Below are 550,093 nucleotides of genomic sequence, written 5' to 3'. Positions count from 1 at the left end.
TCCAAAGATTTCTCAAGTAATTTTTCCCGGATTCCTACAAATATTTTTCTAAGAGTTCCACAAATTATGCATTTAATTTCTCAACAGATTCCATTCTTTCAGGGATACTGTCAATGTTTACTTCAGGAATCATTTCAAAATTGGTTCAAAAATTTATTTTAAATTTTATTAATTTTTGTTTGTTTTCGATATCGTCGTATACTCCAAGAATTTTTACTGAGACCCTGCCATACATGGGGTCTCTGCCAACACTTTGGGGGAATTTCTTTAGAGATTTCTGGTGAAAAACATCTGAGGATTTCTCCAACAGTTTTTTTAAGAATATCATTCAAAAAAATGTAAAATTTCTTTGATATTTTTTTTAATTCTTTCTACATTCTTTTAGAATTAACCCCAACAACTATTCAAAAATCAAGAATTACTCCTAGACCACCAACATTTCTACAGAGATTTATATAAGAGCTACTCTGTGAATTCCTTTAGGCATTTCTAACAGTAACTTTCCCATGGACTCTTTATTTCTTAGAAAATAAATTAAAAGATTCCTCCAGTATTGTATCAACAGATTTTTTAAAATTTTTCACAAGAATTCATTGAAAATCCTTCCAAAAACTTCTTCAGAAATTTCTTCTAAAAGTACTCCAGTTTTTTTCAGGTTCTGCTCCTAGGATATATTCAGGAGTTTTCTGACCATATATCTTGTAGACATTTAAGTAATCCAGATAGTAATATCTTGAGTATTTTCTTTGGATTCTGTAGATTAACTTTTGGTACTGATCTTAGAGATATTCATAGATATTTTTTATTTTTGCTTGAAGACGCTTTACATTCGGACATTCGTCTCTTATAAATTTTAACTATAAAATAAAACACAATGGAAGCATTAAATGTTGACCTGAAAAACCTTTTTTCCAAGAATCCCTAAAAAACAAGTCCATTCAAAAGTTGTTTTAATGATTTGTTTCCAATTTTTTTTCAGGATGTCGTTTAAGGGTTTATTTCGGATGTTTGTAAAAATTTCAATAGCAGAAATTTATGGAATTCAGTAAGTAGTTTCTTGAGAGATATGCGATGGATCCTGCAGATTAATATCTTAGAGATATTGATTATTCATAAATAAATTATATGTACAAAAATCCACAGGACGTCGTAAACCTTTTTTTCTGTCATCTATTTTCTAACGTATACTTGGAGGAATTCCTGTATCAATATTTGAAGGAATCCTGAGGAAAATATTCTTTTAGGCAGGATTAAAGAACAAAAGCGAGATATTTTAGAAGAAAAAAAAGAGAGTTTTGGTAGGATTTTCAAAAGAGTTCTTGTAGGAATTCTCCCAGATTACTCAGAACAAACTTTATGAATAGTCACAGGTTGCATTTCATCCAAAATTTTAAGAGAAAATGTATTTTTGAAGGACTTCATGGAGTCAGTAAATCAGTTTTCAGGATCGATTTCTTAAATAATATCTTGAAATATTGAAAAGATTTGAAAAAGATCTGAAGAAAAAACTGAACTAGTTGTAAGAACAACTTTAAAAAAAATCTTGAAGAGATTCTTTTATAAACATAAGCACAGATTATGAGTGCGATTTGTGATAAGGTTTGAGAAGGAATGTATGAAGTATTCCTGGAGGTGTGATTTTGGATCAATAATTGGAGGAATCCCTACAAACTTTCCAGTATGCTCTTTGCTAGAACTACTGAAACGTTTCATGATGTAATTCCTTGTATTAAAAAACCAAGTTTTACGTGAACATGAATTCTGAAGACCATCTCTTAAAAATAAAAATAAATATCCACCTATGTAGCAAGTCAATTGATTTTGGTTTTTTATCAACCAGGGGAAGGGAGCAACGGCGCTCTGCCCCCCCTCTGGCTTCGCCCATGGCTACAAATAGATAATGATCCGAGTCGATATTTGGACCTCGAATAGTCCAAACTAGGATTGATAATACTCCTCAACAACACCAGAGTTTGGTAGCATGCTCTAGAGCAGTGTGCTGCCTTTGCCTCTTTGTGAAGGAGCGAAAAAATACTAAGCAGAGAGACAAAGAAAAATGAGCGAGGAAGATGGGACACAAAACGCAACGGAGGGAAATTCCATCAAAAAAGAGTGCTATCATCATTCCGCGAGGCTTTGTTCAGACAGGTCAAGAGTTCTCTTAAAATGTGAGTACCAGAAAAAATCCTCGCATTTCGTTGCAATCGTTTGAGGATCCGTGCTGTGAGTTTTGAGTTCAATTTTTACTCCTCAGAAAAATTTCGAAATCGCCTTATTGTTGCACCACGGACGGAGGAGTTTCTGTCAAGTCTGGTCCTAACATTTTAGCATCTGCGAAATCGCCAACCAACCAACACGTTGCATTTAGGAGTAGGCTTCACCATTCGGGTGTCGCCAGGTTATTTATTTATTTATTTGGTTCTACATCAATTAACATGATAAAACATAGCCAACAATATTTCGCCAATTTACTCAGTTCATGGCCGCTTCTCTCCATCCTCGACTGCGACCCACGCTCTCCAGGTCCTAGTGCACCTTGTCAATCCACCTAGCTCGCTGCGCTCTACGCCTACTTGTTCCGACCGGATTCGAAGCGAACACCATCTTTACAGGGCTGTTGTCCGGTATTCTTGTAACATGCCCTGTTGCAGCGTATTCTTCCAGCTTTGGCCACCTTCTGGCTACTGGGTTCGCCGTAGAGTCGAACGAGCTTGGTTCATCCTCCACCGGCTGACACCATTTTCCTGCCTGCCGCCAAAGATCGTTCTAAGTACCCGGTGATCGAAAACTCCTAGAGGTTGCAAGTCCTCCTCGAACATCGTCCACATTTCATGTCCTTAGAGGACATGAGCTTTTTGTTCATCGTGCATTTGGTGCCATGATCCCTTTTTGTTTTTTGAACAAATAAGCTACCGTTTCAAATTTTCCTTCAATCATATCCATTTCGTCCGCGAAGCAGACAAGTTGTCCAGGTCTCGTGAAAACCGTGCCTCGACTGTTAAGTCCGGCTCTCTGCATGACATCTTCAAGCGCAATGTTGAACTGCAGGCACCAAAGTCCATGAACTCATTTGCTATGGGTGATAATCTGGGAAAGCACTTTGTAGGCGGCGTTACGGATAGTGATTGCACGATAATTTTCACATTCCAGTTTGTCACCATTTTTGTAAATAGGACATACAACGACTTGCTTCATCTCCTCCATAGCTGTTCGGTTTCCCAGATTCTGATTATCAGCCGATGCAGACAAGCAGCCAAACCTCTCCTGGTCCATTTTGATGAGTTTGGCTGCGATACCATCCTTGTCAGCGGACTTATTGTTCTCGAGCTGTTAAATGGCACCCTTAACATCCCCCATCCTGGGAGTTGGTTGGTTTCCATTCTTCGCTATGTTGATGTAGTCATCAACTTCGCTGTCCTGAACTTCTGTACTTGTGTTCTCTGCGTCATTCAGGTGTTCATCGTAGTGCTGCTTCCACCTATCGATCTCCTTGCGTCCGTCCGTCAAGATGCTCCCATCCTTACCCCTGCACATTTAAGCTCGCAGCATGAAGCCTCTGCGGGATACTTTGAGCTTCTGATAGATCTTTCACGTTTCTTGAGACCAGCACAGCAAAATAGCTGCTTTGACTGTCCTCCAGCAGTCCTCAAGAGGGGCCCTATCGAGCTCGCCCTCATCCGACAACGCTGCCTCAAGATGCTGCGCGTACGCATTGGCGACATCTGGTTGTATCAGTCGCGCAAGATTGCACCGAGGCAGGCGTCAGAACCGTACATGATGGATGACAGATAATTTTGGGGGCAGTTTTCACCATCTCCAGGTATTGGTCGGAGTCAATGTTGGCGTGCCGTCCATCGATCAAATTCGATTCTGTCTGCTGAGATGATCTCCAGGTGTATAGATACAGGATGCTGTGTTGGAAATAGATGCTACGAATGGCCATATTCTTTGAGGTGGCGATATCTATCAGTCATAGACCGTTCCAGCTCATCATTTTTATAATGTATTTAACGGTCAGATTTCAGGGTATTGAACGAACACGAAGATAAAAAATTAGCCCAGTCAATCATATTTTCTAGTGAATCAATCATATTATCACATTGAGCTTCAGTCAATCATCATTATTGATTTGACTATACAATGTAACCTCAATTTACGAACTAGATTGGGTTGTTGTTGAGATCGACCAGAATCAACAAGTGATCGGGATCTTACCCGACGACCCAGCGACGCCACTTCGAAGCGACGCTAAGACGCCCCCAGCCGAAGTCATAATTCGTCTGGCTGCGAGGAACGACGACCGTGCTACCGGTCTAAGTCTGCTACAACACGATAAGCATGGTGTGGGTATCATTATGACGAGCTGTAAGTACCTAACCAATTTCCTCTACAGAACCGAAACAGAAACCGAAAAGTAGTAGTACCAATAGAAGGAGTAGTAGTAGAACCACTCACGATTGAGTTCTTTCTAGGAGACGTGACGTCACGAGTAGGTTTTTTTTACCAAAAATACAAATATTGCATGCAACTTCAGCCAATAAATCTAATGCGAAAGTAGCTTTGAAGATTAAACACAATTTTTTATTAAATTTATAAAATTTTATGCATGGTTCTTCTCATCTGCTTCAAAAAATATATTATGAATAAGTAGATGAAAAAAATCGAATTCAGTACTATACCATTTAATTCCACTAGAATTTGTATCCTTTGACAGATACGCGTATTACGACCTCAACTGTAAGGCCGTCTTCAAGTGTCGTGTACTAGACTCGACTTGTCGAGACACTGAGTTAGCTGGGCAAACAAAAGTGATTTCTAGCAGACGACTTGCATCGTCTGGCATTTAAGCTAGAAATTAGATGACCTAGCAGGTTCCTCCTTACAAATTGACCAAAAACAAATGGCCGCCAATGACTTTTTCTATGGAGAATGTCGGTCCCCCAAGGAACATTAGAATATCTTCAAAACTAGATCACCAATTGTTAACATCGTCTCGGATTCTTGAACTAGAAGAGTTTTTTGAGCACTTGTGAAAAAATGGTGCAAAAATATTGAAAAAGAAAAAAGTTATAACGATTTGAATATTTATTTTGCGGTAAAGACTGAAGCTGTCGGTAGAGGGTTAACCAGGCTAGAATGTGTGCAAGTTAAGGTCTTCCAAGAACTCTTCGAAGTTTGGGCATATGATTCTACATGAGTTAATCGAAATCAATCTATCATTTCTATGTAGAAGAATAATTTACAATACTGGACCCTAGAAGACTGTTATATTTTGAAGAAGCGTTTGTATTGTCAGATCCGAGTTTTGGGTAACTAAGTGAATACAACAAGATCCATTGAATATAGGTATCTACGATGTAATAAGCGATTTAAGATTAGTTTTCAAATACACCAAGGTTCCCTAACCATTCATGTGAGTAAACGGTGTATTGTATCAATTTGTGCAGATGTTATTGGTCCTCCAAAATCTCTATCGAATATGGGCCTAAGGATCTAGAAGCGTAACCAATTATCAATAGATATTTTTTGATATGACACAAGCTTTTACTTATTCATAACAGTAATAAGAGTATTGTTATACAGTCGCCTCTCCACATCTCGATATAGAAGGGAACATCGAGATAGGGAGAGATCGAGACAAAGAACCAATTTTTGATGAATACTAGATTGAAAAACACTCCGTTGCCAAGAAAGTAATACACAAACAGACGTCATTTTGCGCTACTAGTTTGTTTTGATCCCAAAACTTTGGTCTAAGTAACCTTCGATATTGGTCATATCGACATACGGAGAGAAAATTGAGAACAAAAAATCAACAGAATCACATCGAGATATGGAGATATCGAGATAAGGAGGATATCGAGATATGGAGAGTGAAAATGTATGCAGACTGAAGGGACTTATGAAATCATCGACATAGGGAGAGATATCGAGATGTAGAACATCGAGATGGGGAGATTCGACTGTAATATGTGGCGATGTCCTAGGACATCCAAGAACTTCATCGACTTGAAAGAACACTTGAAAGAAAACTTGAAAAATAAATTAAACTATTTACCATCTGTTCAATATTCATACAAACTCGATCAACGACTTGTTCTTATGGAGAATGGAAGACACGATAAGAGTTTTCATGGCTCGTGTGAAATGCTTGGGAAACTAACTGTAAGACAACTTAGAATAAACTTCTTTATTCGTTATGAAAACTAATGGTGCATTCTTCTATGGTATTACTGAATATATCAATGGATGCTTTCTTAAAAATATCATCGATCAGCCATATATATGTTCCGCAAGCATTGCTGGAAGTAATTCGTGAGAAGTTTTTAAAACATTCATAGAGAATGGTAAGAAAATTCTTGGAATCTTTGGAAGATGCTATAGATAAACTTAAGACAAGTCGCATCATGTTATTCAAAGCACAAGTGTGATGGTGCTAGCGATTTCTGAACGTGCGATTACTCTTAACATAATCTATCAAAACATTGCAACAAACTCTTGACGATTTTCAGTCAACAAGTTCTTGGCTGATTCCGAATTGCCATAGAAATTTTCTCAAAGTAGCTGTTAGACAGTTCTTGAAAAATGATATTTTCGGGTCTTTATTTCAATGCAAGTCTCTTAAAATTCTATACTTCAATGGAAGTTTTCTAAAGTCTCTGTTTTAACCAAAATATTCACTAAAGTTTTTTTTTATATTTTGCTTGCATTGAATCCTGATGCAAAATTATACAGGCTTAAGAGAAAGCTTCAGATACCATATCTCAAATCTTCAGAAATCAATAGTGAATTATTTAGAACGTTTTCAGGGTCTCCTGAAGGGATCTCTCTTGAAATACTTCTAGAGATTTATCTACCAATTCTGGAAGGATATTTTCCAGCAATTTTTCAAAGCATGCTTTGAAGAATTTCTTCAGAACTTGCTCCAGGAAATCCATGAGAACTCCAAAGCTATTGCCTCCAGTGATTTCCTCAGGTGTTATTTTGTTTTTTTTTTTTTCATAACTATCCTCCAGACATTTTTTCACTAATCATTCAACCGAATTCTTCACTTAATACTGTACGAGATCTTAAGATTTGCACAGAGTTTCTACCGGGGAAATACACAAAGGTTCCAGAGTTTTAAAAAAAATATCTCAAGGCATTTCTCAAGAAACACTGCAAGAATTCCTTCGCCTGTTCCTGTGGATTTCTTCAAGAATTCATCTACGTTTCTTTCCAGGAATCCAGGAATTCTTTGAGGAGTTCTTGGAACAAATCTATTTTTTCTAAGAATTTATCTAGCATTTCATCCCACCATTACCTCCGCATTTAATCCAAATATTACTAGAATTACTAAAAAAGTCAATTCAAGTTTTCACACCAGTTAATACTGCAGCAATTTTCCCAATCATTGCTGCACAATTTCTCTCGAGATTCTGTCCAATATTTTTCGAGAATTTCTTTTAGAAAACCCTGCGAAATACTATATCGAGATTCGATTGATTGTTTTTTCGATTATATCAGCAAATTACCTATGAAATCTTCTTAAACTTTTTCGTAAGTCCTGGAGATCTTGAGAATTCATCCTTAATTACTTTAAAACTTACACAGGTTTAGGATTTTCTTCAGAAATACCTCACGGATTGATTTTTCAAAAACATATTCTTAGCATTTCCCTGGAGAAATTCCTGGAAGCAATTCTTAAAAAAGAAACACCCAAGACTAACTTTAGAAAATCTCTGGAATTTCTGTAGGATTCTAAGAAAAGATCGCTGGAGCAATTGCTAAAGGTATCTTCAGATAAATTAGTTTAAATTTTATATAAATCCTGATTTAAAATTTCATAGGAAATCCCTACCAGAACTTCCTGGAGGCATTCCTGGAGAAATTGTAATTTTAGAAGATGTTCTGACCAGGAATCCTGGAAGATGTCCCAGAGAAATCTATGGAAGAAATTATGACTTTCCTGAAAAATACTTCAAAGAAATGTTGGAGGAATTTTTATGATTTTAGAAATATTCCTTCCATTTATTCCACTTCTAAGGTACTGTTTAGGAAAATAAAGGTTGATGTTTGAGGTAATCTGAGCAATTTTTTGGAGAGATTCGTGGGGCAAATTCCTTTGTAAATAATAGCTAAATGTACTCTTTTAGAAAATTTCGAAATAATATCTGAACATACTTGCAAAAATTTCCGATGAAAAATTATCACATTCAGTAATACGAGCAGTAATTTCACGAGGAACTCTCGTAAAAGCCTTAGATCTTAGAGAAATATCTGCTCTGATGGTATAAAGAATCAAACTTTTATTTTCTGATTCCTGTTGGGTTTCATTTTGTTGTCTAGCTTCTTGTTTGGTCTCTTATTGGCCTCTTTTTGACTCCTATTAAACCTATTTTTTCAGGCAACAGGTCGTTAATATCTTATTTTTAAATATACGCAGTCGCTATCAGCCCTGTAAAGACTGAAAACTTCCTTAGTCTTGTGGCACTTTTTGCGTTTGATCACCTTAAATATAGTAACTTTCAATATCCAGTTTAGGAATCCATAGGGTAAAATAATATTTGCCAACGTTTGTCCTACCCATGGTTTCGAACGTGGACGCGCCCATCGATTTTTGTCTTCCCCTTGTCGTGCCTATTCCAAACATTCCCATATTACATAGGTTTCCAACGATTTTCCTCAAGGATCCCAAAATGGCGTCAGACATCGATTTTCGTCATCCGCTCGTCGAGCCTGTTTCAAAAATATCCATATTACATGGGTTTCCAAAGATCCCCAACCGGAGGTTATTCCCTTACATAGGGGCCGTTCATAAATGACGTAGCATTTTTTCACTGATTTTTTACACCCCCCTCCCCCCTCGTAGCATTTCATCACAAATGCTGATACCCCCCACCCCCCCCTTGGAAATACGTAGCATTTCAAGCAAAACCCCCCCCCTCCCCTATATTATTTTATTTATTTTCCTTAGCAATTGGGTTAAAAAAAATTGGAATTCAAAAGTTCAATACAGATTTTGATATTAATTACTGACTGACACGTAAGGATAATGTAACGAATAAATGTTTGATTTGCAGTAGCGAAAGTAATTTGGAAAACAGTTTTAAATGAATTTTCCTGTTTAAGTTGTTGGCTAAATTGTATTACTTTTGCTATTCTATCTTTATTAACCATATTTTTAGCCCTGGGCTAGTTCATCTCGGGACCAACGGCTTTACTTCCCTTCCGAAGCAAGTCGTCACTCAAATTTTTAGTGACTATCTCGGGGATGGGATTCAATCCCAGGTCCTCGGCATGAGAGGCGTGTGTTCTAAGCACTACACCACTGTTGTTACCATGAAAATTAGTTTACAGCTGAAAATATAGAAAAAAGGAAAAATCTTCGATTGGATTGATGAAGCTAACAGTAACGAGTTAGAGTACAATCGTACAATAGATTTTAGAATATGTTGAAAAAAAAAAATTAATTATTTTAGAGAATTGCTTTTTAATAATTCGTTGTTAGGAAATAGATTTCAATGAAAATGATCAAGAGAAGATATATTTGATTTGAAATGGATATTTGTCATTATCATCCAAATTCAAATCCATTGAGCAATCAGGTGCCAGATGTAGAAAAGATTACACTTGTAATATTTGAAATGTTCAGAAAATCTTAGCGATAATTGTACAAGTTATTCAACTTTATTGATATTTCAGCTTAACTTCATTATCGTTCCCCATACTGAAATAATCTTACACAAACTATAACGAAACAAATAAATACTAAAATTAATCTTTCTTCAAATTACCGAGTTATTAAGAAAATTGAATGATAGAACAATTTCGATAACAATCGAATCTGTCGTCCAGGCTTTCCATCAAGTTTTATCCAGGCTATTCCATCAAGAGCATTGATATATCAAAACAAATCGATGAGTTGATTGGGTGGAGATCTTCTGCAACATTGAGAGCATAATTCACGGAATGAATATCTTGTTTTAATATAATATTTGCCAAAACGAACATATGTTTTTTAAAGAAATATGCTCTAAGTAACAGAAAATATGAATAAAACAAACAATGTTTTCCAAGTTGTTAAAGCCTTGATTTTTAAATTATTTATCTATCTTTAATCTTTATTTATAAATAAATTTATTATTACATGAATATAATGTTCTCAAAATTATTTAAAGCATCAACAAATCTGTTTGATTGCACTACAGAAAATATAAAATTTCTTAAATTTTTTTCCAATCTTGTCATATGAATGTTTTGAAGCTGAATCATCACTTTAGAACCCAACTTTATAAGTCAAACAATGAAAAAAGAAGTTTGATAATAAAAATAGTTGTATGTCATTTTGTCAGCGCCTCTTATTTTACCGACGTGATTCAAAATGCTACGTCCACTAGCTAGGACCCCTCCCTCCCCCTCGTCACACATCGTCACAAATTCGTGAAGCCCCCCCCCAACCCCCTAAAAAGCTACGTCATTTATGGACGACCCCATACATAATTTCCCACATAATTGTCTAAACTCAATTTACGCATTTCGTAAAAACTCAGGTAAATTGAATTTACTTCGTAAAAACAAATGATGTCAATTAAATTTGTGTGAAAAAAAGGCTTAGTAAATTGAGGTTTGGACGAGAACAGCTTTCCCGGGAAGCTCACGAGACTGATAAGAGCGACGATGGAAGGTGTGCAAAATTGTGTGAAGGTTTCAGGCGAACACTCCAGTTCGTTTGGATCCCACCGGGAACTACGACAAGGTGATGGACTTTCGTGCCTGTTGTTCAATATTGCGCTAGAAGGTGTTGTGAGGAAAGCCGGGCTTAACAGCCGGGGTACGATTTTTACGAAATCCAGTCAATTTGTTTGCTTCGTGGATGATATGGACATCGTCGGCCGAATATTTGAAAAGGTGGCAGACCTGTACACCCGCTTGAAACGAGAGGCAGCAAAAGTTGGACTGGTGGTGAATGCGGCCAAGACAAAGTACATGCTAGCTGGTGGGGCCGAGCGCGACCGGGCTCGCCTAGGTAGCAGTGTTACAATAGACGGGGATACGTTCGAGGTGGTCGACGAGTTCGTCTACCTTGGATCCTTGCTAACGGCTGACAATAACGTTAGCCGTGAAATACGGAGGCGCATCATCAGTGGAAGTCGGGCCTACTTTGGCCTCCAGAATAAGCTGCGGTCAAAAAAGATTCACGCCCGCGCCAAATGTACCATGTACAAAACGCTCATAAGGCCGGTAGTCCTCTACGGGCATTAAACGTGGACGATGCTCGAGGAGGACCTGCAAGCACTTGGAGTCTTCGAACGTCGGATGCTTAGGACGATCTTCGGCGGTGTGCAGGAGAACGGTGTGTGGCGGCGAAGGATGAACCACGAGCTCGCCCAACTCTACGGCGAACTCAGTATCCAGAGGTGGCCAATGCTGGAAGGATACGATGAGCAGGGCATGTTGCAAGAATGCCGGACAGCAACCCTGCAAAGATGGTATTCGCTTCGGATCCAGTTGGTACAAGAAGGAGTGAAGCGCAGCGAGCTAGGTGGGCGGATCAAGTGCGTATCGATTTGGCGAGCGTGGGACAGAACCGAGGATGGAGAGATGCGGCCACGAACCGAGTATATTGTGGCGTGAAATTGTTGATTCAGTGTTATCTGTGTAGATGTTAACTAAATAAATGAATGAAATTAAGGTTTTAGTGTATGAGGTATGGAAAAATAGGCTACGATGTTAAAAATTGGTCACAAAATGAATCATCATTTATGAACGCTACCTAGGGCGCTACAGTAGAAGCATTAACCTTAGAATGCTAATGTCGCTACTGTTCGTGTTACCAACATCTAGTTTGCCACGCGCTGACAGCTTGAGTACCGGTCCTCAAAGTGTCAAATAAATTTTCAAATCATCCACTACAATATGGCATCGGACAAGCAATGAATAGATACAGTTAAAGGTGATAATTAACTAATTCAGATTTGTGAGAACAGCGCTATTAGCGTTCTACTACTAATATTTCTATTGGCACTACTAAACTTTAAACTATAGAATAACAACTTTTAACCCCTTATCGCAGCAAGCCATGCGCGCAGGGTACTGCGTTATGAATTTTGTGTCACGTTTACCTCGTTTCGCTTTTATTTTTTCAATTCGCCTGGTGAAAAATAGATTCAGCGGATAGTGCTATGCCACGTGCAAATGTTCTATGGAAACATTTTTCTAAAAGTCATAAAAGTGCTTTTTTCGAAGGTTATATCTGAAGATGATTTGTCGAGTTATGTTTTTTTTACTTTTGTTCGATTTGCTTGCGTTTTGCTCGAGAGTGCTCGAGAGTGCTCTGTGATGGTTCCAGCAAATGATTCGTTTGGCCCGACTTGTTTTTTTATCTCCTGTGTGTGTTGAACGTGTTGATAGAAAAATTAAATGTGATTCGTCGATGCTCGGTTCGGTATGAATTATGAACAGCAGTTTACTGTCGTTTTTTTTTTTCGTGCGGTGCGTGCATTTTGCTGGGTAGTACTATGTTACGGCTCACACTCTTGTTCATTGTTAGAGGAGCGACGGATTACAGAGGAGTTTCATGGAATTTGGTGAGTTTGTTCTGATCAGCAGCGCATAACCACAATGCGTAAATATTAACCATTTGTCGGCCAACACGTCTACCGAACGTATCCTATGGTACTACTCTTTCCATCAACATTCCACAACATCCCGTAACACCTATGAGAGGTCGTAGAGTTCTCTGCATCTTTCTTAAGTAGGCGTTTAATCCATTATGCTATCCCATTCCCCAGCTTTCGCAAGGACGTGGCCAGGACAGCACTCGACTTTTGGAGAATGCGTCAATCTTGTCTAAGAGTTAAAGGTTAGTCCCAAATTTCTAACTTTGGTAACGGACGGAAAGGAGGCAACCCTCATACAATAGTCTAGCACTGTACCACCTACGAATTTGTGCAAAATGCTGAATGCTAATACTAATAACCCATATACTACGTTCTACGCATACTTGTTTCGCCGTTTTAAAGATTAACATAGAACATGGAACAAGGCGTAGAAGGGCAGTATACTAACACTATATAACTGATTTGGAGCGTTATGTGCTTGGTAGTGACTTGAGGTGAAATAAAATTGATCATAATCTAATGTTGTTAGAGGCATAGTTTTTGAATTGTCGCGCAAATTGTCCAAAGTCATTTTCTATTTTGTTAAAGAAGCTACCATGTAAGTCAGCCATTTCTGTGTTGATCTAGGATACTCGACTGGAAGGATTTTAACTGAGAAAGCCATAAAATCACAGTTAAAATCCTTCCAGTCGAGTATCCTAGATCAACACAGAGATGGCTGACTTACATGGTAGCTTCTTTAACAAAATAGAAAATGACTTTGGACAATTTGCGCGACAATTCAAAAATTGATCATAATTTATATTCTCATATATCCGTCTTAATAACAAATTCGCAAAATTATTGATACTACGTCCTTGCTGGGACAGAGGCTGCTTCTCAGCTTAGCATGTCACTCTATGCCCACCCAGGCACGGTGTTCTATATTAAGAAGGTGATATATTCCCAAAACTGACAGCTACTTGACGACGTCATCCCTATCCACCTCGAACAAATTTACGAGAAAAATGATCTAGTGGTCCGGAAGGTATATGTATGATAGGAGTGACGTCACATGTTTACAATCAAACTTGATATTTACATCAGTAAAGAGCCTGCCTTGTTATTATTTATGCCGTGCACCCAGGGAAGTCATGGAAATTTCCATAAGGAAAGATCCTGGACCAACCGAGAATCGAACCCAGACACCTTCAGCATGGTTTTGCTTTGTGGCCGCGGACTCTAACCACTCGGCTAAGGAAAGCCCCAAAATGGAGAAGTTTTGTTTTTTAATTTATTTTATCGAGGTTAATTCATTAAAAACGATAATTATAACAGACGTTCACTTCATTTGCGATAGCCATAATTTATCAATAACCAATCATGGTATGGTTTGCTTGGGAGTTGTTGGAAAATGGTTCGTCTTGAAGCGCATGTTTTTCTGTTAATTGATAGCAAAACCTACAACGAAATCCAGTCTGTTTGATGCGTTGACTAATCTGGCGGCTTTTAATTAACTCATGACGTCTTCATTTAAACAAAGTACACCAAAAAGCTTTCGAAGGTTTAGAACTAAGGTGCTATGTGCAATACTCGATGAAAAAATGGAAAATGATGTTTGACGCAGACGCATGAATCAAGACTCATTTCAGTAGCACGAAGAAAGCAATACTATTGCATATAAACATGATAGACTTTATTGGGCTGATTACTTAATGTTAATGCCTGCAAAGCGGGTTTTACTAGTAGAACTGGGGATCGTGTAAAGTGATAAAATAAGTGTAAATTGAGAAATTTAGGGAATATTATCTAAGACCTACATTGGTAAAACTCTATGACTGAATCTTCTTGCTGCATTCAACTAAATTATTGTGGAGAACAAATAATCGTTTTAATGACACATAGGGTGCAGAGCTACTTGGGCACTTCCATGATTCACTTTGGCATGGGGGGTTTTTCTCGGCCGAATTGTCTGAAACTTTGCAATAAGAAGCGCTTTAGTACGACGCATATTGTGGCCAAATATGAGCTCTGAAGCTTTCAAAAAACCCCACTGCCGAAGTGAATCAAAAGTGCCAAGAATAGGATCCGGCTCCCTATATGCATTCGCCCAAAGTGGACCTACAAATCAGTCAAACGCGTACTGGTGAACCTCCATCACATGTGCAATATCTTTTGTATGTTTATGGGATTAATTACCCAGTCAGGAAAAGCTGTTTACAGATGGAATTTATCCCATTACTACAGCTGACAGTCGCAAGCGTCGGATACCTGGACCAGCACTCAAGAAAGGTATTAACATATGAACAACAGCAACGGCGCGGCGCACTAGTTATTATGCTGGCAAAGCAAAGTGCAGCAAAACGGCCACGACGACGATGCTGACGGAGAAATGGCTCGTGGGCGTCTTTCGTTAAATAACTGTTTTAATCTGGCTAATTTATTGACACGAAATTTCGTTACACATATAATTTTCTTATTTCGGTTTGCACCTCGGCTGGCTGCCTGCCAGACCATGAGCTAAGCTCAAATGACGAGGGCGGCTTTCGATTGAACCGGTAAGTATAGTAGTAATGTGTACAAAAGGGTGGCTCATAATGATCAAACGACAACAACAAAAATCCTGAGTTACGCTATTAAATTTGTTCATTTGGAGCCTCAGAAACTACTGTGTATGTTTTGGAGAAATCCATTAACTCTAAGAAGCAGCTAAACGAGCTTAAAGTTTAAGGGAAACATAATCCCCACTTCATTTTTGACCATAGGATGCGTTGTAGTCAAAATCTCTTAGAATATCTTAGAGTAGAGACTGCAAAAAAGGGCCTTTTCGTTAAAAAAAAAACAAAATTGGGGATGGGGATTGAAAAAAATGGGAGATGTAATTCAAGAGTTTTACAATTTGAGCTTTTTCGTATAAAAATGGGCCACCTTAGCGTACAGGTAAAGCTGACCGAACATTTTACGAGTAGGTATCCCTAAGATTTGTAATGTGGAATTTAGTCCGCCAAGTGGAGTAGAGTACCATATCTGCGGTCTGTTGTAGTTCAGCATGGCCTGGGGGATTAAGGGTAACCGTTTTTACGAGACTGCTTGTGATACTGATAGTTCACGATTTTGTGGAGACTTATCGCAGGTCGTTGTCGTGGTTTACCGGTCGCTGACTGCCTAGTAGCTATGAAAGTATCAAGAAAAGGTTTTTTTTTCTTGTGTAGGCATATTGCATTTGTTTGCTTTGATAATCTACAAATGAGCAGCCGCAGGTTCGGTACTCGATATGCATCCGGTTTGTGAAATGAGAGTTTTCGGAGTTTGGATTCGGATTTCTAAAGAAATATCCACTTAAATTTTCTACATTTGGTTGATTTTACTTTCAGTTTCATTTTGTTCGATAACATAATGAAATAAAATTTTACTAAATGCACTTCAAAACGAATCAAGTGTTGTAAATTTCCTATTGTGACGAATAGAGTTTGGCTGAATAATACCTAGGATATTTTATTTTTACAAAAAATATATTATTTTTCATCTACGCTATAGTTGTAAGTTTTCTGTGCAGAATTGTGTGCTTTTCAATTTGTCAGCACGAAACATAGATACTAAGCATCACATGTTTTCTCTAATTTGCAGCTTTTCTAGAAAAAATATAATCTTTTGCAAATTAAAAAAAAAATCCGGAGCTTACAAATCATTAAAAATATTGTTGTGGGATCAGTTTTCAAAATTAGAACACGTCTTCCACTGTACTCTTGCATCAATGACAAGTGATTTCTACGGTCAATCAAACAACGAACTTCTTGTCGTCGCCGTCCCCTTTAAAAGATATGTATGTCATCTCGAGGTCCAGTGCGTGACAAGATAAAACCATCCCACGTCAAACTAGTGTTCAAATATTGCGAAAATTATTAATTTACAGCTTGCTTTGCACGACACAAGTGGTTTGTTCAGCCACAGCGAAAGCCACAGCTGTCAAGTTCAATGCCATTGTTCTTAGATGCTGGCGTTGAAATAAATCCGCTTAATGGCGCACTTGAGAAATCCGCTATGGATTGTCATAATGCAGGAGCTTGGATTAGTTGCTATTGCATGATTAATATTATACACACTTCGAAAATATCATGTAAATTTAAGTCTTCATAGATACACATAAAAGAAGCGAATTATATGATTTAAATTTACGTCCATTCTTAAAATTACATGATACCAACAGAACAAAAAAAAAACGGCTCGACGTGAAATCTATAATGATTTACTTTTACATCATGACGTAAAAGTAAACCTTTACAGTTTTCGCGTCATGCCGTGGGATTTGTTTTTCTCTAGGCGAAAAGGAACTGGAACAGTTACCCTCTTATCAGAATCTACAGAAATTCTCCCTTACTTATCACACTGTACATTCGCTATTCAGCAAGATTCATTTTCGAAACGGACTGACATCTTCGACCATAGATTAATAGCTTAGGAGCACCTCTCTTTCAAATTGCTATTCACATAAACTTGGCCCAAGTCGGGAATAATAAGTCCTTCTGGATGCCGTTATACCAATTATTCATTTCACTAAGAGGATGAAAACAGCAGGTACACTTTGATTATTAGTTTTGATTTGTTTGAACCATTCACTTAGAATAGGTTTTGAACAATTCTCCACCGGCATTCTTAGCAAGAACTGTATGGCAGCATAAACAAAAGCCAGAAGATCAAAACATTTTATTTGGTTCCATATCCGGATTTTTGCGGTCATCTTCATCACTACTGCACTCGTAAAATGATCACGCACTGCTGTTAATAACATTATACCATCACCGATTGTGAAATGGCAATCGAAAATTATGTGAAATGGAAACTTTCCAAAACAATTTCAAACAAACTCACTCCCGACGTCGTGTACCGGCCATCTTTGAAAACTGACTTGGTGGGTGCTATCGTCTGAAAAGCTGACTTCATGTAAAATTACGATTAAATGAACATAAATAGCAGTTGTGCTTTAAATTTTCATAGCAAAAACACCTGGTTTTGAAAAGGGGTCTTTATTTTTAAATAAATTTGTAAAACTAGGTTATTGAACATTGGAATATTATAATACGTCAGAAGACACATACATTTCAATCGTTTTTAAGTTTAAGACACAAAACATTTAAGTGTAAAGAGGTTTACATCACCCGTAATTCTCATTATTTTTAAGAGTGTACCTAATGTTCGCAAATGAGCCGTGGAAACGGGAGACTGAATTCGCTTACCCGCATCTGTTGACACTGTCATGCGTGTCCTAGACCTTCCGATAGATCCGATGACAATTATAAAAATGGGTTCAATTCCAGATTTTTAGCGTGTGGGTTAGGCAATGGTGAGCTGGTAGAATAAATATTTAGTTCAGCGGTTTTCATACCGTGCTCCGTGGAGCACTTTGAGCTCCGCCAAAACTTGGCAGGTGCTCCGCGACAGCTTTAAAAAATTGTGACAATGCCTTAAATTAGCTCAGATTTTTGCTTTAAAATACGCTTTTCATCAAGTCATATCTACAATGTTCAAAAGTAAGGGAAGATCCCCCAGTACAGGGCAGCACCCAATGCCGGAAAAAGTCGAAAAATTGAGAACTCATGGTCCAATCAAGATGGTGTATTAGAAGAAAAGAAACCTGTAATGGAGAGTAATATTTGCGTTGAAAAACGCATGCATTTTTGAAAAAATAAAGATGTTTGAAAATTGCCTTAAATTTGAGAATAATTAGTTATTATTTTGAATATGGAAAAATATCTTTGATCACGCAAGCATGATCAAATATAATCATAATATGAAAGTGTGAATGTATGTTGTACCATATTCAAACTAAATGTGGACAAACTACAATTTTGGTCAAGCAGTCCCCAGTTTCGTACAGCTTGATTTGTTGTATGATACTGTAGTAGAGTTATATTATAATTAGTACTAAGCTGTTCACAAGTAGGCCATGACATATGATGACAGTGACTGACTGTACAATGTAAGACATTCTGAAATAAACGTTAAAACGATCAAGACGTCTTTAACTAAAAATCAGAAGTGGGATCAACCAACAAATATGCCTCAAATCAATTCCCGATCGGATTCAGAACAACCGGAGAATTTCGGAAGCGGTCTTCCTTCTCAAGGTGTCAACGAGCAGTCCGTCGGGTGGAATGAGATGACCAAGAGAGTTGCCTGTGGAACGTCAAGAAGCGAACATTGTGGTGGATTCAGAAACGCCGAGAAGTCATCAGAGATGGTTAGTGGAAGACAAAGCGCTACACTGGAGTTGAAACAAGCAACAAATAGCTGTATCGATCTTCATGAACTCAGTTCGTTCCTACCGTTGTATTCGGGATCGTCGAATGAAAACGTCAACTTTTTCCTATCTATGATTGAACAAATTAAGCAAACTTTTGGAGTAGAGAAACAAGTGATGAAGCTGATTATTTTTAGACAATTAAGAGGAAGAGCACAAATTTGGTTGTCGTCACAACCAGATTTGTTGTTAGAAGATTATGAGAAAATAAGAAGCCAGTTGAAGTCTACTTTTGGAATTGTAGAAAACACTTTTGAACTACGGAGAAAGCTTGAAGCAAGAAAATGGGAAGTAAATGAAACCTTTTTGGACTATTACCTTGACAAAAGAAGATTAGCTGTCCCGTTGAAATTGGATGAATCAGAGCTAGTTGAGTACGTTATTGAAGGGATTCCGGATATTCGTCTAAGAAACCAAGCTAAAATGTGTGGAATTACGTCTGTTGAAAATCTGCTTCAAGCATTCAAATCCATTCAACTTTACCTGCGACGTCCATCAAATGTTCCTGTTTGCTACAAATGTGGTCAACCTGGTCATATAGCTGTAAACTTTTCGAATGAAGCTCCCCATCAGAAGCAACAAATTACCAGAAATACAACTGCCATGATCAGACATGCGAACGTAACTGTGCCAAATAATAAGGAAGTTTCGGTGGACAGAACAATGACTAACAAAGATGGACTAGTAGATATCTATTTGACTGATTTTGATTTTAATTTAAAAGCTTTGTTTGACACAGGCAGCCCAGTTTGTCTGATACGCCTTGGTTTGATCGATCGCGAAAAAATGTGTTCGTATAATGAAAATAAATCTTACAAGGGTATCGGAGGAACTAGGTTAAATATTGTGGGCAGGCTAGTTACTAATGTTTGTATTCAAAATGTATTTTTCAGCAATGAATTTCTGGTGATTCCTGATTCGGCCATGATGTCATATGATGCCATAATTGGTAGAAACGTTATTTTGACGCCCGGAATGAAAACCATAATTGAAAATCGCAAAATTCATATCTCTCGGACTCCTTTTATTGATGGTCGAATGGACAGTGCTGAACACAAGGTAACGAACATTGTTAAATTAATTGATGACAAGAAAATCATTGAACATACTAGTGATATTGATAGCGATCATTTGGATAATTTGCTTCAGATTTTCAAAAAATACTACTTTTCCTTCAAACGACCTCCTTATCCAGAAACAAATTATGAAATGAAAATTACTCTTAAATCCGCTGCACCATTTCATTTTAAACCTAGAAGGCTTTCTCAATCTGATAAATTGAAAGTTGATGGTAAAATTAACGAATTGCTCAAATCAGGTATCATTAAAGAAAGTGACTCGTCTTTTGCAAGTCCAATAGTTTTAATTCCGAAAAAGGATGGCGATGTTCGATTGTGTATAGATTATAGAAAGTTAAATAAAGACACATATCGCGATAACTATCCTTTGCCACTAATAGAAGATATATTCGATAAATTAAAATATAAATCAATATTTTCTATACTAGATTTGAAATCAGGATTCCACCAAATAAGAATTGCACCTGAATGCACCAAGTATACCTCTTTTGTAACCCCTTCTGGTCAATATGAATATAAAAGAGTTCCGTTTGGTCTCTGCAATGCGCCAGCAGTGTTCCAAAGATTTATTAATAAATTTTTTAAGAATCTCATTGTTGAAGGTAAAATTGTAGTTTTTATTGATGATATTTTAATAGCATCCATGTCAATTGAAGAACATTTCGAAATTTTGAAAGAAGTTTTGAAAATTTTAAGTAATAATTTGTTGGAGCTTAATTTTGATAAGTGTAAGTTTTGTTTTAATGAAATAGATTATTTAGGTTATACAATTAATGAGTTTGGAAGAAAGCCAAGTAAACATCATATAGAATCCGTGATGAACTTTCCCATACCTAAAAATGCTAAGGATGTACAACGATTTTTAGGCTTGACTAGTTATTTTAGAAAATTTATTTATAATTTTTCAACTATTGCCAAACCTCTATATAATTTATTACGAAAAAATATAGAATTCGTTTTCAATGAAGTTGAAATTGAAGCATTTGAGAAATTAAAAAACATATTAGTTAAAGCACCAGTTTTATCCATTTATGATTCGAATGCTGAAACTCAACTACACTGTGATGCTAGCTCATATGGATTTGGAGCTATCTTATTACAAAAACAGAAAAATGGTAAATTTCATCCCGTGAGTTTCTATAGTAAACAAACTGATGAGTATGAAAGTAAATTGCATAGTTTTGAGTTAGAAACGCTAGCTGTTGTAAACGCTGTGAAACGTTTCCATGTATATTTGTCAGGAAAAAAATTTAAAATTTTCACAGATTGTAATGCTTTGGCACAAACTTTAGCTAAAAAAGAAATCAATCATAAAATTAGTCGATGGGCGTTATTTTTAGAAAACTATGACTACAGTTTAGAATATAGGGACGGTGATAAAATGAAACATGTAGATGCATTAAGTAGGCTCTCCATGAGTCATTTGGAAAATGATCGTACTTCTAACAAATTTGAAAATAATGATAATATATGCATATTGACGACTGACGAAATAGAAAGGAATATTATTGTAGCCCAAGAACAAGATGAGAAACTAAAAAACATAAAATTGCATTTAGAAACTGGAACTTTTCCTAATTTTGAACTAAAAAATGGAATTTTGTTTAGAAATGATGATAGAAAATCATTGTTAGTAGTACCAAAGTGCATGATTGATAATATAATAAGAATATGTCATGATAAATTAGGTCATTTAGGAATAGAGAAAACAATGATCGAAATAAAGAAATGCTATTGGTTTGCATGTATGAGGGAAATTGTGAAAAAAATATATCAATAACTGTTTGAGCTGCATATTTTACAATCCAGCAGATTCAAAGAAGGAAGGATTTTTAAAGAATATAGAAAAAGGTGATCAGCCTTTTAATACAATTCATATTGATCACTATGGTCCGATTCAACAATCTTCTTCAAAAAACTTCAAATATATTTTAGTTATTGTAGATGGATTCACTAAGTTTACCAAATTTGATCCTACTAAAACAACAAGTACTGATGAAGTTATAAAAAATTTGCAATTATATATTAATCATTACAGCAAACCGTTAAGGATAATAACTGATCGAGGTAGTTGTTTTACATCGGATAAATTTAAAACATTTTGCGTTGAACGGTTTGTCGAACATATCAAAACAGCAACTCGTACACCAGAAGCGAATGGACAAGTTGAGAGGTTAAACAGAACTCTGTCTCCAATGATAGCCAAATTGATGAATGATACGGGCCTTAAATGGGATAAATTATTGGCAGACATAGAATATGTCTATAATAATACTTTCAATAGATCTATTCAAAATTTCCCAAGTGTTTTACTTTTTGGTGTATTGCAAAACAATTTAAAATCTGAAAATAATAACATTGAAACATTTGTAAGAAACAATCAACTTCCAGTTCAAAATCCGGGAATATTAGAAATTAGACAAAAGGCAAATGAAAGCATAAAGAAACTTCAGGCATATAATAAAAAGATGGTTGATAAAAAACGAAAAGGTGTACAGGATTACAAGGAAGGAGATTTTGTGGTTTTAAAAACAAATTTTGAAAATAAATTGTCCAAAAAATTTAGAGGACCTTATGTTATCAAGAAAAAGCTACCAAATGATCGATACCTTATTACAGACATTTATGATTTTCAAGTCACACACTTACCGTTCAGCTCTGTATGTTCACCAAATAATATGAGGAGATGGATATCAAATTCTGATTCATTAGTCAATTATGGTGTCAATGAGGACATTGACGGATCAGGATGACCGAAATGTAGTAGAGTTATATTATAATTAGTACTAAGCTGTTCACAAGTAGGCCATGACATATGATGACAGTGACTGACTGTACAGTGTAAGACATTCTGAAATAAACGTTAAAACGATCAAGACGTCTTTTACTAAAGATACCTTTGTGATTTTTGCACCAGTGTCTCAAAACTCAAAATATTCCGTCGATCATGGTATTAAAAATGCAATGAAAATAAGTTGAATAAACATTTAGGACCACATCGAAAAATGTGGTATTTCTCGCCATATATGAAAAATGTTTGAAATGGATACCTTCCAAATTGAGTAAAACTCAAATTGTACTTGTAGATTTTGTATATGCATTAAATTGGCAATGAAATACTATTCCTGGAGTAAAAACATTCAATGAATCACAAGTTCACAGAAATCGAGCTGGTCCAGTATTGGGAGTTACTTGTTTTAATTGATCATATTGGTACAAAAATAGATCATCGAAATGCAATGTCAAAATTCATATATATATATTTTCAAATATATTTTTGAAGGCTACAAAAATGATAATACAGTCGCCTCTCCACATCTCAATATCGAAGGGACCGTCTAGATAGAAAGAGATCGAGACTACAATTACATATTTCTCAGGAGCACATAAATGTACTGACGAGCCTCCAACCAAACCATCTCTCAGCTCATCGGAATCCTAGTGTGCTGCGCTAGCCGGAGGCTCACGAAAATTCTAAAAGCGCGCGCTAGGTTATGTGCTCTCGGGAAGACTCGTCTCATGTGCTGATCAGCTCTACGGGTTGCCATCGGTATCCAAGTTGTGAAACAACTACATAGTAGCGAAGAGCCTCTACAACTATTTTCGCCTCATTATGCAGGTGTCTAGATGGCCTACATGATATGGTCGAAGAATCGCGATCCAAGAGTTACAATTGCGATCCTCGTTTAAAACTTTTGTAATATCTTCAATTATTGCGCTGAATTTCAAACAGCACATGTGACGGAGCGCATTAGACCGCAGTGACACACATCTGAAGAAAAAGGCGGCATCCACAAATTACGTAACGCTCTAGGGGTAGGGGGGAGTAGGCTCAAGCATTACGGTTCATACGAAAAATTGAAATTTTTCATACAAAAAGCATTACGGAGGGGGGGAGAAGGGAACGAAAATTTTCAATTTTGGTGTTACGTAATAAATGGACGATGCCAAATGAGGCACACCTTAAAAGGTCTCACAATGTACAGCGTGCGCTTGCAAGCAATGAGGCTCCTGCACCTTAGGCTACAGCACGTGCACAGTAACTCTAATCGAGACAAAGAACATTAATCAAATGAACACTAGATTGTAAATCGCTCCGTTACTAGGAAAATAATACCGTGCCCCCCGCTAATTTGAACGGTTCATTTTTTAATTTGAACATCTAGTCACCCTAGTCACGTGTTCCGGGTTACCTCTTTCACTGATTTGTTTTGATTTTGCGTTCCTTTCCACAGCGTTCCATTTCACTTTACTCCGTTCCATGAGCTAAATGACGTTTGAACCATTTTTAATCTAAACGATGTGCAAATTAGCAGGGTTCAGATTAAATGTGGTCAAATCAACGGGGATACGCGGTAAATAAACAAACTTCATTTCGAGTTTCCAAATTGTTCTGAATCATTTAAATCAGTAGGTGAATTCCGGCTAACAATTTCTTCGAAGAGAAGAAATTTTCTTCCATTACGCACCAGCAAGAAAATTTTCTTTTCTTCGAAGAAAAAACGCGCCGGAATTCGCCTACTGGTCTAGTAACCTTTGACAATGTTCATATCGACATATACAGAAAAAATTGTGAACAAAAAATTGGCAGAAATACATCGAGATAAGGAGGATATCGAGATATGGAGAGCGAAATCGTATGCAGAATGAAGGGACCGAAGCAATCATAGACATAGGGAGAGATATCGAGATGTAGAGCATCGAGATGTGGAGAGTCGACTGTATTTCTCATAAATGGGTTACAGGATCACACAAAAATAATATTTTTTTTTTTAAATTATGAATTCAGTTATTTTTATCATTTTAAAAGTGTAGGGTACCGTGGGTCAAGTGGGTAATGAAAATCGTATTGAGATTCTTCAAATTCATAAGACTTTTTTTTATCTAGTTCGTTTATTTGAGGCTCAAATGCGTTCAACGCTTTACGGAGCCGAAATTCATTTTTTGTATTTTTATTACATACAATTAATTGACTTTTTCAACATTAATATGGGATGGAGCCAGGGTACTCGTGGCAGCTCGAGGTTAGTGGTCACAATTTTTGAAGGAAGGACATGGTAGGGATTGGGATCAGGGTTCTCAGCAGCTCATCCGGGAGGTATAACGTGGCATCTTGATTTTTGTTTCTTGGCGTTGGTAGTGATTTCTTGCCGGTATTCGACTACCGGATGGCCAGGATCCTCAATCCAACACAAAGGGGACAAAACACAAAACACAAAAAAAGTTCATAAGACTTCAAATTGGAATAAATAAGATATATACACCATATATGCGATATATGGTGTATATTATTTAGCACCAAACATAAACAGTATAGTCAGTGACAAAAGTTAGTAAACAAATGCTGTTATTCCATATAAAATTATGAAACTATGTATCTCAGCTTCTGGTAGTTCAAAATATCTCGGTTAATTACTTTTGTCTTTGAACAACTTTCTGATACTCTTTGGAAAGTAATTGGAATTTAATTAGCTCAATATACGCAAAACTTCAGGTAATTAGTTCATCATCCAAATTTCAGTCTATTTGGACTACCAGAAACTGAGATAACGAGCCCCAAACTTGGGCATTTTTTTGGAAATACAGTATTTTGTTACTAACTTTTGCCACTGAGTATGTAGAAATGGAAATTGTACGTAAATTCGATTTTAGCAGAAAAACTTTTTGAAAAATGTATCCTGTTTTTCTACTTGCCTATGTGATTGATTATTAGAGCGGGCAACTTGAAGTGGTACAGAAAATAATTTTCCGCAACTTTTTACCACTTAAAATATCAAAATAAGATTGCACGCTGAACACCTGTTACGGAGTAATAGTTGACAGGTTAACTATATTTTGCTCTATTATGCAATAATGATTGAACATCTCAGAAATTTCTTACCTATCGTAAATTATTCAAAACGTTAATTCAAATATTCAGTAATATATACAAATTATTTTCACTTACCCCAATTACCCACTTCAGTGGTGTACCCAGAAGTCCGCGAAGAGTTTGAAGATTCGTCTCATATCTAGGATCCCCAAAGAATTATAGAGGGTCTAAGCTCTTGGAAATTATCTAAAATTTTGAGAAAACCTCAAAAGCCAATTCCGGCATTGAAAGAGGAAAACAAATTATTACTAACTAATTGCGAAAAAGCTCAAACACCTGCTATGCAGTTTGAAAGCGCGCACACTTTTAATTTAGGACTTACTAGTCCAACAGAAGCTTCTAGCTATCGTCCAATCAGTTTGCTTTCCTCCATCAGTAAACTTTGTAAAAAGGTAATTTTTAACAGAATGATGGTCTACATCAACGGAAATTCAATTTTTGCCAATGAACAACTGAACAGTTCGGATTCTAACATGGAAATTCAACCACTCACCAACTTTTACGTGTAACTAATTTGATTCGTTCCAACAAATCTGAAAGCTATTTACCTACCTTTCAATTCCACTGGTGTTGCTGTTCTAGGCATAGAAAAAGCATTCGACAGTGTTTGGTATGAAGGCTTGATTGTGAAATTAAAAAACTTAAATTTTCCAGCATACATTGTTAGAATAATCCAAAGTAATCTGTCAATACGTGCTCTTCAGGTTAATTATCAGAACTCCAAGTCTGAAAGACTTCCTGTATGAGCTGGTGGTCCTCAAGACAGCATTTTGGGACCAATATTGTACAATATATTCACAACTGACTCACCTGTGTTACCTCAGGGATGTCAAAAATCTTTGTTCGAGGATGACACAGACCTCTCCGCCAGAGGACGAGGCCTGCGTGTCATCTGTAGTAGATTGCAAACAAGTTTGCATATTTTTTCATCATACTTGCAAAAATGGATTTCTCCTAATATTTCCAAAACTCAACAAATAATATTTACATATAAACCAAAAGCTCTTTATTTGAAACCTTCAAGTAGACATGTTGTCACGATGAGAGGGGTTCCAATAAATGGGTCAGATGAAGTTAAGTATCTACGGTGTTACGGTAAAAATGGGGGTTTTCCGGGGCTCAAATTCTTCAGAGCAGCTCGCAAACTCCGTTGTGTGGGTACGAATCAACTTAAAGCTAGAATTTATTCAATTATTAGGATTACAATTACGAACATTTCTTTATAGGTTACTTACATAATTTGGTTTGAGGCATAATCTTGGATAATTATTCATTTCACTCGTAACATCTGCATGCATTTTCCTGAGATTATAACTTCTAGGTTAGAATATTAAATTTCAATAGTTTTTACTAACCTACTGTGATATCTGCTGTGATAATTAGTTTAGTTTAATTTATTTTAATTTATTTTAGTATTTTAAGAAGTAGACTGGCATGGCTTTGCACCTCACTACTATTCATTCTAGTGCTCAGTAGTGCCTATATTTCTCTGTTGCTAATTCTGTCATATTTCTCCGTCAAATTCAGTCCTAATTGCAATGTCATCACTGGGCAGTGTTGGCAGCAACATAGGGCTTATGCTAGAAAAAAAACTTCCAAAAATCACATTGAGGGCACTCAAGTTAAATGCAACAAATATGTAAAATATCTCTATCCACTTATTGACAGAATATCAAAACTTTGTCCTAGAAACAAGCTATTGATCTTCAAACAAATTTTCAGGTCAGCCTTGTTGTATGCTGTACCAATATGGACTAGCTGTTGTAATACAGTCAAACATCCATGAGTCGATATTTGAAGGGACCAATGGACTCATGGAAATACAGGTCGGACTCGATTATCCGGAGTATCGATTTTTTTTCACTCCGGATAATCGAATTCTCCGGATAATCGAATCACTAAGAAAAAAAAATGAAATCTTCGATAAAAGAACTTTTTTTATCTTTTTTTTGTTGTTTTATTTACATGATGCGGTGGTGTAGCCAGAAATTATTTCTAGGAACAGTAGGGGTCTTCACAAGAAAAAAAATGTTTGACCACCATACACAAAAAAACACTTTTTCAAACCCCCCTTTTCTTAAATACGTTTAAAACTGCAAAACCATTCATATTGTATATTGCAATACCAAATTATTTCAGATTTATGCATAAAAATTGAAAAACAAGAACATCAAAAAACAGATTCCGGATAATCGAATCTCGGAGAATCGAGTCCCCGGACAATCGAGTCTCCGGATAATCGAGTGGAAATAAATGCTTTGGAAAGCTGGTTGAGGGGACCATCATAGTAACCATGAAATTCTGGTTTTAGTATAGTTCCATGAGTCGATATCGAGTCATGGAGCATCGACTCATGGAGGTTTCACTGTACCAGAAAGAAAGTTCTGCAGAGGACTCAAAATAAAATTTTGGAAATGATTTCGAAGCTCCCTCCTATTGAGTTACATAGAATATCCTATGTTAAAACATTTGAACAAATGACGAATAAAATTATTAATTATTTTAGACAAAAATCTTTCATTGTCACGTAAAATGCGTTATATATCTATGTTAAGTAAGGTTAAGTTGATTGAAAGCGTTTTGTTTTCTCTCTTATAAGCAGGTAAAATCAACTCACCTGTAAAAATTCTGAACTGCTACGGAAAATGAAATGTAATATGTTGTAAACAAAATGTTAATAAATGCTTAATTTAGTTTCACCAAATTATGATGATAGTATTTTCTAACACAGTTCACCTAGGTATAAGAAATGAATATAATGTTTGGTATGATACAGAGTTATACATTCAAAGCGTAAAAAATAATGCTCTTTGTAAATATTAGAATATATTTGTCTCAATTTCTGTAATGAAAACCTTTTATTTTGTTGAGCATAATAAACAATTTACTTCGACACAGTAGAGTTCACAAAACTGGCATTCTATGTCAGTTTTGTTATTCAAATTATCAATTATCCGCATGCCTACAATTTAAACAGCTATTCCCATGACCTTACTATTTCCTCAACTGATAGCTCAAAAGCAGTGAGTTGATCAGCTGGTAGCTGACACGAAGATTCAGTAAGACATACAATCCGACAAACGTTGATCATAAATTAAACAAGTTATTATACGATTCCAATTAACACCCAATTTCCATATCACTTTACCAGATGGGAGAAAGATTGGCACCGTTTGTGAGTGCAGTTCGGTTGCCTTCGAGATTGGCTTAAATTATTTATACGAGGTGCAAAAATGGAATATCATTTGACTGCTAGGAATGCAAATGATACAAGCAGGTAACTTTGCGTCATTTGATAGCTCGTACCAATAGTTTAATAAGTATGTAGTTGCAATCCGCCAGTCAGTAATGTGAACCACCCAAACATTCCTGAGTAAGTGAAATAAGCACTCTCATCAACGGTTACTCGCGATCTTTCACTGGGCGTCGATTGCACAGCTTTCATGATAGCTTACTAACCGTTCTTCATGCTCGGTTGATTCAGATGGCATATTACCGGTAAAATATTTATCATTAATATTAAAAACTAAACCATGGGTGCATGATACCCCGCGCCAAACGAAAGCGCCATTCATTTATCAAAACCAGATTTTTTGTTCGATAACTTTTCACATAATGCTGACCACAACGAGGCGAGGACCTTCGAAGCCATTTATTAAAAGTGATTATAGGTTACCCAATTAGGGAAAATATGAGTCAGTAAGGTGCTGCGCGCCAATGTTCACGTGTGGGTACAACAGTGACAGCAAAAATAGTAGAAATTATCATGCGCGGCATGTTAGGCTAATTATGGCACGGGTGCTAAATAAACCCCACAAAGTAATGGTTCTGGCTTTGTATTGGCGACATTGATCGCGTGCCAGAGTGCTTGATCATGGTGATGATGGTTCAGCACCATACTAGGGTATGCTAAATATGAAACATGGTTGATGGTTTTGGGCTTCGGTTAGAGGGTACCAACTAGCATAATCGGTCTTCATGGATGGACCTAATCTGATGGCAGCAAGTACTAAAGCGTGCTAATGGTTATATCATCCATCGACACGATCTTTTGCGGGAACGTAAAGGCAGTATGATTTGTGGTGCGTACGAAGCAGGTTAGTAACTATCCTACTAGAGACAGGCAGGGTCGTTTTTAATTTGTTGCAAATGGCATCAGTTTAGACGAGGGCTGAAACGGTGTGTAGGAAAGCAAATACGGATGATTCATACAACATCGAGCAAAAGTAATAGTTTTGCGTGTCTCAAGCATCAAATCATGGGACTCTAGAAAATTTGATGCTGCTCTCATAAATGTTCCAAATCGTCATATAAGCTAAAGGCTGCAAAAGTTGTATAAATTGCTGGTTTTAATATTGTTCACATGGAATTTAAACTATGGTCTATTAAAATTTTATTGATTTAAAGCATGCAGAATATATAATTCCTTAAACTTCCATTTCGGATATCGTTTGGTTTCAATTCGATCAAAACAATTTTAAATATGTCTGTAGCCTTCACACAAAATTTTCCATTTTTTAAATGGAGAGCTATAATACTTTTCTAAAGCATCAAAAACTAACTTTTGAACATCAAAAGTATTGAAAACTTCGTTGATAAATATTATTTGACACCAAAGTGTGATTTCTGCGGTAAAGTAAGCAAATAAATCGCCATACCAGCTGGCAATATTGCATGCAAGTTGACTAAAATCGTTAAATAATGCATATTCAATAGCCAATATGTATCTCAAAAACTATACGTGCTATCCTCGGCGAGTTCGTCACATAGTTACCAAGTTATGAATATTGGTAAAAACTAATCAGAAATTTCTTCAATTTCCCACTGTTATGTGTAGCGGACGAGCTAAACAATATGTTCCCTTATAGTTCACAATACAATGATCAAAATATGATGAAAATTGTTCTATTTTCCACGTATTTACAACGACTTGTGCAAAGACAACCAAATTTGAGTGGATTTTCATAAGATTTCGTTGTTTCTAAATAGCATGGTGAAAGGTAAATTATTAACAGATTTTTCTAACGTACTGTACATCGTGAAACTATTCAAATGTGTATGTTATTGTGACATTTGAACGAAAAAAGTATTTAGTTTTACATACGAAATCCAGTTTGGTTGAAATGTATACTTATTGGGGCAAGTGTGCCACCTATTTGGTAAATAAAAATTGTTGGAGAGAAATTTATAAAAATGTAAACATCATCAACAAAATCATAACAATAAACCAAAATGAGGCACCAGTAGTAGTTTCTGAAGTATAGTAAGGGAATAACTGACTGACGGGGTTGGTGGTCTAATGGCTACCGATTCTGCTTCATATGCAGAAGGTCATGGGCTCAACCCCAGGCCCGACCCTTTCCTCGTACTTTGTAGTTGTATCTTTCACTTGCTGCTATCTACCACTTTTTTTTTGCCTTGTCTGTAGAGCCTTCTACCCACTGCGACCAATAATTAGGAATATTGTGGTATGACCCATATTTAATTTTGTGCTCATCAAATATCCTCTCATAATTGAGATGTGGTGGACAATGGTTGATGGAACACGTTATCCCAACTAGGCTCAACTCGTTTTATAAAGTTTATTACCCTGTTTGGATTGCATTGCCAAACTTCGGAGGGCTCTAATAACCCTTTTCCAAATATTGACAACCTTTGATTGAACAATGCTCCACAGCTGCAAATATAGTGTTCAGCGGTTTCGTTTTCGTTCAAACAAAATCGACATTCTGAGAATTGGATTTTTCCAATCTTGTAAAGGTAATACCTGCTCGGGCAGTGACCAGTCATCAGACCGGTTATTACCCTGGTATTCTTTTTATTAAGATTTAATATGGCCCGGGCTTTTGACAGACTGGGTCTAATAAATCTTTTCGCTTGCTTGGCTGTATCCGTGGCATTCAAATTAGTTTCTACCATGGACATTTCCCAAGATCTTAGTTTCATCCTAAGAGTACTCTCAGGAACTCCCCAAAATGGTTCAGGGCCGACGAAGCTCGAAGCTGCACCCTGTCTTGCTAGATTGTCGGCGGTTTCGTTCCCTTCAATACCACAATAGCCGGGAACCCAGTACAACGTTACTTCGTTCCTACTGGCCAATTGCTTCAAAGAGAGAATACATTCCCACACTAACTTCGATTGACATGTAAATGCCTTTAGCGCATTTAATGCTGCTTGACTGTCCGAGAAAACACAGATCTTAGCAAACCTGTAATTCCTTTTGAGACAAACATTTATGCATTGAAATTGGTGCCCTCACATTCATCCTTGTTCACAGCGCACAATGGTCCGAATCGTCAATTTAGCAGGAAAAAAGTGTTTTTTTTTTTCTGTTCTCGGCGATTTTAGACGTTCGATGTCTTCAGAGAAGTTATTCGTAATTGAATTTTGTATCTTCTAGGAAAAAATTAGAGTAGGGTGCCCCTTATTTAAGTATATATTTTGACTCAAACTTTTTTGTCTGGTGTAAATTCTGTCTGCGCTCTTCAGCAAACTTTTAGAAAATGTTATTTTGAACAACATTGTCGATGGCACCATTGATCTAAATCTTCATTTGATCTAAGTTAATTGATTCTGAATGTTTTAGCTTAGGGTGGACCCGAAAAATCAGTTATATTACACTTATACTTTGTTGTTTCTAGTTTTACGTGAATGTGGTCTTCAGAAGAGTTCTAGAGATAGTAATGATACACATTTTTTCTGAACATTGCAAGTTTGTAATTCTGGTTATTTTGAAGTTATAAAACTATGGAATCTATACTGCCCATAACTGCATATTTGTAACATTCGACAAAAGTAGGCATTGAATAAACGGGATACCAAGTTTGTATTTTACTGCAGTATGGGAGGAAACTAAAATTGCAAAAAATCATTAAGAATTCAAAAAAGCTTATTTGAGGTTGAAATTTTGTACAACTCATACCGCATATTGGGTGAATAGACAGAAAATAATTCTGATAGAAATTTCATTGCTACTACATTATGAGGCTCATGTATAATCTCAATGTGACTGTTATGCGGTTACATTTGCCAGTGTGACAAAACAACTTGGTATTTTTTTCGAATTTTCTAGAACAAACTCACAGATTTTAGTAAGTTGATCGAAAGTATTTATCATTTGATGACTCTCCCCGGTATTAACTCCAATTTGTCAAAAATGTCGAATGTGACTGTTATGCAGTTATGGGCAGTATAGATGCCCATAACTTATGGAGTTGGTTCGATAAAATTATTCTTTTAGCTGTATTAACCCTCTAATAGGTAACCCCGCCTTTAGACGGGGTACACTTTGGAATTTTTTGTATGTTTTCGTAGCTCGGAAATCAAAATGATTTTATGATTTTGGCTTAAACCTTCACTCAAACCACGCATATAAGAAAATTTTTTTATGACTTTTGGAACTTTTTTGTATTTTTGAAAATTGTTTTAGAAATTGTATTTTAATATTACCTGCAAATGCCTGGGGTTCATTTAACAGGTAACATAAAAAACCTAACCTTAATTTTTTTCTACTATTAACCTATCACAGAAGAAGAGCTTGGTGGTTTTAAAATAATTTTGAACCTGTTTTTCCGTTAAATACACGGAAAACAAAAATATTTTCAGAAAAATTTTGAAAATTTTATGTTTTTCAAAGTAACAAAACTTTAATTTTTATTATTGCCAAAAAACAGTAACTAGAATAGGCTTCAAGAAAAATTGAAAAAGGATAGTGATGTTCAAATATAAAAATTATAAAAATCAAAAACCAAAATTCATAGATTTGCGAATAAAAATAAATCATTGCCCATAACGTGTTTAGAATGATTTTAGATAACTAAAAATGTTATTTAGATCAAAAATAACAATTTGGGTATTAGAGCATATATAGCATCTTGGTTACTTGGGGATGGTTGACACTAACCTTCACACATGATTTTGATGGAATTTTGTTCGAGCCTTCATGTCTGTTCTCTGTGCCTTTACTTCGATAAGAATCTTGAGACTAATATATCTTCGTAAACAAAACTTGTTATAGACAATGCTCCTGAAGCTTTAACAAATTCCATTGTTGAAGTAAGGGACATTGCAATATCAAAATGTGAAGTTAAATTCAAATCCGTGATTATAGACGATGATCTTAATCTTTTTTAAGGAGACACGGGAGACCGTGTTATTTTCCCTATCTTTCGTCTCACTCTAACAATTATCATCAAAACTTTGTGGAAGCAAATCACGAGTTTTAATGAACCGATGAAGCTGAAAATGTATTGGGTTGTGCACTACACATATAGAATCATAGTGATACATTTTCGCATCGATATATGGAGTGGTTCTTGGGATTTGCTTCTTGAAATGGATAGGGTGATTATGATGACGTCCCGTGCGGCCTTAAGTAAAATTAGAATCATTATCACAGCAATAATAAACAAAAAAAACTCAGTAGGCTGAATAAGTAATCGACATTGTATTTTACCCACAACCTCAAACATGAGCGCTTCCAGTCTTATCCGCCCGGGACTTACAACGGCCATCGTCGGTCACCTACCCGCCATCAAGTCACGCCTTCGGAAAAAAGTGCCTCTACTGACTTTTCAAGACGTTCGACGCGCACGAATCCCATTCTACGAGGCCCTGGCCAGCGAGCTGTACGAAGGTGGCTGCCCAAATGCGGCCTTCCTTCTGCTTCAGTTGATTGAATTCGAGCACGATCATGTCCCACCGACTTCGGACCCATCAATCGAGGAGAAACGTTTGAAAAATTCTAAAAATTTGCTCAATTTCCTGTTTAAATCGTTAAGAGAAGCCGAGGGCCATAAAAACGAGCAGCGCTTTGCCGATGAGGTGGAACACCTGTTGAAGATCGGTCGATCGTTTCAGGATGATGCTCAAAAGCGTTGGATCGCGCGGCAATTCTTCCTAATTGGACTGGATCGATGCGCGGATTGCCAGTTGGAAGGAAGCAGGATCGGAACATTGGTGAAATATTATTACGGATCGTTTTTGTTAAAAGATCAAATTCTGGATGAGGCTGTACAGATGCTGGAGTCGGCAGAAAGCTGGGCAAGTGGTAAAAGTTGGCCTTTGGACGAAGGGAAAGGCATTTTCGGCTCGCAGTTGCTGATTAGTGAGATCTATCATCAGCTGTTCTTGGCATATTCGGCAATGTGCGAGCGGTATAAGCTCACCGATGCGATGCAGTTTGACTTGTACATACAGTTGAGCCACGAAGCAGCTGTAAAATGTATGATTTAGAGTAGATGTTTTTTGTAAGCGTAATTTCGGGTAGAATTGATCACTTATTACCATTTTTCATAAACTTAGTCTCCTAATTCTAATATGTTTGCTACAAATACTCAACAGAAATTCTATTATTTCAGCAAAATGAGCACATAGGTTCAAATTTTAACAATTAAGTAGTAAAAACCATCATCGTTAAAAAAAGTATGTTTTTTTCGCAAAATTTAAATTTTGTTCATGATAATCTTTCATTGCAATGCACTTACTATCTGTGATGCAGTGATAGTTTTTATTTTTTTTTATCTTTTTAACGGGATTATTAGCCCTGGGCTAGTTCATCTCAGGACCAACGGCTTTACTTCCCCCCGAAGGAAGTCGTCACCATAACTCATTCATTATACGTGACTATCTCGGGGATGGGATTCGATCCCAGGTCCTCGGCGTGAGAGGCACGTGTTCTAACGCGAAGTCCGCCCCCATTAATGTTTCTTAAATTTTGAACGAAAAAAACTGTTTTTTAATAAGTAAATGAAAACCGAATTTAGTACTACACCTTTAATTCCACTGGGGTTGGTTGGTTTTCATTTTTAAGTATTGATGATTGCTAATGATTAAATGATGGGCATTTTTTTAAATTATCGGACAGGTTTGGGCCGGAGGTTCTCCGATTTGCATGAAATTTTCACCAGAGGTAGAGCTCGTGGATACATGATCAAAAGTGAAATTCAAAAAAATTATAGTGGCCTATTTTCCCGGAAAACTCTAGATGAATTTTCACGATTTCTCTATATACCTCAAACTTTGAAAATTCATATCTCCTGAACTATGCATCGTAGAACAAAAGTTTTTTAGTGAAATCGAAAGGAAATTTTCTCAGCAATCTATTAAAAATATAAAAAGGAAAACATTTCTCGGAAAAATTTTCACCATGGAGAAAATTGTCGGAAAAATAGCGTAAAAACTATCGTCTGTATCATGAAAAATTTTCAAAAAAATATTTTTTGTTTAATCAATCCATACTCTAACTTTCGTCCATAGACGCCAAAGTGGTATCTTTTACCGTTTAGGCGACAGAACTGAAAAACCGATGACCACCCGCACGCTTCCCATAGGAAAATGTGTTCTATTGTGGGCCTCATAACCGTGCGCTAACGGCGGCAGTAATTTACACGCATTGTAAGTGTAACACAGTAAACCATCCTTTCCTTTCCAGTCAGAAGAAGCTTTTCGTCAATCGGACCACTCTCCATTGGTCAGTTGGGTGTTTTTTGTGCCCTTCATCAGCAACGTTTAGTGTTAAAGCTAACAGCCTCTATGAAAGTCGCACGGGAAGTTCTTGTTACAATCAATCATTATGGTAACGTTTGAAGGATCAAATCTCAAGATCCACTTTCTTTAAGGTGAAACATCTCGGAATCCAAAAATGGCCGGCAAAATGGCCGACTTGTACCCCTACTCACGTTTTCAAGGGCACAAAACTGTAGAAATAGTGGGCAAACGTTTATGATCTTCTTATTTTAAGCTTTCTGCTAGTGCACAAAGCCAAAATAAAAAGTACATTGTTGTTGGATGCTTTCATCACGAGATTTGTGCGTTTGAAGTTTCAGTGCAATCTTAAAAGTTGATTCCAAACTGTTTCACCTTAAAAACTTATGAATATATTTTTAACTAGTGGTCCCGGCAAACTTCGTCTTGCCATCAAGTAGGCTGTTGAAAACCGCTATAAATCGTCCCATACAAAATGACAGTTCCGTTCAGTCCCGTTTCTCCTACTTTCCCGGTGAACATCCTGAAACTTTTATACACACAAACACGTCGGAACCCTTGACGAACAAAATGGGGGAAGAATTATCCAAATCCGTTGCCCCGTTCGTGAGCCATTTCGTGACATACAAACACCATTCCATTTTTTTATATAGAAGATATGTTATTTCGGCCAGGACGTCTTTCCTACGTTGTGTCTTTTACGATCCAACGGACGGCAAATCAAGCGAACGGCTTCACTTTAACAGATTTATTACCACTGAGAGGCAGCATGCCTACTCGGCGGAGAAACGAAAGAAACTACATTCTTACAAATTCAATGGGTGCGCCTTATATAGACGCACGATACGGCCAGACAAAACATACAATAATTATTCATTAAGCGCGTACGCTTCAAAATACAGTTTGGCGCGCTGTTGGGTTGGCGCCAACTGTAGAGGCTGCACGCTGACTGTCAGTGGAATATTCCACAGCAGCCATCAATGGAACAATAGATAGCGTCCCTGAGTGTTATACAGTTGATTGATATTATATACATGCAAATACTATACTATATTCTTCCAAGGAACAATCAGAATTTATATCAAATATGTCACATTGTATAGATAACAAAACTGAAAATTTATTCGCGCGCTTTTAGTTAATAATCTAATCATTTGATAAATTGAACAAAATTTGAAAAAAGCAAGAAAATTACAAATAGCACTTTATGTATGCATAAATATTATTTTTGCTTGGCAACTGTATGATACTGAGGGTCAAGCATGGGGAACACTCACTCAGTAATTGTGTTTCCCTCAATCGCTTCCACACACAGTCGGGAGCGAGAAAGCCGTTATTTTAACCAAGCCGAACGTTTAAATTTCCAGTGCCCACTCTGCTTCTTCGGCGAGCACTAAGCGAAACAAAAAACGGCATCTGATCAGTCGAATGCAATACCGAAATTCGGCGAATGGATGCTAAGTGCATTAACTCGTGCCTCGCAGATACAAATGTATTGGTATTCACTTCTCTTCGCGTTCCTTCCGATTGTCGCTTTTACACAATCGGTTTCGACGCTTTCATGCTACACTCCACCTAGGACGGTTCAGCTATCACTGAATGTTCGATAGCAGCAGATTGTTTGCTATTTTTCATCGGTGGCGTTCGGGTGAGTGAGTGAATTTTCCTATGCTTGCTGAGGGTCAGTTCCTCTTACCTAAATGTTAGGATCGTTTTCAATTAAAGACTGTTGGTCTCAATAGTAAAGGTTACGAATAAAGGACATACAAAACACCCAACAGACCAAAGGAGAGTGCTCCGATTGACGAAAAGCTTCTTCTGACTGGAAAGGAAAGGATGGTTTACTGCGTTACACTTACAATGCGTGTAAATTACTGCCGCCGTTAGCGCACGGTTATGAGGCCCACAATAGAACACATTTTCCTATGGGAAGCGTGCGGGTGGTCATCGGTTTTTCAGTTCTGTCGCCTAAACGGTAAAAGATACCATTTTGGCGTCTATGGACGAAAGTTAGAGTATGGATTGATGAAACAAAAAATATTTTTTTGAAAATTTTTCATGATACAGACGATAGTTTTTACGCTATTTTTCCGACAATTTTCTCCATGGTGAAAATTTTTCCGAGAAATGTTTTCCTTTTTATATTTTTAATAGATTGCTGAGAAAATTTCCTTTCGATTTCACTAAAAAACTTTTGTTCTACGATGCATAGTTCAGGAGATATGAATTTTCAAAGATTGAGGTATATAGAGAAATCGTGAAAATTCATCTAGAGTTTTCCGGGAAAACAGGCCACTATAATTTTTTTGAATTTCACTTTTGGTCATGTATCCACGAGCTCTACCTCTGGTGAAAATTTCATGCAAATCGGAGAACCTCCGGCCCAAATTGTCCGATAATAAAAAAAAATCCCCTGATGCCTTATTTTACTTTCGTAGATGACTTTTGAGCACCCTGACAAGCTTCCAGGCTGAGAACATGTTTAAAATCTTGTTTAGAACTAGAAGTTCCTGAATTTTTGTTATTATCATACCGATCTTTTTTTATGAATTTTCATTGACGTAGCTAGTGTGGCCTGGTTTGGGTATAATATAATTTCTACAAATAAGAAAGTTATCTTCACAATTTCTATGAAAATGTGCTCCACCCTAATTTTCAATAACACCAAACAAAGGGCTCAACTAATACAAACAACTTTGTAGAAGACCGTTTTTGTCTAATGTTTCATTCTAAAGCTCAAAATGCATCTTTCCGCGTAAAACTGATTCCTGGACCGTAGTGCATTGGTATTGGTGCTCTATTTGCAAGAAAATAAATCGTGTGCAAAGGTGATCAATTTCATCCTAACGATCAATTTCATCCCTATATGCGGTACATTTATTATGCTTTGAATAAATTTCAGCAAACCTGGACGCCGTCCTTTGTGAGTCGTACATAAAATACGGGGACTTTCAACTTGACCAGGGAAATCATCGCGAAGCTCTCAATTGCTACAAACAAGCTTCGAAAAAGGCGAGAAGCACTAACGCTTTGGACAAAGTTTGCAAACTCAACATTCGAATGGCGGCTGCTCATCGAAGTCTCAATGAAATGAAAGATTGTGAGATTTTGCTTAGGAATGTAGACAGCATGACATCTTGTGACCGGAAGTCCGAATGCTACGCCGAATTGCAATTGCTAAACGGTGAAATCCATTTCTGGAACGGAAGGCTGCCGGAGGCCTTGGAAGCCTTCAACGAAGCCCGAGACGTCTACAAGCATCTGCAGATGGAGAGTAAAATGATTCAAGCTTGTTGCTTTGCTGCACTGGCTGCTGGGGAAACGCACTTTGGTCAATATGCTAAATTAGTCAAGAAGGTAGAATTTCAGGGACCTATTTCTGAGAATGAAAGCCTATTCAAACTTTTGCAATGGAACGTAGATAATGTGCCTTTCTGGTGAATTAGTTTTGTTATGAAGATGCCAATATGTATATTTCAGTAATAAAGCGGTTTTTGCATACGAAGATACGTATCATGAGGATGATTCATTTCGCCAAATAGATGCTTCACATAAAGACGTTCCATACAAGAATATGTATGTAGAGTTTAAAAAATAGCGTGAGATTCAATCAATTTGTTCTACCAAATGTTGAACTTCAACAATAAGAGAACGGAACGATTTAAGACCATTGAAGACAATGTAGTGGATCACACTCAAACTTAATGTTTCTGAAAAATGTTATGAATAACTTAAGGTGAAGATGAAATGAAGCCAAACTTCAAATTTTCAAGAGCATAAATTTGGAGAACCGAACACCCATTTGAGCTGAAAACTTAATCGATTGGTCACAAGCTGGTGGCAAGTACTCCAAATACCTGCAACTAGACTAATATATTTTTCACCTGATTGTGGTATCCTTTCTTGAAAGTAACTTTTTATTCTCTAGCTTTCGTTTTTTTTGTTAAGAAAAGCTTGAGCCTAAGCAAAATTTTCATTGATTTTTATTGAAATTTAGTACTTTTCATCAATTTTTACGGGACGTCAGAATTTAAATCCCAGCATTTCTCAAATCCCAAAATGTTTTGTCCCATAATTTCCATATGAATTATTCTAAAAAAATCCACCAGTATCCTCAAACATTCCTGCCTCAATTTCCTCAACATTGCAAGAATAATTGCTCAAGAATATGATTATATATTGTATCAAATATTTTTTTCAAAATAAAATCGTCCGGAATTTTTGCAGTGTCGTTTGGAAATTAATCAAAATTAATTTGACAAATAAAAATAATCATTTTAGCTTATTCTTAGCAATTGTGCATTTGATCCTATAACACTACCCCGCATACCATTACCCCGAAAATCATCTCCCGAAAACCAGTACCCCGAAAACCATTACCACGAATTAGTTACCCCGAATGACACATTGTCCCGAATGGAAAATTACCCCGAAAGCGACACTTCCATGAAAATCAGTTATGCACTTCAAGGAAGCTCCCGAATTTGAACCTGAAAATTCATCTTTTGCTCGTACTGTGTACGACGTACGACAAGCGAGGTTTTCCTGGTAGTGTTTGAATAGTTGTCGGCGTAATAACTACTAACATTCCTACCAGTATATTTTATTCCTTCAATCATCTGTTGTTCTTCCGAGGTTGTGATGCCAGTGTAAAAATAACGATTTCCACTTCTTTGAGTCGTAGGCTGTTCTTCCGAGTTGTAATGTTTGAGTTTGATGGTATTTTGGCCTTTTAAAGTTAATGTAACGACTCTATTAATTTTGATCTTTTTAATGCTATATTGATACAAATGCCTTATCAAATTGATAAGTTCCGTTAATGCAGCAGAAAAAAGCAAATATTTTTTTATGCCGAATGCTTGGAGAACGTTCACCTGAAATCATTAGGAAACACTTGGTCCAGGCCGTCTGAACACCGACCAATTGTCTTCAGCGAAATTCAAAGTTGAAAGTGACTTCAGACGAATAACCTTAATAATAAGCTTCTGCATTACTTGTCTGTATTACATCTTGTCGGCATAGCAATTTCCAACACGAGATTTGTCCTTCTTTTAATTATTGGATGTTCTTTCGAAAGTTGCACTTGCAAATTGATTGTCGGCATCATAATTATTAACGTTTTCATCAGAGATTTTTATTTTCGTTCAACATCGTCTGTTCTTTGGCGATGTACTTTTCAAATAACTGCCAGTAATATATCAGTTAACATGTTATTCTAACTGTCAGTATAACATCAGTTAACATTTTATTCTGAGATTTTTCGAACCATAGTCTAGTGTCATTCCAGAATATGTTGAGTTCACATCACCTCCAGCAATATAAAAATAAACATATGCAATACCATCAAATAATATAACGCCTATGAAGGAGGGCGGGAGTCTCTTCAATATTAACATATGAAAACGAAATCAATCATCAGTTCGAAAATTGTTTTATTGCTGTGAACACAACCATCCTCACAAAATAAAGTGTACGCCTGTGAGTGAGTGGTTCTCACTTGGCCCTTAAAGAATAGAAGAACTTTGATAACAAGAACATGAATTCAAATAAAAATGAAGTAGGTGAGGGTGGTGGTCTGAAATCCCAAAAAATGTCCACGTGGTTAATATCTATAGATAGCCCCTTAGTGGCTTCCAAGCTAGAACCGTTGTTATAGTATCATCGAATAAATTATATTTTGAAGTAGGGTTCGTCTTACCCAAGTGAGACGTGCTAAATTAACTTCAATATATTATTCTATAAAATAGGGTGCAGAGTTACTCGGGCACTTCCATGATTGACTTTGGCATGGAGAGTTTTTCTCAGCCGAAGTAAATCAAAAGTGCCAAGAATAGGATCTGTCTCCCTATATGGTGTTTGTCGGATCTTCATTTTAAATTTTTCATAGCAAGAAAATTCGGGGTTATGGTTGTGGGGTTTGGGGAAATGGTATTCGGGATAACGGACTATTCGGGGTAATGGTATTCGGGATATTGATTTTCGAGATAATAGTATTCGGAGAAATGTTACAGGATCGTTTTTGAGAACAATTTCCGAATAGGGCCTTTAGTGAAATAATGAGTTTTATTATTATTGATGCATAAACGGGATTTGGGGTTATTCCAGAAATTTAGCTAATGGTCGGAATTCTGCGAATCATTCGCATTTGAACTAAAACACTTCATCATCAATTTCCGCAAGATAAAAATGCAATCCCTTCTAATGTTTGCCTAGAAATGGGCTAATACTACATCTATGCAGTTTTGTTACATATTCTATGCATTTTATTGTAAACATCCAAAAACAATAATTACAGAAATTCTCACAGGACTGTTAAAGTATTTTCTAGAAAGCACTTATAAAATGTCAATAATTCCTAGCAATATGATTTCATTTTTTCTTATAATCCTAAATAATTTCTTATTAATGTTCGAATCCTCTGAGCAGAATCTCAATAGAGAAACTTAAAAGTAGATGGAGTACCGTGTACCTTTTAATTCCGCTCCTAAATGCTTATCTTTGACAGATACGCGTATTTCGATTTCGTAGTTGCAAGAATCATCTAGAAATGACACTGCAGAGTCATTAAAAGAAATCAAATTCCAATTTAGAGGTCAAAGTAGTGCTGAGGATAAAGTTTTGAGAGAACTTCGAGATAAGTCGGTATACTATGTAAAACCGGACAAGGGCAATGCAGTGTTTATTTTGGATAAAGATGATTATGATAATTAAATGAACGAAAAAATATAGGCATTTTAGAGTCGACCCACTTCCCACAATGGTGAGACATGTAGAAAAAACTTTAAAAGAATGTAAGCCACTTCTTGGAGATAACATTAGCCGCCTCAATGTTTCTAATCCAGTTCTACCAGGAATTAAAGGCTTGCCAAAGATTCACAAACCTGGCAATGAAATGAGAGAAATTATATCAGCAGAAGGGTCTCCTACACACACTTGCAAAGTGGCTGGTTAAGGAATTCCAATCCATGCCCAAACCTTTTGAAAGCCGTTCAGTTAACAATACTCAGAAGTTTGCGAGCCAACTTCAGGCTACTGGGTATATTCAAGATGATGAAATTATGGTTTCTTTTGATGTTAAAGCATTATTTCCTAGTGTGCCAGTTAAAGAAGCCATAAACCTTTTGGAAGAATGGCTACTTAACCAACATAATGGAACAAATTGGAAAAACAAAGTTCGGTATTATATCAAATTAACCCGACTTTGAATGGAAGAGAACTATTTTAGCTTCTGTGGTAATTTTTATAAACAGACAAAAGGTGCACCTATGGGTAATCCATTGTCTCCATTTTTGAGCAAGTTGTTTATGGCCAATTTAGAAAGCATTTTGAAAAAGAAAGAATTGTTACCATATCGTTGGTGGAGATATGTAGATGATGTGTTTAGCATTATCAAAAAGGATTATTTGCCAAAAATTTTAGAAGCAATTAACAGTATCCACAAAGATATAAAATTTACTCATGAAGAGGAAAAGGATAACAAACTACCTTTTTTTTAGATTTTTTTTTAAATTTTCAATTTGTTTAGAATATAAACTAAATACTTATTTTGCAGCAATTTAAATGCTTTTCAACAGCCTAAGAATTGAATTTTCGACACTATGTATGGCATAGGGCAAAATTGAGCCATCCTTCAACAATCTAGAGTTGCTCTGGCCACGTCCTAGCAACAACTGGAATTTGTGATTAGTAGAATACGTACTTGAGATAATTGCGGAGAGACCTCCCCTTTTTCTTATATAACATGACATTAAAGAATTTTCTATGCAAATCTGATAGACATAGGGGTTTCCATTAATTACGTAAGACCATTTTTGCAGTTTTTCGACCCCTCCTCCTATTGTGTGTTTTTTTGTATGAAAATAAAAAAAATAATTTGTATGGCACGTAAGGTATCTCAAACCCCCTCCTCTCATAATTCCTTACGTGATTAATGGACGATCCCATATATGTTGAGTTCTGCACTTGAGAATGAACTTAAGAATGTTTGGGCAACGGCAAGATGCATGATCAAGTATGTTTTATTTTTGATAAGACTGTTGACCCCGTCATATTTTGAACATTATCTTATATCTCTCAAACTCAATAGCATTGCACAAATTATAGCAAACAGCCATTGATTAGATCCTGTTCCAAGAGGTAGAGGAAGAAATCCAGCAAAACTAAGCAATCTATGGAAAATTTTGGAATCTCCATATAATAAGCACAGACAAACATACGTCACACTTTCATCGATGTCCATCGACATTTTTAACGATCGATACGAATATATGATAGGTGGTCAATAGAGTGATGCAAATTTTGAAATGTTTGCTCCCCTATGCTTTAACGATTTTAATTATGGTAAATAGCATCCTCCCAAAGTTTGAAGTGATTCGGAAGAAATTTGACTGTGCACACGCCATTTGAAGTTTATATGGAGATTACTATGGAAAACGCCAATCTTTTGTGTTAAGCCCTCTATCTCTTCGTCATAATATTTTATGGAAAAGTGAACAAATTCTTCTAATGTGAAATCCTCCCAGCTACAACTTTGCCGAAGACCACTTTTTGATTGGACTCCAGGATAAATTGTTATTCATCATCATAAAGTTGGTTTGCATGTAGCATGCTCCACCAACTGTTCGGCAGGCAACAGTGGTGCTCCTGGCGGGAAGAATAGATCAAAGTAATCCAGGCTACTATGTTCTACAGCAAAAAAGCAGTGTTGCTCTGAAAGTAATTGAATGATCATCTCAGCATGATTAAGACTTTGTTATCAATAATAACAAATTATCCTTACGTCCCATCGAAATGTGGTCTTCGGCAAAGTTGTAGCTGGGAAGTTTTCACATGAGATGAGTGTGTTTACTTTTCCATAAATTATATTGACGAGCAGTTAGGGGACTGAACACAAAAGGTTTGCCTTTTCCATAGTAATTTCCATATAAACTTCAAATAGCGTGTGCACAACCAAATTTCTTCCGAATCACTTCAAATTTTGGGAGGATCATTTTCATCATAATTGACATCGTTTAAGCATAGGGGAGCAAAAACTTCAAAATTTGCATCAGTCTAGTGGTCAATCGCATCGTTTTTATTCGTTTTTGAGGTTTACACACTAGGAGAAGAGCAGTAATTTTAGAACCAGCACTAATTTTCGACCCATTCATACGATTCAGGCCTACTTTGTATGAAAATCCGAAAATTAGTACATATGTACAAAATTCTTGTGGGTCAAAAGTTAATGCTTTTTGCTTTTCCCCTACCGCCGTATGTTTAGCATTGGGCGTACATGTCTTTGCAGCTATAATTATGATCGAAATTTGTCGAAAGTGTCACATATTTTTGGCTGTGTATAAAGTTTGCATCGAGGAAGAGGGTAAAGAGCTGAAATAAAAATTTGTGAGACTTTTAATGAACGTTGCCATCCCAAATTTGGGATCTTGATCTTTGAGCAGATATGAACCCCTTTTCCATATGAAGACTAAAAGGTTAATTAGGAATCCTTCACCAACAGCCATACGCTTATTCATAAAACTTTACAAAAGAATTCCTTATTAAAAAGGTCTAACTTGGTGATGCTTGTTAAAGAGTTCTTACACTTTTGTGTTTCTGATGAACAATTTTTGATGTATATCACGAAATGTTAAGCCATTGTAACGGGCTAATAGACTTACATGATTAATTTACTATTGCATTGATGTTCCGACGAATTTGAGTGAAGGAAATGATTTGGAAATCCTTTTTCACGAGACGAATCAGCCAAGGGCTGGAAGTCTCGTTAATAAAGACAATAATAATTATTTGGAAAAGTTTCTGGAATAACTGGAAAAAACAACTGAAATCAGGGACCACTAGTATTTAATGAAATTTTTACTCAACAAAAAACTAAGACTTTAGGTTAGTTTATGTTTGATCTGAAGTGAAACTAAAAAGAGATGGTGGTACTGTTCTAGATTGGCGGTTAGTGCATCCCTTTCGAACTTGGTAATAATAACTTTAGAAGAAAGAACACCACAATCATTTTACTAATGAGATTTTGCCTGTTCAAAGCACAGCAAACCGTTAATAATAATTTCAGTTTGCAAAATCTTCGCAACATTACTCAGCATATAATCGCCAATCGGGTGTGGCCAAAAATGCAAACCATGTACCTTGGCAAAAAGCTCTCAGTTGATAACTGCGAAAGTGTTTATAAGAACTCTCAGCTGAGAAGAAGGCTCTTTCTCAGTTGAGATGTAATGCCATAAAGAAAAAGAAAAAGCAGAAGGATGAAGATGCACAGTAGAAAAAGAAGTTGTCTCTTGTTTAATCTTTCTTGAAAAAAAAAACAGTGATCAGCTTGATATTTTTACAAATTAGACGCACCTTATGATACAAACGACATTTATGTGATTATCGTTTTAATATTCTGTACATTTATTGAAATTCTAACCAAGAAAACAAACTATTATTGATTCATTACTAAATCATATTGAGTGATAGGAGTCTGCAATCACCTTTCATTACGAACCTATAAGAATACACGATCTAAATGCTCCTCACAGCTCCTATCTATCAATACTGTGAATTTATATGATGAAAATGTGTATTATCCTGATAAAACTCCAATTTTCTATTCAAATTTGTAAAATATTTTCTCTAAGAAAATTTGTCAACTAAAGTTGCCGATCGTGTTGATAAAAACAGAACATACCTGTACTTGTAAAATTCCTTGAGAAATCCTTAAAGTAATTTATAGCGTAATCTTTGCTGAAACTCTTGAAAGTATTTTAAAGTAATCCCTTGTGTATTTAAAAGAAAAAATAACTTGCAGATTTTGTTCTTATAAAAAAATTCTCAAATAGGAATGTTAGACGGAACCCAAATCTTTAGGCTTTTTAAATAAATTTAAACCGTCAAACTAATCCGTTTCTTAGCCAAAAAATTCAATAAACTCACATTTTAAACTTTACTTTATCACCAGAAAGTATACACCAATGCAAACATGTTCAATTGGCAAAGGAAGCCCTCAGTTATTAATTTAGAAGTACTAAAAATAATACTAAGCTGGAAAAAAGACTTTTCCTCAGTTGAGACGTTCCCTTTCTGGGAAGATACATTTTGAGAATTTATTGAGAAAACGATTACAGAATAATATCGACTATTACATACTACAGGTATGTTCCGTTTTTATCACGTTCCGTTTTTGTCACGCTCCGATTTTGTCACGTTCCGATTTCGTCAACAAATTATTCCGTTTTTATCAACACACAAAAATTGTTTTTTTTTTTAATTTCCATTATGTTTAGAATATAAACTAAATATTTATTTTGAAGCAATTTAAATGCTCAGAATTGAATATTCGACACCATACTGATGTTGGATTTCACTTAAGGATATGATCGAGTTTATGTTATTTTTGATAAAACTGTTGAACCCGTCATATTTTGAACTTTATCTTCTATCTCTCAAATTCGATACCATTGCACAAATTATAGCAAACAGCCATTGATTAGATCCTGTTTCAAGAGGTAGAGAAGGAGGTCCAGAAAAACTGAGTAATATATAGAATATTTTGGCATCTCCATATAATAAGCACAGACAAAAAGACGTCACACTTTCACACATTTTTAACGACAGATTCGAATATATGGTAGGTGATAAATCGTTTTTGACGTTTACACACTACCGCCGCCTATTGGCCCATCGGCCAAACACGCTGAGTTTAGCATAGGGCGTACATGCCTTTGCAGCTGTGATTTTGATCGAAATTTGTTGTAACTGTTACGTCTGTTTGTCTGTGTATTAAGTTTCCATCGATGAAGAGGGTAAATAGCTAACACGAAAATTTGTGAGACTGTTGATGAACGTCACGCACGTTGCCATCCCAAATTTGCTGAGATCTTGATATATGAGATGATGTGAACCCCTTCCCATATGGAGACTAAAAAGTTAATTAGGAGTCTTATACCAAGAGCCTATTCATAAAACAGCTTATTCATAAAACTTTACAAAAGAGTTCCTTACCAAAAAGTTCTAATTTAGTGATGCTTGTTCTAGAGCTTGTACACTTTTGTGCTTTGATGAAGGATTTTTGATGTATCACGAAATGGCTTAAGGACGGTCTTATAGACTTACATGATTATTTCACTGTTGCATTTGTCAAGTGTTTCGACAAGTTTGAGTGAAGGAACTGATTTGAAAGTCTTTTTTCACGAGACCAACCAGCCAAAATTGCCAAAATTTTCGCAACATAACTCCGCATTTAATCGCCAAATGGATGTGGCCAAAAATGCAAACAAGGTATCTTGACAAAAAGCTCTCAGTTGATAACTACGGCAGTGTTAATACAGTCAAACCTCTATGAATCGATACTGAAGGGACCATCGACTCATGGAAATATTGAGTCATGGAACAACTTTTATTTGGAAAGCTGTTTGAAGATACCATCATAGTAACCATAATTTTTGTTTTAGTATGTTTCCATGAGTCGATATCGAGTAATGGAACAACGACTCATGGAGGGTTGACTGTAAGAACACTAAGCTGAGAAGAAGGCTTTTTCTCAGTTGAGATGTAATGCCATAAAGAAAAAGAAGAAGCAGAAGGATGAATATGAACGGTAGAAAAAAAAAGTTGTTTCTTGTTTATTCTTTCTTGAACAAAAATTGATCAGCTTGACCTACTTCCCTGTAGATATTTTTACAAATTAGGCGCACCTTATGATAAGAGGACATTAATGTGATTATTGTTTTAATATTCTATATTACATTTATTGAAATTCTAACCAAGAATAACAAAACTATTAATTATTTATGAGTAAATCATATTTATTGATAGGAGTCTGCAATTACCTTTCATTACGAACCAATAAGAATTAACATCAAAATGCTCCTCACAGCTCCTAAACATCAAAACTGTGAATTTATATGTGTACTATCCTGATAAAACTGCAATATTCTATTCAAATTTGTAAAATATTTTGTCTATGAAAATTATTCCGTTTTTGTCAACTGAAAATCGCCGATCGTGTTGATAAAAACGGGACATACCTGTATATAAGACAGATCTAAGTAGGCGTTCAATCGTCAACATCTGAGTCAGTTACCTCAACATTCGCACGATGACTCAAAAAACTATAGCCAAATTTTGGATTGCCACCCAAGCGGAACTTCAGGATGTCCTTTTGCACGAACATCTGGTCCAACGGTTTGAGCCAACCAAGGACAAACAGATCGTGCACGAAATCCTATCCGAACTGTACTGTCGATATGTTCCCCTATGTCGGATGCTCGATCGATGCTACGATCAAACGTTGCAGGTTCAGAAACGTGAGGTCATTCAATGTCTGGCGCAAGCGGCCAACCAACGAATGCTGGAGCTTCAACAGAAGGTCAAACAGATGGAACTCAGTGAGTTCACCTACATCGACGGCGCTCTTCGAGAACTACACCTGATTCCGGAAGATGTACAACCCATGCGACCTTGCTACTTTCCATTGGAACGATCAGTGCAACATTCGGAATTGATTGCTGCTTCAAGCAAAGCACTTCAACCGTTGACTAGCAGCTCGAGCGATGAACTTAGCAGTAGTTCCGAAAGTGAAGAAGAACCACCCCCGGATCCCAGACGCCCCGTTGTTCGACGGGATCGCGCCAAAGAGAAACGTGTTGCTGCCCTGAACTTGATCCTTGCTCACGAAAAAGCACGCCGTGCCCGAATCATGCAACTGAACTTCCGATTACAGCCGAAGATATTCTACCCGAAGCCAAGGGAAGACGCTTTGCAAGACTTCCCGTACGAATTCCACCACAAACCGGATCAGTTTATGCTGATTCCAGTGAAGCGAACTGTGTACAATTGGAATTACTATGTTAAAAAGAAGGACGTAATAGCATTCCCTTACTACAAACCTCCGGGTTGGGTTGAAGAAATAATTCTGCAGGAACCTGCAGAGGTCAAAGATATTGCTGAACCAGTTGTTGAAGTGGAAGAAATCCCAGAAGAAGACAACACGGAAGAGATGATTGAGAAGATAATACAAAACCGGTCAGCTAGGAAAATCCAACGATACTGGAGAAAGTACCAAGAAAGAAAACAGCAGCTAAGTGAACGTTATATTAGATCCGTAGTATTGGGAATGATTGATGAAATGGAAAGAGGACCGGATTTGAACGCCAGGATCGAAAAAGCCGAGAAAGAACGAAGGAAACGTAAACCTGAATTTGATGAAGCATTTTTGAAAGCCATAGAGGATGAGAAAACGCGAATCTTGCAACAACGTGGACCTTGGATCATGGAGGACATTTCTGATCACATCAGAGCGTGGTTCAGAGAGTTTTACGATCAAGCGCATGCCTTCGATCGCTATCCGGAAATTTGGGAAGGAGGAACGATCCTGGTGATCAAAGGAGAAACATTGACGCCAGATGAATATATGGAAGTTCAGAGAAAAAAGGCATTGGAAAAACTGAAAAGTGCCGAACAAAAGAAGAAGGAAGCTGAAGCCAAAAAGAAAGCGAAAGAACTGGAAAAAGAAAAGAAGAAGGCAGCCAAGGAGAAGCTTAGAGAACAGAAACGCGAAGAGAAAGAATTGGAGAAGAAAGAGGGCAAAACATATGATTTCAAGAAACCTGAGTTTGCTACCAATGCGTACAGTAAGTCTGTATGAGATTCAATTACTGTCTGATTTTAAACTTTATAATTGACAGTTACGATCGAGGAATCAATAGCACGGTATGAGAAGGACTGGTATTTCATCGACGAGTTGGAAAACGAAGACGAGCTTCCGATAATGGAATGGATTACACTGGACAAATTTGCAGAAGTTCATCAAGAATTGCGCCCCATAGTGGACGAAGTGCTTCGTGGAGAGCGCGAACTGCTTCAAAAGGCCTTATGTAAGGATAACAAGAAGAAGTACAAGCCTGCCAAACCGAAGAAGGAAAAAAGAAAACGAAAAGGGAAGAAGGGCAAGAAAAAGAAAAAGGAAGCACCCGATTTGACTGCGGATCGCACAATTGATTCACTGTATGAGGAGCTCATCGAAAAGAGCGTAATTCGAACATATAAGAAAAAGAAAATCGACGATTTCATCGGCGATTACAATTATGCAGCGTACGAGAAAAGAAATTTCTTACTGCAAGATCCACCGGCTGCTATGGGAGAGGTGCGTGATATCTTAAAAACGTGGCTTTTCGGAATGGGTCCCCTGGGTCTTCCAAAGACTAAATCTTTCTGTCTACTGGCACCACCGGGATACGGCAAAACATTGCTAGTAGAAGCCATATGCAACGAAACGGACGCAGTTCTGTTCGATCTTAGTCCTGCAACTGTTGCTCCGACTCCAGCTGCAGAGATTCCTCTACTGCTGCACATGGTTCTCAAAATGTCCCGTATTCTCCAACCAACGGTTATATGTATCGACGAGGCACACAAACTGTTCTACAAGAAAATCCCTCCAGACGAAGCATCACTGGATCCAACAAAACTTGGAAAAGTGCTCTTTAGGCAGTTGGTCAAGCAAATCAAGAAAGACGACAAGATCCTGTTGGTGGGAACGTCCAGCCAACCATGGACGGCCAAGATGGGAAAGTTTAAGAAATGTTTCGAGAAGTTTCTGCTGATTCCGAAAACCGATTACGGCTCCACGCAGCTACTATGGAGACATGGCCTAAGCAAAAAGGTCGGTATTTCGAAAGATTTCGACCTATCGCCGCTGTCCTTGGTTACGAGAGGCTACTCTCCGGCGCAGATACTTGGTAGTGTGAAACAGACCTTGGGGCTTAGAAGGAGGATGAGGTAAGTGATGGGCTTCGAATGCAATTGATATTTCATTTCAATGGTATAGTTTTTGAACCTTGTATAGTATTGAATTTCACTTTTTTAATAGATGGTCCATAAACCACAAAGGTCGTTTTCAACCTTAAATTTCGAACAGAATTTATAAAAAAGTGCTTTGACTGAAATACACATATCTAGTTTCAGAAACCCTTCGGGTGATCCGAATTCGGAGAACCTGCTACATCTAGAAAAAAAAAACCTTCTGTGGGCCCTTAATTTGTCCTGTAATTTTTTAATCAGTTATATAAACTGAACCATCCATTTTTAATTGAATAAAAATATACGTTACTATGAAAGCATAAGCATATACAGTCGACTCTCCACTTCTCGATGTTCTACATCTCGATATCTCTCCCTATGTCGATGACTTTTCCGGTCCCTTCACTCTGCATACATTTTCACTCTCCATATCTCGATATCCTCCATATCTCGATATCTCCCTATCTCGATGTAATTTTCGTTCCCAATTTTCTCTCCGTATGTCGATATGCTCATTATCAAAGGTTACTAGACTAAATTTTAGAGATTCAAAACAATTTGCGAAGACGAAATGACATCTGTTTGTTTTTAATTTTCCTAGTAACGGAGTGATTTTCAATCTAGTATTCGTTAAAAATTTGTTCTATGTCTCGATCTCTCCCTATCTCGATGGTCCCTTTGATATCGAGATGTGGAGAGGCGACTGTATAAGGGCCCAATTTGTAGTTGCTGGTACTTGATTGAACAGAACAATAGAAATTGCACAAAGATTCAATTAATATGGTATTTGATTAGATAATCATTCACAATACACTCAAATGTTAATAGAATTAACATCAAAAGCATCGCAAAATGTTAGCCAACTCATATACAGTCAGGCTTCCAAGTGGACACATGATTGGGGGTTGTTGTAGATCTCATGTGTTCATGAGGGCTTTTTCGAACATGAACTTTATAAGTCATGTATTTAACATGATATCATGTAATCCTGATGTCCTGATTCGCTACTCGCCACACCGTAACGCACATGCGCTAGTGTCTATGCACGAAAAATCGCTAAAAGGTAACGCGAAAAATATTTGTATGCGAAAAGCATCTAACGAAATATTTCTCAAATTTGGAAACAATTTTCGAAGAAATATTTAGTACCGGTTATGCGTAATGACGATGGCTACCATTGATGAAACCATTGAAGGTGAAAAAGGCCCCCGGACCGGATGGAATACCGAATGTGGCACTTAAAGCGGTGATCCTAGCGTACCCGGATATTTTCCGGAAGGTGATGCAGGAATGCCTGGACGACAGTCACTTCCCAGATATACGGAAGATCCAGAAGCTGGTGCTGCTACCGAAGCCAGGAAAACCACCCGGTAATCAAACTCTTGGAACAGGTCATCCTAAACAGCGTGGCTAAATGTATGGAGAGCGAGCACGGATTATCAGAAAGACAGTTCGGATTCCGGAAGGGAATGTCGACAGTAGATGCAATTCAAACGGTCCTGGAGAGGGCTGAGAAAGCATCGAAGCAAAAACGAAGAGGAAATCGTCACTGCGCCGTAGTTACGATAGGCGTTATGAACGCGTTTAATAGCGCCAGTTGGGAGGCCATTGCCACAGCGCTGCATAGAATGCGGGTTCCTGACTATCTGTGTCGGATTCACCAGAGCTACATCGAGAATCGGATATTCGTGTATGCAACCAACGCCGGCCGAAAGTAACGGCGAGAGTTCCACAAGGGTCCATACTGGGCCCGACGCTATGCTATGGGATGTACGACGGGATCCTATCACTGGAGTTACCCATAGGCTTCGAGATCGTCGGCTTTGCTAACAGTAATAGGCGAAACGCTGGAGAAAGTGTTTGCCACGGCGACAATGGGCACGGTCGAGAACTTGGTGCATGGAGTCAAGCTGAAGATAGCCCACGACAAAACGAAGGTGCTACTAGTCAGTAATCGCAAAGTGGTTCACCACGCTGAGCGTCATAGCGTCATAGAGCGGCCGCTCAGACACCTAGGCGTGATGATAGACGATCGGCTAAACTTCAACAGCCACGTCGACTATGCATGTGAGAAGGCACCAAAGGCAACCAACGCACTTACCAGGATCATGCCGAACGCTCATGGTCCGAGAAGCAGTAGTAGGCGTCTTCTGGCTAGCGTATCATCGTCGATACTGAGACACGGAGTTCCGGCCTAAGGTGCAGCGCTACAAACCAAGCGCAATCGGGACAAGCTCAACAGCAATTTCCGGCCCATGGCCATGCAAGCGTCAAACGAACAATATCGTCGGAGGCAGTATGTGTGAGCACCAGGATGATTCCGATTTGCAACAACCTGGGAGAAGACATCGAGTGGTATCAGCGTAGAGGCACTAGGCAGGTGAGGAAATTGGCGAGGATCGTCTCGCTGGTCAAGTGGCAGCAAGAATAGGATGCCTCTGAGAAAGGTAGGGTTTACCTACAGACTCATCCAGAATGTGTCGACCTGGGTAAACAGGGAGCAATGCAAAATTAACTTCCTCCTTACACAGTTTCTGTTAGGTCACGGTTGCTTCAAAACGGTACTTGCATCGATTTTTCAATAATTCAAAACACTTCAATAATTCGAACTCAAACTCGTTGATGGTAGTGAAGCAGCTCCAGCTTGTTCGCGCCTCGCTGATTAATATAGTTCTCGAGCGAGTGTTAACGTGACTTCTAGCTTGTTTGGCCTTCTTTCGTTGGGAAACATCTTCTGGCCTCGGGACATCTGAGGATCCGTAGAAATCTTCATCCTCATCGATTGACTCCCTCTTACGTTTGTTCATTGTTGTGGTTGTACCATTATCCGACTTCGTTTGGGTTCGTAAGCAGCCTTCAACTGTTGCCTGTGCGTATTCGTCTTGTGCTTACCGACCAGAATCATTCTAACTTCTCCATCCTTTTTTCATTATAGCTATGACCGGGGAGGCCCATTCACTCGCCTGAATAGGAGTGATTTCTCCCTGACTCTTCAACATGTCCAAATGTTCCAAAAACTTATCCTTTATTTTGAAAGGCGCTTGATACGCTTTTCTGAAAATCGGTTGTTCTAATTTCAAAGCTAGTTCTGCTTCAAAACCTGTAATTGGCTCAATAAAGTATTTTTAGAACACTTTACAGTATTTTTGCTTGATCGTACTTAAAATCTTTTCCGTACTTTTGTGATGTCTAAACTGTTTACTGAGCGAGGTGGCATGCATTGTTCCTTCCAGTTTGGATAGAACACCTTCATCCAATCTCTACCAAGAAGCGGTTCCCGGTGTAGGGGTTAGAACACACGCTTCTCATGCCGAGGACCTGGGATCGAATCCCATCCTCGAGATAGTCACTAAAATTTTCAGTAGTGACGACTTTTTTCGAAAGGGAAGTAAAGCCGTTGGTCCCGAGATGAACTAGCCCAGGGCTAAAAATCCCGTTAATAAAGATAGAAAAAAAACTCTATCAAGAAGCGGTGTAAAAACCTTGTAACTTTTCAGAAAAATCTATTTCTTTCAGCGCTAAAACCATTCAAAGGAATTTCAACTATGATCTCTCCAACAACAGCAATTTTGGATCCATTCATTACAACAAGTGTTTTATCACATTTGGATACCGGAATGCTTGTACAACATTTCGCTGATAACTGCTACTGCTGAGTCCGTGTCTATTTCCATACTTAGCTGAAAACGAAATTCATTGATTTTTCACGGTTACTGTTCTGTAGAAAATATGGCCCTTACGTTTACAGTAATTGCAAACCGCATTAGTATGAACATTCTTAAAGCGATTTTCACGATTGTCCTGACGATAACTTCTAGGCCACTCACAATCACGGTTTCTAATCAATATTCTACTCACGATTGCAGCAGATCCGTCTCACATTGTACTTGGCTGACACTTGTAACTCGTCCCCTATACTATAGACGTTTACAGCATGCACCTCTGTACAATGAAATCTTCGAAACGTGTCTCAGAAGTTTCAACGACAACCTACCTCGTAATTCCGCTCGAAATCAACTTGCTGTAGATCCACTCGGCGCGATGTGCTTCTCACAACGTCCCAGACAACCAGAAATCGCATGAAAGATCACGTTATAACTCGTTTATTCGTACTAATTACATCAAACCCGCAAAACACTGTGGATAAACTCGTCAGATTGATGAGTTTCCTCGCATAAAACACTTTTTTCTGAGTTCATTTGTACATTTTGCTTCGTCCTGTACACTCGTACAAAGTAAGTCGAATCAATTCATAGCAACTGTCAAATCAACATTTGTTATCATTAGTTAAGTCGCATAAGATCACAGGTTAGTTCGGTAGAATATGTATACTCTCGCAATGTATGTTATTATTCATTACATAATATATGCACGCATATCGCCTCCACTCTTGTACGTAGAAAACCTTTTCGCGACATCTTATAAGCGAAATTTTGCACATAAAAGCCTCCAGGTGATGTCGTTATACGTACATTTTGGTTGTCTGGGGTATGGGTTGAACTGTCAGCAGTGAGTAAGGTGTTCACTATATCAGTTCTCAGTTTGCGCGACCTCCAGCAATGATACTCTCAAATGCCTGGTACTCTAATTTTCTCCCGAGTAATGAATCTCACAACCTACAACTCAACAGCAACAGCACAGCAGTAGTAACTCAAACCTTCTGAGTCGATTTTCGAGCAGATCTTCCCTCTCGCACGGAGTCTTCGATATGCTGTAAACTCTTTGTTCTGAACACAAGCTATGGAATAAAAGAAAAAAAAGAAAAATGATGTTACAACCACGCTAAGGCAATAAAATATATATATTTCTCAATATTTACTATTTTTATAAAATTAATCCTTTCAAAGGACTCAACAGGTACTCTAATTGCTTTTTTTGGTCACAACAATTTGCAAGTAAAACCTGCTTTCACTTTTACCAAGTTTCTTGAGTTGCTAGCTCAAAGAGACTCTTCAAGTACTTGTACTTACGCTGACTCACTCTGGAAGTGCCTTCCATTCGAGTTATCTGCACTTTTCACAACCACTTATTTATCCGTCGTCGCCACTGTTATGAATGGTAATTGATATGAAAATATTTAAAAAAAAACTGTTTTATAACTTAAACAACTAAAATTGTAATAAGACTTCTTCTTATGAAACTTAAATAAAACAACAACCGATACGATAAGACTCCGTCACATGCCACGGCTCAAGCTAGACTGATCTAGCTCTTTATTATTCAGCTCTCAGTCTCTTTTCTGAAGCGTTACATGCTAAAACCTCATTATAAGGGGGGTCCACTCTCGCTTTATAATCGGAAGGTCATGGGTTTGATTCCCAGTCCCCCCACTAAAACCTTTCGTCAAGTCGCTGAAAGATTCTGCACGGAAGACGGTGCTATGAAGGGGAGCCCCCGTCAATCTCGGCGATCAGACAGCGACTGGCCTATGATCCTTCTCGGATGGCAAATCATCCAACATTTCACTGGTATAATGGCCACCGACCAACAAAGCACACACAACCGGACTACTCTCGATGGATTCGTTGGATACAAGCAGCAGGGGATGTCCCTTCTGTCGGTAAAACATGGGATGTCTCTTCTGTCGGTAAAGCAGAAGAGGATTGATCACAAAAATAGAAATAGAATAGTTGAAGATACCGCATTACGAAGATAGCTGACTATGAGTTAAATGAGGGAGTTAGTACATCTGTCAAATATAAAATCAGCTCGCGTAGTGCCCATAGGCTAGGGGAAGTGGTTCACCTAGCATGAATGAGGGATGTACTTATCGCTGAGAAAAAGTAGATTTTGTATGAAATTTGACAAGTATTTGAATGACAGATTCATCCTTGTTCATCCACTTCTCCTAGCCTATGTGGACAAAAGAGCTTAACCAAATAAAAAACGCCTCATTATAATGCAACAGGGCAGATACCACAGTTTGTAACTCCTGGAATTCAAGCTAACCTTACCAGGTGGCCTCTGTTGTACGTAGGAGCCGTCTCCATTTGACTCGGTCCATGGCTGCCCGTCGTAGACACGCATTCTGCAAAGGTTCCTCAGATCGTCGTCAACTAGATCGACCCATTTTGCTCGCTGTGCACCACGTCGTCTTCTGCCGGTCGGATTGTTTTCGAGAACCATTTTCACCGGGTTGTTACCCGACATTCTGGAGACAGGCCCGGCCCACCGCAACCTCCCAATTTTTGCAAGGTTGATTTCCCTGATGGTTGGTTTTCCCTGCAGCTGTTGCAATTCATGGTTCATCAGCCTTCTCCACGTTCCTTCTTCCATCTGCACTCTACAACACCGTTCGGAAACATTAAGGACGCGTTGATCTTCTACACGTAGGGAACATATACCCGTGCCCATAGAGGAGTACCGGTCTAATCAGCGTCTTGTAGATGGTTAACTTCGTGCAATGGCGAACTTTGCTCGATCGAAGAGTTCTGCGGAGTACAAAGTACGATTTCTAGCAACGATGCGTCTCTGGATTTCTCTGGTGTACTGTTCCTGAACTTCAAGTATGTTGTTATTTAGATCTCTAGCTACCACACAAAACTTTAAACTTTCTTAGTCAAAGCATCTTTTACCAAATCCTCAGCTTTTTTCGAAACACCTAGTTTCTTCCAAATTCTCCATTTCTTTGCGGAATTTCTCAATTTTGTCGTTCATTGCTTTTTCTAGAAGTTTACTGGTTTTTTTTCGAAACCCTCATTCTATCGAAATTGGAAGCTTTCCGATTTCTTTGCTTCGATACATTTGAAATCACCATATCAGAGGTCCGTAGAAAGTCTTCAATTCACTTCGAACAAAACACCTGTCAATTAGGTACATAACGGCATATAATCATAATTCTAAATGTCTTGTTTTAGATTGGCGCGAGAACCGCTCACAGCCCAAGAGCTACTGGAATACTTTCTCAAACAAACTCCACCAGAATATCCCATCACAGATAAGGTAAATAGATTTACACTATCCACCAAATGTATGGAACCGTTCAACGAAAACCCTTTTTACTAGTCATGCAAGATTTTGATAATGCTACAATATACTTAGCATAGTAGCGATTCCGTACTTTTGATGAATAGTATTTACCTCCGTTGAAATGGAAGCTTAAATTCACGACGAATTTCAATTTCAGGAGTACTTAAAATACACAAAATTCTATAAGAAAGCGGACAAACTCGCCAAACAGAGGGCCAAGATGCTACAGATTCGAGAAGCAGAGCTCGCCAAACAGAAAGCCAAGGAAGCAAAGAAGAAAAAGTAGAACTACCCCCAAGAACTGGTGATATTCGATTTGAACGGAGATCATCTGCATCAAGTATAAAAAATAACGATCATTTTATTGATTTTGTACATTTGTTCATCAATGTATGGCTCTCCAAAAAACGATGAGACTTAAAAAACGAAACGTTTGAAATGGTTTCTAAAGGAAATATAGATACAAATTTCGGTGTTTGTCATGAACATGCTTCAAAAAACAAGTATACGAGAAGGGTAAAAAGAGATTAACACAGATAGGTACGTATAGAACAGCGAGAACTTTGCACGGAGCTGAAACAAGCCTCATCACGCGTAAATCAGGAAATCTTTCCGCCCTGTGACGGTCTCCGCAAGTCGTTTCCCAGCCTCGGTCGGGGCGCTGAAGGCAATCTCGTCGTAGCTCAGCTGGTAGCCGAATACAAAGTGCGACCGCATGACGGCGAGTAGAGTTTGTGCAATTCCATGACCTCGGAAGCTCGGCGAGACCCATATCCGGGAAATTCCACATCTGGAATGGGGGACTTTCATTTATCTTGACATGTCATTATAATATTTTATTTAACAAGTTGTTTGTGTACTGTATAGTTGTTATCACGCTAAATTTTACAAGTGCCCAAGTGTGAAAGTGTTTGTGTAACTCAGATTAAAACAATATGCACTCTATCTCGAAAAACACCCAGAATTTGGGTGTAAATATTTCAAATAGGGTAATATTTCCATGTGCATTGTGATGAGAGTGTGCTATTTTCTTTGAAATATTTTTTTCAGAAGTTTAAAGATTTCAAAAAAATTGAACATGACACATATTTGAAATAGTTACGATTTCGAAGGTAAGATTTGATATTTTCACAACTTTTAAATGAGGAGGACTTCAGTCGTAGAAGAATTGATCATCCTGTGAAGAAATTTTGAAGGTTTTCTTGAAAAATCGCTATAAAAAGTGGAGTGTTTGAAATATAATATAAATTTGAGACAAAACGGTAAACTAAACGTTAATTTCTAAATTTGGATCATGTAACATAAAAGATGATTGTCATAATGACGAATTTCAATAAATAATAATAATAACTTACTTCACTGGATAGGTCTCCATTGTGCAACAATCGAACGGTCCTTCGAGTCCTTCGATCGTCAGCAGGCGATTGGCATGCTGCAATGGTTGAGCCACACATACTCCAAGTATTGTGCCCTTTGCAATGGCCAAGTAAACGACCGAACCCAGCACTAGCTGACAGGGTTCTACATAGCCAAGTTCTCGATCCATAACCGCAAGCACCTCCTGCACCTTTTGGAGCTTGTGCTGATTGGCAGTCATACCGATGGCCAACACTCGTCCGCTAACATCCCATTCCGGGACGTTAGCTACCACCGGTTCGTTGCTCCACCCGGGAAACCTAAGGATATGCAAAGAATTGTGATAGTTTTCATGGATCAACTCTTCCTCCGGCTCGTGAACAGTGTAGAGCAAACCACAATCCGGGCACTGTTGGGCGCCGTATTCCTTCTGACCGGCATCGATTTGATACTGATTGGAACCCACACCCCTGAAGGTTCGTAATCGCTTCGGTTTCCTGCGAATCGTATCGAAAAGACCGTAACAAACTTCCTCCGATTGAGATTGCGCTGCAACCATTCGTTGGTGGTCCTTGTAGAAGATTGGGAAAAGTTTATGAGACTCCATCTGGGACTGGTCGTCTAATTGAATCGATACTAGAAAATGATAATTGGAATTGAATCAACCATATTAGAACATTGTAAATAAAATATACCATTAGAAGCACGCGTTATGCTCAAAGACGAGGTCATAGTCCGGATTTGCATCGTAGGAGATTCTTGATAGTCGAGCTGAATGCAATTGCCATCACGTGTGCTGTTGCATGAACTATCCTCAGATGTTCCCCCGGTCGCTCCATTCAGCAGAGGCGATAGCCGATCTACGTAGATGATATTCGATTGCACTGGGATCGGTTCGTCGTTGCTGACTTCGCTGTGGAACGCATCGATAACCTCGACCTGCACCGTAGGGGGTGGTATTTGCTGTGGTTCCGGTTCTGAGCCACTTTTCAAGGGAGTGGATTGTTGAAGCTGGGTTGGCTCTGCGTCTGGTTCACTTTGAGAACCGACAAGCTTACTGATGAGAAAATCCACCTCCAACTGTTCGGATGCTAGGTCGATTTCTGAAATAGGGACAAACTTATCGTTACAAGCCTATGATTTTTTTTTTGCGTTTTCGAACATTTGCTTGGCTCTGCTTAGCTTAGCTTAGCTTAGACTGACTACACATATCAATGGTTGCTATTCCGTGATTGACCGAAGTCAGCGAATATGCACAAAGAATCAACTAGAAATTCGGCTGGGATTGGCCATAATCTTCTTCAGTGTGCATAATTCAGTGCCTCTATTTGTACATAATCAATAACGGCGCCGGCCACGTCCTTGCAGTCAGGTGGGATTGAGGAGAGGAATGTTAGTGTTGCTATTTGGAGACCGTGTGTTCCTCTGCATCTCCACAAAGGTTACTGGGAGGGATGGTTGTTAATAGGGAGGATCGTTGGGTCACAGGATTCACTTTGATAAGCGATTAGACCATGATAAACGATTATTTGTAAGATATAAACATATGTAGGAATAAAAATATTTTCAATTGACATGACAAATTTTCAAATATGAGAAAATAATTTCGTTACTTGAATTGACAAACCATTCAAAGTTTTTATGAACAAATAGCTAAAAGATATTTTACTCAAATTGAAAAAAAAAAAATCGATTGGCTGGACCATCACATAATATTCTTATGCCGACACTTACAGTGGCGAACCATTCAAAGTCTTTTGAATAAAATGAACGTTTTGCAGGTCTACACTTCTAGCACAGACAAACAGACCGAACCATTCAAAGCTTTTTTTATTTTAAAAAATAAAGGTAAGGGATTTTATATAAAAAATATAAAACAAAAAAGTTATGAATAAGAGTTTATGCCGACACTTACAGTGACGAACCATTCATAGTTTGTTGAAAAATCATATTTATGTAACGATTAAATGTGTGGTCATACATATTTTACAGATTTGAAAAAAAAAAGCATGAAACGAGCTCACCAATTGATCCTTCATCCTTGATTGAGCAGCCACAATCCACTTTCAGCTTCACTCGTTTGCTCGGCCATATAAAAGTACTCAAAAAAAGGGCGCGCGACCCGAGGAAAAACAAACTAAAATTTCTCGGGCTTTCTCCATGCACTCCAAAGAAAGCGCAACCCGAGAAAAAAAAACTGACGGCTTCTCGGGCTTTCTCAACGCACTGCTCGGCAGAAAAGAACGCGTCACCCGAGAGGGAAAAACATGACGACTTCTCGGACGTTCTCGACGCACTGCCAGGACTTCCTCGACGCACTGCTCGGCAGAAAAGAACGCGTCACCCGAGAGGGAAAAAAAACTGACGACTTCTCGGGCGTTCTCGACGCACTGCTCGGACTTTCTCGACGCATTCAATGTCGAACATTTGCTTGGCTCTGCAACATTTTTTTTATACAAAGGGGAAATCTGCAAATAGACTCCTGAGAAGGGAGCACATGCATAAGAAAAATATCGCCTATGATACCGCATGTAAATTTGTTCAAAAATAATTATTATGCACTATTTCATGAATAACTCCACATTAAACTTTTAAAAAATGAAAACCTTCCGCTAAAAATTTTCCCAAGTACCCTTCACACCAGAGATTCGTTTAACCCTTTGTCTGTTTTCTGGGGTTAATATGACTCCAGAGAACTTTGAATTACTGTAATTTTTAGCTAGTTAATCGATTTGTGATATTTTTCACACATTGGTACTGCCGTGAATCGTAAGTCAGTCCCATCTGTAAAAAGTAGGCATTGAGAAAATGGGCTGTGAAGTTTTCAAAGTCGTTTTCCATACGAATATACTCGCATAAGTTATGCGAGAATTTAGAGTGAGATCACAAGTTATGCGGCATAACTTGTGATCTCGCCCTAAAAGCCATTGGTAATCGAGTGTGTAGCTCCTTGTTTCTAAGCAAATGAATGGCCCAGAACGAAAACTATCACCACTGGGAGATAGAGGAGGACCTTCTCTTTATCGTAGCATTGTTGAATAAAGTGTAAATCCATTCGTTTGGTCGGTAACAACAAGCTACATACTCGATTACCAATGGCTTTTAGGGCGAGATCACAGGTTATGCGAGTATACAAAAATTTTCAAGAGGATTGGAACATGTTCCAATCTTAATGAAACTTTCACAACTTGCTTTTCACTACGTTATATTTCCGAGAAAAATATAAAGATGATCAAAACAAGTTACATTTTTGTGTTCCACGGTGCAAAAGTCTGTAGTGAGATTGATATGCGGTAAATTTTCATTATGGGACGAGTTAACTTGCTGTTTTTTCCTATTTTTCCGAGCAAATCATATTACAGTCGAAGCTTGTTATAACGACATCGCAAAGGACCGTCGTAATAGGAAAAAGTCGTTATAGGGAATAGATATAACATAAGGGACCGAAAATGTCGCTATAGAGAGCTTTTGTCGCTATAAAAGTTGTCGTTATAACGAGCTTCGACTGTATTTCAATAGTACAACTGAAAGAGCATTGGAAGAGGTGTTGAAAATTGAACTCAACTCCATTTTGACGAAAATGCAGATGGGACTGACTTGCTATTCACGGCAGGGTATGTGTCCAAGAGTGAGTCACACATTGGTATGTGTCCAATTAATCAATATGTAACATAGTAGCCTTAGCCTTCCTTAGCCGAGTGGTTAGAGTCCGCGGCTACAAAGTAAAGCTATGCTGAAGGGTTCGATGTCTGGGTTCGATTCCCGGTCGGTCCAGGATCTATCGAAATTTCCTTGACTTCCCTGGGCATAGAGTATCATCGTACCTGCCACACCATATACGAATGCGAATCTGAGATATAAGCGTCCAAAGTTTCCAAATTTCAAGTTTTTTTATCCTTTTTCACAATAACCCTTTCCTGCCCCCCTTCTTGAATTTTATTTTATTTTTAAGTAAAACTGAATTAAATTTTCTTTCTAAAACAGCAGAAAAATCGAAAATCGATTGATATTCCGTGAAATTATTCCAATTTGAATTTAGGGTCAATTTGACCCCATCGCACAGACAGAAGGTTAAAACACACTTTCTTTCAGAATCGCTAAAAACAATATTTCTTTCTCCAAAAGTTTTTTTCAAGTATCCTCCTATTTTTTTCAACAAGGAATTTATTTAAAAATCTTGTTGTTTTTTTTTTAGAACTAAACCACAGATTCTTTCAAGAGCCACTCTAAAAACTTCTCAAACATTCTTTTAGGGATACTTCAATATACTTCTTTACGTAATACTCCAGAAGTTTCGTCCAGAAAATGCTCAATACGTTTCTTCAAGGATTCGCCCAAAAACCCCTCATGGGATTCCGCAACAATTTCCTCCAAGATATACTCTTAGGATTCATCCCGGACCTCCTGCAGTAATACTTACAATAATGCTCACAAGATTCCAAGTCTTAATTAGCACATATATAAATAGAATTTTTAAAACGTTCTTGATTGTTTTCATGTTAACTTTGAAAATTCGTGTTACACATTTTTTCCACATACACATTTTTCTGGAATAAATGTCCGTGCTTTCCATAGGCATAAAGTATCATCAAACCAGCCACTCGAGACATGAATGCGAAAATAGCAACTTTAGCAAAGAAAGTTCTCATTTAATAACTGTGGAAGTGCTTGTACGAAACTATGTACGCTCTGTCCCAATTTTCATATTATTTTGATACTAAATTTTCTCCACACCGATGCAGAATGGTCGGAAAAAATGAAGTTTGGCCTAAACTAGTTTTATCGCCTTAATCGATGAAATATGTATGTTAGTATTCATTAGACTGGCCCTAGATCGGCACCCCCTAGGGTAAGAAAAATACTCTTTCAAAATTTCAACTCATTTGGTTGCTCCCCCAGCTGGCGCATTCAATTCGAAGGTTGTATGGAATATACGTTTCAAATATATTGAAAATTGACCCTATGTCACCGTTTCGTTCCGTATACTAGTTCTTCGCTTTCAATTGAGCCCAGAAAATTCACTAGATGATACCCTAATAAACATAGTTGCAGAAGGTTGTATCTGGATTTAAGCTCATTTTCATTAACCATTCAGTTGTTGAAAGTGAAGCTAAGATCAGCACTCCCGTACAATCACTTATATGCATGCACCTGGTACCGCAGCTCGCCCAACGTCATAGGTGGCTATGATGCGCTTAGTGGCTACCACCCAGCTATGTTGCAGAAATACTAAGCAGTATAGCAAATCTAATTCAGATGGCTAAAACACCAACTTTCTCAATGTTACTCATCATACAACCTTCTACAATATTGTTCACTATGGTATCAAGTAGTGTTTTTGACATTCTGAGTTCAATTGAACGCGATCAACAATTTTCCTGACCCGAACAGGAGATGATGTTCTATTTCCCATATGTTTGAGCTGAAATTCCCATATTAACTTCAATTCAATTGCGCCAGCTCATGGAACGACCAAATGAGCTGAAATTTTCAGGAAGTCTTCCTCTAACCCTAAGGAATAATTCTGGGGGGTGCCTCGTGGAATTATACAACTTTATTTTTCTCTTATACTGAGCTGGGCCAGTCTAGACTATTCATAAACTCAATTTTTCATCACCCTAAAATGACTTGCCAACCTCAATTTTATGATCACTATAATTACAATTATTAAATTTTTTAACATTTGGAAGGTATTTAAAAATTTTCATGTGGATATCGAGTTAGAGAAGTAAACTTGCATAGGAAACTGAAACAGATCGCATCGAGTTAGGGAACATCGATTTAGAGAGGTATCGACTTACAGGGGTTCTAAAGTATGCTAGATTGAAGGGACCGCGCATTCCATCGAGTAAGGAGAAATATTGAGATACAGAATATCGAGTAAGGGAGAGTTAACTGTAGTACTAAAACTTCAACCAAATATTTCCGTCTTCATGCTCGATAAAAGTGTTGAACTGTAAGCTTTCAGATAGTGCGTCACTTGGGGAAATATTGCATTCCTAAAATATGAATTTTGCACTTTATTTTAAAATAACATTATCAAATTTTTTGACTTCAGTCAATTTAACGTCATAAAAGTCAAAGAAATTTTGATTTTAGTACAATTTCAATCACAATCGGCGAAGAAAACAGCGACGTAAAGGGACTTGCGATTGGAAGCTCGGTACGCGGAACTGTAAATCTCTCAACTTCTTCGGGAACACACGCATACTCTTCGACGTGCTGAAGGACCGCGGATTCGGAATCGTAGCGTTGCAGGAAGTGTGTTGGAAGGGATCAATGGTGCGATCGTTTAGAGGTAATCATACCATCTACCAGAGCTGCGGCAACACACACGAGCAGGGTACTGCTTTTGTAGTGATGGGTGATGGCCAATCAATGAGAGAATGTGCAAGTTGAGCCTCAAAGGCCGGTTCTTCAGCTTCAGCATAATAAACATGCACAGTCCTCACTCAGGAAACACCATCTAAACGATCTAAACGCTCAGGTTGGCCAGCAGGAGGAATTCCAACCCCCCCGCGAAGTGACAGATAACGCAATTTTCACGTACACTCAAAAAAATCCAAACGTCATTGTTACGTGAAAACATACGTGATTTTTTTCCATCGCACTTTCCACGTAGCTCTTACGTAAATCATAGGTAGCCCAGAATGAACGCATGAACTTTGGAAGTTCGTCCATTCCACCGTCACTAAACGTAAGAGCTACGTGGATTTTCCGGTAGCCTTTACGATGCGTTTCAATAGGACCTAGATGGTTTTGCATTTAATTTAACTGTAATAAAGACCAATCTTATTTCTAATAGGCTTTGGAAGAAAACTAATTCCCAATTGGAAAATGTAAAGAAACTTAAAAGATTATGATATTTTTATTGTCAATCTGAGCATTTTGATCCCTGTTTCTCCAATTTTGTGAGTTTGGTCTGTCGTGTTGTAGCCTTCGCGTGCTATAATTGATAGAGGTTATAAATCACGTATAAAATATGAAGTAATGCAGGGATTCTGCGGTATTCAAAGCATATTTACCTTGAAATCAATCTTACACAGTGTTTGAAGCAGCAGCAGCTTCTGAAGTTCTTCAAAAATCAAGCGGGCGCCATCTTAGGATTTGAGCTCAACACCGAATGTACGTACACTATGCAGATATCAAAATGAACTTAGGCACCTACGTGAATTCCACGTAAGTGCGATAGGTAACCTCAGTAAGCATTACCGAGTCACTATTTGGTGGTTATGAACGGTTTAGTGATCTTTATCTTAGTCAGGTGAAGTGGAGGTAAAATGAACTTGGAATGATCTACGTGATTTTTCACGTAGCAATGACGTTTGGATTTTTTTGAGTGTACCTACTTTCAACGTAAACAATGGGGCCATCCACCGCTGCCGGCACGATTTTTCACTATGGCAGATCGGGATTTTGTTTCGTTGTTGACGGAAGCAAAACAACGAATGGAATGATATTGAATAAGGGCGAGTCCGATATTTTCTTCTTGCAACGAAAATAAATAGGGTCCTAAAGGCCTGTCCCAATTTTAATGCCAAACGCTTAAGTTTAGGCTAAAAACACATGTTTACTCAATTTTTTAATGTTTTTCTTTTGTTTAAGTTCAAAAAACATTTTTTCAGATTTTGTCACACTCCTTAGCTTAAACTCAAATTTTGGGTGTATATTGCTTTCCGTGTCCCTTCCGAAATGTCAGATAGGAACAACCCCAGTGTTAAAACTAAATGCCCTGTGGTGTTTTTGTCGATTAAGCGAACGTCAAACATGATCAAAAATGTCAAGGTTCATTTATGGACCCAATTTTTAAATTAAAGTTTAAATATGATGTAGCCGTTATTTGAGCGGGAAAAATTGCTAAAATATTTGCAGTAACATGCTCTTTTGTGTCATTAAATAAAAACAAGATTTCATTAAAAATTTTAGGACCCAATTTATTAAAATCATCAAGTTTTAGCACCATATGAACCAAACAGCGCATCAATTCGTTCGGTAAGGATTGAATGACTTATTGGTATTATGTTTTTCGGGAAATAATTTCATGAGGAGTATTGTTCTATAAAGTGATGATAAGAGGTTAATTGTTTATGATGAACATGTTTCATGGCTTGACGGAGTAAAATTATCGGGCGCAATTAGATGAATAGTTTTTTTCTCGGTTCTGCGTTATACTTACAATAGGGAAGGTGTACCGGTATTCGCCATGTACCAGTTGTTCGCCACCCCAGATTTTATACCGTTTTACTACATATATGGTTGCCAATTGTTTAGTGTTCGCTTAATTGCTATAAGATGATACGGAAACATTCTTGGAAACCGCAAAATTTTCTCAGAAAATAATAGAAAAAAAACATTTTCCTTAAAATTTTTGCTCCTATGCACCTATTTTTCGCCACCTGTTCCTGATTCGCCACCCTCCATAAGAAATCAACGTAAGTGGTGAATTCAGGAACCGAAATTAAAATCGTGGCGAATACTGGTGCAAGTGGTCCAGTATTCGCCACCACCATTTTTAATACAAAAACAAAGTTTCTGATTAGTTTTCATATTTTCCCTGCTAATCATGGATTGAAAGCTTTCGTTTGATGTATTGACAGTAACCAAAGGTCTTTTGATTCATAAATAAACAATATTTTTCCTTAGGGTGGCCAAAACTGGTACACTTACCCTACAGCCTAACTGATTTTGTGGATACTCTTGATGCGCTAAAAAAGGTGTGGTACACAAATTCTGTCACGCTAAATTGGGACTTTAACGACCACTTGTCACAATTTATGCACCTCACCTTGTGAGGCTTGTCACGCTATGTCTGACCCCTCTCCCCTTTGAAGCGTATCGTAATTTGTGCATGACTTGTATTGTATAAAAATCTCGAGAACTTATTCAAACAGACAAAGGGTACACTTACCCTACAGCCTAACTGATTTTGTGGATACTCTTGATGCGCTAAAAAAGGTGTGGTACACAAATTCTGTCACGCTAAATTGGGACTTTAACGACCACTTGTCACAATTTATGCACCTCACCTTGTGAGGCTTGTCACGCTATGTCTGACCCCTCTCCCCTTTGAAGCGTATCGTAATTTGTGCATGACTTGTATTGTATAAAAATCTCGAGAACTTATTCAAACAGACAAGTTAGAAAAGTGAATAAACTTATTCTAACGATCCTACGTGTTTTTCAGTCGAAATTCGCTTTAGGTCAACTCGATTTTTCACTTTTAGATCGTTGAATTCCAGGATTCACAACATAACACAACGATACCGTTCCGTTATATGGAAAGACAAAGTGATTTAATCACGAGTCGATTCTACACTAGTAAAAAAATGTCTTGAGTACTTAATTGAATGAAACGGTGTATCATTTTTCCCATTTATTTCTCGTGGAAAATAATAAAAACTACCTAGTTTTTGAACGCAATTTGATTGCATGCAAAATTGAAGGGATGTACATTGTACACAGCGAAAAATTGTTGAAAAGGGGATTCATTTTAAAACAGTTTGTGACTAATTTACTCAAAACCGTATAGAAACTATTCACATCGATTGTTACTATGAACAGTTGGATGAGTTCTTTAAAACTCTTCTCAGGAGAAACTATTAAAAAGGTCATTTATATTAACATTAATTTAAATTGAACTACAATCAATTTAAATTGAAATTTCGGAGGGTTCCGGGAACTCTTACAAGACTACCCAGACAACCAAAATGTACGTATAACGAAATCACCTGGAGGCTTTTTAGGTGCAAAATTTCACTTATAAGATGTCGCGAAAAGGCATTCTACGTACAAAAGTGGAGGCGATATACGTGCATATATTATGTGATGAATAATAGCATACAGTGTGAGTGAATAAATTTTCTACTGAACTAACCTGTGATCTTATGCGACTTAACTTATGGTAACAAATGTTGATTTGACCGCTGCTAGCTGGATTAGTTCGACTTACCTTGTACGAGTGTAGGAATGTAACAAAATGTACAAATGAACTCAGAAAAAAAGCGTTTTATGGATCATCAATCTGACGATTTTATCCAACGTGTTTTGCGGATTAGATGTAATTTATGTGAATAAACGAGTTATTACGTGAACTTTTATGCGAGTTCTGGTTGTCTGGGTAGGATACCTCCTTTGATTTTAAGGTCCATAAAACATAGGAAAGCCAACAATTGCGTAGCCAAGCAATCTAGAAATTTGAATTGATGTCAAAACCTTTTGGCATGCTGAAATTTCGATTCCAGATTCGAATATACATCAGTATAGACTTATTTGAAAACGATCGTCCGTATTGCGTCGCTAGGTAGGATAAGGAGAACCGTCATTCAAATAGTTTGTATTATGCACATTTTCATTTTTCTTCTCAAAATTAACTCTGTTTTCGTTCATTGATATTTTCTATTTGAAATTTTGCATGCAATTTTGTGCTTGCGGCACTTTTTTTTCAATCAAATAAGCCGGAATGAACTATCTACTGATTTCAAGCTGATAACTACAGTCAATTTCCCATAAATGACTGCTAATATCTAACAAAGAAAAACGCGGACAAATTTGTTTTGGTTTGAATGACTAGGTATTCAAAAATAATTTCAATAACATAGAATCGGTTACTATAAGGAACAGCATGCGGACCACATCACATCACTATTCAAAACTCGCTCGCAGACCGTAAAAATCTTCCCAATGGTCGCAATTTGATGACCACTGTTTTAGAATGATATTACACGTGCCAAACAAAAATTGAAAACTTTTTTTTTTGTTTTCATCAAGTGTAATTCTAATCTACGCCCTATTTCGAGCGCACTCCATGATTTCATTGAGTTTGACAGTACCACGGACCATAAATTTTCGGTACATGAGCCTATGCATGCTATAAAACGTTTGACTTTTACTGTGCGCCCTGTTTTCAAGTTGCCCGTGAGAGAGAGCGAGACAGCACCAACACACGGCGCACAGTAAAAGTCATCAGAACAAAAGAATTTATGGCACGTACAGAGGCTCATAGGGCACTTGCAGCCTTTGTTTAGTGTGCCCAACGGACCCATTTGATTTTGCTGGGAAACGTTTCGTAACGTGTTTTTCGTTTCAAACCGTTACCCAGCAAAATCAAAGGGGGCCGTTGGGCACACTTTTGTTTGCTGCAAGCGCCCTATTATATCTAAAATGAAAGTTGAAGTCCTATTTTGCAAACTTGGTAGATTAGATCATAATATTTTTTGATAAATCATTGTTCAAATTTTATGTAAACATCAATGAAATCACTGTTTTATGCAACTTTGTCGACCTGTAGCTAAAAATTGTGACGTGCTGGAACATTTCTGCGAACGGCATCAGATTCAGCAACCCCAAATTTACTAGAGACACATAATTTAATTCTTGAGACACGCAAAAATGTAATTTTTGTTACGCTGTGCTATTGGAAAGTTCAGCGCCTACCAGCTGACGAACGAGAACGTCCTACGACTAATTGATTTCACCGCCTCCAAGAATATGGCCATTCGTAGCACCTACTTCCAGCACAGCCTTCCATACCGATACACCTGGAGATCACCACAGCAGACAGAATCACAAATCGACCACGTTCTGATTGATGGAAGGCACTTCTCCGACATTATCGACGTCAGGACCTATCGTGGCGCTAACATCGACTCCGACCACTATCTGGTGATGGTAAAACTGCGCCTAAAACTCTCCGTCGTTAACAACGTACGGTACCGAGGACCGCCCCGGTATGACCTAGAGCGGCTTAAGCAACCGGATGTCGCAACTGCGTACACGCAGCACCTCGAGGCTGCATTACCGGAAGAGGGTGAGCTGGATGAAGCCCCTCTTGAGGACTGCTGCAGAATATTTGAAAAGGTGGCAGACCTGTATACCCTGCGGTCAAAAAAGATTCACACCCGCACCAAATGCAGAATGTACAAAACGCTCATAAGGCCGGTAGTCATCTATGGAACGTGGACGATGCTCGAGGAGCACTTAGAGCCTGCGAACGACTTAGAACGATCTTTGGCGATGTGCAGGAAAACGGTGTGTAGCGACGAAGGATGAACCACGAGCTAGCCCAACTCTACGGCGAACCCAGTAAAAAAATATTAACATTTGGAACTTTTCAAAAATATATCGAGTTAGAGAGGTAAACAAATAAAAAAAAATGCAGATAGCATCGAGTTAGAGAACATCGAGAACTTCGGAACTTATCAGATCAGAGATCTGATCTGATCAGAGATTAACTTATCAGATTTAAGAGATACAGACATCACGTGCGGCCCGCGGGCCGCACTTTGGTGACCACGGGACTTAACAAAGGACACGGGATATACTACAATAGATCAAATATTGGTCAACAAAATGTAATCAAATAATCCAACAAAATGTAATTTTAAAGGGATCCTTTCAAGAGCTCATGGAGTCATTCAAAGCAGAATCTCATGAGGATGAGCATGAGGAGCAAATTTTGATGGAATATTTTGAGATATTATTGAAAAAAAAAACACGAAAGAATGTAAGGAGAAGTAAAAATAAATGAAGTCATTCATTTGAAATTAAAATAGGACTTCCGGGTGTAGTTTCTGGACGAGTTCAAGAGGGAACGCATGAGGAAAATTTAATCTTGAACGAATACTTTGAGAAATCCAGTATGTTTCTGGAACAATTTATAAAATTATTACATGATTATTTTTTGAGAAAATCATCATTTCATCAGGTTTCCATAGAATGATGTTTAAAGAAGTATTAAGATAAAATCTCGGAGGAGTTCACGAATAAACATACACACCTAGTTTTTTTTACCGTGAACTCGGCTTTTTTTTCAATTTCAACCAATAATTGTCAGCTTGCTAAATAACAAAGCACGATTTACTGATACTCGAGATCTTATGAAATTCGTTTGTCGACTACTCTGCTGTGTATATCGCCATTGCGGGCATTTGATAAAACCTTAGAACAATTTCTGGCAAGATGTTTTTAAAAGCCTGATTATTTGGTAGACTCTATGAGTTTTAAAATCTATCATGACGTAATTATAAGGGATGGTACACAAATTATGTCACGCTAAATTTCGACTTTTTCGACCCCTTTTCGTCACGTTTTTTGTATGAGTCCTACGAAAATTTTGTAAGGCTTGTCACGCTTGGCTTGACTCCCCCCCCCCCTTCTTTGGAGTGTGACGTACTTTGTACATGACCCCTAAATAAGAGTGCTAGAGACAATCCTCAAACAACTCAACCACAAGAATGATTCCCATAGTAAAATTGTTTTATCGTGCCTTCTGCCATTGCCATTCTGGCTACGCCCATGCGTGCATGACATCGAACATCATCATCAGTATCAATGTCTTCTTCTTTCTGGCGTTAAATCCCAACTGGGACAAAGCCTGCTCCTCAGCTTAGCTCTTATGAGCACTTCCACAGTTATTAACTGAGAGCTTTCTTTGCCAATTGACCATTTTTTGCATTTGTATATCGTGTGGCACTTACGATGATACTCTATGCCCTGGGAGTCGAGAAAATTTCCAACCCGAAAAGATCCTCGACTGGTGGGATTCGACCCCAAGACCCAGGTTGGTCTTGCTGTATAGCTGCGCGTTTACCACTACGGCTATCTGATCCCCTGACAGTATTAATGTAAACGTTGTAAAACATGACGAAGACAATTTTTTGATATATTTAAAATAGGCTGACAAAATCGGGTCAAAAAGCTGACAAAATCGGGGGTAGACAAAATCGGGGGCAGACAAAATCGGGGGCTGACAAAAACGGGTCAGTACTGTATTTCTTAAATATTTCGTTTGAAAATACAAATGTTGCAAATTTTATATTTTTAAAACAAGTACTGCCACCCATAGCTCGTGACTATATACTGTTTTTTTGTTTTTTGAAAGATTTAGGGTAGATGTACCAATAGTGGAGGTACTAAGCACGATTGAACTTCATTTAACCGCCTAAATTCAAGAAGTGCAATTAATGTACATGTTAATGTTGTAACGGGAAGTAACGACCATTGACTTAATGAGAGAAATGATTTCATCACAGTAATCCACGTCATGTCAGTGAGAAATAATACCTCCACTATTGGTACGCTGTTCCTTTAGTTGCGGTATACTTTTAATTTCTGTTCCTATAGTTGCGGTATCCGTTGTTTTCTTATGGGATCCTCCACTATAGGAACACTTTACCGCAACTATTGGTACAAGCAAGTAAAGTTTTAGCAATTTTAGTGATATTCCGTTAGTTTTAAAGCAATTTGAACTCTCTTTTTAACTATTTCATGCACAAACAAGCCAATACGTCGATTGGCAGTGTCGATTCTGTGACAAATGTGATAAAATCAGTGAAAACGGCACTACCGCAACTATAGGATCACCCACAACTAAGGGAACACTTACCCTAGGCATGTTTTAAACGATTTTTTGATATAGCTGATATGGGGTAACATTGATCACCTACGTAGACAATGTTCGATAATATTGAAAATGTTGTTACTTACTTAAATCATGGCCCCCGAAGCCGAATATGAAGGCCAAACGCTTACAGGTCATTTACTCTTTGAGTTATTTGAAAATTAAAAACACCTGGAACCACGGGAAGTGCCTATTGGTAGGCAATTTCCTAAGAGAATTCTACATTCTTAACAGTTAATCGTTAATGTTGCCTAATTGAGCATACTTATGAAAAATTTGACAACGGAATCGTTTTCAGCGTTGCCATTTTTAGTATGAACCGCATTTTCCTTGCTCAAATCGTTTGCAGAACTTATGTGAGACATGAATCTTCGGTAGTGTCATCTTTACCCATTGAAATCATTGTTTCGGAAAGTTGACAAATTTACGCATAAGGTAAACGCAATTTTCACGAAAATCTTCAGTTTCGTTAGCTTATGAATATAAGAAAGAGAAGCATCATTAATGATTTGGAAATGTTTCATCAATAAATGATTTGACGATCTTTTAACGAGATGAGTCATTCCGATCAATGTTATCCCGCTGATCAATGATACCCCGGATTACGGTACATGAAATTATTTCAAAAATTGATTGAGCCTTTGCTGATAAACGGTTGAATAAAATCTAGAGATATGTACCGTCAAGGTACCAGTAGCCGCTCATGTTCCAGTAGCCCGCTCACGAGCTTAAAAGGTAAAGTAATTTGAGTAAATACTCAAAAAAATGTCCACAGTATGATTCAATTTGTCGATTTGAACCGTATAGCGACTAAAGTTTTCAAATTTACTTTGTGCAAATTTCTCTCTTTTCAGTGTGAGCGGGCTACTAAAGGATGAGCGGATACTGGGGCACTGATGGTACAACCTTGTACAATTATATCTTAATCCCGGACCCCAAACTGTTAACACACAAACTCACCATCTTCGAACATCGACAAGTGCCTCCTTTTCCTCGGTTTACTGCCCTTGAGTGCAATTTTGCCTCCCTTATGCACCGTGGCCGTCATGTTGTTGGCCAGTTTATACTCCCGTTTAATTCTCCGGTTTGAACTGGATTTGAAGAATTTCCTCCCTCCGCCACCGAAATCGGACTTTGCATCGTCGTCGTCATCATCATCAAGGTCTGTTCCGTCCCCAATGGAACTCGCGTCATCCTCGTAAAACGAATCGTCCGCCAAATTCGTCATCGACTTGGACAACGATAGGGGTCGAGCTTGTTCGATGGGATTGTTACGACAGTCTTTCAGAATCTTCTTGATTCGCTCAATCTGAAGCTTGAGAGGTTTGGATTTCTGAGGACTCGTCGGAGCCGATTTACACTGAACGGGAGACTTGGCCGTTTTGGGAGATGGTTGAAGAGATTTGTTGAACAGCGAAGCCGTGGACTCCAGGATTTGACTCGTGGAAAGTTTCTTAACTGCCGTTTTGGCTGCCTTCGCTTTGGTGGAGGGTTTTTTGATTTTGTGAAACACGCCTCTATTGATTCCACCGAGACGAGGTGCGTTGTTTCGGTTTTTGGACGACTGACGAGACCTTCGAGAGTGGCCACCTGATCGCCGGGGGGCTGCTTTTCCTATGGAAACGGTTGAATACGTCGGAGAAGGTTTCGTGGCCGGTTTCTGGATGGTTTTGATCTCAGTGCTAGAAGAATAGAACGATTTCGTCGAAATGGGACGAATGTTACTGAATGATAGTGAAGTTCTTGCTCTGCTCTCTGAAGACGAATTTGCTTTGTAGCCATCACTGGGAGTAAGAACATTTTCCTGGAAGCTCATCTTCCGAAATGATGTTCTAGGTTCTTTCTTTTGGCCTGTGGCTTCGCTTAGGCCAGGCGTTTTCAGTATCGGATTTTTCTTGTCCACTATGTTCAAATCGGAGTTCATCATCATCGACAAACTGTTGGAATTGTTCTCGTCCAGCAGGCTGGATTCAGCGACCGTTTTCATCCTTGGGGTGCTACTGGAGAAGGACAATCGAGTCTCCTCGTCCATCATCTGGTTCTCTTTGTCATACGACGCCGGCAGGATTTCGTAGCGGTCCGAGTGCGCAAAGCGTCGTTCGAAATCCGGCGAAAGCGAACGATCGCTTTCTGGTGAAGCATTGCCCAAAATGTTCCGGAATGTGGTGATGTTAAGATCTGCAAATATATGTACATTATTATTTCAGTATCAATATCTCAATATCTATTCATTGTCTGTTTCATTTTGCAGCGTTTGGTGGAGCATTAAGAACGCAAGTCAGTCCAAAGCCGGGTTCAGAGAGAAGTAATGGCCGTAATAGTCTATGCGGACCACATGAACACCATCGTAAAGGGTAAAGATGGTTGGAGTAGGGTAGGGTCGATAGGGTAGTATGGTCCACCTAAGCAAAAGTTCTTTAAAAGCAAAAAAAAACAATACAATTTAATCGGACAATAAGCTTAATTTGCAGTTTGAGGTATCTCCTTGATTGTATAACATTTTGCAGTAATCCATTTCGCGGTGTACCGTTTCGCGGTTTGGACCGAGATGGTTCACCTATCTTTTGCCTGCCCAACGTACGGCCCGCGGGCCGCATCCGGCCCGCCGCTCTATTTTGTGCGGCCCGCGAAGAGCTTAAAGATTCTTCTTATATCTGGCTCCTTCATTGCTCTAGAAAAGAAACTCTAGAACTAAGTATTTTAATATTTCAAGGATCAATGATTATTTGAGAAGGCTCATTGTATTGAATATTTTATTTTGGAGATTCTCTACATGGTTTTCTATCCATACATATTTGCTTGATTTCTTGAATGATGGAAAATTTTCCATTTTAAAAAAATACTAAATTTTATGGGGACTAAATATGTACGAGGAATCTTACCAATAACATTCTTCACTATTATATGGACACAAGTGAATTTACATTGAGTTCGAACATAATTTATTGGCAAAATAGTAGGGCCGATCGTTATATTATTGAATCATAAGTTGTATTTTTAAGAACCCTGGAGCATGTATTCTATAGATCAGAAAGATTATATCCAATATTAGGCAGATCCAGAGGCAGGTAAATAACTTTTAAAGTTCAATACAGGATTCTCAGATAAATTTTACGGACAACATAGGCAGGATTCTCACAAAGAGCAATTTTGTCACAGAATCCTAGTAGGATTTCACAGAATGATAGGAATGACTAGCACCGAATACTGGATATTAGTATGCAAAATTGGCTTAAGCTATCCTTAGTGAATTTCTTACAGAATTCTGAGTAGGGCAGACTTCTCCAGATTCTAGATCAGGATTTTATATTAATTTGAGAGTGGGGTTCTGCGAAATATTAAGGACAATTTTACAAAATCCTACGGATTATAGTAAAATCCATAGCCTAAATCTGGTCAGGATTTTTCAAACAACACTAGATTCAAACAACACGAAAATTTCAAATAGAATCCTGAGGATGATTTTTATAAAATGCTGGCAAACATTCTCACAGAATTGTGAAGAATTTCTAAAAAATATCCTGGACTCGATTCAGGCGTTATCATAAGCACTATTCTCGCAGAATTATCTAGATTCCCAGACAACCAGAAATCGCATGAAAGTTCACGTTATAACTCGTTTATTCATACTAATTACATCAAACCCGCAAAACACCGTATATAAACTCGTCAAATTGATGAGTTTCTTCGCATAAAACACTTCTTTTCTGAGTTCATTTGTACATTTTGTTTCGTCCCGTACACTCGTACAAAGTAAGTCGAATCAATCCGTAGCAGCTGTCAAATCAACATTTGTTTGGTTAGTTCAGTAGAATATTTATACACTCGCATTGTATGTTATTAATCATCACATAACATATGCCCGCATATCGCCTCCACTTTTGTACGTAGAAGGCCTTTTCGCGACATCTTAAAAGTGAAATTTTGCACATACAAAGCCTCCAGGTGATTTCGTTATGCGTACATTTTGGTTGTCTGGGTTACCATAGAAGCAAATACTTTTGATATTTCACCAAAATTTTATTTTGTAACTCTTATTTCATCCCATCACGTTGTTTTTTTTTTTCAATGTATGCTTTAAAAAAATTTTTGGCTCGCCGCATAATAATGTTCCAGAGATTTGGCCCGCGGTTCAAAAAGGTTGGGCAGGCCTGACCTATCTTAACAGCAATGTCCTTTCTACCACATTGTTTTAACAGTGCAATTTGAAGGACTGCCTGTGTTCAAAAAAAGGGTAAATCACCGATGAAAATATTATTAGTGATAATGCCAACAATTTTCAGTGCAACTCGTAGGAAAAACCACACTGCGAAATGGTATAGACCGCGAAATGGTTGACCGCGGAATGGTTTACCGCGAAATGTCGGACAACCATCTCCTTTTATACCATAGCTGTATTTTGTAAAGATAGTTACTTAAAATTTTCTTGTGGAACTTTTTTTGTGTGTGATTTTACACTATACGGGGCGAAATGAGTCACCATACCAAAACTTATTATTTTAATTGGAATGCCGTTTGCAAGGCATAATGTAGAAGAAGACAATATATATGAAAGAGTTATGTACGGAAACTGGATTGAAGTCTGATTTGAATCATGAAATTGTATGTATTGCTGACAGTCCAATGAATCATTATTCTCAGAGCTTCATTTTTCATACATTGTCGTACAAATAACTTAAACCAGTTAAAAATACTAGTTTTTATTAAAACCACATTACTCCTGTCTTTTACACAGGGTTGAGAAGAATTCTGAAATTCATTCTACAGTAGCCAAGCAAAGCGAATCACAGTCAGTGAAACTCACGCCCATCGCTGCTGTAGGCAAACAGCCTTGAAAATAGCAAAATACCCGTTGCCCTTAGCAATTTACTGTAGAAAAATGTTCTATTTCCCGCTGCATATCCCGCATTCAGAGCCCTCAATGACACTAACGATTTAGAAAATTCATGCACCCAAAATAGGTTACTTGATGAGATTCACGCTTTTGAACTGTACTGGGAAGACCATGGAAGACCACGTGAGTTTCTCGAAATTCAAGCCTGCTACTATTACCAGTCCCAGCACTGCTTTTACATATTAGTCAATTGTCGTCAAGATTTCATAAAATTAGGCTGTTTAGTCGTAGTTCTAGTTCATTTCGTTATTCTTGTGGTTGAAAGTATTTATTGGTCATTACGTTCATACGTCCTTAAAGAAATGATTTACTTTTCTTGTCTGTTTAACAATTTCTCGAAACTATGGAGTCTATTTTGTAAATCGATCAGATTCACGTGACACTTCTGTAATCATTGTCGATCAATGTAAGCATGCATATTTCAGATGTCACCCGTCGACACCCATAGTAATTCAGTCACATAGAGTGACAACTGTCGAAAAACTCGAGTGACAGAGCCGAGTCGAGCAAAAATTTTGGTCGACGGTGCCTCCAGTCGAGTCCTAGGACAGGGCCTTCCTTAGCCGAGTGGTTAGAGTCCGCGGCTACAAAGCAAAGCCATGCTGAAGGTGTCTGGGTTCGATTCCCGGTCGGTCTATACCAATGCAAAAATGGCAACATTGGCAAAGGAAGCTCTCACACTCAGAAATAAAAATAGTCTCAGAATTACTAAAGTTTATGCATTAATAACTATTTTCTATCCGCCTTTCTTTCATTCTGCTGTGGATTTTTACACTAACTGTCATTTCGAGTGGGTTGAAGCTTAGCAATGCTTCAACCCAGGCGAATTGACAAATAGGAATATGTTGAGACAACGGAACAGAAGCGTTGGGAACACTGCCTCAGCGCACAGATTCACCATCGCTTTCCAGCTGGGCTCATCGGTGACAGCTACATGCTGCCACACGATAGACGTCAGAAGCATAAACCGGATACCGCAAATCATAGTTGTCATGCTCTATTGTACTGTGCCTCTTATCATTCATTCGAGTGTATACTTTTAACACGTTAAGTCGAGTCCTTTTATTAAAATTGTTTGTTCGCTTACGAACGCGTTTTTATCTAATTGATATGATTCACCATATCACGGCCACCACCCACTAACGCGTCGTAACAGTGGCGACTCGGGTGCGCGAGTTTTTGTTTCGTTTTCGCGAAGTTAAAAGTGAAAATCCAAAATCGCGCCTCCCACGCGGAAAAAGCGCAAGCTTCCATCGCCTTCAGAGGACGATTCCGAGATGTCGAACGGAGACGCCCAACAAGGAGCACCGTTGGCCATGGATGCACTCATCCTCCAGGTGCTTAACCAGCTTCAGCAGCAGCAGCTTGTGACGAACGAGCTCCTTCGCAACCAGCAGCAATCCAACGAGCAGCAGCGCGTGTTCATCCAGCAGCAGGAGAACACCCTTCGGAACATTCAGGTCCAAGTTCCTGCGAATGCTGAATCGATTCTCGACTCGTTGGCATCGAACGTAAAAGAGTTCCGATATGACACCGAGAACAGCATCACCTTTTCATCGTGGTTTTCGCGGTACGAAGAGTTGTTCGCCAACGACGCTGCACGGCTTGACGATCAGGCTAAGGTTAGGTTGCTCATGCGAAAGCTCGGCATCTCCGAGCACGAGCGCTATTGCAGTTTCATCCTGCCAAGGACTTCGAAGGATTTCACCTTTGCCGAAACTGTAACCAAGCTGAAGGGACTTTTTGGAGCTTCGGAATCGCTGATAAGCAAACGTTATCGTTGCCTCCAAATCGCTAAAAATTCCGCCGAGGATTTCGTGACGTACACGTGTCGAATCAACAAGACCTGCGTCGAATTTGAGTTGGGAAATCTCTCGGAGGAGCAATTTAAAATGCTGATTTTCGTCTGTGGTTTGACGTCGGAAGCGGATGCCGAAATCCGGACTCGGTTGCTGGCACGAATCGAGGAAAAGAACGACGTTACTCTCGAACAGTTGTCCGCTGAATGTCAGCGTATGCTGAATCTTCGGCACGATACCGCCATGATCGAGGCTTCCAACAGCACAGTGAATGCCATCAAACAGCGATTCCACAAACATTCCCGACCCTGGAAACATTCCTCCAGTCCATCATCGTCGACTTCGTCCAGCGAAGGCAAGAAGAAATTGCCACCCAGCCCTTGCTGGAAATGCGGATCGATGCACTACGTGCGCGATTGCAGATTTAAAGACCATAAGTGTTCAGTGTGTAACCAGTGTGGACACAAAGAAGGTTATTGTGACAGTGACAAAAAGACCCCTAAGAAGAGGGTGATGAGACGATCAAGAAATGTCACAGTAGAGACAAAGACTGTTCAAGTGTCAGTGAATAATGTGCGAGAAAGAAGAAAATTCGTTCCGGTCTTTCTGAACGGTGTCGCGGTTCGATTACAGTTCGACTCTGCGTCGGACATCACCGTTGTCTCCAGTGGGACCTGGAAGCAGCTCGGACAACCTCCAACCAGACCACCATCAGTGAATGCGAAGACAGCATCGGGCGATCCTTTGAACCTGCTATCGGAGTTCGATTGCTCGATCACCATGAATGACGTAACTCTAGTAGGTACTATCTACGTCGTTCCGCAGGAGCTGCACATATTAGGCCTGGATTTGGTGGAGAAGTTCAAGCTTGATGCCGTGCCGATGAACGTTTTCTGTCGCCAGGTGAACGATTCCTCTTCCTCCATGGTCGAGCGGCTCAAGACCGCTTTTCCGCAAGTTTTCAGCACCAGTCTTGGTCGGTGTACCAAAACAACAGTGAAGCTAGACCTCAAGCCAGACCAGCGTCCAGTGTTTCGACCCAAGCGCCCCGTGGCCTACGCCATGTATCAAGCCGTCGATGAGGAATTGGACCGTCTAGAGCGCTTGAAGATCATCACTCCCACCGACTACTCTGACTGGGCCGCACCGATTGTAGTGGTACGGAAAGCAAGCGGAGCGATTAGAATTTGCGGTGATTATTCAACCGGCCTAAATGACGCCATTCAGCCTCATCAATACCCGCTACCACTACCGCAAGACATCTTCGTCAAGCTCGCCAATTGCAAGGTGTTCAGCATTATCGACATGTCGGAATCATACCTCCAAGTCGCCGTCGATGAACCAACGAGTACGCTCCTCACTATCAACACTCACCGGGGTCTCTACAAGGTGAATCGCCTGGCGCCCGGAGTGAAAGCTGCCCCAGGAGCTTTTCAGCAACTCGTCGACACCATGCTGGCGGGACTCAAGCACACTTGCGGTTATATCGATGACGTAATCGTCGGTGGAGAAAATGAGGAGGAACATTGGCAGAACCTGAATGCGCTCTTTCAGCGCCTGCAAGAGTTTGGGTTTACGGTTCGCTTGGAGAAGTGTTCATTTGGGCGCGAGCAGATAAAATATCTGGCACACATGCTCGACCAGCACGGAATTCGTCCCGATCCGGCGAAAGTAGAGGCCATCAAGCAAATGCCGGCGCCCAAGGACGTGTCGGAAGTTCGGTCGTTTCTCGGAGCCGTAAACTATTACGGGAAATTTGTACCGAAAATGCGAGCTCTACGATTTCCGTTGGATGAACTATTGAAGAACGATGCGAAATTTGTGTGGACGTCACAGTGTCAGCAAGCCTTCGACGGATTCAAAACCATTCTTTCGTCGGATCTGCTTTTGACCCATTACAACCCCAACCTTGACATAATCGTGTCAGCCGATGCGTCATCAGTCGGCTTGGGAGCGACCATCAGTCATCGCTTCCCGGATGGGTCAATAAAAGTCGTCCAGCACGCCTCAAGAGCTTTGGCACCTGCAGAGCGCAACTACAGCCAAACCGACAGAGAAGGGTTAGCCATCATTTATGCGGTAACCAAATTCCACCGTATGATTTTTGGTCGTAAGTTCCTGCTTCAAACTGACCACCAGCCACTACTGCGCATCTTCGGTAGCAAAAAGGGCATCCCGGTATATACAGCCAACCGATTGCAGCGCTGGGCCCTAACGCTACTCTCCTATGACTTCACCATCAAGTACGTGGCAACCGAAAAATTCGGCGACGCTGATATCCTTTCTCGCCTCATCAACCACCATGCGAAACCCGAAGAAGACTTCGTAATCGCATCCGTCACGCTGGAGTGTGATATGAGGTCAGTAGTATGTGATAGTTTTAACGTGTTTCCTTTGAGTTTTAAAGCAGTACAACAAAGCACCAAGTCGGATCCGGTGCTCAAGAAGGTCTACCAGTACATCCAAGAAGGCTGGCCGAAGTCCCTAGCCAGTAACGCCGATCGAGAACTTGTCCGTTTCAACAACCGCCGTGAATCTCTCTCCACAGTGCAAGGCTGCATCCTCTTTGGTGAAAGGCTAGTGATTCCAACTCCTCTGCGCAAGCGATGCCTCGAAGAACTCCACCGAGGGCACCCCGGAATACAGCGGATGAAGGCACTTTCGCGCAGCTACGTTTATTGGCCATCGCTCGACAACGAAGTGGCCGATTACGTGAAGGCCTGTTCTCCTTGTGCATTGACAGCGAAGTCACCCGCAGCAGCCACACCCATACCGTGGCCTAAGCCAATCCGTCCCTGGCAACGAGTGCATGTTGACTACGCCGGCCCCATCGACGGTGACTATTTTCTGCTCGCCGTAGATTCCTACTCGAAATGGCCGGAAGTCATCCGCACACGCCGTATCACGGCGTCAGCAACGATCAACATCCTTCGCAGCATTTTCGCTCGCCTAGGGATGCCAGAAACGCTTGTGTCCGACAACGGCACCCAATTTAGCAGTGTGGAATTCGCTCAATTCTGCTCTACAAATGGGATCGACCACGTAACCACTGCGCCATTCCACCCACAATCCAATGGGCAGGCGGAACGGTTCGTCGATACCTTCAAGCGTGCGATTAAAATACTCGAAGAAGGGAGAAGTTCAACCGATGAAGTATTGGAAACGTTCCTGCTGGCCTACCGTAGTACTCCAAACCCATCAGCACCCGATGGTCTCTCGCCGTCGGAAATCATGTTCGGACGTCGCATACGCACCTGTCTCGAACTGCTACGTCCGGTAGCCGAGCGTCCTCCACCGGTACCACCACCGGTTGACCAGAAGAAGCTAAATATGAGGTCCTTCATTGCCAACGACCTTGTCTACGTCAAGATCTACGCCAAGAACGCCTGGAACTGGATTCCCGGCAAAATTGTTGAAAAAGTTGGACAAGTCATGTTCAACGTTCTCACCGAAACTGGTCGCTTGGTCCGGTCGCATCTGAATCAGCTGAGAAGTCGAGCATCATCCGGTCTCGATAATGGTCCCGAAGTCAACAAGCCGTCAAGACAGAAACAACCTCCATTGAACGTCCTTCTCGATGCTTGGAACCCGTCATCCACGAAAGGTTCAAGCAGCGAAACAACAGCTACAACTTCGAACATCAGCGACACGATTCGGATTCCATCGTTATCACCACCTTGTCCGGTCATGAATTCAGACCTGACGTCCTCGTCCTCAAGCACCACATCTTCCAGCTTCGAGTCGGCTGCCGCTAGCACGCCGACAGTACAGCCAAGATTACTTCGTCGCTCTTCCAGACCGAGAAGACCGCCAGCGAGGTTCAACCTGTACCAACGGTTCTAAAAAGGGGAGATGTTGAGACAACGGAACAGAAGCGTTGGGAACACTGCCTCAGCGCACAGATTCACCATCGCTTTCCAGCTGGGCTCATCGGTGACAGCTACATGCTGCCACACGATAGACGTCAGAAGCATAAACCGGATACCGCAAATCATAGTTGTCATGCTCTATTGTACTGTGCCTCTTATCATTCATTCGAGTGTATACTTTTAACACGTTAAGTCGAGTCCTTTTATTAAAATTGTTTGTTCGCTTACGAACGCGTTTTTATCTAATTGATATGATTCACCATATCACGGCCACCTCCCACTAACGCGTCGTAACAGAATAAAATTCCCTGCAGGATGAAAGAGAGGCAGATAGAAAATAGTCATAAATTACTAAAATTTAGTCATTCTGTGACTATCCGTATTTCTGAGTGCAGTTAATAACTGTGGAAATGCTCATAAGAACACTACGCTGAGAAGCAGGCTCTGTCCCAGTGGGGACGTTAATGCCAAGAAGAAGAAGAAGAAGTAGGACAGGACGTGACAGCTGAACTAAGCCTGCCCCGTTGTTTTTTCAGTCGATAACCTTGACGATACAAATACCAGTGCTTCCAGTATCCTTTTTAAACAAATCTTTTGAACAAATTCAAATATCAAGGCTCATAATTTGGTTGTTTCCAGCTTGCTTCATTCATTTAATGCCTTAACCCTAGCATCGAATATAAACAGATTTAAAACAAAAATATTTCTCGCATAACTTATGATCTCGCCCTAAAAGCCATTGGTAACTATGTGTGTAGCTCATTGTTTCTGAGCATTTGAAATTTACACGTTATTTAACAACTCTAGGATGAAGAAAGGATCATTCTCTATCTGCCAGTGGCGTTGGTTTGGATGCTTATTCATTCATTTGCTCAGAAACAACTAGCTACACACATGGTTACCAATGGCTTTTAAAGACACTACACGTTAATGCTTCCAGTGGGCTATTTGCCCTTTGAAGGAAGCACCACACTAGACAACGGACTAGCATGCAACGCCCAGTGGCACAGTCGGAAAACATTCCTCTCGAAAAGTTTTTCGGCCTGAGGCGGGAATCGAACCCACACTCCTTAGCACGATGCGGCTAAATGCCTCGGTGACACTAACCGCACGGCTACGAAGCCCACAGGCTTTTAGGGCGTTATTAGATTATGCGAGATTTGATGGAAAATTTCAAACTTTTATTAAAAGCTCTAATTTATTAACTAGCAACACGGCAGGGCTAGCAACAGTACCCTGTTGCAATCTAACTCAACGATGTGGAAGTAGGCCTTTGTCAAAACGACCAATGAAAACTAGTCTTTTTTGACAGGCAATTGGTTTCGTTTTTGTGCTTTGACCTGGCAAGTCTTGTCTTAGGTCGAGTCGTTTTTGATCGACTCGACTTATAAAATAGGGCCCTACCCTAATGATCGATCTCAGCATCGTACTTTCCATAGTCATTAGTACAGTGAATAATTAAAAGCAAAGTTACCTTAGGCTTTAACGTATAATCAAGTCTCCTACAAGATTCACTTTTCAATGGCAAATGCAATGCTTCACAACGCACTATGAGCGATCAGGTGGCCAATAATCGAAAAAAATACTTGTTCTGATAGGTTTTTCTTGTACATCATTCCATAGTAAACACTTCTATTAAGATATTCCTGGAATATCAGGACAAGATCTTTTATATTTTAATTGATACAGTGGGGAGACTTACGGCTTCGGCACCATTCGACTATTATCGGCAACCAAATTTCAAACGCCAAATACTTAGAATTTTTCTATTGAAATACATCAATAAAAACATTCAGATGATTCTTTGTTCTGCCTGCTTCCCGCTGACGAGATTCCCGAGACTGAACAAACAATATCGTCAGAGATGTCATCAATTCAAATGAACACGGCTCAAAATGCGACTGATGTGGAACTGCCGAAGAGATTCACCAGCAGTTCTTATGGGAAAGTTGCCGAAGAGATTGATGCTGCCGACAATAGTCACACTGACAAGAGATGTTCGCAGCATTGTAAAAACATTTCCAAAAGCATGTTGATAAGTCTGTCGGTGTAAATCAATAGAGGATTGAGCATAAATGTAAACAGACCAACACGAAATTTGTCTGTTGATGGCCGAGAAAATTACAAAAGAAGAGCGGTATCTGCTTAGACTGCCGAGAATACGTAAGCTATCTTAGAAAATAAAAACAAAAATTCGTACTTTAGGTCGGAAAAATGCGGGGAGTGCACTGAAAAAATATATTTGATTTTATATCGAAACTTTACACATCCTATACTTTTTTGACACACGCAGAGAAATTATTTTTAAAATCAATAATATTCTGTATTGAAATCAACACTAAAAATTATCATTTCTCGGCTAATAATATATTTTTTTAAATTCAACAACAAAACCTTGTTGTTTTAAACTTTTTTCTAGAGTCAGTCGTGAACACAAACAAAAAAAAGTTTTTTTTTAATTCAAAATAAATATATTTGTTAACACAAAACCTTAAGTTGAAACAAAAAATAACCGTGCTGCTTTTAAAATTTATATTTTTTGAACCAGAAGAAGTATTTTTAAAAACAAACAAAATACATTTTTGATCAATTTTTTTATTTTTTCATTTAGGCAGTCACATTTATTTATTATTGTCTATTTCATTTGAAATTATCATAAATAAAAAGAATATTTTCTCTCCATTTGGATTTTATTTACATCTGATTTACAAATAATCACCAGATGAATTATTACCTTCTTATACGCTGTGGTTAAAAATATAACTGTTGCCATTTCTGCATTTTGTACACGCAGTCATCAAGTGATTTACAGCCTACTTTCTCTTATCACCGGTGATGCGGTCGAATGACAATTCTCCAATTGCCTTCCGTTCCAGGGTTTTCAGAATTTCAAGACAGTATTGATTTTCTAGAAGATAAAAACGAACAATGCGTATAAATTCGTACATCAGATAATTACATGGAAACAAGAAAATTTCTTACCCAGAAGACGATTGGCAATTTCTTAAGCGTCCAAAATTCTGCACAAAATTCACCAGCGCGTCACTAATTTCCTCAACTTCCATAACCAAATCTGTTGAATCCATTTTGAGTTTTGCTTGAAATCATGGAAATGGCGTCTGACAAAACATACACACTCTCACATAAATATGTATGTGTGTAAATATTATGGTTTTTAGAAACCAAAAAACTTTTTTTTGAAAACGTAACAGATTATGTCAACAATCAAAAAATATTTTATTTAATCTACGCAACTTGTGTTCCCATCAGTTTGGTGTGAAAACAACAATGGATCATTAAAATAACCAAAAACGGCCGCTATGGAAAGCATAGATAGCGCCACCGTAGCTTTGTGTGTTTGACAGAACAGCAATGCTGTCACAGTGTTAAATCCCATATACAATGGCGCCTTTGTTTTGATGCGGTGAGCACTGACAAAAACTACATTCAATGATCCATTAAATTTTTAGAACAACAAAATTTAATATTTGTATTTAACAAAAATAATTGTAGTTTTTAAAAATTATTTCAATAATATTTATTTTTGAAACAAAAAGGTCTGTTTTCTCTGCGTGCAAGTTGTCCTAGGCTAAAATTTATTTCCAAGGGTACTTTAAGGTGTAAACTAAAGGATCGTGAAGAATTTGGCTGCACAAATTTGCACTTTTTTAATTTGGGGCTTTTTTTATTTTTAACTATTTTCTATTAAAAACAGCTCAAAAATAATTCAGAGAATAACTGAATATCGCTAAATAATGTATATCATCATTTCTATGTAAGTTCTAACATTTATAATGATTTGCACAACGTTAATCGCACAAATGGCTTATATGCATCATTAGAAACAAAACTTATTATTTCTTTATAGGCCCTATTAAAAAGTCAGTTTCAAAAACTTGTTTTTTAAAATAAAACATCTAATTTGTATCATAAAACTCATAAACACCGTAAAATGGGGCGAATAGAAACACTTTCCGACATGTTTGAATGTGTACAACTTAAACCGTGTGGATAACAACCAATTTTATTAGCCTTAAATATGGGTCGTGTCTTCCTTTGATAAGACCCCAATTGCTATTAAAAAATAAAAAAAATATCGTACAAAGATTTATGAAAATGTTGTATGTTTCTATTCACTCCGCAATGGGGCGAATAGAAACACTGTTCAGTAAATATCAATACTTTTTACATTTTAATGGAAAAATAAACACATTTTTAAGGTGACACGGGAGACCGTGTTATTTTCCCTATCTTTCGTCTCACTCCAACAATCATCATCGAAACTTTATGGAAGCAAATCTTGAGTTTTAGTGAACCGATGAAGCTTTTTTTTGTCAGTAGCTATAGGGGTAGTACTGGGACTTTTAATCTGCCCTATGCTCCTGCCCAAAATTTGCTTTTATAAGCCTCTATTTTTTTTTTCATCACACAGACGTTCCTAGGCAATGTTGCTCAAATGGTCACTGTGTACCCTAGCAGCAATCAACCCTTGCCGTAAGTTTGCAGTCTAGTATTCCAGACTAGTATAAAACTATGATAAGACTTGAAATGCTACTAAAGTGGTTGAAGTGAAGAACGAAATAGTTTTATTGAAAGGTCCTCATTCCCCATTTCATTTCATCAGTCACTGTCACATAATTACCACACTTTTGCTGTCGTTACTTTTGTTTTTAACACTATCACTAATATCACCGATTATCACTCATTAATTTTCGTAGTACACATCATATATGTATACTTTCCATTATATCACTTCATTTTCACAGCTACAATTTTATATCAAAATTACAACACACTACTTTCATAATAATTCATTTTTGTTCAGTGTTGATAGACTCGCACTCAAATGTCAATCAATACGCTCTCCCGAGAGAGCAAAATCATTAGAGATCTCTTTCGTAAATCTCACGCTTGAGATTTTGATGCGAAATCAACTCAATCAACTCAAACCGTAAAAAATGATTCAGTCACAAAACCCGGCCAAAACTCGTGAAACACGAATATTGTTGTTTACGTTAGAAAGCATTACTATAATTTTACAAGACTAACAAGAAATTATTGCCGTGTGTGAGTTAACTGTGGAAATATGGGACAATGAGTCAAAAAGGGGAGCCAACTCATTCATGATTTTTTGACTGCTGAGTTGTGTGATTGACAACTCACGCATGAAAAATCTCAAGCGTGAGTTGTGAGAAATTGAATTTTTCACAACACTGTTTTTGTTACCATTTACCATCTAACCATCATAACTAAATAATTAAAAAGTAATCAAACTACGATTTAGCACTACGATCAATAAAGAAAATAAAATGATTTTGATAAATTTTACTGCACTCACTGTCATTATGAACACTCTTATCATGAATGTGTTAAGAACTAGGCAATAGTTTTTATATTTAGAGAAATGATTGCAGAATGTATTATAACCATCAATAATCTAGTAGCATAGACAAACAGACGTACCACTGAAGGTTCATATCAGAATTATTATGTATGCATTTTTAACAAAACTATCACAATCACTTTCAATGCAATTTTCAAATATTTTCATCACCGCACATTTCTTCAAATATCATTATTAGCACCCTCACTCTATCACTAACTTTAAAACGACAACGCACAATTCCACCAAACACCTATTCTTAAGTTGCATTATAAAACGATTGATCACACGTTAGGTTTGAAACTTAATCACCATTACTGATTAGTACAAAGGATGCTAGAGCTCGTGTAAACGAACTGAAACATAAAAAACCAACACTGGTTTATAAGTAACTACTGAGCCCTGGCGGTCCCTCCGTTCGAAGAGGACCTGATAATATGCCGAACATATTAACAGATCCTCCGCCTGAATGCAGCCGTTCCATGAAAATCATGAACCGTTAGAGGTGTACCAAAGTATTGGGAAGGTGATATATTTCACAGACGAATATTATTACGGTGCACCTTCAACTTTGGCACCGTCAAACCCTGTGATCGTGGCCAGGGAGTTTTAGTGAACCGATGAAGCTGAAATATTATTGGGTTGTGCACTGCATATATAGAATCATAGTGATACATTTTTCGCATCGATATATGGAGTGGTTCTTGGGATTTGCTTCTTGAAATAGATAGGGTGATTATGATGACGTCCCTTGCGAACTTAAAGTGAAACATCTCGGAATCCAAAGATGGCCGGTACAATGGCCGACTTTTCATCCTACTCACGTTTTCAAAGGCACAAAACTGGAGAAACAGTTGGCAAACGTTCCTCATCTTCTTATTTTAAATTTTCTGCTAGTGCACAAAGCCAACATAAAAAGTGCACTGTTGTGGGATGCTTTCTTCGCGAGATTTGTGCCTTTGAAGTTTTAGTGCAATCTTAGAAGTTGATTCCAAACTGTTTCACCTTAAGTATATCGTGAAGAAATATCATCATGTATTTACTTAGTGAAGAAAAAAAATAAAAGATTTAAATCAAAGTTATATTTTCGATCATTTTTGAAATCAGTCGAAATGGCGGATGTTTTAAGCTATCTAAAATGATTGAGATTTCAATATTTTGTTCCCAATTTTTTAATGAGAAATGTAGCAAAATTTTTAATTTGAAAATAGTCTAGCGATACTTTGTTGTTATTGAACTAATGAAAAAAATAATATCTCAGTAGGTTTTCAAAGTTTATCATTACATAATAGTCGCATTTTTAACTGAAGGTCGCTTTGTTTCTTTTCGCCCCACTTTTTCTATTCACCCCGTTTTACGGTACGACATGAGATGGAAAAATATTTTTGGTCGCCAGTCTGTATGGAAACCGCCCATATTGCAACACTTTCAACTTGTAAATTTTGCGAAAATGAAGCTGAAATTAGATGGTTTATACCTGGGAGGGAGGCACCGATACTACGCACGAAATTGGATACAATTGTTTTCCAAATTGCAAGACAACTCTAGTTTGCCAACGGCAATCAAGGCAGGCTTAGTGAAAATCGCTAGTTTTCATTTGTTGTGTACCTTCGATCTTTCTGGACAAACATTGAAAAAGGGCCACAGTTTTCTATGCGTTTAATTTTCAGTTTTAATGAAAACAGTAAAAAGAGCCTCATTCCAATACGTTACATTCAATAAGAATAAACGGTGGGCTTGTGACGTTACTTCTGAATGTGCATGAATTGATTCTAATTCGATTTTTGCTACTTTTAATTAAATGCAAAAATATGCTTAGGCTAATTACGCGCTTTTATCATGTTTGTCCATTGTTTAAGATCCGGGCTCACAGTGACAGTTCGTGACAGCAAAATCTCGGCTCACTGTGACGTAGAGAAATTTTGTATTGGTTTCTCCCTCCCAGGTTTATACCTACATTTGTTACAAAAGAGGTATTCCTTATTATGGTAATGTAAAACCAATTAAAATAAGATTTCTACTCAGTGAATCTACTAGTCATTTTCCTCAGAGTAATCTTCCCTACGTCGTACATGATAACGATGTGTCTAGCTAGCTAATAGTACGAGTGGCTACGGATCATTATGGTTAACAAAATGCAAACTGATCGCCGCCAATAGTATTAATGTCCACTTCGAATAGATTACTATTATTTGAAATGGGCATCAATGCTATCAACGACGCAGAATGTCCGTTGGATCACATCCGAGATATTATTGCGTCTATGCCATATGAATTATGACGCGGCTTCAAGCAAAAAATGCCAAAATGTGATACCACCACTACAGGTTACGCCTTTGGTTTCCATCTAATGGGCTAATGGATTATGCCCTCCCATCGCGGCAAGGTTGCATAACCAAGGGGAGGGATGAAAATGGTGTGATGTAATTTTGATGAAAATTTATAGCTGTGATAGTGAAAAGTAAAAAAAAATGGAAAGTATATCTGAAGTGTGTTACGAAAGTTGATGAGTGATAATCGGTGATATACGTGATAGTGATGAATAAAAGTGCCAATAGTGAGTGATGAAATGAAGTGGGGAATAACGACCTTTTAATAAAACTATTTCGTTCTTCACTTTAACCACCAAGTAGCATTTCAGGCCTTATCATAGTTTGATAGTAGTACTACCCCTATCGCTAATGACAAAAAAAATATTCTAACATTGTAACATGTTGGAAAATTAATGGTTTTTAATTAAACAATCAAACCTTCATGCCAAACACTGTCGAATGCTTTTTCTATGTCTAGAAGAGCAAGACCAGTAGAATAGCATTCAGATTTGTTGATCTGTTCCAAATTTGTTACACGTAAAAGTTGATGAGTGGTCGAATGTCCATGACGGAATCCGAACTGTTCATTGGCAAAAATCGAATTCTCGATAATGTGGACCATCATTCTGTTCAAAATGAACTTTTCAAAAAGTTTACTGATGGAGGAATGCAAACTGAATGGACGATAGCTAGAAGTTTCTACAGATTTTTTTTTTTTCGGATTTAAAATTGGTACAACCTTGGCATTTTTTCATTTGTCAGGGAAATATGCAAACTGCAAACATTTGTTAACGTGAAGATAAATCGAAGCAAAATCTCAAATTATCAAGAGCATAAATCTAAAGAATCAAACAGTAGTTCAAGCTGAAAACTTGATCAATATATTGCACCAGCAAGTGACCAATCGATCAAGTTTTCAGCTAGAATGGGTGTCTGGCATAGCAAGTTTTTGAGCTTTTTTCCAATTAGTTTGTAATATTTTGTTTTCCTCTTTCAATGCCGAAATTAACTTGAGATTTTTAAAATTTTAAATAATTTTTAGAAAAGCTCACAGCCAGGGTTCAATTGAGAAATTTCATTTATAGATGCTAGGTCTAATTTATTAATTTATTTTGCCATGTCATTGCGGAAAAAATTCGCTCGGGACCACAATTAATTTCTAGAATCTTAGGCAATAGTAACTTTTTTGTGTTCAGGCCGAGAATACTGAATTAGCATTTGAAGCTTATCCGAAATGCAACGGAATTTTCATATACGATACTTACCTTTCATCGGACCCCTTTTGGGACTGTTGCTGAACTTGAGTGGGCTCATCGGTCCCAGGTCTGAATCCTCCTCGATTTTCCGACTCAATTTACTGGGTTCCGCCCCGAACAAGGATTTCTTTCTGTCGGACATTTTCGGAGTCGGAACATGCCGAGACCGAGTGGCCATCCGTGGAGTTTCCATCCTCCCACTTCCAAGACACACTTAATTCCTCGTCAATCACACCACAAACTCGACATCTATCGATAGAAATACAATCTTCTTGGCTTGCCAACAACAATCACTAGCAATTTATTGCAAAATCAAGGTAATTTCACGAAAATGATTGCAAAATTCAAAAAACCAGCTCTGAAGCAGATTGTAAATAAAGGAGAAACGATGTTTTTGGCGGAAATTTTTGACGTTTCAATCAATGACAAAACCAATGGTTTCCAGTGCTCACCGCTTGCTGCCGCCACTAGCGCCACTGTTTACCAAACTTGATGATCGTCGTCATCAGTCAGTAGTAGGATCCTCCGGCGCCCGGAACCGACCCGGATCATCTTTCCATGGCATCCACCTGCTCTTCCACGTACTCCAGCTTGTCCGCTGCCTGCTGGATGGCCTCGTACTGGTAGTTCAGATGCTGGAAGATTATTTCCATCTTCTTCAGATTTTGGATGCTGTTGTCGACGGTGCTCTCGTGGTAGGCAAAGTTTTTGGCCGCCTGCATAAGAATCTCGTTCGATTTGGAACCGCGGACGATTTGCCGGGCCACTGACGAGGCATTGTTCACGTTGACTGCGACCCGTTCGGCCAGACGGCGCTTGGAATCGCTGAACAGGTTCTTGGCGCTGCTGCTCGAAGCGGAAGCCATCCTCTCTCTCAGATGCCCTGCGAACCAAAGATTCATTACTTAATTCAGATTAAAACTGCACTAATTTGCTTACCTTAAGTACAATTATCTTCCTGATAATATTGATGCTCTAATGTTTCGTAATATTTGAATTTGCTTTGCTTGCTTTTGTTTTGCTAACAAAATCACAAAAAAATACTCAGCTAGTGAAGAAGGAACTTTTCTATATTTTCAATCATTGATTTTGACGATAAACAATCAATGATGACTGCTTAGAATCAATGATGATGACATATTATACCCGAGGGGTGTTACGATTTTTCGCGCAACGCTTTGCGAATCTCGCATAATTTATGATAACGCCCTAAGGGCTAATTGACAAACTTCTGGGGCTCGATTTGAAAAGGTCGAACGTTACATTTTTGACTGTCTGAGATAACTCTCCATAAAGTTTCTCAAACGAAATTCAATTCCTATTTCAAGCTAACAGCTAAAAAGTGCACAATATACGTATTAAGACACAAAACAAAATCCCTCCCAGTAAACTTTTGATCAAAAGCATAAGATTACACTATTTTTTGACGTTGGACAACGTCTTACGGCAACATACTGGGGTACAATTTCGAAAAACGAAAAATCGCTCGCGTCACGAAAAGTGGTTAGATTTTGACTATTAATAACTTACTAACGCTCGCATAGATTTTCAAGCTTCTTGCACCAATCGATTGGAAATATTTCTACGAATCTACTCCAATAATGAAAACTATTGATTTTTATGACTAAACTATTGAAAAATGTGTAAATATCGAGGCATGTCTTATTTTTTACAGAAAAGCACATTTCCCTTGCTGTTATAATGTTTTGACAATTTGAAGTTTACATGTACCGTAATTTCGGGTGAAATGGATCATTTTTCATGGTTTCCCTTGTCTATTTTCAATAATTTTGAAAATGCCAAACAACTGAATGCAGGAAAACAAGTGCGACGGCCAGCATCTTTGGCTCATGTGCCAAAATTTTCTAACAAATGTGTTTTTAGTGCTAGAAATCATCCTTTAACCTTCCAGTCGTCGCGCGGTTTGCCACCGTCAGAACCACCACGCTATTGTTGTACACGAAAAGCGAGGTTTTTTAACAGTGTTGTACAAAATACAACAGCGCGACGACTGAAGTGGTAAATATAAAATCGGGGAATCCCATTTCGGGGTGAAATTGATCACTTGTCAATGCGATTATTGTTATTTTTTTGAAACGACTCTACATAATGAATATGAGCTTCCTGAATCCGAATATGCTTGCTAAATTCTTAATAATGCAATATTTAAAGAAATAATAAATAGTTAATTTCAAGAATTGCGATGAAAACGCCTAATTGTAGGCAAGTTCCTAAGGAAATTCCTGATATATTTTAAGCATCCTTACAAACTTTACTTACTTTGATTAATGCCGTTGTCGTCGTCGCTACTTACATGTAAATGCATGCTAGAGCGATCAGAGTATCAAATTGTCAAACAAAGAGCTAAAACTAATCAGCAACAGCTTTGTTGATGTTTTGATTTGGTAATAAATTGTCGATCGAATCGAAATACGCACACAGAGAAGACTGCAAAAATGCTACCGCCGCCCAACCCGAGCGACGGGAACCTAGGTAAAACTTTGTTTGCCATTTATCTCCGTAGAAAACTAATCAACCAAAATTATAATTGATAAATAAATAAATAAGTTAATTAATTAATAGTAATAGATGAAATGTCTCTGGTTGTAACTCTTTTACGTGGAATGCATTGTTGTGACCCTGAAAAGGACCGTTTTGTTTGAAATTATGCTGCAATTCAATTTAAGCGCGTTCTCCACGGATACGACGTGTCAGCTGGATGTCCTTCGGCATGATGCTGACTCGCTTGGCGTGGATCGCGCACAGGTTGGTATCCTCAAACAAACCGATCAGTTAGGCCACTTGGTTACTGTAGGACCATGACGGCCGAGCTCTGGAATCGCAGATTTGCCTCTACGTTTCCCCGGATACCACAATGAAGCTGAAAAGCTCTTCATGGTGCAGAACTTCTTCGAGTATTAAAAGGAGATCATCCCAATCATCGTGACTGGCAACTTCTACATCGATTCGAGCAAAGAGGAGAACATGGAGTTCGCGGAATTCATGGAGAAGTACCTCAAACTGGCTTCGGAACCCACTAAAGCAACCATGGATCATGCGTGGACCTAACGTTCAACCGGAATATTTGTTTGGGGAGCAAGAGTTATCGCTCATATTTCTTCTTCCATCGACCGATTTTATCGGTGTTGAAGTGTTAATCGAACCAACCAAATAATAACACACAATGTTCATGATAGGTCAGAACTGACATGCAACAAATATGTAGTATAAAAATTGATTGAATTTTTATCAGTAGAAATCTTTCATAAGCTCGTGACGGTCTCAAGCCAGGAAATAGAAGAAGCTAACGTTGTCCAACGTCAACTTGGTGGTTGGATCTCGGAAACAAACTCTTACTTTTTTTTATTTACGAGCATAAAAAAGTTTTCCGTCTATCTGAGATTGTTTGTGGTTCATTCGACCTAATCGATACGACCTAACGCCAGTCACCGTTGCACATCGAACGGGCACGTCCAGACGTTTGACGTCTGAAAATGTCCATACGTCGAGGTACGATCGGACTGACTGATGGTCAGTGAAGCATATTCGACCCACCGATCTAAACAGTAATAGAGATTTTCAGAGAATTTTTGGAGTTTTCTGCATAAACGAATATGTATTGCATAATGTTGACGAAGCGATAAATGCGATCAGTGCAAATTCACATCTCCGCTGAACAGTGTTGATAGACTCACACTCAAAATCTCAATCAATACGCTCTCCCGTGAGAGCAAACTCATTAGAGATCTGCTTCGCAAATCTCACGCTTGAGATTTTGATGCAAAATCAACTCAATCAACTCAAACCGTAAAAAATGATTCAGTCACAAAACCCGGCAAAAACTCGTGAAATCCGAATGTTGTTATTTACGTTAGAAAGGATTAACATAATTTTACTAGACTAACTAGAAATTATTGCCGTGTGTGAGTAAACTGTGGAAATACGAGACAATGAGTTAAAAAGGTGAGCCAACTCATCCACGATTTTTTGACTGCTGAGTTGCATGATTGACAACTCACGCATGAAAAATCTCAAGTGTGAGTTGTGAGAAATTGAGTTTTTCACAACACTGCCGCTGAATGTCTACTTTACATAAGATGCAACGGATGCGGCTGTCGGATAGATTTACTTGTTTATATCGTTGGAGGAATCTTCATAAGGGGGAACACTAAAACATGAATTCCTAGGAAACGGCGCAGCACCAGCACTGCTGTTTGCATCCATCTCAATTAATGGTTTAGTCAGTAGCGCAACCAGAGTCTGGGGAGATTTTGTAAACTTGAAGATATAAGACAAAAGGTCGAACACGCGTTTTTTGGATTTAGCTACTTTCGTCCGTTTGCGCAATAGGACGAATGAACAAATTTTTACTGTTCCTAGGTATTGTTAATTACGTCAAAGTATCAATAATGTTTGTATTTTTGAAGAAATATAATATCAAAATGGTACTTTACCCTCATATTAAGCTGAGTAGAATCAGTGTTGTGAAAAACTCAATTTCTCACAACTCACGCTTGAGATTTTTCATGCTTGAGTTGTCAATCATGCAACTCAGCAGTCAAAATATCATGGATGAGTTGGCTCACCTTTTTGACTCATTGTCTCGTATTTCCACAGTTTACTCACACACGGCAATAATTTATTGTTAGTCTGGTAAAATTATATTGATCCTTTCTAACGTTAACAACAACATTCGGGTTTCACGAGTTTTTGCCGGGTTTTGCGACTGAATCATGTTTTACGGTTTGAGTTGATTGAGTTGATTTTGCATCAAAATCTCAAGCGTGAGATTTGCGAAGCAGATCTATAATGAGTTTCCTCTCACGGGAGAGCGTATTGATTGAGATTTTGAGTGTGAGTCTATCAACACTGAGTAGAATCTACCTTATGGTGAAATAAACACGAATTATTTACTTTTGTTACTTAGGACATTTTCAAATCGAGCTCCAGACTTAATAACGTTGAAGGGGGTGAGTGGGTGTCCTTGAGATGCTACAATTCATACAAAATTCAGAAAATATTCATACAAAATGCGATACGAGGGGGTGGTTGGGTGTCTAAAAGGGTAATTTTAGCGTTACAAAATTTGTGAATAAATCCAAATAACCTAACCTGAATAAAAAAATAAAAACTAACCCATGGACAAACATGAAAAAAGCACGTAGGCAAATATATTATATTAACAATATGGTTCACTTCCACTTAGGTATCCCATACACTGAAACAAGCATTGAAGTAATAAGAACCATGAACAAGTTTTTAAGGGCCCATTTACAAATTTCATAACGCTGAAGGGGTTGGGTGGGTGTCCTCGTGCTGTTACGGATCATACAAAATTTGTTAAATATTCATACAAAAAGCGTTACGAGGGGGTAGGTGGGTGTCAAAAATGGCCATTTATGGCGTTATGAAATTTGTGAATAAACCCTAAATTTACTATTCCAATCCCGATTTAGCTATCAAGCACGCTTTTTATTTGCGTTTTGTTCCCTCTTATTTCAATCGCATCGATAGCCGAGCGGTAAGCGTTCGCGCTTGACAATCGCAAGATCCTCGGTTCGATTCTGGCCTGCTGCAAGTTTTTAACTATAATATAGTACTTGTTTTAATTATGAATCGTGGTTTACGGCCAACCAGCCGAGTGGAAGTTTAACAACTACCGAAAAGCTAAACATTACATATAATTTGCAATTGGAATAGATGGACAAATTGATGTGAAGATTTGCGAAAAAGTTACACGTCTTCTCAGTGGGAATCGAACTCACGACTCCCCGATCTCTAGTTGGGGCGCGTTAACCACTACGCCATGAGAGGACTCATGAACGCAGAAGTTAACCTGAATTCGATTTCAGCTCAATAATCACGTGGTCCTCTTTCGCAAAGTGCACCTCTTTCGGAAGAATTAGATGCCCATCCAAACACAACGCTTTCTATATATATCCAATGCCTAGCCCGAGAGCGCATTGTTTTTTAGGTATAGGAATAGCACACTACACTAGCCAGCAACTGCGCTGGCTGAGGTTTCTATTGTGTGGGCTTCCAATGGGTCGCGACGTTCTCAAACGACCGGTTACGGAACATGAGTCCGTTGCTCGATAAATACTTGTTTTAATTATGAATCGTGGTTTACGGCCAACCAGCCGAGTGGAAGTTTAACAACTACCGAAAAGCTAAACATTACATATAATTTGCAATTGGAATAGATGGACAAATTGATGTGAAGATTTGCGAAAAAGTTACACGTCTTCTCAGTGGGAATCGAACTCACGACTCCCCGATCTCTAGTTGGGGCGCGTTAACCACTACGCCATGAGAGGACTCATGAACGCAGAAGTTAACCTGAATTCGATTTCAGCTCAATAATCACGTGGTCCTCTTTCGCAAAGTGCACCTCTTTCGGAAGAATTAGATGCCCATCCAAACACAACGCTTTCTATATATATCCAATGCCTAGCCCGAGAGCGCATTGTTTTTTAGGTATAGGAATAGCACACTACACTAGCCAGCAACTGCGCTGGCTGAGGTTTCTATTGTGTGGGCTTCCAATGGGTCGCGACGTTCTCAAACGAGTGGAACGGCCTACTCAACGGCCTACTTTTCCTATCAAATAAAACAGTGCTGAAAAGTGCTACTTTTCAGCACTCTTTTCGGTGCTGAAAAGTAGCACTTTTCAGTACTGTTTTGGTAGGCGTCAACCGAACAACCCAGTGCCCTAGTCTCTTCATGTCATGCTTATTGTGCGCGGCGTGTGAGTCGAGACGAGTCGTTCTTACCTCGGGTGACGTGATGCGACTAATGTTAATCAAATGGAAGCGAGTCGACACCTCACCGACTCATCTTGCCTTACATGCCGCACAGAAAAAGCACAATTGCATCTGATTCTTGAGTTTGTTCAATGTCTGGCGTCAGGTGAGAATTGTCGGTGTCGTATAGCGAGGTGACAATTCTCGACTCGAGCGAAGTGACTATCCATTTGATTTACACGGCGAGTCACTTCACTAGAGTCTACATCCGTTGTGCGATCAGGCTCCGACACAGGTTGACGATACTGATGAGGGGTCGGATCGTCCAGCATTTGTAGTCACTGTGCTTTCTTACCTGTTCATTCCTCTAATAGGGAATATAGATCTGTATGATACCGATGGGAACGAGAAGAATTGTGACATTCATGGGTACTACTGTGTCACAGCCTACGTGATTGAAAAATACTGAATTGAAACTACGCATGGCTGTATGCCCATGTGGGTTCTCTTGCAATGTTTGTTTGTGCTTTTAGAGTTCATCGAGTTGAAACGGCATTTTTCGTAATAGCAAAAAATATTGTATGCAACTCGTTACATAACTCGATTTTTTCAGCACTCGTTGTATTCATCCAACTCGGCGAGCCTCGGTGGATAAATGTACAACTCGTGCTGAAAAAATCATCATTTTGCAACTTGTTGCATAAATAACTATTTCACGCAAAATCTTCTCACGCAACATTTACCAAAATTTTCATTTGGCAGATCGTCCATTTCCAAATAATATGCCTGATATCTTTTCTAAATATAATTTTCAGTGCATTCATGATGATGATAATGATTACGAACAATCAGTAAACGTCAAATATTCCGCAATGATCAAAACAAAAAAGTAAACGTCAAATATTCCGCAATGATCAAAACAAAAAAAGCGCACGATCTGCTCGACCAATCACAGCTGATTCCAGGCTCCCGCAGTGTGTGATTCGGTTTTCTGGCCCACATTCATTTTAAAAATTTACAGTAAAAGAATAGTGTAATATTCTTGATAAATATGAATCGCAGGTTCATATGTTGCACCTCGAAATTACTGCAGTTCACTCACCGGAATGCATCCACCCAATCACAGGTAAGGTTCAGCCTGTTTCGTTGTTTCCTCGGATAGGAATAAGGTTTTCCTGCATTTATCCACAGGGCTCTCCGTCGTGGCCGCGCAAGATTTTCTCCGGAGTTCAACCGACCGGTGCCTTACACATAGGCAACTATCTGGGGGCCATTAAGCGCTGGGTCGATCTGCAAAATGCCGGTGAAGATGTGACCTACTGCATAGTGGATCTGCACTCGATTACCCTGCCACAGGATCCGGAAGTGCTCCGGCAGAACAGTCTTCAGATGGCTGCCACGCTGCTGGCCTGTGGCATAGACCCATCCAAAGCGACGTTGTTCCTGCAGTCCGGCGTTCCTCAGCATGCGGAGCTTTCGTGGATTCTGGGCTGCATGACAACGATGGCCAGGTTGACCCACTTGGCGCAGTACAAGGAAAAGTCCGGCAAGCTGAAGGAAGTCCCGCTAGGGTTGTACATCTATCCGGTTTTGCAAGCAGCCGACATAATGCTGTACAAGGCGACACACGTTCCGGTGGGCGAAGATCAGATCCAGCATCTCCAGATGGCACAATCGCTGGCCAGGGCCTTCAACAACAGGTTCGGGACGACGTTTCCGTCCTGTCATCCCATTATTTCCGGTAAGATTTTGATGCCACTCATTGCAGGGCTAGTAGCGTGTTATTTTTAGTGATTTGCCATAACTTTGCTCGGTAATATTGAAAATGTCGTTACTTACTAACATCATGGTTTCTGAAGCCGAATCTGAAGGTCAAACTCTTACAAGTCATTTACTTTTTGAGTTATATTTAAATTAAAAATCCCTTAAGCCACGCAATACGCCAAAATGTAGGCAATTTCCAAAGGAAGCTTCGAATTTTCAACCACGTACCACTGCTGGCCCATAACCTATGGGACAGAGGATAGGAAAACTCGTGTCTCGTGTTCGAACGGTTTTATTTAGTAAATCTTATTATATTCTACAAGGTTTCTCCATTTTCTACTTCAATATGAACGTACTTATGAAAGTTATGATAACTGAATCGTTTTTGGTGATGTCAGTTTTAGTAAAAACCGCAGTTTCGTTACTTACATCGTTTGCGGAACTCATGTGGACATGAATCTTTGGTAGTGTTATCTATAATCATGGAAATCATTGTTTCGAAAAGTTGAAAAACTTACGTGGAAACAAAACTTAATTTTCGTACAAACCTTAATTTTTATTAGATTAGCTCATGTACATAAAATGGAAGCACCATTTATGCGGTGAGAAATGTTCCATCGATAAATTGAACTTGTTACAAAGAGGGTCTTTAAGGGGATTATAGAACGAAGCCACACCTCAAATTTTCAAGAGCACAAGACTTGAGAACCAAATAGTGCTCCGCGTTGAAAATTTATCCCATTGGTCACCACCAGCAAGCAAGTTATTTGATTGATTTTCAACGCGAACTGTTGTCAGATTCTCCAGTCTTGTGCACTTGAAAATTCAAAGTTTGTCTTCGTTCTATAATTCCCTTAAAGACCCGTTTTATAATCACCTTAAAGTAACTTTTTAGCTTCTCCTGGCAGTAAATTTTGATTCGAAATACCTAAACAGGAATTGCCTTCTGAGAATTTGAGGCTCTTGTTAGATTAGCAGATTATCAAAATATTCCTACAGAAGTACATCCAAGAAAATCTTCAAGGGCTTATACCAAAGGTTTTACAAAAATGGCTTAAGGTATTGCTACGCTTTTTTAAGGTATTTTTAGACACATGAATTGCTTTTTGAATTCTACGGTTCATCTCAGGAATTGATTCAAAAAACTTTCAGGAAGTAAAAGTCCGAATAGATTCAAACAGCGATTTGGTCTGTCATTCATCGTTCGGCTCCTCCATAAATTTATCTAGGAATTTCTTCTACATTTCATTCACGAGTAACTAACTCCTGTAGTTCGTCCATACAATTCTCGAGTAAATTTTCAAGAAAAAGCTTCATGGATTCTTGACAATTTCATGTGAGGTTTCATACCACCAAATACTGTAGCAATTATTCCGACCATTTCTACAAACAATGGCTTTAGACAAAGGGGTCCTAAAATTTTTAATAAAATCTTGTTTTTATTTAATAACACGAAAGAGCATGTTACTTTAACAACTTAAGCAATTTTTCCCGCTCAAATAACGGCAATATCATGTTTAAATTTTAAATTAAAAATTGGGTCTATAAATGAACCTTGACACTTGTGATCATGTTCGACGTTCGCTTAGTCGACAAAAACACCACAGGGCTAAAACCTGGGGTTGTTCCTATCTGACATTTGGGAAGGGACACGGAAAACAAAATAGACCCAAAATTTGAGTTTAAGCCAAGGGGTGTGACAAAATCTAAAAAAACATAAAAATATGTTTTTTGGACTTAAACCAACGGAAAACATTAGAAAATTGAGTAAACGTGTGTTTTTGGCCTAAACTTAAGCGTTTGACACTAAAATCGGGACAGGGCTTTAGGACCCTATTGTGCTGGATTTTATCCAGGGATTCAAATAAATATATTTTCAATAATTACAAAAAACAAGATTTCTTCAGAAACTAGGAATCAGAGTTGATCAGACATTACTGCAGAAGATTCATCAGAGATTACTATAGGGTTTGTTTTTGCAATACTTTCCGGATCTTTTTATGTAATTTCCACAATAATGTCTTACAAAATGTCCTTGAAGACTCCTTTCAGACATCACACAGTGGCGGGCCTTCATACAAAGGTTGGATAAAACCTTAAATACGTCCCAAATCGCTTGATAATGGTGATATATTAACTATCTTGGATACCTGATATCATCCCGTTGAAAATAACTGTCAAATTGAAAATTCGGTTTTCCAGTGACATTTGTCTAAATTAAGTTTTTTCATAGAATCGAATAAAAAGGCTGTTATTACAAAAAAATAGTTTGTTATGCAGAAATTTGTGTACAAACCAAAGCTAGAGATACATTTTTCATCTCCTTTTAGTAATTTCAGCAAAGTTTTTGACGAGTTATGACATATAGATTTCAATGATGAAATAGATAAGTTATAATGAAAACTGAAAATAGAATTTACACCTCTAGGGGCAAAGAAGGGCAAGAAATACTATTGTACGTTAGAAAATATGGATGATTTGCTGCTTCATAGTGAGTGACTCATTTTCTCGAAACACTTCACATAAAATAGACGAAATTTAAAAAATTTAACAAAATTTAAGAGAAGGATTGAAAAAAAAAATTTTTTGCTACAAATACTTAATGGCTTAATGTGTTGAAATTTATGTTATTATAGGCAAATCAAAGACTACGCTTTCAAATGAAGCCTATTGAGCCTAATTCGGTTACAATTTCGAGATACAGCTGCTTGAAGTTTGTTAAGTGATCCATAGTTTATAAATTTTAAGCAGTCCAATTTTGCTGACTTTTACGCACTTACAATTAAATTGTCACTCATTGGTATAGAAGTCTATGAAAAATATATACACGCGATTTTGAAAACATGCATTTTTGAGGTTTTGTCCGGCCATGCGCCACTGTGAATCGTTGGAAAAAAATCCTGGATAAACTCTTTGAGAACGAAGAATTTCTCTAGACTTCTAAATAACTCATAGGAGAAAACTATGGAGTAATTTCTGAAAGTATCATTAGAAAAAAAAATTGATGTAGTTTTTTGAAAAACTGAACGACAATTCTTGAGGAATACTTCTAGTGAAATTATAACTTGAGTTCTTGAAAATGTCATAAACGGAAATCTTGGGTAAAATCCTCAATGGTTTTGAGAAATGATTGTATAAACTCCAGAACTCCATGAAAGAATCTATGAAGGAATCCCTAAATAAATTCATGGTGAAGTCTCTGGAGTAATTTACGAGACGCAGTATTAGTTGCATTGCTCAAAAAAGATTTAAAAATATTCATAAATTTCGCATTTGTATATCGTGTGGCAGATACGATGAAACTCTATGCCGAGGGAAGTCAAGGAAATTTTCATTACGAAAAGATCCTGGACCGGCTGGGAATCGAACCCAGACACCTTCAGCATGACTTTGATTTGTAGTCGCGGACTCTGAACACTCGACTAAGGAAGGGAGGATTTTTTTTTCAGAAATTGATCCAGAAAATCCTCGAGCAATCCGACGCTCTACCACCAGTAGTTTCCTCAGATTATTCTAGGATTTCCTTCAGATATTTTTGCACAAATACATGAACCAATTTGTCAATTTGTTAAGCTAGATCTTCCGTAAAATTCCTACTGAAATTCGTCCATGAAAGTCTACATTAAAGAACGTCTGGAGAGTTTTACAAGAATTACTATGGCCTTTCATGTCGATTTCTTCACGAATTTCTCTCAGAAATTACTCCCAAAATTCCTCAAAGTTTTATTCGAGCAAATTTATTAGATTTTTTCCGGGAATTCTTCATTAAATTCGACTTTCTACTTTTTTCTAGGAATTTCTCCAGCATTTCATACAAAGATTATTCGTACAGTTCTTCCAAGCATTTCTGAAAGAATTTCATAAAAAAATCTCAAATGTTTATTCATAAGCTTCTACACAGACATTTTTTCGATAATTCCAACAAAAGTGTTTTTAAGGATACTGTCCGATGTTTTTCAAGAAATTCCTCCAGTGAGTCCTGTGGAATATTATCCAGACATTCGACTGTTTATTTTTTCAAATTATCTTAGCAGTTTATTTAGGAAATCTTCTAAAACATCCTCAAGGGTACAGGATTTTTGGAACTGACACAAGTGTCATCAGGCGCGGTAAATGGCTGGGCATGGCGTACCTGGCATACCTGCAGGAATAAAATAGACCCCTTTGTGCGGTCCTTAGCCTCTTGCCCAGCAAATCCTATCCCTACCTCCTCGTGGTACTGGCCGGGGTACGAGTAACCTTGGGGAAGATCGGGTAACCAACCCCCGGTGGGAACTTTGGTCGTATGCTGACAGGGAAGGGGGGTTTGATTTTGCTTTTGCTTTTGCAAACCTTGAGCGTCTGTACTCCATGTTAGGAGCGGCTCACAACAGCGTTTGTTCCCCAAATCAGGGGAGGCTGATCATCGTCCGAGTGTAAGAGACGGACTCTAAGCTAAACTGCGCACTATGGCCCTCCGAACATTTAGGGGGAATGGTCCTCCGGAAATTTAGGAGATTGGTGTCAGGCCTTGCAAGCCAACCGTAAAAACACATCAGCACAGGAACGTCAACGAGATAATACGTACCGGAACAATCAGCAAAGACCACAGCGACGAAAATGGACTAGCGATTGGAAACTCGGTACGTGGAACTGCAAATCTCTCAACTTCATTGGAAGTACTCGCTTATTCTTCAATGTACTGAAGACCCGCGGTTTCGGTTGGCCGGGAGGAGGAGTTCAGACTGACGATTGGAAATTTCAGCGCCCACCGGCTGACGAACGAGAACGGCCTACGACTGATAGATTTTGCCGCCTCCAAGAATATGGCCATTCGTAGCACCTATTTCCAGCACAGCCTCCCGTATCGTTACACCTGGAGATCACCTCAGCAGACAGAATCGCAAATCGACCACGTTTTGATCGATGGACGGAACTTCTCCGACATAACCGACGTCTGAACCTATCGTGGCGCTGCCATTGACTCGGACCACTACCTGGTGATGGTGAAACTGCGCCCAAAACAATTCGTCATCAATGATGTACGGTACCAACGCCTGGTACAATCTCGAGCGGCTGAAACAACCGGATGTCGCCAATGCGTACGCGCAGCATCTTGAGGCAGCGTTGCCGGATGAGGACGAGCTCGATAGCGCCCCTCTTGAGGACTGCTGGAGGACAGTCAAAGCAGCCATTAACGACGCTGCCGAAAGCATTGTCGGATATGTGGAACGGAGCTCAAGAAACGATTGGTTCGACGAGGAGTGCCAGGAGGTTTTAGAGGAGAAGAAAGCAGCGCGGGCTGCAATGCTGCAGCATGGTACGCGGCAAAACGTAGAAATATACAAACTGAAGTGGAAACAACAAACCCGCCTATTACGGGACAAAAAGCGCCGCCTGGAAGAGGTGGAATGCCAAAAGATGGAGTTGCTGTACCGTTCTCAAGAAACGCGGAAGTTTTATGAGAAGCTCAACACATCCCGCAAAGGCTTCGTGCACGAGCTGAGATGTGCCGGGATAAGAATGGGGGCTTCTTGACGGACGGACGCGAGGTGATCGAAAGGTGGAAGCAGCACTACGATGAACACCTGAATGACGCAGAGAACACAGGCACAGAAAGTCAGGATAGCGAAAGCGATGGCTACGTCAGCACAGCGGATAGTGGAAACCAACCAGCTCCCACGATGGGGGAAGTTAAGGATGCCATTCAACAGCTCAAGAACAACAAGGCCGCTGCCAAGGATGGTATCGGAGCCGAACTCATCAAGATGGGCCCGGACAGGTTGGCCGCTTGTCTGCATCGGCTGATAGTCAGAATCTGGGAAACGGTACCTACCGGAGGAGTGGAAGCAAGGCGTTATATGCCCTATCTACAAAAAGGGCGACAAACTGGAGTGTGACAATTATCGTGCAATCACCATCCTAAACGCCGCCTACAAAGTGCTATCCCAGATTCTCTTCCGTCGTCTATCACCTATAGCAAACGAGTTCGTGGGAAGTTATCAAGCAGGTTTCATCGACGGTCGCTCGACAACGGCCCAGATCTTTTCCGTGCTGCAAATCCTCCAGAAATGCCGTGAGTACCAGGTCCCTACGCACCACTTGTTCATCGATTTTAGGGCGGCGTATGATAGTATCGACCGCGTAGAGCTATGGAAAATCATGGACGAGAACAGCTTTCCCGGGAAGCTCTTAAGATTGATCAGAGCAACGATGGACGGTGTGCAAAACTGCGTGAAGATCTCGGGCGAACTTCGGCGGGGACTACGACAGGGCGAAGGTAGCTAAAGCTGGAAGGATACGCTGGGCAGGGCATGTTGCAAGAATGCCGGACAACAACCCTGTAAAGATGGTGTTTGCTACGAATCCGGTCGGAACAAGAAGATGTGGGGCGCAGCGAGCTAGGTGGATTGACCAGGTGCACCATGACCTGGAGAGCGTGGGTCACAGTCGAGGATGGAGAGAAGCGGCCATTAACCGAGTGAATTGGCGAAATATTGTTGGCGAGGCTTTATCAAGATAATTTATGTAAAGCCAAATAAGTAAGTAAGTACAAGTGTCAACAGAAGTTTCGTTAGGATTTTCTTTAAAATACTTCTTTGATTTTTTTTTCAAAAATTTCCCTTATAATTTGTGAAAGATTTCCTTTGCATTCCCTTAGAATAACCACTGAAAGAACTCCTGTAAAATGCCTGGAAACAATTTTTGAAAACTCCTGTTGGAATAGTGTCTTAAAAACTACTGAAAGAATTTCTGGCGCAATCTTTGGAGGAAATTCTGGAGTAATTTCTGAAGGTATTCTTAGAGAGACTTATATTTGGAATCTTGGAAATTGGAAGAATCTTGGAATTCTAAAAGAAAATTTTGTAAGAAAATCTGAAAAATCCCAGGAAATATGACTAATTAAATATTTGAAGATGTCCTTGGAGGAAAGCTTTCAGGATGTTTTAGGGATATCGATGGATAAAATCCTGAAAAAAATAGGACTCTCTTGAAAAATTTCTGAAAGAATCTTTGGGAAAATTCCTGATGGAATCTCTGTGGTACTTTATGTGCTTATCCTTGATAAAAAACAGGTTAAAGTTTCAGATGCCTCAAACCTGAAACAAAATTTTCGGAAGAATTCCTTAGGAAGTAATCACTAAATGGAGTCCTGGAGATTTTTTTGGAGTACTATCTAAATGTTTGGAAAATACCCTAATTAATTTCTGATAAAATTGCAGTGGTCAGGTGTCGTGGGTGTAATATACGTTGCATTCCCTATGTTCACAAACCTCGTAGATTTTGTGGATCTTTATTTTGTATATTTTGTGATTTCCGTGAACACATCGTTATGTGATAATAGCTTTTCACATTCGGCTGTTCTATATGTATATTAGATTTATACTAAATCCGACCACGAAACCGTACTGGGGAATGGAATTTTCGGATTAACTCTGAAGGGTCCGTATACACCTTTCTTCAATTCTTTGAATTCAATAATTTATTCGAAAGCCGCATGTCGCAAAAGGACAGATCCTCTGCACTTCTATGTACTGATTGTCCTCTAGAAACAATCTCTAGCACACATTCGTGTAAGAGAGTTATATATGGTAATACAAGAGAAAATATAGAGCTCATCCAAAATAAATTCAGTTTCTAGGGTTGTTCTAATTCACAATCTTACGTGTATTTCTTTTTTCAATATAGAAAACATGATACGTATTCGAGCAAGTTCTATCGGGGGTTTCAGGATTTTCATTCGTATAATCTTTCCAAGATTTCTTCAGAAATTTTTTCAAAGGTTTCGACATAATTTTTACATTGTTTTATTAGTTACAAAACTTTTCTGTGTGTTTATTTATGAATCATTTATAGATTTTCCTCTTTTAGTTCCTTCAAATATTCTTCCATGAAATAGTAAAGAAACTTGCAGAAGTATAATAAATTTTCAGGATCAGGGTTTATGATTACGAGTTTAACAAATTTCCCTGACATTGACTCAGGAAATTCTCCATTTACTCTTGCAAAGTTTATTTCTGGAATTTCTCCACAAGTTGCACCAGCATTTATTTCATATTTCGTTCAAACATTTGTTCTAAAATTTTTACAAATTCGATTTTTATAACTGTAAGATTTCTTCATTCTAAAGAATTTTAGTTAAAGAATTGAATGCTATTCTAGAACTTTCCGAGAGATTTCTCCAGATATTTTTTCAATATGTTCATCAAATTTTACTAAAAATTCTGATAGATATTCAAAGTCGCCAAAGTGGTCTAAAACATTAGTTTTATTGATGTTTACCTAAAATTTGAAGTATATTTTATCAAACTTTTTTGTGATCTTATCCACCAAGCATGCAAAAGAAGACTAAAACTTTCGTTTTAGATATATTTTGGTTGAAATTTCACTATTAAATTTAGATTAAACCGATCTTTTTCAACATGCTTGCAGTCTCCATACAAAATTCTTCGTTTCTCTTATATGGCAAAATACAATACTTTTCTAAACCATCAATAAATAACTTTTCCGCTTCAAAAATATTATAAACTTTGATAATAAGTATTGTTATACACATGAAATTTGAATTCTGTGGCAAATTAAGCAAATAAATTGCCTTACAAGCTGGCAGACTTGCATGCAAGTTGGCTGAAATAGTCATTTTTTGCATTTTCAACAATCCTTAATTAAGTAAATAGAGGTATTTTGATGCTGGAGACAAAAACGTGTTCCGCAGTGTTATCGAATGATGCCAAATTTACAACCATATTTTAATTTTGCAGACAGTTTGAATGCTTTTAAGACATTGGTTTGTAGGAGTCTGGAAGAATTTCAAATCTTTATTAATTTATTGAGGTGAGCAGCGTTTTTCATATTTTTTGACTTGACAAAATCTAATAAATTTACCTATTAATAAATGACTAGCTACGTTTGGATTTCCTCATTGACTTCTAACGGGATACACTCTTTCGAAACTATCAGAAAAAAAATGTTTCATTACAATTTTGCAATAACATGTCATGCAATGAAAATTGAATGCCTTGTTACGAAGTTGCAAAAAAAAATATTGTGCCGTAAAGTGCCCTAGTTCAGCGCATTGCCTAATTCCGCGCATTTCATACAAAAGTAAGTACATATGGGAATACACCCCAGAAAACCAGAAATCGCATGAAAGTTCACGTTATAACTCGTTTATTCATACTAATTACATCAAACCCGCAAAATACCGTGGATAAACTCGTCAGATTAATGAGTTTCGTCGCATAAAACAATTTTTTTTGAGTTCATTTGTACATTTTATTTCGTCCCGTACACTTGTACAAAGTAAGTCGAATCAATCCGTAGCAGCTGTCAAATCAACATTTGTTATCATAAGTTAAGTCGCATAACATCACAGGTTAGTTCGGTAGAATATTTATACACTCGCATTGTATGTTATTATTAATCACATAATATATGCACGCATATCGCCTCCGCTTTTGTACGTAAAAGGCCTTTTCGCGACATCTTATAAGTGAAATGTTGTATATACAAAGCCTCCAGGTGATTTCGTTATACGTACATTTTGGTTGTCTGGGACATTAATATTGCAGCAACTTTTAATGCAATTTGATGCTACTATGATTTAGCATAAGTTTGATTCGGAAATAAAAGCAAATAAAGCATTTTTTCGCGACGTAAAAAAATAATCAGGGGAGGCCCGTCTAAGTTGACGCAATTTTTCTAATTTCCTTAGCGTCCGTGCTAAGACTGTGGGACACAAACAAACGCGATTTCTTTATTGAAAATGTTTAATTTTTTGTGCAATTTTCTATGGAACTACTTACTACAGATATGTTTCATGATGCTTCTATGAAATCTTATCAAATATTAGCATAATAATTGAGTTTTATCCCAAAAAAGTATTGCGCGGAATTAGGACACATCTTTTTTCATAATGCCCTAATTCCGCGCACTGTTCTTCGCAGAATAACAAACAAGTAAAACATGCTAAGTTCGTCTTCACATATGACTATTTCTCTGAGAAAGTATCTTCATGCATAAATACTTTTCACGTACTAGCGGAATATCTGGAAAGCCCACTTACAGGGAAATTAGCGGCCGTTCAGAAACCACTGTTTATTCATGGTGGGAGGAAAAGTTTGTCCAAACACCAAGGTCCAAAAAAATTCAAAATTGTTGTGCGAACAACAGACCACAAGAGGAGAGGAGGGTAGTTCTGAAAAAAACACCACGTGGTTTATGGACAGCCCCAAAGGATTCTTCTATACATCTGAAATTTACTTAACATTGTGAACCACAAATAACATTGCCAATGTTCACTTGATTGCGATTCTTACTTATATTACACAATCCTTATTGAGACTTATTGAGATAACAACAAATAAGGGTCTTCTATAAATTAAGACAAACTCTCGGGGGATGATTCACGGAAACGTGACGATTCATACATAATTTACGAAGCCTCGATACAAAAAGTATGTGATATGGGGGATAGGGATTGAAAATAGCCATATTTTGACGTAATTTATGGATAACCATGATGGTTCTCTGAGGTTTCTGGTTTGCTTAAGAAATTTAAGTGAATTGTTTAAAACATATCGATTCCAATCAATAATGCGAACTGGACGTTGTATTGTATGAACAGTGGAGAATACAAATATAGTCGGGGCGGATAGAATGAGCACCCCTTGAAAATTGCATTATTTTTTTAAATTTCTCCTGAAATAACGTGCAACCCCAAAGTTGACATTGAAATGAAGCAATAGGCATGTTAATAGTGAGTATTCTGAACTCAAAGAAAAAGGAATAAATTATATTCGAAAAAACTGCAAATATTGCCTTGAATGGCTCTTACAAATTTCATCATTTTAGAATGTTGATGTTTGACTGCCACAATGTTCTTATCAAATTTAATCTTTGTGTACAGAATGTTTCTAAATCCTAATAATTATCAAGTTTAGTGAATAAAGTAATAAAAATCGACACGAGAAATGTAAAATCATGAAAATTAATCAATTCATTCGTGAACTTTTTAAGACAACGGAAATCGTGCGAATCTGGTGTATTGATCTAAAATTTGTTGGAAATTATACAAAGATCCAAAAATTCCATAAAAGATCGTTCAAATATTACGTAACGCATCAGGGGAGGGAGGAGGTCTTCCATCGTGATACAGAACATATAAAAAAAAATCCATGCAAAAGCTGTTACGTGGGTGAGGGAGGGGGTCTAAAATTGTCAAATTTTGCGTTTTGTAATATTTGAATCATCCCTAATGTGTTCTGCACTTCTATCGACTTTTCTTTAAGGTGGCCAAACTGCCCCACTTTCCGCTATACGAAATGCAACGGTAATGAAAATACTATAACAAATGTAATCTTTATTTCATGTGATAGTCAAAAAAAATTATAAAAACGTAGACACGGCTCATACAAAACTTTACTTTTTTCATACAAAAAGTGCTATGCAGGGGGGCGGAGGGTTGAAAATGATCAATTTCAGCGTTACGTAATGAATGGATGCCTCCTTACATTAAAATTCTCGAAAACTTATTCATACAGACTCAAGTCAAAAAAGTATACAAACTTACTTTATCGATTCTACGTGTTTCACAGACGAAATTCTACACGTTGCGCTCTTTACCAACTCAACTTTTCACTTTTAGAACGTTTAATTTCCGGATTTACAAAACGACGAAAGTAACATTTTCAACTTTCGCAACCTAACCACTATTTTCGTCGCCCCGCTGTATGGAGAGACAAAGTGGCTTAACCACGAATCAAAACAAACACTACTTGAGCCGATTTTACACTGGTAGAAAAACGTCGAAAGTAACTGAATGAAACGGCTTATCATTTTCTTATAATTATTTTTTTGGGAAATAATAGAAACTACCTAGTTTTTGAACGTGAGCTGAGTGTATGCAAAATTTGAGCGAAGTACACGGCAAAAAAATGTTAAAAAGATGATTCATTTTAAAACAGTTTTAGAAAATAGACTGTGATTTTTCCTAATAAATTTTCTCAAAACCGTATAAAAGTTACTTACGTCGATTTGAAAAAGTAATCGAGAATTAATGTTAATTTGATTGTTTCACAAAATGCGCGGAATTAGGCATTCTTCTGCGCGAAATATGGAAAAGCGTTTAAAAATTGCGCGGAACTAGACATTTTTAACGAGTGAACTATTTCAAAAAAATCACAATTGTAAATTACGAATATAAAACAGATTTGCTAGCGATCTACTGATAAAGCTTTTTTGTTGATGCAATACTAATTTTTAATTAACCGGCAGTGCGTCAAGAAAGCCCGAGCAGTCGTCAGCTGTTTTCCCTCTCGAGTCGCGCGCCTATTTTCTCTGAGTGCTTTTATATAGCTGAGCAAACGAGTGAAGCTGAAAGTGGATTGTTGATGCTCAAGGATGACGGGATCAATTGGTAAGCTCGTTTCATGCTACTATTTCTAATCTATAAAATATGTATGACTGCACCTGTAATCGTTACAACGGTGAGATGTAAATATGATTTTTCAACAAACTGTGAGTGTCGACATAAACTCTGATTCATAAATTATGTATGCCTGTTTTTTTTAAACTCCTTTTTTCACCTTTATTTATGTAATTAAAAAAAACTTTGAATGGTTCAACACTACAAGTGTAGACTTGCGAAAGGTTCACTTTATTCAACAAACTTTGAAAGGTTCGTCACCTCAAGTGTCGGCATAATTTTTCTCTACATAGATATCGTTCATATCAGATGAAAATATTATACTTTACATATAAGCATGTTTATATCTCACAAATAATTATTTATCATGGTCTAATCGCTTATCAAAGTGAATCCTGTGACCCAACGATCCTCCTCATTAACAAACATGCCTTCCAGTAACCTTTGTGGAGATGCAGAGGCCAACACGGTCTCCAAATAGCAAAGGTTACACACTAACATTCCTTCCCCCAATCCCACCTGACTGCAAGGACGTGGCCGGCGCCGTTATTGACCCTGTATAAATAGAGGCACTGAATTATGCACACTGAAGAAGATTATGGCCAATCCCAGCCGAACGTCTAGTTTTTTCTTTGTGCATTTTCACTGACTTCGGTCAATCACGGAATAGCAACCATTGATATGTGTAGTCAGTCTAAGCTAAGCTAAGCAATACTAATTTTTAATTAACCATTTGAAATGTTTTATTCCTTAACTGCGCTGAATTACGGCACTTTACGGTACGTGACTCGTTGCATAACTCGACTTTTATGTAGGTACTTTTTTCATTAATCGTCGTTATTATGTACAATCGTGCTGTTAGAATAATCATTCTGCAACTTGTTGCGTGAACTACTATTTTCAGTTCATTATTTCTTTAGTTCCTAATTTAACACATTGCCATGCATGATCAAACTATTATATGTAATTTTTTTCCTTTCATTTTCATTATTATTAAATATTTGTAAAGGGTGGGCCTGCAGGATTCTGTCCCCTATCCTCCCCTGTTTCTACGTCAATGAACACTTAAGAATTATAAGAAAATACATTTATCTTTTCAGACGATACCAGTTGTCGTGTAAAATCGTTGCGGGATCCAACGAAAAAGATGTCCAAATCTGACCCCGATCCAAAAGCGTGCATCATGTTGACGGATTCGCCGAAGGCCATCATAGAAAAACTTAAAAAATCTGTCACCGATTTCACCTCCGAGGTAACATTCGATCCGGAGAGCCGACCTGGAGTGGCCAATCTGATAACGATTCATTCGCTGGTTAGTGGGAGCACGCCGCAACAGATTTGCGAGGCGGCAAAGGGCTTGAACACCGGTCAGTATAAACAACACGTGGCGGATGCCGTGGTGGAACATCTCAATCCGATCAGAGACAACATCGAACGGTATATGGCCGATCCGGATTATCTGGCGGGAGTTATCGAGGAAGGTTGCGAAAGGGCGAAGGCTATCGCCGAAAAAACACTGATCGAAGTGAAGGATAAAGTAGGAATGAATGGATTCAGTTTGGCGCGAACGCAGCGATTGCTTAACGAAATGAAAGGTAAGTAGAAGGGGGGAATTGCGATAGTAAAATAAAATGAAAAGTTGAGCTAGTTATAAATCAATATGAAAACGTATCATTCCTTGATGACCGCTTTGAAGATACTTCTAAGTTTTTAATATATATTAGAACATACATGTTTATGATTGAAGACCTAAATAGTTTTTATCAAAACTCCTAAGAAAAGCTGTGTTTTCAAATTTAAACATTATATTTCGCATAACAAAAATCATCATTATTACACTCCCGTGCATAAGTTTGGGTTCACTCCCTAAAAAGCATACAAAATTGTTCAGTCCATATCTCAGGGATTACACTTCCAATTGAAACTCTCTAAGCCGCAAAAACATTTGAAATTTACTCAACATTGGATCGATCAAAAATTTAAAACAAGGTGTCATTAGAATCGTAATCTTATATTCTCTGAAGAGCACGCACGAAGGTTTAGCGAAAAAATCTGAAAACTATTTAAAATCAATTAAATAGTCATTCAAGTCATCGTGCAAAAGTTTGGGTTCACTCCTCAGTATGGTATGTCGTGCAAAAGTTTGGGTACACCTGAACTTACTTAACACAAGAAAAATCTGTGAAATATTAAACGCGACATTATTTGCGTTTAAAAAAGCTATGAATTATTAATATCGGTTGAAAAATGGCTGAGATATTGACAAAAATGATTTGCGTGCGGTTCAGGTGAACCCAAACTTTTGCACGATTTGCATTATATTGAGGAGTGAACCCAAAATTTGGCACGATGACTTGAATGACTGTTCAATGATTTTGAATAGTTTTCAGATTTTTCCGCAAAAATTTCGTGAGCACGCACGCAAAGAATATAAGATTACGATCAGTGTTGACCAGACTCATTTCCTCGAAATTCGAATTGTGAAGCCATGAACTGTTATAACTGTGCGTTGTATTCTTGAGATGGAGGGGGAGGTGGTTGGGCTTTAGTGTTGCACATGGGATCCGACAGTTTCGATCTCGGGGGGCCGCAATTCAAGTTTCGGTGAAATGATTCGCACTCACTCACTCACTCATTTCATTTCACCGAAACTTGAATTGTGGCTCTCTGGGATCAAAATTGATCGATTTTGTGTGCAGTACTCAAGCTTAACCATCTGCTTTTCTATCTTAGGAGGATAGAGCATGGTTGTAGTAGTTCGTGGCTTCGTAGTTCGGAAAATGTTATTTTCGGGGAAATGAGTCTGAGCAACACTGATTACGATTCTAATGACACCTTGTTTTAAAATTTTGGTCGATCCAATGCTGAGGAAATTACAAATGTTTTTTCAGCGTGTTTTTCGAAAAATGTCACAACTTTAAGTTAAAATTTAGTATATAAAATTCATATAATGTTTTTTGTAAAAATACACACAAAGCTTAGCTTAGCTTAGCTTAGCTTAGACTGACTACACATATCAATGGTTGCTATTCCGTGATTGACCGAAGTCAGTGAAAATGCACAAAGAATCAACTAGAAGTTTGGCTGGGATTGGCCATAATCTTCTTCAAGGTGCATAATTCAGTGCCTCTATTTATACAGGGTCAATAACGGCGCCGGCCACGTCCTTGCAGTCAGGTGGGATTGGGGGAAGGAATGTTAGTGTGTAACCTTTGCTATTTGGAGACCGTGTTTGCCTCTGCATCTCCACAAAGGTTACTGGGAGGGATGTTTGTTAATGGGAAGGATCGTTGGGTCACAGGATTCACTTTGATAAGCGATTAGACCATGATAAATAATGATTTGTGAGATATATACATGCTTATTTGTAAATATAAAATTTTCATTTGATATGAACAATTTCTATGTAGTGGAAAATTATGCCGACACTTGAGGTGACGAACCATTCAAAGTTTGTTGAACAAATACCTAAATGTAACATTCCTACAGCTGTCAGGACGAAAGCATGTGTTATTATATTTTACTTATTTGAAAAGAAACAAAAAACTTGATTGGTTGGAACATCATAGAACACTCTTATTCTTATGCCGACACTTACAGTGGCGAACCATCCAAAGTTTGTTGAATAAAGTGAACTTTTCGCAAGTCTACACTTGTAGTGTCGAACCATTCAAAGTTTTTTTTTAATTACAAAAATAAAGGTAAAAAGGGGTGTTCTGAAAATAAAAAAAAATGTGAAACATAAATAATTCATGAATCAGAGTTTGTGTCGACACTCACAGTGACGAACAATTCATAGTTTGTTGAAAATTCATATTTACGTCCCACAATTGTAACGATTAAATGTGCAGTCATACATATTTTATAGATTAGAAATAGTAGCATGAAACGAGCTCACCAATTGATCCTTTATACTTCACTGTGCAGCCACAATCCACTCTCATCCTCACTCGTTTGCTCGGCTATATAAAAGCACTCAGAAAAAAAAGGCGCGCGACCCGAAAAGGAAAAAAAACTTGGCTTTCTTGACGCACTGCCCAGCAGCAAGCGTCAAGGTCAAAGGATCAAAAAGAACTAACCGATCACGCCACTTTTCACTTAGGGTCGGTGTTCCCTTAGTGGACAGTCCCCTATAGTGGCACTAGTGGGTTTTTACGGCCGTTTTGCTATAAATCTTTTCAAAACATTTTTTGACATGAAGGTCAGGAGCTATTTATCTAAGTACCATTGATACACAGATTGATATTGTTCAAAAAATGATCGAAATAATTAGTTTTGCTTAAAATTTGAGGTCCCTTGCGCCTATAGTAAACCTATTGTTCCTATAGTAGCACTACTGAGAGAAACTATTTTTTATTATACGAAATAATTGATGAATTAAGAACTTTTTTTACATCAAACGAAAGCTTTTGATCCACACTTTGTAGGAAAAATGTAAAAGTTTTGTAAATATACGGTTTTGATAAGTATTTTACCAACGCCGTGATGCTAGTGCTACTATAGGAACAGAAATTAGAAATAGTGCTACTATAGGCACATGTATTCCTATAGTGGCACACGCGATAATAAATACAAACTTTTGAGTTTTCGTAGTTTTCATATTTTTCCCACAAAACCAAGATAAAAAGCTTTCAGATGATGTAAAAATAATGACGCTAGCATTTTTTTTCGATTTTATACGAATATTTGTTCTTAGCTATGCGGCTATTGGTACATCGACCCTACTAGACCGACGCGCGACATGTTTGATCATGCCCTCGTCGCTGGCCCCCGTAGGAGCAAGCGTCAAGGTCGAAAGATCAGACAGAACTAACCGATCGTGCCTCTTTTCATTTACTCTTACTGATCACGCCACTTTTTCACTTACTAGACCGACGCGCGACATGTTTGATCCTGCCTTCGTCACTAACCCGCGTAGGAGCAAGCGTCAAGGTCGAAAGATCAAACAGAACTATTCGATCGCGGCACTTTTCACTTACTCTAACCGAACTAACCGATCACGCCACTTTTTCACTTACTAGACCGACGCGCGACATGTTTGATCCTGCCTTCGTCGCTAACCCGCATAGGAGCAAGCGTCAAGGTCGAAAGATCAAACAGAACTCTGTTTTTTGTAAAAATACACACAAAGTAAGAATAACTCTTTGCCTTTTTTTTAATTAATATGTCTGTATTTCATTTTTTCTTGTTGAAACAATCATTTTCCTTACATTCTAAGTGATAAAACTAAAGAGTTATTCAGGCTTTGGATATTTACATTTAGTTATTTCTAACTTGTTTTTGTTTGTTGTTATAAAGATATTTGTTCATTTTAAACATTTCATTGTTTTGTTTCAGTATACTTAACTCTTTGCCTTTTGAATGCGGCTTAGAGAGTTTCAATTAGACGCGTAATCACAGAGATATGGACAGAACACTTTTGTATGTTTTTGAGGGGGTGAACCCAAACTTTTGCACGGGAGTGTATGAGCAAATTTTATAATTGTATCCTTTACTGTTCTACTGATGGTAGAGCTTCAAAACAACTAATTATTTTACATCAATCTCTGACACTAGGCTACTCTAGAGATTTATCCATTTAGGGCTAAATTTGTGGAACTACCATCCTTTTACACCCAGCAAAAAAGTACAGTAAAAAACGTGTTAAAAATTGGTTCAGGTTACTAAAGAAACTATATTTGTATTATAGAGAGTGAAATTGTTAGTTGTACCTGCATTCTAAAGTAATAATTTCACTTTTTATGATCGATTTATTGAAAAATCCTATACTTTTAAAATTATGTTCGTATATATACCGATCTACAGTAGGTTATAAACGTTTTCTTCCAAGAGGTCTTCTGAAAATAAAGCGTGGGGACTGAATGAGCAAACTCTAAGAAGGCGTATGTTATTTTTCATATAAAGTCTATATTATACGTCAGGACGTACTGTAAATCTAAAATATATTACTGACGTCAGGACGTAATGTAAATATCAAAATTCTATTCATTTCTGTTCTCTTTAAGTTTAAAAGATTTTTCTATGAAAAAATGATTGAAATTGTTTTATGATATACGTATGCTGTTTCGCTCAATAAAGTAAAGAAATTCCATGACTGAATGGCTCAACAAATCTCCTACAGAGAGCCCCCTTGCAAATGACATTTCTTCTGAACTGCGATCAAAAAACTGTGATTTTTCGGACCATTTCTGAGAAGAAATTCTCCACGCAATGAGATAGGTGATTCCTTGTCTTGTCAGTAGCAAAGCATCTTTTACAGGGCAAATTGTTGGTCCAATAATAATTCGAATTTTTTACGAGGCTTCTTATTGATGATGCTTTTGAGAAACAACCCTTTTTTGAAAACTAAAAAATATAGATTGTAGAATTTTCCAGCCAATTTCTAATAATCATTGATATTAATAAGCTTCAAAAATCGACCGTTTTAAACGTGGCTTCCTATTCGCGTGAAATTTAATTGTTTTTGTGTAAGTTTTGTGAAAGTTTGTTCTAATTGAAGTACTTATTTTCAATGAAACTAGGGCTATTTCAGTGGGAAGGGTTATTTTGTTTTCTTTTTTCAGACTGAGCAACGGCTTTTGAACTAAAGCTCACGCGCATGGAGTGACATTATATATTTAGGCAGTGTCTATTTATTACGTAACGCTAAAATTGTTCTATTTGCAAAATTTTAGTTGCTGCTCCGAAGAAGAAATGTTGAACTGATGTAAAAGTCAACTATTTTGTTTGAAATTCATTGCATCATTACCGAACGGCTTCTATTGGAGCACTAGCATAACTAGTGGAACTCATGTAACAATAGTGGTTCAAGCGATTTTATGCTTCTTCTCCTTCTGTCGGGTGTGAGATTACTGCGTCCATTTTTTTTTAGAACTATTGTGATATACCCTTTTGCTTTTACAAAGACCCTCAGTGGCGGAAACGCCACCGGAATACTTTGCGCGGTGACTGAACTTTTAGCCATCTGCCATTGATGGGCAGAAGTCCTAAGTTGCAGCATTGTGAATCCCCCAATCTGGTACGATCAGCCTGATAAAGCCGACCACTTCCCTGGGAGATGCGTTCCAAATATCGGCCGGCTCCAAAAAGGGCTTGCCAAATATTTTGGATCTTCGTTGTATATGTGCACTGCAGGAGCAGAGAAGGTGTTGTGAGGTTTCGCACGTTTCACTACAGAAACGGCAATTTGGGTTTTGGATGGCTCCGATCTTTTGTAAATGGTATCTGCTGGGGCAGTGTCCAGTTATAAGACCGGTGTAGGTGCTGAGATCCCTTTTGTTGAGACCAATGAGTTTTTGTGTTTGTTTCGAATTAATTGTGACGAATCATTTAGATTGATTCGCATTGGAAACTGTTTTCCAATTGGATATAATTTGCCTGGACAACCAGCTGTTCAGTTCAATATTTAGTGAGCAGTTTGATATGCCAAAGAATGGCTCAGGACCAATGAATGTATTGGCCGATCCATTCCTGGTTAGCTCATCGGCAATTTCATTACCCTCTAGACCCATATGCCCGGGGATCCAATATAGTTTAACTCGATTGCGGATGGCTAGGGTTTTTAGAGCAAGAGCACATTCCCACACTAATTTTGAGTTAAAAGTGTAAGCTTTCAGAGCATGAAGAGCTGTTTGGCTGTCGGAGAAAATACAGATTGTGGCATTTCTGTAATTCCTCTTTATGCTGAGCTGCACACATTCAATGATAGCATACACTTCAGCTTGAAAAACTGTAGGCCACTGTCCGAGAGGGACAGAGATTTTGGTTCTTGGTCCGTGCACTCCAGATCCAGAACGATTGTTCATTCTCGATCCATCAGTGTAGAATTTGATTGAGCCTGGAGGAATACTCGGTCCACCTTCTTGCCACTCTTGGCGAGAAGGAATGAACACCGTATATGATATGTCATAATTCACAACCATTTCCATCCAGTCACTGCATTTTTCTACAATTGGATTTATAGAAAATTCGTTTAGTATGCTTAGGTGACCAGTTAAATCACCTGGCAGCATCTTTTAAACCCCCTCAACCATTCATCCATCAGCACGGGTCGCATGACACCTTGGAATTGGGGTTACCTGACTGGTGGATTTCTACCACCGGATCAGGCGATCCGTAGTACTATTCTTAGCCAGTTGAGTCAACCGCTACCGATAACTACACGGCTCTCTAGGCTGCTTGGAAAAGTTGCTGAAATTGATGTTCAACAACTTATTTGGCCAAGACAGCCACCAAGATTTTATGCTTAAAACAAATCTTGTCACACTTTTTATATTTTTTTTTAAATAGTAGAGGTTGAAATCTTTCAGATTACTCCAAAAACCTCTTTTGGTATTTTTCGGTCATATGTTTGATATATTTTTCCTGCCAATCCACTATTGGCACCGGCACCCTATATTATTAACAATTTTCTATTAAACTATTTCTTTAAAAAACTGTTTTAGCTTCTAGTTGTTAAAAGAACAATCAAATGATATATTGAATTTGAATTAAAAATACTTTATCGTCAATACAGGTGATAGGTGTCATTCGACAAATTTTAACTGTTTCGATCTGCTTCCATAGTTCATGAAATTAATAGAAAATTATGGAATTAGTGTCTAAAAATGTCTAAATATATATACAGGGGATAGGCAAAATAATTGAGATAGGCAAAATTTTGCTCAAATTCAAATGCTTATAACTTCTTGGAAACTGGTTGAAATTGAATGCATCTGAAAGCATTCGATGGCAAATTTGGTCTAGTTTCAGGAATTCACTTGGCCATGCATATTGGCCAGCGGACACCGGAGATGTTCCGGATTTTCCGAGGTCATGTCCAAATTACATTTTTTCTGTCGCTTGTTATTTTGTGCGGTGTGATGTTCTACAGATGTTAAGTATTATTTATCTTTATTTGAGTGGCTTTTCGCCCTTCGCGAGTTTTAAACGGCAAAAAGGCTGGCCAGACGGGCTAGCCTAGACGGATTACATTGAAGATTTTCACAGATTTCACAATACTAATTACTTTACAGTTAACACATTCAAACAGGTAAAAAAATGAATAATACTACAAGTTAAAATTGGAATTGAATAAAAAATAAATTATTACAACGTATTTTTTTAATGTTTAACGTTTACACGCTTCTTCTTTCTCTCTTGTTTCCACCAATTTCGGACAAACTCCGGGTCTGTCCAAAACCGTCGAGGACTGGTCAGTCCCAGTGATGGACTCGTGGATCCCGATTTCGTCATGGGAGCATGGGGAAAATATTTTCGTCAAAATGTTTGGCATCTTTAAGGAAACAGAAAAGCGTAGCCTCGCTGCTTCTATCATCCTGTAAGATCGTGCGAATGCTTCCCATATCGTACTGCTTTCTCAGGAGTTCCAGAGTGGGACAGGTGTACAAAAAGTGTTCAACAGAGTTATGCTCCTGGCCGTGTAGTTCCGGCGTCCAGAATAGAACTACGGACAACCCGTTCCGGTGGTAAGAGTCCACCAAACGGGGTAACCCCAATTCAAGGTGTGATGCGAAAAACCGTGCTGAGGAATGAATGGTCGAAGGGGTGAAAAAGATGTTCGGCCATTAACGGAGCCTGTGGGGCACCTGGGCACCCCTCACAGTATTTGTCCCTTACCGCGTTAATGCAGGGCTCTGGCGTGGTTGACCTCTTTTCCCGTGCTACTCGTGGGATCCAAAATGAGTACAAATTCAAACAACAATCAGATTAGTAGTGGTAGTGCAGGTAGTAGCAGTAGTAGGGAAGCGAACCCCTTCGCAAGAAGTGGGCTAGCTAGATCTCCGTTGAGGAGAGTAGAAGCAGGAGGAGGCAGCAGTGCACGTAGTGCCAGTGCTGGAACCCATATTTCATCCCCGGCTAACGCATCGGGTGAAGTTATGGATGGAGCGTGGTTGATGAGGGCCATCAATAAAAGTAGAGATGGGCTCTCTGCGATGGAAGTGGCTGCACAGCAGCTCGACTCCATAATTGACTTTGCGTCCTCGAAGTCTAACATCAGCAAGGACCTCAAGCAGGCCTTGCTTAGACTTCGTAAGTCAATGTTGGCGGCCAAGCAGAACCATGCTGAACCCATGGTGACTGTGGCTGCGGCAGAACCCGTGGAACTGAAGGTGCCGAAGTCTACCCAGACGGAACCCTTCGTTTTCGCGGGCAGCCCCAAAAGCGTGGAAGCGAATGCTTACAGCAAGCAATCGCAGAAGCGCGCGAGACAGCCGTCAGGGGAGGAGCTACCCGGCGGCGCTCGTAAGGCCAGGCGGATACTGACCCCGAAAATCGGCAGAAGTGCCGGAAAATCGGACCCCAGCCAGGCGTCCCGGAAAGCCGAGAAGGGTGGGCCCGAAAAGGCTGGCCCCTCACGGAGTGATGGGAACAGGGGGTTGCGACCTTTGAGAGGTCCTCCATCACCACAGGTCAGGGCGGAGCAGGGGGGGGACGCCCCCTGGACAACCGTAGTGAGGAAGAAGAAGAAGAAGAAACAGGAGAAACAGGAGCGCAGGGATACCAGACCTAAGAAAGGTAGGAGGGTAGGTGCCAAGCGCGAAAAGGGTGATGCGATCATCATCAAGACGGAAGAGTCCAAGTACTCGGAAGTCCTGAAGGCGATGCGCAGTGACGCGAAGCTTGCGGATCTAGGAGCCGACGTACGCAGTGTCAGACGCACTCGTACAGGTGAAATGATCCTCGAGCTTAAGCGCGACAAGGAGCGCAAGGGCGCCGCCTACAAAAGTTTGGCGGAAGAGGTCCTTGGCGCTGGTGTTGAAGTGAGGGCTCTGACGCAGTCAGTGACTCTGAAGGTGATGAACCTTGACGAGATCACTAACGCAGAAGAGCTCGTCACGGCACTGCGGCAACAGTGCGAAGTGCAGGTGCCCACCACCGCCGTTCAGCTACGGAAAGGTCCGGCAGGTACTCAGGTGGCCTTAGTACACCTACCTGTGGCAGACGCAAATAAGTCCGCTAAGGTAGGTAAGATCAAGGTTGGTTGGTCAGTATGTTCACTGAACATACATGAGCAACCAGTGATCTGCTTTAGGTGCAGGGAACCTGGACACAAGTCCTGGGGCTGTAAAGGCCCTGTTAGGACGAAGTTGTGCAGGCGTTGTGGTGAGGAAGGTCATAAGGCACTAGGCTGCAAGAACCCTCCCAAGTGCTTGATTTGTTCCGGCAAGTCCGTGAACAACAATCACCCAACGGGAGGCTCAAGGTGCCCGACCTTCAAACGAGCCATCAACGAAAAATCACAGTGCAGGTAACGCAGCTGAACCTGAACCACTGTGACGCAGCTCAGCAACTGCTGTACCAGTCAGTTGCTGAGTGGGGGACGGACATCGCCATCATATCGGACCCATACCGAGTACCCGCCGGCAACGGCAACTGGGTCGTGGATGGATCCGGAAAAATGGCGGCGATATGGACAACGGGTAAATACCCTGTCCAGCAGTTGGTGTCTACTACCTACGAGGGCTTCGTGATCGCCAAAGTAAACGGGGTCCTCTTCTGTAGCTGCTATGCGCCTCCGAGTTGGTCGACCGAGCGGTTCACGCAGATGCTGGACTGTATGACGACCGCGCTGACAGGGCGAAGGCCAGTTGTAATAGCGGGTGACTTCAATGCCTGGGCCGTGGAATGGGGAAGCCGTAACACGAACCAGCGAGGTCAAATCCTGCTAGAGGCACTGGCCGTGCTAGATGTCGATCTGGCTAATGTTGGTGCCAAAAGTACCTTCAGCCGTAACGGAGCGGAGTCGATTATCGACGTTACTTTTTGTAGTCCTGGCCTAACGAGTAGTTCGAACTGGAGGGTAGACGATGCCTACACTCACAGCGACCACCTGGCGGTTCGCTACAGTATCGACTACAACAACAGCAGGCAGCGGGTTGAGGAAGCGGCTAGGTCAAGGCCAAGCCCTCGTAGGTGGAAGACATCGTACTTCAATGATGAAGTACTTAGGGAGGCGCTCCGCCGTGAGCGTAACCTACTCGGCCTAAGCGGGGACGAACTGGTAGCGGTGCTTACGCGTGCATGCGATGCGACCATGCCTAGAAAAGTCCACCCTAGGAATGGGAGACCACCGACATACTGGTGGACTCAAGCTATTGCGAACCTGCGCCGTGCCTGCCTACGGGCCAGGAGACGGATGCAGCGAGCACGTACCGAGCAGGAGCGTGAAGAACGACGGGCGGTGTTCACCGCTGCCAAAGTCGCGCTAAAGTCCGAAATAAGGGCAAGCAAGAAGGCCTGCTTCGAGGGACTCTGTCAGAGTGCCAACGCGAACCCGTGGGGTGATGCCTACAGGATCGTAATGGCGAAGACAAGAGGTGCAATTGCTCCTACGGAGCAATCTCCACAGATGCTGGAGGGGATCATCGAGGGGCTCTTCCCGCGCCACAACCCTAGCCCATGGCCTCCTTTTGTAGGACAGCCGGGGATTGGGGCTGGCGATGAGGATGGAGTAACTGATGAGGAACTTGTAGGGATTGCAAAATCCCTAAGCATGGGGAAGGCACCAGGTCCGGACGGAGTTCCAAACCTGGCCCTCAAAGTCGCAATCTTGGAGGCTCCCGGTATGTTCAGATCTGCTATGCAGATATGCCTGGACGAGGGAGTATTTCCAGATGCGTGGAAGAGGCAGAGCCTGGTACTATTGCCAAAGGCGGGGAAACCACCCGGTGACCCGTCGGCGTATAGACCAATATGCTTGATTGACACGGTGGGTAAAGTGCTCGAGAAGATCATCCTCAACAGACTGTCGAGATACACCGAGGGTGTAAATGGTCTCTCAGGCAACCAGTTTGGCTTCCGGAAAGGGAGGTCCACTGTAGACGCTATTCTGACGGTTAAGAAAACCGCTGAGATAGCACTCCAGCGTAAGAGGAGGGGTATTCGCTACTGCGCAGTAGTGACTCTGGATGTAAGGAATGCATTTAATAGTGCCAGTTGGGCGGCTATTGCTGATGCGCTCCTGCGTCTGGGGATACCCGAGTACCTGTACAAGATTCTCGGAAGTTACTTCCAGAATCGGGTATTAGTCTATGACACAGAGGTGGGTCGGAAGTGCTTTCACATAACCTCAGGAGTCCCGCAAGGTTCCATCCTGGGTCCGGTGTTATGGAATGTCATGTACGACGAGGTGTTGAGATTAAAATTCCCGGCGGGTGTGGTCATCGTTGGCTTTGCCGACGATATCACGCTGGAGGTCTACGGTGAATCGATCGAAGAAGTGGAATTGACTGCAGCCCACTCGATCGCAATTGTGGAGGAGTGGATGAGCTCCAGGAAACTGGAATTGGCTCACCACAAAACTGAGGCTGTTGTTGTCAACAACCGAAAGTCGGTGCAGCAAGCGGTGATCAGTGTAGGCGACTGCACAATCACTTCGAAGCGCTCCGTCAAACACTTGGGGGTGATGATCGACGACAAGCTTACCTTCGGTAGCCATGTCGATTATGCCTGCAAGAGAGCCTCCACAGCTATTGTGGCACTGTCCCGGATGATGTCCAATAGCTCTGCGGTGTACGCCAGCAAGCGTAAGCTTCTGGCCAGTGTCGCCTCGTCCATACTGAGGTATGGTGGCCCGGCTTGGGGCACGGCTTTGAGTACCGATAGCTACCGTAGCAAGCTAGAGAGTACTTATAGGCTAATGTGCCTGAGGGTTGCGAGCGCGTACCGTACCGTGTCACACGATGCACTTTGTGTCATCACCGGTATGATGCCTATTGGTATCCTTATCATGGAAGACATAGAGTGCTTCGAAATGCGCGGCACAAGAGGCATACGCAGGACTGCCAGACTGGCCTCCATGGTCAAATGGCAGCGTGCGTGGGACAGTTCCACCAAGGGAGTGTGGACTCACAGGTTGATTCCAAGGTTAGATATCTGGGTCAATAGGCGCCATGGGGAACTAACATTCCACCTAACACAGGTCCTTTCGGGTCATGGATGCTTTAGACAATATCTACACCGTTTCGGTCATGCGGGTTCTCCCGAATGTCCAGTTTGTGCAGGTTTAGAGGAAACGGCGGAACACGTTTTGTTCGTGTGCCCGCGTTTCCGCACAATGCGTGACCGCATGTTTGCCACATGCGGTCGGGACACGACTCCGGACAATTTGGTCCAGAGGATGTGTGCAGACGAGTTTGGCTGGAATGCCGTTTCATCGGCTATCACCCACATCGTCTCGGAACTCCAAAGGAGGTGGCGTGTGGACTCGAGGAGTGACTAGTGCAGACGCTAATCAACAGGTGGTCCAAGGGTTCGCAGTCGGCTACGTAGGTCATACCGGTGCCCTACGGTCGAGATCGACCCTTACAGCGATTAAGTGGCCGCGGGAGAACATCCTGGTAGCGCTGCTGTCGTGGCGCCGGCCTACTGGGTGGATACGAGCCTCTGGTTGTTCGGGGCAGGTGGAGGCCCCTTCGTCAGCAATCCCAGCTGATGCTAGCTGATAGGGCCTGAGCCTTCAGTAGGTCAAATTGCGAAGCCCGCAGTATCAGTTCTTGATACCTGCGGTGCAGCTGGGCGCGGGCTTAGTGGTCGACCCTGCCCGCCTTCAGCGGACAACGGGAGGTGAGGACCACCCGGGAAGCTGGCAATGCGCCAGCATGCTACCTTGGTGGACCCCCATAAGCGTGTCATCGATGTTCGTTGCTGCATGGCTACGCAGCTAACCTGGAGGATGCGATGTGCAATAGCCCCTCTCCGAAGCAATGCCTTCTTGGTGGTCCCGGAGAGACGAAGGGTTTGGCGGCAATGGAAATGGTTTAGTGGGTCGGGGGTGTAGTCCTGTTTACTGCTTGTACGTAGTAAATGGTCCCCAACCCCACACTCCCGGACCTCGGTCCGGAGTCTGTTGAGCAGATTATTCCCCCATTGCTTAGAAGGAAAAAAAAAAAAAAAAAAAGAGTTATGCTCCTGGCAAGTCTCGCAAATTCTTCGGAAATTGGGTCCGCCACTCATCGAGTGGGAGACTCGCGTATGCTCCGTTCGAAGTCGGGAGAGGATAACTTGTTCCCTTCTGTCTGGATGATCTTCCCACTTTCTAACATCCCCCTTAATTTTCCTGGTGAAGAGACTCCTTTCGCTGTGCCACTTTCTCCTCCATGCGTTGTTGATTTTTTTTCCCGTAGCCACAATTTGAGGTCGTCGCTCGGGACGGTGTCAGTCAGACGCGCTGTCTCGACCGGTGTTGGCACACCTATCCGCTTCCTCGTTGCCTGCAATTCCGCTGTGACCGGGTACCCACATAAGCCTGATGTTTTTGTTATCGTCAAGCACCTCTTGTATCTCCTGAATCCAAGAGTGCTTGTTGGTGTCCGAAATATTGCTGCGATGGTACTAGCTGAATCGGTGGCGATGAGGTCCGATGGTTGCAAGATTGCCTGAAGTATGGCAGCTGCTTCTGCCGAGAAAACCGAGCATTGGCTAGGAAGGCTCCTGCTTTCCCAAAAGCCGATGCCGCACCAGCCTATCCCCACTTTTCCTAGGGCTTTCGACCCGTCCGTGTACCGAAAATTATATATTCTGTACTTGGTTCTGATCCGGTGCGAGCCTTGGGTTGCCACCTTTCTTGAGTTTTTGCTTCAGATAATTATCCACCTTTACTTTTCTGGCGGACTAGCTCCTGGCTCCGTTACGGTGTCGCTCAGATACCGGAGGGAACTCTATGCCAGCCACGGATCTTAGGATCTGGTTGGCCGGTATTTCGATGCAGGCCTCCGATCCGTCGTTCTTGGTTCTTTCCAAGAAACTGATGGCCCTACTACCAATGCTGTTAGCCAATTTGTATCGGAAAGGTAAGACTCCGGCTTCGGCACAGGCCGAGTCGGCTGGCGTGGAAGGCAGATGTCCCGAGATTATCCGGATCGCGTTGTTGTAGGTTCCTCCTAGGTTGCTGACCAGTTCGTCGAAGCGTAGACCCGTAATTTCGATCCCGTAAAACAATCGGCTGTTATCGATTGCATCGGCAACTCGGATTCTGGACGTTTGATCGCTTCTTTTTCTTTTCCCGGATATAAGCTTCATTAAGTTGATTCGGGTCTTGCATGCCGATCGGACATTATTAAAGTGGGCTTTAAAGGAGAGGTGCCGGTCGAGGGTGACGCCAACGATCTTAACGGTTTTCTTGTTTGGCATGGCATGGTGTTTCGAATTGCAGATGTGTAATCTTGCACATTTGGTTGTAGAGATTTCATTTGGCAATTCTTCAGGGATTTCTTTGGATTGATGATTACCGATGCTGACCCGGAAACAACGGTTGGTTAGAAAATTTTTAACGAAGCTGGCAAGATTCCCAGTAACGCCCCAGTCCATTAGGCATTTTAAAATCCCCATTGTCCAGGCTCGGTTGTACGCCTTCGCCAAGTCCAAGGATGCCATTTCAACGTGTTCATTCCTTTCTAATGCCCCATTGAGGATATCCCCAAGAGCAATAGGTTCCGGTGCCGAAACCTGTCCGGAAAGCGTGTTGACGGTTGTCCAGAAGATCGTTTTTCTCGAGGTACTCAACCAGTCTCCGATTTGCCATGCGCTCCATCATTTTTGCCAAGCAGCTTGTTAAGGCTATTGGGCGGAAATCGCTGGGATCGTAGTTTGTACCACAAGCCTTCGGAATAGGCACTACCATGCTACATTTCCAGCTGTCGGGTAGGGTACCAGCTAACCATTCGCTGTTGATTAGGTCTAGTGCCTTTCTTTTTCCTATCGGCGGTAATTTTTTCAACATAGGATATCCAATCTGGTCAGGGCCGGCAGATTTTCCTTTTGCCTTACTCAGGGCAAAGAAGAGTTCGTCCATGAAGAATTCTTTGTTGAAGTTCTGAACGGGGAAACCTGGCACTTGTGTCATAGCCAAAGCGGCGTTGGTGGGTTGATGGTTTTTTTTTTTGAAAGTCGATCGGGTATCGATGAAAGGACGAAAGTTCGCCAAAGTAATCGGCCAGGGCGTCAGCGACAACGATAGAATCCCGGGTCGTCTGGTTGCCGGATTTGAGTGCTAGACAAAAATTTTAAAATTTGATACCCATATTGATGTGGTAATGCATATGTTCCTAATTGGCTGCTTCCCCCAGGGCACTTGGAACCTACTATAGATTGGTCAGAGCATCGAATGGTTCTGAGCTGAGACGAGACTCGCGAAGACGGTCTTCTTTTTCTGTGATTGCTGAGTTTTTTTCTCATTTCACTTTGTGTTTATACCAATTATGCGCATGCTGTTCAAACTCTCACATGAACCTCTCAGCAAAAAATGATTGAGTTTGCATCACATCGAATCATAAATAGCCATTTGAGTGAAATTCATGCCAGCAAACGTGGCAGACATTAGAAATAATTAATCTTCTGTTTAGATTTATCAGCAACTTTGGAAAAAAACTGAGGTTTTTAATAACAGTTTTTCTTTGAACACAATACTTTTCACTTTTTCAGCCATAAAAACGGTGGGCTGCATTTGACGTTTCGTGAGAGGGGAATCTGGGCTGCATATGACGTTGATATTTTTCCTCTTCGCGAGTCTCTCTCAGGTTCTGAGTATTTTCCCGGAACATCATCTTGAAGTTTGATGCTCACTTGGATATAGTTCCGGTTGATATACACATGATTGGAAATACAAAGGTGACTGATAGTATTTTCCGGGACAAGTTTTCCGAAAATGGCAATATCTTGGAAGATTTTCAACGAAACCTTAATGCGTCAACCTGTTTCTTATGAAAATCTTAACATCTGTATAACTTCACACCGCACAAAATAACAACCGACAGAAAAAATGATTTGGACATGACCTCGGAAAATCCGGAACATCTCCGGTGTCCGGTGGCCAATATGCATGGCCAAGTGAATTCCTGAAACTAGACCAAATTTTCCATCGAATGCTTCCAGATGCATTCAATTTCAACCAGTTTCCAAAAAGTTATAAGCATTTGAATTTGAGCAAAATTTTGCCTATCTCAATCATTTTGCCTATCCCCTGTACAACTCTTACTCGATACCATCAGTGCATCAATATCCTCTCATGCCTATATTTCCGCTCACTAGTGTAGAAATTGATTGTTCGTGTCAAAAACCAACATTTTTCGGTAGAATATATCCTAGCAATATTAACTACTTTCAAATGAAGTCGTCTGATAAAATAATTCTTTATATTGAAAGCACAAGACCTCGTGAGCGGTTAATGGATCACTAGGCATTTTGTGTGTTCCAATAACCGCATAAAATTGAACAAAATTTTAAAGAAATGTCGATTTTAGTACCATCAGTGCAGCAGATTCCGCTCATTTAAGGGAAATTATGTGTTAAAATGTTTATTATAAAATAGCTATTGTATGGATCAATACTATTTATATGTCACAATGTAATCAGCTGCAAAATAAAAATAATATGAAAAACTTTAATGAAAACATATTTTATTGCATTTGTTATTGCATCTAAGTGTACCTATTTCCGCTCACGGTAAACAAATTTCGTGACGAACTTACTAAAAAATGCATTATTTCGAATTTCATTATTTATCCTGATAATTTTTATGCTCAAACCATAGCTACTACTGCAATAAAGAAGGCTGTATAATAAAACCGACATTTCTTTAAAATGTTGTTTAATTTTTTGATGAGCGGTTATTGGAACACACACAAATACCTAGTGACCCAATAACCACTCACGACGTTTTGTGTTTTCAATATAAAGAATTATTTTATTTAACGAAAATAATGTCAGACGACTTCATTTGAAAGTTGTTAATATTGCTAGAATATCATCATATCATGCTAGAATATCATAATCATTTTTTACACTAGTGAGCGGAAATAGGGACATGAGCCGATACTGGTACACTGATGGTATACAGCCTTCTTTATTGCCGTAGAAGCTATGGTTTGACTATGACAAGTATCAGCATGAATAACGAATTTCGAAATAAGGCATTTTTTTAGTAAGTTCTTCACGTAATCTGTTTACCGTGAGCGAAAATAAGAACACTTAGATGGAGTAACAAATGCAGTTAAATAATTTTTAAGAAAGTTTTTCAAATTATTTTCATTTGTCATTGTGACATAAAAATAGTATTGATCGACACAATAGTTATTTTATAATAAACGATTGAACACATAACTTCCCTTAAATGAGCGGAATCTGGTGGAAAACAAATTTGTATGGACCGTGGTCATTGGCCAGACTCTCCCTCCCCCAATTAATGTCCACGTGACTTATGGACGATCACTTACTTATTTTACTTTACAACTTAACATGGAATTTTAAGGCGAAGTAGGCCGTCATTGAAATTTGTACGCGTCGTTGATAATTGTTGCTAATTAATTTCACAATTTCGAATCAAAGAAAATCAGTTGGTTTTGCACTGACACAGTTGAAAAAGTATCATCATATTTTATACATGTTAGCGCGTACAGTGATACTTATTCAAGACAAAAAAAACGATCAGGACTGAGTTTTATCACTTTGAAATGTACGCTGAAAAGTCATCATTGTTGCCTTAAAATGATTGATTCAATATTGGCCGATTGATATTCCGCATGGACTAAAACACGTTGCAACGCTAATTTGTGAGTAATAAATTTAGCGTGGCACAGCGCATCAACGGGAGAGTGAGAGCAGGGATGCCAGGTTGGAAGACATGTCTTCCATTGGAAGACATTTGAGTAGTGTGGAAGACATTTGGAAGACGGATGATTTTTGGAAGACTTTTCAGAATTTGTGAAGACATTTGGAAGACAATTTTAAATTATTAGCATTTTTAAAATTACTAGATTTAAAGAAAAAAAAAAACATATGAGTTGGAAATTACAAGAATCTCCTCCAAAAAGATTATTGCACGTCTAAATCGAGCTATAGCGATCCCTCTCCGAATTCCGTTGAAAATTCTCCAAGGATTCAGATGATTTGAGAATTCTGACAAAGATGTTTCTAGAGTTTGTTCTAGGAACTCTTGTCGACATTCTAGTAATGTATTTAAGTATTATAGAAGCATCAAAGTTATTCAAGGATTCTTACAAGGACTTTTTAAAATCTGTTTCAGTGTTCCTCGTGTTTTTTTACGAATTTATAAAGAAAGTAAACAGATTCTTATATGATTTTTTCTTGAGATTGCTACAAATGTTGCTTCTGAAATTATCCCAAGGCAACTTTGGGATATCTGTAAAGATTTTTTTCACTATACTGCTTCGCGACTAAAAATGGGTAAACCAACGTGCGAAGTTCGATTTTTGACCAACTTCGCCGCGTCGCGAGTCGCTTCGCTATAGAGCGCATCTATGCCCTCCGCCGTGTGCATTATGCGCACTATTGAGAATCGAGCTGCGACGCGGCGAAGTTGGTCAAAAATCGAACTTCGCACGTTGGTTCACCCATTTTTAGTCGCGAAGCAGTATAATTTCTCCTGAAACTCCTCCAGAATTTCTTCAACAATGGGTAACCTTAGGGCAACTTCACCGGTGGTCCAAATTGTTGACCCATGTTATAAATTGGAGCTTGCACCGGTGTTGCAAATATTGTTCCAATTTTATTTTATACCAGTTTTCTGGTCCATTTTTTTGGAACAGGCTAACTGCCTGGTTCATTTTTGGTCGGATTTGAACCAATATTTGAACTGTTCATAAACTGGTTCTATACATGTTTGTTTATAAGTTCGGATTTTTCTCGCTGATACTGCGCTCTAGATCCTACTCATTTGAGGTAAGTGAAAACAGGAACAATATTCCATCGAAGCTGTTTTAAACAATATTCATTCCTCTTCCAGCGATTCCTCCGGCAATTATTCCGGCTGTTCCTTCGGAGAATCCATCAGCAACTCATACAGGACACCTCTAGGAATCATCAGGGTATTTCTCCGGGATTTGCTGCAGGAATTTCTCTGGGGATTTGCTCCAGGAATCTCTTCGGGTATGCATTTCCTTCGGAAATTTTACTCCATGGATATCGTCCAGAAATTCTACCGGGGTTTTCCTCCAGGAATCCCTTTTAGAATTTCCTTCAGAAATTTCTCTGGAAATTTGTACCAGGATTTTTTCCGGAGTTGTGGTCTAGGAATTTCCTTGGGGATTTTTCCGGAAATTTGTTCAAAAAATTCTTTCGGGAATTTTTTCCATAAATTTCTTCGATGATTTATCCAAGAACTGCTACGGGGATTTCCTCAGTGGATTTCGTCCAGGAATTCCTCTAGGAATTTCGCCTAGAAATTCATTAAGATGTTCTTAAGAGGATTTTCTCCAGAAATTCCTTTGGAGACTTTTTTAGAGAATTTATCATAAAATTTCTTCCAGGAATATCTCTGAGGACTTGCACCAGGAATTTCCTATGGGTATTTCATCCAGCAATTCATTATTGAACTCCTCCGGGGATTTTCTCCAGAAATTTTTTCGGCGATTTTCTCAGAGAATTTTTCAAAAGATTTCCTCCAGGAAGTTCTTTGGAGATTTGCTCCAGGATTTTCTCCGGCGATATCAAGGATTTCTTCGGGAATATCCAATTCCAATTCCAATACTTCTGGAGTTCCTGAAGAAAATTTTCCGGAGATTTTCATCTCCGGAGAAATACCTTGACTAAATTGCCAGAAAAGTTTCTGAAGAAGAATTCCTTGGCGAAATCCCTGAAAAAAAATTCTGGGCAAAATCCCCAGAAGAATCCCTGGAGAAAATCCAAGGAGGAGTTTCAGGAGGAAATACTCGGAAGAGCTTTTAGAGGAAATCCCCAGAGAAATTCTTGAAGGAAATTCCCGGAAGAATTTCTGCACAAAATCCCTAGAGTAATAGCTATTGAAAATCCCCTGAGGAATTCCTGAAGAAAATTTCCGGAGGAGCTCCTATGGATATCGCCGGAGGAACCCTTGAAATCTCAGAAGGAAACTCCGGAGAAAATAATCGGAGAAATTCCTGGTTTAAATTCCTGGAGAAAATCTCCTAAAAATTCCCTGGGAAATCCCGAAAGAATTTCTGTAGAAAATCCACAGAGGAATTCTTTAATGAATTTCTGGACGAAATCCCCAGAGAAAATCTTGAACCAAATCCCCGCTGAAATTGCTATCTGAAATCCTCTTAGGAATTCCTTGTGCAAATTCTGGACGAAATCCACGGAGGAATTGCTATTGGAAATCACATGAGAAATTACTGGAGAAAATTCCGGAGGAGTTCTTGGGGGAAATCTCCGGGGGAATTCTTGGAAAAAATCTCCCGAGCAATTTCTGGACGGCTCAATCGGGAACTCCTTTAAGCTCCACTAGGAGCTTCTCCGGAAATTTCTTTAGAGCTCTACCGGGAACACCTTCGGATTTTCGCCATAGTTCCTCCATGAATTTAATCGGAGTTTCTCAAGTAATCCACCAGTAATAATCCTCCGGAGTTCCACTATGAATTCTTCTAGAATTACTCCGAGTATTCCCCTAGATTTCCTCGGGAAATCATCCAGAGTTTCTCCAAAAATTCTCAAAATTCGTCCAGGAATTTCTTACGAGTTTATCTTAGAATTCCTTCAGAGTTTCATCTGGAGTCCTTACGGATTCCTTCCATTCAAAAATTCCTCCGGTAATTTCTTTGTAGTTTCTCCAGAAATTCTTCCGGGGTTCCTCCAGGAATTCCTCTGGATTTTCTCTGGATATTCCTTCAGTCTTCCACCCGGACTTACTCCAGAGTTCCTCCGAAAATCCTCCACAGTTTCTTAGGGAATTCCTCCACAATTGATCTTGGAATTTCTTAAGAGTTTTTCCAGCAATTCTTCCAAAGTTCATCGGGAGCTCCACCGGAGATTTATTGGCAGTTCATCCGAAAAAAGCGAAGTTTTTTTCAACAGTGTTGTACAAAATACAACAGCGCAACGATTAAAGTGTAAAAAAAACTAAAAGAATTTTCAGAGGTATTTCATATATTATGTGTGGACAAATCCCTGAATGCTTCTCATCAGGAACCTTCAGAGAAATCTCTAGCGAACACAATCCATGGTGGAATCCATGGCAGGAAATTCAGGGAAGAACCCCTGAAGTTAATAGTGCAGATAGTTTTTAAAGAATGCTATAAGGAATACTGGGGTAACTTGTTTGAAAACTTTTAACGAAATTTTTAAGATCGCGAGAAGAATTCATAGAGTCGTACATGGACTACTTATTGCAAAACTGATTGAGAAATTTGCTTAAGAGCCTGATGAAAACCATGAAAAAATATTATATTTTTGCTAGAATTTCTGGAGATTTCTGCAGAAAAAGGTGGGCGTGTTTGAAAAATCTGTATAAAAATTTCTGGAGGAATTCCTGGAAACATTCTTTGTGAAATTCCAGGATAAATTGTTGCAGAAATCCATGATTAAACATTTGAAGAAATTCTTGGACGAAGAACAAAAAGTTTCTCGATGATTGGCTTGCAATATAGAAAATTAAGTATTCTGCTAGAAATTTTATTAATTGAATTGTTCATTAAATTTATTCTTTTTGCAATGCTTAGAGGAATACATTCATATTATCTTAGAAGAATCCTTCCATATTCCTTTATATACATTTCATGAAACACAACTGGAGAATTTCGTGAACAAATAAATGTAGGGGTTCATGTAGCAATCTGTGAAGGTATTCTTAGACTAGTTGCTGGTTGAACTTTTAATGAATTCTCAAGAAGTATTATTCATAACCAAGGGGACTTCCGTTTAAATTGAAATCTGGTTGAAAATAAAACCTTGCACAGGTCAGCTATTGCCTGACAAGAATGGTTCTAAAATGATATTCAAGAAGAATTTGCTGTGAAGGATTTCTTTGAAGAAATTCCTCAACAGTCATGTCAAACATGATAAAGGAGAGCCTATTTTTCTTACTAACCAGGCTTAATTGAAATTGTATCACAACTGAAGAAGCAGTTTTATGTTGTTTATTTTTTAAGAATTGGGAATTTTAAAGCAGAAAACAGATTTTTTCAGTTTTTACATTTATTCCATTTTTACTTGGGCCTTAACCCGAAAATTTATTAACTTTATAAAGTTACCATGATAATTGAAATGATTTAAGTGGAAGACATTGGAAGACATTTTTCCATGCAATTGGAAGACATTGGAAAAAATCACCTGGCATCCCTGAGTGAGAGATAGTTTCTGCTTATGCACTTCGATCCTCCGTTACACGGCATGCATGCACCGACGTCGCGGCCTGGGCAGTGTGCAGCAGTAAGCGAGTGCACTTCCCGTTCTCTTCTCTGCTGTTGTTTCGCTTTGCTTCGTTATTCTCCTGTTCAGTTCAGTATTGATTCGTACTTCATCGTGAGTGGATCGTTCGTTGGTCGTTGTGGATTTTTTTTTGTTTCGCGTCTCCGGTACTGTGGAATACCTTCATCGTCACCATCGTGGTCATTCGGCCGTCCGGTTCTATTGTAGTGTGGCATCGTCGCGGCGCCGTGTATTATTTTTATCGTTTTGTTTTCTGGCCGCTTGTATCTTATTCATGTAACTACTATTTTCATCGCTGAATTATTCGCGTGTAGTAGTTCACGATTAGCAGGCTGTGTAGTTTTTGTTTATAACCTTAAGTAGTCAACAATCGAGTGGTGGTGTCAATTGGAAGGCGAAGTCTACTTAGATACGGAAAGGTGGTTACTAGATGTTTTTTTTATCCGGATTTGTGAGAGGATACAGAAACGGAAGGCTATGCCTACTATTGTTCATTGCTACAATTTTGGTGAAAACTAAGCATAAGCGTGTCAAGTTATAATCGAAAAAGTAACACAATTCAGGAAAAATAATGCAAAGTTTTCCAATGTGTATCCAGAGGAATGCTCAACTACTTTACGGATGAAGTGAAAATCTGCAGAAAAGAGTGAAGTGGAAAAATTTACAGAGTGAACATAACGGAACGATCGTGTTGTTTCCCCTATCTTGAAGATATAGCAGAGCAATGTGCGCGCGGTAGCTCCCCATCCACCAACCTACATTGCAAAGTGGCATCAGCCCAGACAGTGTGTTCTGTGAAGCTCTATATCCATAGGCAAGTGCAGAGTTCTGAAGAAGGTGGCTCGATTTCTGGATATGATCATGTCTATCTAAATAGAGTTTCTTATCAAATGCGGTAAATAAGTAATAAACACGTAGTAGGCGTCATAATGTATACTACTATCTATACCAAATTACCTTGAAATTGGGGATTAATTGAGATAAATCTTTCGTAGTTCGTAGTTCAGTCAACTTTTCCTTACTCGATATTTGGTATCTCGACATCGAGTTAGAGAACCATAGTATGTACACGTTGGTTTTCATGGCTACTTCGATGGTTCCTTGGATTGCATTTGCACTAGTTTTGTATTCTATCTCGATACCTTCTTAACTCGATGGTCTCTTTGAAAGTAAATTTTTGCACAGTTTTGAAACGGAAACGTAGTGGAATCGAGTTGAAAGTGGTGTATCCATTGGCCTTTCCATTGAGTTGCCACTGGCTCAATCGAATGTAGGTAATGGGGAAAATCCCCCCAAGCGATACGGAACCCACATCAGTGTGTGGTGAACAGTTTCATATTGGAAGTTTCTGGACCATTGTGGCCATCGCCAAGTAATGACGTCTGCATCTTTTGGCTCGAAGCCGACCATGCAGCAGGAACGGCATTTGTAGGTAATCTTCGGAAGGCCCTCGATAATGATATAGATGAATGAAAAACGTCTCCACCTACTACATAGCGTCTATACATATCTATGTGGCATCAGTTGGGCACCATCTGATAGAAGGCTGCTCTCCGATCTCACAGGTGCAAATGCAGCAGCTCGGCTCTGTTTGGTCTGACGAGGCGACATTTGCATTACACAAACCCGTATGCATGCTTTTTCGCTCGTTCTTCTGCGTATTTAAATTGAGAGACGAGCACGAGACCTTCTCGGCTTTGGTTGTGTTGGTTGAAGCATAGCTTTTGTATAGTCCAACCTGTGTATTTTATTGTGTGCTGCTATATTTTCTCCTCGTTTTATTTGCTTACTTTTCGGAATTCGTCACAACCGATGGTAGATGGAATACTTTACCTTTGCTGATGTTCCTAACAAAGTCATTCACGACTTGTCTAGGATTTTAGATAAGTTGTGTACACACTATGGCTTACAGCTGTTTATGTTAGAGGCTTTGAATGTAACTTTGAGCTGGGGTTTTGATGAGTTCCATTCTATAGCTTTCGAGGATCAGTTATAGGGAATTAGAATAATACTTGAATGGGATTGTTTCAGCTTTGCTAATGTATCATGTAAAAATATGTCAATATTTGGACAAAACTTAAATAATGTGGCAGACCTCCTCAGCAACGTTGAGGATGCTATGGAGACTCATAAGTATGGACATGATTCTAAAACTGTAGAGCTCATATGAGCTACTCATAATACATTCAGGCTCTTCATCAAAGGTATCTTACGATAAAAAAATCGTGCCTCAAGAAGAGCAATTTTGGCTTAGTTATTACAAGAAACGTTCCCACCCAATGGTGTTTTGGATATCATAATATTACACATTTTATTCACCACTGGACTTTAGCAGTGATTTTCTAAATCTTTAAATTTGTCCCTAGCCTTATTGTAAGATCAACGGCTACAAAAGTCATGCTGAAGCCGTCTACGTTCGATTTCCTGTCAATTCAAGAACTTTTAGTAATTGAAAATCGTTTGACTTCGCTGGGCATGAAAAATCATCGTGACTGTCACGATATACAAATGCGAAAATAACAACTGTGGTAAAGATAGTTCTCATATAATAACTAGGGAAGTGGTTTACGAACAAGCTGAGAGGGCTCTGTTCCAGGAGCACTTAATTCCAAAGAGTAGAAGAAGAAGATTTCTCACAAGCTGCAAAAACCCAATACAACAGCTAGGATTAGTTTTCGCTCTAGTTTTGGTAATCATGCATATATTTTTCTAATCTAGCATTATTTGCTCCTAATTTTTTTGAGAAAAGCTCAATAAATTTCCACTTCTACGTTCACTTTTCTTTTGAATGACTTGAACACTATCTTCATTTGTGAAACTTGGTACCCGATATCTCCCTGTTTCAGTGCATTGTCTAGAAACATATATTTTAATGTTACGATGGAATGGTTTTCTAATATCTGGTAGGTAAAAAAAAATTCAAAGGTATTTTTCACAAATCTCACATGAAACAATTGATCGTACTCTTTTAACTCAACAGCAGACTTTTTATGACAAAGGTCAATACTTTTATTAAATATAATAATTGGAAGAAATTCCAACAGAAATTCATGAAAGATATTCCTCGAATAACTTTCAAATGGATGTTCTTGAAAATATTTCCAAAGTAATCCCTACTAAAAATCGTCATTGCACTCAAATCGTTGATTTGTGCAATCATCTTGAAGTTATCAGTTGATGCTTATTGTAGAATCTTAGCGGATATCATGATCTCTCAAGGAGTATTTCTGGTGCGATCTTTGGCAGATATTTGTAGATCATGATAGAGTTTTGTAAAGGTTATCACAAAACAGATCCATGAAAAATCCCAAGAATCCCATATGCAATTTGTTCAAAGCATGCAGAACAATTCGAAAGGTGATGCTCAGGGAATTGCTGGAAACTGAACTGGACTGAAGTTCAGAAGGTTCCTTGTTAGATCTGTTTTTAATGTCTGGCGAGATTATTGTTGAACTGTTTCCTGAATTTATCTTAGATTTATGAGGAGAACGTAGGCAGTTGTTTGACGAAATCAGAATGTCATATTACTTAATTCAATTTGGTTCTTATTTTGAAATATAACCTGGCTCAATGTTTAAAACCGTGTTTATAAATTTTGATTGTAAGAATTTTCATTTTCAGGAGCTCGCAGGATGTTTTTAGAAATTCGACAGATTGAAAATTACTACTATAACTGGTCGATCACTTTGAACTTTTAATTAAAATTTTCACATATTGATAGATGGTTCAAATTTTCTACAAATGTTTGGTTCGACGAGGTATCTTCACTTAAATTTACTAGACAACAACTTCAAGCACATTTCAGTAATTTAGCAAAGATTTTCTTGAAACACATTGTTTTTTTCGAGGATTCCTCCAAGTATTCGTCTCCAAATTCAACCTTGAAGATTTTTTTTAGTTCTTCATGAATTTGTCAAAGAATGTTGCATTACAAGTCTTATGGTTTTCCTGAATTATGCTTTAAATTTCAACCTTTTTTTCAAGTAAATCTCTTTAATAAATTTTGAAGTATTCCTAAAATAATCTTTCAGAGATTACACTTAAAAAGGGTAACCCAAGAAATACCTTCAGTGGTTTTGCCATTTTTTCCCTTATATTCGTTCAAGAATTACTACAGGGAGTATATTTTTGGGTAATGTCCTGTAAATTTCTTCGTGAATTCTTTCCGACATTTTTTTCCAGGAACTAGATAGTAATTTCGAAAGGAACGTCTTTTGATCATTTTCCTTGCATATGTTTAGGCTTCTCCGATGGCTTATTTATGGCATTACGAAAGAGAATTCCTACAGTCACAGTGGTTTCTGCATGAATTTCTCCAGGTACCTAGTTCTCATCGAATCAACAAAAGTTTGTTTCCGAGAGTTTCTGAGATGTTCTCCTGAGCTACTGCTACAGATTTTCTCAAGCAATGCTTACACAGACTTCAGGTTTTATTGTAGGTCTTTAAAGATTTTTTTCCGGAGCAAAATCCAGGGACTATTTAAGAAGCTCCTTTTTAGGTAGTTTTCCATGTATAAGGTCTTGATTTATTCCAAGATTTATATCATTTTTTCGAACATTTGAGTGACTACTGAACTTTTCTAAGGACACATATAGAATAGATACAGAGAAGTTTCTCAAAATATTTTATTTCTTGAATATATGAAAAGAATTCCTTAAGAAACTATTACCTAACTATGGGCTAAATCGAAAGGATTATCAGGAATAATTTGTGATGCCTTGAGATGGCCAAACAACAAATTTTAGATAATATTCATTATAAAATTGAATGTTGAAAAAAAAACGGCGGTATTCTAAAAACAATTTGTAGACGTAATTCAGATGTAATTCTTAAAAGAATTTAAGAGAAAATGCCATGCCTGATGATATCTGTTTAAAAAATCTTGGAGGAATCATTAGCGAAATTCCTATTTGAATACTTTGTAAAATTCATAGAATATTTCGAAAAAAAATCATTAAAACAGTGTTGAAATATTTGTTTTTGTGTTTTAAGAATAATATTTTTGATGAAATATCTTCAGAATTTTTCTTTTCCTAGGAATCGTTGAAGAATATTTAAAAAAATTCTTTAAAAATCTCAACAACAATCTTAGAATAATAGTCTGCAGGAATTTCCGATCAGTTCCTCGGGAAAATCCTTGGAAAAATTCTTTACCGAATGCTTGCAGAATACCGTAAATTCGGGTCAAATTGATCAGTAGGGTGAAATTGATCACTATGTCACACGATTTAATTTCTTTCTTGTGGAGCACAAATATCAATGGACCTAGTAGTAAATGAACGTTGTTCGTCTTAATTATTGTCGAATTGTGAGTTGTGAAGTTTTATGCGTTAAAGAATGTTTATTTCTATTAAAATAATGTTAAATTGCAAAGTCATGTACGGTGGAGTATTGACAATCATCCATAAACTTCTTGTTCTAAACAAGGATTTCAACATGGTGTAAGCCTGAAAGTTTGTGAGAATGCTAAAGATACATACCCAAACCAGACTTCATCACCAAAACTCGTACTATTTTGCTTATTCGGTTGAAATAATTGAATTTCTGTTAGATATCAGGAAACTCCTTAGGAAATTGTATACATTTAGGCGTTTTACACGTAATTCTTGAAATTTAACTATTCATTATTTCTATAAATATTGTATTGTTAAGAATTTAGTAAGCATATTCGGATTCAGGGAGCTCAAATTTATTATGTTGATTTGTTTTGAAAACTAACGATAATCGCATTGACAAGTGATCAATTTCACACCGAAATAAGATCCTCTGATTTTTTGTTTCAGAGATATTTCTTAGCATTAAAATGACATTTGTACGAAAATTTCGGTGCATGAGCCAATAAGGCTCACCTTCGTACTTGTTTTCCTGCATTCAGTTTTTTGGAATTGTCACCATTATAGAATACAGACAAGAAAAACCGTGAAAAATGATCAATTTCGCCCGAAATTACGGTATCTAGAATTCTTACTGGAAGAAACATATCTCTAAGAGATATGTACCAGGTGATAGAACCGCCCCCAAACAAATCTTTAGACTTTTTACAATTGGTCGAGAAATTGTATAAGGTCGTATTTTCAAATTGGTATAGAATTAGCAAGGCTTTCGTCCTTCAAAGTGTTTGATGCAAAAGTTAATAAAGTAAGTTATAAGTATATAAAAGTTGGCTCTTAATGTTAGACCAGGTCCGTCGCACTCGGGCTCAGATTGGGTACCACTTCTAGTACTGCATTAGGTCCCTCGGTAGTGCAAAAGGTACCCAAGTTTGACACATCGCAGTACACTTTTCACGGCATTCTAGATTACCTTATGAGCCATAAAATTTTGGGCATTTGCAAGGGACATGAAGGTCTTTAATTTGTCTTTGGTTAGACTATCGTCGATTGGAAAAGTTAAAAAAACCATTTATCAAGAGATTCCTCCAGAACTTATCCTCGGAGTTCGACTAGATTTTCTTCTTCTATTTTTCTGGCGTTAAGTCACAACTGATACAGAGCCTGGCTCTCGGCATTTATTATATGCCGATTGACCGTTTTGTCAGGGCAGATACGAAAATACTTTATGCCTTGATCGATTTTCATCCAGAAAAGTTCCCCAACCGGAGGGATTCGAACCCATGACCCTCAGCTTAGTTTTGCTGAATAACTGTGCGTTTGCCGCTACGGCTGTCTGGACTTAATTTGTACAGATGCTTGAAGGAATTCTTCCAGGATTTCTTTCAAGATATATTTCAGGTTTCAAACATGAAAACAATTTGCTGTAAGAATAGTGGCTAAATGCCAGGCCGCACGACGACGGTATTCTTTGGGCTGTGTTCAGTTCGCAGCTCAAAGCTATAGCTATATGTTGTGACCATCAAAAATGCATTCACAGTCCGCCTTCTAGATTTGTTCGTTCATGGCCTGCTGGGCATCGGTTTCGACACAGACGACACAGATCTGTCAATGTGAATCATTCGTCCACCTAAATAACAGACTTAAGTATTCGTAGATGCATTAGGCCTATCTCATTCCAAGAAGTTTTGAAAACTTCGAAGCTGTCCTAATGCTAAACGTGTTTGGTTGGTGGATGCTATCGTATCGCGTAAACAACTTCAGAAAACGACAGTTTCATTAGTAGCTTCAGTTAGTGGAAATATTTCGGGAAAAACAACCACCGCGGATCCCCAACGTGTTAAGTGGAGTGTTTGTATTAATGGTTCTATTCTTTGTGTTGCGATCGTTAACCAGGTTTTTGAGTGTGAGCGAATGCTATAAAGTAAATTGTGAAAACAGCGTAAAGCAGATCTATTACCGAAATTGATGAAAGCTTAAAGTGAAATACCTAAGTGAATCGCAGTGAATGAGAAATCAAATCTTACAATTGAGGATACCCAACCCATCATCGCGCCGAAATCGGTTTTAAAAGTTAATCCAAAGGCAAAGCGCTTACCTGTTCAGCGGCTCAGCCAGTGTTATTTCCGTACAAGCTGTTGTTGTTATTGCCGTAGTTAATGCCAGTGTTGAGGTGAAGAAGTCTTTTCAACACTCATACAAGTTCACTTTGCGAAACTCCAGCGTGGAATACAGGCGCAAAGTACCTACCGAGAGAAGCCCATAATTGAGTATAGAGTGCTGCTTACCGTCTTCGCTGAGGGCTAACCACTTTGCGTGGTGGAGAAGGAAGAAAGAAACTCGTCGTCGTCGGAGTCGTTGTCTGCATTCAGCTGTTTCTGCCTTATTGCTTGTGAATTTACACACTCATACCAGTTTGAGTCGACTTTGGTGTGATTGACTTGTGCGCTGGACAGCCAGAAAAAGTTGAATTTCAACTTTGTACAATAATAATACATCGGGGGCCTCGGACCGACCCAGCAGAACCAGTAGCAGAAGCAGCAACAGCAGCAGCAGAAGAGACTTGGCTCAGCCATTTCTTATTTGAAATTCTTCTTTATACACCGTTAGCATAGACCAAGGTGAGTAGCTGGTGGGCTGTGTGCCATGTATAGCTTTAGCAGACTGTGGGGGGAATGATTCTCGATTGTAGATTTTTTTTGCGTAGCGGAATTTGGGGCAAGTGTGCCACCTTAAGCAAATTGTTCTCTAGCTTTGCCTAAAGCTTATAAAATCTACTAATTTAGCCTCATGATGTTAGTTTCACATCTTTTCATATCCACTGTGCCATTTAAAAAGAAAATAATTAAAAAAAAAGTTTTGGAGCTTCTCAAATATCATCCAAAATAACCGATTTTTCGACACTATGGGGCAAGTGTGCCACCCATATGGGGCAAGACGGCCACCGAATGAACATCGCATGTAATTCTACTTGAAATGAAATTTTATTTATTTCCTATTAATATTACTTACAAAGCAGACGCTAATCGATAATTTAAAAAATAATTTTAAGTTTACCGTAATAAGGGGATGCTTTATAACAAGGTACAAAACATGCGTAATTCCTTATTACTCAATTCGTATAACTAAAATGGTTATTTTTGTCTCCATTAAATACAATATATGTTTTACCCTTACATTACGGCAAATATGTATAATATTAAACTAGATCAGCACTAAATAACGGTAAAATAGTGATATAGATATGTAAAACGGTACTCAATAAGCCGAAAAACATGTTATTATTGAATATTTTGAGAAAAAATCACTTTGGGGGGCAAACATGTCAGATATTCCCCTACTATATTTCAGAAACTACTACTGGTGCCTCATTTTGGTTTATTATTATGATTTTGTTGATGATGTTTACATTTTTATACATTTCACCCCAACAATTTTTGTTTACTAAATAGGTGGCACACTTGCCCCAATAAGTATACATTTCAACCAAACTGGATTTCGTATGTAAAACTAAATAATTTTTTCGTTCAAATACCACAATAACTTACACATTTGAATAGTTTCACGATGTACAGTACGTTAAAAAAATCTGTTATTAACTTATCTGTCACCATGCTATTTGGAAACAACGAAATCTTATAAAAAATCACTCAAATTTGGTTGTCTTTGCACAAGTCGATGTAAATACGTGAAAAATAGAGCAATTTTCATCATATAGTGATTATTGTATTGTGAACTATAAGGGAACATATTGTTAAGCTCAAAGAGAAAATATATATTGTAGTTTTTATAAAAAGCAGGGGTGGCACACTTGCCCCTATGGCACACTTGCCCCAAAGTCCGCTATGCATTTTTATGTGTTGAGTACTGATGGAATGGAGTTTCATTTAATAAGATTTATGCATGATTATCGTTCTATTTTTCGTTAAACTCGAATTTTGTTTAATGCGTACGTAAAACAATAGTCAATTGCCTAAAAAGTACAGATTCTTTAGAAGTTTTCTATAATTTTGAGTTAACGTTTCGACACACTTCATTTGTGTTGAAACTTTTACATCCTAACTTTTGAGTAGTTTGAAAACAAACGCAACAATGCGAAACATGTTTGACCAAACAGTAAATTTCTCGCTTTTGATTGTTTGTATTTAGTAAACCAATTTAAAAATGGAATTAGTAGTTTGATGGTTATCGCTTCTGCTTCCCAAGCAAGAGGTCATGGGTTTAATCTTAGGCCCGTCCCTTTCTCATATTTGCAACTTTCCAATAGCTATCTTTCTCTATCTCTGCATCATCAATTGATAATGACTTCAAACATTACCAGTTCTATCTATTGCTATAATTGAATAAAGACATAGGGACGTGGCCGGATCAATCAAGAAATATGAGGGGTAAACTTTAATAAAGGTAATAATAATAAGGGTAGTGTGATTGCACATTGAAGATGGTAAAAAGGTAAAACCCAAACTCTATCCGAGTGGTTCTCTGTGCAAAATCGGTATCCTGATTGATTGAAGCAGACCCTGCCCCAGTTGTAATGTAACACCTGAAAGAAGAAGAACTTTCTCTGCTATTTGAGAGATTTTTTCCATCACATTAAGCATTCGAAAGTTGATTGCACATTGGCCAGTCAATTTTTTTGGGGTCAGGACCGTCCCACTCGGGCTCAGATTGGGTACCACTTCTAGTACTGCATTTAGTCCCTCGGTAGTGCAAAAGGTACCCAAGTTTGACAGATCGCAGTACACTTTTTCCGGCATTCTAGATTACTTTATGAGCCATAAAATTTTGGGCAACTGCAAGGGACATGGAGGTCTTTAATTTGTCTTTGGTGGGGTCATATACGATTTTGATTGGATTGTTCTCACTTCGCCCTTTTGCCGCCACATAGGACATCCATATGCCACTATTGGTCGAACAACTGTTGTGTAAATCCATTTGATATACCTGGGTTTGAGGCGCCAGGTTTTACCAACGGTTTTCCGGCATTGACCTAAGGCCATGCAAGCTTTTTTGAGTCTGAAATCAATGTGAGCTGTCCTGGAAAGCTTGGAATCTAGAATGACTCCGACATACTTTACCTGATGACTCACATTAGTCTCAGTTCCAAAAAGACGTGAAGGTTGAATTCCATAACGGTTTCGTCTTTCCGCAAAGAGAACAATAGATGTTTTATTCGGGTTAACCGAAAGGTCATATTGGCGACACCAACTCTCGACTACCTGAAGAGCACTTTGCATCAGGTCGAATAGGGTGCTTATGCACATATCAAAGCTAGATAGTCGGCGGCAAATCCATAAGTTGAAAAACGGGAGTTGCCTCAACAGCGTATCTGCTACGAGATTCCACAAAAGTTAGAACAAGACTCCCCCTTGGGGGCATCCGCAAACACTCAATTTTCGAATCGCTGCTTGACGCAATGTCGAGAAGAGGTGTCGGCTTTTGAGCATTTGATGAATCCAATTGGTAATCATTGTAGGTAGCCCATGGTTTCGTGCGGCTTCCAAAATGGCATCGAAAGACACGTTATCAAAGGCACCCTCAATATCCAAGAAAACACCCAAGCAGGATTGCTTCTGAGCGAATGCTTTCTCGATATCGTTTACAACTTTGTGTAAAAGAGTCACAGTGGACTTTTCAGATTGGTAAGCATGTTGATTCACATGAAGAGGCATGTTTGAGGCATTTAGAAGAAAAGAGGTGAGACTGATTGATCTAAAATTCTCCGCTTCTTTATACGACGCACGTTCTGCTTTTGGGGTAAACTTCACAGTAATATCACGCCAATATCTGGGAATATACCCGGGAGCAAAACTGTTTACAAGTAGCCTTTTCAAAACATGTTTGATAAACTCAAATCCTTTCTGGAGCAGAACAGAATAAATCCCATTTCCTCCTGGAGATTTGAAAGGAGCAAAACTATTAAGTGCTCATTGGATCGATTTAGTAGTTACGATACTGCTAGCCGAAACCAGAGACTCGTAACTACATGAGAAGACATTCGGTTCATCCGTAGATGCTATTTCCACACATCCAGGGAAGTGTGTATTGAATAAACATTCTAAAACTTCTTCATCACTTCATCACTTCTTCTGATGAAGTCATCATTAGGTAAGCGAATTTCGTTCACTTGGAAATCCTTAGATTTTGCAAGGATTTTGTTCAGCCGACTAACTTCATTCAAACTGGAAACATTTGTACAAAGGTGTTTCGAGCCGAATCGTTCAGCAGAACGAAGAGCCTTCTTGTAAGCCTTGCGAACCAACTTGAAGGACTCTAATCCAGCTGAACGGCGTCTGTTCCAACTCCTTCTTGTTTCCTTCTTTGTTTCCTGAGCCTAATCAGATTGGAATTCTACTTTGGGGTGCCTCTTGTACTGTTTTCCATGAGTCTGCAAAGGTTGATCGTTGCTGTTCTTTTATGCTGAAGATTGATCTGAGCTATCCTAACCGTAGCCACTACCCAAACTAGGCAGGATTAAGCTTTTCGCGATCTCAGCACGAAAAAGACCAGCAACTACAAACATAGATCGGTATCTATTTAAAGTCGTCATAGGGGAAAAAACACAGAGTACACTGTGTTAAACGCCTAATGCGAATCCATATAGGTGATAATTTAAATTTATAATTTGAATAGAACATTTTCATCATCCTACCCTTATTTAGCCTCAGGCTTGTGACTACAGTAGGGCAGCCGATTATCTCGGAAAAACATAAGGTTGCCTACACCATTGCTCCGTGTAGCACAGGACGGCTACAATAAGAATAGAGGGTACTCCACAGACTCCCTTAGCGGTTTATGTTGGGATTAGGTTTCTTTTGAGTTCTGTTAGCAGTTCCTAAGTACAGGTAGATTAGATGGAATTTTTGAAGGTGGAAAATTTGTAATATTATTCTTAATTAAATGAGGTAATTGCTTGAAATAATCAGCGACAAAAGTTAGTATCCAAATTCTTTTTTTCAGTACAAAATGCCCTAGTTTGTGGATCTTCTGGAAGTCCGAATTGGCTGAAACTGTCAAATTAGTTTGTCTATAGAGAATTCATCAAATGTCAGTATTTTCTTAGAGAGTTTTTGAAGGTTATTCAAAAATTGTAAGTTTTAAAGTGTTTGTTGTGTTCTGCAATTTTTCGTAATTTCTGAAAGAAGACAACTTTGTTTAAGAAATCGATTACCCACAACTTACCGTTTTTGTATTAAATTAAAAATCTCTCAATCACTTACTTTTATATTTGAACAACTCTTCGTCATTCAAATTTTGGCCAATTTGGTCTATCTGAAGCTAAGATACAGATTCCTTAACTTAGACATTTTCTTTGTACATAGTAATACTATTAGATAATTCCGGGGGACACATAGGCTTCTTTCCAAAGCCCAGGGCCGCATTTACGGGGGGGCATGGCCCCCGGGCCCTCACATTTTAGGGGCCCCCCCAAAACTCGACAAAAATATTTATAATTAAACTTTCACGAATAATTAGAAGCAATGCAACAGTACATACTTTCGTAAAAGGATTATATGATTTGAAAGATTAGTTGGAAATAAACTCTAATATGCAAAATTACTAAAACAGAATATTTGAACATTCAGAATGGGATTTTGTTGACTTCACGAGAAACAAGGAGATCAACGAAGATTTAAAAACGAATTGGATAAACTAGTAGAGTGCCATCCTTTTGCTTAAATTCTTAACGATTTTCTAATATGACTTTTCCAACTACAACGAAAGCATTATCAACGAAGTTTAAGACTAGGTTCGAATGTTATTTATATATCTGCATATCATGTAATAGGACCTTATTATTTATTTTGAAAATTATTCTATTGATTACAGTGCAGACCTGGTAGCGTTTTAGTGCCTTGAATATAGGAACTTTAGAGAACTCAAGCTTGAAAAAATGGACCAAAAAGAGGCCAAACAGAAAACAAAAAGAGACCGAAAATGGATCAAACAGGAAACAGAAAAACAAAATAATACCTAAAATGAACCATAAGGAAATAGGACCAGGAAAGACATTTTTTTGTAATTCTCGTAAAGAAGAAGTATTGACAGTGTTACTGCTCGTATTACTGTATGTATTTTTTCATGATTTTTTCGTGAGAATTTGGGTTTTTTCCAAAGATTCAGAGATAATTCCAAAGATTAAGCTATTGTTTCCTGTGGAATTTCTGCAAGAATTTTTCCGAGGCATTTCTCCAAAAATTTTGTTTCGATTATCTCAAGAATATAACCTGGATTTTAACAAGGATAACAATAGAAGTTACCCAGAAATTTTTCCAAGGCTTCTTTTAGATATTTTTCTAGGAAGGCACAAGTCCTCCATGATTGTATCAGGCGATTTTTCCATCAATTTCCTTTGTAACAACTATTGAATTCGGTTGAAGGATTAGTGAAAAAAATACCTGGAGGAACTCGGGGTAATCCCTGAGGAAATAACTGAAAGTGAATCATTGGAGTGTTCAAGGTTTTCTTGGAGAAAGTCCTAAGCATCCTTTGCAAAATCGCTGGAAGAATTTCTGGGAGTATTGGTAGACAAATCTCTAGAAAAAATTCTAGAGGGATCCCAGTATGAGTGTTTCAGATGAAATCTTTGAGAAATCACTAGAAGATTTCTTGAAGTTTTTCTATGAGACATTAAGAGGAAATTCTTATTGAACCTGCTGAACAGCTGCATTAAAGTCTAACAAACATTAGTAGCTGAATAACAGTTCATTCAGCTGAAATATGTTAGAGAGTTGTTGGTTCAAGTCTGACTCCGTGAAAATGTTTGTTGGGAAGTCTCTAGAAAAAGTCCTGCTATCAGCCCTACAGCAATTTCTTTAACTCAAAACTGTTAAATAAATCTGTTTGTTAAACAACTTGAATAATAACCATGAATAGAATAAGCATAATTTGAATTAAGGTATCTATAGAAGAGAATCGTCAAATGAATTTTGTTGTTGACATTGACTTCTTCCTTCTTCTTTTCTGGCGTTACGTCCCCACTGGGACAGAGCCTGCTTCTCAGCTTAGTGTTCTTATGAGCACTTCCACAGTTATTAACTGAGAGCTTACTATGCCAATGACTAGTTTTGCATGCGTATATCGTGTGGCAGGTACGAAATACTCTATGCCCTGTGAAGTCGAGTAAATTTCCAACCCGAAAAGATCCTCGACCGGTGGGATTCGAACCCACGACCCTCAGCTTGATCTTGCTGAATAGCTGCGCGTTTACCGCTACGGCTATCTGGGCTCCATAACATAACATGTTGACATTGAAATTCTATCTTTATTAACGAGATTTTTATCCCTGGGCTAGTTCATCTCGGGACCAACGGCTTTACTTCCCTTCCGAAGGAAGTTGTCACTATAACTCTTACGTTATAAATGACTATGTCGGGGATGGGATTCGATCCCAGATCCTCGGCGTGAGAGGCGTCTGTTCTAATCCCTACACCAGGTCCATCCCCACATTGACATTGATTGACATTAACAAAAACATTGAATTTAACCTGTAAACATATAAAATCTATTAGGATGTAGAAAAATTAAAAAAATATTACCTACATTAATTTAAACTTCAATTTGATTTACGTTCACAGTGGATTTGAAGTATTTTTTAACGTTATAAAATAGTTTGACTCTGGTAATGAAAACCTTATAAAAACATTATAAATATCTAGTCTAGTCTATTCTAAAGTATCTATGTTTTTCTTTCTGGGAAAGGGCCCCCACAAGATAATGGCCCCCGGGCCCCCACATTTGTTATTCCGGCCCTGCCAAAGCCGAATATATGTTATGTGATTGAGTTGTTTTCTCTTTTTTTCCTCTTTCACTACAACTCAAACGAACCGGAGTAGATATAGTAGACATAAGAATGATATCCACAGAGCAAAACCCAATCGGCGCCCAGAAGCTGTGGAAGGTAAATGTTTTTAGTTTTTGCTAGAAGTGCGAGAAATCTATAAAACAAAGACTTTTTGTTTGAAAAAACATTTGGTTACTAACTTTTGTCACTAACTGTAGCTATCTAGCGATTTTGATGTAAGCTGAAATATCTCTAAAATGCATTGGCATAATGTCTCCGAAATAATTAGAGGCGTTATCCAACTTCTCTTAGGATCACACTTGCGATGCAATGTTTCTCCAATTGGTTCCTACAATGTTAAATGAATTCTTGTTTTTATTTAATAATACGAAAGAGCATGTTCTTGCAAATATTTTAGAATTTTTCCATATCAACTAACGACTATAACATATTTAAACTTTAATTTAAAAATTGGTTCCAAATATGAACCTTGACTCTTTTGATCATGTTTGACGTCCACTTTATATCAACAAAAATGCCACAGGGCTTTAAGTTTTAACACTGGAGCTGTGTTGTTATATTCACCAAAATGATTTTGGTGAGTGATTTTTTGTTGCATAGGTTTCTCGAATGTAGGTTGTTGCACCATGGCCAGATTCATTTCTTGAGCGCGTGCACGGAAAGAAATAACAGTCATGATTGAAAATACCGTTTTAATTTTTTAAAACAGTCATACCGTTTTATTTTTTTATTGACATTTAGGTATATTTTTATCCTATTATCTTTATTTTGTAAAACACGACTTACTTTCAATAAAATATCGAAATTTCAAGAATTTTACCGCGAATTTCTAATGTCCTTACTCACTTCCCTCGCGTCTAAAAGTGTTGATAATATACTTTGATATCGGCAGCACCCCACCAAACCAGATGGCTCACAAGTTCCTCAACGCATTCATACAATGTTCGTGTACGGAGCGTATATAATATTCACATATTGACATTTTAGTTGCGGCGCTGGGACGCTTTCGAAAACTCTGTAACTTTTCCGAAAATACCACAAAGAATCTCCTGAAAATATCTCTGGTTTTTCCGACATTCTTACTGGGAACCGGATTCCTTCTGATTATTAACATTTTCTCAGAGGAATTTCCTCTGGGAATGTAAATTGAATTACATCAATTTCTTCAAAAATCTTCAGGGATTCTTCCGGAAACCACTAGGGAGTTTATCAGGAAAACCTTCCGGGATTTTTCTAGCATTTTCTCTGATATTTCTTCTAACAACCCTCTAAACCTCACTGAGGTTATTCCAGAAATCCTTCAGCGATTCTTCCGTATATTCCGAATATTCCTGAGATTCTGCCGAAAAACCCTCTTAGATTCTTACGGTACTCCTTTTGAAATCCTCTAGGTAATACGTCTGAAATCCTTCTGTCGTTTTTCCAGAAATTCATCTGGAATTGTTCCGTTCGGAAATCCTACTTGAATTCATCTTGAAATTTCTGTGGGATTCAAAAAGAGATGATTGTTGCTGGTATTTTCCGAAAATTCTCATGGAATACTTCGGAAAATTCACCTGGGTTTATTCCAAAAATCATTCTGAGATTCCTCCCGAAATATCTCAGATATTCTTCCAGAAATATTACTGAAATTTTTTCGGAAATTGTTTTAGTTATCCCTCTGATATTTTCCAGAAATCCTTATGATTCTTTAGTAAATCGCCCTAGGACTCTTTCGGAAATCTTTTTTGGATTATTATGGAAATCATTCCAGGATCCTTCAATGATTGTTTGTTGTATTTCTGCTGATAATGTTTCAATGATTCGTTCGTAAATCTTTCTGGTATTCTTATGTATCTTTTTTTTTAATTTTTCTGGATGTATTAAAGATTTTTTCCGGAAATACTTCGGGGATTCTTTCAGAAATCCCTTGGAAATTCTTTCGGATTTTTATTGAAATTACATTTACAATTTGATATTTTTTTTAGAAATACTTCTGTAATACTTCGGTAAATGTCATTGGTACTTTTCTGGCGATCTCATTTAAATTCTTCAGGAAATCTCTCTGAAACTATAATACAGTACTGACCCGATTTTGTCAGCCCCCAATTTTGTCAGCTTTTTGACCCGATTTTGTCAGCCCATTTTAAATTTGTCAAAAAATTGTTATCGTCAAGTTTCGCCACGTTTACATTAAAATTTATGATAATGTTTGATGTCAGGCACGCATGGGCATAGCCAGAGGGGGCAATGGCAATGCCTTTTATTAAGTGTTAAAAATCGATATTACCAATATAAGGGAGGGGGGAGCACCTGATTAAAAAAACTGACTACGCCCATGTTCATCGTCCTTTTAAAAGTCCATGTAACCATGTAACACGTCAAAATAAGAAAAATAGGAACAAAATAAAATGACCCGATTTTGTCAGGTTACCCATTTTGTCAGCCTAAAATTCATCGAGGGGCTGACAAAATCGGGTCCTTCTTCTTCTTCTTTCTGGCGTTACGTCCCAACTGGGACAAAGCCTGCTTCTCAGATTAGTGTTTATATGAGCACTTCCACAGTTATTAACTGAGAGTTTTCTTTGCCGATTGACCATTTTTGCATGTGTATATCGTGTGGCAGGTACGATGATACCACTAGTTTACAACATTTCTGAACTTAGTAAGCTGAGCTCCATTTTCAATGTAAAATCGTACGCTGAATCCAAAAAAAATGTCAAAAAAATTCACAGTAGAACCGTTTTTGAGATACGCTCAATATTTGATTTTTTTTGGTTTTTCAAAAAAATACATTTGCTAAAATTGATGTATCTCCGGATTTAGAGCACCAAATCTAAACTTTTTTTTAGCAAAATAAAGCTAATTAAATGTGCTTTCTACCGTCTGAACATCACTTTGTTGTGCAAATTACGGTTTTCTAGATATTTATGGCATAATCAAATTTTTTCGATATTTTTGAGTAAAATTTAACCAAATTTTCAACTTTTAGCTAAGTTTTAAGCACGATGCTGATGTTTTAAAATTCGTTTATCATGTTGAACTCAAGGTATGTAAAAAACCAAAAGAAAAAAGTACCTAATGACTGAAATCGGTTGAAAATTGAAGATGTTATGGCATTTTTTGTAGAACACTTGAATTTTGAAGTTTTTACGATTTTCAAGCGATCTTAACAACATGAAGAAAATTTAATGCATTTTCATTTAGATTTGCTTAAACTTTCAACAGTTAATAAGTCTTAGTTAAGATTTAATGTTGTGTTATCAATCCATAATTTTAGATCACGACTAATCTGTAAAAAGGGCGTGTGTATTAACAGAGCTTCTACTTCACTCAGAACATATCGTGGAGCTTGAGGTTAGAAAGCGTGCAACGGAAGTTTATGCGACTAGCACTGCGGAACCTTCCTTGGCGTGATCCGCTGAATCTGCCGCCATATCCGGATCGCTGTAGGCTGCTTGATTTGGATACGCTGGATCGTCGACGCAAAACCCAACAAGTTGCTTTTATAGCCAAACTCATGAACGGCGAAGTTGACTGCTCCCGATTGCTCTCGTTGCTGAATTTCCGTGTCGCTCCAAGGGTTCTACGTGGCGGCGCCCTTCTGCAGCAAAGATTTCATCGTACTGCTTTTGGAAGTAACGAGCCTTTTACGTCGATGATCCGTTTATTTTCTATGTTTGAAGATCTCTATGACTTCGATGGTTCGTCCAACCAATTCGTTTCGCGTGTGAGGAGCTCGGACTTAATATAGGATTTAGTTTCAATTCATGTAGACAAAAGTCAGATGGATAATATACAAATATACAAATATACAAACATAAGTTTTATCTCTACTTATTATCTCTACAACAATCAGTTCATTTCATATATTTCAAAGCTTCCTTAAATTAAGCTATAAATTCACATGTAAAAAATATATGTTTAAAAATGGTTGTTTGAATCACTCCGTCTGTTATGCTTGCAATTTGTTTCTCGAAAGAGAGACCAACAATAATCGCCCATCATCGCTTCATCCCAAAATCCTTGATAACGACGTTCCATTATTTTCATTTGCTGATGAAAACGTTCCCCGTGCTCATCGCTTTCGTCGCCGAGGTTTTCAGGGAAAAAGTTCAAATGCGAGTGTAGGAAATGTATCTTCAGAGACATATTCACACCTGTTAAAATAAAATGTAAAATTTTACAGCTGAAAGTAAATAAAACAAAACTTTAAAATTTACCCATTCTCTTGTAGTTTTTGAGTAAATCGGCTACAATTTCTTCATAGTCTGGGCTCCTGGTGTTCCCCAAATACTCCGCAACTACACGCTGGAACGATTTCCATGCTTCGGCTTCATGATTGTTCAATACGGTGTAGAAATCTTCATCGTTTAACATTTTTTTAATTTGAGGACCAACGAACACACCTTCCTTAATCTTGGCATCCGACAAGTTTGGAAAAATGGATTTCAGGTATCCGAAAGCTGGTCCTTCCTTGTTAAGCGCCTTTACAAAATTCTTGAACAACCCAAGCTTTATGTGCAGTGGTGGGAGTATTATCTGTTCCTTCGCTACGAGAGGATGGCACCTTACATTCTCTTGACCAATTGTAAAAGACTTTCGTTCGGGCCAATTTTCCCGAACGTAATGTTGTTTACGTGCTCGGCTATCCCATTTGCAAAGAAAACACATGAACTTAGTATATCCCTGTTGCAAGCCAGTCAACATTGCAACAACTTTGAGATCTGAGCATATTTTCCAATTATGTTGGTTGTAGCATATCAGGTCAAGTATAAAAGCCATCGATTCGTATGATTCCTTCATGTTCACGGCATGAACTAGCGGAATCGAAGGCTTATTGTTCCCTTGATGCAGCAGAACAGCTTTTAAACTTAATTTACTACTGTCGATAAACAAACGCCATTCAGAAGGATCATATGGTTCACCGAATTCTTCAAACAAGCCTCTTATGTCATGGCAAAAGCAAGCACTGTCTTTTTTGGAAAAATATTTTCCAAATTTTTCATGACGCTTTCTGTAGGAAGTAACTTTTGTATCAGCAGAAAGAAAGTTTCGTTCCATCAAGCGCGATGCCAACAATTCTGATTTTTCTTTTGATAAGTCCAAGTCCCTTATCAAGTCATTGAGTTCCGCTTGTGTAAACAGCATCGGCTTTCTTTCGTATTCCACGTCGCTTTCATCAAAGGGTGGTTCGTCACTGTCATCCACTGAAGGCTCTCGTTTTCGCTTTGGACAAACAGGATAAGGAGATGAATCTTCATGTGGAATCGGTTTTGTCATTGATTGAACTTGTGGATATTCAACTGCTTTGTGACGTCCGTGTTGCATGACTTTGGTTAAGCAGAAATAACAATCCGCTGCATGACAAAATGGTTGGCGCCATATTGTCGGTACAACAAAGGACAAATGGCGGCTGGTACAAGATTTGTTAGTTAGTTAGTTAGTAAATAGCACTTGTTAGTCATTTGAATGTAGAAAATTAAATAATTACCTTTCTCCAGACATCCATCTAGCCAAGCATGTTTTACACGAACTACACACAACGTTTGGAGTCCACGTTTTGTCGAGGTTTTTGGGATCAGTTTTGAAATAAAGCCGATATGCAGTTTGCAATGAACTAGTAAAATTTACCGGTGTCGTAAAAATGTAGTTTTCGCAGACGAAACAATCAGATCATTTTTGCACTTAAATTCACGCTTTGCCGCACACATTGTTTCACTATGTTCAACAAACAGTACTACCTCTCAACAATGTTTTCCCTGCGACGAAAGTGCTGCCAAAATCATTTTGTCATAACAAAGTTATAACGTTCAAACGCCAAACAGACAAGCAGCATAAACTTATCATTAAACTTGAAACCACATCAAAAATAGTTATAACCACATCAAAACAGTTAAAGGACCAAACATTTCAGGAATCAGTCAGGAATTTATATTTCTTGTATCACATTAATCGCCATGATAATTCAGCCGTTGAGCCAGCAACACTGAAGAAAGCTTGACATCGCAGTAGCCTGAACTTTCGTATGCCATAATTGAACACGGATGGCTTCGGAAATTTTTCTTTTAAGTTGCATACAGTATGTAGCCAAGGCGGATACATCTTTCACGTTCTCAAATGAGCCCATGGCCTTATTTTATATACGTATTCATTGTAGTTTGTTTGCTGGATTTAATATTGAATCATAAAAAGTTCATCATCATCATTATTAGCTTGAAATATATCAAGACTCCATGTTAGTAAAACTGGCCTTTTTTAATATATACGCAAACACATAAATTCTGCTTTTACATACGCCCTTTTCATTAATTAGTCGTGATCCAAAATTAATAATTGATAAAACGGTTAACAAAGCATGGAATCTGTACTAAGAGTCATTCAAAGTGAAAGGATTTAGTGAAATTTATATGGATTTCGTCTTTTTGTTTTAAAAGGTCAAAACTTCAAAATTCAAGTGTTCTACAAAAAATGCCATAACATCTTCAATTTTCAACCGATTTCAGTCATTAGGTACTTTTTTCTTTTGGTTTTTTACATACCTTGAGTTCAACATGATAAACGAATTTTAAAAATCAGCATCGTGCTTAAAACTTAGCTAAAAGTTGAAAATTTGGTTAAATTTTACTCAAAAATATCGAAAAAATTTGATTATGTCATAAATATCTAGAAAACCGTAATTTGCACAACAAAGTGATGTTCAGACGGTAGAAAGCACATTTAATTAGCTTTATTTTGCTAAAACAAGTTTAGATTTGGTGCTCTAAATCCGGAGATACATCAATTTTAGCAAATGTACTTTTTTGAAAAACCAAAAAAATCAAATATTGAGCGTATCTAAAAAACGGTTCTACTGTGAATTTTTTTGACATTTTTTTTGGATTCAGCGTACGATTTTACATTGAAAATGATGCTCAGCTATTAAAGTTCATGACTTTCATTTTTATTTGTAAACTAGTGTACTCTATGCCCTGGGAATCGAGAAACTTCCCTTTACGAAAAGATTCTCGACCAGCGGGATTCGAACCCACGACCCCTCAGCATGGTCATACTGAATAGCTGCGCGTTTACCGCTACGGCTATCTGGGCCCCTAAAATAAATAAAATAACAGAAATCGGGTCCTTACTGTATTTAAAAATTGACAACTCATTCTTTGAGTTTTTTTCCGGCAATTCGTTTGGAATACTTACAGAAATCTTGTTAGAATTCTTCAGAATCTCTCTGAAGTTACTCAAAAAATCTCCCTAGAATTGTTTGGAAATCGTTCCAAAAAGTCCCCCTGATTTTTTTTTTCAGAAATCTTGCTAGAAACGTTCCAGTAATCTTCTTGCTGTTACTTCAATTATTCGCCTAGAATGCTTCCAAAAATTCTTCTATCCCTCTTTCACAACTCAACAACTCAAAACGATCCACCTCGAGATGGATTGGTGAGCTGTTTGGTTGTTGTAGATGAACACTATCGTGTAGCGCGACATCATCATTGTCACCAGAAAACGATAGGTTTGGTTAACAACAGTCCTTGGGGTTGTTTCTATCTGATATTTCGGATGGGACATGGAAAACAAAATACAACCCATATTCAAAGGGGGATGACGATTTCTCAAAAACCGTAAAAAATGTTTTTCGGACTTAAACCAACAAAAAACATTTAGAAATTTAGTGAACATGTCTTTTGGGCCCAAAATTAAGCGTTTTGTGTGTGTGTGTGATCCATCTAACCCCCACTGTCCGGCAGTGGTATTATGGAAAAAAGTTTTCAGCAAAAATGTAGTACATTTTTGCAAAAAGCTTCAGTCCGGGAGTTAGAAGGTGATAGCTCTATTGCAGATCCAGTGACCCATTTCAGAATGGCTGGAGAGACACGTCCATTCAGAAGTCACTTTCACTAACAACAAGCCCCGCATGTATGTATAACCGTTATCAAATGGATAATGATAATACATACACACTTCCTGTTTCGAAGATGTTTACTTCGAAACTGGCGCGTATTTAATTTTTAAGTAGCAATAAATATGTAATCAGAACAATCTCACCAAAATCCATCCAAGGCGGCGGTGTCATCAAATCCAATCAGCAATCGATTTTCTTCTTCTTCTTTTTTCCTCTGGGTGGCATCCATTTCCTTCTCCTTGTGACGCATATACCATTTGTCGTTGCCAGATCACATTTCGAACATGTTTTATCACCACCATTTCTAATTCTTACTTTCACTTATTGTATATAACGTAACCACTTGACATCATTTGTTTTTATTCTCGGACCATCTGTCCTTGAGACGTAGTGCCGTCGGCTAATTGGCGCTTCCGGGCCCAAAATTAAGCGTTTTGTACTAAAATTGAGACAGTCTTAGGACCCTAATCACTCGATTCAAATCTATTTGTTTGAAGTTCCTCATATATCCCACTTTGCCTAGGTCTTGATCCACTTGATCGATTTACCTATTCGAATTCGTCTGTAGTCCACCATAACGTACAGACTTGATCCGTTGTCGAACGGCCGTCCACAAATTTGGCTTGATAAGCTCCGCTACAATGTCATCTTTTCCAGCTGCCTTAGTGATATAACGTGGAAGTCGGCACATATCCATCGTATGCCATACCGGCAGAGCTGGAATGGCACCTTTCCGGAATTTAAGTGTTCATCGTAGTGTTGATTCTACCTTTCAATCACCTCACGTTCATTCGTCAAGATACCTCCATGTTTTCGCGACACATTTTGGCTGCCAATCCTAATCAATCCTACCAATCCATACTACTAATCACATTTTAGTTTTTTATTGATGAAAACAAAAATTCCAATTCTATGGTAGTCTAAATTGGTTTAGCTGTGTTACCACTAGTTCCACTAATCCGTTTTGTTATGAATGAAGGCAAAATGTTACGAAATACTGCTGCAGTATGTCGTACATCAGCCCAGTTACCCGCCGACGCTTGCAACGTGCATGCAACGGCAAGAAAAGATACAATTGTTTATATATCATAAGTGCGATCTTCCCGCTTTTTTTTGGTAAACTTCCGAACACGAACAAAGGAGCGAACGGAACAGAAATTTGGTTTGAATTTCATCCGCGATGTTTTTGAAATCATTATACCTACTGCTACTGCGCCGCAGTTTGGCAACTCTCAAAAAAGAGTTCACATCATAATCGTGACTTTAAGGGCTCGAGATTTCCTCACAACAGTTTAGGTTTTAAGCTCAGAGCAATTATTACTGCTGCAGAGTAGCATGGAGGTTATTCAACTTCCGCTTCGTGTATGGTTCGGAATGTTGAGAGTTTGGTTGCATGTTTTTGTTAGTGTTCACGGAATTCAAATGGTTTTTGGCCTGAGAACGAAGAATAGAAGAAACTCCAGTCTTATTGAACGATTTTGTAAATCGTTCAATATACTATATTCTATATTCTTCCTTGTTGTGTTAAAATTTCATGATACATCCTGCTTGTAGATAAGCAATTTTAAAATGAATAAAACAATATTGGGCGTTGGTTTTGTTTAATCCAAATAAAGATTTCACGACTTTTTCAACATTTCATTTAACTCAACTAATTGTCTATTCGTCATCGTTGGATTTAGGCGGCAACATCTCATCGTAAAAATTACTCAACCTATTTGAAATGACAACACAATGCCATCTTAATTTCATCTCAACTCAGTGCCAGTGTTCGAGTGGCAGTGTTCGAGTGACAGTAACAATCTGAACATATTCAGAAAAACTAAAAGGTGAAAAACCCCAAAACGAAATGACCGATGACAGGCGCATTTCTTCGGGCGAGTCATCATCATTATCATTAAATTGCGATTTTTCACTGTTTACCAAGATTGCGCCAAATAAACCTTTTGTGCGTCTTCTTGCGGAGGTTACATTTTTCTGGTAAGCACAATAGGCAGCAAAACATAGGAAAATTGGGTAATTGTGGGCTTACATTGCATTGAGTAAAAGTGAGTTCAGTGTACACGACGTGTCCGTAGGTTTGGAATCTCCACGCAAAAATTAAGCCACTTACATTATTTAATGACTGTTTAACATAATCTTCTTGCGAACTGAATGTTATTACCCAGTACACGTGCATATACACTGCATACATTTCCACCAAAAAAAAACGTAAAAACTGCACAATTGAAAGAAAATGAACTGTGCCGTAATGTGAAGTGTTTACTCTGCAAATGCAAACTCGTGCAAAATCGTAAAAAAAAAATCGTCAAAATTACACAAATCATTGTCGTTCTGTTAGTTTCCTTTGAGTTGATTTTTTGTAAAATTTCGTATTTGTCGTTCTACCATCTCGTTCTTGAGTTGGTAGTCGAAAATTCATTAACCCACCAAAGCAAAACATTGACATTAACACTCGGCCCATAAATCAAGTCGAGTAACTTGACGTGAAGCTGCTGCTGCTCTGTGTCCAAGAGCCGTAGCTATCCAGACACCGTCTAATGTTTCATGGAATAGAACCGGCAGATTGGTCTGGTTTCTGGTTCTTCTGTGTCCATCCACATGCAACAGAGAAAAAGTACTAAAATTAAAATGTTCCGCTGAAAATATACAAGTAGATTTCATAGCTCTTGCTGTTGCGGTGAAAACACTGACCGTGTCATCTGTTTGACAAAATATCCAGCAGGAAGCAGAAGTACTTCCTGAATTGGTTGCACCAAAGCGTTACTGTCATCAATAATCGACAGTGGTAGTGACACAACTTTTGATTAGTTCATCAAATAGTAATAACAATAAATTCGAGTGTTGTTGCTTCATTCAAACGCCGGATACCTCTGACAGCACACTAGCGCCGGTAAATTAATTCAAATATAATGTCCAACTTGCTTTAGTACGAACCGGCGTTGTATTCATGATAGGGGAAGGAATTCAAATGTTGGACAGAAGAATTGGCGAACGATATTCTCTATTCGCGAACGATATTCTCTATTCCCAATTTTAATATCTATCACTATTCAGTATTTACATGATAAGAACAACATCATGAGAAATTATTATAAATTAGTAAAACAGTGTCTCACTGTTGGATTCTCTCCCTTGAATTGAGTTGCCGGTCAGACGTCGCGTGGTCTGACGAAGTAGAGTACATATGGTGCATTAGGTAAGTTCAAATTACAAACAAAAAATGAAAATCCAAACTCCCATATCTTCCTTTCAATTGATGAAAATAGTGTTCTGTTGATTTTCGAAAACTCATTCTTCAAAATTACTTTGAATTTCTCAAAGATCAACTATTGCATCCGTTGGACGATTCGAATTCGACTCAATTGAGGTATTATGAGTGAAAATAGGATCGATTCTCATAGAAATAATTCAATCATAACGACAATTTTTGTAATAGCAACAAACCATACTTTATTATTTAAAAAAAAACGATTTCATTTTTAACTAATTTTGTTTGGAGTTTTTACAGATGCTTACTAGACTACAATCTCACAGGAAGCTACATAGTAGCAAACAAATTGATAGATATTTTTTCTACTACCCGTCGGATTGAATTGTACTCTTCAGCAAATTCATTTGATGAATTTGCTGAAGAGTACAATTCAATCTGAGGGCTAGTAGAAGAAATATCTATCAATAGTTAAACATGAATTCGTTTTTTTTAATAATAAAGTATGGTTTGTTGCTATTACAAAAATTGTCGTTATGATTGAATTATTATATGGGCACGATTTCACTCATAATACCTCAAATGAGCCGAATTCGAATCGTCCAACGGATGCAATAGATGATTAAATCGTTGAGAAATTCAAAGCAATTTGATGGAGGCAATCGAATATTGATTTAATTCCCAAAATATAATCGAAAAGTACTACTTTTCAGCACCATTATCATCAGTGCTGAAAATAAGCTCTTTTTATAATTGTTTTTGTTGGTTAGGAAAGTAGGCCGTTATGGTGTTGGTTCTCTCGATAAAAAGTAGGCTAATATGGAACGGAATTGCAAAAAAATATTTTAGTTGCATCATATACATTTTTATATAAATCTTCAACATCTTTGGAACACCTTTTAAATCCTCACCAAAACGGGAGCAAATTTGTCAGAACTTTATTGTTATCCAAAGGGTCGTAATGAAGGTATGAAGTGCGGAACTTTTAAGCTTTTTCTACAAGTTGAACCACCCTAATCTAGCATATTCATACCTAAGGCTAGTGGTAAACAGTTTGCTTGCTGCTACATGAAATTACACCCTATCCTAGCTAGAGGGATCAGCTCGCGGTGGCAGCTTGTGCATGCTGTTAAATAGCGACGACGCGGCGTTTAGTTTAGGCCATGCATGGATGCTGAAATATATGTGTGAAAAACTTTGAAGAAAACACTACATACAATAAAGGAAGTACAAAAGTACGAGTACGGTCTTTGGTGGGCCCTTACTGAACTATTTCTATGCCTATATAGGTATATACGGTTGTATGTTGCATGTGCGCATACGTTTGAAGCTGAGGCTTCTTGTTTTACACTTTTTCGGCTCGCTGCTTCTGTGGCAAGCATTATGTTTTATGTTTACCGGTTCAACGTTAGGTTAGTAGTTTGTTTTAGCATTAAAAAAGTGCTATATGCTCGAGTTGTGCAATCGCTTCGTGAGGATATGATTGACAGATTTTTGACTTTTGTTTCCGGTAAATTTCTTTTCCGAAGGTATTTAGCAATTTTAGAAGATTTTTTAGCACTCAAATATAAACATAATTCGAAATGCCTATCTAGGATTCTGTGAGAATTCTGCTTTTAAGATGCCGCAAGCATCCTGCACAAAATTAATTGTGCCTAATGTTCAATTATAATCTCGCTTAAGATTTATTTTAAAAATTAGATCCCTGTTGCGCAGAAGAGTTGGGTACTATTTTGATGCAAGCCTCTAAGGCCTCCAAAGTCTCTTTTCTAAGAAAAAATGGTAGAAAGCCATTTTTTTATTTTTAACCCCTACATATATCAGGGGGATTCTCAGGGAATATCTCCACAGATTTTTTATGTTTATTTTCTTGTAGTTTTTAACAATATTTCTCAAGGCTTTCCTGCAAGGGAATTTTCTTTGTAATTTATGAATGAAAAAAAAAAAAACGAAGTGTAATATCATTAGAAATATTGCAGTGTGAAATCTTGGAGATGTATGTATGTATGTATGTATGTAGGTAGCCACCATCCTAGCTTGAGTCTTGCTCTGCATGCGGTTCCACTTAACAGTACAGTCAATTTTCATTATCAATCTGAATTCAACATATCATTGTATGAAGGACCAAAAAGGGGTGTGGCGGACCCGTAAGCAGAGACACTTACGTGAAACCCGCGGGAAATAGAGAATCTCCTTCCAATAATATGATCCAACGGAAAGTATAATGACATTTGCAATACCTGTCAAGTTATCCACGGGATGATGGCATATGCCACCATCCTAGCTTGAGTCTTGCTCTGCATGCGGTTCCACTTAACAGTACAGTCAATTTTCATTATCAATCTGAATTCAACATATCATTGTATGAAGGACCAAAAAGGGGTGTGGCGGACCCGTAAGCAGAGACACTTACGTGAAACCCGCGGGAAATAGAGAATCTCCTTCCAATAATATGATCCAACGGAAAGTATAATGACATTTGCAATACCTGTCAAGTTATCCACGGGATGGTTTGTTATAAGAAGGGCGCGTCAATTCCATTACAACTGTTGGGATAGAAGAACCCATCTACAAGGATGTTACGGTTACTTCAACCCTTGACTCCAGCTGGCACTCCACAGTGTGAAATCTTGGAGATATTAACAAAAATGTAAATTTCTGGATACATATATTGAGTTATAAAGATAACATTTCTACAACGATATATAACGTATACGTGGAAAAGCCTTGCCTTGAATCATCCTAGAAATACAGATATTTTTGAGCAACAGGTTCCTCAGGATTTCTCTTCTCGAGGGAGAGTTTCTGGATTTTTTCCAGGGATTCTTCCAGATATACCTTCACAAATATATTCTTTTAGTGATCCCTACTGATTCTGTCAGTATTTCTCTCAAGGACATGTCCACAATTTCCCCCAATGATGTCTCAAAGAATTACTGTAGAATTTGCTCCACAAAACTCTCCGGCAATCATACACGCTGATCTTCTGTTTTTCTGTCCCAACTGAGAGCCTGCTTCTCAGCTTAGTGTTCTTATGAGCAATTGCATATTTCAAGCTTGTATTAGAATAATGGCGTAAGTCGCATGATCGGTTTCTCTTCATCAATCCTCTCTTCTGTAAACGAAGGTGATAAGATGCGGGTTGGTCAGCATTTTTCACCTCAGGACACAAGATTGCATTCCTGCCAAGCGGTCTGAAGTGAAAAAAATGCTAACAAACCCGCATCTTGTCACCTTTATTCACAGAAGAGAGGATCGATGAAGAGAAATCGATCATGCGACTTACGCCCTTATTCTAAAACACTCTTGACTTATTCATTTAAAGCTTTCTTTGCCAATTGACCATTTTGCTTGTCTATATCGTGTGGCAAGCACGAAGATACTCTATGCCCTAGTCTAGACAATTTCCTACCCGTAAAAAATCATCAACCAGTGGGATTTGATCTCACGACCCTCAGCATGGCATAGCTGGATGCTTGAGATTCTCTTACAGTTTCTTTAGGAAATCATTGAAGGGATATCGTCCAGAGATTTCCCTTGTAATTTTATATCAATTTCTTGCAAATGGGATCAAATAATTCTAAAGATTTCTCCGATGTGTAGTCCAGATATCGTCTAGGAAATTTTTTAGTGATTTCTTCAGTAATTATTTTAGGTATTCGTACAAAAATTCCTCTAGGATTTTTCAATGAATTCGTCTAGTTATTCCTCATAAATTTCTTCAACAAATTTCCTCCAGAAAACTACCTAAGAGTTTCCCCGTTTCAAAAAGAGGCTCTTCAAAAGAACACTTTTATATGGCAAAATTTAGGGACACCTTTATCAACTGGTATTGAACTGGAAGCATAATATCTATTTCAAAGATAAATTCAATGTCATAGAACAATGCATTCAACAAAATAACGAGTTTGTGGGTCCAAAAACCGTTATTTTGTTTTCTGAAGTGATTTCCCTAATATTCCGGAGCCCCAAGTATCTCAAGCCTGAGTAAGCCTGAAACGGATTTAAGAAACATATCACGAATCAAACTCTGAAACAAGTTAGAAAATTCATTGATCTTTTATGACACAGCTCCATGTTTGTACACATTCTTCCAAATGTGTGCAGAATTTGACTCTGAGTGCAATCATCAATGATACGTAAAAATTTCAATGACTTACTTTGGAAGCGCTGAAGTAATCTCTGGAATATTTTCTGAAGACATCCTTAAAAAAAATGATGATTGAAATCATTTAGAAATTCTAAACCACAATTTGAAAGAAAATTTGTGTAATATAGGTACATTGCATAAATTGAGTGAATTGAAAAAAAATCCTTGAAAAAAAATCACAAAGAAATATCTTGAAAAACGGTTGGAAAATTTCTAATGAAACCGTTTGCGTAATGTTTGATGATATTAAAAAAAAACAACATTGGTTGAATTCTCAAAGTTTTCATCGTGGATAGATATAGTGCCTTCAGAGAAATGTATGTTCAGATTCTCTGAAGAATTTTTGTAAAAATCCCAGTAAAACTAAAAGTTTGAAGTGTTATCTGGTTTATGTTCGCTCCTAATAAGATTTTTTTTGTTTCTTGCTTGTTCTTTTTTATTATTTTTGGTTAATTTTAACGGATATATGACCTCTAAAGTTCTGGTTTAATAGGTACTTTGTTGCAACCAACCCCGAGGTCTGGAAGTAAGAATGCTGTCCAACACATTGTAAGAACCCTGCTCACGCTTAAATTTCTTTCACACCTTTTTTTGAAAGTATGTAAAGATTTGGTTTAAATTCTGTCCGGGTTCGCTGGTAATTCTAACTATGATTCTTTAAAGCCCTGTTGTACATTCTATGGGAATTTTTCTCATGATTTTGTGAGTTATCTGACCTTTGTGAGTTATTTTGTCCAAGATTAAACGCAAATTAATAGCAGGATTTTCACTGTTAGTAAATAAGGACTCACAGGAGTTTCACCATAAATTGCAAGGAATTATACCGAAATTCCCGAAAATATTTTACTGAAATCGTGGATTTAACAACTGACATATAAAAATTTCCGTCGGAATACCAATACCGTAATTTCGGGTGAAATTGATCACTTGTCAATGCGATTATTGTTAGTTTTGTAAACAACTCCACATAATTAATTTGAGCTCCCTGAATCCGAATATGCTTGCAAAATTCTTAACAAAACAATGTTTATGGAAATAATTAGTAGTTAAATTTTGAGAATTACACGGTAAACGCCTAAATGTATGCATTTTCCTAAGGAATTTTCTGGTATCTAACAGAAAATCAAATATTTCAACCAAATGAGCAAATACCATGTTCAAATCCTTGTATACCATGTTCAAATCCTTGTTTAGAACTAGAAGTTTATGCATGTTTGTCAATACTGCACCGTACATGATTTTGAAATTATACATTATTTTCATAGAAATAAACATTCATTAACCAAAAAATTCGCGACGCACAATTTTACAATAGTAACAACAAACAACGTTCATTCACTGCAAGTTGCATTGATATTTGTGCTCCATTAGGAAGAAATAAAATCGTGTAACACGGTGATCAATTGATCACCCTTCTGATCAATTTCACCCGAATTCACGGTACTTCAGAAATCGAAATAATTCCTTCCAAAATTTCAAGATTTATTTTGAAGCCGCAGGATTCTCTTCGGAATGACAAGATTTTTTACAATAGTCCAGAATGATCTTCGGAACTCTAAAATTGTCACAAAACACCTGAATTCTTATCGGAATCTAAGAATTTTCCAAAACTCCAGCAATCTTCCAGAATACTACCAATAAAACCAGAATTTCCCATTTCTACTGAAATCACAAAATGCCCATCAAGTTCTCTGATTTCAGTATCTCAGAATTTTCAATATATTTTAGGGTCCATTGAAACTACAGAGTTCCCATAGGTATTTCAGAATTTCTACTGCAATCCAAGACATCTCTATAAATCTTAGGCATCCAAGCCTTAATCTTAGAATACTTACAGTGCTGTTCTGAATAATAGCAGCGCATGTCGATTTTCATACAAAATGCTCAACTTTGACATGCTGTAGTTTTGTTCCCTTTCAAGCAATCGAGTTGAAATTTTCTCCACAGAACTACAAATATGCTCAATTTTGTAAACACAAAATTTCAAAATTTTCTAAGCCCCTGCCGGAAAGTGAGATACTAGGTGAAATTGTTCGAAAAAATAGCAGTTTTAAAATTTTGAATTTCGGCTTGACATTATAGTTTTAAATTGAATATCACTTACCATTGGAACAATCTCCTCCTACTTATCAAACCTACACCTAAACCGAAAATGTTTAAAATATTTGTAGAAGAAAAATTTTAAAATGAAAAACTGTTATTTTTTCGAAAAATTTCACCTAGTGTCTCACTTTTCGGCAGGGACTCAGAAAAAACTGAAATTTTGTAGCTACAAAATCGATCATATTTGTAGTTCTGTGGAGAAAATTTCAGCTCGATTGCTTGAAAGGGAACAAAACTACAGCTTGTCAAAGTTGAGCATTTTGTATGAAAATTGACATGCGCTGCTATTATTCAGAACAGCACTGTACAATAAAACCAGAACTACCACCGAAATTCCAACTAAAATCTCAGAGCTCAGAAGTTTTGATAAATTAGAACTCCCATTGTAATCTCCATTCATACAAGAGCCTAAGAGCTTCCTCCAGGATTTCTAATCATCAATTGGGATCCAACACTCAAAAAATTAGAACACTCACCATAAACCACTAGATTCCAACCACTAGAACCCCCACTAACTCCTATCTAAAGTTCAAATCCCAGGATTTCAGGTTCCAAGAATTTCCACTGATTTTCGTCTAGAAACCCTTAAAGCTTTTACCAGTTTCTTGGTAAACTCTTCAAAATCTCAGGATCCCCACTCATTTGAAATCAAAAATTCTCCAACGGATGCGCTTTTCCCAAAGCAGACCTACTTCGCTTTTTGGATAAATGTACTCAGATGACTTATGACCAATATAAAACCTTTTCTAAAAAATCGTATTCACTGCTGCCCAGATCAGTTCCAGAAGGGACAGACAGGTCATTATAAGCCAGGAAGTAATTCTTTCATCATTGTGATATATGTGGAAGATATAAACTGTTTTGAAAACATCCTCTTTGCGGTTGTAAGCAAAATGTCTATAGTTTTGCATGAAAAATCATAAAAACTTCAAACTAAGCATCGAGGGGCTGGGTGAGGGGGGATGCGTCTTCAAAAACATAAGCCTAAGGGTTTGCTGCCGAATGCTGGCTACAAAATTCGATTTGATTCGTACATGACTGAGGTATAGTCATTTTCACATGAACACTCTTATATAAATCCGGATTCAACAGTGTCCTTTTCCGAGAGGACCATAATGGTGCAAAATGCCTACGTTAGACTAACTTCATCATTTTGACCAGTTTGGAGAATTTGCATGACATTTTTGTTTTCATGATGCTTAGTAAAATTGCTATAGAAAAACACTAAAAGGCCAAGGTTTTTTGAGTCAAACAAAAGCGGAGAGCGGTACGGACGGATGGGTCACCCCTCAAAATGTAGGTACACTAATTCCCTTTCCATATTTTTTTTCCATAGAATTGGATTCGGATGACTATTAACTGAGATCGAAGCATTTTTGTGAACTAAGGTCCTTCCTGCCACTTTACGGGTTAAATACATGATCATGATTCTATTGAAATTATTCAACAAGATTGTGTTTGACGAATTTAGCCCTTTTGCAACAACATGTATTGAAGGCAAGATTGATACGCGTCGTTGATGATTGATGATAATTCATTTTAAGGTTTCGAAGGTATGAAAATTAGTTGACACAATTTCTACACGTAAGCACATATAGTGAATCTTATCAATACACAATCCTCGTATTTCCCAAAGAGTTATTATTATTACCTACCTTGATACCTTGATGGCTACAGCGTAGCATCACGCCATTGCCGGGCGTATTGTAGAGCTCCATCTTCGTCGGTCTTGGGCGAAACTTCTCCAGTTGCCCCGAACGTTTAGGGTCGCCAGGTCCTCTTCCACTGCGTACAGCCAGCGTATTCGTGGTCTTCCCCGAAGCCGCCGGCCTCTACCTGGTTCCCTGCTGAATATTATTTTCGCAATTCTTTCTTCCGACATTCGCACTAAGTGACCAGCCCACTGAAGTCTGCCGTATTTTACACGATTGATAATATTCGCATCTTTGTACACTTGATACAACTCGTGATTCATGCGTCTGCGCCACACACCATTTTCGAGTTTCCCACCGAGTATTGTCCGCAGCACTTTACGCTCGAAAACACCGAGAGCTTTCCGGTCTGACTCTTTCAACGTCCACGCTTCGTGCCCGTAGAGAGCCACCGGAAGAATCAATGTTTTATACAGGGCGAATTTAGTTTCGGTTTGCAAGCTGCGGGACCTAAGCTGGTTACGTAGTCCGTAAAAGGCCCTATTCGCAGCCGCAACACGTCTTTTCACTTCGCGGGAAACGTCGTTGTCACATGTCACAAGTGTTCCAAGGTAAACAAATTCTTCAACAACTTCAAACACATCCCCATCAAACACTACCTCAGCACTTACACCACCATGCCTGACTCTATCTCTACCTGCAACCATGTACTTCGTCTTGGTAGAATTGATGGTCAGGCCTATCCTCGCTGTCTCCCTCTTCAGAGGCACGAAGGCCTCTTCCACTGACCTGCGATCGATTCCGATCAGGTCTATATCGTCCGCAAAGCCAAGGAGCATGTGCGACCTTGTGATAATAGTGCCATTTCTTTGCACGCCAGATCTCCTAATAGCACCCTCAAGTGCAATGTTGAACAGTAAATTCGAAAGTGCGTCTCCCTGCTAACGTCACGAACGAGGTTGACACCTCGTCTGCGATCCGAACACTTGATTTCGAACCATCCAGCGTAGCACGTATCAGCCTAATTAGTTTCGCCGGAAAACCATTTTCAGACATTATCTGCCAAAGCTCATTTCTTTTCACTGAGTCGTACGCCGCCTTGAAATCAATAAACAGATGGTGAGTCTGCAAGTTATACTCCCGGAATTTGTCTAGGATCATTCGCAAGCTAAACATCTGGTCCGTTGTCGAACGGCCCTCACGAAAACCAGCTTGGTATTCGCCGACGAAGGACTCTTCGAGCGGTCTCAGTCTGTTAAACAGGATGCGCGACAGAATTTTGTACGCCGAATTCAGCGGGGTAATTCCTCTGTAATTGGCACACTCCAGTCTGTGCCCTTTCTTGTAGATAGGGCGGATGAGACCATCCAACCAGCCGGTGGGCAATTCTTCGTCCTCCCATACCTTCAGAAGTACTCGGTGGATCGACTGGTAAAGCTGCTCGCTTCCGTGCTTGAGAAGCTCGACCGGGATCTCGTCCTTCCCAGCAGCCTTACAGTTCTTCAGCTCGCTGATAGCCTTTTTAACCTCTCCTATGGTCGGTGGGTCCACAGCTTGATCGTCATCATCTATGTTCATCCTGTTCCTCGCTACATTTCCATTCTCACCGTTCAACAATTGCTGAAAGTGCTCCTTCCACCTGGCAGCCACCGCCGTTTTATCGGTCAGCAAATTCCCTTCTCGGTCATTGCACATGGCGGGCACTGGTACGGTATTGTGCCGCGCACCATTGACCGTTGCATAAAATCTCCGCATATCATTTCGGTTCATGCTTTCTTGTGCGTCAGCTACCACACTTTCTTCGTGCTGCCTTTTCTTTCTGCGGTGGATTCGCTTTTCTTCGGCTCTCGCTGCCCTGTACCGCTCTCTGTTCTGTCGGGTACCGGCCACAAGCATACGGCTTCTGGCAACATTCTTCATGTCTGTCACCCTCTGGCACTCTTCATCGAACCAGTATTATTATAACTTTGAAATTGAGAGCTACAAAGTCATCATGGTTGCTAAATTGGCTGTAAGATTGATAGAAACTAAATTTAAATAAGGAGTTTTTATATTTTACTCACACTTTGGAGTCAGATTTATACCAACTTGTTGAGTTAAATTATACGAAGAAGGAAGCTGGGATCAATTTAAACTTTTTTTTTTCATTTGCTAGATGGATACTAGTTAACCTGGATTGGTCAATCGTCGCCTTGAACATGAACTTGCATTATATTCGTGAAAAATATCACTGAACTAAAAATGGCTTCTTAGGTTAGTAATCCTACTGAAAAGTGTTATTCACTGTAATACTATTCCTATCATATAAAGACTACATCTCGTCCTATTTTACGCCCTATAACCCGGAACAAAAGTGTTACATTCACTTTCTAGCTCACCCAACCGTAACTGTGATGACGACCCGAGTAAAATTTGAGATCATATCGAAAACTAGATAAGTTTGATGTTAGGTATGGATTATGAAAACTGTTCAAAAAGTGAGCTATTTTTGCTATAAATGAAAGCAACTTAAGTATAAACTATTTTCTGAATGTTGATTAGTTGCGAAATGAAATTTGTGTTACAAGTAAAAATAGCGGATCTTCGGAGACGAAATTTAATATCGAATATGATAAAATTCAGATCGAACTGTAATATCATGACACATCCAAAGCTTTTGATTTGATGTTGCATATCGTTCGGGAAGTAACATGGCTTGCTGTTTTTCTTCTTGCAGACCTCATTTTTTCCTTCCTGAGATTTGCACAAAATATGTAGTAGGAAGCAATTTGTTGCTATTGATATGCTTTTTCTTTCATTTTCACCGCATCACTTCAATTCAATTCGCTATCAATTCACCGAAAGTGATAGTTGTGTAGTGTGGTGAGTGCTGTGCAGATACCTGCTGCTACGCCTATCAAGCCAGGAGGCTGCGTGAAACAAAAAGCGTTTCGCTTGAAGAGTACTGCACCACCACTCCAACCACGAGTTCAATTGCATTTTGATTGATCCACAGATTTGCGGAGTAACACAATGGTTAACGAAGGTGGTGGGCGTAAAGGTGTCTTATTGATACTTTCCAATCGGTCCAAAGATAACAAGCGCGATCTGTGTGCTGTATTTAGTCTACCCATTAGAGTGACCCATTTTGTCGGAAAAATTGAGGCCGAACCTCCAAATGGTTACTAAGAATATAACCATCAATCTTGTGTATGAGGATTCAGTAAAATGACGTTTATCAGCTGTTTTCGTGGAACCCTTAGTATCCAATATATCTGGAAAAAATCATTCACTGTATGTTTTGCACAAAAATTTTGAAAACTGATTTTTCGAATCTATATTTTTTTCAGTGCATTCTCATTTTCCATCATCACAATTTAGTATTGAACTTAATTCTAGTATCATTTTGTACCTATGAAGAGATGAGAAATTTGTCCAAATCATCATCCCTCTTATTTTATGCATAGTGGAATTATTCAAAATTTACCAAGGACAGAAATGTGACTCTATTGATGTTTTTTTTTATTTAAAATCATACAAATGTGATTCAGTTTCGAATATATGTTACCATAAACCGAAGGTAAACCAGTAGTGCACCTTCGGAAAAGCTTCGTAGTAAACCAGAAATTTGGATTTCAGCAAGAAGTTTTTTTTTTCAAAAATCATCATCCTTAGCTACCGTTTGGAGGTTGAGCCCCTAACATTTCCGCGGAAGTGAAATTTTAGGGCACCCTACTACCACCCAAACGACCGAGTGAAAGCGATTTTCTCGAAATCGGAATCGATAATCCATCTCTCGTATAAAAGTCACTGCCGACGCCATCGCTTTGATTGGTTGGTATCGCACACAGCACTAATAGGTGGATGTTTTTCTTTGGACAATTCGATGCTTGGGTGATTTCGTGGAATTCCTACCGAGGAGGTGGTGGACTCCGCGCCATTCCGTGACAGGTGCCCTCGGGGTTGATACTGATGCAATTGGTTGCCGTTTTCTCAGTCAGTGTCAGTCTATCCAAATTGGACACCAACCGTGATGGATTGCACTGGTTCTCAGGCATTGTTTGAGTTATAAAATTGAGGAAACCTTTGTGTTTGCGTTGGATACAATTAGTTTCAAAACTAATTTTGGCGGTTTACATCAGTTGGGGCTTGGAGTGACTGTCCCAAAACTGTACGACACATAACAGAGCTGGTTAGCGTCTGAAACGTCAATGGGGTGTAATTAAATATTTGGTTTTGTTTTATTTAGGAACAGCGGCTATGTCTCATAAGATTCCGATGTTCGTGTGACTCAAACTAATACTTGTGGTCGATGAACAAATTTAGTTAGCGTGAGGGAACTTATTGGCTTGGATCTACCATTCAAAACACGATCAACCTTATTTCCTGGTTAAAACATTATTGTTCAAATGCAAGGTTTTACCCTCAATAGTCTGCTTTTAGAATAGTGACCGTTCGGAAGTTCTCACTATCCAATTTGTCGCCCTACTTGGAAGAGGTTGTATTACCCCTTCCTTCCACTCCTCCGGTAACTCTTCTTCTTCTTGACAATGACGTCCCAACAGCGATAGAGCTCGATACGCTATTTCCTTGGAAGTCAAGAAAATTTCCATTACGAAAAGGTCCGGGACCGACCGGGAATCGAACACATACACCTTCAGCATAGGCTAAGGAATGTCCACGGTAGCTGTTCTGTTTCCCAAATTGTATTTATTTACCGATGGAGATAAATCGACACATCCTCTAAATGGGGGCGAGTTTGTTGTCACTGTCCGCAGTGTTGAACAAATCATTTTTTTTTATGGTCTTGACCTGCATTGCTTGCGTTCGAAGCACCATTCAGGTGTTGATTTAAGTGTTGCTTCCACCTTTCGATTGCCTCACGTTCGTCCTTCAAAAATCTCTAAAGGCTGTTTTCGGGTTGAAAACTTACTCGATTTTTCAGAATATAGAGTTCCTTCGTGCTTGCAACACGATATACATTTGCGAAAAAATGATCAATTCGTAAAGAGAGCTCTCAGTTGAAGTACTTCTAAGAACACTAAGCTGAGAAGAAGTATATGTCCTAGTTAGATTGTTACGCTAGAAATAAGAACATTTAGATGCATTATAATTTCAACAAAAGTCATTACCCAAGTTATCCGTCTTCCAGTTTTGCCGATAATGATTGCTGAAATCGTTAACTCACACATCACTCAGCCAACGATGGTATGTTTACGATAGTCGAGCTAATTGCTTTCGTTTTGTTTTGTTTTGGGAAATTCTAATTATTGCATTTTCGGTACTGTGACCGTTCGTCTGACTGACTGACCAAGACGTGTCCGATAGAGATTTCAAATATAGAAGCGTAGTGCTGTCTCTAATAGCTCCCAATCCCAAACCCCAACTCAGCACGTTTTCGGCTTTGACCGTCGTCGGTAACTGCCAGTAGCTTTGGCGCCATGAGATGAGCTGTTTATTTTTATGTGCAAAAAGATCCAATACGGGTGAACCGTATGTGCGATATAGAGAGTCAGCAAGAGAACGTGAGTTGCGTACTCGTCACTGTCCGCCCCCCTTACCTACTAATATAACGAACGACTGTCTACTGGCTGTCAATGTGAAGGTCCGTTTGTGAACGCAACGAATGTTTTACCTATACGCAGTGTGGGTACCTCTGGTGCACATCATAAAATAGAGAAATTTAAGTGGCGTTGATTTCGGACACACGCTAAGTGACGCTAATACAAAAAGTATATTTTTGCTCAAGGTATGGTCGTCAACTTTGGGATGCACATAAATGTGTGTCAGTGTTTTATACAAGATAATATGTTGAATGTAACAGTTTTATTTTTTATTGTTATCAGTATGCAAATATAGGAGTTTCCTTAGCCTAGTGGTGACGTTCGCGAATATATTGCAAAATGCATCTGGGTTTGATTCTCAGTAGGTTAAAATTTATTTCTATTTGGGAATTTCCTGGATTTCCTTTGAAATCTAAGCATAAAACTTGAAATCTAAGCATTTAAGCATTCAACAAAGAAAGTTCTCAGCTAATAACTGTAAAAATGCTCTTGGCATACTAAGCTGAGAAGCAGCCTGTTTCAGTGGGGACTTAATTCCAAGTAAAAGAAGATACAATAATGGGAGTTCGACCATCACAACCTTCTTAGCGTGTGCGTCGTTCAGATCTAAAGCGATATGGAGAGTAGTAAAGCGAAAGGTCAAAACCGGTTGTGTACATTTTGTGAGTTTAGCAAGAAAGGCCATACTGCGACGAAAATCTGTAAATGCTCACAGTGTTTGCGTATTCAAAAAGCGCTAAAAGCTTTTGAATTAGATTTCACTAAAAAGTTCTATTTTTGTAGAAGGTTGAATGAAGATATGAATGATGAATAATGAAATAATGAAGAATACTACTTGCCAAGTATGGAATCGCTTCATTGATTTTCAGGTAGTAAGTTTAGAATCTCTGGAGATCTTAAATCGAGCGCGTAGCCCAGTTTCCTGCCAGGGGGTGCAAGCAACCTCAAAAGTAAATTAACAAATTTCACTTTCCATGAAGAATTCTTACGTGAAACCTAAAACTATCAAGGACATCCACTCTACTTTTTCATTTAAAACACGACTTAGTGCAATTACTCGGATGTGTAATGGAACGGCTTCAACGATCGCTACGAACCTGAAGATACCCATTAATTGAGCAAAGCACTTTGCTGTAGATGAATCTTCAGGCATTCCTCAAAATATTTTTTGAAGCTTTTCCTGAAGACAACCGACAGGAGTATGTCTTAAGATCCCTGTAAAATTTCTTTTTGGAATTCTTCGGATATTTCCGATAGGAAATTTATAAAAAAATGCTTCAAAAATACAGTACTCATGAGCTTTCCCAAAAAAAATATCGGAAAGATTTCTGAATAAACCATTCAAAGATTTTTCAAGGAATTTCAAAAGCATGTCACTTGACATTTCTCTAAAGATTCCACTTATTTAGCTATTTTGCAACAATTTTCCTCAGATATTTATTTCATACTATGGTCTCCTAAGATACTCTCGAGATGTTTTTTTTTAAATCTATGAAGTCTTTAGATATTACTCCTGGCAATTCTGCCATAAATTTTACCATGAATTTTATTAGACGTTTAGCCATACACATCTTTTCTTAGGATTTTTTTCTGGATTTTTTTTCTGGACTAAAAATCTAGAAAAATAACAACGTATTTTTGGTCATATTTTAACCAATTCATTTATTTGAGGCTAAATCGCGTTTAACGCTTTACGGAGCTGAAACTCATTTTTGTACTTTTTTGCAACTGTTTAACTTCCTAAGTACACCCGATTCTGTTTTTGCACGGATTATTTTTTTTTACACGGCCGGGCAAAAAAGTTCCATACAAAACCTTATTTTTGCATGAAACGTCGAGATATGGTGTTACTTTTTTTTGCACAGTTTTTGAAATTTTGAACTGAAAACATTTTTGAACGGTACGCATCCCCCGTGCAAAAACATAATCGGGTGTACCAAGTTTAGTCCGCGTTGGAGCCAGGGTACTCGTGGCAACTCAAGGTTAGTGGATACAAATATTTTTTTAGGATGGGCTAGGTTTGGATTTGGTAACAGGGTTTTCTGCAGCTCATACGGGAGGTATTTCATGGTTGCTTGTTTGTTGTTTTATGATATACTAGTGGACCCAGCAAACTTCGTCTTGCTATCGAGTAGGCTGATGAAAAACGCCATAAAACGTCCCATACAAAATGACAGTTCCGTTCACTCTCGTTTTTCCGACTTTCCCGGTGAATATCCTAGGATTTGTATATACACACAAACACGTCGGAACCCGTGACAAACAAAACGGAGAAAGAATCGTTCGGATCCGCTGACCCGTTCGTAAGTCATTTTGTGACATACAAACACCATTCCATTTTTATTTATATAGATATCAAATTCAGGTAGGTTTCGATTGCCGGATGGCCAGGAACATCAATCCAATCCAAAGGGGACAAAACAGAGAAAAAAAATGAGGAAGAAAACATATTTTTGTTCACTTAGTAAATAGGCCTGCCTTTTCACGAGACGTTTAAAATCAGCTAATCACGAAGCACTTTAACAGATCTTATATGGGAAAGACAGGCCCGTGCACCAGTCCAGCATTGATATAAACAAATGCATACACCGGCCTGTCACATGAAAAGGCCTATTATAAAAAAAAAATCAACAATGTTTTTCGTACTTTGTTGTCCAATCGGAATAAAACAGCTTTTTCAGTTTTGAAAATGATCGATTCTAAATAGAACCATAATTCAAAGTTCCCAATCTTTAGACTCTTTACGGTTCTTATCCTGTCACAAGGATATGATCATGGCAGCCATTGATCATTATTGGAGGCATCGATCTTGCCTAGGAACTAGAGATTACCCATACTGTTAAAAATAAGATTTTATTGCGAATTAATCTGTACTCTTATGAGACTTCTTGTAGGATAACAAAATGAATTTGACAGCTGCCACGGATTGATCCGACTTACTTTATGTATGTGTATACGGGACGAAAGGAAATGTACATTTGAATCCATAAAAAAGCATTTCATGTGAGTAAACTCGTCGATCAAACGATTTCGCACACCATTTAGTGCGGGTGTGATGCAATTTGTACAATTCAACGACTTTGTTTGTAAACTGCAGGCCTGGTAGCGAGTCATTTTTTAGTGATTAGTAGTCACGGGGCCTTCCTTAGCCGAGTGGTTAGAGTCCGCGGCTACAAAGCAAAGCCATGCTGAAGGTGTCTGGGTTCGATTCCCGGTCGGTCCAGGATCTTTTCGTAATGGAAATTTCCTTGACTTCCCTGGGCATAAAGTATAATCGTACCTGCCACACGATATACGAATGCGAAAATGGCAACTTTGGCAAAGAAAGCTCTCAGTTAATAACTGTGGAAGTGCTCATAAGAACACTAAGCTGAGTAGCCGGCTTTGTCCCAGTGGGGACGTTAATGCCAAGAAGAAGAAGAAGAAGTCACTAAAAATCACTGTTATCCTACTTTCAAAAGAATTGGCTGTTCCATATGAAAATATTAGTAACTAACTTGTCCAGTGACAACATGAAAGAACAGCCTATTTAAGAAAGAAAGGCAAACTGATAAAATGCTTGCAGCTATGGCGTGAATAATCACTATAACAACGTAATTCTATGTCACAATTTTTGTTAAGATAGGAAAATATTTGTTAAAAAAAATTGTAATATGGATATCGCGAAGCAGCCCAAATATTGTGCATCCGAGTAATCGCTGCAACGTCGCTCAACTGTCGCGTCGCTGGACTGTTGAGCGCTTTGCAGTTTAGTGCTCCAGCGACGCATTGAAATAGCCTATTTCGCTCGAGCACTAACATGAAAAGGTCGCCAGCGACCAGCGATGTTTTGGTCGCACGAAATAGTTGAGCGAAGTTAGTGTTCGTTCTTGATTATGTCTGCACTGACAATACCTAGTGGTGAATGCGCAGCCTAGAGGCATAGAGGCACAAATAGAAGACTGGTCAATTGACAAGGAAAACTCTTAGTCCAAACTGTGAAAGTGTTTACTGAGCTGAAAAACAGACCCTGTCTCAGGAAGAAGAAAAAGACTATTGCCAACAGGATATTTCTAAAGAAAAGCTGGCATATGGAAGAAGGAAAAATATACGATGAAAACCAATTCTCGATTATTTTTTCAAATCGACGTAAGTAACTCCCATACGGTTTTGAGAAAATTAATTCAGAAGAATCACAACCTGTCTTCTAAAACTGTTTTAAAATGAATCACCTTTTTGACATTTTTTCGCCGTGTTCATTGCTTAAATTTTGCATACAATAAACTCGCATTCAAAAACTAGGGAGTTCCTGTTATTTCCCAGAAAAAAAATAATTACTAAATGATAAGCCGATTTTTTCAGTTACTTTCGACGTTTTTGTACCAGTGTAAAATCCGTGTTGTTTTATGTGGCCATAGAAACGAATGAATTTGGCACTGCTCAAACGTCAGATTCGTGAATTCGTGTATCAGTCCATTCTGAAATTCATCTTCGATTTTTTTAAGACATCCGTTACAGTGTTTTCTTCAGCCGATAATTTTCCCTCGATTTATTCCAAAGGTTTGTTAAAAATGCTTTAAGTAATTCGTTTTGTTCTTCAATGAATTTTTTTACTGATTCCTCATGGACATGCATATTGCTTAAAATTATATCACGAGTTTGTTTTCCGGAGTTCATAAATTTAATTAATCACGAATTTTCTTCCGATAGAAATCAGAAATTAAAAATAGCAACCTATAGGTACCAAGCTAATATTTGTCTCGTATAAAAAAAGGAGTGGAATCTCCAATGCACACTGTATTTTCATTTCAAGCTATATTTATGACTAATACTTGTAGTTTTGAAGTCGCCTCTAGGTCATTATTTGGATAATTTTGGGTCACTGTTTGATCATTATTTTGATCATTTTGGCCACTATAGTCACTACAGGTCGGACTCGATTATCGGTGTCTCGATTATCCGGGATTCGATTATCCGGAATTTTAGACTTGATTATCCGGAATATGTTTTTTGATATTCTTGGTTTTCAGTTTTTATGCATAAATTTGAGATAATTTAGTATTGCAATATACACGGGTAAAAATGCGGCACTCTAAAACAGGAAAAAAAGTCATGATTTCGGGAGGAAGGTGTGTTTTCATGTTATGGTGTATTTTCACCATGGCCAAAAGTCATGAAATCATTAAGCATTTTACCGTAACGCCAGCTGTACGTTACGTTTTAAATTTTTAGCGAAGAAAAATTTCAATTGAAATCCTCAAATCATGATGCATGTATGCTAGAGATTTTACCCCATTATCCCGAATGCCGTTTCCCCGAATGCCATCACTCCGAATTCCATTACCCCGAATTCCATCACCCGGAACGCTATTTCCCGAATTTACCTTATATTGACATGATGAAATTCATGATATTTCCCCATGATATTGGAATTCGGGGTGATAGGTCGTTCGGGGTTTTGGAATTCACCTGGAACCCCGCGTTCGTGTTAATGGCATTCGGGGTAATGGGATTCGGGGTTATGGGGTAGAATCATGCTGGAACCGTGAATAAAATTCATGGAAACATAAGTACTATTCTTGGATTTAGTCATCTGTCATTTATGATTTCTATTTTCTATACGAAAAGTGGCAATTTCGGTCATGAAATCATGAAGCAGGATCTGATATCATGAACACAGGTCATGAAAACATAACCATTTTTCTTGTATTCAGATGCCTGTCATTTATGATTCTGATTTTGGTGCTGAAAAGTGGCAAGTTGAGTCATGAAATCATGAAGCAGGTTCTCTGAATCATGTACTCATTTCATGAAAACAAAACATTATACGTCAATTAAAATCCTAGTTTATATTTGCCATTGGTAAACAAATAATATTAAGATTAAAATTGTTCCTGCTTTTATGCCGGTAGTTTTGTGATAAACCGTGAAAATATTCCACAAATATCAACTTAACGAGTGTAACATCTTTAGCAGAAACGCAAACATTCGGTTGTTAGGTTTGTACGCAAAATGTTGTTTCGAGCACCAATTGAATTGACAAATGGTCCCTGGGCTAGTTTGTACTCATAGGTGAGTGAAAAAAAAAATGAAATTTTTTGAATTTGTTATTATAACTATTCCTATGTTTGTAGTAGCAGAACTGCAATCGGTGTCAGAGAACACCAAGAATTTTGTAACCTCAATTAGTGGAAATTGGATACTGAAAAAGTAAGCTATTATACTAAATCTATTACTACTTAAACTAATGGTCAAATAAAATTATAGCTTTGAAGCTGTCGAAACGTAGCTAACAAAACGGTGTCATCATCTTCCGCAACAGCATGAGTGATGGAACACTCCTTAACGACTCTGCGGATGTGGAAAGTGGAACTGGTACATCCGGCTGCCGAAGGCCTTTTATGAGCTGCTCTGTTATAGGACGTGGGAAATGCATCACTTCCGAACAGTTAAAATCGCCGACGATTTTGTCAAGCAAAATCTTCGTTCGAAGCCAAACATTGCCCGGTTCTGCATAGTCAGGATGAAGTAAGTACATTATGGATTATCCAACAGCTCCGGCAGATTAATTGTGTCGTGAAACAATGTAGGAACTCACGGGAATTTCGCCAAGAATGTCATCGATATGATGACAAGGTTCCGAAGAATTTAAACTTTTCCGTAAACAAAACTATTTTTATTATTTCACTAGAAAACATCACCGATCGCCATGGGACACGTTGCCTAAGGTGAAGAAAGTGACAGTTGGATCTGTGTAACGCCCTAATCATACGAATTGTTGCATAATAGTCACGATATCATGACTTTTAGTCATGCTATCATGTAACAAAAAATTTTATGAATTCATGGCTTTTTGTTCATGAATCCGGCAGCGGATGTTTTTCCGTGTACAATATGAATGGTTCAGCAGTTTTGGACGTAGGTAAGAAAAGGGGGGATTGGAAAGGAGTATTTTTGTGTATGTTGGTCATTTTATTTTCTTCTCAAGGCCCCTAATGCTCCTAGAAATAATTTCTGGCTACGCTACTGCATCATTTAAATAAAACAACGAAAAAAATAAAATATTTAAGTTCTTTTATTGCAGATTATAATTATTCTTTTAGTGATTCGATTATCCGGAGTATTCGATTATCCGGAATGAAAAAAAAAAATGATAAGGTACCGTGGGGTAAGTGGATACAGAAAAATCAATAGTTAACTTCATTGTTATGTACAGCTAACGTGAATAATGTAACTCAAACTTTTTTCTGTGGATAACAAATAAGGGACTATTAAACTTCAAATCGTCATCTTATTCGATTTTTCTGTTTGTTATGTATTGAGTATAAGAGACTTGAAAATTTGCGCCAAATGATCCACTTGCCCCACCACGGTGGGGTAAGTGGATCACCATTAAAAAAAGCTGTTCTCGAAACAAATGTAGTGTGATTATGTTTAATAACAATGATATTACCCACGTTCTTGTTAATAGTGCTAGTAATGTTACATTTTTATACTTTACAATTATAAAGTATCCTTATTTAATCAAAATATAATAAAAAGTATGTATATATTAGTTCATACTAATTTGAACAAAAAATAAAAATTGTAACTAGAAAAATTTGGAGAAAATTCATCCATTTATACGCCTAAGTTATACAGAAGTACTGTAGGATTATTCCTAACGATATTTTCGAAAAACACTCTTGGTTTAAAAATATAAGTTACATTTACTTTTGAATAACATACTGAAATCCTTCTATTTTATGTATGAATATATATGTATCATCTGTCTTGAACAATTTATATGGTCAAATAAGGTACAATACTATGCTTTCGATTGGAAAATTAGTATATGTTGCTCTTTTACAACTCAGCTTAGATAAACCACGAAAAGTTTCGTGTGAATTTTGAAATTATCATTCTTCTTATATTTTTTATACCAGAAAGGTTAAAGAAACTTTTAGGTGGATTAATTCAAATATTCTATGGTCAATTTGATAAATTCAAGCTGGGAATGGAACAAAATAAAGGAAAACAACATTTGCGGGTATTAAAGCTTATTGAAATTCTCGTAAGCAGTCTGCCAATAAATGATAATTATTCTTGATCCACTTACCCCACCCCATTATAAAGTAGGGGTAAGTGTACCATGTCCAATATATTTGTATTTATTTATAAAAATGACATATTTTTCATTGTGATTCATTCAATTAGAACTGAAATGCTCACCATGTGTCGAAAAAAATACTAGAATTCGATTTTCGACAGAGATACAATGGATTTTTGATTGATGGAAAACAATTTTCAAATTAATTACTTTTTGCAGCTAACAAGTTTGCTTGTGTTAGTGTACGTGTTGCACCAGTTTTGCAATAGTATCAGTGTAGGCGTAAGAATATAACCTAAAACGAAGCAATGGTGCGAAAACATTCAACATATTCAAGTATTTATGCTTTATATTGACAAATGATCCACTTACCCCACTGATACACTTCCCCCACTGTACCTTACTCTGGATAATCGAATCCAACCTGTATTATTTTGCTGTCAGATTACTACCAGCCCTGTAAACTATTATGCGACTCTGGGTTGTCTGAGTTGTTGGTCGCCTGCGTAGTCCCGAATCTCTATATCAGAAAACGGATTAGAAGAAATCAACCATAATATATGTTAACGGTGGTGTAGGACTATGTCACCTTAACCTAGATCTAGATAGAAGATGTTTGCGGATTCTGAGCAGAACTCTTTTTCAATTTCTGGTGAGATAAGTAAGGAGCTTGAGATCTTTAGTAGACTCTTCACAAGATTAAGACCTTGCGAGCTCCTTGCGGATTTCTTATCTGATTCATGTTGATATGTCTGGCAAATTTGTGAAGTATGAAACAATTGGTGTGTATCTCGTACGATTACTAGTGAATTGTATTCTAAATTCTTGGTGTAGCCTTCCCAAGATTGTCTTTGTATTACTGACGAGACATCTTTAGATTGTGAATTTATAACTTAATGGATTCTGTAGAGGAATCGTGATGGATTTCTGGTAAGATGCATGATGGGGTATAAAAAATTGTCTTAGCCAATCAATGGCATACATTTTTTGTTGAAGTAGCTTCTTTTTAACTTTGACATACCTCAAACTTCGAGTAGGGCTATAAATATTGAAGTGGATGTTAAAAATCTCATTTTTTTTCAATGTTATACAAGCCGTTAGACCGAAGGTCATTAGGTCGATGGTCAATAGGCCAAAAGGTCACAAAGACGAACGGTAATTAAAGAGATTGGATATTGCAGTTATTTTGTTTACAAAGTTGCGAATTGATCAAAATAGTTGCTACTCCGAGACTGACCAGAATAACTGAAGTTGCACAGAGATGTAATGAATGGGGCTTGGGATTGGTTTACCATTCTCAATGTGCACAAATTTGGAGTCAATAACGGCGCCGAACGCGACCTAACAGCCATCGGTATAGGAAAGGAATGCTAGTTTAGCCACTGTTACTAAAGATCGACCGCCGAAGAATCTTCTGCATCTCCACAGGTGTCATGGAAAGGATATTGGGTTTGTGGGGTTAGGGTCTGGGAGTCTTCATAACCAATGATTAATTGTGTGCAAAAACAACCATATTTTAGCAAACAAATTACCACCAACATTTTCAACAGAAAATTTAGTTGTTACCGGCTTCATCATCCAACAGCAGCGCTCCGTCAATAGGTAGACTGGATTCTGTTTGTTTTCGGGTTACGAAGTCGAATGGTGTTCGAAAATAGCGCAGCGGAAATCATTCGTAACCTCCAATAAAAGCACAGCAGCGGACTCGTAAATTGTTTATTGACGTCTGTCTGTGCAAGCAAATTTTCCACATGCATTTCAAGAACTTGCCCGATTCGCAACGGCAACCGCACCCCATCGATAGCTACCTGTGTGCGCGGCGATTTTCACACTTTCTTTGCGTAGATTTATTCGCGGCGAACAATATTTTCAGATTTCGCGTCGTTGTCGCTCCAAGCGTGGCGACAGCGGGAAAAGCGAACGCTGTGCATATCATTTCAACGGCGAAGTGCAAACAAAAACCAGCGAAGCGGGGTTGGGGCTCCACTATAGGCGATGAAGTGGCCAAAAATTGTGAAAATGACCTGTCCTGGATGGGTTTTCTTTTTCATCATTCCATAGTAAATTTGTCTATCCAAATATCGCTGAAATATCAGAGTAAAATCTTTTGTAATTTTGTATGTCAGTATTTCAAAGAAAAATAAGAAAATTAAGATATTTGTTGAATAAAATATACTGCATTATATTAATATTTCATACAGATCTTTATACACCGTTATACTAACTTTTCTAAATCAAAGCCGCCAAACCGGTAGCAACAAATGCATTGTACAATCAATCATGCTAGGTGTAACAATAATAGAGTTTCTAGATTTTTTAAAATTGTTAACATAAAAAAGTCTTACTGAACATTTTTTGAATATTACATAAGAACAATTCAAAACACAACTTTATTGATAGCTTCGTAGTACTTCGATGAAATTGTTTGTGTTCATATTTGTGAACAACTGGTCAAATAAGATACCAAATGGTGTTGTTAGCGTTCCATTCTCGTGTACTAATTATTTCAAAAAAAATTCTAGAACTTTTGTTTTCTAAGAACAAAACATCAAATTTGTATCCCAAACCTCTTAAATATGACACGTGACAACTTATTTTTTTGCCGCTAGACTATACGGAAACTGCCCATAGTGGGCTCGGATTACTTTACTTTCATCAACGTCCGTCAGTAGCCGGCAAGCAGAAAGAAACAGCTGTGGCAGTTCGGACGACCGGGAGTCATTCATTTGATATCGCACACTTTTTATTTTATTATCACTTGTTATTGGAGCAAAACGGAGATTTTTTCTTTCGCTGTCGATGGGAGGAACGGAGGACGGAACTGACTTTTACTCGTATGGAAAGGAAAACTTAGGCTCGGTTGGATTCGAACTTGGAAGGAAGTGCAGTGATGGGGAGTAAATCTTAGAGCTTGGACGAGATTTTGCTACGGCTTCGTGCTTGGGCAGCGTCGAAACTCCCGGCAGAAAATTAAATATTCATTAAGGTTTCACTGTGCTGCATGTCCATGTGGCGCCGTGGACCACAATTGCTGTGGCTGGTAGTACCGCAGTATAGGTAGATATGTAAAACCTGGACTTACTTACCGGTCTTTTGAGAGATATATCCTAAAAGGCAGTGAATAAGACATGTAGTAGGGCACAGAGGAAAAAGTTTATAGAGAACTACTCATTATCCCAAAATCAATTCATCCAGAAATTCTAGAAAAATATTTGTTTTTGTTTTACAAACTTCTTCAGCAACTCTCCTTGAATTTCCTCAAGACATTTTTTTAACAACAGTTGCAGGACGTACATTGAAGGAAATTCCAAATAAAAATCCCTAGAGCTTTCCTCAAAAGCTCAATCATGTCTCTCATTCTTGAATTTCTCCGATATATGCTATATGAATTCGCACATAAACTAGCTTAGTAGTATTTCCTTCGATCTTCTTCCTGAGAAGTTACCTGATAAATGGAATTTATTTGGGCATTCCTCATGAATTTATTTTCAGACATCTTTCCTCAGATTCTTCCAGGAATGTCCTTATATCTCAAAGGATTATATCGAAGCACATCTACATCGATTCCCGCAAGAATTTGTGCGTTGAATTCTTAGCGATTCCATTAGTGTTCTAAAATTTCAAAATTTTTCTTCGGGCATTTCTCTTATAATTGTTAATTGTTTGTCCAATCAACCCTCCTTGTAGTAAGACAATACTAATTCAATTTTTCAAAATACTATTAGCCTGAATACAACCATGGCGGCGTAGCTTGACATCGTGGCACAACATCAAGATTTACATCTTGATACAAAGTTGTGTTTTCTTTTGGCCGAGCAGCGTTTTAGTTAATGTTACGAGCACAAGTCAGTGACTGTTGCCAGCCGGTGGACACGTGAACTCTCATCAACTCTGCGAAATCCATCACTGTGGAGAAATTTTCATTGCAATTTCATGTTCGCCATTTACTGTTGCCCCCTTCTGACTTCAACAGGTTCGTGTCGGCAGCACAGAGGAACTATATTGACGTTTTTATAGTGTGCTTTGATAATCTAAGTTGTAAGAGTATATTTTGCATATTGTTTACAGGATTTAACTCATCACTGTAATTCATTTTTATTTTAATTATTTTTGTATTATTGTACGATAGTTTAAAAATATTTTTCCAAGATTTGATAAAGATTCAATAGAAAATGTTTTCTCGATTCTATCCCGGCCCAATACCCTTAGGCCCAAAGCCATTAGACCGCATGCCGTTAGGCCGAAAGGGTCTTTTGACCGAAAGGGTCATTAGGCCGACAGTTCTAATGAACCTAGAAGCCCACAATAACCGTTGTGAAATATAACTAGAAAGAACAGCCTTTGATTAAAAGAAGGAAAAAACAGTGATGAATGTGTTAGCCATTTGAAATAGTACTAAATGATCAAATATTATTTCGGCTTAACGACCCTTTCGGCCTAACGGCATTCGGCCTAGCGACCTGCTCCCAAATTATCTCCTCTTTTGGTGCTATTCAGCTTACAGCATCAATTTGAATGCCTACTGGACACCAAACAACAATCATAGACGTTCCAAATTTATATGAACATATAATTCTTCTACTATGAACCATACCAGTCGCCACATAACAGAAACAGCACGAAGAAATTAGTTTTTTTCCTATGCTCTATGGTCATCGTTCGTTCATTCATGCACGGATAGTCGAGCCCCGGAGAGCCCAATTTAAGCTAGGAATTAGGTCACACATATATTAGACAGCAACCACTCGGTTACAAAGCAAATGGCGCAGAAAACAAGCCAAACAAATCACAGCGGTATTTGTGCCATGAACTAGTCAGCCACCATCGCAATGCTTCCAGTTTTTTTTAAGTGGCTAGCCGGCTGTTTAATGGTTTGAAAAAATAAGTAAAATGAAAAACTTCACGAATGAGCGAAAAATTGCACCCACCGAATTCATCAGTCAGCAAAGAAGCAAAAACACATAAACTGGTGGAGGCCCGAAGAAAAGCCTAGGCGCCGCGATTGCTTTTCGCACGAAAGTTTGTTGCCTGTGGGTTCTGCGCTCATGGCTGTCAGGAAATGAATTTATAGTCCGATACAGCACCACATACTGGTGTGGACGTCTCGTAATTGTACCAATATACAGTATTGGACAATTCATGTGTAATTTTTTTGGTTTTCTCATACAAAATGGTCTGCTTTCGATGGCTAGATCTTAGTTGTTTAGATTTTGAGATAAATTGTTTATAGTTTCTCATCAATAACTTCAATTTGGTCAAACAGTTATAACCGTTTTGTTTCAAATTCCGAACACTGGATATTCAATAGGGATTGTTCAAGTTAATCAATAGTTTTTTCACAGATTTATCATTTGTTTTACGTGTAACGTGTTGACCATGTTAAAATAAAAAAAGAATATTTTTACCTTCGTTATTAGCACTGTTGGCACTTGTTGAGTTATGTTGAGTGTTGTTTAAGACAATACGGTGGTTTTTAACTCTTGAAAGAAACAAACACCGAAAAATATAAGTTGATATTGATTTATAAGTTGACTCTAGCTATGAAAATTTCATTCAAATGAGATCTCACCATCCAAAGCTTAACATTGTGCATGAAATATTGAAAAAGCTCCAAATGTATTGTCCAATACTGTACGCGCCGCTGCTAGACTGTTGACTGCTGGTTGGTTGGGTTTACACATGGGAAAAGGCAATAAATCGTGAGCTCATTTGTCAATTAGCGCAGTGAAAATAAAATTATGATTGATTCAATTAACGCTGTGGAGTGCGATTTCACTCTCTATTTCTCGAGGGATTAGTGCAATAATTCAGGTTGTAAGTAACCAGCTTAATTTGGTGCGTATTTGAAAGACAGCGACGGAGACAATTAGAGATTGCATCGTTCATCTCAAGCTACCAGACTCAACATGTTTGAAACATGCGAATATTTATCTTGTGAATAGATTTAAAATTCTTCTTCAGACATGCTTTTTGGCTTTCTACTAACTCCCATACTTTCGCACAATATACCATGCTGAGAAGTGACTCCAAACTTTTGGCGCGATGTTTTGAATGAATGTTTTATTGGTCTTGAATATTTTTAAGACATTGGCGTTTAATTTTAAAAATGCTTTTCAACGAATGAGTATAGGATAAGGATTCTGATTCCGCATTGATTTCAAATTTCAGTTCATGCAGTGCAGAGAAAATCACAATTAAGCTTGAAAAAATTATGAAAAATGTAACAACTTCAAGTAAGTATTTAATAAAAAAAACAATGCAATTTCTAACCAAATTAAAATACACACAAGTTAAGATTAACTCATTGTCTTTGAAATGAGCCATAGAGAATTTCATTGGGATACGTAGTCACAGAGATATAGACAATCAACTTTTGTGTATTTTTTGGGGTGACCTCAAACTTTTACTCGGAAGCGTATGTTTAACAGCTAGACCTCTTTTTTGAAGTGGAGAATTTTTCACGCATACACTGCCCAAAAGTTTGGAATCTGTATTGCAACACCTTGTACTGGGAAAATCTCCTGAACTTTGTAACCATTTGAAAATGGATGTATATCAAGATAATGGGGCACAAATTGATCATTACTAGGTGACTAGTTTGTTTGGACTGCAATGAACATCTGATAAGGGGCTGTCCATTAATTATGTAAGACAATTTTGGAGGTTTGTAGACCCCCCCTCCCCCATTTTTTGTATGGAAACTAAAAACAATTTGTATGGCGCGTAAGAAATCTTAAACCCCCCTCCCCCCATAAACCCTTCCGTAATTAATGGACCACCCCTAATTGCATACTCTTAAATAATTATAACTTTTAAGGTGTTGAGAAATATTGAGTATTGCACCGAAATCAATCAAAATCAGTCGAACGAAGCAACAATTTTTTAAAACTTCCTTTCGGAACCCAGTATACCTACCCGATTCTGTTTTTGCACGGACTTTTTTTTTCACGGCCGTGCAAAAAAAGTTTTCAGAAATTTTTTTCCGCCAAAACTTTATTTTTGCATGAATCGTCGAGAAATGGTGTTACTTCTTATGCACGTTTTTTGAAATTTTGAACTGAAAACTTTGTTTGCTCGGTACGCATCCCCCGTGCAAAGACAGAATCGGGTGTATTGCTAAAGTTAACTCAAAATCGAGAAAAAAATAAATGTTACAAATATGCAGTTATGGGCAGAATAGATCAAACACAATGTCACTGAAATACAACCCAGTTTCTATAAGAATTCCTAAAAGGATTTCCATAAAATTCTCGGCATGAATCTTGCGAGGATTCTTACAGAAAATTGGGTACGATATTTATCAAATCTATGACAGGATATTCTCCCAAAGTATCGGCAAGAATTTAGCAAAATTCCGGGCCAGATTATAACATAATTTTAAGCAGAAATCCTAGCAATTAAAACCCTACTCAGGATTCTCAAAAAATCTGGAGCGAGATTTCCACATACTTTTCTGTATCAAATTACGAACAGCTTCATATTCCAGATACTCTACGTTGTATGCGAAACATTTCACGAATGGTTTCAGTATTTTCCAATCAAAAGTTTCCACTTTTAAGATTCCTTTCGATAAGCATTTTTCGTACCTATCTTTAACCCTCTAATACCCAAATTTTTATTTTCGATTTAAGTATTATTTTTCGTTATCTAAAATCGTTCTAAACACGTTTTGGGCATTTATTTATTTTTATTCACAATTTTTTAAATTTTGGTTTTTGATTTTTAAAATTTTTATTTTTGAACATCCCTAGCTTTTTCCATTTTTTCTTGAAGCCTTTTCTAGTTGTTGATTTTTGGCAATAATAAAAATTTAAATTGTAACAGTATTTTTAAAAATATTAAATTTTTAATTTTTTTTCGGAGCGTATTTTATTTTCCGTGTAACTAACGGAAAAACAGGTTTGAAATGATTTTAATACCACCAGGCTCTTCGTTTGTGATAGGTTAATCGTAGAAAAATATTAAAGGTACGATTTTTTATATTACACGTTAAATGAAGCCCAGGCATTTGTAGGTTATATAAGAATGCAATTTTTCAAACAATTTCTAAAAATACAAAAAAGTTTCAAAAGTCATAAAAAACTTTTCTTATATGCGTGTTATGAATCAAGGTATAAGCCAAAAATAAAATCATTTTGATTTCCGAGCTACGAAAAAATACACAAAATTCCAAAGTGTACCCCGTCTAAAGGCGGGGTTGGGTATTAGAGGGTTAAAATTTGCAAAATGTAGAACTATCTTAGAAATCTTTCTAACGTTATGTAGGGTTCAATTTAATGCTTTGACTTTCCTAATTCAGATCAGATATTTGGAATTCAAATCAACGTGTCCGGTAAAAAAGGGAAGGTTTCCGGGAGTAACAATCAGGAAAAAGTCAGTGAAATTTTTCAAGTTGCGGTATCAAACTCTTTACCCACCACTCTAAAGTTAAGTATTTTCGACGAATTCCATCCAGTTAGTCGAAAATATTAAAAATTGTGCTCGATAAGCTGAGATTTGGATTAAATTTTAAATACGTTTCCAGTATGGTAAAATACGTGTTTTCCATAACTAAATCAATTATTCTAACTCAAGAATCGGCGTATGAGTTTTTGCATGCAATTTATTTGAAAAATTCAAAAATTGTTGATTTTAGAGTAAAATGTTCTATGAAGAAGTTGTAGTGAACCTTTCGGACTACGAGAAAAAATGTACACTGAACAATTATTTTATTTATTACTGTGCAAAATTCAAAAATAAAACTTATATTTTAATTACACTTATCACTGGAATTGTAATAATCATTAAGTTCAGAATAATTTTAAGATTTAAACAAAATAAGATAACACTAATCGACCGAAAGTTGTTCTTTGAAAAACTTTTTTACTTAACATTTCACCATCATGAAAATTTGTCCCAAACATCTGTTTTCTACCAACTTTGTATTGCGAAAATTTAAAAAATATTATAGATGGTGTTTTTGCGCAATTTAAAATTATAGTTTTATTTTTGAATTTTTCATAGTAAAAAAAAAATCTGTAATTATTTATTTTGGTAGTTCAAATAGTTCACTACAACTTCTCCATAGAACATTTTTCTCTTAAACCAACAGTTTCGGAACTAGAATTTTTCAAATAAATAGCATGCAAAAACTCATGAGCCATTTTCAACAGTTAATCTTGAGTCAAAATGATCGATTTTTATATGAAATATACTTATTCTAACACACCGAAAACATGTATAAAGAGTGCTTTGCTATTGCCCAATCTTTCCAATTCGATTTCCCCGCTTTCGGATGTTTTTTTTATTCGTATGGTTTCGTTCGTTTGGGCAGTGCTTTGCGAAGGCTCAAGCTGTTCGATTAGTTTTTCGCGCGCTCGGATTGTTTTTTTTTTTAGTTAGCACTTCACATCTGTTGGTTCTCTGTATAATTCCGATTATTCTGGTCAATCACGGAGTAGCAACTACGAATTGTACGGTCATTAATACCCATACTGAAAACATGTGTAAAATTTACTGCAAATTAAAGATGGCCCAGTACTGCGTTCTATGTTCTATGTCACCATTTACCGTGCACACTAGGTGCACTAGTGCTATTCACCTGCGTATAGTTTTCGTCATGATTTAATTTTGTATTTTGAAAAAAAAAAAAACGTTGTTGATGGAGCAACTATGTTGCTAGTAGTGTGCGCACTCATTTTTAAGAGTACTCAATACTTCGTTTATAATAAAAACCATAAAAAGTTTAAAAATTGGCTAAATAATTATTTTTTCATTAAAATCGTTATAGGAGGTTTGACTGTATTGCCAAACCATTCCATATTCACTCAAAAACTAAATATGAAGTAGTTTCATGACGACATAACAATAAATCTAATATAACCGAATAATTTCATGCCTTTTACACTAATGCACGGTAATAGGAACCATATATATTGAAAAGGATCCATTCACCGTGCATTTGGGTTTCGACTGAAACACAATAAAAAAAATCTTATGTGCATATAATATAATTGCTCATACGATGGAATACATCTTACCAATAGTGTTCACAGCGAAAACTAGTTGAAATTTTGAAAAATTTCATGCTCTATCGTTGAAATGAAAAATGTGAATTTTTGGCGTTTTTACTAAAAGTGTAGAAAAATCTCATTATCAAACAGAATTCACATGATTCTGACTACATAAACTAGGTTTTTCAAAATGCTTTGTGACAAAAAGTACTTCATTTAATCAGTTTTATCTTATTTTGCTGACAAAATAATATTTCGTTAAAATTGTATGAATCTTCTGTAGGAATTTGTATATGTGCACGGTGAATGGAGGCCGCACGGTGACTGGTGACTTAACGGTACAATCGAACAGGTTCAATCATGTAGGCTATCTTCCTATTAGTTTGAATTCGACGACTGTGTAATGTTATTTTATTCTTTAGAGCCTAGGCGTAACGAAGGTTTATGGACATGACTTTAAGTTTCTTTCTTCTTCGGACATATGAAAGTTTTGATGATGCAAAATGTACTTGGCAATTTTTTACCCGGAAGCGTTAATCCGTCCAGATGTTCAAAATTGCTTTGATAATTGAAGTTATTACTAAAATATTACCACTAATATTACGCAGATATTACTAAAATTTGAATGATTTTGGTGTTTGTGAACCGAATGTGGTAAAATTTAATTAAGCATATTTTTCCCTTTGGCAAGTTCATCATGATTGTGAGCTTTGAAGCCAAACGCCGTAGATAGTAATTTCTTATGTGTTACAACTATTTGTTTTTGTTATAATCATCGAAACTCTTTAATTACCGAGTTTGTTTATTTGAGCTGGTACTCGATTTCAGGTTAATCAAGCTTATAAGAATAGAATTTGAGAATCATAGATTGATTTAACCCTTTCACACACCTTTTTTAGAAACGTCTGTTCCAGATTGATTTAACCCTTTCATACAACTTTTTTTGAACGTCTGTTCCAGTGATAAAGGGAATAGTATGTAACAGATTGAGGAATAAAAATCGCCAAAAATGGACGAAGCTCGTTTGTTATATCTGGTAACGTCATTTAAAAGCTTTTCTATTTTATTTCACGTAAAAATAATATTAGAATGATAAAATCATTGGATATTTCAAAAAGCATTTCCTTCATTACTGAAACATGTTCCAGTAATGGTGGTACAGTGAAACCTCCATGAGTCGATGTCCTATGACTCGATATCGACTCATGGAACCATACTAAAAACAAAATGTCATGGTTACTACGATGGTCCCCTCGAACAGCTTTGTGAAGCATTTGTGTCCCTTCAGATATCGACGCATGGAGGTTTGACTGTATTTGCTAACTTCTTTTACTAAAATAGTAGTTTACATTGATTTCCCATTGAGACTCATTATTATAGGAACGACCCACTATTACTGGTACAAAGGAGGAAAAAAGTTAAGGTTTTTAATTATTTTCCACTATTTTATTATCAATTTCCAAGAGTTTTTCATACACATTCATATAATTTCAGCAAGAGCTATGTTAGAAAAATACACTTCAAAAATTGTCTATAACACATTTGAAACCGCACAACCACTGTTATTGGGACACACACTACCACTGGATCTGCCACCCTATTATTTTTACGAAAAAAATTTAATTATTCATAAAATAGCTCTAAGGATTGTACCACTTCATTTCGCCACTGTTATTGGGACACACACTACCACTGGATCTGCCACCCTATTATTTTTACGAAAATTGTTTTTATTATTCACAAAATAGCTCTAAGGATTGTACCACTTCATTTCGCCACTGTTTAAAAATGCATAAAAATAACACATTGTTTTGTTTCTACTTACAGGTAAATATGATTTTGAAACTATTGATGATTATCCATATGATATTGCGATTGACTTCTCAATGAAACAGAGCTGGTAAGCTATGTAATTGTGTTACTTTAAATGTCTCCGATTTAAAAATAAGACTGATCAGTATGATTCATTATTACTTATTCAAATTTGATTATTTGTGTGTTAGTGAAATACATAGTGTAAGGCTGAAAATAAAAAAAAATGCTTCAAATATATAAATATTTTTATTATTGAAAATATCCTTTATTCAGTATAATGTTAATGTTACACAATCTATCGAATAGTCCAAATTGAATGATCCAAAAGTCTCAGAGGTTGATATGACAATGGAGTACTATTGTTTTTTTCTTTTTTTGCGAACTTTGTATCCAAATGTCATGCATAATGCATAGACTTTCATATCACTTTTTCCAAATTTATTGAATCATATAGTATTAGTTATACAGTGAATTGCAATTGACAACAAAAATACCATACCATTTTGATTCACGTTACTTCAAACCTTCGATCTTATTCAATAACTTTTTCTATCGTCATCACAGATGGCATTCTGACCTAGCAACATGATTATTTTTTTTTATTTTTCATCTTTGAGATAAAGTAATTTTCCTCGGCCTATTTTATCCTACAGTCGAAAAATGCAACCGAACTGCAGTTTCAGGCTGTCTTTCCTTTTCGTCATGCCATAAGGATCTTCGGCACAGTGAGAGCGAGCATCTGTTCCGGTCAAATTTCTCCCGAAACCAAACGAAACAACATGTGCATCGACGGATGAGCATGTGCCACTCTCTGCTCAGATAAATGAAACTATATTTCCTTAGCTGTACGCTTCAGCAGAACTCATCTCTGGCAGATGCATTTTTGTTCGTATGGTGCTTTGCCAGACGTGAAACACGAGAAGATCAGGGCCGGACGGAAGTACGGCTCGTAATTCATGAACACACACCTTGCGAGGGGTCCGATGCTGCTGGGTGTCATGTTTCGGATGTTTCCGAAGATGCTTTTTGGTTGATATGCAGGGCTGGGAGTAGGTCTCTATCTAATTCTTCTCTAAAGTCCTTATTTTCCTTTATCTCCATGCAGTGAATCCTTGTTCACTAAACTGATGAAAATTTTTAAGATTTTGCTCCCCTATGCTTAAACGATGTCAATTGTGACAAAAATCTTCCAAATCACTTCAAACTTTGGGAGGATGCTATTTACCATAATTAAAATCGTTCAAGCATAGGGGAGCTAAAATTTCAAAATTTGCATCACTCTTTTGTGCACAATTTTAGTGGCTTCAAAGACACCTTCAGATACTCTTATGCGATTATTCCCCAGGATTTTTTTTTCACAGATCCTTGAGGAAAAGCATCAGGAATTCTAGTGATTTTTACAAAGATTTGTTCTGATATTCTTTCGATTACTCTAGAAATGTCCACAATTTCTTCCAGCAATTATTTGTTTTCTTGATTTCTTCATGGTCTCTTATTTGTTCCTGCTTGGCCTCTTCTCCCAAGCGTGTAGTCTCTAAAGTACCTATTTTTGAGACACTCAGTCGCTACCAGCCCTGTACATCTGATACACGAATGCGTGGGAATTTAGCGGAGGAATCTTACTTCCATTCGCCACAACATATCACACATTAATAGGACGAACAGTGCTGTGGCGAAATTCAGTTCGCGCTTTTTGGCGCGAAGAACGCTCGTGCGGCGATTGCTGTACCGTTCGGTAGCGGTGAGGTGAATGTGAACGTAGAAATATTTAGGCATTAGGCATTTCGCGTTTTACCTTTCACGTGATGATGCCGCCGCCGTCGACGCCGGTGCTGCTACTGTTGTTGTTGATGATGGGTAACTCTTGCATAATTATGCCACTGTGCCGTTACGGTGATGGGTTTACAGACTACTACATATCGTTACCGCTATCACTATTACCGTGTGATTCCATTCAAAACCCGGCGTGTCCGAAAACTACCCGAGAGGAGCCCGTCAACGATGTTTTCTATGCCGTAGATGTTCGTTCGGTGCTCTGGCGTTGGTGGCGCTGATGATGATTATGGGAATTTGCACGTTTGATTAGTTTGCAATTGTTGTTTGGCGGATTGCACAAAAGCGGAAGGCATCTGCAAGCAAAACTGATGAATCACCGTAACTCGGCCAAAGTGCAGCAGCACCATCTGGCATTGTTTTGATAACTGGGTTTGTAAAAATGGTTTATGCATTGTGTTTTTCAGATTATGTAGGGTTGAATATGTAGCAATAATATGGAAGAAGTAGGTGTTAATTGGTGTTATGTTAGGCATTATTTTATGCGCATAATAAATCTGAAAATTGTTAATTAAAGCCATATTGAAATTAAAGAAACAGGGGTAACTGCAGGCCCGAAACTTTCAGGGATCTTCTTTGGCATTTGGATAAAAATGCTGGACTTCGTGACATTATGAGAAAAATCAGGATCATCAGGCAAGCAAATTATTAACAAATTATCGGCTTGCAAGGTAGAATGATGTCTTGAGGAACAATTGAATGTGGATAATCGCTTCATTGAATATTTGAAATGTAACAGGGACAAGATCAGAATCAAAACCAGCGTGGGTAACTAGTTGACTACAACGGTGACTTCAATCGATTAAGACCAAATCAATCGTAGAAGAATTTCTAGAAGAAGAAAAACAAGTAGGGCTATCCGAGTATTGTTTTGAGAAATATTCTGAAGAGTACTCATGAAATATAATTCTGCCGTTGGAATTGCTTTACGAATTTTTCCATGAGCGATGTTTTTCATTGAAATCACTAATGACAAACAAATTTGACTTATTGCTAGTCAATTTCCGCAAGTCAGTTTGAAGCAAATTAACTTGCAGGCAGCACTGAAAAGGCAAATAGGCAGCTATGAAAGCATATTTACAAAGCTTCTACAGAAACAGTTTGAAATTTGTAGTTCTTAATGATGAAAAAATTTGATGTTTTTTTCGCCTATGAACTCCACCACATGCTCCATCTAGTCGATCATTACGATTAACAAAAAAAGTTTAGATTTCTTTTGAGTTTGGATTCAGGTTTCAATTAAGTTTCAGTAATAACTGCTATATGTATGATATAAGCTGTAAGAAAATTAAACAACTAGTTCTCTTTACCATTGAAAGAACAAGCATTTCAATTCAAAATATTTAAAAAAATATTTGAATTCATTAGAGAAACGTAATCTAATAACAATTTTATTAGAAAATATTACGCCAACTAGGACTGCTTCAGCCATAGTGGTGATTTTGAACATTGCCTCAATTATTTGGATCAATTGTTCAGTTAAAAATCATATTTAGAGGGAGACATGTTACTAGAAGTAGGTGCATTTTCTGTTTGGATCTTACATTGATGAAGAGACGGAATAGAAGTTGCCTGCGGCGGCAGGGTGTTCTCCATTTGATTTGAAACAATTTGAACGGAAGACAATTTGAAGGGGAGGAACTAAATCTGAAACTACCTGCGATAATATTACTATACCAGTTCCCTTGGGTAAATCCATTCGAAATTTAAAGAATCGAATGGCTACCCGACGGAAAAAAATTGCTTCTGAATGAGCATGAATATAATATACCTGATGGGTACGATTATTAAGCAAGCGATCGTTAACTAAAAAATGAGAATTGTTAGGGATTCTGTCTGGGGAATTCCAGCTACGAAAAACGTTGCCGTTCATCTGCCTGGTACGAGCATCAACGATTAGTTTGCGCCAAGGGCAATCCCAAAAGTTAGACTCATGCTTGCTCCCGCAATTTGCGCATACAAATTTTTTGGTATCTTCCTTCACAGGACAGACGTCTTTATCGTGAGAAGAACCTCCGCAAATCATGCATTTAGCATCTATGCGGCAATGTTTTGTGCCATGACCCCACTTTTGGCACCGATGGCACTTAGTGGGGTTCTGAAAACTTCCTCTAGGTGCCTGGAACTGTTAAAGTGAACTAAATAATATTCTTTAGAAAGCCCTTTCCGAAGAATGCCAGATTGGGTACTCTTTTTCATAATGATTACTGGGGAAAATCCAATTAAATCATTTATTCCATTTTTGATCTCTTCAGGTGACTTATAGTCACTTGAGAGCTTTCAAGACGACCTTAAACAAACCTTCAGTTTTGTCGGCATAAGTAAAAAATGTGTGCTTCTTCTTATCAGGATGTTTGAGAAGAAGTTCGCGATCGTCAAGAGTTTCCGGCAAAACTCCCCTAATAGAGTTCAAGATCTTCTGCCTAAATCGTCCGAATTCGGAACAACTGACCGCGATAGGCGGCACTCTTTGTTTCCTCACTTGAATCAAAGAGCCTGGGCTAGCTGCTTTGATTTGATGTTCGGAAAATTTGTCTAAAGCATCGAACTGATTGCTCATTTCAATGCAATTTTCAACATTAACCATATCACCCTTGGAAGAAAGCGTGCATACCGGAGAAACGTTATTTTCCTATATTTGTCACGTTTAGAAACAATTGTTAAATCCACTTTTTTAAGGAAGTTCAGACTGGTCGGGAGTATTTTCGTCTACATATTGAAGTGTTGTCGGATCAACTAACAACCCAAGCCATGAAACATATTTTCCTAGTAACCGAATGTACATACGCAAAACATATCCACAAAATAGGTCATTTACTTTTGCTAACACATCAATAATAATAAATGAGCGACTAGTTTGACGACATGCCGCGAAATCAACGCAATTGAAACAATACACCATTATTCTTGAACGAATCAATTCGCACTTTGAATGAAAAAAAAAAACATATCATAGTGCTCCACACAAATCTACCGGGACTAAATATCGAAGCAGAACAAAAACTATGGGATTTTTTTATACCTTTCCCTTAGTCGCTTTGTACCAAGGTACTATCAACCTCAGTCAGAGTTATTACAGTTAGACAGTCATTTACGTTACACCGTTTGAATTAATTGTTCGAAAGCGACTACTGACTGCTTTCCCACATCACCACATTCCGTGTTCCACAGGTTTTCCACCCTTTCCTCCCAAAAGTGTATAACCAGACGTGGTCGTCGTCGCCTGTCGGTAGTCAGCTGGAAGCTCACGCCAGAAATCGCCGGCAATAAATACACTTTACTCGACGACGCCGTTTCTGTCGTCGTTATGGACCCGGCTGAATTGGTTTCAAGTGGCATCCTCCCTTTCCGGAAACGATTCTTCCAGTGTTTCTAATCGGAAGGAAAAACCTCGGAAAAAGGCATAATGGAAATCACTGCTGAAAATCGATATGTTGGAAAATATGCATTCTCATTGGCTTAGGTACGAAGGCCGCTTGATGAATGAACGAACGGTGGAGCGAATACCGCTGGGAGGAAAATCGATACTCCCGCTGGTAAGGTTGATTTCCATAAACAATTTTCCAACCGGGCGGTGTCTGCCGATGACGACGCAGTAAGACGACAACGGCACAGCTGAACGAAACTGAAACTAAACCGTCGAAACTTCTTAAAGGCATTTTGTTTTACACTCATGCTTCTGCAAAGTTTTAGATTTTGAACAACTGCTGAACATTTTTGATGTTTTTGACGTCATTTTCACTGTTCAATTTTGCTACTTCAGTAATTTGACCATCAAAATTAGTTTTTTGACGATTGGCGTAGTAAAACTTTGAAAAATACACCAAGAAAATTGAAAGCAATAATGGAGGCAATTAAAACACAATTTGTTATAAAATATTTAAGAGCAATTACTTATAAATGGTCCGTTTTATTTCATGTACGAAAAACAACAAATTTTGTTATAATTTAGTTATGAAAAATAACAAAATGAGTTATATTTTCGTTTGATTTAAAACATAATGGTTTATATTTCTATTTTGATTACAAAATACTAGCTGTCACCTGGCAAACTTCGTGATGCATACTGTGGTGCATTTTTTCGGCCCACAATGTATGGGAAACCAAAAATTTCAAAATTATCGCAATTCCCGTAAAATTTAACCTCATGAACTTTGTTTGCTTGAAAACGAACCATAAGAAATAGACGACGAGCCATTCTGAAGTTTTGCGCGAACAAACGTTCTAAGAGATTTTGACCGTCTATTATAGGATTGTCCCACTGTGCAATAGGGCGGCGCTATGGGGAATGAATTGTATTTCTCGGGTTTTCCAACTACCTCAACAATAATGTGCCCTTGCCCCTAATGGGACACGAACACGGTGTAACGTCGGTTGAGTTGTCGGTAGTAGGTCGGTCCGGGTGTAATGACCTTTTTGGTGGAAAGAGAAATTGTCGTCTGTTGGTCTACCAAAGCCAACTTTGCCGCGTAAGGGGGCAGGATATTAGATGGTGTTAGATTAGGTTCTGTGTCAAGTATATTTCATTGAAGTAAGGCTAATTAATGGTTGACATGATGGTCTTTTTTGGTACTGCTCAAGGTTATCATGAAGGCTATTAGCCTAACAAATAATGCACTGTCAACCACCTTCGATGTAGAAAGTGGTTGATTTATTGTTCTTTTAGTGTGCTTTGACAAATTACGATGATACTCAGATGTGAATTATTTTGCCACAAAGCACTCACGTATGTATTCTGAATGAAAATTTATTTGGGGAATTCTTCAGAAGTTATTATGCAGATCTGTAGCATTTCTTAACTGAAATTCGAAAGGAACTCCTAGATAAATTTCTGTAAGAAACTGTTATGTAATAAATCATTGAGAGTTTCTCGGGCTACATCTTTCATAATATCCTAGAGAAACCTGAATAAAGTTCCTATAATGAAATCCTTGTAAGATTTCCAGAAGAAAGCATGAAGGAATGACTAGAGAATTAAGGTTTCCCAGATGATTTATTTTCAGAACTGTCTAAATAAATTCCTGGAGAAATTTCTACAGCACTCCCCTTGAGAACACCTTCTATGACTACTGCAGGGAATTTTGGGAACATTTTTGCTAGGATTTCTAGAAGAACTCCAAGGTAATTCCTTAGACGAATTCCATGTCAAATCGATCACAGAACTGGACCATCTTCAATTTGCAGTAAATTTTGCTCATGTTTTCGATATGTTAGAATTAGTGTTTTCCATAGTTGAATCGTTTATTTTGAATTTATTTGATTTTTTTGATAACTTTTGAAAATGGCCTATGCGTTTATGCATGCAATTTATTTGAAAAATTCTAGTTCCGAAATTGTTGATTTAGAGAAAAATGTTCTATAGAGAAATTGTAGTGAACCGTTTGGTCTACAAAAAAATACACACTGAAAAAATATATTATTTTTTATCATGGAAAATCTAAAAATAAAGCACAAATTAAAATCAAAAGTTAAATGATGGAGAAATTTGATATTAAAAAATGTTTCTAAGAACAACTTTTAACCAATTTTCAAAATTTTAGTTTTTTGTCAAAAAAAAAATTGTTTTGATAATACAATAAGCAACTTGAAATTATTCTCAAACATAATGATTATCACGATCACTTCTATAAAAGTAGCAATTTTAGAGTTATTTCAAGATTAATTACAAAAATATTTCATTTAAATAGAAAAGTAAGCCGTTTCCACTAGTTATCTTCGATTCTCCATCGAGAACAATTAGTTTTTGAGAGTACAGGCCATAATTATTTGTAAGACTTATTTTTCATTTATAAAGAACCGTGAATAGCTAACAGAAATGGCCTTTTTATCATTTTTTGCACTATACTTGAAAAAACTCGAAAATGGCTTCTTTTAGAGAAGTGTTTCAGGTAACCACTAAGCCGTTAATTTGCCCTATTGGCTTTATGGAGCTAATATAAGGCATGTCAGCTGAATAGTATCACTATATTAGCACACAGGGTCAATTATAGTGCCATTTGATTACTTGGGGTATTTATTGTGACAAAAAATTCAAAATTTTAAAAATCGTCCAAAGATTATTCTTGTAAAAACTTTTTTAAATTAAAAAAGTCTCCATCATAAAACTGGATTTTTCTGTAATTTAAAATTAAAGTTTTCTTCTCTTTTTAATGTATTTGAATCCTATGAGCAGAATATTATTAGAGAAACTAAAAAGTAGATTGGAGTACGTTGTACTTTTTAATTCCGCCCTAACTGCTTATCATCGATAGATATGCGTATTTCGACTACCACGTGCAGTCTTCTTCAGTGTCAGTTACTCGTTTCTTTTCTCGTTAGTTTTCTTTATGAATTTAACATAATAAAAAAAAATATTCTCAATGTATATTTTTTTCTTGTAGCCGGTTCACTACATCTGCTCCATAGAACATTTTTGCTTAAAATAAATAATTTCAGAACTAGAATTTTGCAAGCAAAAAATCTTAGGCAATTTAAAAAAAGTTATTCTTGAGTCAAAATGATCGATTCATCCATGGAAAATACTAATTCTACCATACTGAAAACATGTGTGAAATATAATCCAAAACGAAGATCATCGAGCTCGATTTTTGAGTTTTTCGACTCATTCTTGATGGAATTCATCTCTACAGAAATCGTTTGAGTTATTATGAGGGGAATCACTGGTTTAAATATTGGAGGAAGGACTGGGAGGATCCCTAGAAAATTAAAAAAAAAATCTTTAAAAACTACTAACAAAATTTTTAGATCGCAGCAAGCCATGCGCGCGGGCGGCTGCGTTTTGAATTTTCTGTCACGTTTACTTCGGTTCCGCGTTTCGGACGGTGAAAAACAGATTCGGTTGATGGCGCTATGCCACCTTCAAAATTTTGTGTGCTCTCGTTGTTCCCGAATCTGCCGATATTAGCAGGTGCAACGTAATCCGGGTTGTAGTGCTTTGTACAGTGATAAACAACTGCAATAAAACTGGCTGATGGTGCAGTGATTTAAGTCTTATTTTTTATTTGCGAAGATTTTAAAGATGGCTTGTGGCGTGCTAGATTTTTGCCTGATTCCGTTAGTGTTACGCCTCCCGGATAGTTTTTTTTTTCTCGTTTGGAATAGGTGTGACTTTGACAAAATAAGATAAAAAAGCATACGGTTGTGAGATTTTAATCATTTTTAATTTTATGCTTTCTGATAATAAGTTTTCACCTGTGTTAAGTATGAAAGCCGCCTTCGATGATGATTATTGTGCTACGCAGAAATTAGTTCAAACCAAATTCAGATATGAAACCATTCAGAGGATGTCGAAACAAATTCCCAACAGATTAATATTAAAGTATTTGAGGAAACGTGTTCTTACTCGGCGTTTCGATAAATGGACGGATTTGGTGAGTTTGTTCCGATTTAACCGCTATTACTAGTTCTGGGTATGGGGTTGGTTCATTTAATCTTCGCGTTTCAAAGAGCGAGTAATGGCGCTCAAACCAAAGCTTCTTAGCTAGGGCACAAGGTGGAAATACCTGTGTCTCATCCCTGGAAGACGAACACGCATGGAGTGACTTTAACTTTCTTAGCAACGTCACTCCCAACGATGATGAAAACATTTCATTCACACTTACACTCAATTACAAAAGTATACTAAACTACACATACACTAAATTTCAATCCGGTCGCATCACTCGCTGATAGTGAATCCTGGACCATTTCCCTTCCCATCATCCAACTCCTTGACATCTATGAGGGCGTCGGTGAGTCGCTGGCCTCTCTTCAAGTAGGTGTCATATCATCATTTTCCTTTCCTTTCCTCGTAACGGAGAAGATGGGCGTAGCCGGCAATGGAAATTATCATGTCTTTGTATCTCTGACTTTCAATTGGATAACTATTTGATCCAAAATAGTTTTCCATGAGCAATTGAAATAAGTGTTGCAAAGTTTCCAACATGACAGTTTTCAGTATGCAATCTACGAAATACTCCGTTACCACGCAACGCAACGCAACACAAAAACTACTAACAAAATTTTTAGAGATATCTCTGCATCCATTCCGTTAAAAAATCTACGGAAAACTCTGTACGATTTTCCATACCCGGAACAGAAGTGTTCTCTTAAAGGCGGTGGGGCTTCACATTTGACAAAACCCAACACGTCCAGAGTACCCTATTTGTTAACATTTTTACAAAAAGAACCCGACCTGAACCCAATTTATTTACTTTTTTACAAAAAGGAGCTGACCTGAACCCTGGAAAACGATTCAGTCATTGTTTGAACCCGAAGCTCTGAAAACTTGTGTTAAATAAACCTTAACTTCTGAAATAATTATAAAAAAATAATAGTGGAATGATTTTTGCAAGTATTGCCGAAAAATTTTGCACAACTTGATGGAGGATACAGCAGAAGTTTGCAGGATTTCCTGGAGTAAATTCTGGATGAATTCTGTTAAAAATTCCTGGAGCATTTCTTTAGATAAATTTATAAAGAAATCTTTGAATAAGCAGTTCCTTGCAGAATATTATGTTGATCTTTTCCTATGAAATTCTTAAAGAATTTCAAGGGGTGTTACTGAAAAACCTGTGAAGGACTTCTTTTTGAAAAAATTTCTGAGACACTAATGAGACACTATTTTGGGAAAATGATTGAAAAATGAATTCGAAATTGTTATTGTGTAATTGGAAATATTTAGAGCAATATACCATTCTGACAAATGTTCAACTTGATAAGACAAGCAAGTTTGTCGAATAAAACGAAAATTTTCAGTACAACCATATTTTTTCTTTTTACAACGGTTATCGGGGAGTCGTGAAAAGAATCGGTCGTAAAAAAAATCTGAATTATAATTATGTTTTTGAAAAATGCAACGTCTAGATGTAGAAATACTGACCCGAGATATTCGGCAAAATTGAAGCATGTGTTGAGAACTTTCCAAAATGGCCGTTCAAGTTTTAAGATTTTGGTAATAGATGACAACACTGCTCGATTGTTATCAATAGAGCCAATTATATGGGGATGTGATATGCAAATACCAATAAATTTTAAAGGTAACGATACCGAATGTTCACTAAAGTTGAAGGAAGTGTTGCGTGCCATACAGTCAGCCGAAGCACAAATGTGCATGTGGCTGGCAACACTGTTCAAGAAGAATAAAGAAAAGATCAAATCCATAAAACTTGAGTGGAATAGAAAAATAGATTGCATAGCAATATAGCAATACTCTTCAACTTACAATTTTTATGAAGGATTAAAAGATTTGTCGCAGCTGGCAACACTGCTCAAGTAAAATTCCGCCTCCAGGCAGTGCTAGTGTGCACGAAACTTTTATTTTGCGGATATCTCACCACTTAGAAAGATAGCGTCTTCGGCAAAGTTGTTCAGTAGCTCAAGCACTGTCATCAGAGGCGCATCCACGACCTCTTGCTAGAAAAAGAAACCTAAACGGAATTAAAAAGAGACCGGAAAAAGACTAAGCAGGGACTAAAAAACGAAACCTAATAGGAGCTATGAGATAAGAGTTTGATTCTTCATAGCATCAGAACATAAATTGCTCTAAGATCAAAAACTTTTTTTTAGAATTCCTCGTGACATTGCGATAAGTGTTACTGTATATGTTTTTTTAATGATTTTCGCTAGGAATTTCAACAGAAATATACTCAGGTATTTGCCCAAATGATTAAATTTGCCCAAAAGGGCAATTCTCTCTAAGTGTTCAGAATACTGAGATATCCGCAAGCAAAAGTTTCATGCGCACTAGCGCCACCTGCCAGCAAAATCTCGAATTTCATGGGTTAATGATAGTCCTTGAGCTACTGACCAAATTTTTCAAAAAAAAAAAAACGCCATCTTTATAAGGGTCAGGATCCTGAAATATGCGCAAAACAAAAGTTTCATGCTCATTAGCGCCACCTGTCGGCAAAATCTTGAATTTCATGGCTAAATCTCATGGCTCCAACAATGACAGTCCTTGAGCTACTGAACAACTTTGCCGAAGACGCCATCTTTCTAAGTGATCTGGATCAAGCGATATCCGCAAAACAAAAGTTTCATGCTCACTAGCGCTGCCTGGCGGAATAATTCCGCATTTCAATGACAACCGCATGTCAGCTCTTAGTCTTTTGAACAATTTTGATGCACATCATGACCCTCTATTTCGATTACTTTTTAAGATATTGATCATTTATAAAAAGGGTCGGTAATCTGAATTTCGGTCGTAAAAAGTGGTCGTTAAAAGAACGGTAAAAAGTATGTTTGCTCAATGTGAGAGTCATATCGAGTTTACCACAAAATTAACGTTAATAAGTTGGCTGAGCTTTTGCTGAAGCGACATACGTCGCTCACGTGCAACGTTTATTGTGCACAGGTATTGCAGAATTCGCTCTCATATGATTTTGAAGCACGATTAAAGCAAGCGAAGAAAATCCGTTGTGGTCCATGATCGGCAATGTATCGCAAGTTGTAACAAGTCTGATAAATATGAGCAGGAGAGCCCCATAAAATCCATTTTTCTCGCTTGCTTACCGCTGGGGTTAGATGTTTTATTTGACTAGCACGATAAAGAGTCTCTCGAGATGTGCTGCATATTATGATAGTTACAGTGAGCGATACGTGATATATTCTCTCAATTTTCTCAGGATTCAATCCCTGATTGCGCTCAAAGCCTCAATTGGTTTACTCAGCAGTAGCACCACGCGAAAAGTGGCTGACACAAGAACTAGTGCTTTCTTTAAGGGGTTGGGTGTTTTCACCCGTGTTGTACAAAGCACAACAGCGCGACTACTGATGTGTTAACTTTCCAGTTGTCGCGCGGTTTTCCACCGTCAGAACCAGTACGCTGGTGTTGTGTACGACAAGCGAGGTTTTACCAGCAGTTTTGTACAAAATACAACAGCGTGACTACTGAAGTGTTAATAAAAGGCTTGTTTTTGAAATACTGCGATTTTTTTACTGATTTATGATGCTAACATAAGTTATTTTCGAGCTGCGGTTAAGAATTCGGATCTATCGGAGCAGTAGGAGCTGAAATCCATTCATTTGACCATTTTGTATGAAAAACGACAAATGTATACTTTATACAGTCCATAGTGTTAATAGATTTTCATCATATTTACTCATTTCATTATTTCTTTACGAATATCTCTAGCACACTTATAGTCGTTTTTTTAGTAATTCATATAGAAAACATACTAATAATACCATTCTCACGGTGTATCTGGTAGAACAACATTAATATAAAAAAATCAGTATCGCTAAAACATTCACCAAATGAAGGCTTAGGCTTTCCCCTTCAATTTGAGACCTGTTTGGAAATGTTCTATCGGGGGGTCCTGAACATTTTTTTTAAAACAGTAAAATGCTGTTTTTTCATTACTGATTTCAAAATTGTGGTTCACACAGTCATTTTCTTTCATGCTTATCTAGGTAGCCATGAGAAATTTTACTTCAAATCGTTAACCAATTAATAAAAAGGATTTAGCATTATACCATTCTATTTAAACCAATTACAAACACGACATATCGATAAAGTAAATACTGTTAATACGGTTTACAAATGCTCACTATTGTACATTACTACAACTCTAAGAAGCTGTCGATCATATGCTTCGGAGTTCTCCGGAACCTGAACACGATTCCAAGCAATTTTAAAATTGTAATGCACGGTTTCACTGGCTTGTTTCCCGTATTTGCTCAAACCACTTGCTGTGATTTTACAAAACTCCGGGATATGATAGCGCAAATATGGAACTTCAAGATATTGGGTAAGCCTGCTTCAATCCACGTTTTTGAAAAGTTCTCAACCTTTTCTGCAAAAGCGTCAGCCAGACTCATTTGAAAACAACTTTTATGTAACTGATCAAAATGATCAAGCGCCTGAAATGCATTGTTTCCACTGAAAAGAGATAATTTACAGAACAGTACGATAAATAACAGTTGCTAGCAAACTTAGATCCCATTTGACTTCCAAAACATGCCGATTTTTCAATAGCTTCCATCAGTTTCAGTAGGTGAATCCACATTTGCTGTGGCGTTGGCAACTGATGATCCTCACCTGTGATAAACGAATGAGTTTTAAGGTCATCTTTATGAATCACACAATCGAACTGCTGGTGCTTACCCATTCCTCGACATTATTTGAATTAATGTATTATCCTTTTTGTAAATTGCGTTTACAACACCTTGTGTTGTATGCAAGCAAGGTGGTAGGCAATTTGTTCGTCGGGTGATCCATTGAACAATGGATCGTGAATACAATTGAAGAACTGCTACGCCAGTTTATGGTTCTAGCCGAGACTTTTCCATTTCGTGGACATCTTGCGTATGTGACCAAGTATTCGTGGATGACCAGCTACATTGGATAGAACTTTATTGTATGTTACAGTATGGGCAAGGAAATGTTGAGCTATCTTCCATTATTACGCAAAACATGTTGACAATTTTCAAATCTCCAGCAATGAAGCACTTAAAATTATTCAAAAGCAACAGTGTCTTCCAGATTTTCTAAATATTGCCATATTTTTCCGAAACGCCAGAAGCTACAGCAAGCAGCAACAGTATTTTACGCCAGTATCCTTACACCGGCCTTGAGTCCCGATGACGTCGGAATTATGCTCGATAATCGACATGGTAACCTTAAACGATCCTCCTCCATCGCTTGCAGATCGAACTGCCCAGGCCAACCCCCGTTTTGAACAGTTCAAATCAAAGTGTAGATGTGTTACCTCTAAATACCCCTGAACTGATTGATTAGGTCTGCTGATTTTGAAAGCCATATTGGCGCGATTGCAACATCCCAACCTTAGACAGCTGCTCATCTGCTACGTTCGCCTGGTGCTCAAATCACAAGTTTTTTTTTATCAAGAACAAGTCATCAGCGGACAAATGGGCTTTTTTTTAGATTGCACAGATGTTGAAGGTGGTATACCGTGTAGATTCGACAGCTGCACCTGGCCTTCTTCATCTGTCGGTTAGTGTCTCAAATATTTGGCAACCGCGGATTCTTCAGCGCGAGCAGTCTGGATAATACTGACATAGCGTTGCGTTGCAGCACTCGTGCAATATGCAACCAATTCAATTGGCACTTCCTTTTTGCATTATCGGTAGTACTGTGTCTACCACGTTTTCCCTTTAGTTTTTAAAAAGACAATTTACACCGCCTTCAGCATATAAGCTGCACAGACTGAACAATCACTAACATTAGGCAACGGACAACACGAAACACCCAGTAGCACAGCGATGAATTTTTTCGTTTGACGAAAAGTTTTCACCGACTGGAGCGGGAATCGAACCCACACCTCGTGGCACAATACGCCTAAACGACTGACGCCGCTAACCGCAAGGCCACGAAACCCGAAGTGAGATTGTTGTTCTAGCATCATTACATGCTTTGAGAGGTAGTTTTAAATTATATTTATATTTATACAGTGCTATATTCAAAAGTTTAAATTAGTTACTGAACGAATAAACCTGAAACGTACAAGATCGACATATTTTTGTTGGACAATACCAGTCTTTAACCTGATGTCGTGAAGAATGTGCTGTTCAATAATATCAACCAATATTGCTGATAATATACGATAATTTCATGTTTCAGGTCTCCTGACAGATTGTAGTGTAAATATATATTTCATGATAGGTGTGAAATTGGGATATATTTATTGTAATTATCAACAGGCATATCTCTAATCAGCAAACCAAAATGTTGGCCCAAAACAATAAATATGTACTAAACTTATCACGCGACACAATTTTTCGCTATACCACCTTAGAAAGCGACAACTTAAGCAATGCAATGTTATTACTTTTCAGCCGATGTCCCTGCCATTGATGCCAATTTAGTTGTGCAATATGTGAAGCCATTTGTAATGTAATGATCCATGAGTAAATGTTTTCTCAAACACTTTGTTTATTACTAATCGTAAAAAGCAATATCTTATGAAAATATATTTGAATTTTAGGACGATAGCATACAACTGAATCTCAAAAAGGGATAATAATTAAAAATCTTTTAAATCTCTAAACAATATTTTTTTATAATTATGAATACTATTTACAAACATTTTAATTTTGTATAAATAAACAAATTTTCATTATTAATTTACAATTTCACTATTTACTGAATTCATAATCAACTGAACGGCAACACTGCCAAAACAAAAACAAGCTTGTTTTATAGAAATCTGGACAAACGTTTGAGAAGGGCACATCGGCATTGGTAAACAATGGTTTTGTGAGACGCTGCTGAGCCCAATTCAACTCAATCACGCTCACCAATACCATTATCAGGAAGAGCTAACACTAATCTTTCTGATAGTGGTGTTAGTTTGCGTGGGCGAGCTAAAAAGGGCTCAACAGCAACGTTTCTGAAAAAAGCCTCAAGACCTCTCGAGCCCTTTTTAAATGTTTGTTTTTTTTTTTACATTTCTTTATTAGTATCATTTCAAACATTACATTCATTTCTTATATCTAGGTGTTCTGTGTTATTAGACAACACTAATTTGGTAAAACAAATTTAAGATTTAATTAACATTTTGTTAACAACATAATACATTTCATTTGCCGTAGCAGTTCAGTTTTTTTTTTACAGGAGAGTTGATTTCACCTGCTTATAAGAGAAAAATTTTTTTTTTTTATATATACTTAACCTAACTTAACCTAAACATATAACGCATTAATCGTGGCAATAGAAGATTGTAACGATTTTTGCCTGAAATTATTAATGATTGTGTTTGACATTTGTTCCAATGTTTCAACATTGGATATTCTATGTAACTCATTGGTACTATACCAGGGAGGAAGCCTCAGAATCATTTTCAAAATTTTATTTTGAATTCTCTGCAGAGCTTTCTTCCTGGTATTACAACAGCTAGTCCATATTGGTACAGCATACAACATGGCTGGCCTGAAAATTTGTTTGAATATCAAAAGCTTGTTCTTAAGACAAAGTTTTGATTTTCTATTAATAAGGGGATAGAGACATTTTACATATTTATTACATTTGGCTTGAATGCCCTCAATGTGATTTTTGAAAGTTAAATTCTTATCTAGCATGAGCCCTAGATACTTAACTTCATCTGAACAATTTATTGGAACCCCTCTCATCGTGACAACATGTCTACTTGAAGGTTTCAAATAAAGAGCTTTTGGTTTATGTGGGAATATTATTAGTTGAGTTTTGAAAGCATTAGGAGAAATCTTCCATTTTTGCAAGTATGAAGAAAAAATATCCAAACTTTTTTGCAATCGACTACAGATGACACGCAGGCTTCGTCCTTTGGCGGAGAGGCCTGTGTCATCCGCAAACAAAGATTTTTGACATCCCTGAGGTAACTCAGGTAAGTCAGATGTGAAAATATTGTATAATATTGGTCCCAAAATGCTGCCTTGAGGAACACCAGCTCTTACAGGAAGTCTTTCAGATCTGGAGTTCTGATAATTAACCTGAAGTGTACGATTTGACAGATAACTTTGAATTATTCTAACAATGTATGTTGGAAAATTAAAGTTTTTTAATTTTACAATCAAACCTTCATGCCAAACACTGTCGAATGCTTTTTCTATGTCTAGAAGAGCAAGACCAGTAGAATAGCCTTCAGATTTGTTGGAACGGATCAAATTTGTTACACGTAAAAGGTGATGAGTGGTCGAATGTCCATGGCGGAATCCGAACTGTTCATTGGCAAAAATTGAATTTTCGTTGATGTGGGCCATCATTCTGTTCAAAATAACCTTTTCAAAAAGTTTACTGATGGAGGAAAGCAAACTGATTGGACGATAGCTAGAAGCTTCTGCAGGATTTTTGTCTGGTTTTAAAATTGGAACAACCTTAGCATTTTTCCATTTGTCAGGAAAATATGCTAATTGAAAACATTTGTTAAATATATCAACTAAGAATGATAAGCTACTTTCTGGAAGTTTCTTGATGAGGATGTAGAAAATTCCATCATCTCCAGGAGCTTTCATGTTTTTGAATTTTTTAATAATAGTTCTCACTTCTTCCAAATCAGTCTCCCAGGCATTTTCGAAAACGTTCTCTTGATTGAGAATATTTTCGAACTCCTGAGTAACTTCATTTTCAATTGGACTAGTAAGTCCTAAATTAAAATTGTGCGCACTTTCAAACTGCATAGCAAGTTTTTGAGCTTTTTCGCAATTTGTTAGTAATAATTTGTTTTCCTCTTTCAATGCCGGTATTGGCTTCTGAGGTTTTTTCAAGATTTTAGATAATTTCCAAAAGGGCTTAGAGCCAGGGTACTACTTACTTACTTATTTGGCTTTACATCAATTATCTTGATAAAGCCTCGCCAACAATATTTCGCCAATTCCCTCGGTTCATGGCCGCTTCTCTCCATCCTCGACTGTGACCCACGCTCTCCAGGTCCTGGTGTACCTGGTCAATCCACCTAGCTCGCTGCGCCCCACGCCTTCTTGTTCCGACCGGATTCGTGGCGAACACCATCTTTACAGGGTTGTTGTCCGGCATTCTTGCAACATGCCCTGCCCAGCGTATCCTTCCAGCTTTAGCTACTTTCACGATACTGGGTTCGCCGTAGAGTTGAGCGAGCTCGTGGTTCATCCTTCGCCGCCACACGCCGTTCTCCTGCACGCCACCGAAGATCGTCCTTAGCACTCGGCGTTCGAAAACCCCAAGAGCTTGCAAGTCCTCCTCGAGCATAGTCCACGTCTCATGCCCATAGAGGACTACCGGTCTTATGAGCGTTTTGTACATCGTGCATTTGGTGCGGGGGTGAATCTTTCTTGACCGCAGTTTCTTCTGGAGCCCATAGTAGGCACGACTTCCGCTGATGATGCGCCTTCGTATTTCCCGACTAACATTGTTGTCAGCCGTCAACAAGGATCCGAGGTAGACGAACTCGTCCACCACCTCGAAGGTATCCCCGTCTATCGTAACACTGCTTCCTAGGCGGGTCCTGTCGCGCTCAGTTCCGCCAACCAGCATGTACTTTGTTTTCGACGCATTCACCATTAGCCCGACTCTTGTTGCTTCGCGTTTCAGGCGGGTGAACAAATCTGCCACCGTTTCAAATTTTCTCCCAATAATATCCATGTCGTCCGCGAAGCAAACAAATTGTCCGGATCTCGTGAAAATCGTGCCTCGACTGTTAAGTCCGGCTCTCCGCATGACACCTTCAAGCGCAATATTGAACAACAGGCACGAAAGTCCGTCGCCCTGTCGTAGTCCCCGCCGAGACTCGAACGAACTGGAGTGTTCGCCCGAGATCTTCACGCAGTTTTGCACACCGTCCATCGTTGCTCTGATCAATCTTGTGAGCTTCCCGGGAAAGCTGTTCTCGTCCATGATTTTCCATAGCTCTATGCGGTCGATACTATCGTATGCCGCCTTGAAATCGATGAACAAATGGTGCGTAGGGACCTGGTACTCACGGCATTTCTGGAGGATTTGCCGCACGGAAAAGATCTGGTCCGTTGTCGAGCGGCCGTCGATGAAACCTGCTTGATAACTTCCCACGAACTCGTTTGCTATAGGTGATAGACGACGGAAGAGAATCTGGGATAGCACTTTATAGGCGGCGTTTAGGATGGTGATTGCACGATAATATTCACACTCCAGTTTGTCGCCGTTTTTGTAGATAGGGCATATAACGCCTTGCTTCCACTCCTCCGGTAGCTGATCCGTTTCCCAGATTCTGACTATCAGCCGATGCAGACAAGCGACCAACCTGTCCGGGCCCATCTTGATGAGTTCGGCTCCGATACCATCCTTGCCAGCGGCTTTGTTGTTCTTGAGCTGTTGAATGGCATCCTTAACTTCCCCCATCGTGGGAGCTGGTTGGTTTCCGCTGTCCGCTGTGCTGACGTAGCCATCGTCTTCGCTGTCCTGACCTTCTGTGCCTGTGTTCTCTGCGCCATTCAGGTGTTCATCGTAGTGCTGCTTCCACCTTTCGATCACCTCGCGTCCGTCCGTCAAGATGCTCCCATCCTTATCCCGGCACATCTCAGCTCGCGGCACGAAGCCTTTGCGGGATGTGTTGAGCTTCTGATAGAACTTCCGCGTTTCTTGAGAACGGTACAGCAACTCCATCTCTTGGCATTCCACCTCTTCCAGGCGGCGCTTTTTGTCCCGGAATAGGCGGGTTTGCTGTTTCCGCTTCAGTCTGTGTCGTTCCACGTTTTGCCGCGTACCATGCTGCAGCATTGCAGCCCGCGCTGCATTCTTCTCCTCTAAAACCTCCTGGCACTCCTCGTCGAACCAATCGTTTCTTGAGCTCCGTTCCACATATCCGACAACGCTTTCGGCAGCGTCGTTAATGGCTGCTCTGACTGTCCTCCAGCAGTCCTCAAGAGGGGCCCTATCGAGCTCGCCCTCATCCGGCAACGCTGCCTCAAGATGCTGCGCGTACGCATTGGCGACATCCGGTTGTTTCAGCCGCTCGAGATTGTACCGGGGCGGGCGTCGGTACCGTACATTGTTGATGACGGATAGTTTTGGGCGCAGTTTCACCATCACCAGGTAGTGGTCGGAGTCAATGTTGGCGCCACGATAGGTTCTGACGTCGGTTATGTCGGAGAAGTGCCGTCCATCGATCAAAACGTGGTCGATTTGCGATTCTGTCTGCTGAGGTGATCTCCAGGTGTACCGATACGGGAGGCTGTGCTGGAAATAGGTGCTACGAATGGCCATGTTCTTGGAGGCGGCAAAATCTATCAGTCGTAGGCCGTTCTCGTTCGTCAGCCGGTGGGCGCTGAACTTTCCAATCGTCGGTCTGAACTCCTCCTCCTGGCCAACCTGAGCGTTTAAGTCTCCTATGATGATCTTGACGTCGTGGCTTGGGCAGCGGTCGTACTCGCGTTCGAGCTGCGCGTAAAATGCGTCCTTGTCATCATCAGTGCTTCCGGAGTGTGGGCTATGCACGTTGATTATGCTGAAGTTAAAGAATCGGCCTTTGATTCTTAACTTGCACATTCGTTCATTGATCGGCCACCACCCGATCACGCGCCTTTGCATATCACCCATCACTATGAAAGCTGTTCCCAGCTCGCGTGTGTTGCCGCAGCTCTGGTAGATGGTATGATTACCTCTAAACGTTCGCACCAATGCTCCTGTCCAGCACACCTCCTGCAGCGCTACGATGTCGAAACTGCGGGTCTTCAGTACATCGGAGAGTATGCGAGTACTTCCAATGAAGTTGAGAGATTTGCAGTTCCACGTACCGAGTTTCCAATCGCTAGTCCATTTTCGTCGCTGTGGTCTTTGCCGATTGTCCCGGTCCGTATTCTCTCGTTGACGTTCCTGTGCTGATGTGTTTTTACGGTTGGCTTGCAGGGCCTGACACCAACCCCCTAGATTTCCGGAGGACCATTCCCCCTAAATGTTCGGAGGGCCATAGTGCGCAGTTTAGCTTAGAGTCCTTCTCTGGCACTCGGACGATGATCAGCCGCCCCTGACATGGGGAACAGACGCTGTTGTGAGCCGCTCCTAACGTGGAGTACAGACGCTCCAGGTTTGCAAAAGCAAACCCCCCCTTCCCTGTCAGCATACGACCAAAGCTCCCACCGGGGGTTGGTTACCCGATCTTCCCCAAGGTTACTCGTACCCCGGCCAGTACCACGAGGAGGTAGGGATAGGAGTTGCTGGGCAAGAGGCTAAGGACCGCACAAAGGGGTCTATTTTATTCCTGCAGGTACGCGAGGTACCAATGGTACGCCATGCCCAGCCATTTACCGCGCCAAAGGGAGCCAGGGTCCAATTGAGAAATTTTATTTTCAAAATTTTTGTTTCTTAATTGAGCAAAACGTTTCTTGATTTCTTTCTGCAAATCTTGCCATATAATTTTCATAGCAGGATCGCGAGTGCGTTGAAATTGCCTTCTCCTCACGTTTTTAAGACGGATCAAGAGTTTAAGATCATCGTCTATAATCACGGATTCAAATTTTACTTCACATTTTGGAATTGCAATGCTCCGGGCTTCAACAATGGAATTTGTTAAAGTTTCAAGAGCATTGTCAATATCAAGTTTAGTTTCTAAAGGAATGTTAACATCAAGATTAGAGTCAACATACGTTTTATATATATTCCAGTCGGCTCGTAAATAATTGAAAGTGGAGCTGATAGGATTGAGAATCGCTTCTTGGGATATTTGAAATGTAACAGGGACATGATCAGAATCAAAATCAGCATGAGTAATCAGTTGGCTACAAAGATGACTAGAGTCGGTTAAGACCAAATCAATCGTAGATGGATTTCTAGAAGAGGAAAAACATGTGGGGCTATCAGGGTATTGAATTGAGAAATATCCTGAAGAGCACTCATCAAATAAAATTCTGCCGTTGGAATTACCTTGAGAATTATTCCATGACCGATGTTTGGCATTGAAGTCACCAATGACAAACAATTTTGACTTATTGCGAGTCAATTTACGCAAGTCAGTTTGGAGCAAATTAACTTGCTGCCCAGAGCATTGAAAAGGCAAATAGGCAGCTATGAAAGTATATTTACCAAACTGTGTTTCAACAGAAACACCTAAAGTTTCAAAAACTTTAGTTTCAAATGATGAAAACAGTTGATGTTTTATACGCCTATGAATGATGATTGCAACTCCCCCACATGCCCCATCAAGTCGATCATTACGATAAACAAAAAAGTTAGGATCTCTTTTGAGTTTAGATCCAGGTTTTAAATACGTTTCGGTAATAACTGCTATATGCACGTTATTAACCGTAAGAAAATTAAACAGCTCGTCCTCTTTACCATTCAGAGAACGAGCATTCCAATTTAAAACATACATTCGAAATTGAAAGATTCGAACGGCTACCCAACGGATTAAAATTAGTTTGTGAATGAGCATGATTATGATCTTCCTGATGGGTATGATTCATGATCAAGCGATCGTTAACTGAAAAATGAGCATTGTTCGATACTCTACCAGGCAAATTCCGGAAACGACCGTTATCGTAACGGATATTATCTTTCATCTGCCTGGCACGAGCCTCAATGACCCTTTTGCGTGAAGGACAATTCCAAAAGTTGGACTTATGGTTAGCCCCGCAATTACAACATATGAATTTGGTGGTATCTTTCTTCACAGGACAGACGTCTTTGGCGTGAGAAGAACCTCCGCAAATCATGCATTTAGCATCCATGCGACAATTTTTTGTACCATGACCCCACTTTTGGCACCGACGGCACTGAGTGGGGTTCTGGTAATTTCCTCCAGGTTTCTTGAAATGTTCCCATGTCACACGGACATCAAACAAAAGTTTTGCTTTTTCTAAAGCTTTAATATTATTTAGTTCTTTTTTTTTAAAGTGAACTAAATAAAATTCTTGAGAAAGCCCTTTCCGAACAATGCCAGATTGGGTTCTCTTTTTCACAATGATTACTTGGACTGGGGAAAAACCAAGTAAATCATTTATTCCATTTTTGATCTCTTCAGGTGATTTATAGTCACTTGAGAGACCTTTCAAGACAACTTTGAACAAACGTTCAGTTTTGTCGTCATAAGTAAAAAATTTGTGCTTCTTCTCTTCAAGATATTTGAGAAGAAGTTCACGATCTTTAAGAGTTTCCGGCAAAACGCGACAGTCTCCTTTCTTTGCGATTTGGAAGGAAACCTTGATTCCCCTAATGGAGTTCAAGATCTCCTGCCTAAATCCCCCAAATTCGGAACAACTGACCACGATAGGCGGCACTCTTTGCTTCCTCACTTGAATCAAAGAGCCTGGGCTAGAGGCTGCTTCGATTTGGTGTTCGGAAAATTTGTCTAGAGCATCAAACTGATTGCTCATTTCGATACAATTATTCATTTCACCCTTGGAAGAAACTTCGCATTCCGGGGAAGCGTCCTTTCTTCCATTCTTGCCACGTGTAGTGACAGTTTTAAAACCCACTTTTTTGGAAGGAAGTAGTGAATTCAGAGATTCACCCTTCCTTTTGTTAGTTGTTGATACCATGTTTAGTTAATAAACGAGAAAGACGTGACCTTCGAGAGGTTTTTTCCCTAGACGGTGTCCAAGAAGGATTACCACCGCTAGCTTTCGCCAACGGGTCCAACGAAAAATCGAAGGCACGGGTCCAAACAAGGATCGTAAAGGGATCAATAGTAGAAAAAATAGTACTGAACAGTACTGTTTAAGTAGCACTGAAAAGTACCGTTTTTAATTTTAGCACTGAAAAGTACTGTTTGTTTAGCACTGAAAAGTACTGTATTATTGCTTTAGGTAGTTTTTAAGAAAACTTCCAAGAGCAGAGAGAATTCGTGTACGCACAGCACGAAGGTACGATGCGCACTGATTTTAAATGTTTGTCTAGAAATCTTTCTCATGGCCTTCTACGATTCGAATGAATTGTCAACATATGGTAGAAGGGGTATAAGCGATTCATTGTATCATAATATTGGTGGAAGAAGATCTTCTTCCACCAAGAGTATGATACAACCTATGGTACCTATCTCTTACTAAAATAAAAAAAAATGTTCAGGACCCCCCGATAGAACATTTTCAAATCAGTCTCAAATGAAAGGGGAAAGCCTAAGCTTTCATTTGGTGGGTGTTTCAGAGATACTGATTTTTTTATATTAATGTTTTCTACCAGAGACACCGTGTTCTAGAAATGTTTCTACACATATAAATTATGTAATCCGTGAATTTCACCGTAATCTCAACAGCTGAACAGTTCGGTATAATAAAACACCGTAATTCCGCCGAAATTCAACGGATTCTGCTGAAATTTTACCGCAACCTGCAAAAATTCTGCGTACTCCGTTAATTTATTTTACCGAACTGTTCAGTTGTTGAGATTTCACAGGAATCCGTAAAATAATTTAAGTGTGTGGGTCTTTTTTTATTAGACTCTATTATGTTACGACTTTTAATGTCCACGATAATCAAGAAATAAGTGATATTTAGCATACAGGGTGTTAGGTTCGTGAGTGCAGACATTTTAAGGGGTGATAGAGGACCATGTTAGATGAAAAAAATCGTTCTACGGATATGGTCAATTCTTAACTGTTACCGAGTTATTCAACATTTAATGTTTTAGGATATGTTTGTCTTTAAGTGGTTATAACTTTGGAATAGTTCAACGAATCTCAATTCTCTTACTTCCATTTGAAAGCTAATTAAATTTCCAATCTACTAACAACTTTACATCTAATGGGTTTTGCAAATAAATTCATTTTTAAGAGCAAATAAGTTCAAAGGTAGTGATTTTTCTCTTGTTTTTTTCAGTTTACTTTAAAAAATGCGTAATAAATTTCATGCTTGTCTTAAGCAAAGTTGTGTGCTTCAAGCTGCTCTACAATTCGTTCTTTGACACCAAACTTCTATCTCTACGCGTTCTCTTGCAATTTTGATTTGAACACGTCACTTTGGGTCATAAATTTTGGTCCGTAAACGCAACAGGTAACAGTTCATTTCACCCCACTGTGTTGCAAAACGTGACGCATTGTTTGCATCCGCGCACAGCACACTTGATCTCAGGTTTAGACAACAACAGCTTGGCGCGTATGATTAAGCACACGCTGCTGTGCGTTCTTTTGCATGCTGTTTGAAACTTAAAATAAATCGTTTTTGTCCGATGGAAATCAACTTTTCAAAATGTTGAAGGAGTGTAGTAAAACATTGATCGGTTTGTTATTTTTCTGTTGATGATTGATCTGAATTGTAAGCAATAATTGTCATTGCTCGTTGAGTTAATGTTTCAAAGTACTGCATAACAGTATTGATGAAACAACATTGAACATACAGAAAATGTTTATCTGGTTGATTCATATCAGTTTATTTGAAGGCTCTGTGCAATGTTCCAAAGACTGCAAGGATGCTGCTAAATATTTGGAAGCAGTAACACGCTTACGATACTTAAAAGCTTTGAGTGTATCCAAGTCCCAATTTTACTGTGAATATCATTCAACTGTTAACGCCAGGAGTTAAATTGTTTAATGATTCATTCAAAAATAACCTAGATACTTTGCTAGAAGTTTCCCCAGCCCTATTAACTATTCAAGAATATCTCGAGAAATTAATTCAGGAATGCATCCAGACATTTAAAAAAAAAGTGTCTACACCGAGGAATTGCCAAATAAACTCTTCTATGAATTTTTCAGCTCTTCTTTAAGAAATTGTTCATGGTAACACTCACCAAATTTGTAGTGGAATTCGATTAAAAGTGCTTACTAAATTCATCCTGATATTTACTGAGGTATTCGTGTTGAAATTTATCTAGGGATTACACCAGGAATCTCTCAGGTTCTCTTATAAAAGCAGGATAATCGTCAACAAATTCAAACTGGATTTTCTCCAGATATTTTTTGAGGAATGCATGTAACTTTCAATTCAATTCTTCTCAAATTATCCAACAAATTCTTCATAGAGGTGCTGAAAAATGTTTGAAACAAGAAATCTCATGAGGATATCGATGAATGAGTTGATGCAAAAATTGAATTCCAGGAATCCTTGAAAAAATCTTCAATAGACTCGATGGAAAAATGTCTGATAATATTCCTTGAAGAACCACTCGAAGTTTGGTTAATTGTGTTTACTTTAAAGATCCATTCCTCCAGAATTGATCTGGAAATTCCTCCAGAGTTTCTCCAGGAATTTTTCTATACATTCTTTCGGAGTTCTTCCAGTTATTCTTCCGAAGTACCTCTGGAGCTCCACCGGTAGTTTCTCAACAGTTCTTCCGAAAAAGTCTCCAGAGCTCCACCGAGAATTTGTTCTTCGGCAATTCCTTGGGACTTCATCCGGGTACTCTTAGGGAGTTTCTTCTGGAATTCTTTCGAAGCTCCACTGATTTTTTTTTCAGACGTTGCTTTCTAAATTCCTCTGGAATCCCTCCCACAATTTCTCCGGAGCTCCTCCAGGAACTGTACTGTAGTTCCTTTAGGAATTTACACGCGAGTTGCTTCAAGAATCTGGCAGCTTCACCAGAAATTCTACCGCAGTTTCTCCAGGAATCCTGCCGGTTGTTCCTCCGAGAATTTTCCAAGAATATACCCGAGAGTTTTCTTGGAAGGCCTCCGGGAGTTCCTCCAAAAATTTCTTCAGGAGTTCTTCCACAAATTCCTTTGAGAGGTCCTCCAAGAATTTCTGAGGATTCTTTTCCCGGGAATTTCTTCAAAATTTTCATAGGGAGTTCCTTCAAGAATCCCTTGAGACCTCATCCTAAAATTCCTCAGTTCGTAGGAAGTCGCTATGAAGAAAATCCAATGGAATTCCCTGTAGAGCTCTGGAGGAACTCCGGAGGATATGCTGGATGGAATTCAGAAGAATTACTGCAACAATTTTGGAAGAATTTCTTGAGCAACTCCGGAGGAATTACCGTTGAAGCTACGAAGGAATTCTCGGAGGAACTCTGAAGGAACCCTGGACAAATTCGTACAGAACACTTAAGGAACTCCTTAGCCGAGTGGTTAGAGTCCGCTGCTACAAAGCAAAGCCATGCTGAAGGTGTCTGGGTTCGATTCCCGGTCGGTCCAGGATCTTTTTGTAGTGGAAATTTCCTTGACTTCCCTGGGCATAGAGCATCATCGTACCTGCCACACACGATATACGAATGCGAAAATGGCAACTTTGGCAAAGAAAGCTCTCAGTTAATAACTGTGGAAGTGCTCATAAGAACACTAAGCTGAGATGCAGGCCCTGTAGTAGTGAAGACTTTAATGCCAAAATGAAGAACAAGACTAAAGGAACTCCGAAAGAAAACCAGGAGAATCTCTTGAAGAATTCGCGGAGGATCTCTGGGATACTTCGCGGAGAAAATCTAGGGGAATTTCCGGAGCAACTCTTGAGGAATTCCTAGCGGAACTCCGAAGGATTTCCGATGAATTACTGCACAAACTCTGGAAAATTCCTGGAAAAACTCCGAACTTTGGCGGTAATCCGAAGAAATACCTGCTGGAAATCCAAAGGAATTTCCGGAGCAAATCTGAAGGAATTGCTTGAGGAACTTCGACAAAAATTCCATGAGGAACTCTGATGAAATTCGTAGCGGACCTCCAAAAGAATTCCTGGAGGAACACCGAAAGATTTGCCGGAGGAACTGCGGAATATTTTCTAGAGAAACTTCGAATCAAAATCCTGAAGGAACTATGGAGGAAATCCTGGAGGAATCTGGTGGGGTTTGACTGTAACTCTTAATCGTTCTGATTTAACGGCTACGCAGTCTTTCAGAAAATGAAACGAGGTTTATAACTTGCCCAACGTTTCGAACCGGGGGTGGTGTCTTGGAACTTTGGAGATATTTCTGGAGGATCCTTGAAGAACTCCGAGGATTTTCTGGAGGAACTCCGAAAGAATTCCTAGATCCATAAAGGGATTTCCGGCAAAAAATTTGAAAGAATTCTTGGAGAAATTTCTAGAGAAACTACGATGGAACTCCTTGAGAAACTCTGAAAGAATTCCTGGAGAATATCCGAAAGAACTCCTGGAGAAACTTGGAAGCCCGGAGTACTTTGAAAAATTCCCGGTGGAGCTCTGGGGGATTTCCAGAAGGAAGTCTGCAGGAATTCCTGGATGAATGCCCAAAACAGCTCTGAAGGAATTCCTGGAGGAACTCTTAAAAAAATCCTGGAGGAATTGCGGATGAATTGTTGGAGGAACTCCGGACAAATTGCTGGAGGAACTCCAGAAGAACTGCTGGAGATCTGCTGAGGAATTTACGAGAGTAATCTGGAAAAAAATCCTGGAAGAATTTCTGAAACTACTACGGAATAACTCCGAAAGGAGCTATGAAGGAAATCCAATGGAATTCCCTGTGGAGCTCTGGAGGATAAGCTGGATACAATCCAGAAGAAGTACTGGAAAAACTCCGGAGGAATTTCTGGAGCAACTCAGAAGGAACTATCGTTAAAGCTACGAAGGAATTCTCGGAGGAACTCTGAAGGAACCCTGGACAAGTTCCTTCAGAATCTCCAAAGCAAATCCATGTGGAACTACGGAGCAATTCCTGTAGGAATTCGAAGGCGTTCTTATAGAAACTCCGGATGTGTTTCTTGAGGAACTCCGGAGGCGTTTCTAGAGGAATTTCTGGAGAAACTAAGGAGGAAATTCGGAGGACTTAGCGTTGGAGCTCCAGAGGAACTTTTCAGGAATAACTGGATGAGGAATAGCTTGAGTACCTCCAAAGGATTTACTGAAATAACTTTGGAAGAATTTCCAGTGGAGAATTTTCCGAGAAGTTGTTGATTGAAATCCAGATGAATTGCCTGAGGAAATGCGGAATAATTTTTGGAAGGATTTGAAAAAAATCCTGGAGGAACTCCGGAAGAACTTCACGAGGAACTCTTGAGGAATTCCGGGAAGGAAGTCTAGAGGAGTTTCCGAAGAAACTCTTGAGACATTTCCTGAGAAATTCTGCAGAAATCCTCGAAGGGAATGTAGGGAATTTTTTGAAGTAGCTTCAGAAGAATTCCTTGTGGAACTCTGGAGCATTTCCAAGGAATTATTTGAGGAACTCTGGATAATTCCTGGAGAAATTCCAAAAAAAGGAGGAACCACGGAAGAAATGCGAAGGAATTCCTTGTAGAGCTCCAAAAGAATTCCCGGAGGAATATTTGGAATATCTCCAGAGGCATTTCTGAAGGAAATTCCTGAAGGAAATCCTCGGCGAGGAATATCTAGAGAAAATTCCCACAGAAATTCCTAGGAGAAATCCCTAGATGAATTTCCTGGAGCAAATCCGTGGAGGAAATTCTGGATGAATTTCTGTAGCTAATCTCCAGAGCTATTAATGGAGGGATTTCGGAGGAATTGATGTAAGAAATCCCCGAAGAAAATTATGAACAAAATCTCTGGATGAAATTCCCGGATCAATTCTTGGAGGAAATACTTAGGTCTTAGACGAGTTCTTGGAGGAAATCTCCGAAGGAATTCCTAGGGAAAAACCCCGGCGGAATTTCTGAAGATATCCCTGGAAAGTTTTCTGAAACAAATTCTGAAAGAAATACCCGGAGAAATCGCTATTGGGAATTCCCTGAGGAATTCGTTGAGAAAACCCCGGAGTAATTCTTGGAGGATATCTGATGCAAATCCCAAAAATTTCCTGGAGGAAATCTCCGGAAAAATTCTCTGAAAAATCCCCGATATAATTTCTGGAGAGAGAGAATTCATCCACAGAGGAATTCCTAAAGAAAATCTCCGGAGGAATTCTTGGAAATCATTTCCGGAGGAATTTCTGGAGGAAATCCCAGGAGGAATTTCGGAAGGAAATCCCCGGAGGTGCTACTTGAGGTACCTCTCGTAGCAATTCCTGGAGGTAATCCCCGGAGGAATTCCCAAAACAAATTGCTGGAGAAAATCTCCGGGGGAGTTCTTGGGGGAATCCCCGGAGGAATTCATAGAGCAAATTGCCAGACGAGTTTCTGGAGGAAATCCTCGGCGGAATTGCTATTACAGATCTCTTGGGGATTTCCCGGAGAAAATCTCCGAATGAGTTTTTGAGGGATATCCCCGTAGGAATCGTTGAAATTGCCGAAGAAATTCCTGGGTGAAATTTCCGAAGAAACTTCTGTGGGAAATCTCCGGATGAATTCTCTAAAATAATGCCCGAAAGAATTTCTTGACAAAATCTTTTGAAGAAATTCCTGGATAATATCGCAAAGACACTGTCAGCTATTCGCAGGAATTTCTTAGGGGCTTCTTTTGGGGACTTTTTCAGAAATTTCGCTGGGGATTTGCACCAGAGATTTTTTCCAAGAATTCCTCCGGTGATTTCCACCAAAAACTCCGGTTATTTTATATCCCTCAAAAACTCATTCGGAGATTTTCTCCGGGAAATCCCCAGGAGATCTGTAATAGCAATTCCGCCGAGGATTTCCTCCAGAAACTCGACTGGCAATTTGCTCTATGAATTCCTCCGGGGATTCCCCCAAGAACTCCTCCGGGGATTTTCTCCAGGAATTTCTCCAGCAATTTGTTTTTGGAATTCCTCCAGGGATTACCTCTAGAAATTGCTACGAGAGGTACCTCAAGTAGCACCTCCGGGGATTTCCTTCCGAAATTCCTCCTGGGATTTCCTCCAGAAATTCCTCCGGAAATGATTTCCAAGAATTCCTCCGGAGATTTTCTTTAGGAATTCCTCTGTGGATGAATTCTCTCTCTCCAGAAATTATATCGGGGATTTTTCAGAGAATTTTTCCGGAGATTTCCTCCAGGAAATTTTTGGGATTTGCATCAGATATCCTCCAAGAATTACTCCGGGGTTTTCTCAACGAATTCCTCAGGGAATTCCCAATAGCGATTTCTCCGGGTATTTCTTTCAGAATTTGTTTCAGAAAACTTTCCAGGGATATCTTCAGAAATTCCGCCGGGGTTTTTCCCTAGGAATTCCTTCGGAGATTTCCTCCAAGAACTCGTCTAAGACCTAAGTATTTCCTCCAAGAATTGATCCGGGAATTTCATCCAGAGATTTTGTTCATAATTTTCTTCGGGGATTTCTTACATCAATTCCTCCGAAATCCCTCCATTAATAGCTCTGGAGATTAGCTACAGAAATTCATCCAGAATTTCCTCCACGGATTTGCTCCAGGAAATTCATCTAGGGATTTCTCCTAGGAATTTCTGTGGGAATTTTCTCTAGATATTCCTCGCCGAGGATTTCCTTCAGGAATTTCCTTCAGAAATGCCTCTGGAGATATTCCAAATATTCCTCCGGGAATTCTTTTGGAGCTCTACAAGGAATTCCTTCGCATTTCTTCCGTGGTTCCTCCTTTTTTTGGAATTTCTCCAGGAATTATCCAGAGTTCCTCAAATAATTCCTTGGAAATGCTCCAGAGTTCCACAAGGAATTCTTCTGAAGCTACTTCAAAAAATTCCCTACATTCCCTTCGAGGATTTCTGCAGAATTTCTCAGGAAATGTCTCAAGAGTTTCTTCGGAAACTCCTCTAGACTTCCTTCCCGGAATTCCTCAAGAGTTCCTCGTGAAGTTCTTCCGGAGTTCCTCCAGGATTTTTTTCAAATCCTTCCAAAAATTATTCCGCATTTCCTCAGGCAATTCATCTGGATTTCAATCAGCAACGTCTCGGAAAATTCTCCACTGGAAATTCTTCCAAAGTTATTTCAGTAAATCCTTTGGAGGTACTCAAGCTATTCCTCATCCAGTTATTCCTGAAAAGTTCCTCTGGAGCTCCAACGCTAAGTCCTCCGAATTTCCTCCTTAGTTTCTCCAGAAATTCCTCTAGAAACGCCTCCGGAGTTCCTCAAGAAACACATCCGGAGTTTCTATAAGAACGCCTTCGAATTCCTACAGGAATTGCTCCGTAGTTCCACATGGATTTGCTTTGGAGATTCTGAAGGAACTTGTCCAGGGTTCCTTCAGAGTTCCTCCGAGAATTCCTTCGTAGCTTTAACGATAGTTCCTTCTGAGTTGCTCCAGAAATTCCTCCGGAGTTTTTCCAGTACTTCTTCTGGATTGTATCCAGCTTATCCTCCAGAGCTCCACAGGGAATTCCATTGGATTTCCTTCATAGCTCCTTTCGGAGTTATTCCGTAGTAGTTTCAGAAATTCTTCCAGGATTTTTTTCCAGATTACTCTCGTAAATTCCTCAGCAGATCTCCAGCAGTTCTTCTGGAGTTCCTCCAGCAATTTGTCCGGAGTTCCTCCAACAATTCATCCGGAATTCCTCCAGGATTTTTTTAAGAGTTCCTCCAGGAATTCCTTCAGAGCTGTTTTGGGCATTCATCCAGGAATTCCTGCAGACTTCCTTCTGGAAATCCCCCAGAGCTCCACCGGGAATTTTTCAAAGTACTCCGGGCTTCCAAGTTTCTCCAGGAGTTCTTTCGGATATTCTCCAGGAATTCTTTCAGAGTTTCTCAAGGAGTTCCATCGTAGTTTCTCTAGAAATTTCTCCAAGAATTCTTTCAAATTTTTTGCCGGAAATCCCTTTATGGATCTAGGAATTCTTTCGGAGTTCCTCCAGAAAATCCTCGGAGTTCTTCAAGGATCCTCCAGAAATATCTCCAAAGTTCCAAGACACCACCCCCGGTTCGAAACGTTGGGCAAGTTATAAACCTCGTTTCATTTTCTGAAAGACTGCGTAGCCGTTAAATCAGAACGATTAAGAGTTACAGTCAAACCCCACCAGATTCCTCCAGGATTTCCTCCATAGTTCCTTCAGGATTTTGATTCGAAGTTTCTCTAGAAAATATTCCGCAGTTCCTCCGGCAAATCTTTCGGTGTTCCTCCAGGAATTCTTTTGGAGGTCCGCTACGAATTTCATCAGAGTTCCTCATGGAATTTTTGTCGAAGTTCCTCAAGCAATTCCTTCAGATTTGCTCCGGAAATTCCTTTGGATTTCCAGCAGGTATTTCTTCGGATTACCGCACAAAGTTCGGAGTTTTTCCAGGAATTTTCCAGAGTTTGTGCAGTAATTCATCGGAAATCCTTCGGAGTTCCGCTAGGAATTCCTCAAGAGTTGCTCCGGAAATTCCCCTAGATTTTCTCCGCGAAGTATCCCAGAGTTCCTCCGCGAATTCTTCAAGAGATTCTCCTGGTTTTCTTTCGGAGTTCCTTTAGTCTTGTTCTTCATTTTGGCATTAAAGTCTTCACTACTACAGGGCCTGCATCTCAGCTTAGTGTTCTTATGAGCACTTCCACAGTTATTAACTGAGAGCTTTCTTTGCCAAAGTTGCCATTTTCGCATTCGTATATCGTGTGTGGCAGGTACGATGATGCTCTATGCCCAGGGAAGTCAAGGAAATTTCCACTACAAAAAGATCCTGGACCGACCGGGAATCGAACCCAGACACCTTCAGCATGGCTTTGCTTTGTAGCAGCGGACTCTAACCACTCGGCTAAGGAGTTCCTTAAGTGTTCTGTACGAATTTGTCCAGGGTTCCTTCAGAGTTCCTCCGAGAATTCCTTCGTAGCTTCAACGGTAATTCCTCCGGAGTTGCTCAAGAAATTCTTCCAAAATTGTTGCAGTAATTCTTCTGAATTCCATCCAGCATATCCTCCGGAGTTCCTCCAGAGCTCTACAGGGAATTCCATTGGATTTTCTTCATAGCGACTTCCTACGAACTGAGGAATTTTAGGATGAGGTCTCAAGGGATTCTTGAAGGAACTCCCTATGAAAATTTTGAAGAAATTCCCGGGAAAAGAATCCTCAGAAATTCTTGGAGGACCTCTCAAAGGAATTTGTGGAAGAACTCCTGAAGAAATTTTTGGAGGAACTCCCGGAGGCCTTCCAAGAAAACTCTCGGGTATATTCTTGGAAAATTCTCGGAGGAACAACCGGCAGGATTCCTGGAGAAACTGCGGTAGAATTTCTGGTGAAGCTGCCAGATTCTTGAAGCAACTCGCGTGTAAATTCCTAAAGGAACTACAGTACAGTTCCTGGAGGAGCTCCGGAGAAATTGTGGGAGGGATTCCAGAGGAATTTAGAAAGCAACGTCTGAAAAAAAAAATCAGTGGAGCTTCGAAAGAATTCCAGAAGAAACTCCCTAAGAGTACCCGGATGAAGTCCCAAGGAATTGCCGAAGAACAAATTCTCGGTGGAGCTCTGGAGACTTTTTCGGAAGAACTGTTGAGAAACTACCGGTGGAGCTCCAGAGGTACTTCGGAAGAATAACTGGAAGAACTCCGAAAGAATGTATAGAAAAATTCCTGGAGAAACTCTGGAGGAATTTCCAGATCAATTCTGGAGGAATGGATCTTTAAAGTAAACACAATTAACCAAACTTCGAGTGGTTCTTCAAGGAATATTATCAGACATTTTTCCATCGAGTCTATTGAAGATTTTTTCAAGGATTCCTGGAATTCAATTTTTGCATCAACTCATTCATCGATATCCTCATGAGATTTCTTGTTTCAAACATTTTTCAGCACCTCTATGAAGAATTTGTTGGATAATTTGAGAAGAATTGAATTGAAAATTACATGCATTCCTCAAAAAATATCTGGAGAAAATCCAGTTTGAATTTGTTGACGATTATCCTGCTTTTATAAGAGAACCTGAGAGATTCCTGGTGTAATCCCTAGATAAATTTCAACACGAATACCTCAGTAAATATCAGGATGAATTTAGTAAGCACTTTTAATCGAATTCCACTACAAATTTGGTGAGTGTTACCATGAACAATTTCTTAAAGAAGAGCTGAAAAATTCATAGAAGAGTTTATTTGGCAATTCCTCGGTGTAGACACTTTTTTTTTTAAATGTCTGGATGCATTCCTGAATTAATTTCTCGAGATATTCTTGAATAGTTAATAGGGCTGGGGAAACTTCTAGCAAAGTATCTAGGTTATTTTTGAATGAATCATTAAACAATTTAACTCCTGGCGTTAACAGTTGAATGATATTCACAGTAAAATTGGGACTTGGATACACTCAAAGCTTTTAAGTATCGTAAGCGTGTTACTGCTTCCAAATATTTAGCAGCATCCTTGCAGTCTTTGGAACATTGCACAGAGCCTTCAAATAAACTGATATGAATCAACCAGATAAACATTTTCTGTATGTTCAATGTTGTTTCATCAATACTGTTATGCAGTACTTTGAAACATTAACTCAACGAGCAATGACAATTATTGCTTACAATTCAGATCAATCATCAACAGAAAAATAACAAACCGATCAATGTTTTACTACACTCCTTCAACATTTTGAAAAATTGATTTCCATCGGACAAAAACGATTTATTTTAAGTTTCAAACAGCATGCAAAAGAACGCACAGCAGCGTGTGCTTAATCATACGCGCCAAGCTGTTGTTGTCTAAACCTGAGATCAAGTGTGCTGTGCGCGGATGCAAACAATGCGTCACGTTTTGCAACACAGTGGGGTGAAATGAACTGTTACCTGTTGCGTTTACGGACCAAAATTTATGACCCAAAGTGACGTGTTCAAATCAAAATTGCAAGAGAACGCGTAGAGATAGAAGTTTGGTGTCAAAGAACGAATTGTAGAGCAGCTTGAAGCACACAACTTTGCTTAAGACAAGCATGAAATTTATTACGCATTTTTTAAAGTAAACTGAAAAAAACAAGAGAAAAATCACTACCTTTGAACTTATTTGCTCTTAAAAATGAATTTATTTGCAAAACCCATTAGATGTAAAGTTGTTAGTAGATTGGAAATTTAATTAGCTTTCAAATGGAAGTAAGAGAATTGAGATTCGTTGAACTATTCCAAAGTTATAACCACTTAAAGACAAACATATCCTAAAACATTAAATGTTGAATAACTCGGTAACAGTTAAGAATTGACCATATCCGTAGAACGATTTTTTTCATCTAACATGGTCCTCTATCACCCCTTAAAATGTCTGCACTCACGAACCTAACACCCTGTATATTGAATCGTTACGACTTTTTGATTTATTTATTAAAAATAAATAGGGTAAATCGCCAATTGTTGAACGGTCAAAATGCTCGCTAATTGTTGAACACGCCATAAGGAATACACGGGCTGTCCAACAATAGGCGACGTTTTTAGCCGTTCAACATTAGGCGACTTGCCCTAGTATCGTCCAACCCATTTATTTTTTCGGTCAAATCCAGAGTTCTCTCTACTCTAGCAATCTCTTTGTATCAGCAATGTTGTCGCCAATCACGTAGCTGTTTTTTTCTTTTTCTTCATTTTTCACCTTCCATTTCTCCGAACACGATCCAACTGCTACAATGCGACAAACGAACGTCGATATTTGGCTTTGAAATCACGTATAAATACTACCATCCAATCTGGCAGCTCCTTCAATGGCCAGTTGAAACTAAACAAACCGTCTGTTTAAGCCGTTCACCATTCGATGAATCTTTCGACGGGTTGTACTAATCTATTCTGACATTATGCTCCTGGCATTGTACTTTTAGTTCTAATGGAATCTAGTTATGTAGTATCCATTCGGATGCATCCACTAAAACGCAGTCATCCACATCTGTCTAAATGTAACCCATACGGCCACCATAAGACCACCTAGGAAATAAATCCTACCCAAATCTACAAAATCATCACTCTGCGGCAAGCTGAGGAAATGAGAAGAAACACTTCTCCGCTTCGGGACCGGGTGTTGTTTATCTTTCGCTATTAGTGTAGTGTGTTGAGGAGTATACTCGAGAAAACATCCATTATCTGTTCAACGACGTCCGATGCGAGAGCAAGAGGAAACGATGAACCCTTTTTCACCGAAAGCCTCGATAATTACTTATATCCGGTGATTTTGGTGGGAGTGCACAGATAATGAGCTGGAAATTGAGCACGTTTGAGATTAGTGCATGAGCGCGCATTTGAACAAGGTGAAACATGAGCGAGCTAAACTCCCAGATGTGCTTGTTGAATTTAAGGAGGTTCAAAACGTGCTCTACTTCTGGAAGCTGCATTATCCGGGCAAGGGATATTGTCTGTACAAAAACCATAAGTAACACAGGATGTAAATTTTGCTAAAAGGGTCCTTTTCCTCTCGAGTATTTCCCATTAATTTAAATTGTTTACGACGGATTTCATCTTCATAACGGATGAACGGTGACAAAGAAATGAGAGGGAGAGTTCAAATGTTGTGTGCTGGTAGCAGCCATATGAGTAATGATCCATTTTTGTTTTGGCTATTTTTGTTTCACACATGCCGGAAATATATGTTATGGCTGGGCTATAATCGGTACAACAAGCTGTTCATGTTCATAATGATGGTTGCTTAATTGAATTTTGATTTGATGAGAGAATCATGGTTAAATTTCAGCTACACTTGTAGCTTAATGAAAACGACAAGTTTTCACATATTTTGCTGGTATGACGTCTCTCTAAAAGCTATTCATGAAGAAATTTTCTTTTTTTTTTCTATGAAAAATTTCTCTAAGTATTCCTCAGAATTTTTCCCTAAGAAAAAGAAACAATTTCTCTAATATATTCTTCAGAATTTCTCTCTAAGATTTCAGATAGTCTTTCATGAATGCCTCATGGAATTTCTCTAAGGATTTACCAAGAATTGCTTTAGGTATTTTTTTAGGAATACTTCTATATATTTTTTTTACTTCTGTTAGGTGTGCTTCTAATATATCCTGGCAATTTCTGCAGGAATCCTGCCAGGGGAAGCGTTAGAAATTTCTCAGGATTTATGCCAAACGTTATTCCAGAAAATGATTCAGGCGCTCCTCCAGGGGTTCATCCTTTATTGATTCACGTCTAGAATTTCTCAGGAATCCTTCCAGAGATTTTATGAGGTTTCAAAAGATTCATTCCAATTTTTTTAAACGATAAAATAAATTAACGTGATGATTCCCCCTAGGTTTTCCTAAGGTGATTCTCCTGAGATTCCTGCAAAGATTTTCTCAAAGATTTATGATATATGAAATTAATTTATTGTTTGATTGACTCAAGGGCTTCATTAAAAAAAAAAAAACTTTAGGATTTCCTCGAAAAATTTCTATATAAAACTCTCCATAGAAATTTTAGTTCTCCAGATTCTCCAATAATACATAAGCAATATTTTTTAATTTTTTTTAAAGGTTTTCAAAATATGTTTCCAAACGTGTTCTGAGCACAACAGTATATATATATATATATATAGATTTTTTCACCTCTAAATCTTGAAAAAATCAATAAAAATTACAAAAATAAAATTTAGCACGTCGAGAGCCAAATAAAATAATGACAACTTCTTCTTAAACTCCTGTAGAAAAATTATCAAGGGTTCATATTTTTTCAATGAATTCTTTCAGGAATTCCGTCAAGGACTCAGAAATTCTACGGCATTCTTGAAGCAATTTCTATTTCTCTTCATGAATAACTCTAGATCGATTTCTTCAGAATTGCCCGAAGAACTTTTGTAGGTATGATTCTAAAAGTATTTACAGATGTTCCTGCAACATTTTTTTTTATTATTTATGAGGTTCAAACTGAATTATCCAGTACATTTCCCTCAAGGATTATTACAGTGGACATCTTATTATATTACTTATCATCTATTCAATCTATTAGAGTGTTACTGCCTCTCTGTAGTAGTCATGTCGTCACTTGAGTGAGAACGACACGTTGATAGCCTTCCCACATCTTTACTCTTCCACAATACAGTTGTTGTGGAAGCAATGTAGGTACGATAGGCAAACAGTTTCAACACTAAATAAATCGCACTCGCTCTTCCCGTGTGTGTAATTAACATGAGATGGATGGATATGGGTTATGAAAGGGGTCCGCGTGGTCTGTAGGGATTTGAATTCTAAACTTGTAACCAACTCAGTTATTGGATCACCAAGTGGCTCGGTAGCTTAGTTGGTAAAGCGCTCGTCTAGCATACAAGAGTCCTGGGTTCGAATCCCAGCCGAGCACGTGGATTTTTTTCATAATTTCACCCAAAATTTGTCCATCTTTACCACGCGTAATGAGTTAATTTAATTTTATTCAACCATTTTTTTTAACAATTTTCTACTCCAGGAATTTTTTTTAGGTAATCTTCCTTCTTCGAAGAATTTCTCCTGCGGTTTATGAGTTTTCCTGTGAGAATTTCTTCACGTTCTTCTATGATGCTATCAGTAACTAAAAACTTCTCCATAATTATTTTTTGTAATCTTTACCAGAGTTACCTAGATATATCTCACATAAATTCATGCAGTGATTCATACAAGAAATCTCTCCGGTATTGTTGAGAAGTTTTTTCATGGATTCCTTCGAAGATTTTTTCAAAGCTGGAATCTTTAAACATTGTAAACCCTCCTCGGATTCCTTTTGGGATTTTCGAAGGATTCCACGGGAACCGATTCATCGCAAAATTCTTCCAGAAACCCATTCAGCGTATCTTCAAATGATCAGTCCAAGCATTTTCTGAGGATTTCAAATTCTCCAACTACTACATTAGTACGCAATGTCATACATTTGACTAGGATTAGACAGCAATTCAAAATTCTATCTAAAGCCACTTTTTAGTTGATACTGTGTACTACATACTTTACAGAGTAACATTTGACGAATTCCATCCAGAATGGAAATTCCATCCAAAATCGAAAAAAAAATCAAAATCGTGCTTAGATTTCGATTAAATTTTGCACATGTTTTTGGCATGGTAAAATAAGGGTTTTCCATAGATTAATCATAATCATAATTTGACGACTTTTGAAAATGGCCTATAATTTTTTGCATGCAACTCGTTTGAACAATTCTAACTCCGAAACTGTTGATTTTCAAGAGAAAAATGTTCTATAAATAAATTTTAGTTAACCGTTAATATTATAAGAAAAAAATATACACTGAAAAATATTTTATTTATTTTCATTAAAAATCCAACAATAAAATATAAATTTTAAATCGCACAAAAACTCAATTTTTTATATAATTCTAATTTTCAGCATATAATTTTGATAGTTAACAGATGATTGGGACAAAGTTTAATAATGGAGAACTTTTTAATAAAAAAGTTTTTTTAAGAACATCTTTTGGCCGATTTTTCAAAATTTTGATTTTTGTCAAAATAAATACGTTCTGATCATATTATTATGGATTAGAATCATTTCAAGATTCTTATTGTATCATCAAAACGTTTTTCTTTTGACAAAAAAAAAACGAAAATCCACCAAAAGTTGTTTTCAGAAAAACTTTTTTATTGAAAATTTCTCCATTTTGAAACTTTGTCCCAAACACCTGTCTACTATCTAGATTGTATAGTAATAATTAAAATTCTGTGTAATTGAAAATTTAAGTTTTATTTTTTAATTTTTCATGAAAAAACTTAAAATATTTTTTAGGTGTATATTTTTTTCTTTTAGCCCGAACGGTTTACTACAACTTCTTCATAGAACATTTGTCTCTAAAATCAACAGTTTTGGAGTTCATTTTTCAAAAAAGTTGCGTGCAAAAATTTATGGGCCATTTTCAAAGGCTATTCTCGAGCCAAAATGATCTTTTTTTTCTATGGAAAACACTTTTTGTACCATACCAAAACATGTGCAAAATTTACTGCAAACATAATAACGTAAAACTGCATTGACACAAAATTTCAGTTTTCAAAATGTGTTCTTTTTTGGCCGCCTAGGCAATCATGTATCCTTTGTATAATCTTTCATATTAATTCTTCTATGGTTGTCGCTGAGAAATCGCTCTTATAGCATTTCTTGATATTGAGGGCGCGTTCGATAACGTTTCTTATTCGTCTATAGGTTCGGCAATGTTGAGGAGAAACTTCGACCCATGCATTGCAACCTGGGTACATGCTATGCTAGCAAATCGACAGATCTCATCTGAGCTGAGTGATTCGCGCATTACTGTAATGGCTACAAGGGGATGCCCTCAAGGAGTACTATCTCCCTTATTGTGGTCATTAGCGGTGGACTAACTGCTAGATAGCTTAGAAAGAAGGGGTTTTGAAGTTGTTGGATACGCAGATGACGTAGTCATTATTGTACGAGGCAAATTTGACAGCGTTATTTCATCAAGGATGCAAATTGCTCTCAATCACACACTCTCCTGGTGTCAAAAAGAGAAACTAGGAATAAACCCTTCAAAAACAACAATTGTACCGTTCACAAAAAGACGAAAGGTACAACTCCACCCTCTTTTCTTGAACCAAATACAATTAGTTTACTCAAATGAGGTCAAGTATCTTGGCATCACACTTGACGCAAAACTAAATTGGAACACCCATCTTCAAACAATCATAAATAAAGGTCTCAATTCACTCTGGGTTTGCTCAAAGACCTGTGGTAAAACATGGGGTCTAAAACCCAGTATGATCATGTGGATCTATAAAACAATCGTTCGGCCTAGAATAACCTATGCGTCCCTTGTTTGGTGGCCTAAGACAAAGGAAGCTACGGCTAGAGCTAAGCTGAACAAAATTCAACGTACTGCCTGTATTGCCATAACCGGTGCAGTTCGTAGTACCCCCTCGTTTGCCCTAGATGCTATACTCAATCTGCCCCGGCTGGATCAATTCATAAAGCTGGATGCTGAGAAAAGTGCTCTTCGGCTAAAACGATCAACAGTCCTACTGTCAGGGGACTTAACAGGTCACCTCAGTATATTAAACGAATTTTCGATAAATCCTATTGTTGAAAAATGTAGTGACTGGATGGAAAAAGTGGTAAACTATGACTCGCCATTCACGGTGGTCTTTCCTTCTCGTGAGGAATGGGAAGGAGGTGGACCCACCATTTCACCGGGATCTATTAAATTCTACACAGATGGTTCAAAAATGAATAATTTGACAGGGTCTGGAGTATACGGACCGAAAACCAAAATCTCTGTCTCTCTTGGACAGTGGCCTACAGTATTTCAAGCAGAAGTCTATGCAATCAAGGAATGTGCGCAGCTGTGTCTGAAAAGAAATTAGAGACATGCCACCATCTGTATTTTCTCTGATAGTCAAGCAGCGCTTCAATCTTTGAAGGCTTTCACTTGCAACTCAAAACTTGTGTGGGAATGCATTCTTGCATTGAAATCCCTAGCTGAACGCAATCGAGTTAAACTATATTGGATCCCAGGACATACGGGTCTAGAGGGTAACGAAATTGCCGATCAGCTAGCAAGGAATGGATCAACCAATATGTTCATTGGTCCAGAGCCATTCCTTGGCATTTCAAACTCTGCACTAAACACGGAATTGAACAACTGGTTGTTCGGTCAAATTCAATCAAATTGGAATACAGTTTCCAATGCGAATCAGTCCAAAAGGTTCGTAACAATAAACACGACACAAACACAAAAACTTATAGGTCTCAACAAAAGGGATCTCAGAACATACATCGGTCTAATAACTGGTCACTGCCCAAGCAGATACCACTTATACAAGATCGGTGTCGTCCAAAACACAAATTGCCGTTTCTGTGACGAGACGGACGAAACCTCACAACACCTTCTCTGCTCTTGCAGTGCACACATCCATCGTAGGTTCAAAATATTTGGCAAGCACTACTTACAGCCAGCTGATATTTGGAACGCATCCCCCAGGGAGGTGGTTAGCTTTATTAGGCTGATCACGCCAGATTGGGGGAACTACAACACTGCAACCTAGGACTTCTGCCCATCAATGGCAGATGGTTCAAAGTTCAGTCAAATGCGCAAAGTATTCCGGAGGCACATTTGCTACTGGAAAACATTGTGTACATAGAGTAATAGGGTATATCACAATAGTCCTAAAAAATGGACGCAGTGATCCCACACCCGACAGAAGAAGAAGAAGATTCTTCAGAAGCTCCTTTTGGGTGTCACACCAGGTTTTATTCAGCAACAGTTCCTTCGACCATTCCTGCACACATCCAATATTCTAAGAAATTCCTCCAGAAAACTGAAGAATATTATCCAGGATTTTAATTGGTTCGCTAATATGCTTCACGCTTTCAATAACATACTTACTTACTTATTTGGCTTTACATCAATTATCTTGATAAAGCCTCGCCAACAATATTTCGCCAATTCCCTCGGTTCATGGCCGCTTCTCTCCATCCTCGACTGTGACCCACGCTCTCCAGGTCCTGGTGTACCTGATCAATCCACCTAGCTCGCTGCGCCCCACGCCTTCTTGTTCCGACCGGATTCGTGGCGAACACCATCTTTACAGGGTTGTTGTCCGGCATTCTTGCAACATGCCCTGCCCAGCGTATCCTTCCAGCTTTAGCTACCTTCACGATACTAGGTTCGCCGTAGAGTTGAGCGAGCTCGTGGTTCATCCTTCGCCGCTACACGCCGTTCTCCTGCACGCCGCCGAAGATCGTCCTCAGCACTCGGCGTTCGAAAACCCCAAGAGCTTGCAAGTCCTCCTCGAGCATAGTCCACGCCACATGCCGATAGAGGACTACCGGTCTTATGAGCGTTTTGTACATCGTGCATTTGGTGCGGGGGTGAATCTTTCTTGACCGCAGTTTCTTCTGGAGCCCATAGTAGGCACGACTTCCGCTGATGATGCGCCTTCGTATTTCCCGACTAACATTGTTGTCAGCCGTCAACAAGGATCCGAGGTAGACGAACTCGTCCACCACCTCGAAGGTATCCCCGTCTATCGTAACACTGCTTCCTAGGCGGGTCCTGTCGCGCTCAGTTCCGCCAACCAGCATGTACTTTGTTTTCGACGCATTCACCATTAGCCCGACTCTTGTTGCTTCGCGTTTCAGGCGGGTGAACAAATCTGCCACCGTTTCAAATTTTCTCCCAATAATATCCATGTCGTCCGCGAAGCAAACAAATTGTCCGGATCTCGTGAAAATCGTGCCTCGACTGTTAAGTCCGGCTCTCCGCATGACACCTTCAAGCGCAATATTGAACAACAGGCACGAAAGTCCGTCGCCCTGTCGTAGTCCCCGCCGAGACTCGAACGAACTGGAGTGTTCGCCCGAGATCTTCACGCAGTTTTGCACACCGTCCATCGTTGCTCTGATCAATCTTGTGAGCTTCCCGGGAAAGCTGTTCTCGTCCATGATTTTCCATAGCTCTATGCGGTCGATACTATCGTATGCCGCCTTGAAATCGATGAACAAATGGTGCGTAGGGACCTGGTACTCACGGCATTTCTGGAGGATTTGCCGCACGGAAAAGATCTGGTCCGTTGTCGAGCGGCCGTCGATGAAACCTGCTTGATAACTTCCCACGAACTCGTTTGCTATAGGTGATAGACGACGGAAGAGAATCTGGGATAGCACTTTATAGGCGGCGTTTAGGATGGTGATTGCACGATAATTTTCACACTCCAGTTTGTCGCCCTTTTTGTAGATAGGGCATATAACGCCTTGCTTCCACTCCTCCGGTAGCTGTTCCGTTTCCCAGATTCTGACTATCAGCCGATGCAGACAAGCGGCCAACCTGTCCGGGCCCATCTTGATGAGTTCGGCTCCGATACCATCCTTGCCAGCGGCTTTGTTGTTCTTGAGCTGTTGAATGGCATCCTTAACTTCCCCCATCGTGGGAGCTGGTTGATTTCCGCTATCCGCTGTGCCTACGTAGCCATCGCCTTCGCTGTCCTGACCTTCTGTGCCTGTGTTCTCTGCGCCATTCAGGTGTTCATCGTAGTGCTGCTTCCACCTTTCGATCACCTCGCGTCCGTCCGTCAAGATGCTCCCATCCTTATCCCGGCACATCTCAGCTCGCGGCACGAAGCCTTTGCGGGATGTGTTGAGCTTCTGATAGAACTTCCGCGTTTCTTGAGAACGGTACAGCAACTCCATCTCTTGGCATTCCACCTCTTCCAGGCGGCGCTTTTTGTCCCGGAATAGGCGGGTTTGCTGTTTCCGCTTCAGTCTGTATCGTTCCACGTTTTGCCGCGTACCATGCTGCAGCATTGCAGCCCGCGCTGCATTCTTCTCCTCTAGAACCTCCTGGCACTCCTCGTCGAACCAATCGTTTCTTGAGCTCCGTTCCACATATCCGACAACGCTTTCGGCAGCGTCGTTAATGGCTGCTTTGACTGTCCTCCAGCAGTCCTCAAGAGGGGCCCTATCGAGCTCGCCCTCATCCGGCAACGCTGCCTCAAGATGCTGCGCGTACGCATTGGCGACATCCGGTTGTTTCAGCCGCTCGAGGTTGTACCGGGGCGGGCGTCGGTACCGTACATTGTTGATGACGGATAGTTTTGGGCGCAGTTTCACCATCACCAGGTAGTGGTCGGAGTCAATGTTGGCGCCACGATAGGTTCTGACGTCGGTTATGTCGGAGAAGTGCCGTCCATCGATCAAAACGTGGTCAATTTGCGATTCTGTCTGCTGGGGTGATCTCCAGGTGTACCGATACGGGAGGCTGTGCTGGAAATAGGTGCTACGAATGGCCATGTTCTTGGAGGCGGCAAAATCTATCAGTCGTAGGCCGTTCTCGTTCGTCAGCCGGTGGGCGCTGAACTTTCCAATCGTCGGTCTGAACTCCTCCTCCTGGCCAACCTGAGCGTTCAAATCTCCTATGATGATCTTGACGTCGTGGCTTGGGCAGCGGTCGTACTCGCGTTCGAGCTGCGCGTAAAATGCGTCCTTGTCATCATCAGTGCTTCCGGAGTGTGGGCTATGCACGTTGATTATGCTGAAGTTAAAGAATCGGCCTTTGATTCTTAACTTACACATTCGTTCATTGATCGGCCACCACCCGATCACGCGCCTTTGCATATCACCCATCACTATAAAAGCTGTTCCCAGCTCGCGTGTGTTGCCGCAGCTCTGGTAGATGGTATGATTACCTCTAAACGTTCGCACCAATGCTCCTGTCCAGCACACCTCCTGCAGCGCTACGATGTCGAAACCGCGGGTCTTCAGTACATCGGAGAGTATGCGAGTACTTCCAATGAAGTTGAGAGATTTGCAGTTCCACGTACCGAGTTTCCAATCGCTAGTCCATTTTCGTCGCTGTGGTCTTTGCCGATTGATCCGGTCCGTATTCTCTCGTTGACGTTCCTGTGCTGATGTGTTTTTACGGCTGGCTCGCAGGGCCTGACACCAACCCCCTAGATTTCCGGAGGACCATTTCAATAACATATCTAATGAATCTTGCAAGGAAACTTCCACAGATATTTCAAAAAAAAAAAAAAAAATAACCTTCACAAATATCTCCCGGATTTACACATGAATTTCTCCAGTGATTTCTGGAAGGTTTCGTAGAAAAGTCGCTGGAAAGATTTCCTAATTTCTGGGTAATATTTTTTGACGGAATCTTTAGAGGTATTTCTGGAGTAATTTTCAGAGAAATATCTTTTTATCGTCTTAAATAAATCTTGAATCAAAATTTTTGAGTAAATTTCATGGTTGGATTCTTAAAGTTATCCACAACTAAAAGAATTAAGAATTTTCTGAGGAAGTCTGTAAACAAATCGTAAGAAAAGCTATGTTTGAATCTATAGACGAATTCGTGGAGTAATATTAATTTGAAAATTATAAAAATCAGGTCAAACTCTTGAAGGTGTCTTGAACGAAAGGCTTTAAGAAGTTTCTTAGAAAGTCTGTAACAGAAACGCTGAATAAACTTCTAAAGAAACTTTAGAATAACACTAGGACAAAGCCTGCTCCACAGCTTGGTGTTCAATGAACACTTCCACAGTTATTCTTCTTCTTCTTTTTTTCTGACCGTTACGTCCCAACTGGGACAAAGCCTGCTTCTCAGATTAGTGTTCCTATGAGCATTTCCACAGTTATTAACTGAGAGCTTTCTTTGCCGATTGACTATTTTTGCATGTGTATATCGTGTGGCAGGTACGAAGATACTCAATGCCCTGGGAATCGAGAAAATTTCCATTACGAAAAGATCCTCGACCAGCGGGATTTGAACCCACGATCCTCAGCATGGTTATGCTGAATAGCTGCACGTTTACCGCTACGACTATCTGGGCCCCATCATCCACAGTTATTAACAGAGAGCTTTTAAGCCTAAAGTTGCCATTTTAGCATTTAGTATATCGTGTGGCAGGTACGATGATACTCTATTTCCAGGGAAGTCGAGGAAATTTCCATTACAAAAGATCCTGGACCAATCATTAATCGAATCAAGTCACCTTCAGTATGACTTTGTTTTGTAGCCGCGCACTCTAACCACTCGGCTAAGAAAGGCCCCATCTTAACAGATACCCGAGTTTATTTCTGTAAAATACATAGAGAAATATATACTTTAATACGAGCAATGTTATGTTAATGTTATGAGTAATATCAAAAAAAGTACTTGAAAATATTGTTAAAGAATTGTATGATCTGGTTCTTTTCACCAAGACAGACAAAAATGCAAAACTAGTTTTAAGTAAGAGTCGTATTCTTCCTCCTTATACAAAAGGAGTTTCAAGTAAGAGTCTTAATTCTTATCCATGAATCGCATTACCGACCAAAGGTGACTCTCAGATCTCTTTGCTCCCTCACCAATAAACACCCTTCCCGTGAGGATTGTGCAGATGCAGAAGTATTGCCGGTCTCTAGAAGTAACACTCATTACACACTAACATTCCTTCGCCATTCCAACTGACTGTAAGGACTTGGCCGGTGCCGTTATTGATCAATAATATGAGAGCTGCTAAAATTGCACATCGAGACTAAGCGGAAAATCCCATCCCTTATTGATTTGGATCAAAGTGAAATTCTTACCAGTTTCGATCAATCACGGAGTAGCAACCATTGACATGTACGTACAGTTAGTCTATGCTATGCTATGCTGAAAGAATTGTATGCTCGGGTTCTCTAAGGATTGTCCAAGGGATTCTTATATTCTGGTTCCTGTTTGATCTTTTTTCAAACTTGGGGCTCTAAAGTTTCTATTGTTAACATATCTAGTTGCTACATTTAGCGAGGTTTTTAAACAAACATTCAAAACTCATTTATTTTACATTGAACTGTAAATGTACGAATAATAACCCGCGAACATTGTGTCAATGAAATTGTAAGTGTTCAGCAAAAATAACTAAGAATTTTCTATTACGAAACACTGAAAATTGAAAGTTTCCTTGTCACCTATCACTGTACTCGTGGCTATCAAAGAATTTATTTTCAAACCCTTCTACCTTTATGATTCATTACCGCGGAACTTACCGCTGAGTTAGGCATGACCTCTAAACCATTTCAGCAATTTCAATGTTATTACTCGCTAAAGTTCAATTGCGAATGATCCATCAATCACTCTAATTTCATTTTGGCTATTTAATTGCCTCTCAATGTCAATGACATTCATTCATGTTCGATCTTACTTACATTCATCAAGAGTTTTTTTTTCGCATGTCTCATGTCTGTTTTTTGGCTCATACCAGATCTTTTCTCTGTACCGCGTTCACTTTAGAGTGTTATGGTCATCCTGTCGAAACAATTGAAGTTATTGCGCGAGACCTCCAAACGAATAATTGGTGTAAATTGAACAGGTACCGCCCGCCATAACAATACCTGCATTTGATTTGAAACGTAATTGTCATTTTTTATTCGTTTCATCTGCATGCTCTGAATCCGCTTGTTGATCTTTCTACAGATGAGTCGTTCTTGCAGGATGTAATATCTGTTCGAGTCGTGTTTCAAACCGTGTTTCGTGCTCGATTTGAATACTTTAACATAATCGTTGCTCAAAGTAAAAGAGTTATGCTCATTTACCGATATACATCGCATTAAACCAAGCGGTTGCTGTTACCTAACACCAACAGCCGCCCGTGGTTGTTGGAGATTGTGCTTGGTGTGTTTAAGAAGAAGATTCAGTATTTATGTGATGGCTGCTTTTTGTTCGTACCTTTATTCTTTTGGAGAATATTAAATCGTAAATGAAGAACTTTTGCTTTGTGAGCTTTCTACATAATGTTTAGGTTAATGATATATGTTTGAATTTCAAACCAATCAGCATAACGCCTACAAAATGTATTAGAATTATCCCCACATTTCTCCGATTTTTTAAACAACAATGGGACAACCGCCGCTTCATAATGGGCCGTGAAACAGTTATGCACTCTTTGATCGTCGGTCGGTATCCAATTTCTGGATTCCACCCCAGTCATAGTCATCGACATCAGTGGAGGAGCACCAGTGCTACGATTGTGCAAATGCGAAAGAGCAAACGAGCATGAAATTTTATGTAGCAGACTTAATACTTATAGCCCATAGCCGAAGGCTCTTCTCCCCACGTGGTCTCATTTCGTTCTTATGTTAGTCAATACTGCACAAAATTTCTTCTCTGTTCCGTTTGAATCCGATTGCAGTTGGGGACCAACCACTGTACCGTTTCTCTAGGGTGCAGGTCATTCCCTGGAGTTGTCGAACAAGTACAGATGGTATTTGTTGAATGGCCTATCGGCATTGGCCAATGCTTTATTAGGATCCGTCTTTGTTGTATCCAACAACCATAAAAGACGCATATACCTGGCTTGTAATGAACCAAGTTGGGGAAGTCTAAACACTTTTGCTCAGGGATAGGAACGTCCGCTTGCAAATTCACTCGCTTTTAACTTAACACAGAAGCTTATAATACGACCACGGTGTGCCAGAAACCGTTATTAACAGAAAAAAATGTCCATGAATTCGGCACCCACCATTCGAAAGATATAGTATTCAAGCATATTCTCCGTGAATTTGAAAATATTCTAACAAGGGAATCGAAAGTTATAGTGATTAGAAGGTTTTAAGCTAGTTTGCATGGGATATTCACATGCTTATAAATATTGCTCAACGGTGCATCATTATTTACTTGTAAAAAAAGCCAAGTAACCATCAGCTTTGCATTAAGCATTCAAAACATGTGATATCCAAGCATCTTCCCTGTAAATTTTAAATCATTACGTCGAGAAAATCAGAAGTTTTAGTGATTTGTATATTTACCATTATTTCTATGAAGTCTCAATTAGAGCTTTTTTATGGCTTTTTTATATTAGTGCATAGAATTTACAAATAAAAATGTCCATATGACTGACACTCGGCATTCAAAAGATGATTATTCAAGCATCTTCGCAGTTAGTTTGAGAATACTTTATCTAGAGACAACACAACTAAGTACTTTGAAGTTTTGAACCTATAATAGGGTATTAAATTACCACGTTCAATGTTTTTACCACTACTAATTGCAACAAATTCTTATCAATATGTTGATCAATGTGATTTAATAGCGTGATTGACCGCCTACTGTTGCTTCTCCGTCATTACAAGAGCAACTATACATGCACAAGGATCCAACGGATGTTACTTAGGGTTAGTCGCAGCACTCTCAGTGTGTAAGTAATGGAATTCTCATTCCTTGTACTAAGCAATACCGCGTCCTGCTGTGTCCTAATACATGAAAATTGGGATTATGGAATAAATATTTACGTGATACTATCTTTGAGGAAGCCGTTGGAATCCTCTGCACTGCCACGAGAAGTCAATGGGAGTTTGGAAAATTGGAAGTGGTTATATTACAGATTCGTCTTGGTAAACAAAACTCCTAATTACAATAGTCCTAGGGATGATCACATCATTTTCACTGGTTATAGTCCATTATACCTCTCCGAAAACATAATGAAGTCATCAACATAATAAATATAATAAAATAAAAAGTAATCCTCTTATATGAACAAAACATGACTGAATCAATATGACGATACCTTTGATGACGAACTATTCAAAGATTTCGCATGATGCAAATCATGCAGCATCAATTCAAAAAGTAATCTATCAGTATCTAAAGGAAAAGCAGACGCTCATAGTATCCAATGATTCTAGGAACTAAACAAAATAGAAGGCTTGATGCATTTACATATTTTGCAAAACATGAAACAAAATTAATTTCTACAATAAACTCCTACTAACTATTATTTGAACAAACACATAAATAAACGTATCCCCTTCGCTGTCATGAATAAAATGTGAACCATCATATTTAACTTATTTTCAACACTAGCATAAAATGAACTTACTAGTTGATAATCCAACCTCGACTGAGCAACATGTTGCCACTTTCAAATTGTTCAGGTTCACCAATATGCTTATTTGGGCCATAACGAAACACTGCCCCACAAAACGCGCAGAAATGAAACAAAATTCATAAAAACGAACCCATTTGCTTGTGATTCAATGAAACACTGCATTTCTTCAATGTAAGATATAAGTTGAATGCATTTCTGTTAAGTTAATTTGTGTTGAAATCATTAAATGCGTGTTGCGAACACTATTTCAGACGATTGAAAAAAAATCTTAATGACTCCAAAACTTCGAAGTACTCTAATTATGTTGTCTTTTGCTAAAATAATCTCAAACTAACTGCGAAGATAATTGACTACTATATCTTTTGAATGCCGAGGGTCAGTCCTATAGACATTTTTATTTGTAGATTACGTACACTTTCATAACAAAGGCGTATAAATCAGCCCTAATTTTAACTTCATAGAAATAATGGTAAATATACAAATCACTATAACTTCTGATTTTCTTGACGTAATGATTTCAAATTTACAGGGAAGATGCTTGGATATCACATGTTTTGAATGCTTAATGCAAAGCTGTGGTTACTTGGCTTTTTTACTAGTTAATAATGATGCACCGTTGAGCAATATTTATAAGCATGTGAATATCCCATGCAAAATAGCTTAAAATCTTCAAATCACTATAACTTTCGATTCCCTCGTTAGAATATTTTCAAATTCACGGAGAAGATGCTTGAATACTATATCTTTCGAATGGTGGGTGCCGAATTCATGGACATTTTTTTTCTGTTAATAACGGTTTCTGGCACACCGTGACGACGTATGATATTCGAACACTCATTTAATTCATCTAGATATTTGAAATGTGTTGAACCTGAGAAATACATTTTTTTTTTGGAAACTTGCCGAAGATGTAAAGTTACCATGCTTTATAGCGTAAGGCATCTATACCGATTTATCAACAAGTGAACGTTCCCAACCCTGCTAACTCCGAACAGCATAAAGGAAATACCGGAATGTTCGTTCCTGCACAGAATTTTCTCTATGCAGTGAAACATTCCTTGCCCTAGCTACATTTTAATTACTGTATTTCAATTAGCAGTACTGCCACTGGTACCGTTAACTGCTGACCTGGTTGTGTAACTGATTTGAACCAAATGTGTTTCTTTCTTCGAGGTACACCAAAGCAAAACTTTATCCGATGTTGTACTAAGAGATGCTACATACTAATCGGCGAATGATGAGCAAAAGAAAAAAATGATCATACCTCTAAATTGTTGATTGGTCAGCTTGTGGAACAAGTTGTTTCGATTTGTTTTTCTCTTTATTGCCGACAAAATTAATGTTCAAATAGATTCATCAATGTTTTTTTCTCTATTTATTTCCAGGTAAATTAATCCTTATTTTTCATGCAACTGACTGGAACGTTGCTGCGCTCACTGTAGTTCGTAAGTAAAATTAAATTATTTTTTGAGCCACAAAAAACAGCTTTCAGCAAAGTTTTTTTTTTGTTAGGGGAATATTTGTCAATTGGTCATTTTAAATAGCTTATAAGATTATTTTTATTCTTCTGACATTACGTCCCTTGATGGAATGAGGGTGCTGTTCAGTTATAGATAGGGATAGGGACGTTTCAATATACCAATTCATTTTTTATAATTTTGCTGCATTTTGCTGTTCGTGACAAGTCAATTCGATGTTTTTGTGTCAAGTCATATTTTCTATCCATCGTTCAATATACAAGGTAGTGATAAAAAAAAAAACATTTTCTTTACCTTTAGTTTCTCGTATGATATCCTTCTGATATTTCTTGTTTCGAAATATCTAAAGAAAAAAGGATTCCAAAACACAAAGTTCTTTATTGTTATGTATGTATTGTTTATTTCAATGTTTTTTAACGTATTTGATGATTCCCTTCATCCGAAACATACAGTCCACCCCGATCCGACCAGAGTTGGCCACGGTTAACGCGCCAACAATCATTATTCATTAATTGATTGGATGGAAATATAAGTTCAGGCTAATATGTTTAAAAAGTCTCGAGCAGAAAGAAGGAACTATTTGAATAAAATGATTCGATATATTGGAACGTCCATAGTAATAAAAACTTTCACAGTTAGTTTCTTTGCTAATAATCGTGTTTTTATAGGAGAAAACTCAAAGAGACTCAACAGGAGATAACTCTGGAAGTGTAGGTTCACGCATCGCCCCATGGCGCTGGTTATACGCCATTTTATGCACGTATGTGTATAGAGAACGAACCATAGGTCGTAGCCCCTTTCCTCCCCGGAACCCCTTTTACAATATTACTTCATGTAGCACTTTACCACATGTAGCCTTGACAAACTGCTTCGCAAGCCCGTCTCTTTCGCATATTAGTATCATTCTTCCTAATAGCTCTCTTTCTCTATCTATCTAATACATATTATGGGTAGATTCTATATCCATGAAGTGGTGGACAATTTAGGTGAAGCCTTCATCGCCAAAATCAACGATGTCGTTGTATGGCAGTTGTTATGCACCGCCGAGTTAAGTTGGACGGATCATCGCAGGAAACTCAATGCCTGGGCTGTGGTGTGGGGCAACAGTACCTTAATGCCTAGCCTTAGCCTTAGCGGAGCTAGATGTACTATTGTGCAATGAAGGCTCCGTAAGCACATTTCGAAAGGGAATCCATCGTTGACGTTACAACAAAAGGGAATCCATCGTTGACGTTACGTTTTGCAGTCCTGCATAGTCGGCAAACATAAACTGGAGAGTTTGTGAGGGATATAGCCATAGCGACCATCAAGGGATACGCTACCGCAGCGATCAACGGAACACGGCGTTAACAATGGGAAGAATAACTAGCGAGTGGAAGTGTAAAACGAAAGCCATTAACAAGACGCTATTCGTTAAGGCAATTCGTCAAGACGGCGATAACGAGCTAACACAAAAGATGGTAACGGCTTGTGACGCAAATATGCCGTGATAATTGGAGCCGAGGAACATACGGCGACCAGCTTACTGGTGGAATGATACGCTCAGCTCGCTTCGCGCTGCTTGTCTCAGAGCTAGAGTGCGGGCTCAGAGAGCAGGGACAGAAATGGAGAGAAGGGAACTGAGGACGGCTTTTCGATAAGCTAAGACTGCACTCAAACGGGAGATCAAGCTACGTCAGTCTAATTGCTACAATGAGCTGTGCCGAGATGCAGACACCAATCCGTGGGGTAATGCATATCGAGTTGTAATGACAAAGATCAAGGGCCTTTAGACGCCAGCTGAGATGTGCTCAGACAAGCTGAAGTTGATCGTAGAGATTCTCTTCCCGAAGCACATTCCATCGTCCTGGCCTCCAACGGCGTACGGTGGAGACGCAGAAGCAATCGCTAAGGACCGGCAAGTGTCTAACGACGAGCTTGTGGAAGCGGCGAAACGAGTAAAATCTAAGAAAGCACCTAGTTCAGATGGAATACCGAACATGGTGCTGAAAGCTGCCATCCTGGTATATCTGGACATGCTCAGGAAGCTGTTGCAGAAGTGTCTTGACGAAGGAAACTTTCCAGGAATATGGAAGATCCAGAAACTGGTACTGCTACCAAAGCCAGGGAAGCCACTGGGAAACCACGCCTCGTTTAGGCTCATTTGCATGCTGGATACGCTCGGACTAACACCTTGAAAGAATCATCCTTAACAGGCTGACGATGTGCACGGAGAGTGAGCGCGGATTGTCACAAATGCAGTTTATGGTTTTGCGGATGACTTGCGTCACTAACGAGACGCTGGAAGAAGTGGAGATGTCGCCTATGAAAACAATTGACGCAATCGAGGGCTGGATGAGCATAGTCAAACTGCAGATAGCTCACCACAAAACAGAAGTACTGCTAGTCAGCAACTGCAAGACGGCTCAGCAGATGGAGGTCAACGTCGGAAGTAATGTGATTCAACCGAAGCGCGTATTGACGCACCTGGAAGTAATGATCGACGATCGGCTAAATTTTAACAGCCACGTTTATTACGCATGTGAAAAATCCGAGAGAGTTATTATCGCAATAGAGAGACTCATGCCAAACTTAGGCGGTCCAAGCAACAGTACGAGGCTAGCTAATGTCGCGTCATCGATACTGAGGTATGGAGTTCCTGCTTGGGGCTACGCACTGGAAGCAAAGCGAAAAGCTAAACAAAGCGTTACGGCTGATGGCAATGCGCGTCACGAATGATTATAGGATGATATCGTCAGATGGTGTATTCGTTATAGCCGGTATGATCCTCATTTGCATCACTTTGGCGGAGGATATCAAGTGCTACCAACGAAGAGACTCAGAAACTTACGGGAGATGGCCAGAGCCGCATCTACGACGAGGTGGAAGCACGAGTAGGATTGCACGGATAAAGAAAGATGGACCACCGGTCCATCCCAAACCTGTTGACGTGTATGAAAAGGCAGTATCGAGACGTGAACTTCTTCCTGCCACAGTTGGATGTTTCAGAAAGTATCTCCATAGATACGGGCACGCAGAGTCGCCACACTGCCGTGACTGCCTAAACATCGAGGAGACACTGCAACATGTAGTTTTTGACTGTCCAAGATACGTGGAAGTGCGGAACGAAAAGCTCGGAAGCAGTGACGGAGGTTCAGGCCCTGACAACATCATGCAGAAAATGTGTCAACTCAACACGTAAGTACGTGGCTCGCAGTGAACAGAGCGATTAGGCATATGATGTTGTCTAGTGAGAATACAACAGCGCGTCAGGCCACGATTGGAGTAGGCTAGATCCTCCGTCGGGGACTAGGCCGGGTAGTTCGAGCGTCACGTAGTATCGGTAATGGGTAGTCGGGGCACTTGTGAACTGTAAATTTTCCTCCGCCGGAAAGTCTTCGTCGGAATTGGATAGATATTCTGAGTTATACGAGCGTATTACCGGCTTCATTTTGTCAGAGTCATTACATTGCAACGACTTATGGCTTCATGAGGCTCCTACATGCTTAGCGAACATTCCGACCAGCCTACCTTTAGCATAATTTCTCGCTTTGTTGGCACTTGCAACCGATAGTCTCATGGCTGCCACCTGGGTGTCTTGTGGATGGATTTACCGGCAAAGTCAATGTCATACTGTCTTTAAGAGCAGCCGATACCTCCGCTTCATTAAGACATCCCACCGATCATTGTACGTCTTACACACCTTGCTTCTGCGCCAAATAGCAAAAACTTTGCCGTGTCTCGCACCGCTTGCAGAACTTCGGCGTATTACGCATCCCTCGTTTAAATAACTAGGGTTTCGCCCTTACCTTCTCGTTCCGTTTCTCTTTTCGGTTTTGACTTCTTTTTGGTCGCCGGTTACAAATTTCTTCTTACCTCTCCCATTTCCATCGGTATCCATGAGATGCTATTGCTTTGTTGGCTGGGCTTGTAACATCATCCTGCGCTTTTTCTTGGCATTCTTCTTCACTCCATGCTCTCTTGATCGCAGGATATGACTGGTAAAAGCTTATCGTCTCTGGAGGACGGCCACGTAGTCCGTATTTTAATTAGAAACCATGAGGCTTTTCTCTAGGTTTTTGTATTTATTTATTGTATTTATTGTTAGCTATTGTGTACGATAACTTGCTGTTTCTACAAACGTTTGCTCAAGTCAAGGAGAAAAGGTTTTCATCCTCGGATGGTCCTCTATTCGGCATTACGTATCGAATAATGTCGTCTGACATACTTGCGTTACCTGTGGAGGAAAACGCTTCAGTCCGGCTCGATTCAGTGTTTTTTAACTCCTGTGCCCTGATTATCTCATAGTTTTGCTTTGCCGCTAAGACTATCGGAAAAAAAAAATGTCAGGCAGGGTAATTGGGCAATCAGGGAAACAGCTTCCGTGGTTACGGAGTTCAGGATAATGGTATATTCGAAAAAAAAAAAAAGAGTTCGGGCTCATAGCGTATGGATTTTGTGTGGGTTTTATAGTTGAAGTTCTCGAGGGAATATTGTGGATCCCACCTCATCAGTGTGAACTTTCGCCTCTGCTACTTCTTACAGGAGCTTGTTCCTCAGAGTTCCTCAGGTGGGGCCAAAACGACTTATCAGGGTTTCTATGAATGTTTTAGAAAAATGGAGACACTTTCCTTGGAGTTGCTCTTGTAAAATCGTATGCAGGGGATCCCTATTATCAGTCCCTGATAAAACAGTTTTCCCTATTACAGTGATACCTCCATGAGTCGATGTTCCATGACTCGATATCGACTCATGGAACCTTACTAAAAACAAAATTTCATGGTTACTATGATGGTCCCTAGAAGCATTTGGATAGCTGCTGGATTGATATTCCATGACTCGATATTTCCATGAGTCGATGGTCCCTTCAATATCGACTCATGGAGGTTTCACTGTACTTCACAAAAACCTTAAAACAGCACCGTGCGTCGTTTTGCCTCAAGGGTGCATATTACCCCAGATTTCCTTACTTCTGCATTTCGTACATCATGTGACATACACGACGAAACTTTGTTCAAGGAAGTCAAAATAATTGTCAATCTTTACTGGCACCGTACAGGAATCGACAGTGATGGAGGTTATGTTTTTGGGGTTTTCGGCTATCAGTCTCTAGGAATCATAAACGGATTTCCGTTCTACACCTGACGTTTCGGTCACATTTATTGTGTCTATTTCGAAGGATAGACAACGATCACTCCGTTTACTCGTTTCATGTATGTCTTAAACATAATTGTACGTCGGACCATAAGTGTTTCGAGTTCCCTTTTTTTACGCTCGTTTTTAAATTTACCGGTTGAATTTTGGTGTACCTCCTACGATAATTCACTACCGTCACTTTCGCGCCAGATATCAATGGCACCGTATTGTTCGATTAAATACTTGTCTATTGTTTAACAATATCCTGATAGACTGATAGACTGATCAATTATGTAATGCACAACACCGAGCGAAGCATGAAATTTTATATCCCTTTGCTTCGTTCATTTACACTTATAATCTAAAGGCGTTTCATCTAAATGCTAATGATGCACTAAATTTTGCAGTTTCGCTGAACACTATCTGTTGTATCTTTGTACGCTCATCACTGCTCATTCGCAATAAACCAAGATTTGCCTGAGTAATAAATCATGTCCCATTCTTTCTAACCAACTTGAGACCGAAACGTAAGCGCAGAAAATTAAATACGCTGTAAAAATGCTACCGAGATTCAAATGCCCTGTGCAAAAAAAAACACAGATCTCATCAGAATTGATGATCGTCGAGTAATTAAATTACAATTTACGCAGTGGTGCAAGAAGCGTTATTATGATGAATGCTAAGCGTACACTTTCTTCCAGGCAATTCAATGTGGGCGGAATCAGAGATTTACTCGACTCTCGAAAAACGATGAATGGTATTAATTTCGTGGGCGTATCACCATTAACAAGGCGGATTGGTTACAGGAAATTGGCGTACATTTGGTAAATTTCTCCGTGTTCTACTCGTCTGATATTCAGATCCATTCAATAACATATGAAGGCTGTTCGATGGCGTGAATTTACATCACATTTGGCGGCTTGTGTCTCATTGGAGCATAAATATCACAACTGCCGCGTGGCGATCCTTCGTTATGGGTGCTTAGCAAAATATGAAAAACTCGAGCTCACATTCCTAGCATGTGGTAGTTATTTCAATTGCATAATATTGAACGAAAAGCAGACGACCGAATTCGACGATGACAAGGTACGGTTGAACCGACGTGCCTTAGCATATGTATATAAGGGCGGTTCAAATTACAAACAAGTTTGGAAATTTTACCTCGTATATCTTCCTTACAATCTCAATGATAAAGATAAGTAGAGTTATAACAAATGTTCAACCATTTTGGTGGTGAATGTGGCCATAAAGCGATGTATGTTTACATGGAAATTACTAAGGATGTAGTATTTCTATGTAATTGGAAACTTATCTCTAAGCCTCAACCTTTTTTTTATACTATAGAAAAAAAAAGTTGCTGAAGAAAGCAAACTAAACCAACAGATAGGAGAAGAGATATCCATAAATGTTTGTGCTATTTCTCAGTTACATATGAATGTAAAGGTCCTGTAACGATTAAAATTTTCATCATAAAAGTAGTAAGCAAGATATGGCAAATGGGATTTCCAAACTTTTTTGTTATTTGAACTACCCTATTGTACGTGCCTAACCGAACATGTTTACAACCAAAAGTGCTACATTATTATTCATTCATTATTGATTGCTTGAACGTCTTCTTTTTAAAACTGAGCTTGAACGACAGATTTTGTTTTTATTTTGTGAAAAATATACATTTTCTAAGTAGTTTAATTTGCAACATAATTCATTTGTAAATTTCTTTGCTCTGATTGTAAAAAAAAATATTCATATTGCGAAAGACTCGATGCATATGATGATGCTATAAAAAAATCTCGCACATTAAACGGTTACATGATCGATGAAAACTGCACTGGAAGCAACAGCAAGAACGGAAAAGTTAGTCAACCGTTGAAAAGTTGCTGGTCTGCTGATTGGTTCTAAACTAGTATTGCAAGAAATAGCGTGATGTAATGCAAGCCTAAATGGTTCTAAAAAAATACCGCTCATCGATGGTAAACGCCCCTTTGCCCGTCGTCAGCTGCTGGCATTGGCTCGATTCAGTCGGAAAAGTCACTGAAGCGCAATCACGACCAGAAAAAAAGAGTTCAATCAACTTTTCACAGTTGGAGTTGTTTATAGAACCGAATCTGCGATAGAACGGTTGTAATGCAGTGCGGAATGTTGATTGACTGAATGAATACGTACTCGATTTATTTGCACGAACACAACGAATGGCAAACGAATGTATACCTAAGCATGAGAAATTCTTCGGTTGAAGATTTTTTTTTCGAATGCAATGTCGGGAACAAAATAAACATTCGATTATTTGTTTTTGATCGGATTCGAAAAGCAAATTGAAATACATTGGCTCCAGATTGTAACTTTTTTCGGTTGCAATGCGTGTCCGCTGCAAATTTTTCAATTCATCAGAATGAGATAATGGTCAGTGTTACTAATAAAAAAGAGATCAAATTTTAACGTTTTCAGTGTTAAGTTTTGGTTCAGTGTAAAGTTTGGTTCAACTGTAGTGGCCCATTACCTTAATGTGATCAAACATATTTTGCCCTACATGCTACACAAAATTACCTAACAGTTTATTTTTGAGTTTTAATTTTTTTCGGAAGCAAATTGTCTCAGAACATGACAAATGTTATTTATTCATGTTATTCCACTTTGCTGGTTTTCTTTCAATAGCTCTTGCATTACATGCTATAAAAATACCTCTTAAATTTTTGAAAACAATTGCAGGACTTCCATAATGAACAATTAATAGAAAACAGAGCACATGAAAAATAGCTGAATTAGTGCAAATTTGGAGCTGAATCAATTGAGAAATTTGAACCAAAATCACGTAGAGATTCCGGGCAGAATCTTGTAAGTATTGCAAAACGAACTAAATCATAATAGAAATCTGAACCCAATAATATTATAATCTTCAACATTCCTAATCAATTAAGAAAAAGTAACACATTATGCATTAAGAGTCAAAAATGACCCATGACTTTGAAACGCTCTCAAAAATCCATTTTTGAACCGATTTTTGTTCTTTTAGCTCTAGTGAATTTCTGGGCACAAGGGAACCTGGAACATGTTTTAGAAGAAACTGGCACATATCATGTTCAGCAGTTCACAGATACGATAAAGTTCAAATTTCATGTTTTTTCATACCGATTTACAAGCGCATACAAAGCCTAAATTTGTTTACTCAGCACTAGCGCCACACAGATAGTGGCTGGCTTCAAAAACTAGCGTTTACTTCAGGGGTTTGGTTTCGGCAGGGTGTGATGTGAACATTTTCAGACCATCATATAGTTCCATCAGCTCAAAATACACGATTTGTCATTCAGATCTAAATTAACACCATGCCAAACGCCAAACCAGTGATGGTAAGTGGCGAATATTTCTGCTAAACTGGAACAAAAACAAAACCAAACGCTCCCGAGCGTCAGAGCGTGTTTTACTCGCATCTGTCGTTCTCCCGAGTAATCGAAGCTAAAGTGATTCGTGAACGTGTTTAGAGCTGTTCAGAGTCAATTTTGATTTTGTAAAAAAAAACACTGCTTCCACTTCGTATCTTATGGTTTTCGAGGGTTCTTGACTACAAACTGGTAGCGTACTGTCAATTTGATGGTTATACAATTAATTTGTCTGTCAAAAGCAGATTGCATCACATCTTGCTCGCAAGTAAACGTTCATGAGCTAATTACTATTTTTTGGCATGTTCTCCCGAGCAGACGAGTTTGGACTTACTCACAGCTAGTCCGTTCGCGAGTCTGTCATGTTTGTTATGCGTTGGTGTGCACTCGAGAGCTGCTTCGTGATGCGAACTTTTCTAACACTGGACCAAATATAAAACTCTTTTTCTTGTTTCTGACTTTACGTCCCTACTGGAACAGAGTCTGCTTCTCAGCTTATGACATTTTATCGCTGGCGAATTAAAAATTTTGACAGCAATCGCAATTTTGAGATCTGTTCAAATGGAGCAACAGAAGTTCCTTCAGGGAAACCTACAGAGATTCTTTCAAGAATTCCTCTCGAAATATCTCTAGAGACTCTTTCAGAGAATTCTCCAGGATGAACTTTTGTTCGCCATGATACATTTTAGACCGGTTCCGATAGGACCCAAAGAATATCTTAGCAATTCCTCCAAGACTTCCTTCAGGGATTCTTGAATCCTTTACAAATCCTTCATCTTACAAGAATATCTTCTTCTTTCTGGCGTTACGTCCCAACTGGGACAAAGCCTGCTTCTCAGCTTAGTGTTATTATGAGCACTTCGACAGTTATTAACTGGGAGCTTTCTTTGCCGATTGACCATTTTTGCATGTGTATATCGTGTGGCAGGTACAAAGATACTCTATGCCCTGGGAATCGAGAAAATTTCCATTACGAAAAGATCCTCGACCAGCGGGATTCGAACCCACGACCCTCAGCATGGTCATGCTGAATAACTGCGCGTTTACCGCTACGGCTATCTGGGCCCCAACGCGAATATATCTAAAGGAAATCCTTTAGAGATTCTGCAAGTAATTCCTGCATTCCTGAAATTTCTCCAAGAAATCTGTCTCAGGATCCAGGATCTGTTTCAGGACCCCTGGAAGGAAGAAGACCAGGGAAGTTCCGCAATTCATCCGAAGATTTCACCATCGATTTCTTCTGGTATTCCTTAAGAGGTTCCGCAACTCTCAACTTTCTCAAGAATTTCTTCCAAGGAATTCTTCCAGAGTTACCACGATGAAAATAGCTACATGACTTATTCTAAGGATTCCTCCTGATAATCCTCCAAGGATTCCCAGGAATTTCTTCAGAGATTCGTTCTGGACCTCAAAAAAAAATCTGCGGGGATTCCTCCAAGAGTTCCTCATAAAATTGCTTAAGACATTCTCTCATGTCACTTGGTCGAGGCGACAACTGTTTGCCTATCTAGTGTTAGAAGTGACCAACACTACAACATCTAGCTGTTCAAGACCATGACGTAAGGTAACAAATCGTGTTGTTCAATAAATTTTCATCATACTAAATTCTTTTTTGAAAATCGCTTTGTCGATATCTCCTGGGATTTTTTCAAGGATTATTTCAGAGATTTCACCAGGAAAGTCTCTACAGGGGGTTTCCAGGGATTTGTCTACGGATTCCATCAACAAAATCGCTACAGTGAGATAACTTCAAGTATTCTCCAGGGATTCTTCCAGATATGCCTCTAGAAATCCTTCAGATACTCCTCCAGGGATTTCTCTGCAGCGATTCCTGTTTCAGTTTTTTCTTCAGAAATTTCTCAAAGGAATGCTTTAGAAAAATCTGTACCTACATGATTTTCTCTAGAAATCGTTCCAGGGATGAACTGGCAGAGAATCGACTGCATATTTTAATGAAATATGTTCTGATTACGGTACTAAAACTGAAAAAAAACACGAAATTTATGTATTTTACATTACATTTACATTAGCACAATTTATCAAAATTTTGTTAGTTTTTCAAAAATAGTGGGTTTTGGAAATTTGGCATCTTCAGCTATTGTTTTCAGCTTAAAATAACGATCGACTTTGCAAAAGTAACTATATACATAAGGTTCCACTCGAGCAAAATGGTTTAACATAATGAGTTTTGCTCATGGGGCGTTTTTGTGAATAGCAAACATACAAGCAATGTAAAAAGCAAATGATTAAGTACATTTAGCTATAAGTAAACCGCAAGAATGTTCATGATTATGCTGAACTTTTGTTTTTACTGTAAAACTGTTACATTGTCATGTAAAATAATTTTGAACTTTTTTATAGGCTTAGCATACTTTCAGATCGCATAGAACAAATATATTAAATATCATATCCTTGAAAAAATTAGACATGAATGTTCTGACTTTTCGTAAGTGGATGGCGATAAAAACACCTGCCCGATCTTGCCCGATCGCAAGAATGGCCTATACGCAATATTCCTGTTTTTTGGTAATTTTACTAAAAAAATCAAACAAATTTTCAATTTTACCATCAAATTTTCACCAGACCTGCTTTATGTTAGTTATTCACATAGTCATAGGCGATATATGATATTTTAATTGAAAAATTACAAGCAAAACTTAAATATTTCGATTTTAAGTACATTTTTTTTAAAGTGTCAATATTTCAAAAAATAGTAGGGGTTGCAAATTTGACGTCTTCAGCAATTATTTTCAGCATAAAATAACGATCAACTTTGCCGAAAAAACCATACACCTAAACCGTCATTTGGCCGAAATGACATTTGAGTCATTTATGCGAATAACACTAAAAATATGACTTTATGTCAAAACATCGGCCTTATTGGAAGGATCATTTTTGCAGAAGACATCAAACGTCTATCTCTTCATTCCGAAGAACTACAGGTTGTTTCCGCATTTTTTCGATTCTGCCCCAGTGTGCGCGCCTTTATCAGTCAAAATCGGATCCCTTGATAAAGCCAAGAAATTGCACCGATATTGTCCATGCATCAGAATCCTAGTCCTTACTTCTTCAAACTAGAGAACTAAATAAATAAAAGATTAGAAAACAAATTGTTGTATTCGACTCATATTTTTTCCTTGTCTCAAGATCATTCTCGGCAACCGGGAAAACAAAGACTTGTCACTTTCAACAAGGTTTACAATTGTAATAAGGACTAAAAAATGTTCCTTTGATTACTATAATATCCTGTTCTCTTCGTTTGAAGCAGTTAGGACTAGGGTTCACTGGTAGATCTTTACCCCATAACACACCACGAAAAGGTGATCTACTCGCGTTATGGGTCATTCGTCAGCGATAAAATAAATTTTAACTCAAAATTAACAAAAACATGCATTATTACGAATGATGTCCATTCCTTATACAGTCAACCAGTATTGTTTCTCATAACTTACGATTGAAATTTTTCATGCGTGAGTTGTCAATCACGCAACTCAGCAGTCAAAAAATCATGGATGAGTTGGCTCAGCTGTTTGACTTATTGTCTAGTATTTCCACACTAAGCAATGGTTTTTTGTAAGCCTAGTACAATTATAGTGATCCTTTTTAAAGTAAACAACATCATTCGAATTTCATAGTTTTTGGCGGGCTTTATAATTGAATATTTTCGACGACTTGAGTGTGATTGAGTGATTTTACATGATAAACTCAAGACTGAATATTATCATATGTCATTGCCATTTGTTGTTTTTTAATGCATATTATCGAAGCTTCAGAAGACACTAAAAATGTCATTTCATGGATGATTTCGTTTTTAATGCTTTGTAAACCTTCTTGCATTTATAAGGCTCAAGAATCCATCATTCAATCATCAGCAATCATCAAAAATTAAATACCAGTTTTTTCGTCCAAATTTTAACCAATCCTTATGAAAATCTATCATCGTCGTATTGCAGATAGCAAGTACAATGCAATGATAGATTTTCTTGAACATTGCTTCGATTTTCTGGTTTTGAAAATTTGTATAACGATGATGGTTATTTTCCTCTTAAATCCGTATATTTTTCTTAGTTTCTTCTATACTTCATGACTTAAGGTGAAAATTTGCTTGAAAAAGGTTTCATAGAATTAAACTTTGCTCTAAGACATAGGGTAGATGTACCAATAGTGGAGGTACTCAGCACGATTGAACTTCATTTAACCGCCTAAATTCAAGATGCGTAATTAATGTACATGTTAATGTTTTAACGGGAAGTAACTACCATTGACTTACTGAGAAAAACAATTTTATCACAGTAATCCACGGCATGTCAGTGAAAAATAATACCTCCACTATTGCTACACTGTTTCTTTAGTTGCAGTATATTTTTAATTTGTGTTCCTATAGTTGCAGTATCCGTTGCGTTTCTTATAGGATCCTCCGCTATAGGAACACTTTACCGCAACTATTGGTACAAGTAAAAAAAGTTTTAGCAATTTTAGTGCTATTTCATCAGTTTCAAAGTAATTTGAACGCTCTTTTCAACTATTCCGCGTGTCAACAAACCAATACGTCGATTGGCAGTGTCGGTTCTGCGGCTAATGTAATAAAATCAATGAAAACGGCACTACCGCAACTATAGGAACACCCACAACTAAGGGAACACTCATCATACCGTTCTAAATGTTTGTGACTACTTTTCAATACCCTCCTTATCTTTACGTACATTTTCTTGTTATCGCTTAAAATTCATGCCCAAAAAAGTACCGATGAAATGACTTATAGTGAATCAATATACGAAACACCAGAACAATGTTATTCTAATCGCCTGTCTAATATTTATTTTCGTTCATTTCCATATCTATATATCCTCCTTCAGGTCACTCTTCTTAGAAGGCTTGTTCTGCTCTGTACTCCCCTAGTTTTCACTGCTCCATTATTACCTAGGTATTGCATTGGCATTGTGTGTTGCAACGGTTGCAACTGTTTGACACCGGCAAAGGACAAAAGAGAGGTGCCCCATATCCTGATTGCCCACCTCTTCTCAGTCGTTGACCAGCATTCTCTCAGAACAAAGGTTTTCCTGGCTCCTGGAAAAACCCTCAGTTTTGCAACTGTAGGGAGGTTTGCGCTTTCTCATCGTAATGAGCTATACCTATAATTATCGTATCGTCATTGCATGATTAGCAGCGTTTTCTTTTTGTTCATGACATCAGTTGACTTCCCCGGTTTTTATACAGTGAGAGGCAAAATAAAGTGCCCACCTTACCAGTTTTCGAATTTCTCTCATTGATTTGGTTCAAATTAAAGTTAACACACCTAAATCTTTTGTGATATTTTATTTTTGATGTTCTTTTAAAGTTGCACTTACGAAATTTTGATAAAAAAAAGAATTTTACTTAAAGAAAAAGAAAATCAATTTGTATTGAAAAAAAAGTAGTGACAAAAATAAGTGCCCACTTCCTTCTTGGCCCCAGAAAAGATGATTTAAGAAAAATAAAAAGCAATTTAATAGTTAATGTGTCCTCCTTTGGCCTTAAGGACTTGCTGGAGGCTCTTCGGCATGCTTTTCACCAGGTTTTGTAGGTGTTGTGGATCTAGTTCTTCCCAGGCGCGCTCCAAGGCTTCAAAATAATTATTTTTGTTGGTAACACCAGTTTTTTCAACCCTGGCATCGAGAATCGCCCACAAATTCTCGATGGGGTTGAGGTCTGGGCTTTGTGGAGGCCATTCCAGCGGTTTAATCCGACAAGACCGGAAAAAAGACTTGGTCTTCTTTCCAGTATGCTTCGGGTCGTTGTTCTAGAGAAATATGAATTTCTCTTCAAGGCCCGTCTGGATCAGCGAAACCTCCAGATTTTCCAGCAAGATGTTAATGTAGGAATCTGCCATCATTATTCCGTCGATTTTCACGAGGTTTTCTACTCCACTCCATGAAAAACACCCCCAGACCATCACATTTCCTCCTCCATGCTTCACCGTTCCTTGGATGTGGTGCTCTGCATCACACACGAGCCCGCCGCTCTCGGTTAGACAGCTCGAGCTTCAGGAGCGCCACATCCAAGGAACGGTGACGCATGGAAGTGTGATGTGATGAAATGTGATGGTCTGGGGGTGTTTTTCATGGAGTGGAGTAGGAAGCGTCGTGAAAATCGACGGAATAATGACGGCAGATTCCTACATTAACATCTTGCTGGAAAATCTGGAGGTTTCGCTGATCCAGACGGGCCTTGAAGAGAAATTCATATTTCTATAGAACAACGACCCGAAGCATACTGGAAAGAAGACCAAGTCTTTCTTCCGGTCTTGTCGGATTAAACCGCTGGAATGGCCTCCACAAAGCCCAGACCTCAACCCCATCGAGAATTTGTGGGCGATTCTCGATGCTAGGGTTGAAAAAACTGGTGTTACCAACAAAAATAATTATTTTGAAGCCTTGGAGCGCGCCTGGGAAGAACTAGATCCACAACACCTACAAAACCTGGTGAAAAGCATGCCGAAGAGCCTCCAGCAAGTCCTTAAGGCCAAAGGAGGACACATTAACTATTAAATTGCTTTTTATTTTTCTTAAATCATCTTTTCTGGGGCCAAGAAGGAAGTGGGCACTTATTTTTGTCACTACTTTTTTTTCAATACAAATTGATTTTCTTTTTCTTTAAGTAAAATTCTTTTTTTAATCAAAATTTCGTAAGTGCAACTTTAAAAGAACATCAAAAATAAAATATCACAAAAGATTTAGGTGTGTTAACTTTAATTTGAACCAAATCAATGAGAGAAATTCGAAAACTGGTAAGGTGGGCACTTTATTTTGCCTCTCACTGTAATTTGATTGTGATCTACACGCAAATTGTCGATAAAATTGTGTCACTGGTTGCAATGGTTGTCAGTAGAAGAATTTTCTTCGAGTTTGATTCCTTTGATGATGAAGGTAATCGGATTAGCTCCCTAGCAGTTATCATAGAACGTGACCAGTGGATTATCCCTTGTTGACTTATAAGATTGAACAGATATAGAGACAGTGGATTAATATTCTTCTTATCGTTCTTTGTTTGCAGATTCCACGAACGGGATGATGGCGCCATCCCCCTCCAAGAGTTCCAAAACACAACATCCGTCGTTTATAATAACGGCGGACTCGGTGGATTCCAGTCCGGTTCCATCCAGTCCGCCCAGTACAGGTAAGTTTAGCGCTTTATAGTTCATGATTTCTAAGAGACCATTCAAAGCTCAGGGAAAACCTTACTTGGTTTTGGACCTCGAAAAAATTTGCATTTACGAAGAGGAGAGGGAGGACAAAGTCCACACAATTTCACTTTCAACAGCTTGTGCGATACGATCAGAGTAGAGACTTTTATGGCTGCGCAAGTCTGATGTTGGTTTCGCTACGCCGAACGATGTAATTGACGATTATTTGTGTTCACTCTCACTGACCGTGAATTTGATCAAAACGAAGATTTTACTGACTATCAGGGCTGGTGGCAGACCTCTTTTTCGAGACTTGGCGTTTCGTTAGTATTATTTGAACCTTCGACCATGCCGCTTGTTCCTACGGGGGCGAACGATGAACACTTGTTCGGCGTACAATGCTATTATCGAATAATATTGTGAATCCGGATAGGCGTGAATATATCATGGATCGCATCATCAACCTTTTGTAACTTCCAGATACTTAACTTATCTCACTAACCCACTATCCTTTCTATGATAACTGTGGAGATGCAATGGTTATCTAACTAACATTCCTTCCCTTCCCCGCTGATTGGAAGGCGTGGCCGGTGCAGTTATTGACTTTTAAAATGTAAGCTCTCGATTTGTGAAAATTGAGAATGGTGTTCTATTCCCAAGCCCCATTCATTAAATATCTGTGCAACTTAGATTGTTCTGGTCCATCACGGAGTAGCAACTACGAATTGTACAATCGTCTTTACTCATGCTCTTTTTGCATTGAATTCATGTGCATAATTCTATAAGGTACAGAGACACCTTCAGAGATCCAATCTTTTCACATTCCTTGAAGATAAGCTTCGAAAATTTATCTTACGATTTCTCCAGGGATTTTTTCTGGAATACTCTAGCGATTTCCCAAAAGCTATGTTGAGAAATCCTTCAGATTTTTTCAAATGACATCCAGAGTCTTGAGAAGCTTTTTTCAAGCATGACGTCTCTAAAGTTTCTATTTCTAAGACACTCAGTCGCTACCAGCCCTGGACTATGTTGCCATGCTCTTTAGTCGAGTGTTGGTATTGTACGAGAGGTACCCCAAGAGTACTAAAACTACGTGCCATTATGTATATTACAATGTTCGCGAGTTGGATGGTCGTCGTTCAGACCCGCAATTTTGCGCTGATGGAAAGCGAAAATCAAAACAAAACGATACTCTCTCGACCGTGAAATTCGATGCGTATGAAGCAGTTGTATTGCGGCGCAGGAATGTTATTTGTTGCTGTTCAATTGAAATGATGAGTGGGGAAACAGTGGACGCAATGTTCTTTGAATCCAATCAATATAACACTGATTTCCGTTTACCCATAATGGACAACGCAGTGATATAAATTTACGATCGATATTCCTCCAATTAGGCATTTGAAGTTCGATTCGTAGAGAGAATTGAAATCGGGTCATAGCCATTATCTCATTAATAACCCATGCAAGGGTAATGTGACGTACGTATGACGCATATATGTAGACAATCTGCGATAGTTTGTGCAAGGTGACAGTAGTGGAAAATGTGTGAGGTAACAATTTTCAGTTCGAAGTTTTTGTTTCTGATAATTTGTAGTTCTCTAAGAATTATTCCCTAAGAATAAGGAGTTTCGGGGTTCTTATCGAAGTTGCATACACTGCATGAGATCTGTTTTGATTAGCCTTGTTTTCGACCCAATTTTGTTTCTCGTTTTTCTGACATTTAATATGACTTTATAATTATTAATTAATGTAGTACGTCGTACTAATATCAAATTAGAAAACTAGCCGAGGGTAACTAAAAATGATTGCCAATATATGGTCTTAAAATAAGCGTTCGTCCGTTATGCCCTTAATCCCCCTACAAATGCGAAAATAATCAGCTGGCAAAGTATTTTCTGTTGATAACTGTGTAAGCAGACTCTGACCCGAGACGTAACGCCTGAATGATGGAGAAGATGCTTAAAAAAACCTGAAAATGGTAAAAATACAGTTATTCTGTATATTGCACTCTTGCCTTGCGAGTCTAGTGCACAACACTGAAAATGGCCTTACAGTTGAGGACGAAATACGCGTATCTGTCAAAGGATACAAACTCTAGTGGAATTAAATGGTATAGTACTAAATTCGGTTTTTTCATCTACTCATTAACTGATATTTACTCAGCCAATCTGGGAAGCAAAGGCAAGAGTGCAATATACAGAATAACTGTATTGTCGACTTCGAGTCTAGTACACGACACTGAAGACGGCCTTACAGTTGAGGTCGAAATACGCGTATCTGTCAAAGGATACAAATTCTAGTGGAATTAAATGGTATAGTATTAAATTCGGTTTTTTCATCTACTTATAGGTATTCTACTAAACAGCTCGAAGATTTATTATCAGTTTATGAATTTTGTCAGACTACTTAGAGATGATCCAAATATTACGCAATATAAATCCAATTTGAGACCCCTCCCTCCCCTTTCTAGAGTGTCCATCCCGGGACATCGCAGGATAAAAAATCCCGGGATTTTAAAAATTTCGGGATTTCCCGTTTCCCGGGATATAAACAATGCCGTCCCGAGAATTCCGAAAAGCATGTAAATTTGATGAAAAGTACTAATATTTTATGCAAAATATTGACATTTTTCCCAGAATGTAGTTTATTTGATGAAAAGGAAAAGCATAAAAAGGAAGAAAAGGTCTTCTATTGCATTTCTTTACAATATTAATTGTTTTCATAATCGTACTCTGAGAAAATCAATCAGAAAGTTATTCTTAAATTCCTAATTTCAATAATTAACTTTTTGAATGATCTACTACAATAATTTCAATAAGGATTTAATCTTTGATAAATTTTCTTATATTTCTAGATCAAATTGCCCTATTATTATGACTTAAATGTTTGAAAATAAGCTTTGATTTTTATTTATTAACTTTTTAGGATAAATTTGTTGTAATTGATTTCTTATTTCAACTGTCCATCTTGGAAAATAACGTTATTTTTTTTCAATTTCAGTGTGTAAAAAAGTGCACCGTCGAATGGGGTAACTTGCAACACTTTTTAACTTCAAACCTATGTGGATGAAAATATTAAGGTCGCAGATGAACCAAATACAATCTGGTATCCTAATCGTCATGTAAAGAATACCATACGGTATTTATTTTATTATAATTCAGTTTCCTGGGATCAGGAGAGGCTGATAATTCGAATTTTTCATACTACCCCTGATGTGGGGAAACATGCAACACACAATGCTGAATAAAGTTAACTATCAAACAATTTACATATTCCGTGTTTTTAATAAATTTCAATAATTAACTAAAGTAAAAGTACGACATAAAACTGAATTAAGATATCATACATTTCGAAGACTAATTATTATAGATTAAATTATGAATGTTTAACCTATCAGACTTAAAAATCAATGGATCATTGAAGGTAGTTTTTGCAAGTACTCGCCGCATCAAAACAAAGGCGCTACTGTATATGGGATTTAACATTGTGACAGCATTGCTGTTCTGTCAAACACACAAGGCTACGGTGGCGCTATCTATGCTTTGCATAGCGGCCGTTTGGTTATTTTAATGATCCATTGGCTTTGTTTTGTATGCCCACAAGTGTAAATTCTAGCAAATCACAAGTCTTGACGGCTAGTAGAAAGATATTCAAAAGTTGTAGTTCAACTTTGTTATTAAAATGCTATGCGTTTTAGGTTATGCTTCACACAACCCATTTTTTTATTCATATTTTAACCAAAGCAGCGTATCAAGGGGCCCAGATAGCCGTAGTGGTAAACGCGCAGCTATTCAGCATGACCATGCTGAGGGTCGTGGGTTCGAATCCCGAGGATCTTTTCGTAAAGGAAATTTTCTCGATTCCCAGGGCCTAGAGTATCTTCGTACCTGCCACACGATATACACAAGCAAAAATGGTCAATCGGCAAAGAAAGCTCTCAGTTAATAACTGTGGAAGTGCTCATAAGAACACTAATCTGAGAAGCAGGATTTGTCCCAGTCGGGACGTAACGCCAGAAAGAAGAAGAAGCGCTTCTGTTGGTCTTTGAAAATAGCTATCTTCATATTTCATGCAAAAAGTTCACAATGACATATCTGCAAGATTCATTTGAAAAAGATTATTTACAGTTTCATAAAGATAAGAAATAAATCATAAAGCAATAAATCCCAATAATAATGCAATGTATGTAACTTTTATAGTACTCTGTACGAAACTTAATACAACCATTTTGATGCAATTGTACGAATAAATGTTCAATCTTGCATTTTTATTTGTTTTTGATAACAACTGGCAGGAAACATCGTGGAATTGAGATTGAAATTGCTGTTGCAAGTTACCCCACAAGGGTAGTTAAAAACGTGTTTAATTATTTTCAGCGTTTAAACATTAATTTAACTAAACTTTTATAAGGCGGCATCTACAAATTACGTAACGCTCTAGGGGAATGGGGGAGTAGGCTCAAGCGTTACGACTCATACAAAAATTTGAAATTTTTCATACAAAAAGCGTTATGGTGGGGGAAGAAAGTGGGTCAGTTTCCAGTTTTAGCGTTACGTAATCAATGAACGCTGCCTAAAGTCGTTGTTTACACTGTTAAATACTGTAACGTATAGCAAATACCTAGAATAATATTTTTCTATCGTTTATGTGGTACTAGGGACGATTTTCAGTCTTGTTTTAATACGATCAAACGTGTGATATGATTTTCGTCTCCAGCAAACCAACCAAAATAAAAATAATTCCCAAATCCTCACCAAACCTTCCTTTTTATACCCAAGCTCATTACCTGGGGTAACTTATTAGAATAATTTTACTCAATGCTTAAGAAAACGTAAATTCAGTTATTTACATGTCGTTGTGTTGCAAGTTTCACCACTGTTACAAGTTACCCCGTTTGACGGTAAGTGACAATTTTGTCAGTTTTGAATTAAGTATACTAGAAAACTTTACTGTTGCTTCCAGCTGTATTTTGAGGTCCAACGGAACGAATACCACAATTTGTTGAAGATTGGCTTATGTTTCTGTTTCCCATATAATTTATATACGGAAAGAGAAAATCAGGTTTTTGTCACTTCCACCCCCTTGCTTCTAATTCCCTAATTTGTTAAAACATTTTGAAGCTGAATTTTGCTTCTAACTCAACGAAAATACAAGTTTATATTCATGTTTTTTTTACTTTACTTTAACATACAAGGACATTAATGTCAAGAAGAAGAAGAAGAACAAGTTTTATTGAAAATCTTTGAAATCCCTGGATTCCGGGATTTCCCGGGACATGCATCAGTTTCTGTCCCGAATCCCGGGATAATCAAAATGGTCGGGAAATGGACACTCTATCCCCTACATAACAGGTTTTGTATGGATTTTTTTTTTGTATAATCTTCAACGCTATTAAATACCTCATCCCTACACCTGTTGCGTTACGTAATATTTAAACGATCCCTTAGTAACGAAGCGCGATTTACTGATACAGGTATGCTTCATTTTTGTCAATACTATCTGCGATGTTCAGTTTTTTAGAGAAAATCCCAGTTTAACAAGAAAATATATTTTTTCAGCATAAAAGTACATGTTCAGTATTGATACTTATGAACTGTGAGGTACTTTACTTTGGGGTGGGGCCTTCCTTAGCCGTGCGGTTAGAGTCCGCGGCTACAAAGCAAAGCCATGCTGAAGGTGTCTGGGTTCGATTCTCGGTCGGTCCGGTGTTCGTAATGGAAATTTCCTTGACTTCCCTGGACATAGAGTATCAGCATACCTGCCACACGATATACGAATGCGAAAATTGTAACTTTGACATAGAAAGCTCTCAGTTAATAACTGTGGAAGTGCTCATAAGAACACTAAGCTGAGAAGCAGGCTCAGTCCCAGTGAGGACGTAATGCCAAAAAGAAGACAACTTTTGGGACTTTAGCCTTGTGGTAACGTCCGAGGCTACAATGCAAAACCATGTGCTGAAGGGGTCTGCACGGTTCGAACGAAACGATAAATCAAATAAATTAAATTAAAGATTGGACGATTAAATGTCTATGAAATAAAGTTTTTCAACGTATCTGCAGTCTCCATACAAAATTCATCTATTCTCGTAAGGCAATATCGTCTATGATCAACGCCTCGCACATGTAAAATTGGCCAAAAATGAACTTTTGTTTTTTAAATTTTTCAAAACATCTAAAAGATTTATTTTAGTATCTAAGGTATTACAAACTTCGCTGATTTGCATACTTTGAGCACTTATTTTTGTATTAATTTAGGTACATACATCAGCATACAAGCTGTTGAACTTGCATACAAGTTGACTGAAATAATGCATATTCAACTAATGTAATGATTGATTTCATATTTTTTGCAGATGCTCCCAAATCACAGTGCTCGTCACTCTCAGATGGTGAATCTTTCGAATGTTACGGTGAGAACGATAACTCGATCTCGGAAAATGGGGGCGTGGACCTGGAGCTGGCTCCAACCCTCAACTCCACACCAATTAGGTAAGTGTAATCCACAAAAAGATTTCCTAAAGAAATGTTTTGCAAGATTTATCAAATATCTAGTTATTTCCCGTTGCTGTTAACGCATCGTAAAAACTGATTGACACACAACTGAGTTACATTATCGCTAAAATTTGTGTTCATTATTCTACACTGTTCTCGTATGATAATGTTTTAAAAAACCATTAGTAACTAAGTTGTCACACACTTGTTGTTTCTGCATAAATTAACGAATAAACATTCAACCATCACCATTTGAAGTTATAAATTGATATATGCTTCATCACTTAATAGTTAAAAATCGTATTAATCTACGAGTTACACACTTGGTTGTTGTTTCAACCATAGCCGTTGAATTGTGTTCAGTTTTCGTGTCAATCAGCTTTAGCGTGCAAACTTATCGTTTTGAGCGGAGCATTAATTTCTCTTTTCGTTTGCAATTCTCGCGCATTGTTTTGTTTCTCTCTTGTTCGCTCATTCAACTCGCTTCAACCCTTAGCGAAAGCAACAACAACAACAATGGCACTGGCATCACCAGACACGCGTGGAGCCGCATGAGCTTACGCGGTGCGCCCAAAAGGTATGCAACCGATCGAACATCAGATTCATTTCCTTTGCACATTCCATTCTGTGTTGTCCAAAGTTGCACATCATTACCAGTTCCCAAGCTTAGTTTTTCCAGCCACTTTCTGTGGCGTTCGTTTCCAATGCAATCAACATTCCTTTTCAAAGCTCATTCATGATCCAACCAACCAAGTCATCCGTTCATTATCATAACTTCATTCATTTATATCGTTTCCATTCTCTTTCTCTCTGTTTCTGTTTTTCTCCACAGCCAAAATAATGATAATCTGCCCAACCGGCGCTGGGGATCGATGCGACAGTAAGCGATGTTTTGCATATATTTTACACTAGTTTATTTGCTTTTTTGTTCCCTCGTTATTTATTTTTCTAGCGTTTATTATTGTTTAATGCTTTGTCTTAGTTTTTTGCCTTTATTTGTGGTGGAGAGGAACCTTTATTTCAGCACCTATAACGAGTGGCTAATATCCCATATAATAGCGATCTTATAATCCATTCTTTTTGGATATTAATTCGAAATTATTTCTGTTGACTAAATTCAAGAAAGAAAACTTAAACATATGATATATTTACGACAACTGTGTTGAATAGCATTATTCTTGTGCAGACAGTAGTGCTTTAACAGTGCTCAACGAACTTGGTAAAAATAGTCCAAATGCATGCATAAACGACATGGTTTTTGCCAATAGAAGGCGTTGTAGATGTTCAATCACCAGTAAATTTGAATTATACCTAAAACTGTTTATACCCTAACATTTTATTGAAGACCGTGAAGTAAATAAATGTCTGTAAAAAAAGTTATATCGAACGGTTTTTGATGAAACATGAATTATCTTGGTTTAGCACAGAATGAAACCGTCTGATATGGACACGGTTCGTCATTGACAAGACGACAATTTTCGGATACTGCAATTTACGACATTGTTTTTAATAACCATAATTTAAACTGAGATGACGTTCGCTTCACACATGTGCTATGTATGGGGTAACTTTTAATTGCTAAATCATACTCAATTGAAGCATTCTCAACCACTTTCTTCTATTGTGACATCGGATAGATTGTGACATCCCAAGTTCAACGTTTTCAGCATTCCATCACATAAGTTAATACTACCAACAGCAACGGAACAAGTAATTTCGTGATGTACCTTTATTGCAGTCAGACGTCGATCGATTATTTCTAGCTGTTCGCTTATTTCGACTGGTGGGCATCACGCGTGGCTTGTGACACTGACCGCTCAAGTTTGTTGCATAGCCAGCATGACAAAGAAATAGAAATAATGTTTCTTTTCATTAGCTATACCACAGACAAAGCTATACGTGGCGTGAGAAAAGTTCGGTGACTTCTAGGGCAGTAAAAGCGTTATTCAACACTGTAGACTTCCAAAAGCAGCAAATTTGAAAAGTAAAATATGTGCGTGCTTAAGACGACTTTCATCATCCCTTTTGACGGTACCCTTTCAGAATGAAATAATACATTCTGTATAGAAAAAACGATTGAAATTCCTCAAGCAATTCCTGAAGGAATTCAAGCAAATATTTCATTTTGATTCACCATTTGAAACTCAGCAGGAATAGAGAAAAATAAGAGCTTGGAGGCATCCTTCTAAAAATTCAATTAAAAAACTTTGGATTGAATTATTTTCTTCTCTTTTTATTTTTTTCGAATCCTGAGCTGTATCTCAATAGAGAAACTAAACAGTACATTGGAGTACCTTGTACCTTTTGATTCCGCCCTAAATGCTTATCTTTGACAGATACGCGTATTTCGACTACCACTTGCTGTCTTCTTCAGTATCAGTTACTCGTATCCATTACGAAAAGATCCTGGGCTGAACGGGAACCTAACCCAGACACCTTCAGCATGACTTTGCTATGTAGCCATGGACTCTAACCACTCGGCTAAGGAATGCTCCAACATTGAATTATCTTCAATCTTATACATGTGAGAAATTCTTTAAAGAATCCTTGAAATCTGGAAGGCATTGCTGCAGAAGTTTCTAAAGAAGTCATTGAAAAAGATTTTAGACGCGTATGTGCTGAAGGTTTTGGGGTAATGCCTGGACAAATACTTGGTATTTTTTAAGCTATCTCAGAAACTTAAAAAATAGTTAACAATCTCAAAAACATTTGAAAATTCTGGGAAGAATTTCTGGAGGAATCATTGACTGGAGAAATTCTTGAAAGTCATGAAAAATCCAGCTGGAGTACATGAAGAATTCTTCACAATAATCCGAGGATGAACTACTGAAGAAATTCTTGTAATGTACCCTTTGTATGTACAACCATTACACCAATTGCGATTCAATGATTTGTCTAGAGTATGACTGATACGAGAATAATGCAATGTATTCTTCGACCCATTGAGCTTGAGTACCTGACGAATTTCAATGATTTAGATTACATTCCATATTATAACGTTCTGATTCAAATTCCGGGCTTTCTATTTTGTTTGGGGATTATTGCACACGAAATGTTTCAATATTTGCGGTTCCTAAATTCCAACTTTCGAGGCTCGTTTTAATAAGAGTTTTCCATTTATATCTATAAACAATACAAATTTCCGTCTCTCTGTGATGTTTCTCTACTGGTTGGGTGATTTTCATTGATGATTCGACTTTTCTAATTATGATTTTCATGCAGTATGATTCCACAGCATTATCGAAGTTCCAAACCATTTAACTTTCGAATGGTGAGTGAAGATTTCTATTTCACAAAATGAATAATTTAAAATAAATAGAAATTTATGAACTTTCGATGATTCGTATTCCGGACACTTCAATATTTTTGGTTTTTATTTCGGACACTTTTATTAGAGTCTGTCCGGCATTCGAATCAAAGTGTCCAAAATAAAAACCAAAAATATTGAAGTGTCCGGAAAACGAATCATGAACGGTTAATAAATTTTTTATTTATTTTAAATTATTCATGCTGTGAAGTCAAAATCTTCACTCACCATTCGAAAGTTAATTGGTTTGAAAGTTCGATAATTCTGCGAAATCATACTGTATGATTTATACTGTATGATTTTTGATTGATCTTCACCGAGGCCTCAAGTGCACGTAATATGAATTGTAGAGGGCACGTTATCGTCACTTTCCTGGAATGCTGGGCTATCTTCTATCATTTGGTCCAGCCAAATCGGGATTTCCACACGTGCACTAATAATGCATCAATATGTTGTGTGGTTGACCACAGAAATAAGTTTGAGGCCGAAAGAATTCCATCAAACGATATGCATGCAGGTCTCTCCGCGACATGTTGCATGCCGCTGCGTTTTGGAAAATGAGCGGGAGTATCGTCGAGAGAACAAAACAACGCGAACGCGTGTCGATACAGCTCGCGAACCTTTTGTCAGATATCGCGACCCACACACATGTGCTTGCTGCTGATGCTACTACTGGTCTGACTAGGTAACTCTCACTGCCAGAAGTTCCCTCGCGGTACCGCGGTTGTGTTGGTTTTTTTTTAGTATACCCATACCTGGTCCCTACACGTTTTGGTCGCACGGTTAGATCCAATCAAGCTCGTCGTCCCAACAAGCCCAAGGTGTACGCCAGTTGTCGTATCGCCGTAGTTCGTGTTAGTCGTGCTTGGATGAGTTGTCGCCTGCCGTAGTCCGTCGTTGAGTGACACTTTCGGCGAGTACTTGACGTGCTGATTTCTTATTTTTCCTCAATTAGCGCCCGCTGGTGATGGACTGCCTCGAGGTCCACATCCTCCCACACGTATGAATACTTCGGAAACTGTGTGATCTGCGAGAGAGAGAATGATATCATCATTTCCCGGTGCATTCGAAAAGCTGCCAGTAGTTGTGAAAGTGTGAACGAAGTTTTTTTTGTGGAACCGATCTGCGAAATAACTGGAGAGAAGAAAAAAGTGGAAGGCAAAACAGCATTTTTGTTACGAAATAAGAGGGAGTGGGTGAAGAGGAATAGTGAAGATCGGATCGTATTGGCCTGATGATTCACCTGGAGCCGCGATCTCTGAAAGTGCATCCTAGGTGAAGTGTCAATTGGGAGATTGGTGTACGGGATTCAGCACCCCAAGTCTGCACTGGTTTGGTGTTTTGTAATAGCACAATATTGCTAGATCAAAGTTGGTGATTGTTGTCATTACTCTGTGGTCGGTGATAATTCTCTCCTGCAATTGAAGAGCTGCTAGAGTGTGTAGCGATCGTAGCGTTGGTGTTCAGCTGGTCTCTGATAAGAGTAGCCAAGCCAAGAAAAAACCGGAGAAAAAGTTAGTGTCTTGAAAATATCAAATTCCTTGTGCATAAGGGAAAAGTATCATTGTGCAACAAGTGATTAGAGCAGCTAACCCTTGACTAACGACGGTTTCAATTGCTGAGCAACCGAAACAGGAAGCCGATTGAAATATACTAACCCAGTGATTGATCTATAACCATGGATAACCTTTATAAGCTAATGGTGTATAACAATGCTCGAAAGTTTGTATCTGCTAGAATATTTCTTTCCACTCTCGTCAATCAGTGTTGCATCATATTAATATAGCTTACTCGCAACAGAAACGTGAGCTGTCTATGAAAATTGCTTGTATTGATTTCAGCGCTGGCTGTCGGCGTTTTGTTTTTCGTTACGTTACCGGAAGTTGCTGTTTTTTATGTGTGGGGTTGTTCAAAAATGATGTCCAATCTTCAAAGGATGTAATGTGAAGCTGTGAAAGTTTGTGTATTCGTCTTCCGAATAAGCGAAACTTTGGGACAAGGAGCGTTGAAAGTTCTCATTAAGCGATGGACGTCATGTTTGAACCGCCCCAGTGATATTGTACGAATGCTTTGTTTATTAGAATCGCAACGTGTTATTATCCAAGATATCATCACACATGACAAACATTCGTTCAAATAATGGAAAACTCGGTTTAACATGCCGCGAAACTTGTCGCTGACAATAAAAGAGTATATGTGTAATGATGATTCTTCGTTTAAAAAGCTTAAAAAACGGGCAGTGATTACTGATTATGGTTTTCTTTATCTGTTGGATGTAAAATTATAAAAACCACCAATTCAAATGAAATAAGTAGGATTGTAGCGTATGTAGGGAAATGTACTTTTTCTCAGCAGTCTAAGCCGATAGTGCGTTTTATTGTAATTGTCTAGGAGCTCTTCGACCCCATCTATTAGGAATATCAATCAAGAAGTTGATCTTACAGTTCTTCGTGAAAACTTTCTTCTGGAAGGAGATTTGCTACCCATGACGTAGGCATCCATTTTTGGCATTTCATACAGAAGACTGACTGCTCACGAACGACAGTACAATTTTGATCAGCTTTTCAAATTATTCCAGCGCTGTATGCAGATAGATGCCTTGCTGTAATAGATAGTAAAAGCAAATCATCATCATGAAACAAGACTGCGTGGTTTATTTACGGTCTCTTTTTTATAACGAGTCTCAAATCCGCTTAAGTATTGCAGTATTTAGGCTAGCTACGAAAACTTAAAACGCTCTATTACAGTGGTTCTTAACATGTAGCTCACGGATTCCTAAGATTCCGTGACGACTTCTCGGGGGATCCACTTAACCATTACAAAAAAGTTTGTTATTCTTTATAGATAATCAGATTTTAGTGATCCATAATTTTCAAACTTCATATGCACAAGATTTTATGAACTTTCGTCGCACACACATCCATGTTTGGCAGATTATTATTTTATTTAGTTGGTGTTACATCAATTAATTTGATAAAACCTCGTTAACGATGTTACGCCAATTTACTCGGTTCATGTGTCCCTCGAACTTCGATTTTGGCCCTCGCTCTCCAGATCTTGTTGCACCTCACTCGCTGTGCTCCCCGCCTTCTTGTGCAAACCGGATTCGACGCGAACACCATCTTTGCAGGGTTGTTGTCCGGTAGTTTCGCAACATGCCTTGCCCAGCGCACCCTTCCGGCTTTCGAAACCTTCTGGATACTGGGTTCGCCGTAGAGCCTAGCGAGATCGTGGTTCATTCTCTGCCGCCACACACCGTTCTCCTGCACTCCACCAAAGATGGTCCTAAGCACCCTTCGTTCGAACACTCCAAGTGCTTGCAGGTCTTATTCCAGTATGGTCCATGCTTCATGTCCATAGAGGACCACCAGTCTTATTAGCGTTTTGGTCATGGTACATTTGGTGCGGGAGTTAATCTTTCTCGACCGCAGCTTCTTCTGGAGCCCATAGTAGGCGTGACTTCCACCGATGATGCATCTCCGTATTTCTCGACTAACGTTATTATCAGCCGTTAACAAGGATCCGAGGTAGACGAACTCATCAACCACCTCAAAAGTATCCCCGTCTATCGTAACACTGCTTCCTAGGCGGGCCCTGTCGCGCTCGGTTCCGCCTATCAGCATGTACTTTGTTTTTGACGCATTCACTTTTGTCGCTTCACCGTTCCAAATTGGCTAGATCTTGTGAAAATCGTACCTCGGTTATTGAACCCGGCTCTTCGCATAACACCTTCTAGTGCGATGTTGAACAGCAGGCACGAAAGTCCATTACCCTGTCGAAGTCCCCGGCGGGATTCGAACGAACTGGAATGTTCACCCGAAATCTTCACGCTATTCTGCACACCGTCCATCGTTGGTTTTATTAGTCTTGTGAGCTTCCCGGGAAAGCTATACTCGTCCATTATTCTCCATAGCTCTTCGCGGTCGATGCTATCATAAGCCGCTCTGAAATCTATGAACAGGTGATGCGTTAGGACTTGGTATTCACGGCATTTCTGGAGGATTTGTCGTACAGTGAAGATTTGGTCCGTCGTCGAGCGGCCGTTGATGAAACCAGCCTGATAACTTCCCACAAACTCATTTGCTATTGGTGATAAACGACGGAAGATAATCTGGGATAGCATTTTGTAGGCGGCATTCTGAATAGTGATCGCACGATAGTTTTCACGTTCCAGTTTGTCGCGTCGCCCTTCTTGTAGATGGGGCATATGACCCCTTGCTTCTACTCCTCCGGCAGATGTTCCGTTCCCTAGATTCTGACAATCAGCAGGTGCAGACAGGCAGCCAACCTCTCCGGGCCCATTTTGATGAGTTCAGCTCCAATACCATCCTTACCAGCGGCCTTGTTGCTCTTGAGCTGGTTGATAGCATCCTTAACTTCCCTCAATGTGGGGACAGGTTGATTTCCTTCATCCGCCATGCTGACGTAGTCACTTCTTCCGCTGTCATGACCCTCTGCGCCTGTGTTCTCCGTGCCATTCAGGTGTCCATCGTAGTGCTGCTTCCACCTTTCAACTAAGTCCGTCCGCCAAGATGCTTCCGCCCGTATCCCTACACATTTCGACTCGCGGCACGAAACCTTTTCGGGATGCGTTAAGCTTCTCGTAGAACTTTCGCGTTTCTTGTGAACGATGCAGCTGCTCCATTGAAGAAATAGAACAGCTGCATCGTTCACTAGAAACGCGAAAGTTCTACGAGACGCTTAACGCATTCCGAAAAGGTTCGCTTCTTCCAGGCGGCGCTTTTTTCCCGGAATAGGCGGGTTTGCATCTTTCGTTTTTTTTATATCGCTCTACGATTTTTCGTGTTCCCCAGCCAACAATTTGGCTGGTATATTGAAATTATAACTTGATAATGCATATGTATATACCATTTGTAAAGTCGTAAAAACTGCACAAAAAGGCGATATACACACTAAAGTGGAGGAAATATAGATACTTCAGTGCGACTACACATATATTATCCAGCATTTATTACGATACCTTTGAAAAGACTGATAAGACTATGTACAACTTCGTCGATTTCATTCATACGTATAAAGAACTGATAACATACAGAAGAATTACGATTGTGTGGAGTGATATACGATTTATTCAATTTTAGCAAAAATCAAAAATAAAATTCATGGCGCGATTCTACCCCATTACCCCGAATGCCATTTCCCCGATTGCCATCACCCCGAATTCCATTACCCCGAATGTACCATTACCCTGAATTCCATCACCCCGAATGCAATTTCCCCGAATTTACAATTATCATGACATGATGATATTGATGACATTTCCCCGCGATATTGGAATTCGGGGTAATGTCATTCGGGGTGATGGGACGTTCGGGGTTTTGGAATTCGGGGTAATGGCGTTCAGGTTAATGGCATTCGGGGTAATGGGATTCGGGGTAATGGGGTAGAATCCATGGCGCACATTTTTACAATTATGTATATCAAGTAGTTTTACGACTAATATGAATGTCACATATTTGAACTTCTGTTGAACTTTTTCAGATTGAGTTTCGAACCCTTGACCATCATATTGACAGGCAGGTACCACTGCACAGCTCTGCAGCTGAGATACAAAATATTGAAGATTTTTCACATTCACCTCAAACATTTGTATCTGCTGCATAGAAATAGATAATTATTTTTAGTTGCATTGCCATATAAGTAGCTGTAGTCATAAATGTAGATGAATGTTTTCGTCACAATCGTATAAAATAATGCAGCCAAACGGAAATAAATCCTAATACGATTTGATAGCCTATTGCACGTACTTCAAATCATTGATTACGACTATACTGATCTTCCATATACATAACCGATTCCGCGGGGTTTAATATATGATTTCATGATTGCCTTTTCCAAGATAGACAGTGCTGTAAAATTAATTATTTTTAATTTGATATCCAATTTTAAAACAAGCAGACAATTTATTTACAATACGACGAAAAGATACCTTAACCTTATATTGAACTACGTTAAATTAGTTTATGAAGTGAAAACGAAGTTCAGGAATATCAATTATTATAACAGATATAAATAGTCTGCCAATCGTCGCGATATATTTGGCACCACGGTTTTGATGACAACACATCAAAACAACCGTCACGCATTGTTTACTTGCAGTACTTGTTCCGGTTAAGCCGGGCCGAATCTTGAAACTCAATCTACCACATGACATAAGTTGTGTATATTGCTTGTCATAAATTCGACGCCATACAAAGATTTGAACTCTTTTGAAAAATTGTAGAATAAAGATTGAGCAATTTCTAACATGTTTGAGTACTTTTCAGTAGAGCAAATGCGAACGGCACAGAAAATAATTATGAAGTGAGTGAAATATTTTGCAAGTAAATAATCTTTAAATTTAATAATTCCAGCGTAACTCAAGAAGTTTCGGGATTTCAACCCTTTCCAAAGTGAAATAAAATCTAGAGACCCCATCCTACGGTGAATTTCTACAAGAAATCGCACATCAATCAACAGCTTTGATATTTCGGCCTTCTGAAGCGTACTTAATATCGTTGGTAGCGATTGTAACGCAGACTGTGATATATGAAAGTCTGAAGCCCATTGTCGGATGCAGTTGATTAGGTTTGCTCGTTGATTTATGTCTGTACAGTAAAATAAATTGATAATCTTGTGTTATGTAAAGTTGTTGTTTTTTATAGTTTATACCTTGACGTTCACCGGAATCCATAGCAAGTTCGGTGTAAATGGAGTTTGATCAAAAGATGTCTCGAAATCAGCAGAATTTGGTAATCCATGAGCTGTAGATACTGATGTGGAATCATTCGTGCTATTAGTCTTGGCACTTGTGTCAGTTTTAAAGCGCTCATTAAACTTTCGACGCAGGCGACTATATGTTCCACTTTTTTCATTATTTTCAATTTTTGTTTACAAAAACTGCTTCATATTGGTGATTTATACTAATAAAAACACACTGTTTGACTTACATTTAAATAACCTATGATCGGAAGATTTTATTGTTTAAGTTACGATAATTCAACGTTAATTGTTGCACTCATTACGAATTTATACGAACAATTACACATTTTTACGATTATTCTATCTTTATCCTATATCATTACTAATTTTTATCATATACGAGTCATTTGATTTATTGTGATCTATTACGTAGCTATATACGACTAGTGCTTTTGAACTCGTATATGAATCAGATATGTCTTTGATATACGATTTAGTATATATATACCACGGAATTGTTCATACATTTATACGATTGTAAAGAAGTGTATAAGGATATACAATAGTTTTTATCCATCCATATACGACATCGATGCATCTGGTTGGCTGGGTCCTTGCTGCAGCATTGCAGACTGCGATGCGTCCTTCTCATCCAAAACCTGTCAGTATTCTTCGTCGAACCAATCGTTACATGTCCTCCTTTCCACGTATCCGACAATGCTCTCGGCTGCGTTGTTGATGGCTGCTTTTATGTTGCTTCAGCAGTCCTCAAGAGGGGTTTCGTCAAGCTCTCCCTCTTCCGGCAACGCTACCTCGAGATGTTGCGCATATGCAGCGGCGACGTTTGGTTGGGCCAGTCGCGCTAGGTTATACCGAGGCAGGCGTCGATACCGTACATTGTTGATGACGAATAGTTTTGGGCGCAGTTTCACCATCACAAGATAGTGACAGAGTCAATGTTAGCGCCACGTTCGGACGTCGGTTATAACGGAGAAGTGGCGTCCATCAATAAAAACGTGGTCGATTTGTGATTACGTCTGCTGCGGTGATCTCCTGGTGTACCGATACAAGATGCTGTGCTGAAAGTAGGTGCTTCGAATGGTCATGTTCTTGAAGGCGGCAAAAACTATCAGTCGTAGGCCATTCTCGTTCGTTAGCCGGTGAGCGCTGAACTTTCCTCCTGGACAATTTGAGCGTTCAAATCACCTATGATGAACTGACGTCGTGGCTTGGGCAGCGGTCGTACTCGCGTTCGAGCTGCGCGTAAAATGCGTCCTTATCATCATCAGTGCTTCCGGAGTGAGGGCTATGCACGTTTATGATGCTGAAGTTGGAGAACCGGCCTTTGAGCCTCCACTTGCACATTCATTCGTTGATCAGCCACCACCCGATCATGCGCCTTTGCATATCACATATCACTATAAAAGCTGTTCCCAGCTCATGTGTGTTGCCGCAGCTCTGATAGATGGAATGATTACCTCTAAAGGTTCGCACCATCGAACCTTTCCAGCACACCTCCTGCAGCGCTACGATGTCAAAACCGCGGATCTTCAGTACTTCGGAGAGTATGCGTGTGCTTCCGATGAAGTTGAGAGATTTGCAGTTCCACGTAGGGTAAAATCACCGGTTTTGGCCAGCCTAAGGGAAAATGTAAATAAAAAATAAATGGGAAGCCGTATTTATACTACAAATATGTCAAATGCAAGCTTTCAATCCATTATTATCTTTATTATTATCTTTATTATCGAGACTTTCAGCCGGAGGCTGGTTCGTCTCCATCGTTGGGAAGCTTTCAATCCATATTATGTGTGTAAAATATCAAAACTGAGCTAAAACCATTTTTTCGCTTTGAAAATCTCGTTGGTCAATATAAGCCAACGGAACCAGTTTCCGCCAGAGATGCAACTTCGGTTCCTAAATTGGCCATTGCAATGATTTCTCATGAGAGTGGCCATATTAGGAGTGCCCTGGTCATATTAGGTGTATGGGAGTTGAAATTATAAGGAAAATGAATTGTTTTGCTTATGCATTGAACCAATTTGGACGAGTAAATGAATGTAGCTCTATCATATGAATATGATCTACTGAACACAAAAGGTTTCATTGTTATTGGTTATGTAAAACGGTGTATAATCCACTATGACCATAACTGGCGTATGGCCAAAACCGGTGCTTCTACCCTACCGAGTTTCCAATCGCTAGTCCATTTTCGTCGCTGTGGTCTTTGCCGATTGTTATGGTCCGTATTCTCTCGTTGACGTTCCTGTGCTAGTGTATTTTTACGGTTGGATTGCAGGGCCTGACACCAACCTTCTAGATTTCCGGAGGACCATTCCCCCTAAATGTTTGGAGGGCCATAGTGCGCAGTTTAGCTTAGGGTCCTTCTGGCACTTGGGCGCTGTTGTGAGTCGCTCCTAACATGGAGTACAGCGTCTGTACTGCAGAAGCAAACCCCCCCCTTCCCTGTCAGCATACCACCAAAGTTCCCACCGGGGTTGGTTACCCGATCTTCTCTAAGGTTACTCGTACCCCGGTCAGTACCACGAGGAGGTAGGGATAGGAGTTGCTGGGCAAGAGGCTAAGGACCACACAATGGGGTTTATTTTATTCCTGTAGGTACGCGAGGTACCAATGATAAGCCATGCCCAGCCATTTACCGATTGATACAATTAAATTTTACGGTAGCTATTACAAACACTCGACTTCTCATATCAATTATTCAAGAAACCCACCTTAATTTCTTCGCAAAATTATCAATTATTTTATGATTCAAGTCATCACCATATATAAGTTCTAAAAATTTCAATTCTTGTTCGGTATACAAGTTATCACTGTTCGTAATATGAATCATGTTCAGAATTTGAAACAAACGGTATTTATGACGAAATAATTTACGTTACTAACGTTAAATTGTGGAAATAAGCGATTTTATATTTAAGTGTTATGGGGATTTTTTTTTATTACCGTACGGGTTTGGGCCGAAGGGTCTCAGATTTTCATGAAACTTTTTCCACAGGCAGGGCTCATGAATATAGGAATAAAAAAAAATTGAGAAAAATTCAGGGTCGCCTATTTTTCCGGAAAACTCAGGTGGAATTTTTTTGTTTTCCCTTGACACTACTAACTTTGAAAAATCATAACTCAAGAACGAAGCATTGTAGAAACAAAGTTTTTATATGAAAATTTAAGCAAATTTTCTCAAAAATCCAAAAAAATATGAACTGGAAAAAGTTTTCCACAAAATTTTCCACCGTTGGGAAAATTCGTAAAGAAAAGCCGGAAAAACTATGCCCGAACTCGTGGAAAATTTTCAAAAAAATATTTTTGAAAAGGTAATTTTATAAGCTTTAATCACTGAAATTTTTGGAATGCACTTTTTTTTTCGTTTTTGAGTTATGGCCAATTTTGTGAAAAATGTCCAGATGTGCCATATAAGACTTTTCTTTGAAAAATCATAACTCAAGAACGAAACATTGTAGAAAGAAAGTTTTTATATGAAAATTTAAGCAAGTTTTCTCAGAAATCCAAAAAAATATGAACTGGAAAAAGTTTTCCACAAAATTTTCCACCGTTGGGGAAATTCATAAAGAAAAGCTGGAAAATCTATGCCCGAACTCGCGGAAATTTTTTAATAAAATATTTGTAAGAAAGAAACTTTATAAACTTCAATTCTGGTAACTTTTAGGATGTACTTTTCTTTAAATCCTGATCTATGGTCAATTTTGTAAAAAATGCAAAGATTTGTCATACATGCCTTTTCGTTTAAAAATCATGACTCAAGACTCATCATGACTTGTCGAACCGGATTCAAATTATCTCAAAAATATGAAATTTTTGAAATGGAATCAGTTTCCCAGGACATTTTTCAACACCCGATTAGCTATTCCAGCTTTCAAACAAAGTATATTTGAAAAGAGCGATCAATACGATCCAATCCTACAATATTTTTCAATACTTGGAATGGAAAAGAAACAGTTTTTTCAGCTTTGCTTAACGGTGTAATGTTTCATGAAAAATATAATCCAATCCGACTTATACTTCATTAAAACCAATCCCATATCGTTTCTCTCCGATCTTTTAAAAAATTTGCAATTGCTTTGATAAAAAAAACCTTGTTTTTCTGATGCTTCGATTGAAATATGGGTTTTCAAAGAAAAGGCTAATATGGTCATTTTTCACAAAATTGACCATAACTCAGGAACAAACAAAAAGTACACCCTAAAAGTTACTAGAATTGAAGTTTCCTTGTCAAATATATTTTAATAAAAATTTTCCGCGAGTTCGAGCATAGTTTTTCTAGCTTTTCTTAATGAATTTCCCCAACGGTGGAAAATTTTGTAGAAAACTTTTTCCAGTTCATATTTTTTTTTTGGATTTCTGAGAAAATTTGCTTAAATTTTCATATAAAAACTTTCTTTCTACAATGTTTCGTTCTTGAGTTATGATTTTTCAAAGAAAAGTCTTATATGGCACATCTGGACATTTTTCACAAAATTGGCCATAACTCAAAAACGAAAAAGAAGTGCATTCCAAAAATTTCAGTGATTAAAGCTTATAAAATTACCTTCTCGAAAATACTTTTTTGAAAATTTTCCACGAGTTCGGGCATAGTTTTTCCGGCTTATCTTTACGAATTTTCCCAACGGTGGAAAATTTTGTGGAAAACTTTTTCCAGTTCATATTTTTTTTGGATTTCTGAGAAAATTTACTAAAATTTTCATATAAAAACTTTGTTTCTACGATGCTTCGTTCATGAGTTATGATTTTTCAAAATAAGTAGTGTCAAGGGAAAACAAAAATTTTCCACCTGAGTTTTCCGGAAAAATAGGCGACCCTGAATTTTTCTCAATTTTTTTTATTCATATATCCATGAGCCCTGCCTGTGGAAAAAGTTTCATGAAAATCTGAGACCCTTCGGCCCAATTTGTACGATAATAAAAAAAAATCCCTTTATATCTTTTCGCAAAGGTAAAAACGATTTTCTCAGGATGTGCGGCATTATGTCAAGTGATATTGATTTATATTGATTCTTCATTGTTGGCACTGCTTCTTCATGCTTACGTAATACGACTGAAATTCCAGAAATAATCCTCGACAAGACCAAAATTCAAACCCAGGATTTTTCAACATGGTAAAGGAAAAGCACTAATATTCGACCTACAAGAACTCTGTGTCAATTTTCATACAAATGTCTTACAACGTAGGTCAAAATATTTTTCCCCAGTTCTTGTTGCAACAATTTTATTCTACAACAAAAGTTTATCCCACCTTGAGGAAAAAACTATGACAATGTTCGCTTTTTAGCGCTAACGATTGTTAAGCTTTGCATTGCAGTTTTCGAGCAGTTTCTCCGTATTGATAAACATTGCTCCATTACCGAATAGCATTTCGTGAAGACCAATGATCAATATCGATAGAGATTCCTAAAATAGAAGAGTTTTTTAAGCACTTGTAAAAAAATATACAAAAATACATAGAAAAGAAAGGTAACATTGATTTCACAGCGTAACAAAAATTACATTTTTGCGTGTCTCAAGAACCAAAGTATGTGTCTCTAGTAGATTTGGTGCTGCTGAATCTGATGCCGTTCTCATAAATGTCCCAGCACGTCACAATTTTTAGCTACAGGTCGCCAAAGTAGTATAAAACACTGGTTTAAGTGATGTTTACATGAAATTTAAAGTATGATTACTCAAACTTTTTTGTGACCCAATACCGCAAACATGCAAAATAGGACTTCAACTTTATTTTAGATATAATTTGGTAGATATTGCAAAAATTTAGTTTAAATCTATTTTTTTAACATTCTTGCAGTCTCCATACAAAACTCTTTGTTTCTCTTATATGACAAAATACAATACTATAAAACACCAAGAAACATCGAGCATCGATAGTATTATGAACTTTGCTGATAAGTATTGTTATACACATGAAGTTTGAATTCTGTGGCAAATAAAGCAAATAAATTGCCTTACAAGCTGACAAACTTGCATCCAAGTTGGCTGAAATAGTCAATATCTCAAAAACTAGACGTGCAGTGATATTTTTGAAAACGGTAATGGATTCAGCAACCCTTTTTCTGTTTCTGTTCGGGATGAACCACTGAGACCAGTTTTCATTGATCTTTTGTGGTATACCCGTGTCATTTGTTTAGTGCATGTCGTTCTACTCCATTACTATTGAGAAATAATGAAGTAGTCGTTGAACCATTGAACTCTCAAAAGCGCGCCCCTTAATCAGGTTCGGCCACTAAGCTGGTTGAATGGTACTGATTTTGACCATGCATCGGTACTGTAGCGTATCAAATTATCAGCAGCTCTTAACTAAGTAAATAACGGTATTTTGATGCTTGAGACAAAAACGTGTTCCGCAGTGTTTTATTTTTTTGTGGTAAATAATGAAGCTGTCGGAAGAGAGGTTAAGTATCTATAATGAAATAGAAAATAGTACGAAAATAATAAAAAAAAAGTTAAGCAAGAAGGAGTGAGTTAAGCTGAGAGAAATTGTTGCTTATTAATCAAGCAACTAGTACCATTTGTTCTTTCTGTCATTACGTCCCAGGTAGTATAGAACATTCTTCAACGAACACTTCTACAGTTCCAAAGTGAGAGCTTTCGTTACCAATTTCCAATTTTGTGTGGCAAGCCAACAAGGAGATACACTCTACTTTGAGAAGCCGAGCAAGCTTCCAATTCGAAAAGGTTCTCGACTGACAGAAGTCGAACCTGCATCTCTCAGTTTTTCCTTGATACATAGTTGCGCGTTTAGCATTACGGTTATTTAGAATATGTGCCAATTCATTTGAAAAAAAAATGATGACATAAAATACAGTAGTAAACTGTTTTAATATATCTAGTAACTAGTAGTCCCGGCAAAATTTATCTTTCCATCAAGTAGGCGGTTTAAAAATGCCATGCTCCCATACAAAATAACAGATTAGTTTTCTCCATATTTTCCGACTATTCCGGAGACTTCCTTAAACTTTTTCTACGCACGAACACAAGTCACAAGTCCTGGACGAATGTAAGTGTGAAAGAATTATGCAAATCCGATAACCAGCTCTCAAGTCATTTCATGACATATAAACATCATTCTACTTTTATTTATATTTTGTATAAGGGCATTTTTTTAAATTATTAGTCAGGTTTGGGCCGGAGGCTCTCCGATTTGTATACAATCATATATGAAATTTTCACCAGAGGTAGATCCACTAGAGCTCGTGGATACATGACCAAAAGTGCAATCCCTATATACCACAAACTTCAAAAATGCTTATCTCCTGAACTATGCATCGAAGAACAAAAGTCTTTTAGTGAAATCGAAAGGAAATCAGCAATCTATTTAAAATATGAATAGAAAAATATTTTCCGGATTTTTTTTCACCATGGAGAAAATTGTTGAAAAAATAGCGGAAAAATTATCGTCTACATCATGAAAACAATTTGAAAAAATATGTTTTGTTTCATCAATCCATATTCTAACTTTCGTCCATAGACGTCAAAGTGGTATCTTTTACCGTTTAGGCAACAGAACTGAAAAACTGAAGACCACTCGCACGCTTCCCATAAGAAAATGTTTTCTATTGTGGGCCTCATAATCGGGCGCTTACGGCGGCAGTAATTTACACGCATTGTAAATGTAACGCAGTAAACCATCCTTTTCTTTCCAGTCAGAAGAAGCTTTCCGTCGGAGCACTCTCCATTGGTTTGTTGGGTTTTTGTGTGCCCTTTATCAGCAACGTTATTTAGTATTAAAGCTAACAGCCTCTATGGGAGCCGCACTGGAAGTTCTTGTAACAATCAATGATTATGATAACGTTTGAGGGAGCAAATCTCAAGATCCACTTTCATTGAAAACTTATCAATATATTCTAAATATATTGTTTCGGCCAGGACGTCTCTCCTACGTGTTTGCAAAATATGTAATGGGTGGAAAATTTCCAGGCCATTAGATATTTTTGGTTAAACATCCCTTCAGCTCTATTAGTGAACCATAGGGGATGGAAGCCCCTTAGTTTTTATACCGTTAGGGTTTCATTAGATGAAACATAGAACGTATTTACATGATGATGAATATTATGTTCATGGCTGTCTCAATAGATCCCATCACCTTGGGTTTATAGAAATTTGTTAGTGATTGTTTCAGATTAGATTGACTGTCCTACTCTGTAGACTAATTTTCAATAAACTCCAAATAGCGACACCTACCATCTTGCGTTATGTTTCGTGTTGGTAATCAAGATCCAAATCCGGATTAGAAACAAAGAACAGCGGCACGTTGTAGTTGACTCAATGCATTCTTTCGTCTAGACCGTGAAGGTCCTTGTTGGCTGTGGGAGTAGCGGTAGTAATGCAACAACCAAGAACAGTACAACAATAAGTATTTGGGTGATAGCAATGCACAGTGTGCCGCCGCCCTATATCGAACATCTGGTTAGTTGGTCGATAAATTGTGTCCGCGATGTTTCAAGGTAACTAATTTGATTATGAAGTCCATCGAACGTTGGCTACTGTATCATTGCTAGTTAGTTACGTGTGCGGTCTGATACAGTTGTACTTTCGTGCCTCGGAAAGCGAGTTATGCGTTGGTGGTGTCCAACGTCGGTTTGTGGTGTGTTACTCATGCACTATGGACATTTTCGTCCAAAAATATGTTTGATATCTCATGTCATACATATAAGTTTTGTGATACAAATTTTATGTTTTATTTTTAAAAAAAGTTTAAAATTTCGATGATATTTTTGTTTTCAGCATCATCTGTGCATTTAGTTGAATCAAACTACGAATTTTTGTTTTATTTTATTTTTGTAAAACCTATCTTACAAACTTAGTATTACTACTTACTACTTAAGTAATACTTCAAACAGTGTAAAAAGATCTTAATGAAATGTTATGTATAATTCATTCAATGTATACCTTGTGTTTGCATTGAATTCTTTATATTTTTCTTAAAACTAACTTTGACATAATGTATCAATGAAACTTCAATAATGGTCTGATATTCCAGAAATTTCTTAATATAAATGTTTACTATGGAATGTTGAACAAAAAATTCCTATCAGAGTAAGTTATTTTCTCGATTTTTTGCCAACTGATCACCCACAGTGGCATGGTTCTGCTGATATCTACAGTCCGACGAATGCGCTTACGTGCTGCGGCTGCTACTTCTGATACAGTAGTGTATGCTTTTGTTTACAAAATTGGTAATAGTGGTATTTTTCGTACTTGCGTGTGAAGTACACGTGTTTTCGACGGGCTGGAGGTTATTTTTAATTGCAGTTTTCGAGGGATCGCCGCTGATGCAGCATTCCGTTCCATCGAAGATGAAGTAATTGAATTGAACTGTTGGAAATGGTATAGATGATTGATTATGTTTTGTTGCGTTGAGTAACTTTGAGGAAGCGGAACGTAATAGAAAGACTTGTATCTTCTGCAGTTCTAGTGCTTGTATAGCCATTTAATGGTGCCACGGTTTCATAATCATGGATTATCCTGAACAGTATAATCCGGGTTATAACTACCTTCGGCTGTGTTAGGCAAGTATGAAAGTTACTGGACAAGATATCCGGTAACTAATATTTCTAAACTATTTTAAATCTGGACATTAAGGTCGGCGTACCATGAGCCGTTTTGCTAAGAACAAAAATTCGTATGAAATCAAAAAATAAAGCTAGTGGCATTTTTTTCACATTATCTGAAAGTTTTTATCTTGGTTTTGTGAAAAAAAAACATGAAAACTACGAAAACTCATATTTTTGTATTTATTATTGCTTGTGCCAGTACACACATGTACCTTTACAGGGTGTCCCAGAAAGTATAGGCACGACTTTATCATACTGCCAAATCTGATTCTCACACATTTTATTCTTTCACTTATCAAGAGTAGATTTTGAATCGCGTTATTTGTTGTACGAAATTTGTGCCGGGTCATAAACTACGTACAATAAAAATCTGACAAAATATATTTATCATTGCCGATACGATAAATAATCAGATTATCACTTACTTTATTGAAAAGAAAGAATTGATTTTCTAAAATCAAAAATTTCAATATAAAAGTTCATTTTTTCAAACACATTTTTTATGGGCTGCATTTGAAGCACCCCAAGGAAAAATACAAAAATATATTAATATTAAATTTGTTGGAAAAAAAATTATGATTTTTGATATCAAAGTCGTGCCCATACTTTCTGGGACACCCTATAGTAGCATCATTTCCAATTTCTGTTCCTATAGTTGCACTAGCTTCTCAGCGTATGCAAAAAAACAAATCAAAAGGTTTTTTTCTTTACAAAACTTTTATATTCTTCGTTCGAAGAATTGATCAAACGCTTTCGATTGATGTAAACAAGTTCTTAATTAATCAATTATTTTGTTGAATGAAAAATAGTTTCTCTTAGTAGTGCTACTATAGAAACAATAGGTCTACTATAGGTGCAAGGAAGCTTAAAATTTAAGCGAAACTATTTATTTCGATCACTTTTTGTACAACATCGAACTATGAATCAATGGTACTTAGATCAAAACAAGGATCAAAAACTCCTGACCTTCATGCCAAACAATATTTTGCAACGAGTTTTAGCAAAACGACCGCAAAAAGCCACTAGTGCGACTATAGGGGACTGTCTACTAATATCGATCCTATTCAAATTAAGTTTTACAAATCTCATATAAATAATCTTTGGAATCGGATAGAATTTGCAGGAATAAAGATTTATTTATTACATTTGTTATATCCCCAGCCAACTGAAGGATGTTCGTCCGCCCATATTTTTTTTTGAAATTTTAGACACTCTACTTCTCCATTTTTAAATTGGTTTGGACTCTGGTATTTGGCCAGGCACTCCTATTTCCTCACTATGGATCATCAAGCGGCCAAAAATAAAAAGATTACTTCTGATTCGGTTCACTTTTTCACATCTCTGAGATACAAATGCAAGATTTGTTGTTGTTTTCTCAATACAGTATTCAAAAGTTGGGATTAGGAAAAAAAAAAAAAATAACATTGCATTGCGAAATTATTTGTTTATTGAACTGTATCTATAAGGTTATCGTAATATTTTAGAATATAAACTGCTTAAATAAACTTACATAACAATCTACATTGAAAAAAATGTAATACCATGACCCCACAGTTATGGATCAAATAGTGTGGAGTCCAACCTATAAAATTCAATAAAACGACATGGAAAACGTAAAATTGTAATATAAAAGCACGAGTCGAATCGTTTCAAATTGGAACTTCGGTTAGTAAACTGTTTAGAGTGTAATAGTTACATAGGATTGCATAAAAATTAAAAATTGTATCGGTTCCTGAAAACCATATTATGGATCAATTTTCATATTATGGATCAAAATGTGACATATTACGGATCAGTGCGCAAAATCAAGAGATTTTCAACTCAATGCATCTGTATTGCATGGTATAGCGAAAGTTAACAATGTGTCATATATTACTGCAAAAAATAGCAGTGTTAGAGCTGGAAACAAGGGTAAAATGGCCTTTTTTGTGATACTGCATTGTAGTAACTGAGACATGAACTGTTTTCGCTATACACCAAGTTTACCACCCATTTTTGTCTGCTAAAAAATGAATTTTACAAACCTTGATGTTTTATTAGTTTTATCCTTAGTGCTATTGTCTGAAAATGTCGAATCCAATGCACAAAATAGCAGAAATCTACATTCTTTGGAAGTGATCCATAACCGTGGTAAACGATCATTTCCTGGTCCATATTATGGATCACTAGTTAGAAGTGCTAATATTCGATATTTAGAATCAACAATCAAGAAATTTTTTTTCCAAAGATGAATTCATACTAAATCAAAGCGAACAAGCATAAAATATGTTATAAAATTTGTATTTTACCACCTGTGGGAGCTTATGAATGCTGACGGCACTTCTTACAGAAAACGACCATATAATGATAGCTGTGTGGTACCAACTAAACATTTGTCAAATACACCGTTATTTAGCGGTCGAATGTTGTGCTTAACATTACAAATGGTAGAAGACAAATAGTATAACATGGGAAAAATATGTTTTACGTCAACGTTTATGTTTTGAGCGAGTTATCCGATGTTGAACGCCAAAGTGATCCGTCACTGTGGGTGATCCGTAACTGTGTGGGTATGGTAATACATCTATACTGCTACTTCATATAATAATGGGATTATAGAACTTGAATCAAAGTATTACCAAATATGTAATGGTTATGCTCAAATATTGAGAGCTTAGAGCTTAATCGAGAAGTATCGAAAAACTAACGAAATTCGTAAGTAATTTATTGATTTCCGTGTGAATTTTAAATTGAATATCATGAGATATTTTCTTAAGATATTCTTGAAAAAATCCGGGGAATGTTTGTAAGCAAATTGTTCTTTAACATTGTCCAAAGCTTTTCAAACCCACCAATTTTGCCTCGCGATATTAGTTTATCAGGCTTCTCTAATATCATCCAAAACAGTGTATTTTTTCACCCATATGAAGCAAGACGGACACCGAAAAAACATCGTTCTTCGTAAAATAAAAAATATTTTTTTTGCTATTGATAGTAAGCAGAAACTAATTGGTAATTTAGAACATATTTTTAAGTTTACCGTCATAACAAGGTTTACATATGCTTAATTCCGTAGTAGAATCTATAGTAAATAAATGAAAAAGAACTTATAACGTCGAAAAACATATTTTATTAATGAATATTTGGAGTAAATATTACATAGAAAACCAAAATGTTAGCTATTCCCTTTCTACATCCTCAGAAACCATTACTAGTGCATTTTGGTTCATTATAATTATTTTGTTGATGATGTTTACATTTTCATAAATTTTACTCTAAAAATTCTCTTTTGTCAAATAGGTGACACAAGTGCCCCAAAAAATATAGATTTCAATCAAAATGTATTCCGTTTGTATAACAATTTTTTTTCGTACACACTCCACAACAGCTTTAAACAGTTGCACGTTGTACTGCACAATAGGAGAAACTATTGATAACTAGTGGTCTCGGCAAACTTCGTCTTGCCATCAAGTAGGATGTTGTAAAATTTCATGTAATTCTCCATACAAAATGACACTCTAGTCAACTCTTGTTTTCCCGATTATTCCAGAGACTTTTCCAAACTTTCTGCTTACACGATCACGTCGCCTCCCTTGTAGAATGCAATCGTGAAAAATTAACGTCAATCCGTTAATCCATTCTTAAGCCATTTTGTGACATATAAACACCACTCCGTTTTTATTTAGATAGATTACCTTCTGCTATGCTATTTAAAAACAACAAAATCTTATAGAAATCCACTAAAATTTGTATTTTTTATACAAAAGTCGGTGAAAATACGTAAAATATAGAGCATCTTATCTTATTAAGGTACCGCGGGGCAAGTGAGAATACGGGGTAAGTGGGGCGTTTCGTCATAGCTCAACTAGGAAAAGTTTTTCATGGGGGTATTCTTCTAGAAAGTTGAAGATACAATGACAAGGAATGTATTTAGTACTAAACATATTGTTATTTTTATTACCATGTGGTTCATGTAACAGTTGTCAGTTCAGCGCCATTTTCAACTTGCATGACAAATTGTGACACGTTTCACGTCTTGCATTGACTCGCAAAAAATAAATGTGTTTTAAATCGAATTTCCATCAGTATGCTATAATTTTGAGTATTATTACAAGCTGCTAACGATAAACCAGTATTTTGTTTTCATTTCATATGAAATTTTCGATGGTCTATCTTACCCCAGAATATATTTGTACCTGGGGTAAGTGGGACCTATCAAAACAAAAACCAGAATCAAAAGTTTTCGTACACGTTTCATACATTCTCCTAGAGAGTAGCACTAAAACATTCAAACAAATGATTTTTATCAAAAAAGATCAACCTCAAATTACGTAATTGCATAGGAGGGAGAAAAAAAAGTGTTATTTTTCTTTATTTTTAAATTTATTTTTGAAATACGACTTCAAAATTGAACAAACACACAGCTGAAATTTGAAATGCATCATGAGAACGATTACTTTTCTATTTTATTTGAACTTTATTTGTTATTTCTACCAAATTAAGTAGAGATGGAAAACAATTCCACCCCATAAGGTGGTTTTCTGCCATGCATATAAATGATAACAAAACATATTTATAATTTCGTCAATTATTGATTGTTTATGTGCTACATTTTAATTAACAACTTATAAATGATATATTTTGAACATGTTTAATTCCTCTTTACGCTTTTATTGAGGAATATTCAGTTAATATTAAATGTGAGGTGACATACTATTAATGGTAGTGCTTCGTGAGGCCCAAGCAGGACAGTTCGGTTTTGCGTCGTCCGATCGATTTTGCTCACGATTTCGCGCGTTTTCGTCGCCGGAGATTTTTTTTTTCTTTTTTTCCTGTTTGGAGCGTCTTGCTGGGTAGTGCTTCGTGAAGCCCAAGCAGGACAGTTCGGTTTTGCGTCGTCCGATAGATTTTTCTCACGGTTCCGCGCGTGTTTTCGGCGCCAGAGATTTTTTTATTTTATTTTTTTTTTCTCTTTCTGTTTTGGAGCGTCTTGCTGGGTAGGTATTTGGGAAGGCCCAAGCAAGACAGTTTGTTTTCGGAACGCCAAGAAGTTTTGCTGTCAGTGTCAGTTTTGTGTTCAGTCGAGAATGGATTACCAACTGGTGAGTTCGTTTCATGCTTATGATAACAGATTTTTTCTTGAAAGCGTAACTTTTATGCAATACTAAAACAAACTTTGTATGGTTCGTCACTATAAGTGTCGGCATTATGCTATTTTTTTATACAATTTCAATAAACTTATATTTTTCTCTTTTTGACATTATTGAAAATTATCTTTTGAATTGTTCGACATTGTGATTGTTGACGTATTTTTTAAAAACTTCTACCATATCGAGACAAAATGCACAGTAATACTCATACGTCATTTTCAAACAAACTATGTATGGTTCGTCACTACAAGTGTCGGCATTATTCTTGTTTCATATAATTTAAAATATATACATGTAATTTTCAGTTTTCGTCATTAATAAAAACGTCTTTTGAATTGTTCGACATTATATATGTTGACGTATTTTTTAAAGTTTCTACCAAAAACTTCTCGAGACAAAAATACAAAACTAGCTTTAAATATAAGTCGTATATTTCCCCCTTGTCCATGGATCGCATCACCGACCAGAGGTGACTCCCAGATCTTTTCCTCCCTCACTAATAAACACCCTTCCCGTGGTGATTGTGGAGATGCAGAGGTATTCTCGGTCTCTAGAAGCAACAATCATTACACCCTAACATTCCTTCCTCATCCCAACTGACTGTAAGGACTTGGCCGGCGCCGTTATTGATCAATAATATTAGATCTGCTAAAATTGCACTTCGAGAGTAAGCGGAAACTCCCATCCCTTATTCATTTGGATCGTAGTGCAATTCTTACCAGTTCCGATCAATCACGGAGTAGCAACCATTGACATGTGCAGTCAGTCTATGCTATGCATGCTATGCTAATGTGAGGTGACATACTATTAAATAAAGGGTTTCTTCCTAAAACGTAACGTATTTTATGGTTGATCCCTTATGTACATCAAATATGTACTTAAAATTAAAAATCTATGAATTATCAATCCTATTATTGTAATGGTTGACTTACTGATGTGGATTGACGCATAAAACTGGATATGTCCCACTTGCCCCGTTTAGTGAAGTAACTGCGTCCAATGGCTCATTCTAAAACTTTCTTCCAAGGTTTTCACAATTTTGAAATTATTCGATTAGTTTCATGCACACACCAGCAAATATGTTGCCAAAACGTGATTGTGTTGTTGGATTTGAAAAATATTGACATTTGAAAATTTGATTGAACAATTTGTTTGAACTATCGTTTTTTTCGTTCCCACTTGCCCCGCGGTACCTTATCTTATTTTGTTCATTGCATTGAAAACTATAAGGAAACATATTGTTAACCTCGAAGAGAATACCCAGACAACCAGAAGTCGCATAACAGTTAAAAACAAAGTCGTTTAGTTACACAAATTTCATCACACCCGCACTTCATGATGGATGATATCGTTCGACAGATGAGTTTCCTCGCAAAAAACGTTATTTTATGAGTTCATACGTACATTTCGTTTCGTTCCGTACACTCGTACAAAGTAAGTCGGATCAATCCGTAGCAGCTGTCAAATCAACATTGTTATCACAAATAAAGTCGCAAAAGTGTACAGACTAGTTCGCAATAAAATTTACACACTCACATTGCATGTTATTTTTCATCATATAAAATATGCATAAGGCCTTTTCGCAACATCTTATACGTGAAACTTTACGCATATAAACATCGCATAACGCAAAAGGTGATTTCGTTATGCGTAAATTCTGGTTGTCTGGGTAGTTATTTATGCAACAAGTTGCAAAATCATAATTTTTTCAGCACGAGTCGTACATTTATCCAACGAGGCTCGCCGAGTGGGATAAATACGACAAGTGCTGAAACAATCGAGTTTTGCAACGAGTTGCATGCAACATTTTTTGCAATAACGGAAGATGCCGTTGATGTTGGATTTTTGAGACTTTTCAAGCAACCCAACATGGTGGAATAAGAGCTGAACAAATTACTCTCAAGCAGATTTTAGCTGAATAAACGGTTGTTCAGCTACTAATGTTACTTGAGAACTCCGTGATTCTCAAACAGGTAGGCTGTGCAATGACTGTCACAATTTTTCACACTTTCATGGCTGATTCTACTTTGTAAGACAGACCAGGTAAGACGCCGTTTACAATTTTCTACCATATTGTAAGCTATTCATGTGCTGAATTTTCCACCTGGGCATTTTTAATTTTTTTTTTTGATTATCGGGCAGGTTTGGGCCGGACGTTTTCCGATTTGTATGAAATTTTCATTAGAAGTAGAGCTCGTGGATACAGTAACACTTTTCAGCACTGTTTGTATCGGTAGGAAAAGTAGGCCGTTATGTTGGTCATTCCCTTGATAAAAAGTAGGCTGATATGCAAAAGTTGCAAAAAAATATTTTGTCTTTTTTTACAAAACGCAGGGGTGGTCTACTTGTCCTGAGCTTCGCTCATTACTCATGTCATTTTAAAATGTATATCGCGCTCAAAAATGTCACTGACTCCATTTGCCACATCTTACCCTACGAATTTTCGAGGTCGTAGGGTAAGATCGAGGTCGAAATTTGCATCTGTTTTGACATGATTATTCTTTACAGCATTTAACATTTATGGAGCACGACATAGAAGTTGTGAATCCATGCATGATATAGCATAATACTTCACTACGCTTACATAACAATGTGACACTACAACTAGGAGTTTCTCACTTCCAGATTAACCCTAGGCGGCTAAAGCGTCCATCACAAGCCGGCTCTGATACTCAGCCTAGATAATAATGCTAAATATTTTTGATGTTGTGTGAGTTAGATTAGCTCCCAGCGATAGGCTTTCGCAATACCACACATTTCAAAAAGTTGAACGTGAAACAGATTATGAACATAGTAGCTACTTTCGTGCGACGCTTTTTTTTAATGTTGATGTCGTAGTCTCACCGGATGGAATGTCTCCAGCAGTGCAGTGAATTGATGTTGCTTGCATACAGCTCATGACGGACAATGATGACAGTGATGATGACGACGTACCTACTCACTACTGTGCCCGATTATCAAGCTTTCACCTGCCCGCTTGGGACGTCCAAGGGAAAGCACGGTGTGTCTAAAACTATTAAAACCATTTTTTTCAACATTGAAATATCGCTTCATTGTTTTTAGATAAATTAGAACCACGGTTTTTCATTACAATTTCGTGATAAAACATTCTTCTTCTTCGTGGCATTACGTACTCATTGGGACAGAACCTGCTTCTCAGCTTAGTGTTCTTATGAGCACTTCCACATTTATTAATTGAGAGCTTTCTTTGCGAAAGTTGCCATTTTTGCATTCGTATATCGTATCACGATTATACTCTATGCTCAGGGAAGTCAAGGAATTTTCCATTACGAAAAGATCCGGGAATCGAACCCAGACTCCTTCAGCATTGCTTTGCTTTGGAATGGTAAATGATGTAGGATTTGTTTTCAACAACGAAAATCTACGAAAATCTGACTCTTAAACTACAAATAACTATAAGTTTCATTTCTCTCTTTGAAAATTTTCAAATTCACGCTTGAGAATTGTAGGATGTAATATCTGAATCGGAATGATATGAGGAATAGATCGTATTATTTTCGTAAATAAAAGTTTTAGACAAACCGTGGAAGCTCGATTGCCGGAACGTTTCGTTTATCTAACGGGTATTTCGCCTGTGGGAATTACCGCTTGCCATATACACGTTATACAGCGATCAACGGTGTCGAATGTATGGAGATTTTAACGATTTAGATAAACTAGGCGCTGATATTCCGACCGCCAGCAATAGCATGAAAATGCCATTTTTATTGTTTGGATATCATTTTTACGCGGTTGTGATTCGTAGCTCGCTTGAAATTCATATCACTTGAAAGTGTTTCATTGATAATGATGCCCCACCAAATAAATTCGTTACAGGTCATAGAAGTAATTTAATAAAGTATTTATTGTTCAAAATCACAACTATTGCATTGTTACAGTATGTTCGCTAGAAATAGATACTTTACCGTTACCGTGTACCGTGTCGGCATTCGCCGATTGATAGCTCTACCTTCAAGTGTTATCAGTGCACTTGCTTATCGCTTGTAACTTCACCTGTGTATAAAGTTGTATCAACACGTATGAGCAAGTACGTGACGCATGTTAAGATATAATCAAATCTTGTACATACATATGTGTAAAAAAGTAGTAGCATTCTGTGACTGCCCAGCTGATACTTAGTTTATCTGTTAATATAGAACGAACGCATTTTTCGGTATTTGTTTGAGCATACATTCAAAGCATTAGATAGAGCCGGTTGTCGTTGATGTATTTTTGTACGCCAGTATAATTAGGGCACGCAATTCAAGGTCCCTAAAATAACCTTGTTTCTACCATAGTACTATTGCGTTGATGGTCAAGTTCGTTTGTATCATTCTGATTGCTTTTAATAATTAATCAGAATTACCGAAATGTTAGAGTAAGCTGCGGTGATAGTTCAACCTTAGACGAATAATCAATATTTTCAGAAAATTAGAACAGTTGAAAAGAAACAAATTCCACAAATTGAACCTTCGACATATTGGCTACAATTTCGCTGAATAGACTTGTGTCAAATTATTTTCCCATTTTAAATTATAACAGTTTTGAAATGGATTATCTTAAGGACAGTTTTGAAATTGATTATCATAAGAGATAATCCAAAGATGGCCGCCACAATGGCCGACTTATGCCTTTACTCACGTTTTCAAACGCACTAAACTTGAGAAATAATTGGCAAACGTTTCTGATCTTCTTATTTCAAGCAAAGTACATAAAGCCAAAACAAAAAGTGCACTGTTGTTGAATGCTAGAAATTTTGAAAAGAAATTCTTGCCCTACACGTACTTTCGCCCATTTCATTCTATAGTTATTAAGAATCATGAGGAAAGAATAATTACTACAGAGTTTACTTAACATTTTTGCTTTCGTACTTCGATTTTTTTTTCTTAGGATTATTTTTTTAACCTAATCTCATCTTCTACGAATTTCTCTACCTTAACTTCTGGACCTTTAAACTTTTAGAAACATTTTACGCTCGATTTTCTTTTTACACTGATCTTTAAATATATTTTTTCTTAAAGATGATTTCAAACAAGGAATATAACGCTTTAGAATAATTATAACGTTTGAACCTTTGTGTTGGTTTTGTTTGGTGGTGGTTGTATTTCATACATTCTGGTTATCGGGTTTTAACTCCGTCCATTCCGTGATCTCAATAAAGCATGATGTAATAATGATCTCACTTTTTTTCTGTTCTCATTACAGCTCCGGAAAGAGACAGCTGGGATCCAATGCCTTAGCCAAGTAAGTACTGCAGTACCTACGGTCGTAGGTCAGTTAACTCGTTCCTAGAACACTGAAATGCGTCACTTTTGGCAAACACTACCAGCGCACAATATCGACACTCAAGTAACGTAAATCCGTTATGGGACAAAGAAAGGCTGAGTCGAGCCAATGTTTACCATCTGCAAATGTAGAAAACAATAAAAACGGAATTTGCAGCAGTAATGTTCTGGTTGAGAACTGGTACGAATTAAAAAGTGGTCACATATGTACAGTACCGGACAACTGTATGGCACCTCCGGAACTTTTTACAAGGTAAAACTTGGTACAGCTTTTTTGAATGTGAATGAGCCAAGTCTTGTTTTTTTTAAAATTGAACACATATTATGGCAGGGTTTATATTTATGTCCGGAACTGTAAATACCTGTGGGATCTATATGCGCATTCAACGCAGTTGTGGTATGCGATCGCGACAGAAATATTTATGTGTGACTAATTTGAATTTCTTTTATGTTGGATTTTTTAGCATGCCGTAAAGCGAAAAGCTTCACGACTGTGGGAAAAATGAAGTTGAGTCATAAATCATGAACGATCAGGAGCCTTCGATATTTCTGTATTCTATAATCTACAAGAGATTGTTTTTTTTTGTATTTTAGTATATACAAATAAATGACTTTTTCAGTATTAAAATGAGTACGGGGTAGAACTTGGGTACTCATGGAAACACGAGGTTAATAGTCACATATTTTTATGAAGAAAGATTTTTAAGGATTGGGTTCAGGGTACTTTGCAGCTCATTCGGGGGTATACCGTTGTAGCTCGATTATTGTGTCATGAAGTTGGAACCAGTTTTTTGTCGGTGTTCGTCTGTTGGATCCTACACCAAGCGGCAGAACACAAAAAAGCTGGAGATTATATAAATGAACCTTTCTATAATCTGATTTAAGAATAACCAAAATTAGTTACACCCATCATAAAATTCACAATTGCAATTTATTTATATAAATCTGCAATTCTTCGCGTGGCAGAAAAAAATCGCAATAATTGTATTTAGAATATTTCAGAACCATTAGCAAACTATGATGTTTTTTATTGCATAGTAAATAATCAAATACCATTTTATTGTATTATTCATAAATTATTAGCAATCTTCTTGTAATTGAATAAATTCATTGTGAAAAAACTATTCAAAACTTATGTTCTTTTTTAGAAGGATCGAAACACTTCATGTGTGTTACAAATTGACAAATAGTTATTTATGCAACAAGTTGCAAAATGATGATTTTTTCAGCACGAGTTGTACATTTATCCAACGAGGCTCGCCGAGAACCCACATGGTCGTACAGCCATACGTGAAACTACGCATTCAGCATTTTTCAATCACGTAGGCTGTGATACAGTAGTACCCGAGAATGACACAAATTTTCTCGCTCCCATCGGGTATCATGCAGTTCTATATTTCCTATTGGAGGAAATATCAGGTAAGACGATCCGGATCCCACATCATAATCGCCAGTCTGGGTAGGAACCAGATCGCACAACGGATATAGACACGAGTGAAGCGACTTGCCCTGGAAACCAAATGGAAAGTCACTTCAATCGAGTCGAGAATTGTCACCTCGCTATCCAATAATTCTCACATACGCAAGTCGTAGAATATCCCTAGAATCAGATGCAATTGTGCTTATTCTGTGCGGCATATAAGGCAAGACGAGTCGGTGAGTCACCCGAAGTGCAAGTCGTTCTCTCGATTCACACGCCGCGCAGAATAAGCACAAATTACATGAAGAGACTGGGTTATTCGGTTGACGCCTACAACCGAACATTACTGAAAAGTGCTACTTTTCAGCACCGAAAAGAGTGCTGAAAAGTAGCACTTTTCAGCACTGTTTGTTTCGGTAAGAAAAGTAGGCCGTTATGTTGAGCAACTTCTCAATGAAAAGTTAATTGATTTGCAACCGAATTGCAAAAAATATGTTTTGAAAAAGAGTTGAGTAATGGAATATATTATGTGTTGTACATGAACCGACCATGAGAATTTTGTTTTTATTTTTGTGCAAAAATAATGTAAGTTTATCGAATTCAGCACAATAATTTATGTTTTTATGAAGTATTTGGGATGTGCAGCTTGTTTCTACCACGCGTTATATGACTAATAAATATTTAACTATCCCAATCTTTCATTAATTTATTTTATATTTATTTCAGTTTTAAGCTAAACAAAGAGTTGTATATTAAACACAATAAGGACGAAGCTTCAAAATCAATTGGAATCGTATACTAACCTCTATTTTCAAAATTTCATCACCTACAGAATCTTATGGTCTTCTAGATTTATGCGAGATATTTGAATGTTTTGTTGGATCTTTTGTTTGATTTGTGGTACTTAAAACACCGGAGCCGATTTTCCAATCGGCAGTAATTTGTAGATAACTTGAAATTTATCGCTATAACCTATATAATTTTTACTGAAATGATGATCGTTTGGATATAAACAAACAATTAGCACTGAGATTTTGATTGTTAGCCATTTAAAGAACTCTCTTTATTACTATTACTCGATATTTTCTCGGTATTTTCTCTAATAACACCATAAATCGAATTCGTAGACCAACCATAGCCCATCAGATACACCTTGTAGACCAGAATAAACTTCTTCGATAATTAACAGAAGATTTATAGCCAGGATAATTGCTTATGGCAAACCGTGGCCTGAACAGGTGTGGCAAACAGAACCTGTTAAGGAATTATGAATCTATATTCAACTTTTATGGCTTCCCTTGTAGGCTAGAAATAATCTCCTAAAACAGTTTCCTGAAGTTTGATGCCCACCCATATCGATGGGGTTCCACAGATAAATACTTGTGGCCAACAATAGACTCTAGCTAGGTAACATGTCCTAGAATAGCCACATTTAGATCAGCACATCAATTGAACTGCCAATTACAAGAACCAATCTTTTGTTGCAATTTCCGGAAGATTGGCTTAACGAATCCACGATTAAACTTAAAAGCTTTTGAATTTCAATGATGCTGTGTTGTGTAGACAAGCTATACTAAATTAAACTACTGACAGACTTCAGTGGGCTGGTCGTCCAGTGTGAATGTCTGAAAAAAGATGATTGAAAATCTAGTTGAGTTGCATATCGAGCTCTAGATGAGTTTCTGAAACTTTGCGAACACATGAGCATCTTGCAGTACAAAATTGTGTATGGGAGAGGAGTTGGGTCTCCTGGGTATAATCCCTTTGTAATGCCATAACTTCTTCCAAAAATGACTGTGAAAAATTTTGAAGAAATATTCACTTGACTATTCAATATTTGCGAAACATTTTCATTCTTCGAACAAAACACACATCGTCAATGTTGTGGATATTTTAAATGTTGTTATTTTGATAAATTTTCGGGCATTAGACAATCACCACCTTTTTATTTTGATGTGCGGGAAAACGATTAGACCCAAACCCAAAATTATTCAGCAAGACCATGTTGAAGCTCTTTTTACGTTGGAAATTTTTTTAAATTACTATCTCCGGGCTTTGCCACACGTTATACGCATAAAAGCATGGTCAATTGGCAACCATAGCGCTAAGAAAATAATAGTGGAAGTGCCTATAAAAAAACGCTGCAAAACAGGGTCTGTACTAGTTGGGACGTAATGGCAGGAAACGGACGATGAAGAAATATTAAATTTGTTGAAATTTGCCGATGAATTATCGCGATAAATATCAAACTACAGAACAAACAGTATATTTATTGTATGTATTTCTCATACTTTTGTTAAAGTTGTGTAGTAAGTTTAAAAACAATTGTCAACAGAATTCTGTAAACTTTTAACCCTAAATAGGAGCGAACATATTTTAAAATCACAAAAAAGCGTTATTTGAACTATTTACAGCTATTTTTGAGAAGTAGAATTATAAATTCCTAAAATAAAGATGGGCCTGCTAGTTTTCTATTATATCGTAGGCTGTTACAAAATATATCATATCACAGCATAAACAGTGTATTTCTTCTGCATTTTAAATACCCTACAAATCGTATATTAATTAAAACGAACGAAAAACAACATTGATTAAATTGTTCAAACAATTGAGTTTTAAACAGATTTGGATCTTGAAACCAGGCAGAAAAAAAAGCAGGCACTATTTTTTAATTAGACCAAACCAAAAAAAAGAAAACAAACCGAAGTTGCTTAAAATATCACGAGTAAATTGATTTTCAAAGGGTGATATGATATTATAATGGTCATGGTACCGGCCCACACATCGTTGACAATGAAATCCATTCGCACTTGCACAAACATCAGTATGCGCGGTATGCGATACTCCGACCTCTTCTCAGCCAATCCCTGAAAATGCGAACAAGCACAAAGCGGGGTCTGACGTGATGAAGTTTCGGACTACAGCAGCGATTGCCTATTGGGGTTCTACAGTGGAGCAAACTGCTTCAAGTGACAAGTAGTCGACCTTCGGCCGACTTCAACTAACCATCTGATCGCTGGTGAGCGTTGAGATGAAAGTCCACAATCGCATATTTGATAATTGGTGCGCTAATGAAACAAAGTTTTTGAATTTTTAATTACAATTGAAGTCGTCGCAAAGCTAGAAAGCCATCCGTAACTTGTCGTTAGGGTACCTTCATTCGTATGTATTTGATTATTCAGTACCGCTCATTTCGCCCCAAACGTGGATAGTTTGCGTAATGCAACAGAGCTAATGAACTATAGTGACGACGAAGACGGGGACCGGTTACCACGCACCATAAAGTAGGTATTAGGGAAACAAACATTCAGCGACAGAAAAACGCAACTGCTCTCGGTTAATGTTGAATAGCAGGAAGGATTAGTTATTTTTTCAAAGTAATCGATATTATTGCTTTCCGGTCACTAATTGCATAATTCGCATAAACTAAGATTTGTTGCCTTTATTTTTTTTTTTTCTGAATGTGTAGTTGTTATATTGGCCATAAATAGAGAAATAACTTTTAGTTTATGGTTAGGAAGTAGGAAGATGCTATGGTTTATAATCTTACACGGATGAAAATATCTAAATTTTGAGTTTACTTGACCCCACTTATAAGTATTGTAATCCGGGGTAACATTGATCAGTTTTTGGGATATTTCTTGAATGTTGGATTGTAAAAGGTAAATGTTACAAGTTTTATAATTTTAAAACAAGTACTTCCACCCATAGCTCGTGCCTATATACTGTATTTTGGTTTTTAAAAGATTTAAGCATTTTTAAATAAATGTATCTGGTGATTTTTTGATTTAGTTGATATGGGGTAACATTGATCACCTATGTAAACAACGATCGGTAATGTTGAAAATGTTGTTAATTATTGAAATCATTGCTCCTGAAGCCGAATATGAACGCCAAACGTTTACATATGATTTACTCCTTGAGTAATTTCAAAATTAAAAACACCTCGAAATACGCCTAAAGGTAGGGAATTTCCTATGGAAATTCTACATTTTTAGTGGTAATTCGTTAATAATGCCTGATTCAACACACTTATGAAATTTTTGACGACGGAATCGTTTCGGAGATGCTACGAACTTTTTTCGAGATTAGTCATTCCGATCAATGTTACCCCGCTGATCAATGATACCCCGGATTACAGTAACTCGATTTTTCTATATTTTTCTATATTTTTCTAGAAGCAAAAATGCTAAAACCCGCACCGCTCAGCGAATACTTAACGGATTTAAATAATTTTAAGTCAGCTTACTGGTACACATATCTAGTTTCTACAAGTGGCCAGAGGAACTCGGGAATATTTCTGTGACTGGAGTTATCCTGATAGGTCACTGGGTCAAGTCGGCTAAAAAAGGGCTGTTTTATGGGACATGCCAAGTTATCTTTATTTATTTGTAATGACAATCATTTTAATTTGCATTTATCATATTGAACTGAGAAGTTGAACCATTTAGAATGTACCGGATGTGGCCACTCGGACCTAATGCCTTTAAGAACCGGCTCACAATGGGGCAGATCGCTGTTTTCGACGGCCAAAACCTCTAGTACTCTAGTTATGCACCCTAGAGGTTTGGTGTCTTCGACAAAGTGTTTTGGAATAACTTGTACTATATTTTGGCACATTCAGATTTGGTCTAGATAAGTGAAAACTGATCTAGATCAGTTTTATCTTTTGATAGGAGCGTCCTAGCAAAAAACTTTCTTCTGCAAAGTTGTTCATTGAGGCATTTTTGACATTTCTTCGGAAGACACTTACACTCTATCACTGACGTGGATTACGATATATGACATACTTGTTTTTAATTATGAATCGTGGTTTACGGCCAACCAGCCGAGTGGAAGTTTAACAACTACCGAAAAGCTAAACATTACATATAATTTGCAATTGGATTAGATGGACAAATTGATGTGAAGATTTGCGAAAAAGTTACACGTCTTCTCAGTGAGAATCGAACTCACGACTCCCCGATCTCTAGTTGGGGCGCGTTAACCACTACGCCATGAGAGGACTCATGAACGCAGAAGTTAACCTGAATTCGATTTCAGCTCAATAATCACGTGGTCCTCTTTCGCAAAGTGCACCTCTTTCGGAAGAATTAGATGCCCATCCAAACACAACGCTTTCTATATATATCCAATGCCTAGCCCGAGAGCGCATTGTTTTTTAGATATAGGAATAGCACACTACACTAGCCAGCAACTGCGCTGGCTGAGGTTTCTATTGTGTGGGCTTCCAATGTGTCGCGACGTTCTCAAACGACCGGTTACGGAACATGAGTCCGTTGCTCGATACATACTTGTTTTTAATTATGAATCGTGGTTTACGGCCAACCAGCCGAGTGGAAGTTTAACAACTACCGAAAAGCTAAACATTACATATAATTTGCAATTGGATTAGATGGACAATATATGACATATTAGTAAAAAAAGTCAAAAAATCGATTTTGACCATTTTTTTCATACAAAAAAAATGTTAAAAAATATTTTGTCATCAAGTATTAGAAGCTCAACTATAACAAAGTATATTTACATTATTTACTAGCACTATTTTCAGATTTAATTATGTTTTTGATAAAAACAGTCTAAAATAGTGTTTTACAAAGTCCAGGATAACTCATGAAGCGGCAGATGGCGGCAGCTAATTTTTTGTATACGACTAGTCAAGAACATAAGTTTCATTGTCCTGAAGAAAGAAAAGTGGGGCCACGTGGGGCTTTTTTGTTGTGGTGGTTTGAAAACATGATGAAAATATGTTAAAACATGCTTATATTTGAGAAACTTTTAATGAATTTGTATTTTTCAAATGTATTTCTAAAACATATTGCATGTTGACGAAGTGATTTGAAAAGTCATCACCAAACTGGTATCGTATAATATGGCTTTTATTGAACACAATACTATTACTCTAATAAAAATCAAAGGATAGATAGATAGGTAGATACACATATGGGACAAATTATCTTGAATTCCGTTTAAAAGTTTATTGGAATGACTTCTTCAAAACACTTCGTCAACATGCAATATGTTTCAGAAATACATTTGAAAAATATAAATTCATGAAATGTTTCACAAATATAAGCATTTTTTAACATATTTTCATCAAATTTTCAAACCACAACAACAAAAAAGCCCCACGTGGCCCCACTTTTCTTTCTTCGCGACAATGAAACTTATTTTCTTGGCTAGTCGTATACAAAAAATTAGCTGCCGCCAACTGCCACTTCATGAGTTATCCTGGATTTTGTAAAACACTATTTTTTGACTGTTTTTACCAAAAATATAATTAAATATAAAAATTTTGCTAGTGACTGATGTAAATTTACTTTGTTATAGTTAAGCTTCTAATACTTGATGACAAAAAATGTTTTGATAATATTTTTATGAAAAAATGGTCATAATCGATTTTTTGACTGTTTTAACTAAATCATCTCTCCCTTACTCGATATTGAAGGGACCATCGAGTTACAGAACACTAAATCAGTGTAACTGGGATCCAAGTGAACATCGAGGTAGCCATGAATACCAACTTTTTCTATGGTTCTCTAACTCGATACCGAGGTACGGAATATCGAGTAAGGGAGAGTTAACTGTATATCGTATTCGTAACTTTGCAGAAGAAAGTTTTTTGCTAGGACGCTCCTATCAAAAGATAAAACTGATCTAGATCAGTTTTCACTTATCTAGATCAAATATAAATGTGTCAAAATATAGTACAAGTTATTCCAAAACACTTTGTCGAAGACACCAAACCTCTAGGGTGCATATCTAGAGTACTAGAGGTTTTGGCCGTCGAAAACAGCGATCTGCCCCAGTGTGCGGCTATACCTAGTTTTAATGGATACTAAAACGTTTGAATTCTCTAAAACTAGAGATCAAACATAATAGTTCACTAAAATGTATACCAATAAGCTTGGCACAGGTGTTTAGATACAAATTGGCCACTGTATCGTAAACTTGAGGCGTCCCGGGACCCGAAAATGATCATTCATTATGTGGCACCATTGTAGCCGATGCCGGTAATTATCTGTGACTTGAAATTTGCCTACCTAAAGGGGTACATAAGAACATAAGCACAGAACCCTTTTCACCCGACCTGACCCACAATAACTCCGACCACAGGAACATTCCCGAGAACCTATGGCGTCTTTTAGAAACTAGATATGTATACGAGTATACTGACAAAAAATAAGTAGTTGGATTCCGTTAAGTGTTCGCTGAAAAGTGAAAGTTTTTTTTTCATTCAGGCCTATACGGTTAACTATAAATCTCGGTATCCTTATCTTATTCAGTGAAATAGTTTAACCCGATAAGCCAAATTTTGGTAAATGAATTTGTTGCAGTGTTAATCATTGCATCAATCATTTATTGCAATTGTTCAAATAAGAAACCAAAATCATAATAAGACATGTTACTAGAAGTAGGCATGGGCGTAATCAGAAGCAGAGGCGCGTTCACGTTTGAAACTATGGGTAGGACAAACGTTGGCAAACATTTTGTACACAGTGGAGTTAATAAAAAATTTGAACCCTGAAGTTCTAACGATATTTTCAGCTGATTCGCTCAATGGAAAGAATAACATAAATCAACAAGGGAAGGTCACGATGGTGTTACACGGGGTTTTCAACCGGACTATTTTTGTAAGATTCTACATGTCGAAATATGAAAAACCCTAGAGCCTTTCGGGTGATGAGCCAGTGGTGTAACCAGGAGGGGTTCTAAAAGGTGCAATTTTGTACGTATATAATATTATGTAACTAATTGAAAATTTGCCATAAATATTTTTTCAGTATTTATTATGATGGTAGAGAACAGAATCGTCAATAATGTATGTTTAAGATGTATTTTTTCCATCCATAGGCGCAATCGGTATGGGTTTCTTCTTGGTTTACTATTCTAATGAAACCTAATGTTTTGGGTGTCCATATTCCATGCTAGTTACGCCTATGGCATGAAAATACATTATAAACATACATTAATGTCAATTCTGTTCAATACCATCACAATAAATACTGAGAAATATCTTTTTGGCAAATTTTCAATTGACTCAATAATATTATATTCGTACAGAATCGACCCTTTCAGAACCCCTCCTGGCTAAATCACTAGTCCATCACCCGAAAGGCTTTGGGGTTTTTCATATTTCGACATGTAGAATCTAACAAAAATAGTCCGGTTGAAAACCCCTTGTAACACCATCGTAACCTTCCCTTGTTAGAAGACTGGCTTTGTATAGAATGAAAAGGGGCTTAAAAAGCTTCAAAGTAGTTTTTTTCAAAGACAGATTTTGGTCACAGTCGTTACCACTAGACTAAGAAACCTTTTCGCTTACAGCGCTGGAAGCGACTCAGTGTAGTGAGTGAAGGATATTAGAGACCTCTTGCCAGAAAAAAAGATATCAAAAAGAGACTTGAAAGAAATCAAACAGTGGTTGAAAAGAGACCAAACAGGAACCAAGAAAACAAAACGAAATTTAATAGCAGCAGAGCAGACATTTGTCTAAGATCTAAGACTTTTGTTTTTGAGAGCCTCGTGACTTAACGACAAGTATTACTGTATGTGTTTTTTCCATGATTTTCTCTAGGAACTACATCATAAATTTATTCAGGCATTTGCGCAAATGTTCAGATATTATTCTGGAAATTTCTGAAAGAATTCATTTAGTGATTCTTTCCAAAGGAATTTCTTCACGATTCTAGGGAATTCCACTAAGTATTCAACCTGAATTTTCCCAAGAAGAACTGCAGAAATTGAATTTCATCAAAGATTATTTCAGAAATCATCTGAATTCCTACAAAAATTCTTTGAGATTTTTTTCAAGAAAGTCGATCATAACTCTTCTAAGATTTTATCCAGCGAATCATTCATCGATTTCCCTGGGACATCCTCCAAGATTCCTTAGTGCTAGGCTGAAAATTGGTGCTTTTCCCCTACTCTTTCTTTTTATTATTTCATACAGAGATTCTTCGTGGGATACCTTTTACGATCATTTTAAAATTAACACCGGCAACTGAACCATTTTTTTATTTCATTCAAATCATCATATTTCATATAAAAATATATTTAAGATTTTACCCAGACAACCAGAAGTCGCATAACCGTTTACAGACAAAGTCGTTTAATTATACAAATTGCATAACACTCGCACAACATGGTGGACGGAATTGTTATATCGATGAGTTTCCTCGCATAATATGATATTTTATGAGTTCATATGTACATTTTGTTTCATACCGTTTACTCGTACAGAGTAAGTCGGATCAATCCGTAGCAGCTGTCAAATCATCTTTTTTATCATAAATTCATAAATTCGCATAAGGGTACAGATTAGTTCGTAATAACATCTACGCACTCGCATTGCATGCCATTTTTCATTATACAGAGTATGCACGTATATCGCCTCCAGTTTTGTAAGTATTAGGCCTTTTCGCGACATCTTATACGTGAAACTTTGCACATATAAGCAGCGCATAACGCAAAGGGTGATATCGTTATAAATACATTCTGATTGTCTGAGTACCCATGGACTTTTTATAGAATCTTCTTTAAAATAGTAACACTAAATTTCGCATCACTTATCTTAAGTATTATTTGGAAGAATTCATACAAAATTTAATCTATAGATTTCTACATGATTTATCCCAAGAATACTTTTTAAATTCACCCAAGATTTTCTTAAGGAATTCGTCCAAGAATTTCTCCAGATCCCTTGCAAAAACTTGTGTAATACAAAATTCTTGAATGAAATTAAATCACTTCAAGTACTTATGTTTTTTTTTTGTGAAGAAACTTTTGAAAGTTTCAAGAAAAAATTGCATGGAGCTGCAGAGAGAAGCAAGCAAATCAAGTTATCGAAAATCATGAAGAAATTCCTTGTGTGAATACATTTCTGACAAGGATTTTAACGATGCATTCCTGAAAAAAAATGCATTGCGGCATTGCTAACGTTGAAGAGATTCGAAGTTCTCCGTCAAACGACTTTTGGAAATAAAACCTGGAGTAATTACAGTACTGACCTGATTTTGTTTGTTTGGTTTCATTATCAAATTTGCTCCAAATTTCATTCAACTCAGTTAAAGTTATTATGAATATGCATATATATCCACTAGACCTCTATACTTTTTGAAAAAAGCATTTCGACTCTCTGTGCCACATCCAATTCTCAACTTATTTATCGAATTAAGTTATCTGTCCAAAAATGAGCCAATTCGGTAAAGTTTTAGAGGTGCATCAAATCGATTTTGTGTTTTTTTGGCCCGTTCTACTGGCATGCCGTCATGAAACCCTAACATATTTGTAACGTATTCGAAAATACCACTAGCCTTTTGCTAACATAATAGTCTACCACTTTGCCGAAGACCGCTGTTTTTTGACCGCAATTATTCAAAAAATCCCGAAAAAGCATTATATTTTTCCAGTTTGCTAGTGGTAAATTCGAATAATTTTCAAAGATATTATTAAGTTTTAGGTAAGCATTTCAATTGAAAGGTAAAAAAAAAACACAACATCGATTTGATACACCTCTAAAACTTTACCAAACAGGCTCATTTTTAAAAACTTATTTTGATAAATAAGTTCGGAATTTTATGTGGCAGGGGTACGTTAGAAAAAGTGAACAGGTCTAATATGCAGTATGTAGAAATAATTCTGATAACTTGTGTTCTTTTTGAAGGAGAGCTGAAAAAGCTGAAGATTGCTGAAGATTGTACCTACATAATTACTGGTACGATAAATGGCCCATCTTATCTGTCTCATAGATGTCTGCGTGCCTCCACATTTCGTTTGCGTGGAGGGTATTTAGTTGGAAAAGTTGGATATATGGTTGCCCTAGCTGTTTGCACTAGCCTGGGATTTTCCAGAGCCCGGAAAATTCGTCAAAAATCTCAAACGAATAAATGAAAAACTTTTCCATTGCAGAAAATGTATTTAAATCTTTTTTTTTTTAAATTAATATATACATAGGGAGCCGGAACCTATTCTTGGCACTTTTGATTCACTTCGGCAGTGGGATTTTTTGAAAGCTACTGAGCTTACATTTTGACACAATTTGTGTCGTATTGAAGTGCTTCTTGTTGCACAAATTCAGACAATTCGGTCGAGAAAAACCCCCCCATGCCAAAGTGAATCTGGGAAGTGCCCAAGTAGCACAGCACCCTACTTGTTTTTAATTAATTATGATTCGTGGTTTTACGGCTAACCAGCCGAGTGGAAGTTTGACAACTACCGAAAAACTAAACATTACATATACTTTGCAATTAGATTAAATGGACAAATTGATGTGAAGTTTTGCGAAAAAGTTACACGTCTTCTCGGTGAGCATCGAACTCACGACTCCCTGATCTCTAGTTAGGGCGCGTTATTCCTACGCCACGAGAGGACTCATGGACGCAGAAGTTAACCTGAATTCGATTTCAGCTCAATAATCACGTGGTCCTTTTTCGCATAGTGAGGTCGCGACGTTCTCAAATGACCGGTTACGGAACATGAGTCCGTTGCTTGATAAATACCCTAACTAGAGATCAGGGAGTCGTGAGTTCGATTCTCACCGAGAAGACGTGTAACTTTTTCGCAAAACTTCACATCAATTTGTCCATTTAATTCAATTGCAAAGTATATGTTATGTTTAATTTTTTGGTAGTATACATGTTTTCAATCTAACATGCTCTAGTTTCAACATCTTCTTCTTCTTGGCATTAACGTCCTCACTGGGACAAAGCCTGCTTCTCAGCTTAGTGTTCTTATGAGCACTTCCACAGTTATTAACTGAGAGCTTTCTATGTCAAAGTTGCCATTTTCGCATTCGTATATCGTGTGGCAGGTACGATGATACTCTATGACCAGGGAAGTAAAGGAAACTTCCATTACGAAAAGATCCTGGACCGACCGGAAATCGAACCCAGACACCTTCAGCATGGCTTTGCTTTGTAGCCGTGGACTCTAACCATTCGGCTAAGGAAGGCCCCTAGTTTCAACCTACAAATTGGCAATGTCGAACATGTTTCCAAAATTTAAAAAATATATGATCATCAAATGCACCATAATGTTACACATAAATTAAGTTTCGAGACGATCTCACACTAGTTTTGAAATAAAATTGTCCAATTTCGAAAATTCTCGAGAATTCAAAAATATAATTCTAGAATTCCGGGAGTTTTAAAAGCCTGAACAACACGGCCCTCTAATTTGCAAATATAAGCTTTTTTTTGTCTGTAAATATAATCCTTCTTGTTCTTATGTTTAAGTTAGCAAAATAATATTTTTGAGAAAAACCTCTCCGAAAATTTTTGTTCTATTCAGCTGAATTATGATCAAACGCTCAGTTTTATTATTGCAAGTTAAACATTTGTGCCTTTTCTTTAGAAAATGTTTTAATAGTTCTCTAATATCCTAAAAATCATTCAACATAACCCGGTTTGAGAAAAATTGCAAAAGAATAACAAAATTTACCATTAAAAAAATGATTGAATGTCAAAATTTGTAATTGGTTTGTTTGATATAAGAGTTGAAACAAAAAAAACTAATAACTAAGTTTGTATGGCATAAAATCTAAAAAATATAATATTTTGCCATTGTAATGTCAAAATTGTAACATAAATATAAGTAAAAGTAAATAATGAAATATGTTATTATTTAGATATTGATATCAGAATAATAACTTAAAAAGCTATTCAGATGTTGATTAAAATAATGGAAATTTAGTTTTTTGACTTGAATATCCAAGTTTTGCATGAGTGAAAAATAAACTTTTTAGAAACCTTTCTGCAGACTACTTTTGTTTTGTATATCTTCAATGAATGTCACAAGAATAGTAAAACGAGCTATTATAGCAAAATTTGATATTTGTTTGTTCTGATGTGTTGGGATTCTTTGTAATAAGGGACCTTTTGTCCACGGTCCTGGCTTTGTCCTAGACCTCAGGGTCGTATAATATGGCTCCGTGAAGGAATTGGAGGGTGGGTGGAAGGACTTCCCAAAAATACGTGGCCAAGGTGGACCGAACCGACAAGTTTGAAGATAGAGGAAAACAGGGCTTAGCGATCATAAAGTTAAACAAGATAGCAGATATCTAATTCATGGTTTTAATTATCATTCATATTTTTTTTTGGGAAAATGATGGTGGGGAATGGGGGAATAATGATCTACACACCTTTACCACCTTTTGGTGCCAGCTGGATCCAAGGCTCGGGTAGCAGGACGTCGGTCATCTCGGCCCATCCCTAGTACTGGGGCATCCTTGGCGAGCTTCATTATTGCGGCAATTTCACGGTCCGTCAATCGAGCCACTTCTTCCCAATGGGTCGTTGTAGAGGCTTCCGAAGGTCAGACAATTGGACGGTCGACGCTCCTCGCCAGGTCCTTCGCCGAAGAGGGTTTTCCTAACCCGCTAATCCGCTTCTACTGAACCGGTTTCAATGTCCAACCGCCCGTCTTACGGCTTCACTGTCACTTGTGTGGGATGGCAGGTTTCACGGGCACTCGGATACGATGGCCGACTTTTGGCCTATTCACGGTTGTTCACTATTAAAATAGAAAAATTAGTGACAACTACCGCACTACACAACCGAACTGTCTGGCCCGGTGATGACAGGCGCTTTTAAGGGGTTCACGCTCGTTCAGATCTACTCAAAAGTGAGTAGATTTCGACTCACTTCGGAACAAAGTGGAACTGCTCAAAAGTGAGTAACACCATCGTTATTCACTTTAGAGTAACATAGTCAAATGTCAATATGGGAGTAACACTTACTCACTTCGTTTAATCTGAAATTTGCGAAAGTGAGTAGATGTCACTCACTTCAGGAAATAATAATTTTTGAAATAAATGTATTATGTTATTTATAAAATCAGAAGAAATATACAAAGAGCATAACATTTATTCATTATCTCATACATAATACATAATAATAATACATGATAACAAGTAAACAAATTGTGATATTTGTGTTGAAATTTTCGCTGCTCTGGAATGGATCCCCGGATGTTATAAATATCTGGGGCATTGATGAAAGTCATGAAGGATGTAGTTTGACCGATCCAGTAGCCTTCCCGGTTAGACTGTAAAGAATTGATAATTAGTCCAATAAAAAGAACGACGGTAAAACTTACAGTTTACGGTTATTTGATCAAAACCAATGGTCATTTTCAATCCGACCTCGCTTCCTTGATATCAGGATTATTGGCTTCGCAGCACTAATCTGGAGTTCGCCGGTTGGACTTCCGAAGCGCTCTGCCGGCTCGGCTTTTATCTCGACTGTTTTTGAAAACAGTCCGACATCACGGCGACGGAAGAAATTTCACCACAACGGAGGATTTGTCAGTTCGAGCGCGCGAAATTTTCACAAGTCTTTAACGTTTGTTTACTCAAAAGTGAGTAAGGTCGTTTTCTCTCATGGTTGAGTAAAAAGTTACTCACTTTGATAAAATAAAGTTACTCACTTTTGACAGCTAACTTGAAACTTCAAAAGTGAGTCAAAGTTACTCTTTTTTGAGTAGATTTGAACGAGCGTGTTCCTCCCCGTTGGTATAGGTGCAAATTAGCAGTTTACTGTGACCATCAGTGGTAGCATTGCGTAACGGTGTTGTCGGGGAATAGGGGTGTTCAGGATGGATATTTTGTACGATATTTGTTTTAAATTCTGTTTGTGTTTTGTTTTCGTTTGAGTTCACATATGTTCTTCAGTTGTATTGTTCTTATATTCAAATTCATTTTGATTTAAATTCAAGCTATCTCATTGAAAATAATAAAAGTAATAAAAAAATACTATTTACAAAAAAAAAAACTAATATTTACAATGAAGAAAATGCAACCTTTATTCGAAAGGTAACATTCATCCCTCACCACGATAAAAAAAAACAAGACAAATTGTTTTTTTTATTTATGGAAAGAAGGGGATGGGAGTCTGGATTAGTGGATTTTGAGTGTAGTCTGATTTTGCGGAATGATTTTTCCGTGAAGAGGAGCTCTTTTCCGCAAAATCACCTTACACTCAATAATAGAGACTGTCCACGAAAGGATCATGTCAAGGGAATAAGGGTTTGTTGTGACCCTCCTCTTGTTGAGCGTTAGATTAATTTTGTGGAATGATTTTTCCAATAAAAGGATCTCTTCCACAAAATCACTTAACGCTCAATAATAGAGTCTGGTCACGAAGGACAGGGATGGTCGAGGAGTTCTTATTATAACAGTTCTCTATTTGCTGAAAGTTATATTGATTTAGTGGAATGATTTTTTCCATGTAGAGGAATCTTTTCCACCAAATCACCTAACTTTTATCAAATGAGCCTGCTGCTATGAGTAAATCTTCATCCACCCCTAGGATAACTAGGTCGCAGTAAACCATTTTCACTTGTTTGTGATTGCCAATTTGGAAAAGTGATTATTCTCTCAGAGGAGATCTTCTTTTCGAGATTAGAAGCCACTGTACAACATCAATGGAATTACTGGGAGTGCAAATTTTTTATAATTTACGATCGATTTGAAGAAGTGAAGTTCTTGAATTCGCAGTGGATCATAAAAATAAGTTCTCATACAGTGGCTCTCTACCCCTGCTATTTCAGTTTTAATTTGAAGTGGTGAGTGATCAAAACTACTTCCCCTTCAAATTATATGAAATAGCACCGCGATCCTAACCACTGTACTTGCTAATCAACTTAGAAGGAAATTAAATTGAAATGCCTAAATTGTATCGGAATAGTATACGTAGTCGGAAAATGCAGCCTGTCAGAATAAAGGTTCGTCAGAATAAATCAGATAATGTTCCTCCTCTCATCATCAATCTTAGAAAATAAACTTTTATTTTATACAACTTGATACTAATGCTCTTAAACTAGCTACTTACTATTAGAAGAGAAAATCAATACTATCGGACCTCTTCGTTGTTTATTTATTCACCGAATCTACTATTTAGAAAAAAAAAATTCGCATCCATACATACATTCATACCCCCACCATTCATACGAATTCATTCATTCAGACGTTCCACTCATACAGTTGTTTGGCTCAAAAAAAAAAACTTGATCTACCAACAGGCTTCTTCCTTGCTCTTGACTTATCCTCTTTCTCCCCCTTTTAATGATCAACTACAAAAGAGAAGCGATTTTACCCCCACACAAACTGAGCGTACGAGCTCTGCGGGATGAAGAGTTGACACGTTTATGGTTGGTTATTTTCATTCCCACAGTGGTAAAGAGTTTGTTTTGACAACCTCAGTGCTTAAAAGAGAAAGAGATTATTTTCTCCCTTTCTCAGTTAGGGGGAGAGCATGTTTTCCCATTTCTCAGTTCGGGGAAGAGCATTTCCAGACAGCTCTTCGTTGTCTCTTTGTAGCTCTTTGCCCAAAAGAGCAAAGAGGAAAGCGAAATCATGCTCTTGCGTTGACGGAGGAACCAACCTCAGTTCATCCCAAAAGCAATGATGATATGTTTGCAGAGCCTCGCAGTAAGCTAGAGCTGTCAAATGGAAGATGTGCGTTTGGATAGAGCAAACGTTTCTCTCCACTCTCTCAGCCAGGGATTATTCAACCAACATCGAATGCTGACTCATAATAGTTGTGAGCGTACGAGGTCGCTCCATCTATCAGATCAAGATGAGCAAAATAAAGCCTGTCTACCAAGAACAACATAATTTTCTCACATGCAATTTATTATTCTACTCTTAAATCATAGTAATTTTGGGGATCCCTATTCTAATTATTCTGGGGTGATTCAACATCTTCGAACTAAACCCCTCGAGCGTTACGATTTCCAAGGTAGGAATCTAACTACCTTGGGCAGATTTTATTTTACTAGTAAACAAACCCCTGAGTTTGACTCTGGCAAAACACCAGAAAAATGTCAACAAAGGGTAAGAAAAAAGAAGTAGAAGGCATGAGGAGGAAGCAACAACATGATATCTGACGACGGCGATCTCAGGACTGGCATGAATGAACTTAAGTAAACAAACAAGTGAGTATTCGGAGAATGTTGTCCTATTTTCAGGAAAAGCAAAGAGAGTGAATTGGAAAGAGTGGCACAAAGGATCAATCCTACCTGTGGTGCTAGTATCACCCTGGCTTCAGGTGTACGGCTGGCCATACACCTAGATTTTTGCCGCTGAGGTCTTCCAGCTCATAAGAAGACGAACCGATTTTTGCTTTGACCTTACACGGTAAACACTGTCGCCCTAGTTTGGCGTTATATTTTTCAGCAGCCGAAGACTGCTTCATATTCCGACGGTAAATTAACTGCCCTACCGAAAAAGACTTAGCGAAGGTTCGTTTTCGCAAGTTATAATGGTCCCTGGACATTTCGTGGGACTTTTCTAGGTTCTTACGAACCATTTCATGAATCTTTGTGAACATCTCTTTGCGCCTCTCTTCCCTTTCCTCCGCAGAAAGCTCTTCGCCATGGCGGGCGAGACGATGGTCGGACCCCTTTTCCGCTAGCTCTGCGCCGTGGGTGATAAAATATGGAGTAAAGCCGGTGGAAGAATGGACGCTGGTATTAAGCATTAGTTCAATCTCGGGGATTTTCGTGTCCCACATGCGCTGATCCTCCTGGACGTACGTACGGATGGCCGCATTAATCGTCCTATTGACACGTTCCACCGGATTCGATTGTGAATGATAGCGGGAGTTCAACCAGTGTGTAATTTTGAAGTTCTCCAGTAGTTCTTTGAATTCTTTCGAGACGAAAGTGCTCCCATTGTCCGTGATAATAGTCTCTGAGACAGAATTCCTGTAGAACCACAGATTCTTCAAAATCACACACATGGTTGATCCAGCTTCTTCACCGGCTGAATCATCACCCACTTCGAAAAATAGTCGCATATGACGAGGATATGCTGGTTACCCTTCCGACTACGTGGCAGAGGACCAACAAAGTCCATCGAAATGATCTGCCACGGTCGAGACGCGCAACGCATTTTTCCCATTTCTGGACTCGTTTGCACGTATGACGGTTTAACCTCCTTACAGGTCGAACAAGCCTGGACGTAGCTCTTAACGTCCTTAGCCATTTTTGGCCAGTAATAGCGCTGTTGCAGGCGAGCTAGCGTCTTATCAAACCCGGGATGAAACTGGTTATCATGGGCCTGTTTCAAGATCTCGGGGACCTCATCGGTTGAGAGGACCAGTTTCCATTCGAACCGAGAGTCGAAAGGTACATTCTTGGCTTTAACAAACTTGTACAACCTGTTGTCTTCGACCTTGAAATCGACGAAGTCATCTGGACGTTGAATGACCTTTTCCATGAGTGAAGTGTACCACGGTGAGGTTGGTGAAGCTTGAATAGCAGCAATGCTACGTGACAGAGCACCTGGAACGACATTTTCCTTGCCTTTTCGATGAACTACTGTCATGTCGAATTGCTGTAAGTCCCAACTCCAACGACTACATCGTGAACCTACTTTCCACTTTGTTTTCATGATGTGGGTCAACGCTGACGAATCTGACACCAAGGTGAAATGAGACCCCTCAATGTAACCTCGAAAGACTTCGATGGAGAGCAGCGCGGCTAGAGCTTCCTTCTCAGCCGCATGATAATTTCTCTGAGGAGTGGTGAGTTTCCGGGAGAAGTAGGAAATAACCCTTTCACCCTCCTCCTGATGCTGAGTGAGCACTCCAGCAACCGCGACATCGCTTGCATCCGTCTGGATGATGCATTCCCGAGAATAATCGGGACTTCCCAGAATTGGAGCGCTGATGAGGTGATCTTTTATCTTGCAGAAAGCTGTTTCTTGGATTTTGACTTTAAGAGATCCGATAGTGGGGGCCCAGATAGCCGTAGCGGTAAACGCGCAGCTATTCAGCAAGACCAAGCTGAGGGTCGTGGGTTCGAATCCCACCGGTCGAGGATCTTTTCGGGTTGGAAATTTTCTCGACTTCCCAGGGCATAGAGTATCTTCGTACCTGCCACACGATATACGCATGCAAAAATGGTCATTGGCATAGTAAGCTCTCAGTTAATAACTGTGGAAGTGCTCATAAGAACACTAAGCTGAGAAGCAGGCTCTGTCCCAGTAGGGACGTAACGCCAGAAAGAAGAAGAAGAAGAAGATCCGATAGTGGTCCGCAATCTTCTGAGCTTGGTGATCGTGGTGGGTCTTTCGTATTCGACGATTGGTCTAATCTTGTCGGGATTACCACGGAGACCCTCCGAGCTCAGAAGATATCCTAGAAAAGATATTTCCGGTACTCCAAACTGAGATTTCTCTAAATTTATTGTAAGGTTGGCTCTGTTTAGTCTGCGAGCAATTTCACGGTCCGTCAATCGAGCCACTTCTTCCCAACGGGTCGTTGTAGAGCAGTGGTCACCAAAGTGCGGCCCGCGGGCCGCATGCGGCCCTCGAGAAGGTTTTGTGCGGCCCGCGTAAGAATTTGGAATAGTAGTGTGATGTGGTCCGTTAGCTGTAATTACTTGGTGACCGGGGTTATATTTGATTGTATTATCAACTACGTTTTCGGAAAACTTGTCTTTCAAACCAGTCTGCACCAGCTCAGAAACAGCTCTCAATCTGTCTAAAGCTCTATTCGTCTAACTTCGAATTAATCTTTGAAATCTACAAACAAACCTTCGGTAGTCCGAGGGCTTCAGATTGTTTTTTCAAATCTTTAAATATTTGATGGCTTGGCGAATACTGTTGCTTCTGCTTGTTGATGTCTTTTAATTTCTAAGAAACGTTTTTCCTAAGTTGCATGAGCTCTTAAATTGAATTAGCGATTCCAGTGTCCAGATTTTGTCGGTATTGAGAGATTTTGAAAGTTACGGGTACTTCATGATAATCCAGATGTTTGATCTCTTCAACGGTTCGCCAAAGAAAAATCGCCAGAGGTCGTCCATTGCCCTCTATAAAAATTTGCTGGTGGTATTTGCTTACTTCTGTTCCTATAATATTAGTTTACATTGATTTCCCATTGAATTCCACTATAATGGGAACGCCCAACTGGAACAAAGAAGCGTAAAAGTTAAGGTTTTTAATTGTTCTCCACTATTTCCTTACTATTTTCCAAGATTTTTTTATACACATTCATATAATTTTGACATGGGCGATAATAGAAAAACATGCATAAATAAAAATTGTCTTCAACGCGCTTGACACCGCACTACCACTATTATAGGGACACACACTACTACTGGATCAGCCACCCTATGCATTTTTACGGTGAAGAATATTTTCGAACAAGCCGACACTTGCGAAAAAAGGTTTGAATAACTGTTAAAACCTACAAGTGTTTTCAAGATCTTCTGCACGAGAATTTTTAGTGCAACATCCACTAAAGATATTTTTTTTTTAATCCCATTGGTAGCCGTTTAAATAAGTTTATTCATTTCTTGCGGCCCGCGCTATGTTTTAAAAGCATTGGCATAGGCCCGCATAATCAGTCAGGCTGAGGACCACTGTTGTAGAGGCTTCGGAAGTCCAGACAATTGGACGGTCGACGCTCCTCGCCAGGTCCTTCGCCGAAGAGGGTTTTCCTAACCCGCTAATCCGCTTCCACTGAACCGGTTTCAATGTCCAACCGGCCGTCTTACGGCTTCACTGTCACTTTTGTGGGATGGCGGGCTTCACGGGAACTCGGATACGATGGCCGACTTTTGGCCTATTCACGGTTGTTCACTATTAAAATAGAAAAATTAGTGACAACTACCGCACTACACAACCGAACTTAATAATTGTCGTTCACCTATTAGCTGTCTGGCCCGGTGATGACAGGCGCTTTTGAGGGGTTCCTCCCTGTTGGAATAGGTACAAATGGATGACGGTAGCAGTCTACTGTGACCATCAGTGGTAGCATTGCGTAACGGTGTTGTCGGGAATAGGGGTGTTCAGGATGGATATTTTGTTCGATATTTGTTTTAAATTCTGTTTGTGTTTTGTTTTCGTTTGAGTTCATATATGTTCTTCAGTTGTATTGTTCTTATATTCAAATTCATTTTGATTTAAATTCAAGCTATCTTATTGAAAATAATAAAAGTAATAAAAAAAAGACTATTTACAAAAAAAAAAAAAACTAATATTTACAATTAAGAAAATGTAACCTTTATTCGAAAGGTAACAGTTTTCAAATATCAAAATAATGACATATTTTACTGTGATGGGGAAGTTGGTTAATCTTTAAATTTTTAATGTTTTCAAGTTTTTTGCACAAATAACAAATTTTACCATGACAGCTGTGTTTGATCCTTCGACCTTGACGCTTGCTCCTGCGGGGGCCGGCGATGAGGGCAGGATCAAACATGTCGCGCGTCGGTCGAGTGAAAGTGAGAAAGTGCCGCGTTCGATTAGTTCTTTTTGATCTTTCGACGTTGACCCTTGCTCCTGGGCAGTGCGTCAAGAAAGCTCGAGTAGTCGTCAGTTGTTTTCCCTCTCGGGTCGCGCGCTTTTTTTCTCTGAGTGCTTTTATATAGCCGAGCAAACGAGTGAAGCTGAAAGTGGATTGTTGCTGCTCAAGGATGACGGATCAACTGGTGAGCTCGTTTCATGTTACTATTTCTAATCTATAAAATATGTATGACTGCACCTTTAATCGTTACAACGGTGAGACGTAAATATGATTTTTTTAAAAAACTATGAAAGGTTCGTCACTGTGAGTGTCGACATAAACTCTGAGTCATATGTCTAAATTTTTTTTTCAAAGCCCTTTTTTCCTTTTACCTTAATTTTTGTAATTAAAAAAACTTTGAATGGTTCGACACTACGAGTGTAGACATGCGAAAGGTTCACTTTATTGAACAAACTTTGAAAGGTTCGTCACGTCAAGTTTCGGCATAATTTTTCTCTACATAGATATTGTTCATATCAAATGAAAATATTATATTTTTATATGTAAATGTTTATATCTCACCAATAATTATTTATCATGGTCTAATCGCTTATCAAAGTGAATACCAACGATCCTCCCCATTAACAAACATCCCTCCCAGTAACCTTTGTGGAGATGCAGAGGCAAACACGGTCTCCAAATAGCAAAGGTTACACACTAACATTCCTTCCCCCAATCCCACCTTACTGCAAGGACGTGGCCGGCGCTGTTATTGACCATGTATAAATAGAGGCACTGAATTATGCACACTGAAGAAGATTATGGCCAGTTGATTCTTTGTGCATTTTCACTGACTTCGGTCAATCACGGAATAGTAACCATTGATATGTGTAGTCAGTCTATGCTAAGCTAAGCTAAGCAAATAAAAATTTTACCATGATACCGTCGATAGGGGTGACAATGGGTCTAGGGGGTGAGATTGGATCAAAGCGGAAAAATATGATTTATGAAATATTTCAGCTAATATCGCTGATATTACTAAAATTAATAATTCATATGTTAGGGAACATATTATTACACGTAATTCATCACAATATGATTTTTTTAGAAATAATAGTTTTTGTTTACTATATCAATAAACTTGTATGTTGAAACTAGATAAAATTTACAACATTAAACTTCTTCTGTGTATCACGCATGTACTTTAACCTCTATCGTTATATTAGTAAAAGGTTGATAGTCTTTTTGATAGTTCTTTTTTCGGTACGGTGTCTAAAACATCAAAAATGGGGGTGAGATTGGGTCAAGCAAGAACGATAGTAAATGAAATTGCAAGTCCACTGTTTTGACATTTTACAGTGCCGGGTGTTTTCTTTTTTCACTAAGATGTGTTTATTCTTTCTAAATACAGCATCTCTGAAACATCAAATAAGTCTACTTGAGTATTCCGTGCATTGAATAACAATGCAACGCATTTTGACAACTTGTCAAACCAGCAACTGTGTTTCATGCGTAGCAACATCGTAAAATTTATTCAAATGGATTTTTTTTAAATTTAATCTTTTATCATTGTTTTCACATTATAGAAACATCTCACGGAAGTACAAATTAGTTGGATCGCTGAAATATTTATGACGTCAATATCTGCCTGAAATGAATTGATCGTGGAATGTCGCACCGAAATTTAACTAATTGCGAAGGTTTAGAATAATCACTGTTTCAGTACACCTTTGGGGAAATTGAATAGGCTTTATGGCAATGGGGATGAGGCTTTGAAGACAATTTGAGGGAAAAACAAAAAAAAAATGTAAACTGGGCGATAAATGTTGGATTTACATATTTTTTCTCATAGCTCTTCAATTTTTTGTATAATCGTTCTTTTAAGTGAGTTTATCATACTTGTGAAGCATCTCAGATATCTTTTCATCTTGTTTGCATCGTATTTCATCGATATTTTTCAGCTGTGAATGGTTTTGCTGATTGCATATTCTCAAAAACAAGTTATTTTAATTAATAATAATAAATATAAATATTTTTCTTGAATTTTTTGAACAGTTGTTAATGTACCATCAAAGTACATACACACCAAATTTGAAGTTTATTGGAGTTAAATAGCGATAGTTATTCAATAAATAAATCGTACATATCCCTTTTTGACCCATTGTCACCCCAAACGACGGTAGTATATTTTATTATTGATTAGTTATTACATGACATTGAAAGTTGAAAGACCAATGACAAATTTTGCTATGATTGTATGTATTGCTATTGAATAACATAAACTAGATATGACGGTTCAACTACAGTATTAGACAAAACATTTGCAACTTTTTCGATTTTCCATACAAAATGGCCAACTTTGGTAAGCTATATCTCAGTTATTTATGGATCGATTTGAATGAAACTTTCACAAAACATCAGACATAACTTGAAATTTAACATATATTTTTGAGTGATTTTACCAATCACAAGTTCAAAATCAGTAACGGTTTGACTAAAGTGAATTTTTTGACGATTTTTCATAAATGTTCTAACTAAACATATTGAAGGAATAGCTTCATGGTATCTTCAGCAAAGTTATAGTTTTTAACGAGATGAACAAGTTTGCTGTAGACAGTTAGGTTATCAGATTTTGAGATAATTAGTTTTTAATTTTTCGTCGAAAATTACACCTTAGTTAAACCGTTATAGCTTAAAAACTCGTTATTGGAAAAATTATTCAAAAATATATGTTGAAATTCATGTTATATCCTGTGAAAGTTTCATTCAAATCGGTCCATAAATAACTGAAATATAGCTTACCAAAGTTGGTAATTTTGTATGGAAAATCGAAAAAGTTTCAAATGTTTTGTCCAATACTGTAGATATGATTGCAAAATTTGTTGTTATTTCTGGAGCTCGATTAGAAAAGGTCGTAAGTAACAAAAGTAAATAAATTCTGCTAATTTCACCATTAGGTAGATTCTACTCAGTTTAATATGTGGTTAAAATATCATTTTGATATGATATTTCTTTAAAAATAAAATAAAAGTTAACACTTCGACGTAATGAACAAAAACTTAGAACAGTGCCAATTTGTTCATTCGTCCTATTGCGCATAAGGTCGAAAGTACCAAAAACGCCTGATTCCGATAAAACGTGTATTCGACCTTTTGTCACCAAAGGTCCCATGAGCGACAGCTGTCAAAATAAATGGAAAAGCTGATACGACGCACCTGTAGTATTAATTTTGCCTCGTTAAACAGTTTTTTTTTTACAATGAGTGGATTAAATTCATTGCCAGGTAAGTTTCTCAAAATTAAAACATTATTTTAGTGTAATAATGTTCATTTTACAGAAGCTGCCCAAGTAACCACAAGCATTATAACATTGCACGTATTCTACTGCATATCAACAACATTGATGTAACATTGCTTTTATTCGACATATTTCAAGAGCTGTCAAGCAATAAAGCATTAACTCTACATTACAATGTATCAATGCACTAACATCACTTTATAAATTGCACAGCTGCACTAATGTTACTCTATGAATTGCTTCATTGCTTTATCGTCGTTTTTGCATTAGTGCAACTGTAAAAGGGCCCTTTTCCAATTTTAAATTTCTTTAATGGTAGGATTACGGCAATGCAGCTGCATTATACATGCAATGATATAATGCTCCATGGTTGCTTGGGTGCGATTTTTCGGAAACAAATCGTTTGGTTTGATGAAAGGAATTTACGGAAGAACATTCCTATGGAAAGACCCCAACTAAAGACCCGCCAGATCGCAGATTAGTAATCTCTTCACTTGATGGTTCCAGTGGAAAAACAGCATCGGGATCGATTCCATCGATGGGAATGAGCATCCATTCGCCATCCAACCTTCAAGCAATTCCAGTAACACTGATTCCATGGCAAAACCGGTCCGCACCGGCTGGGCAACTGGAAACATCAATGGATTAGTCTCCCCTTGCCAATGCTTGGATGAACACCAATCAATCCCTTCATCTTTCCTGACACGTCTTCGTCCGTCAATTTACCAGCTTCGTATATGCTGACTTCATCAGACGGTAGCCCAGGCCTTGAAACTGAGTCCTTAAAAACGAGTTATGAAGAGTTGAATGTGTTCTGAAACTAAACAGATCGAAGATTTATTATTGAAAACTTATTTGAAATATCTAAACTTATTTTTAGAGAGCCGTTAGTCTCTTCTATTTTCTTAATTTATGTTCCGAAAGCTTGCAGTATTTTTGTACAGTCAAACCTCTATGAGTCGATATTGAAAGTACAATCGACTCAGTGATATTCTAAGGAAAGCTGTTTCTTTCGGTTTCTAATCCAGCGGCTATCAACGATGCATAACTTTTGATGTCCCCCAAAAGATCCTCCCTCGATGGATCCACAACTACTCCAGGGAGTTGGTGCACCAACTGGCAGACTTCGATGTATGGCATGCGAGTTGGACATGGTAGCGTTCCAGAAAACGAACAGCAAACGTTAAACATGGCAAAAGCGTTGTGCTAACTGCAAATCAATCCGAGAAATTCACTATTATTGAGATGAGAATACAACGATGGCTGGTGGGTCGTATGTACTTCACTGACCATCAACCAGTCCGATCGTATTTTGACGTATGGACATTTTCAGATGTCAAACGTCTGAACGTGCCCGTTCGATGTGCAGCGGTGACTAGCGTTAGGTCGTATCGATTAGGTCGAATGAACCTCAAACAATCTCACATAGACGGAAAACTTTTTTATTCTCATAAATAAAAAAATGAGTATATTTTTCTCATTTTGTTAAATGGTTTAATGGGAGGGATTTCGTGTTGTGTCTTGATACGTATATTATGTAATTTGAGGCTTTTTGTTTTAAATATGAATTGAATTTCGTTTGAGAAACTTCATGGTGAGTTATCTCAGATAGTCAAAAATGTCACATTCGACCTTTTCAAATCGAGCTCCAGATTTTATCATTTTTTGTATCTATCTCTACTGGGGAAGTTAAAAAATTATCGTCTTATTGATAACTTTTTTACTTTTTGTAGAATTTTTCTCAGGGTATAAGATAAAGATCGTAACCAGAGAAAAGGCAAACATTAAACAAAAGGAAAGGTCTCTTAAGTACAGTCACCCGGTTTACAGTATGAGGACTGTAATCTAATTTGAGTAAATCCATAAAAGGTCGATTTTGTTATAATCAATCTCAATTTTGCGATCATTTTTCTTAGAGTGCTAGTCCGTGCGATATTTCCAAACAGCGTACTTTTATAGCACTCGAACGTTCTTCTGCTATAATTAAATTTTGACGAGTTTCCAGCAGCTAACGCATAAACTATCGAAGTTTTCCCATAAAAATGACTGTAGTTAGCTATAATAAGAAACGAACTCTTAGAGAAAATAGAGCTCTTCTGAATCGAAATCATGAGTGAATGTCAAACGTATTCTACTGCTTCCACGCGTACGACATTGTTCTCATATGGTTATGGTTGATAAAATAAAAAAAAAACAGTGAATATTTCGGAAAAATCTATAAAATTAAATTGTAGTATGAAAACTGTACGCAAATAAGAATTCTCACATAACTTATGATCTCGCCCTACAGGCCATTGGTAACCGAGTGTGTAACTCGTTGTTTTGAAGCAAATAAATGGACCGGGATAAAAACTATCACCATTTAGAGCTAGATGAAGATCTTTTGTTCATCGTAGCATTGTAAAATAACGTGTATATCCATTCGTTTGCTCAATAACAACAAGCTAAACACTCGATTACCAATGGCTTTCAGAAAGAGATCATAAATTAAGCGATAATTAATCTAGAAAGGTACAAACACGTGTGATGTTTGTTAGCAGTGTACTTTTGTAGTACTCAAACGTTACTCTGCTCTTTCTTGATTTGCTTATAGCAGCACATATAAAGTTTTCCCATAAAAATGACTGTAGTTTGCCATAATAAGACGCACACCTGCCTTTCCAATGCAGAAAATGTACTTCCCCTGAAAGTATACCGTCGCCATAAATTTAACACATTTTTTTCCTCTTTCCCTTTCGAACAGCCACCTCTACCGATCATCGAGTTTCAACTCGTCCGGCCGCAGCTCAAACTGTGATACAGCAGAAGACATGTATAGCGATGTAAGTTTGGAGGACGTGCAAGACTTAAACCATAAGGTGAGTGGGTGGTGTTTTGTTTGCGGTTTTCTTTCGGGAACCCTTTTGTATTTTTAGATTAATTGTAACATCCTGTTATTCCCCTTTCCTGAACTGATTTACTGTTTTAGTTTCCCTCTCGATTTTGAGCGTGTGTAGTTTTTTGAGTTTTTTTTTGAATTTAGTGTCTTTTTTAAGTTAGGTCGAGAACATAAAGCAAATGAATCACATTTCGTAAGGGCAATATGGAGAGCAAATTGCACAGCAGACTGAGAAAACGGTTAGTTGATTCAACGTTCATTTGTGAATGGCGTGACAGTTCTTGGTATATTTACTAATAAGCGGGAATGGATGAGATCATTATCGCATACATGACTTAAGGAGAGCTGTGTGGGTTGATGACACCATGTGGGTTCAGCAGATTGCGTTCTTGCGCGCTTCTTCGTTGAGCGATTGATTAATTAATTTAGCAGGTTTGCATAACATAGCTCATTTATTGATTTAAGGTGTGTGTGTTTTGAGGGAAATGGTTCTGTTTGTAACTTTTTATTGTTATGTGTTATAAAACTCCTAGCAAAATGGCAAATTTACGAGTCTATTTTTGTAATTATAGTACACCTGGACAGGTAGGAGTCACAGAGGCAAGAAGGAATTTGGTTTTGGAAAACTTCTTTTCTTGGCATTGTGTCGCAACTAATACAGAGCCTGCTTCTCAGCTCAGTGTTCTTCCACAGTTTTTAACTGAAAGCTTTCTTTGAGAAATGACCATTTTGCATGTGTATATCGTGTATGGTACGAAGATACTCTATGTCTTGGGAAGTCGAGAAAATTTTTTATACGAAAAGATGCTCGACCGGTGGGATTGGATCCCAACCCTCAGTTTGGTCTTGCTGAATAACTGCGTTTACCGCTACGGCTAACTAAACTCTTGTCACTAGACAATCTTTCAAAGGAGGTAAATATCTGGTAGAAATATTTACAGCAATAATGACATGAATTATTTAAAAAGTGAGACTTTTTCCACATTAATTGAAAAAAAACAGGCTCTGTTCTAGTGAGGACCTAATACCAAAAAGAAGAAAAAGAAGAAGAAGAAGAAGAAGAAGAAGAAGAAGAAGAAGAAGAAGAAGAAGAAGACGTTAGTAAATTGATCACTATTACATTATGCCTATCGTTCAAACATCCTGAATAAATCAAATGATGACTGCATTTTCAATGCATTTTCAAAATCTCAATGATTGTGTAAATAACATATTTGAATGAACATATTTTTAGGTGATTGCCATTACCAATTTCGTAGAAAAACATGCATAGATTCAAAGAAAATCTTTCAAATTAACACACCAATTAAGATAATGCCAAAAACCTCCATACGAGTATCCCGTACAAAGACGTTTCACAGTCAAATGAGGTCAGATCTTTCAGCCGTTCATCATCTATCGCGCTGGCTGCCATATACACCATCGTGATATAAGTGAAACATTTTTCCAATTAACGATGCAAAAATAGCCGCCAAATCGAAGCCATCCGTTACCTCGTTCGAAACAAATCACCAATCACGACCGTGGACTCTCACTGTATGAACATATTCGGTCATAAAGAAGCAAACGTGCAACCATACTGAGATCTATAAATAACCGTAGCAAAATTTTCAAAATAATTCTGGCCGATAATAGTTTTGCTCTATGCACACTTCTGTAACAACTTACGGCAAGAGGCATCAACATTTATCAACAACGATCACAATTTCGACGGGATTGGTGATGGTATAACGATTGCCAGCGCACTGTTTGCACGGTTGTCTGTCTCGTGAATGGCACCCCTGGCTCATGAGGCGCATTCATATGTATGTTGCAAGTAGCGAAACGAAGCAATTTCGATTGTTGCATTGCAGTTTTGCGGCAGCAAGCAAGTGGTTTTATGTGTCGATACTTGAAGGAATGACGTATGTTGTTACTGTTGGAAAATGTCCGATCGAATATGCTTGCCGAAATTATAGAGATGGACCATTTAATGTTCACAAATTGTTCGAAACTGGTCCAATCAAAATTTAGTTGTTTCGAGCTTCGATCAAATTCCCAACGTAATTACGGTGGTAATCTGAAATGTTACCAACGACAGCCAATTGAGGCTTCTAGTGCGGTATTGTATCGCAGTAGATAATGTTGCTGGAAAGATGTTGCAAAATAGTTTAGATTTCAGGTAACGTTCAGCTGATGTGTGCTTGTGCTTAGAAGGGCGAACAGCTTTTGATTTTCTGTTAATGAGTGAGCACAGACATTTTATATATTTGTTACATTTGGCTTCAATGCCCTCAAAGTGATTTTTGAAGGTTATTTTTTTTATCTAGCATGAACCCTAGGTAATTAACTTCATCTGACCAATTTATTGGAACCCCTCTTATTGTGACATGTCTACTTGAAGGTTTTAAATAAAAAGCTTTTGGTTTAGGTGGGAATATTATTAGTTGAGTTTTGGAAGCATTAGGAGAAATCTTACATTTTTGTAAGTATGATGACAAAATATCCAATTTTTTTTGCAATCCACTCGGTTAGGAACCAAAGACGGCCATCTTTCTGGCCAGCCTCGATACATTTGCAAAGATCTACAATTCACCCATTTAAATCAGTTTCACCTTCACTTATATGAAATCCCTTGGCATTATGAAATTCAAACATTTGCAAGAAAAAGGCGCATCATACGAAACGATGCAACCTTTGCAGTCACCCAGCTTTTTCATCTCATCGAATCATTCCTAGCGTCATATGTTTACACGGTCAATAAACCTAGACTTGTGGCCAATTTGCACAAGCAAAAAGCCAATTGCACACATAAATTCCTGATGCTGAACTTTTTTTCTGCTACCCGATGATGCACATTCCAATTGGCCACAAGTGCGTCTTCCAATTCCGTCCATTGTTTCAATGAAATTTCGAACGCTTTTTTGCGCGAATCAAATGGACCACCCGAAGGTAGCAATTTCCCGAATCTCGACACCGGCCGGTATGCTCTAATGCCATGCCAAGTCGCGCCATGCCACCATCTATTGCCTTCAAGTTGATACTTGGCGCTGCTCAATGGCACAGGCAAGTTACAATTAAACTAATTGAACTGTCCGTGGGGTTTGCTGTTGTGATGGATGGGGCGCATTGGCAAAGGTTCCCCTCCAAAGTTTATATAACTTTTGTTTATGTCATTGGACTCGAAGAGTTGCGAAGCTGGTGCTAGTGTAGATCACTTTTAATGTCTTCCTGCTCGCGATATTCGTTTGATTGAATCTATGGCACCGTAATTTGGTATTGTGTAGGCTGGCACACACTGGAGATCACTCTGATGAAAGCAAAAATGGAGCACGTCGAACTTCGTTTGATCGATTACTGGTTGTAAACTGTAAGACTAAAGCGATAGCAATTTAAACTGAAGTATGGCTTTTCTAAATTCATGAGGCTGTATTTGATCTGGAATGATCGTAAAGAATGGTTATATGAATGCTGCACTGTGCTAAGTGATACTTATTATAGGGACATCCATTGTGTTAAAAAAAAACTATTGAATAACAGAGCGGAACAAACATAACCTTTTCTCGCGTCTCAAAGATCAAATTATGTGTCTCCAATACATTTGGGGTTGCTCACAATTTTGTGCCACAGTCAGGGACAAAATTATCAATCTACCTTCACCTTGACAACATAATAAAGAATGTCATAGCGCTTGCAAGATGATTGTGAGTGTCATTTTAACATGCTGCTACTCAACTGCCTGTGAAACTCGCGAACGAAACAACGAAGTTGATTCGAGCCAGTTTGATTTATTTTGCATTTCGCTGTGGCAGCTGTAATTTTTGCACGATGCACCCTAAAAAAGCAATTTGTATACATCAGTTTCATTGAACCTCAATTTTCCAAAAGTGATACTATTCTGCTTGTGAAGATCATAAACACCAACGACTAGCGATCATCGCTGTTTGTTTTCAACCTATTTTTTTCTGTTCGGATGCGCCACTGCGACCATTATTTAGGTCTATTGTGACATTACCCGTATCCTTAGTGTATAGTGCATGTCGCATTACGCCATTTCCATTGATAGGTGATGCAACATCGATTTCTGTGCAGTTCTTGTTTTGATTCCTCAGAGATTGATAAAAATCGAATGTTTTGAATAGGTCCCGCTATCTACACCCTTTATGGAGACTTACATCTCAGCGAAGGCGCACCCCTTAGCAAACATAATCGATTTGATTTCTGAGGAATCAAATCGGAACTACTGATATTTGACCATGCAACGGAACTCTAGACCCATCCTTGTTTCGCTTTTAGTTTAGTTCCAGAAAAACACAAGAAAAAAGGGGCTTTGTGCTAGCAGCAAAACCGTATCAAGCTAGAAAATTTGTTTAGTAATCTGCATTCACGTGAGTCCTTGAATTACCAGTACTCAACAGTCCTTGTTGAGTTAATACATATGATTGTTATTTTGGCTTCGGGTGTAGTCTCGGGATTGATGAGCTCCGAAGTTTTAACCATCTGCTAAGTAAAATAAATTAAATTTCAGAAACTTATGCCAGTAACAAGGACCGCGAATCCTTGAATTACCAGAAAATATTACCCTAGCCCGGCAAACAACCTATTACGCCAACATTGTATGAGCCATAGTTTGGTTAAAATCACTTGATTAATGTCGATCTAATCGATTTTTTTTTAACATGCTTGTAGTCTCCTTACAAAATTATGTGCTTTTTTTCAATGTGGCCAGATATAATGCTTAAAACAGTCCTCCCCAACCTGTTTTGAACCGCGGACCAAATAACAGAAACAATTTTGTGTCGCGGGCCACATTTTTAAACGCACAAATATTCGCGTGAAATCTGACAAAAATCAATAAATGAAGTTCATGTATTCACAATATCAGTTAAATAGAAAAACAGAAAATTGCTGACAGTCATCCTGCTGGATATTGTGAGAGTCCCTTTCAAAGCTATGTACTACTCTAGTCCAGATTATTTTAAAGAATCTGCCCCATAAATGAATTATGAATATCATTCTCATAATTCCTAATAATCATAAGACGGAGTTGGTGGTCTAATGGCTACCGCTTCTGCTTCATAAGCAGAAGGTCATGGGTTCAATCCCAGGCCCGTCCTTTTACTCGTACTTTATAGTTGTATCTTTCACTTACTTCTATGTACCACTCTTAATATATATCATAGCATTTGCTAGAACCCGAGACGGACAGAATACACCGTTTTCTTATGCTTCCATCCTTTTATCATTATAGCACGCCTTTCCTTACGCCTGATACATAGGCAGTCTGCTAACCAAACCAGCAAGCCTCTCTGCCATAAAAAATACCCCACCCCTTACCCCTTCCCGCATGAATTGACGTAGACGCAGTGGTACAGTGAGAGGCAAAATAAAGTGCCCACCTTACCAGTTTTCGAATTTCTCTCATTGATTTGGTTCAAATTAAAGTTAACACACCTAAATCTTTTGTGATATTTTATTTTTGATGTTCTTTTAAAGTTGCACTTACGAAATTTTGATTAAAAAAAGAATTTTACTTAAAGAAAAAGAAAATCAATTTGTATTGAAAAAAAAGTAGTGACAAAAATAAGTGCCCACTTCCTTCTTGGCCCCAGAAAAGATGATTTAAGAAAAATAAAAAGCAATTTAATAGTTAATGTGTCCTCCTTTGGCCTTAAGGACTTGCTGGAGGCTCTTCGGCATGCTTTTCACCAGGTTTTGTAGGTGTTGTGGATCTAGTTCTTCCCAGGCGCGCTCCAAGGCTTCAAAATAATTATTTTTGTTGGTAACACCAGTTTTTTCAACCCTAGCATCGAGAATCGCCCACAAATTCTCGATGGGGTTGAGGTCTGGGCTTTGTGGAGGCCATTCCAGCGGTTTAATCCGACAAGACCGGAAGAAAGACTTGGTCTTCTTTCCAGTATGCTTCGGGTCGTTGTTCTAGAGAAATATGAATTTCTCTTCAAGGCCCGTCTGGATCAGCGAAACCTCCAGATTTTCCAGCAAGATGTTAATGTAGGAATCTGCCGTCATTATTCCGTCGATTTTCACGACGCTTCCTACTCCACTCCATGAAAAACACCCCCAGACCATCACATTTCATCACATCACACTTCCATGCGTCACCGTTCCTTGGATGTGGCGCTCCTGAAGCTCGAGCTGTCTAACCGAGAGCGGCGGGCTCGTGTGTGATGCAGAGCACCACATCCAAGGAACGGTGAAGCATGGAGGAGGAAATGTGATGGTCTGGGGGTGTTTTTCATGGAGTGGAGTAGAAAACCTCGTGAAAATCGACGGAATAATGATGGCAGATTCCTACATTAACATCTTGCTGGAAAATCTGGAGGTTTCGCTGATCCAGACGGGCCTTGAAGAGAAATTCATATTTCTCTAGAACAACGACCCGAAGCATACTGGAAAGAAGACCAAGTCTTTTTTCCGGTCTTGTCGGATTAAACCGCTGGAATGGCCTCCACAAAGCCCAGACCTCAACCCCATCGAGAATTTGTGGGCGATTCTCGATGCCAGGGTTGAAAAAACTGGTGTTACCAACAAAAATAATTATTTTGAAGCCTTGGAGCGCGCCTGGGAAGAACTAGATCCACAACACCTACAAAACCTGGTGAAAAGCATGCCGAAGAGCCTCCAGCAAGTCCTTAAGGCCAAAGGAGGACACATTAACTATTAAATTGCTTTTTATTTTTCTTAAATCATCTTTTCTGGGGCCAAGAAGGAAGTGGGCACTTATTTTTGTCACTACTTTTTTTTCAATACAAATTGATTTTCTTTTTCTTTAAGTAAAATTCTTTTTTTTATCAAAATTTCGTAAGTGCAACTTTAAAAGAACATCAAAAATAAAATATCACAAAAGATTTAGGTGTGTTAACTTTAATTTGAACCAAATCAATGAGAGAAATTCGAAAACTGGTAAGGTGGGCACTTTATTTTGCCTCTCACTGTATATACGGTCTACCGTGGGAGCCAGTTCAATGCATCTTCAACTCCTTCCCTTTTCCCTCATTGGTCTGCATTCTGACGTGGCAGGCACCATTGTTGCCTAAAAATAGAAGATCACCAGCACTTATACACTGAGGGTGTCTGTTAATCCCAAGCAGTCATCTGGTTGATTCCTTGTGTAAGTGCAGCTGATCTGGCGATACTGGAGTAGCAACCACGGGCGGCCAATCAAGCTCAAGCTCAAGCTCTGCCCCAGAAATGTTGGACCCTGTGAGAATCATACTCCTATTTCTGTCAGGATCCAGCCCAGTATTATTTGAATGACTAAGAATGTGTTAAAATCCCAATCAATCATTTATGAAAATGTGGGTCAGAATGTCCAGGATTTTTCTAGATTTATGCCTAAGATTTCTAAGAATCTTACCCAATAATAATTTCAAAATCCTACCTCAAATAAAAAAAAATATTTTCCTGGATTCTGTAAGAGTATTTGCTCATGATTTAGTGAAATTATGTATGAAAACTCAGCCTTTTGTCAATGAATTTTGTCCAGGCTTTGTTGAACGAAGTCATGGTAGAAACATTGTTAAAAAAACCAGAGTTCTAGATATTTGATGCATTTATACAATTTAGTGTCTAAGAAGAATAAAAAATACCATTTGAATTATTACTGAGCTAAAATATAAGTAAATTGAAAACTAAAGCAGTTAGTCTTGGTATATTCTAGCTTTTGGTTGGTAGAATAGTCAAGGAGCCAAATATGAGAAGAATCTTTGAACTTTCCGCGCGCCGTATTAAATGAGATTGCGAGGACCGCATCAAATGAGATTTTTAGTAACGAAATTCTCATAATCTTCGTTGTTTCGTAGGCTGTAGCACATAGAAACTTGTTTCTGTAGAAAAGTAAGCATATAAAACAGCAAACAAGCGGGCAAACTTGCATGCAAGTTTACTAAAATCGATAAATAATGTATTTTTAACAGTCAATATCTCAACAATCAGTCGTGTTATGTCATTTTTAACAAATCCACTAAGGAGTGATGTTTGGTGCTTTAGACACAAATGTGTTCCACAAAGTAATCTGGAAACTGTTTTCCGCTCTATGCAGACGACATGGTGAATTTAATGGCAGAGCTCAAAATGAAAATAAAAATGGTATTTCCAACCTGAGTGTTGCTAATATGAATGAAACTTCAGACTATCAGACATGACGTTTCCCATCAAAGTTTCTGAGAGTTGACGCTTTGAAAAGGATTTTGATAGTTCGAAAAATGGTGTCTCAAAAACGGCGCATTTGATTAAAATGATGTATTCCAAGAAGTTTTAGTAACAAGAGGCTTTATTAAGAATTACACTGAAGAAAAAAATCACTATGAGTCCTCGTTAGATTATATATAAAGCCGATTTTTTTTTTCAAAACTGTATCCTTCGTTTTTTTACATTTTTTGAGACTGCTGAAGTCTAGTTCTAAGTTTTCCCAGGATGGTAAAATGTTTATATATTATTTATACGACACTAATTTTTGATGAAATATCAAATTGCAAATATTTATATCAAAAAGACATTATGCGTAAAAATTCCTTTCAATTCCTTTTATATTTTAGTCCATTTCGAAGATATTCGAGGTATCCGAGTTGTATTGCAAGGCCCAGACAGCCGTAGCGGTAAATGCACAGCTATTCAGCAAGATCAAACTGAGGGTCGTGGATTCGAATCCCACCGGTCGAGGATATTTTCGGGTTGAAAATTTTCTCGATATCCTAGGGCATATACTATCTTCGTATCTGCCACACGATATAAGAATTCAAAATCGTCAATCGGTAAAAAAGCTCTCATTTAATAACTGTTGAAGTGCTCATAAGAAAATCCGAGAAAGATGAAAAAAGAGTTGTATTACAATGTTTGAACAAGGATTTTAGCTTTGTATTGGAGAAAAAAAACGGACTATAATGTTTAGAAAAAATTACTTTCCATATTATCTAACGTAGTTTTACTAAGGTTTGTTCTATCAATGTATATATCTTCCGTTAATTTTGTTATTAAATGTGAAATGTGTCCCACACAAAGCAGTGTGTTCTGAACTTAGCTGTCCTGAATTTGAATCAGAACGGTACTCAAAGATTTCCCGAGCAATTGGTTCAGGGATTTCTTAGAGGATTAAATCATTGTTTCCCCCAGGATGTCGTGCTAAGATTCTTTCGAAAATTTTACCAAATATTCATCCAAGTAATTTCCAGAATTTTATTCTTTAAACCACACTAGCTATACTTTTGGGAATTGTTTGAAGAAATTTTTACTAAAAGGTTTTGCAATTCATTCTTGTACTTCTCAAAAAATTTCTCCAGATATTCCATCAAGTATTCTTCTAGGTTCTAGAAATCACTCCTTTTTTTCCTAATAGTAATCTCAGGATTCTTTCATAAATAACATATAGAAATCTGCTCACTTCATTTGATGGTTCAAAATGTATAATATCTCTATATTTTTAGGGATGCTTCTACAAATTACTCTGCTTATTAAATTTATATCTGATTCTTAGAGTAACACATATAAAAAAAGGGTTGGAAGAACTTTAATTGACATATGTTGAATAATTTCAGCTGAAATATAATTCGGAAATATTTACTAAATTCATACCAAAAAATTCAAGAATTATACCGTAGAATTCCTGAAACTTCTTGACGATGAACATCTCAGAAAAACTTGTTGAAGGACAATTCCCAGAGAGACAAACCCCAGAATGGGACATACCCCAGAGTCGTTCTAAGTGGCGTTCATAGATGGCGCTGTTTTTGATGAAATTCTTTTTATTTATTTAAAGTTTCACCAATCAATAAATAAAAAATCTGCCACAAACCAAAATTTCCGTCATAAAAAAAATGTTTCACCTATGAAAACTAAAATTTGATTTTTCTAGTTCTAGTTTCTAGTTCTAGCTCACTACCCGACTAGAGGCTTGTAACAAAAATATAATAAAATTTTATCAGAATATGATATGCATATCATATTATGATATAATTTTGTTAGGCTCCGTCATCCATAGAACATAATAAAACAGAAACATAACATAATGTGTTTTATTTCCCTTTAAGATATTTTTTTGTTCATTTTTAACAACTTTATAACAAAATAAATAGATAGTTAAGCATTTAAATAATATACAATATTATCGTATATCGAACAGTATTATAATTTTGATACTTTGTATCAAACATTATAACTTGATTTGATATGTTTTTGATAGAATTAAAACACATTTTGTTATGTTTATGTTACTATTCATACACTTTTTGTTATAATTTTAGTTATTTTAACAACATCCTGCATCAAGTTTGTAACAACCTATGTTCGAAAAAAACTTATAACAAAATAACATATGCTGATATAATTTTGTTATGTACCCTTAGTCGGGTATTTACTATTTCCCATTTACCTGAATTTTAACAGCCCAAAAATCTCTTATTATTTTTTTTTTCTGGGGAATGGCTTTCTGGGGCACGTCATTCTGGGGAATGGCTTTCTGGGAAATGTCGTTCAATCATATCGTAATAAATCCTTTCCCCCTTCTCAGTTATTTTGCTAAATATGACTCTAAATATTATTTTACCGCTATGCTAAGCAAAAGTATTCGTTCGTAGATAATTTTTGTTCAATACGTAGATTTCAAGCAGAATTAATAATAAAACATAAAAATAATAATTTATGAAATGATAAGTTTTGTTGGAAAAATATAGTTAAAAAATTAAGCAATAAGTTTATTCATGCGAAGGTACTCAAAGCATTTAATCAAAATCAAATAGAGACTTTATTGCTGGTTATTGTGACACTCACATTTTCACACCAGGATTTCTGCCATTCATCTGAAGAAACCTTAGCCATGCTCAAATTCCTTTCGACAAAAATCCCGCTATGGCCTGGAAATTTGATCGTCGAAGTAGATTGTTAAAATAATCACATTTTGCATTTGAAGATTCTATTTAGAATTGGTTATATGGCATAATTTAAGAAGCAGCCAGTTATTATAAGCGGAGTTTCCTGTTCCTCGTGATTTGTTGACCAATTAAAAGAAAACTGCTTTTCCAGTTCTGGGAAATGATCGATTCTTACTAGAACTTTAAAGCATTATCGCTTTTTTTTGTTGAAATGACAACTGCACTAAAGAAATATCGTGGTTTCAAACTAGACTATTAATTTAAAAAAAAAAAAACAAAAACCCTTGCCTATATTTTGATATTCAGCCTTGATCAGTGTCAAAATACAGCCAGTGCCAATCAATCATAATAAGCACAGTACAAACTTGGACACCTCGAATAACATATGAAATGGGGCAACATACTTAAATGTTGTACTTAATTCGCATCAAATGTGTACCGTAAAATGGGATATTAAGGACTCATGTGGTTTTAAGGGATTGAACTTCTGTAAAGTCAATATATATGCCATCTGATATGATTGATTTGTTTGGAAAATTTGAGCTACATTATGTTATATAGGCTGTCTATTGATACAAAGTATTGTGCATTCTAGATATTGAAAGCGTTTCAAAACATTTTTGTTCGAATTTTATGGGCTAAATACATTCATCTACAAAACTGTAAGACGATATTGAAAAAAAAAATTAGATTTCGAGCTTGAGAAATTTTTATGAAAAAAATCTGGTTTTGAAAATAAGTGGAGTGTTAAGGGGTTATAAATTCTAGCTTTTCTAAGTTAAAAAACTCGATAGATTTTTGCCGTAATTTATTTCAATATAGGGGAACTTACGTATTCTCGGCAGCTTAAGCCGATGCCGTGCTTCTTTTTTAATTTTCTCGGACATCAGCAGACAAGTTCCGTGTTTGTCTATTTACATTTATGCGTTGCTCAATCCTCTATCGATTCACACCGACAGACTTGCCAAAATGCGGTTGGAAACGTTTTTACAACGCTGCGAACAACCCTTGTCAGTGTGACTATTGTCGGCAGCCTCATTCTCTTCGGCAACTTTCCCATAACAACTGCTGGTGAATCTCTTCGGCAGCTCCAAATCAGTCGCATTTTGAGGCGTGCTCATTTGAATTGATGACATCTCCGGCAATATCGTTTGTTTAGTCTCGGAAATCTCGCCAGCGGGAAGCGGGCAGAACAAAGAATCATCTGAATGTTTCCACTGATGTGTTTTGAAAGAAAATACTGTTTATTTGGCGTTTGAAATTTGGTTGCCGATAATAGTCGAATGGTGCCGAAGCCGTAAGTCTCCCTACTTTTTACTTGTTTCGTGAACTAAAAATGCAATATTAAAGATAAGGGGTACCGTAATCCGGGGGCAAATTGATCATTTTTTCACAACTTTTTGATGTGTTACCCTTGGGAATTCAAATATTGTCAAATAAATTTCGACAAAATCAGTACTCCATTGATCTTTATCAGTTTATGTAATCGACTTTTCATGAAATAATATTTAACATATTATAAAAATAGTTTGAATATCAAAAAATAAAAATGACACACTGGGGCGAAATTGATCACCATATAACAAAGCAAGTTCAAGAATGAAAAATGTCCGTATCTACTAAATTTAGGTCTCATGAATCTGAAAATGATGCCAAATTCTTACAACTCAAGTTTTTGATCATTTTATTACAAAATTAAACTTTGAAAATCTGTACAATACGCCTAAATGTAGACAATTTCCCTTGAAATGAGCACATTTTTTTAGAATAAATGGTTTTATGCGCAAAAAACTGTACTTGCTATGCTGTATGATATCAAAAACGAGTTCAGTAGTTCATACTTAAGCTTACACAACATTTTAAATAATCAAAGTTGACATGTACGCATAGCACCAGTAGATTGTTTAGCACCGACATTTCCAATGGTACTGCTTACACCTTCAAAAAGTGTGAACATGTCTATGCAAAATTGAGCCTAATAAAAAAGAAATAGTGCAACATCATCATTAGACATCCATAAACTAGAAAACATGGAATGTCTGTGGTGCCAACGAAGCCTACAGCATCCTTCGGAGGAAATGTTTTTTGGTACCGACCTTATCAAACTTGCCCCACTGATTAATTTGCCCCCAGATTACGGTATATATCGTAAGTCACCGAACTGAACTGAACTGATAGCTTGCTTCCAAATATAATTGAAAATAAGCAATTTAAAAAAACGGTTTACGTTTTCAGGAATTCTAACATGAATCTTCCTTATAAATAAAAATGGAATGGTGTTTGTATGTCACGAAATGACTTACGAACGGGTCAACGGATTTGAATGATGTATTCTCCGTTTTGTTCGTCAAGGGTTCCGACGTGTTTGTGTGTATAGAAAGCCCCGGATATTCACCGGGAAAGTCGAAAAAAAAAGAGAGTGAACGGAACTGTCATTTTGTATGGGACGATCCTTAGCGATTTTCAACAGCCTAAGGACTGTTCATTTTATAAAGTGGACACTTTGTTTATGCTATATTTTTTTATTTATTGATAAAATCATAATCGGTTTTCTGTGCATCGTTTAACTATTATTCTACAATGCTATAAAAATATAAGATCTTAGAAAATGCTTTTGGTTGAAGAGCTAAATAGTTTTTCCAAAAACTCCTAATAAAAGCTGTTCGTCAAAGTTCAACATTATTTTTCGTAAAACAAAACTTTCAATTTTTATGAACAAATTGTATGTTGGTATCCTTTACCATTCTACTAAAGGTATAGCTTTAAAAAAAATCACTATATTCCACCATTCTCTGACATTAGGTAACTTTAGTGATTTACTCATTTATGGTCAAATTTGTTGATACTCCATCCTATCACTCCCAGTAAAAGAGAAAAGCAAAAAGTGTGTTCAAAACAAGTTTGTTTCACTAAAGAAACTATGTTTGTACAAACGAAAGCTAAATCGTGCGTTTAAACCACAGTCTTAAGTACAAATTTTACAGTTTATGGTAGTTTTACTAGAAAGTCTCATACTTTTAAAATCGTGTGCTCATATTCATCGATCTACAGCAAATTGTAAATGTTTTTTTCCAAATATTTCAATTGGTAATCTTAGAATAACATTTTATGAAAATAATATGTGGAAAATAAAATATATTTTATTACAGTAGTGTTGCCAATTTTGATGATTGTCAATGTACTTTGAAAGGTCTTCTAAAAATAAAGCAATTGTGTTTCTATTGTGCTTTAAATGTGACGTGGGGACTAAATAAGTAACTCTTTGAAGGCGTAAGTTATTTTTCATATTAAAACTATATTAGGGCTTCCGTCAGGACGTACTTTTAATCAAAAGATTCTACTCATATCAGTTCCCTGCAAATTTAAAATAGTTTCTCTAGAAAATATGGGGTAAAAATGATTTTATTATATCTGTAAAATTGTTGTTCCAAAAATAACTTGATTTTTTCCATCAGGCTTCTGATTGATGATGCTTTCGAAAAACAAGCCTTTTTTAAAAATAAAAAATATAAGTTGTTGAATTTTCCAGCCAATTTATAACAATCATTGATTTTGATAACCTCCAAAAATCGACCGTTCTAATCGTTGTTCCATATTCGCGTGAAAATTAATTATTTTGGAGAATTTTTATTATCACAACATTGTACAATACTAGTCGAACGATGTGCAGAAAACAGATTGAAATTTCATTGATAAATTAAAAAGATACAGTATGCACAAGGTGTCCACTTTATAAAATGAACAGTCCTTACTTGATGGCAAGACGAAGTTTGCCGGGACCACTAGTATTTCAATAATACAAGTTGAATTATTGTGAACCCCGAATTTTTTTTTTTTTTTGCTGTAGGCAAAATGAAGTTTTATTTACAAAACACAAATTCCTTAACACCCCATTTTACATGTCCGTGAAGAATCACACATTTTCATGATTATATCAGAAATCTGTCACAGGATCGTCATCGTTATCATTGGCTTTTGATATACACGCCGGGAGAATGGGAGGACTGTATTTCGTTCAATTATTGACAAACAAGAAGTTGTCAAAATTTAGGTTCAATTTTTTTTCGTTCCTATTTTACGGTATGTATTTTAATTAACAATAACTTGACAACGGTTGAAGATAGGAAAACAATGTAGCCAAGCTGAAAGTAAATTTTGCGTACATCCTTTTTTTCTATCAAATAAATCAATAATTTGTTATTGCGATCTGTGTTGCAAATCATTAAAAAATTAAAAATAACGAAAAAATACTTAACCAACATAGGCTCTATGGCCAAATTAAGGACTGGATTTCAGCTTTCTATAGAAAAAAATATATAAAAAATATTGGAGTGTATAGAGAAAATCGCTTTTATATATTCTTATTATGATTCACCATCATTTTTTTTTTTTTTTCATTAAGTGTATTGTTTTCTACTAGTGCTTGTTGATTGTGCTACTTTTCCCCCAATATCGTTTTCCCGCCAGGGTGGATAAACTGGTAACGTCTAAGCGATTTACGTTTTGAGCTCGAAATGTACAGCATTGTCATTGAAAATTTCACTGATAAAGTAGAAAAGCCTATACAACTCCATTGAACTTTTTCAAGAAAAATAGTTCATCTTGATATCATACGGCTGCATTGAATGGAATCATTTCGCTGGAAATGATCATGATGCACAAAATGATATTCCCCGACCAATTTAATAACACTTTGTTGGAGAAAAGGCTACTCAGAAGGTGATTCATATTCGTACAGCCGATAACGTTTAATATAATTCTGTCATTTGAACTGACTATGCGCCCCCTAAGCCAATGAAAATGACACACTTTCTTCGGTTGCCCCCTTTTGATATATTACTCGCTTGTCGCATCCATGCTACCGGATGAAAAGCTACATCTTGAACGATGAAACTTAGTCTAGCAAAAGTGATGGCCAATTACGTTTATCAACCGTAAAACCCAGTGGGAAATGAATTGTCTTTCCACCAATTAAGAGCATTAGTGTCAGTTTAGGGGAATTGATGTTCCTAACGCAATTTTGGAAACCGGGCATTGTCCCCAAACAGAACGGCGGCATTGACGAGATACACATTGCTGAAATTTCTTCATCCGCAATTTCGGTTGAAAAATGTTCATAGAACACGCAAAAAAATAAATTTTCGCCAACTATCGTTAAATCATTGGACAATTATCTCTATTTTCCCGAAGAATTTCCACCTTGAAACATGAACTTGGAAGCCCGCTGGTGGCGCAGCATTCGGCCGTTTTGCTGATTGTTCTTTGTGTGCAAAATTTGCCCAGAAAGCTGTTTAAATCCGTTCAAATGACGATCTCTAATTGGCATTGGTCCAAGATTACACGATCATGTCGGGTAGGCCCTGACATTGCGCTTGTTACTGCTCCGGATACGCTTGCTGAATGGGTACCGCCCTCCGAGAAAACGTTAGATGAGCAAGAGAAATGGGACTGATCTGATTCTAAATTTAGCGTTCAGGTCTAGATTTCGGGAAATGCATGCCGTTCTACGGGAGGCCAGTCAAGGGGATTTTTTTGGGTGAACAGTTGGTGGATTCGGAATACTGTTGGTTGACGTCAGCCACAGTTAGTAATTCGGAAATTAATGCTGTGCATGGTAAACACAGTATGAATGATTAATTGGAAGGTGTTGTAAACTGAAGGTCAACACTGAAATAATTAGGAGCAACATGGTTATCGTTACGATTAGTAACAACCCTGGCTTTCTGTTTCGATTAGTATAAATGTTGAATGTAAATTGAGGAACGTAGAATACTTTCCAAGTGTAACAAATTTTCAATACAAATTGTTAAGAAGTTAGGAATGATTTATCATTATTTTTCATTATTGAACCCACTGGTCATGCAAAATAAGACTAGATCATTCGTTTGAGACATAATTTGATTGAAATAGCACGATTTTTCTTTCTAATTATTCCTTTTCGAGCATATTTTCTCGACTACTTCCAGGTTTCTTTATTTCAACTTTAACTCCTGTAACTATCCAAACCTGCAAGCATCAACCCTTTCATCAACATTCACTAGAAAATTAGTTACTTGTTGCTTTGTTGTGTGACTCCCACTGCCATCCGACGACAGTAACAAGTTCATTTGCATGGACTCCAAATAATCATCAAACTGCAACCCACGCGATTTTTTCTGGTTGTTGTTGTTGCCATCGTCAATCTGTTGTTTATTGCACTGCCTTCGTAAATTGTGGAATCCATCTGCATTGCAGCACAAAGTAATAGCTGGGCAACCTACCAACCAACCAACCGGCAGCACCGACAGCCGATTCACAAACTATTTCAAGGTTGTACATTCTCGTCCCACGAGTTTGGAATCGAATTATCACTCTGCAACCGCCACAAGTATGCCTTCTCGAGTAACGTTACGGCGAAGGACGTAGGAGTATGGGCTTGTTTTCGTCGAGCTTTGTCGAGTCCGTTGTCGTGGTTGCTACGAAAATTGGTACCGTCGATGGGGGTGACAATGGGTCTAGGGGGTGAGATTGGGTCAAAACGGAAAAATATGTTTTGTGAAATATTTCAGCTAATAACGCTGATATTACTAAAATTTATAATTCATATGTTAGGGAACATATTATGACACATAATTCATAACAATAAACATTTTTAGAAATAGTAGTTTTTGTGTACTACATCAATAAACTTGCATGTTGAAACTAGATAAAATTTACAACATAAAATTTCTCCTGTACAAAGTATCACGCATGTACTCTAGCCTCTATCGTTGTATTAGTAGAATGTTGAAAGTCTTTTCATTACACATCACAGGTATTTTTCGGAATCTGTTTGATTTTCCCACAAAAAAATCATTTTTTTCGGTACGATGTCTAAAACATTGAAAATGGGGGTGAGATTGGGTCAAGCAAGAACGATAGTAAATGAAATTCCAAGTCCACTTTTTTGACATTTTACGGTGCCGGGTATTCTCTTTTTTCATTAAGATGTTTTATTCTTTCTAAATACAGCATCTCTGAAATATCAAACAAGTCTTCTTGAGTATTCCGTGCATTGAATAACAATACAACGCATTTTGACAACTTCTCAAACCAGCAACTGTGTTTCGTGCGCAGCAACATCGTAAATTTTTATCAAAAGGGTGTTTTTTTTTCTAAATTTGATTATTTATCAGTGTTTTCATAATAAAGAAACATCTCACGGAAGTACAAATGAGTTGGATCGCTGAAATACTGAGATTATGACGTCAACTTCTGCTTGAAATTTATTGATCGTGGAATGTCGCACCGAAATTTAACTATTTGCGAAGGTTTAAACTAATCACTGTTTCAGTACACCTTAGGGGAAACTGAATGGGCTTTATAGCAATGGGGATGAGACTTTGAAGACAATTTGAGGGAAAATTTATGTAAACTTGACGATAAATGTTGGGTTTACAGATTTTTTCTCATAGCTCTTCAATTTTCAGTATAATCTTTCTTTTAAGTGGGTTTATCATACTTGTGAAACATCTTAGATATTTTTTTGTCTTGTTTGCATCGTTTTTTGTCAATATTTTTCAGTTGTTAATGGTTTTGAAATCATATTCTCAAAAACAAGTTATTTCAATTATAGTGACCCAATGTCACCCCCTCTATGGGGTGAGATTGGGTCATTTTTCATTCACTTGTGGTGCCGCTGTGAATAAATATTTGTCTTTAATTTTTTGAACAGTTGTTAATGTACCATCAAAGTACATACACACCAAATTTGAAGTTTATTGGAGTTAAATTGCGATAGTTATTCAAAAAATAAATAGCACATATCCCTTTTTGACCCATTGTCACCCCCAACGACGGTACTCTAAGTATAATTCGGTCGAATTGATTTGTTGAATTGATGATATATGGAATTAGCTGGCCTTCTGATGGCAGGCAATGAATACGAACACCGTTTGACCCTTTCAAATTGGATCGAAGTGTTTTCACTTATATCGACACTACTTAACCATCAAAAAACGTATTTGACGCACATGGAAAGGTACTCAATTAAACATATAGGGTCGTAAAAGGTAACCGTAAAAACGAAACAGGGAAATATTTGTTCATTTAGCACAATATTTGATGAAGATTTTTACCCGAGCAGAGGTGAATAACAATGGTATAACAAGCAATAACCAGTTTTTGTAATTTTCTGTTATCAGTACGATGACTCTGAGTTGCTTAATATCAATCATATCAGCTGATGGCTGATGCTCTAAAACTATCAGTATTACTTGCGAACTATCAATATCACTTTGATTTGACAACCAACAGCAGTGATGCGACATCGTACTCTAGATTATAATCTCTGCAGAATGAGAGATCACGTGGTAATTATCCATGCTATAAGTGTTTTTCAGTGATCAACACATAGTTTCAATCTATCCACAGCACTGTCAAAAATATCGTACTGATAAATTGCCATTTTATTTGCTTAATTTAAGGCTGAGCTTAACCCATCAGTGATATCCAGCTATCGCCATCAATGCACTGGTGATGGAGTACACAGAATGAAGTTGATGTGATATAGATTGATCCGAATCATACGCAGTCGGCTTGTACAAATCAGCAAATGTTAAGCGTTGATAGTGACAGCGATGAAGAAAAGAATTATTCTTGTTATCAACGAATTCGAAGCTCTAAGATCGACGGGTGAATGACGTCAATTGTTTGTGATCATTATTCAATCATCATAACTAATTGATTACATAATAAGTTTTTGTGGGCATAAAACCCACGATTTATTAGGCAATTAAATAATAGTTGTTACCGTTTCGTAGCCGAGACATCGAGTTTTTTTTTAATAAAATATTTTTTTTTATTTCTATTAGGGTCAGTGTTCCCTTAGTGGACAGTCCCCTATAGTCGCACTTGTGGCTTTTTACGGCCGTTTTGCTATAAATCTTTTCAAAATATTTTTCGACATGAAGGTCAGGAGCTATTTATCTAAGTACCATTGATACAGAGCTTGATTTTGTTCAAAAAATGATCAAAATAATTAGTTTTGCTTAAAATTTGAGTTCCCTTGCGCCTATAGTAAACCTATTGTTCCTATAGTAGCACTACTGAGAGAAACTATTTTGTATTATACGAAATAATTGATGAATTAAGAACTTTTTTTACATCAAACGAAAGCTTTTGATCCACACTTTGAAGGAAAAATATAATAGCTTTGTAAAAATACGGTTTTGATTAGTATTTTGCCAACGCCGTGATGCTAGTGCTAGAAATAGTGCTACTATAGGCACATGTATTCCTATAGTGGCACAAGCGATAGTAAATACAAACATAAGAGTTTTCGTAGCTTTCATATTTTTCCCACAAAACCAAGATAAAAAGCTTTTAGATGATGTAAAAATAATGACGCTAGCGTCATATACGAATATTTGTTCTTAGCTATGCGGCTATTGGTACATCGACCCTATACTTCTTCTTCTTCTTTCTTCTTTTCTGGCGTTACGTCCCCACTGGGACAGAGCCTGCTTCTCAGATTAGTGTTCTTATGAGCACTTCCACAGTTATTAACTGAGAGCTTACTATGCCAATGACCATTTTTGCATGCGTATATCGTGTGGCAGGTACGAAGATACTCTATGCCCTGGGAAGTCGAGAAAATTTCCAACCCGAAAAGATCCTCGACCGGTGGGATTCGAACCCACGACCCTCAGCTTGGTCGTGCTGGATAGCTGCGCGTTTACCGCTACGGCTATCTGGGCCCTATACAGTATATTTTGATTTGGCGTTTAATATGAAGTTATTGATAATTGGTATAGCTATGATGTCCATCATTCCAAGAACATCTCCAATTCACGGTGTTTTATTTTGAAGATTCCGTGCGCTTTTTGAATAGCGCCCAAATCGTAAGCGATATAGTTTGTCTCCAAGGGGTGGGAGAGCATTGTACAGAGCACCTCTTTGAACTTTGAGCAAGCTTGAGTTTTTCACATCTTGCTCAAAACTATGTACGATTACTTTGATCTTAAAAGCAACCGATATCAATTATGCGAGATAATCAATATGTCAAATAGTTTTTCATCATAATTTACTATAGTCAAAATACGTTAAAGTTGAAATTCCAAGGTTACAATTCAAATGTTCATATTTTTAGCAGGATAAAAGCCTACATGCAACACATCAATTGCATAATGCATAGCTCGTAATTTTAGTTTTCATCACAGGCAATATCATTAAAGTCAAGAAGAAATTTGAAATCGATTAGGATAGCTGGCAGGACTTCAATCTTCGAAATGTTCCAAATGTTTTCAGTGCACAGTTTACACTGCACAGAGATCGTAACTTGCATGTCCAAATGGCACAGATGGCACAGAAAGAAAACATTGATAGCGAGACGTTCTCTGGACGAGCTTGGAAAATGTCGGTTTGGTGAACATAATGAGCAGAACAAAACCAAAAAGCTTCCTTATTCATCAAAAACGAAATTCGGGTTTTAGTCGGATTATTCTTAAAAAAAAACGGGCTTCGGGTTTGAACGACGAATATTTTTCGGGTACGTGTCGGGTCCGAGTTTGTTATCGAATTATTGTCTCGGCTACAGCTACAAAACTATCGAGCACAAGTCGGTTTCGGGTTTGCAAAATGTGAGTAGTTAGGTATTGTACTGCTTCCGGCGCTAAACCCTTATATATTATAAAATTACCATACTTTCTCTTCCGGCAGGTGATAAAAATTTTTGTCTATAAGAGTCTTTTCATGCATTTTTACCATCAAATGAGCCTTATGGAACCGAAATCGATCGTCAACTTCTTTCCCGAGTAACACGCATGTTATAATTGTGTATTATCAACTTAAATATGACTAATTTTGGTCATATATACACAATTATAACATGTGTGTTGCTGGGGTTACTTTAAGAGATATAAAGTTGCGATGTTCACGTGGAGTTCTGTTTGATCTATCGACCTTGACACTTGCTCCTACGGGGGCGAGCGACGAGGGCAGGATCAAACATGTCGCGCGTCGGTTTAGTAAGTGAAAAAGGGCGTGATCGGTTAGTTCTTTTTGATCCTTTGACCTTGACGCTTGCTGCTGGGCAGTGCGTCAAGAAAGCCAAGTTTTTTTTTCCTTTTCGGGTCGCGCGCCTTTTTTTTTCTGAGTGCTTTTATATAGCCGAGCAAACGAGTGAGGCTGAGAGTGGATTGTGGCTGCACAGTGAAGGATAAAGGATCAATTGGTGAGCTCGTTTCATGCTACTATTTCTAATCTATAAAATATGTATGACTGCACATTTAATCGTTACAATTGTGGGACGTAAATATGAATTTTCAACAAACTATGAATTGTTCGTCACTGTGAGTGTCGACACAAACTTTGATTCATGAATTATTTATGTTTCACATTTTTTTTTATTTTCAGAACACCCCTTTATTTTTGTAATTAAAAAAAAACTTTGAATGGTTCGACACTACAAGTGTAGACTTGCGAAAAGTTCACTTTATTCAACAAACTTTGGATGGTTCGCCACTGTAAGTGTCGGCATAAGCATAAGAGTGTTCTATGATGTTCCAACCAATCAAGTCTTTTGTTTCTTTTCAAATAAGTAAAATATAATAATACATGCTTTCGTCCTGACAGCTGTAGCAATGTTACATTTAGGTATTTGTTCAACAAACTTTGAATGGTTCGTCACCTCAAGTGTCGGCATAATTTTCCACTACTTAGAAGTTGTTCATATCAAATGAAAATATTATATTTACAAATAAGCATGTATATATCTCACAAATCATTGTTTATCATGGTCTAATCGCTTATCAAAGTGAATCCTGTGTTCCAACGATCCTTCCCATTAACAAACATCCCTCCCAGTAACCTTTGTGGAGATGCAGAGGCAAACACGGTCTCCAAATAGCACAGGTGACACACTAACATTCCTTCCCCCAATCCCACCTGACTGCAAGGACGTGGCCGGTGCCGTTATTGACCCTGTATAAATAGAGGCACTGAATTATGCACCTTGAAGAAGATTATGGCCAATCCCAGCCAAACTTCTAGTTGATTCTTTGTGCATTTTCACTGACTTCGGTCAATCACGGAATAGCAACCATTGATATGCGTAGTCAGTCTAAGCTAAGCTAAGCTAAGCTATAAAGTTGCGATGTTCACGTGTTTAAGATATCACGTGTTTTAAGATATAAAACAAATTTGCAGAAGACATAAAAAATGTTAAAAATCTCGTAAAAGAGCTTTGGATTTTAACAAAATGTGCACGAATTTAAACTCGTTTGAAATCATTTTTGTCCATAATTTTTTACTACGATTTTTTATGTCTTCTACAAAGTTGTTAGATATTTTATAAGGCGTGTTGAATCAATTGTCATCCACACGCAGCAACAAAGGCATTGTTCTCTTTTTTTGTTGCAACAATCTCATTCTACAACAACAGTTTATCGCAACTTGAACAGAATATGAAAAAGATCGCGCACCGCGTGCGTCGCAATTTTCTAGGCTTTACATTACAGTTTTGGAGAACTTTCTCCGTTTTGGTAAACATTGCTACATTATTGAATAACAACCACTAAAAAAAATGGTTTTGTGTTTATAATTACAGACTTATCACTAATTGAAAAGGTTCCAACCATGTTGCCCCTGTGTTTGTCATGACAATTTTTCTTTAGATTGTATCCCAATCCGCAACAGTTAGGACAAACGATTGTGAGCGGTCTTGTTTTGTTGTTTGTTTTGTGTTTGTACCGATGACATATTTCTAATGATTCACTGGTGTTTATGTTCAACATTACAACTCTCTATTTCTCTAAGTAAAGAAGTTATCAGTCGATTCCGATTTCTTAAAACTTGTTTGTTTTACATTAAAGGGTGTACAAAACCAAATTGCGACATACACAAATATTTGGCAAAATACTCGCGTTCAACCAATCATCCTCAATCTTTCAGGGAGTTATATAAAATATGTTATGAATATTTTCCCATGTTTGTTTTGCTCAATTTCAATTCCGTATCCAAATGCACGAAGTTTTCTCTTCACACTACTCATAAGTTCTTGTACGTACAACACTTGGACCATTTTTTTTGTTTGCGTGGCAGTCCATTTTTTTCATATCTTCCTCCGATTTCATTTCCTTAGAATACTTCCGAAGTGTCTGTTTCATGATGGCTCAGTACTTTTCAGTTGACCGCAGTTTCGATGCGTTCCGGGGATTGAGATTGCTCTTTAGCCTTGTACCACTCGAAAATCTCTTTCAAGTAATGGCACGAGGCCAAATCCGGCCAAAGAATCATAGGACCATCGTGTGACCTCAGAAGAGGAAGTAGACGCTTTTGGAGGCATTCCTTTAGGTACAGTATGGCCTATTCAAAAATGAGAAAATCGTCTTTTCATGTTTTATGGTAATTTTTTCATAGAAAATGTGAATGAAACATAAATATTATTCATTACTTGTATTGTTTAATCTATTTAGACTCAGTTTTTCGCTATGGACATGATTTTTATCTATTACTTTTGCCTTACCAGAGAGGAATTGGAAGCATACCTCCAAATTTTATAATGCGGACGTCGAGTTCAATATCTGTGTGATGAAAGCTACTAAAACATCAACGATGGAGTGAAATTATTCACAGGCCTTGTCCCCAGCATACGCCCATATCAAATAATAACATTGATTCATACCTGGGTAATTGGAGACTTAAACATATTTTCAGAAAAACGGCACATTTTGGAGAGCTTTGATTGAACCTTCGTATAAGTGTGATAGGCGGCTCCGTTTTGCTCAAAACCTGTGAGCTAGTATTGATATAAGTTGTTACTAATCGAAGAAATAAATTCCATGCTCACAAATCTGTTATAGGCCTCCGTATTTATTTTTTATTCAACTTTAACAGAAAATAAAGGCATAGCAAACCTATAAGACGCAAATGCTCTCAAAACTATGACCCTAGCAAAATATTTTATTGTGATCATAGAAAACACGTTCTCTAAGAACTCCTCCATCCTCTGATACCAAATAAACTAAAATTTACAACAATTAAGTGTGATTTTTGAAGGTGGAAAGTTTATCACCAGAGTATACGATAATCAGACGCTGTTTCTAGCTTTGGGCGCACAAAACCTTTTTAACTTCTTTGCTTTATTACATTATTTAGGACAGTAAAAAAAATATGACAAAAATTTGTCTCGATAGTGAAGCTATGTCAGATTATACTACAATTATCAGAAATTACATTCAATAACAAAAACAATGAAAATAACGCTTATGGATGCTATATTCACGTTCAAACAATTTTCGCATTTTTTTTATGGGCCATGATGTACACCTGCTCATTGAGTGTTCCAGTTGTCACGAAATTCGATAAATCCAGCTTTCTGACGTCCTCAGGAACATCGAATTTATGATGAGCAGTGAAAAACTGGAGCCCCGGAAGCTGCCGGAAGTCTGCCTTTACAATAATCTCATGAAGAGCTTCCGTGCACGTGTTTTACTTAACATATTCTGCCGTTCATCGCGATTAGGCGCCTTTTGGATTCTGTACGTATGTATGGACGTTATTTTAAAAGTTTGGGATAGATTCAGTTTCGTTGTCAACTGAACTGTTGGGATTCCTCTTGAAAGCTTGAACTACCCGTTTGTGATTCTTATACGGAGATCCATTTTTGCCACATATTTTTCTTTTTGGATCGATGGTCAAACGTTCGTGGTGCCGATTTAAAACACAAGACACCGTAGAATGTAGGGGAGGTGTACCAGTTTTGGCCACCCTAAGGAAAATATTTTTTATACATAAATCAAACGACCTTTGGCTACTGTCAATACATTAAACGGAAGCTTTCAATCCATGCTCAGCAGGGAAAATATAAAAACTAATCAGAAATTTTGTTTTTGAATTAAAAATGGGGGTGGCGAATACTGAACAACTTGCACCAGTATTCGCCACGATTTTAATTTCGGTTCCTGAATTCGCCACCTACGTTGATTTCTTATGGAGGGTGGCGAAACAGGAACATCATGGCGAAAAATAGGTGCAAAAGAGCAAACATTTTTTTTTTGCATCACCGTACTTTTCCATAGTTTTCCAACGCACACTGGGTGAAAAAGATGTTACATTTTCATGCATGAAGTACATAGAAACCCTATAATTTTTCATGATAATTAAGTGTAGGCCACTTAGTTTCGGCATCTTTCTGCTAAGAGTAGCAATCTCAGCAAATACATTCCGCCAATCCGCAAACAATGTTTCGTTGCTGAGAAAACTATTTTTTTATTAATCTATATAAATAAAAATGGAGTGGTGTTTGTATGTCACGAAATGGCTTCCGAACGGGTCAACCGATTTGAATGATTATTTTTCCGTTTTGTTTGTCAAGTGTTCCGACGTGTTTGTGTGTATAAAAATCCCAGGATATTCACCGGGAAAGTCGGAAAATCAAGCGTGAACGGAACTGTCATTTTGTATGGGATGATCCATAGCATTTTTCAACAGCCTACTTGATGGCAAGACGAAGTTTGCCGGGACCACTAGTCTTCAATATAAATAAAAATGGAACGGTGTTTGAAACATCAATGAAACCAATGTTTTATAACACTTTGGCAACCTGTAGCTAAAAATTGTGACGTGCAGGACCATTTCTAAGAACGCCATTAGATTCAGCAATCCAAAATCTACTGGAAACATATAATTTGACAACTACCGAAAAGCTAAACATTACATATAATTTGCAATTGGATTAGATGGACAAATTGATGTGAAGATTTGCGAAAAAGTTACACGTCTTCTCAGTGAGAATCGAACTCACGACTCCCCGATCTCTAGTTGGGGCGCGTTAACCACTACGCCATGAGAGGACTCATGAACGCAGAAGTTAACCTGAATTCGATTTCAGCTCAATAATCACGTGGTCCTCTTTCGCAAAGTGCACCTCTTTCGGAAGAATTAGATGCCCATCCAAACACAACGCTTTCTATATATATCCAATGCCTAGCCCGAGAGCGCATTGTTTTTTAGGTATAGGAATAGCACACTACACTAGCCAGCAACTGCGCTGGCTGAGGTTTCTATTGTGTGGGCTTCCAATGGGTCGCGACGTTCTCAAACGACCGGTTACGGAACATGAGTCCGTTGCTCGATAAATACTTGTTTTAATTATGAATCGTGGTTTACGGCCAACCAGCCGAGTGGAAGTTTAACAACTACCGAAAAGCTAAACATTACATATAATTTGCAATTGGATTAGATGGACAAATTGATGTGAAGATTTGCGAAAAAGTTACACGTCTTCTCAGTGAGAATCGAACTCACGACTCCCCGATCTCTAGTTGGGGCGCGTTAACCACTACGCCATGAGAGGACTCATGAACGCAGAAGTTAACCTGAATTCGATTTCAGCTCAATAATCACGTGGTCCTCTTTCGCAAAGTGCACCTCTTTCGGAAGAATTAGATGCCCATCCAAACACAACGCTTTCTATATATATCCAATGCCTAGCCCGAGAGCGCATTGTTTTTTAGGTATAGGAATAGCACACTACACTAGCCAGCAACTGCGCTGGCTGAGGTTTCTATTGTGTGGGCTTCCAATGGGTCGCGACGTTCTCAAACGACCGGTTACGGAACATGAGTCCGTTGCTCGATAAATACTTGTTTTAATTATGAATCGTGGTTTACGGCCAACCAGCCGAGTGGAAGTTTAACAACTACCGAAAAGCTAAACATTACATATAATTTGCAATTGGATTAGATGGACAAATTGATGTGAAGATTTGCGAAAAAGTTACACGTCTTCTCAGTGAGAATCGAACTCACGACTCCCCGATCTCTAGTTGGGGCGCGTTAACCACTACGCCATGAGAGGACTCATGAACGCAGAAGTTAACCTGAATTCGATTTCAGCTCAATAATCACGTGGTCCTCTTTCGCAAAGTGCACCTCTTTCGGAAGAATTAGATGCCCATCCAAACACAACGCTTTCTATATATATCCAATGCCTAGCCCGAGAGCGCATTGTGTTTGGATGGGCATCTAATTCTTCCGAAAGAGGTGCACTTTGCGAAAGAGGACCACGTGATTATTGAGCTGAAATCGAATTCAGGTTAACTTCTGCGTTCATGAGTCCTCTCATGGCGTAGTGGTTAACGCGCCCCAACTAGAGATCGGGGAGTCGTGAGTTCGATTCTCACTGAGAAGACGTGTAACTTTTTCGCAAATCTTCACATCAATTTGTCCATCTAATCCAATTGCAAATTATATGTAATGTTTAGCTTTTCGGTAGTTGTTAAACTTCCACTCGGCTGGTTGGCCGTAAACCACGATTCATAATTAAAACAAGTATTTATCGAGCAACGGACTCATGTTCCGTAACCGGTCGTTTGAGAACGTCGCGACCCATTGGAAGCCCACACAATAGAAACCTCAGCCAGCGCAGTTGCTGGCTAGTGTAGTGTGCTATTCCTATACCTAAAAAACAATGCGCTCTCGGGCTAGGCATTGGATATATATAGAAAGCGTTGTGTTTGGATGGGCATCTAATTCTTCCGAAAGAGGTGCACTTTGCGAAAGAGGACCACGTGATTATTGAGCTGAAATCGAATTCAGGTTAACTTCTGCGTTCATGAGTCCTCTCATGGCGTAGTGGTTAACGCGCCCCAACTAGAGATCGGGGAGTCGTGAGTTCGATTCTCACTGAGAAGACGTGTAACTTTTTCGCAAATCTTCACATCAATTTGTCCATCTAATCCAATTGCAAATTATATGTAATGTTTAGCTTTTCGGTAGTTGTTAAACTTCCACTCGGCTGGTTGGCCGTAAACCACGATTCATAATTAAAACAAGTATTTATCGAGCAACGGACTCATGTTCCGTAACCGGTCGTTTGAGAACGTCGCGACCCATTGGAAGCCCACACAATAGAAACCTCAGCCAGCGCAGTTGCTGGCTAGTGTAGTGTGCTATTCCTATACCTAAAAAACAATGCGCTCTCGGGCTAGGCATTGGATATATATAGAAAGCGTTGTGTTTGGATGGGCATCTAATTCTTCCGAAAGAGGTGCACTTTGCGAAAGAGGACCACGTGATTATTGAGCTGAAATCGAATTCAGGTTAACTTCTGCGTTCATGAGTCCTCTCATGGCGTAGTGGTTAACGCGCCCCAACTAGAGATCGGGGAGTCGTGAGTTCGATTCTCACTGAGAAGACGTGTAACTTTTTCGCAAATCTTCACATCAATTTGTCCATCTAATCCAATTGCAAATTATATGTAATGTTTAGCTTTTCGGTAGTTGTTAAACTTCCACTCGGCTGGTTGGCCGTAAACCACGATTCATAATTAAAACAAGTATTTATCGAGCAACGGACTCATGTTCCGTAACCGGTCGTTTGAGAACGTCGCGACCCATTGGAAGCCCACACAATAGAAACCTCAGCCAGCGCAGTTGCTGGCTAGTGTAGTGTGCTATTCCTATACCTAAAAAACAATGCGCTCTCGGGCTAGGCATTGGATATATATAGAAAGCGTTGTGTTTGGATGGGCATCTAATTCTTCCGAAAGAGGTGCACTTTGCGAAAGAGGACCACGTGATTATTGAGCTGAAATCGAATTCAGGTTAACTTCTGCGTTCATGAGTCCTCTCATGGCGTAGTGGTTAACGCGCCCCAACTAGAGATCGGGGAGTCGTGAGTTCGATTCTCACTGAGAAGACGTGTAACTTTTTCGCAAATCTTCACATCAATTTGTCCATCTAATCCAATTGCAAATTATATGTAATGTTTAGCTTTTCGGTAGTTGTTAAACTTCCACTCGGCTGGTTGGCCGTAAACCACGATTCATAATTAAAACAAGTATATAATTTGATCCTTGAGACACGCAAAAATGTCATTTTTGTTACGCTGTGATATACATTTTCATTTCATGTAACTCACTGAACAGTTGCTACACTAATGAAAAACAAATTAAACCCTTCCAAGTGTTTCCCCTCAATAAGTGCGCCAAGTTCACATGTCATTTCTCAATTGTTCTTCTCGCACTTCAGGCGTCGCCATCGAAGTCAGAGTCGTACGGTGTTACCCAGTAGTGCAAGAAGTGATTCAAACCAGTGTGTGGTACGCGATCTAGTGCACTTGATAGTGGTCGCATTTGTCGGTAAAGAAATAAAATTGTAGCAAAAATGATTTCTTGGATCTAAGACAAAAACCGAGACGAGCGGATGCGTAGGCAGATAATAGCTCGGCTTTGTATGTGCGTAGCGTATGTACATAAGCCTGGGACACGGTTATATGAAAAATTTAGATTCTCGCTCCAGTTCACTTTTTGGATTGCATTTAGGTCTAATACCAACTGTGCAAAATTTCAGCTCGATCGGTGAAACTATATTTTAGCGCCAGCCCTTCAAAGTTTGTATGGGATTTACTATGAGAAAACTTGCTTTTGCAAAGAAAAATCACCCGAGGTCGCCCATTGTCCTCTATAAAAATTCTGAACACATCCCTTTATAGATATTTCTACGATGAACAACATTGTCGAAGACCGCAAAACAATCCGACGCTTGTAAAAAAAGTTATGAAGCAAAGACTATTCGGAAATTTTGCACATTTTTGTTATTATTGTTATTCCTTTACGTGTTAATCATCGTCGCCTTGTCAATAGGTTTTCATTAAATAACTTTTTTCACAAGTGTCGGATTGTTTCGCGGTCTTGGGCAATATTCTTCATTGTAAAAATACCTATCGAGGCCTGTGTTCAGAATTTTCATAGAGGTCAATGGGCGACCTCTGGCGATTTTTCTTTGCAAAAGTTAGTTTTCCCATAGTAAATCCCATACAAACTTTGAAGGGCTGGCGCTAAAATATAGTTTCACCGATCGAGCTGAAATTTTGCACAGTTGGTATGGGACCTAAATGCAATCCAAAAAGTGGACTGGAGCGAGAATCTAAATTTTGTCCCACACTACATATAGAGACTCTGTTGAACTCATTGTTTGCCGAAGCAGGCCTTACTTTGTTCGCCGAAGGAAGCGTTCTGTTTCAAATTAAAATAAACGACGTTTCTTGAAACTGGCGAATATAAGCGGATCTTTATTTTTATTGGCTTTGAACATATGCAAAATGAATGTCCAGATGATGACAACCAGATGAAGTGAGATACTTTGTGTTTGAGAAATCAAGATGGTGCAGTAATTTTATACTTCTCAGCATCCGTCATCAAATATGACGGGGGGTAAAACAAATGCATTTTGGCTACTACAGATGGTGCAAATTATACATAATATTCAAGTTTGGACTGGAACGCAGTTGTATCAAACGGGTTATAAAAAAATCATAACGCACAGTCAGATCTCTTATTAGACGTTGTCACCCTCTTACGCCCAACGAATTTTATACGCTGTCGTTCTGTCAATGCAGGTGAAATTAGGTTGATAAAAAATCGTTCTGCTGAGAAATTGCTGTGGGAGAGAAGTGGGTGGTAGTGTCTTATAGAAGAACTGACTATATTTTACAGCTATCCTGAACATTGCTGGATGTGTGCCTAGGTGTACCGAGGACAAATTTCTTGAAAGATACTCTAATTATTAATAAAATAGTTAAGTTAGCAGTATTATATGTGTGATGCATGTTTTTAATTTAAAGACGTAGTATAATTCGAACCATCGCTCAACGGAGCTCAATCAACACTCAACCAAGCTCTCACTCTCTTTCATTCATCCGTAACGTTAGACAAAAACGAAACCAGTCGTTTCGGTACCGGCGGCTTATACGTTGTTTATGGCAAAAGTCCACCTTATACCTAATCGAAAACTTAAACCGAGTAAATTCGAAAGCAAAGCTGATTAACTCTTCGCGTGTCAACGAGTGTAAATTTCAGTGCTCTCGTTAGTCATACACACGCTCGGCCGCCAGCAGAGATAATGGTTTAAATTTTCCTGCCCCACAACAACGCCTTACTGACTGATCTTCGTCGTCGTGACACAAACGTTTATTACGTTCGACTTAAACTAGCTGCGCTCGCTTCGTGAACTGATACAAGCAAAACGGAACATTATAAACCATCGTCATACGCCTCCATTCATCACTTCATTGGATGAATGAAGAGGGCGGCTTTTAAGTTTCGAACAAAACTAACTTTGACGTTCCCACTCTCTTTTAGCCGGAGGTCTTAAACTTTCCCGGACAGATGTACATGAACAGCCATTCTATTGGTGGATAAAATGGACAAATTAAAATTAAAATAATCATAACACCTCCACTCCTTTTTTCCGAATTTACTCAATGGTGGAATGCATGGGGAATATATGGGAGACTTGGAAGATTCATTTGCCGCATGAATGGCAACTAACTACGGATGCGATTGATCGTGTGCCCTGGAATCGTAATGGAGCGGAAGTAGCCAATAAATTCCTCGCTTCGCTAAAGTGCACTTTGTTTGTGTACCCATTGAGTGAATGCAATGCGGGAGAAGTTGAGCTGCATAATGCAGGCATATTCTTACTTGCTTGCAGTGAGCAAAAGTGACAATCATAAGTTGAGAGCCGACTTCACTTTTTGACCGAGAATGTTTGAATTTGATATGATCATTATTATTCAGGCAATGAAAGTTAAATTTTCTAATGCAATTCGAACGTTTTAGAACAAAAATAAACTGAAAATGTTTTTCGTTTCTTTTTTGAGAAATCTAGTAACATGTGAATAGGGCCGATTAATCCTTGAAAATCGTATCCTCTTCCGTCCAATTTTATTACCACATTTTTCATTTTTTTTACTTCAGCCAATTTGACGGCATTAAAAGTTAAAGAAATTTGAATATTAGTCCAATTTTAATCCAGGGTAATAATAATATAACTTATTATTTTAAAATTATATAAAGCATGAAAATCTTCAAATCATTTTTGTTAGTTTTCAGCAAATCTTTCTGTTTACTAAACATAAGGCCGAAAATTTAATTCCAGGACCATGTGTTACGAATTGGAACCCTTAACATTAACTTTATTACATATATAACCAGCTATCGCAAGAACATGGCCAGATTCACTCTCAATATTGTTAAAAATCAATATCCTCCTTTTTGAAGCCATTCACACGAAATTTCGATTTCGGTTTGCAAAGTTTTTTCCGCCCTTTTTACATGTTAGTCTAGATTTGTCATGGGCAGCGGCCCCATCCCTCAGGGGAGCGCTTGCGAAACCCAGAGGAGACACGGATCAAGAGTCATCTGTTTTCCCAATTGTGCGCCGTGTCGTTTGTGACTGTGACGCATCACTGGTGAAACGGGTAGGAAATTGCAATGGCGGCGACGTTCGATGGTTTCAAATTGCACCAAAAAACGAATCAGCGAGTGCTGCATCGGGCGGATACAGGTGACGTATTATGTTATGAGAGTCTGTAGGAAGTGGTGCTGAAAAACTTTGAAAATATTTCCCAACAGTTTTAAAATTCAGTCGAATCAACAAAATACCTAGAGAGTAGACATAACATAAACAAGACTCGAGTCGATCTATCAGATGGAACTGATCAACCGTTGTAGTTTAGTCGTGCGCTGCTTATCGTACACAAACTGTGCATCGTGATTGCCTTTGGTTGCACGTTCTTGTTTTAGCAGCCGTGATTTATCGTTGATTATCTTAGTAGTTTCAGTGGCAGCATTGTAACTACCTCGATAGAGGCTTTTCGGAAGGAATAGCATCGAAATTATTGGGGCCCAGATAGCCGTAGCGGTAAACGCGCAGCTATTCAGCATGACCAAGCTGAGGGTCGTGGGTTCGAATACCACCGGTCGAGGATCTTTTCGGGTTGGAAATTTTCTCGACCTCCCAGGGCATAGAGTATCTTCGTACCTGCCACACGATATACGCATGCAAAAATGGTCATTGGCATAGTAAGCTCTCAGTTAATAACTGTGGAAGTGCTCATAAGAACACTAAGCTGAGACGCAGGCTCTGTCCCAGTGGGGACGTAACGCCAGAAGAAGAAGAAGAAGAAGCATCGAAATGCATCGACCTGAACGATCTTTACCTAACAATAACAACTACATTAAAAACTTTGATTTGAGTGAGTCATTTTTTTTATGTTGAGTAACAAACAATTAAACGAAGCATTTGTAAAAAATATGTTCCATACTGAAAGTTGTTACATACCCTACTACGCAAAAAATCGATTGAATTTAACAGCGGTTTCTATAATAAACGCAATAACTCAGAAATTTTAATAAACTATCCTCAAATTAGCAATCAGGAAGCAATTTCCGTATTGAGATAACAACATCGGTAAACTTGGTAAGCTTAAAATGTATTGGCCTTAGTTGTGCTTGACTATACAGAATTTATGAAGATGCTAATCACCATCCCTGTCATCACAGCCGATGTGGAAGCAAAGAATGGCAATATTTGTTGTTCCGTAACACCCATCGCAACGCTTTGAATATTCATTGAGTGTTATGTCAACCTTCAGGCATCTTCTATCAACGTCTCAACGACGACGTACAGCAAATATTCCGCCTTCTGTAGGTGATCGCTGATCAATGGGCCTTCAATGCCGAAAGGTGTTTTTGCATCGCTCTCATCATAGAAGATGTATGTTATTGATGTTTTGTTCGGTAAGGACTATGTTCCTTTATGTACGGTAATTTCAAGGTTGTATCAATAATTGTGACAAATATTCTTCAATTAAAAAAATAAACAAGAACAAAACGGGTAATTGCTAGATCATGCCGACAGTTATTAGTTAGTTAGTTAAAAAAAGGGAAACCATATCCATGCTTTTCTTAACCCGTGAGTAGGCCTAAGTGAAAGAAAAAAAAAATTAAAACTCTCACCGGTCATCAAATTCTCAGCGGATTTCAATTATTGTTTGTTTTATAAGTTATATTCCTGTGGCCGGAGTTATTCCGGTAGGTCAATGGCTCAGGTCGAATAACCATGTTTTGTGGATTTAATGATTCTACAAATGACCATTTGGGTTCCCGAGACGCCTCAAATTTACCATAAAGTAGCAAATCTGTATCCCAACATCTGTGCCAAGCTTATGGATACATATTTTCGTGAAATATTAAAACTGTTCCTTTTCGGCGGTTGCCCTAACCTATGGATAATATTCAATAGTTACTTTCTGTTGTTACTAATATCTTCTAAATTCACTGATCCACCATGAAATGGCGAAGAAAGAGCGAACAGTTTGACGCCACCAGCATATTCGAATTGCAATCCATTCCAAATAACATTCAATCATCCCATCGTCGTCACCGTCGATTAATTCGTTCCACAGTTTTTCTCGCTCAGTCAGCGGAGAAAGGCCTCTCACTCGGCCGCTCAATTTCTCCCCTCAAACGTAGAGGAGCTCCATTCTTAGTGCCTAACTGGGCCCGTCCCCGTGGTAACTCGCGCTCGATTCATTCGCCACCGTCCGCAGCTCGCCACGCTGTGTCCATAGGGGGTTATTTTGCAACTTTTATGAACGTTTAAAGTTGCTCTTGATCATAACAAACATGCTAGTGGCAATCATAATATATTCTACCTTGTTGACATGCTTTGGCATGCGCCTCATTTTTACCCATTGGTCAAGAAATGGACTAAATATTTATCTAGATGGGGCCTTCCTTAGCCGAGTGGTTAGAGTCCGTGGGTACAAAACAAAGCCATGCTGAAGGTGTCTGGGTTCGATTCCCGGGCGGTCCAGGATCTTTTCGTAATGGAAATTTCCTTGACTTCCCTGGGCAAAGAGTATCCATCATACTTGTTTGCCACACGATATACGAATGCGAAAATGGCAACTTTGGCAAAGAAAGCTCTCAGTTAATAACTGTGGAAGTGCTCATAAGAACACTAAGCTCTGTCCCAGTGAGGACGTAATGTCAAGAAGAAGAACAAGATGCATTCAACTTTAAATCTTTGAAAATACTTGTGTAATGATCCGTTTCGTAAATCAAAACAATTGTTTTATAATAAAAAAAACGTTGCGCAATAGTCATTATGCAACTGATTTCAGTTGCATAATGGCTATTATGACATTGAATAATTCTGTGCAGGAAAGTAGGGCGTTTTATGACAGATTTGCAATTGAAAGAATAGCCTTACACGATGATGAAATGCTAGAAAATATTTTTTTAAATTGTCAGAGAGAGTACTTACGACTGATGATATGTTTGCTAAACCGACAGCAGTCTTAAGGAGCATTTCGAACTCGAAACGCTAATAAAAATAGCATTTACAGAATGATTGCTTCCAATGAAAACGAAACTTTTCACTGTTATTAGTAGCTATCCATGTAATAAAAGCATTTTTCATCAACATTTTCTAGGTTTTTAGATTGCTTTTTGAAAAACAACACACAAAAATTTTCAAATATTGAAAATATCAAAGTAATTACGTATGGCGAAATAGGGAACCACTATGTCCATAACTGGTACACTTACCCTACTCCCTAAAAATACACTAAAAAAATGCTCTTGCTCTATGTTTGGTCAAATACTCTAAGATGGTGAAATGCTTAGAAATGTTTTTTTACATTTTTTTTCTTTATTTTTTATGTTTTTCAAAATTGGATGAGGTAGTAAAATATGAGTACATGCGATGTCAAAACATGCATGCTTAATTTTCTTACAACTTTTATTGAGCTTAACTTTGTTTTAGATAATATTTAAGCATCCTGCTGGATCCATGGATTTTTACTTTTTACTTGCGTGTTATCTAACGGTGATATTGTTCTCACAGCACCAATATTTCAGTATTTTCAATGCTCCTTTCACCAATTTGATTAGTATGGAACTCAATCGCATAAAAAACATTTCTGAATCGATCGTCATTTGTTCTTTATTTAAACAAATACAAAATGCACCTCGTGACAACCCGAGCAGAAGAAAGTAACTACTGAAATTGAGGTATTCCATACCAGATAATTTCCAATATTTACAACCTAAATGAGGTATGAATGATCCCTGCATAAGAGGTAAAATACCTCAAATAATACCTTCTGCATTTTCTACAAATACCAAGCTGATAATTAGATCAGGTATTGTAATACCTAAATAATACATAATGGATTTTCATATAAAAGTGATTTTTTTCAATAGTAGTCCAATACCTCCAGTAGTCCTCAATAGCTATCGAATACCAAAATGAAGTATTTTTAATTGTTTTAAGCATTTCTTTCAAATACCATTATAATACCAAAATGAGGTATTGATAACTGAACAATACCTCTTTGTGGTATGATACCAAAATATGGTATGCATAAGTTATTGCGAATTATTCTTTCCTCCTCGGGAAAGGTAAAAAAATCAATTAGTTACATTGTTATACGGAATGCCATTAGGTTCTAGCTTGACTTCGCAGTCGCCAAAGCAATCAAACATTATAATTTTTCTTACTTCCAGCGTTTCAGTGTTTGTTTATCACACCTTCTTCAGGGAATTAGGACATATGATCGTTCACCGCAATCAACTAAATCACTCTACGGTCAGACTGAGAAGGGAAACTGCAGTTAGATATTTTTACCATGTTTTGTGTTCGAATGGATGTTGCTAAAACAGGGCCTTCAGAACGAGAACGATTATAAGTTCTGATTGCCTGAAGAAGTTGTAATAAACGCCGAAACGTTAGAATCACTAATCGTTTGATTGCTTTGGTTACACTGCATCTATAGGATGAACAGAGTAGAGTAAGTATGACGTCATAGAGCTCTTCACAGCCCATTCTGAATTTCATCTTGTGGATGTGCTTGTCGTATCATGGGTGGTAGCCATAGGCGCCAATTTTGAGGGGGCAAATCAGTTTTGGACCCGCCAATATTTTTTCAGAAGGGGAATAGTTTCATTTCACAACCTCTCCCACCATCATTCATTTTGACAAGCAGTATTACAATTTTTACAAATTTTCTTGAGAAAAGAAGCAAATTGCTTCGCCGATAAATAATGTATGTTTCTTGAACAAATCAAATGGCAAATTTACCCAGACAACCAAAATGCACCTATTGATTGATTGATTTGACTTTATTAACGAGATTTTTAGCCCTAGGCTAGTTCATCTCGGGACCAACGGCTTTACTTCCCTTCCGAAGGAAGTCGTCACTATAACTTTTTACGTCATAAGTGACTATGTCGGGGATGGGATTCGATCCCAGGTCCTCGGCGTGAGAGGCGAGTGTTCTAACCACTACACCAGGTCCGTCCCCAAAAAAATGCACCTATAACTAAATCACCTTTTGCTTTATACGATGCTTAAATGCGCAAAATTTCACGTATAAAATGTTGCGAAAAGGCCTTTATATGATGAAAAATGACATGCATTGCGAGTGTGTAAATTTTATTGCAAACAAGTCTGTACTTTTATGCGACTTAATTTATGATAACAAGGTTGATTTGACAGCTGCTACGGATACACCCGACTTACTTTGTATGAGTGTACAGGATGAAACGAAATGTACAAAAGAACTCATAAAATAGCGTTCTATGCTAGAAAACTCATCGATCAAACGATTTCATGCACCATGTAGTGCGAGTGTGATGAAATTTATGTCAATAAACTACTTTGTTCGTAAACTGTTATGTGACTTCTGGTTGTTTGGGTATTTACCTTCGTTATTAGTAAACATTGAAACATGTTTGAATCCATCACACTTTCTCCAACTCGAGTCAAACGTTTGACCTAATACTAAACGTCTTGCTTATTTAGCTCCTTGTTTTCTCCTCATGAGGAGGATTTCTGCCGGCTAAAATGTCGAAAAATCAGTAATAAAATGTATGCACCGAATGTTAGACGGTGTTCTCGGATATTAGACCATTTCACAAAAATCGAAATGTCTGGGATTCAACCAGTCACCCCCTAGTCCTAATTACAATACTAAAACAAACTACCAGACAAATTTTCATCCAATTTGGACAAGATTAGGAGGTGCCTCAAACCAAATTTGTGTTTTTTAGCTATTTTTTTCAGCTATATTCAAATAATTCTAACGAGAATTTGGAATAACGAAAATCAATATAAATACCACTAGTTGAACTTATTATTAGCACTTTACAATTTTTGAGAATACTGTATGTCGATTAGAGATGGATTTGACCTCATAAAATTGATTCCTGTTCATTAAAGTACCTGTAAAACATACATTTCTCAACAGTATTTGTTTTACGAGATTCTTAACCGCATGTCTAACCATAAAAATTCAACCGTAGTATCATTCCTTTGCCATTTCTGAACATTATTGTAGTACATCATTTTCGTATCCGAATTATAGATAAATTGTAAAAAATCGTCGGAAATACGACATTCTTCATTTCCCGGCATTTAAAGCTGCCGCCAAATGGCGCAAACACTGACATGTTCCGGAATTGAACATAGTAGCTTTCTTTTTGATGGATGATGATTGAAGCAAACATCTAGCAAATGTCATCAACGCAGTCGTGCTTCAAACAACATTCGCATTTGATACCAAGCAATTACATATGTGATATAGTCCCGAGGTCAAGCTTCTCGACTACCGATCTTGAGGATCGGAGTTCAACTAGGGTAAAGGCACCGGTTGTGGCCAGCCTAAGAGAAAATTTTAATAAAAATAAATGGAAAGCCGTAGTTTTGCGTTTTATAATACAAAAAAACGCAAAAATAGTGTTTATAGTGTGCAACACGACATTTTGTGTCTCAGCGTTTGTATCATCTTAGCGAAAAAACTGCTTTTGAATTTGAAGTTAATTCAACCGCTTTGAACAGATGCAAGTTGTTGTCAAGGTAAGATATAAGATTAAAGTTCATGTCTTGACCGAGCGGATGAGTAAACTCTTTTAACTTTTAAACTTTTTTTTCTAAGTTTCACATCTACGTTGAACTCAATAGCTGTTTCTTTGATATTGTCAAGATCAAACAGTAGTGAATATCCAATAGACCATTTCACAAAAATTGAAATGTATGGGATTCAACCAGTCACCCCCTAGTCCTAATTGCAATACTAAAACAAACTACCAGACAAATTTTCATCCAATTTGGAGAAGATTAGGAGGTGCCTCAAACCAAATTTGTGTTTTTTATTCAAAAAATACTTACGAGAATTTGGAATCTCGAAATTTAAAATAAATACCACTAGTTGAACGTATTACTAGTGATTTACAACTTTTGAGAACACTGTATGCCAATTAGAGATGGTTTTGACTTCATAAGGCCGTCTTCAGTGTCGTGTACTAGATTCGAGTCTTACAGTTGAGGTCAAAATACGCGTATCTGTCAAAGGATACAAACTCTAGTGGAATTAAATGGTATAGTAGTAAATTCGGTGTTTTCATCTACTTATAGGCATTCTACTAAACATCTCGAAGATTTATTATTATATATTCTAAAAGTCTTATCTTATCTTATAGTAAACAACCTTACATTATCGATTCATCGCATTCTGCAGACAAAATTCTACACATTTGACTCTGAACCTACGCGTTTTTTACTTTATTTCTGGATTTTGTGTTTTGTGATGACTAAAGTCAGTTTTTCAACTTCCGCAATCTAATCACTACTATCACCGCTCTGTTATGTGGTGTGAACAATAAAGTTACAAAGTCACTCAAGAGACAAGAGTCAAAACAAAATACTATTTGAGTCGATTTTGCACTGGTACAAAAACGTAGTAAATAATTGAATAAAACGGTATACAATTTTGTAATCCAATTTTTGTGGGAAATAATAGAAACTCCCTAGTGTTTTAGCGTGAGCTGATGCATGAAAACTGTTTATAAATTAAAATCAAAAGCAAAGAATTTTTATTTTCTCGACAAAAAATTGTCGTCACTAGCGTGTTACTTATAGTCATGAGCACTCTTGTGAAAGAAAATCTGCAGTACATAAAAATTGCACAATAACCCCCTTTGGACATAGCGCGCACCGAGGTTCACTGCAAAAAGTGGGGTGTGGTGGGTAGGTACCCACTATGCACTACGCCGCCGGTGCCGTAGAGTGGGTTCGCGGCTTACTCCCATTGTTGCGCTCAGCCAGTAGTATCGTGACTCGCGTATCGAACACGCGCACGCTCTCTCCTTGTCTGTGAACAATCGCGCATCCGTTAGACGTCCTCCGCGGTGGAATCGGAAGATCGCGCTTGGCGGGTTTTGTGTGAGTGAGTTGTGTGTTCTGTGTGTAATAATTGGCAATTGTAATCGTTTTCGGCATTCGGGCCGAATTGCTGTTCACGTTGCTATTCCCGTCGTGGTTTTGTTAGAGGGATTCTACATGGTGCAGTATTTTTTCGTTTTCTATGAGGGGGGCTTGGGTTATGATTATTTTTGTTGGTGCTATTACAATTAGGCGGCGTTGGGAATGTGAATGCGCGAGATATTTCGCGCTTTAGATACTACCTCAAGGTATCGCCCGCAGCTTGGCTCGGTACTTGCAGAAAGCGATTAGTGTGCTGCTCTCGCCGGGGATGCAGCGATGGAACAGAAATCAGGGCAATGTGTTACGATTTGATGGTTTTTCGGGGAGATAAAGAAGAATTATAATAAACCAACCGGTGAGTTGTGGGCAGCCGCGTTTCATCTATTGCCGATACGGAATTTTGGTACAAAGGCGAAGTCTACAGCAAAGCAGTGCCGCCGTAGTTTGAGTGTCAGTGTGGATAAAATTGATAAAAATGTTCGTCGATAGATAGGAAGATAGCAATATTTTTGAGTGGATTAAACGACGGGAGATTGTGCCAGAATTTAATACTAGGGAAATGCAATAAATTAAAAGAGTACATCAGTGTATAAAAATAAGCGGTGATTTTCTACTATGGAACGAGGAATGAGTATTCTTTCATCGAATGAAGCAGGAAGAGTTGAACATGTTACAATCGTGAAGGTCATCAGCTGAAAGCTGACCAATGATAGCGCGTTCAAGTGTGTCGTAAATGCCTTTGACCTAGGAGCGGAACTTTTAAGTGGCTGGGAGTTGTTGTGCCTTATACGAAAACACGACGAAGATGGTTATGGATATCTGGTTTGCCTTCACGAGGACAACTGGGCCGCCCAGTGACTGGTTGAGCTTGATCTTGAGAGGTGGTGAACAGCCGCGAGACCAGATGCAGTAAAGTACGAAGAAAAAGAAGCGGAGAATGTCAACCCGAAAATAAACATACAAGAGAGGTTTGAACTTGAAGTAATGTGGACAGTAGTGTGGGAAAATGCATTGTTTTGGGGGAACTTACGAATGTCAGTCAGTGTGCCTTAACACGAGAAGTGTTGGGCGGAAGTAGGCACTTTTAAACAAATCGGAGCACTTACACTCAGATGACCATTGTTGTATTTTGAAGTGAGACGTGGGAACAGAACTAGCTGTTTTTGTCTAAATAATGTAACGCCCATAATGGAAATTCCTGATTTATGAATGTTCTGAGTGTTGACAAACACTAGTACATTCAATGAGTGTGAGGAAGATTTAAAAATAGATATATTGAATATTTGGAACAAGTTTTGTTTGTGATTGAACTTAATATGTATTAGAACATCATACTGTATGTTCTTGCTGGTATCATCGAGGACGCAATACGATGCTAGTGTCCATACTCGTATCAAAAGTCTGTCCATAAATTTGTTGAAAGCTTTCTTATTCAAGTTGAAATTTTTGTATGGAATTCTGAAGAAACCCTTTAATTCAGTTGGTTAATGTTAAGTCAGACTACACAATAGAAATATTAGTAATAGAACGCTAGTGGCGTTGTTGTCACAAAACTGATTTTAATTATTATTACCTTAAAATGTGGTTTTTCATAGTTTGTTCAATACTAAGTCGTTGTTTTGGTTTTTATGATTAATCTGACACTTTGAGGCCCGGTTCTCACGCTGTTAGTTCGTGGCAAACTAGATGTTGGTAACACGAACAGCAGCGACATTAGCATTCTTAGGTTAATGCTTCTACTGACTAGACCAAGTGCTTTTCAATGATTTAAAAAAAAAAGTTCCACGAGAAAGAAGCAGAATAACAATATATTTGCTTTATTTGCATCGCTAATTAAACTTATCTGTTTGATGGCACAGATCAAAATTGCATCGAAAATCCAAACTGTTAGTCATGATTGATCTTTACGACATTCTTAATTCATAATGTATCCGAAATTTCATTCAAGATTTGTTTTTTTTCTATTTGCCCTGCAAATAGACAAAAATTCAAATTGCTACCATTTTTGCAATACTTGACGGATCTCCTTCGTTTTAGTTCAAATGGAATCACCTGGATGTCTGGTTTACGAGGATAATTGGAATTTTTGCAAACGTCCACCGGTTCGGAGTTATACCGGTGGGTTACTGGATCAATTCTGGTAAAAATGTCTCCAGCTTCCTTTTCAATCAACTTTTATCCAACTTAGTAGTTCAAAACTGACTACAAATCAACTTGTTTTTATAGGTTCGACTATGGACGTTATGCGAGAACTGAGTGTAACACTGAAACCGCCTTTGGCCTTGGTTATTCTTTCGGTTTTTTATGGGACCTCATTAGGACCGGCCGAAGCTCAATTATTATATTTTTCTTCTATACTGTCGAAATGTGGGTATTAAACTTCTTAATTTACAATGAGTTTTTTCCAACAATTCCAATGATCCTCGAAAAACTAGATATCCAGATGATTCCATTCGAACTAAAACGAAAGCAAGCCGTCAAGAATTGCCAAAATGGCAGCAAATTGAACTTTTTCCCATTTGCTGAACGGATACGAGTCAATGATTCAGAAGTGAAATAGATATATAGAAATCTATACAAATAGGTTTGGTTTTATTTTTGATGAAAATCTACTACGAATATTTCAATAAAAAGATTTTTGCTTGTTTAGCAGATCAATTTTGTTGAAACTTTACCCTTTCCAGGAATTTCTTGGAAAAATCGTACAGGAAAACTTTGCAGGGTAGGGGTTCTCCTATAAAGTTGCTAAAAACTACTACTAGGATTCACATTTTTTACATTTCTTTAATTTTTCTTAACTATAATTACCACGGGAAATTCTGCAATCAATTCTATCAAAAACATTGCTTGTATTTGAAATTTTCTGTTCTATGATATACAGTCATGTTGAAGACTTTTTAGTAATGTTCGCGAGGTTCCATATCAGCAGGGTGTCAGTCCATACGGCGAATCAGGAAAAAAGCCGGAAAACTACGGGAATTAGGGCTGGGGGATATACCGGAAATACCTGGGAAATTGTGGGAGATATCTAGAAAAAGCATTTGCAAATTTTGCCAAGAGTTGGTTTCAAGGAGAGATCTGTGGCAGATTTTTCATAACTGTTACCGAATTTTTTTGTGAATTTCCGGAATTTTTAGGAAAAATCGTTGAGATACTTGGAAAGTGTTTATAAGAGTACTTAAGGATTCCCGGCAGTGTCTTGATGAGATGCTGTATGAATTTCTTTTAAGATTCATGGCCATTATTGATGACATGTTTTCAAGAATTCTAATTAGGTGATAATTGACCAGTTACTTGAAACTTCTTTAGAAAATAAAAACTGAAAAAATAAGTGCTTTCAAATAACATTTTTAGTGGAGTCTATAAATGAGTTTTGGCGGATTCTTGTTGATATTTTGAGCAAATTCGTAGCGGAAAAACTGAACTAGAAGATTATTAGGAAATATTTTGGGAGATCCAAGACAACCAAAATGTACGCATAACGAAATCACCTGGAGGCTTTGTACGTGCAAAATTTCACTTATAAGATGTGGCGAAAAGGCCTTCTACGTACAAAAGTGGAGGCGATATGCGTGCATATATTATGTGATGATTAATAACATACAATGCGAGTGTATAAATATTCTCCCGAACTAACCTGTTATCTTATGCGACTTAACTTATGATAACAAATGTTGATTTGACAGCTGCTACGGATTGATTCGACTTACTTTGTACAATTGTACGGGACGAAACAAAATGTACAAATGAACTCAAAAAAAAAAAGTGTTTTATGCGAGGAAACTCATCAATTTGATGAGTTTATCCACGGTGTTTTGCGGGTTAATGTAATTAGTATGAAAAACGAGTTTTAACGTGAACTTTCATGCGATTTCTGGTTGTCTGGGATATTCCTTAAGAATTGCTTTTTGGCGGATTTCTGGAGAAAATAATACAGATTATTTAACAAGTCTTGTTGGATTATTAACTTGACTAATCAGTAATCTATGACGAATTCCTCATGAGGTCCCAGACGACATTTTCTGATTTTGTATGAGTTTCTGCAGATTTACTGAAAAATCTTCCTGCCATCCTCTGTGTATTGCGCGAGGTCCTCAATGTATTCATGGAGAGTTTTTTGATAGATGAAAAATGGCAAAGTCGTCAAGTATTCTTTGGCAGATGTTTGATGAATTCCTGGAAAAAATCTTGTTTGTTGTTATGGCATTATTTTTTGCATGCATTCAGTCAAATTTTGTTTTGCGAGGTATCGTGTATGTCATAAAAATCTTTCCTTGGATCCAACGAGAGTTGCAGCAGATCAATATTTTCTCCAGGAACCAGCTATGGACCATGACTAACTCATAAATTAAGCATTTAGTAAAGGATGGGTAGACCAATATAAACAATCATAATAAACAATCAATATTGATTTGTGAAAGAATAATCTGGATTTAGATACACATTATAACGCCATAATCTAACAGAATTCCCTAGGAATTCTATTGGATGCACGTCATTCGTTGATGTTTGGCCTTTTTGATTGAAAATAAATACTTGCAGGTTATTTCTACCATGTCAATTATTTTCTTCATCGAATCCAAAAGTTAATGGCGATGTTCAAAAAAATATTTTGTTCGATTTTCTAAAATATCGAAAACCTGATTTAAGGGGCACTTTAACAAACTTTAAGTCCTGACAGTTCATGAAAGCTTCCCAAGTAATTAAATAGCACTGTAATTCGCCCTCCGTGTTAATATAGGACTTTTACAGAGCTGACATGCCCTATATAAGCTGTATGATAGCCCTATAAGCCCAAAAAGACGAATTAGTGGGCTAGTTCTTACTTGGGTTGCCTAAACCATTTTAAGTGTTGGTGTTTTAGACTACCCAAAATTCTTGAAAATTTCAGGACGCTTTTAACCCACAAATATTTTGATTAGATCAGTATTTCTTAATATTTGACATCCAAAAGAATTTACAAAATCCTTCTAAGAGTTAGTGATTAGATCCAAACAATTCTCTACTCCGTTTAACTCAACATTTTTGGAGCTGCAATAGTTTTGCTAATATTTTTCAACATTTGAAAATTTATAGCATAAACATGATATGGTGTTCTGATGTTATCAAACTACGTAGAATTTTTAATCGGTGAAAGTCCATAGCATGAGTTTTTTTAAGTCAAATCAAATATCAAAACTTTCTATTGAAACTAAAAAAATAAAGTCTTGTAACCATAACGTCATAAAGTTTAAAGCTGATTTTGCATGGACGCTCTGAATATCAAAAATAGCTTGTTAAACCAAAAAAAAAAAATACGAGATTCTACAGTGTAGGCGTGATATACGATGAAAGGACATACTTTAAATCAACCACCGTTAATGGAATCAAACAAATGAATTTTTTGCGATAATTGTTAAAAATAACAAAGGTTAACTATATCATAACTAATAGTTTTTCACTGAATTAGTAGTTCTCTTCAATTTTTAACCGCAGGCCACAATTTATTGGCCTATATCTGGTTTATGTATACAATATATTACTGTTTATTATGATTAAATTCATTTTAATTACGATATTTTTTTCAATATTCACGATTACCATTTGTTCAAATTGAGTTTGTTTCCAAAAATTGGTTGAAAACTTGATTTGATTAGTGCGAGAAAAAATGTTTACAACAAAAATCACATTCGCGCTACGTTTTTCTTGAAACTAATGTTTGGTGATGCAGTCTAGTTCATCATCACGTGCCATTCCCAAAAATATTGTTTTGCAATTTCTCATCGCAATAGGCTGTTTTCCAGCACGACAATCTGTCTTGAATTGGCCTACTTTCCTGCAGTGAATTTCAGATTTTCAGAACGCTTTTTCATTACGTCACTGTTTTGAGTTGCTTAATGAGTCATAAAACATTTAAGACATAGTCTTTTTTTCAATTGAAAAACAATGGCGAACGCCATAGATACCTTTTGATAACCTCTGACGAAATTGCGAAAAGTTGTACGCAATTCGTTACAGAATTCGATTTTACAGCACTGGTTGTCTTTATCCAACGAGGCTTGTACGACTCGCGCTGTAAAAATCATCATTCTGCGACTAGTTACGTAAACTACTTATTCACTCACAGGGCTCTGATGGCATCGCAGCTTGATATAGCTTGAACTGTGCTTAGCCGAATTCATTGCTTTTTATAAACTAACTCTTGAGTTATTTCAATTCTCATGAGTTTAGTATAGAAATATTTTGAAAACAATATTTTTTGTTAAAAAATGTTATTCTACGAATTTGTTTATCTTACCAAATTGAACAATTTGGAAAAAGAGCATTTTTTTCTGGATATTTCCATTTAAACATTGTTTCTAGTTCATAAAAAATGTTTTTGTTGTGTAAAATTCCAGCTAAACTAATAATGTTTTTTTCCCTTGTGATCAATTCCACATCTTATTCATTCATAGTGATACAAAATTATAACGTGTCGAATTTGAGCATTTTGATTAAAGGTTGGCTTTCACTACTAAACTTTTACGTACCTCTTTAGGAAAACGTTCAGCATTTGGGCTAAGATTTTGTAATAGGAAGGTTCAAAATAATCTGCCGGCAAAAACTTTCCCATACATTTTATATGGGCCAGTTTTAGCTGCAATATTGTATTTTCTGGAATACCTTAGTATGGAAAACAACCCTTTCAGTTGAAAAAATCAAATTTTCCCCGACAGAATATTTTGAAACCTCAGGGTGTGAAGATGCGAGTTTCATCAAAATTATGAATATATCCGTGAGTGCTGTACTTTTAGTTGTTCCATTCAAACAACCCAATTCTTAAAACTCAAAACAAAACTTAAACAACAATTCTTAACGAAACCAATTTTGCGTTTTCAAGCCACGAATTATTATATTTTTTTTGACGAAAAACCAAATCTTGTTTCATGTAGATGCCTTATTGTCACAAATTAATTCCGTAATAAAAAAGCTTGCTCAATTTAATCAAACAAATCTTCTTAGACTAGAATTAAAAGCTAACATGAACTTAAAATCATTAATCGACCAACATAAATCTCACATCAAGATTTTAGAAGAAATTATAGGGTAAAACGACCTTGAAAAAATCCAGTTTTTGAACAAAGTGGTGACAAAGAACAGGTGCTCCGCGAGCCAAAAAGGCTGAAAAGCCCTGCAATACGGGATGCGACGTATTGGTGCGTAGAAAAAGTTTAGAATAGTCTTCGGCATCGTCGTAAAAAAGAAGGAAAACTTTTGTATGTGAGATCATATGTAATTTTTCAACACTTTACTTGATGGAAAGACGAAGTTTGTCGGGACTACTAGTAGGTTATATATGCTTTGCAGTAGACGAGTATGTTTAATACTGATTCCTTACTTCCTCTCATCAACCTGCATATCAACGTTGTAGGGACTTTTTTTTGTATAAATTTAGAAGATTTATAGAATTTACATACAATCAATCATATTTTTTTCTTGTATAAGAACAGTGGATACGACATTAATAGAGTAGCAACTACAGGAAATCATGTTGATTCAAGTTTAACGTTTGTGACACGGAGCTTACGTCATGAGTAGATACTAGTCATATGCTTCTGCTTATCTAACAGCTCGGATATCATTGAGCTAAAACGAATCATCACCGATACCGTTTCTCCTTCGATAAATTTTCCAACCACCATCAACCTCATTAATCACGTAAACAAATTACAAATTACGAAATCATACATTTGCCCCATTTCAAATGTAAATTTCCATAACGACCAATTACTTTAATTGACCTCCGTATACATCCACTCGTAAACTCCAGCCACTATCTCATCTCATTGGCTCTCGGAGAAAAAAAAACACATCTTTAACCTTGTGAACAATTTTCTCGCGAAAAGCCTGGCTCACAAACCAAACTGTTCGTTCGTTGAAACTGCACGACTGACTGTTCCGAAATCGTGTGTGAAATGGGATGTTTGTGCACAGAGGCCATAAGCCGAATGTGTGGAGATATGTAAAAGTGTGCGAGTGAGTACGGAACAATTGATAAGAATCCGAGTGGATGTGGAAAATGTACTAGTAGCGTTGTGAAATTGTTCACTAGCAAATCTCACGGAAGAGCGTTACACTGTTTGTGCTTACTATCCAGTTCAGAAATGTTCGATAAGGTGTTGCAATTTTTTTAGTTGCATAAATTCTTCTATGCTATGTAACTCATTGAGCACAAGTAATAAATTTAAAGCGATTATGCAGCTGGGTAGAGAAATACTTACCCTAGTTTTGATCGCGACTTTAGATTAGATCAAGCACTGATGGTTCGGTTCGGCCTCCGTCTGGATTTAATTGCGAACATTGAATAACTTCTGTTCAAATAAAACAAAATGGAAACAACTAGAGCCTCGTCTTGCCGATGATGGTCTGGTTGTTGTGGAACGATTTCATGGTGGAGTTGTGACATTCAAGTGCCCCTGCTTCCATTTTCCATATGGGCTAAGAGTCACGCGAACATCGTGTCGATTTGTGCCAGCCGGGTGGTAAAACGTAATTAGTCCCTCAGCTGGCCTTTTCCACTTATTCTAGCTGTACGCAATATAAAATATGGGCACGAGTGGTAGCGTGAAGTTTATTGATCGATTTTTGTTATCATTGAATCAACACAAAGTTGTAGGTCATTGAGTTGAAGAATCAAAGAGTGTTGTGGAAAGATTAATGAAGGTAAATCATGCTTTCATTGAAGAAAACGAAATGCTCTTTTAATAAATGAACCCACTATCTTATGAACTCTGTATAATAGGTCAGAATGGGGAACTTATTCAAAATAAGGATATTATTTGCGCTGGAATTATATATTGCCAAATATAAATTTTGCATTTACAAAGAACTTCGGCGCCGGACACGTCCTTATGGCCATCGTAGAAAGGATAGAATGTAAGCTTAACAACCATTGTTACTAGAGACCGAGCATACCTCTGCGTTTCCAAAGCTGTCATGAAAAGTATATTGGATAAGTAGGATAAGGTAAGGATCTGGTAGTCTAATGCTGCACGTTCTTGTCTTTGATAACTAAGAACTGAATATATGTTTTTGTAAGAATTTGTTTTCTCATACATTATGTCTCCATGAGCAACATATGAGAACATTTGGTTCTTAATGTCCCGTAACAAAATAGCTTTTGTCAGTACCATCTCGCATGTACCAACGTGCGTTATTCGCTCCAATGCCGATCGCCATACAACATTTCATTGAAATGCAAATACAGCAGTTGCAGACGTCTATTGCATAATGGGCATTGCTGCATTTCCAGTGCCCAGCATAAAACGCCGCCTTCACCGTCGTCGTCGTCGTCGTCGTCGTCTAGGCTGGTCGTCGCGTCTATCGGTCCTCATAATTCATAACCAACCGGCAGAAGTGTAACACCAATACCATCTAACAACCCGCATAAAACTGCATCCAACCAACCAACTCGATCCAACAACGCGAGTCTGATCCGCAAACTGTACCAAATTCTCCGCCGCTGTTGTTGGTTACCTAGTATCAATCTTGGTGCCGTCAAACGGGGTAATTTTGATATTTTTTTCAAAGATTTTTTTTTAATTCCTTTAGTATTATTTTAAACATTACATTCACTTCTTATAACAAAGTGTTCTGTGTTAGACAACACTATCATTTTTATTTGGTAAAACTAAATTGAGCTTATATGAACATTTTGTTAACAATATATTATATTTCATTTGCCGTAGCAGTTTAGATTTTTTTAAAGGTTAGTTGATTTCACCTGCGCTGCATACCTCTAGGCCTTTAACATGTTGTGCGTCTTACACTACCAAAGTCACTCTGTTCCACGTTACCACGTTTGACTGATTTTTCCGATCCCACATCACCATCCCAAAACAACGGGGAACGAGGAAAAATCTTACGCTCCGTAACCGGATCAATGCAATAACGATGCAAACGAGGCGAAAAATTCTTAACTTGTTGTCGGTATGGCAACAGCAAACAGCACGTAACATTGCGTTGGATGGTTGAATTCTCCGGTGGGTGGTGGGTTGAATGCACGTTTCATTGGGAGCAAATTATCATATAAAGTACCACGGCCCAAGACCGAGTATTCCTGGAGCACGCGATTTATTGTTGAACGGAAGACACCCACCTTTTCTTCCAGTAATGCAACAACTTTGCGGGCAGGTAAAGTATGTTCAAGTTTACGGTTTTCCACAACTATACAATGTTACGCGTCGAGGGCTTAACGGAGGTTTTTTTTCTTCTGAGTCTGCGTTCATTGAAAAACATGTTTTTTTTTCGAGACAGGTGTGTACAAGACCCGACTTTCGAGAAAGAAGCTACGTAAAGTGATGCGCAGGTTGACGCTAGGGTGTCAAGTTGAAATCTAATTTGGATAATTTTATGCGGTGTTCCTGTCCGTGGCTCAGCGATCTGTCGACGATGACGACGACGAAGAAGAGTTGATGTTAGTATTTTTCGTGGTTTGGGGTTAATTCGGTCTGATTAATTTTTGATTTGAAGTCGTTTTGTTTCTAGCTTTTGAATGTCTTCCATAAGCAGGTTGTTTGTGCATCAGTGAGTGGATGGCATTCGAATTAGGTCAATTATGGTGATTATGGAAGTATGTCATCTGAGGTTTAGGGAAAACGACATGAGAAGTGATGTCTTGAGTGAAATATAATACCTACTAGTTCATTCAAAACATCATTCAACGATGAGCGTATATATTACAGATCTGAAACGACTATTTGATGAAAGACATTATAATTCAATTATTTTTCCAATATAAACTCAGAGGCTGTTACTCCTACAATGATTTACGTCTGAACTCAGTTAACCAAACAGCATTAAATACTCATCAAAATGCTCGTTCGAATTAGCCGAGCGCCACAGTCAACAAAGTCAATCAAATCAATTTCATGGCGCTTGGCTTTGTTTCATCACGATTGATTTCAAGGTAACATTGAACAATCGAACGACTTGTGGTGAATGTCTTCATAATTATTCACGACTGCCTTCAGACCCGTAGAAAACTATAACCTTTGTGCCGGTTGATAGAATCTACATTTTCTGAAATCTGCCAAAACTTCTTTGAAAATGTCTTAAAACTCTTAAATTTTCCTGGAATGTTTCAACAATCCCACAAAAAAAAAAATTCTACTAGTTTACCCGACAAACGTTGCATTGCCCCCGGCAAAACGAAACCCTTCGTTTTTGACAACATTCATTTTAACACCGTTCCGAAATTGAACAGTTTTCTAAAACTTGTTAGATATTGGCAATTACAGATAACTCTCCCTTACTCGATATTTCGTATCTCGATATCGAGTTAGAGAACCATAGCAACAGTTGGTTTTTATGGCTATCTTGATGGTCTCTAGGAACGCAGTTGCACTGGTTTTGTGTTCTATAACTCGATACCTCCCTACTTCGATGGTCCCTTCAATATCGAGTTAAGGAGAGTTAACTGTATTATCAACAATTAATTCCACAGTTCAATCAAAACTAAGGTTGTACAATTTCGTTGTAATTCAATCAACAATAAATTGTGTTTGAAAAATGCACCATGAAAAGATTTTATTTAGGCATGGTTTGATTTTGGCGACATGCAATTTTTGGGCGTGTTGCCAGAATCTGACGCAGGACTTTCCAACCCATGGTTCGCGGACCCTTAGGGGCCGTGACAACTTCCCAGGGGTCTGCAAAGCCATTGAGAATAAGACATGTTAAATGATTGATGAATAAATGTTAAACATCCCTTACATAGCTTTTATTTTGCAAAAGAGAATTATTACTCGACTGTGTGTTTTTGATATATTAATTGGTCGGTGTTCAGACAAACTGAACCAAGTATTTTTTTTAATGATTTCAAAAAATCGTACCCCAAACATTCGGAATAACAAAATATTTGCATTATTTGCTATAATAATGGATTTTATCTGTCTGATGAAACATCTGTATCAAAATAGCTTCAAAGAAATCTGAATTGACGGAGTCTATGGCTTATCTTTCTTCATAAGGCCAAAAAATCATCTAGTTTTGTTTGTCTGAACACCGATCAACCTATCTAAAAACGAAATGGTGTTTGTTTGTCACGAAATAACTCGATACCGAGTCAACGGATTCATCTGATTATTTCACAGTTATATTCTTGAAGTGTTCCCAAGTGATTTTGTGTACAAAAAATCGAAGAATTGCACGGGAAAATAAGAAAAAAGGGCTGAACACTTTTTTAGTATAATTATGTTTCACATCATCGAACAGCCTACTGCGAGATAAAACAATGTTTGTTAAATGTAACTCAATTAGATTATTTGAGCTACAAAAATACTTCCAATGGAATTTTGTTAATAAGAAATTCTAAGCCAGGTATACTTGATGCACATCCGTTCCGATTTCATTCAATGTGAGCTTGAAAATGACACTAAGATCATTTCTGGTAAATTATGGCATACTTGCGGTATGGACCTTTGCACGAGTTCACTAAATTGACGTTTGAGCGGTGCCGAATTCACTGATTTCCATGGTGATATAAATAATACGGCACCGCTGAAACGTCAACTAGTGAGCTCGTGCATCGGTCCATAATCCTTGGTAGATTATTCTACCTTCTTGGCGAAATCTTCGAAAAATTGCTCAGAACCATGAAGATAATCGAAAGGATCAAATAACTAAAATTCTACTCTAATTCCATTCAAACAATTCGGGTTTTTATGAAATTTTCGACTGATATACGACGCAATGAGGAGTTTTTTGTGAAATTTTTTAAGAGCTTCTGATGAAAATTTTTGACGAATTTTTCACTACGCAGATAATTGGCTTGGTGCTTGGTGGATGCCTAGCAGTATCTTGATTTTTTTTTGTTTGGCAAGACCTTCTCGCATTTCAAGGAAATCGTTGAGAAATACCTTGAGAAAATCTTCAATGGTGGATTTTTGTTCGAATGCTCTCAAGTAGGGAGATATGTTTTGTTTCCGACACTTTTCATTTTGGTAAGAGGTGTTGTTAAGGCTACTAGGTTCACATTTTGCAATAATTTGTCTCGTAAAGTGCACTTCTATAAAGTCCTGCGAATTATAGTACCGTAATCCGGGGTAACATTGATCAGCGGGGTAACATTGATCGGTACGACCCTCATCGTAAAAAGTCAGAATCATTATTTATTGATGGAATATTTTGAAAGAATGAATGGTGCCTCTCTTTCTTACATTCATTTTTTCATTTTTTTTACTTATCTCGTTTATTTGGCAGGCTCAAACGTAGGGCATAACAGAGCCGAAATCTTTTCTTTTTTTTTTACATTATTTACATTTTGAAATTTGAACTTATTTTAAAAACTATGTTAGTTTGCGGAAGTTTTAAGGTTAGTGAATACATTTGTAACAGGGAAGGAAAGGATTTTTTTTTTGGAATTTCTTAAGCTACTTAGACTACTAAGCTGATGAAGCTTGAAGGGACAGGATGTCCAGATCTGTAATGAAACTAAACAGAAACGGTTTGTGGGAGACACGACGAGAAGAGGACAATTTGAAGGGGAAAAAGAAAGACAGGGAACGAACACAATCAAACTCGGATATTGATACGCTTCAAAAACAGATGGATTAAATTCATATATTCTAAATCAAGGCCCGCCAACACTTCCCTGACAGGTTTCTGCTGTTTTCCTCGGATCCGGAGAGTTTCAGTCAGCTCAGATCTGACGCCACGATGCTCACCGCATCCCCACACAACATGTTCGATATCCTGGTAAGCCACGCCGCAAACACAGAGATTGCTTTCTGAGAGCCCAATACGGTGGGTATGCGCGCTTAACGAATAGTGATTGGACATAAGCCGACACATGACACGAATGAAATCACGGCTCATGCCCAACCCCTTAAACCATGGCTTTTTCGACACCTGTGGAAATATGGAATGCAGCCATCTACCCATTTCTCCGTCTCTCCATTTCTGTTGCCAGCTGATCAAGGTCTCCCGACGGGCCAATGCAAAAAAATCTTCGAAGGCGATTTGACGCTCGTAAACATCGCCTTCTTTAGCGCCTACATTAGCCAGAGAGTCCGCTTTCTCATTGCCAGGAATGGAGCAATGCGAAGGGACCCAAGCTAGGGTAATAGTGTAAGAGCGAATTGACAAAGCACTCAATGCCTGGCGTATTCTATTCAGGAAGTACGCTGAGTGCTTCACCGGCTTCATTGACCGAACAGGCTCCAGAGAACTTAAACTGTCGGAAAAAATGAAGAAGTGCTCGGGTGGGAGAGAACTGATGTACTCTAAGGTGTAATGTATAGCTGCTAGTTCAGCAACATATACAGAACATGGCTTTTGAAGCATGAAGGAGGCGCTATGAGAAACGTTGTAAACACCGAAACCAGTGATATCATCCATTTTCGACCCATCAGTGAAGAACTGTCGGTTCTCGCTGACATGCCCGAATTTACTTGCAAACATGGGAGGGATAAACTTTGAACGAAAGTGATCTGGTATACCATGGATATCTTGCTTCATGGACAAATCAAATACTACAGAGGGACAGTCGAATTCTAGGAAGTTATCACGATTGGTGTTAACCGAAGATGGGCTAACCTCCAGCGTCATGTACCAGTAGTACACACTCATGAAACGAGTTTGAGGGTTATGTTCAAGCAGCTTTTCGTAGTTTTCAATAACCAATGGATTGAGAACCTCACAACGGATGAGGAACCTGAGTGTTAACTCCGCGAAACGATCAGCCTAGCGCGATGCGAAGACAGCGGTACTGAATCCGCTGTATCTTCAGCATATGTGTTTTCGCCGCGGATTGAAAGCAAAAGCTACCGTACTCTAAGACCGACAAGATGGTTGTTTGGTACAGCTTGATCAGATCTTCCGGATTGGCTCCCCACCATGTTCCGGTTATAGTTCGCATGAAGTTGATTCGTTTTTGGCATTTCTGTGTCAGATACACAATATGTTTCCCCCAGGTACATTTGGCGTCGAACCAGACCCCGAGATATTTAGAAGACAAGCTATGAGTGATTGTCTTACCCATGAGTGTAAGCGGAAACTTGGCAGGTTTGTGTTTCTTTGAAAAGACAACCATCTCAGTTTTCTCTGCAGAGAATTCGATACCCAGCTTCAAGGCCCAAGTAGACAAATTGTCCAGAGTATCTTGTAATGGTCCTTGTAGTTCGGCTGCTGTTGGTCCTGTGACAGAAACAACACAGTCGTCTGCAAGCTGTCTTAACGAGCAATTTTCCATGAGACAGTCATCAATGTCTCTCACATAAAAATTATAAAGAAGGGGACTCAGACATGATCCCTGGGGGAGACCCATGTAGCTAATTCGTGAAACTGACAAGATACCATGAGTAAAACTCATATGCTTCTCGGACAACAAATTGTACAACAAATTGTTCAAAACTGATGAAAGGCCACTTGCGTGGAGTTTGTCTGAAAGCACATCAACACAAACTGAGTCAAAAGCACCCTTAATATCCAAAAACACTGAACCCATCTGTTCCTTTTGGGCAAAGGCAAGTTGAATTTCTGAAGAAAGCAGCGCAAGACAGTCGTTCGTTCCTTTGGCTCTGCGAAAACCAAACTGTGTATCTGACAGCATGCCATTCGATTCAACCCATTTATCCAGCCGAAAGAGAATCATCTTCTCTAACAACTTGCGAATACACGACAACATCGCAATTGGTCGGTACGAATTATAGTTCGACGCAGGTTTCCCGGGTTTTTGGATGGCTATTACTCTCACCTGCCTCCAGTTATCCGGAACAATATTACACTCCAGAAAGTGATTAAACAAGTTCAATAGGCGCCTCTTTGCGACGTCAGGTAGGCCCTTAAGCAAATTGAACTTGATTCGATCCATTCCTGGAGCGGAATTGTTACATGAAAGGAGAGCAAGTGAGAATTCAACCATTGAAAAAGGTCTATCCATGACCTCCCAATCCACCGGAATATCTCGTCGCACGCGATCAACAGGAACGGAATCCGGACAAACTTTCTTAGCGAAATCGATAATCCACCGAGGAGAGCTCTCTCGATCTTCATTAACCGACGATGTATTACGCATTCTTCTTCCGACGGTCCAAAGCGTTCTCAACGAGGTCTCACGTGATAATCCTTCCACAAAATGACGCCAATAACCGCTCTTCTTCGCTTTGACCAAGCTTTTAAACTTGCGTTCAAGGGAAGAATAGCGCTCATAGTTGTCAATTGAACCACGTTTCCGGAAGTCTTTAAACGCGGCGGATTTCTCGCGATAGAGTGCCTTACACTCTTCATCCCACCACGGATTGGGAGGCTTCTTGCGAACCGACGGACCAGGCACAGGACGGCGTTGGGCTTGAAGAGCGCTGTTGAGAATCAACTCGGATAAAAAGCGATACTCTTCCAACGGAGGAAGTACTTCTACCGCTTGTTCTCCATCAATGATCGTTTCCGCGTACTTTCCCCAGTCTATGTGCTTTGTGAGGTCGTAGGCGAGATCGATGGATGAAGACTGTTGTGTTCCATTGGAAATTGAAACTACGATCGGCAAGTGATCGCTACCATGGGGATCCTGGATTACCCTCCATGAACAATCCAGCGATAACGAGCTTGAACATATTGAGAGGTCTAAACGGCTATCCCTAGGACTTCCATCTTGAGCTGGAGGTGCCACTCGTGTAACTTCCCCAGTGTTAAGAATTGTCATATTGAAGTCGTCGCAGAGGTCATATATCAACGTTGATCGGTGGTCGTCATACAGTTCCCCCCAGCCTGTTCCGTGGGAGTTGAAATCCCCAATGAACAACCGTGGTTCAGGCATAACAGAGCAGATGTGAGAGAGATCTCTGCGAGATATCGCCGATCTCGGAGGAAGATATATGGAGGCGACACTGAGGCATTTGCCTCGGATAGTCACCTGACATGCAACGACTTCAATGCCTGACATCGGCGGTAGATCGACTCTGTAGAACGAGTGATGCTTTTTGATCCCCAAAAGCACTCCTCCATATGAGTCGGATCGATCCAGGCGAATAATATTAAAATCATGGAAAGGAAGGGTCACATCAGGTGTTAGCCATGTTTCTGATAACGCAAAAACATCGCACTGTAAATTACTAACTAAAAATTTAAAACTATCTAATTTAGGCATAATACTACGACAGTTCCAGTGTAGAACAAAAATCATATCTTCGACCTCTGGGGATAATTTATCCATAAAAAGATATGATCGTTGCAAGGAGGGGCATTCTAGAAGCTAGTTGCTTCAAAAGAGGAGTCACACATGGAAGCAATCCTTTGACAATGTTCTTCACTGGGTCAGAAGCATTGAAGAAATTAAGGATGATATCTACAATGCCAGAAAGCGTAAACATTGGAACGCCCTGAGGTTGCCCTAGGGGCTCCGAATGCGAACTTTCTTTTGGCTGAGCAGTTTGAAATTTTGGGATATTTGGGATTTTAGATTTTCCCGGAAGTGGCGGAAAGTCTCTTTCCTCTTGGTGAGTGAAGAACTAGCCATATGTGTTAAAATTCACGTTAATAAAGAAAAAAAAACAAAAATCTTTCCTTTTGGAGTTTGAATCCAGGAGGTGAAAGCTTTGAGACTTTCGCGACAGGCTTAGTATTTTTCATGGCTGGTGGGTCATCACTGCTAGGCAGATTCCGAGGCTTTTGTGTGGGTCTCTGGAGTCTCACACGCTTCCTCGATGAACCCTTGAAAACGACGGAAATTCCTTCACCAACCTCAGAGTCGGAGCCCTGATCATCAAGAGACAGAGAAGAGTAGATATTTTGTGATTCAGCAGACGGAGCAGCCTTTTTCAACATCTCGGCAAAACTACGCCGAGAGCGCTGCTCTAATGATCGTCGCTGATGTTGCTGCCGGCGTACGTACGTCGGGCAGTTTTCGAGGGCATGTGGTGGACTTTCGTTGCAATAAACGCATTTTGGCGGTATACTACATGCACCATCCACATGTCTCTCCCCGCAAGAAGCACAGCGAGGTTTATTGCAGCAATACTGGGCAGTATGGCCCAGCTGCTTGCAATTTGTGCAATTCATTACCTTCGGTACGTACAGCCGCACAGGTAAACGAAGTTTGCCGATTACAAGAAAATTCGGCAAAGCAGATCGTGAAAAGGTCACACAGAAGTATTCAGAATGTGAATAGATCTTCTTTTCTCCCACCAGGGATACGGAATGCAATTGCTTGCATTCCAGTATGGGGACAGATGGGAGAGAAGGGTTTTTGAAGCGACCACAACCCTGCATCAATTCTTCGCAGGTCATACTGCCTTCGGTGACCACTCCCGCAATCTCAACCCGATGGCTTGGCAGATAAGTTTGATACTCCCGAGGACGGTGACGCGCAGCTTACCATAACCCACTGTGTCAATGGCGACAACGGAAGAGAATCGCTTAGTCAGATCCTTACTGATCTGAATAGTGTTCAACCGTTTGCCTTTGGATCGAAAGAAAACAACAAAAGGCCCACCAGAATCGGGTGGGTAGGCCTTGAGGCGAGGGGACGTCGGAGATGATAGAATATTGGTGTCCATTTGAGACACATCAGATTGAGGGGACACGCATGGATTGGGCATAGAGGTGTTTGTGTTTTGTTGGTTCAACACATTCGAAGACTCAGTGAGGGGATACGACGTTCCCCCGCCATCATCATCTACACCCATTGCGGTAGCTTAACACCGCAAAGGGCGCACGAATAACTTTAACTAACACTATTCACAGAAATGGAAATTGAATCAAACTGAAAAAAAAAACACACATACAAAGGGGAAAGGGAAGAGGGAAAACTTTCACACGCAGTAAAAACTAATCAAAAAAGACGTGAAGAGGAGAAGAACAACGAGAATTACTTATCATTTACTCTATCCACGCTGGCGTCGTCGATGCTGTAACCGATGGGCGTCTACGCTTGGGGAGAGGTAGCAAGTAACGTACGACCATTCGCTGGGACGCGTAGATGTGTGGTTGATCTCCGCTGTCCACGCTATACGCACACCACAGACGATGATCACACTGATGAACTCTGCACTGCACACAGGTAGCACACGGGACGGGGTGCGAGCTGCCTTCGATGATACACGTGATCAAAAAAGGACGGTCTGGTTCCTGGTTCGCTGGTACGGTATATGTGTGGTTGGTCTCTCACTGCCTGCCACCAACCAACACAGGCGTCGATAACGATGGTGACCACTGTCGGCGTGGAGAGCGCACCGCTGTGCACGCTATACGCACACCACAAACGATGATCACTCAGGTAGCACACGGGACGAGGTGCAAGCTGTCTTCTACGATACACGTGATCGGAAAATAACCACGCAATGGCGAAAACGTTCAATACTTTTGCGCAAAACTCGATTAAACGGCAACACAATGGCTTCGCCAAAAGTGTTCCGCTTCCAAGCCGAACTAAGGCCGATGGCATACCGAAAGAGAAGAGAAGTGAAGTGAAGTGTTGGCGAAAAGAGAAAAGAAGAGGTAAAAATGGTATGGCATATTGGGAGAGGTTTCGAAAGAGTTTCAATGCGCTCCGTGTTTTCATTGATTTTGTGCTTCGGCAGCAGCATGCTGCCTGCGACCAAAGAGAGAGCGCGCACGGCTGCTTTATTCGGTTTCTTCTCCTTTCCCATGTCCCATTCGCATCAACAGAGGCCTGTAAAGGCGACTCTGTAGAATGTAGCAAGTTTGTTAAAATCATTTCTCATCAAGCAGGAAGGGCGATGACATATTGCAGGAGTAGAGAAGGGAAAAAAGGAGAGAAGAGAAAAGAGTCAAAGCTCTCTCAATGCAAACTATATGGAAAACGCGCTTACCTGGTATACTGAAGGCGAAGTGAAGAGGTTCAAAGAGATCTATGGAAATCATTTGCTGCTTCGACGCGCAAGAACGCTAGTGAACGCTAGAGGAATATGATATGACTGCGCTCGTTCTTGGCGTAAATGGAGCACGGATCAGAACGTTTGCTAGTAAGTTAAATCCACAAATAGGGAATTTTATAATTAAATGAATTAACTTTTGTAACTTATCATAATTACAACTGATTTATTGATAAACCGTGATGAATCAAAATCCGGACAGGATTAATATCCGGACACTCTGGTGAAATTCAATCACTTCAATGTTAAATATCCTTCCTAGTGTGAGAATATTATTCCTACTATTAATGTTAACTATTTTTGACCATTGTAACATGAATCGATTCATGTTCTGTAGTGATTTGTTTGTATTTTGTTCTCGGTAAAGTCAATAGTTTAGAATAGAAGAAATTAATGAAATGCATGTAATTCTGTGCCAGAAGAAGACTGTCCGGATACTTATATGTGTGGTTTCGAATCCTGACACAGTGTGTTAGCATACAATTTTTCAAAGTTCAAAAAGAAATACAACATCATAATTGTTCGAAAACCTGGAAAACTCGTTGAATGTTGTACAGTTGTGATTTTAAATGGTATTAACTGAAAATGTTTGTAAATTATGTGTAATTATTGGGAGAACGATGCACATATCACAAGTATCTTTTGAAGACTTCAAAACTTACGTTTTATGATGTTTCTGTATAATCCAACAGAGGAACAACATTATTTTTACAAATCCATGAATCTTTGTATCGTGATATCAAGGTATGTTTAATGGTTTTTATTTTTTTAAGAACAACTGCGATTTTTTGAATGTCCGGATTTTGATTCATGTGTCCGAATTTATGGACACGACATGATGCAGAATTAACTCAATTTTCATTAAATTCATTGTAAATTTGGTGAAAATTATCAAGTTCTAACCTAAAAGCTATCATCCCAAAGTAATAACATAATAAAATAACGATTAACCAATCGTATGCAAGCATTTGAATATGTGTATCATCCGGGTTTTGATGCATCACAGTAATCAGTATTTTTGTTTTCTATATTATTTTATTGCTTTCTCCAGTTGATAACTACTTCAGAACATCTTTTATCATTAAATGTGGTGGAAGAATCCCTACTTGGTATTGTTGGCGAAAATGAAAAACTGTTTTCGATCGAAATGGCATTTGAATATAAACAAGAACAGGGGTGAATAATATTTTGCTTGTTCAGCACTAATCTCTCTTTCAAATATCTATATTTTTCAACATTTTTATTACAATCATGAATAATTATAATTCGTCAATCATATACTCCTTATTTCTATTTGTCTTGTTTCCTGTATACATTTTCCTCATAAATCGAGATAAAAAGATGTCGAAGAATATGATCAGTTGATCATGTAAGCTCAGGCTTTGATTTAAACTTTCATCAGTTTGAATATTCACTCTTGTATAATTTTCAGAGTACTCTTGGCTTTATGTGACTCCATTTTGCTGATTTGAAGAGCAGATTGTTTACTGTTAGATGATTTGACAGCAAATAAACAGAAATACAGAATGATAATACTGACATCTAAATTAGAAAAAAAATCAGATGGATTTTCCATCGAAAATTGAAATTCAAGGTAAAAGCAATATTCTCCGTCCCAACCTCACCTATCTAAAATAATCTATCCAGCCCAATGTGAAACAAAACCAAAACAACGCCATTATGGGTTCCGGGCAATTCGATCGGATAAACCTTAAGTAACTGTTTGTAAAACGCCTCTAAAAACATTATGATTATTATGATTACGATTCAATATCAAGCACCAGTTCAATAAAATTTTGTGAAATATTGTGTGCAACACTATCATCCAAAGAATTGCTGTTCCATTACTCGATATTTCCATGAGTCGATGGTCCCTTCAATATCGACTCATGGAGGTTTCACTGTATCTAGATATTTTGTTCAACACTATGGCTTACGTAAAACAAACTTGCTCCTTGTGGATCACTTGTCAATGCGGTATATAAAAAATCGACAAGGCATGTTTGATAAAATCTCAAACTATATTACTTAGTACAGACAGAAAGCGAGGATGTGAAAGAGGAGCGTACGCGTTGAAGGTCTCTCCATGCATGTTGTATGAAAATCGCGCTTACCTGGCATACTGAAGCGATGCGAAGAGGGATGGAAAGTGTGGTCAAGCGTGAGAGCAGTTCGTGTGGTGCTTCGACGCGCGAAAACGCTTGAAGATAATTTGAACTATTATTGGCAGCACTAATATTGCGCGTGAGTTTCGAACTGATGAAAACAGTTGGGAGTAAACTAAATTAACAAACACAAAAGAAAAGTTCTTTTTTATATTTAAAAAAAAAAAATGTGTGCTTTGTACCACTGAACTGATCTTATACATTAAATTCCCCAAAGCAAAATTATCACTCGGCCATTCCGTAGAAAAAAAAGGAAAACCACAATGTTCCATGACTTATAAATAAGAGAGTCGATTTGTTATCAATCATAAAAACCATAGCTTTAACTTTAATAAAACGGGAAATTGCTCTCAAATTTGATCGATTATTACCCGTTCGGAAAATCAATATTTACTTAAAAATTAACTGCAATTGGAACCATTCGTGATCTTGTTTATAATATCGATGATTCAAGTTTAGAAAAGATTCCCATAAACCATTTAAAGTACTCGTAGAAAAGGTATGCAATTAACATACTATTTCATTCCATAGATACAAACATGATATTATATCTATAACTAGTGTATTGTTTAAACTTCCAGTCGTCGCGCGGTTCACCACCGTCAAAACCACCACACTGCTGTTGTGGACGAAAAGCGAGTTTTTTTTTTTCAAAAGTGTTGTACAAAATACAACAGCGCGACGACTGAAGTGTTAAGTGAATTTAAAGAAATTTTTCGTTCATAACAGCAGAAGTTTAATAATTTAATTTTGATTGGAAAAAGGCATTCAATTTCAAAATTCTCGAAAATTATAACTTTTTTTGAAAAAATATTCGGTAGGCTTGATAGATATCATTTTTTTAATTTCTTTATTAGTATCATTTCAAACATTACATTCATTTCTTCTGTGTGTTCTGTGTTATTAGACAACACTATCATCCTAATTCGGTAAAACAAATTTAAGATTTTATTATCAACATATTACATTTCATTTGCTGTAGCAGTTCAGATTTTTTACAGGTGAGTTGATTTCACCTGTTTATAAGAGAAAAAACACGTTTTCAATTTACTTAACTTAACTTAACCTAAAAATATAACGCATTAATCGTGGCAATAGAAGATTGTAACGTTTTTGCCTGAAATTATTTATTATTTTATTTGACATTTGTTCCAATATTTCAACATTGGATATTCTATGTAACACATTAGTACTATACAAGGGAGGAAGCTTCAGAATCATTTTCAAAATTTTATTTTGAATTCTCTGAAGAGCTTTTTTTTCCTGATTACAATCACAACAGCTAGTCCATATTGGTACAGCATACAACATGGTTGGCCTGAAAATTTGTTTGCATATCAAAAGCTTGTTCTTAAGACAAAGTTTTGATTTTCTATTAATAATGGGATAGAGGCATTTTACATATTTGTTACATTTGACTTGAATGACCTCAATGTGATTTTTGAAAGTTAAATTCTTATCTTGCATGAGCCCTAGATACTTACCCGACTAAGGGTACATAACAAAATTATATCAGCATATGTTATTATGTTATAAGTTTTTTTCGAACATAGGTTGTTACAAACTTGATGCAGGATGTTGTTAAAATAACTAAAATTATAACAAAAAGTGTATGAATAGTAACATAAACATAACAAAATATGTTTTAATTCTATCAAAAACATATCAAACCAAGTTATAATGTTTGATACAAAGTATCAAAATTATAAAACTGTTCGATATACGATAATATTGTATATTATTGAAATGCATAACTATCTATTTATTTTGTTATAAAGTTGTTAAAAATGAATAAAAAAATATCTTAAAGGGAAATAAAACACATTATGTTATATTTCTGTTTTATTATGTTCTATGGAGAACGGAGCCTAACAAAATTATATCATAATATGATATGCATATCATATTCTGATAAAATTTTATTATATTTTTGTTTTAAGCCTCTAGTCGGGTACCTTTATCTGACAAATTTATTGGAACCCCTCTCATCGTGACAACATGTCTACTTGAAGGTTTCAAATAAAGAGCTTTTGGTTTACGTACTTACTTATTTGGCTTTACATCAATTATCTTGATAAAGCCTCGCCACGGTTTACGTAGGAATATTATTAGTTGAGTTTTGGAAGCATAAGGAGAAATCTTCCATTTTTGCAGGTATGAAGAAAAAATATCCAAACCTTTTTGCAATCGACTACAGATGACACGCAAGCTTCGTCTTTTGGCGGAGAGGCCTGTGTCATCCGCAAACAAAGATTTTTGACATCCCTGACTCTGGTACGTCAGATGTGAAAATATTGTATAATATTGGTCCCAAAATGCTGCCTTGGGGAACACCAGCTCTTACAGGAAGTCTTTCAGACCTGAAGTTTTGATAATTAACTTTAAATGTACAGTTTGACAGATAACTTTGAATTATTCTAACAATGTATGTTGGAAAATTGAAGTTTTTTAATTTTACGATCAAGCCTTCAGTGCCAAACACTGTCGAATGCTTTTTCTATATCTAGATAAGCAAGACCAGTAGAATAGCCTTCAGATTTGTTGGAACGAATCAAATTTGTTGCACGTAAAAGTTGATGAGTGGTCGAATGTCCATGGCGGAATCCGAACTGTTTATTGGCAAAAAATGAATGTTCGTTGATGTGGGCCATCATTCTGTTCAAAATGACTTTTTCAAAAAGTTTACTGATGGAGGAAAGCAAACTGATTGGATGATAGCTAGAAGCTTCTGCAGGATTTGTGTCTGGTTTCAAAATTGGTACAACCCTAGCATTTTTTCATTTGTCAGGAAAATATGCTAATTGAAAACATTTGTTAAAAATATCAACTAAGAATGATAAGCTACTTTCGGGAAATTTCTTGATGAGGATGTAAAAAATTCCATCATCGCCAGGAACTTTCATATTTTTGAATTTTTTATTAATAGTTCTCATTTCTTCCAAATCAGTATCCCAGGAATTTTCGAAAACGTTCTCTTGATTGAGAATATTTTCGAAGTCCTGAGTAACTTGATTTTCTATTGGACTAGTAAGTCCTTAATTCAAATTGTGCGCGCTTTCAAACTGCATAGCAGCTTTCTTCTTCCAATGCCGGTATTGGCTTCTGAGGTTTTTTTTTTTAATTTTAGATAATTTCCAAAAATGCTTAGAGCCAAGGTACAATTGAGAAATTTTATTTTCAAAATTTTTGTTTCTTAATTGAGAAAAACGTTTCTAGATTTCTTATTTATTCTGTTATATTTTTCTCCAATTTTTATGTTGTTCCGCCCACGCAGTTACGGATCACCCACAGTGACGGATCACTTTGGCGTTCAACATCGAATAACTTGCCCAAAACATAAACGTTTACGTAAAACATATTTTTCCCATGTTATACTATTTGTCTTCTACCATTTGTAATGTTCAACCGCTAAATAACGGTGTATTTGACAAATGTTTAGTTGGTACCACACAGCTATCATTGTATGGTCGTTTTCTGTAAAAAGGGCCGTCAGCATTCATAAGCTCCCACAGGTGGTAAAATTCAAATGTTATAGCATAAAACATGCTCGTTCGCTTCGATTCAGTATGAATTCATCTTTGGAAAACATTTTTCTTGATTGTTGATTCTAAATACCAAATATTAGCACTTCTAAATAGTGATCCATAATATGGACCAGGAAATGATTGTTTACTACGGTTATGGATCACATCCAAAGAATGTAGATTTCTTCGCACGCCATCGAGAAGCAGTCTTCCTGCTTGATGAGAAATGATTTTAACAAACTTGATACATTCTACAGAGTCGCCTTTACAGGCCTCTGTTGATGCGAATGGGACATGGGAAAGGAGAAGAAACCGAATAGAGCAGCCGTGCGCGCTCTCTCTCCGGTCGCAGGCAGCATGCTGTTGCCGAAGCACAAAATCAATGAAAACATGGAGCGCATTGAAACTCTTTCGAAACCTCTTCCAATATGCCATACCATTTTTACCTCTTCTCTTCTCTTTTCGCCAACACTTCACTTCACTTCTCTTCTCTTTCGGTATGCCATCAGCCTAAGGCTCTTCACTGCACTAAAAACGCTTTGCAATAGGCGTCGAAATACCAAAGATTTGGAAAAACGGGGGTGAACCCGGACACACGAGAACTATCGACTGTCTCGCACGGTAGCTCAACAAGGAATGATGAATGTAGCTCTATGATGCGAATAAAAGCAAAAAAAAAAATGTTATATGCCAATTGGCGATGTAAAACGGTATATAATCCACTATGGCTACTTCTGACTTATTACCAAAACCGTTGCTTCTACCCTAGATAGGTTAGATCTTTTTTTTTTGTATTCCAACAAATAGACAAAAAAATATCCTGTAACGAACTGTCACAGTAGTTGAACCATAATTCTCTCCTCAAATGCTTTTGAAACTTATCACAAATTGCACTAGAAATTTCATTACGATTTTCACAAGAAATCCATCAGAAGATCTATTATCAAATTATCCAGAAATCTGTTTTGATTTTTGGTAAGATTTCGCCTTAGATTTTTACCAGAAACTACAAGACATTCTTTCTGATTTTCCACTTAAAATAATTCAAAAAATCATCTTTCATTCACGTCAAAGCTATTTCAAATAATTTCATTAGAAGTCTTTCTTGAATGATTGTCTGAAAATTGTCAGGAATTCAGCTCCAGGATTGCATGCTTCCTAAATATCTACTTTCATGTTGTAGGATATAAATTTCCAATTTAAATTTAATGTTCGCAAAATTTTCAAAACACAAACCTTGCCATATAGAGGCAAAATTTTTAAATTACAGTGTATCTTAAACAGTTCTCATATTTATCTGTAAACGGGGAATTGCTTCAGAAATTAAAAAAAAAAAAGTATAAATTTGACTCTAATTTCGAACTTAGCTTCAAAATTGCATGATTTTTAAAGGTTTCAACTGAAAGGGATTCAGATAGTCGTACCAGCAAAAGTGCAGTTGTTCAGCAAGCTGAGGGTCAAGAGTTCGAATCCCGACGAACTTTCGTGACTGCACCCTACTCTGGCTTATTTTTCAAAAGCTCTCAAAACCGAACATTCATGTGCTCTTGTGAATTCAAATCTCATAAATAAACGCAAAGTTTGAGTTAAAAATATTAAAAGTTAGAGGTGGCGCAAGCAAGTTTTGAAGTTATGAAAATTGACCTTCAGTGAAATCACCATGACTTCGTTATTTTCTGACCAATTTTAAAAATGTTTGCACCATTCTATTCAAAATTAAATTTATGAAGCTTTGTAGAATATCAATGTTGTCTAAAACAAAAACAAGTCTTAGTTAAAAGAAGTTTTCTTAAAATTTTGGCTCATTTTACTGAAAATCTTTGTTTATCTTTATACATGCTTTTGAAGCTAATTGAGTTGTTTTTAAACTTGGTATACAACACATTTAACTGAAAAGTGGTTTTTATTTATTATACAACAAAAACTACTCAAAAACATGATTTTTTTTTATAAAAAAACTAGTGGTTCCGGCAAACTTCGTCTTGCCATCAAGTAGGCTGTTGAAAAACGCTATGTATCGTCCCATATAAAATGACAGTTACGTTCACTCTCGTTTTTTCCTACATTTCCTACGAATTTTCTGAGATTTGTATACATACAAACACGTCGGAACCCTTGAGGAACAAAACTGAGAAATTATCATTCAAATAGGTTGACCCGTTTGTAAGCCATTTCGTGACATACAAACACCACTCCATTTTTATTTATATAGATATATATTTTTACATTTTTACCGTAAAACAAAAGTTTATAAAACATCTCTTTGTAACTACGCACAGTGGCCCAAAGCTGGCCAAAAGTCAAAAAAATAAAGTTTGCAAATTCCTTCTTGAATATATTTTCTTGATTTCTTCAGTATTGAATAACAATTCCCCAAAGTTTCAGATCGATCGGTGTACATTTCGATTTTTCACAGCATGTGACCTGGAGAGATGTCTCATTCGAAAGAATATACCTTAAGCTTTGTTTTGAAGATATTTTAAACCATATTGACATGTTTACCATTTGAGAATGTCAAGAAGTGTGTAACATAGAGCTCCTTAAAAAATAAGTCATTTTTTCAAAGGTAGTGCAAGATATCTGGGAAACGCTCTAAAATGATCAATTACCCCTCAATGTGTAGCAAATATTCCATAGTTTTCGATGTACTATGGCTTCACTTGCGCTTTTTTACGCCAAGATAAGAAAAATTATTTTTAGTTACACTACGAATCAGCCCATTAGACCATCATACTTGATATAAATATCGCATTTTTTACCTTTATAAGCTCCCGAATAGATTCAAAAACCATCTTGAGCTTGCCCACGATATTTAACTTCAAATTGGCATCAAAAGAATGACGTTTCATTTGATTTTGATCTGGATACGGATTTCATTGATTGAATTACAAAAATGTGCTATTTTAAACAAATTCTGTCAAATGTACCGGAAATATCGATTTTCTGTTTCAGCGACTATTTCTATCATGTTTTGTCAAATATTTAGCATTTTTAAACGTTTTGAGTGAGAATTGTACTTTTGGCCAGCATTTGTTGGTTGGTTGGTTTGACTTTATTAACGAGATTTTTAGCCCTAGGCTAGTTCATCTCGGGACCAACGGCTTTACTTCCCTTCCGAAGGAAGTCGTCACTATAACTTTTTACGTCATAAGTGACTATGTCGGGGATGGGATTCGATCCCAGGTCCTCGGCGTGAGAGGCGAGTGTTCTAACCACTACACCAGGTCCGTCCCCGGCCAGCATTTGTATGGGATGCGGCCACTGTGCTACGAGGTGAATAGTACATATTTTTTAACATATGCAAAAATGTGTTAGTTCCAGAATTATTTAAAAATTGTTGCAAATACCTTTCCAAATATGTATGTATGTATGTATGTATGTAGGTAGTCACCATCCTAGCTTGAGTCTTGCTCTGCATGCGGTTCCACATAACAGTAAAGTCAATTTTCATTATCAATCTGAATTCAACATACTATTGTATGAAGGGCCAAAATGGGGTGTGGCGGACCCGTAAGCAGAGACACTTACGCGAAACCCGCGGGAATTAGAGAGTCTCCTTCCAATAATATGATCCAACGAAAAGTATAATGAAATTTGCAATACCTGTCAAGTTATCCACGGGATGGTTTGTTATAAGAAGGGCGCGTCAAATCCATTACAACTGTTGGGATAGAAGAACCCATCTACAAGGATGTTACGGTTACTTCAACCCTTGACTCCGGCTGGCACTCCACTCCATTGTCCAGCTGTAACTTCAATGATGCCCTGATGCACCCTCCTAATATATCCCATGTTATATGATTCAATTAAATGATTGTTATGTAATAAAATTTAATACAATAATTTAAAATATACAATAGTATATCAAGCAATAACTCGATGATTTGACCTAGAATCGATGAGTGAAAGATGATTAATATTAAATACATAATAACAGCTTGTTCCAACAAGCCTAAAAAAATACATTGACAATTTATGAATGTAGTTATACATACATAAATTTATGTAGATAATTTAAATTCATAATACATTTGTATGAAGGGCCAACAGGGGGTGTGGCGGACCCGTAAGTAGAAACACTCACGCGAAACCCGCGGAGAAACAGAGAATCTGTTTCCAACATAATAGAATAATTAAAATCGCAATGCTTGTCCAGCTTTCCATGGGATGGTTTGCTATAAGAAGGGCGAGTCACGGCGCATTCTCCTAGACTCCGGCTGGCACTCCACTCCATCGTCCAGCTGCAACTTCATTGATGCCCTGATGCTCCTTTCCAATGCCCAACATATTGAATGAACAAAATTAATATCATGAGATTAATTAAATTTTAGTTCATATACGGAAACGTTTATACAAATGAATGGAAATGTATGTGTATGTAACTTAAATAGGAATAAAATTGCATAAAGAATCTGAAAAGGGTTCATTCAAATATTACGTAACGCAATTTTTTTCAATTTTGAACCCCCTCCCTCCCCCACGTAACAGCTTTTGTATGAGAAAATTTCAATTTTTGTATGGACCGTAACACCATGCAAGACCCCCTCCCTCCACCTGTTGCGTTACGTAATATTTGAACGATCCCAAATATGTAGTGCTAAAATACAAATGGGTATTACTGGTGCTCCTGAAAAAATAAAAACATACTCGTGTATTCTATAGCTACTAAAGACTGTAAAATTTACCAAAAAATTTAAATTAAATTGTCTGATTTGATGAAGTTGTTGATCCTGTCGATTAATTTGTTTCTACTGTCATCTGTTGGTAGATTACTGTGGGATGTGGAAAGCTGTATCGTAACTCTATTATTATTGTATAATGATAAGCAGAAAAAAAAATCCTGATATATTTTCTAACCTCCGTGGCGTGGCTTGCTGTAAAATATTGAGAATAACAATTCAATATACAAATATATATATATATATATATATATATATATATATATATATATATATATATATATATATATATATATATATATATATATATCTATTTATATACGCCCAATTGGTGTTGAGTCAGACTAGATTTGTAAAGATAAGTATAGGATTCAATTTAATTCACTTCAACGGATGTGACGAATAGAACCTTAGAAAGTCCATTCCAAAATAAGGACGAAATACCTTAGTTAGAGAAAAACGACATGCTGGAAGATAAATACTGTGTTTTAGTTAATATCTTTGATATGGAGATTCCATGATGTCGCTGAAAGTTAAAGAATGAAGTTAAATAATACACTATACATTAGTGTATCATTTCCGCTCCTATAACATAATACTTGAGCTAAATGAACATTGTTGTTGAACAGCGTATGTATATATATTTGGTTATTTAAAATAAATACTCGGATCCTAAGAATGATTTGTTTGCCGATCCACTTGGATGTCCTAATAAAGTCGCGAAACCGCTTGAAATTATTTAGAACATGGACAATAATCTGGTGCAGAACAACGTTTTTTTTCAGAAGAAGATCCTGAAAAGGCAGAGGGTTGTTCTGGAAAACCTGAAATGAAACATTACATTACATAGTACAAGATTTAATAAAATAATACTGTCCAACCTTTATGAATCGATATTGGAAATATAATGTAGTGGAACAAAAATGCTTTGGAAAGCTATTTCTGGTAAAATTATGAAAACCTAAAACGCCTCATAGTACTAATAACCCCAATCGTGTCGACAGTAGTTCCGAGTACAATGTCGAACGGTTGTCGTTTGGATGCCTTGTATTAAAATAAGTATAAGTATAATATAATATGATAAAATATAATATAATACAATATGATATAATATAATATAGTATAATATAATATAATAAAATATAACATAATATTATATAATATAATATAACAAAGCACCACAACACAATAACATAACATATTTCTGTTAGCGTTTGACGTGCAAATCTTGTTCACATAAGCTTGAAATGCGGCAATCTAAAATAATCGAAGAATATTTAGTAACCACTCTCCATATCACCGCCAACCCAGCATAGAAAATCAATCTCTGACTTCACCTTCCTTGTGAAAAACCAAACCGCAGAATTTACGAGAATATACGTAAAATTTTCGAGAATATACAAGGAGACTAAAGTTCGACAGATAAATAGGATTGTCATATCTTGTTTATATTAGATTCAAAATCTGCAAAAATATTAAAAAAAAAACAGTTTAACCCAATAAACATATAACTGTTATAACAAAATGAAAGCACACTAAATACAAAAAACGTAAACCGATTATCCATGTATTCAATGTACCATGATAAACATTCAAGAAAACGACGTAGAATCTTTTGAGAGTGATAGAAGAACACACATCGACACCTGGTGACAGGTTACAAAAGCAAAACTCAACGAAACACATACACGAACATAACATTTATGGCAATGAAAGCTGCATGGCCAACTCATGCTGAGCAAGAGAAAGAAATGGTCATAGAGAGGAAACATCACTGTACGAGCAAAAGCACTACTTCATCATGAAATCTATTTTTTTTTTTTTTTTTTAATTTCTTTATTAGTATCATTCCAAACATTACATTCATTTCTTATATCTAGGTGTTCTGTGTTATTTGACAACACTATCATCCTAATTTGGTAAAACAAATTTAAGATTTAATTAACATTTTGTTAACAACATATTACATTTCATTTGCCGTAGCAGTTCAGTTTTTTTTACAGGTGAGTTGATTTCACCTGCTTATAAGAGAAAAAAAAAACGTTTTTAATGTACTTAACCTAACTTAACCTAAACATATAACGCATTAATCGTGGCAATAGAAGATTGTAACGATTTTTGCCTGAAATTATTAATGATTGTATTTGACATTTGTTCCAATGTTTCAACATTGGATATTCTATGTAACTCATTGGTACTATACCAGGGAGGAAGCCTCAGAATCATTTTCAAAATTTTATTTTGAATTCTCTGCAGAGCTTTCTTCCTGGTATTACAACAGCTAGTCCATATTGGTACAGCATACAACATGGCTGGCCTGAAAATTTGTTTGAATATCAACAGCTTGTTCTTAAGACAAAGTTTTGATTTTCTATTAATAAGGGGATAGAGACACGGGGTTGGTGGTCTGATGGCTACCGCTTCTGTTTCATATGCAGAAGGTCATGGGTTCAATCCCAGGCCCGTCCCTTTCCTCGTACTTTGTAGTTGTTGTAGTTGTATATCTCTCACTTGCTTCTATCTTCCATTCTAAATATATCACACTCAAACTATTCGTTCATAGCAAACGCTAGAACCAGAGACGGACAAGAAACCGTTTCCCTAACGCTTCCTACTTCCACGCGCACGCCTTTCTTACGCCTGATACATAGGCAGTCTGCTAACCACAAAAGCAAACCTCTCTGCCATGCCTTTCCCCCAATCCATACACTCCCGCATGAACTGACGTGGATGCAGTGGAATATACGGTCTACGTGGGAGTCAGTTCAATGCATCATCAATTCCTCCCCCTTCCCCTCATTGGTCTACATTCTGACGTGGCAGGTGCCATTGTTGCCTAAAAATAGAAGATCACCAGCACTTATACACTGAGGATGCCTGTTAGTCCCAAGCAGTCATTCGGTTGGTTCCTTGTGTAAGTGCAGCTGATCTGGCGATACTGGAGTGCATCCACGGGCGGCCAATCAAGCTCAAGCTCAAGCTCAAGCTCAAGCTCAACCTCAAGCTAATAAGGGGATAGAGACATTTTACATATTTATTACATTTGGCTTGAATGCCCTCAATGTGATTTTTGAAAGTTAAATTCTTATCTAGCATGAGCCCTAGATACTTAACTTCATCTGACCAATTTATCGGAACCCCTCTCATCGTGACAACATGTCTACTTGAAGGTTTCAAATAAAGAGCTTTTGGTTTATGTGGGAATATTATTAGTTGAGTTTTGGAAGCATTAGGAGAAATCTTCCATTTTTGCAAGTATGAAGAAAAAATATCCAAACTTTTTTGTAATCGACTACAGATAACACGCAGGCTTCGTCCTTTGGCGGAGAGGCCTGTGTCATCCGCAAACAAAGATTTTTGACATCCCTGAGGTAGCTCAGGTAAGTCAGATGTGAAAATATTGTATAATATTGGTCCCAAAATGCTGCCTTGAGGAACACCAGCTCTTACAGGAAGTCTTTCAGATCTGGAGTTCTGATAATTAACCTGAAGTGTACGATTTGACAGATAACTTTGAATTATTCTAACAATGTATGTTGGAAAATTAAAGTTTTTTAATTTTACAATCAAACCTTCATGCCAAACACTGTCGAATGCTTTTTCTATGTCTAGAAGAGCAAGACCAGTAGAATAGCCTTCAGATTTGTTGGAACGGATCAAATTTGTTACACGTAAAAGTTGATGAGTGGTCGAATGTCCATGGCGGAATCCAAACTGTTCATTGGCAAAAATTGAATTTTCGTTGATGTGGGCCATCATTCTGTTCAAAATAACCTTTTCAAAAAGTTTACTGATGGAGGAAAGCAAACTGATTGGACGATAGCTAGAAGCTTCTGCAGGATTTTTGTCTGGTTTTAAAATTGGAACAACCTTAGCATTTTTCCATTTGTCAGGAAAATATGCTAATTGAAAACATTTGTTAAATATATCAACTAAAAAAGATAAGCTACTTTCTGGAAGTTTCTTGATGAGGATGTTGAAAATTCCATCATCGCCAGGAGCTTTCATGTTTTTGAATTTTTTAATAATAGTTCTCACTTCTTCCAAATCAGTCTCCCAGGCATTTTCGAAAACGTTCTCTTGATTGAGAATATTGTCGAACTCCTGAGTAACTTCATTTTCAATTGGACTAGTAAGTCCTAAATTAAAATTGTGCGCACTTTCAAACTGCATAGCAAGTTTTTGAGCTTTTTCGCAATTAGTTAGTAATAATTTGTTTTCCTCTTTCAATGCCGGTATTGGCTTCTGAGGTTTTTTCAAGATTTTCGATAATTTCCAAAAGGGCTTAGAGCCAGGGTCCAATTGAGAAATTTTATTTTCAAAATTTTTGTTTCTTAATTGAGCAAAACGTTTCTTGATTTCTTTCTGCAAATCCTGCCATATAATTTTCATAACAGGATCGCGAGTGCGTTGAAATTGCCTTCTCCTCACGTTTTTAAGACGGATCAAGAGTTTAAGATCATCGTCTATAATCACGGATTCAAATTTTACTTCACATTTTGGAATTGCAATGCTCCGGGCTTCAACAATGGAATTTGTTAAAGTTTCAAGAGCATTGTCAATATCAAGTTTAGTTTCTAAAGAAATGTTAACATCTAGATTGGAGTCAACATACGTTTTATATATATTCCAGTCGGCTCGTAAATAATTGAAAGTGGAGCTGATAGGATTGAGAATCGCTTCTTGGGATATTTGAAATGTAACAGGGACATGATCAGAATCAAAATCAGCATGAGTAACTAATTGGCTACAAAGATGACTAGAGTCGGTTAAGACCAAATCAATGGTAGATGGATTTCTAGAAGAGGAAAAACATGTGGGGCTATCAGGGTATTGAATTGAGAAATATCCTGAAGAGCACTCATCAAATAAAATTCTGCCGTTGGAATTACTTTGAGAATTATTCCATGACCGATGTTTGGCATTAAAGTCACCAATGACAAAAAATTTTGACTTATTGCGAGTCAATTTACGCAAGTCAGTTTGGAGCAAATTAACTTGCTGCCCAGAGCATTGAAAAGGCAAATAGGCAGCTATGAAAGTATATTTACCAAACTGTGTTTCAACAGAAACACCTAAAGTTTCAAAAACTTTAGTTTCAAATGATGAAAACAGTTGATGTTTTATACGCCTATGAATGATGATTGCAACTCCCCCACATGCCCCATCAAGTCGATCATTACGATAAACAAAAAAGTTAGGATCTCTTTTGAGTTTAGATCCAGGTTTTAAATACGTTTCGGTAATAACTGCTATATGCACATTATTAATTGTAAGAAAATTAAACAGCTCGTCCTCTTTACCATTCAGAGAACGAGCATTCCAATTTAATATATTTAAATTATTATTTGGATCCATTAGAAAAACGTAATCCAATAACAATTTGATTTGTAAATTTTACACCTACTTGGACTGCTTCAGTCATAGTGGTGGCTTTGAACATTGCATCAATCATTAGATTCAATTGTTCAGTTAGAAAATTAAAATCAGAGGCAGACATGTCATGTGATTTCCCATTGGAATTTCCGGTAGACGAAGAAGCGGAGTTACCTGTGGCGGTAGGGTTTTTTCCATTTGATTTGAAACAAGTAGAATGGGTACCCATGGATCGAACAGGGGAGGAGTTCGAATTCCCTGCTACGATATCGGCAAAGGATTTACCGTGGGTAGATACATTCGAAATAGAAAGATTCGAACGGCTACTCGACGGATTAAAATTAGTTTGTGAATGAGCATGATTATGATCTTCCTGATGGGTATGATTCATGATCAAGCGATCGTTAACTGAAAAATGAGCATTGTTCGATACTCTACCAGGCAAATTCCGGAAACGACCGTTATCGTAACGGATATTATCTTTCATCTGCCTGGCACGAGCCTCAATGACCTTTTTGCGTGAAGGACAATTCCAAAAATTGGACTTATGGTTAGCCCCGCAATTACAACATATGAATTTGGTGGTATCTTCCTTCACTGGACAGACGTCTTTGGCGTGAGAAGAACCTCCGCAAATCATGCATTTAGCATCCATGCGACAATTTTTTGTACCATGACCCCACTTTTGGCACCGACGGCACTGAGTGGGGTTCTGGTAATTTCCTCCAGGTTTCTGGAAATGTTCCCATGTCACACGGACATCAAACAAAAGTTTTGCTTTTTCTAAAGCTTTAATGTTATTTAGTTCTTTTTTGTTAAAGTGAACTAAATAAAATTCTTGAGAAAGCCCTTTCCGAACAATGCCAGATTGGGTTCTCTTTTTCATAATGATTACTTGGACTGGGGAAAATCCAAGTATATCATTTATTCCATTTTTGATCTCTTCAGGTGATTTATAGTCACTTGAGAGACCTTTCAAAACAACTTTGAACAAACGTTCAGTTTTGTCGTCATAAGTAAAAAATTTGTGCTTCTTCTCTTCAAGATGTTTGAGAAGAAGCTCACGATCTTTAAGAGTTTCCGGCAAAACGCGACAGTCTCCTTTCTTTGCGATTTGGAAGCAAACCTTGATTCCCCTAATGGAGTTCAAGATCTCCTGCCTAAATCCCCCAAATTCGGAACAACTGACCACGATAGGCGGCACTCTTTGCTTCCTCACTTGAATCAAAGAGCCTGGGCTAGAGGCTGCTTCGATTTGGTGTTCGGAAAATTTGTCTAGAGCATCGAACTGATTGCTCATTTCGATACAATTATTCATTTCACCCTTGGAAGAAAGTTCGCATTCCGGAGAAACGTCCTTTCTTCCATTCTTGCCACGTGTAGTGACAGTTTTAAAACCCACTTTTTTGGAAGGAAGTAGTGAATTCAGAGATTCACCCTTCCTTTTGTTAGTTGTTGATACCATGTTTAATTAATAAACGAAAGAAGACGTGACCTTCGAAAGGTTTTTTCCCAAGACGGTGTCCAAGAAGGATTACCACCGCTAGCTTTCGCCAACGGGTCCAACGAAAAATCGAAGGCACGGGTCCAAACAAGGATCGTAAAGGGATCAATAGTAGAAAAAATAGTACTGAAAAGTACTGTTTTAGTAGCACTGAAAAGTACTGTTTTGAGTTTTAGCACTGAAAAGTACTGTTTTTGTAGCACTGAAAAGTACTGTTTTATTGCTTTAGGTAGTTTTTAAGAAAACTTCCAAGAGCAGAGAGAGTTCGTGTATGCACAGCACGAAGGTACGATGCGCACTGATCATGAAATCTAAATTTCATCACATCTACACTGATAGCATGAAGCGAACTCACCAAGTTCCTTTCATTAAATGAAAGAAATTTTCTTCATTCTGGATGCCTTCTTGTCATTTAAGATCGTTATTGACGGAAACATTTAGGCTCACTTAATTGCGCCGTCCATTCTTTCAGCTGCCATTACACTCACACATGCTCAACTTTTCCGCCTTGCAATCACCCATTTTTTTTCGGGCGCTTTTGTCTTCTCTTATTCACAATTTCTTTTGAAGCACCATTTGGTAAATAACTGCCGAATTCCAAAACAAACTCACTATTGATTTCATCTACTGTATTCTCTTTGTTCCAGCAGCACTATTTTTATATAAATATAATTCATTCCTTATAAATTCACCGCAAACTTGACTGCGCAAAATATAGCACGTGTGTTTCCGACAAACTCTTGCACCAGACTGTGTTGCAAATACCTTTCCAAATATAACAAATAAGAAAAAAACCGGTTTCAGTTTCAATATTAAGGATTAACTGGCAAAAACTTGGTATTTTTCGTTAAAAAATCATGATTTTGTGCAGTTTTTTTTTATGACTTGATGAAAACCACTTTTTTGTTGTTTGTTGTAAACGCCGTTTGATAACTAAATTAGCTTCAAAAGCATATAAAATCGGTTAATGGAATCGGTTGAACATTCATGAAGTTATGGTCAAACAAAGATGAAGCTTTTTGTAAAATGAGGAAAAATTTGGAGAAACCTTTTTTTAACTAAGACTAGTCTTTATTATAGACATATTTGGTTTTTACCGACACCAAAGTGATACCGAAAGTTTTCAAATTTGTGAAAAACAACAAAGTTATAAAGCTTTCACTGAACGTCATATTTCATTCGCCTTAATGTCACTTGTGCCACCTCTAAATGTTTATATTTTCGGCTCAAGTTTTGACATTTCTCTTCTTATGTGGTTTGAATTCAGAAGAGCACACGAATTCTAAATTTGAGGAACTTTTGAGAAATAATCCGCAACTTTTGAAACATAAGCTGCTTAGAGTATCTTCTTACCTGCACATAATATACACATGGAAAAATAGTCAATTAATAAAGTTAACTCTCAGTTAATAACTGCTGAAGGACTCATAAGAACACTAAGCTGAGAAGCAGGCTCTGTCCTAGTGGGGATGGAACATAAGAAAGAAGAAGAAGTCAATTATATAGTTTTTAGCATGAGATATTTTCAATAATTTTTGTTTTTTTTCAGTTTTAGAATTGAACTTTTCTGCTTATGGCCATTTTGATTAAGTTTTGCTATTTCTGCTTCTTCTATCTACACAGATTAAAATATGCAATTGCCAATGTAGTGTAAACTGAAGAGTTTAATAAAAATAAACCAAATCCATCCATTATTACAGCATTGCGTTTAATTTTCAATTAAAAATGCTTGAATGTTACATGGTCGTGTAAATTTAAAGTGCATTGGATTGAAAAATAAGCGATTGATCGTTGACATTTCAGTTTATCTTGATGCTCCAAATATGTGCATGAAAGCTGCATGAGAGCTTTCTTCGCCAATTGATTATTTGCATTCCTATTCCACGTGGAAAGCAGTACTGATCAAGTCAGATCGATCTGACTGAATATTAATTTAATTCTTTGTTCCTTTCCGTGCAAACGTGATAGCATGCCTGCATTTATGCAGTTCCGGAAGAATGGTTCGAAACAATTGTTCAATACCATACAGCTCAAAGCAATCTATCGAACTCGTTTTGGGTCATTGAGAAAACACTCCCACACAGATGGTGGCTTCCTATACCTTTATCCACGTAAATTTTAAAACAACTCGTCTTTATTTGAACACGAACTGCCACTTAGCATACAGGAGATTCACAACGATAAGACGATTTTCAGTCACGGCCACTCGTAGCGCCTCCAGCTGCAATAGAAGCTACGATAGTTCTCAGAGTGAACAAATCGGTGCCACCGGACTTGTTGTTCCTTCAATTCTGGAAACATACTGTGTTTGTGTTGTTAGGTTAAGTGCGAGTTGCTCAACGTACCTTGATCCCAACATTTGACGACTTTTTACATGTCTGGCTCGTTGGATGTTCAACCAACTCAATTTAAACATATCCAAACTCATATCAATTGGTTCTCGCAGAACCTGAGTATACACTTTAACCAAATCTGGCAGTGAAGGAATTATGCAGATTTCACACCAAGTCTTGCAAAAGATTCTTAGATTTTCTCAATAAAAGTCCAAAATCATGGGACAAAATCAAAATTTCACGTAATCCTATGTGGATTTCTGTTATTTTTTTTTTTGATAGGTTTGTTTCAAAATCATTGACAAGATTTTTGAATAAATCATGTATCATGAATCATTGAATCTCCTGACAAAAATTCTCAATATCGTTTCTGCAATATGGCCTGCGGTTCAAAAACGTTGGGCAAGTCTGAGTTAGTCGAAAGAACCCATATGGTGTGCTCAGAGCCAAACAGTCGCTATCCGCACTATGTTTTTGTTTTCTACTCGTCAAAACAATCTTCCGATCGTCAGTCGTAGTTGTCGGTAGCTACCCGGCCCGAAAATGGGTCATCCAACGGAAACACTGACTGCTGCTGCACCTTACCACGTCGGCGGTGTCTTCGTCCAAAACAACTGGGACTGGGAAGCGCCTCTAGCTTTCCCCTAAAAAAACTTTTTACTGTCGATTTGCAATTTCCATCGGCCATACGACGGCCTATTAGGTGCCGCGTGGAGACATAATGATGTGATATTTTCGCGAATTTTTCCACCCATTTCCGCGTTTTGTATTGAGCCGCCGGCAATGATGATGATAATGGTGTGGTGTTAGTAGAAGATTTACCACCCCCCGCCGCTCGCAGATGACTTTGATTGCATCTCTGGCATGGCGTGTGATCGTGATCATAATCGGAAACGTGTTGCGCTTCGCTCGATAGACTTTTCGGGGTGCAATAACCATAATGCCCCCGGCGCCACTCCCCCCACATGGAGCCAATCCCGCTGGGTATTCCAAATGCACCCCAGCCGCCCAAGACAGCTCAACGCACAGTGGCGCACTCGACTTGCTTTTTTAATCTTCTACCAATACTTTTCCACCACGAGACAAAAATGCAAAACTAGTTTTGAGTAAAAGTCGTATTTTCCCTCCTGATCCATAGATCGCATCACTGACCAAAGGCGAGTCCCAGATCTGTTTGTTCCCTTATTAATCAACACCCTTCCCGTGATAATTGTGGAGATGCAGAGGTATTCTCGGTCTCATTCCTTCCCCATCTCGAATAACTGTAAGGACTTGGCCGGTGACGTTATTGATCAAAAATATGAAATCTGCTAAAATGTGTTATTCAAGAATAAACGAAAAATTCCCATCCCTTATTCATTTGGATCGAAGTGCAATTCTTGTCAGTTCCGATCAATTACGGTGTAGCAACCATTACAGTCACTCTATGCTATGTTTGAACTTGCTACTTGGCTTTCAATTTTTGGTAGTTTGTTAGTTTATCTTTATTTGAGTGGCTTTTGGCGAAATTTCCATTATTGTTATTGTTCATTTTTTTTTATTTCATTTAAATTTTACGTGATACGCCTTTTTATATTAATTGGTAAAAACATCATCTAGAAAAATGAACCGTAAAAAATGGAAATAAAAATGTTCGATTATTTTGATGGAGGTACCTTTGAGTAAAGTTGGTAAATTATGATTTTCAATCGATTTTGAGTATTTTTGAGGTGTTGTTCGACCTATGCATGAAGGCGCACTACTGTGCAACGATGGTGATTGCGTGGGTTGTATGTATGGTGGAAAACCTAGCGGATTTTGGAGTTTCACTCTCCGCTGCCTCGACCAACCGTGCTCTCTGTCATTATTTGACTTCATCAAGCGAAAAGTTGAAAAAAAAATCATTTGCACTCTTCTTCGAACGCCTTCGTCAGTAGCTTTGCCTTATTTCTAAAGTGATTTAGGCTTTGCTTAAAATTGCAAAAAATACACCGATGCTGATGCCTGATTAAAATCTAAAATTGTGAGCATCTTAACAACCATCGGCACCAGCGGTTGTTTTAGCCCGAGTAAAAATTTCGAAAGGAAATAAATATTGCACCGAAACACGCGAGAGGTGAAAGGATTGTGCCGAGGTGTTTGGATTATCCAACGGCTCAATTAAGATTTTTCCAAAACGAGGGCCTCTTCTGCCATCGGAGCCAATCGATAGTCGTGACGACTTGCACCGACTAAGAGGGGTGTGCATCCTATCATCGACAGTGTCGTAAACATAAAAACAGATTAAACACTACATCTACTACAACTTTATCGGTATTTTGGTGGGTTGGGCAAGGGTGGTGTTAATGTGATGTTTTCCTTTTCAGTACGAAGATCATCAATCGAGCCTAAAAGCGATGACTGTGATCATTTAAGGTAGATGCTTTGGGCAGAAGGTCTCTTTAATGTCTATTTAATGTTTGAAACGTGTGCTGGCGTCGAATATTGAGATGGATTAAGGTTAATATTAGAGTTATTGTGGAAGTTTCTTGAGAAAAATTCCATCATTGCAAGCGGTTTCTACATTTCTACAATAATTCTGACTTCTTCGAAAACAGTCCTCCAAGAGTTATCCAAAGCATTATCTTGATTGAGAATGCTGTCGAAATCCTGAGTAATCCTGAGTACCTCAGAGAAAAGCTAAAGTGGTCTATGTAGGACTTACTACAAAAAATCTTGCTCTTTTTTCTTCTTCTTTTATAATAGAAAATGATTGGTGTTAAAATGAATGGAATTTTTACTGAAGTATTCTGCTTTCAAAACTATTATAATTTACACACTTGTTTTTAATTATGAATCGTGGTTTACGGCTAACCAGCTGAGTGGAAGTTTAACAACTACCGAAAAGCTAAACATTACATATAATTTGCAATTGGATTAGATGGACAAATTGATGTGAAGATTTGCGAAAAAGTTACACGTCTTCTCAGTGAGAATCGAACTCACGACTCCCCGATCTCTAGTTGGGGCGCGTTACCACTACGCCATGAGAGGACTCATGAACGCAGAAGTTAACCTGAATTCGATTTCAGCTCAATAATCACGTGGTCCTTTTTCGCAAAGTGTACCTCTTTCGGAAGAATTAGATGAAGAAGAATTCGAGTCTAGTACACGACACTGAAGACGGCCTTACAGTTGAGGTCGAAATACGCGTATCTGTCAAAGGATACAAACTCTAGTGGAATTAAATGGTATAGCATTTAATTCGGTTTTTTCATCTACTTACAGGTATTCTACTGAACAGCTCGAAGATTTATTATCTCACTATAGTTGTAAAACATAAAAAAATGTAACTACTGAAGAGATTTTTGTCAATAACAAGATTCTGTTTAACAAGAGTCATGTACATTGAATCAGGAGATTTTGCTTCATGTTAAATAGTTTTTATTTAATACTTTATATTTATTTTCAAAAAATCTGCCCAGCACCAAACGTCGCATAAATGTTCAGATAATAACTGAACTAATCGGCAGCTTCCGATCCCTGCGATTTGGAAAGAAACCTTGATTCCCTAATGGAGTTCAAGATCTCCTGCCCAAATCCTTCAAATTCAGAACAACTGACTACGATAGGCGCCACTCTTTGTTTCCTCATTTGAAGCCCACCCTAGAGGCTGCTTCGATTTGATGTTTGGAAAATTTGTCTAAAACATCGAAATAATTGCTCATTTTGATGCAATTATCAACATTAACCATTTTACCCTTGGTAGAAAGCGCGCATTCCGGACAAACGTCCATTCTTCCATTTTTGCCATGTTTAGTGACAGTTTTAAAATACACTTTTTTGGAAAGAAGTTGTGAATTCAGATTTTCACCCTTACTTTTGTTCGTGGTTGCAACCATATTCGGTGTATGAACAAAAGGAAAAATGACCTTCTAGGAGGTTTTTTCCCAAGTCGGTGTCCAAGAAAGATTACCAACGCTAGCTTTCGACAACAACGGGTCCAACGAAAAAAATCGAATGTATGGGTCCAAACAAGGATCTAAATGGGATTATTAGGTAGAAAAATTCAGCACTGAAAAGTACTATTTTATTGCTTTAGATAGTTCTGGGAGCAGAAAAAATTGTGAGCACACAGCACGAGAGTACGATGATTGATTTTCATAGTGAATTTCAAGATCTCTTATCTAATACCACCTAATTCAGAAATACTGATTGCGATTAGCGGCTCCCTTTGTTTCCTTACTTGAATTGAAGAAAATAAGCTTGAGCCTTCGTTAACCGTGTGGTTAGAGTCCGCGGCTACAAAGTAAAGCCATGCTGAAGATGTCTGGGTTCGATTCCCGGTCGGTCCAGGATCTTTTCATAATGAAATTTTCCTTGACTTCCATAGAGTACCTGACACACGATATACGAATGCGAAAATGGCAACTTTGGCAAAGAAAGCTCCCTGTTAACAACTGTGGAAGTGCTCATTGAACATTAAGCTGAGAAGTAGGCTCTGTCCCAGTGAGAACGTAATGCCAAGAAGAAGAAGTTTGAGGCGTGCTCAACAATTGCTGCTATATGCACTCGCAACCATTATTTGGAAAACGATGTAAAATACAATTAAAAAGGAAGCAAGAAACAACACAAATGTACATTCAATTTTTGTTTGGCACATGAACAACGTTTGTTCGCGACAACAACACCATTGTGAGTGCATTTTTGGCTTTCATTTCGTTTTCACAATGGAACATATACCCAATGATCGACTGGAACCCAATGGGATCCGATACCTACACATCGAACGCTTTCGCCGGGTCTTCCGAAACTGTGCCACCATGGTGACCGTGTTTGATGGCCCCCGATCATGATAAACCCAAAAAAAGCATTCGTGTGCGACTGTTGATTGGGAAAAGCAATTTCCTCCTATTATCATCATCTTGCGATTTGATCACTCGGGCAGGTGGTGGTATATGTGGTCAGTGATTCCGACTCATGAGCGATGCAAGGTGTTTTCCAAATTCGACACCGTAGCCGTGTTTATGTAAGCAGTTTGGCAGCTTGAAGTGCCAAAAATAGCGCCCCTCGTTGTAAAAGATGCGACTCGGGAAACGCTGGAACCGATTTCTGGTAGATGATAAACTGTGACGTAAAGGCGTATCGAATCCGAACCAGCCGATAGAAGATAGAAGGCAAAAGCAATTTTCCGATCGAACAGCGCGCAAAAATCATACTGATTGATCAAGCGTGAAATTTCGAATCAATAGTGAACGGAATACAGTGAGTTGTTGTTTTTTATTCCTCAGGGGTTTCTTTATCGACAATCGGTCAAACTTTTGATGGACGAATCTTTGATTTGATAAATGAGAAAAAAAAAACAATTTGAAGCGAGCTACACATCGATCAAACGTTACCTAAAAGTGATTATGTGGAAAAAGATCGTTCGACAGACGGTGAAGTTACGTATGGGTTTGATTAAACTATAAGAATAACCTTTGTAGCAAGAAAGGTCGAAAAAAAGAAAAACACCAAACCGCGTTGATGGTAGTGACCCACTAACGAAGTAGTTGCCAACTTGAATCGTTTACAAGCCTCGATGACATTGTATTGTATTTCATAGCATATATTTCAATCGGAAGCTCAATGTTGAAACTTATGATCGGGAAACACTAGTGTAACGGATCATGTTTTTAGATATAAGATGGCTCCAGCGCCGGATTTGTAAATGATAGGACCCAGGGGGGCGTGGAGGCCAGAAAACAATTGATGTTTTAGAATGGACAAAAAGATAACTTTCCTAGAAACTTTTCTGGTCAAGATTTGGGTTTTTTTTGTAGTTTTTATTACCACAAATTGGTTTCATATGTTTTGAGGACTATGGGTACTCTTGCTGTGTCCTATCTAGTGAACAGGGAGTCGTGAAGATTTAAGGTCTGTTAAGTTCAATTACAGTTTAAGTGAAATTTGAAGATTCCATAAATACGGCCCTGGTGGCCTTTCAAATTATTTTTTTCTGAAGCTCCCCCAGTTAATCTGACTTCTTGCTGGCGGCTGCTGTTAAAACCTATTGAATCATAGAAATAATCACCCCCATGTGTTCATAACTTCTCACCCGTCCGATCGCTAGTACCGTTCTCTTTTTTCCATTTTGATTTCCAACCTAAATTAGCCACATCATTAAAGCTCCTCACTTTCCACCTTCTAGATTAAGGGGAGGGGGAGTTGATGCACTTCAACATGAGCAGCATGGAAAAACAAACGATCGTTTATGAGAGCTTTATGGTTGCATGTGATGGAATACCATCTTTTAATAGTTTACTATACTTTGATTGGTTTTGTCGTTTTCTCATGTATTTAATCCCAAATTGCTTCCATCTAACCGATTGTTCATGTTTACGTTCCAAGTCATTGAATTTGTTTGGTATTTACCCAAATGAAGCATGCAAATCAATGCTGTCATCCTTGGCTCATTACCTGTTTTCAAAACTCGAAAATGATTGATTTCATGGATTGTTGGTAAAAAAACAAAATCTAAACATCAACTCAGTCAGTGTCATTGAGCAAATGTTTAAAAGTCCAGAAGGCATGCAAAACTGGTTTAATTTTCCATTTTGATTGTAAGTGCCCGCAGCGAAATGAGAAAACCTTCGCCGCAGCTTTGCACTTTATGCTGCCGCGCGCCGCCGACATGGCTGAAGCTGTGCCACAACGGAAAGAAAGGATGTTTAATTCAACGAACGACCTAAGATGACGGCATTCACTGCGATTTCATAATCGAACCTCGAAGTTTGCTTGGTTACTTCGAGCCACCAGACTGTTATGTCGCCTATTGCGAGCCCTGGCGATGGATTTTATGGTAGCCGCAATGGTGTTGTCTTAGTTTTATTTATGCTCTTGTAAAAAGTAGTTGGTCGACACAGGTTATTTCAAATGCAGTCGCCGGTTATCTGGCTGCCGAAGTATTGCAGTCGCCGATGTAACGCGCAACAGTTTACGTTGCTTATGAACGTAAAACATTTTGTCCGTTACAGCCGGAGGGCGTTTATCACGCTTGTATGGCATTGTTTCTAACTAATATTACAATGTACTTTCTTCTGTTGCGTTGTTGTTATGTGTGCTTAGGATGTTGGAGTCTTTCGTGTATGCGATAAAAAATTCTCAAAATTATATTCATGAGTTTTCAAATTATTAAACATATCATATCTTTGAGAAAAAAAATATAATAGAACTCGTGAATCAAAAAGTAGATTTGAGCAATGTACTCTTTTGACAGATACGCGAATTTCGACAACCACTTTTTGTGTAAAATAATAATACTAGAGAATCAAAAAAGTAGATTGGAGTGTTGCATGTTTTAATTTCCCCCTAATTGCTTATCTTTTGACAGATATGCGTATTGTGACTATCACTTGCAGTCTTTTTCAGTGTCTGTTACTCGCATCCACTCCACTGGAGAAAACTGAAGAAATCTACAAATGGTAATCGAAATACGCGTATCTGTCAAAAAGGCGACCTAGAAAAAGATCACCCTAGAATTAAAAGGTACAATACTCAAATCTATTTCATAACAATTCCGTTGCAACCTTCTTTTCATCAAGATGATGAACAACATAACAGCCTACTTTTCCTAACTAAAAACAGTCATCTTCGGAAGACACTCAAACTCTGATAACTCACGATTGACATTTTTCAGGCGTGAGTTGTCAATCACGCAACTCAGCAGTCAAAAAATCAAAAAAGTTGACTCATCTATTTGAGTCACAGTCTCGTATTTCCACTCAACTCAAACAAAGCAATCGTTTCTTGTTAGTATGGTAGAATTATAGTAATCCTATAGAACGTAAACAACAACATTCGGTTTTCACGAGTTTTTGACGGGCTTTATGACTGAATCATTTTTGACGGCTTGAGTGTAACACAGCGTAACAAAAATGACATGTTTGCGTGTCTCAAGAACCAAATTATGTGTCTCTAGTAGATTTGGGGCTGCTGAATCTGATGCCGTTCTCAGAAATGTTCCAGCACGTCACAATTTTTAGCTACAGGTCGCCAAAGTTGTACAAAACGCTGCTTTTATTAATGTTTACATGAAATTTAAAGTACAATTTATCATACTTTTTTGTAATCTAATCCACCAAACATGCAAAATAGAACTTGAACTTTCATTTCAGACATAATTTGATTGAAATTGCGCGATTAAATTTCGATTAAACCGATTTTTTTCAACATGCTTGCAGTCTCCATACAAAATTCTTCGTTTCTTCTATATGGCAAAATACAACAATTCTCTAAACCATAAAAAAATAACTTTTCCGTATTGAAAATAATACAAACTTTGATGATAAGTATTGTTATACACATAAAGTTTGAATTCAGTGGCAAATTAAGCCAATATATTACCTTACAAGCTGGGAAACTTGCATGCAAGTTGGCTGAAATAGTCATTTTTTGCATTTTCAACAGTCAATATCTCAAAAACTGGACGTGCTATGATATTTCTGAAAACGGCAATGGATTCAGCAACCCTTAATTAAGTGAATAGCGGTATTTTGGTGCTGGAGACAAAAACGTGTTCCGCAGTGTAATTGAGTGATTTTGCTCGAAAACATCAAGAATGATATTTTCGAAGCAGATCTCTAATAAGTTTACTCTCGCGGGAGATCTCATGGATTAAGTTGAGATTTGAGTGTGAGTTTGTCAACACTGAAGGCAGTACTAAAAAATAGCTTTTTTCAGTAATGATGTAATGATATTTCAGCCTTTAGTTAGATGATCCGAATCCGTCTCAGGTGATTATACTCCGGTGTTTGACATTTCACGCGACAGTTTACCGTTTTGTCTCAAATTCCGAACAGACTCATATTCCGTACACTCGGAATTGTATTGTGATTTGGTTGAAATCTTTCGCTGAAATATGTCACCAAATAGAAAGGAAATGGCTGTCAATTGCAATTCAATTTTAACGTCTCCAATATAATGTATACCTCGGAAGTAGTGATGATTCTCTTGTTTGAGTCCAGTAGAACAAGCTCAAATCAATTTATTTGCGAAATTATTCATTTGAATACGATTTATTTGTGCTGTTCTGAATTTTAATCAAGGTGTTCGGAATATGAGGTAGAATGAACACAGTGTTCGGCATTTGAATCAAAATGTTGATACATACTTTAATGTAAAAACAATACTAAAACTAATTAAATCAACATTATTATTGCTACACCCAACAGCTAACAGTTAGACTTTGCGAAGAAATTAAAATGTTCACATATATCAGCCAATTTATGCCAATCAGATGCAATATAAGTCACTTTTGGCCTCAAGTGTTCGGAATATGAGTCAAAACGGTACATAGAGGTAGTTTGGCACATAAATAGCAAATTCTGATAAGGCTAACACAAAATTACCTAATTTGACATTTTGACGAGGGAGCTGAAAAAAAATGTTATTCTCCCTTTCCTCGACCACTCAAAGCTTTAAAAGAGAGATGTAAGAAGGTTCATTTTTTAAAATTCAATTAAGAAATGTTCATTCTGTTTTAAAAGATAAACAACATGTAAAACTGTGTGTTCAATGCGTAAAACCAATCTGTAACATAATTCAATATCGACAAAATACATTTGCTTCAAACGGCCGTGCAAAATGTTTTCGATAAATTTGTTTTCGTCTGACCTTATTTTTGGTATCAGTTGAGAAATGATTGTACTTTTGATAAACGATTAAAAATCGAATAATCTTAAATTGTTCCAAGTTCGAATAATCTTAAATTGTTCTAAGTTAAACTGACAGATCGTATATCATGCCAGCATAAAATGGAATGGAATCGCAGTTACTTAGCCAAAATTTTCCATGCAGGCTTGGTATTTTTGACGATGGGCTACTTATGTCGAATTCGTTTTTGAACCTAGGTTGGAACTGGCGAAGCCCGTTCTGAATCACAGTTTCAACTCCAACCCGATTCTGGTTCGACCGAACTACAATTTGCTTTACGTTCATTTGTTTACGTGTTGATCACCGATCCAGTTCCTAAAAACAAAAACGACATTGGAATCATACATGTATCGCTGTATAGGATACATGCATTCATATTGTCAAAAAATCGCTCCGTTACCAGGTAACACTTGGTGGCTTAGCGGTGAAGTATTGGATTTTGAATCCATAGGTCGCGTGTTCAAGACTGACTGGAAACTTTTTTTTATTTCCCCGATATTTTGTGGCATCGTATTGCTGAGCACGGAAAATCTGAAAATGTCGAGCAAAGTGCCATATTTATAAAGCTTGATTAGAGGTTCTTCATGGATTTTTTTTTGCCAACTTTGATAGTTGCTTGATGACATTCTCATGAATTTTCGATAAATGTTTTCACATAATTTGTGAAATATTTTTCTGTAAATATTGTTTCTACGATGTTCAACCAAAATATTCACTACCCACCGAAAGTATGGAACAGTATTCCCATGAACAGAACCGATGTTCAACTTTGGTTTGAACCTTGGAACTTGTGTTGAACCGCGAACGAGCTTCGTCTCTGTACCTGTGTACAACGCCAAACCGAGTACATGTATACTTCTGTTCAAACATCGGTTTAAACTTAGATGCAAATACTGACACAAAGCAGATAGACAGAGAAAGGTTGAAATCCACACGGATAAATTTCTACGATCATATATGGAACTTCTAAGTACAAATATCAAGACCCTTAAGGTTTGAATAAATGTTTTTTTTTTAAGCCGATCAACTAAGATCAGTATTTTAGGTAACATTTAGCAGTAACTTTATGATAAAACAAAGGATTTTACTATGATACCACACACCACACGATAAGTAGACATTGATAAGCGTGGTTTTCAACTGTTTTCTGTCTGTCTGTTTTGTGCCATCGTTCTGAAACTCGGATGCAACCGAAGATTTGTACCAAGATTTGAACCGCGGTTGCAATCAAGGTACAAATGGACCGAGGTTTGAACCGATGTTCACTTTACACATGTTTGGGTTTAGGTTCAGATTCGAGCGATTCGGTTTGAGCCCAAGAGCAGTGTACAAGAAGAGTACGAAACCGCCTTTACCAACGTGTTTGGTGTTCGTTTGAGAAGGCTCTACTGTACTGAGTATTGCAGCACCTTTAAGTTTAGTTTAGTTTAGCACTCATCACTAAGGTGTGGCTTATTTTTCGAAAGGTCTCAAAATTAAGAATTCAAATAACACAAAAACAAATAAATTTTAAAGTTATAAAATATTACCTTCAGTGAAGCGTTCATTAGTTTGTTATTTTCCATCAATTTTAAAACTTTTAGCACCATTTTCATTGAAATAAAATAATAAAGTTTGAAGAACAAACTAGTTTCTGAAATCAAAACTAGTTTAAGTTAAAAGTAGTTTTCTTCAAAATTTTATTTATTTTATTCAAAAAAATCATCTTTGTTTGACCATAACTTCTTGGATGCTCAACCGATCATTTTACGTGCTTTTGAAGCTAAATTAACTATCTTCAAACTGTATATACAACATTTTTATTTGGAAGATGCTCTAACTTAGCCATTCAACAAAAACTACTCAGAAACATGATTGTATAATGAAAACAATCAAATTTCTTTGGATTGTTTAAGTTTTTTCGCCAGAAATTACATGAATTACAATTTTACTGATGCTTATAAAGCACCTATTTATAATTGCGTATTAAATATATATTATTATGAATGTTATTTTTTCACATACTTAAAAATTATTGTTAAGACCAGTTTAAAAATTTTACAAATATATAAACCTGTTTCCGCTATAGTATTGACGTAAAACTGTCAAAAAAAAATCCAGAAAATAACATTTTTGTGGAAAAATGATGATTTCTGTAAGTTTTTTGCTAAATAACTGAGTCAGCACGATTTTTTGACTGTATCTATTTTTGACATTTTTGAAAGATAAGTATTTATAAAGTTATGGTGAATTAAAGTTGATTTTTTTTCGAAAAATAAGTAAAAATTTGAAAAAAAAAACTTTTGTTTAAACTTTTGATTCGATACCAATTAGGTATCCAATGAATCTATTTAAACCGAATGGCTACTACTTTGAATCTACTTTGAACCGAATGGCTGGAGAGGCTGGTACAGCCGTAGCTTATTACAGAAAGATTTGTTTTAATATTATACAAATTTTGACCTGGAGATTTGTAATTCTATAAAAGAAATCGTTTTCACTCTATAATTTCTCTTTAATGGAAAGTACTCATATGATTCAAAAAGATATCGATTCCTTTGATTCGATATTATGTCGGTATCGATACTTTCTTTCGATATTACTTTCAAGCAAGAGTATCGATACCTTGAGGGTATCGTTTTAACCCTACCTTTTAATCGCTTGCAGCACACAAAGGTCCAGTTTTCTAAAAAGTTGGCAAAAATCCAATTTCTAAACTTGTTTATATAGTTGAAAAACTAAGTCAAACATTCATCTACAATATAAAATAGTTAAGAACACATACACAAGTTTCAAAAGAAAATTGTTTTTCTTCTTGTTTTGACCATAAATAGGCATACGTGTTCAAAACTCTTAATGTTTGCTTCAAATCTCAAGTTTTTCATCTTCAGCAAAAGTTGCGCAATTTTAGGTCGTCCGATAAATTTGACTCACGGTTTCGCGCATGTTTTCGTCGCCGGAGATTTTTTTTTTTCCTGTTTTCAAGCGTCTTGCTGGGTAGTGCTTCGTGAAGCCCAAGCAGGACAGTTCGGTTTTGCGTCGTCCGATAAATTTGACTCACGGTTTCGCGCATGTTTTCGTCGCCGGAGATTTTTTTTTTTCCTGTTTTCAAGCGTCTTGCTGGGTAGTGCTTCGTGAAGCCCAAGCAGGACAGTTCGGTTTTGCGTCGTCCGATAAATTTGACTCACGGTTTCGCGCAGTTTTCGTCGCCGGAGATTTTTTTTTTTTACTGTTTTCAAGCGTCTTGCTGGGTAGTGCTTCGTGAAGCCCAAGCAGGACGGTTCGGTTTTGCGTCGTCCGATAGATTTGGCTCACGGTTTCGCGCATGTTTTCGTCGCCGGAGATTTTTTTTTTTTACTGTTTTCAAGCGTCTTGCTGGGTAGTGCTTCGTGAAGCCCAAGCAGGACAGTTCGGTTTTGCGTCGTCCGATAAATTTGGCTCACGGTTTCGCGCATGTTTTCGTCGCCGGAGATTTTTTTTTTCCTGTTTTCAAGCATCTTGCTGGGTAGTGCTTCGTGAAACCCAAGCAGGACAGTTCGGTTTTGCGTCGTCCGATAAATTTGACTCACGGTTTCGCGCAGTTTTCGTCGCCGGAGATTTTTTTTTACTGTTTTCAAGCGTCTTGCTGGGTAGTGCTTCGTGAAGCCCAAGCAGGACAGTTCGGTTTTGCGTCGTCCGATAGATTTGGCTCACGGTTTCGCGCATGTTTTCGGCTCCTAAGATTTTTTTTTCTCTGTTTTGGAGCGTCTTGCTGGGTAGGTATTTGGAAGGCACAAGCAAGACGGTTTGTTTTCGGGACGCCAAGAAGTTTTGCTGTCAGTATCAGTTTTGTGTTCAGTCGAGGATGGATTACCAACTGGTGAGTTCGTTTCATTCTTGTGATAACACATTTTCTTGAAAGCGTAACTTTTAAGTAATTTTAAAACAAACTTTGTGTGGTTCGTCACTATAAGTGTCGGCATTATGTTTTTTTCTTATACAATTTCAATATACATAAATATATTTGCCTCTTTTATACATTATTAAAAATTATCTTTTGAATTGTTCGACATTGTGAATGTTGACGTATTTTTTAAAACTTGTACCATATCGAGACAAAATGCACAGTAATACTCATATGTAATTTTCAAACAAACTATGTATAGTTCGTCACTACAAGTGTCGGCATTATTCCTGTTTCATATAATTTAAAATATATACATGTAATTTTCAGTTTTCGTCATTAATAAAAACATCTTTTGAATAGAGTAGTGTTTGATCCTTCCATCTTGACGCTTACTCCTGCGGGAGCGGGTGATGAGGGCAGGATCAAACATGTCGCGCGTCGGTAGTGAAGCGACCTTGACGCTTGCTCCTGCGGGGGCGTCGTTCGCTCAGAGAAATGAAAAAGCGCCGCGGATCGCTAGTAGTGTTTGATCTATTGATCGCGTCGCTTGCTCTTGCGTGGGCGAGTGACGAACACTTGTTCGGCGTTTAATGCGATTATCGAATTATTTCGCGAATCCGGTTAGGCGTGATTATATCATGGCTCGCATCACCAAACATTGATGACTCCCAGATCTTTACCTTATCCCACTAACTCAATATCCTCTCCATGACAACCGTGGAGATGCAGAGGTGATCTCGGTCTCTAGTAACAACGGTAGTCACACTAACATTCCTTCCCTTCCCCGATGACCGTAAGGACGTGGCCGGCGCCGTTATTGACTTTTAAATTTGAGCTCTCGATTTGTGCACATTGAAGAATGGTAAGCTAATCCCAAGCCCCATTCATTAATTCCCTGTGCAACTTCGATTGTTCTGGTCAATCACGGAGTAGCAACTACGAATTGTATGGTCATCTATGCTTATGCTTATGCTTATGCTTCAGCAAAAGTTGCGCAATTTTAGTTTTCAGCATAAATTTTTCTGACCGGTAACTCATTTTTACCTAGATTTAACTTTCCTGGACGCAAATTTATTATTATTGAATGACCAGCTACTACAAAAAAAATAAAACGACAGTTTCTTCATATCATACCTATCTCTACCCGCCACTCCCCACCGGGGTATCTTGCCCAAATGATCTTTTAACTCTAATTCATCGATAGGAGAAGAATGCTCTTGCCTATGTTTGCATAAAATTAAATTTGTTTTACCAAATTAGGATGATAGTGTTGTCCAATAACACAGAACACCTAGATATAAGAAATGAATATAATGTTTGGAATGATACTAATAAAGAAATTAAAAAAAAAAAAAAAAAAAAAAAAAAAAAAAAAAAAAAAAAAAAAAAAAAAAAAAAAAAAAATGTTTGCATAAACAATCGTTTTGTGAAAAAGTTGTAGGCTTCAAAATGTACGGAAAACCGTAATTTTGTTAAGTATTTGTTCTATGATAACCAAGAAAATGGCGAATATGTCCAAAACAGGGTCAGGGTGCAACCCTGAAACATGTTCCATAACACTGTAGTGATGATAGGTCGAATATTGAGAATGCGTAATTTATACCATGAATTTTTAAAACTGGACCACTGTGCGGCACCTCTAAATCTTAATATTTTTTGCTCTAACTTCTCTTTTCATGTGATTTGAATTCAGAAGAGCAAACGAATTTTCGTTTTTGAGAACTTTTGAAAAATGAGCCGCACTCTACTTAACTCCCAGTGAATAAAATTTCTCATTTGAAACAAAAAAAAACTAGTGGCTCAATGCCACATTTCAAAAAATGTTCCCAAAAATCAGAAATTGCTCATTGACATCCCGAAATATAATTTATTTTAAGTGATGCTAAACTTTTCAGAGTTCTGCAGTATTCAGTATGAGTGTTGCAAAACGCGATTCCATACTTATGACGAGCTCCTCTAATGCTGCTTTTTCGTAAGATTTGTCATCATTTTTATAGGAAAATTTTTTTTTTTTATTTTGGAGGAAAATTTATACTAATTTCTAAAGAAAGAAAGAACAGTTTGCATTGAACGCAGCCAAGATTTTCCACGGAAGCATAATACTCAGCATTAACATATCTTGGATAACAACTTCAGATAGAACTTATTGGACATTCAATAAAATTTTGCTGGAAATCAATGTTAAGACATTCTGTTTATCGCTATGACCTACTAGCTCAAAGGGGGCCGCTGAAAATGTTGGGAACCACTGGTTTATAATGACGGAACCAAATTTCACTTCACATTTTTGGCTCTTCTCTCAGCACATACATATTTTAAGATTCGTGAATATTATCAATATGAAATTCTATATGTCAAGAGATGTCTACGTCGGGATTTTCATTGGTTTTATGAACATCTCAATCAGCTCGATAAGATTGAGAATCGCTGCATGGACAATTTGAATATTACAGGGATAATCTGCTTGAGTTACCAGTTCTCTACAAAGTTGGCTAGAGTCAATGAAGATCAAATCAATCGCAGAAGGTTTTCTAAAAAAAAAACAATTTAGGCTATCAGGGTATTAAATTGTGAAATATCCTGAAGAATCCTTACAATGCAAATCCTTCCATTGAAATTTCTTTACGAATTGATTCAAGGGTGGCATTTAGCATAACAACAGTAACAAAACCAATGTCTGTTCAACGAACAATTTTAATTCTAGAGGGTTAAATCATACCGGGTAACGAACATAAACACTATGCTGAGGCTGACTGGTTCGTATTCTGGTCCGAAAGATGATCTTTCCGGGTTGGAGATTCTCTCGACTTCCCAGACCTTAGAGCTTGCCAAACGATATACAAACGCATAATGACCAATTTGCAAAGAAAGCTTTCAGTAGCTGTAGAAATGTCCAGAGATGTGTAGGGACGCAACGGTATAAATAAAAGAAGAAGAAGAAAAGTTCAAATCAATGAAACACCAACAAAAAGTTAAGCACAATTCCAATAAATTGAATCCAATCATGGGTAATCCTCAGTATTCTACCGACCGATGTTCCATTGAACCCAGCATGGCAACGCGGCTGAGTAAACACAAATTGGACAGCTGCCTATCTAATGAATGATGGCATACTTTGAAACCAACTGATACGCACTCCACCCCCGCACTGTCCTACTAACTGGCTACCGTTGTTGTGGTCGATGTTTACCCATGGGCATATGACATCAACGGATCCACGATGATTACGGTCACTTCCTTCCGTTTTGAGCTCGATAATCGACTGACTTTGGACTGCTAGGCACGGCTCGGCGGTCTAGGTTGGGGCCAAGTGTGGTTTTTATGCGCGCGATGAGCGTACCGATTCGGATAGGCACCGGTTATGGTTATGGGCACCATATGCATGCATCGCGTAATGACTGCTTGTAACCATATCAGCAACCAACGAATATGGATTGAAAAAAAGTTCTGCTGAATAGAGTGAGTTGGGGCCAAAGTTCGACCTTAGTGGAATAATCAATATTTCCAGGAAAAAAACTTTAACAGTTGAAAAGACGTATTACACACAGTGGATCTTCAACATATTGGCTACAATTTTGTTGAACAAAATTGTGTCAAAATGTTATTTTTAGTTTTAGAATTAATTGTCTCAAACGAATTTGGTCCCACCGGTGGGGCAAGAGCTCGAAACTAGTGTGGGTCAAAAGTTTACAGGTTGAAACACAAATTCTGGAATTATTGATTATTCCACTAAATTCGAACTTTTGCCCCACCTTACTCTAGGTAGGTGGGTGCGCATGACGGCTGGTTTGCGTGCGTGAGTGCGTCGGGCGATTATGCTAAGAAATATTAGGCAAGTACATGCGTGCTAAATTTATATGGAAGTGTTATTACCAAACGGGGTGCGTTATAAAGCGTTATGGATTTAAAACGGTCCTCATCGCATCGGTGTGCTTGTTCGTGTAGCAAGTGTAAGATTGTACAGGTTGTTGAGTAATTGCCTTTCGTATAACTGCAAACTGTGCCAATTCTGTTTTTACACGGAGAACACAAGAACAGCTGTAAGTTAGACTTGTACCGTAAACTTGACCTTTGGACTTGTGTTGTCTAGCGGCTTAAAGGCTAATAATTGCCGTTACATCAACAGCGTTGTGATCGGTAAGGTTTCAATCAGGTCATACCTGTCATCCAATATGGCAAACACCTTCTAGTCTTTCGATTACACCTTAGGTGGTCACGTTATGTTCATGTTTGCTTACGACTAGCAAACTCTCCCACGAATATCGCAACTATGTAGGAAGAGTGCCTGCATGTATTTCGAGGGGCGTGTTGCACACAGTTAGAAGCCCACGATTTTGACACCAATCAATGACTGCCGAGGAGGAGCTGATGCGAATCATTGCTAATCTTGTTAGGTACGGCATTATAATCATCCGGACGATTGTGTCAGCGATGTTTGGCATGAGTATCTGAATTTGAATTTATCATTTGCGCTCAGGGGGTTTTGATGAATGAAACTTTCTGATAATCGGCGACCTCATTACAAAGTTGAACAACCTGCCCAGGTAACCATAAGCCGTATATCGGGCCCAATCCCCCATATATGGCTTATATAGTGCTATTTAACGACTTATTAGCATTATATCAGCCGTAAATCAACATTTTGGCCCAATATACGGCTTATTGGTTACTTGGGTGGTCACCAGATCACAAGTGGACAATAAGATGGCTCGAAATTCAACTTTGTCTGGAAAATTGGAGGCGTAATCTTCAAACGATAGCTAACGAGCTTGAAAACAAACTTTTGTATGAGGAGAACTCTAAAAATTATAGCTACGATGTTAGCCCGTTACGATTTTGGAAAAAAAGTTCGATTTTTAGGTTTTTTTTATTTAGTTCGTCGAAATTCCCTGATACCTATTAATTTCACAAAAAAAAATCGGATCTCTAAGGGTTTTGCACAAATATTTTGTATACTTATATTCACTTTTCAAAAACTATTATTATTTGATAGTAGTGGTCCCGGCAAACTTCATCAAATCAGAGTATCAAATAAGTATATACTTTAGACAATTCTGGCATTCCCTTTATATTCATGATTTAACGCCAAATGTTACATGGAATTATTTCTTTGTAAGCTATAATTTGGAGGTTTAGCAACCATGTTTTTTTTGTGAAATTTTGGGACACCCTAGTGAACAGAGCTGTTGCTCTAAAATCGGAAATTGGAACCGTTTTCCGCACCAAAGCGAACATGTAGGATTAGCTACCGTCGAGCTGCCATACGAGTGTCCTAATCTATTCTACACTAATCGTATGTAAAGCTACTAAAGCGGCTGGTATGACACCAACAACTGAACGAACAAACCATTCAGCATGGATTTCACGGTTGAGTAAGCCCCGTCTGATATTTGTTTGCCGGGTATAATCGGTATCTATGTCTGCTCTGCAAGCAGTATCGTAAAGTGCAAAGGTGTCATGAAGTCCATTCTGTCCGTCTATTCTGCGTCTGGCAAAAGCTCTGGTGCATGTCGCCGCTAAAGGTCAAACCTGTTCAGCTCATTACTGAACACGGGAGCTACCTACCTATGCAGAACCCCACTTGGAAAACTATGCATCACGATCGTGGTGCTGGCAACAATATCGAACAAACATGTGCAGTGCAGTGCAGGAAAACTTTGAAACGCGAGCAGTACCCGTTCAGAAATGCATAACACAAAATAACTCATGTATACTAGAAACTAGAGTCTTTTTTAGCCGAGTGGTTAGAGTCCGCGGCTACAAAGCAAAGCCATGCTGAAGGTGTCTGGGTTCGATTCCCGGTCGGTCCAGGATCTTTTCGTGATGGAAATTTCCTTGATTTCCCTAAGCATAGAGTATTATCGTAACTACCATGCGAAATGACAAATTCGGCAAAGATACCAAACCTCTCAGCTCTAATTAAAACCATAGCATAACCTGTTATTATTGTGATACCATTGCACGAATTTCCTTTATTTTTTACACTCAATCGAATATTATTTATAACCCATTCTGTTTCAAAATCCTCTTGAATCAATATCACTGATTGTTATGATTTTGATATGTTTTTTTTTTTTTTGATCGGGTAGAGGGTTCATCATCAACAACAATTGATTGATTGGACTGTTGTTCGAGGGGGTTGGCTGGGTGGGCTCGCATCACACGCGAGCGCGCACATTTGCCGGATGGTCGCCTAGAAACCTAAATTATTCGTAAAAAAAACCCTCGGCGTTTATTTCATTGGTACTGGACCCGCAGGCAAAACACCATCGATAACCAATGAGCCGTGCAGCGACTTCGGTCTCCATCATCAGCATGCTAGTGCTTGCTCTAGGAAGCTTAAGAGTAATGAAATCACAATTAATTGGACTAGTGCTTTTTAGACTGAGCTATTAATATAACTGTGCATTTTCTACTCTAAGGTATTATGATTTGGGAGGCTGTTATTGTAGGTTATGGCGTTGACCACCCAGATGTTTTGTTGAATATGTTGCATGACCCGGCTTTAAAAAAATGAGGTCTGGAAAAGTTAGCGGTAATTGATTTAGCTAAACAAAACACGATTTGCAATCAAACTTAAAAGGTATTAAAGCTCCAGAAAATGCAGGCAAAATAAGTACAGTGAAATCTATATGAGTCGATTTTCCATTACATATATTAAAGGGACTATCTCGTAAAACTAAACATTACATATACTCTGCAATTGGATTAAATGGACAAATTGAGATTAAATTTGCGAAAAAGTTACACGTCTTGTCGATGAGAATCGAACATCTCATTATTCCGAAAAAGGTGTGCTTTGTAAAAAAGGGCCATTGTTGAGTTAAAATCGAATTCAGGTTAACTACTGCGCCCCTCTCGTGGTGCAAACTTCCATAAGTCGATATCTGATATCGATTCATGTACATATTGTGTAATGGAACATAATGCTTTGGAAAGCTGTTTGAGGGGAGCATCATAGTAACCATGAAATTTTGTTTCAGTATGGTTTGATGAGTCGATATCGAGTCATGGAACATCGACTCATGGAGGTTTAACTTTATTAACTCGTAAAAGTGATTTTACCAAAACCAGCAACAAAAACACTTGCAGATTTAAAAAATTCCAGCAATTTTTGAAAAGATAATCTAAAGGCTTCATCGAAAATTTACTTGAGAATCTCAAAAGATCTGGAAAAGATTTAAAATATTTCTAGATTCTCCCAGAATTTGCAAATATCTAACCAAGGAATTACGGGGTAAGATCTACCATACTATACTCTAGTTGTATCGGTTCTTGTGTACACTTATGAGTTACGGTCGGAAGAGTATAAGAGAGTAACAAGCCACTAAGACCCACCTATTTGTCCTAGATGATGAGGAGGTTGAAGTGGAAAAATGGATCAATCAGCATCTGAGGTTGGTTTCAATTCATGAGACAAGTACTTTCCAAGTTAAAGGGTTTATCTTTCGATATCTAGGAGGGAAACGATTCCGAATCAGTGGAGTAGCAGACCTCCTAACTTCTAAAATAAACTTTTTGTTTCGAGGAATCTAAATTTCTCATGCGATGAAACCTGTTCACAGTTTCAAAAAAAAAAAACGACTTTGAACCTTATGAGTAGAAGCAATAATTTTATACGCTAGAGCATGGTCAAAATCAGTATTATTCAACCAGCTTAGTGGCCGAACCTGATTAAGGGGCGAACTTTTGAGAGTTTAATGATGATAAACTAATGGTAAAGAATGATATTTGTATAAAAAAACGACTACTTCATTATTTCTCAATAGTAATGGAGTAGAACGACATCCACTAAACAAAGGACACGGGTGTACCACAAAAGATCAAAGAAAACTGGTCGCAATGGTTCATCCCGAACAGAAACAAAAAAAAAAAAAACAAATAATTTTCCAAAGGAATCCCAAAAGCACCAGCTTTGGAAGCAGTTGAAAATGTTTTAAAAATTTTCTAATGGGCTGCTCAAAAGCCAACTGTAGGCTGTACGATAAATTGTATAGACATTTTGCTAGAAACTGTTTGAAAACCTTATCTTATATTCGTTTAAGGACCTTTGCAGAAATTTAAATAGTCTCCGTAGGGTTCAAGTCACCATGAAGGCGTAAAAGGAATGTTTTAATGATGTTGTTAGTCAGGATAACTGTTACTCATATGTTAAAAATCATATAAAATTTTGTCGATTGATTCGGAAAGATTTCGCGAATGTTTTGAGAAAGAGAAATCACGAATTTCTTTAATAGCTCACAAAGGACCACCCTAGGAAGTTGTTAAGGGTCTCGGTAAGAAGCTGATGAGATTCACCAAGAGTAAAGCCGAAAATATGCCATAATTTCCTATAGATACCTCCAGGGTCGATCTAAGTTTAACTTTTGAAATTAGAATGACAAGATTTATTTACAATGGCTTCGCCCTGAGAAGTCGTCACGGCCCCCTCGGAGTCCGCGGACCACCGGTTGTGAATCCCTGCTGTACATACTGTCCTATTATTAATGATTATCATGACTATTCGAGAGATAAGTCTTTTATCTTAAAATAAGATAATTATATTGTTTGTTGACGGGGCCTTCCTTAGCCAAGTGGTTAGAGTCCACGGCTACTAAGCTAAGCCATGTTGTAGGTGTCTGAGTTCGATTCCCGGTCGGTCTAGGATCTTTTCGTAATAGAAATTTCCTTGACTTCCCTGGGCATAGAGTATAATCGTACCTGCCACACGATATACGAATGCGAAAATGGTAACTTTGGCAAAGAAAACTCTCATTTATTAACTGTGGAAGGGCTCATAAGAACACTAAGCTAAGAAGCAGGCGCTGTCCCAGTGAGCACGTTAATGCCAAGAAGAAGATTGTTTGTTGATAACGAATATTTAATCTGAAAGGAAAGCTTCAGGCCAAGGGTCTTCAAACTTAGAGCGAAAACCCCAGCGAGCAAGGAGAACGATGATATTCTAGTCAATTTATTGTAGATGTAAACGGTTCCGGGACGTTTGGCCAATTGCCATTTGATCGTATGCCGTTTGGCCGAATGCTATTTGGCGGAATGCTATTTGGCGGAATGCCGTTTGGCCGAAATTGGGTCCTAAAATTTTTAATGAAATCTTGTTTTTATTTAATAACACGAAAGAGCACGTAACTCTAACTACTTTAGCAATTTTTCCCGCTCAAATAATGGCTATATCATGTTTAAACTTTAATTTAAAAATTTGGTCCATAAATGAACCTTGACACTTTTGATCATGTTTGACGTTCGCTTAGCCGACAAAAACACCACAGGGGTTTTAGTTCGACCACTGGGGTTGTTCCTATCTGACATTTCGTAAGGGACACGGAAAACAAACTACACCCAAAATTTGAGTTTAAGCCAAAGGATGTGACAAAATCTAAAAAAATGTTTTTTGGGCTTAAACCAACGGAAAACATTAGAAAATTGAGTAAACATGTGTTTTTGGCCTAAACTTAAGCGTTTGGCACTAAAATTGGGACAGGGCTTTAGGACCCTATTGGAAAAAAGTGAACTGCATATACCATGTATTTGTAATGAATATACGCAACAACAGTGCAGAGTTCAGTTCACACGTTGCAATCTCATCTTAGAGGAGAAGGACATCTTACCTAAGTCAATCCTTGTGCTAAAGAATATGTTTTTAGTAAGGCTCTTTATGAACATATTATTAACATATATTTATAACATAACATATTATTAATTCCAATAGCTATGAAAAATATTCAATTTTGAAAAACAGCCTATGATCAAAAGAAAGAAAAATCGCTTATAAAAACATAGGTACATTCGAAAATAATTGTTGTATCAGTATAACTACAAAGATCTGAAATGTTCAAAATAGTTTTATCAACCTTTTTGTCAGTTAGGAAAAACTGTAGCTAACATAGCAGAACATGTTTTTTTTTTTAGAGGTTCCGGGTAATTTGGCCGAATGCCGTTTGGCCGAAAGGGTCATTTGGCCGAAATTGAAAACAATTTCACCAATTTGTTACAGCTATCATGTATTTGTAATAAATTTCCAAGCTAAATGTCTAAGAACTATTTCAGCTTATTCTGAAAGAAGCATAAATCATCAAACAATAATAATTGTAATATAATAATTTTCAATATGGAGCACCTGTATTGTAAAAGAACTGATCATCATCATGTATCAAAATCAGTTTGAAATAATTTTTGACAGTGATGTTCGGCAATCCTTGTCAAAATCAGTTGATTAATATCTACAGGGGCCCAGATAGCCGTAGCGGCGAACGCGCAGTTATTCAGCATGACCATGCTGAGGGTCGTTGGTTCGAATCCCGCTGGTCGAGGATCTTTTCGTAAAGTAAATTTTCTCGATTCCCAGGGCATAGAGTATCTTCGTACCTGCCACACGATAAACACATGCAAAAATGGTCAATCGGCAAAGAAAGCTCTCTCAGTTAATAACTGTGGAAGTACTCATAAGAACACATCTGAGAAGCAGGCTTTGTCCCAGTTGGGATGTAACGCCAGAAAGAAGAAGAACATCTACTTTATCAGTTTAAGCAATGATTTTTGTAGACTGATGTCATAGTCGAATTCAGCAAGACAAAATCCTTCAGAAACAAGTAAAACTATTCATGGGTAGGCCAAATATTTGTGAAAGTAAACGCGCAGTAATCTACAAGATGAAGCTGAGTTATGAAATGCATTCTTTATCTCAGATGATCGTCATAGAATAAATAAAAAGGAAGAAGAATCAGACAGAAAAAAAGTGAATTTCTGCTCTGTTGAGCATTAGCCTGGGACACAGTAATATGAAAAATTTAGATTCTCGCTCCAGTCCACTTTTTAAATTGCATTTAGGTCCCATAACAACTGTGCAAAATTCCAGCTCGATCGGAGAAACTATATTTTAGCGCCAGCCGTTCAAAGTTTGTATGGGATTTACTATGGGAAAACTTACTTTTGCAAAGAAAAATCGCCGGAGGTCGCCTATTGACCTCTATAAAAATTCTAAATATAGATCTCAATAGGTATTTCTACGATGAACAACATTGCCGAAGACCGCAAAGCAATCCGATGCTTATGAAAAAAGTTATTAAGCATAGACTATTCGGAAATTTTGCCCGATTTTGTTATTATTGTTATTCCTTCCGCAACGTCGCCTTGCCAATAGGTTTTCATTGAATAACTTTTTTCACAAGTGTCGGATTGTTTCGCGGTCTTCGGCAATATTCTTCATCGTAAAAATACCTATCGAGGTCTGTGTTCAGAATTTTTATAGAGGTCAATGGGCGACCTCTGTTGATTTTTCTTTGCAAAAGAAAGTTTTCCCATAGTAAATCCCATACAAACTTTGAACGGCTGGCGCTAAAATATAGTTTCTCCGATCGAGCTGAAATTTCGCACAGTGGGTATGGGACCTAATTGCAATCCAAAATGTGGACTGGAGCGAGAATCTTAATTTTGTCCCACACTATTGAGCATACAATTTTGATAGTTGCTACTCCGTGATTAACCAGAGCAAACGAAGTTGCAAAGGATTTTAATGAATGGGGATTAGCTTACCATTCTCAGTGTGCATAGAGCTCAAATATTTAAAGTCAATAACGGCACTGGCACGCCACATCCTTATGGTCATCAGGGAAAGGAAGGAATGTTAGTTAGACAGCCATTGTTACTAGAAACCTAGTATACCTCTGCATCTTCATAGTTGTCATGGAAATGATATTGGGTTAGTATGATAAGGTGAGAATCTGAGAGTCACCAATGATTGCCCAGTAAACACATAATCGTATATAATAGGATATATGAGTGCAAATGTGGAGGCGATATACATACATTTTGCATGCAGCCTAATGGAGCATGTACGTATATCGCCTCCACTTTTATACTCATATGCGCTGTCGTATACGAGTTTGTGTTCACTGGGTGGTTATGCGAACCATGATATTTTCTCGCTTAACCGGATTCGCTATATTATTCGATAATCTTCGCCCGTCCTCGCAGGAACAAGCGACAAGATCAAAGGTTAAAACGCTACTCAGAAAAAGTGAATTCCTGCTCCGTTGTGCAGTGAGTGAACGGTTTATTGTATGGAATTTATCTTTTTTCAACGGTTATAGTTGTTCTGAAAGTATAGGTTATTCCATTTAGGGCGAACCTTTGTTTGACCTTACTTTATAACTCGTTACTCCAGAATAATTGTTAACTTGTTATCTCAGACTCATCGACTGGTCAAGGGTGTTAAGTGAATAATGAAAAACTGATCGCATCGATTGAGGATTTTTCGAAAAACAACATGAATAAACTATGGATTTCAAAGTTTGCTCGTAACTTTTGAAATGTTGAAGCAGACAAAAAATGTTAACAATAACTTCATAGCAGTCTTTTGTTGTGTCTCCAACAAATGATTCGACATTGAAATTTACTTGTGAGCATCGAATTAATACCAAGTGTCGTAACGAAATAAAAAATCAATCTCAATGCCACTTTCTCCGCGACTTGTTGCTTGTAATCCTCTTAAAAACCAGCAATCATTGTCGAGTGCCATTGCCAATCAGTCAGTAGCAGTTCAATAAGCCAACCTTCGACGCAACTGCCCCTGGCTGCATATAGAGTTCAACCGAAAGAGAAAACCATATGCTTGAAGGTAGGCCCCAAAACGCACATCACGTGCCACAGTCAGACCCCCTCATCTTCGGGGTAACTCAAGCAAAACAGTGCAGAAACGAAATGTCTTAAGTTGAAACTAATTACCCAGGTTAGCGTTCAACTCGGTAAGAGGGGTAACTCTCATTAATAATCGTTTTTTGAATTTATAGTTTAAAATGCTCAAAACGCGAACTGCTCGACGGTCACCACTGCGGAAACGGACAACACTTGAAGCAATACTACTTTTCCTTATTTCCATCGGTTAGATAGTATCTTTTAATGTGCGAAAAGTTCACTCCTTTTCGACTGTTCAAATAAACATGAGCACATTTCGGCAATTTTTCACGATAACCTCTCACTTTTGATATCGCCTTTCTCTCGCGAAGCGTTGCGCTGTCATTGCTGTTTGGTTGGGCAGGTCGCGGTTTCGGATCTCGGTTAACCCTCTAATACCCAACAACTTCGTCTTTAGACTGGCTACCCTTCGAAATTTTGTGTAGTTTTTCGTAGCTCACAAATTAAAGTGACTTAACTTTGTTGGATTGAAACTTGAACGCTATGGGAGGGAAATATTGACGTGTTACTTGATTTATGGAAGCCGATGAGTCCTCTAGACTTCCACAAAAAAAAAAAACACTGGAAGTTTTGAAACGGTATATGATTGTTTTAGGGATTCGTTTTGAATCAACGAATACTCCGAAAAAATATGTTTAGCTCGAAAATAATAATTTGGGTTTTAGAGGGTTCAGATGTGATAAGCCGGCTAAGCGGAAAAAAGAAGAGTCATGATCACTTCGAGAGCTGATGGCACATCGCGCATTCGTTCATGACTTTGACACGCTCTAGCAGATTTTAAATACAGGTCGTTGCGCGCACTCTCCCTCGCAGCTCGAGACATTATATCTGTGTGGGTGCTTTCTTTTTGCGCAAAAACAAGACCAAAACGCGATGCGACGAACATTTTTCTTCACATATGACGGTGAACCAACTCACCTGGCGATGTTGAATCACTGTTTGGGTTTATCGAGTTTCGCAAATGCAATGAACCTGTCGCTGTCACTATATCTTTGACGACAGCAGATCAGCTGAAAATTGGTTCCAAAAAAAACCGGTTACTCACCGATGAGATTGTGGCTCGCAGCGAACGTGGTTGAACTTCCGAAACGATTAAAAAACGTACAGCGAAGGAAATTGCATCAATATCTGGTTCGAATGCTGCAGAGGTTCCAAGAAGTGTAGGTTTGTAGTGTATGATTGCGAAACATTCCGGTTTTGGAAGGTACGCGAATATGCTGCATGTGGCGATACAGTAAAGGGCAGCGACCTATGAAGGCAGAGCGCTGGCCAAATGCGAGAATAGGTTGATTATTAACTTTGTTCTAATGACGTATACATTTTCGTTCGAACTTTTTTTTTCTGTTCATTAGTGTTAATAAAGTCAATAATTTTGTTATTTGGCCCTAATGTCATCAATGTGATTTTTGAAAGTTACATTTTTATCTTGTCAATATCAAATTTTGTTTGCAAATAAATTTTAACACTATCGAAGGAAAAATGGTTTGATTCGGAAAACCATATAGGGTAAGTGTTCCCTTAGTTGTGGGTGTTCCTATAGTTGCGGTAGTGCCGTTTTCACTGATTTCATTAAATTAGCCACAGAACCGACACTGCGAATCGACGTATTGGCTTGTTGATACACGAAATAGTTGAAAAGAGCGTTCAAATTGCGTTAAAACTGATGAAATATCACTAAAATTGCTAAAACTGTTATTGCTTGTACCAATGGTTGCGGTAAAGTGTTCCTATAGTGGAGGATCCCATAAGAAAACCACGGATACCGCAACTATAGGAACACAAATTAAAAATATACCGCAACTAAAGGAACAGTGAACCAATAGTGGAGGTATTATTTTTCACTGACATGCCGTGGATTACTGCGATGAAATATTTTTTCTCATTAAGCCAATGGTCGTTACTTCCCGTTACAACACTAACATGTACATTAATTGCGCTTCTTGAATTTTAGCGGTTAAATGAAGTTCAATAATGCTTAGTACCTCCACTATTGGTACATCTACCCTAAGACGATTATGCTTTTGTGGGCTGTAAAGCTCATTGACAACGTTTAAATTTATTTCTGCAATGTCCTAAATAGCGATTCACTCCTACCTAGATAGATTTATGGATCTACGTAACAAAAATTCTCATGTCACTCTTAGTCGTTGTTCCAACTGTGAACACCAACTCATTTAACAGTTCATCACCTGTTGACACAATCACAAAGTGAAGCAAGTCCCTCTTTTGCATATGCAAAATTTGTATCAAGATATAATCATGCACGACAAATCCCTCAAGATATTGCCCAAGCAATTCAAAGTTACCTACTTCTTGGATGCAACCGCACGTTGTCGAGCAGAAAACAAACGATCGTATGGTGCATTCAAATTTGACCGTGTGATCCCACTGTAAACGTGGAAGATTCCTACTTCACTTTCCTATAGTGGTAGTGACGCCTTACTTTTGAAAACGACTTACTTGCTTAACAAGACGGAGCAATTAATTTATTAATTGTCTTTGCACAGGGCTTCAATTGCAGCCTACTGGCTTTGCATTTATAAACCTTTAAGTGGGCACTCTTATCCGCCTCTTACCAGAGCGATGATGACTATGACGACAGACAACTTGAACTAATAACGTCTTGGCCCGAGCCCTATGCCGATAGAGAAGGGCTCACATCTCGATATGCAAAGCAGATTCGTATCGACAAGTTTCATGTGTTTTTGTTTCTGTTTTCGTTTCATGACAGGCAATAGGGATGGTTTGTGATACACTTGCCTGCACTATACTATGCAGTAGATATGGGCAAACAAAAAGAGAGAGAGAGGGATTGCAAAATTTTGTATTATGCAATTCCGTTGCAGCACTTGCCAACCGGCTAGCTTATGCGCCCGCAAACAATCCATCACGCTGAGAGATCGGATGACGTTGACGACGAAAACCGACAGGTATTAGGTTGTAACTTCAATAGTTTTGAAAAGATGCCAAGGAGTGCACGTACAGACGGTGTAACTGCAAATAACGTCAGGTGAATGAAATACGATCGGAGAAAGAAGTATACCAGTGCAGTGAGGCAATGCTCTCTTCGGGGAGGCAGGAAATCGTGGGATGCATATTGATATGCAGTGCTTTTTTGCTTTGGCTGGATCAGTGTTTCCCAACTCCATTATGAATCCACAAAAAAAAGTCGAGAGATTTCTGATAAAATTTTGACATTTTTTTAAGGAAATTCATTAAGGTTTTAATTGAAGCTTCTTTTTCGAAACCATCGGAGCGATTGTGATAAACCGGTCGGGAAAAGTGGTCGCCATTTTATTAGAAGCGCGGTTTTCATTTTTCTTTTCTGATTTTTTTTTGCGCCAATTTGTGAATTTGTCAAATATTTTAGGATATTTTAGATGAATTTTTTAGAAACTCCTTGAGAGTACTGCTTCATTTTTAGATTCTAGACATTTTCCATCCGAGATTTCTTGAGAAATTCCACTCAAACCCTGTCAATGACAGTACATTGACTGATTTATCTCGAAGCAATTAACAAATACGATACAAAATACTTAAAGTATGTATGTCATCTCAAAAGAAATCCGTGAAAAACTTTCGCTGAATTCGTAAACAATCTTGCAGTAATAAATTCGCAGTATTATCGACAAGTTGAATTAGAGATTGAAAGAGGATTCTTGATTCTTGATAAAATCCTGACGGATTTGGATGGGCAGAGTGCACACATTTGGTCAAACTGAAAGTGGATGTGATTGAAAATTCAGGTTGTTTTCCTATCCTCTTGCATATAAAATCATTGAATAATTGAACATTGGTTATCGAACTAAAATTGCTATTGACATATCCTAATTTTCTGATTTTTAGATAACAAATGGAATGTGAAAATTGTTCTGACCCAGTTTGTGCTTTCCGAACCATTGTTCACAACCCAAACATGAGAACACTAATATTCAAGAAACCACCGATACTCAGATAGGATGTTTTTCTTCGCTTGCTTTGATCGTGCTTCAATATCAAATATGAAATAGAACTCTTCGCCTGGTAATACCCGAAACATTCTAAATAAATTTATTTTTCTGTATGGTTGAACCCTCAAAAGATCCACAAGTCCACAAGAAGCATAAATTTTTACAGCGCTCATGGTGTACGACTCATACTGTAAATGGTGATTCTGCAATTTGTTAGGTAAACTACTGACAATTTGAACACTACCTCAAATAGCGTCGTTGGGGGTAAGATTGGGCTATAAATGCGTAAATTCTGATTTATTTTTATATAAATTTCGCTATTTGACTTGAAATGTTCTGCTACATATGAGAATATGTTCATGGCTAATATATTTGCAAATACTGAACAAATAACGTTTGTTTCCTTTCGGCTAGGAAACATATGAAAATTGTTCTAATCTCACCCCTTCGAGGGGGTGACATTGGGCCAAATAAACTAGAACTTATACGCAGTGACAAAAAATAGGAGAATCGTCTTCTGTCAAAGTTTTCTAGAGCTTTTCAATAATAATTGTTGGACATAATGTTGGACATAAATGTGAGATTTCAACCCCAAAATGAGATTTTCTACGAAACCTTGAAAGTGACAATTAACAACGAACTTATTTCCAAGCTTTTTTCAATGATCTAATAAAAACAAATTACTAGCTACATGCTCATTTTTTATGATAACTTGAAGGAATACTACGTTAATATTTTGTATCCAAACTAGTCTGTCCAGAGAGTCATTAATGTCCCATATGGAAAAATTAGGCATTGGGAAAAAAGTTTAAAGTTTATCTTCTCATACAAATACTCATAATTTCTCAATACAATTCTGCAGACCATACTAATTTAGCACCACTTCACAATAACTCGTTTTGCTTCTATTGATCAGCAAAAAATACAAACTTGATCATAATACACGTTTCGCAGTTGCTGTGTGGGTTGAAAGTTCATATAGAGATTGTTATGCCTTTATTTTTTAATATGGAACTGGCCAACTTCATATTTTTTCACAACATTTTCAAACAAAGTGTAGTAATTTTTATATGCATAGTAATGTATATATTAAAACATGAACGTTGCTACAAAAAAGGTACAGGCAAAAAAAAGGTCCATATGGGACAGTTATGCTTTAATGCGCAGTAGTGGTCCCGTCAAACTTCGCCTTGCTATCAAGTATGCTGTTGTAAAACGTCATGTTATCCCCCATACAAAATTATGCCGATTTCCTAATTATTCCGGAGACTTTTCTATTTTTTTTTTCTCACACGAACACGTCACGTCCCTTTTCGAGTGCAACAGCGAAAAACTCACGACAATCCTTTGATCCATTCTCAAGCCATTTCGTGACATACAAACACTATTCCATTTTAATTTATATAGATTGATATAGATGTCTACTGTGTGTCTGCTCAGTACACGATGCGATCAGCAGAGTGTTTGCTGAAGTTTGCGAGAAGAAGCAACATTGCAATGATTCACGAGAATGAACAGCGCTGCGGCGTGGATAAATGAATACTGTGAGCGGAAGGGCTTCACGAGTAACCTTTCGGTGGGTTCATTTTGCATCTTCGGCGTTGCTTCCGTTCCCATTCCGTTTGCGGTGCTCTTCGTGATGCAAAAATAAAAAATGAATGTTGACGAATGTTGGACTTACAATTTGATTTTAACAACTTTTAAAGGCAACGTTGTTGAAGGACTGTAGAGCGTTTGCAGAATCCCAAAAGGGGCCGCAACTCCGAAAAGGTTTGGGAACCGCTGAACTAGATGGTACATTGACAGTTGGTGCCGTGGTGTAGTGGGAATTAATTTATTAATTTTGTCGCAGTTGTTGCCCTAATGGTGACGAATTGCAATATCGCCGAAGATTGCATTGCATAACCAATTGTGTCAATCCCTTGAATGGTAGTGAATCATGAACGTGGATGAGAACGAAGTAGATGATAATCTTTAGCTTAATGACGCAGTCCGCCTTGGATCTGTATCACAAATGACCGTAGTTCTATATTGAGAAACACGTTCATGGCTCTCACTTCCAAAAATGGGACAGCAAGAACGTTCTCCGATTACAACTAACATTCATTTGCTACAACCGTATAAATTTTCCATGAAAATCGTCAATCTGTGCGAGCACTGAACGAGTCCCGTTTTGTATCCAATAAAGAAACTTATCAACTTCTTTGTTCGGATTGAGTGCCTCGTAGCCAACCGGGCAGAACCAGCACGCCCAAACATTTTAGCAGCCACGCGATAAAACACGCAGAATAGGAAATGAGCTCCATATCAAGATACAGACGCATATAGCACAGTCCGTCTCAAATGCATGGTTTGGATTCAATAAGTCGTCATAACTCTACAGCAAGAACATCGCTCGAAAGCCTATCCGTTCGCTGCGCGAAACAGTTGGTCCTCATTGTCGACGATGGCATTATGCCAGGCCGCGCAGTATAGTTAGCCACAGCAAAACACCGCAATCAGTGCTTCTGTTTGTAATTTTTCACTTAATTTGCATTGCACAACACAACTTCTGCAGTATAATGTTGGTCCGTTTTGCTTGTTGCCCGTTGAAGCTACAAATTGCAAATTACTCTCTGGCCCGAGTGGCTTAGGATTGAGCAAGTCGGAAGCTGGGAAACCGATTCCGTTAGACGTTTTGTGCTGTCAATCAATGGCCCAGACAACCAAAATGTACGTATAACGAAATCACCTGGAGGCTCTATATGTGCAAAATTTTACTTATAAGATGTTGCGAAACGGCCTTCTACGTACAAAAGTGGAGGCGATATGCGTGCATATATTATGTGATGAATAATAACATACAATGCGAGTGTATAAATATTCTTCCGAACTAACCTGCAATATTATGCGACTTAACTTATGATAACAAATGATGATTTGACAGCTGCTACGGATTGATCCGACTTACTTTGTACGTGTGTACGGGACGAAACAAAATGTACAAATGAACTCAGAAAAGAAGTGTATTATGCGAGGAAACTCATCAATCTGACGAGTTTATCCACGGTGTTTAGCGAGTTTGATGTAATTAGTATGAATAAACGAGTTGTAACGTGAACTTTCATGCGATTTCTGGTTGTCTGGGGGTGGTCGAGTGATAGTCGCACGGTCTAGATTGGAAGAATTTTGCGGTGGACACAGGGTTGTGATTGTCTTCTTGGTCGGTGATTTATCAAACTTAAAGTGGGGAATTGAATTCAATTGAATTTATATTGCAAGGAATGTGGGAGGATTTTTTTTCGTTTTTTGTTTTTTGTCGAAGTGAATTACTAAAACTTTGGTTGTTGTCTTGTGATTATATGACTTATATATTTTCAATAGTTTCAATCGAATACGTTTTCAATATTCTTCTACTTCTATTTTCTGGCATTATACCTTAATGAGGAATAGCTATTAGCTAAGTTGGTCTGAGCGCTCGTCTAACATACAAGAGTCGTGGGTTTGAACCCCATCTTAGCACGTGTTTTTTTCATAATTTGTTTATTTTACCACACGCGCAATGAATTAATCAACAGAAACTATATTATCAGATGAACTTTTATCACTGTTCCTGCTGATTCTATCTGCCACTACATCACAAAATTGCATTCGCATGTCACGTTATTTAGCAAATAAATAAATCACAATAAATAACTGTGGAAGTGTTTATAAGAACACCAAACTGTTAAGCAGGCACTGTCCCAATTGGGGCGTGATGCCAGAAACAAGCATAATAAACATAGCTTGCGAAATATCAAACTACATATAGGATTTCACAACACAAAGCTGAAGTGTTTTTGAATAATTTGGTCTGTACTTGATATCTGTCTCTCTGATGGATGTGGTCACTGTTTTAACGATTCATAAATCTAATCTCAAGGGTGTCAGACTTATTTATTTTGAAATTGGCCTCATACCGGTGTTTTGCGGATATACATATGGTCCACAGAGAGAATCGTTTCAAACTTCATAATTTTGCCAACCTAGTCTAAAACAGAACCTGTAGATAATTCCCAGATGACTTGTACTGAACATACAGTTCTAATAGCTAGCTTGGAAGTTTTCAAGCTTAGTGATTCTTCAAACCATGTATAACAGTGGTTTCCAACTTTTTCACACCTGCGGTTCCTTTAAATTTCTACAAACATCCTGTGCACCACCAATTGTTTTCCCAAATTGAAGTGTAAATTAATTACATTCCAAAATAAAGACCGAATTGACTGTAATTTTTATAATTCTTTCACACCACCAACAAAGCTCTCATATAACGTCCATAATTTTCTTCGCCGTGCTGTTGAATGACAAAATATAGGTTTAAAATGCTTATTATCATTCTCTGCGAAATATGGCATCAGCAAATATCACCAAGCTATAGTAATTTGGAGAAGGTCATTGAAAAAAAAAACATTTTCCGATTATCTTTTCCTCCTTACCAATGTTCAATTGTCAAAGTCACGAAATATTTATCGCATTTAACAACGCTGGTTCTTGGGCAGAATATCAACCAGTGATATCAACAGATAAGCAAAAGATCTATCAAGAAACATGTCCATGTTTAAGACCTAGATCTCTGAATCTGGAATGAATTCCTTAATATATTTGCCAGTTATATGCAAAACTACATGTGCAGTGTCTCATTGAGCATGTAAGATTACTATGCAAATCTTGAAGAGTCTATCAAGAATCTCGGAAGAAGGCTATTTAGCATCATTCCTAAAGTCCACTGAGGAGTTTCTGATTTTTTTTGTCAAAATCAAATAAAACTCTTGTAGGTTGAATTCTTGGGAAGATTTCAACAATATATCAAAGCAAAGCTCATCAGACTATTTTAATACTTCGTTGATGGTTTTCTTGAAAATCCTCCTAGATGATTTAAAAAAAAATCTTCAGTATTTCTTTTGAAAGTATCTTCGAAAACCCACGAGAATCAGCTCTGAATGTTTCATGGAACATGAAAATAGAATTCTTGATATCTCGTTTATGGTGTCGTGAACGGCTTAGCAGTCCCTTAGAATAGGAAATCTCCCATTAACCTTGGAAGAACCATGCTACATCAGAAGTATGGGACTTGGGAAGAACCCGTTCAATTTCTCACTCCTTTATACTTCCTTGACCTTGTCAGCAATTCACCAAAAATCTTCTCAGAAATCTACTGAGAATTAGATGTCTGCTACATATATCACTTGGCATGCTGGGTATTGGAGAAAGCTGTGCGTAATCTGTAGCATAGGCTGATAACAATCTGTAATAGCTACTCAAACTATAACAGTAGAAAGTTTATATTTTAAAGATTTTCGTAATGTTTTGCCGGGTTTATCGAAGAGTTCTGTAATGGAAGTTCTAGAAAAACTTTGAAAATGACTTAGGATTGAAATTTATGACTAGGGTATTGAATAAAACTTGACCGAAACCAGAGAAGTATTAATGACAGACCAGCTGAATAAATTATAGGAAGAATTTTTAGAGTAACTGTTGACATAAACTCAAAAGGTATGTAGCCTGGAATTATTGCAATTGTTGAAGGGTGTTGAAAATTCCTCCAAGTTTGCGTTTGAATTTTGTCGAGGAGATAATCAAAGAATTCGGTAATTTTGTGGAAATAATTTTTGACAAATTCCAACAAATGTCTCAGCAACCAATTAGCTTTAGCTTGAGCTTTGATTGGCCGCCCGTGGATGCTACTCCAGTATCGCCAGATCAGCTGCACTTACACAAGGAACCAACCGAATGACTGCTTGGGACTAACAGGCATCCTCAGTGTATAAGTGCTGGTGATCTTCTATTTTTAGCGACAATGGTGCTTGCCACGTCAGAATGCAGACCGGATCAATCCGTAGCAGCTGTCAAATCTATTTTGTTATGATAAATCAAGTCGTATAAGAGTACAGATTAGTTCGCAATAAAATCTGCACACTCGTATTGTATGCTATTTTTCATCATATAATATGAAAAACTTACGTTAATCCGTTCATCCGTTCTAAAGCCATTTCATGACATACAAATACCACTGCATTTGTATTTTCTCTCCTTTTGACGCTTTGTCATTTCGACGCTTTGGCATTTGACGTTTTATCACTCAACCGTTTTTTTACCTAAATTCTATGACATCTGATCAAATGAAATCAGCGATAAAGTAATTTGTAAGATTTGTTAAATTACATTCATGTGTGCACGTGTGTGCAGAAAAGCTTGATTTTGTCCTAATCATCCCCAACCTTATGTATATTTGTTCATCATTGATGAACTATGTTATCTACTTGCAAAAAATGTAAAGCTGCACAACACAAATTAGACAAAAAATACTCAATGTATTTGATTACCACATCTATGGTGAATTAAACAAAGAGTCACGAACAAGAATATTGATCGAGGCAGACAAAGACTGAACGAATGTTTGCAGCCGCTAAGAAATAGTAATTCCTGCAGGTGTTCTTGAAACCAATTCATACCAAATAAATAAACACTTTCGATTTCAAATTGCCCATTTCCTCTTTCGGGCACACCGATATTCGCACGGTTATTATGCAGATCCAACTGATGGCGAACATACAAAACCAAACTATCGCCAGACAATGGGAAATCTTTGCGCAAAGCGATCCGTTAATTTTTACATAGTTCTACATTGCACTATTATCCACCCCATGGATCAGGAAACTGGACACCTGAATCGTGTTCGGAACAAAACTCCCAACAGCTGTTCGATAGCCTATCGAAGTCCTATCTGCAGCTCTCGTTTTTACTACACAAGAGCACCAAACCTTGTGGCACTCGTATTTGCCTAGTTGTTACTGGGTTTATGGTGCACACCGTCCTCGCGTACCCTATACTGTTGAGCCGCATCTGATCTAGCTTTGAGCAAACAAATCGAATTGAAACACAGTCGGAATGTAGTTACGCCTACGCAATACAGGAGTCGGCTTGGTAGATATCCAACTGCACGAATGCCATGTTTGATTCGAGGAAAACCCCCAGACTCTGCGCACAGCACATTCGCAACATAGTTCCTCCAGTTAGTAAAGACATAAGCGAGTAAAGACGATGATGTTGTGGGTACCAGGCTCCATGGGCGGATTTAATTGGAAAATTGTTTTCCGAGTGATTGGGCGTTTTCGTTTTTCAACGCAACAGCTTCAGTATTATTCCAGCATGTACCTCGTTACGTGTTGCATCCGTTGCTGTAAGTTAAATCATGCCTTGTCATCACAAGTTCTAGAAAACTACATCGAATTTTCAATTTTGAATCGTTATCATCATGTGCACCAACTTCGAGGAGAAGCGACGAAGCACTTTTGCCACCTCAATAATTTCACAGAGGGACAAAATATCATTTTACGCCAGTATTCGTTACCCTAAGAAATAATGTATTTTATAAATCGACCAAAAGTTCTTTGAATACCGTATATAGGGTTGATAATAGTACCTTTGTTAGCCTAGCGGTAACGTCTGCGGCTACAAAGCAAAGTATGAAGACATATTTGGATTGTCATTTTGCAGGCTCTGTAGAACTCAAATCATAGATGTAAATGTATTGGAGGCCGCCTTCTAACATTGGGTAATTCAGTACTAAAATACATCATAAGAATGCTATATCAAGATTCGTGTTTATGTTTTCAAATTGATTTTTGCACACTCCAAAAATGATAATATAATCAATTTTGGAATTTAGAAACGGATAAGATGTTCGGCACTAGAGGGTCCCCCTTTACCATGGTAATTAGGGATTTTATTGGAGAAAATCTAAAAAAAAAATCAGTTCATTGTTTCAAACAGCAATCTAAAGAAATTTGTCTTGCAAATTTCCCTTAGAAATTTTCTAAAACGAATCGTTTTTTTTCTTGACCTCGACCGATAAACTATGCCCATTAGTATTTCCACGGATATCACAGATTCCAAATCTGGACCAAAACAACTAACACATTGCACTTGTTTTTTTTTCTATTTCCCTTCTCCATTAGTCAGAGGTTTTTCCAAGGGTGGAAAACCGATGGGCTTTCGCTTTTCGCTTTTGAATTTCATTTCGTTGCAGTGGACCTTCGATCAACAATTTCAATGAATTGTTTTTCGCGTTTCATCTTATTCTTCTGCTGGAAGAGAAACAAATAGCGCAAGCAAACTGGCCAAGTCCAATAAAGGTATATACAGAGGCACATACGGGTATGGTGCTCTGCCGCAGTCATTTAAGTGAGAGAAGATATTTCAAAAATAAAAAGAAATTTTTTCATTGCCTCTCAATAAAATTCGTACCGGGAAGGCCACCGTAGCAGATTGAAGAAAATACAACCCACGAGATGGAGAGCTCACGAGGAGTAGGAAAAAGTGAAACAACACAACGTTTGAGGGGCGAGACACGTCTCCAGGTGTAATTTTTCAATTGAAATTCAAATTTTGCCGGTATAATTTGGGGTGTTTGCACGTCTGCAATCAGGGAAAATGTGTGTGAATGAAGTTCTGCTGGGGTGGGAGCGGCCAATGGAAGCTGACACGATTGCGATGACGGCATGCCAGGCAGGTGTGTGTGGTGCGCGAGCATTGGAGGCTAAATGCGCATTCTCTTCGCGTGCCATTACGCCAGTCAAGGACGTTCGTTTAGAAATGGTTCATCAGGTGTTTTGTGGGGTGGCAGATGCAATACAGGGTTTGAATACCTGATGCGAAGAGCCAAGATTGGAAAGAGACAACAATTACAATATAGTGAGAATACCGTAGATATGGCGGCCACTACTGTCGTGGGAGTAAGATAGGTTTTACGCTGAAGCTGAAAGGTAAATCGCGTCCGACCTGTATAACATTTAAATGAATTGTTACATTTCATTCAAAAATGTTCAAGAGTTCTCAATTAACCCTCTCTTTTCCGTGGTATTTATAGAGTTCTATTGATTTTCGACGAACTGAATGAACTGAATGAGATAAATGCAATAGTTACATAAAGATGATTCTATGGACATCAGATTAACCCAACATTCAATTAACTGTTTCAATAGTAAAACTATCAACAAACAATCATTTTGCTAGTGAAAAACAAGTAATTTTTTGGACTAGATTCGAATTTTTAAGCCCATTTGCAATCCTAAGTCGATTAAAGTCGTGGGAAAGAGAGGGTTAATCATAATTGTTACCTAATTTTAAATCTGATGTTGTTTAAACTCCAGATTATTTTTCTAAAATCGTTCTTTCCTGAAATAAAATATTTTCCAATAACTTTAAAAATTGTGCATGAAGCAGTTCTTGTAGCAACTGAGTATCTGAAAAATAGAACGATTGAATAACTCTTTCCTCGGGACATATTAGTTATTTGACTGTATATGCACTGAGAGAGTGGAGCTGCAGCTTACTGTGTTTGCATGTCTGCCGTGGCGCGCAAAGCAAGACACGTGTAAAGCCGAGAAACGAACAAAGGAGAATAGGGGAAAATAATTGGTTCGTTCTTTTTTTAGATTTGTGTTACCAAATTAGGATGATAGTGTTGTCTAATAACACAGAACACCTAGATATAAGAATTAATGAATGTAATGTTTGAAATGATACTAATAATAAAAATTAAAAATAATAAAAAAAAATTGGTTCGTTCTTTTTCCTTTGTATGATCCGTGTTAATCAAAATTTTAATGAATCAACTCTCGCCAAAATAGAGCCACGGATCACTCGTTTTTTGTGAGTGATCCGGAACTTTTGAACGGCTCCAATTGTTATTGCCCATCTCTATTTGTCATTTTGTTTATTTCTTTTTGATTACGACTTGTATTTCGCAACAATCTATGCAACCAAAAGAAATAACATGCAAAACAAATGTATAGGTGATGTTTTTTAAAATTGAATGGCCATTTTTTTTATCAAAATGTTATTTATTTCCCGAGAAATTGTTCCCGGGATTGGAAACCCTAGTTGTCTAGTTTCCTATGGAACAAATTTGAGTCTGAACTTCATTGCTTTTGAGTCCCAAATATAAACTGAATTTCACTGTTATGCATTTTGCATTGTGACAAAACAACTTGAATATCTTTTTCCAATTTCTAGAACAATCTTATAGAATTCATTGATTCTGTCGAAAATATTTATGATTTGATGACGTTCCACGGTTTTAACTCTAAATTGTCAAAACTGAAAATATGACGAATATATGGTTATGGGCAGGAAACTTATGCGACTTAGATTGTAATGACAAAACTTATCTTATACGGTTCATTCGAAACGTTTGAACTTGAGTGACATAATTCGAGCGTGACATTTCTCGGAAACTTATTCAAACAGACTCAAGTCAAAAAAAGTATACAAAATTACTTTATCGAGTCTACGTGTTTCGCAGACAAAATTCTACACGTTTTACTCTGAACCACTCGATTTTTCATTTTTAGAACGTTTAATTTCCGGATTTACAAAACGACGAGAGTAGGATTTTCAACTTTCGCAACCTATCCACTACTTTCGTCGCTTCGCTGTATGGAGAGACAAAGTGACTTAACCACGAATTAAAACAAAACACTACTTGAGTCAGATTTACACTGGTGCAAAAACGTCGCATGAAACTACACAGAAAGAAAAATCCTTGTAAATTTCAGCGTAAAATCATGCACATGAAAGGACTGCCAGATTTGTCGCAAATTTACACGTCGCATCATGTTAAACTACAATAACATCATGTAAGTTTCCGCTATACATCGTGTAATCTAGCATGGACTCTAACCGATTACGCGACATTTCGCATAAATTTACATGATGTTGATGTGATTTCACACGATGTGTCATGTAAATTTGCGACAAATCTGGCATTCCCTTTATGTGCGCGATTTTACGCTGAAATTTACATGGATTTTTCTTTCTGTGTAAATAAATAGGCTTATCATTTTGTCATATATTTTTTGTGGAAAATAATAGAAACTCCCTAATTTTTGAACGCGAGCTCATTTTGTTTCAAATTTGAGCAATGAACACGGAGAAAAAATGTTAAAAAGGTGATTCATTTTGAAACAGTTTTAGAAGACAGGTTGTGATTCTTCTGAATTAATTTTCTCTAAATCGTATGGAAGTTACTTACGTCTATTTGAAAAAGTAATCGAGATTTGATGTATGTGGAATTCGATGATGTTTCATGTAATCCAAAGGGAGTCTGTCTGACATAACACAAATTTATATGAAATCAAACTATGTAATATTTACCTGAATTAATGTCATTTTCGTGTTTGAGTTTGTAATACCGTGAGCAAATATACTGTTTGTTTATTTTTATAATTTTTTACAGCTTGATTTTTTTTCGTGAAGTGAGCCCGTCATTTGTTGCGGTAAACGTTTCATTTTCAAACTGTTTTGCGGACGAGCCAAGTTCTCAGCATAGGGCTGATCCGCTTTTATACGCGCACTTTCGATATCCAAAATAAAACGCTCGTGCATTGATTCCATTTTCTTAGAAACAGAAAAACGTTAACCTGTGCTGCGTACAAGCGCGCTATTAATCAGCTACCAGATCAAGCGTAGATGTTTGCGTGAAGCACGTGAGTTTTTTTTCCATAATAGTTTCCAAATTTATTGCACAAGGCACGAGGAAATTCACTTTTCATTTACCTCAATGGTGAATGAGATGGTATTGCGGTTTGGTAGCTAATGATAGTCTTTCTGATTTTCAAGCTGGGGTTAACAACTTCACACTTTTTTCTCCGTGACAATCACAAATAAGGCAAAGCAATTCAGGGTTTACGTATCGTATTTTCAATTACGATTACAATTCGATTACGATCCAATAGCATTTCAACGATTCCCCGTCCATATTTCACGCAATTTGAAACCTCTCAGCGCTTTTACTTTCCCAAAGATTTACCGTCGATTGTTATCAATATTATCTAATCGGGTTTCCTTCTCTGCCAAACGGGCCCAAAGGCAGTGCAACAATCGTAAGCGCGGTGGTAGGCTCCTATTACAGAAGACACTTCCTAAACAAGCTCAAAGCACGATCACCGCCAACCGGTAGTTAATCTAAAACGGTGTAGAATCAAGATTCCCACGATCACCCAATCTGGGCTTTTTCACTTTATCGGGCCGGAGCCGTTGGAAACTGGGTGCACTTGAATGACTTATTCAACCAACCATCGAGCACACTATGAAAGTGAGAGCCGTGTTATTCCATAAATAGTATCGGCTCGAGGTACTTCCGAGCAATCCTTTCATGATGGAAAAAACAACGTTCAGCTCGTTCGAAGTGATATGGTCATTTTGTGATACTTGTGCTTATGGTTGTCATAGATTTTGTGTTCCAACAAAATTTAATAAGTTTAGTGGCGAAATTTGTTGCTGATTTCTGTTAGTTCTGTAAAAGCTCCATAATGTTGACGGAAGTCGACACGCATTTTTAATAGTTAGTTTAGTATGTTTTGTAAAAAAATGAAGGTATCCAGGTATCCTAAAACCAAATCAACAATGTAAGAAAAGAATACTCATTCCTGTCTAAAATCTAAAAGAAAATACGAGTGTACGAATCAGTGTTATATTCTGTTACAGAAGATGAAATGTGAATAAATAGACTGTTTTGAGATTACTAGAACAATAAGTGCCTCAGAATACAATAAAAAAAAGTGATTTTAAGGGGATCGTGATTCCCCTAAAAACGGCTGCAAAGGCCATCAACCAGCAGTGCAAATGATGCTCGCTCACATCCGGTCCGATGAATTGGCACCGACTTAGTGACAAACTATCGCCACTCAAGATGATGGCCTCTACGAAGAAGGTCGACTATCTGGCGTCGACGACGCCGACATCTACCGCAACGCCATCTTCCACCAGCCAGCCAGACAGTCTCGATCTGGACTACGACATGTGGCAGGGTCAGTTCGAATTTGTCGGCCCTATGGTGGATCCCGCTGCTGCCATTATCAACGGTAGCAGCGGACTCATCACACACCAATCACGCACCGCTTCATCTAGTCTGGAAGATTTACGCTTAAACGATTATATACCTCCCGATCAGCCGGTGCTGATCGACGAGGAAACCTTCCTGAGTCTGCACCCCAACGACTTTCCTCCCTCCGGACCGCACTCCGGGTTCTATCTGGACGAGTACAATAACGGAGCCTTAGAAACGCAACAACTGAACAACAACAATAACCTTCTCACAAACAACAACAGCAACATACTGAACAACAAGCTGTTGAACAACAAAACCAACAACCTCATAAGCTCAGTAATCGTTGAGGAGAAGAATGCCAAAAACAATCTCATCAACAATAACCTGAAGCTGATCAACGACAATCCGGAGCTCGGGAACAAATATATCCTGAAGTCAAGCAATAGCAATCACAAGCTGAACGGTCTTATCAAAACCGATCTTTGTGATAATTTGAACGAACAGGTAAGTCTGTGTTTCTGTGTGTTTTGCTTTTGTTTGGAGGGTGACGGATGTTGTCGTTATGACTGTGACAGAAAGAAAACATCTGTAAGTAAGCGTTTGGATTATTGTACATGAACATACAACATTCAGACATGTAGGATCGTTACCAAGAAAAGTACATTTTTACTAGATGTTTAGGTTAGTTTGCCTTTACTTCCTTTCCGAAGACGTTGTTACTATATTCTTCTAGATCAAACTATGTTCACGGGAGTGTAACATTTCGCATTGAAGCATGAAAGTGATGGACATTATGAGAATGTGTTACCTTCTTCAAATGCTACCTGTTTTTGTATGATACTACTTTATGCGAAGCGTTCATTATGCCAAACGTCCTAATGCCAATCGGTTCTATTCGAAATGGGTCACACAACGTGTAAACAATAGACTGGCCCATCTCAGTATGGGAGAAAAATAAAGTTGTATAATTCCACGGGGCACCCTCCAGGATTATTCTTTGGGGTAAAATGAAGACTTCCTGAAAGTTTCAGCTCATTTGGTTGCTCCATGAGCTAGCGCATTTGAATTGAAATTAATATGGGATTTCAAACTCAAACATATGGGAAACCACATATCATCTACAGTTTGGTTCAGGAAAACTATTGATCGAGTTCAATTGAACCCAGAATGTCAAAAACACTGCTTGATACCATAGCGAACAATATTGTAGAAGATTGTGTCATGATTTAAATTAAGAAAGTTGGTGTTTCAACTATCTGAAGTAGATTTGCAATATTGCTTAGCATTTCTTCAACATAGCTTGATGGTAGCCTATTGGCGCATCATAGCCACCTATGACGCTGGCGAGCTGCGGCACAAGGCGCTTGCATATGTTTGCTTGTACGGGAGTGCTGATCTAAGCCTAACATATATCTAGGGGGTGCCCCGTTGAGATTTACAACTTTTTTGTTTAAGGGCCAGTCTAGTAAACAATCACCTCGGATTTCGGACGAAACACATTTTATGATTCAATAATATGAATAGGGGGGCCCAGATAGCCGTAGCGGTAAACGCGCAGCTATTCAGCAATACCAAGCTGAGGGTCGTGGGTTCGAATCCCACCGGTCGAGGATCTTTTCGTGAAGGAAATTTTCTCGACTTCCCAGGGCATAGAGTATCACCGTACCTGCCACACGATATACACATGCAAAAAAATGGTAAATTGGCATAGAAAGCTCTCAGTTAATAACTGTGGAAGTGCTCATAAGAACACTAAGCTGAGAAGCAGGCTCTGGCCCAGTTGGGACGTAACGCCAGGAAGAAGAAGAATATGAATAGGGCATCTTTGCCAGTAACAGAGCAAAAGTAACGGATTGAGGAATAAAACAATTGCCAAAAAATAAAGGATGCTCGTTTTCATATCTGAACACGTCATCCGAAAGCTTTTCTATTCTATTTTACGTGAATAATATATATATAATTTGATATAAATATTATTTCGAGAAAACACTTCCTACATTTGTTTTCAGAATAATAGTAGTGGAAGCCGATTTTCATACAAAATACTCAACTTTGGCATGCTGTAACTTTGTTTGAGCAATCGGTATGAAATTCTGGCAGGGAACTACAAATATACTCAATTATGTTATCACAAAATTTAAAATTTTTCACACTACCGGTCAAAAAGTTAAGCACCAGGTGAAATCGCTCAAAATAATAGTATAGCTGGCGTAGCTAGCTAAACAGTTTGCGAGAAAGCCCATTTTTTGATGAATCTTGGGTATTTCTTCGCGTGATATGTTTCATATTTCCCTTGGAACACATAGCAAACTTAGTGGCAGCGTACAGAAAAAAAGTATAGCTTTCATCTGAGACAAAACCAATTTTGGCGGCCATTTTGAATTTCGTCGCCATCTTGAATTTTGTTAAAAAAACAGTTTTTTTTTTTTGCCATTAGCGCACCGCTAGTTTAGAAGCTGACAAAAAAACTTAGTAATATAGGCTACAAAAACTAAGTGAACAATGGTATTTACCTGGGGGATACGAATTGGAAATCAACAAGCAGCCAGGCTGCTGTCAATCTTAAATTTTCGTAAAAATGATCTGAGTGTGCCTAAAAATGTACGGTCATGATTTCATCACGCTAAAAACTGTTATATAATTTATATAACACAAAGACAACAAACTGTTAGGAAAATTTGTTTTTGGTCTAAATTATGCATGAGTATTTTACAACTTTTCTAAAATATGTTTCTAACTAACACACGCCTAGTAACTTTCTGATTTGAAGAATTTTGAAGATTTGTGTGAAGTATTTTAAGGGTGCATTTTTACAAAAAACAACGGTTAGCACTCGTGGGAAAGTTCGTGTTCCATTTGAACAACCTAAATGTTCGAGTCCGCACCCCCTAGGTATTATACCTATGAAATGAACGATTTTCTAAATCATGTTCTACGATTTCGACATATATGGGAAGTGCAATCAATGAGAACAATTTTTTGTACAACAAAGAAATAAGTTTTCAATCGTTGGTGTTTTCTTCTAGTCAAGTGAAGAATAAGAGAATTAATGAAAGTGAAAAAATCTGGTGGCCATCTTGGAATTTTACGCCATCTTTATTTTAATTAGTAGAATCAGTTTTTACCTTGTTTTTTTTAAATACACGGTATTAAAAGCTGCATTATTTTAATTTGTAAACATTTTACAGAACATATTTTGTAGTCAAGGAAAACAGTGTAAGTTACCATGGATTTGGTAGCTGTTGAGTTACTCTTTTATATGCAAGATAAAAATGTTGCCCCTGTAAATGTTAGAGGAATGTGAAATAGTGGATTTTTCAACATGCAATATTATAGAACTCCGAAAATATAAGAAATACATTTTTGATGTCTTTTAAAGAAATACGTATTTTATCGATTAAAAAACTTTGTAGAAAAATTTCAAATTTTAAATGTTGTTTTTTCTACATCTTATAATTTTGAAGATATAATTTAAGGAATGTTCCGTTTATTGAGAGTTTGTATGAAAGCCAAACAAAATCTTCCTGGATTCAAAAATATGTTATGTCGTTTTTGATGTGATATATTGCACATAATGAAAATTAACTGATTTTGAGTTGTTTGTTTTCGAATTTCTCTGACTGCAAAAAATGTGACAGTTTCCTTATCCCTCATCAAACATCTGTCTCTTTTTGACAGTTCAAATAACTTTCAGATACTTCTTCTTTGACTAGTACAGTTTCCTTCGTCAACGGCAGATGTCCAGTCCAACACTTCGCAATGAGTTACGAACTCATTTTTATGTAGCGACAAAAAATGGCGTGGCAGTTATTTTTGGGCCACATCTCGACTCTGCATCGCGATTCCCCCGTCTGGGAGGTGACAATGATTTGCACAAAAAAGATCGTAAAACAAAAAAGTGGCAAATTGAACGACAGAGTTCAGTGAGCTTCTGCAACGCAGTGCCGTATTATTACGCAAGTGCACCGCACCTGGGGTGAAGATGATTGTCGTTGAAGCGTGCCTTTTTCAGTGATAATTTCTCACCCACCTCCTTCTGGTGGTACGTAATAGGAGAGTTCATTAAACTGCGAATTTTGAGGAATGTTTCAGTCTGCATTGGAAGGAAACAGATCAAAGAGTCTGTTCGACGAACCGTCACGTCGTTCTGACGAGCTGGTTCCAATTTGTCACAATAAACTTTACAACTTGACGTTGCTCACGAAAGTGGAGTAGTCAACAATCTGCCCAAGCAGTTTTGGTTGAGAAAGATGATGATCTAACAGAAGAACATATACACAATAGACGTAGACAAATTGAAAATGATTGCCTCCATTTCCTTAGCCCTATACCATGCATATATAGGGGAATATGCCACAAAACGCTTCTCGCTGTTGCTTTATCTCATTACTTTTCATATGTATGTTGTAGATGTAGATAGACACAAACTTCTTCCAATTCTGTGCAATTCATTTGGAAAAGTGTTCAAATAGTTGAGACTGAAGCGGAAAAACACGATTTTGAGAAGATTCAAATACTACATCTAATACTGCATAAAAAGTTCAAAGAAACTAATCTCTTCAAGAAAACATCTAACAATTGTGTACTTTTTATTTGGATTTATATACTAGCTCGAAATAGGAAGATCAGGAACGATGACCTACTATTTTTTTAGTTGAGCCTTTGAAAACGTGAGTAAGAGCATAAGTCGGTTATTGTTATGGCCATAGCCCGATTAACCAGTTAGTGATTGTCGATAGAGATCGATATCGATTTGTTTTGAATCGTTATTGATCGCTATCGCAGGACAAAGATCTATAAAGAAATAGTTACACTGGTCTAGAGCCTTCGCGCACTACCGTTTATATTGGATCGAGAAATTAACAATCATGCGCCTCATTTGCTTAGACGGATCGTATTGCCTCTCTCTACCCTATATTAGCATAATACACTCAATTCTAGGTGCTTCAGACATTGCCGAGATAAGTTCAAAAAATTTCATCTAAACTACGGGAAATTGTGCAACCCAGAAAAGAATAGCAGTCAACGTTGCACTCCGCGGGATGTGATTCATTTGCTTTCTCTGCTCTACGACCGAGTTTTACAGTATGTAGAAGAGTGGTTTGTTTTTTGATTGGCTTGTTTTCAGTGCCGGATTATGTAAATGATGATGATTATATGACCCAGCTCTAATCTTTATATGTTTCGCTTGTTTACTTGCAGCTAGAGATACTACAACGACAGGTGACGAACCTGGCGGACACACAGAACAATGCCGACGACCGCACCAGCAGGACGAAGGCAGAGTACGCCGTACTGCAAGCTCGTTATCACATGCTGGAGGAACAGCTAAGAGAGGTAAATTTTATTAGTAGGAAGATTACTCACATCTATTCTTTAACTTGCAGTACAATTTCCCTGTGCTACTAACATTAACAAAATCGATTAAGCCACCGCAGCCTTATTCATTAGGGGCCCAGATAGCCGATATCCATCATTTTAAAAGCTGGATACAAATCAAAATGGCAACTTTGGCTTAGGAAGCTCTCAGTTAAAAAATCATGTAAAAGGCCCCACAAATTTCTGGCCCGGGGACCCCACATTTGTAAGTCCGGTCCTGACAGAAACGGTAAATTTTCTTCGTACGGTACTGTCTTTTCTTTGGATTCGCTTTTCTTCGGTTTTCACTGCCCTGAACCGCTCTCTGTTCTGTTGGGTACCGGTACCAAGCAAACGGTTTCTGGCGATATTCTTAATGTCTGTCACTCTCTGGCACTCTGCATCGAACACGTCGTTTCGTCTTCGTCGAGGACCAGTGCCAATGCTATTTCAGCTATTAGAGACTAGAATAAATTTGTTAATTTTATTGCTGTAAACACCGCTTATGCAAAACCGTTATAATTTTTGAATCCACGAAAATTATCCAAATTATCACCTGTAGTAACACAAGCATTTATTATGATTAGTTCAGTCATAACAGTAATCAAGCCCTCTGAGGTTGATATTCTTCTTCATTCTGGCGTTACGTCCCAACTGAGACAAAGCCTGATTCTCAGATTAGTGTTCTTGAGCACTTCCACAGTTATTAACTGAGAGCTTTCTATGCCGATTAACCATTTTTGCATGTGCTTATCGTGTGGCAGGTACGAAGATACGGTCTTTTTTTTCTGTGATTGCTGAGTTTTTTTCTTATTCCACTTTGTGTTTATATCAATTATGCGCATGCTGTTCAAATCCTCACATGAACCTCTCAGCAAAAAATGATTGAGTTTGCATCACATCGAATCATAAATAGCCGTTTGAGTGAAAGTTCATGCCAGCAGACGTAGCAGACATTAGAAATAATTGATCTTCTGCTTAGATTTATCAGCATCTTTGGAAAAAACTGCTCCGCTGACTGAGGTTTTTAATAACAGTTTACTTTGAACACAATACTTTTCACTTTTTCAGCTATAAAAACGGTGGGCTGCATTTGACGTTTCGTGAGAGGGGAATCTGGGCTGCATATGACGTTGATATTTTTCCTCTTCGCGAGTCTCTCTCAGGTTTTTACTGGTCACTGTATTCAATTTTAACAAGATGATTTGTCTTGTTTGTTCAATAAATTAATATTACTTAGTGAAAACTACAGTTACATAGCATTTCAATAGGTAAAAATGTCGAATACTTGATAAAGATCATGAATTTTAAGTAAAGAAATTTCTATTTCATGCATACTCAAACACAGTCTTAACCCCTCTACCGGCAGCTTCGTATTTTCCCGTAATAAAAATATCGAAAACTCGATAACTTTTTTGTTTCTCGATATTTTTGTACCATTATTTCACAAGTTATCAATGGTCTCTAAAGCCTCGATTTCATTCAAAATGTCGCTAAAGTCACAGTTTTAGAGACTCCAGAGAAACCTTCAGAGATCATTACGCGTTCAAGTTCTTAATAATATTTTTCTCAGATTCTGAAGAATGCTTCATCAATTCTAGTAATTTTCCAGTGATTTCTTCTGGAATACTTCCAGGAATGCTACCAGCGATTTTTAAATGGATGTTTAGAAGAATATCTTCACATTTTTGTCCATAAACCCCTAGAGCACTACAATGCTTCTGCAGAAAAAAAAATTCCAGAGTTTAAAAATGTTTAAATTTTCACAGAGATTACCCTTAAACCAAATCCTAGAGATTATTTCAGGATTTTCTCCAGATGTTTTTTTTTTCACTGATTTCATCACTGATTTCTCCAGTTGACACTTCTAAAAGATTTCTCACAGATCCTACACAAACTCTGGCAGTTAAAAAATAACGTTTCGACATTTATCCACGAAATCCTGTTATAATTGCTACGCCTATTTTTTTCATTTATTCCAGGCATTTTCTTAGGGATTCTTTTTCAAAATTCATCCACTCTGCTCAAAAACTCCTTCAGGTATTGGTCGATGAAATCTATTTTAGAAATTTCCAAGAATTCCTCGATTAATTTGACCTGTGATCCCTTTTTGAATTCATCAAAAATATTATTGCTGTGGTTAAATCATTTCTCTAATATTTTTTTGAATAAAGTTTCCGCGTGGTTCCATACTGTTTATGATAATAACAGTTATTGCTCAGATAATTTATACATAGTTTTTTTCTCAGGTATTTTGTCCGAGTTTCTTCAAGGATACATGTAGGATATTATTCAGAAATGTTGTTGTTTTTTTTCTGTTATCTTAGGAAATCATCAAGAAAATTCTAGGCATGAGTTCATCAAACTTGAAGGAGTTCTTTCAGAGATACTTGTAGAAAGGCATACTTAGAACACTCACACAATTTTCATAAGTGGTAACTCTGTTTCTTTCGAAATTGCTAGCGGCTTTTTAACAATTTTCTCCAAAATAATCTGAAAAAAATCCTCAACATTTCCCTGGAGACATCTCTGGATGGATGACTGGAAAAATTCTTTGAAATCTTCCTTGGTTTATTTTACCAAAAATAGAATTGTAGGAATTCCTGAAGTAATTTGAAGTTTTGAAGATGCTCTTTACAGGAATAATGGATGAAGTCCTAAGAAAATCAATAGAACATTATTTTGGAGAACTTAAGAAAAACCGTTGAAAAATGTCTTAAAATACATTAATAAGATAATTTTGTAAAACAAATCAAGCCATTTGGTGCAGCCGATTTTGGATAATGAGCATTTATGTGTCTGGTACCACGCTGGATAAATAAAGATGTTTAAAACTTTAACAAAAAATCGTTTCGTAATTTTCAGATATCTCCTTGAATACTTAATCGATTTGTTTGATTTGTTTAGACTAGCTTTTTATCTTCTAGCTTTTTATAGCCCAAGTTTTATTTTTTTGATAACTCGATGTAAAACTGCTGCCAAAGACATTTTATATGGACAATGTCGATCCCCCAAGGTGCATCGGAATATCTTTAAAACCAGATCACCAATGACAGATATCGACATGGATTCCTAAATTAGAAGAGTTGTTTGAGAGCTTGTAAAAAAATGGTGCAAAAATATCAAAAAAAACAAAAAAGTTATCAAGATTTGAATATTTTTATTGCGGTAAAAAGTGAAGCTGCCGGTAGAGGGCCTAATGTGAAGAATCGCGTATCAAAAATTAATCAATCTGAACATGTTTTCATACAACTTTCATTAAATAAAACAATGGAAGTTGTGCAAATTTTCGAAATTTTGTCAGGAAATAAGATTATTTTAGACTTAGCAATCTGGCCACATTTCTTTGTTTCTGTTAGAAATACAATATCAATCAATTACAACACTGTCCATGTTTGCAAAGTCTACGTAAGCGCCAATATTAAGAAAATGCATTTTTTTCTTTGCTATACATACATAACCTAATAATACACTCATTGAACATGCGCACTTACTTGGTCGAAAAAATAGAATTATACGAGGAAAAGGGATTACCATGAGCACACCAACTTATCCGAACAAACATACTGTTTGTCTATAGTTTGCTCGGATAATTTAGCATATAAACCAGGTTGCTACGACAGTGACCAGGTCTTTACGTCAATTCATCCATACAGTCGTTCATCAAACTTACTGATTCGTCGCATAAAATGACGTATGCGTTTGCAGACGACAAAAGTACGAAGTTAATAAAAAATATCTTCCTCATTCGTCTTTTGGATATCAATTTTTAGTTAATACACAGAATATAAGTTGTTGAAAGGTGCAAGAATGCACCGGAAACACAAAAACGCATTTTCCCAATAATGATAGTGTTGGTGGTTACGTCGACTTTGTGAACATTGCACATTGGTCCACGGAACAAAATTGAGGTGAAGATGAAACGAAGCCAAACTTCAAATTTTCAAGAGCACGGATCTGGAGAACCAAACATCCGTTTAAGCTGAAAACCTAATCGATTAGTCACCACCAGCGACTGACCAGAATCGATTAAGTTTTCAGCTTAGATGGATGTTCGGATCTCCAGATCCGTGTCTTGAAAATTTGAAGTTTGGCTTCGTTTCATCTTCACCTTAAGTGGAAAAAAAAATAATATCTTGAAAAATATAAGAGATAGGGTTTTGGTGTCTTCTGAAGATTTGTTTGTCTCTCAAGGCGCGTTATACGCAAAAGTATCCTAAGCGCCAAATTTCATACCTTTCGGATTTCGCTCTCAAACTTTTTTATTTCAAAAGATAGCGCAACAAAATGTTCTACAATATTGAAGATTATAGAAAATATGGAAACTTTGTAGAACATTATTTTTTATATATCTGATAGTTTTAGAGATATATGTCACTTTAGAACTTTATGGGGAAAACTCGGTTTTTTCCTCAAAACTAACGAAAATATCAATTTTTCAGGCCTACTATGTTCTCAAGAGTTGTAGATATGAACAAAATACACATTTTCTCTGAAGACGTCATATCTCTAAAATTTTCATATTAAAATATACAAGCGTTTTTGTAGTTTTTTCATCCACTTTTCCAAGCGTAACGTTTCAAAATGGCGCAAGGGAAATCAAAAACTTTTTCCGCTACTTGAATAAGCATATCTAAAAGTATATTTTAAGAAACTTTGGTGATGGTGATTTTCGATTTTCTCAAATAAATGTGTTTTGAATTATCCTTTAATTTTACTTAGAAAACAGATTTTTTCAACTTCTTGAGATTCTAATTCAAATACAGTCGAACATTTTGTAATTTATTCATAAATAATGAATCATTCTTAGCATGAACTAGAAGTGTGTAGATGTTTATCATGCCTTTTTTTATTCATATCGGTAATAATTACAGAAACGTTCGTTCTTTGCCATAAAGTACCATAAATGGAAGGAAAAATCAACTTATATTCGTTGAGATATTTAAATAGATATCAATTGAAGCTTTCACTAGATAGGACAATGCAAATGCAATTGCGTTTTATGTTTTTTTATAAGTTTGTATAAGGTACCGTGGGGCAAGTGGGTAAAGGGATTCGCATATTCTAGAGACTTTAAATTGAAACAAATGAGGTGGTGTATATTTTTTAGCTTGACTCCCACCAAATATAAGCAGTATGCTGAAATTGATTTTTATGTGAAATTAAAGAAAAAAATACAGAAAAAGTTTTTGTTTATCGTTTTGAATAATAAATTCAAAAACTAACAGTTAAAGTCACGATTTCTATTACCTTTGGTCCGAGGTGAACCGGCCAATGGCCGAAAATCTCGTTAATAAAGGAAACAAAATCTATTACCTTTAACATTTATAAGGGCGTCCCAATAAACAATAACATAAGTAAGTCACTTGAATTTTATTCTTGTCACTTTGAATTGATCCAGAATTGTGATGTTATCGGCCTTAGCAGTCTAAGTAGTGCTACTTAGACTGCTAAGGCCGATAACATCATAATTCCGGATCAAATACGGTCGTTTTCTGTGAAGTTTAATTTATTACCGATACCAATGAAAATATGGCATGCTAAACATCTACACACTTCTTGTTCATGCTAAGAATGATTCATTAATTATGAATGTATTACAAAATGTTCGATTGTATTTGAATTATTTAGAATCTAAATAAGTTGAAAAAATCTGTTTTCTAAGTAAAATTAAAGGATAGTTCAAAACACATTTATTTGAGAAAATCGAAAATCACCATCACCAAAGTTTCTTAAAATATACTTTAAGATATGCTTATTCAAGTAGCGGAAAAAGTTAATGATTTTCCTTGCGCCTTTTTGAAATGTTACTCTTGGAAAAGTGGATGAAAAAACTACAAAAACGCTTATATCTTTTAATATGAAAATTTTAGAGGTATGACGTCTTCAGAGAAAATGTGTATTTTGCTCATATCTTAAACTCTTTAGAACATAGTAGGCCTGAAAAAATGATATTTTCGTTAATATTCTCTCTCTCTCTCTCTCTCTTAGACTGACTACACATATCAATGGTTGCTATTCCGTGATTGACCGAAGTCAGTGAAAATGCACAAAGAATCAACAAGAAGTTCGGCTGGGATAGGCCATAATCTTCTTCAGTGTGCATAATTCAGTGCCTCTATTTATACAGGGTCAATAACGGCGCCGGCCACGTCCTTGCAGTCAGGTGGGATTGGAGGAAGGAATGTTAGTGTGTAACCTTTGCTATATGGAGACCGTGTTTACCTCTGCATCTCCACAAAGGTTACTGGGAGGGATGTTTGTTAATGGGGAGGATCGTTGGGTCACAGGATTCACTTTGATAAGCGATTAGACCATGATAAATTATTTGACGCGAGCTAAGGATCGAACACTACCAACCTGCTTCGCGAACCGCGCCACTAATAGATCATGCCACGCGAGCGACGCGCGACACGATTGATCCTGCTCACATCACCCGCCCCCGCAGGAGCAAGTGACGCGAGCAAAGGATCAAACACTACTAACCTGCTTCGCGATCCGCGCCACTAATAAATCATGCCACGCGAGCGACGCGTGACACGATTGATCCTGCTCACATCACCCGCCCCCGCAGGAGCAAGTGACGCGAGCAAAGGATCAAACACTACTAACCTGCTTCGCGATCCGCGCCACTAATAAATCATGCCACGCGAGCGACGCGCGACACGATTGATCCTGCTCACATCACCCGCCCCCGCAGGAGCAAGTGACGCGAGCAAAGGATCAAACACTACTAACCTGCTTCGCGATCCGCGCCACTAATAGATCATGCCACGCGAGCGACGCGCGACACGATTGATCCTGCTCACATCACCCGCTCCCGCAGGAGCAAGTGACGCGAGCAAAGGATCAAACACTACTAACCTGCTTCGCGATCCGCGCCACTAATAGATCATGCCACGCGAGCGACGCGCGACACGATTGATCCTGCTCACATCACCCGCCCCCGCAGGAGCAAGTGACGCGAGCAAAGGATCAAACACTACTAACCTGCTTCGCGATCCGCGCCACTAATAAATCATGCCACGCGAGCGACGCGTGACACGATTGATCCTGCTCACATCACCCGCCCCCGCAGGAGCAAGTGACGCGAGCAAAGGATCAAACACTACTAACCTGCTTCGCGATCCGCGCCACTAATAAATCATGCCACGCGAGCGACGCGCGACACGATTGATCCTGCTCACATCACCCGCCCCCGCAGGAGCAAGTGACGCGAGCAAAGGATCAAACACTACTAACCTGCTTCGCGATCCGCGCCACTAATAGATCATGCCACGCGAGCGACGCGCGACACGATTGATCCTGCTCACATCACCCGCCCCCGCAGGAGCAAGTGACGCGAGCAAAGGATCAAACACTACTAACCTGCTTCGCGATCCGCGACACTAATAAATCATGCCACGCGAGCGACGCGTGACACGATTGATCCTGCTCACATCACCCGCCCCCGCAGGAGCAAGTGACGCGAGCAAAGGATCAAACACTACTAACCTGCTTCGCGAACCGCGCCACTAATAAATCATGCCACGCGAGCGACGCGCGACACGATTGATCCTGCTCACATCACCCGCCCCCGCAGGAGCAAGTGACGCGAGCAAAGGATCAAACACTACTCAAATGATATTTTCGTTAATATTGAGGAAAAATCGATTTTTCACCATAAAGTTCTAAAGTGACCTATATCTCTAAAACTATCAGATATTGAATAAAATGATGCTCTTCAAAGTTTCCATATTTTCTATAATCTTCAATATTGTAGAACACTTTATTGCTCTATCTTTTGAAACAAATAAGTTTGAGAGCGAATTTCTAAAGCATGAAATTTGGCATTTAGGACACTTTTGCGTATAACGCGCCTTGACTAGACAAAACATGTTCAGAAGACACCAAACCCTATCTCTTATATTTTTCAAGTTATTAATTAATTCCACTTAATTTCGATCCGTGGACCAACGTGCATTGGCAGAATAGAGCATTGTCATTACTTTTTGTAGATCTATCATTAGCATCGATAATTACGAAAATATTAGAACTGATTTATTTAACTTACGATTGTGTGTAAGTGGCTATAAAACTTGTAAACCTTTATTGGTCACATATGTCCATTGTCCATTGTACAATGTCTATGCTGGATCAGCTTCAGTAAAGATGTAATGCCAAGAAGAAGAATGACCAAATTGACCAAGTTTTTTTTAACAAGTTGGACGTAATTTTAATCACTCACTAAATTCAATAGACCACATAGCGATATCATTTTTAAATTATAAGTACATTGTTGTTATAATTCTCTATTCATACATTCACTTATTGTTTTGTGCTTTCCCGGTTTCCATTTTATGATACACTTTTATAACCATCGTACGGCAGGCCATAAACAAACAATCATCTAATCTTTCAATTGGCAAAACCAGCCTCCCGAGAAAATGTTCATCCAACAGCATCTTGATTGGTTAATGGGCACACGCGCTCCGGGCAGATGGTCTCACGTAGTGACCGCCGGGTGGAACCCCATAGAAAGTGAAAGATAGCGTTAGTTAGCACCAACACCTCTGGTTTCGTTCGAGGCGCGCTTTACTGGTGGTCAATGCAGCGCCACTAAAGGTTGAATAAGGCCGCCACCATTCATTACACAATAGTCACTCTGTTGTATTAGCAGATATAATCGGTAACATGTTGGCAGCTGGTTCCTCCAGGGAATCCGATTCCATAATGCCTATACAACTGTCGGCCGATATGGGGCGAAATGTTTGCCAAGAGTTAAGATTATGACTTCGGGGTGTAACATACCTTGGATATCCATTTCATTGAAAATTTATCATCTTTTAAGGTAAAACAGCTTGGAATCCAAACTTGTGTATTAGACCAAAACTTTGAAGGCACTTATCTCACGGAAGGAGCAACAAATAACAGTGAATTTTTTACTTGAGCTTTGTGCACTAGCGAAAAATTTTAAATGAAACCGTTGGTACATTTTTCTTAAGCTCAAATCGTGAGTAAGTGCAGAAGTCGGCCATCTTTGGATCTCGATATTTTTCACCTTAAGCTTTACCATGCACACAGTGCAGCCACCGCAAAGCGAAAAAGAATACCGCTTCAGCTAATGGCTACACCGACAGTAGCACTAATCGAAAACAAATAATTTAAAGATTTAATTACATCGCCCATTTGTTGCAACTTAAGGCAACATAGGTTCCTCTCTGGGCTGCTATTCATTGGCAATGGCAACGACGTATGAGTAGTTAATCAGCGCTTTTGTAGGTGTTGCATATTCATGACGGAGAAAATAGGAAACGGCGCACAAGCGGCGATCGCCATAAACTGCACCCGATGGCGATGAGCAGGACGTATCGACGTCGGATGGTAACGAATTTTTATCAGAAAAAGGCGTCTCATGCGGAAAACAAGACAGTTCGATGACTTGTTTTTCCGGCCAGTAAGTAGCAAGCAGTTGGTGTGCAGTGTTCCTCTGCATGCAATGCGGCGTTTAATGTCATCATCGTAATGGGTGGAAAAAATGATGGTGTGATTGTCAGTAAGCACCCATATGTCTAAATTGCGTGACGATAATAATGTATTTACCATGGATTGATTGGTCATCATTGGACGGTTGGTGGTGCACGTGCCATGGAAAACACGCTTGAAAAGCATAATCCTTACTAAATTTTTGACAGAACCTAGAGTACCTAAACATAAGGGTGACGCATTTTTATATAAAAAAATAAACCGTAAATATCTTATGTTACACACTCCTCAAATTTATGCATTTAGACTCCCAGAAGCTACTTTGAAAGTTTTAACGAAATCAAATATGTTTAAGGGGGTGCTCAACAAACTTGAAGTTTGTATGGATAAAATCAATCACGGTTTCCAATTACATTTTCGGCTATTGGTGGTGCTATAGTTGATCATAACATTATTATCTTCAATTTAGTGGCTTTTCGTTTTTTTTAATAGGGAAAATTATATGCTAGTTGCCTTGAACTGAAAGCATCAACGAAAAACAAAACTTTAGATAACCACGTTTGAAAATGAGTTGATGGAATTTTAAACTCGAAGAATTTCAAATGAAGATGAATCGAAGCCACATCTCTTTTAAAGAGCAGAAATCTAGTTAAATCTGCTTTTGAAGACCAGTGATTTTCAGATAGTGCTTCCCGGAGCACTTGTTTCAATTTTTTGCTTGAAAATAGATTTTAAACTTCGGGCTGTCGCGCTGTTGTACTTTGTACAACAGCTGTGATTTATATGCTATCATTTTGTAACAAAGATATCTATCGACATCAAACCCAAATGTATTGCTCAAGAATCTTCTTAAGAACAATACAACCGTTTTTGTTAACAGTATGGCCCTGCATAATGCGGTAAAATCAACAAATGTTCATAGAAGTCGCATAATAATAAACGCACTATATACGGTTCATGTAGACTAGGTACAACTTGAAATCGATATATCTCAGAATCCAAATAACTTATAAACATGGGGTCTTCGGTAAAGTTGTTGGTGGTACTAATGTGCATGAAACTTTTACTTTTGTTTTACAGATAACTCAGAAGCCCATCCATTAAGAAAGATGGCGTTTTCGACAAAGTTGTTCAGTAACTCAAGGGCTATCATTGTTTTATCTTTCTAAGTGATCGGGCTGCTGAGATATTTTCAAAATAAAAGCTAAGTGCACACTAACGCCTGGTGGAAAAATCTTGAATCTTTTAGCTTGGATAATGATAGCCCTTGGCTTAATGAACAAATTTTTTAAGTGGTGAGGCTCCTGAGTTATCTGAAAAATAAAAATTTCATGCACAAGGATAGTCCTTGAGATACTGAACAGCTTTGCCGAAGACGCCAACTTTCTAGGTGTTCAGGTTGCTTAGAAATCCGCGAAAGAGTTTCATGCGCACTACTTAGCGCCGCCTCGTGACGAAATTCCAACTTTTTTGCTTCAAATAAAGATAGATTTAGAGTCACAGAACAACTTTGCCAAAAACGGCATCCTTCTTAGTTGCCAGGATCCAAAGATATCCACAAAACAAAAGTTTTATGCTCACTAGCGCCGCCTGGTAGCGAAATCTCGAATTTCTTTGCTCAAATAATGACAGGCCTTGAGCTACTGAGCAACTTTGCCGGAGTTCTTCGGAGAGATCTTTCTAAGTGGTCAGGCTCCTGAGACTTTCATGCACACTAGGCAGAATTCCGAAACTGAACAATCACCCCATGTCAGCTCTTGATCTCCTAAAAAAGTTTGTCGAAGACGGTTTTTCTATATTTAATTTTGATCGCGAGGTATTTAATGTGGAACATGAAAAACCAAGGGTGTTGAACAAAGTACAACGCGTTACAAAAATTCGCGCGACAACCGAAAGGTTAAATTTTGTAAAAAAAAAACTAAACTAAAGTGATGGGAGGCTTCAATTTAACCTTATGATATTATGGTTGATGTTTAGACAGCCAAAAGCATGACACAGGTTAAAAACGACCAAATTTTTAATTTAAATGAATGTTTGACTATAGTTATTGAGTCAGGTAATCAATCGATATGCCTGTATCGGCTTTCCTTTATGAGAGCACGCGGTTACCTTTAATCGATTTCTTCTGAGCAATTATATTTCGAACATTTGAGGCTCTCCTGTGCATAATTTCCCATTAGCGTTAAACCCTCTAATACCCAAACCCTCCTTTAGACGGATTTTACTCCTTTACCCTGGGGATTTTTTTTTGTATTTTTCATAGCTTTCGAATCAAAATGATTTTTCTATCAAATAGGTTGGACCTTAACACGCATAACAGCAAAGCTTTGTATGACTCTAGAAAGATTTTTGTATTTTTGATAAATATTTGAAAATACGAATTATGTTGTAAACTATAAATGCTTGATTCTAATTTAGAGTATAACAAAAAAATATGTACATTTTCACGGTGTGTTTCGTAGAACAAGTTTATTACAAAAAAATAGGTAAGTCTGAAACTTCTCCACAATAAAGTCTAGGTTTCTCGCGTTCATTTGCTGCTAAAACCAAAATAATCGGTCGGGGGCTCCAGAGTATTTTTTTTTTTTATTTCGAGAGACTTGCACATATGTTTGAATTTGCCTATTTATGTGTTTATGTACATTGGGGCGGTTCAAAATTTAAAAAATGTTTGAGAATTCAATCTCACATATGTTCCTTACTATCCTTACTATAAAAATAGTTTTCTGTGAAATTCGCAGCTTTCTAGGTGGTTTAAAGACAATGTAGGTTTATATGGAAATTACTATGAAGAAATTTTGAGGTATGTTCCAAACACGCTTGTACTTTAATGTAAGTACAAACTTATAATCCCATTGTAAAAGCTCATTCTTGAAACCATAATAAAGAAATATGCTGAAGAGGGAAATTCAATTCGACAGATAGCAGAAGAGATATTCATGAGTTTGTTTGCTATTATTTAGCTTAACCCCTCTACCGGCAGCTTCATTTTTTCAGCACAAAAATATATTTGAATCGCGATAACTTTTTTGTTTCTCTATATTTTTCCACCATTTTTTTCACAACTTCTCAAAAAACTCTTCTACTTTTGGAATCTATGTCGGTATTAACCATTGGTCAACTTGTTTTAAAAATATTTCGGTGTTCCTTGGGGGACCGACACATCCCATATAAAATTTCAATATGATGTTTTAAGAAGTTTTCAAGATCTCGTTACGGCTAGAGTGGTACCAAAAACATAAAAGCTCATTGCTCAAAAACAGTTACACCGATTTGTTTAATTTCTTCACAATAGACTTTCATCAAAGTTTAGTTTTGAAAAGCGAATAACCGAATATGAGAAAAAATCTGTAGCCAGAGATAATTACGAGAGTTATGGCTATGCGTCGGTCCCCCAAGGAATTTTGGAATATCTCCGAATATAGATGACCAATGCTCAAAACCGATACAGATTCTGAAAATAAGAGAGCTTTTGAGAAGTTGTGGAATGTTTTTTTCAAAAATATTGAGAAACAAAAAAGTTATCGCGATTTGAATATTTTGAAAAAATGAAGCTGGCGGTAGAGGGGTTAATATGGGGTTATAGTACTGCAAACAAGTACAAAAATCCCAAACCCATTTTAGCCTCATGATGTTAGTTTCTGATCTTTTCATAAGCACTGTGCCATAAAGAAAGTAACATAAAAAAATATAAGATTTGAAACTTCTCAAATACCATCTAAATTAGCGTATTTTTCAGCACCATGGGGCAAGTATATTACATGCCTTATAACAAGGTTTATCACATGTGAAGCCCTCTACTAGTTAATTCGAATAACTGAAATTGTGTTGTTTGAAAGGCGGATAAGTCACTTTTGTAACGAGTAAAAAGAGAAATCTCGCATAATTTTTGATCTCGTCCTAAAAGCCATAGCTTGTTATTTACACTTTATTTCACAATGCTACGACGAAGAGAAGATCCTCCTCTGTCTCCCAGCGGTGACAGTTTTTATTTTGGTCCGTTTATCTGCTTAATAACAACGAGCTACACACTCGGTTATCAATGGTTTTAAGGGTGAATATACATAGAAGCCAAACCTCGAATTTTCAAAAGCACAAGTCTAGAGAAGCAGACAACCGGTAACTCACTGGTCACTCGCTGGTGGTGACTAATCAATAAAATGTTCAACGCAAAAGGTTGTCAGGTTCTCAAGATAAAAATCTACAAACAAGCTCTTGAAAATTCGAGGTTTGATATCGATGCATCTTCACCTATTAAAAATATTTCCTAATAACTTCTTACATCATTATGACCATTTTAAGTACGATTTTCAAGGATTTTCGTGGACAATAACTAAAATGACGTTTGAGACAGTTTTGCAATTATGCGTATATCATATGTCATATATGCTTATTACAGCTCTTTTGAGCAAGAACAACTTTACCTTCTAAGCCAAGGTGTTCAAATGGTTTGATCTTGCAGTTTGTCTCGTATCTATGTTCAACGCAATGTGTGTCGGTAAAAAACACATATCTATGAATACTTCACACAAAATAAAAAAAAATGTTCTGGACCCCCCGACCGATTATTTTGATTTTGGTCGCAAATGAAAGAGCAAAGTCTAATTGTTTTTAGTTCGAAATTTCAGACTTACCTATTTTTTTGTAATAAAGTTACTCCACAAAGACACCGTGATTTTAGATTTGAAGAAATCTGATGGTAAAATTTTAACCCCAAAAACTTTTTTTCGTTTGCTACACGCAAAATAAAATATACTTTAGAGAAAAAATTTGAAAATCATATAGGGACAAGGATGGAAAAAAATCACCTCTAGCGACTAACAACATAGCATTTGAATGGCCTAAGAGGGCCGTCGCTCTTGCAAAAGCATGATTTGAACTGCTCACTACGCGCGCATGGTAAGGATATATGGAGCATTCGATGCACTGTTTGTCGCGGGAAAAACCGTTTGTCGGATGTTGTAATATGTTGCGATTAACAAGAATCAGAGCGCGTTCACGGCCTAATTTTTCGCACAAACCATGCCCGATTGACTTTCAGATCAGAAACGACATACCAGAAGGCAGATCGCGGAATAAAAGTTCAAAAATCCTCTAAAACTTATGACTTTGTTTTGCGAACAATTGATCGTTAGCACACATGCCGAGCGATTCATTTTTCGCTGAGCGAAGTTTGTTGTTAGGGCTTGACGACTAATGGTTTATCGTTGTTGCTATGCTCGCACGATAAAGAACAACCGCGATGCATCATTTATTTTGTCATGATCACTAGATTTCCATCCTTGTATAGGGAGCCTAATCCTATTCCTGGCACTTCGGAAATGGGACTTTTTGAAAGCTACTGAGCTCATATTTGGCCACAATATGTGTCGTATTGAAGCGCTTCTTATTGCAAAGTTCAGACAATGTGACCTGGAGAAACCTCCCATGTAGAGTTTCCAATCCCGGGAACATTTCCCGGGAAATGAGATTTTCCGGGATTCCCGTTTCCCGGGCAATTATTTTCTGTTTCCCTGGACTCCCGTATATCCCGGGATTCTCGTAGTTCCCGAGAAGCGCTATTTTAATACAGAATTGACCATCTATATTCAAATAAAAACCATCGCACAATTTACTTTTCATATCGTACTAAACAATGCCCTCACCAGATCACTAATTATATGTTGATGTTTATTGGTTGTTTTTCGTAATCAAATAGTTTTTGGAAAATAAGTAAATTTTTGGCGATATGTTTTTTCAAGAAAGTTTATCTACATTAATAGTATTTTTATGTCACGAAATGCCTCAGAACAGGTCAACGGATCGACGATATTTTTTCACTGTTAAAAAGATGCGACGTGTTTGTGAGTTAAAATTTTGGTGGAAATCGATCATAAAAAGGGAACAAATCGGGATAAATTCACTGACATTTTGTAGGTGATTTTTGCATTTTTGCATAGTCATTACGCAGCTTCCCGGGAATCACCGGGAAAATTGGAAACTTTACTCCCATGCATGCCAAAGTAAATTTTGGAAGTGCCCAAGTAGCTAGCGATGGGCGATTTTAAATCGATGTTGTGAACATCGATTTTTTCATTCCGATAAATCGATTTCTTGAATCAAAATCGAGTGAATCTATTTTCCTCATACGATTTTTTGTTTCGATTCAAAAGGATGAATCTTTAATGAGTTGATAAACAATGAACCTTGCTTTGAATCAGCCTTAAAGTGTTTAATGCATATTTTTTTAATTTCAAACGTTTTTTAATTGAAGGAATTTAATTATCAAATGCAATTATTTCAAGAACTTTTTTATAATATTTTATATTACGGTAGTTAAGAAAATTTTCCCGTTTGCAGTAGCCGCAGAGTTCTTTCGCAGCTGTCAAAGTTCTACCGCAGCCTTCGAAATCGTTTAATCATTGAAGCAAATAATTGAATCATGATATGTTTGAAAGAGAAAACGCTATGTAAAATAGCAACAAACAGCAATCAACAAGGCGGTATCCAAGGTATCATTAAAGGCTACTGATGATTACCAGTGCAAATCAGTGATGTGACATTTGCGGTAGGTTTTCGTTGAACCGTAAGACGGAAAGTCTTCCCTAAAATTGCAATATGAGCTTGTAATTGAATCGATTCAAAAACATCGATTCGATTAAATCGGTGAACATATCGAATTTGAATCGATTCAGTAACATCGATGTTCTGGTCATGTAGCTCTGCACCCCATCTGAAAGTATTGTAAAAACTCACATTTTATTATTGTCAAATATATTTAACCAGAAAAAATGAAAAAGGGATGATTCAAAAATAAAAATTAGAAAAATCAAAAACCATAATTCATGATTTTTCGAATAAAAATAAAACATCGTCCAGAACATGTTTAAAACGATTTTAAATAGCGAAAAATAACATTGAAGTCATAAATAAAAAGACAACTAGGTTCTGGTTCCACATCCGTTTGAAGATCCGAATTGAGTCGAACTCGGATCTTCCAACGGATAGAGTCAGGAGCTAGTTGACTGTGAGGGTCGTGGGGTCGTCTTGTGAGCGTATGAGCCTATGTATGCTATGAAACGTTTGACTTTTACTGTGCGCCCTGTTTTCAAGTTGCCCGTGAGAGAGAGCGAGACAGCACCAACACACGGCGCACAGTAAAAGTCATGAGAACAAAAGAATTTATGGCACATACAGAGGCTCATAGTTTGTTTGTTCACTCTCGAAAACGCCGGCAGGTTTATGTGGTGGTTCGTGCAGGCAATGGGGCTCTGCACAAAAGTCATTCTCTCTCTTTTGCTCTACCATGAAATAAGTAAACAACAAGGCCAGTAAACGTCAAAATCCCATACATAATCAAAACAGTGCAGAGCCCCATTCAGCACAAACTAATAAGTTCGATTTGGGGGAATATTCTATTCAGCGTTCTTACCTGGTCGGTCACTGAAAATGGAATCGGCAGCGGAAGTATGAAAATATATGACAGTCATTCCACAGCCTACCTGATTGAGGGAAACTGAGCTGTTGCTACGCATGGAAGTTCATGTAGATTTCGTTGAAATATGTTTATGCTCCATCTATAATGGCATTTTTCGTAATTGAAAAAAATGTTGTATGCAGCTCGTTGCAAAACTCGATTTTTTCAACACTCGTCATATTTATCCATAAATGTACAACTCGTGCTGAAAAAAATCATCATTTTGCAACTTGTTGGATAAATAACTTTTTTGCAATTTCTCATCGTAATAGGTTGTTTTTCATCGCGCCAACCTGCCATGAAACGGCTTACTTTTCTACACTGAAGTATGCATGATTTTTGTTCAAGTTCATATTTTTTGCTTATCAACAGAAGCAAAATGAGTACCGTTTTGATTCATATTACGGACACTTAAGGCTTCAGGGAAGTGTTACTCATCAAAAAGCATATAAAAAAGATCAGCTTGTATGATTTCTCCGCGTTATCGAGCCTTGAAAACCCTTAGCTTTCGAATGGTGGGTGAAGATTTTGATTCCGCAACATGAATAATTTTAAATAAATGAAAATGTGTGGACTTCCCATGATTTTTATTCCGGACGCTTCCTTACTTTTGCCTTGATTTCCGGACACTTTGATTCTAATTCCGGACAGTTTATGAAAATCATAAATAGAGAAGTCAAATAATCGATTGAAATCGTCAAACCTCTAAACAGGCGTCTAAGGCAGTTGAGCATTGTAACTTTTCATGGATATTTATGAAAAATGCTTATTAAAACAAGCTTCGAAAGTGCGAACTTTTGAACGGCAAAAATTGAAACATTTCGTGTGAAATGTTTCCCATACAAAGAAGAGTGTCCGGAATTAAAAGCTGTCCGTAATATGAATCAAAACGGTACTCTGTGCATTGGTGTTTAATGAATATGACATGCAGAAATGTACTGGAAAATTATAAAGATTTATATGTGATGGCAAGCCTCAAACTTTGAGCGTTATATTCTCATGCCTACTTTTTCCATATGGGACAGTTATGCCTTTATGGGCAGTGAAGGACCTCGTGGTGGTGGGACCCCGATCTGACTAGACTCGGGGAAAAATGTAGAAGGTGTTCAACTGAATCAGAGTAATGCAAGTCGGCTGACAAAAAAGTTCTTACTCTTTTCTATTTTCCTTCCATGTCATATCGGCTTTTAAGAAATTAATGAACAATGAACAATTAACATTTGCTCGTCTATATTCTCCTTCCAGACGGAATTGCGGGCGGAGGAACGCCTAGCCGAAGAGCAGAAACGACACCGGGAATTATTGGCCCGGGTCGAACGGGAAGCCAAACTACAGAACGAAAACTGCCAGATTCGGATACGGACGATCGAAGTAGAAGCGAACCAGCTGCGCGAGGAGATCTCCCGATTACGGTTACAGTGCGACAAACAAGCCGCCGATTTACACGCCACCGAGGATAAGCTGGAAAAGACGCGTGACAATCTGATGATCGCCCAACAGGAGCTGGCTGAAGCGAAAGCCAATGAAAAGAAGTATCTGTCGTGGGAATTCTAAGCTTTCAGAACTTTCACTAACTGAAATTATTACTTTTAGACACAAAGCGGACAAACAGGCAGCGGAAGATCTGATGGTCGAACTGGGCAAGGAATGCGAGCGTCTTCGTACGGAACGCGGTCCCGCCCTGCCGACGACATCACCTGAATCCCTGCGATTGGAAGAGCTACACCAGGAAATGGAGGAACTGCGACAGAAATCGAAACAACTGGAAGAAGCCAACGAGGAACTGCAAGCAATGGTACTGACGAAAGGCGTCGAAGAAGGTCGGAATTTGCTCAACGGTACATCCAACAGTCTAGCACAGGAACTGGAAGCCATGAGTCAAAATCAAGTGAGTATCATATTCGGTGAATTTAATTACCAATAGACTTCGGCTGGTAGAAACAAGCAATGGCACAATTGCTTGGTTGTCACTGTGCGCCAAAAACACGCTTCAAAAGTGATATCTAGTGGTATCTTTTAAATTGATAGACTTAGCAATAGAGCCTAGTTAAACAATCACAAGTCACAATCGAGTACACCTTAATTGTTGGGGTTTCTAATTATGTTTGTCCTGTTTCCACTTTTCCTTTCACTCACCATCCCGTTTTCCTTCATTTGTCACGCTCTAAACACCCCAAGTATCATTTTTGTTATACGTTTTCTTCTTTTCCACAGGAAACCGTTGATTCGTCGACATTAGCGTCATTAACACAGGTTAGTTATGGCGTGTCAATACGACTGATAGCCATAGATATATGCTGTCGTACTAGCGTTGAACCGAACTATCGACTGGCTTTATTTCATTTTATGTCTTAGTGAGAATTTTAGAACGACTTGATTTCTTTTGGTGATGGAATATTTGTGTGCTCACTTTCTAACATTGTGTATGTTGCTTTTACTAATCTGTGATAGAAGATTTTATTATTAGTTTTGACTCTGTATTGTATTTCATCGTAATTTGTTAACAGTAATTTTAATACACGAGGTTATAACGAATCGTTATGCATACTGAAAAATAATACAAGGACATTTCGACGAATAGTTTTACGAGACAAATTCTCGAACAATCGGTGTGACCCTATTTAATGTCCGTTATATGCCAATAAATTAGCTGTTTTGACGATACAGTGATACCTCCATGAGTCGATGTTCCATGACTCGATATCGACTCATGGAACCATACTAGACACCATATTTCATGGTTACTATGATGGTCCCTTGGAACTGCTTTCCAAAGGATTTCTGTTCCATGACTCGATATTTCCATGAGTCGATGGTCCCTTCAATATCGACTCATGGAGGTTTCACTGTAATTGTTGCGTTGAAAAGATAGTCTTAGTATCGAGTTATACTGCTACCTTTCGAAACCTTCTTTCACACTTGAGGTGCAGATGTATTAACCCGTACGGGACTAACAGAAAGTAAAAATACTAAAACCCTCACCGCTCAGCGAATACTTAACGGATTCCAATGAGTTTTTGTCAGTATACTGGTATACACATCTAGTGTACTGGTGTACTGGTACACATTCTAGAAGTGGCCAGAGGAACTCGGGAATATTCCTGTGGGGAATATTCCGGTGGTTCTGATATTCAACATTAAAAATTACGAGTTTTGCACCTTTTAGAATGTACCGTGTGTGACCTCTGGGACTTAATGTCCCATGAACCGGCTTCAGATTTGTTGGATACTAAACCGTTTCAATTTTGGTAGAAAAAAGGTAGAGATCAGAAATAATAGTTCACTTAAATACGTTCTCATTAGCTTGGTACAGATATTAAGATATAAATTGGCCACGTAAATTTGCAATATTGAAAGTAAATGTTGCAATACTCGATTGCAATACTCCAAACTTTCCGCTCTCGCGATTTGAGCGAACTAGCGAACAGTAGATTAAAGTAGGGCACAAGATCGAGTGGAGTAAAAGTTTATTTTTAAGATTAATCTTGAGTAATCGAAAAATAGCTATCAATTGCTAGGAATGCTTACAAGGATGAGGTTTTTCAGGGAATGCGGGGATTACGCACCAACGACGACCCGCTAAAACCAGCCCATGCACTGTAGGGGAAGTGGTGGAAAAATGAACAGGGGTGGAAAAATGAACAGGGGTGGTAAAATGAACACCGTGACTTTTACCGAAAAAAAAAAACAAATTTGATTGAATTTTTATCACGCACGGACGATTTAGAGCATAAATCGAAGTGTTCGGGTTGATACGGAGGTAAATTAAAGTGAAAATATCAATGAACACTAAGATTTTAGAAAACCAGGTTTAAAAATTAGAACTGACGTCACTTTCAGCTCGGGAGTCTTGAAGTTTTTCAGTGAGGTGAATATCGTTATGCTATGATGTCAAATCTGATACTATTAGATTTCTTTTTGAATGGGTTACAATCATTAATGGATGTTTCCCCATGGTTTCTTCCATACCAATCTGACACATTTTGTATTAGCCGATGCGTCCATCTGCCCTTAGTGGAGTTATCCCATTCCTGCTGCCAGCTTCTGAGCGTTTCCACTTTACACGTATCGCGGACTCCTCTGGTACCCCTTTGGTTGAAGCATTGAACATCTTCCTTGATGGTTGTGAGCCTGATGGGCGTCATCCCGGCTATGATGCACACGGCCTCTTTAGATACCGTCCGGTATGCACTTGCTATTCTTAAGCACATGATCTTGTACGTGCTTTACAACCGCTTTAGGTTTCCGCTCGTTCTAAACGCTTTTGACCAGATTGGTCCTCCATACCTTAGTATGGATAGCGCCACGCTTGCAAGTAGCTTGCGTTTACTGGCAATTACAGCAGAGCTGTTAGACATCATCCTCGAAAGCGCCGCTATAGCCGTAGATGCCCTTGTACAGGCATATTCAACGTGGCTAGCGAAGCTGAGCTTGTCACCCAAGATGCCTAAGGGATCTATGGTGCAATCACCTACCGAGAAAAGCGCCCGTTGCTCGGACTTGCGATTGTTGACCACCTCAGTCTTGTAACGGGCAAGTCCTAATTTCCTAGACTACATTCATTCCTCAACTATGGAAATAGAGTGCGCTGCTGTTAACTCTACTTCCTCCATCGATTCACCATAGATCACTAGGGTGATATCGTCGGCGCAGCCAACAATCTTAACACCCGTCGGAAGGGGCAGCCTCAGTACGTCATCGTACATCGCATTCGGGGCATTTTCGGGGCTGTTTGGGCACGTCAGGAGTTAATCATCAATGTTAGCTTCCTTTTCCCGATCAGCCTAGATAGCCGTGTAGTGTCGGTAGCGGTTGTTTCAATTGGCTAAGAATTAATACTACGGACTGCCTGTTCCGGTGGTAAAAATCCACCTAACAGGTGACCCCTAATTCATGCGGCTTACCGTGCCTAAGAATGAATGATTAGGGGGGTCTAAATAAAACCTAACCGCAAACGGAGCCTGTGGAGCACCTGGGCGCCCTCTACAGTATTATGCCCTTCCTGTGCTACCCGGAGCAATGGTGTAGGTGACCTTGTGTTTCTCCGAGATAATCAGCTGCCCTTCTTCAGTCTCAAGCCTGAGGCTAAATAAGGGTGGGATTATTAATACGTTGTAATTTAGTTTAAATTTTCACCTCTATGGTTTCGCGTTATGCGTTTTACACAGTGTAGTCTGTGCTTTTCGCCTTTGGCGACTTTTAAGAGATACCGATCTGGTTTTTTCGCTGCTGGTCTTTTTCGTTCTGAGATTGCGAAAAGCTTAATCCTGCATAGTTCGGGTAGTGGCTACGGTTAGGATAGCTTAGTTAGACCAATCTTCAGCATAAAATATCAGCAACGATCAATCTATGTAGACTCATGCAAATGGTACAGTTCAAATGGCGCAAAACCTATACTTTTGTGTACTTTTATCTAGGTAACCTTGTGGACCCAGTTTTTGTTACTTTCATAAACATGAAATGGCAAACTCGCGTGCTATACCTCGTGCATGCCTCCTCGTAAATAGAGCTATCGTTGCTACACTCAATTCTGAGTTAACAACCAGAGATGTATGTGCTGTCACAATTGATATTTCTGTTGGTGACCTCAATAGGAAATACGTCTTTCGATGTGTGGTGTATTTACCACATGATGAACCATCCCTAATGGATGATTTCAAACGAGGCTTTCTGCTGATTTGTGGGTAGTGATGCTGCTACTCATCACATCATCTGGATCAGCTCAGATATCAATTTGAGAAGCTCCAGTCTGATGGAATGCTTAAGTTGTTCAAATCTTGGATTACTTATTTTAGGGAATCGCCCAACCTTCATGGTATCTGCTAGAGAAGAAGTGTTAGACATAATGTTCTGCTTGAACAGAATCAGTCACGAGTTGACGAATTGGCATGTATCAGATGATGAATAATTATCTGATCATCGCTATATCTCTATATGAACATATATTCCACAAACTGGGAATTGGTTGTGACCAAATTCTATGAATTCTCTCCGTCCATTGGAAATCCTAGTGATTTGAATGTTTCCACTTCCGGTGAATTGGGACACAATTGTCCTTGCTTCGAGTGAATTCCACAATTGCTTGTCACTTTGTTCCTCACAACTCCCTTCGAGGGACGAGTTGTCGTCTGGCTATTTGTAAAGGAATATGACACATTCCACGCACATCTACGCCAGGATATCAAAAATTCAAACTCTGAAATATTTCCAAAGCTATGCAGAACATGAAAGACAATATGTTGAATTGTATAAAAAATATAAATTTGATTGAAAATACAGTGAAAAACATACCTGAAAAGTTATATAAAGTTTATATAATTTATTGGTGAGAAATTGAGACATAATACAACTTTTTCATAATAGCCCTGTATCATAGTTTATCAAGTGTAATATGATTGTCTTATCCGTTAACTAGAAGGGTATTAGATGACATTGTTATGTGCGGGTTTAATTTTTTCAAACAAATTATTGGTTCTTTGGAAACGTATTTTTTCAAATAGTCACATTATTATGGTGTCGCGTTACGAAAATAGCCTTATTTTTGACATTGTAAAATAAATACTTCTTATAGAACTCTTATGTTTTGGATTCTCTTCCTACTCGTCAAGATACGTGTTTCCATAAAAAAAGATTTAAAATCGGACCATTCTTCGAAAAGTTACACTAGGTGCAAAGTTTTGGTGTCGCGTTACGTTAATTTTCACCGTAAATTTTCAGGATGAAACTACAAATTTCAAAATGCTCGTTCTCAGCAATGCTACAACCGATTTTCGAATTTTTTTATTTTTAGTAGATGGAAATAGTTATACTAGCTTTCAGAGTTGGTGCCACCCCACTAAAACCCTCCCCGTTTTTGTAAAATGTGGGTATGTCTGTTTTCTCTTGTTTTTCACTCAAATTTGATCAAGTAGCTCTGGTTTTTAATGGCTAGTGACCCAAATCTTATCAGAGAGGTGCCGTTTAGTGCAGGAATAGTCTCTTACATGTTGTGGAATACTTGGCTTCGATGGTAAACAACGTGGTTCTCCAGCGGATAATCCGGAATATCCGTAAAAATGGTCAATTCATGATAATAATAGTTTTTTTGCAAACTCACCAGAACTCCTTATTATAAAACGCAATAGATTATTTGAATTTTCATGGACCTAGGTGGTCACAATAATGACCTCCGGAAGATCCGGAACATCCGTAAACATGGTCATTTCGTGAAAATCATCCTGGATCACTGCGCTTTTTTTTCAAAACATATCAGAAATCAATTACTAAACATAACGGATGATTGAGATTGTTCTTGGATATAGGTGGCCATTGTAAAGCTCTTGAGGGGATCTGCAGCAACCGTAAAAAATGGTCATCTCGTAAAAATCAACTCAGACACGTTGTTTTTATTTTTTTAATCACCTGGATGTCTTGTCATGACATTTATCTATGTTGACATTCATCCTTTACGTTGTATAATAATTAATTTGATTAATTTTGCAATAAACTTCGGTGATCAAGGTGGTGTTTAATTTCAATGGTATATGTCCTGCCGAAGCAGGGAAGGATGCTGCACCAATCCTGAACCGAGAACCATTTTTTCAGTCCTTAAACCGCTCTGCCGCCAATGTCCGTTGTTGCGAAGACTACTCCATCCAGCGCTCATCCGAGCATGTGTCATTTGATAACATCACCCTACCTACTGATCGTTCAAACATCGAGTTGCATTCTGAATACCGTGTATTTTCCGTTGACTGCCAAACACGCCACTTTGCTGCGCTTCCTGTTTCGTCAGGTAAGTTTAACAGTGGTGTATGTCTCGCCGAAGCAGGGAGGAATACTGCACCAAATTTCAATCGAGATCCACCTTTCCAGCCAATTGGTCGTTCTGCCATTCACGTAAATCGAACCGATGACCATTCAAGATATCCTGTTGAAACTCCCACGTACCACTCTGCTGCACTTCCTGTTTTATCAGGTAAGTTTGTGGCCAGTGGTATATGTCCTGCCGAAGCAGGGAAGGATGCTACCCCTTTTCTGAATCGAGTACCGCTTTTCCAGCCTTCTGATCATCGCTACATTGAACCTGTTCATAACTTTGTACCGTCTGAGGACCCAAGAATATGCCACTTTGCAGCACTTCCTGTCTTGTCAGGTAAGTTCGACAGTGGTATATGTCTTGCCGAAGCCGGCAGGGATGCTACACAAAATTTGAATAGAGGTCCAAATTTCCAGCTCAACACATGCTCTACTGCCCACGCAAATCTACCCAGCACTGTGCTTTCCGGACCATCGATAAATGATTATGACATCACGACACCGAATTCCAGAGAAACTAACCGTGGCTTGTTGGTATATTACCAAAATATCGGCGGAATCAACACTCGTTTATCCAACTATCGTCTCGCCTGCTCCGATTCCTGTTACGATGCGTATGCATTCACAGAAACATGGTTAAACAGTGAAACCATCTCTAGTCAGATCTTTGATCCATCTTATAGCGTTTTTCGTTTAGATCGTAACTCCCAGAACAGTAGGAAAAACTCCGGCGGTGGTGTACTATTGGCAGTCAAAGCAAAACTTACTGCTCGACAGTTATCGGTTCCTAATTCTGAATCTGTTGAGCAAATTTGGGTAGCAATAACTTTCCAAACTCATACCTTGTTCATCTGTGTCATTTACATTCCTCCCGATTGCTCGCAGGATATGGAAGTAATTGATCAACACATCGGCTCGCTCAAGTGGATCTCAGATAAGATGAAAATTAAGGATAGTTTGATGATACTTGGTGATTTTAATTTTCCTGGCATCCAATGGAAACTCAGTACGTCAAATTATCTATATCCAGACGTCACTCGTTCTTCAATCAGCTTATCCGGTAACAAGCTAATCGATAACTATAGCTTAGAACGTGTTTCTCAGTTGAACTTCGTTGTTAATGATAATGGTCGGCTATTGGATCTTTGTTTTGGAAGCATCGATGGAGGCGCAAATTTTTCAGTCATGAAAGCCCCTTCTGATCTTGTGAAACCAACGATTCATCATCCCTCTCTGATAATCGAAATAGTTAGCGTCTCACCATGCATATTCATAGATCCAGTTGAAACGCTTTTCTATGACTACAAAAATGGTGACTTTTGCGGTATGAACAACTTTTTCTCCAACATCAACTGGCTTGATTACATCAATCAAAACCTCGATTCATCTTTGAGTGCGTTCTCTAGTATTGTATTGTATGCTATCGACCAATTCATTCCGACGCGTTCTCGTAAAGCCCCAATCAACCCACCGTGGAGTAACAATCATCTAAAACAGCTGAAAAGGTTGAAAAGATCAACTCTGCGAAAGTATACGAGATTCAAAACCCAACGTTGTAAAAGGAACTATCACGCTGCAAATTGTCGCTACAAACGCTTGAATAAGAAGCTGTTCTATTCGCACCAAATGAAAGTTCAACAAAATCTACGTCAAAATCCTAAATCGTTCTGGAACTATGTCAACGAGCAACGAAAGGAATCCGGTCTACCCACGGTCATGTTTAAGGGTAATATTGAACGCTCCACTACCGATGGTATTTGTGATCTTTTCTTAAACCAGTTTTCAAGCGTTTTCACCACGGAAATTTTGGACGAATCACAAGTTTTCTTAGCCGCTGAAAATGTACCCGTTCATTCACCAGTAGGTGATCACCCATTCATCGAAGCCGAAGCAATTAACAAAATTTGCTCCTCTTTGAAAGCATCAACTAGCTGCGGTCCAGACGGTATTCCTGCGATGGTTCTGAAAAAATGCTCTGCCAATCTTTCGATGCCATTATCGTGTCTCTTCAACTTATCACTTCAGGTTGGCAAATTCCCAGATGGTTGGAAGAAGTCGTATGTCTTCCCGGTTTTTAAAAAAGGAAACAAACGTGATGTCAGCAACTATCGTGGTATTGCAGCTTTGTGTGCCGTTTCGAAATTGTTCGAGAAAGTGGTTTACGACTTTTTACTCCACAATTGTCATAATTTTATTTCGGAGCATCAACATGGGTTCATGCCGAAACGCTCGACGAACACCAACTTGCTTACCTACACGACTTTCATTGCACAAGCACTTCAAGAAGGCAAACAAGTAGACTCGATATATACGGATTTTTCGGCGGCCTTCGATAAAATCAATCACCAGATAACCATCGCCAAATTTGAACGTCTCGGATTTGCTGGTTCTTTTCTTTGCTGGTTGAAATCTTATATCAGCGGCCGTGAAATGGCTATTAAAGTCGGTGATTCCATTTCACCCTACTTCCATGTAACTTCGGGGGTGCCACAAGGTAGCCACTTAGGGCCACTGATATTTTTAGTGTACTTAAACGATGTACATTTTACACTCAGGTCATTGAAGCTTTCTTTAGCCGATGATTTCAAATTGTTTTACGTTGTGAATGATGTCTGCGATGCTCACTTCCTGCAGTCCCAACTTGATGTGTTCACTGTTTGGTGTGAAAAGAATCGCATGGATCTCAACGCCGCTAAATGCTCTGTGATATCGTTCTCTCGGAAACGCTCTACATTATTATTTAACTATAAAGTTGGTACTACTGTTCTCAAAAGAGAATATGTGGTTAAGGATTTAGGTGTGTTAATGGACTCAAGATTAACTTTCAAGGAGCATGTCGCCTTCGTTACCTCCAAAGCCTCGAAAATACTTGGTTTCATATTCCGTGTAGCAAAACATTTCAAAAACATTCAATGTTTAAAATCTTTATACTGTTCATTAGTGAGGTCAGTTTTAGAATACTCATCAGTTGTTTGGGCTCCTTATTATCAGAATAGTATCATGCGTATCGAATCAATCCAACACAAGTTTGTACGGTTTAGCTTGCGTCATCTGCCATGGAACAATCCATTGAATTTGCCCAGTTACGAACAGCGTTGCAATCTTATTGGTCTAGAGTTACTGAGCGTACGCCGTGAAATCTCAAAAGCACTATTCATTTCTGATCTTTTACAAACACAAATTGATTGTCCACATTTGTTGTCGCTCCTTAATCTTAATATACCTTACCGCCCTCTTCGCTCTAGTGCATTTCTTTATATTCGTGGTGCTCGCACTAATTATGGGCACCACGAACCTTTCACCAGCATGTGTCGTTCTTTTAATCGTTGTTTTCATGATTTTGATTTTCATCTCTCTCGCCGCATTCTTCGTAATAGATTCAGTAGTATTCTCTCCAGTCCAACTTAACATATTGCATCAGATGAATTTTGTAGCCGTACATTAGTTTTACTATAGAAATAAGAATAATTTATATTACTAGTATTAAGCAAAAATTGTATCATTTGGAGTGTAACTTTCTGTTGGTACTAAAAGATGAGGAGGTTTTGCGCCCATTTGAGGAAGAGTTATCTCAGCTCAACTCAAGTGGGCTTTTCCCTGCTCCAAAAAAGAAATAAATAAATAAATAAACTTATAAATTATACTTCTTCTTCTTCCTGGCGTTACGTCCTCACTGGGACAGAGCCTGCTTCTCAGTTAAGTGTTCTTATGATATTTCCACAGTTGTTAACTGAGAGCTTTCTTTGCCAAAGTTGTAATTTTCGCATTCGTATATCGTGTGGCAGGTACGATTATACCCTATGCACAGGGACGTCAAGTAAATTTGCTTTACGAAAAGATCCTGGACCGACCGGGAATCGAACCCAGATATGACTTTGCTTTGTAGCCGCGGACTCTAACCACTCGGCTAAGAAATGCCCCCAATTATAAGTGTATTACAAATTTTATATATTCTATAATTATGATTTTTTACGTGTTAAAAAAACGCGCAGTGGTCTAGGATGATTTTTACGACCAGTTTTGTGGATTTTACAGAGGGAGTTGTAGTGGCCCATGGCAGCCCTGATTGGATGATTTTATCAATTGATAATTTTTATGAATATTAACCAACCATTCTTAAAACCAGACCTAAAACCAGAGCTATTTGATTAGCTTTGTGCAAAAAAGAAAAAAATAAACATAGGGAAAGTGTACCAGTTATGGCCATAGTGGTTCCCTATTTGGCCATATGTAAAATTTTAATAACTATCACATTTTAAATCTTTTTGAATGTTTTTACATCAAGATATATGTTAAATCTAACTACTACAACACACAAACATTTTGAATTTGAAGACATTAAAGTAATCACGTATGGCAAAATAGGGACCCACTATGTCCATAACTGGTACACCTACCCTATTTATCTCTCACTAAAACGTGGAAGGTTTCAGAAGAATTGCGTCAACGTCTAAATCTGGTACAACTATTTCCTTTCAATGAAAGCTCAAACAATCGTTTGAATAATTGAGGAATTGAATTGGCCTAATAATCTGATTTAATAACTCTTCTGTGGGGTAGAATTCCATGATATTCAGATCTTTATTTTGAGACCATAAACGTCCTTAACAATTTTGCTAAAACATGATCCTCAAAATACTACATGGCTACGTTGAAATATTATTGGCCCAATATCTGGTTCAATTACACCCCTGTGCCACAAAATTCTGTATCCTTCAGACCACCATTAGTAACCCAAGCAACCAATAGTTCGGATTGTACTTAAGCAGTGAACTCCAGAGTTCACTTTTGGTACAAATCTAGTTTCAGTGAAACTTTTTTGCTGATTAAGAGAACACCATAGATATTAAATGAACTTCATTCTCAGAGAAGTAACTTATGAACTCATCAACAACTTGAAAGTTTGAACTGAACTTCTTTTGTACTTGAAGGTAACAATCAAACTTAAACGAACTTTATGTAAACTGTAAAGTTTGGTTAACTACTTAAAAAGGGAGCTGATTAAGCCAAAACATGCCCTTTTATCCGAACTATTGGTTGCTTGGGAAATCATAAACACTTGCACACGGTATGTCTGAACCAACAGATTATAAAAATCGAATGTACATCGGATATTCTCATCATCTTCAAAAGAGATCAAAGGAACGGTTAAAAAATTCAACCCAAAAAAAGTGCAGTTACCCCACTGTACAGCAGCTCTACATATTTTTCGTCCCATCATTGGGAAGCTTTTATGGTCGTCTACAAATTTCTGAAACAATATTCTCAAAATAATTTATTTAATCTTTTTAAAAATTTTACCCATTTATTAGATCCATTAACTCCACTGTGTTATTGAATTTCGGATAGTTCCGACAATCATAAATGCCTGCTTGTCGACTTTGCCGAAAGCATACTTTTAAAAGTACATTGTTGAAAGGTTTACATTATTTTATTTTACAATCAAATTCAATCATTCTAACATGTAACGAAGCTCAAGATTATTCGCGCCGCCATCCGAAAACACTGTACCGGAAACATTCTTGAAAAATCACAGATATATTAAAATATTATTGCAAAGAATTTAGTCAAATTTATAAGATGACCACAAGTGCCATCTACGCTTTTACAAAGCACGACATTCTCAAAAGGTTTCACAGAAACATTAAATTAATTTTAACCAGTGTCGGATCAAATTACCCCACTGTGAGGCAGAATGTCGAATGTATTAAACAAATAACAACACTAGATATACATTTTTTCTGAAACCCGAAAACAACATTACCGATTTAATCAATAAAAATAAAAAATGCTTTTTGCGTAACGCGACACCATTTGCAGAACCCTGTTGGAAGATAAACGTAACGCGGCGCTCATAAAATGAACTCAATGATTTCTGCAATTATTCAATATTTCCATCCAGTTTGAAGTCACACTCTGATTCTTATCAATACATAGAAGGATTGCCTAGAACAAACCCGGATTGTAAAAATTATAGCAGAGCAGATATAGGCGATTATAGAGTGACGTTTAAAAAAGTGCATTTCAGCGATGGTGTCGCGTTACGAAATGCAACTGCTTTTAATTACCATATATGCAGTGTTATGTTTCAAAATGAATGTCACAACATCAAGTACATTTAATATGCATGATATAAAACTTGTTTTATTACATGGTCACAAGGCATATTTCCGAGAACATGCCTAATTTGATAATGAAAGTCGGTTCCTCGTGGTGTCGCGTTACGCTGGAATGTGTCATATGTCAGATAGTCAGGCTGCTTTCAAAGCTCTTGCTTAGGCCAACTCAAGGTCTAAGCTTGTTATCGCACGTCGAACTCAATTTGAGGAACTGAATTCAGTGAACTCTGTAAAACTTATATGGGTCCTTGCTATTCTTCCATTTCTGGGAATGAATTGGCTTATGAATTAGCTCGCAATGGAGCATCGCATGACTGCCGACTCAACTATCACATGGCAAATATTCAGTGTGTTTTTTTTTTGTTTTTTACAAGGGGGAAATCTGCAAACAGATCCCCTGAGAAGATAACTCAGGGAATGCGGGGATGACGCACCAACGACGACCCGCTAAAACCAGCCTATGCACTGTGCATGAGCAATTCATTTAGAATTGTTCAAGTGGTGAACAGTTCATCGACATGACCCTTGGACTCAGACCCTCATCTCCCCGGAACCACCTTACGGTATTTCTTCGGGAAGGGACCAGTGCATATATCACAACACGTGTAGCAGAAGTAGCCTAGGCAAACTGCTTCTCCTAGCCGACTTAAACAATGTTACAAGGGACCAGCCTCGGCAGGGCTAATCCTCTGCAGCCAACTCTTGGTCGGCGCGCCATAGACGCTGCAATTCTAACATAATGTGAGTGACAGCCGTAGTTACTGCATTCCAGCACTCGGCATCCGCACACATTCTCTCTATAATATTGTCGGGGGACGTGTCCCCTCCGCATGTAGTGAGCATGCGACCTCTCACAACAATGAAACGGGGGCAATCGAACACGACATGCTCCGCTGTTTCCGCTACACCAGCACAATTGGGGCACGCAGGAGATTCTGAGTGCCCGAACCTATGCAGGTACTGTCTATAGCAACCATGTCCTGACAGAAACTGCGTCAGGTGGAAGTTCACTTCCCCATGGCTTCTACCATACCAATCTGACACATTTGGTATTAGTCGATGGGTCCATCTACCCTTAGTGCAGTTATCCCATTCCTGCTGCCAGCTTCTGAGCGTTTCCTCTTTACACGTGTCGCGGACTCCTTTGCTACCCCTTTGGTTGAAGCATTGAACATCTTCCTTGATGATGAGCCCGATGGGCGTCATCCCGGCTATGATGCACACGGCCTCTTTAGATACCGTCCGGTATGCACTTGCTACTCTTAAGCACATTATCCTGTACGTGCTTTCCAACCGCTTTAGGTTTCTGTTCGTTCTAAGCGCTTTTGACCAGATTGGTCCTCCATACCTTAGTATGGATAGCGCCACGCTTGCCAGCAGCTTGCGTTTGCTGGCAATTACAGCAGAGCTGTTAGACATCATCCTCGAAAGCGCCGCTATAGCCGTAGATGCCCTTTTACAGGCATATTCAACGTGGCTAGCGAAGCTCAGCTTGTCATCGATCATTACCCCAAGATGCCTAAGGGATCGCTTGGACTCTATGGTGCAATCACCTACCGAGATAAGCGCCCGTTGCTCGGACTTGCGGTTGTTGACCACCACCACCTCAGTCTTGTGACGGGCCAGTCCTAGTTTCCTAGACTTCATCCATTCCTCAACCAGGGAAATAGAGTGCGCTGCTGTCAACTCTACTTCCTTCATCGATTCACCATAGACCACTAGGGTGATATCGTCGGCGAAGCCAACAATCTTAACACCCGTCGGAAGGGGCAGCCTCAGTACGTCATCGTACATCGCTTTCCATAACAGCGGGCCCAGGATTGAACCTTGAGGTACTCCCGCGGTAATTCGAACGCTTTTCTGCCCCTCCTCTGTGTCATACAGTAGAATCCTACCATCAAAATAGCTTTCTAGAAGCTTACACAACTGCACCGGTACCTTGAGGCGGTGAAGCGCGTGTGCTATTGCTTCCCAGCTTGCGCTGTTGAACGCATTCTTCACATCCAGAGTGACAACCGCGCAGTAACGGATGCCGCTCCTTTTATGCTCGATTGCCACCTCAGCTGACTGAACGATCGACTGGACAGCGTCCATAGTAGATTTACCTTTCCTGAATCCAAACTGGTTGTTGGACAAACCGTCCGCACTCTCCGTATACGGTACTAGCCTGTTGAGAATGAACCTCTCCAATAACTTGCCCGTCGTATCTAGTAGACAGATAGGTCTATACGCCGACGGGTCACCTGGTGGTTTCCCCGGCTTTGGTAGTAGCACCAATTTCTGTCGCTTCCATACATCCGGGAAGATTCCTTGATCAATGCAGCGTTGCATTGTGGTTCTGAACATGTCCGGATCCGCGTTCACTGACGCTTTTAGGGCAATATTCGGGATACCATCGGGTCCCGATGCCTTGTTTGGCGCGACTGATTTCACGACTTCTGCCAGCTCTTCGTTCGTCATTCTCGCCACTTCTTCTCCTTCATCTGCCGCATACGGCGCTGGGGGCCATGGACTTATGGGATGGTGCGGAAAAAGAGTACTTCGATTATCGATCGCAGCAATTCGGGCGACTTCTCTAGGGGCGCTATGGCGCTACCGCGTTCTTCTCTTTGTGCTTCTGTGCGTGCGCGTTGCAGTCTTCGTCTAACCCGAAGGCAGATTGCTCGACGATGAGGTAGAGCCAACGAAAGTCGAAAGCTATCTATAGAGTGACATCACACCTCTCAACTCAAACTTATGTAGCCGGCTAGCTACTTGTGGCTACTAAACTATTTGCCAACAGACTCAGTAACAAGAAGATATCATAACTCAACTAGATATGCTGTTAGCTTTGATATGATGACTCGTGTTATCCTATTCCCCTATCCTTCTAATGGAATACATACATTGACATCCTCTCACAAGTCTTTCTTCTTCGGTGGGGGTCCCGTATAGCTGCACTCACTGTGGCCACTGTCGATGTCGATTAAGTCTACACTTTTTTCGAAAGTTTTTTTTTTCAGAATTCTTTGGTTAAGAACTTGTCTTATTGATTTCTCGAGGAAAGTTCATTAAAATAGATCAAGGTTCTTTTCGTTTTCTCGTGTTCTTAGCGCATAGAGTTTCTTCATGCCTGTCACATGCACATGCAGATAAGTCAATTAAGAAAGAAAGCTTTCTATTATCTGAGAGCTTTCTTTGTCAATTGGCCATGTGAAAGTGCTCGTAAGAACAGCTTTGAAGCAGGCTTTGCTCGCAGTTGGAACGTAACGCCAGAAAGAAGAGAAAGAAGGAACTAGAATTAATGGAATTCTGTAACATACTTTTGTAGAAGTTTATTGTAAGGAACTCTTACGGATTTCGCGTCTGACTTTTAGACTTTAATACATGCAATGTTTTGAATGTTTTTTGTATGGAATTATGAAACAAATGTTTGGTATTATTTCTACAACATTTAATCTTTTTGTAAATCTCTAGAGAAATTTCTGAGTTTTTAAATAAATTCCAGGAGTATTGCTAATTGCAAAAATCATATCAGGGTGTTTTTTCTAAGTTGTTTTTTTTTCGAGAATACCTTCAGGTAAATTTACGCGAGAAAAAGTAGTGTAATCAATCTTTATAGATTCTACACGTATTTCGATGAACAGTTTAATCTGATTGTATATGGTAAAAATAATAGTTTTTTGCTAATTAGATCATCCTTGACCCATATAATCACTCTCTGCTTTTCGAGAACTGCATTGAACCAATGTGTTCCTTCATTAAGGTGAATATGAATCGCACCCAAACCTAAAATTTTTGAGAGCACGAAACTTTAGAACCAAATATTCGTTCAAACTGAAAACTTAATCGATGGGCTTCCAATTTATCTGAATATTCCTACAGGAATTCTCCCATAGGATGCTTAGAAGCAATTTTTCAGAATTTGCTCCAGGAAATTCTTCAGCACTCCAACGCTTCTACCTCCTGTGATTTCCACAAGAATTTCTGTGAACGTTTTCCCAGGATTTCCACCAGATATTTTTGACTAGATCCTACTAGACTTGCTTCCACTGATTTCCCCAGTTGATAGTATAGAAAAATTGCCAAAGACTGCTACAGGAGTTCTTCCAAGAAAATGCCCAGGTATCATTCTAATGTTTTTTAAAGGATTTGTTTGGGGATTTTTTCAGGATGATCTATACGAATTCCTACATTATTTTCAACAGTTATACTACCAGGAATTTCTTCAACGTTCCATCCAAGGATTACTCCCATAGATCTTCAAAACAATTCGTTAAATAATCTCCCAAGTAAAATCCCAATAGCTTCTTCATAATTTTATTTAGAATGTTTCCCATCAGCTTCCAGTGCTTCTTCCAATCAATTTTTAATAAATTCCTTCAAAATATTTTTCAGAAATATATTTTTACTATTATTTTAGAAATTCATCGCAGAACTCCTCAACGACTGCCCTTATGTGTCAAGTACTTATTTAAGGGAACCTTGTAGGAGTTCATCAAGGGTTACTTTAGAAATTAAGGGGACAGGATCCGTCATTGATTTTAGAATATTCAAAAGCAGTTTTTTCGTTCAAAATCAAGAAAGTTTACATGAAAATGTGTTCATTGCATTCTATTCTCCAACCGAAACACAGTGAACACATTTATCATTGACAAAGTTTATTTTTTGACGGATTCTTTTAATGAAGTTTCATTAGATGTTACTATATAATTTCCTTATGAATTACCTTCCTAGCAACGCTCGCTCCGCCATTTTCAGCAGACCAGAAATGCACTTGATTTGACCATTGGGTTAATTCTACGTGTGGCATGAGGTGACAATTGTCGGTGTCGTATAGTGAGGTGACAATTCTCGATTGGAGTGAAGTGACTCTCCATTTGATTTACACGGCGAGTCACTTCACTTGAATCGAGAATTGTCACCTCGCTATACGACACCAACAATGTCACCTCACGTCACTCGTAGAATTAACCCACATGTTTTTAGTCGAAATCAGATTGATGAAAATTAGTTCTGTCAAACGTACCAGAAATGGAGTGGGATTTACTATAAACATAGTAAGTTCTTCTGAAATTCCATGGTTGTTTTAACAATGGGCGTAGTCAACTAAAAAAGTAATTTTTACCATAAAATTTTTCCCGTGTAAATACACTTTTGAATCGGGGGTGAAGATTTTGAATCTACAACTTGAAAAACTTTTGAATAAATAGAAATGTATGGCATTTTCACGTTTCTTATTTCGGACGCTTACTCACTCTTGCTCCATATTCCAGACACTATGATTCGAACTCTGGACAGCTCATAAAAAAGCATAATCAGAAGAGTCAAATTATTAATTAGGCTCACCCAGCCATTAGAGATTAGACGTCTCTCTAGTTGATCATAGGTCTCTCTAGCCTCTAGTTGATCATACTAAATGCTAATGGATATTTATGGAAATTGCTCATAAAACACGCCTCCAATCTAGAGTGTCCGGAATTTGAACCAAAAAAGAAGTAGAACCATTTGTTAAATTTTTAGAGGTCTTAGGAATACCTAAGAAAAAAAGGAATTCCTGATGGAATCTCTGATTTAAATTCTTTGTTTGTTCTTAGAATTCTGTTTTATTCTTTACTTTGAATTCTTAAATTCTAAAGCGGAAGTCTTGTAGGTATTGCTCAGGCTCGTAAATAAACTCCTGAAGAAATCTTTGGAGTATTATCTGAGGCAGATTATAGGCAAATAAATACCTGATTTAACTCCTGGAGAAAATAATGAAAACTACAAAACGAGCACTTGTCGTAATGTCATGAGGAATTCCCAAAAAAATATCTTAAAAATATTCTTAGAGGTCTCTTTTTGATTCATGTTGGGCCTTTTTTTGGTCTGTTTTTTTTAGGTTAGAGGTTTATAATGTTCCAATTTTCAAGATACTGATTCGCTGTCATTAATGTTTAGATTATTTGCCCCAAAATTTGCTCCGGAAAATCTTTCAGCAGTCCAACCTTCAGTATTTTCTACTGCCAAAAATTTTCTCAGTGGCTCTACCAGGATTTTCTTCATAGATTCTTCCAGTAATTCTATAACTGCAGAATTAGCTGTTTTTCTAGTATATATTTTTTCTCTTTAAAATCTACAAAAGTTTATACACGGGTTGAAGAAATACGTTTAGGGATTACTCCAAGAAATCCTACAAGAACTTAATGTTCTTCTACCATAGACACCATAGTCCGGTTTGTATGAACATCGAATTTAGGGCTCATTCACAAATTTCATAACGCTAAACGGTGTGGAATTTTCACTGTGGATGGGTGTTCTCAAAATGTAACAGCTCGTACAAAATTTTGTAGAATTCCAATACAAAAAGTTTTTACGAGGGGGTGGGTGTGAAAGGTGTCCGGCCATTTGGCCGAACGCCGTTTGGCCAAATGCCGTTTGGCCGAACGCCATTTGGCCGAATGCCATTTGGCCGAACGGGTCATTTGGCCGAATGCCGTTTGGCCGAATAACGAACAAAAATATATCTTTTTTTCAACACTGATGTGTAGCATTATCATAAGTGTGGCCCAATAATTGATCAACTAATTAATTTGTTGATCTTTTCGATGAGGCGGGATATCATGTTTGTCGATATATAAGTGCTCCAAGAGCATAATCAATACGATCCGTTCATTCCGGACGAAGTTGTGAACTCGCGTCAAGACTAAGCTGTAGATTACCAACCGTGTGCTAGGGTTTGGAGTTTTTTATATTTTCATCAGAATTTTTTCCTTCTTTCAAACATAGGCTTTTCTTTCGATTTGTACTGGTTTCATTATTATTGGAAATAATTTAGCTTATATTTTCAAAGGGAATTTTACCATCTTTAAATCATCGGCAGCTCTTTGTAGTTATACTGATGTAACAGTTATTTGCGTTACACTTGCTTGAAATTTATAAGAGATTTTTCCTTCTTTTGATCATATGCTGTTCTTTCATATTTGAATATTTTTCATAGTTATTGGAATTCAGTCTAAGGAAAGAGTTTTATTAAAAACATATAATTTTTAACACAAGGGATGATGTGATGTCATTCTCCACCAAGAATAATATTACAAAGTGTTAACTGAACTTTGCACCGTTGATTGCGTATATCAGTAAACCGGACGAGTCGGAAAATACTTACATCACTCACTGTTTCACACTTGTGGAGAAGAAACCAAACTTGTGATTGCTAGAAATTAATTCATTTACTAAGTATGATCAGAATGATTGAAGCAAACTGATGCTACAGAAGGACGAATAAGTCGTAAACCGTTGCAGTAACTGTCGAAAGCTGACTGACTACAAATGCCATGCGAAAACCTACGCTGGCAGTCATTTCCGCTAGCAAAGAAGTGAAAAATTGCTTACATCTAGGATGTTTCTCTAAACTGTTCTTTGAAATTCAGCTTTGAAATTAATTACAAAATGCATGCTAATTGTAGTTCACTATTTTTTTCAAATTCGGCCAAACGTCATTCGGCCAAATGACCCTTTCGGCCAAATGGCGTTCGGCCAAACGGCATTCGGCCAAACGGCGTTCGGCCAAATGACCCGGAACCGTGTGAAATATGATCGTTTTCGACGTTATGAAATTTGTGAATGACTCCTAATAGGACCGGATCCTATTCTTGTCACTTAAGATTCACTTCTGCAACGGGGTTTTTTTTAAAGCAAATGAGCTCATATTTGGGCACAATATGCGCCAAATGGAAGTGCCTCAATTCGGCTAAGAAAAAAAAAACTGGTGCCAAACTTAATTATGGAAGTGACCAAGTAGTTTTTTTGTCCTATCCGCAGAATGTTTATGTTAAAAAACATCTTTTACTAATATTCGATTACTCAAATTTGATTGCTTCCAACTGCACATTGCTTATAGAAACTGCGCACAAACACTAAAAAACTAATAATTTAACTGCGTGAATTTCTCATTAAAAGTATACCTTCTCCTCATATTCCAGCTCCAGATTGCATTCCAAGACAAGGAGGAAGAGAACCGCCGACTGAAACACTACATCGAAACGATCCTGCTGCAGGTGGTCGAACACTATCCGCAGTTACTCGAAGTCAAGGCGGCATAATCGCCCTCAACCGGGCACGTCTTATCCAAATGCAAGTACAGGTCAAACACAGGTTAATCTTCAGAGCGCCAGAGGCTGTCGCCAGTCGTCGGCCCCAGGGTTACCTTGTTACCTTCTAGAATCAGTATCAGTAACTACAACCACCACCGGTTTGTGATGATAAGATGTGATTGACGACGAGAGGAGACGGCGACAAAGCAGCAGAACCCCTCCCTCCCAGCAGATTAGGAACTGTCACGTCCCACGAGCGAGTGTGTATTTTAAGAATGCAGTCGAAAGGACTTAGGATACCTTTTGAATATTTAAGTTATTTACGGAGCCGTTGCGAATGAAGGAACGAACATCTTACACAAGCAATATATTTTATATGTATTTAGACCTAGGAACTACATCCATACCAACACTCAAGCGAGTAGGTTCCCCCTCCTGTTTGTGTTTAGCATTTAGGCTAAAGAGGATGTCTTTTTTATATATGTGTATTTTATATAAAACTTTAATTTTCCAATCTCCGTTCATAAAGGCTCGATTTTGATTTATTTTCTTACTTTTAATGATTAAAATCTTTTTTTCGTTGTCTGCGTTAGGTATGAGATCTCGCGTTGATTATCACAACGGCGTACTAGCAGTGGTTGATTTCTCTCTCGGTTATAACTTCGCCTGGCAAATGTTTCCAGCAGTTATCTCATATCAGTAGGAAGTTCTTTTAAGTACCGCATTGTGAAAACTAACGATAATCGACTGAACTTCGTAAAACAATCCAAAAAAGAAATGGATGAATAGAAATCGATCACTGCAGATACGCCTTTATTACGCTCAACGCGAGAGATCGACTGGAGCCAAAATCAAAAATACTAAGAGAATGTGAAAAATGATACTCGGAAAACGTCTTTTATATCTATGTAATCGAATGCCCAACAAAATATCAGCATTCGATGCTCAATTCAAATTCAATTTGCGCAACAAAAGTGATATCAACAAGAAGCCTTATGCTCTTTACAGAAACACATTTTTTTTCTTAACTTGGATTCAAACTCTGAATGTATCAGATTTTGTACTATCAATTTTTAGTGTTAAAAGAATAAAATATGGAAATAATCATCGTTGGTGCTTTAGCAAACAATTTTTCACGTCTTTTTATGTTCCCAACGGTAGCAACATTGAAAACCTTTGCCTAAACTTGTACCTATTCTCAAGTTAGAGAGTTTTGTAAATAAATTTCCTTGTTCGTTCGTGAGTAACCTCAGTTATAGCCCCACACGACGACCCTCCAAAAATTGAGTTAGTCGAAAGCTCGAGCTAAAATCAAACTGTTTTACTTACTGTATGTTGTAACCAATAAGCGTCAATCGCCACGTTGAGCATTAAACGTTGAACAGATGATAACGTGGATGTTTAGTTAGACAAACGAAGCCTCTTTATATATTTACACAATCACAAAGATATCAACGGTCTGTTACAGTATGGCTCTGTGTTTAATTGAGATTTTGTTTCTTATTCAACACTTTATACAGTGCTGTGCAAGGAAGGTAGATTCTTTGGACGACGATATTGTACACTGATAAAATGTAGCAACTAACAGCAAGATGGAACCAGAAGATGAAAACACCCGATGAGCATTAATATATACTACCAACTTTGTATTAGTTGTGACTGTAGAACTAATCGAGATGAACTTTATTAAGCAGGATATCAACAGCTAGTAAGAATGGAAAATCAATTTTAAATTGGATGCCAAAATAGCGTTCTACTACTAAACAGTACTGTTGTATTAGTAATGATGAAAGAACAAATAAATACTGACTAAACCACTAAATTTGCGTTTTGTGATTTGAAGCGAAAGTCCTTAGGATAGAAGGTATTGACCACGTAGAATTCATTAACGAAAAACGCTTTCTCGGGAAGTCGGCAAGACGACAAGGTAATTGACATTGGTGCTGGTTTCATGTTACGCTAGAAGGTGTTAGAGAGCCGGAACCTTTTCTTGGTGTTTTTGATTCACTTCGGAAGTGTTTTCAATTGAAGTATTTCCCATTGTAAAGTTTCATGCGTATTGAAGTGTTTCTATTGCAAAGTTTCAGACCATTTGGCCGAGAAAAAAACCCATGCCAAAGTGAATCAAGGAAGTGCCCAAGTAACCCTGCACCTATGAAAAGAGAGTATATTAAACAGAATAAAAAAGTAGACTTTGTTTGTCTTTATTTATGTAAATTTTAAGACATCCGGCTAGTTTTTCACTCAAAAAAGTAAGTCTTGAGTATTGTACCTTTTAATTTCGCCCTAATTGCTTATCTTTTGACAGATACATGTATTTCGACTACTATTTGTTGTCTTCTTCTGTGATAATTAGTCGCATTACTCGTACAGAAAGAAAGGAATTACGAAATTTCCAAAATTGGAAATTTCTGTACAAATCCGGTAGACATTGCCTTTAAAATAAGAACTTTGGAGACCTTATGCTTGAGAAAGAGATCAAAGATAAACAAAAAAATGGTCTTCTTAAGAAGTTCCCAATAAGATTAGTTTGATATACCTCGAAGAACTCTCGCATAACTTTTGAAAAGGACCTATGTAAAAATGAGAGATACTGATACCTACATTCCCTTGATGTACCTTATATCCAGAGCCGTAGCGTGGTCTCACGGCGCTCTTGGCAAAGCTCCCTTTGGGCGCCCCATGCCAATTCCATTTTAATGATGCAAGTTTGTATGTGATCTAAGTTTTCGTAAAACTTCCCAAGTAAAGTGAATTTAAAGTGGGAAAAGGCTCCACGTATGTCGAATTAATGTTATACATTATAACATAATTATTGCTCTAGAGGAGAAATTCCCCACTTCAAATCAACTTCAACTGTACTTATACAGTAATGCTAGCTATGTATGCTGCCCATAAAGGCATAACTGTCCCATATGGAATAAGTAGGCATTGAGATAATAGCGCTTAAAGTTTGAAGAGTTTGTTTTCTCATACAAATTTTACAAATTTTTATAATTGTCTAGTACATTTCTGGACGCCTTATTCATTTAGCACCACCGTACGAATTACTCATTTTGCTTCTATAGATCAGCAAAAAATAAACTTGAACATAATTCACGTTTTGCAGTTGCTATTTGGGTTGAAAGCTTATATAGGGACTGTTATGCCTTTATTTTTCAATATGGGACTACACCTAGCTTATATTTTTCCGCAACATTTTCAAATAAAGTATGTAAATTTTGATATACATAGTAAAGTATATATTAAACCATAAATGTTGCGATGAAAAAAGGTGTTGATTTGAAAATCCATATGGGACAGTTATGCTTTTATGGGCAGTATACCGTTTATATAAATAAATTGCAAATAAATACTATTCAATTGTCATGAAATTTATTTTTTTAATACTAGGACGACTACTGTTGTAGCCTTTGCTCCATGTAAACTAAAAGTTGATTGAAATATAGTATGTAATATCACTCAAAGTGATCTAATCCTATGATCAACACTGCGCCGTAAAGTATACCGGTCAATAACACAAATTTGCCGACATTTTGGTTACGGACGTTATTAAGAAACATATTCGGCCCTGAAAATTAGCTCCGAAGGTCAAGTTTCATTCGGAATCTTCGGAGAAAGTCGAGAGAGAAAAGGTCGCGGCCGAACGCGTGTAACAAGTACGCTTTCTTATTTAAGATTTATCCCTGCAATATATTGATTAAATGTTTCCAAATTAAATAACTCTGCATGTCCGTTCGTTTTTTCTCAATAAATAGAAATAAATTCACCGCATTAGATCGTTCCTTCTGTAGAGTTACCATTGGCATACGCTTGCATAAATGAGTTCCCTACAGCAGTTACACGCGCCTAAGAAAAGAACCCAAGCCAGCCCAAATTGTCAACGCGCGCATATTTGCGATGTCTCTCGGCGGACATCGACCTGCCAAAAATCCTTTCAGGATCCAATGACCTTTCCCGTTCGGCTTGGCACACTCCTACCGAACTTGGGGAGAGAATTTGCCTTAACGTGCTAATGCGGCCGTTGGAAAGAGAGGTCGCAATGCCATTGAAGTTTCGGGTCCAAATTTTGAGAATTTTGCACTCGCGAATTGGACTTCGTCCCATTTCGCGACCTCGAAGCCGAAGGTCAAAATTTAGCGGGTATCTGAGGACAATTCCCAGCCTTGATCGTCCACTTCGTTTCGAACTGTGGAAGAGGCAAGAGTGGTTGATTACTTGTCCCGCGTCGTGGTGTGTTTGATAAGGTGTGAAATTACATGAAAATTCTAAGTAGGAGTAGCTAATTACCTTTCCCTTTCCCAGTAGCATTTCCTGTAATATTCGTTAAATTGAGGAAATAGTAGGTGGAATTAGAGCGTGTGTGCTAGAAGAATTGAGGGTAAGAAGATTATTTGGTGATCAATTGGGACTCCGAAGTGAAACATGTGCGTTGTGGTTCTTTGAATATAGGATTCGTGGCAGCAGTGGCCATTGCCGGCACACCACCATCCACCAGAAACCCGCTCTTGACCCCACCGTTCGACTTCGGAGGATTCCCGGGACACACGTGACCGGAAGAGGGTTGCGCCGCGCCATTCTGCGCGCCCTAGATAGGCAGGCCGCCATTACCGTACCAGTATCGTCAGCGTCAGCAATTTCTACTGTGACAGCAATCCAACCGTCAAGAAGGAGGGAGACGAACGAACGCACGTGCCGCGTTTGCGCGTAAGTCCGCGGATCCAGTAAGGACCAACGGAATGGACCGTTGATCGCATCCGCGATCGTGTACAGGCCGGAGTAGATGCCAACGCAGCTCCGTGTCCATCGCTAGTCCACCCCCACCATCCGTAAAATCACCCACTCGTAAATCCATGGTAGAGTAAGTACCAAGCATGCATGTTTATTCGTTGTGTCGTCCATGCGCATGAGACAGTACGGCACAATACGATAGAGAGCCCGTGTCCGTCTCGAATTTATTAATGATTCGTTGAGCACATTATTCGCCAACCCATACACCGAAACCCACATCAGTAGCCACCAAACACACGCAGGAGAAGATTCCGTGCACGGCAAGCGCCGTCAAAGAGAAGGAATGAAGTAGGAGAGAGTAAATGCACGTTAGAGTAGAGGAAAGGGAACAGAAGGCCTAGGCAAGCATGTAGAGGGAAGAGCAATTGTAAATAAATGTATGTAGTAAATGATATGCGTTACGTGTTGGAGCTTTATTCGAGCTTTTAGAGCTAAAAGCGTTGTTTGAGATAAAATAAATGTTACCAGTGGTTCCCAAGCTAAATTGTTCGACGTAGTATGTTGAGAGGAATTAGTGTCTTGTGAGGAATTTCCATGTAGTTCATTTTCGTTTCGTTTTCCTTGTATGTTGTTTACTGGGTAAGTCGGCCCGAAATCGACCTTTAACCATTTTCAAATTGGAAACAGTTTGGAATGGAGTGACTTTCATACTGGGCCTGTGATGAGAACACCCCGCTCCAGTGATTAAGGTTTCTTAGAATTCTAGGAATTTGTATTTGGAACTTCAGTGGTATTGATGGCCTTTAGCCTCTACCGAGAAGTACATCGGCTAATTTAACGCAGCCAGTCAGCTTTCTTCCCAAGATCTTTAAAATTAACCCCTCCCTTGAAGGGTCTCAGGCCGGGCAAACCTGCAAACTGCTGGGTGGTCTCCTTTTAGGAGTGGCGCTAAAGCCATCCACTTACGAACGGGAAGCGCGACGGGCTGGCGGGTTACACGCGAAACCTGAGCGATCGGCCAGCATATTCTTCTTAATTACCGAACTATTTCGAAGAAGTTCGTGGGACATTTCGAGCTTCCGCTGGACTCGAACGAGGTCACCTTCCCTAATCTGAGGGTCACGGCTTCGATTCAATTTCGTCCGAACCGTCAACCAAATTGGAAGTGTCGCGTGTGATCGTGATCGTGTCCTTGAATTTGTAAGAAGAAAATTAAGCAACGTGGTAATAGTGTCCTTTATCCAGATTATTTTCTTTGTTCTAGTCCCTAGTTCAATAGTTAGAATATTCAAGTTGTGCGTTGTAGGCAAGTTTGTGCGTTTCCTTAACCAGAATACAGGTATGTGCTCAGTGTGTCCGTCCCGTTCCCAAATTCCGTGCATTGTGCTAATTTCTTTGTGTGACAGCCGTCAACCACGTGAACAACGCCCGCGACCATCTTCGCATTGCCATCTTCGGAACGAAAGCCCCTGACAACCGTCATTCCGTCGGGAAGGAAGCGATCCGTCACCAAATCGCTTCGGAGTCAACCACGGCTGCCAAGTGCCGCCCAAGAAGGACTCAAGCCAACCACGAGCCCATCTTCCACCAAATTCCACGTGGATCGTCGACCGCGGGTCCAAAGGTCGTTTTCCACCGGCGTGGTCCGCGCGCGCTAGGACCAAGAGCGCAGAACCACCAACAGTAAACGATCGCCATCATCCACCGCTACCGTAGGTAACCAATACCAGCGCCTGCAGTTATCGGTGAGTCCGTTGCTTTTTTCATTGTGAAGGGCGGCGTCCGGTGAGGACGCCGCGGAGGATTTTTTTTGCCGACCAAAGGTCGTGTATTTTTGTTGGACTGCCAAGTCGCCTCGAGGCGCGTCCATGAAATTTTAAGGTTGGGTGCGATATGCTATAAACGTGCGCACGTAATTTTTGAATGACCACCCAACCAAATTTCTATTAGTCACCCGGGTGCCAAGCATTTTGTTCGTCTGCCGGCATCGTCGAGGGAAACCTGCATGAGATGAGAATGAATGAGAGGAATACACACTAGCACGAGCACATGGGGCCCAGATAGCCGTAGCGGTAAACGCGCAGCTATTCAGCAAGACCAAGCTGAGGGTCGTGGGTTCGAATCCCACCAGTCGAGGATCTTTTCGGGTTGGAAATTTTCTCGACTCCCCAGGGCATAGAGTATCTTCGTACCTGCCACACGATATACGCATGCAAAAATGGTCATTGGCATAGTAAGCTCTCAGTTAATAACTGTGGAAGTGCTCATAAAAACACTAAGCTGAGAAGCAGGCTCTGTCCCAGTGGGGACGTAACGCCAGAAAGAAGAAGAAGACGAGCACAGGAGAACAGGATTAGATAGGAGTAGAAAAAAAACGCACATAGAAGACTAGAACGATAGGTAATCGAAATACATACATGCATGTGATAATTATCCGTAATTAAATGATTCGTTTTTTTTCCACTATACGTTGAATGTGTTGTTTTTGAATAAAGATTTGAAGCGCAAGACAAAATTGTTACACAACTAATAGTTTGGAGAAAGATTCTAGTTCCACGTTGTTTCGGTGCGTGTCCTTTTCGTTGAATGTCTTCCGCGTGTTGGAATTTGACGTTGTTTGAATTTGTCTCTTCCACTTTGGTTGCGCCTCTGGCGGGAAGTAGTTGAAGCTGCCAATGATGAGAGCATAGCGTGCAACGCCACACCTTAATGTTGCATCGCCTTTAGGTACGGGTGATCTCTCACCGCTCTTTGGAGACGTAGTTTTGTAATTGAGAAGTTATGTTGGTTGTGTAGTGTAAAGTACCTAGTTTTGGTCTAGTTAGTAGGCGAACTGGCTCGATCTCAATTTTCTTTGAAGATTTCGAATGGACTCGCCCTGAACGAGTCTCAACCGGGCAATATTAGACTTGTCGTGCGGTCTCCTTACGGAGTGGCGCTAAAACCGCATGATTTATATCCAGATCGGCCAGTGTCGGCTACACTGTATGATAATTATCGAAATCCACAAAAAAATCATGATGAGACTTGTGTATTCACTTATTGAGAGTACCTTTAAATATTTGGTAAATATCAATAAAAGGTGAACTTCAACAGTTCTGGAGAATATCTATAAAATTAAAAAAAAAAGTGTAGATCTAAAAGATGTTGTTGTTGTTTAGCTTCATTATAGAGACTTTCAGACCTGAGCTGGTTCGTCTGTGGGAGATCTAAAAAATATTTTGAAGAATTACATAAAATTATTGTTCATGAGACGCATCTGCAGAAACAACTGAGAAATTCTTCTGGAAATAGCTGGACTTTTTTTTAATTTTTTGATTACATGAATACAATGTTCATACACTTGTTTCAAACATAATTGCAGAAGTTTCTAGAAATTTTTTAATGAATTTGCATAAGAACATTTTTATAGTTAGATTGCCAAGAGTCATCAAATAAATAGAAGCAAATTCATCAAATACTTTTAATAAAACTTAATAAAATAATTAAATAAGCCTTTTTCTTATTTTTCAGTGTAATCAGAGCAGAAAATTTTTGTTTTGTCAAGATATTATAAAGAAGTTCAATTCCCAAAGCTAAGTATGCTGTTCCGCTAAAGAAGATTAAAAATTTGAAAGAAAGAAAGAAATGGTCAAGAAATTTTCTACAGTGACCTCCATTTGAATTGATATTTTTTTCAACTGCATACTGCGATCAAAGAAAACGCTTTTCTCGACAATTTCTTGCAAGAAATTGTCCACGCATCAAGATAGTCGATTACTTTTCTTTTCAGGTGCATAGTGCATAAATAGTAACATGGAAAAATAGTCAATTGTTTTATTAATTTATAAAAAGCGTTTTGAAATAAGCGCAGAATTCAGTGCGAATATTTAAACACTACTTACTCACTAGCCTTTTCTCAGTGAAATTTGTGTAAGTAATTTACTAAAAGAAGATTGAAACTACCGTAAGGACGCCATTCACCGCTCATTTAACAGCATTTCAACACATTAAATTCTGTCAAAAATCAGGTTTTCAAAATGTTTTACAAATTTTTGCGCTAGACGCAAGATAAAACATTTGTTTTTGTAGAAATGAAGTTGAAATGTGAACAACGTATGATGGTACCGAATAACATGTATGCCAATAATACATGTGTAGGGCGCCATTCACCGCTCATCCTAAGTATGAGGCTTCATATACACAACTAGTTGGAATTAATTTACTTCCATTAGCTGGTTGTTATCTTTGTATTATAGTACAACAACATATTAAAGCGTGGCCGCAAAGAAGCATTTTTCGATCTGCCATAATAAAATCATTGTTCAACTCATGTTTACCGCCTTAAACAGCCTAAAATTATTTTTCATAAATATATTGTGTTCGGTTGTAAAGTAAAATAAATCCTCCTAAAACTCACCTTGCGTCACGCGAAAGGCCTATTTAGGATTTGCTGTGATAATTATGTGTCGTACTTCGAGAACCTTGAGAAAGATTATGTGAGTTTCTCTCAAGATTTTGTAAAAATTCATTCTGTGATTCAGTGAGATTGAATTTGAAGAAAAAAAACTGTTGCGCAATAACTTTGGTTCACATTCGATGGAATTTTTTTGAGTCGTGTTTTAAAAAAGTCTTTATAATCCTTATCGAGCTTTTATGAATATATTCTTATCAATATGAACACTGAACACTATTGAAAGAACTAAGAGTTCAGCAAGCAGCTATTCAAACCCCAATACCGTTTTGTCTCAATTTCCGAACAGACTCATATTCCGAACACTAGCTTTTTGTATGGCGATTTGGATGAAATGTTTCGCTGAAATATGTCACCAAATTACTAGCTCGAGGTCAATCAAATAAGCTCAGATAAATTTATATGCGAAATTATCCATTTGTATACGATTTATTTGTACTGTTCGGAATTTGAATCAAGGTGTTCGGAATATGAGACAGAATGAACACAGTGATGCCGAACAAAATGTTGTTCCATACTTTTACGCAAAAGAAATACTAGAAAAGTTCAAATAAACATTTTTCACGTTACACCCAACAGCTAACAGTTGGACTTGGCTAAGAAATAAAAGTGTTCACAAACAACAGTAATTTTATGCCCATCAGATACATTTAAAGTCGCTGGTGGCCTTAAGTGTTCGGAATATGAGTCAAAACGGTATTAAATTTTGAAATTTAACATCCACAATATCAAATAATCATTGAAAGAGATTCAGGAACCGTTTAAATTTTCAATTGTTACGTTAAGGAATTTCCTTTGAAATTGTGACTTAAAAGGCGCCCTTATATAATATATTTCTTCGAAAAAATTCCAGATGTTTGACGCATTAAGGCGCCCCCCATAGGCTGGCGCCCTTGGCAGGTGCCAACCTGGCCAACCGCACGCTACGGCACTGCTTATAGCTCTTAAATTTAAAGTATCTACTAAAGAGGGATGGGATCATTAGGTACAGCTCTTAAATTTTAAGATTCTTGCAAAACAAGATTAGGGAATTATGACTATACCTAGTTTAAATATATAATGTGTGCATACGATGGTTTTCTTCAATTCGAGTCTAGTACACGACACTGAAGACGGCCTTACAGTAGAGGTCGAAATACGCGTATCTGTCAAAGGATACAAACTCTAGTGGAATTAAATGGTATAGTTCTCAAATCGGGTTTTCATCTACTCATTTTTGTTAGTTATTCGCGATTCTTCATCAAGAAAAATAAGTAAGTGGAAAGAAATATGGTCTTTACTCTCGAAAACGTATTATTATTGATGGAGAATCGCGAATTACTAATGAGAATGGCCTTTTTTAATATTTGCATTATATTTGTTTGCATTAAACTTGATATAATTCGAGAATGGCTACTTCTAGGGAAGTTATCCAGATAATCATTAGGTTTCGAATCATTTCATGATTCCTATTGTATCATCAGAACGTATTTATTACAAAAACCAACATTTTGAAAATCGACCAAGTTTTTCTTAGAAAAACTTTTTTTGTTAAAAATTTCTCCATCATGAAACTTTGTCCCAAACATCTGTCTATTATCAAGATTCTATAGTGAAAATTAAAAATTGAGTTTTCGTGTAATTTAAAATTAAGGTTTTATTTTTGAATATTTCATGAAAAACATAAAATATTTTTTCTATGTATATTTTTTCTTGTAGCCCAAACGATTAACTACAACTTCTTCATAGAATTTGTTTCTCTCAAACCAACAGTTTCGGAGTTAGATTTTTTTAAATATGTTGCATGCAAAAATTAATAGGCCATTTCCAAAAATGATTCTCGAGTCAAAATAATCGATATTTCTATGAAAAACACTAATCGTCCCATACCTCCTGATGAACTTTTGCGAAGAGATCTACCCAATTGCAAAAACCAAAAACTACCCAAAGTCTAGAAGGTTTTTTAGATGAATTACTAAGACAATTATTGAAGAAAAAATCAATTGAATACCTGGAAAAATCCATGCAGGATTTTCTGGAGGCATTCCTTGAAATCATTGAACAGAATCCCTAAAGAAATATGGGTGGATTTCTAGGTCCAATCCCTGGGATAATTTTTGAGCAATAATATATAAATAAACCCTAAATAAACGGTCTTCGAACATCGGGTGCTTAGGACGATCTTTGGCGGTGTGCAGGAAAACAGTGCGTGGCGGCGAAGAATGAACCACGAGCTCGCCCAACTCTACGGCAAACCCAGTATCTAGAAGGTGGCCAAAGCTGGAAGGATACGATGGGCAGGGCATGTTGCAAGAATGCCGGACAGCAACCCTGCAAAGATTGTGTTCGCTTCGGATACGGTCGGTAGAAGAAGGCGTGGAGCGCAGCGAGCTAGGTGGGCGGATCAAATGCGTATCGATTTGGCGAGCGTGGGGCAGATCCAAGGATGGAGAGATGCGGCCACGAACCGAGTATTGTGGCGTGACATTGTTGATTCAGTGCTATCTGTTTAAATGTTAACTAAATAAAAGAAAAATAAAATAAACCGTAAATGGATTTACGGAGAAATTCATACAAAAATAACGGAAGAAACAACAGTGAGAGATCGAAAAAGGAACTGAAGAATTCTTGTATGGGTTCTTGGAAAAACCTTGAAGGAATTTCATCAACAACTGTGGAAAAATTCCTGTGCTAGGAAGTACTCCTGTACAAACCAAGAGATCTGCTAGAATAATTATTTTAGGAAATAGAAACGTTGGAGTGTTCGAGGATTTCCTGAGACAAATTTTTAAGAAATTCTTCTAAGCATACTTTGAATCGCCACTGGGATAATTTCGAAACTTTAGAGATCTTCCGAGACTTTCTAGACTTGCATTACAATTACAAAAGAGACCAATTTTTTTAAAAAGAGACCTGTTACCAGTCCTGAAATAATCCCTGTGTAAATTCCTGTGAAGGATTTCGAATCAGAAATCAGAACCTCTAGATAATTGGAATTCAGATACTTTAGATACCTTCCATTAACCCGTATAGGCCTGAGTGGAAACAAAAATACTAAAATCCTCACCGCTCAGCTAATACTTAGCGGATACAAATATGTTTTTGTCAGTATAGTGGTAAACATATCTAGTTTCTAAAATTGGCCATAGGAACTTGGGAATATTCTTGGGGCCGGATATATTTCGGTAGGTGACTGGGTCAGGTCGGGTAAAAATATAATATTTTTAGGACATGCAAAGTTATCTTATCAAAGTTAGTTATCGGGTGGTAAATGACTGGACAATGCGTACCATTGGTACTTCGCGTACCTGCAGGTATAAAATATACCCCATTTGTGGTCCTTAGCCTCTTGTCCAGTAACTCCTATCCCTACCTCCCCGTGGTGCCGCCTGGGATACGAGTAACCGTAGGGAAGATCGGGTAACCAACCCTGGTGGAACCTTGGTCGTATGCTGACAGGGAAGGGGGGGCTCCTCTCTTCTGAGGGTGTAGCTTATCAGAGCGTCTGTTCTCCATGTTAGGGGCGGCTCAAAACAGAGTCTGTTCTCCATGTTAGGAGCGGCTGATCATCGTCCTAGTGCCAGCGTGGAACTCTAAACAGTGCTGTGCACGATGAACCTCCGGCGAGACAGGGGGTTGGTGCAGGCCTTACAAGCCAGCCGTAAAAATCATCAGTACAGGAAGCATACAATGTAAATTCTGACCGGAACAATCGACATAGACCCAGGCATCGAAAACGGACTAACGATTGGAAACTCGGATCATGGAACTGTAAGTCTCTCAATTTCTTGGGAAGTACCCGCATTCTTTCCGAATTATTGAGGGTCCGCAATTTCGACATCGTAGCGCTGCAGGAGGTTTGCTGGAAAGGGTCGACGGTACATACGTATAGGGATGGTTTACCATCTACCAGAGCTGCGGCAATAGACATGAGCTGGGCACAGCTTTTATCGTGATGGGCGAAATGCAGAGGCGCGTGATTGGGTGGTGGCCAATCGACAACAGAATGTGCAAGTTGAGGATCAAAGGCCGTTTCTTCAATATCAGCATAATCACCTCACCTAGCAAGTGACGATGACGATAAGGACGCTTTCTACGCGCAGCTGGAACGTGAATACGACGGCTGCCCAAGCCATGATGTCAGAATCGTTATCGGAGATCTCAACGCTCAGGTTGGCCAGGAGGAGGAATTTAGACCGATTATAGGGAAGTTCAGCGTTCACCAGCTTACGAACAAAAACGGCCTTAGACTGATTGATTTCGCCGCCTCCAAAAACATGGCCCTACGTAGTACCTACTTCCAGCACAGCCTCCCGTATCGGTACACCTGGAGATCACCCCAACAGACTGAATCACAAATCGACCACGTTTTGATTGATGGAAGGCACTTCTCGGACATTATCGACGTCAGAACCTATCGCGGCGCAAACATCGATTCGGACCACTACCTTGTGACGGTTAAAGTGCGCCAACGACTCTCCGTTGTGAACAACATTCGGTACCGACGCCCGCCCCGGTACAATCTGGAGCGACTCAAGCAACCCGAAGTCGCAACTGAATACGCGCGAAGCCTTGAGGCAGCGTTGCCGGAAGAGGGAGAGCTCACCGAAGCCCCTCTTGAGGACTGCTGGAGTAGTCTCAAAGCAGCCATAAACAACGCAGCGGAAGGTGCCATTGGGTTCGTGGAAGCAAATCGACGGAATGGTTGGTTCGACGAGGAGTGTCAGACGGTTTTGGACGAGAAGAATGCAGCGCGGGCGATGATGCTGCAGCAAGGCACCCGTCAAAACGTGGAACGATACAAACAGAAGCGAAGACAGCAAACCCATCTATTCCGGGATAAAAAGCGCCACCTGGAAGAGTTGGAGAGCGAAGAGATGGAGCAGTTGTATCGTTCTCAAGAAACACGTAAGTTCTACAAGAAACTTAATGCATCCCGCAAAGGCTTTGTGTCGCGAGCCGAAATGGGCCGGGATAAGGATAGAGGTATCTTGACGGACGAACGTGAGGTGATTGAAAGGTAGAAGCAACACTACGATGAACACCTAAACGGCGCAGAGGAGGAAGATCAAGACAGCAGGAGGAATGGCTTCATCAGTACGGCGGATGAGGGAGACGTGCCAACTCCCACAATAAGTGAAGTTAAGGATGCTATCAAACAGCTCAAGAACAACAAAGCAGCTGGAAAGGATGGTATTGGAGCGGAACTTATTAAAATGGGCCCGGACAGGTTGGCCACTTGTCTGCACCGATTGATAGCCAGGATCTGGGATACAGAACAGCTACCGGAGGAGTGGAAGGAGGGAATAATATACCCAATATACAAAAAGGGTGACAAGTTAGAATGTGAGAACTATCGAGCGATCACCATTCTTAATGCAGTCTATAAAGTGCTTTCCCAGATCATCTTCCGCCGTCTATCGCCACTGGCAAGCAGATTTGTTGGAAGTTATCAAGCCGGATTTGTGGACGGGCGATCGACGACAGACCAAATCTTTATGTTGCGGCAGATCCTCCAAAAGTGTCGCGAATATCAAGTCCCTACGCACCACCTATTCATCGATTTCAAAGCGGCCTTGGATACCATCGACCGCGAAGAGCTATGGAAGATTATGGACGAGAACGGTTTTCCCGGGAAACTGACTAGACTGATCAAAGCAACGATGGATAGTGTACAGTGCTGTGTGAAGATATCGGGTGCTTTATCGGACCCATTTGAAACACGCAAAGGACTTCGACAAGGCGATGGTCTTTCCTGCCTCCTGTTCAATATTGCGCTAGAAGGTGTTATGAAACGGGCGGGCTTCAACATGCGGGGCACGATCTTCAATAAATCCAGCCAGTTCATTTGTTTCGCTGACGACGTGGACATTGTCGGAAGAACGTTCCAGGTGGTTGCTGAACAGTATACCAGGCTGAAACGTGAAGCAGATCGGGTTGGATTGAAGGTAAATACGTCGAAGACGAAATATCTGCTGGCTGGAGGAACCGAGCGCGATAGAGCTCGCATAGGCAGACGCGTGACGATCGACGGGGATGAGTTCGAGGTGGTGGACGAATTCGTCTACCTTGGATCATTGATAACGTCGGATAACAACTGCAGCAGAGAAATTCGAAGACGTATCATCGCCGGAAGTCGTGCTTACTATGGACTCCACAAGACCTTGCGGTCTGGTAAACTTCACTTCCGTACTAAGTGTACCATGTACAAGACGCTAATAAGACCGGTAGTCCTCTACGGGCATGAGACGTGGACAATGCTCGAAGAGGACCTGCAAGCGCTAGGAGTTTTTGAACGACGTGTGCTTAGGACGATCTTCGGCGGAGTATGTGAGAACGGCGTATGGAGGAGAAGAATGAACCACGAGCTTGCGCAACTCTACGGTGAACCCAGTATCACGAAAGTCGCCAAAGCTGGAAGGGTACGATGGGCGGGACATGTTGTGAGAATGCCGGACAACAATCCCGCAAAAATGGTGTTCAACTCAAATCCGGCCGGTACAAGACGAAGGGGAGCGCAACGAGTTAGGTGGTTTGACCAAGTGGAGCAGGATCTTGGAAGTGTGGGGCGATCGAGGAATTGGAGGTTAGCAGCCATGGACCGAGTTAGTTGGCGTAACATTGTGGCGCAGGTCATGTCTTGAAGGACGTAGAGCCAGCAAAAGTAAAGTAAAGTTATCTATATTTATTACCTATGACAATCATTTTAATTTGCATAAAACATTAAGATCTCATATCTAATTTTATAACATTGGCACAATTTAGAATGTACCGGATGTGGCCACTTGGTGCCCTGAGCCGGCTATAGATTTGTCGAAGAGTAAACCGTTTCAATTCTCGAAAAGTAAAGATCAATCATAATAATTCTATATTGTGTTCCCATAAGCTTGACACAGATGTTCAGATACAAATTGGTCACTTTGTCGTAAATTTGAGGCGCCCAGTGAACCCGAAAATGGTCATTTGTAGGATCAATCAAATGCAGGACACATGGTTATTTACTTCAATCGTTTGTCAAAAAGTTCGCATTGATGCTATTACACATTATAGCCGATTCCGAAAACTATCTGTGATTTGAAATTTGCCTACTTCCAGGGACACGAATGCACAACACCTTTTTTACCCGATTTGACCCAGTGACTCACCGGAATAATTTCTGCCACAGGAATATTTACGAGTTCTTTTGGCCACGTTTAGAAACTAGATTTGTGTAGCAGTGTACCGACAAAAAATATGTGTATCCGTTGAGTAGGTTTGAACCTATTCGCTGAACGGTGAGGATATAAAAATTAAGACCATGTCTATCCAAAGTATCAAAGTCTATTCAAAGAGACCTGCTACCAGCTAATAAATTCTAAAGTAAGAATTGCACTAGCCTCAGGCTGCGAATAACGTAATGAAATCTCTGATGATACTCTTGGAGAAATAACTGATGAACTTCTTCAGGGCAGCAACATTTGGCCCATTAAGGTCCAGTTCTCGACAATTTCTTAAATTAATTCCTGGAGATTGAAATTCGTAGCATTTCCTTGAGAAATTTCATGAAGACATTCCTGGGGAAGCTTCATGAGAAGTCAAAAGATAATTGTGCTTATTCTGCGCGGCGTATGAGGTGAGACGAGTCGAATGAGGTGACAATTGTCGACTCGCTCCCATTTGATTAACATTAGTCGTCTCACGTCACTCGCGGTGAGAGCGATTCGTCTCGACTCACACGCCGCGCAGAATAAGCACGAATTTTTAGAATTTCTGTAGGAATCCCTGGAAGATCTCTTTGGAATAATTTCCTAAGTAATCGCTGTGAAATTCTAGGAAGAGTTCTTATGGATTTCCTGTATTAACCACCCCTATTCTTGCTTACGTTCGAAAGCTCTCTCGATCGCAAACCGTTTTGTATTTTCATTTACGCCAGCAAAATCAAATGGGACAAACAAGAATAAGGGTGAATATCTGCAAACATTTTTGGAGCAATTCCTGGGAGATTTTATGGAGGAATTTTCGAAGGTGAATATTTTTGAAGGAGGAATGTTTATACTATTTTCTGAAAAAAATAAATAAAAATAAACTGAACGAAAATCATCAAATTCGCTGCGGGGAACAATCCGTAAAAATGACAAGTATTCAGTGTTGGGTTGCTGAAAGATTTCCTTCGGTTTTGCAAGAATTCCTTTAAGCATCTATTACGAAATTATTGAATAATTTCAGGAATAACTGCTAAAGGAATAGTTTAATAAGCCATTGGCGAAAACTTACCGAGCGTTTGTGAGAATCCAGCGTTCGAACATTTCGAAGAAAAATAAAAAAACTATATCAATAACAGTCGTTATTAAAATTTATGAACCATGTTTCGTTGCATAAGACGGCATTTGGAAGTTTAGGCCTTCCTTTGCTTCGAAAAATGTATAAGATAACGTAATTGAGTCAACAAGTTCCATCTTGGGGTCATCCATAATTTCGGGATCTATGTAAAAGAACACTGGCATATCCACCTATATAAGAATAAAAAAAAATATTATAATCAATTCAGAACGAATACGAAATTAATGATTGTTACCTCTTCGTGCGGATTGAGCTGCTGCTCTTCAAAGCAAAAGCACTGGATTTTGTTGAAGTACTGTCCGGCTTCGAACGGAATCACATTGTAGGTACTGATTCCTATCACCGGCTGGTCCGAAGGATTCTTAGCTGTGTAGAAAGCTAAGGCGGTTTCGCCAGGAACGACCTGCAAAAAAAATAAATTATTCATATCATAGGGCGTAGCGACTGAGTGCCTTCAAAATGGGAACTTAACAGATTAGGCTTGAAAAAAGAGATCGAACTGAAACAAAAAAACGACCGACGAGATCGAAAAGAAACCAAAAAGATTTCGTGGATAAAGTATTGGAAAAAATTCTAGATGAGTTTCTGGAGGAACTTAATGATGAACCGAATTTATTGACGAATTTTTAGAAGAGTTCCAGAAATAAGTCCTGGAATAATTTTAAACAATTCCTGAGATAAACCGTAAATTAATCAACGAAGGATTTTACATGATAAATATATGACTGGAGAAATAACTAACAAAAAATCGATATAGGAGAAATTGAGGAATTGTTGTAGAGGTTCCTAGAAAATACTCTTATACGAATTTCCTCAAAAAATCTGGAGCAAACCCTGTAGTTTTTTTTAATAACTGCTGGAGCTGCATAGCTACAAGTAGAAGGAAAAAGTGACTTTCAAGTCCATTCGCTTAAAAAACTAAAGATCTTCCATTAAAAGGGATTTAAGAGACGCATTAAAATAGAGACCTGCTACTTTCTTGCTAGGGGTCACATTCATATACTTACGTTAATCTCCGGCTGTTGGGGCTTAAAATTCCACCGCATTGCTGCTCCTAGGTCAGCATTGAACCGAATCTTGATGACCCGGTCCTTGAACCGCTGCATGGTTTCCACCTTTTCCGCGTCATGCCCTTGACTTGTGGTTCCCCCGTAACTGTACGCTTGGCAAAACATCCGATAGAGAGGAACGGCGGCATAGCTCATGCCCACCGTCAGTACACCAGCTGCGGCCACATAGTAGATAGTGGTCCGAATCCTGTGCCTTCGAGCTGCATCCGCATTTTGATCTCGACCGATGAATCGAACCGGCGCCGGTAGCGATCTAGGGATTCGGAGCAAGCTTTTCCCACTGCACAGGTGTGCTATTCTTGCCAGCGATGGAAGAAGCATTTTCTATTATTTAGTAAACACTACTTACACAATCAATGTTAACAAATTAATAATGCATTTCACTAGAAAACTATTAGCAAAATTGTTACACCACTTCTCTAAATTCTGGGACAAATTTTATTTGTTGACACTCGACTCGTTTCATAACAAATTTATAGCAATCAAAATGTCAAAATCAGATAAAAGCGATGAAAAGGGTTTTGTCTGTTTCGTTATAAAATCTATTGCTATAAAACGTAAAGCGAACAATTCAAGATTTTGCTACTCACCGCTTGGCGCTACACACTTAATAATAGGAACGAAAATTTCACTGGTAAAAATTAAGTGAACTTACAAAATTGAACAAAATATTCAATTTTGTATGATCACTAGGATTTGACATGAAGGTAGTAAACCTCATTTAAAATTATTATAAATCTGAATGATTGTCAAAATCATATGAGCGATTTAGTACCAAGCGAGTGATGGGCCAAGCGAAATTCCAAATTTATTATATATTATATATTATTAAATATAAATATCCGTTCGAGCATTTTTCGACGGTATCGCTTCGCACTATAAAAGCAAACGGGTCCCTGCTTCTTCCCTCAGACTTTTTTTTTGTGGTCGAGCTGTGAACACGGTCGGGCGAGTCAGCTTTGCCTTTGCACCCGCGTCACCAGTTTGTGTCGTCGGAAGAGGAAGACGCAAGATTGATTTGCGGCGGCAATGACGATGGCTTGGGGCTTGGGAGAAGCGCTCAAGCCATCGTCATCGCCGCCGCAAATTTATCCGCGCTCCCAGATTTCGACTCGTGATAAATTCAGCATCGGTGGTCAAGAAGCAGATTGAGGAACCAGATACCAGAAGCCACCAGAGTTGCTGATCCGAGGAGCTGCTGTTAATCGAGCGTCGGAATAATAGAAATATTAGTAGTAGAACGCTAATGGCGCTGTTCTCACAAAACTGAATTAGTTTATTATCACCTTCAACTGTATCTTTTCATTGTTTGTTCGATGCCATGTTGTAGTGGATGATTTTAAAATTTATTTGACACTTTGAGGACCGGTACTCAAGCTGTCAGCGCATGGCAAACTAGATGTTGGTAACACCACAGATAACAGATGTTTATGCTAGAACAAAAATTATCGGAAAACCTGTGTAAATATTTAAATTGAAACTCCTTGCAATCACTAGCGCCACCACGCAGCGAATTGCGTCAATCAGTGGTGAATATCAGTATCTTGAAATATTTCACATTCACCACTGACATCGTCATGGGAACTTAGCGATGACAGCGCCACCACGATGTTGCTAGTTGTGTTGCCATTCAAAATGACCATTAACTGTCTTACACAGTTTTACAATCGGAGATCAACGTCTGTTATCTGTGGTAACACGAACAGTAGCGACATTAGCATTCTTAGGTTAGGTCTACTGTCGGAATCGCTCGAGATTTCAAGAGTGAGCATCGTTTCCAGATTCCGACTTGTGCCCGGGGATCCACTACCCGTTGCTGTTGCTGTTTGCGTTGAGGATTTCCCGTTTGACCATGGCAATCAACTGATAACATCCCGCAGTGCTATTTATCCGCCATCGGCCCTAGTCAGGGCCATCAAATTTGTGGAAAAGAGTTGAAGGAATAATATTTCCGACCTTATCACATCGTATCACGGAGAACAAAATATAGTGTTCGTAATCATTTTTCCGGTCAATTTAACTATATTTTAAGGTTAATTTGGAGATAACTAAAAATATAGTTGAATTGACACTATATTGTTAAACATAACTATACCATATAGTTGTTGATAGCTATATTTTTGATTGAATTTACAAACGTCAAACGTCAAAATTTAACTATATTTTTGTTGATTCAAAGTGAATTTTATTGAGTTTACAATATTTTGCAATGTTTACTCAGCATTTTGTTCTGCTTTATCAACATATCTGAAAAGATTCGGTGCTGCTTTATCGATCTAAAAAAAAAACATTGCAAAAATGAAAACAAAGGGCGAGTCGACAAACTTGATATGTGGTCTCCTGCGTGAGAGGTGGTCATCTTAGCACCTACACTATTCCTTGCAAGTTAGAAGTAAGTAGATTTGTGAGCATGACTTGAATTCTAGGGAGGTGAATGTTTCCGAATAGTGATAATTATCAAAATTATAATTGTTATAAGTACAAGTGGATAGCTCAATCAAAGAAGTGTGTTTATTTGATTCGACGTTAATTTAGTGTTGGCGTAAGTTAATTTTATTTTGAAACAACTATTTGTGCGTAGGTAAAAGTAATTGACAGGATTGTAATCTTAACATACAGAAATTCTTCTGCGTGATATTCCTCAATCAATCTCGCAGCTTCGTACAAAATTTAATTTGTCATGAATAATTGACTATTCGTGGACGCTGCTGCATTGCCGTCGGGGTGAGTGCTCAACATTTCACAACGATTCTTAACTAGAGTGGAATTTCTGACAGTGTCTTTGATTTGCCATACTTTATGAGAACACTTCGATCACAGAAAAACAGACGTCACACTCTCATCATTGTCCATCGACCACCTTTTTAACGCTCGATTCAAAAATATGGTAGATGGCCAATCCGCCACCCGCAGCGCTCGCATCATTTTTGTTCGCGTTTGACGTTTACACACTACCGCCATCTGTTGGCCCGTCGGCCAAACACACTAATTTTAGCATTCGGCGTACATGTCCTCGTGACTATGATTTTGATCGAGATTTGTTCTATGTATTACGTCTGTTTGTCTGTGCTTCGATCACGAAAATGATCACATGTAACAAATCCGCAATTTTCAAGTAATTCTAAGTCCAACTCATTATTATCTCCATATTATCATCAATATCTTGCATATATGTGCATATTTGTTGTATATATGGAGACTTCAACGCGGCGGTGCTCAGACGTCAAAGTCAGTTTGACATCTACTTTTGACAGTGCTTTTTGGTTGGATTTTTTTCAAACCAGCGAACATCCAATCATCGAGTCATTCCATGTAGCGGACCTCCAACGAGCAAATCCCCACTGTACCCGTGTTTCTGAGTGCAGCACTCAGGTAAAAACTAAGGCCCATTCACAAATTTCATAACGCTGTAGGGGGTGGGTAGGTGTCCTTATGATGTTACAGGTCATACAAAATTTGAAAAGAATTCATAAAAAAAGCATTACAAAGGGGTGGGTGGGTGTCAAAAATGATCATTTTTGGCGTATGAAATTTGTGAATAAACCCTCACCCAAATTTGAGTTTAAAGAGCTTATTTTTTGGGTTGCCTGATTTTTCTGTGTATGGCAATGGCGCATTATATATTTGTTGAACATCTGTCTGCGATTTACTTTTGGGCCCATTCACAAATTTCATAACGCTGAAGGTGGGTGTCCTCGTGATGTTACAGCTCATACAAAATTTGTAGGATATTCATACAAAAAGCGTAACGAGGGGGTGGGTGGGTGGTTGTCAAGCGTTTGTGAATAAACTCTTTCGTACTAGGGGGTGCGAACTAAATATCAACAAGTAGCCAGGCTGCTATCAAGCCTACATTTTCATCAAAATGATCCGAGTATGCCTAGGAGTGTGTGGTCATTCGTCACGCTTAAAAAAAATACATTTTATGTGACACAAAAACTATCAACTGTTAAAAGTGTTGAAGGAACGTTCTACTTGGTCTTATTGATGCGTTTGTTTTTTTTTCAGATATTTTTGAAATATATTCTAAACTAAAATACAGTCAGAAACCATTTTTTGATTCAGCTGATTTTTTGGACTAAAGCTAAGTATGCTGTTTCGCTCAAGAAAAGTAAATTAATTCCTTGACTGAATGGGTCAAGTAATTTCCTACAGAGAGCCCCATTTGAAATGACTTTTCTTCTCAACTGTTTACTGCGGTTAGAAAAATGTGATTTTCTGGACCATTTCTGGGAAGAAATTTGCCACACATCCAGATAGGCGGTTCGTTTTCTTGTCAGTAGCAAACCAGCCTTTATTACCTGCATCAAACAGTAAAAGCTTCGTGTGAAGTATTTTAAGTGTGCACCTTTAAAATGGTTTCCTGCGAGACAAGCAAACAAACAACGGTTGGCACTGGTGGAAAAAATTGTGTTCAAATTGAAAGACCAAAATATCGAGACCGCATCCCTCAGCTTTCGTGTATCTTTTTTCGGCGTGTAAAAATTTTTCATGGTGTACTCTTTTTATAGCAAGATTTTCATGAGCGTGCTTTAGCTAGCATCCACATGTGGCGCTGTTGATGCGTGCTCCCGCGTGCTTCCATAATGAAACACGTGTTGCGCGTTGGCGACTGCGCATATGAAGGCATGCTAACTATAAGATGCTATGACAACGGATTTTGAAATACAACTTTATTTATCGTTTTAAAACAAACTTTAGCAACTTGATACAATTTTCAAAGAAAGTAAACTAATCTACTGAAACAGAGCTATGAACTTTGATCTGGATGATCCGTTGGAGGGCCTTCTCAGTGATGGAAGCAATGATAGTTTATTTGGCAACGAAAATGCAAAGGTATCAAAGAAATCGTCTGCGTCCAGTAAACCGGAAGTTAAGCAATCGAAGATGGAAGATTTGTTTGGTATTAAATCAGATGCTCCCAAAGCAGAGCCGTCAAAACCTGCTGCCTCCACTACTGGTGCTGAAAAAGATGGTCATGTTTCGTTGGACTTCCCCAAACCAAGTACATCCGGTCAGCCTTCAAGTTTGACTAGCTTCCAGGCAAGAAGAACGAGTACTCCTGTGAAGAAATTGGAAACCGCGCAAAAGAAAGAGATTACTTTTGATGATAGTGATGTATTGTCTGACTTGGGATTTGATCCAAAGAAACCTAAAACTAAATCTAATATATTGGACGATATTCTTGGTGGACCAATAATAACCACTAGTAAAGAGATTAATTCGAAGCAAAATAAAAGTAAGCAATCTCTTGGAGTGGGAAAAGAAGAGACTGCAGGCAGTAAATCAATCTCGAGACAGTCGACTGAAACATCGGAGAACTTGCAAACGGAAAGTACCATAATGGGAGGATATGCTCCCAGTGGTGGCGGAGGTCCTCGACGAACCGCCAGACGAAAGTCCTCAACAGCACTGCATGATCCTCTAGGATTGTTTTCGACACCAATAGAAGCCAGGAAAGATGTAAAATCCAGCAAGAAAAGTGCTGATTGGCTGGGGTTGAACGACGACAACAGCACTTCAAATGATCCTGAACCGATTCCGATTCCAAAAGTGGATACTGATACTCCTAAACAAGCGGACGTAGTTAAGCCATCAACCCCCGTTCCTCAAACTTCCGTTGCCCCTGCGCCAATGATTTCAACTACTCCAGTAGGACCTACTATTGAACCTATTCAAATTCCTTTGACGGCTATGTTAAAACCGGATATTGCAACAGCTGCCAAAACGATGGAACTCCTAAATAGTGACACTCAAAGTGCTCTCAACACCATGCAACAGCAGGAATTTCAGCTGATGGTTGCAAAACAGATGAGAAGCCAAGAACAAGCGTTGTTGGAAATGCAACAGAAACAGCAATCGATTTTGCAAAGACAAGAGTCTCAGTTCAATGAATTGTTGCACAAACAGATTCAACGCCACAATATGCTTGAGGAGGTAATATCGAAGCAACAGGAGCGCATCAATAGCAACATACAAGTCATGATGTCTCAGCCACCTCAAATTGCGCCCCTTTTGATGGATCGGGTGGATGTAAAAGGAGCGAAAGGAAACATTGATAGCAAACCAGAAGATCCTTTGAATAAAGTCGAACTGCAAGCAGAGCTCAAGCGAATGGAATTAGAGAAACTACGATTGGAAGATTTGATTTCTAACATTACAGCCAATCACGAACAGGAAATTACGATGCTTGAACAGAGCTACAGGAAGCAGATGGGGTTTCTGGATGAAAGCCTTAAAATAATGGAGTCTAGAATGAAGTTGGAAAACCAGAATTTAGAAGAGTTCTACAAGGGCAAACTAGAGAAGCTAGAAAGCGAAAAGCAGCAACTGATTGTTGATCATAATCAGAAGGTGCAGGCAATGGAAGAAGCGCATCGAGCGATGGTAGAGAAATTGAAGGCCAACTATGAGGAATCTCTGGAAAATCTCAAGGGCGAGCATAAAGAAATGATCAATAATATTCGAGAATCGAAGATGTTAGAATTTTCAGTACTCCAGGAAAATCAATCGTACATGACCATGCTTAAAAATGCTTCCCAATATTTAGAAAATGCATCCGGAGATTTACAACAGCTGAGAGATACACTCCACGATCAAATTGAATTCACTCAAAAGGAGAAGGATATTCAGTTGAAAGCCAGGGAGAAGCAGCTGGATGATCAGCAAAGGATAATGGAGAGGACGAAAGAAGCGACTGAAGCGGAGAAAGCACGTTTGCTCAGCCTGGTAGAGATGTTAGAGGGAAAGCTTACCGAACTGACAAAGGTAATCAGAACAAATGTGATTAGAATTTCATCTAATTTGATATTATTTTCAGACTGCTTCAGAAGAACATTGGAACTATCAGCAGAAACTGGTCAAGATGGATGCCGAAAGACAAGCTTTTGAAAAAGAAAAAGATTCGGCGCGTGAGCGCATCGCGCGAGATGAGAAACGAATCGACGAACTGAAACATATTCAGTTGGAAGAGCACTCTCGTTTGATGCAGAAAATACACGATGAGAAGACACTTCTCCAAGAAGAAAAGGTAAAAATCGACACTCTCTCAAAAATTCAGAAGAAAGATCAGTCGGAAATTTCGCGAGCGGAGATCGATGCGGCCATCAAGGTCGCAGAAGACGCTGCGAAGCAAGCTGATGTCGAGCGGGAACGACTGCTGCAGCTTCAACGCCAGTTCGAATCCAAGCGTCGAGAGCTAATCAACCAGGAAAGTCAAGTTAGAAACAAATCAAGCGAGCTGGAAACTGCTATCAACAGTGCCAAAATGAAGGAGCTCAACGCGGAGAATGCGTTCAAAAGTATCAAGCGAGCGGAGCAGAACCTGCAAATGAAAATGCAACTCGTGCAGCGACAGTTTAGGGAGATATCAGAGCGAGAGGATCGGCTATCGAAGGATAAGATTGAACTTAGCAAGGAGCGATTGGAGTTGCAATCTATGCGAAAGCGATTGCAATCAACTCGGTGTAGCTTATGCAAGATCGGTGAACGGTCACAGGAGATTGGAGATTATATTACAGCAGTCAATAATTCAGAATCTGTCGCCGATGATCGGAAGTTGGAGGCCAGTTTCTTCGAAATGCAACAGCATCGAGATCTTGGAAAGATGGATCAATTCATCGATGGGGATGTGGAAAGGCAGCTGCAAAACTTTTTGGAGAGAAATCGATTGGATGATGTGGGAACGGAAAATGGAAATTTTATGCAGAACATAGCCCAGAATGAAGACGGAACGATTGATACAGATTTGCTGATGATGAAGTTTGACGTTCTGAAGTCGCAAAATTTTTTCGATCAAGGTGATGAGAAGAAGTAGAAATGAAATAGTAACAATTTAGGTAAATGCAACTTTGCATGTTTTTGATTTTAAAGCTTTTATCAAATGTAAAATAACATGATATTTTTATGCGTGGAATAAATATTGATAAAAGATTTCAAACTTCATTAAAAACCCTATTTTTTAACAAGCTCTGGTCCATAACATCAGGTTGGTTTGAGAATTACACATATGATGAATAAAATCGATTGTGTTTGATTGATTATATCGATATTTTCATTATTTGAGATGACAATAACATTCCGGATTTAAGAAAAAATAGAAACTACTAAAAAAAGTTCTGATGACTCTAAAATAAAATCCTGTCTTTATAAAAATATTGGCCATTCCTTTTACTTATAGTAAACATTTCCAAACTACAAACAAATATAAAAAATGCAAAAAAAATGATTCAGCGGTCATGCTCTTTGATATAGGAGCTTAACAAATCAATGAGATAGATGATAAACTTTGGATAGATACCTTATATATTTCATCACAGTTTTGTTTCTAGTGGATTTCAGAATAACTGTTTATTTAATGATATCCTTTTAAGTACCAGCTTGCAGTTATTCTCTAACCAAGCGTTAGTAGTAAATGAAGGATACATCCTCCATCTACATTCTACAGTGTCGTAATCGATTGTGCATTTGAATCCAACCACAAGATATCTATTTTAAATTTGTCATCCTTTGTTGGTGGCGGTTAATGAAAAAAAGACATGACATTTCACTGCCATCGCCAGGCGGATGTTGGGTGGCGTTTCGGGGATAAAATTGATCATCAAAAAAAGGGTCGTTCGCTCACGAGGACTGAGGCGTCATCAGCACAAAGGACTGGCAATTATTGCCCGAAGCCTGGACTGAATGCGTATAGATGATAACGAGAAGAGTAAAACACAATCAAAGCATGGGTCAATTGCTTCGCAATTCTTTTTTACCGAAGCCAGTTGTGAAAACGGAAGTTCCTGTTTTCAATGTATCATTTTTTTCACTTCTGAATCCATTTGGTTAGAAAGCTTTTGTCGTGAAACGATTGTTCTCAATTTCTACGTGATGATAAAAAAGTGTCATCAGTCGAGCCAATTGTTTCCACCCTAATTTAGCGTATGGTTTGGGATTCGCCTCGTAGCCATTTCAGGTCTTTCACGCCAAAATCATAGAACCGTAAGCGCGTCTGGATTTGTTTCTGTCCAGCAATGCAAACTGATCTTTGTGTGATTTATTTCGGCAAATGTTTCAACCTATTTTGGTACACATTTTTGTCGAAAATTCAGTTAAATTGATATCAATTTATTTTTTACTGTGCAAGTTATATAAGCGTATGAAGTGGCGAATATTAGCAAGCGTATGAAATACGCGGACTTTAGTGGCCTTGTCAATTAGTATGAATAATTACGAAAACATTGTTCAGCACAAGCGTATGTACTTAAGTAGAAAAGGGTTCCTAAACATTCAAAGCAGAAGAAGAAGTAGAGAATTCCCCCAAGAAAAGATATTGTTCGTTCAATAAATTCACTAAAATTTTGTTCTTTTTTCTTGACATTAAAAAAAATTAACCAGTTTCAATTCTTTATGAACATAATTTCACTTTTTTTAAACATCATCCCGGTCAACCAGTGTTTCAAATCGTTAGCAATTACCTGGGAGGGAGAAACCGATACAAAATTTATGTACGTCATAGTGAGCCGAGATTCTGCTGTCACGAACTGTCACTGTGAGCCCAGATCTTAAAAAATGGACAAACATGAAAAAAGCGCGTAATTGATCAAAACATATTTTTGCATTTCAACAAAGTTGACAACAATCGGTTGAAAATTAATTTCTGCACACCCAAAAGCAATGCCACGATAGCACCTTTTAATTTGACCGAATATAAAGTACTGAAACACGCATCTTTTTACTCTTTTCAATCAAAATTAAAATTAAATGCACATAAAACTATGGCCCTTTTTCTAAGTTTGTCCAGAAAGATCGTGGGTACACATTAAAAGAAAACTAGCGGTTTTTTGCAAGCCTGCCTTGATTGTCGTTGGTGAGCGGAAGTTATCTTGCAATTTGGAAAAGTGTTGTTCAATATTTCGTGTGTAGTATCTGTGCCTCCCTCCCAGGCAATTACCATAGTTGGACAAAGATCTACAAAGAATTACACTCAAAATAATCCAAACGTTATTGCTACGTGGAAAAACACGTGGATCATTCCGCATTCATTTTGCCTTCTATTCACCTGACTAAGGTAATTATCAGCAGAGCATATATGAAAACTAAATGGAGACCCGGTGATTGTTACTGAAGCTACCAATCGCACTTACGTGATAATCACGTAGGCATCAGAATTCATTTGGTCATCGCGTTCATTCCATGTTGAACTCAAATGTCAAAATGGTGGCCAATATTTTTTCAAGAAGCTGCTGCTGCTGGACTTCAAACTAATTTGATGAACAATTTCAAGGTAAATATTTGTTAAAATTCGTAGAATCCCAAATTAATTATTACTTTTTACCTTATTTCATATCAGTTTACAGAACGTTGATCCTTTTGAACAGAACTGGTACTGGACAAATTTGCTAGGAACGTGCGTTTCATGAACCGTTTGGACCAAGGATACCACGATGGTGGCCATTCAGTGCTTTGAAAGCTTTAATGGAGTATAAGAGTTCAATACTTTAGTTTTTTGTCGTTCTTTCAATTTGAAAATAAAAAGGAAGCTTATGCATAACAGGATTGATTTCTATGAATTGATTCCGATAACATTCAATGAAAATTCCCCTGGGATCAATTAAAACGCTACGTGAAAATCCATGTAGCTGTTACGTAAAACCTCGGTGGAACTGATGAGGTTCATTAGTTCATGCGTTCATTCGGTGTTACCTTTGATCCACGTAAGTGCTACGTGAAAAGTGCGATGGAAAAAAAACTACGTATGTTTTCACGTAACAACGACGTGTGGATTGTTTTGAGTGTATGAAGATTGGTTAGTCGGGATTGTATCCAGATTTTTACGCTGGGTCGCTATAAAATTTTGAATCACCCCCACTTGAAGTTTCTTGCCTGCACCATAAAATTTTTCGGTTAGATCTCAGTAATCCTTGAATGATAAAAAAAAATGTTTACCTAGAGTTGTCATATTTTCGAGAATCTTGTTCGGGCTTGATATTCCTAAATCTCTTTTATAATTTACAATAATAATTTCTACTGTTTTCAGATACTTGAGAAAAACAAAACTGTTTGCAACATCCAAAGAGAGTCATGTACAATTTCAGATATCGAACTGATGAATGCACTGGTCGGAGACAGAAGGTCGGGACCCAAGGAACAATTGGTAGCTTTTAAGATACTTACGTGTTTAATACAAGCTGCATAGCAGCAACCATTGCTGAACAAATTTTAAGTTGAAAAATAAATTGAATAAAATTAATTTCCGCTTATGAAAAAGCTGTTATTCCACTTGCAGTTTGTGTTTTGAATAAGAGCTGGATAAACCTCCGAAAATGCAAATATAGTAGCTTTTGTTCTACAACACATAAGAAGTTTAACAATTGACTGATTAAAAGCTTCTATAGGTTGTAGCCATCATTTTAGTAGCATATTGAATTTTTGATTAACAACAAATCGTACAAAAGTTTCAGTGTCTAATACTTAAAATGTTGACCAGCATGATTAGTAAAACTTATGAACAATGTGAATAACAGTATATGAGTATGCTCTTATTCAAGCAAAACATATTATGTCTTTTTATGTTATTTTCAAATGTTTCAAATGTTTTTCAAATCAAATCCAAGACGTGTATGCGATGGATGGATTAACGTAATGGACGTAATGGCGACGTAATGGATCAACGAGGGTAAAGTTCGAATCACATTGGATTAAAAACAGCAAAATTTAAATTTTCCGAATGTTCCAAATGCGACGTTATTGATATCGGAAAAAGTTACTAATCATAACATTTTTAATGATAATCGAAGTATAAATAATAATTTAACAATAGTTACATGAAAGTGGTTACCCAACTTACAGTCAAGTGTCACAAATAAACATACACAGTTAGTTATTGTTGAATAATGGTGACAGCTGAAAAAATGCCCTACAAAGAGCTGAGAAGATGGTATTTAGATCCAAATTTAAGTCAATGTTCAACATTTTTCATTGGAATGAATAATAGTAGAATCAACACTTATTAAACTTCTCCAAAGAATCTCTGCCGACTTGTCAAGATTGTTTTACTAATGAGTTGAACAAGTCATTTTTCCTTCTATTAAAGAGCCAATATTCCACCAAACAAATCTAATTGTGTAAACAGACGTACAGGAGACGAACTAACGTTTTGGTTGCTTCGCACTTCAGCTGTTTCCATGTTTAACATGAACATGATTAAAAGCTGAATAGGTATTTTATACAATCCTAATACAACATAAATATATCATCCGAGCAGGTCATCCAAAGAAGTCCAAAATAACGATTACTAAACACATTGTTCAGCAACAAAAAAGCCTTACGAAAAAGGTCACATCATAGCCAAACTTTTGAAAAATGGACAAAATATCTAAAAATTGCGTTGTATTCCTAATGTATTGCAATGTTCAACTTACTAATATTATTATTATTTATATTTATTTGAGTGGCTTTTCGCCCTTGGCGAATTCGCCACTAACTTGCTAATATATAAAAACATGTTGGATACAATAATAACTGATGCTTTCTCAATACAATATTTAATTATGTTTAGAAAATATTTTGAATTAGTCTTCTGACATAGGATTATTGATTGAAATATATTTTATATTTGTATAATGTTTAATAGATGGAAAAAGTACGACAAATAATAAAAATATTAATTTAGTAGAAATATTATACATTTAATAAATGAATTTTAGTATAGTTGGATGAACAATTCAATTAAAGTTTTAACAAGTTAAAACTTATTATGAAATTCGATTAATCATTTCAGTTTTTACTTTGTGAATAAACTTTATTTTTGACCAGCATTGAAATAAATTTTCTCACTGTGCGCTATAAATAGCCGACTGAGTTCAGCTCGCATCAGTACTGAACAGCAGCAGAAGTAATGCGCTTATTCAGTTGTTGATCAGCATAGCACGTGTTGATTAGTTATTGTTGAATAGAAGCTCAAGCATGATCAATAATCAGCTACAAGAGGTTTATATTGGGGACTGGAAGGCTGATATATGAATTCAAGGATGACGCAGTTGGCAAGGTATACCGCTGACGATGGGAAGGTCTCGAGTTTGAATCCAGTATTCAGGTAATTATTAAAAGTGTGGTTATTAATTCATGGTAAAGGTATACACTGCATTTGATGTATACAGTGTTAGCTATTTTTAGTAATTTATTTGTTTTCAATCAATTTTGTGGCAGTTGAATAAAAGCTGAGATGAATGCTTATAAAGCGATTTTGAAGTTGTAGAATAAAGTCAATATACAACGACACGCTTTATAACTTCTCCAAATTTGTGTGAACAACGCCTGAACAAAGGCTTCACTTGGAAATAATTAAAATGTTGTTCAACATGATGCTGAATTAAACTGCAATAATGTAGTTTGTTAAACTAGCGTTGTTAAATCATCAATCCTTATTAAGCTAAGTGAAACCTGAATAAACATCATTACAATATATGATTACAGTCACTAAATAATGAGAAGCTTAATAATTTCGCCAGATTTGCTTGAACAATGTGTGCGTAGCAGCTGCAAAGTAATATAATAAAGCAACTATTCAGTATGTAGTTGTGAAAAATTGCTTAATAAATGATTATAAAATAGGCAAATGTTTCTTGGGGAACCAACTTGATCTACACTCAACCTTTGCGCAATGTAGCTACCTCCTATCACAGTGGAGCAATCCTGATGTTAATTGTATCGGCAATGATTTTTTCCTTAGTTATACTCAGGATTCCTAAGCGGACTACTGATACTGGCACAGACTTAGATCATTACAAAAATTGGTGTGCGCCCAATTTATGCTGGAAGCATTATTAATAAAACAGAATAATTGCAGCACCCAAAGCTGTTTCCAGCAGTTTTTTTTTATAAATTTTAAAGTAATTAAACAACTATTCAAAAACTTCTGTGATACAAGGTCATGGGATGTTTTATTAAGAGTTGATTATTTAAACTAATTGCTGATTGAATCGAACCCATGGATATGTTGACAGAAATGGTTCAGGAATGTGTGCGATGTGTCCTGTCCAGTGCTTTAAAAGCGGATATGCGATATCTTGAGCAATGAGCCTCTGTACGCGCCATAAATTCTTTTGTTTTCATGACTTTTACTGTGCGCCGTGTGTTGGTGCTGTCTCGCTCTCTCTCACGGGCATCTTGAAAACAGGGCGCACAGTAAAAGTCAAACGTTTTATAGCATGCATAGGCTCATAACGCCACATCAGTGTAAGGAATATTAATAATAGAGTAAAGTGGGGCAAAAGTTCGAGTGGGGCAAGAGTTTCTTTTTAAGATTTCTAGCTCAATTCAAAACAAAACTTATAAATGTCATGGTGGTTCGAATTCTATTCAAGTAAGAGACTTTCACTCCAAATATCATGAAAATTGATTGTGATTTGGAAAAGTTATGGCTGTTTTTCGTTTTTTGACGTAAATATTGTAATTTTCGGTCAAACTTTCGTTGCATGGAACCAAATGCTGATAAAATCTTTTTCAATATTTTATATAAGGGCGTTTCTAGGCCTTTCATAAGGATGCTTTGAGGTGTATTAGTTTTTGCATAAATGCTTGGAAACAATTTTTGGCTCATAGTGGGGCAAAAGTTCGAATCAGAGGGGCAAAAGTTCGACCCATGTATAAACTCACGGAAAAAAATGCAAATTGCCTTAAATCCACATATTATCTTCAAATTTAGCTCAATTTGCCTGATTGTGCGAAAATTGTCACCAAAATTTTACATATCCAATTAGTTTTGCGAAAAACTGCTATTTTTTGAATATATTACAATTAACCCTCTTTTGGGCAATTTTTTAAAGTTCGAATAAGGCAATCAATTTTGAAACTGTTATAACTAAAAATGGGTAAATATTTTGACACAAGTTTGTTCAGCAAAATTATAGCCAATATGTTGAAGGTTCACTGTATGGTATTTGTTTTGTTTCAACTGCTATTGTTTTCTTGGAAACTTTGATTATACCACTAAGGTCGAACTTTTGCCCCACCTTACTCTATCCGTGCAAGATCACGACAACCAAAAGTTTTGTGTGTCCACTGAGTTTTGATGGTTTTGAAACAATTCGGTATATTTTTGATTTGAATCACGAAACTGTTCATATTATCGAAGTATATTTTGAATTGCGGTGTCTGTTAACATCTGAAATAAAAAAAGATATTAAGATAATGAAAATTTGAGTATAAGAAATGCAATACGAAAAGATCCTATACAAACATCAGTGAAAATTTTTGACAATTCTATCAACAAACTAAAATTACTGGCTACTAAGATCCTACCATAAAATCTGTACGCAAGAAACATCAAAATCGAATCATCCCTGATTGTTTTATGGCTAGCGTAAAAAGCTGGATAGGAGAACTGGGCGTAAAATGCGCCGTTGGGGTAAAACGCACCACCCTCGATTTGAACGAACGACGTGCTTTGGGGCGCTGTTTAAAGAAAATGTATTAAAATGCTTCTCTATTTATATTCTTGAGTGTTTTCATGGCAAAAATCGTGAAAAACTAAAAAAAAAACGTTTTTTGCTGTTTTCGTTGAAACTTTGTGTTATTTTCTATGTCATTTTTCAGGCCGATAAACAATAAAACTTTTGAAACTATCACCGAGAATCGCTTTGTGCACTCCCATAGTTTGCATTCAACAGAAACAAGTAAACAGTGAATTGAACCAGCAGGATTCTGAAGTATATTGCCGATAGCTATAATTTTTCCCGTGATATTTACTGATAGGTGGAAGAGCTGTTGCTGTTTGTTTGTGTTTTTGAAACTCGGGAAGAATTTACGAATGAACTTTGATGTTTTTTTTCTGGAGAAACTCCGGAGTATTTCCCGGAAGAAGTCTGAAGGAATTCTCTACGAAAATCCTGAGGAATTCCTTGAGGAACCCCGGAACAATTCCTAGAGGAACTCCGAAGGAATTCTTAGAACAACTACAAAGGCATTACTGGAGGAACCATGAAGAAAATCCCAGGGAATAACCGGGGGAACCTCGAAGGACTTCTCGGAGAAACTCTGAAGGCAATCCTGGAGGAACTCCGGAGATGTTCCTTTAGGAACTCCAGCATAATTGCTTGAGGAACTTCGAAGATATTCCTGAAGAAACTACGGAGAAAATCCGAAGAAATTCCCGATGGAGCTCCAAAGGAACTACCGAGGAATTGCTGGATCAAATCCATCGGAATTGCTGGAGGAATTTCTGGAGTAATTGCTATTGCAGATGCCTTAACGAATTCCTGATGAAAATCATCGGAAGAGTTCCAGGGGGATATCCCCGGAGCTACCCTTGAATTTCCCGGCAAAATTTCTGAAGCAAAACCCCGGAGGAATTCCTGAAAGAATTCCTAACGGAAAACCATCAAGGAATTCCTGGTGGAAATCTTGTTAGACACATCTGCGCAACTTCGGTAGAATTCCTGGAAAAGCTTCTGGAGATTTCGTTGAGGAATCTTCAGGTGTGTTCCCGTAGAAATTTGTGGTGGAATCCTTGAACGAATTCCTAAAGGTTTTCACGGAGAAATAACCTGATGATCGTCTTTTTTCCCACCGTCACTTCCTAGACTACCAATCTTCCCATGGGAATTAATATTGGTTAAAAAATAGCAGCAATGGAATATTGTTCTTGTTTTAACGGTGGCTGTTTCGGGGAGAAAAAAAAACGAACTGGTAAACAAACATCAAAAACGATCAAACGATCAACTGATGGAACATACACTTCGCAGTTGCTACTCCGTGATCAATCAGGATAGTGATATTGCACAGAGAACCACTCAGATGTAGCTTGGGTTTTAGTTTTTTTTCAACTTCAATGTACAATCACACTACCCTTGATATTTCTCGTGGCGCCAGCCACGTCCTTATGTCCACCGGGGAGAGGAAGGAAGTTAATTAGTTAGCCGTTGTTACTAGAAAACCGGAGAATCTCCTGCATTTCCCACAGCAACCTTGGAAGTAGGAGTATTTTGTTAGTGATGGATGAGGTATTCGACCGCATGGATACCACTGTGGTAAGCGGATAAGTCGATATATATTCAATTCTAGCGATAGATAGAACTGATGATGTTTGCGCCATAATGACGCAGAGTGGTAAGCTATTAGGAGGAGTGTTACAAACATGTGAAAGGGACGGACCTGGGAATGAACCCACGACCCTTTGCTTGCAAAGCAGAAGCGATAGCCATTAGACCACCAACCCGGTCAAAAAACGAACTGGTAAACAAACATGTATAAAAACAGATTTGGAACAGCTCAAATCTTGGTCCAAGTCTGACAAGAAATAGACCAGGCAGTTAGCCCGTTCAAAAAAAAAAAAAAAAACTGGTATAACATAAAAATGGAACATAATTTACAACGCCGGTGCGAGCTCCAATTTTTAACAAGATTTGGACCACCGATGAAGTTGGCCTTATAATGTACTGTGGATGCTAGATATTAAAATGGTTTCAAAATAAATATGTTTGAATTGATGGGCTTAAAACATTAATTTACAAAACTAAAAAACAGCATTGAGCGAAATATGTGGGTAGCAGATAAGTATGTTTAATTGTGATCATAATGCAGACCAAAAGTTATGAAAGCTTTATCAAGGATTTCATTTTAGATCATTTTTATGACAAAAAAAAATTCTCTTCGAAAGTAAGTGTGGTGTTGAGGAATTATTTCTTCTATTTTTTTTCTTAGTAACTAAACTCATTCGGTCTATTCCGTAATGTATTTCACTATATGTACTTATGGATTGTTACGTGAAGTACAACTGCAGTATTAAAGTTATATGGTCTATGTTGTGATTCCCTGAATATCACTAAAAATGACTAATCACGAATTATGCAAAGCTTGGTCCGAAAATTTGGATAAAATTGTGTTAATGGGAATATGGGGTTTGCCTTGATAATATTTTCCAAAATGTGTTCGATTACATTGGTAAAATGTTTACAAATAGGAATGATTATATCTTTTAGAGTTTTTGATATGTACTTGTAGGCACTACTTAGATTAAAATTAATAATATTATGTCATTAATGAGCTCTTTTTGACAAACTTTTCAGGATTCATAATCATGTGTGTAGTGTTGTCAGGCATTAAGTGCATTTTGCGATCAATTCCGGCACTATACTGGAAAATTTTTAGTTAGGTTTTTTCGACTATACCTTTGGGTGTTGCATGAGTCTTTTAGTGTAATTTACAGTTTAGTGTCCTTTACATGGCAAATTGGACGCTTCCTAAAGACTCGTTGAAATTCTCCTTACATATGATGGGTTTTTACAAGATTGTACTGTACAGCTATCTAGAATACGAACAAAATTATTGAGAATATTTTAATTACCAAACAAATAAAATCGATTACGTAGATTTCAATTTGAATGATATCAGCTTTAGATTAAACAAAACCTTAGGGGCCCAGATAGCCGTAGCGGTAAACGCGCAGCTATTCAGCATGACCATGCTGAGGGTCGTGGGTTCGAATCCCACTGGTCGAGGATCTTTTCGTAAAGGAAATTTTCTCGATTCCCAGGGCATAGAGTATCTTCGTACCTGCCACACGATATACACATGCAAAAATGGTCAATCGGCAAAGAAAGCTCTCAGTTAATAACTGTGGAAGTGCGCATAAGAATACTAATCTGAGAAGCAGGCTTTGTCCCAGTTGTGACGTAACGCCAGAAAGAAGAAGAAGATTAAACAAAACCTATGAAAATGTTTATTTTTGTATTTATTTAAGTGTCTTTTATGTGACGCTAGTTTTACAATTTGAGTGATTTATTTTTTTTTTATTAAACTCTGAACTACTAATTTTACAGAAAAACAAAAATCAAATTAAATTAGGTACCAGGAGTGTTGGCGAAAAAATGTTTTTAAACATTTCAAAAGGTGTGCATGGAACAAAAGAGGTTGAGAACCACTGCCAAAGACCGACAAAGATGGAGCTGTACAATACGACCGGCAATGACGAGAAGCTACGCTGTAGGATATAAACATTATAAAATGTAGAGAAAAGCTTCCTCTGTGAAATAAAAGTACTCTTACTGTCATATAAAGTCCAAAATACGTCGAAAAACTTTAATTATGAAACACTGTTTTTTACTACTTTGGACACCCTAATACATGTTGGACCCTCAAAGGATATGTTTTCAGATATCCGTTTTCATTGTTTATCGATTGATTTGACTATGCGCAACGGGTCCGAAATACGATCGCTAGTTATCAAAGTATAATGGTATGGGGCTCTGCACAAAAATGTACCTCTCCCTTTCACTTTCACAAAATCCCATACAAATTCAAATCAATGCAGAGGCTTATTGAACGGCATAAACGGAATGCAAGATTTGGCGTAATTTTCATGATTGCGAAGAAAATTTATCTATAATCATGCAACTTCATGCTTAAAAGCATGTAATATTTTGATTCCATTTGTTTTATATTTGATTTGAAATCAAACGTACTTCTTATGAATTTGCCTTTTTCCTATTCGCGCATATTTTATCTCACCCATAAAAAATGCAGCTGTTCTTCTCAAGTCATTGCTGTCCGGCGGCAGCAATTCTTTAAATCACGAAATACTTCTGCGCCGAATGTGCCTTCGCAAACCGTTGCGACGATTTGAAAATTTCTTTATTTCCCTATCATTCACATTCCCATGAAGAAAATTGGGCAGAATCATCACACTGAAGCATGTGTGGTAGAAGACGCCTTAAACTACCTATACCTATACGTGCCAGTATTTCTCGGCTTAAGTTTTCCTTCGTGTATGGATGAGTGAAAAGTGAGGGGATCCCGAACAGTATGTGAAGAAATGATCAATGTTAATGATCGCATATTTTGTCTCGCCAGCTGACTGCCCGTATTTGCTATTGTTTGAGAACATTTTTTTTTATTAAATTTGGGGTAAACGGTTCAATATGCACCTGATGACGTATGTAGACGATGTTCAGTGCTGCTACAGGCTTGCCTTTTTTTTCTTAGCAATGGGGGGATAATCTGCTCAACAGACGCCGTGTGGGGTTGGGGACCATTTACTACATGCAAGCAGTAAACAGGACTACACCCCCGGTCCCGAGATGAACTAGCCCAGGGCTAAAAATCTCGTTAATAAAGTCAAACCAACCAACCAACCCCCGACCCACTAAATCATTCCCATTGCCGCCAAACCGTTCGTCTCTCCGGGATCACCAAGAAGGCATTGCTTCGAAGAGGGGCTATTGCACATCGCATCCTCTAGGTTAGCTGCGTAGCCATGCAGCAACGAACATCGATGACACGCTTAGGGGGGTCCACCAAGGTAGCATGCTGGCGCTTTGCCAGCTTCCCAGGTGGCCCTTACCTCCCATTGTCCGCTGAAGGCGGGCAGGGTCGACCACAACGCCCGCGCCTAGCTGCACCGCAGGTATCAAGAACTGATACTGCGGGCTTCGCTATTTGACCTACTAAAGGCTCAGGCCCTATCAGCTAGCACCAGCTGGGATTGCTGACGAAGGGGCCTCCACCTGCCCCGAACAACCAGATGCTCGTATCCAACCCAGTAGGCCGGCGCCACGACAGCAACGCTACCAGGATGTTCTCCCCGCGGCCACTTAATCGCTGAAAGGGTCGATTTCAACCGTAGGGCACCGTAGCCGACAGTGAATCCTCGGATCACCTGTTGTTTAGCGTCTGCACTAGCCACTCCTCGAGTCCACTCGACACCTCGTTTGTAGTTCCAAGAAGATGTGGGTGATAGGCGATGAAACGGCATTCCAGCCAAACTCGTTCTTCTTCGTCCTCTGAACCAGATTGTCCGCAGTCGTGTCCCCACCGCATGTGGCAAACATGCGGTCACGCATTGTGCGGAAACGCGGGCACACGAACAAAACGTGTTCCGCCGTTTCCTCTAAACCTGCACAAACTGGACATTCGGGAGAACCCGCATGACCGAAACGGTGTAGATACTGTCTAAAGCAACCATGGCCCGAAAGGACCTGTGTCAGGTGGAATGTTAGTTCCCCATGGCGCCTATTGACCCAGATATCTAACCTCGGAATCAACCTGTGAGTCCACACTCCCTTGGTGGAACTGTCCCACGCACGCTGCCATTTGACCATAGAGGCCAGTCTGGCAGTCCTACGTATGTCTCTTGTGTCGCGCCTTTCGAAGCACTCTATGTCTTCCATGATAAGGATACCAATAGGCACCATACCGGTGATGACGCAGAGTGCATCGTGTAACACGGTACGGTACGCGCTCGCAACCCTCAGGCATATTAGCCTATATGTACTCTCCAGCTTGCTACGGTAGCTGTCGGTACTTAAAGCCGTGCCCCAAGCCGGGCCACCATACCTCAGTATGGACGAGGCGACACTGGCCAGAAGCTTACGCTTACCCCAATAACCAATAAGCCGTATATTGGGCCAAAATGTTCCAGTTTCCTGGAGCTCATCCACTCCTCCACAATTGCGATCAAGTGGGCTGCAGTCAATTCCACTTCTTCGATCGATTTACCGTGGACCTCCAGCGTAATATCGTCGGCAAAGCCAACGATGACCACACCCGCCGGGAATTTTAATCTCAACACCTCGTCGAGTAAGGTGGGGCAAAAGTTCGACCTTAGTGGTATAATCAAAGTTTCCTGGAAAACAATAGCAGTTGAAAGAGAACAAATACCATACAGTGAACCTTCAACATATTGGCTACAATTTTGCTGAACAAACTTATGTTAAAATATTTACCCATTTTTAGTTATAACACTTTAAAAATTGATTGTCTTATTCGAACTTTTGCCCCACCACTGGCAAGAGCTCGAATCTAGTGTGGGGCAAAAGTTCGCTGGTTAAAACACAAAATATCGATACTTTTATGACAGGCATATTTTATACCAGCCGTAAACTTAAGTTTGCCGATAAATATACACTAAATGTTCATCAAAAAAATGCCCAAAACAGGGTTAATTGTAATATACTCAAAAATATCAGTTTTTCGCAAAACTAAGTGGAAATGTAAAATTTTGATGACATTTTTCGCACGATCAGGCAAATTTAGCTAAATTTGAAGATAATGTGTGGATTTTAGGCAATTTGCATTTTTTTCCGTGAGTTTATACATGGGTCGAACTTTTGTCCCGCTGATTCGAACTTTTGCCAAAAATTGTTTCCGAGCATTTATGCAAAAACTAATACACCTCAAAGCGTCCTTATAATAGGCCTAGAAACGCCCTTACATAAAAAAAAAAAGATTTAATCTTCATTTGGTTCCATGCAACGAAAGTTTGACCGAAAATTACAATATTCACGTCGACAAACAACAAACAGCCATAACTTTTCCAAATCACAATCAATTTTCAAAAGACTTGGAGTGCAAGTATTTTACTTGAATAGAATTCGAACCACCATGACATTTATAAGTTTTGTTTTGAATTGAGCTAGAAATCATAAAAAGAAACTCTTGCCCCACTCGAACTTTTGCCCCACTTTACTCTATGACATTCCATAACACCGGACCCAGGATGGAACCTTGAGGGACTCCTGAGGTTATGTGAAAGCACTTCCAACCCACCTTTGTGTCATAGACTAATACACGATTCTGGAAGTAACTCCCGAGAATCTTGTACAGGTACTCGGGTATCCCCAGACGCAGGAGCGCATCAGCAATAGCCGCCCAACTAGCACTATTGAATGCGTTCCTTACATCCAGAGTCACTACTGCGCAGTAGCGAATCCCCGTCCTCTTACGCTGGAGTGCTATCTCAGCGGTTTTCTTGCCTTGGAAATGAAGTCTTGTCTTGGAAATGAAGTCAAGGAGATGAAGCGATTTCTCTCTACGAATTTATGGAGGTTCTGAAGGGGACAGAATCCATAATTATTTTAGATCTTTCAAAAGCAGTTTTTACGTTTAAAACTATCAGTGAAGTTTGTTTCACTGCATTATACTCTACAATTGAAACAAAATGAACATTTTTTTTTATCTAAATGAAAATTTTTGAAGATTATGGAATATGAAATACATTTCCCTAAATTGTCCTTTCCACTGTATTAGTAGACCATAGTATATGAGAATCGTTTGGTAGAATGTAGCATGTTGCATTGATTTTCTTTCCTTCTTTAATTAACTGTTCATTGATTCTGTTTGGGGATGGTTCAAATATAACGTCCCCTATTTGTGTGAGTTTTGGCCTCACCCCTCTCACCATACTGCAAGTACTTTCTACATTCTCTTATATCCCTCTAAGCGATGAACGTCTTTTTTTAACGACACCTGTTTGATCCCCAGTAGTGGGTGTGTATGTGAATTCTTCTGGCGCGACTTGGGGAAGGGCAATCTTGTCTGACAGACTAACGGACAGCGAAAGTAATTTATGAACTGCAGCATGTGATGCGTGTTTTCATTCTTGGAATTCTTACCATGGAGGTTTCTTCTCTTTGTTTGGATAATTTCGAGCGTAATCGTGTGGGATGTAGCTGAAATTAGACTGGGACAATCATTGAGATATGTGACGAATTCTTCTTCTTTCTGGGGTAACATCTTAAGCCCCACTCGGCCATAGTTTGCTTCTCAGAACAGTGTTTTTTTGAGCACTTCCAAGTTTTTAAATGAGAGCATTCTTTGCCAATTGATTATTTTTGCACGTGTTGGGTAAAATGTGACAAGATTTTGTTTTCTAGATATCTAGCTCTATTCAAAACAAATTTAGCATGCCATGGTGGTTCGAATGCTACGCTAGTACCGTAAACCGAGAGCAAATTGATCAGTATATTTTTTTGTTATAGGGTAGATGTACCAATAGTGGAGGTATTAAATACGATTGAACTTCATTTAACCGCCTAAATTCAAGAAGCGCAAATAATGTACATGTTTATGTTGTAACGGGAGGTAACGACCATTGACTTAATGAGAAAAATGATTTCATCGCAGCAACCCACGGCATGTCAGTGAAAAAATAATACCTCCACTATTGGTACACTGTTCCTTTAGTTGCGGTATATTTTTAATTTGTGTTCCTATAGTTGCGGTATCCGTGGTTTTCTTATGAGATCCTCAACTATAGGAACACTTTACCGCAACTATTGGTACAAGCAAGTAAAGTTTTAGCTATTTTAGTGATATTTCATCAGTTTTAAAGCAATTTGAACGCTGTTTTCAACTATTCCGTGTATCAACAAGCCAATACGTGGATTGGTAGTGTCGGTTCTGTGGTTAATATAATAAAATCAGTGAAAACGGCACTACCGCAACTATAGGAACACCCACAACTAAGGGAACACTTACCCTATTGCTTTTAGCATTTGAGATGCAAATGTTGATTAAACGTCCTCCAAATGCAGTAACACAAAATAATCAAAGGACACCTAGCAACGATTACATAAATCACCGCCGCCCTAGCAAGAAAAGTCTATCTTTGACATCGCATTTCTTTTGAAAAATATTACCGCATTTGGTGTTCCCGCATTTGATATTTGCATTTGGCCGAACGCCATTTGGCCGAATGTCATTTGGCCGAACTGGTCATTTGGTCGAATGCCGTTTGGCCGAATCATGAAAAAATTGAATTGCAACACCGCTGATGTGTAGAATTCATAAGTGTGGCCCAATTACTGATAAGCTAATTAATTTGGTGATTTTTATGGTGTGACAAGACGTAATGTTTGTCACTCTATAAAAGCTCTGAGGAAATGATACAATCGATCCGTTAATACAGGACGAAGTTGTTAACTCCTCGCATCGTGCCAAGACTCTGAGGTGATGGTTGATTCGCCTCTGGATTGCCAACGGTGTAATAAGGTATCACGTGTTTTTAATGATGTCATCAGAACTTTTTCCTTCTTTTGAACATAGGCTATTCTTTCAATTTATGCTGGTTTCTTTTCTATTCACAATAGTTTTGCTTATATTTTAATTGAGAATTTTACTTTCTTTGAATCATCGGCAGTTCTTTGTAGTTGTACTGATAAAGTTATTATATACATTATACTTGCTTAAATTTTCATAAGAGATTGTTCCTTTTTTTGATCATAGGCTGTTCTTTCAAGAGATGTATTTCTCATAGTTATTGATATTGATGCTTATTATAAGGGTATCAGGGGTAACATGCACCCAGGTGCAAAACGACTTTTCGGGGATTCTATAAATATTGAAAAAAAATTAGACATTTTTCTCTAAGTATAAGGATTTGTAAAATCGCATGTTGTGGGTCACTCCTATCAGCCCTTGGCAAAAAATCTTTCCCAAATTCTTCACAAATAATCTTAAAAGGCACCGTGAGTTGTTTTGTCTCAAGGGTGTATATTACCCCAGATTCTCTTACGTCTTATTCAAAACATATTGTTTCACCTCAAGGCTTAAGTTGGGTAAGATGTCATTCTCCTCCAAGATTAATATTGCAACATGTGAACTGAACTCGGTACCGTTGCTTGCGTATAACAATAAAGGACTCGGGGAACACTTAAGTCAAAGAAGCCAAGACTTGTGGTTGCTAGAACTATGACATATATTACTTAGTTCGAGGGATCGAAGCAACCCGATCAGCAGAAGGACGAATAAGTCTTAAACCGTTTTAGTTACTGTCAAAAGCTAACTGCAAACGTGATGCGAAAACATCTGCAGGTGGCTATTATCGCTAGCAGAGAAGTGAATAACTGCTTACATCAGGATGATCTTTTTTCATCACGGACAGTTTCTTGAACTACTACTTAAAAGCTGATTATTCGTATATCAATGATAGTTTAACCTTCTTTATAAATAAACCGAATAAGTTCTTTTGACTTCATTATACAGTCAACTCTCCATAACTCGATATTGAAGGGACCATCGAGCTAGGGAGGTATCGAGTTACAGAACATAAAATTAGTTGAAATGGGACACTAGGGACTAGTGCTGGGAACGGTAATAGTAGTAGGCTTGAATTTCGCGAAAATCACATGGCTTTCCCAGTACAGTAGTTCAAAAACGTGAACCTCATCAAGTAGCCTATGTTGGGTGCATGAGTTTTCTAAATCGTTAGTGTCATTGAAGGCTCTGAATGCGGGAAATAGAACTTTTTTCTACAGTTATTTTGGGTTGCCTTTAGCAACGGATGTTTTGCAATTTTCAAGGCTCTTTGCCTACAGCAGCGATAGGCGTGAGTTTCACTGGCTTCGCTGACTGCGATTGGCTTTGTTTGGCTACTGTAGAATTAATTTTAGATTTTTTCCCAACCCTGCTAGGGACCATCGAGTTTGCCATGAAAAACAACTTTCGCTATGGTTCTCTTACTCGATATCGAGATACAGAATATCGAGTAAGAGAGAATTGACTGTAAATCCATGCTGTAGTTCACTTTTGATTTCTATTTCGGCCAAACGGCATTCGGCCAAACGGCGTTCGGCCAAATGAACATTTCGGCCAAATGGCGTTCGGCCAAACGGCATCCGGCCAAATGGCATTCGGCCAAATGACCCAGAACCACATACTGTGCTTAAGATTCCAGATATTGCCAAATAAATTTCGACAAAATCAGTACTTCTTTGATCTTTTTCAGTTTAGTTTACGTAATTGTTTTTTTGATGAATCTACATTAAACAATACATACCATAAACATACAAATCAAAAACCGTAAAAATCTAAAACGATAAAGATCAAAATGGCACTCTTGGGCGGAATTAATCATAATATAACGGACATGTTTAAAATAGAAATGGCTTTATCCACGAAATTAGTTTTTACCCCAAATTGTCTTTTTCCCACATAGCTTAATGGTTCACAGTGTGGATTTATTTCTCTTCATTTATTACACCGTTAAAAATAATGAAGATTACACGTCATGTAAACTTCAATTCTGCGATGTAAATATAACGTCATGTAACCACACAGAATCCTGCTGGATTACATGACATATAATTGAAGTTTACATGACATATCATGTAAATATCCATGATATTCCACGCTCCAATTATGTGCATTATATGTCTCAGAAATTTACACGTTTCGTTCGAACTGTGTATAGTTTTTTTCTGAAAGTATTGATTATTACAGGGCAGTAGTGTTTGAACCGTTGAATCTGTTGCATGCTCCTTTATGGGCAAGTGACGGAATTGTGATTCGTGTTTATGTTTCGATTTTCCGCTATGTTGCACGAAATACAATGTGCAACAAGATTCACTGGAGGCATTAGAGTGAATCGTCAAACACGAAGAAAAATGATGCGCGCGCCTCTGGTTGTGAAAAATGTAACATTAGAAATTTTAAATGATCATTTGAAGCGTCGGTGATGGAAATTACGTCAGTGCTAAATGTTCGATGTCCGTGTGACATGGGAGGATTTCCAGGAACCTGAAGGAAATTACTCAGTGCCTTCGGTGTCAAAAGTGGGGTCATGGTACAAAAAATTGCCGCATGGATGCTAAATGCATGATTTGCGGAGGTTCTTATCACGCTAAGGACGTCTGTCCAGTGAAGGAAGATACCACCCAGTTTATATGCTCGAATTGCGGGGGCAATCATAAGTCAAATTTTTGGGCTTGCCCTTCGCGTAGGCGAGTCTTCGTGGCTCGTGCCAGGCAGATGAAAAATAATGTCCTTTACGATTTACAAACTAATTTTTATCCGTCGGGTAGCCGTTTGAATCTTATAATTTCAAATATATCTACCCAAAGAAAATCCTTTGCCGATATCGTAGCAGGTAATTTGAACTCCTCCCCTTTTCATACTACGAGTACTCGTTCTAATTGTTTCAAATCAAATGGAAAAAAACCCTACCGCCACAGGAAATTTCTACTCCGCCTCTTCGTCTATCGGAAATTCTAACGGAAAATTATCAGATAATGTACCCACTTCAAGTGATATGCCTGACTCTGATTTTAATTTTCTAACTGAATAATTGAATCATATGATTGATGCAATGTTCAAAGCCACCACTATGACTGATGCAGTCTAAGTTGGTGTAAAATTTACTAATCAAATTGTTATTAGATTACGTTATTCTAAAGGATCCAATAAATAATAATTTAAATATTTCAAATTGGAATGCTCGTTCTCTGAATGGTTAAGAGGACGAGCTGTTTAATTTTGCATATTGAAGTTATTACTGAAACATACAGTCGAAGCTCGTTATAGCGACATCGCAAGGGACCGTCGGTATACGGAGATGTCGCTATAAAATCGTCGTTATAAAGAGGTTGGATGTCATTATGGAGCATAGAGGAATTAAACGATCATAATATGTACTAAAATAGCTAAACGAATGTCGTTATATTGAGTGACTATTGAATATAAAACTAATGTAGCAATACACAGTTCGAATGAAACGTGTAAATTTCTGAGACATATAATGCACATAATTGGAGCGTGGAATATCATGGATATTTACATGATATATCATGTAAACTTCAATTATATGTCATGTTATCCAGCAGGGTCCTGAGTGATTACATGACATATAACACATTTTTACATGTTTTCAGACTTATATTTACATGACGTCATGTTTACATGGCTTGAATGAAGTTTACATGACGTGTAATCTTCATTATTTTTAACTGTGTAGAGAACGGTCGAAATAGAGAAATGTCGCTATAAAAGTTGAAATTAGTATGGGAATTTGAAGGGACCATAGGAAATGTTGTTATAGAGAGATTTGTCGCAATAAAAGTTGTCGTTATAACGAGCTTCGACTGTATTTAAAACCTGGATCCAAACTAAAAAATGATTCTAACTTTTTTGTTTATCGTAATGATTGACTTGATTTGATGGGGCATGTGGGGGAGTTGCAATCATCATTCATAGGCGTATAAAACATCAACTGTTTTCGTCGTTTGAAACTTAAGTTTTTGAAACTTTAGGTGTTTCTGTTAAACCACAGCTTGGTAAATATACTTTCATAGCTGCCAATTTGCCTTTTCAATGCTCTGGACAGCAAGTTAATTTGCTCTAAACTGACTTGCGAAAATTGGTGACTTTAATGCCAAACATCGGTCATGGAATGATTCTTAAAGTAATTCCAACGGCAGAATTTTATTTGATGAGTGCTCTTCAGGATATTTCTCAATTCAATACCCTGATAGCCCTACATGTTTTTCCTCTTCTAGAAATCCTTCTACGATTGATTTGGTCTTAACCGACTCTAGTCATCTATATAGCCAATAAGTTACTCATGCTGATTTTGATTCTGATCATGTCCCTGTTACATTTCAAATATACCATGAAGCGATTCTCAATCCTATCAGCTCCACTTTTAATTATTTTCGAGCCGACTGGAATATATATGAAACATATATTAACTCTAATCTTGTGTTAACATTTCTTTAGAAACAAAACTTGATATTGACAGTACTCTTGAAACTTTAACAATTTCCATTGTTGAAGCCAGGAGCATTGCAAGTCCGAAATGTGAAGTAAAATTTGAATCCGTGATTATAGACGATGATCTTAAAACCTTGATCCGTCTTAAAAACGTGAGGAAAAGGCAACTTCAACGCACTCGCGATCCTGCTTTGAAAATTATATGGCAGGATTTGCAGAAAGAAATCAAGAATTAAGAATTAAGAAACAAAAATTTTGAAAATAAAATTTCTCAGTTACTCAGGACTTCGAAAATATTCTCAATCAAGAGAACGTTTTCGAAAATTCCTGGGAGACTGGTTTGGAATAAGTGAGAACTATTATTAAAAAAATAAAATAAAAAAATTTGAAAGCTTCTGGCGATGTTGGAATTTTGTACATCCTCATCAAGAAACTTCCGGAAAGAAGCTTATCATTCTTAGCTTATTATATTTAAATATTATTTTTGAATGATTCTGAAGCACTTTCTCTGGTATGATATACAATTAGTTACATAGAATATCCAATGTTGAGATATTAGAACAAATATAGAATAAAATTATTAATATTTTTAGACAAAAATCTTTTAGTTGTAATCAATTTACCTGTAAAAATTCTGAATTGCTACAGCAAATGAAATGCATTGGGTTGTTGACGAAATGTTAATAAAAGCTTAATTTAGTTTTGCCAAAGAAGGATGATAGTATTATCTAACTCAGACCACCTAAGGAATGTAATTTTTGACATCATAATAATAGAGGAATTGGAAAAAAAACTTTTGTGAGGTAAATTGCACATAATCATCCAGAGTTGCATCGTTTTTTTTTTTTTTCTTTTTTTGATTGATTCTATCTAATGTGACAAGACCCCCTAAGAAGCAAAAAGTGTATTTACAGGTAATAGGTAGAAGTTTTAGAAGTAATGTGCCAAAGATGTGCCACATAGTAATGGCAAACATCTTCGTTCTCCAATCTTTTCCCGTTCTTAGTTATGTTTGTCAAACTTTGTCGGGTACCCTGAAATGTGGGACCAGGGCCTCAGTTTCAATATATATTCCACACTATTAGCGAAAAGTGTACATCATCAATGACGAAGGAATCGAATTGGATATGCAAATACATCGCCCAGCATGTGTTTAACAAAACTGTGAACGAAAGTTAAACGAAATGTAAGCTCAACTCATAATTTTCAAATTAACGCTTCTGACACTCAATGCATATGGGTCAACAACACTACTGCTGGCGTTAGATCTCCTCATATGATTACCGGTGCACCTTCTCCGCAACTTAAAGTGAAGCATAAAAAACTAATAGCATGGAGAAAAAAATCACCCTGAAAGGCTTTCATCAGAGCAACTTTTACACCACCCGGCTGCCGAGAGAATATTGTTCTTTTACACGAAAGGTTGAACCTGTAACCTCTAGTAAGCCGGCAACACACCTCTATGTAGTTATACAAGCAGCACCATCAAGTGGCGCTTCTAAATTATCCTGGCCACACCACAAACCGTTTAACACCCAGAAGCCACTACAGCAACAGAACAAAATGTATGCTAAACGAACTAACAAGCGCGGAACCGTAAGCGATTAAGAGCTTCATGACGGTAATTAGGGTTATTGTCATATTTTAGCCATTAAATTCGAAGGTAATTATCAGACATTAGCATAAGCCAACATTCCGTTGAATTCAACTTTTTGAGTTCACACGAAAAAGCGTACTCCGTTTCAGAATCACCCTACTCTCGAACAAGCGGCCTAAATTTCTCTAAAAGCAAAAAAGCATCAGGAGTCTATGCTTCGTGATAAAGCGCGCAACCCCATGTGAGAATGTGCCCGTGTCAAACACCTTTTGGGGCTGCAAGCGGAAAATTAATGCTGGAGTACTTTTAATTGCACATTCTCCGAGCCCTGCGTAGGTTTCCTCCTGATGGGTCCGCTTTGATGCTGGAATTGGCTAATTAGATGTTGATGAACATTTCGTGTTTCCCCGTTCTCTCAAACTGTGAGAACGCATATTTTAATGGTATGATACTTACATAAAAAAATCATCAATTTCATAGTTTCGGTAATGGTAATTCCAAAGACAAACAGACATAGAAGTCTAGCTTTTTCTAAAGCTTCAACACTTCAGTCGTCGCGCTGCACAGTGCGTTGAACGTATGGTGATGCGGGACAAAAATCAAAACTGGTAGATCATGCCATTTGAGCACCTTGGTATGTAAGGGGAAGTTGTTTCTGGTCAAAAGAGCTACAATTTGCATAAATGACAT

The 550,093-nt window shown here is 38.1% G+C and overlaps 8 protein-coding genes, 1 long non-coding RNA gene and 1 other non-coding gene across 27 annotated transcripts; 6 read left to right on the top strand and 4 right to left on the bottom strand.

Moving 5' to 3' along the window:
* The first annotated feature begins 34,151 nt into the window (after positions 1-34,151).
* On the top strand, positions 34,152-39,824 carry LOC5568398. The gene is made up of 2 exons (XM_001657991.2): positions 34,152-35,053; positions 39,218-39,824. The coding sequence occupies exons 1-2, from the start codon at positions 34,300-34,302 to the stop codon at positions 39,754-39,756; spliced, it is 1,293 nt and encodes a 430-aa protein (XP_001658041.2). The 5' UTR covers positions 34,152-34,299; the 3' UTR covers positions 39,757-39,824.
* A 9,537-nt stretch (positions 39,825-49,361) lies between these two features.
* On the top strand, positions 49,362-59,571 carry LOC5568391 (IQ and AAA domain-containing protein 1-like). The gene is made up of 4 exons (XM_021850166.1): positions 49,362-50,933; positions 50,988-52,077; positions 58,956-59,040; positions 59,225-59,571. The coding sequence occupies exons 1-4, from the start codon at positions 49,400-49,402 to the stop codon at positions 59,351-59,353; spliced, it is 2,838 nt and encodes a 945-aa protein (XP_021705858.1). The 5' UTR covers positions 49,362-49,399; the 3' UTR covers positions 59,354-59,571.
* LOC5568379 (N-acetyltransferase eco) lies at positions 59,404-94,562 on the bottom strand. The gene is made up of 5 exons (XM_021850167.1): positions 94,344-94,562; positions 75,782-76,999; positions 61,119-61,526; positions 60,423-61,059; positions 59,404-59,857 (listed from the first exon to the last, which is right to left on the bottom strand). The coding sequence occupies exons 1-5, from the start codon at positions 94,525-94,527 to the stop codon at positions 59,656-59,658; spliced, it is 2,649 nt and encodes an 882-aa protein (XP_021705859.1). The 5' UTR covers positions 94,528-94,562; the 3' UTR covers positions 59,404-59,655.
* Positions 94,563-94,606: 44 nt separating this feature from the next.
* Positions 94,607-95,439, bottom strand: LOC5568393 (BLOC-1-related complex subunit 7). Of its 2 annotated transcripts, XM_021850169.1 has the most exons (3): positions 95,274-95,439; positions 94,956-95,217; positions 94,607-94,873 (listed from the first exon to the last, which is right to left on the bottom strand). In XM_021850169.1, the coding sequence occupies exons 2-3, from the start codon at positions 95,198-95,200 to the stop codon at positions 94,840-94,842; spliced, it is 279 nt and encodes a 92-aa protein (XP_021705861.1). In that variant the 5' UTR covers positions 95,201-95,217; positions 95,274-95,439; the 3' UTR covers positions 94,607-94,839. The 2 variants fall into 2 exon arrangements, with proteins under 2 accessions (XP_021705861.1, XP_001658037.1); XM_001657987.2 differs by having other exon boundaries at positions 94,607-95,217; positions 95,274-95,436.
* Positions 95,440-102,006: 6,567 nt separating this feature from the next.
* Positions 102,007-116,906, top strand: LOC5568397 (tryptophan--tRNA ligase, mitochondrial). Its single transcript, XM_001657986.2, has 3 exons — positions 102,007-102,203; positions 102,269-102,818; positions 116,348-116,906. The coding sequence occupies exons 1-3, from the start codon at positions 102,129-102,131 to the stop codon at positions 116,848-116,850; spliced, it is 1,128 nt and encodes a 375-aa protein (XP_001658036.2). The 5' UTR covers positions 102,007-102,128; the 3' UTR covers positions 116,851-116,906.
* A 22,558-nt stretch (positions 116,907-139,464) lies between these two features.
* LOC5568396 (rab11 family-interacting protein 4B) lies at positions 139,465-501,832 on the top strand. Of its 16 annotated transcripts, none has more exons than XM_021849277.1 (13): positions 139,466-139,664; positions 146,616-147,340; positions 266,932-267,054; positions 273,414-273,549; positions 274,049-274,129; positions 274,385-274,432; positions 303,476-303,514; positions 332,249-332,363; positions 460,964-461,098; positions 479,286-479,572; positions 479,634-479,928; positions 480,255-480,293; positions 499,900-501,832. In XM_021849277.1, exons 3-13 carry the CDS (start codon positions 266,946-266,948, stop codon positions 500,017-500,019), a joined length of 1,404 nt encoding a protein of 467 aa, XP_021704969.1. In that variant the 5' UTR covers positions 139,466-139,664; positions 146,616-147,340; positions 266,932-266,945; the 3' UTR covers positions 500,020-501,832. The 16 variants fall into 16 exon arrangements, with proteins under 16 accessions (XP_021704972.1, XP_021704969.1, XP_021704968.1 ...); XM_021849276.1 differs by having other exon boundaries at positions 139,466-139,807; XM_021849280.1 differs by lacking the exon at positions 480,255-480,293 and having other exon boundaries at positions 139,465-139,807.
* Trnaa-agc lies at positions 237,890-237,961 on the top strand. Its single transcript has one exon. It is a non-coding gene; the product is annotated as a tRNA-Ala (tRNA).
* LOC110677786 lies at positions 318,035-334,642 on the bottom strand. 2 transcript variants are annotated; one of them, XR_002501193.1, is made up of 3 exons: positions 334,052-334,642; positions 325,172-325,562; positions 318,035-318,487 (listed from the first exon to the last, which is right to left on the bottom strand). It is a non-coding gene; the product is annotated as an uncharacterized LOC110677786 (long non-coding RNA). The 2 variants fall into 2 exon arrangements; XR_002501192.1 differs by lacking the exon at positions 334,052-334,642 and having other exon boundaries at positions 325,172-325,927.
* A 15,655-nt stretch (positions 501,833-517,487) lies between the features above and the next one.
* Positions 517,488-519,020, bottom strand: LOC5568395 (cytochrome c oxidase assembly protein COX11, mitochondrial). The gene is made up of 3 exons (XM_001657982.2): positions 518,500-519,020; positions 517,728-517,895; positions 517,488-517,662 (listed from the first exon to the last, which is right to left on the bottom strand). Exons 1-3 carry the CDS (start codon positions 518,881-518,883, stop codon positions 517,507-517,509), a joined length of 708 nt encoding a protein of 235 aa, XP_001658032.1. The 5' UTR covers positions 518,884-519,020; the 3' UTR covers positions 517,488-517,506.
* A 4,216-nt stretch (positions 519,021-523,236) lies between these two features.
* LOC5568381 (putative protein tag-278) lies at positions 523,237-526,494 on the top strand. Its single transcript, XM_021853071.1, has 2 exons — positions 523,237-525,330; positions 525,383-526,494. The coding sequence occupies exons 1-2, from the start codon at positions 523,315-523,317 to the stop codon at positions 526,376-526,378; spliced, it is 3,012 nt and encodes a 1,003-aa protein (XP_021708763.1). The 5' UTR covers positions 523,237-523,314; the 3' UTR covers positions 526,379-526,494.
* Positions 526,495-550,093: the final 23,599 nt, after the last annotated feature.

The sequence above is a fragment of the Aedes aegypti genome, chromosome 3, assembly GCF_002204515.2.
Source record: "Aedes aegypti strain LVP_AGWG chromosome 3, AaegL5.0 Primary Assembly, whole genome shotgun sequence".
Classification (NCBI taxonomy): domain Eukaryota; kingdom Metazoa; phylum Arthropoda; class Insecta; order Diptera; family Culicidae; genus Aedes; species Aedes aegypti.
The sequence above is the reverse complement of the archived record's forward strand: the minus strand, read 5'-3'. Positions and strand labels throughout refer to the sequence as shown.

What these genes read in the sequence shown, in the direction of transcription:
- LOC5568395 (XM_001657982.2), bottom strand. Translation starts at nt 518,883, where the DNA reads ATGCTTCTTCCATCGCTGGCAAGAATAGCACACCTGTGCAGTGGGAAA. An exon ending in CCCAACAGCCGGAGATTAAC is followed by an intron (nt 517,896 to 518,499) that starts GTAAGTATATGA and finishes TTTTTTTTGCAG; the next exon opens with GTCGTTCCTGGCGAAACCGC. An exon ending in AGCTCAATCCGCACGAAGAG is followed by an intron (nt 517,663 to 517,727) that starts GTAACAATCATT and finishes ATTCTTATATAG; the next exon opens with GTGGATATGCCAGTGTTCTT.
- LOC5568391 (XM_021850166.1), top strand. Translation starts at nt 49,400, where the DNA reads ATGACTCAAAAAACTATAGCCAAATTTTGGATTGCCACCCAAGCGGAA. An exon ending in GTTTGCTACCAATGCGTACA is followed by an intron (nt 50,934 to 50,987) that starts GTAAGTCTGTAT and finishes TATAATTGACAG; the next exon opens with TTACGATCGAGGAATCAATA. An exon ending in AATATCCCATCACAGATAAG is followed by an intron (nt 59,041 to 59,224) that starts GTAAATAGATTT and finishes TTTCAATTTCAG; the next exon opens with GAGTACTTAAAATACACAAA.
- LOC5568397 (XM_001657986.2), top strand. Translation starts at nt 102,129, where the DNA reads ATGAATCGCAGGTTCATATGTTGCACCTCGAAATTACTGCAGTTCACT. An exon ending in ATGCATCCACCCAATCACAG is followed by an intron (nt 102,204 to 102,268) that starts GTAAGGTTCAGC and finishes ATTTATCCACAG; the next exon opens with GGCTCTCCGTCGTGGCCGCG. An exon ending in CTGTCATCCCATTATTTCCG is followed by an intron (nt 102,819 to 116,347) that starts GTAAGATTTTGA and finishes TTATCTTTTCAG; the next exon opens with ACGATACCAGTTGTCGTGTA.
- LOC5568398 (XM_001657991.2), top strand. Translation starts at nt 34,300, where the DNA reads ATGAGCGCTTCCAGTCTTATCCGCCCGGGACTTACAACGGCCATCGTC. An exon ending in CCACGAAGCAGCTGTAAAAT is followed by an intron (nt 35,054 to 39,217) that starts GTATGATTTAGA and finishes AATAAATTTCAG; the next exon opens with CAAACCTGGACGCCGTCCTT.
- LOC5568393 (XM_001657987.2), bottom strand. Translation starts at nt 95,200, where the DNA reads ATGGCTTCCGCTTCGAGCAGCAGCGCCAAGAACCTGTTCAGCGATTCC.
- LOC5568396 (XM_021849272.1), top strand. Translation starts at nt 455,582, where the DNA reads ATGAATTGGCACCGACTTAGTGACAAACTATCGCCACTCAAGATGATG. An exon ending in TGGAGGAACAGCTAAGAGAG is followed by an intron (nt 461,099 to 479,285) that starts GTAAATTTTATT and finishes TTCTCCTTCCAG; the next exon opens with ACGGAATTGCGGGCGGAGGA. An exon ending in CATTAGCGTCATTAACACAG is followed by an intron (nt 480,294 to 499,899) that starts GTTAGTTATGGC and finishes CTCATATTCCAG; the next exon opens with CTCCAGATTGCATTCCAAGA.
- LOC5568381 (XM_021853071.1), top strand. Translation starts at nt 523,315, where the DNA reads ATGAACTTTGATCTGGATGATCCGTTGGAGGGCCTTCTCAGTGATGGA. An exon ending in AGCTTACCGAACTGACAAAG is followed by an intron (nt 525,331 to 525,382) that starts GTAATCAGAACA and finishes TATTATTTTCAG; the next exon opens with ACTGCTTCAGAAGAACATTG.
- LOC5568379 (XM_021850167.1), bottom strand. Translation starts at nt 94,527, where the DNA reads ATGGAAACTCCACGGATGGCCACTCGGTCTCGGCATGTTCCGACTCCG. An exon ending in CTTGTCGATGTTCGAAGATG is followed by an intron (nt 61,527 to 75,781) that starts GTGAGTTTGTGT and finishes TCCCTATTTCAG; the next exon opens with AAATCGACCTAGCATCCGAA. An exon ending in ATGGAGACCTATCCAGTGAA is followed by an intron (nt 59,858 to 60,422) that starts GTAAGTTATTAT and finishes CCCCCATTCCAG; the next exon opens with ATGTGGAATTTCCCGGATAT.